At 35.6% G+C, this 576,716-nt stretch overlaps 1 protein-coding gene and 1 pseudogene across 1 annotated transcript; one reads left to right on the forward strand and one right to left on the reverse strand.

Annotated features, from left to right (window-relative positions):
* The first annotated feature begins 98,992 nt into the window (after positions 1–98,992).
* Positions 98,993–410,795, forward strand: LOC118967832 (cyclic nucleotide-binding domain-containing protein 1). Its single transcript, XM_073220440.1, has 10 exons — positions 98,993–99,009; positions 99,121–99,266; positions 126,737–126,930; positions 207,012–207,149; positions 209,128–209,260; positions 255,505–255,614; positions 257,282–257,432; positions 320,470–320,537; positions 396,277–396,336; positions 410,419–410,795. Exons 1-10 carry the CDS (start codon positions 98,993–98,995, stop codon positions 410,533–410,535), a joined length of 1,134 nt encoding a protein of 377 aa, XP_073076541.1. The 3' UTR covers positions 410,536–410,795.
* Positions 410,796–523,867: 113,072 nt separating this feature from the next.
* On the reverse strand, positions 523,868–525,740 carry LOC108409049 (isoleucine--tRNA ligase, mitochondrial-like; annotated as a pseudogene).
* Positions 525,741–576,716: the final 50,976 nt, after the last annotated feature.

The following is a 576,716-nucleotide window of genomic DNA, read 5'->3' on the forward strand; positions in this document are numbered from 1 at the left end:
ACATATTACTAGGCATGAAATAGCAGGGAAAAGCTATTCAATAAAAATGTCAGTAGAAACTCAAGATGATCCAGATGTTGAAAATAATAAAGCCATTATTAATATAAGAAATAAAAGAAAAACAGAATCATAATGAACTAATAGAGAATTTCACTAGAGAAGATATGAAAAAGAACCAAATAAAAATTCTAGAATTAAAATAAGTGGTGGTACTAGAGAAAAAAAGACACTTCTTAAGTATAAAAAGGTTGGTATCTCAGGAAGATGCAATTCTAAATATATATGCATGCAATAATGCAACTTGAAAATACTCGAAGAAAAAACTGATGAAATAAAAGGGTGAAATATTCAAAACCATAATCATAATTGTAGACTTTATATACCTCTCAGGAAATTATAGAAATTGACAAAATGTCAGCAGTGATATTGACTATATGAATGGCACCATCTACCACCTTCATCTTTTTGATGTTTGTAAGACATGGCGACTGCAGAATCAACATTCTTTTTAAATGTATATAATAGAATTTCATGGAGATAAAACCTGCAAGGGTATTAAGAAGTCTCAATAAAAATAATTGTCTATAAAAATCTCAAAGCATCTGTTCTTTATCCACATGGAATTAAAGAAATCAAGATAACAGTAGAAATCAAGTAACCAAAATCAAGATAATAAAAAAAAGCATTAAGACAGTACTTTTGGAGGCAATTTGCTGTTACAAAGAAGCTGGAAGGGGACATAGGATCAAAAGATTTTTTTTTATCCTAATGGATATAATCAATTGGTGAGGGGGAACTTGATGGCATAAGAAGATATTTTGAGGTCCTTGAGCAGCTGAATTTTCATTGCTTCTAGTTTTCCTTATAGAGGAGCAAACATAGTTTACTTATAGGAACATAAGGGACAGAAGTTTGTATGTGTGAAGATGCTGGAAAGTAGGTAGAAGGGGTGATAGGAATTTTTAGGAATTCATATTTTATGTCATTAACAGAGAACTGACCTGACTAGATTTGTGTTGTAGAAACCCTTTTTAATTTTAACATGGATAATGTATTGTGAGCAATATTGAGTATAGCCATGCCTATTAGGAGATAGCTATAACCTAAATAAGAGATGATGATAAAGGTGATGGCATGAAATGGTTTAGAGTTAGTGAGTATGTAAACAGTTGATACATTTGAAAGATATTTGGAATGTGGAGGCTATAGAATTTGTCAAATGATGGGGAGACAAATATAGGAAGAGAGAAATTCAGAGAAACTGATGAAAGTATCCAGGAGTTTGATTTAGTCAGTTGGCTTTAAGGTTGTAGCATTTGCTGAGATAAAATACTTAAGATCAAAGTTGGAAAAAGATGAGTTTAGTTTTGGAAATGGTTAGGTAGATGATTTATAGCTCTGCTGAGAGATCTGGACTTAGGTAGAGCTTTGGCAAACATCAGTATCTGGATTTTAATTACAGCCAGACACAGGGTTGTTGAGATTGCCAAGGAAAGGTGTGGAAGGAGAAGGGAAGGGAATTAAAAAGTAAAGATAGTCAAAGGTCCACTGAAAGGCTTGGATTTATTGGGTAACTCTTCTGAGCCATACACTGTTGGATAAGTACTTTGCATGTATTAACACATTTAAGCTTTACAATAATACCATGAGATATGCACACTTATCCATTTTACAAATGAGGAAATTCAGTCAGAAGAAGATTATCTATAAAGATTTAGAGTGCCTCTGGAAGTTAAAGGAAGACCAAGAAAGTATGGTAACCCTGAAGTCAGTGAGGGTTTTAGGAAAGATGATGTCATCTGCTGGGAGTGAGAAGGAATTGCTGTGGTAATAAAATTGAGGGAAATGGAGATCTTATGATTGCTACAGCTCCTAAATGATGAGAAAGATTGCTGGGACATATTATGAGCTCAGTTGATTATGGAGGTCATCATGGTCTACTTAAACCATGTATGACATCTTCCTAAGCATGTAACCAAATTAAAAAGATGCATGGGAGATAGGAACTTTAGCAAAGAATTGAATGAACTAATAAACTATGTTGAGGGATAAAAGCAAAATGGAGCTAATAAGAATATAAAAATGTTGTCAAGGACTGGGAATCCCAACAAGATCAAAAGGCAAGTTTAATGATGGTGAATAAAAGAGCTAAAGTATTTGGAGGTTAGTGTCTGAAGCTGAGGTGTTTAAGTTTAATACTGGAGCATTTCTTGATGGAAAGTTTGAAGAATGATTATAGGACTTAGTGAGGGTTAAGGCAAGTGGAATGACGAGGTCAAAGATATGAGCAAAGGATGGCTTTCTTCCATGGATTAGAAATACCTAGTATGCAGCACTTGGGATGAAGCACAAAACTGGAAGTCTGAAGTCAAATTCAGAGACTGAAGTGGAGGCATAATAATTAGTTGGTTGATGGGAGACCAATAAGGTGAGATTGTGATTCGTGTTCAGTTTCCAAGGAAAAGGTACTCGTACAGGAGAGTTGGAGGAGTGATGGTATAGAAGTGTTAGTGTGACTTGAGGAAGACACTAAGCCCACCTCCTAACCTGCATATCTAGTCCATAATAAGAAGTCAAGAAGAGAATTAATTACTTCTCTAGTCTAATATTTTCTTTGTATATATTTGCATGCCTTTTCGTTTATGTTGTTATTAATATAGATGCTATTATTGGCCATGAAATGAAACATAATTTTCCTCCAAGGGAAATTTAGAAAACCAAATATTATATGCTTGATTTGTGAAATATAAATTATGAGATGTATGATGTTTACTTAATAATTTTGTGATTTTATATCATGAAACAATTTAAAGGCCTCATGTGGGAGTTAATTGTCATTCAGTAAATTTAGCTGAATAATTTTTATTCATTGTATGGAGTTTTTAAATATTTGATTGTACTTTATTTTGTTCTTTGAGGTACAGCAGTGAATTAAGACTATTTGATCTTAAAGATCAAAATAATTTTCATTATACGGTAGAATGTCTCAGAAAAAAATCATTTGAAAATCATTTTTGAAAATGTCATATCAGGTAACAATTATTGTAATTTTGCATAAATTATAATGTCTTAATCTTCACAAAAATTGATAATTATTAGTGAGATTGACTATTTGAGGGATAATGTATTTAAATGATGAGATGATTGTTTTTAAATTTAAAGGTAAATGCACAGGTTTTTGGCCAAATCAAAACTGTGAAATATCAGTTCATTAGCTCATGTTATCATCTTATTAAAAAATGATGAAAGTCATCGAAAAACATTTCAAAAAGTTCATATATTTTTTTTGACAATAGATGAATATCCTACATGTTCATGTTAAATTTCTCTTGTACTTAATATGGACATTAGTAAAAGAATAATAAATTCAGGATTGCATTTTATTGGGTACAAAATATAGAACAGATGGAAATTGATTTGAATATACTTTAATGATATTAGGGTAGTTAGAGATGCCACAGACATGGAATTACCCCATATTTTAGTAAGAACCTTGCCATACTTCCTTCTGTATTCTTGACATCAAACTCTTTCTCCAGGACCTTCACATCTTACTTAGCCTTGTTTCAATCAGGTTGTAACTCTAGAGAGTCTTACCCCAAAACAAAAGCATGGCTGCCTACCCAACAATGAGTATGGCTGCTGTGCCTTGGTCATATTGCAATTAGGGTGAGCCCCTTTTTTGGAGTGAATCTTGGATATTGCAGAGGAAACTTCTGGTCATATATTTTGGGTACCAGCTCTAACCCTATGAAGCTGATCTAGTTTGCTTCTTTGTTTTTTTCTTGACCTTCAGATGATGTCCCAGAATCAGCACAACAGAATTGTTCTCAGTGTACATGTTATTGTTTTGTCATTTGGGAAATTTCTTGAGTTCATATAGTTACATAATTTGATCTACCAAAGGCAAAATATATCTTTGAAAGATCTACCACTTGACAACTCATTGCCCTATAAAATCAGTTAAACAGTGGCAGAGTTCTTTTTCTGATGTTCCCTTAATCACACTCTACATTACAGTTAAATGTGAGAAATTTCCACTGTTAGCATTTGAGACAAATTGTAGATTGTTTCTGTAGATAGAAAATACATTTGGTTGTAATCAAATAAAAAGTTTTAATTTTTTTCTGATATTCAAGAGCCATCTTGAACTTTACAACATTTTCATTAAGATTCTACACATGTTTGTTTCTCTGCCTTCTTTCTGTTTCCTCCTTCTTGTCTTCTGGCTTCCATGGGAGAAATGCAAACGAAGCTTAACTATTTTATCTCCAACCTCACTGGCTATTTTTTTGGTTTTCATTATTTGCTCTCAACTTACACCCATATTCTGAACATAGACTTTCTTCAGTGTCTCATCCTGGGATGCTCCTGTTTTTATGTATTTATTGCAATTCTTACTGGAATCTCAAAAGCAATATGTGCAAAAGTGAAATCTTGGTTTTATCCTCCAAATCTAGATTTCTTAGAGTAAACCTCCTACCCATCACCTACAAGAAGATTCATTACTTTCTGCTGCCACCTCTCCCATCATTTCCTGCCAACCTTCCCCTTACTTCTTAGGATCTAACAACATTATTCTTTATCCATTTCTTGAATATGGAAAGCATATTCATACTGCAGGATGCTGTCCATCCCAGCCTCTTTATCTGTCATACTCTTCTTTTATACCTCAGCTTAAGCATTACATCTTCAAAGAGCCCATTTCCAACTACTCTTCTAAAGTTATTACCTCCCAAGTCCATTATTCTGCATTTCAGCATCCTGATTGTTTGTTTTTTAATAGCATTATTTACCCTTGCTTGAAATTATTTTGTTTGTTTTATCTTTAAGAACATAAGCTTCAGGAAGTTAGAAATCACATTGCTCTTGTATATATCCATGTATCTAATTATCTGTTACCTAATTTAGTATCTGGTGAATATATAGTAAATATTTGATACTAACTGTATCTTAAAAATTTATTTTGTTGGGTCATTTCCTTTTTGTTGTCTTTCAACACTGTGGTATTGGCCTCACTGGAGTGTGTTAGCAATGGAACAATAGTCTAGACTTGGAGTCTATCTCTTGAGAAAGCCCAAAGTACTTTTGCCCAGGAATAATTTATTTCAATCTGTGCTCTGTGATATGTCCACAGGACCTAATCAGTCTGAATGCCCCTGGTATCTCTGTTATTAATTCATTTTTTGTTCCATGTATATCTCTTCAAATAACATACTGACTTATCCCTCTATTTATTTGTTTCATTTAGAAATAAAATGTCATAATACATACATAACTATACAGTAATAATATTTTTTTTAATTGGCAGAGGAACTCTTTTCTCTCCATTAATTTATATGATCTTGAGTATAGGTAGTTTCCCACAGCTGTGTATCAAGAGTTTGTGGAGAAATCGAGATTACAATCAGACTTTCCCACAGAAGCTATGTCATATATATGGTTGTTAAATTCCCTATCTAGTCCTGAAGTTACTTCTTTAAGCATATTGAATACGCCTAATGTAAAATATTAATGCTATCATCTCAAATAAGATATTAGTTAAAATGTTTTGCATTCTATGAAAAATAGGGCTCTGAGATCAAATTTGGATGTATAGCTATTTGCATTTGTATAAGCAATCAGTAATTTCAAGTGGGAGTATACAACAGTCACTCATGGTTTTTTTTCAGCTTTATTGAGATATAATTGATAAATATTTTCATATTATTTAAAGTGGACAAGGTGATGATTTGATACATATAATATTGTGAAAAGATTATTGTGGGGCTTTTAAGTTACACAAATGACTAGATCCAATCTGGAAGAATATGAATTAATGGGTCTGGATTGTGGCTATTGGTGTTGGTGTAAAAGCTTCACAGATAATTCTGATACATGTATCTCTTAAGATCTAATACTCTGGGTACATACTATCCAAATTTTCAAAATATATGAACTAAAGGAGCTTTGAGAGTGTAATGGAGGAAAAGGTGAAGAGTTTTCACTGTGTGAATATGATGACAGTCCTAATTTGGGGTGGGATCAGTTCTATTTTTTTTTTTCACTGTTATGGTGGAAGTAATGTTTTTTTTTAAATTAAGGTATCATTGATATATAATCTTACTAAGGTTTCACATTAACAACATTGTGGTTACAATATTTACCCACATTATCAAGTTGCCCCCTGTCCTTCACAGTCACTATCCATCAGAGTAGTAAAATACTATAGAGTCATTTCTTATCTTCTCCAGAAGATTTTGTGACTTTATTTTATTTGGGAATAATTGTTTTTGTGACTTTAATATCTTAAGCAGAAGTAGGTCTTGGTCTTTATTGTTCTGCCTCCTATCATTTCTTTTTTATTATTATTAAGGTATCATTGATACACAATCTTATGAAGGTTGCACATGAGTAACATTGTGGTTACTACCTTCATCCCTATTATCAAGTCCCCCCCACATACCCAATTACAGTCACTGTCCATCAGTGTAGTAAGATGCTATAGAGTCACTACTTGTTTTCTCTGTGCTATACTGCCTTCCCTGTGCTCCCCCCTACATTATGTGTGCTAATCGTAATGCCCCTTATTTCCCTTATCCCTCCCTTCCCACCCAAAACAATTTAATGGATATAAGTTAAAACAATTTAATTACAGAAAAATTTGAAATGGAAAAATGTTTAAGATGAAACATGAAGATGGAAAAGAGGTAAAGGTGAAATTCATGACATACCAGTTCCTATAATTATTTCGTATTGTTTCTTGTTGAGGGAAAAGTAAATAGTCCGAGATTAAATCCTAAGTATATCTACCAGTAGAGGGTGGTCTTTTAATCCCTGAGACTACTTTCTATGGATGCTAAATGGCAATTTAAATTGAGCATGCGGTAAACTGAGAGATCCTTTGATTGATCTCTGACATCAGTATTTATGCATAGAAATTGACAGATAATATTGTTGTATAAGGCAGTTTTAGCACACTATGGTTAAGATAGGTGTGCTGTATATTTTTTTATTAATATCTGATATAACAATATTTACCATAATTCAAATCATAAAAATCTCATTATAGTATAGAGCCTGAGCTGGGTAGGAAATAGAAAAGGGAGAGTTTATTCTATGCAGAATCTTGAGCTAGATAGGTTTAAAGATAATGAGTAATGGAAAAGAACAAATATTATTGTCCTGTAGCTTTTTACAATATGCCTTTTCCCCAGAGCTCCTTGTTCAAGATATTCCAATTTTGCTTCTTCTATCCAGCTGACTGAAAAGTAAGTAATTTGTCACTGCTAATAAATCTGCTTATATTTTTACTTTTTTCTCAGCAAAGAGTGCATGGCCTGAAACACTGTCTGAAACTCTGACACTTGGAGAATTTCCCCACACCATCGTCTTCAGAGCCACTCTGAGTAGGGCGATGGTGCAATAATGGTGCTTTCAGATGGTGTATATTTCTCTGTTGCAGGCGTGCATTTGCTTTATGTTACGTTTTGCCCTGGGACTATCCTATTAGGGCTTGTGATGTTCCACACATAATTTTTATCTACTGGTATATGATCTAAGCATATTGGCAGCCTGAACCTGCTTCCATACCCTTCTTTGCCCCACCCAAAAGTGGTCCACTCAAAAACAACCCTCTGAAAACCTAAAAAATAGATTAGAGCATTAATCCCAAGTATGTTATATGCTTCCTCCAAAACCAAAAGACATCTACCAAATGCTTCTTTGTTTGCTGTGAAAGACACAGGGTGTAATACCTTCCTTGCCGTTTACTTTGGAGGAGTTGTGCATGCCCGTGACCAGTGAACTCCTAAAATCTTTACTGATAGGGCAGGTGTCTCCTGTCCTCTGGAGATACGATTTCTTTAATAATATTACCCTAACTGACTAATATCTTTTGATCATATATTAAGGAATACTGTTTGTGACTGCTCATGCATCCTTCCTCTAGGAACATCATGTTCTGTGAGCCATCTCCATAAATCCCTGTGAGTCAAATACTCCCCAGTTGTCATTAAAATCTTTTTTGCCTATTACAGTCACCTTGTTTTTGACAATTAAATGCTGCCACATGGCCTCTGATATTCTGGGAAACCATTATCCCCCTTAATAGTAGGGAACCTAGTTCTGCAACTTTATCTGTACACAACAGAATTTTAAAAAATGTTGATGCCTCCCTTGCCAAGGCATTCCTTATTGCTTTGGTAAACAGAATGTCTCCTGAATGCCCCTATAAAACAGTGTCAGGTGGGGAGTCTAAAGTGTTATATAATGGATCCACTCTTGCATGCTCACTCCTGTGAGCCTTTTGATACTTTCTGAAATTTCTTCTGTATTTAATATAGGCCATTGGGCTTCTAGTGGTATAGTATGTTAAAATGCCTCTCAGGGCCATTGCCAGGAAATTAAATTCTGAGTCAGAGGAAAATGTTTTATTTTTGACAGGGTTTCTCCTATCCAGTTCTACATTTGGCACTCTAAGGATCTATTCCCTAGCTATGCTCCTGTTTCCTACTGCAAAATCAGTTGGATCCTATAACTCTTTCATCATAAAATCAGATTCTTCTGTAGTGGACTCAGCAGTGATGTTCTGTCAGACTATTTGGCTCTCAGGAGATTTGACCCTGATTGCTGATCTGGTAGACAGAAGGAGAGGTGGACAACACTAAAGATGGCAAGCATTGTTCTATAAGGCATCTGATTTGAAGCCTCTTCACAATCTTTAAGGAAACAGAATTTACTCTTTGAGGGAAGGGGTATTTCTGCTAGCTCAGAAGATTCAAGGTAACTGAAGGGTGCATATTTCTTCACTGCATCTTCACAATATCTATATCTAAAATTTCAAGGTCCTAGTCCTTTTCTACTAAGTTCTTACTTTGGTGTTTGAACATTGCCTAGGCCAATTCAACTTTTTATGATGTTCTGTTACTTTTGCAATCAAGTCCTAGGCTTGGTCTTCAGCTTATTTAGCCCTCCAACAGCAGTAGGTGACAGTCACTTTAAACCCTGCCAAGGTATCTCTCTGACTCCTAGACTTTGCTTTAAATTATTGATTAACTGATTGAAGCCTGCCATTTCTCTCCAATGCATGAGTAACTCTCAGCAATACCCACACAATTGCACACCAATTTTAGAGTTACTTTTTTCCCATTACCTCTAAAATGCAAAAGACATCAAATAAGTTAGTGAATCTGTAACCTATATCCTGTCCCAGGTCACCGCAGTGGAAAGTCTCAACAATTGTCCTACTTCATCATGCTAAGGACTCTCAAATGCCACTATGACCAGTGATGGGTCCTCATTGCTATTTCGACAATTATAAATAAAATTTTAAATTACTATCTTTAGAGCCTATGCCTGGCACCAACTGTCTTAGGTGAGGTTTCCTAACAGCAAAGCTTGAAAAAGGGATTCCTGTACAAGTCAGGGTTCCCAGGAAAAGCCTATAAAGGCATGAGGGAAGGAGATGAAGATGGAAGAAGCCAGACAATGATATGGTTTCAAGTAGAGTTCAGCCTGATCCCACAAGAGGTTCTGAAGCGTAATTTGTACTAACAAAATTGTTTTCTCCAGGAACAAAGGGGATGGGCATTGGCCAAGTGTTACCCCAGGCAGAGGGTGGACACAAGACCACCTGGGCATCTTTGAGTGAAGTGGCTCTTGACTGTCGAGGGCAAATCTTCAGAAAGGAGAGTTCCACTGTGAGCCATAGGCAGTAGCTAGGGATGGTTGCAGCAGCCTGATAAGGCATGTGGGGGTGGGGGTAGGGGTGTGGGATTTAGTGGGGACACTTACAGCATTTGCCACACCCCAAGAGAGAATATTAAGAGATAATGCAATGTTAATAGCTCAGCCTTTTGAGTTTTATAGACCTGTATTCATTTGGGCAAGATAATTAACCTTTCTGATTCTGTTTCCTCTACTGTAAAATAGGGATAATAACTCACCTTAAGCTTGAAAGGATTATGTGAGGATGAATTTGTAAAGTGTCCAGTAGAGTGGCTGACTTATAATAGGTGCTAAATTATTATATTGATAGAGCAAGTAGAATTTGGCTTTTTATAAGGAAAATAAATATATTTTATCTAATTCTATTTACAATAGAAAGTTTATCTATATCTCTTAATGACCACAAAAGAAAATGTGGTACTATGCCTCTCAGTTCAGTGCAAAATAAATTTAAAAAGTCAGGAAAATGAAACATTGAAATCACATGTAGGCATAAAATGGTGTAATATTTAACCAACATGAAGAAGCAGATACTACATATGCATTAATCAATGTGATTAATGTCCAAAGAAAAGAGCTGTTAGAATTCCTTTTCAGCATTTTAATCAGTAATTTTTGAAAAGGTTATTGAGGAAAGGTGTGTATGAGGTAAAATCAATAAATCTCTTACGCATGAATAAATCTCTGTTCACGGTTCAGGATGTTATTTGTTTTACTCGCTCTTTGAGTAGTTTAGTTTGAGCATTTTAGTTTTAGTGCCTTAGTTTAGGATCAGATTGTCAGTAAAGTGATGTGATATTTTTCCTTCAGTTTTTTTGAGAAATAATCAAAATATATTATCATATAACTTTAAGGCATACAGCAGTATGGTTTGATTTACATACATTATGAAATGATTATCAGGTTCACATAACATCCCTCTTCTTATATAAATACAATAAAAAGAAAGAAACAAGAAATTAAAAAAGGAAAAAAATCTCCATGTGATGAGAACCCTTAGGATATACTTTGTTAACAACTTTTCTAAATATCATGTATCACTATTAACTATAGTGATCATATTGTACATTCACCTGGAGTACTTAATACAACTGGAAGTTTGTACCTTTCTTTTTTTTATTCTGGTATCATTACTCTACACTTACATGAGGAACATTATGTCTACTACACTCCCCCAATCACCAAGTTCCCCCCCATTCCCCATTACAGTCACTGTCCATTAGCAAAGTAAGATGTTGTAGAATCACTACTTGTCTTCTCTGTGTTGTACAGCCCTCCCTGTGCCCCCCCACCGCACATTACACATACTAATCATAATGCCCCCTTTCCTTCCTCCCCAACCCCTTATCCCTCCCTTCCAACCCGTCCTCCCCAGTCCTTTTCCCTTTGGTAACTGTGAGTCCATTCTTGGGCTCTGTGAGTCTTCTGGTGTTTTGCTCCTTCAGTTTTTCCTTTGTTCTTATACTCCACAGATGAGTGAAATCATTTGATACTTATCTTTCTCCACCTGGCTTATTTCAGTGAAATAAGATAAAACCCTTTAGCTCTATCCATGCTGTTGCAAATGGTAGGATTTGTTTTCTTCTTATGACTGAATAATATTCCACTGGGTATATGTACTACATCTTCATCCATTCATCTACTGATGGACACTTAGGTTGCTTCCATTTCTTGGCTATTGTGAATAGTGCTGCAATAAACATAGGGGTGCCTTTGTCTTTTTCAAACTGGGTTGCTGTGTTCTTAGGGTAAATACCTAGGAGTAGAGTTCCTGGGTCAAATGGTATGTCTATTTTGAGTTTTTTGAGGAACCTGCATACTGCTTTCCACAATGGTTGAACTAATTTACATTACTACCAGCAGTGTAGGAGGGTTTTCCTTTCTCCACATCCTCACAAACATTTGTTGTTGTTTGTCTTTTGGATGGTGTTGATCCTTACTGGTGTGAGGTGATATCATTGTGGTTTTAATTTGTATTTCTCTGATGACTAGTGATGTGGAGCATCTTTTCATGTGTCTGTTGGCCATCTGAATTTCTTCTTTGGAGAACTGTCTGTTCAGCTCCTCTGTCCATTTTTTAATTGGATTGTTCACTTTTTGTTTGTTGAGGTGAATGAGCTCTTTATATATTTCAGATGTCAACCCTTTATCAGGTCTGTCATTTATGAATATATTCTCCCATGCTGTAGGATGCCTTTTTGTTCTATTGATTGTGTCCTTTTCTGTACAGAAGGTTTTCAGCTTGATATAGTCCCACTTGTTCATTTTTGCTTTTGTTTCCCTTGCCTGGGGAGATATGTTCATGAAGAAGTCACTCATGTTTATGTCCAAGAAATTTTTGCCTATGTTTTTTTCTGAGAGTTTTATGGTTTCCTGGCTTACATTCAGGTCTTTGATCCATTTCGAATTTACTTTTGTGTATGGGGTTAGACAATGATTCAGTTTCATTCTCTTCCATGTAGCTGTCCAGTTTTGCCAACAACAGCTGTTGAAGAGGCTGTCATTTTGCTCATTCTTTGTCCATGGCTCCTTTATCATATGTTAATGGACCATATATGTTTGGGTTAATATCTGGACCCTCTATTCTGTTCCACTCGTCTGTGGGTCTGTTCTTGTGCCAGCACCAAACTCTCTTGATTACTGTGGCTTTGTAGTAGAACTTAAAGTTGGGAAGTGAGATCCCCCCTGTTTTATTCTTTCTTCTCAGGATTGCTTTGGCTATTCAGGGTCTTTTGTGATTCCTTATGAATTTTAAAACGATTTGTTCCAGTTCATTGAAGCATGCTGTTGGTATTTTGATAGGCATTGCATTGAATCTGTAGATTGCATTAGGCAGGATGGCCATTGTGACAATATTAATCCTTCCTAGCCAAGAGCATAGGATGAATTTCCATTTTTTAGTGTCCTCTTTAATTTCTCTTTAGAGAGTCTTGTAGTTTTTGAGGGTATAGGTCTTTCACTTCCATGCTTAGGTTTATTCCTAGATATTTTATTCTTTTTGATGCAATTGTGAATGGAATTGTTTTCCTAATTTCTCTTTCTGCTGGTTCATCATTAGTGTATAAGAAAGCAACAGATTTCTGTGTATTAATTTTTTATCCTGCAACTTTGCTGAATTCAGATATTAGTTCTAGTAGCTGTGGAGGGGAGTCTTTAGGGCTTTTTAAGTACAATATCATGTCATCTGCAAATAGTGACAGTTTGACTTCTTCTTTACCAATCTGGATACCCTGTATTTCTTTTTTTTGTCTGATGGCTGTGGCTAGGACCTTCAGTACTATGTTGAGTAGCAGTGGGAAGAATGGGCATCCCTGTCTTGTTCCCAATCTTAGAGGAAAACCTTTCAGCTTTTCACTGTTAAGTATGATGGTAGCTGTGGGTTTGTCATAGATGGCCTTTATTATGTTGAGGTATTTGCCCTCTATACCCATTTTGTTGAGAATTTTTATCATGAATGGATGTTGAATTTTGTGGAATGTTTTTTCAGTGCCTATGGAGCTGAGAGTGTGATTTTTGTCCTTTTTGTTTATATGGTGGATGATGTTGATGGATTTTCAAATGTTGTATCATCCTTGCATCCCTGAGATGAATACCACTTGATCATGGCGTATGATCCTCTTGATGTATTTTTGAATTCAATTTGCTAATATTTTGTTTAGTATTTTTGCATGTATGTTCATCAGGGATATTGGTCTGTAATTTTCTTTTTTAGTAGGTTCTTTGCCTGGTTTTGGTATTAGAGTAATGCCAGCCTTGTAGAATGAGTTTGGAAGTATTCCCTCCTCTTCTGTTTTTTGGAAAACTTTAAGGAGAATGGGTATTATGCCATCTCTATGTCTGATAAAATTTGGCAGTTACTCCATCTGCCCAGGGGTTTTGTTCTTGTTTAATTTTTTGATTACTGATTCAATTTCTTTGCTGGTAGTTCATCTGTTTAGATTTTCTGTTTCCTCCTTCATCAGTCTTTGAAGATCATATTTTTCTAGGAAGTTGTCCATTTCTTCTAGTATTTCCAGCTTGTTAGCATGTAGATTTTCATAGTATTCTCTAATAATTTTTTGTATTTCTGTGGGGTATGTCGTGATTTTTCATTTCTCATTTCTGATTCTGTTGCTGTGTGTAGATTCTCTTTTTCTCTTTATAAGTATGGCTAGGGGCTTATCTATTTTGTTTATTTTCTAAAGGAACCAGCTCTTGGTTTCATCGATTTTTTCTACATTTTATTCTTCTCAATTTTATTTATTTCTTCTCTGATCTTTATTATGTCCCTCCTTCTGCTGACTTTGGGCCTCATTTGTTCTTCTTTTTCCAGTTTCAATAATTATGAATTTAGACTATTCATTTGGGATTGTTCTTCCTTCTTTAAATAGGCCTGGATTGCTATATACTTTCCTCATAAAACTGCCTTTGCTGCCTTAAAGGGACAGGGACCCCAATACTAGGAAACAGGGCAGCAAGACCGGTGAGCGGGTGTGTGAGACTGGCGCCTGAGGACAAAGAAAATCGTGCGTTTTCCCTTTTTTTTTTCCTCTTTTGTTGTTGCTGTTGTTGTTTTGGTTTGGAGAGTGCTTTTTGGAAATCTTAAAGGGGCAGGACAGGATGCTTAGCCCAGAGGCAGGGAATCTGGGGATCTCTGGGCACTCTAACCCCCTGGGCAACAGGGAGCACAGAGGCCCCTTACAGAGATAAATAGCCTCCCGACCGCTCCCCATCCAACGGGGCTCCACCATTTTGGAGGAGCAGCCGCAGCCAGACCACGCCCACAGCGACAGCGGAGATAAACTCCCAACCTACCGGGCAGGTAGCTGAAGCCCTGTCTGTGCACAGCTGCCAAGCATAAGCCACTAGAGGTCGCTATTCTCCCAGGAGAGGAAGGCCACAAACCAACAAGAAGGAAAGATCTCCCAGCTGTCACTTGTACCAGCTCTGCAAACTATCTCTATCACCATGAAAAGGCAAAACTACAGGCAGACAAAGATCACAGAGACAACACCTGAGAAGGAGACAGAAATAACCAGTCCTCCTGAAAAAGAATTCAAAATAAAAATCATGAACATGCTGACAGAGATGCAGAGAAAAATGCAAGAGCAATGGGATGAAGTCCAGAGGGAGATCACAGACGTCAGGAAGGAGATCACAGAAGTGAAACAAACCCTGGAAGGATTTATAAGCAGAATGGATAAGATGCAAGAGGCCATTGAAGGACTAGAAACCAGAGAACAGGAATGTATAGAAGCTGACATAGAGAGAGAAAAAAGGATCTCCAGGAACGAAACAACACTAAGAGAACTATGTGACCAAGCCAAAAGGAATAATATTTGTATTATAGGGGTACCAGAAGAAGAAGAAAGAGGAAAAGGGATAGAAAGTCTCTTTGAATAAATAATTGCTGAAAACTTCCCCAAACTGGGGGAGGAAATAATCGAACAGACCACGGAAATACACAGAACCTCCAACAGAAAGGATCCAAGGAGGACAACACCAAGACATATAATAATTAAAATGGCAAGGATCAAGGACAAGGAAAGAATTTTAAAGGCAGCTAGAGAGAAAAAGGTCACCTGGAAAACCCATCAGGCTATCATCAGACTTCTCGACAGAAATCCTACAGGCCAGAAGAGAATGGCATGATATATTTAATGCAATGAAACAGAAGGGCCTTGAAACAAGGATACTGTATCCAGCACAACTATCATTTAAATATGATGGTGGGATTAAACAATTCCCAGACATGCAAAAGCTGAGGGAATTTGCTTCCCACAAACCACCTCTACAGGGCATCTTACAGGGACTGCTCTAGATGGGAGTACTCCTAAAAGGAGCACAGAACAAAACACACAACATATGAAGAATGGAGGAGGAGGAATAAGAAGGGAGAGAAGAAAAGAATCTCCAGACAGTGTATATAACAGCTCAATAAGGGAGCTAAGTTAGGCAGTAAGATACTAAAGAAGCTAACCTTGAACCTTTGGTAACCACGAACCTAAAGCCTGCAATGGCAATAAGTACATATCTCTCAATAGTCACCCTAAATGTAAATGGACTGAATGCACCAATCAAAAGACACAGAGTAATAGAATGGATAAAAAAGCAAGACCCATCTATATGCTGCTTACAAGAAACTCACCTCAAGCCCAAAGACAGGCACAGACTAAAAGTCAAGGGATGGAAAAACATATTTTAGGCAAACAACAGTGAATAGAAAGCAGGGGTTGCAGTACTAATATCAGACAAAATAGACTTCAAAAGAAAGAAAGTAACAAGTAATAAAGAAGGACACTACATAATGATAAAGGGCTCAGTCCAACAAGAGGATATAACCATTCTAAATATATATACACCCAACACAGGAGCACCAGCATTTGTGAAACAAATACTAACAGAACTAAAGAGGGAAATAGACTGCAATGCATTCATTTTAGGAGACTTCAACACAGCAATCACCCCAAAGGATAGATCCACCGGGCAGAAAATAAGTAAGGACACACAGGCACTGAACAACACACTAGAACAGATGGACCTAATAGACATCTATAGAACTCTACATCCAAAAGCAACAGGATATACATTCTTCTCAAGTGCACATGGAACATTTTCCAGAATAGACCACATACTAGCTCACAAAAAGAGCCTCAGTAAATTCCAAAATATTGAAATTCTACCAACCAATTTTTCAGACCACAAAGGTATAAAACTAGACATAAATTCTACAAAGAAAACAAAAAGGCTCACAAACACAGGGAGGCTTAACAACATGCTTCTAAATAATGAAAGAATCAATGAACAAATCAAAATAGAGATGAAGGAATATATAGAAACAAATGACAACAACAACACAAATCCCCAACTTCTTTGGGACACAGGAAAAGCAGTGTTAAGAGGAAAGTATATAGCAATCCAGGCACACTTGAAGAAGGAAGAACAATCCCAAATGAATAGTCTAACATCACAATTATCAAAATTGGAAAAAGAATAACACATGAGGCCTAAGGTCAGCAGAAGGAGGGACATAATAAAGATCAGAGAAGAAATAAACACAATTGAGAAGAGTAAAACAATAGCAAAAATCAATGAAGCCAAGAGCTGGTTCTTTGAGAAAATAAACAAAATAGATAAGCCTCTAGCCAAACTTATTAAGACAAAAGAGAATCAACACAAATCAACAGAATCAGAAATGAGAATGGAAAAATCACGACAGACTCCACAGAAATACAAAGAATTATTAAAGACTACTATAAAAACCTATATGCCAACAAGCTGGAAAACCTAGAAGAAATGGAGAACTTCCTAGAAAAATATAACCTCCCAAGACTGACCAAGGAAGAAACACAAAAGTTAAACAAACCAATTATGAGCAAAGAAATTGAAACAGTAAACAAAAAACTACTCAAGAAGAAAACCCTGGAGCCGGACGGATTTACCTCGGAATTTTATCAGACACACAGAGAAGACATAAACCCATTCTCCTTAAAGTTTTCCAAAAAATAGAAGAGGAGGGAATACTCCCAAACTCATTCTATGAAGCCAACATCACCCTAATACCAAAACCAGGCAAAGACCCCACCCAAAAAGAAAATTACAGACAAATATCCCTGATGAATGTAGATGCAAAAATACTCAATAAAACATTAGCAAACAGAATTCACCAGTATATCAAAAGGATCATACACCATGACCAAGTGGGATTCATCTCAGGGATACAAGGATGGGACAACATTCGAACATCCATCAACATCATTCACCACATCAACAAAAAGCAGGACAAAAACAACATGATCATCTCCATAGATGCTGAAAAAGCATTTGACAAAGTTCAACATCCATTCATGATAAAGACTCTCAGCAAAATGGGAATAGAGGGCAAGTACCTCAACATTATAAAGGCCATATATGATAAACCCACAGCCAACAATATACTGAACAGCGAGAAGCTGAAACCTTTTCCTCTGAAATCCGGAACTAGACAGGGATACCCACTCTCCCCACTGTTATTTAACATAGTAGTAGAGGTCCTAGCCATGGCAACCAGACAAAACAAAGAAATACAAGGAATCCAGATTGGTAAAGAAGAAGTTAAACTGTCACTATTTGCAGATGATATGATATTGTACATAAAAAACCCTAAAGACTCCACTCCAAAACTACTAGAACTGATACCGGAATACAGTAAAGTTGCAGGATACAAAATTAACACACAAAAATATGTGGCTTTCCTATACACTAACAATGAACCAATAGAAAGAGAAATCAGGAAAACAATTCCATTCACAATTGCATCAAAAAGAATAAAATACCTAGGAATAAACTTAACCAAAGAAGTGAAAGACCTGTACCCTGAAAACTACAAGTCACTCTTAAGAGAAATTAAAGGGGGCACTAACAAATGGAAACTCATCCCATGCTCATGGCTAGGAAGAATTAATAACGTCAAAATGGCCATCCTGCCCAAAGCAATATATAGATTTGATGCAATCCCTATCATATTACCAGCAACATTCTTCAATTAACTGAAACAAATAATTCAAAAATTCATATGGAAACACCAAAGACCCCGAATAGCCAAAGCAATCCTGAAAAAGAAGAATAAAGTAGGGGGGATCTCGCTCCCCAACTTCAAGCTCTACTACAAAGCCATAGTAATCAAGACAATTTGGTACTGGCACAAGAACAGAGCCACAGACCAGTGGAACAGATTAGAGTCTCCAGACATTAACCCAAACATATATGGTCAATTAATATTTGATAAAGGAGCCATGGACATATAATGGCAAAATGAAAGTCTCTTCAGCAGATGGTGCTGGCAAAACTGGACAGCTACATGTAGGAGAATGAAACTGGACCATTGTTTAACCCCATATACAAAGTTAAACTCAAAATGGATCAAAGACCTGAATGTAAGTCATAAAACCATTAAACTCTTGGGAAAAAACATAGGCAAAAACCTCTTAGACATGAACATGAGTGACCTCTTCTTGAACATATCTCCCCGGCCAAGGAAAACAACAGCAAAAATGAACAAGTGGGACTACATTAAGCTGAAAAGCTTCTGTACAGCGAAAGACACCATCAATAAAACAAAAAGGAACCCTACAATATGGGAGATTATATTTGAAAGTGACAGATCCGATAAAGGTTGATGTCCAGAATATATAAAGAGCTCACACGCCTCAACAAACAAAAATCAAATAACCCAATTAAAAAATGGGCAGAGGAACTGAACAGACAGTTCTCTAAAAAAGAAATACAGATGGCCAACAGACACATGAAAAGATGCTCCACATCGCTAATTATCAGAGAAATGAAAATTAAAACTGCAATGAGGTATCACCTCACACCAGTAAGGATGGCTGCCATCCAAAAGACAAACAACAACAAATGTTGGAGAGGCTGTGAAGAAAGGGGAACCTTCCTACACTGCTGGTGGGAATGTATATTAGTTCAACCATTGTGGAAAGCAATATGGAGGTTCATCAAAATGCTCAAAACAGATCTACCATTTGACCCAGGAATTCCACTCCTAGGAATCCACCCTAAGAACGCAGCAATCAAGTTTGAGAAAGACAGATGCACCCCTATGTTTATCGCAGCACTATTTACAATAGCCAAAAATTGGAAGCAACCTAAATGTCCATTGGTAGATGAATGGATAAAGAAGATGTGGTACATATACACAATTGAATGCTACTCAGCCATAAGAAGAGTGAAAATCCTACTATTTGCAGCAACATGGATGGAGCTGGAGAGTATTATCCTCAGTGAAATATTCCAAGTGGAGAAAGAGAAATACCAAATGATTTCACTCATCTGAGGAGTATGAGAACAAAGGAAAAACTGAAGGAACAAAACAGCAGTGGAATTACAGAATCCAAAAATGGACTAACAGAAGATCAAGGCCAGCTTGTCTACCCAGAAAATGAACTAAGGTACAATATGAGAAGGAGCTTCTGGCATCAGCACTCTCTGGAGGACTTGTGCCGGTGGATGATCATCAAAAAGCCTGCACAGGGATCCAGGCAATGCTGCAGTTGTGCCTGCGTCCATCCCGCCGTTTCCTGGACTTGCCACTGGAATGAGGAGGGAAATGTCTAGACTGGCATGTGCATACAGTGAGACAATGAATTTGAGTGGATCTGTACTGTTGGAACTCAACCAGGAGTTGGGAGGGGTGCAAGTTGTAGCGCTCCAAAATCCTATGACTATAGACTAACTATGGTTAAAAGAACATATGGGATGTGAACAGATCCCAGAAATGGGTTGCTTTAATTTGTCTGATTTCTCTCAGACTGTTCAAGTACAGTTGGACATTACCCATCATATCATAGACAAATTTTCACAAATGCCTAGGGTGCCTAACTGGTTTTCTTGGCCTCACTGGAAATGGCTGGTAATTATAGATTTGCTTAGTTTATGTCACCGTATTCCTATTATGTTAATATATGTGCACAATTTAGTTAGTAGTTTAAAACCTATACATACTTAAGGTACTCTACAAAAAAATATGTCAAAGAAGTAATCAATCCTCCCATGTTTTCTTCCATATGCTACCTCTATAGCTTTTCTTCTTCCTTCCTAATTACAGCCCTGAAATAGAATTCATGCCTCATATCGAATTTACCGAGTATCATAATTCCTCCAGGTGGTAAAGATACCTCGAGACAAGTGCTGGGCATAGAAGCCACAGGGCATAAATCTGCAAAGAAGTAAAAAGCTAACCTTTTCAAACAATATGGCTTCTCTCTCACTTACCAACTTTACATCTCCCTGTATGGCCCTGGAAGATGACTGGTTAGCCAGAGACGGGTAAGATTCCTCAAGGGAGGAACAACCTAAGACAGGCAGAGTCGCAGGGGGGCCATCAGGTGAGAAGTCGGGGAACAACAGTGGTGAAGCTTAGAACCTCACCCCGCCCTGTTTTGAGAGAAAGCCTCCACATCCATGGATGTTTTATTGCCCTTGTCTAGCTTGGATTAGCACATAGTCTACAGGCACACACATGATCATCTACAATTGCTCTCTTACAACACTAAACTATGTTTTCTACCTTTATCTTACATCTACCTACCACTTCAGCAGTTTATTAAAAATAAAAATAATAATAATAATAAAGGGAGAAATGTGGGATCCACATATAAATCAAGTATAAAAATCAAACGAATATTCATATTTGACCTGATTGTTTATAGTTCATAATGCGTGATCAAAACTGAAAGTTTCTGTGATGACTGCCCTTGTACTGTTCACCATGTAAGAACTTATTCACTATGTAAGAATTCTTTCACCATGTATGAACTTGTTCGTTATGCTTCAGAAGTTTGGAGACTGACGAGAATTAGGCTTGAGATAGATTAATGATTGTGTATTGAGCATTGACCCCCCTATACAGAATTTTATTGTTGTTAACAACCATTTGATCAAAAAATATGAGAGATGCTCTCTCAAAAAAAAAAAAAAACTGCCTTTGCTTCTTCCCACAGAAGTTGGGGCTTTGTGCTGTTGTTCCATTTATCTCCATATATTGCTTGATCTCTGTTTTAATTTGATCATTGATACATTGACTATTTAGGAGCATGTGTTTGTGAGCATTTTTGTTGTCTTTGTACAATTTATTTCTATTTTTATGCCTTTGTGGTCTGAGAAGTTGGTTGGTAGAATTTCAATCTTTTTTAATTTACTGAGGCTCTTTTTTTGGCCTAGTATGTGGTCTATTCTTGAAAATGTTCCATGTGCACTTGAGAAGAATGTGTATCCAGCTGCTTTTGGGTGTAGAGTTCTGTAGATGTCTGTTAGGTCCATCTGTTCTGGTGTGTTGTTCTGTGCCTCTGTGTCCTTACTTATTTTGTGCCTGGTAGATCTGTCCTTTGGAGTGAGTGGTGTGTTGAAGTCTTCTAGAATGAATGCATTGCATTCTATTTCCTCCTTTAATTCTGTTAGTATTTGTTTCACATATGTTTGGTGCTCCTGTGTTGGGTGCATATATATTTACAATGGTTATATCCTCTTGTTGGACTGACCCCTTTATCATTATGTAGTGTCCTTCTTTTTCTCTTCTTACTTTCTTTGTTTTGAAGTCTATTTTGTCTGATTCAAGTACTGCAATACCTGCTTTTTTCTCCCTATTGTTTGCATGAAATATCTTTTTCCATTCCTTTATGTCTTTGGTTTGAGGTGAGTCTCTTGTAAGCAGCATAGAGATAGGTCTCTTTTTTTTTATGCATTCTGTTACTCTGTGTCTTTTGATTGGTGCATTCAGTCCATTTACATTTAGAGTGATTATTGAAAGAAAAGTACTTATTGCCATTGCAGGCTTTAGATTCGTGGTTACCAAAGGTTCAAGGTTAGCTTCTTTACTATCTATCCGTCTAACTTAACTCTCTTATTAAGCTGTTATAAACACAGTCTGGTGATTCTTTATTTCTCTCCCTTCTTATTCCTCCTCCTCCATTCTTTATATGCTAGGTGTTTTATTGTGTACTCTTTTGTGTTTCCTTTGACTGCTTTTGTGAATAGTTGATTTTATTTTTTGCCTTTAGTTAGTATTTGGTTGGTCTTTCTTTCTTGTGATTTTATTTTCTCTGTTGACATCTATTTAGCCTTAGGAGTTCTTCCATTTAGAGTAGTCCCTTATAATATCTTGTAGAGGTGTTTTGTGGGAGACAAACTCCCTCATCTTTTGCTTTTCTGGGAATTGTTTAATTCTTCCTTCATATTTAAATGATAGTCATGCTCGATGCAGTATTCTTGGTCAAAGGCCCTTCTGTTTCATTGCATTAAATATGTCATACCATTCTCTTCTGGCCTGTAACACTTGTGCTGAGAAGTCTGATGATAGCCTGATGTGTTTTCCTTTGTAGGTGACCTTTTTTCTCTCTCTGACTGCCTTTAATATTCTGTCCTTGTCTTTGATCTTTGCCATTTTAAGTATTATATGTTTTGGTGTTGTTCTCCTTGGGTCCATTGTGTTGGGAGATCTGTGGGCTTCCATGGTCTGAGAGACTATTTCCTCCCCCAGTTTCGGGAATTTTTCAGCAATTATTTCTTCAAAGACACTTTCTATCCCTTTTTCTCTCTCTTCTTCTTCTGGTTGTCCTATAATGCGAATATTGTTCTGTTTGGATTGGTCACACAATTCTCTTAATAGTCTTTCATTCCTGGAGATCCTTTTATCGCTCTCTGCCTCAGCTTCTCTGTATTCCTGTTCTCTGATTTATGTTCCTGTAATGGCCTCTTGCACCTCATCCAGTCTGCTATTATGTCCTTCCAGAGATTGTTTTATTTCTATATTCTCTCTCCCAACTTGATCCTTTATCTCTTGCATATTTCTCTGCAGGTCCATCAGCATGGTTATGACCTTTATTTTGAATTCTTTTTCAAGAAAATTGCTTAAATCTATCTCCCCATGCCCTTTCTATGTAGTTGTCTGGGTATTTCTGGACTGGAACAAATTCTTCTGCCTTTGTGTAGCACACGTTTTTTTATCCCTTCATCTGTCGATGGACACTTAGGTTCTTTCCATGGCTTGGCTATTTTTAATCATGCTGCATCTTTTCAAGTTATTATTTTCATTTCCTTTAGAGATACATCCAGAAGTAGATTTGCTAGAATATATGGTATTTCAATTTTTATTATTTTAAGGATCCTTTATAGTGTTTTCCATAGTGGCTATACCAGTTACAGTTCCACCATCAATTTGCAAGGGTTCCCTTTACTCCACATCCATGCCAGTGTTTTTTAACTCTTGCCTTTTTGATGATAGCCATACTAACAAGCGTGAGGTGATATCTTATTGTGGTTTTAATTTGCATTTCCCCTTGTGGCTAAGGATGTGATGTTGAGCATTTTTAATGTACCTAATGGCACATTAGGGGAAATATGTCTGTTCAGGTTATTTACCCATTTTTAATTGGGTTATTTGGATTTTTCTTATGGAGTTGTATGAGTTTTTATATACTTTGGATATTTAACCTTTATCAAAAAATGATTTGCAAATATTTTTCCTCATCCCATTGGTTATCTTTTCACTTTGTTTATGGTTTCTTTTGCTGTGCAGAAACTGTACATAAGTGATTCATAAAATTGGAAGACAATGGGTGTGCACAGAAATTGTTTCTTGACTCTTTCTCTCGCCTCTTTCCTTTATTTCAATTTCATTTCATCTCTCAAAGACTGCCTTTTATGTGCTAATTATTTTTTCCTAGTTCCATTTGGTAGATGTACCACTCCAAGTACTCCGTGTACTTGAATTGTCATCTGATTGTAAGAGTAAATATAGTGAATGACAACAACTTACCCAAGAGATTTTGGATATATTAACATTAATGTAATGTTATAATGTAATATGATAGAATTGAACAAAGCAATCACAAAATTAAGTTGCAACATGAAGTCACTTTTAGAAGATTTTGTCCTTAATTTAGTAATGTAATCTACTTAACCTGTTTTACCAGAGGTGGCAGGTAATGACTAATATATTGAATCCTTCAGTAAATGTGATTAGAAACCACAAGCAGACATTTGATTTCCAAAAACATCCCTCTAAGGCATGCAGAATTTTTTTTCACTTAAAAATACTTTAAACAATAGCAACAATGAAAAACTATAAGATATCTATAGTACCTATGAAAGCATAATTAATGCACCATTATTTATATCAGTTTCAACATTGGAATAGTCATGTGCATTTTAAAAAATATGTCTAACCTTATATCTGCTGTGTAAATCAGGGCACCGAGTGTATTATTTGTTAATATTACCCACTTTGAAACTATTTCCATTATGTTTGGTAATTAGTAAATATAATCAATAAAATTAAGAAGTTAAATAAAATTAATACATTTGAAAGGAATTTGGCACATTTCAAAATTAACTTACTAGTGACTGACACTTTCTTTCCGAAAGAATAGTGGAGTGAGGGGTCCATATCTTATATAGATGTGAAAAAATAGCTGATAGCTGGACATATTTTAGAGTGGAGCTAAATAGAAAGGCACAAACACATAGTGTTTGGACATGGGAAATGGATTTTAAGATTGAAGTTCTCACTAGAGAGCTTACATAATTGGGCTCTGGAATTTGAGGTCCAATAAAGTTGAAATGATAGAAAAACAGGATTTACCTACTAATAACTATCTTTTTTCTCATCTCATAAAGGCCACAGATATTGCACATATCCTAGGGAGGCTGCCTCTCAGCAAGTCTCCATGTTCCATGTAGCCTTCAATTAATTGTTCTCTTTACTTTCTCACTACCCAAAGGCCCCTCCTGCCATTGTTTCCTTTGACATTCATCTCATCATTGCAAATAGTTTCATTTCCCAGTATTACAATCCTTAGATAATCGTTGCCTGTCAAAACCCTAACTCTGCATGAATCCAGAACCCCTCTGCTTGGAACACTCTCCCCACTTGCTTCTGTGATATTTTCCTAACTCACCATATTGGTTAGCCTCTTTTTCTGGCTTTTCTTTACCTACTGAACTGTAAAGTTTGTTCTGGCTTGCTTTCTCCTCTCTGTCCATATTCCTTTACTATTCCTTTCCCATATTTTATACAACCTTTAAAAATTTTTAAGCACCAAAATGATATATTTCATTGCTTTTTTGACAGGTTAACTTGAATGTCTCAGGGATCTCAGAATTAACAGGCTCAATTTTATTTCCTGCCACCCTAATTTGTGTTCCTCATGGCCTGTCATACACAGTTTATTCTTCCCATCTAAGTTCCAATTTTAGTAAATGACATTAATTTGACCACTTGAAATAGAAAACAGTCATATTTGATATTTACTTTTCTTCATGACCATATCAATCTCTTAGCAAACCATATTCTTTTAATATCAGAATATATTTCAGATTATGTTCTTTCCATATCAGAATATATTTCAAGCATCTTAGATATATCTTCACTACCACCTCTCCTGTTTGAGCCAGTGCAATAGCTCTTATTTTTCTTATTTTTACACTTGACAGCCAGTCTTGTCTCTTCCACTTCACTCTGCACATCATGCCAAGAATGTTGACTTCTCTGCTTTTATATCTTCTCCAACTTCCCAATGCCTCCCAAAAACTGGAAAAAATGAAACTTCCCACCACAGCCTTATATGCCTCTTCATGTTCAGTCTTTGCCTACTTCTCCAATATTTACTGATATCATTTCTCTTTTACTCACTATACTCCATCGAATTATCTCCTTTTCAATTTCTCAAACATTCAAAGCTCTGTCTCAGATGCTTTGCTCATATTGTTCTGCCCGCACAGAATTTGTTCCCTTAGCTCCTTTTTAACCTTCAGATTTGAGTTCAATTGCACATGCTAGTAGACTTCTCCATTAACACTATTGGAAATAAGTCCATATTCACACCTCTTCTTCAGAACAACACAGGCATACATTTTTCACATCTTCAAGAATCCTGTTTCCTTAAGATTTTAATCTTAAAGTAAATAAGAAATATGTAATAAGTTTATTATTATTACATATTTCTTATTTACTTACTTTTTCTCTTTTTCTTACCAGAATTCTTGAGGGTAGAGAATTTGTCTTTTTGGCTATTATGTCTTCATCACCTAACAGTGTGTGACATATGGAAAACTCTAAATAAACAGCTTTGAATAAATGGTAGAATGATATATCTTATGTCTATCTGGACATAATTACTGAGAACCATTTGAAAAATTGAGACCACATCAAATATCCTAGGATAGTTATAATTGCTGTGAGATACTTTTTAGAGTTATTCACCACAAAAGGTTAGCCAGTGGAAACTGGGGCAAGATCAGCCAAGAGACATCTTATTTTCAATAATCAAGCATGACTGATCAGTTTCCTTTTAATTAAAACAATGTTACTCGTGGAAATGTATAGATCTTGTTGGTCTTTCATCACATACATCATTGAGTTCAGAGGGGGAACAATTTCTTGTTGAAAGAGTAAGAAATCAAGATAAGGAGTGGGAGCCAAGGCCCCAACTATTAATTTAATTTTGGATCGGATTGATAGCTGGAAGGATATACCCTGGTGAATTATAGGCAAAAGATATTCCAGATGTTTGGCTGAACATTGTCAAATTAGATTAGTTAGATTAATTATTATTTAATTCAGTTTTTCAAGTACATTCTATTTATTTAAAAGTATTTATTGAGCACCTACCATGCAGTAGGAATTTAGCATACATCAAGGAACTAAACAAGACTTCTTGTCTAGTGGTATTAATATTCTGTGGTTGAAAACAAACAGTAAACAATAAAAATAAAATACAAATAATATTTATAAGGTATGTTAGAATGTATTAAGTGATATAGAAAAAGAAAAAAAAGTGGTACTAAGTATGACAAGGGGTTTTGAGGAGGTGGGATTCCTATGTAATAGGATGGTCAGGATGGCTTTGCTGCGAAAAAATATTTGGGAATAGCTTTGAAAGAAGTGAATTAGGGAGCTCTGCTAATATCTGAGAGATGAGTCCAATAGTGGAAGTAACTGGTTGCAAAAAATACAGAACTCCTAAGACAGGAGCAGACAACATTTCTAGGAGTTGCTAGGAGACCAGTTGTAACTGGAATGGATTGAACAGGACATGAGGTTGTAGGTGTAAGGTGCAAGCATTTTGGCTTTCATTCTGAATAAAATTTGGAGCTACTGCATGATTTGCTATTTAAGGAGCATCCATTGTATGTTTTACTTTCAGAGATTCTGCTGCCCAATATTGGGCTTCTTAACATTCGAAAAATCCTTTGTCACTTTTGACTTCACTTTTGCAACTCTGTAATTTAAAAAATCTGACAAGGGCCTAGCTGTATGGGTAACTAATTTCCTGACCACAACTTCTGTTTGGCAGGAGACCCTGAAGTTTCTTCTTCATACTTGCTATTTTCACAGAAATATCCTTTAGAAGTTTATTCAGAGAAATAAGTAAATCCTCAAGCTTAGGTTTGCAGTCACATTTTTTTGTGTGTTTGCACTCACAAAGCTGTCCATAAGCTCTATCATTTATACATTTTTCATTTCAAAAAACATGTATTCAGCACTTGTGTCTATGTGAGGACACAGAAAAACTTTAAAGCATAAATCTTCCTGTTTCTTGGTTGAAGTAACTGGCAATGGTGTTTATACAATAGGAAAAAATCTAAAATATAGACTCTGGGGTTTAAGTGATTCTCATAAATAACATTATTTATAGAATTTATATAATTTCCATCATAATAATTTAAGATAATGGAGAGTCAGTATCAATTCTAACGACTGCAAAAAATGTAAGTTTCAAAAATATAATGCCTATATATTTATATATGTAATCTGTGTATATATAAAATCTGTATAAATCTATCTATTACATATATATATAGATCATATATATAAGACAAATATATACCTATATATATAATCTATATATGTACAAATGCACAATCTTTTCAAAGCTTTTTAGAGGCAACATAATTCCCCTTGCTTTGGAAATCTGTATTTAACTCACACATGGCTCTGATTTGTTCTGCTGCTCTCAAGTTAGATTTTTCTAATGCTGTCAAAATATTTCCCACATCACACAGGCACATAATGGAGACAATTTTGGTGGCTGTATAATGGTTTCTAATGTTAATATGGATTATGCTAGAGGTTTAAGCCATTATTCAAATCAATAGCACTAATCTGATTTTTCTAAATCAGTTCTGCTTTTCATTGAAAGAAGGCAATATGTATACATATGTGTGTGTGTTTATTGCAAGAAATATTTTTAAATGGGCACAGCACTGATACTTGTGAGTATGTAAGGATAACGTGATTTTTTTTGTTGAAGTATAGTTGATATACAATATTATATTGGTTTTAAATATACAACATAGTGATCCAACAGTTATCATCTATGTAAAAAGATGTTACAGAACTATTAAATATATTCTCAGTCCTATACTTTCATCCCCATAACTAATTTATATTATGATTGACATTTTGTGCCTCTTTATCCCCTTATCTCTGGTATCACTATGCTGAGCACATAAGATTTGTATCTTCATAACTTAATGAAAATTAAAAACAGGCAAAGAAGGAAAGAAAACCGATATTAAACACAAAAAGTGTGCATCTGGTTTTTACATTATAGATGATAACAGCTATTTATTGTGTAAATATATTTAGAAAGGATGAATTCTTTTCCTACACTGCTTTAGTGATCCCATAATTTATGTTATGCTGTTATTTATTATTTAATTTAAAATATTTACTAATTTATTTCTTGAGTTTTCCTTTGACCCATGAATTTTTTTTTGAGAAGTGTGAATTTTTTTATTGTTAAATATTTGTACTTTATTCTAGATACATTATTGTTATTAATTTCTAAATAATTTCCTATGGTCAAAGAACATCTTTGCAGGATTTTGATAATTTGAAATTTATTGAGACTTTTTTTATGGCTCAGTATATGGTCTGTGTTGGTGAATTTTCCATGTGCTCTTGAAAAGAATTTGTATTTTGTATCCTTTGGGTTTAGTGTTTTATAACTGTCAGCTAGGTCAAGGTGGATGATTGTGTTTCAACTCGTCTATGTCTTCCTCATTTTTTCTAGTTTTCTTTTTTTTTAATTCCTGAGAGAGGATTGTTAAACTATGCTACTATGACTGTGAATTGGATTATTTATCTTTTTAATTTTGTTAGTTATTTCTTTGTGTAATTTCGGGCTTGTTATTAGATACACACATATTTATGATATTTATACCTTCTTCTGAATTTACTATTTTATCATTATAAAATATTCCTTTTTCTCTGAGCATACTCCTTGCCTTGAAGTATGCTTTATCTAATATTAATATGCAACTGTAACTTTCTTATATAGTTTACATGGTATTTACCTATCCATTCTTTTACTTTCAACCTATCTGTATTTTTACATTTAAAGCAAGTCTCTTGAAGAAGGTATGTAGTTATATCTTGCTTTTTTATACATTTCAAACATCTCTATTTTTTAATTGGACTCCATTGATCATTTGCTTTTAGTGTGATTGTTCATATGTTTGCATTTTTGCCTACTATTTTGCCACTTGTTTTCTATTTCCCATTTTTTTGTATTGTTTGTTTCCCTTTTTCTTTGTTTCCTGACTTCTTGTAGGTTAATTGCTTTTTAAAAATAATTTAAATTTAACAACTATTTAATGGCTTTCAATTCTACTTTTTTGGAGTATTTTTAAAGGTTTCTGTTAAGGGAAACAATACACATTTTTAACTGTTCACACTCTGCTTAGATTTAAATATTATATCAATTCATTTAAAATGTAGAAACTTTGCAATCAATATAGGCCCATTTCTCTCCCCACTCCACATTGGCTATAGTTGACATATATACTACATCTACATATGTTGTAACTGTATTTGTTTGACTTAAAGTCTCTTACTTTTCTCATTAAGCATTGAAAGCTAGTTATGTGTTAGCATTGCTTTATCAATTTCTCCTAATTTATAATTCAGTTTGAAATAATTTAAAATTTCTCTTTTGAGTATTTCTTTGATCCATAGACTAATTTTTTGTTTTTGTTTTAAAATATTACACACACACACACCTGTGTGTATTATATACCCTATAGTTCAATGTAATATTTTGCTTTAATCAGTCTTAAGTGTCTGTGGGTAAAAGGCAGAATTTCCATAATCTCCCACCTGGCCTTAGTCCATTTACATATCTGTAGGTGTTTACCACTGCAGCCTCTGGGGCAGGGGATGGAGAGAAAACAGCCATTCTGTCCTCCCCTACATTCCTGGTGCATAATGGTCTGGTGTCTGCCAGTCACCAACGACCCACCAATGGAGTTACTTCTGGAAAGGTGGGAGGGAAGTAGAGAGCACACCATGAGGGCAGAGGGAGTGGTGGCTCAGAGACAATGGATGTGGCCAGCCCTAGTTAGCAAATTCTAGCAAGCTGTGAGCAATAAAAATGTTTTTTTTTCTAACCTATCCTTTCCCTTGACTTATGTCAGCTTCAGCGGTTTCATAGGGTATTTGCCCTGGTCCTAGACCACCCTTTCCCACCTGAGCTACACATTATTATTGAGAGAAAAATATTTGTTTAACCTCTTAAAAGCCATTTCTGATGCACTTGATTTCCTCTCTAAGATATGAATTTTCATTTAAATTTCCCTTTATCTAGAACTTCTGTCATCATTTCTTGTAGTGTCAGACTGCTGAAGATGAACACTCTCAGTTTTTATTAATTTACTCATTCATTTCCCTTCATTCTAACAGGATGTTTTCACTGGATTTACAGTTCTGGGTTGGCGGGTTTTCTATTAGCACCTTAAACGTTTGTTCCAGTTTCCTCTGGCCTCTATTTTTTATGATGAGAAATAGCCATTTTTAAAAAAATCTGTAGGTAATGTGTCTTCTGGGAAATTGTTTTTTAAGAGTTTCTTGTCATTTTGGAGTTTCAACCATTTGACTCTAGTATGCTTGGCAATAATTTTCTTAGTATTTTTACACTTTAGTGCTTTCTGAGCTTCTTGAAACTATAAATTTATCTCTCACACAATATTTTGGAAGCTTCTTGACACTATTTCTTCAAATATTTCTGCCTCATTTCCTCTCTTTTCTTGGGACTCTAGTGCATGAATGCTATGACTTTGATAATGCTATGCAAATCATTGAGATTCTGTTCATTTGTTCTCAATCTTTTTTTCTCTGCTCTTTTCAAATTAGATAATTTTTATTAATTGATCTTCAAGTTCAGATTCTACTTTTCTCAAATCCAATTGGCTGTTACTCCCTAATGAGGAAATATTTAAAAAATATTAGATATGTGTTTTGATTGTATAATATTCATTTAATTCATTTTTATATTTTCTTTCTCTGCTGAGATTTCTTTCTTATATACTCATTATCAGCATGTTTTCAAATGCTTTTTGACAGTGGTTATGCTTATTGCTTTAAAATCCTTTTCTGCTAATTCTGACATTTGTGACATCTTAGTGTCAATCTGGTTCAACTGTTTTTTCTCTGTGTACTATTTATCATTTACTGTCTTTCATGTATCTAATAATTTTGAATTGTATCCTCAGCTTTGTGAAGGCACTGGATTCAATTATGTTCTTCTCAAAAATATTGATTTTTGCTTTAGCAGGCTGTACTCAGACTCCAAACTCAGTCTTTCCTGCAGTGAGCAGAAACTGAGGACTCTGTTTAGTCTTTTAGCTTTAGATGGGCTACCTAAATCAGTATGTAGCCTGGGTTGTTCAGAGATCAGCTAAACATGGGAGTAGGATTTATACGTGGGACTCAGGGCTCCCCATTAGTGACTCTCTTCTTTCTTTGATTCTCCCATTATTTTCCAGGCGCTGTATCTCTGAAATTTATCCTCTGGCTTTTCATGCCAGTAAGATTGCAGGTGTCAGGTTCTGACTTTTTACAGCCATATATGGTTCTAAATGGGGCTTTTCCTAATCAAGGAGATGTCCAAGAATGGACAACTTACTTTGTACTGTCCCCTTCATCTCTTCCTCCCTCCCCCAGTTCCTTCTATCTGCTCCTGCTCATTTTGCACTAGGTATAGTGCTTAGACTGATAACCTGAAGGATCAGTTTTTTTTTTCTATTGATTGTTATAGAGAACCTTTTTTAAAAAATGAAGAAAAATTAAGATTCCACATAAGAGTTGGTTTTTTTAAAGATTATGAGTGAGGTATGATTCTGTTCATTCACACAATCAACATTGATTGAACTCCAATCCTAGTATGAAGAAAATGCCTGCTCTTATAAATAGAAAGGGGAGGCTATTTGTTGTATATAATTAAACTTGACCCAGATTGCTCTAATGGTGGAGCACTCAGAAGTGTTATGTTTACTTCCTATCTCAAAATTGTTCTCTAATTAAGCACTTACTTCCTGCTTTATAGTTTCATTAGGTGATGTTAAACTAGAATAGGAATTACCAAACATTGGAGTATTTGCTGAACATTGAAAGTGGTGATGATTCCTTTATTTTATATATAACTTGTATCAATTGGAAAAAGGTATATTTGCTTTTAAATATGTTTATAAAATATACTTTTAAAAGGTTACAGTGTAAATCATTATGATCTGTGTGACTAATTTGTTTAAAAGGCAAATGTTTAAAATTTAAAATGTAAAATTGTTGAAAATGAGTGACTAATTTAAAATGAATGTAATTATCGATTATGTTAAAATTACTGATTACTGATTAATATTATTCATCAATGCCATAATAGTTAATGTGGATATCATATTAATAACAAAAGCAGGGACCTGTGAGTTAGAAGGGGAATGAGGTTACTATAGATTAATGTTTTAAGAGTAAAATTGTGATTTTGCAAAGATGTTCTTAGCAATAAAAAGAATAGTATATGCTTAGTTGCTTAATTTACTAATATAACTTTTATTGTTAAAACTTCCATTTGTAATATGATATAATATTCCTTATTGTAAAAAGAATTTCAGAAAATTTCTTTCATGATCATACTTTGTAATTGTCTTATAAAAATCACATTCACATTTGCTAAGCAGAGTCCTCTTTTAATCTTGAAAACAGACTTGTTATTGTTAACAGGAATTTTAAGGCCTGTAATGTTTATTAATGTTCATACTTAGAATTAAATCATTAAAAACCCTGGCTTCATATATTCCTAAATAATTTATTTTAATGTTTATACTGGTGCATAAATTCTTCATTTATAAAAAGAAACAAAAACAGTCTGCTATTTAGATCATTATGATTGTTAACACTACCATGTATACAATGTGTAAATGAAAGTTACATAAAGCAGAAGGTATGTATTTAAAAAGGCAATCATAGTGAAATATTTTACTATCTGTGAGAACATTTGATGAAGATATAAATGTATATAATATTCTGATTTTATATTTGGGGATATTTACTAAATGATGGAGGAGAAAATATATTTTACAATTCAAACATGTGCCACTGCTGTTTTGCAAAATTATGACTTAGTGAAAATCTTTGTAAGGATACCTCAAAATGAAGTTCTTTTCCTTCCTTTAACACATTTTATGGTAGATATACTAAATATGTGTTTAATATATATTGCTGTCTTGCATTTTTGATTGTGCTTACTTTACCTAATAGAATGGTACATTTAACGAAAAAAAGTCTGTCATCCTAGCTCTAAGGCATGAATAATACATATATTTTTAAATGCATTTTAAAACATGACCAGCAACCTAAATTTATGTATGTTTAGATCTGATCCAACTTTACAGTTTAAAGTTACATAAGTTTATGCCTTCCATTTAATCCAAGTACATTCTGTTACTCTATTTTAGTACATTAAGATAGGAATAAAAAAAAAAGAAAACAAACAGAAAAAGACCATATATAACAGTTTCAAAGTGGATCTCTTTTAATTCTTCAACACTTTGAGACCCAAGAGTTTATATGGGGGAAGATGACTAAAAATTAAAGTCAGTGATATGTATGAGTAAGGTTTGGGTATGTCTGGGATGATTAATTGTTCAACATCTGAGAGAAGGTGTGCTGCTAGTTTCTACCTACTTGATGATCCAGGCTTTCCCTCTCACTTAAAATCTAATTGTTTTCATGGAGAGGATAAAATGGTATAGAAAGAAACAATTATCACCCAAACATACTATCTAAAAAAAGAACTCAAAAGTAATGTAAGCATTTCCAGGGATTTATTTGACTGTGAAGTTATTTGTACCCTGCTTTATATGTCTTTCTAGGACAGTATTTATTTTCATGGCTAAGTTAGATCACAGTGACTTGAGAATTTTTAGGAAGAGTGATAATTCGATTCCATTGGTAAAACACTAATATGTAATGTGATATAGTATAGTATGTGTTTGGTATTATAAATAATTTAATTTGGCTAGGTACAGATATCATTTGAATTCTGCATGCAATTGCTGTTAACAATACTTAATGTGGAAGATGCTGCATGTCTCTTACATGAAATTTTGGTGCTTATAAAGCTATAATCCATTACAGAATATATAATCAAGAAGCACACATTTTTATTATTGATGTTTTTACTTGTTTTATGGGAAGAACAGGTAAAGCGTATGAATGGGAAGAGTTTGATAAAGAAGAATTATAATGATAGGATATAGAAGGGTCTCTGCTCTAGATGGAAGCTAATACGTAATAAGAAAGAAAGCTATTTGGGTGGTTAGTGTATGTTTCTTCCGCAAAGGAATAGAATGAACAGCTTTTCAGAGTTGCTGCCATAATTATGGTTGTATAGTAATGAGGTCATCTTGTTTTTCTTGAAGCCCCTGGAAATAAAGAGAAGAAACATAAATCCCTACTATATTTTAAATCCACTCTACAAAAAAAAAAAGAGAGAAATCTAATTAGGATTATCTTGGAAAGCCCCATCTTTTCCCCTACAGTCACTAGAAAAGTTAGTCAATACAGAATGGAGAGAGGTACACCATATCCTATTATGCTTTTCTTGACCTCACCAGTTGAAGAACACAAAGAAGTATTTCTTCATATTTGTTTAATATTTGATTCAACAACTTTCACTTAGAACCCGAGTTCTGATATTTAATAAAAGAGGTTTACAAAATTAGTGCAATAAAACTTAGTTACATGGAACAACTAGTGAACAATTTTGAGACACAAGAAGAGCAGTATATTAATGCTGACATACATTTTTTTCCCTATTGCTTCTGGGTACATGGTAACTACTCTTTTAGTACTTCACATACTTTTTCACTGTTAAATTTTTCTTTCTCTCATGCACACACACACATACACACACACACACACACACACACACACACAATCTCTACACAATATAGACATTCCTTTTTAAATGATGAAGAAACTGAAGATGTTATGTAAGTTGATCAAATTCACATGATAAATGGCAGAAATAGCATTCAGGTCTATCTTCCATGAGAGATTTTGCTCTTCTTCTTTATTATTGTGGCCTGAAAGAATTGATATGTCCTCTTTATGTTTTTCCTCTCTAACTTCTGGCAAATGTTATAAAACTTTGAACTTGAATGTGACTATCCTATAAAATATTAAACATTGAAGAGACTTGATAGTTTAAACAATCTGTTAATATTAAACAAAATGATTTAGTGAAACACTGAGCTTAAATGAAATCATTATATGGAATGAAAGATTACAACAGAATTTTCATCTAGAGAAATAAGGCATTTCCTTGGAAATTTTTATGTTTGATTTAAAAAATTACAGTAATATGTAAGGATTCATGTTAAAAGTATTAAAAATTCAAAGATTTTGCCATTTCAGTTGCCAAAACACCACAGTTTGTAGAGTCAAAAACTTTAATACAAAAAACAAAATCACAGAATGATATGGGAAGAAGCCCAAGAGAAGGTATAACTTGTGATGATGTGTATGGTGACTATTATCTTATTTCATTTTCAGGAAACAACTCCTTTCTGGACCTTGTCTTCCTGTCATAAATAATATGAAGATACTTTTTAGTTCTGCTAAATCTTTTGCTGCTTTTAGTAGATATTAAGTTTTAAAAAAACTGTAAGAGTAACATGCTTCCTAAATCTTTATCTTCTGAACATTAAAAAATATTCTCTTAATATGGCTATTTTTATTTTTAAACATCCACAGGTTTTACGGTTCGTAAAGAATATTCACTGTTGGGTTTTACAGAATCAATATAGGAAGTGGAAATGGCCTTCATTTTAAACGAGCTGTCCAATTCCCATTTAACAATGTAACTACCACATACAAATTGATTCTCCCATTACAAAGTCTTGCTGTGGCTTATTTCAGCATTTCTTCTATATTTCCAGTGATATAAATGGTATAGAAATCAATGGTGTAGTAACTAACTTAACGGAAGTGTATGAGTTATATTTGGTTATATTTCTTTATTTCTTAAGGGGAAAGAAACTGTGTAAATACACATGTTCCTGTGCTCTTTTTTCTGGTATCATAAAAGCTTAGTTCAATGTATAGATCTATTTTCTAAATTATCAGAAAAATCAGAGCACACAGCTAATTATAGTCAAGGTAATATCTTTTCCATTTAGGACAGATAATTTTCCAACCATTTTTAATATTCTCAATGTTTAAACATTTCTAAGTCCTCATAAATATAGCTTATTTCAGTAATTTATCATTTATTGATCTTTGTCTATAATATTTTCAAATAATCATTATAAAAGGTGGAAATAAAAAATATTCATAGTACTATTATAGAAATGAAGAGTAGCAGATGTTCTATTAACCTAATGTATAAAATGAAGGACAAGATCAATTAGTAAAGGTCCTATAGGAACACTCATAAAAGTTTTAATTTGACCTTATGCCCAATTATATTTTATGTTCTGAAAATATGGAAACAATCTCTTTTTAAATTTTATAGTACACAGGGCCCACACTAAATCTTTCATATGTTATCAATACCACTTATGTGCATAAATTACATTTACAATGTAATTATTTCTTTACAATTGGGTAGAGTCATCTGACAGCAAAGGTTTTAAAAAGATTCTTTTAAGCAGGAAACAGAATTAATTGCATAAAATGAATTGGATCATTCACATTCTGCAGTTAGATCAGAATGTGTTTTTTTTTTAACGTTCACTTGACTGTCTATTAATGTAATTTGTCAAACATTTATTGAAGTACAACTATTTGGCAAGAAAGAGCAAAAAGAAGAAAACAGATAACAAATTTGTAAAGTAAGGCCATTAGGTCATCTTTAAAAAGTGAGTGGTATGGTTTTTTTGGGGAGAGGTGTCAACATTTAGAAGAGCTATTACAGTAAATAAGAGAGAATGTTGTTTAGAGTTGTGTAAAGGTTTTGTGAAGTCTTTAGCACAATTACATGACATATTCCCAGGAGCTAAAAGAATAGTTGAATTTAACTGCAGGCTTTTTGCCAGGATTGGAAATTGCCAAGAAAGGCTAAGATAACGTTTAAAGGGTAGGATTGGTGACAGTTTCACTGAAATGTTTACCTATGAGGTTCAGGACAGATATAAAATCACATGAAGCCAGAATTATTTAAATGTTCATAATATTGACTGTAGTAAAATTAACTTAAATACATAAGACTTTTTTGTAATATTATGAAAAGATTAGAAATAAAAAATAAACAAAAGAGATTAAATTGGTAATAAATCATGTAATATAGTATGAAATTTATCACTTGTAAAAATGTGCATTTTGTCTCTCTTCCACATTCATAATCACACAGAAATAATCAGTTTGTGCACAGATAATGATTTTTATTTTGTTTCAATCCATTATTCATTTTGAAGGAATTTAGATTAAAAATAAATCAGGCTGTATAAAAAGACTGAAATATGAAAATCTGGTGAGGCATTTTCACTATCCTAGCTACTCAATCATTATCTAACAAACAATTTTGTTATGCAAAATGTTGTAATGTTTCATTGTGTTTGTTGTTATAAGATTTTTGTGTGTTTATTTCTTAACAAATACTTATTTAGTTCCTGGTAGGTACCAGGTATAGTTCTAGGCGCTGAGGATATGGTAGTGAACAAAACAGATGAAGTGCCTGCTCTCAATCTTGGTTTTTGATTCTGTTCTAGGGATGCTATAATTAATCAACCACAACCGAAGATATTCGTAATTTAAGCCATTTTATTTCCATAGTGTCCTTTTTATAGTTAGTAGGTGTTACTTGGCCTTTTCACCTAGGGGTTACTCAAGCACCATTAGGACTGGGCAACCTATTTCAGTTTTAACATTTTCCACCTGCCTTTGGACCATGATTTATAGCCAACTCTTAATCTCTATAACTTCAAGTCTTCATATTCCTTTCTCTGTAATATGCCAGGGGATGTCTGGATATCATCTCTTCTAATTATTGGTTCTAGGTTTTTGACAGAATAGTAACAAAGCTTTTTTCAGCTGATTAAATGCACTTAGTTAACAAACCAAAATTTATTAAACTGTAGAATCTGGACAAGATTATGTTTCTCCCAGAAAAACAGGTTTCACTGTAAAGGTTTAGATAGACGAACGTGTGACCACTTTTGAGAAAAGTTGTAATAGATTTTTTGAGAACCACCAGGTCTTCTTGTTTAATTTATATGCTGTATGTTTAAAAAAAAAAAAAAACATGGGGGAATCTACTATTAAAGAGTAAAACATTCTTGAAGCTTTCAGGGAAGACCTGCAAACTTAAGAACTTTCTCTGTTTTTTGTATCTGGTCTTAGACACTTATGCTGAGTTATGTTCTTATTATTTTCACTGTTTGTAAGCTATTGATTGTAAGCCAAAGGTCATCATTTCTCAGTCCCTAAATGAAAAAGTAAAATGCCTGATCTCTTTCATCTCAAAGCATATTTCTGGTCATATCTGAATATCTGTGTGAAAGAAAGTAATTAGCACAGCATACTATTATGAATGTAGTAAGCTGTTTAAGCCTGCAGATTGTCTTTTAAAGGCACTCATAACATATTTAGCTCAGACAAGCACAATATTCACAAATATGCTCTAGTGTTTACTATTAAACATGCACACATTCTAGTTTATATCAATCTGATCAAATAATTTACTTCTACATTGTGGTTTTAAAACATATTTTAAGCAACAATCTAATTCTACTTACAGTGTTACAGAGTAGATCCTCCTGATAAAATAAATGTGAAAGGGCCCTTCTGATAAAATTATACCATATTTTGGGTATTATAATAAATATAAATTTTAATTGTACTTCAGCAATTGCTAAAACAAGTTAATTCTCATAGAATAAAAAAAATAAAAGCAAGTTAACATCAGAGGGAAGATATCTAAGGATTAAGCTGGTGATAAAACTGTGAGAAATAAGAAGAGAAAGTGACTGCTTCAGTAGTGTGATGGAAAGAAAATCCATGAAACTCCAGGAATGTAAGGAAGTTGAACTTGAAATTACTACATTAAGGTTGAGAACCTTGAAGAGACCAAAATGTTCCTAGGTTAGTGATAGTCCTCAGAACTCAGAAAAAGCAAACTAAGCCGAAATCAATCTATCTCATAGATTAAATGGTAAAATATGAGTTCACATTAAAAAGCAAAATCACCAAGCATTTAAGGAAACAAGTCACCATTATTGAGATAAAGGGAAATAACAGTCAACAAGATTGATTCCTCCAGTGATTTCAGATACTGGAATGATCAGACTCAAGATATAAATTACTTTGACTGAAACAGTTAAAGGAATAAAAATGGAATAAAATGAGCTATGTAGGGGGGATAATAAAAAAAGTCTTGGTATATTTGAAATAAAATCCCAGTAGATATTTTAGAAATAAAAAGTTTATTATAGAAATAAAAGCTCATAGGTGGAGTAAACAATAAGACAAAGTTTAGCAGAGAATTAATGAATTATATGGTAGAGTTTCAGGAGCTAACCAGAGTACAATGTAAAAATACAAGGAGATACGGAATTTCAAAAAGTGATTAAGAAGTATGGAAATTAAAATGAACACAAGCAAATATCCAACTAGAGTCCCAGAGGAAAGAGGAAAGAAAATGAAGAATGTCAATACTTGAAAAGATAATCGATGATGACTTTCTATAAAAAAATGACAGAAATAAATGTACAGCAAATCCTATGAAGGTGTCAAAACAGATTCTTACTTAGGTGTTTTATAGTGAATTTGCAGAACAATGACAAAGTGAAAATCTTTAAAGTAAAGAGAAAAGATACATCAATTACAAAGGAATGAAAAATGGGCTGAAGATGGATTTCTCATTAGCATAATGGATACCAAAGAGCAGTAGACTAAAAATCTTTAAGTTCCTCAGAAAAACTAATGTCAACTTTAGAATTTGTACCCATCAAAAATATCTTTCATGGTTCAGGGCAAAATGAAGACATTGTCAGAAAGACAAAATTTAATGCATGTTTATTAAAGGAACATTTAAAGGATATATTTTAGGAAGAAGTGAAATGATCTCAAACCCCAGGTTCGAGGTTCAAGATAACATTACAGGCAAATAATTTGGATAAAATTCATGGAAATAAAACAATTATTAAATGTGCAAACTATAATGATTTCTATAAGCACAATAATCTTCAATTATATAACAGGGATAGGAATGAAACAGAAAAGAGTTTGTAAGATAAAGGTTGAGTAGATTTAAAGTTATTGAAAAATATTTCATTATTTATGAGAGGACTTAAGGTATAATTAACTTTAAATTCAATGAATCAAGAGATTATTACTTATTAAGTAAGAATAAACTGTAGGGAGTGGCTTAGGTTTTCTGGATTCTAAAAGTTAGTGAATCTTTCCTTTTATTCCCATGCCAGTTCATTGAGTTGTAGATTTTCTTAAAAACCCCCTAATTATACTTAAATGTACAGACTGTGTTTTTCACATCAGTTACAGTCTGCAGGATCATATTTGTTGTCTACTTTGGCTAGCTCTACTACTTTATCATTGTTACAGAAAATTCTTGGGTTGTAGTTAATATCTTGAGCTAAAGATTCAGAGATGCTATTTTCTACTTTCTTTTTGTCTCTTTATTGGAAGGTGTAGTCCTATGCCCAAATATTTTGGTGATTTGTTTAAATATAAATGGTATTTAGTTTCTGTGTTGTAAAAATCTAATATTGTCCAGTGTCCACTCTCTATTTTTTAGTTATGGTAATGGAGATTTTATCCAAGTAATGTTAAATTTCTGTTGCTGCTGCTTGCTCAATCTCTTAAAAATTCTGATACATTTTCATATAAATAATATTTTATATACTGTCATTAAAGTATTTGAAAAACATTAATCAAGCCTACCTCAGAAAAGTAGAACAATCCCAAATGAACAGTATAAACTCATAATTAACAAAACTAGAAAGAGCACAAATGAGGCCCAAAGTCAGGAGAAGGAGGGACATAATAAAGATTAGAGCATAAATAAATAAAATTGAGAAGAATAAAACAATAGAAAGAATCAGTGAAAGCAGAAGCTGGTTCTTTGAGAAAATAAACAAAATAGATAAACCGATAGCCAGATTTATCAAGAAAAAAAGAGAGTCTACACACATACACAGAATCAGAAACGAGAAAGGAAAAATCACTATGGACACTATAGAAATACAAAGAATTATGAGAGAATTATATGCTAACAAACTGGATAACCTAGAAGAAATGGACAACTTTCTAGAAAAATACAACCTTCCAAGGCTGACCCAGAAAGAAACAGAAAATCTGAACAGACAAATTACCAGCAACGAAATTGAATTGGTAATCAAAAAACTACCTAAGAACAAAACCTCTGGACCAGGTGGCTTTACCAATAAATTTTATCAAGCATATAGTGAAGACCTAATACCCATCCTCCTTAAAGTTTTCCAAAAAGTAGAAGAGGAGAGAATACTTCCAAACTCATTCTACAAGGCCAGGCAATACCGAAACCAGGCAAAGACACCACAAAAAAAAAAAAAAAAAAAATTACACACAAATACCCCTGATGAACATAGATGCAAAAATACTCAGCAAAATATTAGCAAACCAAATTAAAAAATACATCAAAAAGATCATCCATCATGATAAAGTAAGATTTATTCTATGGATGCAAGGATGGTACAACATTTGAAAATCTATCAATGTCATCCACCAACAAAAAGGACAAAAACCACATGATCATCTCCATAGATGCAGAAAAAGCATTCGATAAAATTCAACATCCATTCATGATAAAAATTCTCAACAAAATTGGTATAGAGGGCAAGTACCTCAACATAATAAAGTCCAAAATGCACAGCCAACATTATACTTAACTGTGAGAAGCTGAAAGCTTTTCCTTTATGACTGGGAACAAGACAAGGATGTCCACTCTCTCCACTTCTATTCAACATAATACTGGAGGTCCTAGCCACAGCTAGGATAAAATTCATGGAAATAAACAAATATTATATGTGCAAATTATAATGATTTTTATATGTATTTGATAATCCAGATTGTCAAAGAAGAAGTAAAGGTGTCCCTGTTTGCAGATGACATGATATTGTACATAAAATACCATAAAGAATCCACTCCTAAACTACTAGATCAAATATTTGAATTCAGCAACATTACCAAATAAAAAATTAATACACAGAAATCTGTGGCATTCCTTTATCTAACAGTGAACTAGCAGAAAGAGAAATCAGGAAAACAATTCCATTCACAATTGCATCAAAAAGAATAAAATACCTAGGAATAAACCTAACTAAGGAAGTGAAAGACCTATACTCTGAAAACTACAAGACACTCTTAAGAGAAATTAAAGAAGATACCAATAAATGGAAACAGATCCCATGTTCATGGATAGGAAGAATTAATATTATCAAGATGGCCATCCTGCATAAAGCAATCTACAGATTCAATGCAATCCCTACCAAAATACCAACAGCATTCTTCAAGAAACTAGAGTAAATAGTTCTAAAATTCATATAGAACCACAAAAGACCCCGAATACCCAAAGCAATCCTGAGAAGGAAGAATAAAGCAGGAAGGGATTATGTTCCCCGACCCCAAGCTCTACTACAAAGCCACAGTAATCAAGACAATTTGGTACTGGCACAAGAACAGACCCATAGACCAGTTGAACAAAATAGAGTCCAGATATTAACCCAAGCATATTGGTCATTCAGTATATGATAAAGGGGCCATTGGATATACAATGGGAAAGTGACAGCCTCTTCAACCACTGGTTTTGGCAAAACTGGACAGCTACATGCAAGAGAATGAAACCGGATTGCTGTCTAATGCCATACACAAAAGTAAACCCAAAATTTATCAAAGACCTGAATGTAAGTCATGAAACCATATAACTCTTAAAGGAAAACATAGGCAAATGTCTCTTGAATATAAACATGTGCAACTTTTTCCTGAAAGCATCTCCTCAAGCAAGGGAAGTAAAAAAAAAATGTACAAATGGGTCTGCATCATGCTAAAAAGCTTCTGTACAGCAAAGAACACCATCAGCAGAACAAAAAGGCATCCTACAGTATGGGAGAATAGACACGTAAGTGACATATCTGAAAAGGGATTAACATCCAAAATATATAAAGTAATCACATGCCTCAAAACTGAAAAAGCAAATAACACTTTTAAAAAATGAGTGGAGGATATGAACTTACAGTTCTCCAAAGAAGAAATTCAAATGGCCAACAGACATATGAAAAGATGCTCCACATTGCTAATAATGAGAGAAATGCAAATTAAAACCACAATGAGATATCACCTCACACCTGTTAGGATGGCCACCATCCAAAAGACAACAACAAATGTTGGCGAGAATGTGGAGAAAGGGGAACCTTCCTACACTCCTGGTGGGAATGGAAATTAGTTCAACCATTGTGATAAGCGGTATTGACATTCCTGAAAAAACTAAAAATAGAAATACCATTTGACCCAGGAATTCCACTCCTAGCAATTAAACGTAAGACTGCAGGAGCCCAGTTTCAAAAAGTCGTATGTACCACTATGTTTATCCCAACACTATTTACAATAGCCAAGAAATGGAAGCAACCTAAGTGTCCATCAGTAGATCAATGGATAAAGAGATGTGGTACATATACCCAATGGAATATGATTCAGCCATACGAAGAAAAAAATCCACCATTTGCAACAACATGGATGGAGCTAGAGCATATTATGCTCAGTGAAGTAAGCCAGGCAGAGGAAGACAACTATCAAATGATTTCACTCATCTGTGGAGTATAAGAACAAAGCACAAACTTAAGGAACAAAACAGCAACAGACTCAGAACCCAAGAATGTACTAACAGTTACCAAAGGGAAAGGGACTGGGGAGGGTGGGTGGGATGGGAGACATAAAGGAATAAAGGGCATTATGATTAGCACACATAATGTAAGGGGGGCACAGGGAAGACAAGTAGTGACTCTTTAGCATCTTACTATGCTGATGGACAGTGACTGTAATGGGGTATGTGGGTATGTGGGGGAAATCTAGTAACCACAGTGTTGCTCATGTGATTCTATATATATTTTGGTATCATTTATCTACAATTACATGAGGAACATTATGTTTACTAGAATCCCCCCTTCACTAAGTCCTCCCCACATACCTCATTAGGCACTGTCCATCAGCATAGTGAGATCCTGTAAAATCACTACTTGTCTTCTCTGTGTTGCACAGCCCTCCCAGTGCCCACCCCTCCCATTATACATGCTAATCATAAGGCCCTTGTTCTTCTTCCCTCCAGTTCTCCCTCCCTTCCCACCCATCCTCCCCAGTCCCTTTGGTAACTGTTAGTCCTTTCTTGGGTTCTGTGATTCTGCGGCTGTTTTGTTCCTTCATTTTTCTGTTGTTCTTATACTCCAGAGATGAGTGAAATCATTTGGTACTTGTCTTTCTCCATCTGGCTTATTTCACTGAGCATAATACCCTCTAGCTCCATTCGTGTTGTTGCAAATGGTAGGATTTGTTTTCTTCTTATGGCTGAATCATATTCCATTGTGTATATGTACCACATTTTCTTTATTCATTCATCTACTGATGGACACTTAGGTTGCTTCCATTTCTTGGCTCTTGTAAATAGTGCTGTGATAAACATAGGGCTGCATCTGTCTTTTTCAAATTGGGCTGCTGCATTCTTAGGGTAAATTCCTAGAAATGGAATCCCTAGGTCAATTGGTATTTCTATTTTGAGCTTTTTGAGGAACCACCATACTGCTTTCCACAATGGTTTAACTAATTTGCATTCCCACCAGCAGTGTAGGAGGGTTCCCCTTTCTCCGCAAACTCGCCAATGTTTGTTGTTGTTTGTCTTTTGGATGGTGGTGATCCTTACTGGTGTGATTTTAAAACCACTGTCATTGTGGTTTTAATTTGCATTTCTCTGATGACTAGCGATGTGGAGCATCTTTTCATGTGTCTGTTGACCATCTGAATTTCTTCTTTGGAGAACTGTCTGTTCAGCTACTCTGCCCATTTTTTAATTGGATTGTTCACTTTTTGTTTGTTGAGGTGCGTGAGCTCTTTATATATTTTGGATGTCAACCCTTTATCAGATCTGTCATTTATGAATATATTCTCCCATACTGTAGGGTACCTTTTTGTTCTATTAATGGTGTCTTTTGCTGTACAAAAGCTTTTCAGCTTAACATAGTCCCACTTGTTCATTTTTGCTTTTGTTTCCCTTGCCTGGGGAGATATGTTCATGAAGAAGTCATTCATGTTTATGTCCAAGAGATTTTTGCTTATGTTTTTTTCTAAGAGTTTTATGGTTTCCTGGCTTACATTCAGGTCTTTGATACATTACAAATTTACTTTTGTTTATGGGGTTAGACAATGATACAGTTTCATTTTCTTCCATATAACTATCCAGTTTTGCCAACAAGAGCTGTTGAAAAGGCTGTAATTTCCCCATTGTATGTCCATGACTCCTTCATCGTATATTAACTGACCATATATGTTTGGGTTAATGTTTGGAGACTCTATTCTGTTCCACTGGTCTGTGGCTCTGTTCTTGTGCCAGTACCAAATTGTCTTGATTACTGTGGCTTTGTAGTAGAGCTTGAAGTTGGGGAGCGAGATCCCTCCCACTTTTTCTTCCTTCTCAGGATTGCTTTGGCTATTTGGGGTCTTGGGGTTTGTTCCAGTTCATTGAAGGATGCTGTTGGTAATTTGATAGGGATTGCTTGAAATCTGTAGATTACTTTGGGCAGGTTGGCCATTTTGACAATATTAATTCTTCCTAGCCAAGGGCATGGGATGAGTTTCCATTTATTAGTGTCCTTTTTATTTTCTCTTAAGAATGTCTTGTAGTTTTCAGGGTATAGGTCTTTCACTTCCTTGGTTACGTTTATTCCTAGGTATTTTATTCTTTTTGATTTAATTGTGAATTGAATTGTTTTCTTGGTTTCTCTTTCTATTTGGTCATTGTTAGTGTATAGGAAAGCTTCAGATTTCTGTGTATTAATTTTGTATCCTGCAACTTTGCTGTATTCTGATATCAGTTCTAGTAGTTTTGGGGTGGAGTCTTTCGGGTTTTTTATATACAATATCATGTCATTTGCAAATAGTGAGATTTTGACTTATTCTTTACCAATCTGGATTCCTTGTATTTCTTTGTTTTGTCTAATTCCCGTGGCTAGGACCTTCAGTACTATTTTGAATAGCAGTGGGGAGAGTGGGCATCCCTGTCTTGTTCCCCATCTTAGAGGAAATGCTTTCAGCTTCTCGCTGTTCAGTATGGTGTTGGCTGTGGGTTTTTCATATATGGCCTTTATTATGTTGAGGTACTTGCCCTCTATACCCATTTTGCTGAGAATTTTTATCATGAATGGATGTTTAATTTTCTCAAATGCTTTTTCAGCCTCTATAGAGATGATCATGTGACTTTGTCCTTTTTGTTGATGTGGTGGATGATGTTGATGGATTTTCGAATATTGTACCATCCTTACATCCCTGAGATGAATGCCACTTGATCATGGTGTATGATCCTCTTGATGTATTTTTGAATTCAGTTTGCTTATATTTTGTTGAGTATTTTTGCATCTATGTTCATCAGGAATATTGGTCTGTAATTTTCGTTTTTGGTGGGGTCTTTGCCTGGTTTTGCTATTAGGTTGATGCTGGCTTCATAGAATGAGTCTGGAAGTATTCCTCTTCTTCTATTTTTGGCAAACTTTAAGGAGAATGAGTATTATGTCTTCTTTGTATGTCTGATAAAACTCCGCAGTAAATCTATCTGGCCTGGGAGTTCTGCTCTTGGTAATTTTTTTATTACCACTTCAATTTCTTTGCTGGTAATTGGTCTGTTTAGATTTTCTGTTTCTTCCTTGGTCAGTCTTGAAAGGTTGTATTTTTCTAGAAAGTTGTTCATTTTTTCTAGGTTTTCCAGCTTGTTAGCATATACTAACTAGTTTTTTATACTATTCTCTAATAATTCTTTATATTTCTCTGGGTTATGTCATGATTTTTCCTTTCTCATTTCTGATTCTGTTGATGTGTATAGATTTTCTTTTTCTTTTTATAAGTTCGCTGTGGGCTTATCTATTTTGTTTATTTTCTCAAAAACCAGCTCTTGGTTTCATTGATTTTTCCTATTGTTTTATTCTTCTCAATTTTATTTATTTCTTCTCTGATCTTTATTATGTCCCTTCTTCTGCTTTCTTTAGGCCTCATTTGTTCTTCTTTTTCCAATTTTGATAATTGTGTTTTTAGAGTATTCATTTGGGATTGTTCTTCCTTCTTTAAATATGCCTGGATTGCTATATACTTTCCTCTTAAAACTGCTTTTGCTGTGTCCCACAGAGGTTGGGGCTTTGTGTTGTTGTTGTTGTCATTTGTTTCCATATATTGCTTGATCTCTATTTTGATTTGGTCATTGGTCCATTGATTATTTAGGAGCATGTTGTTAAGCCTCCATGTGTTTGTGAGCCTTTTTGTTTTCTTTGTATAATTTATTTCTTGTTTTATGCCTTTGTGGTCTGAGAAGTTGGTTGGTAGAATTTCAATCTTTTTTGAATTTACTGGGGCTCTTTTTGTGGCCTAGTCTGTGGTCTATTTGGGGTAATGTTCCATGTGCACTTCAGAAGAATATGTATCTTTTTGCTTTTGGGTGCAGAGTTCTATAGATGTCTATTAGGTCCATCTGTTCTAGTGTGTTGTTCAGTGCCTCTGTGTCCTTACTTATTTTCTGTCTGGTGGATCTGTCCTTTGGAGTGAGTGGTGTGTTGAAGTTTCCTAAAATAAATGCATTACATTCTATTTCCTCCTTTAATTCTGTTAGTATTATTTTCACATATGTTGGTGCTTCTGTGTTGGGTGCATATATATTTATAATGGTTATATCCTCTTGTTGGACTGACCCCTTTATCATTATATAATGTCCTTCTTTTTTTCTTCTTACTTTCTTTGTTTTGAAGTCGATTTTGTCTGATACTAGTACTGTAAAACCTGCTTTTTTCTCCTTGTTGTTTGCATGAAATATCTTTTTCTAACCCTTGACTTTTAGTCTGTGCGTATCTTTGGGTTTGGGGTGAGTCTCTTGTAAGCAGCATATAGATGGGTCTTGCTTTTTTATCCATTCTCTTTCTCTGTGTCTTTTGATTGGTGCATTCAGTCCTTTCACATTTAGGGTGATTATTGAAAGATATGTACTTATTGCCTTTGCGCTTTAGGTTCATGGTTACCAAAGGTTCAAGGTTAGCTTCTTTAGTATCTTACTGTCTAACTAACTCGCTTTTTGGGCTATTATAAACACAGTCTGATGATTCTTTATTTCTCTCCCTTCTTTTCCTCCTCCTCCATTCTTTGTATGTTAGTTTTTTGTGTGTGTGTTTGTGTGTGCTCTTTTGTGTTACCTTTCACTGCTTTTGTGGGTAGTTGATTTTATTTTTTGCCTTTAGTTAGTGTTTGATTATTCTGCTTTCTTTGCTGTGATTTTATTTTCTCTGGTGTCATCTGTTTAGACTTAGGAGTGCTTCCATCTAGAGCACTCCCTCTAAAATACCCTATACTGGTAGTTTGTGGGAGGTAAATTCCCTCAAATTTTGCTTGTCTGGCAATTGTTTAATCCCTCCTTCATATTTAAATGATAATCATGCTCGATACAGTATCCTTGGTTCAATGCCCTTCTGTTTCTTTGCATTAAATATATCATGTCATTCTCTTCTGGCCTGTAAGGTTTCTTTTGAGAAGTCTGATGGTAACCTGATGGGTTTTCCTTTGTAGGTGACCTTTTTGCTCTCTCTGGTGGCCTTTAATACTCTTTCCTTGTCTTTGATCTTTGCCACTTTAATTATTATGTGTCTTAGTGTTGTCCTCCGTGGTTCCCTTGTGTTGGGAGTTCTGTGTGCTTCCATGGTCGGAGAGGCTATTTCCTCCCCCAGTTTGGGGACGTTTTCAGCAATTATTTCTTCAAAGACACTTTCTGTCCCTTTTTTTCTCTCTTCTTCTTGTGGTACCCCCATAATATGGATATTGTTCTGTTTTGATTGGTCACACTGTTCTGTTAATATTCTTTCATTCCTAGAGATCCTTTTATCTCTCTCTGCATCAGCTTCTCTGCGTTCCTGTTCTCTGATTTCTATTACATCAATGGTCTCTGGCTTCTTGTCCATTCTGCTTTTAAGTCCTTCCAGAGATTGTTTTATTTCTGTATTCTCCTTCCTTAGCTCTTGCATATTTCTCTGCAAGTCCATCAGCATTGCTATGACCTTTATTTTGAATTATTTTTCAGGAAGATTGGTTAGGTATATCTCCCCAAGTTCCCTCTCATGGGAGGATGTCTATGTGATTCTGTTCTGAATCAAATTCTTCTGCCTTTTCATGGTGATGGGCAGATGGCACGTGTGTCAGGTGGGAGAACAAAATCCCTTCCTGCTTGCGCCTTGCATTATTCTCCTTTGAGAACAGCAACCCCTAGTGGCTTGTGTTGGGCAGTTGCGTGCAGACTGGGTCTCTGATTCTCGCCTGGTTGCTGTGGAAGAAGCTCTGCTCATTTGCTGTGGGTGTGGGTGGCCTCAGGCTGCTACTCTGCTATGGTGGGGCCGCGCCTGAGGGGGAATTGGCAGGAGGCTGTTTATCGCCGTGAGAGGCCTCAGAGCTGAGCTGCCGCCCAGCGGGTTAGGGCTCCCGGAGTTCCCCAGGATTCCCAGCTGCTGAGCTGAGTGTGCCGGGACTCCTCCATCCAGCTGTGGGGTCCCTGCCCCTTTAAGACTTTCAAAAATCACTCGCTTTTCTTTTGTCCCAGAGGCACTGGCTTTGGGGACCCGCTCACAGATTTCACTGTCCCGTTTCCCTAGTATGCAGCACACCATGCACTGTGTGTCTGCGCTCCCGGTGCGAATGGCTAGGGCTGAGTATTTAGCAGTACTGGGGTCCCCCTCCCTTGCTGCTCTGACTCCTTTCCTCCCGCCGGCAGCTGGGGTGAGGGGTGTTCGGGTCCCTCCAGGCTGCGGCATGTATCTTACCCCCCCTCACGAGGTGCTGTGTTCTTGGAGATGTAGATGTATCCTGGCTGTTGTCCTGTATCTTCTGGTCTCTCTTTTAGGAATAGTTTTATTTTCAAAAATGTATATGTTTTGGGGAAGAGATTTCCGCAGTCCTACTCATGCCACCATCTTGGCTCCTCCTTTGTCATTGTATATTAATGTTACCAAAAAACATTATTCAAATTATCTGACCTAGAACTGGGAATCCAGTTGTGTATTTCTTTGTATGTTTTTACTTTTTCAATTACTCAATATATGATTATTTGACTTGCCTTCAAAATATATCATGAAAAAATAAAATGGATATTTGTAAGTCATTTCTGCAATATCTTTAGTCTCAGATTTTCAAACTGTGCTCTAAACTTCATTGGTAATGCTTAGTGACTTTATTGAGTCCCATGTCTTTAAATATCATCTTTTTATTGATAAAACATAAAGCGAATTCTTCTCCGCACCATTCATGTAGTCCTGTCTTCCCGGTTTTGGTCATCAGCATTGTGTCATCATCCTACTTACTGCAGCCTAAGTATAAGATTTCTCTGTTATTCTACTTTCCCTCACTTCTCTCCATTAGCAAGTCCTATTAAGTATATATTCAAACAATATCCTCAATGCTTTTATTTCTTTCCATCTGCGTTATGACTACCATCATGCAAGTCCCTATTATATCTCACCCATACCACTATAACAACCTCCTATTCTTTTCTTGAGCTTGTATTCTTTCTTTCCCTTAGTTCATTTTTACAAGTGTAGCAACTGTGATTTTTTTAATTCAAGTATCATTGATATATACTCTTATAATGGTTTCACGTAAACAACAGTGTGGTTTCAACGTTCATTCATATTATAAAGTCCTCACCCCATCTATTGTGGTCACTGTCTGTGTAGTAAGATGCTACAGAGTCATTACTTGTCTTCTCTGTGCTGTACTTCCTTCCTTGTGACCGACCGATATTGTGATTGCTAATTATAGTGCCCCTTAATCCCCACCCTCCCCAGTACCCCACCTTTGATAACCACTAGTCCCTTTTCGGTGTCTGTGAGCCTGATGCTTGTTTGTTCTTTCAGTTTTGCTTTGTGTTTATACTCCACAAATGAGTGAAGTTGTTTGGTACTTGTCTTTCTCTGCCTGGCTTATTTCATTGAACGTAATACCCTCTAGATTTATCTATGTTATTGTAAGTGGTAGGATTTCTATTCTTTCTTTGGCTGAATAATATTACATTGTATATATGTACCACATCTTCTTTATCCATTCATCTATTGTTGGACACTTAGGTTGTTTCCATATCTTGGCTATTATAAATCATGCTGCGGTAAACATAGGGGTCCTTTTGTCTTTTTAATCAGGGATCTTGTTTTCTTTAGGCAAATTCCTAGGAGTAGAATTACTGCATCAAGTGGTATTTCTACTTTAATTTTTTGAGGAATCTTCATATTGTTTTCCACAATGATTGAACTAATTTACATTCCCACCTGCAGTGCAGGAGGGTTCCTCTTTCTCCATATCCTTGCCAGTATTTGTTGTTCCTTGTCTTGTCATTGTTGGCCATCCTAACTAGAGTGAGGTGATACCTCATCGTAGTTTTTATTTGCATTTCCCTCATAATTAGTGATGTTGGGCATCTTTTCATGTGCCTGTTGGCCATCTGAATTTCTTCTTTGGAGAAGTGTCTGTTCAGATCCTCTGCCCATTTTTTAATCAGGTTATTTTTTTTTAAAGTATTGAGGCACATTTGTTCTTTATGTATTTTGGATGTTAACCCCTTATCAGATAAACCATTTATGAATATATTCTCCCATACTGTAAAATTCCTGTTTTTTCTGCTGATGGTGTCCTTTGCTGTACAGAAACTTTTTAGTTTGATGTAGTCCCACTTATTCATTTTTTATTTTGTTTCCCTTGTCCAAGGAGATGTGTTCAGGAAGAAGTTGCTCATGTTTATATTCAAGAAATTTTTCATATGTTTTCTTCTAAGAGTTTTATGGTTTCATGACTTACATTCAGGTCTTTGATCCATTTCAAGTTTACTTCTGTGTATGGAGTTAGCAACTGTGATTTTTTAAAAATATATATTTAAAAAATAGAAATCAAGTATGTTTATGCTCTGCCTTTTATTTTCCAGTGGCTTACTATGACAGTTAAAATAAAATCCAAATTCTTTGCATTTCTACAGAATCCTTCCTTCTCATACCATCTCCATCTCCACTCTGCCTTTGGTGTTAGTTGTTCCTTTTTTCTGAAATTATCTTCCCCTATTTTCTAAAATTGACCTTAGTGTTATTTGTATCTTGTATTAACACCATTTCTGTGAGACCTTTTAGACTAAAGAACCAAACAGTTATTCTCTAGTAAATCATCCTATTTTTTTTTCTCTGCATAACATGTTGAATTACCAAATGTTTTCTCATCTATCATCTATTTTATATCTCTAACACCCTTCCTAGAATATAACATCCATGCGAGAAGCAACCTCATATTTATTTTTCATTGGTGTTTCACCAGTCCTTAGAATGGTACTTTGCCATTGGATCTTTCTCATTAAATGTCTGTTAAGTACATAAATAAAATACTTCATTGCCATTTTAAATTAATACACTTTTGCTTACCTGACAAATTCTGTTAATATGTTTGTTTGTCAATAACAGCTAGCAGTCTTTTCATCCAATAATTTAAATTTACATTTCTGACTACATTTGTAAATGTCTTATTTATCTTTGAATTAACTTAAAAGTTCTTGAAATAATTCTGTGTAATTTCTACTAAACTGGTTGAACTTTGAGAAATTCTGTAGAACTGTATGTGAATAGTAATTTATTTCTATCTAGTCAAAGAGAATTTGAGTATGATACAATCTAGCCTATTTTTAAATACATGTAATTGTGGCCCACTTCTAGAATGATAAATTTTAATTTTGAGCACCCTAGACAATAAAATGGAAAATGTCAGGGCAGATCCATTTATTAGTGAATTCCTCTATCTGAAGGATTTATTGAACTGAGCTTTTTTTAATCTTAGTTTTACTTTCTAATTCTTTGTGGAATTATTATTAGAATATTTTTTCTGCAAAATTTATTTATTCCATGAAGAATACTTCTTTGAAAAGAGTCTCTGAAACTGCTATGATTTTTTTTCTTTTAATACATCCAATTAGTTTTTTTTCCTTGAAATTTTAACACTATTGAAGGATATGCACCACCAGGTAGGAAACTTTCACATATATTAAAGAAACCAAATAGACATCAGATTAACTTTTGTGTAACTGTAGGAGAATATTTTATTATTTTGAGTAGTGCTTGTATAAATTAAGTTCATGTAAAATAGTCATATTTCTTTCAACTTTGTCAATATTTACTTATTTTTCCCCACTCTTATCATGCTAGGTTATAGTCTTTTATAAAAGCATTTACATTTTAAAAATATTTTCTTGCTTTACTGGTGGTTTGATTTGTCATTAAATTAATTTGGGATTACATAATGAACTTTGTGAGTAAACATGTGTACATAATTATACATTTTTATTTGATCATTCCCCATGTGAGTCTTGTAAAATAGATGATCAGTATTGCTTATTTTACAAAAAGCGATTCAGATAGATTAATGACTTTTCTCAGACGTAACTGGGAAGACACAAAATTAGATTTGAACTCAGAATGTTCTGTGGAAGCCAAGGAGGAATACTACTAATCCAGAAGTGTGAATAGACTAACATGCTGCTATCTTTAATTTATAGACCACAGAGTCTCTGTGGAGAATGTGACAATCAGCCTACCAGGCTTTTGTGAATCATGTATTGCCAAAATTCCCCAGCCTTAATGAAAAAGGATTTGGATCTGACTGAGAATAATGTGGTAACTTTAGTCACTCAGGAAATTTCCACACCTGAGTCTAAAGGATGGAAACAAACAACTCTGAGCTAGTATTTTCAATCAAATTTGAGCCCATATTTTTAGTCTTTGCAAGCTAGGTGATATCACTGTAAAGTGTCAGACTGCGATGACATTACAGCTGCCAATCAATCATATGGGATTAATTTCCATGGGAAACCTTTAGGCAATCTAACTGTCTGACCAAACAATTAATTTATCTGCAAAAGAAGTGAAGCCCCAATCTGTTTCCTTACTCACCCCAGCTACCACAGTCATGAGAATCCATATCACAAGGCTGGGGTGCTGTTCTACAGACTATATTACATGCTTTGAACTAATGTTGTTCTTGTTGTACATCTTGTCCACAGCCTGAACACCTGTGCTCATAAATTTAGGGTAGACTTTTTCCTTTCTATACTTAGGTTCCCCATGTTATTTATTATTCTACCAAACATATAGTATATGCTGGTGGTGATTACATTTTACATGAAGTTTATTGATTTCAGAAAAGAGAAAAAAATAATACCTTGATGGTATGAGTCTATTAGAGGAGAAAGGAGCCTCCTCTGGATTAAGATCATAGGGATATAAGCAAGAAACTTTTGAAGCAGCATTATGACACCTTCTGTAGCTGAAAAAAGCTTATATGATTTTCCTTTATCACTTGATTTAAAGTGGTGATGATGTATTTACAGTTGAATTATGATAAGACATCCTGTTATGTAATGGGCATCTTTAATAGTGTCTGTGGAGAAAGGAAAGATAGGTATATCTCAAAATTGAAGGGTAGAATATACTACACATGTCCATCATGGTGTCTAAAATCTTCATATACCACACACTATCCTGAAAGAATAACCATGGCCAAACAGGTTTCATTTTCATGTGCCTTGACTCCCTTGAGCATATGTAAATGGATTAAGGGTAAACCCTTATCTAAAGGTAGCCAATCCATATATTACCCAGTCAGACTTTGGTGGACTATTGTGAAGGGGTAAGGTGGGTCTTTCTCTTAGCAATTCAAACTAGAAAAATAATAGTGTCAATCAGGAAGTGATGAGAATAGTAGCTGAAATTATGGGGCAAATTAATGGAGTAAGATCATGAAGGACCATTGGAAAGCAAAATCATGAGGGAACAGAAATGAATTAATAAGGAGAAATCAGGTAGTGGAGATCAGCTAAACAGAAAAGAAAATATAAAAGGTATTTAGAGTGAAGATCTATATGGCTTCCCACTTCTGTTACAGTTCCTAAAGTACCTTGAATTCTAAATGGCATTTCAGTTCCAGTTTCTGTGAAGCTCAATTGTATTTGATTAAACTACTTGTCTCTTTGTGTATGAATTGATGTTCCCTTTCTCACAAGCAAGTGACTAAGTCTGAATATATTAAGTAAAGTCTACAATTCCTTTCAAGGTTTCGTCAAAGCAGAATTGCATTGGACAGAACCAAATAGTCAAGGAAGACTTTATAGAATTTCAGTAGGGGTCAAGGCAATGCAATAGGGGAGGGCAATGAACTCAACTTCTTGAAGCAAGAGGTGGGAAGGTTTTTAAAAGCCCTGGTGAGCTAATGAAAAAGTATTTTGCGGGCATTGGTAAGAAGCTATCAATTTGCATATGCCATTAGTGTTTGCTAATTGGCACTTACTGAAGTCAGATTCTAATTTCCAACAGAGATTGGGAGATAGAGGCTTATCTTTCTTGATTGCAGTTCAAGGATGGCTTACAAATCTTTGAGAAAGACATTCCTGGGTTACAAAGTAGACAAGAGGTTGGGAGATTAACATTACAAAGGGACAGAAAGAATTTACAGTTGCAAGTTTTCTACAGCGTATACTCTAAAAAAAAAAGGTCAGGAGCCTATAGTCAGGAATAAACCTGTCTAAAGTTTAGTCAGGCTGAGGGGAAGTTAAAGCCTTCCTGGTCAGTTACCAGAGTTATTCGAAGAGCTAAATCCTTGACAACTAAGCTTTAAGAAGGCAGGGATTAGAAAGGTTGTAGTGACCTTGGCAGTAAAAGGTCTGTATCTTCTTTCAAAACACTGTCATTAAGGTAACACAGTTCCATCTACCTCTTGACTGTTTCTTCACAGTCCATTAAAAATTACCAAAGCATCCTTTTGACCCAATTTAATAGGGTGCATGTATATTCATTCACTCATTCAACAAGTATTTATTGAGTATCTTCAATAGACAAGACACTTTTTAAGCCCTAAGGGTTTATTCATCAGTGAAGAAAACATTGAAAGCTCTCTATACTCAAGAAACTCATATTCTAGTAGAGAAGTAACAAATGATGACCAAAATAAGTAAATAAAATGTGTAGAATTGATTTTAAGAAGTTGGTGGAATAGGAGTTTTTATCATTATTTCCTCACAAACACTGATTTTGATAACCACCATGAATGAGAGTACCATGTGGGAGTCAAGGAGTACAGAGTGAAATTCTAGTGAACTATTATAGTGAACATTTTGAGTGTGGATAATTAAAGAGGGTAAAAAGAACAGTTCCACTTAATTTGTATCATCCTTTCTCCAAGGTAGCAGAGCTCAGTGTTACATGATTTTTCCCATCGGGGAAAGTGAAGGCTTAGTGAGTGAATGCCCACCTTCCTCAGCTGTGGAGGATGCTGCCAAAGAGGCTCATTCTTGCTTGTTGCATTTAGAATACTGAGGTGACTGCAATGTCTGAGAGGGAGGGACGAAGAGGCTGAGAAGACAGCAACCTGGTCTCAGAATTCATCAAAGGGCTGCAAAAGCTTTGCTGTCTCCACCAAAAAGCCCACCCATGAGCTTCTTGGGATATCTGAGCTGTGGATCCTATCTGGCACATGAGCTCCCTTGGTACTCTATGTGTCTCACCTATTCCCCACTGTTGATTTCACATGCGCCCCATTTACAATGATATTGAACTTTTGCATATGGCTAACAAGCATATACAGAAAGCTGGCCAACTCTGTGAGATGGAGAGAAGGCACAAAGATTTAAGCATTTCAGGGCACTGCCCTGAGGAAAACACATGGGAGGCTTTCAATACCCAGTCTGGTTTTGCAGAACTGAGACAAGGTGTACTAGAGGGAAAAGGAGGTATGGAGCAGTTGCACTCATTTAGAGGTCTGAGAAAGCCTCAGAATCCTTACCTGGGCTGACAAAGGAAGGTATTTCTCTCCCAAATCCAATTAGTAGAGACTACAGAAGGTCACTGTTCCTTTAAATATGAAGACAGTAATGCAATACTTCAAGGTAAATGCAAAAGCAATGAAACATGAGACCACCAAAAGTACACAATTTTTTAGTAGCCAACCCCAAAGAAAAGGAGACCTGCAAAGTACCAGACAAATAATTCAGAATAATTGTTTTAAGTAAGCTCAGACACACAGATGCACAACTCAATGAAATCAGGTAAACAAGACATGAATAAAATTAGAAGTTCAATAGAGATATGGAAATAATAAAAAATCATACAGAAATTCTAGAGCCAAAGAATACATTGAATAATGAAAAAAATAGAATAGAGAGGGTTAACATCAGAATTGTTCAAGCAGAATAAAGAATCTAAGAAGGCCTATGAAATTCATGGCCTACCATCAAATGAATTAATGTCTGCATTATGGGAATCCTAGATGTAAAAGAGAGGGAGAAAGGAGCAGAAAACTTATCTAAAGAAATAATGGCTGACAACTTTCCAAATCTTGGGACAGATATGGACCTCCAGGAGCATGAAGCTCAAAGGTCCCAGAAAAGGTTCAACCTAAAGAAGGCTTCACTGAGATATTAAAATCAAGTCAAAAGATAGGGAGATGATTTTGAAAACAGCAAGAGAGAGGAGGCACATCACACAAAAGGGAATACCCATAAACCCATAAGTGGATTTCTTGGCAGAAACTTTGCAGACCAGGAAACTGGGAGATGATATACTCAAAGTGCTGAAAGAAAAAATGTCAAACAAGAATATTTTAGCTTACAAAGCTGTCCCTCAGAAACAGAGAGATGAAGACTTACCCAGACAAAAAGAACTGAGGTAGTTCATCAACAGTAACCTGCTTTAAAAGAAATACTAAGGGGAGTTGTTCATGCTGAAATGACACTAATTAGTAACATTAAAACATAAAAGTATAAAACTAACTGTTAAAGGCAAGAGTGTAGTCAAATTCAGAATGCCTTTTACTGTAATGTTTGCAATCACTTTTAATACTACTATGTAGGTTAAAAGACAAAAGCATTAAAAATAAATATAATATTTCATAAATAGATATACCATTTAGAAACCTGTAAATTGTAACATCATAAATAAAATAGAGCAGAAATAAAAGAGTAGATTTTTATATGTGATCAAATTTAAGTTATTATAAGGTTAAAGCAGACTGTAAAACTGCAAAATGTTTTATATAAGCCACATGTTAACCACAAAACAGACACACAAAATATAAAGAGATAGGAATCAAAACATACCATTACAGAAACTTAGCAAATCATGAAGGAACAAAGACAACAATAGAGGAAGAAAGAAACAAAGGACAAAAAAGTCAGAAAACAATAAAATGGCAATATAAAATGCTTTTAATTATTTTATGTATAAATGGGTTAAATTCTCCAATCATAAGACATATAGTATATGAATGGATTTAAAAAAAAGAAAGACCCAACTCTATGCTACCTAAAAGAGATTCATTGCAGTTTTAAGGGTACATTGGCTTGAAATGAAGGGATAGAAATAAAAATATTCCATGCAAATGGAAACCAAAAGAGCTATACTTATGCCAGAAATAATGGACATAAACTCAAAATTTGCAATAAGAGACAAGGTCTGTGTAATGGTAAAGAGTTAAAGAAGATATAACAATTGTAAATATGTATACACCCAGCATTGGAACATCTAAATACATTAGGCAAATATTAACAGGTGTGAAGGAAGAAGTAAACAGTAATACAATAATAGTAAGGACTTCAATATCCAACTTTCAACAGTGGATAGATCATCAATAAGGAAATATTGGGCTTGAACATTTGAGACCAAATGAACTAAATAGACATATAAAGAGCATTTCATCCAATAGCAGCTGTGTTATTTCTTAACCTCCTTTGGAGTTTCCTGGGCATAATCTGAAATTGGCCCCTGTAAATGCAAAGGCAGGGAGAGACTGAAGAAAGAGGCAGACCACTCCAGATTTGTTTGTGGTGGGTTTAATAAGCAAGGGAATTTACCTCCAAGGCTTGTCTTTGATAGTTGCAAGAGAAGTAGATTTCTGCATCTGCCCACCAGAATCTTAAAAATTTGTGTAGAGTCCTTCAGTGGTTTAGTCATGTACACAGACAGCCTTAAGTGGGTTCTGTCATGTAACCAATCCAGAGAGCCTTGACACCACATTTCTTGCAAAGGCTGTATCTTGTAACAGCTTCTCAGAGTGGAGAAATCAAGTGAAACACACATTCCAAGGACAGAGGAGAGGAGGAGACTCTAATTAACAGGAACTAGTTCAAGAGGCAACTAGCAGTCACATCTTAATCACCTTCTCCAAAAAGTAGAATACATGTATTTTCAAGTACAAATGGAACATTCTCCAGGATGGATCATATGTTGTGTCACAAAACAATTACTAACAAATTTGACATCAAAATCACATCAAACATCTTTTCTGACCCAATAGAATGAAACTAGAAATCAATAGCAGGAGGAAAGCAGGAAAATTCACAAGTATATAGAAGTTAAAAAACAGTGAAAAATCAGTGGGTCAAAGAAGATATTAAAAGGGAAATAAAAAATATGTCTTGAGAAAAACTAAAATGGAAACACAACATACCAAAATTTATGGGATGAAGCAACAAAAGCTGTAAGAGGAATATTTAGAGTGATAGACTATTACATTAAGATAAAAAGAAAGTACTCAAATAACCTAATTTTGCAATTCAAGGTGCTAGAAAAATAACAAACGAAGCTTGAAGTTAGTAGAAGGAAAGAAATCACAAAGATAAGAGCAGAAATAAATGAAGTAAAGACTGGAAAAACAATACATATAAGCAATGAAACTAAATGTTGGTTTTTTGGAAAGGTAAGCAATACTGATAAATCTTTCGCTAAACTAGGAAAAAAAGATAGAAGACACAAAATCAGAAATGACAGATAAGACATCACAGAAATAGAAAGGATCATCAAAAACTACCAAGAATAATTATTCACTAACAAATTGGATAACATAGAAAAAAAATTCTAGAAAGATACAACCTACCATGCTTGAAACAGGAAGAAATAGAAAATACAAACAGACCAAGAATGAGTAAGGAGATTGAATCAGTAATCAAAAACCTCCTGACAGAGAAATTCCAGGTCCAGGTGATTTCTGTGGTGAATTCTACTAATAATTTCAAGAATTATTTAATTAGTTAACTAATTATTCTCAAAGTCTTGCAAAAACTGAAGAGGAGGGAACACTTTAAAGTTCACTTTTTGAGGCCAGCATTACCATGATACCAAATCCAGATAAAGACACTACAAGGAAAGAAAACTACAGGCCAATATCTCTGACAAATATAGATGCAAAAGTCCTCTACAAAATTAGAAAACTGTATTCAATAGCACGTTAAAAGGATTATATAGCATGATCAAGTGAGATTTATCCCTGAAACTCAAGGATAGTTCAACATATGCAAATCAGTAAATGTAATGTATACATAATAGAATGAAAGATAAAAAATATGGTTATCTCAATAGATGTAGAAAAATCATTTGAAAAAATTCAACATCCTTTAATGATAAAATACTCAATAAATTGGGTACAGAATGAACATTCCTCAACATAGGAAAGGACATATAAGAAAAGCTCACAGCTAATATAGTCAGTGGTGAAAGATTGAAAGCTTTTCTTCTAAGATCATAAACTAGACAAGGGTACCCACTCTTACCACTCCTATTCAACATTATACTTGATGTTCTAGTCAAAGCAATTAGGCAGGAAAAAAGAATGGAAGTCAAATTGGAAAGGAAGAAGTAAACTTGTCTCTGTTTGCTGGTGATATGATCTTATATTCAGAAAATCCAAAAGATTCCACAACACAAAGACTGACAGAACTAATGAATTAATTCAGTAAAGTTGCAGGATACAAAATCAACATGCAAAAGTTGTTTGTGTTTCTATACATGAACAAAAGAACTATCTGAAAAGGAAATAAGAAAAGAAATCCCATTTACAATTATATAAAAAATGTAAAATACTTGGGAATAAATTTAACTGAGCTGAAAGATCTGTACACTCAAAAATAAAGATATTGATGAAAGAAATTCATTGATGAAAGAAAGAAAACTCAAATAAATGGAAATATATCCTGCCCATAAGAAATGGGCAAAGCACCTGAACTGACATTTTTTTTTATACTCAGGAGACATACAAATGGCCAACAAGTATATGAAATAAGCTTAACATCACTAATAATCAGGGAAATGCAATTCAGAACCAAAAACCAATGTTACTTCAATCCTGTTAGGATGGCTTTTATTTTAAAGAAGAAGAAAAAGCTAAGTGTTGGCAAAGCTATAGAGAAAAGAAAACCATTGGATCCTGTTGGGAGGAATGTAAATAGAACTATTATGGAAAAGAATGGAGGTTACTCAAAAATTAAAATAGTTTGTGGATCAGAAGAATTGACACTTAAAATATCCAGACTTCCCAAAGTGACCTATAGGAAATTCCCATAGCATTTTTCACAGAAATAATAACAATGATCCTGAAATTTTCATTTGAGCTATCAAAGGCCCTAGAAAGCTGAAGTAATCCTTAGAAAGAAGAGCCAACCTGGTGGAATCACACTTCCTGATTCCAGACTAATTAAAAACCATAAAAATCAAAACAGTATAGTACTAGCATAAAAACATAGACCAATGGAAAACAACTGACAACCACTAATAAACCTAAAAATTAGTACAGTAAACTAATACTTGACAAGGGAGCCAAGAATATATGATCAGGAAAGGATAAGTCTTCAATAAGTGCTGTTAGGAAAACTGGATAATTGCATGAAAAATACTGAACTTGGAGCTGTACTTACACATACAGAAGATCAACATGAAATGGATTAGAGACTTAAACATAAGATCTGAAACTGTGAAACTTCTAGAAGACATAGGAGGAAAGGTGCTTCACCTTGGTTTTGGCAATGATTATTTTGATATGACAAAAAAGCAGAAAGAACACATGCAAAAACAGACAAATTGGACCACATCAAAGTTAAAATTTCTGCACATCAAAGGAAATAATCAACAAAATCAAAAGGCAATCTATGGATTGAGAGAAAATATCAATAAACCATACATCCAATAAGGGGTTAATTTCCCACACAGGTATAAAGAACTCATATAACAATAGCAGAAAACAAAAAAATGAAAACCCAAATAAGAAATGGGCAAAGCACCTGAACTGACATTTTTTTTTATACTCAGGAGACATACAAATGGCCAACAGGTATATGAAATAAGCTTAACATCACTAATAATCAGGGAAATGCAATTCAGAACCAAAAACCAATGTTACTTCAATCCTGTTAGGATGGCTTTTATTTTAAAGAAGAAGAAAAAGCTAAGTGTTGGCAAAGCTATAGAAAAAAGAAAACCATTGGATCCTGTTGGGAGGAATGTAAATAGAACTATTATGGAAAAGAATGGAGGTTACTCAAAAATTAAAATAGTATTACAATATGATACAGCAATCCCATACTGGGTATATGTATCCATAGGAAATAACATCACAATCTTGTGAAATATCTGTAACTCCCATGTTCTTTGTAGCATTATTTATAGTAGTCAAGATAAGGAAACAACCTAAGTATTTGTCAATAGATGAATGAATAAAGAAAATATGTCATATATACACAATGGAATATTACTCAGCCTTAAAAAAGAGAAAATCCTACCATATGTGGCAACATTAATGAACTTGGAGTGCATTATGCTAAGTGAAATAGCCAGACACAGAAAGATAAATATTGCCTGATTTCACTTATGTGGAGTCTGAAAAAAAGTCAAACTCCCAGTAACGGAGAGTAGAATGGTGGTAGAAATGGGGAGATGGTGTTCAGAGAGTACTGACCTTTAGTTGTAAGATAAACAAGTTCTGGAGACCTAATATATAGAATGGTGCCTATAATTACTGACAATTTAATGTACTTGAAATTTACTAGGAGAGTGAATCTCAAGTTTTCTCACCATACACACAATGGTAACTCTGTGAGATAATGGATATGTTAATTAGCTTGACTGTGTTCAGCATTTCACAATTTTGCATAGAACTAATCCTGTGTTCTTTGTCAAGAAGGCTCCAGGTGGATAACTCCCAACCACCCCTTCAAACTAAACAGCCTGTCCTCTACAAATTCTGAATGCCTATGTATAATCCTATCCTCACATGCTTATAACATTTCTGTGGTGAGTTCTCAGATTATTTTTATTTTGCAATTTTTCTATAATAAATATATTAGTTTTTAAAATGGAAGAAAATAATAAAAAAATAAGGTCTCAGAGTTAAAGGAAACAGTATACTTTTGCTTTGAAGAAACATTATAGTTTCAGGGCATTGTGTCCTATTAGTTTCATCTCCTTTAAGGTTTTAACTTAACCTGTGTTCCTCATTTAAAATAATATAAAGCAACTTCCAATAAATAAACACTAAATGCAAGGAAATAATTATATTAATATTTTTTCCATCATACTTGTTGAGATGAACATTCCACAGCATTCCTGTATGTGGTCCATTTTGAAAAACAGTGGTTTAGGGTTGTATGCCCTACATGTTTTTTACGTTGTAAGCTCTGTATGTATGCTCTATATGTTTTACAAGTAAAAAAATCTTCAGCTTGTTGATGGCTTCTCTAATTGGATAGAAGAGGTATAGTTACTCACCACAGCATAAAATATTGAAAAGTGACATGGGAAAGCACTTTGCCAGTCTCTTGGGAAAGAAAATTGTTTATCTGTAATTGTTTTGCTCTCTGAAGAAATATATCAGATTGCCATTTCCACATGAATTTTCTGGATATGTATGACCCACTAATTTAATGTCAACAGAAACAAGCCTTTCAGTCTTTTGTATGCTCTAGATAAGCTGAGGGACCTTTAAGCTATAATTTGTAGAGAAAGATGGTAGCATGACATGGCATAGGTGGTGGTTTTGTTAAGTCATGTCCCAGCATGCAGGTGACAAATTATGGAAAAAAGCACTGTAAATAAGAAAAACAAGAGTAGAAGTAAAACATGCACCCATCACCTAACCTAAAAGTAGACAGCATAGTGGTACATTGATTAAATGAGTATCAAAATCCAAATAATCTGGTATTTGGAACCTAGGGGAGAAGCATAACTAATAATTAATTCATTTAATGACTACACATTGCACGCTTATGATATATCAGGCACTTTCCCAGGCAATGGAGACACATTAGTGAACAGGTAGATATGGTTCCTCCATTTACCAGTATGCAATTAAATAAGAAATTGCAATAATGTATTTTGGAGAAAGGTAGACTAAACTTCAAGAGTTGTCCAAGGCATCTTATCACATTTTTTGGGATACCTGAGAAGGACTGAAATGCATGAGAAATAAATGAGGGGATTAGAAAACATTTAAGGAGCTTCAGAAAGAGATAATAGCACATGGGAAGTCCAGAGTCAAGAAATGTTGCTAAATGAAGTTCAGGGTGGCTGGAATATGGCACAGGGCAGATGAGTATTGAGAAAAGGGTAGGGAGCTAATAGGCAGCAGGCACAGAGCATCAAGTTAAATTTACAAGGTCATTTTCTATTCTTTAGTGTTTCTGATTTGATAAAATGGAAAGTCAAATGAAAGTAAGAGGAATACAGAGTGAAAAATAATATGATTGTATGAGCCTGAAACTCTAAAGGAACACAGAAATAAGAAAGTGATGAAAGTCTAGGAGCTAAGAAAGTCTCAAGTGATGATTTTTGGACTGAGTCTAAAGGGCTATGGGGGGTTCGTGAAACAGAGGAGGGAAGTACATTTAAGCAGTGGGGACAGCATGTTTACTGGTTCAGAAAAGAGAGAATTATTGACTGTTTTAGATACCTCATGTAAGTGGTATCATGCAGTATTGTTCTGCACCTGGCCTACTTCAGTTAGCAGTTCTTACTTCAGTTCTATGTCCTCAAGATTCATCCATTTTATCACATATGGCAGGATTTCCTTCTTTTTTTAAGACTAAATAGCATTTCATTGAATATATATATATTACATTTTTTTAATCCATTCATCCATTGATGATAATAGGTTGTTTCTACAACTTGGCTATTATGAATAATGCTACAGTGAATATGGGAATACAGATGCATGGGAATAACTTCAAGATGGTTATTTCATTTCTTTTGGATAAATACCCAGAAGTGAGATTGCCAGATCATATGGTATTCCTATTTTTAATTTTTTGAGGGACTACTATATTGTTTTCCATAGTGCTTGTACCAATTTACATTCTCACTGACAGTGTATGTGGGTTCCAATTTTTCTTCCTTCCTGACAACACTTTTTATTTCTTTTATTCTTTTCCTTTTTCTTTTTTTTGATAATAGCCATACTAACAAGTGTGAGGTGATACATCATTGTGGTTTTGATTTGCATTTTCCAATGATTATTGATGTGGAGTACCTTTGCATATGCCTGTTGGGCATTTTTATATCTTCTTTGAGAAATGTTTATTCAAGTTCTCTGCCCATTCTTTGAAAATTGGGTTGTTTTGTGCTATTGAATTGAATGAGTTATATATTGTAGATATTAACTCTTTATTAGATTTGCAATTATTTTCTATAGGTTGCCTTTTCATTTTGTTGATTGTTCCTTTGCTGTTCAGTAGCTTTTTAATTTGATGTTGTCTCAAATTAATAGTAATATGCCTTTGTTCCCTATGCTTTTGGTGTTATATCCAAGAAATTATTGCCAAAACTCATGTTGGCATATTAACTGGCATAAAGTTTAGCTAGCATGGTTTGGCATGAAGATGAATCCAAAATAAACTTGTACATATGTGATCAACTAATTTTCTACAAAGGAATGAATAAAGAGTGTGCAATGGTGAAAAGATAGTCTCTTCAACAAATGGTAGTGGGAAAACTGGATACACACATGCAAAAGAATGAAATCAGACACTTAAGCCCTACACAAAAATAAGCTCAAAATGGATTAAGGACTAAAAAACTAGAAGAAACCATTCCTCTTCTTGAAGTGTGCTGCCAGTTGGGAGCACCTTCTTCAGATGGGAAGACTCACTCTAGTTCAACACTGCCTGGAGCTGGGAGGGTAATATTCCTGATTCTGGGATTCATTATTAAGGTGCATACTTGACTGCAAGTATAACCATTACCTCCATCATAGCTATCCATCATGAAGGAGACATTTTGGTTACCCATTTTTCATTCTTTTACTTGTCAGTATCTACATAATTTGGCAGGCAAGGAGATGACATTTGTGTCCTCCAAAAGATCCAGACATTAAGGAATTTGATCTTCATCTTGTAGGTTATTGGGAGCCCTTAAAGTATTTCACCTATGAGAAACATGGTCATATTTGTTATTGGCAGCTTGGTGGCAGCACTGGATACATACCAGATGGGAGCACAGACATAAACTGAGAAACCAGTAAAAAAGACAGCAGGAGTCCAGGCTAGAAATGATCAGATCCTGAACTACCCCAATGGCAGTAGGTAATATAGATAAGGGGATATGGACATGGAGTGTATTCAGGAGTTTAAGTCAGCAGAACTAGAAGGCTGATTAGATGTGTGATGTAAGAGAGAGAAAATCTAGGGCAACTCCCAGATTTCTGAATGGAGGTGGATTAGATTTGGTTTGGTGGAAATATAAAACTTTTCCAGCATACTGAGCTGGGCATGCTTTAGTAACATCCAAGTAGACATGTCCAGTTGTTTATTATATATATATTTGTCTGAAGTTCAGAGACATTTGTGGTCTAGAAATATACACATGGCAGCTGTTGTATGTTAGTAGTACTTGAAGTCATGGTGTCAGTTACTCTTAAGGAGAGTATGTGGATAATAATCCTACTCAGTATCAATATTTAACACTTAATGTGATCACTGTGAACCAGCACTTTGTAAAACACTTTGCACCCGTGGTTTCATTTAATTCTCCTGATAACTTTTTAAGGCAAACATTATTACCATCATTTTACAAGTGAAACTGAAATTTCTACTTGATTTAGCAATTAAAAATTAATTTGTTCATAAATATTCCCATCTTAATTGTAGCAGACAAAATATACTTGTAACCAGACATGCACATAGATGTTCCTTTTGGTGCTATTTCCGTTATTATTTATGGTCAAAGAATGTTGTGTGGTGCCCTCTGACAAATTTAATTTAAATCAGGGCTGAGGTTTCAGTCTGGTATGGGAGTAAAGAACAGAAATCATGATGCTCTCATTCTCTTTTTGTTATCCCATCAAAGGTCAAATTCAGAAGTATACTATAACAATTATGAGTCAGAATCTCAGTTTCTTGCTAGAATTCTAGTCAGAAAGTAAATAGAAGAAAAAGAGTATGCCTATTTTCTCCATTCATTTGAGGAAGAGAAACTGAACAATCTAGAATTTGACACAAGTCACATACTTTGAGATCTAAGGCAGGGAGTTAAATGAGCTTCTGACCCCTTGTGCTGACCCCTTGTGCATGAGGAGTTATTAGAAGAGTAAAGCTTAGGACAAGCCTCAGCATGCATAAGCTTTGATGACAGATATATCAGCAGATGAATATTATCTTGAAAAACAGTCCTCTTCAAAAGCAAGTTAATGTTGCCGATTTATCAGAATTATTTATGCACCATTTGGTTTCAGAGATTTGAAATTGATTGACAATAGTGTATCTTTTCTAATCAGCCTTGCTGACTTTAAATAATTTATGCAAATAATAAATTTTTTTTGTGTATGTGTGTATATAGCTGTGTGTGTTCTGATAAATCTTTAAATAGTAGAAAAATGATATAATAACAATTACGGAGCTTACACAGTGGGAAAAAGTAGGAAAAAATCTTAACACCAATGGCTAGGCTGATAGCTGGAATTGCAGAGTACAGGCCCAAAATAACAGCCATAGGTGACCATATTGTCCAAAGAGATACCTTGGAACCCCACATTATGACTGTCCTGTTACTTGGAGTTATTGAAAATGGCTACATATAAAGGTACATTTGATTTTCTTTTTATGTTCAGCAGAATGCAGCCAACTGTGCTTCAGCTGATGTAAAAAAAATCATTGATGTGCTTCCCTTGCTCTTCCCCATCTCCTTTTTGATGTACCTATACACAGAGGGCTTTGCCTTGAGGCTTTGAATGGACTCTCAGGGCTACTCTTCCTGCCAAACAAGCTCAGGCAGGGAATAGAGGTCTCAAATTCGGAGGGTTTGGTTGTGAATTTGGAGTCTGAATAATTGATCTATTTTCATTCCTAGCACATTTGCCTATATTTCCTTTTACTGTGCAAAACATTCTATTTGATTTTTTAAATGAAAAAAAAAGTTTGGCATGGGTAAATGTTTCTTTTTTTGATACAGCTCATAAAGTTGAAGGAAACCGAAAGAAAGACATATATTCTTTTCAAAAGCATGGGCTTTGTTGGAGTCACATGAATTCAAGATTCACTAATCATGGCTTTACAGGGTGTGGTTAAAATTGCAATGTTTCCAAAATCTCTGGACTGGCCTTAGTGCATTTCCATATCAATAGGTGTTTCCAGGAGGTGGAGAGAAGTAACCATCTCCATATCAATAGGTGATTACAAGGGGGATTGAAGGCATGTCTGCACTGGAGAGGTTTGTAGCTGGGTTGCTAGAAACATGGGTGAGCAGAAGTGGATGACTGCTTGTAAGCAATAAACAGGTTTCTCCCACTTTATTTCTCCCTTTGACTGATTTCATTGTCAAAGGTAATTTGCCCTGGGCTGGGAATGTATTTTCGCCCAAAGTTAATGAATATGTCCCTGAACTTCTGATCCTTCTTTTTGTTTTTAGTCTCTAAAGTTGGGTTAATGATGCTTATTTAATAAGTTTTTATACAAAATATAATCAATTCTTCTATACGAAGTGCTTAGGGCAGTGTCCGATCATCAGATTATACTCAATAAACAGAATCTACCTAGAGAATTTCTAATTTGGCCTTAGATTTGATTTCTCTTAAATCAAACTGCCTGGCATAAAATCTAGACTCCACATGTTAACAACTTTTACCTTGATAGGTTATATAACATCTCTATGCCTCCATTTCCTCTTTTGCACAGAGGGATCCATAATAGGATCCACTCCTTAGGGTCATGAGAAGATTAAATGGGTTAATACATAGAGCTTTTAGAATGGCTCTAGACACATAGTGAACCCTCAATAAATGTTTTTGGTGAAATGAGTTATATTTCAAAATTACCATCAGTGTGTGGTGCTGTCAAAGATATGGGAAATTGTAATGAAAGCTTGATTTTCATCCAGTGAAGTTTATGCTGAAAAGCGTTAACGTTCATTATTAACATGGATTGGGTAGTTAGGGGTCTGTCCAGAGACAGAGCTGTCTGTCATCATACAACAAAGGAATAAATACTTTCATTCTCTATTTAAAGACTTTTTACTCTGAGTCTAGTGTTTAGTCTAATCAGTTCACAGTGCTACAGAATGATTATAAGCATGACACCAACCCAAGAGTTTACATTAAGTACACATTTCTGGAGAAAAAAAGATTGAGCAAGAACTAAAACAGAACCATTTTTTAACAAGCACTTTTTCATTGTTATGCAAGTTATGTTATGCAGAAAATAGCATATCTCATTTTCCAAGCAATTTAATAGCCTGCCAGTTATCATTTGGCAGGATCAAGCTATAAATCTGTTTTTACACAATTTGAGGAAGGCTTATGGAATCCATTACTTATTTCAATTTTTTTTTAGTTTCTAGTAATTTTTTTTCTTTTGTAGTTAAGGAGCTGCCAAACCCTTAGTTTTATAGTAGAATCTGAGTGTATCATGTTACTTTTCTTATTTCAGTGGGTGCTTATTTGCATTAGATTATGGAAAATTTGTGCTGAATTTTATATAAGTACAGATCAGATTCTATTACTACCTGTGATAATCCTTGCCAGTACATATTCCTTCAAGATGTATCTTCTAAATACCAGCAACCTTTGTTGATTTAAATGAGGCAGAAGAATATTCTTTTAGTTTAATCCCTAAGCTATACATAAAAGGCTGTCATGTAATTTCTATGAATTTTCATGTGATACAAAAGAAATGAGGCTGATACAGAAATAATTTTTTTAACTCTTATAGAAAGAAGAATTTAAGAAATAAAATCTCAATTGATGAAATATCACATGGTACAGTTGGGGGCATTGCTCTTACTGTGATTCTGTGTTTGTGACTTTGTGGGGAAGGGATGGAATGGGGAGTGAAGGAACTCTCACTTCCATGAGTGCCTTCTTCTTGGACACATTACACATTGCTTGTTTTAAGGAATTGGATTAGCTGATCTAACAAAGAGATCTTAAAATACAATGACTTAAATAATCTAGAATATTATTTCTTGCAGAGAAGTCTGGGCTGGCTAGAGCCTCTACTTCATCAGGATTTGCTTTTGTCATGTGTTCCACCTTCCCCAGGGACATGATCTTTATCTCAGTGGAGAAAGACAGGTCACCTCCACCTTTATCTTCTACTCTGTAAGGAAAAAAGTCAAAGTGGAAGTAGCGGGGGAATAATTTCCTCTTTATGCATGTAATATGGAAATTACCCATATCACCTTCATTCATAGGGCTTTGGCAAGGATTCACACTCCAGTACACAACTAGCTGCAAGAGAGGCAGCTGTTGCAGAGATAAAACTTTCAGGGAATTCTACTGCTAAAGGTATAAAGGGAGAGGCTGGTAGTGACAGTAATCTGTAATCTTTCCTGTGCTTTTTAATGACAGTATAGAGTATCAAAAAGGAATAAGATGATATGCATGACCTGTTTATTTAAGAAAACACATAGAGAATACTGGCAGCAAAATTGTTAAATTAAGTAGTAATTGCATGTACATACAGAGAAAATTAAGGAGTATAGATTTAAATTTAAGTGTTTTACCAAGTTGATGGGTAGATTTTATTTATTTTCATTGAAACATATGTTTACAACATATTTTTAAACAGTCATGTTTAATCATTGGCAAAATAGAATAAACATGTAAGAATGAGGACAATTCAGATCAATGAGAGCCTGCTTCCACATCTTCTAGCAGTACAATGAAGTTGTACGGATGACTGCTTGCAAGGGCTATGTTTGGCAAGACATCAATAATGTCAAATGTTACATATAGTAAAAATAAATAAGGATATTTTAGTCCATTAAAATCCGCTGGCCATTTTTGAGGAGCGGTTTCCATGTCATAGTAGAAGATTCCAGATTGCAGTGAGTAATGAACTGGATCCAAGATGAAGGAGAAAAAGTGGATATAACATATTCAGTAAACTGGATTATGAAGGAAAGGGGGAAAATAGGGCAACTAGTAAGAGAAACTGGAATAAGGGGACAGTAGTTCATTTTTCCTTTTTGCTTCTAATATATAAAGGAATTGAATGTGTTTGGAGAAGGAATCGTGGAGAGAGATTGAAGAAATTGATGGATGCTGAAGGGGTGATAATAAATGACCCAGAAGAGAATGAAAGGGTGAGGTGTAGACCAAAGCTTCCTAAGTCTTAACCTGCATAGGAATCCCTGGGGAATCTTGTTAAAGTGTATCCAGTGTTTGTGGTGCACCTGAGATTTTGCATTTCTAACCAGCGCCCGTATGATCCTGTGACTGCTGTTCTGCAGACCACAGATTGGCAAGAACTCAGACCACTGCTTCTCAAACTTGTTGGACTTTTCAGTCATCTGAGGAACTGTAAGAAAAGCCTCACATAGATTGCACTCACAGAGATTCTGATTTCATTATTTTGGGTGATGTGTGGCAGTTGGATTTTTAAAAAATTGGCCTAGGTGATTATAATGTGCAACAGAGTTTGAGAATCACAGATCTAGGCCACAAATAATGAGAGAGAAAGGGAAACATCATTCTCTGTGAGAAGAAAAAAATAAAGGCTGGACCGGACACAAATACCAGTGAGTAGGTGAAGGGAGAGCAAGATGATGGGGAGTCTGTATTTTTATCAAAGTAATAAGCATATGCAATTTTTAAAATTCCTATGCCCTGCATATTAAGAAATAGCAGTGCAGGTCCTGACACACGCCCACCCCCAATTCTCTCTCCTGAGAGGCAACCATTTGTAAATCTTAAATGTTTCTTCTGATCATTCTCTTCATATGTCTAAATAAGTTTCCATCTTAGTATTTACAGATTTTATTCACTTTTCAATATTTTCCATGTTATTTGTTTGCTAGTTTTTTTCAAGTGACGGAATCACTTGCTGTTCATTTGTATTAATGTAGAAACATTACAAAGCCCACCAGAAGCTTGCTGGGTAGAAGTATGACTGGAAAAATGGTCGCCTTCACTCCCAGTGTGACTTAGTAGAGCTTTTTTAACATATTCCACTTGGCTAACAACATGGGAGGGTGTTTTAGTTAAATGTACATAGGTGGCACATTTTTTTTTTTGCTTCAGTTTCTGATACAGCTCCATATGGCACTGCTAGATGAATATATTGTGATTTACTTATCCAGAAAATATGATTGTATATTTTTGTCCTGTTCCTTTGATCATTGATTATTGAAATACAGTAGGATCCTTAATTAAATCGTACTTGCATTGAATGCAGTCTTACAAAGATTATGCCAGTTTCTTAATCCAGATTAAAATAGATTTTTTTCTTGATTCTTACTAGAAATATTTCTGACTTTTAAGTTTTAAGTAACACAAGATACTTACAACACATATTTTACATATTTTTGTTTTTTCTTATTACTTCTGGTTTTATGTTTAAGAAAAACCAAGATAACAATAAATAGTAGTCATTTGGATAATATTCTTTAAAAAACAGCCATGTTATTTCTCTGTTCTTCCTTTGGCAGAATTATGGGACAGGGAAGAAAATGATAAGTAGAACAAAACTTAAGCTGTCTCACACTCTGTGTTATCTTGAAATTTGAGGCTTCTCATGTTCTTTAAATTAATAATGGGAAAGTAACTACTTAAATATAAAGGATGGTTATTAAGATTAAATGAGGCAACATAAGAAAAAGTGTTTCAAAAATGTTAAAATGCTATTCAAATGTTACTTCTATTTATTATTGTATGTATTCCTTTTTTAAACTTGGAGGGAGTTATAGAAATATAAAATAGAACTAAAATGTAAAAGGGAACATCCAACAACTAATCGTTGTAATCCAAATTGTAATTGTGTGTCTGGTTCTGCTACTTCCTAAGAATACATTCTTTCTATGACAATGGTTTTATTCCTAAGGAATGTCATAGTGTTGCAAATTATTTTATAAAATAATTGTTCTATTGGGGGAAAAAGATAGGGAGATGTAGGATTTTATTCTCAAAACAATGAAGTTATTTTCCTATAAGAATTTCAATACTGAATGTATTTTATAGTACAATTACGTAGTTCTAAATTCTACATATCACTGAACAAATACAGCCTTGATAACATACATCTGCATCTGAAGAATAATTGTTTTTATTTTCCCAAAACCACTGACACAGAGACTAACACAGTGCTTCTTATTAACTGCATCACACATTTTTATAAGTGAAATGCAAAGTACTCAAACTTTTATTTCTACCCAGAAGTCCTAGCTTTCTATTTTAATCACATTGTAACCAGCAACTATGAGATAGGTGCAATTCATATTCCTTAATTAACTGATCATATTATGTTAAATAAAGTTATAAAATTTTCTCCTGTGGTACAGTTCTACTATTGTAAAAATAATCATAGTTTTTAGTACACTAGGAAGAATACATTTATGAGGATAGTTTGAACAAATGGATGGATTTATATGGTATGGTTTGGATTTATATGGCATGATTTTGGGTGGTTGTAGAAGGTATATAGAGAAGATACATAATGTAATGTAGTAATGATAGACATTAAAGGAAAATTCACTTGGTTTAAGAAAATTGCTAGTCATGAAGCTTGAAAGCAATTTGGGGAATTTATTAGCAAGTGGAAGAGGCGTAAGGAAAAGGTGAAATGATGCATTTATTCAACAAATATTAAATGAGAATTTGCTCATAGGACCAAACAGTACAGACCCTGCCTCCATTTTGCTTATATTTTAGTAGTAAATATCCAACAGTAAAAAAAACACACACACACAGGATGTATCGAAAGGTGATTAGTGTTATGAAAAAAATTAGGGAGTTATGGGTCTTTACAGGAGTAGGGGTTAATAATTCAGTTTATCTAGAACTACTGAGAGAAAGTCTCATTGAGAAGCTGACATTTGAGCAGAAACATGAAGTGAGGCTGCATGCAATACAGATACTTGAGAACCTTTTCATTTTGTTGATGGTTTCCTTTGCAATGCAGAAGCTTTTAAGTTTGATGTGATGTAGTTCCACTTGTTTATTTTTCCTTTTGTTTACTTTGACCAAGGAGATGTGTCCAGAAAAAAATTTCTCTTGCTGTTGTTCAAGAGATTCCTAATATTCAGTGTATTTTAAACTGGTTGTTTTTAGAAAAACAGATAACATTATTATATGTACTTTGGAAAACATATTGCATATTTTGATTCTAATCTTGTTACAGAAAATACTGGGAAAACCTGGACTAGATCACTGATGGAAGAACCAAGTGGCCCTTGGAAGTCTTGGAGTGTTGAGGGTTTATTTTACACCAGTGGGCTCAGAGTGGAGTAATCTCCGAAGGTCTGAGTACCTAATAAAGGCAAAGGGAGCAGTATATATCTTTCAGCTTCCGTATCTGTAACCTTCCTACATGCACAGCAAGCGAGCAGGCAAGGGGGAGTGAGTTTAGGGAGTGAACCTAGAGAGTGGGTGCTCACAGGAGCAGGAAATCAAAGGAAAGTTTTTGTTTGTGTTGAGGAGAGACACAGAAGGGAGCCACCCACACTAGACTGCTGTCCTTGTAAATTTTTCCCTCTCAATCTAATTTTTACTCAGTAACCTCTTTACATCAGTTCTGAAAACTTTCTCAAAGAAGTATAACTAATATGTTATGTTGTGCATTGTCTCTTAAGTATGACTTCCTTAATTATATGCATACTCTTGTTTTTATTCAATGTTAGGAAGTAATTTAAAGAATAACAGTCTTCAATTAACATTTCTGTTCACATTTCCAGTTCTACTGTTTCCTTCATTTTATTTTCTGTAGACAACCCTGGGGTCTCTTGAGTTCTATGAGACATGGACTGTCTGCCCTGGTGCAGTTGCCTCTCTAAGAGGACTCTGGGCTTTGATTTCTCTACCACACTTCATCTGTCTATATGCCCTTCTATGGACTTTCTCCACCCAGAAATATGATGCACCCTTTTATCAACTGATGGAATTTTCCTTTGTCTCCTTGATGTTTTGTTATTATTTTTATATTCCTATTTTAAAGATTATTTTTGGAGAGGGTGATTAAAACAGGAATGTTAGGATTTTGAATATAAAGCATCTATTCATTCACTTGAAAACTATTTTATTAAGTTAGAATTAAAAAACAGTAAAGTACACATATTTGAAGTGTACCATTTGATACATTTGACAAAGGTATACATCTGTGAAACGATCATTGCATTCAAGATAATGGATAGTACATGGAAAACATATCCATCACCGCTCAAGTTTCCCTTGTTCATCTTTGCAATTTCAAATTTAATTTTTTAAATTAGCTATATGACCATGCAAATAATCTTTCTTTTTGGGTGTGTGGGTAAAATTGTAACATTTCCATAATATCTCACCTGGGTTTAGTACATCTGACTATCAACAGGCATTCAGAGGTGTAAACAAGTAGGCTTTAGTGCATTTGCATCTTTCCTCAGGGGTGGAGAAGTTCATCTCCATATCAATGGGCAATTACCTGGGCAACAGAGGGCTTATCTGTACCTGAGAGTGAAGGGGAGGGCAGGTGTGGTTGCTGCTTGAGCAGAGAAGAAAGAAGGCCTGGGACTGCAATTTGTGAGCAATAAATAGGTTTTAAACTTTATTTCTCACTTTGACTGATTTTGGTTTTTAGGGGTATTTTGCCCTGGGATTTCCTTTCCCTGGACTAACAATTGGCATAGTTGGCAGGATTCCTGTGAACCCAAAATCTGTTATAATGGGTGCCACCTTTGGGAGGGCTGCCCCTAGAAATGATGGGGAGAGGCAGCGCTCGCACTGAGGGGCATGTGTCTACACTCATGTGGTCATGGAGGCGCTACCACCACTGCTGGCCATGCCGACCCCAGCCCATGGCCTGAGCCTAAGGCTACTGCTTCTGTCACTGCTGCTGCTCTTGCTGCTGGCCTAAGCCTGAATACAACCATGGAAAGGAGCAGAGGTCTGGGTCACCTTGAAGGAACTGGCTGCTGTGTACCATGCCTTGCAGGCTACAGAGCCCATCACCGGGAACAGCTCCGACCAAGGTAATAACCTCCTATCCCATTGTGTGGTGGGTGCAAGACACTGGACCCAAAGGCCATGGAGTGGCATGGCATAGACACCTCAAAAGACAATGTGGGCCCATTGGTGTGGCTTGTCTTTCACCTTTGAAGAAGTCAGCTGAGCCCGGAAGGAGTGCCCTGCACATTGTGCAGATCAGCAAACCACCAAGAGGGGCCTAGAGCATCTCTCTACAGCCTGTGGTCGGTCGCCAGTTACTCAGAGCAATCGAGGTACCCACTTTATTGGACATGTGTTGCAAGGATGGGTGTAGCAATTAGGAGTAAAATGGATGGCCCTGGACATTTCAACACATAGATCGGTGATGTCTGGCTCTTCTGGCACTTCGGAGAAAAGGCCTGGAAGCTAGCCTTCTGTGTATTCCTGTAATAACAGCAAATTGGCTCCCGACTATCATGGTTATTTGCTTCTACGGTCTTTGGGTCCTGGATGCAATCCCTGCCTGCAGCTGCCATGTGATGGCTGGAATGGATGAGCTTTGGACTTAATCTGCATGGGACTTTGAACCTAGCTGAATCCTCTGGCTTGAGAATTATGATTGTGTTGCTGTCAAGAAAAAATGTATAAAGAGAGGCTTGACTTTGTCTAATGTTTGGTAAAAGTTTTGTGAGCAATCTAGCATGATTGTTAGGAATGAGTAAACAAGTGTAGAAACGTATTTTGTGCTTAGTGAGAGATTGAGCTGTAAAGTACATTTACTTAATCTGCATAGGCTGAATCCTCTGGCTTGAGGATTATCAAGATTTTATTGCTGTTGCTATTTCATGTTACTAGATTGGTCGGAAGAGGGGGATCGAGTAAATTGTAAGGCGAGATTTCTGGAGGGGTGGATTGTGAGTAAAATTGTAACATTTCCAGAATACTTACCTGGGTTTAGTACATCTGACTATCAACAGACATTCAGAAGTGTAAACAAGTAGGCTTTAGTGCATTTGCATCTTTCCTCAGGGGTGGAGAAGTTCATCTCCATATCAATGGGTAATTACCTAGGCAACAGAGGGCTTATCTATACCTGAGAGTGAAGGGGAGGGCTGGTGTGGTTGCTGCTTGAGCAGAGAAGAAAGACGGCCTGGGACTGCAGTTTGTGAGCAATAAACGGGTTTTAAACTTTATTTCTCCCTTTGACTGATTTTGGTTTTTAGGGGTATTTTGCCCTGGGATTTCCTTTCCCTGGACTAACTGGGTGATATTTAGTGGTTTTTGATTTTTAAGAAATGTAAACATTACATCCAGTTGTTGAGTTTATTGACATAAAGTTTCTCATGATATTCACTTGCCATTCTTTTATATCCAACTAATCTGTTGAGATGACATATCTGTCATAAATGATTTTGATAATTTGTGTCTTCCCTATTTTATTCCTGTTTAATATGCTAGTGGTTCATCAAAATTATTGATCTTCTCAAAGAACCAGCTTTTTATTTCATTATTTCATTGATTTTCTGTCCCTACCCCTACCCAATTCCCCTTGGTTCTACTGTATTCCTTTTCTTCTCCTTATTTTGGATTTAATATGTCTTCCTTTTATCTGTTTCTATGAGGCTAAAGCTATTTGTTCTGGCCCTTTGTTCTTTCTAATATTTAGTGCATTTAGTGGCATATTTCCTCCTAACCACTTTGTCTGATTCCTGCAAATTTTAATATGTTGCATTTTTATTTTCATTTAGTTTGAAATACTTTCTGTTTATCCTTTGAATTTCCCTTTGGACCTATATGGGTTTTTAGAAAAATGTTATTTAGTTTGCAAATATGTTTGGGAATTCTTCAGAGAAGTATTATCAGTTTCTAACTTAACTCATGTCTGAGGATATACAGTTCATCATATGGATCCTCAAAAATATATCTGAGACTTATTTCATGGTACATAATATAGTGTATCTTGTTTAAATTTACTCTGTACAATTGAAAAGAATGTATATTCTGCTCTTTGAAGGAGGGTGTTCTGTAAATATCAATTAAGTCAAATTCAAGGTTTCTATAGTTGCTTATTTTCTGTATTTCTTTATCACTATTTGAAAGAGGGATACTGAAATCTGACTTTAATTGTGTATTTGTCTCTTTATCCTTGAAATTCTCTCAGTACTTGCTACTTTGCATGCCTGGTAATATTTGATTGGATACCAGTCATTGTGATTTTACCTCATTGGATGCTCAGTAGTTTTATATTACTACAAAATTTTTTAGCTTTGTTCTACGGTTAGTTAAGTTTATTAGAAACATGTTGATACTTTCAAATTTTGATTGTAGGTTTTATTAGGACCAGAATAGCATTTAGTCTAGGACTTATGCTTCCTTATATGGAAGCAAAACCTTCACTAGCACTCAATATTATGCTGTTTATTTTAATGTTTTCACTGTACCTTTTGGGAAAAGGTACTATTCCCAGACCTGGTTGCATTCCAGATACTGTTCCCTCTGATATTTCAGGTAGTTCATTTTCTACTCTCTAATAATCTATTCACATGCAAGCAGTGATTAATATTAAAGATTCAACAGGTATTTGTAAATCTGTGGGGCTCCCTTCCTCTCTCTCTACATTTTCTCCTATACAATAATTTTCTCTGTAAAGTCTGGTTACCTTAACTTCTTCTGACTCATATATATATATATATATATATATATATATATCTTCAATTCTAGAAGAATTTGTTCTCCCTGCCTATGCTGTTCTTTTCTCTGTACATTAGGGAAATCACAGGTCTTATCTTTATTTGTATCTTGTTTCCAAGGATCACTGTTTTTCTTTGCCTGATGTTCAGTGTCTGTAAACCATTATTTTATGTTATCTCAGTTTTTAGTTGTTTCAGGACAGAAAGTAAATCTAGTCCCTGTTAATCCATCTTTCCCAGAAGCCTACTTGATGTGTTCACTTGGTATAACTAATTTCCAAATCTAAATCTGAACCCTGTTCATTGTACTAAATTTTCATCTTCTGAAGCCTTCCCATCTCAATAATTCCACAACCATATTTACAATTGTGTAAATCAGCAACCTGGTGGTCTTCCAGGAATTTCTTCCCTCTCTCTCTCTCTCTCTCTCTTTAACAGCCCAGTCTAATGAAAGACTAACAATGCTTCCCAACCAGCTTCATTCCATGCCCTAGTCCTATTCATCCTCTGTTTCCATATCTACTTCAACCATCTCCAAAGTTAAAAAAAAAATAGAAAATTCTTCAAAAAATTTATATAAAACTGCTGTGAAAAATCAAAATCTGTCCTTTGAATCTCATTTTAATCAATGGACCACAATATGAATGTTTCTATTTTAAATTTATTATAAATTAAATTACTATTTTAAATTCATTCTTAAATTCCTATTCCTATTTTTCATTTATTTAAATAATTATTTCAAATTTAATATGTAATGTTCCTCATCTAACATACTTAATGTGTTTGCATTAAATTTAACTCACTTTTATTCATTTCAGAAAGAAAAGAAATGCAGTAACTATCATCAATTAAATAAAATAAATTTAAGTGCCAACTTTTTCCTGCTGAGAAGCAAATATTGAGGTACATAATAGATATCACACAACATTTTAGGTTTTCTTTTTGCTCAATGCCTAAGGGATTTTCCCTATATTGTCATTACTCTTGTCAGTCTTCAGAAAATCAACATTTTTTTAAAAACTAAAATTTTATGTAACTATATTTCACTATCTACAGATATATCACTCTCTATACATATCATATGTATATATATAGATTTAAATTAGGTATGTATTGATTTCAATATCAATAGACATATACCTATATATCTACATATCTCTAGATATATGATGGTATATGATGTTCAGAATATCTAGAAATTAAAATATAGCTTTATAAATATTTATAGGTAGATGTGTATAACTGCTGTCTGTCTATCCATGTGTCCATGCATCTGATACACATGACTTTTTGTGGCTTTGCTAAGCATTTATTTCCCCTCAAATTATAGAACAGTTTGAAATAAGCTAACAAAGTTTAAGTTTGTAAAATTCCATGGCCTTAACATTAGATGAGGTTAGAGCACATCTAGAAGATATACTGAACAAGGGAATTGTAGGGTGTTTCTTATTTTCACTTTTCCTGGCTAGCATTTTGACTCTACTGAAAATTTAGTCAGAAATTCAAGACATAAAATACAACAGATTATTTGGACTAGAGAATTTTCAGATTTTCAATATTTTATCTGTCAGCCATCCTGAACAAAGAAGCCTCTCTAGTTGTGACATTAATAATACTAGTGACACCAGTGTTACACCTGTGGAAGGATGGATTGCCTGCCTGACATAGAGGTGTACTGCCTTTTGCTAGACCCATTAGTTCACTAAATATATTCCAAAATAATTTTAAAATTGCTAGATGGAATTGTTCATTATATAATCTGCTCTAATATTCTTCTAACTGATCTCAGTGCATGAGTCTTACAATAATCCATTCTCTTCTGTGTAGCCAAAGTTAACATTCACAAATGCAAATCTGTTCAGTTGTTCCTCTTGAAAGCCCTGGGACAGCTTTACTTTTCCTTACAAAGAAGTCTACAATTCTTTACAGTTTTTACAATGCCCTCTAGGATTTTGTATTGCTTATCATTTTAGCCTCGCTTTATGTCCAATTTCATTATCCTCTTTTCTCCAAACATTCTGGTCTTTCTTCACTAAATAATTTCTTGAATACTTGATTCTGGACCTTCAGACATGCAATTCCTTCTGCCTGAAACACTGATATCCTCCCTTTCTCCATCGCCCAACTTATTTCTTCAGGTGTCAGTTTACATTGCACCATGTCTGGGAAATATTTTTTGACCCTAGCCCAGACTAGGTGTGTCTCACTACGACTTTCCATGGAACACGGTGCTCTACATTTTAAAACGCTTGCACTGACATCAGTTGTGTTTAATGTCTGACTTCCCTTCTGAATTTTTAGATGTTTGAGGCAAGAACCGTATTTATCTTTTTCTTTCTTGTATAACAACATTTAGAATAGTACTAGAAATAAGCCATTGGGCAAAAAAATAATTTGCTGAATAAATAAATTAATGAATGTCAGACCGGGGACGCTCTTTTCATTCCCAATCTCAAAAATCCAAAATGTGGGTAGAAGCTGTTGCTTGCCTTCTGAATATGACATATAATTATTATATTCTTTTAAGCACAAAAAAGAGAAATAGGGTAATTAAGAATAATTAAGATTTGTAACAAAATTACCTGTCAATTTCACTTACAGAGAAATCCATCTCATCAATTTTGTGTCTTGGAAGCAGCTCTTTCAAATGTCTAAGACCAAAAGATATACAAAACCTTAAATAAAAGTTATTAAAATCTGCGTATTTCAGTAATTCATGACTATCTTGTTTACAGCTGCTGAATGTGTTTTAGAACTGAGATTAGGGCAACTTCAGAAGTATTTTGAGACTTCAGTATGTGTACTGTTGTTAACCACTCAGGCCTTATGGATTGAGTTTGTGAAAGATGCTAAGGAAGGGCTTTTGGGTGAGTGAGATTCCTTTCCTGAGGATTCTCAAGTTTGGTGTTGGAATAACAAACATGTACATAAATTAAGCTATTTGAAACTTGTTTCATAGTCCCCTCCCTTTAAAAAATTACAATTAGCCAACTGGTTTATTATTTTCTTTAATCCTGTCCTTATGAAAGGTAAGGAAATCTGCTATTTTGTTCCATTAGTACATATTTCAATTTATCTCCTTCCACAAGAAAAAAACACAGCCATGCTCTCCAAATAACAAGGAGAGACATTAAAAAAATAATCTATTTTCTAATAAAAGGGTTTTTTTTTTTTGAGCTTGAATAGTTAAAGTTGCTGTCATTGATCTTTCAATTTTCAACTGTATATAAGAATACCAAAGAGAACCCAAATCATGCTGTGACTCTGATGTCTGCACTCCATATGAATGACAAAACCCAATTTCTGGAAAAACTGATAATGATCAACATTTGTCATACAAATTTTGATCATCAAGTAAAATCAATTGTTATTCTGTTCATTCATCCTTGACTGATTAGGCAATTCAAATCAGAAGTCGGGCAGAATGTGATGTGCATATTAATGAGTAATGATTCAAGAAAAATTTCAAGTATGTATTAGATTCCAGGAAAATAATTTTATAGTGAGTTACTTGAAAATATATGTGGAAAATGGATAAATAAGTGGCATCGGGTGGGGGAGGAACTACATTTTAAAAAATGTACTACACTATTTAAAAATAATTTTATAACTATCATAAATGCTGATTTGAAAACTATTAAGGAGGCCCAAGGGTATGCAGGTGTGCATCCTTTAATGAAAGTGATCTTTACAGCTGGATTTTTCTATCCCACTAATTTGTGAATCACAGAACATTTGATCAAATGTTATTACCTGCTAAAGCCCAGAGATTTTAGCTGTGCAATTTCTAAAAATGAATCATTTATCTCCAAATATAAGGTCATCAAATTAGAGCAAGTTTTTTTGGATCCTTAAGGAACTCATGTGGCTAGGCTTACAGGGCATATGTTCCAGGGACAGGTGTAACCATATGTAACACACTTCCAGGTATTCTGTTCCACAGCTGATGATCCACATTGTCATTTCTACCATTTCACCCCACTCAGTTGTAAATCTGAGCCAATTCCTGCATGCCCTCTGAATCAGGTTCATAATTTTACTTTGCTCTGTGTTCCTTACTTAATGCTTTTTTTTTTAACCAACTTCTTTTTATTCCAGATTTTAAGCCTTCTGTTTTTAATACAGTCTGGTTACTGATGCTATTTTCTTCTTGTTTCTTTTACTTAATAATTAGACCCTAACTCAGAGGTAGATTTATCCTGAAGGTAATGAAGCTTAAGCTTAGGTCTGTCATTTGATTTGCATGGCTCCCTTCTAAAAACCTGGGAAAGGCTCTAGAGATGTATTCATGTGCTTGTAAGTTTCTGTAAGTTTGCAAAAGTAAGATATCTTGACTATAATCACTTGTTTTCCTTTGCCAACTTCCTTTTCTTATACTTCACTTTCACAGCACTTGGCATTAGAGTGGCTGGAGGCACATTAGGGATTCATTTAGGGAAAATTGAATTAATGACACATTTCATTTGAGTCTAGTGAGTTACAATTTTTGAATCTTAGTCATTGCTGTATCTGCAGTTATTGCTAGCAGGAATAACCCTACCATATTTTGAGTAAACTCAGCAGCATCTTGGCATAAAGAAACAGGACCAGAGCTCTTATCCCCATATATAATCATCCATGGCAACCTGATACTAGAAACGTGGGCAGTGGAGTGGCACATATTTTGAAATGTATAGAGAAGCTTTGAAATCTGTGCAAAAGTTTTCCAAATCTTATAACCCACACGTGAAAGAAATGTGGATATATATTTTCCCAAATTTAATAGGAATCCTGAAAATGCGTATGATATTACTAACAGTTGTGAAGCTAAAATGAATATTTCCAAATTATTATGAATAACTTAAAAAATTCTACCAACCAAGCTCAATAGAAAACTCTATTCATTTAGTAAAAATGATATAAAATAGTTGTCATACAGAGAAGTGAACATATGTAAGAAATGCATTAAAATTTTAGAGAAATTAAAATAATAAGATAGGTACTTAAGCAACTAATAAAAGCACTATAATATTTCTTCTGGATTTTGTGATGTTTTAAAATTACAGAGCTTTAAAAAATTTGTAATTTGTACTTGCGTTTCTAAATATTCACATTTGTTCTAAGTTTTAATTGATAAATTGGTGTTCTTTTTTATTTATTTTATGTGTCAGACTAAGCAAAACAGGGAACAGCCCTTGTCCTAACTCATATTAGCCCAATAACTCAAAATAACTGAAAATCACTATAATGAAGATTTGACTTGGTATAGTGGCTAACTGGATGGAAGTCTAGGCTCCAGAGTTTTGACTACCTGGGGTAAAAATTTGGCTGCACAATTATCCATGTGACCTTGGACAAGTTACTTAATTTACAACTTTTTCATTTTAAAAGGAGGACATTGGATTAGAAAATGTAATTGCTTGTAATTGTATGATAATATAAAATAAAATATATTGTGAAATGAACTGGTTAAAATAATATCTATGTAGAAAGGAACCTTGGGTTTCCTGTAATTTTACGCCAGTCCTGTGGATTCCTCATAGTTCCTTCAGGTGCTGGTATAGGGAGAGAAGTGGGTCTAGTAGGAAACTAACCTTTCCTCCTATTCCTTAAACTTGTGTAGTTCTGCCTTGATTGACTTTATTTATGTACACTGTGAATACTCAGTTTCAAGAAAGTGCTCTGTGACTGTGTGTATATGTGTGAACACCACTGCTCTTGTCCAATCCTTGTATAGAGTCACATGATAGCATTAGTGAATATACTAAAAATTAAAGATAAATGGTAATGATAAAATATTATTTAAAAGAAAACAAAATAAAACTGATCCCAGCAAATTCTGCCTTCTGGATCAGAAGTTAAGCATTCACTGAAAATAGGAAATCAAGAAACAACTGGGAAATAAATAAGCTACCCCCAAATTCTTGAGGATTGTCATTGCCAGTAGTACATGAGACTGAGCCTGTGTTGATATCTGTATGGCTGGGTATTTTTGACCATTATTAAAAGAAAAAAAGAACTCAAACAGCAGGACTTTGATAGGGAGCTAACATTTGAATTTTGAGTATATATACACACACACACACACACACACACACACACACCTTGCCAAAAGTCTGTTTTATTGTTTTTAATATTTTTAATTGTACTGTTAATTAGAAAAAATTGACCTTTTTGTAACATCTCCTCATAATTGACAAAGAGAATAGTGCTAATCCTTCTTTAATTTGACAGGTCTTCAAATATATAAAGTAGCCTTATATCCAAATATCTTCACTTCCAATTAAAAACTGATGTTTTAAATTTAAAAATTGATAACAGGACCTAGAAATATTTTTTTTTGATGTTTATAAGTCATTAAAAAGTAAAAATTAATCAGCATCTCTAAAGTTTACTTTCATTTGCCGAGACCTTCATGGGCCTTCTGGTAGCTACTCCTGAATGGAGTCTTAAAATCAGTATTACTTCTGTTTTTATTTTATTTATTTATTGTTTTCTATGTGACTACAAATGAACAGGAAGCTGTCTAAACAGACTTTCTAATACTTAGGTATTTCCTCCTTCAAATTAAACACTGTAGGTATTTTAAATTAAATGTAAATAAATAATTAATATAGGGAATGTGTAGCTCTATTCAACAGTTACAAATGGATTAAGTAAAACAAACTTCATAATTACTATTTCACATATGGCACAGTACACTGTTATGTTGTTCTAAAGGGAGAGGAAAACTTGATGGAAGTAACTAAAGAGATAAACTGATACTTTAAAATTAGTTACTTAAAGGAAATAATCTTTAAGAAGGTAGTAATTTCTGAATCATTTCTGGTTCATAAAACTGAACGTAGTGAATATTTGAATTATGTCATTTTTCAATTTTAGAGTCAGATCATTGAGATTCACTTACAAACTTGCCCCTGAAGTATATATTCCTGATATACTTGTAAGTTTATCTTTTATGGAGAATTCTGCATTATATGTATGATTCTGTAGTAGTCTGAAAAATATATTCTTGAGAAAATGTAGCCACATACTTTAACCATTTCTCTATTATTTTCAATTTTTACTACTTTTACTAACACTATCATGTACACCTTTCTGTGTGTAATATTTGACTGTGTTTTAAATGAGAAAAATATATGCTCTTTTCTTTTTTACTTTTTTTAATAACATTTTTATTAAGGTATTATTGATATACACTATTATGAAGGTTTCACATAAAAAAATAATGTGGTTACTACATTTACCCATATTATCTAGTCTCTACCCATAACCCATTGAAGTCACTGTCCATCAGTGTAGTAAGATGCCACAGATTCACTATTTGTCTTCTCAGTGCTACAGTGTCTTTCCCATGATGCCCCCACACCATGTGTATTAAACATAATACCCCTCATCCCCTTCTTCCTCCTCACCCATCCTCCCACGACTCTCCCCTTTGGTCACTGCTAGTCCTTTCTTGGAGTCTGAGTCTGTTGCTGTTTTGTTCCGTTAGTTTTGCTTTATTGTTATACTCCACAAATGAGGGAAATCATTTGGCACACGTCTTTCTACACCTGGTTTATTTCACTGAGCATAATGTCCTCTAGCTTCATCCATGTTGCAAATGGTAGTATTTGTTTGTTTCTTATGGCTGAATAGTATTCCACTGCGTATATGTACCATATCTTCTTTATCCATTCATCTACTGATGGACACTTAGGTTGCTTCTATATCTTGGCTAATGTAAAAAGTGCTGCAATAAACATAGGGGTGCGTATATCTTTTGAATCTGAGAACTTGTATTCTTTGGGTAATTCCAAGGAGTGGGATTCCTGGGTCAAATGGTATTTCTAGTTTTAGTTTATTAAGGAACTTCCATATTGCTTTCCACAATAGTTGAACTAGCTTACATTCCCACCAGCAGTGCACGAGTGTTCCCCTTTCTCCACATCCTCACCAGCATTTGTTGTTCATAGTCTTTTTGATTCTGGCCATCCTTACTGGTGTGAGGTGAATCTCATTGTGGTTTTAATTGCATTTCCCTGATGACTTGTGATGTGCAGTATCTTTTCATGTGTCTGTTGGCTATCTGAATTTCTTCTTTGGAGAACTGTCTCTTCAATCCTCTGCCCATTTGTTAATCAGGTTATTTGCTTTTTGGGTGTTGAGGCATGTAAGTTCTTTATATATTTTGGATGTTAACCCCTTGTCAGATATGTTATTTACAAATATATTCTCCCATACTGTAGGATGCCTTTTTGTTCTGTTGGTGGTGTTCTTTGCTGTACAGAAATTTTTAGTTTGATGTAGTCCCATGAGTTCATTTTTGCTTTCGTTTCCCTTGCTTGAGGAGATGTGAACAGGAAGAAGTTGCTCATGCTTATATTCAGATTTTTGCCTATGTTGTCTTCTAAGACTTTTATGGTTTCATGACTTATTTTCAAGTCTTTGATCCATTTCAAGTTTAATTTGTGTATGGGGTTAAAAAATAATCTGGTTTCATTCTCTTTCATGTAGCTGTCCAGTTGTTGAAGAGGCTGTCATTTCCCCATTGTATATCCGTGGCTCCTTTATTGTATATTAATTGACCAAATATGGTTGGGTTTATATCAGGGCTCTCTACTCTGTTTCATTGGTCTATCAGTCTGTTCCTGTGCCAGTACCAAATTGTATTGATTACTGTGGCTTTGTAGTAGACATTGAAGTTTTGGAAGCATAATGCCCCCAGCTTTATTCTTCCTTCTCAGGATTACTTTGGCTATTCAGGGTTTTTGTGGTTCCATATGAATTTTAGGACGATTTTCTCTAGTTCATGGAAGAACGCTATTGGTATTTTGATAGGAATTTCATTGAATCTATAGATTGCTTTAGGCAGGATGGCCATTTTGACAATATTAATTCTTCCTATCCATGAGCATGGGATGTGTTTACATTTATTGGTATCTTCTTTAATTTCTCTCATGAGTGTCTTGTAGTTTTCAGAGTATAGGTATTTCACTTCCTTGGTTATGTTTATTCCTAGGTATTTTATTATTTTTGATGCAATTGTGAATGAAATTGTTTTCCTGATTTCTCTTTCTGATAGTTCATCGTTAGTGTAAAGGAATGCAACAGATTTCTGTGTATTAATTTTGTATCCTGCAACTTTGCTGAATTCAGATATTAGATCTAGTAGTTTTGGAGTGGATTCTTTAGGGTTTTTTATATACAATATCATGTCATCTGCAAACAGGAACAGTTTAACTTCTTCCTTGCCAGTCTGAATGCCTTTTATTTCTGTGTGTTGTCTGATTGCTGTGGCCAGGACCTTCAGTATTATGTTGAATAGAAGTGGGGAGAGTGGGCATGCTTGTCTTGTTCCCAATCTTAAAGGAAAAGCTTTCAGCTTCTTACTGTTAAGTATAATGTTGGCTGTGCGTTTGTCATATATGACCTTTATTATGTTGAGGAACTTATCCTCTGTACCCATTTTTTTGAGAGTTTTCATCATGAATGGATGTTGAATTTTGTTGAATGCTTTTTCTGCATCTATGAAGATGATCATGTGATTTTTGTTCTTCTTTTTATTGATGTGGTGGATGATGTTGATGGATTTTTGAATGTTGTACCATCCTTGCATCCCTGGAATAAATCCTAATTAATCATGATGGATGATCTTTTTGATATATTTTTGAATTCAGTTTGCTAATCTTTTGTTTAGTTTTTGCATCTGTGTTCATCAGGGATATTAGTCTGTATTTTTTTTTTTTTGTGGTGTCTATTCCTGGTTTTGGCATTAGAGTGATGCTGGCCTCATAGAATAAGTTTGGAAGTATTCCCTCCTCTTCTACTTTTTGGAAAACTTTAAGGAGGATGGGTATTAGGTCTTCACTAAATGTTTGGTAAAATTCAGTGGTGTAGCCATCTTGTCCAGGGGTTTTGTTCTTAGGTAAGTTTTTGATTACCAGTTCAGTTTTGTTGCTGGAAATTGGTCTATTAATATTTTCTGATCTTTTTGGGTCAGCCTTGGAAGGTTGTATTTTTCTAGATAGTTGTCCATTTCTTCTAGGTTATCCAGTTTGTTAGCATATAATTTTTCATAGTATTCTCTAATAATTCTTTGTATTTCTGTGGTGTCCATAGTGATTTTTCCTTTCTCATTTCTGATTCTGTTTATGTGTGTAGACTCTTTTTTTCTTCATAAGTATGGCTAGAGGTTTACCCATTTTATTTATTTTCTCAAAGAACCAGCTCTTGCTTTCATTGATTCTTTCTGTTGTTTTGTTCTTCTCGATTTTATTCAATTACACTTTAATCTTTATTATGTCCCTCCTTGTACTGACTTTGGGCCTCATTTGTTGTTCCTTTTCTAGTTTAATTAATTGGGAGTTTAGTAAGGTAGGCCTGTATTACAACATACTTCCCCTTTAGTATGGCCATCACAGATTTTGCAGTGTTGAATTATTGTTGTCATTTGTCTCCATATTTTTTTTTATCTCTGTTTTTATATGGTCATTGATCCACTGGCTTTTTAGGAGCACATAGTGAAGCCTCCATGTGTTTCTGGGATTTTTCATTTTCTTTGCATAATTTATTTCTAGTTTCTTACCTTTGTGGCCTAGAAACTAGTTGGTACAATTTCAATCTTTTTGAATTTACTGAGGCTCTTATTGTGGCCTAGTATATGGTCTATTCTTGAAAATGTTCCTGTGCACTTGAGAAGAATATGTGTATTCTGCTGTGTTTGGGTGTAGAGGTCTGTAGATGTCTGTTAGGTCTATCTTTTCTAATGTGTTGTTCAGTGCCTATGTTTCCTTACTTATTTTCTGTCTGGTTCATATGTTGTTCAGAGTAAGTGGAGTGTTGAAGTCTCCTAGAATGAAGGCATTGTATTCTATTTCCCCTTTTAATTCAGATAGTATTTGTTTCACATATGTGGGTGCTCCTGTGTTGGGAGCATAGATATTTAAAATGGTTTTATCTTCTTGTTGGATTGACCCCTTTATCATTATGTAATGTCCTTCTTTGTCTCTTGTGACTTTTTTGTTTTGAAGTCTATTTTGTCTGATTCAAGTAGTGCAGCTCCTGGTTTTTCTACCTATTTGTTGCATTAAATATCTTTTCCCATCCCTTCATTTTTAGTCTGTTTGTCTTTGGGTTTAATGTAAGTCTCTTGTAGACAGCATATAGATGGGTCTTTGTTTTTTTTTCCATTAGTGACTCTGTGTCTTTTGATTGGTGCATTGAGACCATTTACATCTAGGGTGATTATGTGTAGGTATGTATTTATTGCCATTGCAGACTTTACATTCATGGTTACCAAAGATTCAGGGTTAACTTCCTTACTATCTAAGAGTTTAACTTAACTCACTTAGCATGATATTACAAACACAATCTAAAAGATCTTTTTTTTTTCCTCTTTCTTCCTCCTCCATTCTTTGTATATTAGGTATCATATTCTGTACTCTTTGTCTATCCCTTGACTGACTTCAGGGTAGTTGATTTTATTTGGCATTTGCTTAGTAATTAACTGTTTTATTTTCTTCACTGTTATCTTATTACATCTGGTGACAGCTATTAGTACTTAAGAACACTTACATCTATAGCAGTCCCTCCAAAATACACTGTAGAGATGGTTTGTGGGAGGTAAATTCTCTCATCTGTTGCCTATCTGAAAATTGTTTAATCCCTCCTTCAAATTTAAATGATAATTTTGCTGGATAAAGTGTTCTTGGTTTGAAGCCCTTCTGCTTCATTGCATTAATTATGTCATGCCACTCCCTTCTGGTCTGTAAGGTTTCTGCTGAGAAGTCTGATGATAGCCTGATGGGCTTTCCTTTGCATGTGATCTCATTTCTCTCTCTGGCTGCTTTTAATTGTCTGTCCTTATCCTTGATCTTTGCCATTTTAATTATATGTCTTGGTGTTATCTTCCTTGCATCCCTTGTGTTGGGTGATCTCTGCACCTCCATGGCCTGATAGACTATTTCCTTCCCCAGACTGAGGACGTTTTCAGCAATTACCTCCTCAAAGACACTTTCTATCCCTTTTTCTCTCTCTTCTTCTTCTGGTACCCCTATAATACGAATATTGTTCCATTTGGATTGGTCACACAGTTCTCTCAGTATTCTTTCATTTGTAGAGATCCTTTTTTCTCTCTGTGCCTCAGCTTCTTTGTATTCCTCTTCTCTAATTTCTATTTCATTTATCGTCTCCTCCACTGTATCTAATCTGCTTTTAAAATCTTCCATTGTATGTTTCATTTCTGATACTGTGTTCCTTAATGATTGGATCTCTGACCAGAATTCATTCCTGAGTTCTTGAATATTTTTCTGTACCTCCATGAACATATTTGTTTTCATTTTGAAATGTCTTTCAGGAATATTCATGAGGTCGATTTCATTTTAGTCTTTGGTGTATGTATGATTATGCTTTGAACCAGGTTCCTTTGATGTTTCGTATTTATATGTGGCTCCCTCTAGTGCCCAGAAGCTCTACTCTCTTAAGCTGCTCATCCTCTGGAGCAATGTTGGGAATTGCAAGGGAGTCGTGTTGGTGCCTCAGGGAATGAAAGAGCTGTTTCCTGCTTCCTGGCTGCTATGCCTGTTTACACTTCCAGAATCACTGGGCCAAGCACACCGGTATAGGCCTCTATGCTTTGTGTTTGTAGCTGTTGTAGACAGGGCTTCTCTTCTGGCCTGCCTAATGCCAGTGCTGGGTTTTCCGGTTTGTGAGTCAGGTGCAAACTGGGTGGAAGGCACAGCAGGCTGCATATCATGGAGGGTGGTCTTGGAGCTGCATAGCCAGCCAAGGGGCTGGGGTTCCTGAATATCATGAAAGTTCCCAACCTGCTGGGCAGAGTGAACCCAGACAATGTTGTCTACCACTCCTTTTTCCTGAGCAGTAATCTCTGTGTAAACCTTGCCCCTTTAGTGCCCCTCTCACTGTTAGGAATTTTCTTGGACTGCCCTCCTTTCTTTTGTCTCAGAGCAGCCAGATATGGATCCCAGTTTTCCACAAGCAGCTGGAATCTCAGTCTCTCCAGGTATTCTGCCTGTCTTAGCTTTCTAATCCCCATAATCACCAGAGCACCATGCAGTGTAGGTTTTTGCTCTCAGAGCGGATTTCCAGAGCTAGGTGCTCAGCAGTCCCAGGCCCCCACTCCCTCCCCACTCCGTTTTTCATTCTCCTGCCTATTAGCTGGGTTGGGGGATGGGCATGGATCTTGCTGGGCCATGGTGTTGGTACATTATCCTGTTCCATGAGGTCTTTTCTTTTCTCCAGGTGTATGCAGTCTGGAACAGTCCTCTTTCCTGTTGCTCTTTCAGAATTAGTTGTATTACTTATATTTTCATATTACGTGTGGTTTTAGAGGAGGCCTTTGCATCACCTCTTACACTACCATCTTTAATCTCCTCCTGTATTCTCTTCTATTAGATAGTTTATCAATTTATTCTGAGAGTCCAGAACTATTGTATTTTAATTTGGGGGTTTTGTTTGTATTCATGTATATTTGTGTGTATCTTAGCAATAATGATTTGTACTTTACTCAGCAATATTTAGTATTTCAATATCTTTTTTATCATTATTAGCTATGTGTCATTAAGGAAATTAATCTCTTTGATCTTCATATTAAATATTGCTTCTATGGCATATTCCACCACTGATTTCTTCCTTTACTTATACTGAATGCTCTGATTTACTATTGTTTTAAACATCCTGCCCAAGCTTAATGGCTGTGTTTATTTGTTGTAATATAAATTAATTCTACTTCTTCAACAAAATTTTCAGCACATGCAGACCATCTGTTCCTCTAGCCACTGCCACAAGGACACAATCTATCCCATTTAGGCTTACACCATCTCATGGGGAGAAGAACTCTGAGTGGACTAACTCTGGAAGATTAAACACTTTTACAAATGAGTCTAAGTCCTCTAAGAAAAGCCATATACATCAGACAGATGTATAGGAAGCTAAACTTTGTGTATCTTCAGCATTTAAGTTGAATGGAGATTCTATTAGAATATATATATTATTGTTAAGAGACAAGTACAAGGATTTTTGTTTTGTTTTGTTTCACTCTTCAGTCTGGTATATTGGAGACTGTTAGAAAGATTAGATCAGTGTAGAATAATGCAGAAGCTTCATTTCATTTGCACAACTGAGTAAATGTGAATAAGCTAGTATTAGGAGTGCAGGCCTTAAGAAAGCTCTAACTAGTTTCCCATTGCCTCAGAGATATTTACTGAAGTAATCAAAACTCTCCTTAACGATAAGAGTTTGTGAACAATTAGCTGAGAGTGAACAAGTTAACTCGTTTATAAGAGCTTTGTGGAAATCTAGGTCATGTGTAACTATAACATTAAGTATTTGGAAATTCAGTGGATATTAGCAAGGATGCCAGTGGCTATATGTGATAGTTTCTGTTCAGCAGATGCCAGTGCATGCAGGTGCTGCTCATCAAAAGCCATATACTTACTTGTCATGATTTTTTTAAGGTCCTAGTTTTGATATAATCACTAGGAGAGAAAGGAATAGAAAGGAAAATCCTGAAATTATTTTTTTTACCACTGATATGTTTTAAAATACTTGGATTATACTAAGATTATGTTTTTTGTCATTAGCTGGAATGGGGACTAGAAATGAAAATACAAAGGGAATAACTTTTGTCACACCATTGTCTGTGGTCTGGTTACTCATGATGATGATTACTAATAATAACATTATTTAAAAAATAACTATTTACTACTAATAGTAGTTTAGGCATTATAATTTTTGAAACATCTCTCAATGTATAAATTTTTCTTTTTTGTTAATCTAATTTCTTTCACTGTAGTTTTGTATGTTAAGAGTGGGCCAGAAAGCTGTGGTACAAAAGTGGGTATGATATATGTAAAAGAAGTTCCCACCAATAGTAAATGTAGAGATTGAGACAGAAGTGAAGGAAGGCCATGTTTAAAGAGAGGAAATGAAGGCTAAATTTTTGCACCTGAATGTCTTGATATACCATCCTGAGTATGGTAAATACAGGCTTGTATGTTAGAATAAATTGAAAAATTTGGGGGGAATTTTAGAACTATGGATTGTGCTAATCATTTGTTAGGATGAAACCCTTAAGACCAGTGCCCAAATGGGGTAGCACAAGCAAGGTAGAAATGGTGGTAATAGGAGGAATATATAAAATTTGAAGAGAGATGTAGAAAGATCAGAATAATGAGTACTAATACATTATAGCATACAATTGTGATTAAGAACATTATCAGTAGCTTAGGAGACCTAGGGGAGAGAGCAGCCAGGTCTCAGAGTAGCTGATTGAAGCAACAAGCCAAAATGGAAGCCACAATGAAGCCTTTAACCTGTGACTATTATGATATAAGCAATATTCTAAAACTGGAGAAACCATCAACTCTCCCTGTTCATTTCTACCCCGTGGAAGGGTGCACCAGTCATAGGTCAGGTAGATTAGCTCACAATGGGTGTTGACTCTTTGTTGAGAAGTCCTGAAAAAAAGACTTCTGCAGTTTTATGGGCCTGGAGTTTGGGGTGGTGGCAAAGGTGAAAGACCAGGAGTAGAAAAGTACTGAATACTGAGTTAGATTTGGGAAAATGTCTTCAAGTTTCTCTGATAAGGAGACCTCCAAATGGTGATGCTTGGATCAGGAATGTAGCTTTTAATAAGAGCATAGTTGGCCTGCAGGGGCCAAGTCTTTGACTGCAGTTCCCTTCAGAGACTGCAGTGCATTGGCTGTGTAACATCTGTTGTTGAAGGGCATCATTCCCCATGAGGCCTCTCAGGTAAAGCCTTTATAGTTAGTAGCGTATGGTCAGGAAAAACTGCAAAGGTTTTGACCAGGAGCTAGAAATCTCAAACAAGTAATCCAGGGCCAAACGTCCAGGGTTTTTAGCACTGCCACTTACTTCTGTCTCTGACTGTCAGTCATGAAATCTTCATCATTAGTTACATCTTGATCATTGAGATTTAGTTAGAATCTGCATTAGTTTTCCTATTTGTTAAATGGGAAAAGATTTGTTATAAGAAAATGTGTTAAAATCTTTTACCTATATAAAGAGTATCTGGCACATAGTAATATAAAATGTATTATTAGTACTTATTTATATTTATATGTAGACACAAACCAACATACATATCTATATGATGTATACGTGTTTTTACATGCATTTATATATATATGCAAATTCACACATACAGATATATGTACCTCTTTACATATATGTATTTTATATATATGATTTTGTACTTAACAGATGAGCATATAATCTTTTCAGATACAAATGTAAAATAAACAAAAATTGACCATGTAATAGGTCATATTTAATTCCTATTATAGTTCACCTTCCATTGACTAGAACTCAGCCCAGAATAAGGATGGCTTGGAAATTTTTTCTAGCCATGTGTCTGGAAAGAAGGGGAATTAATTTTTGATAGAACAGCTAGCATCTATTCTATGGTTTGCCTCTTTCTGGTTACCAACTACCTTTGCATATCCTTTTTCAACACATGCTATATATTCACTCTTTTACCAAAAAACAAAATCCAAAGTCATACCTATTACCTCATCTCAAAGTCCAGGATGTACCCTCCTCTCCATCAAGAATGAGAATTGCTACTTCTGGTCTACTAACATAAAAACCAGAGAATCAAATTCTCTCTTGTTACCACCTAGGTAATATATAATTATGGAGCCCAGACATCTGCTATCTACCGTAAAAACTTACATTCAGAAAAAAGAAGAAATGGAAACACCTGTAATCATTGGTTTATAGCAACAATCTTAATTTCTGGGCTGATATAAAAACCTCTGCCTAACAGTATTAGAAGCTTTTTTTAAATTAGATCCTGGATCTCTTTTGTGAGAAGAGTATCTCTTGGCTTCACTATCTGAGAACTTTTTTCTTGTCTCTAATCCTCATTGAGAAATATGATGACACTGTAGAGTATGTTCCTTTGAAGGGTGAAGGGCATTGCACAATTTTATTTTATTTACTTGGTTTGCAAGTTCAGTAAGTCAAAGCTATTAGGCCAGAATATTGGATTCCTTAGTGATACAAATCCCTGAGAAATAAAAGTTTCTGATTTATCTATCTACATTATCTTCTACATACTAATAATCAAATTAAGGTTCTGTTCTAGACATTGTTTTTATGTCCTTTATATTTCTTCTTCCTATTCCTGCCTGTCTTGCCAATGGGTTTCAGCCCCGTGCAAATTCACTATGGATTCAGTGTGACCAAAGAAAACAACAGTAAAACATTCTTGGGGTGAAAAGGTTATCCCCAACATTATTTCCAGGTGGCAGGTCAGTTACTAAAATCCTGTTCACTCAGAGCAAGGCTGCATGCAGCAAGCTGGTCTCTCCCCTTGCCTCTGGATGCCTCTGTCTGCACAGCTGTCCTCAGGGCCCCTCCGTCTGAACAGCCATCCTCTGGGCCTCTCTGCACAGTTGTCCCACACAGCCATCCTCTGGGCCTTTCTGCCTGCACAGCCGTCCCGCACAGCCATCCTCTGAGCCTTTCTACACAGTCGTTCTGTGCAGCCATCCTCTGGGCCTCTGTCCTCAGTGCTGTCACCACTCCAGCCTCTGCTTTGCTCTCCTGCAGCCTTACAGCCCTGCCACCGTGTCATGCCCAGAACACTGGGCAGAGCTCTTTTATAGAGTCAACAGCTATGTATTGCCCACAGGTGTGCACTGAGCTAGTCAACCATGGCCAGGAGAGAATTCTGGCTACAGGAACTCTCATTTTATCCACACTGCCTCTCTTTTAATTTAGGCTGCCTTAAGGTCTTCTGAAAAAAGTTGGCTGGATTTGGAGGGCAAAACTTTTAATTAGACTTTTGCCATAGGGTTAAGTGCCTATATTTAATTGAGAAAACTTAATAAGCCTTTAACAGTCAAGCCTTTTCAGCCCTTTCTTGCTGCATGGGGTCAAGAAACACTTAGCATTTATAATCATACCCCACATTTCTGGATCCTCTCTATTCCTTTACATTTATGGTTGAAACTGGTTGGTTTTAACCTCAGTTGCAAATAACTGGGAAAAGGAAGTATAACTTTTTGGCTATTCCAACTATGTTCTATGAAGCAGTAGGTTTCCTAGGCAATTGGTCAGCCTTCTGAATTATTGCAGGCAACCAATATATCAAATATTTGCCATGTATGTCCTTTTTTTAGTCCATGATATTATTTCCTTGCTACCTTGTGGGGAAAATGGAAGTTCCCATGGCCAGGATCCTCACCTGACCCTAAACTACTTGTTGATATAATTGGCCTACTGCTAGGCTACTGCTTCCATACCTGTAGGCAATAAGCTATCATTGACTGTGTCACTATATAAAGAGCTCTGCCCAGTGCTCTGGGTGGAGGCAGAGACAGAGGTGGATTACAGACCTGTAGACTGCTGGATGCAGATGTGATTCTAGTGCTCAATTTACCACCTGGAGAATAAAGCTGGTTATAAACTGTTTTACCCCAAAAACATTCTGGTGTCATTTCTTGGTCTTACTGAATACATAGTGAAACCTTCAAGGAGGACACACCTCCTGTTTGGTTTCTAAAACAACTGTTATTTTAGGTTTAGGCTATGATACCACACCGTTTCTGAATACTGAATCTTTATTATAGCATTGATGTACACATTTTTAAATAATGGTAAGTAGGGAGCCAGTTTCTTAAGACTATTTCTTAAGGCTATCTACTAAACTAGGGTTTCTCCAACTTTTTGCTATAACCCATAACAAAAAAAAACACTTTATATTTCTATCCAGTAAACCTACACACACAAACACATACATATCAGATAGGCCAACAGATTATATATAAACTGGGACTATTTCCGGTAAACCTGCGTATGTGATTACACCCGAATTCCCTTTTTGCTGCCCAACTGATTTTTTCACAGTAGATATTTTTAAATTGCTTGAAAAATACTGAGCATTTAATAATGGTATGACAGCTGGGTTAGTCCCTTGAGAACTTAGAACCAATATGAATTTTGTATCTTGTTTATGGTATTATATTTATTAAACAGTGAATTTAATAATTAAAAGAAATAAATATCCATCATATGATTACTATGTTTTATTTAAAATTATATATGCATTTTTCACTGAAAATTTGTATCCTCAAATGCTACATTATAGCTTTATTTGATCTAACTTTAATAGTACTTAAAAGGAATGAGAATAAACAGTGGGCAAAACATCTTTTCACTATCTGAAGAGGTCTTTATTATTGTAATGACTAATAATAAAAGATGTAATCTTATAAATGAATAACTGAGTTTTCCATAGAAAGAAGGTGAAGGCACTATGTAATTTCTGAAAGTTTATAAGTTCCATAGTGCTGCATCTTAATATTATTGGAAGAACAAATTCTAACGTTGATTTGGCTAAGACAAAATGGAATATAATCACAGGTATCCTTAAAGCAACCCTTAAATAAAAAGCAAATACAGATTTTGAAGCTTAAAAATCAAGAACTTTTTGGGTTGTTTGCATTTATGCTGTAGTCTTTCTTTTTTTTAAAGGCCAATTCATAGGACACTACGTGAACATAACATTGTGTGGAAGATGCTGCAAACGATGCCAGATTTAAACTCTCAGCTAACTGATCAACATCTGAAAACACTTAGTAAGAATGTCATTTCTGAAACCTGGGTAAAAGGCAGCACAGGTAACAGACTAATCAGGAGGGGAATTTGGCAAGATAAAATGCATATCACTATTTTGATTTCTCTATCATTATAATACTTAAAATTTCATTGGACATGTTAAAAATATACTGTTTGGATGTATTTCATTTGTAAGGCTATATGAATAGTTAAATGAATAACACCACATATTAGTATTTTTTTAAGGATATACATAAGTATTTCCACACCTTGAGCACATCAGAATCGTGCAGAGAACTCATTGGAACATATTGTGCTCATTCCCTAAAGTTTCTGGTTTGGTAGGTTTGGGATGGGGCTTAATTTGCATTTTCAGTAGTATTCCAGGTGTTGCTGCTAGTGTAGAGATCATACTTTGAGAACCATTCATTGATATACACATTTAGTAACAATATAGCATTGGTTTTCATAGTTAAGACAGCAAGTGATCAAGCAATTACTTGACTTATTTAGATACTGATCTAGATAGTGCAAGAAAACTTCTCCGGATTTAAATCCCCAATTTTAATTTATAGTCCCTTTGCCAAAGATATATTGTGTACATTGATAGAAGAGTGTGTAATTTAATTTTTGGTGGGGCATACAAATAAACACACACATCCACAGAATCACACACACTTAAACCAACAGAGTTGAACATCATTTTTTGCATTTATTGAGTACCTAGTAGAAAGAGTAATTATATTTGTGTAATGCATTCTTTCTGTCAGAGATAACCCTTATTCCTCACAGTAACAAATACAATTACAATTTATTATTATTTTTTTCTGCAGATTAGGACCCTAAGGCACAAAACATCTTGTGGAATATTCCTGATTAGAACTGAATTTCAAACACATTTTAGCCTTAATTCTAAACTCATTCTCTGTCCATTTTGCTGCTGTTTTCATAAAGTGGTTCTTCAGGATCATGACATTTAAAACCTAAATGGAATTTTTCAGAAATGTGTCTATTGAAAAGATTTAAATGTTTTGAGAGTTTTTCCCCAATGGTTGTCTCATAATTAGTTTCATTTAACCAACATCAGGGAAAATTAAATCACAGAAGTTTTGCAAAGGATGAAATGATTTTGAAAGGCAAGAAATAACAGACATTCAACATTGTTTTTCCATTAGCTTGAGGATAATAATTAAAAATTAATTTGTTTTATCTTAAATCCCTGATATTATATTTATTATGGTAAAAAAATATGAAAAAAGCCTAAATGTCCTTCAACAGAAGATAGACTACATTGTAGTCTATGGACTTCTAGGCAATGGTTAAAAAGAATGAGGTTGATCTGTAAGTATTTATGTGGAAACCTATTAGATAAAAATAGAACAATTGCATAATTATATAAATATGTTTATCATATTTTCCATAAATATTTAGTATTTATGAAAAACCTGAAACATATGTGTATATATGTGTTCATATACATATTTAAAAATACATAGTAAAAAATACACTATGGAGTGGATCTGAAAGGACACTTCAAAAATATGTATTTTTAAAATTGTTGCCTTAGTGGAGGGGAGAGGAATTAAGGGAGAGTGAAGGGGAACCACTAATTCTTTCTTCTACATGTATTTGTGTTGAATTTTCCACAGTGAATGCATATTCATGTGTTAGTGTTTATAAATACACATTTACTGTTTTTCACAAGGCTTTAAAATTATTACAGTTAGAAGTGAATATTGTATTCTGAGGGTATCTTAATAACTCAGGTGACTAAATATTAAAAAGTGAACTTTCATTCCTTGACAAATAGCAACTTTAATCTGATCATGTATATTAAATAAGGTTTTCCAATTCACATTTCAATAGAGAGTATTTTCAAATACTTTAAAAAAAATTTAGATGTGTCTGTGTTTACATCTACCTTTGCCAAAATCCTTCTCTTGACTTGAAGGACATCTGATTCTGACCTTCTGTTTCACTCAGATCTGTTTCACTATCAAAGCTGTCAACTCATTAAATGGCTGACCATTGTAAATCTCTTTGTTCATCCAGCTTAAAAAACAAGCCCAATCACGTGTCTTTCTTGCTCCCTTTTCTTTATTCATGTGTCTGTTTCCTGTCTCTGTTATTTAAAGTATTTCCCTCACAGACCCTCCTTACCAGGCTGCTGGGACTTTTATTTTCTCACCTGCAATTCCACACAGATGTTTACACCTTCTGGTCTCTTCTGGCTACAGGTTCTTTGAAGCTTCATTATTTAAGGCAGTTTCTTTAAACTTAGCCTCTCACTCAGTTTTCTTAAGCAATAAAATATTGATGCAGATAACAATATTATGATTTTGAGAACTGAACAACAGACATGCACATCCCTAGTTTATATTCAGATATGGAGAGAACGAGCTTTATTCAGGATAAGAGAAAGTATGGAACTCCCCGCAGGTGCAGGAAGGGGCAAGGTTGCCATTTGGGGTCTCGATGTCTAGGGCTTTATGCTTGCTACAGTGGGAGTTTTCTTTAGATTGTCAGAATGCTAGTTATATTTTAACCTATCTCTGTGAAGTGTTCCTGGATACCCTTTGTAAGCTAATGGGCCTACATGACTGTGAGCAATGAGCTGTTCTATACCACTGGGTCCTGATGGGGAATAAATTTTTAAATTGTTTCAATCTCAAGCACCCTGTTTTTTAAGACTTTATCCTTTTCCAGGGCCCACCCTCTACTGTAGTTGGGCTGGAGTTATGCCCTGCTGCCTTCCTATCTCAATGGTAGTAAAACTTGGTTACTTACTGTATGAACATTACTTACATTACTATATTGTTTATTTACTATATGAGTGCTATATAAATATTACTTATATAATCATAATAAAAATACTATATATAATATATTGAAGTATAGTAATGCCTTTCTATATGTATAGATACAGATACAGTTTACTTAATTCAAATGATCTCAAGAGCTTTCCACTGGATCTCTTTTTATGGCCTGGAAATGGGCATTTTATGGTGGCAAACTAAAGCTCATGAAAGCTAGAAGAATTAGCTTACTTGAGAGTCTAACTTAGTGGTTAACCTGAAATTAGATTCCAGGACAAAATTTTATTATCTACCTTTATATTAACATTGAAACATCTCCATGAAATAATTAATATTAGAGTTGTTTGTTTTACAACATCTTCACTGTTTTTTGTTACTTGAGGTCCATTAAGCCTTACAGTGTTATTTCTTTTCTGTTTCTTACATTTATTCACAGTGCTTACGAGTTTATATCCCCCAAACACCATAGCTCCTCATATTAATACAATCTTATATTTAATGCTGCAAAATACTTTTATATTGATAAATTTTAAATTTATTTTGCCTGTATAAACTTTATTTTCTATTGTGGTTTAAATTTTATATAAGATAGAAAAACACAGTAGCTCAATCTCATGAAAACTTTAGTGGACATCTTTTCCACATGTAAATTAACCATAATCCAGATAATATGGTTTTACAGTAGAAGTAATAAATATTTAATCCTACTGATGGAGGGCAGAGAAAGGAGACAAACATCATGATTAATTTTCCTAAAAATGCTGAGATATAAATAGCATAGTGAAAACAAGAGGGACTGAACTTTAAGGACAAAATTCCATTTTAAAAGCAGAGAGTTGAGAAGTAAGATTCCTAACATACTCTTTAGTAATCAGCCAACAGCCCACCATAAGGTCAGGGCACTAGGCCTAAATTATATGTCCCCACTGCTTAATGGTAACCACTATCTTGGAGAGGAACAGGATCAATAAATCCCTTGTATTAAGTTTATTTAGCAGAATTAGCTGAAGGACTGATAATAGAGAAGAGGAGACATGGTATTTCTAACAAGATATAAGCATCTTGAGACCAGCCTATGCCCAGCAATCCCCCCTCTGCCCTTTGCCCCATTCTTGGAAACCTTAAAAGACAGAATCCCTAGTCTTTTAGCCCACTCCTCTCTCAAGACTCCCGCACTTTCCTTTCTTTAAGTGTGTACTTTTAAATAAAGCTTTCTCACCACTCAGATTGTTACAGAAAACTGGAAAACCTGGACTGGATCACTGACAGAAGAACCAGGCAGCACTCGGAGGTCTTGGAGGGTAGAGGTTTATTTTACTTTGGTGGGCTCAGAGGAGAGTGATCTCCAAAGGTCTGAGCCCTGAGTACAGCAGGGCCATGCATTTTACACATTTACTACAAAGCTAAGGGGGGAGTCAGCACCCAGAAACAGTTGCATTTGGAACTATTAGGTCACTATAGGTGTATTCAGGATGCTAGTTATATTTTTATCTATTTCTGTAAAAGTTACCCCGATACTGTAATATAAACTAATGGGCTTCCATGACTATGATTAACAAGCTATTCCATACCACTCAGTCCTGGTGGGGGTAATACATTGTTACATTGTTTTAATCTCAAGCACCCAAGCACCTTGTGGTTCCTTTATATTCTTGAAGCCTTAAGGAAACTTTGTTTCCTTGGCTTCCTTGGCTTCCTACCAAACCTGGAGAGGAGGAGGGATTTGAGAACTTTCTGAATATTTCCTAATCAAAATTATTGCATTTTAAGTCTGCTATTTCATTCTATTTCCAAGTCTTCACTCTGACTCTGCTTTACTCCTGTTAAGTAGAGAGTGGTTGCTGAGAGCTCAGACTTGGGCCTGCAAGTTCCAATCATCTGGGTAACCTAGAAGGAACTGCAGCTGCAGGAGGCTGCCTGAAAAATATCCTTTCTTTGGGAAGTTCACAGAGCATAATCTCACTCCATCTGGTACTCTGTGGTTCCCCCAAATCCTGGGTTGGTAGGGGCTGTCCCAATGCCATACATATCCAAGCAGACACAGGATTCCAGGTGACTCTGGCTTTAAGAGCAAGGGAATCTGCCCTAGGCTGAGAAGTTTCCCTCTTTCCCTCTGCACTTTCCTATTCTCTGCTGCCTGCAAGGCAGCCACCATTCCCTGCTGCTCTTGCTTTAATGAATTCCTTCCTTACCTACACTTGTCTGACCTGCATGACAATTCTTTCTTGTTCAGAGTCAAGAACCCTCCCCCATCCAGGCTGAGGTTTCACCTGGAGTACAGGGAGAGACCTCCCCAGATGCATCTGCCCAGCAACACTATTATGAAGATCACGGTTCCCTTAAAGGCAAATATGGCCTTGAAGAATATGCATTGCTTCTGAAGTATGTATATTCTTTCTCTGCAGCTAAGATGTTCCCTATGATTTCTGAAGATTTATCTTTGAAAAATGGCTAGAAATATTTTTCAGTCTTTATCTGCATTGTGAAGAACTAAGTCCATTTCTGTCTTTCCTTATCCAAGAGATGATTGTGAGGTTTTGAGAAAATTAATGCAAAAAAACAACTTTTCAATCTTAGGACAATGCCAATGACCCTAGCTTTGATATTTATTTCTGTAGTATTGCCATTAAATCTTATTTTCTAAACAGTGAAACTTATAATCAGAGGTGTTGTTTGAACTGTTTAACACGTGATCAGAACAAGTGCTACCCAAACACAATTGCCTGCTTTGAGGAGTTGGAAGAGGGTGTTAGCATGTAACACCAGTAATAGAATTCCTACATGTATAATTTCCTCCTTTTCTATGACTGGAGTATTTTTCAATTAATAGATAACTACTTTGCATGTTGCTTTATCTAATTCTACTACTCAGTATCTGGAATTTCATAATTTTTGGAAAATGTAACTGATTTTATTGGAAAAATAATCAGAACAGGACAAATATTTGTTTATCTCCTCTAGGCTAATTCTTGGATTGACATATTTCAAAAGAGTTGACAGATTTACCTAATTCATAAGTTATTTTATAAATAATGACTTCTATGTACTTTGTCACATGTACAAAAAATGCAATGTGGCATTGTGCTAAATGCTCATGAAAGAGAATTGCATAGAATTGGTTCCCATTTCCTACATTAATATAAAAAAAATTCATTTACTTAACAACCATGAATTGAGTGTTTGTTAGGTGCTGTTGGCTGTCACAGGAATTTATTTTCTAGTGTGGGAGACAAGAGTCTGACCACTCTGCCTCTAATACCTTATCCAGGTAATTTAGTATCTCTATTCCTTAAGCTTCTCTTTTATAAAGTGAACTTCACACTAAAGAATGAAGTTAGAGGCAGAGCCAAGATGGTGGCATGAGTAGGACAGTGGGAATCTCCTCCCAAAAACATATATATTTTTGAAAATACAACAAATACAACTATTCCTACAAGAGAGACCAGAAGACACAGGACAACAGCCAGACTACATCCACACCTGTGAGAACCCAGTGCCTGATGAAAGGGGTAAGATACAAGCCACAGCCCAGCGGGACTGGAAGCTCCTCACCCCAGCTCCTGGAGGGAGGAGAGGAGTAGGAGCAGGGAGGGAGAGGGAGCCCAGGACTGCTAAACACCCAGCCCTAGCCATATGCACCAGAGCAGAGACACAGTGCATACGTGGGGTGCTGGAAACTAGGGAAGCAGGACAGTAAGACCTGTGAGTGGGTCCCACAGCCAGCGCATCTGGGACAAAGAAAAGTGAGTGCTTTTTGAAAGTCTAAAAGTGAAAGGGACCTCACAACTGGACAGAAGCATCCTGGGTCACAGTCCAGAAGCTGGAAATTCCAGGGAACTCCGGGCACACTAACCCCCTGGGCAACAGCTCTGAGACCCCTCACAGAAGTAAACAGACAAACAGCCCCCCATCCATTACCCCTCTGGGGCCCCACCATAGCAGAGCAGCAGCGTGAGGCTGGCCATGCCCATGGCAAGGAAGCTTCCTCCATACCGGCTGGCAAGATACAGAGACGCAGTCTACATGCAGTTGCCCAACACAAGCGACTAGGGGTTGCAGTTGTCCCAGTAAAGAAAGGCCAGGAACAAGTGTAAAAAATCTAGGCTTTCCCAGCTGACAGATGTGTTAATAGCATACCACTGCACCTCTCAACATGAAAAGGCAAAAAAATTTGATCCAGAAAAGACTAACCCAGACAGCTTTGACATCTTCTACATCTTCACCTGAGAAGGAACCTGGGGAGATAGATTTAACCAGTCTTCTTGAAAAAGAATTCAAAACAAAAGTCATAACCATGCTGATGGACTTGCAGAGAAATATGCAAGAACAAAGGAGGGAGAATACAGAAATTAAACAATGTCTGGAAGGACTTCAAGGAAGAATGGATGAGATACAAGAGACCATTAATGGACTAGAAAACAGAGAACAGGAATGCAGAGAAGCTGATGCACAGAGAGATAAAAGGATCTCCAAGAATGAAAGAATATTAAGAGAACTGAGTGACCAATTGAAATGGAACAATATCCGCATTATAGGGGTACCAGAAGAGGAAGAGAGAGAAAAAGGGATAGAAAGTGTCTTTGAAGAAATACTTGCTGAAAACTTCCCCAAACTACGGGAGGAAATGGCCTCTCAGACCACAGAGGTACACAAAACTCTCATGACAAGGGATCCAAGGAGGGCAAAACCAAGACACATAATAATTAAAATGGCAAAGATCAAAGACAAGGACAGAGTATTAAATGCAGCCAGAGAGAAAAAAAAGGTCACCTACAAAGGAAAACCCATCAGGCTATTATCAGCCTTCTCAACAGAAACCTTACAGGCCAGAAGAGAATGGCATGATATACTTAATACAATGAAACAGAAGGGCATCGAACCAAGAATACTGTATCCAGCACGATTATCATTTAAATATGAAGGAGGGATTAAACAATTCCCAGACAAGCAAAAGTTGAGAGAATTTGCCTCCTACAAACCACCTCTACAGGGCATCTTACAGGAACTTCTCTAGATGGGAGCACTCCTAAAAAGAGCACAGAACAAAACACCCAACATATGAAGAAGGGAGGAGGAGGAATAAGAAGGGAGAGAAATAAAGAATCATCAGACTGTGTTTATAATAGCTCAATAAGCAAGTTAAGTTAGACGGTAAGATAGTAAAGAAGCTAAACTTGAACCTTTGGTAACCACAAACTTAAAGCCTGCAATGGCAATAAGTACATACCTTTCAATAATCACCCTAAATGTAAATGGACTGAATACACCAATCAAAAGACACAGAGTAATAGAATGGATAAAAAAGCAAGACCCATTTATATGCTGCTTACAAGAGACTCACCTCAAACCCAAAGACATGCACAGACTTAAAGTCAAGGGATGGAAAAAGATATTTCATGCAAACAACAGACAGAAAAAAGCAGGTGTTGCAATACTGGTATCAGACAAAATAGACTTCAAAATAAAGAAAGTAACAAAAGATAAAGAAGGACATTACATAATGATAAAGGGCTCAGTCCAACAAGAGGATATAACCATTATAAATATATATGCACCCAATACAGGAGAACCAACATATGTGAAACAAATGCTAACAGAATTAAAGGAGCAAATAGAATGCAATGCATTCATTTTGGGAGACTTCAACACACCACTCACTCCAAAGGACAGATCCACCAGACAGAAAATAAGTAAGTACACAGAGGCACTGAACAACACACTAGAACTGGTGGACCTAATAGACATCTATAGAACTCTACATCCAAAAGCAACAGGATACACATTCTTCTCAAGTGCACATGGAACATTCTTCTCCAGAATAGACCACATACTAGGCCATGAAAAGAGCCTCAGTAAATTCCAAAAGATTGAAACCCTACCAACCAACTTTTCAGACCACAAAGGCATAAAAATAGAAATAAACTGTACAAAGAAAGCAAAAAGGCTCACAAACCCATGGAGGCTTAACAACAAGCTCCTAAACAATCAATGGATCAATGACCAAATCAAAACGGAGATCCAGCAATATATGGAAACAAACGACAACAACAACACAAAGCCCCAACTACTGTGGGACACAGCAAAAGCAGTCTTAAGAGGAAAGTATATAGCAATCCAGGCATATTTAAAAAAGGAAGAACAATCCCAAATGAATGGTCTAATGTCACAATTATTGAAATTGGAAAAAGAATAACAAATGAGGCCTAAGGTCAGCAGAAGGAGGGACATAGTAAAGATCAGAGAAGAAATAAATAAAATAGAGAGGAATAAAACAAGAGCTTGAACAGATGGACCTAATAGACATCTATAGAACTCTACATCCAAAAGCAACAGGATGCACATTCTTCTCAAATGCACATGGAACATTCTCCAGAATAGACCACATACTACACCACGAAAAGAGCCTCAGTAAATTCAAAAAGATTGAAATCCTACCAACTAACTTCTCAGACCACAAAGGTATAAGACTAGAAATAAATGGTACAAAGAGAGTGAAAAGGCTCACAGACACATAGAGGCTTAACAACATGCTCCTAAATAATCAATGGATCAATGACCAAATTAAAATGGAGATCCAGCAATATATGGAAACAAATGACAACAACAGCACAAAGCCCCAACCACTGTGGGATACAGCAAAGAGGTCTTAAGAGGAAAGTAATAGCAATCCAGGCATATTTAAAGAAGGAAGAACAATCCCAAATGAATGGTCTAATGTCACAATAATTGAAATTTGAAAAAGAAGAACAAATGAGGCCTAAGGTCAGCAGAAGGAGGGACATAGTAAAGATCAGAGAAGAAATAAATAAAATTGGGAAGAATAAAACAATAGAAAAAATTAATGAAACCAAGAGCTGGTTCTTCGAGAAAATAAACAAAATAGATAAGCCTCTAGCCAGACTTATTAAGAGGAAAAGAGAGTCAACACACATCAACAGAATCAGAAATGAGAAAGGAATCATAACGGACCCCACAGAATTACAAAGAATAATTAGAGAGTACTATGAAAACCTATATGCTAACAAGCTGGGAAACGTAGGAGAAATGGACAACTTCCTAGAAAAATACAACCTTCCAAGACTGACCCAGAAAGAAACAGAAAATCTAAACAGACCAATTACCAGCAACGAAATTGAAGCGGTAATCAAAAAACTACCAAAGAACAAAACCCCCAGGCTGGATGGATTTACCTCAGAATTTTATCAGACATACAGAGAAGATATAATACCCATTCTCCTTAAAGTTTTCCAAAAAATAGAAGAGGAGGGAATACGCCCAAACTCATTCTATCACCCTAATACCAAAACCAGTCAAAGACCCCACCAAAAAAGGAAACTGCAGACCAATATCCCTGATGAACGTAGATGCAAAAATACTCAACAAAATATTAGCAAACCGAATTCAAAAATACATCAAAAGGATCGTACACCATGACCAAGTGGGATTCATCCCAGGGATGTAAGGATGGTAAAACATCCGAAAATCCATCAACATCATCCACCACATGAACAAAAAGAAAGACCAAACCACATGATCATCTCCGTAGATGCTGAAAAAGCATTCGACAAAATTGAACATCCATTCATGATAAAAACTCTCAACAAAATGGGTATAGAGAGCAAGTACCTAAACATAATAAAGGCCATATATGATAAACCCACAGCCAACATCATAGTGAACAGCGAGTGGCTGAAAGCTTTTCCTCTGCATTCTGGAACAAGACAGGGATGCCCACTCTCCCCACTGTTATCTAACATAGTACTGAAGGCACTAGCCACGGCAATTAGACAAAACAAAGAAATACAAAGAATCCAGATTGGTAAAGAATAAGTTAAACTGTCACTATTTGCAGATGACATGATATTGTACATAAAAAACCCTAAAGAATCCACTCTGAAACTACTAGAGCTAATATCGGAATTCAGCAAAGTTGCAGGATACAAAATTAACACACAGAAATCTGTGGCTTTCCTATACACTAACAATAACCTAATAGAGAAACCAGGAAGACAATTCCATTCACAATAGCATCAAAAAGAATAAAATACCTAGGAATAAACCTAACCAAGGAAGTGAAAGACCTATACCCTGAAAACTATAAGACATTCTTAAGAGAAATTAAAGAGGTCACTAACAAATGGAAACTCATCCCATACTCCTGGCTAGGAAGAATTAATATCATCAAAATGACCATCCTGCCCAAAGCAATATAAAGATTTGATGCAATCCCTATCAAATTACCAATAGCATTCTTCAATGAACTGGAACAAATAGTTCAAAAATTCATATGGAAACACCAAAGACCCCGAATAGCTAAAGCAATCCTTAGAAGGAAGAATAAAGTGGGGGGGATCTCACTACCCAACTTCAAGCTCTACTACAAAGCCACAGTAATCAATACAATTTGGTACTGGCACAAGAACAGAGCCACAGACCAATGGAACAGAATAGAGACTCCAAACATTAACCCAAACATATATGGTCAACTAATATTCGATAAAGGGGCCATGGACATACAATAGGGAAATGACAGTCTCTTCAACTGATGATGTTGGCAAAACTGTACAGCTACATGTAAGAGAATGAAACTGGATCACTGTCTAATCCCATACACAAAAGTAAATTCAAAATGTATCAAAGATTTGAATGTAAGTCATGAAACCATAAAACTCTTAGAAAAATACATATTCAAAAATCTCTTAGACATAAACATGAGTGACCTCTTCTTGAACATATCTCCCCGGGCAAGGGAAACAAAAACAAAAATGAACAAGTGGGACTATATCAAGCTGAAAAGCTTCTGTACAGCAAAGGACACCATCAATAGAACAAAAAGATATCCTACAGTATGGGAGAATATATTCATAAGTGCCAGATCTGACAAAGGGTTGACATCCAAAATATATAAAGAGCTCACACACCTCAATAAACAAAAAGCAAATAATCCAATTAAAAATGGGCAGAGGAGCTGAATAGACAGTTCTCTAAAGAAGAAATTCAGATGGCCAACAGACACATGAAAAGATGCTCCCCATCGCTTGTCATCAGAGCAATGCAAATTAAAACCACAATGAGATATCATCTCACACCAGTAAGGATGGCTACCATCCAAAAGACAAACAACAACAAATGTTGGCGAGGTTGTGGAGAAAGGGGAACCCTTCTACTCTGCTGGTGGATATGTAAAGTAGTTCAACCATTGTGGAAAGCAGTATGAAGGTTCCTCAAAATGCTCAAAATCGAAATACCATTTGACCCAGGAATTCCACTTCTAGGAATTTACCCTAAGAATGCAGCACTCCAGTTTGAAAAAGACAGATGCACCACTATGTTCATCGCTGCACTGTTTACAATAGCCAAGATATGGAAGCAACATAAATGTCCATCAGTTGATGAATGGATAAAGAATATGTGGTACATATACACAATGGAATATTACTCAACTATAAGAAAAAAACGGATCCTACCATTTGCAACAACATGTATGGAGCAGAGGGTATTATGCTCAGTGAAATAAGCCAGGTGGAGAAAAACATGTACCAAATGATTTCACTCATATGTGGAGTATAAGAACAAAAGAAAACTGAAGGAACGAAACAGCAGCAGAAGCACAGAACCCAAGAATTGACTAACATTTACCAAAGGGAAAGGGATTGGGGAGGATGGGTGGGAAGGGAGGGATATAGGTGGGGAAAAAAGAAAGGGGGCATTATGATTAACATGTATAGTGTGGGGGTGGGGCATGGGAAAGTGTTCAACATAGAGAAGACAAGTAGTGATTTTACAGCATCTTACTATGTTGATGGACAGTGAATGTGAACGGGTATGTGAGGGGGACTTGGTGAGGGGGTGAGTTTAGTGAACATAATTTCCTTCATATAATTGTAGATTAATGATACCAAAATAAAAAACAAAAAAGAAAGACGTTAGACCTTTAACTCACACCATATACAATTATTAATCTAAAATGGATCTAAGACCTAAATGTAAGAAGAAAAGTATAAAACTATTGGAAGAAAAACTACAAATTAATCTTTGTGACCTTGAGGTAAGCCATATTTCCTTAAACGTGATATGGAAAGCACAAGTGTCAAAAGAGAAATTAGATTAATTAGGACTTTATAAAAATTAAAATATTTTGAACTTCAAAGATCACTATCAAGGAAGTGAAAATGCAACCCTTGGAATGAGGGAAAGTTTTTGTAAATAATATATCTGATAAAGAACTCATATCAGACTATGAAGAGCTCTTACAGTTCAATAATAGACAATTGAAAAATGAGCAAACTGCCTGAGTAGGTACATTTCAAAAGAAGATACACAAATGACAATAAGCACATAAAAATGCCCAATATCATTAGTTATTAGGCAATTGTGAATCAACATAATAATCACATCGCACTTCTTACCCACTAGGATGGTTTAAATATAAAATAGAGACAATAATATGTGTTGTTGAGGATATAGACAAATTGAAACTCTGATACATTTCTCATTGTATTGTAAGATGGTAAAGCCACTATGGAAAACAGTTTGTCAGCTCCTCAAATGCTAAACACAAAGTTAGCATTTGACCCAGCAATTCTCCTAGGTATACCAGAGAAGTGAAAACATACACTCGTACAAAATCTGTACACAAGTATTCATAGTAGCTTTATTTCCAATAGGTCAAAAATGGAAAGAGCCCAAATTTCCATCAATGGATATACAGATTTTTTTAATTGAAGTATAGTTAATGTACAATATTATATTGGTTTCCAGTGTACAACAGTGGTTCAACAATTACATACATTATTAAATCCTCACTCCAACTAGTGCAGTTACTATATGTCAACATAGAAAGATGTTATAGAACCATTGGCTATGATGAATAGATTATTCTTGAAAATGTCGTATTCTCCCGTAATAGAATATTATTTGGCAATAAAAAGAAATGAGGTACTGGTACATGTTGCAATCAGGATGAATCTTCAAAACATTATACTAAATGAAAAAAGCTAGTTGCAAAAGCCCACATATTCATAATGTCATTGATATGAAATGTCTAGTATAGATAAAGTCATGGAAACAAGAAGATAATTGATTGCCAATAACTTTTTTTTATTTTCTGCAGGTTCTTGTGTCTATGTTCTTATTAGTTTCCTGTGGCTACCATAGCAAATTGTTGCAAACTGGGTGGGTTAAAACAGCAGAAATGTATTCTCTCATAGTTCTGAAGTGTAGAAGTCTGAAATCCAGCAGGGCTGTGCTTCCTCCAGGAGCACTAGGGGAAAATCTGTTCTTGGCCTCTTCCTGTTTCTGGTGGCTGCTATTATTGCTTAATTTGTAGCTGCATCACTATGTTCTCAGTCTCAATGATCTCATTATCTTTTCTTCTGTCTGTAATCTCCCCCTTCCTCTCTCTTACAATGACACTGACACTGCATTTAGGGACCACCAAGATGACTTTAAGATCTCACATCTTAAGATCCTTAATTTAACAATTAATCATTTTAAACTGTGCAATCCTGTGGCATTAGTACATTTCAAAATGTGGAAATATCACTACTGTCTAGTTCCAGGCATTTTCATCGTCCCAAAATGAAACTCCATTCCCATTAAGCATTCACTTCCTGTTTCTTCTCTCCCTCAACAGCACGTAGCCACTAGACTGCTTTCTGTGTCCGTGGATTTACGTGTGTTGGACATTTCATATGAATGGAATCATACACACAATAAGTGACCTTTTGTGTCTGTTTGCTTTCACTTAGCATGTTTTTGTGGTTCAACCACATTGTATTATGTACTTCATTCCTTTCTATGGCTGAATATCCATTGTATAAATTGTATACACTTTTTAAAAAAGCAGTTATGAAATGCTGGAGACCACTAATATGTTAATGAATGCCGGTTTCTGGAGATTCCGGAATTTGATGTCAATTTCCCTTAAATTTGTTTAATATTAAAAATAGAAAAACACACACAAACCCATGGAAATGAGTTTCCTGAGGAAGTAGATTGGAGAAATGAAGATTTAAACAAAGTTAATCTTTAAAAATATAATTATGTTCAACATACCAGCATGCATTGAATATTTCCTATAGGACAATACATACACACTAAATTCCTTCTGAAACATAATCTATCTCAGTGTTTATGATCTCCCCTTCACCCTCCCACCCAGTAGCTCTGTGCAACATGCTTGAGGGAATGCAGTCATAAGAGAAAGAAACTTACTAGTTTTTTAAAATACCTTATAATAGTATAATGTTTTGTAATGTATAAATTCCTTTTATTACTATTAATTATTTGATAAACATAATCTTATCTATGCAGAACTATCCCTTTCTTGAGTTTGAAGACTCTGAAATTCAGTCTTACTAGTTCAACTCTAGTGAATGGTAAAACCAAGGCTTTTGAACCTGGGGCATTCAATCTGACACCAACCTTTTTTTTTTCTTCTTATTCTTTGCTACCTTTTTAATCAAAAACAAAAACGAATTAAGCTCCTGCAATTCTACAATATCAAGAAGAGTATTTTTTGTGTGTATCATCAAAGAGCCTTTACAATAGTAATATGTTACACTCCTTTGATGGATAATCTAGAATATTTTTGATCAGATTATAGATCATAGCAACAGCATTGATTTTATGATCTTTTCTAGTGTGATAGAGTTCTGCAGGGTGATGCTGTAATCTACCATCAGAAAAATGGTTCTTGATGTAATGTATATTTTCCATGGCACTGGCCAGATTTAATGTTTTATGTAAAATTTCATCTTTTAAATGTCTGCAGAATATACTGTGATATTTTGCAAAAGTGACCCTAATAAGAGGGTTAAACTTTTTTTAATAGTGAAAAAAACAATGCAGAAATGTTTATTTTAAAATTTAAAATAGAAAATTGAAAAATATGATTATAGGTAAGATAGTAGTTTAGTTTTAATAAACAAGAAGTTAGGAAGAACATGTGAATTAATGACAGTTATTTAAATAATGTATTGGCCCCAAATCTTGTGTTTTGAAGGAGAAAGGAGTCAAATTATTACTTCTTTTATATCCATAAGTTTTTTGTTCCCATGAAATGTAAAATTTGGTGAAATTGATATACCTAGGATTAAAATATGGTATGACTTAATATTAGGAATCACAGTGAATATTTCCTACAAATATTTTCAGACATTATGGACTTCAATCAATATTTTAGTTAGAATGTAAGTTTGGCATAAATGATGCAGAAAATTTGTTGGTATAGTATAAGGTAGAAGTTCCCAATCAAGTTTATTTAATGTAAAGCCATAGGGACTATTGCATGTTAAAATATAAAGTAATTTATCATAATTACCACTGGAGAGAATAGAAGTAATGACTTTAATAAATAACATTTCATGAAATATTTAATTATTATCAGAAAGAATGGTTTTGGATAAATCGGTAATTCTAAAGCTAAAATTATTATTTATATAAATTTTTCTCAAGATTAACTCACATTTTAACAACTCTGAACAAAAATTAATACTATCTAAGTATATATTTTAAAAGCAGAAAAGAGTGGAGAATCCACCTGAAACTTATATTTCTTAACAGTAGATATGTTTCTCAAACTTTGAGATTTTTATTGGTTTTTTTTTGTTTTTGATTTTTTTTAAGCTGTGATTTTTTTTTAAATTTTGTTATCATTAATATACAATTACCTGAGCAACACCATGATTACTAGATTACCCCCATTATCAAGTCCCCACCACATACCCCATTACAGTCACTGTCCATCAGGGTAGTAAGATGCTATAGAATCACTACTTGTCTTCTCTGTGCTATACTGCCTTCCCTGTGCACACCCCCCACTACATTATGTATGCTAATCATAATGTCCCTTATTCCTCTTCTCCCTCCTTCACCCCACCCCCAGTCTCCTTCCCATTGGCAACTGTTAGTCCATTCTTGGGTTCTGTGAGTCTGCTGCTGTTCTGTTCCTTCAGTTTTTGCTTTGTTCTTTTTTTTAAATTTTTTTTGTTTCTTTGTGTTTTTTTTTTTTTTTTTTGGTGGGCATCTTTCATATTTATTGATCAAATGGTTGTTAACAACAATAGAATTCTGTTTAGGGGACTCAATGCACAATCATTAATCAACCCCAAGCCTAATTCTCAACAGTCTCCAATCTTCTGAAGCATAACGAAAAAGTTCTTACATGGTGAACAAGTTCTTACATAGTGAATAAGTTCTTACATGGTGAACAGTGCAAGGGCTGTCATATCACAGAAACTTTTGATTTTGATCACGCATCATGAACTATAAACAGTCAAGTCAGATATGATTATTCATTTGATTTTTATACTTGATTTATATGTGAATCCCACATTTCTCCCTTATTATTATCATTATTATTATTATTATTTTTAATAAAATGCTGAAGTGGTAGGTAGATTCAAGATAAAGGTAGAAAACATAATTTAGTGCTGTAAGAGGGCAAATGTAGATGATCAGGTCTGTGCCTATAGGCTAAGTATTAATCCAAGCTAGACAAGGGCAACAAAACATCCACAGATGCAGAACATTTCTGTCAAAACAGGGGGGCGGTGAGGTTCTAAGCCTCACCTCTGTGGATCCCCAGTTTCTCACCTGATGGCCCCCCTGCAACAGTGCCTGTCTTAGGTTGTTCCTCCCTTGAGGAATCTTACCCATCTCTGGCTAATCAGTCACCCTCCAGGGCCATACAGGGAAATGTAAAGTTGGTAAGTGAGAGAGAAGCCATATTCTTTGAAAAGGTTATCTTTTTAATTCTTTGCAGATTTATGCCCTGTGGCTTCTATGCCCAGCATTTGTCTTGAGGTATCTTTACCACTTGGAAGAATTATGATACTCGGTAATTTTCGATATGAGGCATGAATTCTACTAAAGGGTTGTAATTAGGAAGGAAGAAGAAAAGCTATAGAAGTAGCAGACAGAAGAAAACATGCGAAGATTATTTCTTTGACATATGTTCTTGTAGAGTAACATAAGCATGTATAGGTTTTAAACTACTAATTAAATTGCGTACACACATTAACATAATAGGAATACAGCTACATAACAAAAGCAGACCTACAATTACCAGCCATATCCAGTGAAACCAAGAAAACCAGTTAGGTACCCTAGGTATTTGTGAGAACTTATCAATGATATGATGGATATTGTCTAACTGTATTTGAATAGTTTGAGAAAAATCAGACAAATTAGAACAACACATTCCTGGGAACTGTTCACATCCCATATGTTCTTTTAACAGTACATAGTCTATAGTCACACGATTTTGGAGCACTGCAACTTGCACTTCTCCTAATTCTTGGTTGAGTTCCGACAGTAGAGATCCAGTCAAATTTGTTGTTTTACTGTATGCACAGGCCAGCTTATATATCTCCTTCTTCATTCCAATGGCAAGTCCAGGAACCGGTGGGATGAATGCAGCTACAACTGCAACAGCGCCAGGATCTTTGTTGAAGATTTTTGATGATCATCTTCTGGAATGACTCTTCCAGAGGATGTTGATGTTGGAAGTTCTTCTTCATATTGTATCTTAATTCATTTTTTGGGTAGCCAAATTAGGCTTTGATCCTCTGTATAAACACAAACAAACCCTTTGCCCACACTTTGATATGACCTTTATACCATTGTGAAGAACCTATTGGAGATCACCACACAGGAACTGCTTTTTTTTTTTTTAAGAGAAAGGAATATTATCAGAAAAATGTACCTCCATAGCTGATCATCTGGCACCCTTTAAAAGATCAAAATTAAGGATATGTAAAGCGTGCATTAATCGTTGATTTGCAGTTAGTTTTATCCTATCAGGGAGTAATCCCCCTTTCTATTTTTTTTTGTTACATTGATCTACAATTACGTGAAGAATATTATGTTTACTAGGCTCTCCCCTATACCAAGTCCCCCCTGCAAACCACATTACAGTAACTGTCCATCAACATAGCAAAATGTTGTAGAATCACTACTTGTCTTCTCGTTGTTGCACAGCCCTCCCCTTTCTCCCACCCCCCACATTATGCATGCTAATCATAATACCCCCTTTCTTCTCCCCCCCTTATCCCTGCCTACCCACCCATCCTACCCAGTCCCTTTCCCTTTGGTACCTGTTAGTCCATTCTTGGGTTCTGTGATTCTGCTGCTGTTTTGTTCCTTCAGTTTTTCCTTTGTTCTTATGCTCCACAGATGAGTGAAATCATTTGCTACTTTTCTTTCCCCCCCTGGCTTATTTCACTGAACATAATACCCTCTAGCTCCACCATGTTGTTGCAAATGGTAGGATTTGTTTTATGCTTATGGCTGAATAATAATCCATTGTGTATATGTGCCACATCTTCTTTATCCATTCAGCTATTGATGGACACTTAGGTTCCTTCCATTTCTTAACTATTGTAAATAGTGCTGCAATAAACATAGGAGTGCATATGTCTTTTTGAATCTGTGATCCTGTTTTATTCAGGTAAATTGCTAGAAGTGGAATTCTTGGGTCTAATGGTATTTCTATTTTTAGTGTTTTGAGGAACCTCCATACTGCATTCCACAATGGTTAAACTAGATTGCTTTCCCACCAGCATGTAGGAGGGTTCCCCTTTCTCCGCATCCTTGCCAGCATTTGTTATTCCTATTCTTTTTTTATGTTGGCCATCCTAACTGTCATGAGGTGATATCTCTTTGTGGTTTTAACTTGCATTTCCCTGATAATTAGCAATATGGAGCATCTTTTCATGTGCCTGTTGGCCATCTGAATTTCTTCTTTGGAGAATTGTCTGTTCATGTCTTCAGCCCATTTTTTAATAGGGTTATTTGCTTTTTGGGTGTTGAGGCATGTGAGTTCTTTATATATTTTGAATGTTAACCCCTTGTCAGGTACTTCATTTACAAATATCTTCTCCCACACTGTAGGATGCCTTTTTGTTCTGCTGATAGTTTCCTATGCTGCACATAAGCTTTTTAGCATGATGTAGTCCCATTTGTTCTTTTTTTATTTTGTTTCCCTTGCCTGAGGGTATGTGTTCAGGAAAAAGTTGCACATGTTTATTATATTCAAGAGATTTTTGCCTATGTTTTCTTCTAAGAGTTTTATCATTTAATGACTTACATTCAGGTCTTTGATCCATTTCAAGTTTACTTTTGTGTATGGGGTTAGACAAGTAATTCAGTTTCATTCTCTTGCATGTAGCTGTCCAGTTTTGCCAACACCAGCTGTTGAAGAGGCTGTCATTTTTCCATTGTATATCCATTGCTCCTTTATCGTATCTTAATTGACCACCTATATGCTAGGGTTTATATCTGGGCTCTCTAGTGTGTTCCATTGGTCTATGTGTCTGTTCTTGTGCCAGTACCAAATTATCTTGATTACTGTGGCCTTGTAGTAGAGCTTGAAGTCAGGAAGTGTAATTCCCCTTGCTTTATTCTTCCTTCCCAGGATTGTTTTGGCTATTTGGGGTCTTTTGTGGTTCCATGTGAATTTTAGAACTATTTGCTCTACTTCATTGAAGAATGCTGTTGGTATTTTGAAAGGTATTGCATTGAATCTGTAGATTGCTTTAGGCAAGATGGCCATTTTGACAATATTAATTCTTCCTATCCATGAGCATGGGATGTGTTTCCATTTATTGGTATCTTCTTTAATTTCTCTCATGAGTGTCTTACTTTTCAGAATATAGGTCTTTTACTTTCTTGGTTAGGTTTATTCCTAGGTATTTTATTCTTTTTGATGCAATTGTGAGTGATTTGTTGTCCTGCTTTCTCTTTGTTTTAATAAACCAGAAGGGCTTCTGATAACTATCTTAAAAACTTCAATTGTATATAATTTTGGATCAGAAAAAATGCATTCTTTGTATGTTGTAGGTCTTCCATTTATTTTTAGAGGTGAAAAATTCTTAGATCTACTGCCGGCATACCTCTAGGCATAGATACTATAACACTTTCTTCAGGAATGACTCATGTTCAAGCTCTTCAGCTTTCCAAAGCTGTCTATCCTCCTCAGCTCCACTCAACTGTAGTGCTGACTCTAACACACGTATGTTCTTAATCTTAAATATGCTCTAATCTATTAACTTCTACAGATATTTGTAGGGGAAGTGTCAATATTGATACTATCTCAATGAAAGGTCTCTGAGTCAAATAAAATGAAATAAATTTATTTTCATCCCTTCCAGTTATTTATAATAATGTTTATGTATTTGGTTTTTTTTAAATCTTAAAAAGATCTTTAAAAATCTTTAAAAAAATATTGTAAATTGTCTCCACAAGTTATAGAAACATTCTTAAAAAGGTTATTAGACTTGTACTTCAAGTAACTACTCTTGGCACCTTATGGGAGGAAAAATTGTCCCTAAGAGAAAATTGCATCTTCACAAACAAACCTTAATATAATAAATGTTATGAAAAGGTCATTCATTGCTTTTGTTATGTTATCTCTGGGACCACTTAGATGTTATAACGGGATTCCATGAACTAAACCACCTGGCTTAAAATTGATGTAACTTTTTGATATATTCCTAAGCTTCAACCTAATGGATTGAAAAAATAGACCATCAAGGAGTATTACCTCATTTCTCAACAGACAGAATTCTAAGGAAAAAAAAATGTGTCCCCAAAATGTTTTTGTAAGGTTCACTGGAGAAAAATACAATAGAGAATCTTTTTTATTAACTTATCATTTTTATTAATTAATCTTTCATTCATTGAAGTATTTGCTAAATACCTAAAATAATACAGGCAATATGCTATGGTTTGGAGGTACTGAGAGCAAAGTCAGAGGTCCTTCTTCAACAGGGTGCACTCTATTAGCAGAGACTGAAAATGCAGTGCATGACAGAAATGGTGTAAAGAAAGATCACAGGGGTAGGGTGTTAAGTAGGATAAAAGGGAGCAAGGCCTAGGTTAGAAAAGGCTTCCCTGTGAACTCAGTATTATAGGCTAAGTAAAAATTAACCAGGGACAACATGACTTCATTGAACCAATTATTAGTTCTTTGAAATATTTAAATCCTATTAGACTGGTTGATTGTATTGAAGGTTCTGTGACCTGGAGACAGGGAGATTCTTAGCAAGGAAATTGCAAACATATTTGCTTTAATCAAACCTTGTGTTTGGGTTTATCCTTTTGAAAAGTCACTATCAAAATGATTAAACTTTCCTTATTAGTATCACTAATTCCTTTTGAATGTTTTTTTTCACCTAATACAAGTTTGGCTAATAGATATTTTCAAATTTGAGGTTCTGTACTAGGAAATTTCTTCAGGTCCTTATGAAAATATTTCTTTCATCTTTAATTTCATATATGTTGGCCAGATATATAATTTTATAAAAGTTATTTCTAACCAGCTTTACTTTATTGAATACCTTTACTTCTGCAAAGTCAAGGTCAACAAGATTTAATGCTAACCTAGGCCTTGCTTAATTAATAAAAATGATAAAAATGATAAGTTTATAAGTTTAAAACCTAGTAGTATGTTATATGTGTATAAGTATATATACATAAATATACATATAATATACTGCTATGTACATATAGACACACAGAGCACTCCTATATGTTTATGTGTATATGTTCTTGTGGATTTGTATGTGTGTATATATTCTTTAGATATTGGAATGTATATGAAAAGCTCTGGAAGTTAATGTACTTAGTGACTTTTGACAGGTTACTTAATCATTCTGAGCCTTAATTTCTCTATCTGAAAAATGGACTAATGATAAATGACATTCATAGTTATTAAATTAACTAGTGTTAGAGCACCTAGCACAATGCATGGCAAATACTTAATGTTCAGTATGTGATACTCCTCATGGCAAATTTAGCATATTTGGATAGCAGGAAAATCTATGATTCTAGATTTTGGAAATTTAGATAAAAGATTGTTTCTTAATGAGCCATTTTTAAAGGAATAGCTAATCAACCCACTTATTAAGATCTAAGAACATTAACCTTATGGAGAAAATCTGGGGAAAGGTATAATTACAACTCAAATCAAGCAGTATAATTTTGCTCAGAATTAGCACTCTCCTTTTTGATGACCTTTATTTAAATTACATCTGTTGTCTTATAAAGAACTATACTACCAAATCCCTTTCTAGACTTGTTTTTGTTATATAAAGTTTAAACCATAAATATGTACTCATAGGTACACATGTATTGATTTTTTAAACATTTTAAACAAACATATTTGAAATGTGCCTTTTTTAACTTAAAAGAAACATTATTTTTGTGTAGGTCACACATATAGTCTTTACCACAGTTGAAACCATGTTCCTAAAAAATATATGTTGTGAGAAAGAAAGGTAGGTGAAAGACAGGAGAAAGAGAGAGAGAGAGAGAGAATGCTGATGCTGTAATGGCTTACAAAGGCTAGAATAGTAATCCGGAGTTGTAACTGGTTGTGTTTAAATACTGGCTCTACCATTACTGGCTTTCTGAGCTGGGCAGGATATTTAACTTCTCAGTGCCTTAGGTTTTCACAGTAATAATATTAGAGGAATCATAATAATTGACTCATAGGGTTGATTAAAGGGTAAGTGTAATATGTTTAGAATTACCATTCTGGTAATTACCATTCTCGCTCAAGACAAAAATGTTTCTTTTTCTAGCTTCACATCTTTTCCTACAGTTTTTCCCCAATACATTTGTATCACATTCCAATCTATTGATATATTATAGCATGAGGGCATTTGCCCCTAAAGCACTTGAATATTTACCTAGAATTCAGTATTTCTTTCTGCTCCTTTATCTTTTGAAGGTAAAATTTACATACAGCAATGTGCATACATATACTTTAAGTGTATAGCACTTGAGTTTTCACAAATACTGTAACCCAAATCCCTGTCAATACAGAACTTTACTATCACCTCTAAGGTCTCTCCATGCTTCTTCCTAATCTCTGGTCCCACTACCACAGGCAATTGCTTTTCTCTTTGTTTTTCCAATATAAATCAGTTTTGCATGAAGTGTTTAGAACTCTATAATAAAATCAAACAATATGTACTCTTTTGTAAAGGCCTTATCTCAATAAGCATAGTTTTGAGATTTATCCATAATCAATTTATCCATGAATCAATAATTCACTCATTTTTAATGGCCAAGTAGTATCCCATTTTATGTATACACCAGAGATTCTTTATATATATTCTTCTGGATGGGCACCTGAGCTGTTTCCAGTTTTTAGCTGTTATGATAGCTGCTAGTAACATTCTGTACAAGTTCTTTTTTGGACATATACTTTCATTTCTTCTGAGTAAATACGTAGGTGTTGAATTACTAATATAAGTTTGATGTGTTTCATTTTATAAGAAACTGCCAGAAATTTTTACAAAGCAATTGTACAGTTTTAGACTCTCATCAACAATATGTGAGAATTCCAATTGCTTCATATCTTTGCCAATATTTTTTTTCAGTCTTTCTAACTTTAATGATTTTGGTCTCTCTTTTTTCAACCTCTCTCTGTTTCAAAATAAATGCACTTAGTAAAAATTCTGGTTTGTATAAGTATGGGCAGTTCTAATTTTTTCCTTATACTTTTTCTGTATTCTTTAGTTTTTGAAAAAAAATTTTTGGCAAAAAATTGAACAGTTACTTTATGATGCTTAAATAAACATAGCTAAAAGTATGTGTCAACGTTATGAAAATGATTACAGTACTTATAGGTTTGTGATAAAATTTCCAGGACTTTTATTACATTAAGATGCAAAATATACTGTACCTTAAACCAATTAGAATAAAGATAATGTTTTCTGAGAACTGTGTTAGATGATTGAAGAAATCATCCAAGTGGTAATGAAGAAATTCAAGGCAATGATTTATGTGAGATGTTTTAAGTAAAATATTTTATACATTTTATATTAAAACATATTTCCAAATTAATATGATTTAATATAGTATGAGATTTTAAAGAATTATTATTAACTAGTTTAAATATTATAATTAGATGAGTCTTTTTCATTTGTATCTCTAGCAGTTTACTAATTCAGGTTTGCCAAAAATTAAAAAAAATAATCTTCTCACTGGTAAAGTTTGGCTATGTATATTAGTTTTGAAATTTATAAATTATTTTAACTCTTTAATAGCTTCAACACATAAAAATTTATTACATTTCCTAAATAATTGAAAAAATGAAGAAAAATTTAGTACATGTAGGTCGTTTGGTTTTGCATGGTGATGTTTCAACTGGAAGTTGAGCCTAGAAGCATGTGATTCCCCAAGATTACAAAATTAATGCAACACTGGGACTAATTAAGGCCCTCCTCCCACTTGCTAGCCTAGCACTTGCTCCATTTATAGTATCTTATTTTGAAAAAAAAAAGTATATATATATATAGTAACCAATTAAAAGAAGTATTTACCTATATTAATAAAAACATTTTCTTTAAAAGAGAGTCCCTACTTTTCCATTTCAAATACAGCTATCATCTTTATATAGAAGTGTAGTTAGCAGCTTCCAGAATAGCTTATTTTGACTTTTTTTGTAAATATAATTTGAGGGTTCATGGGTATTTTTCTGACTAGAATATTTTCCATGAATCTCAAACTCTCCAAATTAGTTTAGCTCCTTAGGTGCCTCCTTAATATTACAGATATTTTTATAAGGTAAAAGTGAACATTACTGCATTGTAAGCTGAGATTACTTAGTCAAAATCACGGTCACTGGGCCATGGCCTGAGGAAAAGGAAGGTTTTCTTCAGAGAAACAGAAATGTCATATTCATCGATAAGGTGAACACATTTTGTGGCAAAGGGTTGAATGAAATTCCAACAATATCCACATAAAAATTTTGTTGAACTGTGCTGTGAGTAATGCAGAAACTAAAGGACATTGGTTTACAAAAATTGGGGGATTTGTTAACATATTTAAAAGACACGAGACAGGCAGCTTAAAAATGTTATGATGATCCTCTAAGATACTCCTTGTCTTTTACTTTTATTTGCCTGTTGACCATCTGTATGTCATCTTTGGAAAAATGTTCAGGTTCTCCTACCATTTCTTAACTGAGTCATTTGTTTTTTTACTGTTGAGTACTAGGAGTTCTTTATATATTTTGGATGTTAACCCCTTATTGGATTAATCATTTATGAATATATTCTCCCATATGGTTCCTTGCTTTTTTTTTTTTTTTTTTTGCAAGATGCTTGCCCCAGCTCCAACATTTCATATCTCTGTTCTGGTATCAAGGAAGAAGGGGTGGTGTGCATATTTGGAAATCACAAGTTTTCCCAATGTTTTATTCATCAGAATGTTGTCATGTGGCCACACATGTAAGAGGAGCTGGCAATATAATTTTTAAACTGGCACATGCAACACCCAACAAAGCTATGGTTTCTTTAGGAAGGAAAAATGAGATAATTCACATTGGGTAGGCAACTAGCAGCCCTTGCAATTAAATCATATCACATAATGTACCTCTTCCTACAATTTTTATTCTATGCTAAGAATTATCAGTTAACTCTACAAAAAAAACCCCAAAAACAAATAAATGTATATATTGGAATGCACCTTTCTCCCAACTGCTATTTCCCTTTATGTAATTGGTTAAAATGATTACTAGTCTTACAAAATTTTATTACCTTTTACATTTACAGTGTACTTACTACAGTGTAAGTCTTGTACAGCTTGCCTGATAGCTAATAAAAAGCAATGTTTCTACAGTACCCTTGCCACACAGATTAGATGTTTAATAAGAAATAATGTTCAATAATTGTGTTACTCAAAAGGAATCTATTTAAAGTTCAGTCATCCAAGTAAACACAACCTTTACTTCAAAGAAAACTGAAAAAAATCACTCTCCTATAGTCACCATGTACAGTTAATAAGCACTAATAAGCACTGAGTTTAAAAAAAGGCAGAGACACTAAGCAGTTGGTATCTTTTAGGGCCAAAAGAAAACACAGTTGTCCCTGAAAATCAATTTGCTAAGTTTCTACCTACAGCAAGTTAATAAGCAAAATGTATGAAAAGAGCCCCTCACAAAACTTGAATAATTTGCTCCAATCCTATAAAGTAATATAAATAATTGTGGAATGGGGCGACACCATCCAGTTCTCATTCCTGCTTCTCTGAAAGGACAGGTTTCAGAAGAACTAGAACTGAGTTAAGTTGCATTCAAAATGCTAACTGTGAATAAACCTGCTATACCTAGAGGCATGTAGCTGAACTTCAGGAATGGGAATTAGATGACAGATTGTGGAGAGTTACAATGTGGAGTAGGACAAATACTGAAAAAATTCTTTTAGTAATGATCTCCCTGTACAAACTTTACTACATTCCATGAGTGATCATCATCATTTCTAGATCAAAGATAAATGAAAATTAATACTAGGCATATATTGTTACTTATGTAAAATAGACAAAATGTCATTTTTGAGGGTGGGTAAGCATTTAAAAAAGTTGAAAGGCTTTTCTGGTCCTATTTTTCTTATGATGCTTTAAATGTATTAATCATAATATGTTACCATGGTTCTTTCCTAGAATCTATCAGTTCCAAAAGAGGATTAATTACTATAAAAAACGGTCAGAAAGAATTCTCCAAATGTGTATACACGTCTTTGTTTTTATTGTTATTTGAGTAAATCGTTTGTGAATGCTTAAGTGCCACATTGAAGTAACTATGACTATATAAACTAAAAGAAATCTGAAAACAAAGCAAGTGGTGGTGTAGTCATTTTTATATCAAAGAGTCTGAGAAATAAAGTTTACAGTATGTCTTTTTTGGCTTTGTTTTGTTTCAGTGATTGGAAATGATGGATTTTATATAATACTGAAAGGCCTAGCTCGGGCTGAAAAAAAAGTGTATAAAAATTTGATTAAAGAAAATGCATCAACAACCTCTTTCATACCTCAGAGCTTCCACAGATCTGTTTTCAGTGAAGATCTCAAAAACACTTTAGTTCCTGAGATGGAGGTACCTTCGTGTGACTCTGTGGTAAGAAATAATTGTTTTTCCCATGTGTATCATTGTAAAATTTTATCTCTTCCAGATATTTAAATCCAAGTATCTTCAGTGAGTCCTGAAATATTAAAGATAATATATGTTTTAAAAATAAAACTTATGATATTAATATTGAATTTCCGATTTGTTTAAAAATTTTGATGAGGATGCCTTTAACAAGATACCCATTGGCAGAGGTTTTGTGATATATTTGATAACTGAGACAAAGCAAATGTGGCTGGATAACTGAATAAAGAAGGAGAGTAGTTTGAGATAAAGGAGAGGGCACAGGTGATTTTAGAAAAGGTAGACAAGACAGATTATGAAGGGCCTTTACAATTTAAAGATATGTGCTTATCGTGTTTTTCTCAAGATCAGTGCTAAGGTAATCAAGGGGTTGATTCCATTACAATTACAAAGTGTCACTTGAAGAAAATCCTTTGTTTATATGTAATATTTCATGACTATCAGCTGGTCAGAAAATTAAAGTTCAAACTATTTATAGATCTCCAGATACTTCACATGTGGGTCGGATCTGGTTTGACTAGAACTGTGGCTAAAAAAAAACAGTTTTAGTTTTAGGGTAGTCAAGATGTTCAGAGTAGTAGAGTCAAAGAACCAATTAAAGCCAAAATATTTAGCACTATGGATTAAACTCAGGAAAATCTGGAATACTCTTGGGTTCAAGAAGAATGAGCATGGATAAAACCAAGAAAGACAAGGGTAAAAAAAATGCACAAGAACATGAAAGTATATTGCTCTTGATCACACATGGAGGAGTGACGTTTCTGATCATCTTTCTTAGGAGGGATGGAACAGAATGCATTTGCCACTCATTGGCCTTGTACCTGATGCCATTTTAATCCACTTAGGAAAAAAAAAAGAAACCTTATTTGGCACAGAAGCTAAATTTAGGGCTACTTCTTGGTTAACTTTGTAGTAATCAACTCAAATATTCCAGGATCTTTTTGTTTTTTGAGGAAAAACTCAAGAAATGAGAGAGAATATGATGGGAGTACCACTTCTGAATCCTGAATTAGGTCTATGAGGGCAGCACCATTCTCTTTCAATCTACCTGGGATAGAGTATTTTTTTCCCTCGTGTTATTGAGGTATAAATAAAAAGTAAAAATTATATATATTAAGGTGTACATCTCAATGTTTTGCTATATGTATACATTGTGAAATGATCATCACAATAAAACTAATTAATATGTCCATCATCTCATATAGTTAGCATTTTTTTGTGTATGATGAAAATATTTAATGTCTATTCTCTTAGCAAATTTCAAATATATAATATTGTTGATTATAGTCATCATGCTGTTAGATCTCCAGAATTTACTCATCTTGCATAACAGAAACTTTGTAATCTTTGACTAATATCTCTCCCTTTCCCATACCCTCTAGCCCCTGGTAACCAACATTCTACTCTGCTTCTATGAGTTTAACTATTTTACATAATACGTATAAGGGAGATCATAAAATATTTTGTTTTTCCAAGTCTGGTTTATTTCACTTAGCATAATGTCCTCTAGGTTCATCCATGTTTACACAATTGGCAGGATTTCCTTCTTTTTAAAACTGAATAATATCCCATTGTATTTGTGCATGTGTGTATATAATATATATATCTTGTCTATTGGGAATAATAGAGCAAGAAACATGGAAATGCAGATATCTCTTTAAGATAGTCACTTTATTTCTTTATATGTCTATATAAAAGTGGGATTGCTGGATTTTATAGTAGTTCTATTTTTAGTTTTCTGGCAGAAACTCAATACTGTTTTCAATTAACATTTTCACCAGTGGTGTACAAGGATTCCCTTTTCTTCACATCTGTCAACACTTACCTTTTATGTTTTTGATGATAGCTGTTCTAACAGATGTGAAGAAATACCCCATTTTATTTTGGATTTGCATTTACTTGAAGATTAATGATGTTGAGCACCTTTTCATATACCTGTTAATCATTTGTGTGTTTCCTTTTAAGAAATATTTATTTAGATCTTTCCACTTTTTTTTTAAATGCATTAGTTTAATAATAAACAGAGAAGAGTTTGATCCCATAAAGTACCAATTATACAAATATCTCACAGTAAATAGGGGTCTTACTAGTGACAATGTTTCAGCCTCAGCTGGTTTCCTAATGTAATTCAGGAGATTTGGTTTTTTTTCTTTTTTTGAGAGGGCATCTCTCATATTTTTTGATCAAATGGTTGTTAACAACAATAAAATTCTGTATAGGGGGGTCAATGCTCAATGTACAATCATTAATCCATCTCAAGCCTAATTCTTGTCAGTCTCCAATCTTCTGAAGCATAACGAACAAGTTCTTACATGGTGAATGAATTCTTACATAGTGAATAAATTCTTACATGGAGAACAGTACAAGGGCATTGATCACAGAAACTTTAGGTTTTGATCACGCATTATGAACTATAAACAATCAGGTCAAATATGAATATTCATTTGATTTTTATACTTGATTTATATGTTGATCCCACATTTCTCCCTTTATTATTATTATTATTTTTATTTTTAATAAAATGCTGAAGTGGTAGGTAGATGCAAGATAAAGGTAGAAAATATAGTTTAGTTCTGTAAGAGGGCACTCTTACAGGTGTGTGCCTATGGACTAAGTATTAATTCAAGCTAGACAAGGGCAGCAAAACATCCACGAATGCAGAAGATTTCTCTCAAAATAGGGGGGGTGAGGTTCTGAGCCTCACCTCTGTTGATCCCCAATTTCTCACCTGATGCCCCCCCTGCGACTGTGACTGTCTTAGGTTGTTCCTCCCTTGAGGAATCTTACCCGTGTCTGGCTAACCAGTCATCTTCCGGGGCCATACAGGGAAATGTAAAGTTGGTAAGTGAGAGAGAAGCCATACTGTTTGAAAAGGTTAGCTTTTTACTTCTTTGCAGATTTATGCCCTGTGGCTTCTATGCCCAGCACTTGTCTCGAGGTATCTTTACCACCTGGAGGAATTATGATACTCGGTAAATTCGATATGAGGCACGAATTCTATTTAAGGATTATAATTAGGAAGGAAGAAGAAAAGCTATAGAGGTAGCATATGGAAGAAAACATGGGAGGATTGATTATTTCTTTGACATATCTTCTTGTAGAGTACCTTAAGCATGTATAGGTTTTAAACTACCAACTAATTTGCACTCACATATTAACATAATAGGAATACGGTGACATAAACAAAGCAAATCTATAATTACCATCCATCTCCAGTGAAGCCAAGAAAACCATTTAGGCACCATAGGCATTCGTGAAAATTTGTCTATGATATCATGGATATTGTCCAACTGTACTTGAACAGTCTGAGAAAAATAAGACAAGTTAAAGCAGCCCATTTCTGGGATCTGTTCACATCCCATATGTTCTTTTAACTGTAGATAGTCTATAGTCATAAGATTTTGGAGTGCTACAACTTGCACCCCTCCCAACTCCTGGTTGAGTTCCAACAATACAGATCCACTCAAATTCGTTGTCTCACTGTATGCACATGCCAGCCTAGACATCTCCCTCCTCATTCCAATGGCAAGTCCAGGAAACAGTGGGGTGGATGCAGCCACAACTGCAGCATCGCCCAGATCCCCGTGGAGGCTCTTTGATGATCATCCCCCTGGCACAACTCCTCCAGAGAGTGCTGATGCCGGAAGCTCCTCCTCATATCGTATCTTAGTTCATTTTCTGGGTATCCAAGCTAGGCCTTGATCTTCTGCATAGAAACAAACAGACCCTTTGCCCACACTTTGACATGCCCTCTATACCACTGCGCAGAACTTGTTGGAGGTCAGCACATAGGAACTGCTTTTTTTTTTTTATTAAGAGAAAGGAATATTATCAGAAAAGAGTACCTCCATAGCTGATCATCTGACACCCTTTAAGTGATCAACATTAAGGATATTTAAAGCATGCATTGATCTTTGATTTACCAATAGTTTTATCCTGTCAAGGAGTAATCCCCCTTTTTCTTTCTTTCTTTCTTTTCTTTCTTTCTTCTTTCCTTTCTTTCTTCCTTCCTTCCTTCCTTCCTTCCTTCCTTCCTTCCTTCCTTCCTTCCTTCCTTACTTCCTTCCTTCCTTCCTTCCTTCCTTCCTTCGTTCCTTCCTTCCTTTCTTCCTTCCTTCCTTCCTTCCTTCCTTCATTTCTTTCTTTCTTTCTTTCTTTCTTTCTTTCTTTCTTTCTTTCTTTCTTTCTTTCTTTCCTTTCTTTCTTTCTTTCTTTCTTTCTTTCTTTCTTTCTTTCTTTCTTTCTTTCTTTCTTTCTTTCTTTCTTTCTTTCTTTTCTTCCTTTTCTTCTTTCCTTTCTTTCTTTCTTTTCTTTTTTTGTTTTTTTAATCTTTAATCTACACTTACATGAAGAATACTATGTTTACTATGCTCTCCCCTATATCAGGTTCCCCCTAACAACCACATTACAGTTTCTGTCCATCAGCTTAGCAAAATGTTATAGAATCACTACTTGTCCTCTCTGTGTTGTACAGCCCACCCTCCCCTTTCTCCCTCCCCACCATGCATGCTAATCTTAATTCCCCCCTTCTTCTCCCCCCCCCCCTTATCCCTCCCTGCCCACCCATCCTTCCCAGTTCCTTTCCCTTTGGTACCTGTTAGTCCATTTTTGGGTTCTGTAATCCCGCTGCTGTTTTGTTCCTTCAGTTTTTCCTTTGTTCTTATACTCCTCAGATGAGTGAAATCATTTGGTATTTCTCTTTCTCCACTTGGCTTATTTCACTGAGGATAATACTCTCCATCTCCATCCATGTTGCTGCAAATGGTTGGATTTTTCCACTTCTTATGGCTGAGTAGTATTCCATTGTGTATATGTACCACATCTTCTTTATCCATTCATCTACCGATGGACATTTAGGTTGCTTCCAATTCTTGGCTATTGTAAATAGTGCTGCGATAAACATAGGGGTGCATCTGTCTTTCTCAAACTTGATTGCTGTGTTCTTAGGGTAAATTCCTAGGAGTGGAATTCCTGGGTCAAATGGTAGGTGTGTTTTGAGCATTTTGATGAACCTCCAAACTGCTTTCCACAATGGTTGAACTAATTTACATTCCCACCAGCAGTGTAGGAGGGTTCCCCTTTTTCCACAGCCTCGCCAACATTTGTTGTTGTTTGTCTTTTGGATAGCAGCTATCCTTACTGGTGTGAGGTGATACCTCATTGTAGTTTTAATTTGCATTTCTCTGATAATTAGTGATGTTGAGCATCTTTTCATGTGTCTGTTGGCCATCTGTATTTCTTTTTCAGAGAACTGTCTGTTCAGTTCCTCTGCCCATTTTTTAATTGGGTTATTTGTTTTTTGTTTGTTGAGGCATGTGAGCTCTTTATATATTCTGGATGTCAAGCCTTTATCGGATCTGTCATTTTCAAATATATTCTCCCATACTGTATGTTCCTTTTTGTTCTATTGATGGTGTCTTTCACTGTACAGAAGCTTTTCAGCTTAATGTAGTCCCACTTGCTCATTTTTGCTGTTGTTTTCCTTGCCTGGGGAGATATGTTCAAGAAGAGGTCACTCATGTTTATGTCTAAGAGGTTTTTGCCTGTGTTTTTTTCCAAGAGTTTAATGGTTTCATGACATACATTCAGGTCTTTGATCCATTTTGAGTTTGCCTTTGTATATGGGGTTAGACAATGGTCCAGTTTCATTCTCCTACATGTAGCTGTCCAGTTTTGCCAGCACCATCTGTTGAAGAGACTGTCATTTTGCCATTGTATGTCCATGGCTCCTTTATCAAATACTAATTGACCATATATGTTTGGGTTAATTTCTGGAGTCTCTAATCTGTTCCACTGGTCTGTGGCTCTCTTCTTGTGCCAGTACCAAATTGTCTTGATTACTATGGCTTTGTAGTAGAGCTTGAAGTTGGGGAGCGAGATCCCCCCTACTTTATTCTTCTTCTTCAGGATTGCTTTGGCTCTTCGGGGTCTTTGGTGTTTCCATATGAATTTTTGAATTCTTTGTTCCAATTCATTGAAGAATGTGTTTGGTAATTTGATAGGGATTGCATCAAATCTGTATATTGCTTTGGGCAGGATGGCCATTTTGACGATATTAATTCTTCCTAGCCATTAGCATGGGATGAGTTTCCATTTATTGGTGTCCCCTTTAATTTCTCTTAAGAGTGACTTGTAGTTTTCAGGGTATAAGTCTTTCACTTCTTTGGTTAGGTTTATTCCTAGGTATTTTATTCTTTTTGATGCAATGGTGAATGGAATTGTTTTCCTGATTTCTCTTTCTATTGGTTCATTGTTAGTGTATAAGAAAGCTACAGATTTCTGTGTGTTAATTTTGTATCCTGCAACTTTGCTGTATTCCGATATCAGTTCTAGTAGTTTTGGAGTGGAGTCCTTAGGGTTTTTTATGTACAGTATCATATCATCTGCAAATAGTGACAGTTTAACTTCTTCTTTACCAATCTGGATTCCTTGTATTTCTTTGTTTTGTCTGATTGCCGTGGCTATGAGCTCCAGTACTATGTTAAATAACAGTGGGGAGAGTGGGCATCCCTGTCCTGTTCCCGATTTCAGAGGAAATGCTTTCAGCTTCTCGCTGTTCAGTATAATGCTGGCTGTGGGTTTATCATATATGGCCTTTATTATGTTGAGGTACTTGCCCTCTATTCCCATTTTGCTGAGAGTTTTTATCATAAATGGCTGTTGAATTTTGTCAAATGCTTTTTCAGCATCTGTGGAGATGATCATGTGGTTTTTGTGTTTCTTTTTGTTGATGTGGTCGATGATGTTGGATTTTCGAATGTTGTACCATCCTTGCATCCCTGGGATGAATCCCACTTGGTCATGGTGTATGATCCTTTTGATATACTGTTGAATTCTGTTTGCTAATATTTTATTGAGTATTTTTGCATCTACATTCATCAGGGATATTGGTCTATAATTTTCTTTTTTGGTGGGGTCTTTGCCTGGTTTTGGTTTTAGGGTGATGTTGGCTTCATAGAATGAGTTTGGGAGTATTCCCTCTTCTCTATTTTTTGGAACACTTTAAGGAGAATGGGTATTATGTCTTCTCTGTGTGTCTGATAAAATTCTGAGGTAAATCCGTCCAGCCCCGGGGTTTTGTTCTTGGGTAGTTTTTTGATTACCGTTTCAATTTCTTTGCTCGTAATTGGTTTGTTTAACTTTTGTGTTTCTTCCTTGGTCAGTCTTGGGTGGTTGTGTTTTTCTAGGAAGTTGTCCATTTCTTCTACGTTTTCCAGCTTGTTGGCATATAGGTTTTCATAGTACTCTTTAATAATTCTTTGTATTTCTGTGGAGTCTGTCGTGATTTTTCCATTCTCATTTCTGATTATGTTGATTTGTGTTGATTCTCTTTTTCTCTTAATAAGTTTGTCTAGAGGCTTATCTATTTTGTTTATTTTCTCAAAGAACCAGCTCTTGGTTTCATTGATTTTTGCTATTGTTTTATTCTTCTCAATTTTGTTCATTTCTTTTCTGATCTTTATTATGTGCCTCCTTCTGCTGACTTTAGGCCTCATTTGTTCTTCTTTTTCCTGTTCCGATAATTGTGATGTTAAACTATTCATTTGGGATTGTTCTTCCTTCTTCAAGTGTACCTGGATTGCTATATACTTTCCTCTTAAGACTGCTTTCGCTGCGTCCCACAGAAGTTAGGGCTTTGTGTTGTTGTTGTCATTTGTTTCTATATATTCCTTGATCTCTATTTTGATTTGTTCATTGATCCATTGATTATTTAGTATCATGTTGTTAAGCCTCCATGTGTTTGTGAGCCTTTTTGTTTTCTTTGTAGAATTTATTTCTACTTTTATATCGTTGTGGTCTGAAAAATTGGTTGGTAGAATTTCAATATTTTGGAATTTACTGAGGCTCTTTTTGTGATCTAGTATGTGGTCTATTCTCGAGAATGTTCCATGTGCACTTGAGAAGAATGTATATCCTGTTGCTTTTGGATGTAGAGTTCTATAGATGTCTATTAGGTCCATCTGTTCTAGTGTGTTGTTCAGTGCCTGTGTGTCCTTACTTATTTTCTGCACGGTGGATCTATCCTTTGGGGTGAGTGGTGTGTTGAAGTCTCCTAAAATGAATGCATTACAGTCTATTTCCCTCTTTAGTTCTGTTAGTATTTGTTTCACATATGCTGGTGCTCCTGTATTGGGTGCATATATATATTTAAAATGGTTATATCCTCTTGTTGGACTGAGCCCTTTATCATTGTGTTGTATCCTTCTTTATCTCTTGTTACTTTCTTTGTTTTGAAGTCTATTTTGTCTGATATTAGTACTTCAACCCCTGCTTTCTATTCACTGTTGTTTGCCTAAAATATGTTTTTCCATCCCTTGACTTTTAGTCTGTGCCTGTCTTTGGGCTTGAGGTGAGTTTCTTGTAAGCAGCATATAGATGGGTCTTGCTTTTTTATCCATTCTATTACTCTGTGTCTTTTGATTGGTGCATTAAGTCCATTTACATTTAGGGTGACTATTGAGAGATATGTACTTATTGCCATTGCAGGCTTTAGATTCGTGATTACCAAAAGTTTAAGGTTAGCTTCTTTAGTATCTTACTGCCTAACTTAGCTCGCTTACTGAGCTGTTATATACACTGTCTGGAGATTCTTTTCTTCTCTCCCTTCTTATTCCTCCTCCTCCATTCTTCATATGTTGTGTGTTTGTTCTGTGCTCTTTTTAGGAGTGCTCCCTTCTAGAGCAGTCCCTGTAGGATGCCCTGTAGAAGTGGTTTGTGTGAAGCAAATTCCCTCAGCTTTTGCTTGTCTGGGAATTGTTTAATCCCACCATCATATTTAAATGATAGTCGTGCTGGATACAGTATCCTTGGTTCAAGGCCCTTCTGTTTCATTGCATTAAGTATATCATGCCATTCTCTTCTGGCCTATAGGGTTTCTGTTGAGAAGTCTGATGTCAGCCTGATGGGTTTTCATTTATAGGTGACCTTTTTCTCTCTAGCTGCCTTTAAAACTCTTTCCTTGTCCTTCATCCTTGCCATTTTAATTATTATATGTCTTGGTGTTGTCCTCCTTGGATCCTTTCTGTTAGGGGTTCTGTGTAATTCCATGGTCTGTTCGATTATTTCCTCCCCCAGTTTGGGGAAGTTTTCAGCAATTATTTCTTCAAAGAGATTTTCTATCCCTTTTCCTCTTTTTTCTTCTTCTCGTACCCCTATAATACAAATATTATTCCTTTTGGATTGGTCACATAGTTCTCTTAGTGTTGTTTCATTCCTGGAGATCCTTTTATCTCTCTCTATGTCAGCTTCTATATGTTCCTGTTCTCTGGCTTCTATTTCTTCAATGGCCTCTTGCATCTTATGCATTCTGCTTATAAATCCTCCCAGGGATTGTTTCACTTCTGTGATCTCCTTCCTGCCATCTGTGATCTCCCTCCGGACTTCATCCCATTGGTCTTGCATTTTTCTCTGCATCTCTGTCAGCATGCTCATGATTTTTATGTTGAATTCTTTTTCAGGAGGACTGGTTATGTCTGTCTCCTTCTCAGGTGTTGTCTCTGTGATCTTTGTCTGCCTGTAGTTTTGCCTTTTCATGGTGATAGAGATAGTTTGCAGATGTGGTACCAGTGCCCGCTGGAAGAGCTTCCCTTCTTGTTGGTTTATGGCTTTCCTCTCCTGGGAGAATAAGGACCTCTAGTGGCTTATGCTTGTCAGCTGTGCGCAGACAGGGCTTCTGCTACCTGCCCGTTTGCTATAGAGTTTATCTCTGCTCTTGCTGTGGGCGTGGCCTGTCTGGGGCTGCTCCTCCAAAATGGTGGAGCCCCATTGGAGGGGGAGAGGCCAGGAGGCTATTTATCTCTGTAAGGGGCCTCTGTGCTCCCTGTTGCCTAGGGGGTTAGAGTGCCCAGAGATCCCCAGATTCCCTGCCTCTGGTCTAAGTGTCCTGTCCTGCCCCTTTAAGACTTCCAAAAAGCACTTTCCAAACCAAAACAACAACAGCAACAATTAGAGAGGAAACAGAAAAAAAAAAAAAAAAAGGAAAAAACACGCGATTTTTTTTGTCCTCAGGCCCAGTCCCAGGCACCCGCTCACCGGTCCTGCCGCCCTGCCTCCCTAGCACTGGGGTCCCCGTCCCTCCAAGGCCTCAAAAAAACACTCGCCAAAAAGAAAGATAGAAACGCGCGACCCTCTCCTTACCCAGGCGCCAGTCCCAGGCACTTGCTCACCGGCCCTGCTGCCCTGTCGCCCTGCCTCCCTGGCACTGGAGCCCCTGTCCCCCTAAGGCCTCCAAAAAGCACTTGCCCAAAAGAAAAAAAACTGGAGAAATGCGCCATTTTCTTTGTCCTCAGGCACTGGTCCCAGGCACCTGCCCACCAGTCTTGCTGCCCTGTCTCCCTGGTATTGGGGTCCACGTCCCTCCAAGGCTTCCAAAAAGCACTCGCCAAAAAAAATAAATAAATAAAAAAAAGGGAAAAACGCGCAATTTTCTTTGTCCCCAGGCGCCGGTCTCAGGCACCCGCTCACCAGTCTTGCTGCTCTGTTTCACTGGTATTAGGGTCCCTGTCCCTTTAAGGCTTCCAAAAAGCACTCACCAAAAAGAGAAAAATTAAAAAGGGGAAAAATGTGCAATTTCCTCTGTCCTCAGGCGCCGGTCTCAGGCACCCGCCCACCGGTCCTGCAGGGAAAAATGCACGATATTCTTTGTCCTCAGGCGCCAGTCCCAGGCACCCGCTCTCCGGTCCTGCTGCTCTGCCTCCCTAGCATCAGGGTCCCTGTCCCTTTAAGGCTTCCAAAAAGCACTCGCCATAAATAAAAACCCGCTCTGGTTTCTTTCCACCCGCCAGGATCCAGGGGGAGGGGCGCTCGGATCCCTCCATCCTGGGGCTTGTATCTTACCCCCTTCGCAAGGCGCTGGGTTCTTGCAGGTGTGGATGTGGTCTGGATGTTGTCCTGTGTCCTCTGGTCTCTGTTTTAGGAAGAGTTTTCTTTGTTATATTTTCATACATCTATGTGTTTTTGGGAGGAGATTTCCACTGCTCTACTCACGCCGCCATCCTGGCTCCGCCCCAGATCTTTCCACTTTTTAATTGGGTTGTTTGTCTCTTCACTATTGATTGAGTTTCTAATATGTTTTGGGTATTAACCCCATCAGATATATGATCTACAAATATTTTCTTCTATTCCATAGGTTGCTTTTCACTCTTGATTGTTTTCTTTACTCTGCAGAAAATTTTTAGCTTGATGCAATCTCAGTTGTCTGTTTTTGCATTAGTTGTCAAAGCTTTTGATGTCATATCCAAAAAAAAAACATTTCCAGAATCAGTGTCAAGGAGCTTTTTCCTTTAGTTTTCTTTTAGTAGTTTTATGGTTTCAGGTCTTACATTTCAGCCTTTAATACATTTTGAGATGGTTTTATATATAAGATTCCATCATTGCAAGAATGATGATTCTTTTCAACACCATTTGTTAATTCTCATTGTGTGTTTTTGGTACTCTTGTGGAAGATCAATGGGCCATAAAAGTATGGATTTCTTTCTGGGCCCTCTATTCTGTTTCATTGTCCCCACTATTCTGCTCCATGCACCTATTGACAAGTACTTGATTGTTTTCATATCTTGGCTTTTGTGAATAATGCTGCAGTGAACATGGGAGACCAGACATCTCTTTGATATCTTGTGTTCATTTCTGTTGGATACATACCGGGAAGTGGAATCACTGGATCATATGTTAGTTCTATTTCTTATTTTTTTAAGGAAATTTAATACTGGCTGAACCAATTTGTATGGCCAATCAACAGTGTTTCAGAGTTCTTTTTCTCTACATTATTGCCAACACTTATTATCACTTGTCTTCTTGAGGATAGCCATTCTAACAGGTGTGAGAAGATTTCTCACTATGGTTTTGATTTGCATTTCCCTGATGATTAGTGATGTTGGGCATCTAATGTACCTGTTGACCATTTGTATGTCTTCTTTGGAAATATATCTATTTAATTTTTTCTGTGCATTTTTTTAACTATACATTTTGCTTGTTTTTATTGAGTTGTTTAAGTTCCTGTATATTTTGGATATTAATCCTTTATCTGATATGGTTTACAAATATTTTCTCACATTATATGGGTTGCCTTTTCATTTTATTGGTTGCCTCTTTTGCTATGAACAAGTATTTTAGTTTGATGAATCCCACTTACTGATTTTTGTTTCTATTTCTTGTGCTTTTGGTATTATATATAAAAATAAAATCATTGGTAAGAACAATGCCATTGAGATTCTTTCCTATGTTTCCTTCCAGGAGTTTTACAGTATCTGATCAAACATTTAAGTCTTTAATTTCAGGTTACTTTTTCTGAGTGGTGTAAGATAAGGGTCCTATTTCACTTTTCTGCATATGGTTATAACTTTTCCCAGTACTATTTGTTGAATGACTATCCTTTCTACTTTAATTGTTCTTAGTACCCTTGTCAAATATTAGTTTACTTGATATGTGGGGGTTTATTTCTAGTCTCTCTACTCTGTTCCATTAATATGCTTGTTTTTATTCCAGTACCATACTGTTTTAATTACTATAGCATTGTAGTATTGTTTGAAATTAGAAAGTATAATGCCTACAGCTTTGTTCTACTTTCTTGCAATATACTTTCCTCTTAGCATGGCCTTTGCTCCTTCCCACAAATTTTGCGTTGTTAAATTATTTTGCTCCATATATTGCAAATGGAAATTAAATGTCCATTTGTCTCCATATATTGCTTGATCTGTTTTTACTTTGTCATTGATCCATTGATTATATAGGAGCATGTTATTAAGCCTCCATGTGTTTGTGGGCTTGTTCATTTTCTTTGTGCACTTTATTTCTAGTTTCATACCTTTGTGATCTGAGAAGTTGGTTGGTACAATTTCAATCTTTTTTAATTTACTGAGGCTCTTTTTGTGGCCTAGTATATGATCTATTCTTGAAAATGTTCCTTGTGTACTTGAGAAGAATGTGTATCCTGTTGCTTTTGCATGGAGTGTTCTGTAGATGTCTGTTAATTCCATCTGTTCTAATACGTTGTTCAGTGCCTCTGTCTCCTTAATTATTTTCTGTCTGGTTGATCTGTCTGTTGGAGTGAATGGTGTGTTGAAGTCTCCTAAAATGAGTGCATTTCATTCTATTTTCCCCATTAATTCTGTTAGTATTTGTTTCCCATATGTAGGTAATCTTGTGTTGGGTGCATAGATATTTATAATAGTTATATTTTCTTGTTGAACTGACCCCTTCATCATTATGTAATGTCCTTCTTTATCTCTTGTTACTTTCTTTGTTTTGAAGTCTATTTTGTCTGATACAAGTACTGCAATGCCTGCTTTTTTCTCCCTATTAGTTGCATGAAATAGCTTTTTCCATCCCTTTACTTTCAGTATGTGTATGTCTTTGGTTTTGAAGTGAGTCTCTTGTAGGCAGCATATAGACAGGTCTTGTTTTTTATCCATTCAGTGACTCTTAGTCTTTTTATTGGTGCATTCCGACCATTTACATTTAGGGTGATTATCAATCAGTATGTACTTATTGCCTTTGCAGGCTTTAGATTCATGGTTACCAAAGATTCAAGGGTAAATCCTTTACTATTTAGCAGTCTAATATAACTCATTTAGTATGCTATTACAAATACAACCTAAAGGTTCTTTTTTTTCCTCCTTTTTCTTCCTCCTCCTTTCTTTCTATATTAGCTATCATATTCTGTACTCTTTGTCTATCTCTTGATTGACTTTGGGGGTAGTTGATTTGATTTCGTATCTGCCTAGTAATTAATTGTTTTACTTTGCTGTGGTTTTATTTCTCCTAGTGACAGCTATTTAGCCTTAGGCATACTTGCATCTACAGCAGTCCCTCCAAAATGCCCTGTTGAGGTGGTTTGTAGGAGGTAAATTCTCTCTGCTTTTGCTTACCTGAATATTGTTTAATCCCTCCAAATTTTAATGATCACCTTGCTGGGTATTCTTGGTTTGAGGCCCTTCTATTTAATTGTATTAAAGATATCATGCCACTCCCTTCTGGCTTGTAAGGTTTCTGTTGAGAAGTCTGATGATAGTTGGATGGGTTTTCCTTTGTATGTGGTCTTTATTCTCTCTCTAACTGCTTTGAAAAGTCTGTCTTTATCCTTGATCTTTGCCACTTTAATTATTATATGTCCTGGTGTTGTCTTCCTTGGGTCCCTTGTGTTGGGACATCTGTGTACCTCCATGGCCTGAGAGACTAACTCCTTCCCCAGACTGGGGAAGTTTTCAGCAATTACCTCCTCCAAGAAACTTTCTATTCCTTTATCTCTCTCTTCTTATTCTGATACCCCTATAATGTGAATATTGTTCTGTTTGGATTGTTCACACAGTTATCTAAATATTCTCTCATTCTTAGAGATGTGCCTCAGCTTCTTTGTATTCCTATTCTCTAATTTCTATTCCATTTACCATCTCTACTATTATATCTAATCTGCTTTTAAATCCCTCCATTGTATGTTTCATTTCAGATATGGAATTTTTTAATGATTGAATCTCCATCCCAAATTTATCCCTGGGTTCTTGAATATTTTTCTGTACCTCCATGAGTGTGTTTATGATTTTTATTTTGAACTCTTTTTCAGGAAGATTGGTGAGTTCAGTTTCATTTGGCCTTTTTTTTTGGTTTTTGCAAGATTGTTGTTGAACCAGGCTCCTTTGACATTTCATATTTGTATGTGGCACCCTCCAGTGCCCAGAATCTTTAGTTTCTGGAGTTTCTCAGCCCTGGAGTGATGTTTGGGAGTTGTAGGGGAGAGGTGCTTGTGTCTGTGTGGAGGAAAGAGCTGTTTCCTGCTTCCCAATGGCAGTGCCTGTCTCCACTGTCAGAACCAGTGGACTGAGCACACAGGTGTAAGCCTCTGTGCTTTGCTTCTGTAGCTTCCATAGGCAAGGCCTCCCACTGGCTAGCCTGATGCCAGGGCAGGGACTGCTGGTTTGTGAGGTGGTGCTGGTAGGCTAGGAGGAATGTGCAGCAGGCTTCTTATCACAGTAAGGGGCCTCTGAGCTGAGTGTCCAGCCAGGGTGATAGTGCACCAAAAGCTCCTGAAACTTCCCAGCCTGCTGGGCAGAGCATGCCCAGATAACCTTGTCTACCTATTGCTTCTCCCACACAGCAAGCTCTGTGCAAACCCTACCCCTTCAGCAGCCCTCTTGCTGCTATGAAGCCTCTCAGGCTGCCAGCTTTTCTGTTGTCCCAGAGCAGCTGGATGTGGATATGTGTTCTCCATAAATGGCTGGAATCCCAGTCTCTCCAAGTATTCCACCTATCTTAGCTTTCCAACCCCACTAATCTCCAGAGTACCATGCAATGTATGTTTGTACTCCCAAAGCAGATTTCCAGGGCTGGGTATTCATCAGTCCTAGGCATCCACTCTCTCGCAGCTCTGTTTCTCTTCCTCCCATTGGTTAGCTGGAGTGGGGGAAGGGCTTGGATCCCACTGGATCAAGGCTTTTGTACCTTACCCTGTTTCGTGACATCTGCTATGTTCACCAGGTATATGCAGTCTGGTTCAGCCTTCTTTCGTGTTGCTCTTTTAGAATTAGTTGTATTAACTATATTTATGTAATAAATGTGGTTTTGGGAGGAGTTCTCTGTCTCACCTCTCATGCTGCCATCTTGAATCCTCTTTCATCACTGAGTTTCAGCACCCTGTTTCATTTCTGCCTCTTGTCCTCAAATATTCCCAGTCCTGTCCATTATGTCCTAGCAAGGCTGAACCACACATGTCTCCTCCCCCTCCTCCTCATCTGCCTACCTTTCCAATTTTTCTTTTTAGAACTTCATTATTTTGAAAAGAAGTGGCAAGAGTGGGCATTCTTGCCTTGTACTGGATCTTAGAAGAAGAGCTTTCAGTTTTTTCTCCATTGATTATGATGTTAGCTATGGGTTTCTCACATATGGCCTTTATTGTTTTGAGTACATTCCTTCTGTAGTAATTTTTTTCAGTGTTTATAAATGGATGTTGGATCTGTACAATGATTTTTTTCTGTATTGAGCTGATCATACAGCTTTTTTTGTTTGTTTTTTGTTTTTTTTATCATACAGTTTTTATCTTTAATTCTGTTAATGGGGTGTATCACATTGATTAATTTACAAATACAGACCCAATCTTGCATCCTAAGAATAGATCTCACTTAATTGTGATGCATAATCCTTTTAGCATGTAGTTGAATTCATTTTTTCAGTTTGTATTTTTACAACTATGTTTCTAAGACATATTGGTCTGTAGTTTTCTTTTCCTGTGGTGTCTTTGTCTGGCTTTGGTATCAGGATGATGTTGGCTTCATAGAATGAGTTTGGAAGTGATTCTTCTTCTCCTGTTTTGTTTTCGAAAGAGTTTGAGATGTTTTGGTATTGAGCCTTCTTTGAATGATTGGTTTAATTACTTGTGAAGTCATTGATTATTGATTTAATTAACTTGTTTGTTTTTCATCTCAGGCTTCTGTTTCTTTTTTATTTACTTTTGGTGGGATGTATGTTTCTAGGAATTTATCCAGTTTGTTGATGTAAAATTATTCATATTAGTCTTCTATGATCTTTTTTATTTCTGAAACATCTTTTGTAATATGTCTTATTTCATCTCTGATTTTATTTGTTCAAGACTTTTTTTAGGCTGAGTTTGTCAATTTTATCTATAAAAACATTTTAGTTTTATTTTTTCTATTTTTCTATTTTGTATTCAATTTATTTCTGCTAAAGTCTTTATTATTTTCTTCCTTCTGCTAACTGGACTTATTTTGTTCTTATTCCAGTTCCTCAATATGTAAAGTTAATTTATTTGAAATATTTTTAATACAATTGTTTATCATATAAACTGCTTTTGCTGCATAGCTTAAGGTTGGTAAATGGTGCTTTCTTCTTTTTGTGTGGAGACTTTTTTAAAATTTCCTTTTTATTTCTCATTTGACCCATGTTCCTTATTTTCTTTCCCTTACTTTTTTTTATCATTTTCTTATTGTTATTGGTTTTTATTTTCATTCTATTGTTTTTGAAAATATACTTGGAATGATTTTAATCTCACATTTATTAAAAACTGTTATGTTATATGTAAACGGGGGGAAGATGATGGTATGAGAAGTGAGGCAGAAACCTCCTCCCAAAACCACATGTAACACAAAAATACAGCAGATACAACTAATTTTGAAAGAGTAACCTGAAGACTGAAGAACAGACTGCCTACATCTGGGGAAAAGAGAAGACCTCAAAGAAAAGGGTGAAGTAGCAAAGCCACGATCTGGCAGGACCCAAGCCCTCTCCCCACCACAGCTCACTGGTGGGAGTAAGAGAAATGGAGCAGGGAAGGAGTAGAAGACCAGGACTGCTAAACACCCAGCCCTGGATATATGCTCCAGGAACATGAATGCACATTACATGGTGCTCTGGAGATTAGTGGGGTTGGAAATCAAAGACAAGCAGAATACTCAGACTGAGATTCCAGATGCTTGTGGAGAATAGGTATGGCACAACTGACTGCTCCAGGACAAAAGAAAGGCAGTCACTTTGAAAGAATTCCCAACAGCAAGAGAGGTCCTAAAGGGGCAAAGATTACACAGAGCTTGCTGCTCAAGAGAAAGGGCAGGTGGACAAATCATCTTGGCACACTCAGCCCAGCAGGTTTTGAACTTTCAGGAGTTTTAATCTCTTCATCTCCTGGTTGGCAATGTAGCCTCGAGGTGCCCCACTGCGATATGCAGTCTGCAGCTCTTTTCTTCCAGCGGGCACCAGTCTGCATACCTGCTGACCCTGCTATTGTGCCAGGCAATCTGAACAGTGGTCCCAACTATGGAGGCTACAGGGGCATAACGCAGAGGCTCCTCACTACATGCTCAGCCCACTGGACCTGGCAGTGGATGAAGACACTGCAGCTGACCAGACAGGAAAGAGCTCTTACCTCCCAGAAGGTGTGGGTGCCACTCACCTGTGACCCCACAATTGTCCATGTGCTGGGCAGCTCCAGAGATTAAAGCCTCTGAGCACTGCCTATACTAAGTTATTAATCCATAGGAATCACTAGAAAAATGAAATGGCAAAAAAAAATTTGTACAAACAAAAATTCAGCAGATGCCAGAAAGGGGGCTAAGTGAAACAGAAATCACCAATATTCATGATAAAGATTTCAAAATAAAAAACAAAAATGTGCTCATGGAGATACAAAAAAGAGTTAAGATCTCAGGGAGGATTTCAATAAAGAGAGAAATTTTGAAAAATACAGTATCTCAAATGAGACATACAATGGAGGGGCTTAAAGTAGATTAGATGAGGTAGACAGTAAATGAAATAGAAATTAGAGAGCAGAAAATCAAAAAAACTGAGGCACACAGAGAAGGAAAAGAATATCTAGATATTAAAGAATAATGAGAGAACTATGCAACCCATCCAAATGCAACAATACTTGCATTATAGGGGTACCAGAAGAAGAAAAAGAGAAAAAAAGTGATTAAAAAGTCTTTTTCAGGAAATAATTAATTGCTGAGAACTTCCCCAACCTGGGGGAGGAAATAGTCTCTCAGGCCATGGAAGTGCACAGGTCTTCCAGTACAAGGAACACTAGGAAGGCAACACCAAGATATATAATTAAAGTGACAAAGATCAAGGATAAAGAGAGAGAATTAAAAGCAGCCAGAGAGAGAAAAAAGGTCATGTATAAAGGAAGGCCCATCAGGCTATCATCAGACTTCTCAGCAGAAACCTTACAGGCAGAAGTGAGTAGCATGATATATTTAATACAATGAAACAGAAGGGCCACAAACCAAGAATGCTCTACCTGGAAAGACTGTCATTTAAATTTGAAGGAGGGATTAAACCATTTCCAGATAAGCAAAAGTTGAGGAAATTAACCTCCCACAAATTGTCTCTACAGTATATTTTAAAGGGACTGCTCTAAATGGAAGTGCTTCTAAGGCTAAATAGCTGCCACCAGAGAAAATAAAACCACAGCAAAGGAAGTAAACCAATTAATTACTAAGCAAATACAAAATTAAATCAACTACACACAAAGTCAGTCAAGGGATACACAAAGAGTACAAAATATGACACCTAGTACATAAAGAGTGGAGGAGGCAAAAAAAGAAGGGAGGGAAAAAACAGAACACGTAGATTGTGTTTGAAATAGCATAATAAAGCAATTAAGTTAGACTGTTAGATAGTAAAGAAGCTGCCCTTGAACCTTTGGTAATCATGAATCTAAAGCCTGCAATGGCAATAAGTACATATCTATTGATAATCACCCTGAATGTAAATGAACTGAATGTACAATCAGTTGGATAAAATTACAGAATGGATAAAAAAGACCCATTTATATGCTGCCGACAAGAGACTCACTTCAAGCCCAAAAGCATACATAGACCAAAAGTAAAGGGATGGAAAAAGATATTTCATGCAATAAGAGGGAGAAAAAAGCAGTAGTTAGCAGTACTTATATCAGAAAAAAATAGATTTCAAAACAAAAAAGTAACAAAACAAAGAACATTATTTAATGATAAAAGGGTCAGTCCAATGAGAGGATATAAACATTATGAATATGCACCTAAATATATAAAACAAAAGGGGGAAATAGACTGCAATGCATTCATTTTCGGAGACTTCAACACATCACTCACTCCAAAAGACATTCAGCCAGACAGAAAATAAGGAGAACAGTGGCAATGAAGAATGAATTAGAACAGATGAACTTAACAGACATCTACAGAACACTCCACCTGCACCCAATAGCAACAGGGTACACATTTTTCTCAAGTGCACATGGAAAATTTTCAAGAATAAATCACATATTAGGTCATAAAAAGAACCTTAGTAAATTCAGAAGGATTGAAATTGTGTCAACCAGTTTCTCAGACCATAAAGGTCTGAAGCTAGAAGTAAATTATGCAAAAAAAAAAAAAAAGCACTGAAACACACGGGGGTTTAATATTCTCTTAAATAACCAGTGGATCAATGACCAAATAAAACCAGATCAAGCAGTATATGGAGACAAATGAAAACAGCTCAATACCCCAAAACCTGTGGGATGCAGTGATGGCTGTTCTAAGAAGAAAGGCTTACCCTACAGGCTTGCCTCAAGAAAGCAGAACAATCCCAAATGAGCAATCAGAACTCACAAATAATGAAACTAGGAAAAGAAGAACAAACGGGGCCCAAAGTCAGAAGAAGGAGGGACACAACAAAGATTAAAACAGAAATAAATAAAATGGAGAAGACTCAAACAATAGAAAAAAATCAATGAAACCAGGAGCTGGTTCTTTGACAAAATAAACAAAATATATAGACCCCTACCCAGAGATATTAAGAAAAAAAAGAGAGTGAACACACATAAATAGAATCAGAAATGAGAAAGGAAAATCACTACAGAAGGAAAAATAAAAAATTATTAAGGAACACTGTGAAAAATCATGCTAACAAATTGGTAACCTAGGAGAAATGGACAACTTTCTAGAAAAAAATGCCACCTTCCAAGCTGACCCAGGAAGAAACAGAAAATCTGAATAGACCAATTACAAGCATTAAAATTGAATTGGTAATAAAAAATCTACCTAAAAACAAAACCCCTGGAGCAAATGGCTTCCCCACTGAATTTAATCAAACACCCAGAGAAGACTTACTACCCATAATCCATAGTTTTCCAAAAGTAGAAGAGGAAGGAATACTTCCAAACTCATTCTATGACACCAGCAACACTCTAATATCAAAACCAGACCAAGACACCATAAAAAAAGGAAGTTACAGACCAATATCCCAGATGAACATGGATGCAAAAATACTCAACAAAATATTAGTAAACTGAATTAAAAAATACATCAAAAAGATCATCCATTTTGATGAAGTGAGATTTATTTCAGGGATGCAAGAAGCTTACAATATTTGAAAATTATCATCATTCACATCAACGAAAAGAAAGACAAAAATTCCATGATCATCTCAAACTCAACATCTATCCATGATAGAAACTCTCAAGAAAATGGATATAGAGGGTAACTACCTCAACATAATAAAGGCCATGTATGACAAACCCACAGCCAACTTCATACTTAACAGGGAAAACCTGAAAGCTTTTCCTCTAAGATTGGGAACAAGACATGGATGCCCACTCTCACTGCTTTTATTCAACATAGTTCTGGAGGTCCTAGCCATACCAATCAGACAACACAAAGAGATAAAAGGCATCCACATTGGTAAGGAAAAAGTTAAACTTTCACTGTTTGCAGATGTCATGATATTGTACTTAAAAAACCCTAAAGAACCCACCCAAAACTACTAGAACAAATAACTGAATTCAGCAAAGTTGCAGGATACCAAATTAATGTACAGAAATTGGTGGCATTTCTTTATAGTAATGATGAATTAGCAGAAAGAGAAATCAGGAAAACAATTCTATTTATAATGGCATCAAAAAGAATAAAATACTTAGAAATAAACCTAACCAAGGAGGTGAAAAACCTATACTCTGAAAACAATAAGGCACACATGAAAGAAACTGAAGAAGACACCAATGAATGGAAATATATACAATGCTCATGAATAGGAAGAATTAGTATTTTCAAAATGGCCATCCTATCTAAGGCAGTCTGTGGATTTGGTACAATGCCTATCAAAATATCAACACCATTCTTCAGTGAACTAGAACAAATAGTTCTAAAATTCATATGGAACCACAGAGACCCTGAATAGCAGAGCAACTTTTAGAAGTAGGAATAAAGCTGTGAGATTATGTTCCCCAACTTCAAGCTCTGCTACAAAAGCCACAATTAAAATAATTTTGTAGTGGCTCAACAACTGATCCATAGATCAATGGAACAGACTAGAAAGCCCAGATATAAACCAAGCATATACTCCCTATTAATATACAATAAGGGAGCCATGGACATACAATGGGGAAATGACAGCCTCTTCAACAACTGGTGTTGGCAAAACCGGACAGCTATATGTCAGAGAATGAAACTGGATTATTTTCTAACTCCATACACAAAAACAAACTCAAAATGGGTCAAATACCTGAATATAAGTCATGAAACCTTAAAACTCTTACAAGAATACAAAGGCAAAAATCTCTTAAATATAAACATGAGCAATTTTTTCCTGAACATATGTCCTCAGGCAAGGGGAAAAAAAGCACAAATGAACAAATGGGACTACTTCATGCTAAAAAGCTCCTGTACAGCAAAGGACACCATCAGCAGAACAAAAAAAAAGCATCTTATAGTTGAGAAAATATATTTGTAAATGACATATCAGATAAGGGGTTGACATACAAAATATATAAAGAGCTCAAACACCTCAACACCCAAAAAGCAAATAACCCAATTAAAATATGGGTGGAGGATCTGAACAGATACCTCCCCAAAGAAGAAATTCAGATGGCCAACAGGCACATGAAAAGATGCTCCACATTGCTAATCATCAGGGAAATTCAAATTAAAACGACAATGAGATATCACCTCATACCAGTTAAGATGGCCAACATCCAGAAGACAAGGAACATATGTCAGCAAGGATGCTGAGAAAGGGGAACCCTCCCACACTGTTGGTGGGCATGTAAATTAGTTCAACCATTGTGGAAAGCAGTATGGAGCCTCCTCAAAAATCACAAAATAGAAATACCATTTGACCCAGGAATTGCACTCCTAGAAATTTGCCTGAGGAATACAGGATCCCAAATTCAAAAAGACATACACACCCCTATGTTTATCGCAGCACTATTTACAATAGCCAAGAAATGGAAGCAACCTAAGTGTCCATCAGTAGATGAATGGATAAAGAGATGTGGTACACATACACAATGGAATATTATTCAGCCATAAGAAGAAAACAAATCCTACCATTTGCAACAACATGGATGGAGCTAGAGGGTATTATGCTCAGTGAAATCAGCCAGGTGGAGAAAGACAAGTACTAAATGATTTCCCTCATTTGTGGAGTATAACAACAAAGCAAAACTGAAGGAACAAAATAGCAGCAGACTCACAGACTCCAAGAAGAGACAGCAGTTACCAAAGGGGAGGGGTGGGGGAAGGTGCTTGAGGAGGGAAGGAGAAGGGGATTGTGGGGTATCATGATTGGTGCACATGGTGTGTATGGATTCACGGGGAAGACAGTGTAGCTCAGAGAAGACAAATAGGGACTCTGTGGTATCTTACTACACTGATGGACATTGACTACAATGGGTTATGGGGGGGGACTCAATAGCAAGGGTGAATGTAATAATCACTTTGTTTTTCTTGTGAAACCTTCATAAGAGTGTGTATCAATGATACCGTAATAAAAAGAAAAATTTCTCAGCCAGTTATCTCTTCAATATTGCTTTTAGCCAATTATTCTCTCCTTCCTGGGTGAATAAGGGTATGTCAAATTCTCACAGTACCATGTACTCTCTAGCCCTCTCTTTTTATTTTCATTCCTTTCTATCCATGCTTCATTCTGGGCATTTTCTTCTGTCTTTTCTTCCAATTCATTACTCACTCCCCAGTCAGTTCTAACTTGATGTTAAACCCATCAATTGGTTATTAATTTTGTTTTTTCAATATGTTTAGTCTGGGTTTTCCATTTATTTCTGGTTCAACCTACTCCAGCTTTTCCCTAGGAGTGCAGCCTTTTAGGATCCTAACACAAAACAGTAAGGTAGTTTACTAGGGTTCTCACCTTTGGGGACATTTGAACTCAAATTGTGGACTCACTTGCTCCACACAGCCTGTTTTTTTTCATCAATTCTGGATCACCTAATGACCCTAGGGGAAAAGCAGTCCAACTGTTGGTCTCACCTCTCTGCTTTCCTATCCTTTCATGCTCTCACACCAGTCATTCCTCACTGTCTGTGATATAATGAGTCATAAGAAATATAGATATGGTAGTTCATATGATCAGATATCTACTTTTTAGGTATATTTTTTCTGCATCCACAGTTCCTGAAAACACTGTAGAGTCTTAAAGGTAAAATGGGTATCTTGTCATGTTAATGAGAGACTTTTGGACCCCACCCAAGGGCAGGGGCTGGAGGCTGAAGTCAGCCAATGGCCAATAATTAGTCAATTATGACTATGTGGTGAAGCCCTCACAAAAACCCCTGAGTAGTGCTTATTGCCCTCTGCTCTCTTGGATCCTGCTTCTCAGTCAGGGAGAGCTTTTATGCTTTCTGAACCAGAGTGCCTCCATGTGCCACCGAGCCAGGCCCCAAGCTCCACGAGGATACAAGTTCCTTTACTTGGGACTTTGCCTTATATATCTCTTCATCTGCTGTTAACTTGTACTCTTTATGGTAGCCTTTATTAAACTGGTAAATGTGAGTGTTTTCCTGAGTTGTATGAGCCTAAGGGATTCTAGCAAAGTTATCAAACCTAAGGGGGAGGTCACTGGAACCTCCTATCTGTAGCTTGTCGGTCAGAAGCACAGGTAACTTGCGACTGGCATCTCGCGATGGGCATCTTGAGTGGTGGGTGGAGGGCAGTCTTTTAGGATGGAGCCCTCATCCTGGGTAATCTGGTGCTGTCTCTGGGCAGATAGCGTCAGAACTGGGTTGAGTTCTTGGACACCCTGCTGGTAGAATGCTTGGTGTTATGGGTGGGTAGACCCCCTCCCACATACTTATTACACATTGGAAGCAGGTCCTGGAAACTGAATGGAGTCATACTATTACTGCTGTGTATAATACTAGTATTGTTGCTATATGTGAAAGAACACATTGTACTGTCTTATTACTTCTTTAATTTGCAAAAGTATTTCCTCCAACATTTTTTGTTGTCTCCAACTCACTGATTGGACAGATTATTCAGTCCACCATTATTGAAAGAGGAGCTCAATTACTAAATTAGATTTCTAATCCAGTCATTTCTCTTGATCTCCAGTTCCACTATTCTAGTGGTCTATTGGACTCCTCCACTTGGATATCTACAGGCACTGCAAACCCAATAAACTAATATTATTATTCCCCAAAAACTGTTTATTCAGCTTCTCAACAAATGGGTCCATGTTATCCAGACTTCAATTATTTGTATACTATCTTCCTGAAGTCATTGATTCTATTTATAAAACATCTTGCTATAGTCAACAATACTGTGTTATGCACTTAAAAAGTTAAGAGGGTACATCTTATGTTAAATGTTCTTAACACACATACATACACAAAAGGACACAGAGAAATTTTGGGAGGTAATGGATATGTTTATTACTTTGATATTCTGGTGATGGCTTCACAGGTACATATATCATATGTACAAATGTCCAAACTCATCAAGTTGTATACGTTCAATATGTACAAGTTTATTGTATGTCAATTATATCTCAATAATACTTAAAATAAAAATAACCAGCAGCAGACTCACAGACTGCAAGGACTAGTGGTTACCAAAAGGAAGGGGTCAGGGAGTGTGGGTAAGGAGGGAGGGAGAAAGGGATTAAGGGGCATTATAAATAGCACACACAGTATAGGTGTGTCATGGGGTAGGCAGTATAGCAAGGAGAAGGCAAATAATGACTCTATAGCATCTTACTATTCTGATGGACAGTGATTTCAGTAGGGTGTGGGGGGATTTGATAATGTGTGAATGTTGAAACCACAAGGTTGCTCATGTGAAACCTTCATAACATTGTCTATCAATGATACCTTAATTTAAAAAAATAAAGAAAGAAGGAATTTTTTTGTGACCTAACATGTGGTCTATCCTGGGCAATATTCTTTGTGCAATTGGGAAGAAATTATAGTCTTTTGCTGTTGGTGGGAATGTTCCACATGTTTATTAGGTCCAGTTGGTCTATGGTGTTAAGTCTGTGTGGGTAAAATTGCAGTATTTCCAGAATCTCTTGCCTGGCTTTAGTGCACCTGCGTATCAATAGGTGTTTCCAAGGGGTGGATAGAATTAGTCATCTACATATCAATAGGTAATTACAAGGGGGTGCAAGGGTTTATCTGGACCAGAGAGGTTGGGTGGAGCCCTGTCTTCTACTGCAGCCTGGTCAATAGAGAGATATGGTACGATTGCTTGTAAGAAAGAAACAGGTTTCTTAACTTTGTTCCTCCCTTTTGATTTCAGTTTCAAAGGTATTTTGCGCTGGGATTTTCCCCCAAGATTTACAGTTAGCTATTTCCTTCTTGCTCTCTCTGCTATTAATGTGGCTATTGGGTTTCTTATTATTATGTTTGGCCTTAAATTAAAAGTGAGACTTTTATAAACAGTATATTGCTGGTTCTTGTTTCATTTCTATTCATTCAGCCACTCTATATCTTTTTATCATAGTCAACCTATTTATATTGAAATTAATTAGTGATAAGTGAGATTTACTCTTGCCATTTTATTGTTTTCTGTTTTGTGTTGTTATGATCTCCTCTTGTCCTCCTTTGTTATTTGATGATTTTTTTCCCTAGTGATTTGCTTTGATTCCTTTTTCTTTATCCTTTGTATATCTAATGTAGATTTTTCTTTGTGATTACCTCAAGGATTGCATATATCTTGTAATTCAGTTTCTCCGTTTAAGTTGAAAATGAGGTAATTTAAATCACATACAAAAACTCTGCACTTTCACTGCTCCTCCTTGTATACTTGTGGTCATTAACAATATTTTGTGGTTATAGTTATTTTTATTATTTTTGTCTTTGAACTTTTATATTAGCATTTGAAGAAATGTATGCACTATTAGTACAGTGTTATATTATGCTCTATTTCACTATATACTCACCTTTACCAGGGAGAGTTATGCTTCCATATGCTTTCTCATTGCTGTTTAGCATATTTTGTTTCAATTTGTAGAAATCTCTTCAGCAGTTCATCTAGGGCATGTGTAGTGGTAGTGACTCCCTTAGTTTTGTTGTCTTAGAAAGCCTTTGTCTTTCATTTTAAAGGGACGCCTTTGGCAGGCATAGTCATTGGCAATTTTTTCTTCCAGTACTTTGAGTAATTCTATTGCTAATCTTATGGCATTTCCCTTTAATGTGACAAATTGCTTTCCTCTTTCTGCTTTCAAAATCATTTTTTTCTTTTGTCTTTTGAAGAATGAATTATATCTCTTGAAGTAAGACGTCTTTTATAGTCAATTTCCTTGGTTCGTTGGGCTTCTTCAGTCTTGATGTCTGTTTCCTTCTCTAGGTTTTTGGTCATTGCTTCTTTAAGTAAGCTTTCTATCTCTTTCTGTCTCTCTTCTCTAGGTAGGGCATGCATGTGGTGGTGGTGCTGGTCCAGGGTATGCATGGGTCAAGACACAGGAGGCCACATGATGGTGGCTCTGGGAGGGTGCACAATGACTCCAATTCCACGGAGGAACAGCAGTATGGTCTCCATCACCTCCAGCAGCTAGACACGTGTTAGCACATACTGTGGAGGTCCTCAGGGAAATGGCTGTGGGGTCTTCAGAGGTGAAGATTGCTGGGGTTACCCTGTACCTCCTTACCCTCAGTGGAAGGAAAAATAGGATTTCTATTGGTACTCAGTCATACTGGCCTAAGGAATGAGATGACACAGATAAAATTCTTCCTTCCTTTTTCTATGTAAACATTCTTTGTTTTTAAATTTAATTACTTTTTTTATTTGGTTATCATTAATCTACAATTACATGCAGAACATTATGTTTACTAGGCTCTCTCCTACCCCAAGTCCCCCCCCAACAAACCCCATTACAGTCACTGTCCATCAGCATAGTAAGATGTTGTAGAATCACTACTTGTCTTGTTTGTGTTACACAGCCCTCCCCTTTCCCCCACCCCCCACATTATACATGCTAATCATAATACCCCCTTTCTTCTTCCCTGCCCTTATCCCTCCCTACCCTCCCATTCTCCCCAGGCTCTTTCCCTTTGTTAACTGTTAGTCCATTCTTGGGTTTTGTGATTCTGCTGCTGTTTTGTTCCTTCAGTTTTTCCTTTGTTCTTATACTCCACAGATGAGTGAAATCATTTGGTATTTGTCTTTCGCCGCTTGGCTTATTTCACTGACCATAATACCCTCTAGCACCAATCCATGTTGTTGCAAATTGTAGGATTTGTTTTCTTCTTATGGCTGAATAATATTCCATTGTGTATATGTACCACATTTTCTTTATCCATTCATCTACTGATGGACACTTAGGTTGCTTCCATTTCTTGGCTATTATAAATAGTGCTGCGATAAACATAGGGGTGCATCTGTCTTTTTCAAGCTGGAGTGCTGCATTCTTAGGGTAAATTCCTAGAAGTGGAATTCCTGGGTGAAATGGTAAGTCTATTTTGAGCATTTTGAGGAACCTCCATACTACTTTCCACAATCTTTGAACTAATTTACATTCACACCAGCAATGTAGGAGGGTTCCCCTTTCTCCAGAACCTTGACAACATTTGTGGTTGTTTGTCTTTTGGATGGTGGCAATCCTTACTGGTGTGAGGTGATATCTCATGGTGGTTTTAATTTGCATTTCCCTGATGATTAGTGAAGTAGAGCATCTTTTCATGTCTCTGTTGACCATCTGAATTTCTTCTTTAGAGAACTGTCTATTCAGCTCCTATGCCCATTTTTTAATTGGATTATTTGCTTTTTGTTTGTTGAGGTGCATGAGCTCTTTATATATTTTGGATGTCAAGCCTTTATCATCTCTGTCATTTACTAATATATTCTCCCATACTGTAGGGTACCTTTTTGTTCTATTGATGGTGTCCTTTGCTGTACAGAAGCTTTTCAGCTTGATATAGTCCCACTTTTTCATTTTTGCTTTTGTTTTCCTTGCCTGGGAAGATATGTTCATGAAGAAGTCACTAATGTTAATGTCCAAGAGATTTTTGCCTCTGTTTTTTTCTAAGAGTTTTATGGTTTCATGACTTACATTCAGGTCTTTGATCCATTTTGAATTTACTTTTGTGTATGGGGTTAGACAGTGATCCAGTTTCATTCTCTTACATGTAGCTGTCCAGGTTAGCCAGCACCATCTGTTGAAGAGATTGTCATTTCCACATTGTATGTCCATGGCTCCTTTATCATATATTAATTGACCATACATGTTTGGGTTAATGTCTGGATTCTCTAATCTGTTCCACTGGTCTGTGGCTCTGTTCTTGTGCCAGTACCAAATTGTCTTGATTACTATGGCTTTGTAGTAGAGCTTGAAGTTGGGGAATGAGATTTCCCCCCCACTTTATTCTTCTTTCTCAGGATTGCTTTGGCTATTCAGGGTCCTTGGTGTTTCCATATGAATTTTTGAACAATTTGTTCCAGTTCATTGAAGAATGTGTTTGGTAATTTGATAGGGATTGCATCAAATCTGTATATTGCTTTGGGCAGGATGTCCATTTTGTCTATATTAATTCTTCCTAGCCAAGAGCATGGGATGAGTTTCCATTTGTTAGTGTCCTCTTCAATTTCTCTTAAAAGTGTCTTATAGTTTTCAGGGTATAGGTCTTTCATTTCTTTGGTTAGGTTTATTCCTAGGAATTTTTTTCTTTTTGATGCTATTGTGAATGGAATTATTTTCCTCATTTCTCTTTCTATTGGTTCATTCTTAGTATATAGGAAAGCCACAGATTTCTGTGCATTAATTTTGTATCCTGCAACTTTGCTGTATTCCGATATCAGTTCTAATAGTTTTGGAGTGGAGTCTTTAGGGTTTTTTATGTACAATATCATGTCATCTGCAAATAGTGACAGTTTAACTTCTTCTTTACCAATCTGGATTCCTTGTATTTCTTTGTTTTGTCTGATTGCCATGGTTAGGACCTCCAGTACTATGTTAAATAACAGTGGTGAGAGTGGGCATCCCTGTCTTGTTCCTTATCTCAGAGGAAAAGCTTTCAGCTTCTTGCTGTTCAGTATAATGTTTGCTGTGAATTTATCATATATGGTCTTTATTATGTTGAGGTACCTGCCCTCTATACCCATTTTGCTGAGAGTTTTTGTCATGAATGGATGTTGAATTTTGTTGAATGCTTTTTTAGCATCTGTGGAGATGATCATGTGGTTTTTGTGTTTCTTTTGTTGATGTGGTAGATGATGTTGATGGATTTTCGAATGTTGTACCATTCCTGCATCCCTAGGATTAATCCCACTTGTTCGTGGTGTATGATCCTTTTGATATATTTTTGGATTTGGTTTGCTAATATTTTATTGAGTATTTTTGCATCTACATTCATCAGTGACATTGGTTTCTAATTTTCTTTTTTAGTGGGGTCTTTGCCTGATTTTGGTATAAGGATGATGTTGGCTTCATAGACTGAGTTTGGGAGTATTCCCTCCTATTCTGTTTTTTGAAAAACTTAAAGGAGAATGGGTATTATATCTTCTCTGTATGTCTGATAATATTCCAAGTTAAATCCATCTGGTCTGGGGGTTTTGTTCTTGGGTAGTTTTTTGATTACTGCTTCAATTTCTTTGCTGGTTGGTTTAGATTTTGTGTTTCTTCCTTGGTCAGTCTTGGAAGGTTTTATTTTTCTAGGAAATTTTCCATTTCTTCTAGGTTTTCCAGCTTCTTAGCACATAGGTTTTCATAGTATTCTCTAATAATTCTTTGTATTTCTGTTGGGTCCGTTGTAATGTTTCCTTTCTCATTTCTGATTCTGTTGATATGTGTTGATTCTCTTTTTCTCTTAATAAGTCTGTCTGGAGGCTTATCTATTTTGTTTATTTTCTCAAAGAACCAGCTCTTGGTTTCATTGATTTCTGCTATTGTTTTATTCTTCTTAATTTTGTTTATTTCCTCTCTGATCTTTATTATGTCCCTCCTTCTGCTGATTTTGGGCCTCATTTATTCTTCTTTTTCCAATTTGATAATTGTGATATTGGACTATTCATTTGGGATTGTTCTTCCTTCTTTAAATATGCCTGGATTGCTATATACTTTACTCTTAAGGCTGCTTTCGCTGCATTCCACAGAAGTTGGGGCCTTGTGTTGTTGTCATTTATTTCCACATGTTGCTGGATCTCCATTTTAATTTGATCATTGATCCATTAACTATTTATAAGTGTGTTGTTAAGCCTCCATGTGTTTGTGAGCCTTTTTGCTTTCTTTGTACAATTTATTTCTAGTTTTATACCTTTGTGGTCTGAAAAGTTGGTTGGTAGGATTTCAATCTTTTTGAATTTATTGAGGCTCTTTTTGTGGCCTAGTATGTGGTCTATTCTTGAGAATGTTCCATGTGCACTTGAGAAGAATGTGTATCCTGTTGCTTTTGGGTGTAGAGTTCTATAGATGTCTGTTAGATCCACCTGTTCTAGTGTGTTGTTCAGTGCCTCTGTGTCCTTACTTATTTTCTGTCTGGTGGATCTATCCTTTGGAGTGAGTGGTGTGTTGAAGTCTCCTAAAATGAATGCCCTACAGTCTATTTTCTCCTTTAGTTCCTGTAGTATTTGTTTAACATATGCTGTTGCTCCTGTGTGGGGTGCATATGTATTTATAATGGTTATATCCTCTTGTTGGACTGAGCCCTTTATCATTATGTAATGTCCTTCTTTATCTCTTGGTACTTTCTTTGTTTTGAAGTCTATTTTGTCTGATGCTAGTACTGCAACTCCTACTTTTTTCTCTGTATTGTTTGCATGAAATATCTTTTTCCATCCCTTGACTTTTAGTCTGTGTATGTCTTTGGGTTTGAGGTGAGTCTCTTGTAAGCAGCATATAGATGGGTCTTGTTTTTTTATTCATTCAGTGACTCTATGTCTTTTGATTGGTGCATTCAGTCTATTTACATTTAGGGTAATTATTGATAGGTATGTATTTATTGCCATTTCAGGCTTTCGATTCTTAGTTACCAAAGATTCCAGGTTACTTGCCTTACTATCTAAGAGTCTAACTTAACTCACTTAGTATGCTATTTCAAACACAATCTAAAGGTTCTTTTCTATTTTTCCTCCTTTTTCTTCCTCCTTCATTCTTTATATATTAGGTATCAGATTCTATACTTTTTCTCTATCCCTTGATTGGCTTTGGGGATAGTCAATTTAATTTTGCATTTGCCTTGCAATCAGCTGCTCCACCCTCCCTACCATGATTTTACTACCTTTGGTGACATCTGTCCAATCCTCAGAACACTGCCATCTATAGCAGTTCCTCCAAAATAGACTGCAGAGATGGTTTGTGGGAGGTAAACTCTCTCAGCTTTTGCTTAAATGGAAATTGTTTAATTCCTCCTTCAAATTTAAATGATAATCTTGCTGGATAAGTTGATCTTGGTTCCAGGCCCTTCTGCTTCATGGCATTAAATACATCATGCCACTCCCTTCTGGCCTGTAAGGTTTCTGCTGAGAAGTCTGATGTTAGCCTGATGGGCTTTCCTTTGTATGTGGTCTTATTTCTGCCTCTTGCTGCTATAACAGTCTGTCCTTATCCTTGATCTTTCCTGTTTTAATTACTATGTGTCTTGGTGTTGTCTTCCTTGGGTCCCTTGTGTTGGGAGATCTGTGGATCTCCATGGTTTAAGAAGCTATCTCCTTTCCCAGATTGGGGAAGTTTTCAGCAAGTACCTCCTCAAAGACACTTTCTATCCCTTTCTCTCTCTCTTCTTCTTCTGGTATCCCTATAATGCGAATATTGTTCCGCTTGGATTGGTCACACAGTTCTCTCAATATTCTTTCATTTTTGGAGATCCTTTTTTCTCTCTGTGCCTCAGCTTCTTTGTATTCCTCTTCTCTAGTTTCTATTTAATTTATTGTCTCCTCCACCATATCCAACCTGCTTTTAATACCCTCCATTGTGCTCTTCAATGATTGGATCTCTGACCTGAATTCATTCGTGAGTTCTTGGATGTCTTTTTATACCTCTATTAGAATGTTGATGATTTTTATTTGAACTCCCTTTCAGGAAGAGTCATGAGGTCTATATCATTTAAATCTTTCTCGAGAGTTGTAGTAATAATTTTACTCTGGACAAGGTTCCTTTGGCATTTCATGTTTGTATATGACACCCTTTAGTGTCCAGAAGATCTATTCTGGAGCTGCTCAGCCCCTGAAGCAATGTCAGGGATTGCAGGAGAGTGATACTGGTGCCTGGGGGCAGGAAAGCGCTGTTCTCCGCCTGCCAGGTGCTGTGCCTGTCTCCACTGCCTGAGCCAGTGGGCTGGTCACACAGGTATGTTTTTGTCCAGAGCAGCCAGATGTGGATCCCTGCTTTCTGCACACACCTGGAATCACTGTCTCCCCAGGAACTCTGCCTGTATTACCTGTCCAACCCAGTAGTCATGTGAGTCTCATTAAAGCACAATGAAATGTAGGTTTGTGCTCCCAGCGCAGATCTCCAGAGTTAGGTATTCAGCAGTCCCAAGCCTTCCCCTCCCTCCCTGCTCCGTTTCTCTTCTGCCGGTGAGCTGGGGTGGGGGAGGGGCTCAGGTCCCGTGGAGCCACAGCTCTGGTACGTTACCCCATTTGGTGAGGTCTGCTCCTTTCTCCAGATGTATGCAGTCTGACACCATCCTCTTTCCTGTTGCTCTCTCAGAGTTAGTTGCACCAATTAAATTTTCTAATTGTATCCAGTTTTAGGAGGAAGCCTCTGTCTCTCCTCTCATGCCACCATCTTTAATCTATCCTCTATGTGAACATTCTTATTTTTGTGTACCGCTGGGATATTGCTGCTCTTAATTGTACCTCAACACTTTCCCACAGCTATTTTCATTTGTGGGTAGTTGCTAAGTCAATGTTTTTTGGGGGGGGAACCAGGGCTGTGTGGGAATTCCTAGTCAATCTTTGCTGCTTTCTATGATTATTGTTTGATTTACTCTGCTGTCTAAGGTAGAGGAGAGTAGGAACAGAACAATTTCAGAGGTTTCCACTTGATCTTCTTTAAAGATGACTCTCACTATAAAGTCCCGAAAACCCATGTGGGTGCTTTCCCAAGTATTCATTCAAATTATACATTTAGGTCTATGGAAATTGCCATGAGGTGGGCCTCTGGACCTAATGGAGTCACTGTGTACCAGACCTAGGCCAAAACTCCATTTTTTTGTGCATTCTCCTTATTTTCTCACTGTAACAGATCACCATCATTATATTTTATATATCCAGATTTTAAAGTTACTATCCCAAGTTTTAGAGTTCAATAGAATAATTACTTGGAATGTAAATGCAACATTATCTGGAGCTATGTGATCCTTATAATTAAATACTGGACCCAATTCTCAGTTTTTTCCATCTTTTAGCAGTAGAAGAGGAGATTTTCTTTGTATGCTACCATAAAGCCATTGGATTACATTCTTCACCTTAAGCTGATGATTGATTTTCTCAACCTTTCATTGTCTTTCTCCAGTGTATTGATATCCCCCAGAAACAGTGATTATATTCCATGGTTCTTGTAATTACTCATCCCTGAACATCTTAAAGGTCTAAGATGTTATAACTTTCAGTGCATTATTTTCTACCAATGCCCCATCCCTGTTCCAACACCATTAAAAGTTTTACCAGTTGTACTGCCACAGCATGCCTATGACTATCAGTACTTTAGTGAGGGATTTTTATTGCAAGCTGAATGGCAGGCAGGTCACAGCTCTAAAATCCTTCTTTTTTCCTACTCCTGTTGGAATATTTTGAAAAATAAAAGATAGAAATAAAGGCAGACAATTCTGTTAACTGTCAGCAACTCTAGGTCTTTTGTTTAGTCTACTGAAGGACAAGTGTGTGATTATTGACTAAATTTTATTTCAGTTTGCTAAAAATTTTGATGATCCTGCTAACACTCTCCCCTATAGGAAATGTGAGTTACATTTATAAGACATGTTCTTTCCTTATTTTTAGTAACTGGTATTATTGTGTATTTACTTAATGGAATTTTAAACAGTAAAAATTTTACTACTCCCAAAAGTTTGTACTTAGGAGAGTTTTTGTGGTTTTTCACAAATAAATTCTTATTTTTTTTCTCCATATATTTGGCCTCTTTGACATTATTTGCTTTTTTATTGTTTGTGGCAAAGAACCAAACTACAAAGAATAAAAAAAAAGTCATAAAATCTTCAGTCTTCAATTTAACCCTCTAATACTTTTGGAAACAAGTGGGTATCTTCTGATTATAATGAAGATGATGTGAAAAAATATACAGTCTAATGTTTAAAATAATTTTCTGTGAGATGCTAACATCTGCTATACTTACTCCCTGATACAGATGTAAACTGCACTAAAATTAGTGCAGCACAAATATACAGCAAGAATTTTTGTTTTTACTTTTCTTGATATTGATTTTATACATTAAAGCAAAAAGTTTTTTGTTATGATGTTTTCTATAAGGAAAAAAGAGGAAAATACACAATCCTTTACAAGATCACCAACTTAATGATTCTTAATAATTTTAAATCTTTAATTCATTTCATCTTCTATAATTAGCCTCACATTTTTTCAAATAACTATCATAATGAAAATCAACTTTCCTTAGAGTTATCTCAGTGTGGTTGGTGTCTGGTAACACACTCCAATAAATACACACACTGCTATAATTTATACTTTATATATTCCTCTATTAATTATAAATATATATATTGCTATGCTGCTATCTTTTACTAAACTATATTTTGACATGATAATATTTAGCAACATTATAAAAGAAAAATTTTAATTTGAAGATCTTCAAGAATTATTAAAAGGATTATCTATTTAATTAAAAGTTTTCTTTGAAAAATAAAAATTTGAAGCCATGTGGAAAGAAAAATCATTTGGTAAAAAATACATATTGAGTAAGCTACCCAGCAGGGTAACATTTTAAAATAGCTTTATTTCGTTTTCATACCAAAGCTTTCAAACAAGTTACATTTTGATTCTTTCATGCTTCCTAGATGAAATCTCAGTCTAATCCTAGGTATTAACAAATAACCTCAATATTTAGATCTTAAAAATTCCAGTCCCATCTTCATGTCAAAATTTCAAACTGTCATTCTTGACAGCATAGCTTCTGCCTTTTTTGTGTCATAATTGTGTAATGGGAGAGTAGTTTAAATCAGTTTATTCCCCTTTTACTACTAAGCAGCCTCTTCTACTCAAGATGCCTGTTCTCAATCAATATCCAGAAGGAAGGGAGAGTGGGTATTAGATATAAAATTCTGTAGGTACCTTTTGTGATTCAGTCAGTGGAGAATACAAGAGTCTCTCTCTTGGGTTAACTCACATTCTCAGGCAGTCCTTCATTTGTTTCCTGTCTACACAGTTCCACAGTGGTTACCTTTTTAGAGCCTACTGGCCAGTGGGAGGGGGAGGGTCACACACACCAACAAATTTCTGCTCCTTACTTTCAGCGCTGGGAAAAGGGAGAAGACTGCTGGACTCTGACAAACTCTCACTTAAAAGTCCTTTCTCAATCTTTGTTATCAGTTTCCTGATCTCAATTTACAATCTCTTGAAATGGAAAAAGAGCTTAAATCACAAAACTGATTTTACAATCTCTAAATCTGTGTGAAAGTCCTGTAAACTTTAATCCCTGAAACTGAAACAACAGCAAAGTCACTTTCACAATAGGAAAACTACACAAAGCACTGTTACATATCTATCTATCTAGTCTTTATATATATACTATATATATGTGTAAAATATATATCCTATTAAATATATATAATGGTATGTTTGTGTATGCCTGTCACTCAATATTAAATGCAATTTTTCCTACTATGTAATTATATATTATATGATTATTATATAATTATATATTGTATAGTTATGTCCTATTAATATATACACAATAAGATGTTATGTACATTAACATAGAATGTAATAAAAATATATTTTTCTTATTCATTTCCCCATGAAATCTTATATAAAATTTAATTTTATTCTTGAAACCCACACCAATTGGCAAAATCTGTGATACTGAGATGTACTTCTTTACCTTGTGGGGTTTGCCTCAAAAAGGACCGGTTTAAACAGACTAGTTTTAAAAAGGAAAGTTGTGTGTGTGTTTGTGTGTGTGTGTGTGTGTGTGATGCTACAGATTCAGTTAAACTGATTGTTTTATTAAATACTATGTAAGAATTATTTTTGTGTTAAGCACTGCAGTGGGTATACAATACAATCTTGAAATGAGTAGAGGTGTAGATTTTGGAATGGTCTACACAGAAATGTGATATTCAACCCCCCAAAATAAATTAAGTCCTAGAGAAAAACAGTAATAAGAAGAGAGCTGAATTCAAGTGACAATTCTTGAGTAAATTCCACACTTGGGAAAAAAGAAAGTAGCTCCCAAAGACCCTGGCAAAAGAAAAGAACTACAACTGGGACAGGGTCTCAGAAGCCAAGGGAGAAGAAAATTTCCAGAAAAGGGAGATGGTTAAATCATCATTGGTATACTGGGGCCCTTCCTTGTACAATGAGAGCTTTGCATGGAACCTTTATTTTTCTGCCTAGTTGTATCTTTTGATCCATTGTGAGTTTATTAGGTGACTTGACAGCTTCATAGAGGGAGAAAACTAAGTTTCTTTTGAGCAATGTAATTTAATTACTGAAGTTCAAACCATTCACATGAGGATGTTTTTGTGTTTGTCTTTAGCAAGTTATCTCATTAACTCTAAAAGTAAAATATGAGCAGCTAAACTAATTGCACATTGTCCTTTAGCAAGTTGGATCTTTGTTGCCTTGATAATTCTTACAAAATTAATATTTCTCAATAATAAAAATAATAAAACAAAATATTTTTTTCCTGATCTTCCTGCTTTTGTAAATATTGAGACAATGATATGCTATTAATGTTTCTTACAGATCTGGCCTTTTGTTTTTGGATTTTGGTAAGCATGTCTCCAAGCAGTCATACAAATCAGTGCACACAACACACACACACACACGTACACACACATGCACTAGTATTTGGCAACATTGTGACAGATCCAGGGGATGATTAAAATAAAACAAGAAGTGATCCTTATCCCTAATAGGGGAACAAAATTCTTGTTATAACAACAGAGAAGACAGTACATGATTAGGTGGGTCCTGACAAGGAAGATTATGGCATTTGGAGGAAGAGCAAGTTCACTGTGGGTTAGAGCAGCCAGGAAAATGTCATGGGGTTAAGGAGCTTGAGTTATGTCTCTAATGAGAGATGGCTTATAGCTCAGTGAAGAAGAGAAGCACTATCCCCTTATTTTGTGGAATCCGATAGAATAGAGCATATGATGAAGAAGCTGCCAGCTGCATTTGTGCCTTGCCTACATTGTGTGGCCTTATACAATGGCCCTTTTAAGAGCACAAGTGATGAATTCAGACCATGCTTTATGGCATGGGAAACATGGGCAATTTATTAAGTCCTAAGCTTCAGTTTCCTTTTCTGTAAAAATTGAACTAATAATATCTACCTCATAGTTCATTGTTTGTATTAAATGAGATTTTATAAAACTCTGAGAACAATGGTTAAACACATTGTGGAAACTCAAGTTTTACTTACAGTTATTGTTGTGATTAATGGTGTTTTGTTTTTTGTTCCATCTCTTCTACTAATTTTGATCTGCGAGCTCTCATAATTGCTTGTTAATACATTGTGACTATCTCCTATACTGTATTTAATCTACAACTCCCCTCAGTTCATCATCAACATTATCAGTGGAGTGATTTTTGTAAAAGTCAAACATGATTATGTAACGCTCTTGCATAAGATATTTCAGTCTTATCTAATCAAAAGATAAAATTTAAATTTCTTTGCATGGCTTTCAGGGCCTTATATGAGTGAGTTTAGCTCTCTAGGCAACCATTTTTGCTAGCCGTGCAAAACTACTTGTAGTTCACTGAGGGTTTATGTTGTCTGCATGCCTCTAAACATCTTAATTTCCTGTGCCTGAAATGATATGCTCCTTTGGGGTTTCTTCCCTATCTCTCATGAATTCCAAGAAACTAATCAAGCTTCACTTCCTTTGACAAACCAGTCTCTCATTTTCCCCTGTGCCTTGATATATTTTGTATTTGCACCTAGATTGTGCTGCCAGTTTCTGTCATGTGACTTAACTCTTTTTGTCTCTTAGTTTTTGTTTTCTTTCTAATTTCACTGAAGTAGTTCTATGTATTATTCTTCCTTACATCCCTGTCCATATACATAGTGCTTGGCATAGATAGATAGGTCATTTAAAATAAAGGCATACATGAAAGGATGATTAAAAGAATGAACAAGTGAATGAAAGGAAATACCCCAAGTAGGAAGAACAATGTGGCTGGGAAGAGGTAATATGGACAGGGAGGAAACTTTCTGGTCCATTGGACTGAAAAGACAGTTACAGATCACTTAGGCAGCTTCAGGAAAATTTGTGGTTTGTCTTTAGAGCTGGCTGGAAGAGTTCATCTTTGGTGAGAGCATAGTCAAGTAATATACTAGTCACTTGAAGAGAGTGCTAACTTCATGAATTTTAAGAAGATTAATTTGGAAGTTTGTGTCATATTCTACTGTCTTTTGATTACTATTGTTTTTTAAGAGATATTGACACACATCCAAAGAAAGCTAGCCTTTACAACCTTTTGAGCAAGTATTTTCATATCAGAGCCAAGGGATTTCTGTCCATATTTAATTAATTTGCTGTATGTCAAAGGATACACTTTTTGAATTAAACTTTTCCTTGTATTACAAGGAATGTCTTAATAAATTTTGCACTAAAATAAGCAACCTAATATGTGTTTAACTTCCATAAAGGATAGAAAAGTAAGATTTCTGGGGAAAAAATCTCTGATTATACTACTACTCCATTAAACATTCTTTAGTAAAATAAAGAGTGTTTCAGAGAATCAAATCTTTTATTTTGGATTTCATTAAATTTTTGCTTGAATATGAAAAAGACAGTGCTATGTTTTAAATATTTACCCACTTTTTAAAAAGCAGGGGACTGCTATGATCTGATTTACATGTGAAAAAGTCATTTTGGCTGTCATGGGTAGAGGGGAGTGGGTTTAAATAATGTGGTGTAGGAGGCAAAGCAGGGAAATTAGGGAGGAAACTCTGGTAATAGTGTACGTGAATCCTGTTATTTGCCTGAACATTGTGTTGTAGAATAGATGTAAAGACATACATGGATGTGGGATATATTTTGGATATAGAATTGACAGCACTTGCTTATGGATTGGACATGAAGGGTGAACGAAGAAGAGGATTCAATGATTGTTTCTAGAATTTTGGACAGTGAGAATTGGTGGATGCTAATGCCACTTCTTGTAACTGGAAGATCAAAGTAAAGAGGATTTGGGAGAGAAAATGTAGAATTCTAGTCTGGCCTGTTATGTTTGAGATTTTGAGATGCCAATTATATATCCTAGTGGAGGGATATGTTGAAATAGAATTCTAGATCTTAAGAGTATTGTGGTGTTATATATATCAGTAGATGTTATGTATTGTTGCTGAATAGTAGTCAATTATATGAATAAACTTCAACTTATTCATCTGTTATTCTGTTGATAGACATCTGAGTTATTTCCAAAGCAATAACATCATGTACAACTACTTTTTAAAAGTCAAATGTTTTATTTCTCTTGGATAAATACCTAGGAATGAAATTATTGATTCATAGAGAAGGCATATATTTAACTTTTTATGAAATTTCTTAATAGTTGTCCAAAGAAGTTGTAACATTAAAAATGTATAGGTTTTAAAATTATATTACTCTTGTTAAAATAAAACCTAACATGTTGTTGTTTATATTACTAACTACAATGAAGGGAACAATGAGAACTGATAATATATAGAGACTTAATTTAGACCTTTGCAGGTGATATGGGTTTTGATGTGCAATTTTTTTTTTTTAATGGCAAGGCTCTTCTCTAGAATCTAGGCTCACAGGCTCATCTAGCACTGAGGAAACATGAGTCCTTCATTTGATCATTGGGATCCTATAAACTGGAAAAAGCTACAGTGGGCAGCTAAAAAAGAGAGAATTAGGGAGAGTCTGTTCAGCAAGAGGGCATCTCCTTATATTTAAATTCCAAGACATTTCCATGCACTCTACAGCTCCTGAACAAGAGAAAAAACATGTGTGTGAGATGGTTATTCATGGAAAATGTGAATTTAATTAAGATCACTTGTACATTAATAAAAATAAGTAATGTTTTAAAAAATTAATAAAAGTATAGGTTTTAAAATAATATTGTTTTGTTAAATGTAGGACCTAATGTTTTGTTATTTTAGTCTATCTTTAGCCAATGTTATTTGTATTGCTAAATATAATTTATAAACTATAACATATAAATTGGCTTCATTACACTGCTAGATGAGACTAAGAAGTAGATATGGTTAATACTCTAGTCATATGATGATGATGATGATGCTGATGATGAGAAAGACAAATAGTAGTTGCAGGTATTATTAAATGAGTGTTTATATACTGGTACTAGGTGCATACTAAATTAAGACTTTTATAGATTATTTCAGACAATCTTCACAATAAATTTATGAGTTATAATTTTATCTTTGGCAAAACTAAGACTTTACTTGTCCGAGGTCACACAGCTAATACATATTCAAGTAGTCTGAAGTGGAACCCAGGTTTGTTGATTTTTAAAGCACATATTCTTAATCACAAAGGTTTCCTGTCTTTCTAAGCAAACATGTTGATTTCCGGATCAAAACTTTAAAATAAAATGACTTGAAATAACTTTTAGGGTAGACTTTTAAATCAGAGTTCCAGGTCACTAAATGACAAGTGTTCACACACACTTGTGTGAGACAGTAACAAAGAGGAAGTATGAAACATTTGTCCTGTGTTGTAGTGGTTGAGAACGCTACCATTAAAGAATTTGGCCAAAGGTAGACTAAAATGACGTTTGGGCATCTAAGTAAGCTTAGTGGTCTCTGAAGCTAGCATCCTGTAAGTGCTATGAAACCAAAAGGAAATATATCTTTGCTGATGTGTGAATATTCACCTTCAGTGTACATTCTTATATGATACTAGGTATTTAATATTATAGTAGTAAGGTAATGACTTAAACCATTATGGTCACTCTGATGGTCATGCTTAGCTGTATTGAGCTAATTTAATACAATTTTGTCTTTTGATTTGCCATTGCCTGTGTGTATGGCAGTGCAGACCTATGCCCTAAGAGTAGTAGTGTAGCATAGCTTTTTAGCATCAGCTTTTTAAAACAAGATTCCCTTGTTTTTCTATTTACTTAGCATGCTCCTTTGGACAAGTTACTTAAGACTTAATTGCTTCATCGATAAAATGGGAATAATAGTTCATACCTCAGGAAATTTTGTGATGATTAAAGGAGAAGATACAACCCTATTTCTGGCATAGGATATGGAATTAATAGATAATAGTGTATTATTATTATTATTGAATCAAGTGAAGAAAAATTATTAAGAATATTGCTACTTCCTGCAGGATAATTAACTCTTCTCCAAATTTCACTATGGCCACTTGTCTAGAGTCAGTCAGTATGTTACTGAAAAGCCCTAAAACATGTCTACCAAATCAAATTCTACTGGGATGAGTATTCCCCAGGTATGACACATGCAATTGGCCTTCTTCAGTAATGATTTTACTCAATGTGTTAGGAATTAAGTATTTTCATTTTCATTCCTTCTTGAGAACATTTGCCTCTCAAGTACATTTTCAGATGATTTAAACTTGAAGAGAAGCTTATATACAATATAGACACACTGCATCTTTTCCTTTTCTCCCCTTTCTTGCCACCAGTGAATCTCACAGCTCTTCTTTTCTATGCTTTCATAATCGATTGAGTCAGCTACATCACAAGTCCCACTTTGCATTACTAGGTAACTTATTAGAACTTATGTTTGTACTGGTTAGGTTATAAGGAAGATTTTTCAGTTTTTCAGTTGGGAAATATGGATAATCCATAATCTTGAAACTCACCATTGGATCTTATTTTACATGGTTATTGTGCATAACAGTCATTGTTAATTATTTGCTTTCAACCCACAATTTAGTTTTGCTATAGGTAGCTAGCTTTGTTACAATCAATCTTCAAAATTCCACTTCACTACTTACCAAGTAGAAGTAAATTTCTCTGTAGATATTCATGTGCTAATAGAACATATTGAACACCATTGTACAGCCATATTAAGAAAGAACTATTCTCCAATTAGAAAGAGAAGGTAAAGGACAAGGGAAATACTAAGTGTAATTTGAAATAACAATAAAAGTGATGATAAAAGAGCGCAAAACTTTGTATGAGACAATCCTGGGCTTGAATCCTGGCTCTGCTATTTACTGGCCATTTGACTTTGGACACTTAACTTAATTTTTCTAAAGATGTGTTTCTTTATCAGTAAGGCAGATTTAGTGGTAATAATAGTGTTAACAATATTGTCTTCATAACACTGTTTTGAGGGTTAATTGATTCATTAAAGTTCTTAACACAAAATAAAGGTTCAATTAATGTTCTGCTTTGATTATTATACATTAGTAATAGATATGAATTGCCAATAAACAGTGTAGGCAGCAATTGATATTTGAACTTTAAGGAGAAAGTAGTAGCTTTTAGGAGGCAATAGATAAAGAAGATACATTGAAAAGATTAAATTTAAAATGGATAGACAGAGCAGATAAGGAAATGCATTCTCCATGGTTACAAAGTGCTGTTATGAAAACTAAGTCAGAATTCACAAAATCTTTTTGGTGTCAATGAATTAATTATATGACTAGAATGATAAATTCCTTTAAGAAAATATTTTGGAAATAGGGCTGGAAAAATAAGTAGGAGAGTAGAGAATTTTGAATCTGAGGTTTAAGGAGTTCATACTTATTGAAACACTACTTGAAATCATGCATAATGACTTGTACCCACAATAGCATTTAACATAATTTGTATGTGGCATATTTTTGAAAGAATAGTAATAGAAATATCTATCATGTTATCTGGTACATGAAAAAAGAATAATTATATTATCAATAGTGTGATCCAGGAGTAATATTATGGGGGCATGAAATACATAGTGATTAAATTCTTAGTTTGTGCCTGCAAAAATCAGATAGTTTAAATAATATGATACCAGTACCAGTGCATAAAGGAAACAAAATTATTTTTATTTGCAATCATTTTTGGATCTATAGTTATACCATTCATACTCTTGTTAAAATAGGTAAAGGCAATGGTTCTACCTCCCTTTGTAATTATGTAAGTTGGGTAACCAGAGATAATAAGCACATGTGCATAATTTAATTGTTTATTGCTTAAACTTAATTGTTGATATTTATATTAATTACTATATTTTATGGGAATAACTTCCCTCTTAAAGATCTTCTTTATTGGCTTATAGCAATTCTTAGCTAGTCAATCAATAACAAGCTGTGTGAGTGAGAACTGAGTTGGGGGAGGAGGTTTGTGATTTGGTGAACCAATTTGCTGCTGGTATGTATGTACCTTTAGAGTGAAAATGTTTTGACCAAGATAATCACTCAACCCTTGAATCCCAATTTTTCAATTTTTCAATTGCAAAATATTTCTAACTTGTGTTAGTACACATTGTATCTTTCTTAGCTGAGGGTCATTAACAATGAGAATCTCAGTCATACTTCACAATACATTTCAGGGTTTATCAAAAATTTGAAGAAAATTTGGGGGAACTTCAGAGGCATTGATAAATGGTTTTTCCCACTGGAGAAATGATGAGTCTTTTTAAATGGCAGTTAAATAGCAGTTTACTCTATATATCCAGAATAAAATTCAACCAATAATTTCAAATGGAAATTGATTCCAATCAATTTTTAAATCTGGCCAAGCAGAATATTATGATATCCTGAAGAGTAAAGGCAAAGTCATGTATGAAAGGAATTTATCTTCAGGATGTCTAAATCCTCTGTCTCCAGATTGTGAGAATGGGTGGTGCCTGACTTTCTGGGTATACTGTTCATGAGTCACTTGCCTTCGTTCTTTTTGCTTCTCCACATCAAAACACTCTTCAAGGATTCACTCCCTGTCCAGACTTTTACTGATTCTCTCCATCTCTTATATCATTTATTCATAGACTGTCTTGAACAGTTCTCTGCTGCTAGCTTAAATGTCAGTCTCCCCAGACGTGTGTCTCATCCCCCAAGGTGAAGGTCACTTCCTTGAGGTTAGGGTCCTTATTTTTTCCTGATGCCTAGTATAGTATTCAAGGAACTTTTAAGGTGTTCAAAATTTTTTAATTAATTAAATTAATCCAGTTTAATTTAATTAGAAAGAGCCTTCAAAATTTCAAAAATGAACTGTGGAATGAGTTTTGAGTCAATTTAAATTGCCAATGATAGAGGATTTAATCCTCATTGATTCAAAGTTCCTTTTTACACTTCATTTATTTTATCAAAATCGATATGTTTAAAATACATGCAATTATTTTGTTCTTAAAAGTGAAATGTAAATATTAGAATATTAAAAGTTAAAAACTGGAAAGTCGCTCAGGAAATATTTTTGCTATAATAACGGAACTGAAATTTATCAGCTTGCATCTCCAGTCATTTAAAAATTTAATATAGATAGTTTGTGATTTATTTACAATGAAAATATTTTTTATCATTACTACATGTGGCCTTTTACTTTAACAGAATTAAAATGTGTAGTGTAACTAAAAATAAACATTAGGTCATAGACAATTTACTACTATTTGAAAATAAATTAGAGAAGGAGTAAAAAGTGTCTATAAGATGTTACTACAGCTTTTCTGTTATAAAAGCAATATAGGAGAAAATGTTTATTGGTACATATTAAATCTGTCTACCAATGCTTTTGTAATAACATCAAGAAATAAAAATACTTCACATGTAAGCATTAGCTCACATATCTCATTTCAAAAACATACATTCAATAAAATTAAAGTTTTCAATTTCTTTTATATTCCTCCTGATCATTTTTTTAAAAGTCTATTTCTCATTTGACTACCTTAGGCAAGATATATATATATATTTTAAGGTATCATTGATATACAGTCATAGGAGCAACACTGTGGTTACTACATTCCCCCCATTATCAAGTCCCCACCACGTACCCCATTACAATCACTGTCCATTGGCATAATAAGATACTACAGAGTCACTACTTGTCTTCTCTGTGCCATACTTCCTTCCCTGTACCCCCCCTACATTATGTGTGCTAATCGTAATGCCCCTTACTCCCATTTTCCTTGTGGGATTCACATATAAATCAAGTATAAATAAATAATCATATCTAACTTGATAGTTTATAGTTTATGATGCGTGATCAAAACCGAAACAGTTTCTGTGATATGACTGCCCTTGCACTGTTCACCATGTAAGAACTTGTTCACTATGTAAGAACTTGTTTCACTATGTAAGAACTTGTTTGTTATGCTTCAGAAGATTGGAGACTGTTGAGAGTTAGGCTTGCGGTTGATTAATGATTGTGTATTGAGTACCCTATACAGAATTTTATTGTTGTTAACAATCATTTGATCAATAAATATTAGAGGTGCCCTCTCAGCGCGACTCTTGACTCTTGCGCTCTTAAGCCTCAAGTCCCCTGGCTGGTTCTTTGAGATCTTCGATAATCTCATCGTGTCTCCTTCCTTATCTGCAGGTCAGAGGCAGGGAGGGACCGACACTCCTTCCCTTCCCACCCACCCTCCCCAATCTCTTTTGCTTTGATAACAGTCCATTCTTGGGTTCTGTGAGTCTGCTCCTGTTTTGTCTCCTCAGTTTTTTCTTGTTCTTATACTGCACAGATAAGTGAAATCATTTGGTACTTGTCTTTCCCCGCCTGGCTTATTTCACTGAGCATAATACCCTCTAGCTCCATCCATGCTGTTGCAAATTGTAGGATTTGTTTTCTTCTTATGGCTGAATAATATTCCATTGTGTGTATGTACCACATCTTTATCCATTCATCTACTGATAGACACTTAGGTTGCTTCCATTTCTTGGCTATTGTAAATAGTGTTGCAATAAACATAGGGGTGCATCTGTCTTTTTCAAACTGGAGTGCTGCATTCTTAGGGCAAATTCCTAGAAGTGGAATTCCTGGGTCAAATGGTAAGTCTATTTTGAGCATTTTGAGGAACCTCCATATTGCTTTCCACAATGGTTGAACTAATTTACATTCCCACCAGCAGTTAGGAGGGTCCCCCTTTCTCCACAGCCACGCCAACATTTGTTGTTTGTCTTTTGGATGGTGGCCATCCTTACTGGTGTGAGGTGATATCTCATGGTGGTTTTAATTTGCATTTCTCTGATAACTAGTGATGTGGAGCATCTTTTCATGTGTCTGTTGGCCATCTGAATTTCTTCTTTGGAGAACTGTCTGTTCAGTGCCTCTGCCCATTTTTTAATTGGATTAATTGCTTTTTGTTTGTTGAGGAACATGAGCTCTTTATATATTTTGGATGTCAAGCCTTTATCAGATCTGTCATTTACGAAAATATTCTCCCATATTGTAGGGTACCTTTTTGTTCTATTGATGGTGTCCTTTGCTGTACAAAAGCTTTTCAGCTTGATATAGTCCCACTTGTTCATTTTTGCTTTTGTTTTCCTTGCCTGGGGAGATATATTCATGAAGAAGTCGCTAATGTTCACATCCAAGAGATTTTTGCCTCTGTTTTTTTCTAAGAGTTTTATGGTTTCATGACTTACATTCAGGTCTTTGATCCATTTTGAATTTACTTTTGTGTATGGGGTTAGACAGTGATCCAGTTTCATTCTCTTACATGTAGCTGTCCAGTTCTCGCAGCACCATCTGTTGAAGAGACTGTCATTTCCCATTGTATGTCCATGGCTCCATCAGCATATGTCACTGTCCATCAGCATAGTAAGATGCTATAGAGTCACTACTTGTCTTCTCTGTGCTATACTCTGCCTTCCCCCATGCCCCCTCCTATATTAATCACTATGATTAATCCCCTTATCCCTCCCTTCCCACCCATCCTCCCCAGTCCCTTTCCCTTTGGTAACTGTTAGTCCCTTCTTAGGTTCTGTGATTCTGCTGCTATTTTGTTCCTTTAGTTTTTGCTTTGTTATTATGCTCCACATGTGAGTGAAATTATTTGGTACTTGTCTTTCTCTGCCTGGTTTATTTCACTGAGCATAATACCCTGTGGCTCCATTCATGTTGTTGCAAATGGTAGGAATTGTTTTCCTCTTGTGGCTGAATCATATTCCATTGTGTATATGTACCACATCTTCTTTATTCATTCATCTACTGATGGACACTTAGGTGCTCCCATTTCTTGGCTATTGTAAATAGTGCTGCAATAAACATAGGGGTGCACCTGTCTTTTTCAAACTGGGCTGCTGTATTTTTAGGTTAAATTCCTAGAAGTGGAATTCCTGGGTCAAATGGTATTTCTATTTTGAGCTTTTTGAGGAACCTCCATACTGCTTTCCACAATGGTTGAACTGAATTACATTCCCTGCAGCAGTGTAGGAGGGTTCCCCTTTCTCCGCATCCTCACCAGCATTTGTAGTTGCTTGTCTTTTGGATGTTGGCCATCCTAACTGATGTGAGGTGATATCTCATTGTGGTTTTAAGTTAAATTTCTCTGATGATTAGTGATGTGGAGCATCTTTTCATGTGTCTGTTGGCTATCTGATTTTCTTCTTTGAAGAGGTATCTGTTCAGATCCTCTGACCATTTTTTAATCAGGTTATTTGCTTTTTGGTTGTTGCGGCACATGAGCTCTTTATATATTTTGGATGTCAACCCTTTAACAGATATGTCATTTATGAATATATCCTCCCATACTGTAGGATAACTTTTTGTTCTGCTGATGGTGTCCTTTGCTGTACAGAAGCTTTTTAGTTTGATATTGTCCCATTTATTCATTTTTGCTTTTGTTTCCCTAGTCTGAGGAGATGCGTTCAGGAAAAAGTTGCTCATGTTTATATTCAGGAGATTTTTCTTAAGTTGTCTTCTAAGAGTTTTATGGTATCATGACTTAAATTCAGGTCTTTGATCCATTTTGAGTTTGCTTTTGTGTATGGAGTTAGACAGTAATCCAGTTTCATTCTCTTACATGTAGCTGTCCAGTTTTGCCAACACCAGTTGTTGAAGAGGCTGTCATTTCCCCATTGTTTACCCATGGCTCCTTTATTGTATACTAATTGACCATATATGCTTGGGTTAATATCTGTACTCTCTAGTCCATTCCATTGGTCTATAGGTCTGTTCTTGTGCCAATACCAAATTGTCTTGATTACAGTGGCTTTGTAGTAGAGCTTGAAGTTGGAAAGTGAGATCCCCCCTGCTTTATTCTCCCTCCTCAGGGTTGCCTTGGCTATTGGGGGTCTTTTGTGGTTCCATATGAATTTTAGAACTATTTGTTCCAGTTTGTTGAAGAATGCTGTCAGTATTTTGGTAGGGATTGCATTGAATCTGTAGATTGCTTTAGGCAGGATGGCCATTTTGACAATATTAATTCTTTCTACCCAACAGAATGGGATGTATTTCCATTTGTTAGAATCCTCTTTAAGTTCTCTAAAGAGTGTCTTGTAGTTTTCAGGGTATAGGTCTTTCACATCCTTGGTTAGGTTTATTTCTAGGTATTTTACTCTTTTTGATGCAATTGTGAATGGATTTTTTTCTTGATTTCTCTTTCTGCTAGTTCATCATTAGTGTATAGGAATGCAATGGATTTCTGTTTATTCATTTTGTATCCTGTAACTTTGCTGAATTCAGATATTAGATCCAGTAGTTTTGGAGTAGATTCTTGAGGGTTTTTTTATGTACAATATAATGTCATCTCCAAACAGGGGCAGTTTAACTTCTTCCTTACCTAACTGGATGCCTTTTTGTTTCTTTGTGTTGTCTGATTGCTGTGGCTAGGACCTCCAGTACTACATTGAATAAAAGTGGGGAGAATGTGCATACTTGTGTTGTTCCCGATTTTAGACGAAAAGCTTTTCACTGTTAAGTATGATGTTGGCTGTGGGTTTGCCATATATGGCCTTTATTATGTTGCCTTCTACACCCATTTTGATGAGTCTTTTTAATCATGAATGGGTGTTAAATTTTGTTAAATGCTTTTTCAGCATCTATGGAGATGATCATGTTATTTTTGTCCTTTTTATTGATGTAGTGTATGATATTGATCGATTTTTGAATGTTGTACCGTCCTTGCATCCCTGGAATGAATCCCACTTGATCATGATGGATGGTCTTTTGGTTTTATTTTTGAATTTGGTTTATTAATATTTTGTTGAGTATTTTTGCATCTATGTTCATCAGGGATATGTTCTGTAATTTTCTTTTTTTGTGATCTCTTTGCCTAGTTTTGGTATTTCAATGATGCTGACTTCATGGAATGTGTTTGGATGTACTCCCTCCTCTTCTATTTTTTGGAAAACTTTAAGCAGGGTGGGTATTAGGTCTTCTCTAAATGTCTGATAAAATTCAGTGGTGAAGCCATCTGCTGTGGGGGTTTTGTTCTTGGGTAGATTTTTAACTACTGATTCAATTTCCTTGCTGGTAATTGTTGTATTCAGATTTTCTGTTTCTTCCTGGGTCTGTCTTGGAAGGTTATATTTTTCTAGAAAGTTGTTCATTTCTTCTAGGTTATCCAATTTGTTAGCACATAATTTTTCATAGTATTCTCTAATAAGTCTTTGTATTTCTGTGGTGTCTGTAGTGATTTTTCCTTTCTCAATTCTAATTCTCTTTATGTGTGTAGATTCTCTTTTTTTCTTGGTAAGTCTGGCTTGGATTATTCTCACTTTTTAAATAGTGGAATTATGGAGCTTAAATGATAAACAATTTCAACTCTATGTAAGATTTAAAATATGTGGTAATCTTGTGAAACTTATTTATATGTAGAAACATAAATGTAGTTTCTGGTTTATGAATGTATGTTTTCTGTGAAGTTCCTGATTTCATATTTTGCTCACTTTTCCCTCATGTTTATCTTTTGTATTTTTGCATATTAATTTATAAGATCATTGAGTTTAGGTAGTGATTCAACTTTTGCAAATATGAACTTCCAATATATTACATTGTTCATGCTTTATCGTTCTTCTATCATTACAGATAAATCAATTTTTATGTAGTCAAATGTATTGGTTTCTACCTTAAAAACATCTGAGTTTGTCACCATGATTCTATTAAAGTATATTTTAAAAAATATTTTCAATCCATACATTTATTGAAATTATTTTTATATTTAGAGCTTTTGAAGATAGAAGTATATTTTTCACATGGTTAACAAAGTAACTTTATAGGTTTTCAATTTGGAGTCCTATTGATCCAATACTACCTCTTATTTCTAAGTAATTGTAATTTCTGTGTTTATATCCTTTGTGAATTAGAAATTATTTTTTAAAGGTTTTAAAAATGTTGGCTGTATCATTATACTACTATTATTACATTTTTTTGTCTGCATGATTTGTCTCATTTTGAAACTTTTCTATTGAAATTATCCAGTGACATTGTGAGTTAATGAAACTATGCTAATAGTATTAAGGGTTTTTGCCTTACATTATATACTTTCAAAATGAACATGTAAAAAATGTTTCTTTTCTATGAAGTATTTTTGGAAGGTTTACTATTTATAATTATTTTTTGTAACGTTTACATTCCCATTTTTATAGCCATATAATGATAAGTGTGCTAATAATTATTGAGTGATTACTATGTGCTAAATGTTTAATTAAAATTCTTGGTAGGGATTAAGTCATTAAGTATTTTTATTCATATTAATAAAAACAACAACTGTAAATAGGTATTATTATTTTTACTGTGTTTTATAGTGGAAGAAGCCAAGGTAAGAAAAATCAAGTAAATTGTTCAGAAATATACAGCTTAAAAATGGTGGAATTTGGACTCAAACCTAGACAGTCTTACTTTTGGAAGGCTATCATTTAAGTACCACTCTCTACAGTTGTATATTCTTCCAATCACATTTTCATCTTTGTTGCTTCTCCTTTTCCTTCTTGAGAAATATCAGAATTTGCATACAACGTCTCCCTAATATTTCTCCCACTTTTTTCACTCATGATTTCTATTTCTTAGCAGCTTTGCTCTTTGTAATCTAAAGGTTCTTCTATTTAATTTCCAGATTACAAATTCAGTTTTTTTTCAGTTCCTCTTAAAATTTGCTAAATTTGCTAAATTGTGTTTATTTTTGAGTCCAGAAACTCTTTTGCTTCTGTCATATCTGCTTAAGAAAGTTTATTATTTTTTAAGGCTTTAATTTTGTTAGAGCAATTTTAGGTTCACAGCAAAATTGAGAGGAACGTACTCCCTTTCCCCACACATACTTAGCCTCCCCAGTTGACAACATCCCTCACAAGAGCTGTAGTTTGTGACAATTGATGAACCTACATTGACACAAAAACATCACCTAAAGCCTACATTTTTAATTAATGGTTTCTGAGACTCTTTTATTTGTTTTTGTCTCAAGGGGCAGTACACTTCTGTGAACTATTAACATAGTTCATCTGTCCAAGGTCTTTGAAGCAGCTGTGCTACTGCAGATTGTCATTACAAACTTCCTGAAAAGGTATTAGAAAAGCAGCCTTCATCCTTCAGTGTGTCTGTAACTTGCTCTCTATTTCACCAAAATTATTAACACAAATGCTCCTGATACACTAACACCACCACACGAACACTCCTGCATCATCCATCTGTTTTCAAGATTACGCTTTTTTTTCTAAAAATGAGTTTTCTCATTAGAAAGTTAAGCAGAAGAAGGCATCCCAGGTATACATTTTGGGAGAGTAAATAGATATCGTAATTGTAAGGATCACTCTTAAAACTTACACTATTATATAAATATAATTATTCAGGTAAAACAGGGTCACTTTTTAAAAGTCCAACAGATTCTTGGACTAATGTCTCATAGCTATAGGTTTGCTTTGTTTTGGTGTCTATTTCATCTTAAGAAAATTTTCCAAAACTACTACTATTTTTATTTTTAAATTTTTCTAACAGATGCAAAATGGTGATAAGATGTGAAAAATGCACCCTCATGCCTCTTCTGTAAATTTTCCACTATTTTTGAAATAAGCTTATATATACATATATTTTTCATTTCCCCAATCATAATATCATAATTTCTATGACCTCTTTCTGTCATTGAGAATACTAGGAATGAGAGGCTTTAGATTTATTTTTTAGCAAACTAGATGATACCAGTAATTGTCAGAATTGTTGACATTAACATAAACTTTGAGTATGTTCTGTTGCTTCTGAATGTAGAATTATTTTTTTCTTCTTACAGTTGAAATCCATTTCATGAAACTTGGTTAGTGAATTTCGTCTTAAACTCTACATCAGTTAAGAGTTTCAAATGTGTTTTGAATTCAAACCCTGTTCAATAATGACTTATCAATAAGTACATTTATTATGTCATATAAAGGAAGTCTGGATATAGATGGCTCAGAGTTAGTTAATTTAGGGCCACAGTGATATCACCTGGACTCAGAGATGACTCCACCGTCTTTCTATCCTGCCATCGCTAGAATCCTGGGTTTTTTCCCCTCAGATTTGCTCCTCAATTGTTGTCACTATTCCAGGCATGGGATGGGGGATGGTTCTTCATCAGTGTCCTTTATCAGTGAAGAAAACATCTCCATAAAATCCAAAGAAGGCTCAGACTACCACTTCTGTCTCATTGGCTAGACTGGGTCATAGGTCCCTGCTATAATTTGAATGTTATACCTTAATGCTTATCCCTCAAAGTGCTTATGTTTAAATACTTACCCTCCAAATGATGGTATTGGTAGGTGGTACCTTTAGGAGGTAATTTGGTTATGAGAGCAAAGCCGGAGTGAGATTGATACCATTATAGAAGAGACTCCAGAGAGATCCCTCACCCCCTTCCACCTGTGAGGTTACAGTAGTAAGTCTGCAACCTAGAAGAGGGCTCTCACTCGAACATATTGGCACCCTGATCTCGGACTTCCAGATTCCAGATGTGTGGGCAGCAAATTTCTGCTGTTTATAAGCCAAAAATTCTCTGATATTTTGTTATAGCATCACTAATGGACTAAGAAAGTCCAAACTTCAACTCAAAATTGATACAGGTGAATTTGATTACCATTATAAGCTCAGGACAATCAAGATTCAGCCATGATCTCTGGACACTATGAATCCTGATGCCTGAACGAAATTGCAAGTATGGCAGGAGTGAGGAAGTGCTGTTGAGTAGACAAATGTGTTTCTGAGACAAAATTCTCAGGAATTAGTTTGACATTATGCTAGAAAATTAAATTATTCTGAAGGTCAGAAAATTTCTTTATAAAAACTGGACCCCTGAGACCATTTATGTAATTTCAATTCCCTAATTTTTGTGACATTGTGGTATTTTAAGTGTAAACATGGCTGGTGTTTTTGTAACATAACAATCTTTCTTAGAAATTGGATTGACCACTTCTGTTTAGGCACCATTTAGCTTTTGTTCTTTCCAAATTCTGCATTACTACTCAACAACAGATGGCTGTAAATATGTCCCATCACACTACATTTCTAATTTTACTGTTTTGTCATTTTGAGACCACCACGGGCAATCAGTAGTTTGGACTAGAATATTTAACAGCTCCCCACATTAGTTCTCATATCTTACATCAAGAACTCTCCTGTATTTATCCTTTTAATATTATACTTCTGAGTAAGGTTCTTTGAAGAAAGTATTTTTGAAGTGGGGTATAAGATAGATTTCAAAAGCATCATTGTGGAATCCATCTTGATTATAATACATGATGAGCAGTTTCATATATTCCCACATAAATTGATAAGAACAATGCATACAATAAAGACACTTAAACAAGATTACATCCCTGGTGTTCCTTGTGACATTCATTTATATTTTTTTCCATACTGGTAAACCAGAGTTATATTTATTATTATAATAAATGTGGTTCAGTTGTGACTCAAGAGATGGTAGGTCTTATGTAGGAAAAATGAAAGAGTTTTTTACTTCTTACTTTTTTTCATGTTTATTTAAACATGAAACAAAGTGTGCTTTTCCTTTATATCTAATTCTATGAAATTGATTAATGAACATCAAACAATGATAATTGACTTTCAATATTTTATTACAGTGAGAGTTTTAACATTCAAAGTCTATTTTTATTTCAATGATCATATTTATATGAAGAAAGACAATTTCATATCTATACTCTGTAAACTTCTTATAATCAGAAGAGCAATTAGTTATTTTACTTAGGGAATAAGTTAATAGCAGTGCATATTTTATTCTTTCATTGGTAATTTTAATATAGCTAACTCAACAAACCTTAAATAAGCACCTACATTTTACTATGTATTGATTGCTGAGTACTGGAGAAACAAAAATGAATTTAACATTATTCCAGTTCTCAAATTTAAAGTCTAGTATGCATTATTTATAAGTTCTGTTAGATGTTGTAGGGAATCCCGAATTTAGAGGAATTTTTTTCTTGCCTCTAGTTGGAGACTAAATATAGGAACACATACAAATTAAAAATATGAGATAGTCTCAAATCAAGTGCTAACTGAAGGACAAAATATTCTAAAGGATGTCAGAGGTGGGAGGGATTACTTTTGGCTGAGGTTCAAATAATGCCTGTTGATAATGGGGAGCTTGTGATAACTTTGAAGGGCAAGTAAGATTTGACTATGAAGAAAGGGAGAGGGAACATACATTTTCTGTGAAGAATCCTGGTTTAAGTGATGAAATGAAAATGAGCAAGCATCTAGTGTGTGTGAAGTTTGGGAAATTCAGATGTAAATGAATAAAAGGCAGGTCTAGAGAAGAAGGAAAGGAAAGTAGAAAAATTTCCTGGGGCTTTTGGCAAGAGGAGGGGGAAGTAAAATATTTTAAAATACACCACAACACTCTATTCTTTCTTTTTATTTTTCTTACTATCACATTTTATTGAAGTATAGTTGTTATACAGTATTATATTAGTTTTAAGTATACAACATAGTACTCTACAGCTAATTACAATATTAAATGCTCACAAGTGTAGTTCCTATCTATCAACATAGGATGATGTTATAGAGTTATTGACTATGTTCTTTATGCTGTACTTTCTTCCCCATGACTAATTTATATTATGATTGAGATTCTGTACCTCTTTATCCCTTTCACCTATTTGATTCACACATCTCAACCCCTCCCCCATGGTAATCACCAATTACTTCTCAGTGTCTTTGAGTCTATTTATGTTTTGTTACTCTGTTCTTAACAAGGCCTGCCCTCAGGGAAAACTAAGTAACCAGTGCCTAACCTGCTGGAGTATTACCAGAGCCTAACTGAACTGGGGAAAGGGGAAATGCCCAAACTAGCCCACTCTAGCCATCCTGTTCCACCCAGGCAGAAAAACTGAGAAACACTTGTGACGTTCACAGTCCAAAAGGACAGGCCCACTAAAAGGCTGACACCTAATCACAGAACTATAGAATACTTTCCCCCTCCACCACACACACACACACACCTCACCACCACATTATTAAAGGCCAGTTTTGGTAGTACCTCTCACCCAGTACATCATGGTAGCTATCAGGAAAAAATTGCAAGGCACACTGAAAGGGAAAAACACAATTTGAAGAAACAAGGCAAACATCAGAACAAGACATGCACGGTTGATATTATCAGATGAGGAATTTAAAACAACTGTAATTAATATGCCAATGGCTATAATGGATAAAGTAGACTGCATGTAAGAATCATTGGACAATGTAACCAGAGAGATGGGAATACTAAGAAAGAAACAAAAAGAAATGTTAGAGGTCAAAAACATTGTAACAGAAGTCAAGAATGCCTTTGATGAGCTTATTTTCAGACTAGACACTGCTGAGGAAAGAATCTCTGAGCCTGAGAATATTTCATTAAAAAATCTCCAAAACAGAAAAGTAAATAGAACAAAGACTGAAAAAAAAAAAAAGAAAAAAAGAAGCAGAATAGAATAGAATAGAATATTCAAGAACTATGGGACAACTACAAAATATATAACATGCATAATGGAACTACCAGAAGGAAAAGGAAAAGAGAAAGGAACAGAAGAATATTTGAAACAATAATGACTGAGAGTTTCCCCAAATTAATGTCAGACAGTAAATCACAGATCCAGAAGCTCAGTGAACACCAAGCAGGATAACTGCACACAAACAAATAAAATGCAAAAGCACTTCTACACAATGGCACTTCATTTTTGTATTAAAGAAAATCAGAGATAAAGGAAAAAATCCTGAGAGAAGCCAGAAGAAAAAATACTGTATGTATAGAACAAAGAATTTCGTCTGATTTCTCAAAAACCATGAAAACAAGAAGAGAAAGGAGTGAAATATTTAACGTGTTCAGAGAAAAAACCCCACCAACCTAGAATTTCTTACCTAGAAAGTATCCTTCAAAATGAAGGAGAATTAAAGACTTTCTTAGACAAATGAAAATTGAAGGAACTTGTTTCTCATGTACATGCCTTATAATAAATGTTAAAAGAAATTCTTTAAAAGGAAAAGAAATAATATAGGTCAGAAACTCATACCTAATTAGAAGAAAGGAAGAAGACCAGAAAAGGAATAAGTGAAAACAAAAACCTTTTTCCTTCTTAACTGATCTAACAAATAAGACTGTTCAAAATGAAAGCAACACTGTATTTGACTTTGTGTGTTTATGAATATATATGTGCTTGGCTATGCTTATGTATAAGTGAAGTAAATGACAACAATGATGCAAAGATGAGAGGGAGAAATTAAGAGAGTTTTGTTAATACAAGGTACTTTATACTAGTTCAAATCCAAAAAAGTATAAAATGAATCATACATCGTGACCAAGCGGAGTTATCTCCATTATGCAAGATTGATTAAATATTTGAAAATCAGTGTTATTCATCACATCAATAGGATAAAATAGAAAAAATCATATGATCATATCAATACATACAAAAAGAGCATTTGGCAAAACCCAACACCCCTTCATGGTCAAAACTCTCAATAAACTAAGAAAAGAGGGATCTTTTTCAGATTAATTAAAACTACCTACAAAAACCCATTAAGATCAGGTGTAAGGATGTCACAATTCCTTCTAAACATTGTATGGATAGTCCTTGCTAATTCAATAAAGCAAGAAAAGGAAATAAAAGATACACAAATTGGGATGGAGGGAATAAAACTGTCTTTGTCACAGACTATATGATTATCTATGTAGAAAACCTGAAAACATTGACAAAAAAACTAATAAAGTAACAATGTTGCAGGGTACAAGGTTAATATAAAATGTTAATTGCCTTCCTATATACCAATAGTGAACAAGTGGAAATTGAAATTAAAAATACAAAAACACTTATAGTTTGTGAACTCCCCAAAATGAAATAATTAGGCAGAAATCTAACACAATATATACAAGATCTATATGGAGAAAACTATAAAACTCTAATGAATAAAAACAAAGAAAAACTAAATACATGGAGAGATTTTCCATGTCTAAGATAGGAAGTCTCAATAGTACCAAGCTGTAGGTTATTCCCTACTTGATCTGTACATTCAGTGTAATCCCTATCAATTTGTTTTTTTATGTATATCAACAAACTGATTCTAGAATTTATATGGAGAGGCCTAAGATCCAGAATAGCCAATGCAATAGTGAAGGAGAAAAACGAAGTTGGAGGATTGATGCTACTTGGAGACTTACTATAAAGCTACGTGAATCAAGACAGTGTGGTCTTGGCAAAAGAACACATCTATGCAACAGAATACAGTAGAGCCCCATAAATCTAGTCAACAACTGATCTTTGTCAAAGAAGCAGACAATATAAAGGAGTAAAGGTGGTTTCTTCAATAGATGGTGCTGGAACTACTGGATATCCACATGCAAAAAAAAAATGAACCTAGACACAGAATTCACACCCTTCAGAAAAATTAACTCAAAATAGATCACAAACTTAAATGTAAAACACAAAATGATAAAACTCCTAGATGATAACATAGGAGAAAATCTAGATGGTCTTGGCTATGGTGATGCTTTTTTAGATACAACACCGAAGATATGTCTGTGAAAGAAATAATTGATAGGCCGTACTTTATTAAAATAATAAATTTCTACTCTGTAAAAGACAGTATGAAGAGAGGAAGACAGGCACAGAATGGGAGAAAGTATTTGCAAAAGATACATCTAGTAAAGGACTGTTTTCCAAAATATACAAAGTACCCTTAAAACTCAACCATAAGAAAACAACCTGATTAAAAAATGCACCCAAAACCTTAACAGACACTTCATCGAAAAAAGATATAGATGGCAAAAAGCGTATGTAAAGATACTCCACATTATATGTCATCTTGGAAGTGCAAATTAAAACAACAGTGGAGTACCATTGTGCACCTATTAGAATGGTCCAAATCTGGAAAACTAACAATGCCAAATGCTGACAAGCATGTAGAGTAATGGGAACTCTCATGCACTGCTGTGAGAATGCAAAAGGATACAGCCACTTTGGAAAACTGTTGTTTTCTTACAAAAGTAAATATACTTTTACCACATGTTCCAGCAATTGTGTTCCTTGTATTTACACAAAGGATTTGAAAACATTTGTACATAAAACCCTGTGCTCAGATGTTTATAGTAGCTTTATTCATGATTGCCAAAACTTGGAAGGAATAAGAGGAGGTAAATGGATAGACTGTGGTGTATCCCAACAATGGAATATTGTTCAGTGCTAAAAACAAATGAGCTATCAAGCCATGACCAGCCATTGAAGAACCTAAAACGCATAGTACTAAGTGAAAGAAGCTAATCAGAGAATGCTACCTACTGTATCACTCTAACTATATGACATTCTAGAAAAGACAAAACTATGGAGAACTTAAAAAATCAGTGGTTGCCAGAGGTAGTAGTGGGAGAGGGAAAGATCAATAGGGAAAGTACAGAAGATTTTTAGGCCAGTAAAAATACTCTGTATGATATTATAATGATAGATACATGCCAAACCAGGAGTGAACCATAATGTAATTATGGACTTTGGGTGATTATTATGTGTCAATTTAGGTTCATCCTTGTTAAAAAATGTGCCATTCTGGTGAGTGATGTTGATCATGTTGGAGGATATGCTATATGGGGGAAAAGTATTTACAGGAATTTTCTGTACCTTCCTCTCAATTTTATTGTAAATCTAAGAAATTTATCTAAAAAAGTCTAGTCTCAAAAAAAAAAGTAATTGGGGCCCAATAGTTGTGACAAAAGGAACCAAAAGATAGTTTGAGGTTAGTGAAGGTACAAAGCATGGAAGATTGAGAATAGGCCACAGTAGAAATAATATGCAGGAGTTATAGGAAATAAATTCTGTGCATGTCAAAAATTTACTGAGTAGTTAATCACTTTTATTTACTGTTAATGACCTGATAAAATTGTATCTATGCAAGAAAGTAGACCTAATGATATAAAGAGAAAAGACATGATTACAGTTATTTGTGGGAAAGGATCAGAGAATAGATAAAGCATTTAGAATAATTTGTTCCTGTAATTTAATTCATAGATTTAAGACTCTTAAATTTTTGAAACATCTGTAAGTACAATTGATTTTTATAAGTAATGAGAAGTTGACTATCTCTAGTTATCATTTTTCAACATTCAATAGATGTCTTTTCCCTGCCTGACTCTGAGCATGCACAGGTAGCACAGAGAAGTGAATGAACTATCTCAGCCTCTGAAGCCAGACTGCCTGAGTTCCAATATTGGCTCTGTTGCTTACTGGCTATGTGACCTTGGGAAAGTTACTTAGCCTTCTGTCTTATTTTTGTCATTTTAAAAATGAGGATATTAACAAACACATCATAAAGTTGTTATGAGGATTTGGTGAACTAGTATTTGTAAAGTCCTGAGCATAGTACCCTAGTATTAGGAAGTATTTTATGTCTTTATTAAATAGACTAAGACAAAATGGACTGATATTCTAATATTAATATGTATATTAAAATATCAATTTTCTTATAATGTGATCAATAACAATTTTAAATTTATATTTATGACCATGTGAAGAAAATAAACAAATTGTTAAACAATCACATAATTTCACATTTTGAATCCAAGTATACTGGGTGGCTCTCGCCTGGGCCAGATATGGAGTCTTATGCAGATAACATCTCACCCAGTCACAGAATGCCATGCAGATTGATACTGGTAAAGTTCACCATTGCAGGTATTGCACATTTGCCAGAAGTTTATTTCCTCTTTAACAAATCCACCCTTTCTTGTCCTCTTTTAGCTAAGAGTTTGAGTACCAATGTTCTTCCTTTCCAGGTCTAAAGATCAGTAATTTTGAAAACAATAAACAAAACCCAGAAAAACAAAAATGATTTTTATTTTGGTCAATATAGCAAATTCTATCTCCACCAGCACCATAAATCTTTAAAGTGTTCTTTTGAGATTTTTGACAGCTTGTGAAAACACATAATAATAAATTTTTCCAAGTTGGCTTTATGCTTTATGTTGTGCTAGAAGTTCTTCCATCAGATTGCTTTCCTAGTGCAGTTTTCCCCAAGAGTTATTTGATTCTTCCCACTTGTTGAAGCAGCAAACAACTTTAATGTTTTATTCAAGTGAACTTTGACATTTCAGTTCACCCCAAGGTCTTTGTAATAGTGCTTTCTTACTATCCCATGTCTTCCTCCAGAAGCATTTGAAGTTAAATTGCCAGTTATTTGGATGTATCTGAGTATAGACATACTATGAAGACTAAGTACCATTTTTTTCCCTATAGGACTAGGCTTGACAATGAAAAGCATTGCCTTGGTGACCAGCATATTTGATGTTGAGCACTTTGTGTCTGTTGGCTGTCTGTGCCTTCTTTGGGAAAATGTCTATTCAGATCTTTTGCCCATTTTAAAATCTGATTATTGTGAGGTTTTTTTGTGTTGAATTATACAAATTCTTATATATTTTGGATATTAGCCTCTTATCAGATATGTCACTTGCAAATATCTTCTCCCATTCAATAGGTTGACTTTTTGATTTGTTGATGGTTTCCTTTGTTGTATGGGAGCTTTTTAGTTTGATGTATTCCCACTTGCTTATTTTTTCTTTTGTTTCTCCTGCCTGGATAGGTAAATCCAGAAGAAAACTACTAACGTTGATGTCAAAGAGTTTACTGCCTATGTTACTTTTAGAAGTTTTACTGTTTCAGGTCTTACATTTAGGTCTTTAATCCATTTTAGGTTTATTTTTCTGTGTAATGTAATAAAGTGCCCCAGTTTTGTTCTTTTGCATGCAGTTGTCCAGTTTTTCCAACCATTTATTGATGATACTGTCTTATCTCCACTGTATATTTTTGCTTCCATTGTGCATTGATTGACCAAGTAAGTGAAGGTTTATTGAAGGGTTATCTATTCTATTCCATTGATCTATATATGTATTTTTGTGCAAATATCATACTGTTTTATTATAGCTATGTTGTATAGTTTGAAATATGGGAGTGTTATATCTCCAATTTTGTTCTTCTTTCTCAAGATTTCTTTGGCTGTCAAGGTCTTTTCTGGTTCCATGTATATTTTAGGATTATTTGTTCTAGTTCTGTGAAAAATGGCATTGGTATTTTGATAGGGATTGCACTGCATCTTCAGATTGCTTTAAGTAGTATGGACATTTTAACAGTATTAATTGCTCCAATCAATGAGCATGAGATAGATTTCTATTGATTTGTGTCATCTTCAATTTCTTTCATCAGTGGTTATAGCTCTTAGAGTATAGGTTTTTCCCCTCCTTGGTTAAATTTATTCCTAGGTACTTTATTCTTTTTTGATGCAGTTATAAATGGGAATGTTTTTATAATTTCTCTATGTTAGTTCATTATTAGTATATAAAAACACAACATATTTCTGTATATTGATTTTGTATCCTGTAACTTTACTGAATTCATTTATTAATTCTAGTAGTTTTTGGTGAAGTCTTTAAAGTTCTCTCAATGTAGTATTACATCATCTGCAAATAGTGACAATATTACTTATCAATTTGGATACCTTTTATTTCTTTTTCTTGTCTGATTGTCATGGCTAGGATTTTAGTACTTTGTTGAATGAAAGTGGTGAGAATGGATATCCTTGTCTTGTTCCTGATCTTAAAGGAAAAGCTTTCAGCTTTTCACCATTGAGTATGATGGCAGCTGTGAGTTTGTCATTTATGGTCTTTTATTATGTGGAGGTATCTTCCCTCTACCATTTTGTTGAGAGTTTTTAAATCATAAATGAATGTTGAATTTTATCAAGTACTTTTTTAGCATCTGTTGAGATTATCATGTGGATTTTATCCTTTTTGTTAATCTGGTGTATCATGTTGATTGATTTGACAATATTAAACCATCCCTGCATCCCTAGAATAAATCCCACTTGGTCATTGTGAATAATTATTTTAATATAGTTTTTACTTCAGTTTGCTAATATTTCTCAGGATTTTTCCTCTGTGTTTATCATATTTTTACTTCTCTTTGATAAGCCTCTCATTTGTATGAGAATTTTATGTGTGTATGTGTAATAGTACTGGAAATTAATTTTTGTGGCTTTTTTTTCCCAAATTCTGTTTTAAGAAACTGCTTTTACCATCTGTTGCTCCTCAGCAACAAGAAGGCGGGTGGGGGGGGGGATAAGCAGGAACAGCCTGTTATCCCCAGGGGCTGAGAGAGAGGGCAAGTGTCAATGGCCCAGTCACCCTCCCCAGAGGTCCCGGGAAAACAAAACCACACCAAGCCGGGAGATGTGTCAGTCTTGGAGGCGCAGCAAAACTCAGCTTTATTGCATCAGAAGCTTAGTTATATAGGGGAAGATAAGGAAGTAGCAGAAACCAATGGGAATTGATTATCTCATCTGTCACTAGGGTCTTAGGCAGGTTTTAGGTTAGATGGAGAGGTGGAGTTAGGGCCAAGACTGTGCACACAGGAACTCAGTTGGGACACAAATGCGAAAGTAAAGAGGGAGTGTGGAAACCTCCAGCCTGCGGGCGCCTCATGATCACAAGCCCAAAAGAGGCAAAAGGTCCCAACAACCATCTTCAGAAATTAATCTGCATAAATAAAGCTGGACAAAATGTACATGCAACTGACTGTAATATTCACATTTAGTAAGAACATGTTTGTTGAAAGTTTTAGTAAACCTCCATTATAGTATGTTTTGCATGGTGATGATTTCTTAAAGAGGTGACTAAGATTTTACTCAACCAATGTATAAACAAATACACACGCACACAACTGTTTTCACATAAACTCAGGTATGTAATTGTATTCTAAAACATTTGGTTCATATTCACAAACAGTAATATCTCATCTAAAAAACCTAAATCTGTCAGTTTCTTCTATACCATTAGTAGAGTGACAAACCAAAGGACCTTATAACAGACCCATTAAATTTACCAAAGCAAGCAAAATTTCCAAGCTTTATACTTTATTTCTAAAAGAGTTTAATTGATATTTACCTAACATAGTTTACTTATACTTAATATATAAATATACAAAGCCTGGAAACCTGATTTCCAAGGCCAAAGAAAATTAAATGTAAAATATTTGCAGGGTACAGAGGGGCTATTACAGGAGGAAATGTGCCAATTAAAAAGCACTTGATATTATAATTTTTAAAATTTAAATTTCACAAATGACTTATCTTTGTAATACTCTTTTATACCATATGTCACATAAAATACAGTTGGCTCTCTAACAGCATATGTTTGAATGGTGTAGGCCCACTTATATGTGAATATCTTCAATATATATTAGAAAAATTTTTTTGGAGATTTGGAATAATTTGTAAAACTTTTCTCTAGTTTATGCTACTGTAAGAATACAGTATATAATATATATAACACTAAATATATATATAATATATATATATAAAACACTAAATATATATATAATATATATAACACTAAAATATGTGTTACTCAACTGTTTATGTTATTGGTAAGGCTTCTAGTCAATATCAGGCTGTAGTAAAGTTTTTGGAAAGACAAATATAATATGCAGATAATCAACTCTATGGGGGATTAGTGCCACTAACCCCCGTGTTGTTCAATTGCCAATTGTATTATCATTATTCTATTTAAATATTAAAAAATAATTTTCACACATATTATGACATGATTGTTTATATGTTTTAAAGTTAAAAAATAAATAAAAATAAAAAATATGAGAACTTCATAATATGAATGAAGTGCTAGATTCAAGATTGGCAAACTCAAGCCATGGGCAAGATCTGGAGCACAGCCTTTTTTATGAATAAAGTTTTATTAGGACACAACACCCATTTGTTGTATACTGCTTTTACTCTACAATGGCAGAGTTGAATAGTTATGACAGAGACTATATGGTCTGTAAAACTGAAAATATTTGGTTTCTTGTTTGCTATAATAAAACAGTTTTCCAGTCCTTTCTCTAAAATGAAAACAACTAAAGAATTGACTGAAATAAAACATTATTGTAAATACATGTAAATATTTATTTGACTATAAAATAATTCACAGAAGTATAAATAATACTCAGAATATATCATTATTAAAAAAGATTCTGTTTAAATAGCTACACAATATATTTAGTACTTGAGAAAAAATATCTGAATTACTGGAATACTTTTTGGAGAACATTGTTCTCATTAAAAATATAAGAAAAGATTTAAGTATAGTTACACAGTGTTCATGGGCAGCAACATTCAATATTTTAAGATGAAAATTCTCCCAAAATAGGTTTCATCAAATTCCAATGAAAAAATTCAGTCTCCAGTGGAACTTGACAAGGAGATCCTAAAACTTATACAAAAGAGCAAAAGGCTAAAAATACCTTAGATATTCCTAAAGAAGACATTTGAAGAAGGGGTGCTTGTCCTACTAGATAGCAAGACTTAGAATAACGTTATGTAATTAATATAGTGCTTTCATAGCCAAATAGAGTCTCATAGATGAATATACTATCAGCCAGTGAGTCCAAAAATTATATCCACATGTATTAGCACTCTTGACATCAAACAGTATTATGAAAAACAGTGGGGAAAGTGGTGAGACAATTCAGTAATAGGCACTAAGGCAATTGGTTATCTATTGTGGATAGAAAGATAAAATGATATGTTTACTTCACATTTTACATAAAATCAACATGGAATCACAAGCTTAATTTTAAAAAGAATGAACTCAAACATTTTAGAAATCATATGGCAGAATTTCTTCATGGATTCATTATAGCAAAAACTTTTTAAATATATACTTATGGAAGTAAACTATAAGTATATTTGTTTAAAATTAAGAACATTTTGTTCATCCCATGGTACCCTAAGTAAATGAAAAGACAAGGTATACATTGGGTGAAGAAATTTTCACCACATAAAAATGGCAAAGGATTATTATCTGGAATATGTAATTATCTATAAGTTTAAAAGGAAAACACAATGAAAAATACAAATATATAAATCAATCTTTTACAGATAAACAATGAATTAAGAAGTTAGCACATGTACAGATGCTGTACAACTAGCAATCAGGAAATATACAGTAAATAATTTTTACATTTAAAATAAATGTAAATTTTTAAAAAGTACAATCAATAATATTACTATCAAATTAGAAAAAATTGAATACTAGTCAATATAAAATGTTGGAGAATTTGTGCAGCAACAGACATTGAATGCATTTATGCTGTAGGTAGGGGTATAACTTAGAACTCACATTTTGGAAAATTTATTAGATGTTAAAGTACTAACACATCCTATAGCACAGAAATTGCATTTTTACGTATGTGTCTTAGAGAAATAGTTATATGTGAAGTAAGGAAATATATACAGTAATGCTTATGTCATCATTGTTTTAGAGCCAAATACTGATAACAGCACAGGTGTTCCATAACAAAATAATGAGTAGATAATTTGAGTATAGTCATGGTGCAATGTAAAATGAATGGATTACATTAACATGGTTGCATTTAAAAAGGTAATTTTTAGCAAACACAGAAAAATGTTTACTCTGATTTGAATTTAAATAATGTGAATAACCAAACCCATACCATAATATTTAGGGTTGCATACAATTGTACTATGACAAATTTTATCTTAATAATTAGTATAATGGCTATGTCTATCAAAATAAGAAAATTTGGCTTCAGCCAGATAGTGGGCACACAGAGGCTTATTTTATCATTGTTTTTATATGCTTACTATACATTGAAAAGTTTACAGAATAGGCTATACAATTATAAAAGTAGAAAGGATAGTTAAGAAGCTTGTAGTTCTTTAATGGTGAATATGGAGAAGCCTAAAATGCAATTCAAAATACTTATTTAACTATAGGCAAAAATGTCAATATTAAAGTATTTTCACACTACGATTAGGCTGACCCAGTTATTTCACTTCATATTGAAGCTTATTCAACTGAATCTTCTTTCTAAGAATACATTAAGTATAGAATAAATGGAAATATGAGTTACTGAAATAAGTGTTATGTTCTGCAAATGTTCTATTTTGAATATAACTCAGGAATTAGGGTTTCTGGTTTATTATAAAGAGTCTGCTACATAAAGTTACTAAAATTTATCCTCTTTTATATCAAATCAAATTAGAGCAGTTAGTTTAAAAATAATTAAATGATATAACAGATGAATTATGTTAATCCATTAAGGCACTTTAAATTTTATAACCCCAATAGATACTGAACATATTAAATATGAATATATAAAGTGTGCATTTCAACATATGCTCCATTAACTTTTTATTGAGCTTTACATGCTGATTTTTTAAAGTTTATTATTATTTAAAGTAGATACTAGCATTTTCTTCAATTTACATTGAATTCAATTTACATTCAATTTACATTGAAAATAAATATATTTAGTCCTAGTTCTTACTCTTAAGTTACTGTGGCCATGCCACTCATATTTTTGGAGTATAAGATCTCAGTATGGAAGTGCAGTTTTACTAAGTGGCTAATTATTTGTAGTGGTTGAATGATACACTCCTCATATCAGATAAATTTCTCCCTTCTAATAACAAAGTAAATATCAAATAATAGTGATATGAAAAAATGACTTTTCTCATCTATAACCAGTCAGCAATAGTAATTGAGCACCAACAACTTTTAGAAAATTATGAAATATGTTTTATTTGCCCAAATGTTATTTTTTTGTATGTATAATTTTTTTTTGAGAGGGCATCTCTCATATTTATTAATCAAATGATTGTTAACAACAATAGAATTCTGTATAGGGGACTCAATGCACAATCATTAATAAACCCCAAGCCTAATTCTCAACAGTCTCCAATCTTCTGAAGCATAACGAACAAGTTCTTACATGGTGAACAAGTTCTTACATAGTGAATAAGTTCTTACATGGTGAACAGTGCAAGGGCAGTCATATCACAGAAACATTCGGTTTTGATCATGCATCATGAACTATAAATGATCAAGTCAGATATGATTATTCATTTGATTTTTATACTTGATTTATATGTGAATCCCACATTTCTCCCTTATTATTATTATTTTTTAAATAAAATGCTGAAGTGGTAGGTAGATGCAAGATAAAGGTAGAAAACATAGTTTAGTGCTGTAAGAGGGCAAATATAGATGATCAGGTCTGTGCCTATACACTAAGTATTAATCCAAGCTAGATAAGGGCAACAAAACATCCATGGATGCAGAACATTTCTCTCAAAACAGGGGGGGGGGTGAGAGGTTCTAAGCCTCACCTCTGTGGATCCCCAGTTTCTCACTTGATGGCCCCCCTGCGCCTGTGCCTGTCTTAGGTTGTTCCTCCCTTGAGGAATCTTACCTGTCTCTGGCTAACCACTCATCTTCCAGAGTCATACAGGGAAATGTAAAGTTGGTAAGTGAGAGAGAAGCAATATTGTTTGAAAAGGTTAGCTTTTTACTTCTTTGCAGATTTATGCCCTGTGGCTTCTATGCCCAGCATTTGTCTTGAGGTATCTTTACAACTTGGGAGAATTGTGATACTTGGTAATTTTCGATATGAGGCATGAATTCTACTAAAGGGTTGTAATTAGGAAGGAAGAAGAAAAGCTATAGAAGTAGCAGACGGAAGAAAACATGGGAAGATTATTTCTTTGACATATATTCTTGTAGAGTAACTTAAGCATGTATAGGTTTTAAACTACTAATTAAATTGCATACACATATTGACATAATAGGAACACAGCTACATAATAAAAGCAGACCTATATTTACCACCCATATCCTTTGAAACCAAGAAAACCAGGTAGGTACCCTAGGCATTTGTGAAAACTTATCAGTGATATGATGGATATTGTCTAACTGAATTTGAATAGTTTCAGAAAAATCAGACAAATTAAAACAACACATTCCTGGGAACTGTTCACATCCCATATGTTTTTTTAACAGTAGATAGTCTATAGTCGCACGATTTTGGAGCACTGCAACTTGCACTTCTCCTAATTCTTGGTTGAGTTCCGACACTATAGATCCACTCAAATTTGTTGTTTTACTGTATGCACAGGCCAGCTTAGATATCTCCTTTTTCATTCCAATGGCAAGTCCAAGAACCGGTGGGATGAATGCAGCTACAACTGCAACAGCGCCAGGATCTTTATTGAAGTTTTCTGATGATCATCTTCTTGAATGACTTCCAGAGAATGTTGATGTTGGAAGTTCTTCATATCGTATCTTAATTCATTTTCTGGGTAGCCAAATTAGGCTTTGATCCTTTGTATAAACACAAACAAACCCTTTGCCCACACTTTGATATGACCTTTATACCATTGTGAAGAACCTATTGGAGATCAACACACAGGAACTGCTTTTTTTTAAGAGACAGGAATATTATCAGAAAAATGTACTTCCATAGCTGATCATCTGACACCCTTTAAAAGATCAAAATTAAGGATATGTAAAGCATGCATTAATCATTTATTTGCAGTTAGTTTTATCCTATCAGGGAGTAATCCCCCTTTTCTTACTGTCTTTTTTTTGTTATCATTAATCTATAATTACATGAAGAATATTATGTTTACTAGGCTATCCCCTATACTAAGTCCCTGCCACAAACCACATTACAGTCACTGTCCCTCAGCATAGCAAAATGTTGTAGAATCACTACTTGCCTTCTTTGTGTTGCACAGTCCTCCCCTTTCTCCCACACTCCACATTATGCTTCCTAATCATAATACCCCCTTTCTCCCCCCCCCCGCCCCTTACCCCTCCCTACCCACCCATCCTCCCCAGTCCAGTCCCTTTCCCTTTGGTACCTGTTAGTTCATTCTTGGGTTCTGTGGTTCTGCTGCTGTTTTGTTCCTTCAGTTTTTCCTTTGTTCTTATACTCCACAGATAAGTGAAATCATTTGGTATTTCTTTCTCCGCTTGGCTTATTTCACTGAGCATAATACCCTCTAGCTCCATCCATGCTGTTGCAAATGATAGGGTTTGTTTTCTTCTCATGGCTGAATAATATTCCACTGTGTATATGTACCACATCTTCTTTATCCATTCATCTACTGATGGACACTTAGGTTGCTTCCAATTCTTGGCTATTGGGTATATTTTGGATGTCAACCCTTTATCGGATCTGTCATTTATGAATATATTCTTCCATACTGTAGGATGCCTTTTTGTTCTGTTGGTGGTGTCCTTTGCTGTACAGATGCTTTTCAGCTTGATATAGTCCCACTTGTTCATTTTTGCTTTTGTTTTCCTTACCCAGGGAGATATGTTCATGAAGAAGTCACTCATATTTATGTCCATGAGTTTTTTGCCTATGTTTTCTTCTAAGAGTTTTATGGTTTCATGACTTACATTCAGGTCTTTGATCCATTTGGAGTTTACTTTTGTGTACGGGGTTAGACAGTGATCCAGTTTCATTCTCTTACATGAAGCTGTCCAGTTTTGCCAGCACCATCTGTTGAAGAGACTGTCATTTCCCCAGTGTATGTCCATGGCTCCTTTATCAAATATTAATTGGCCGTGTATGTTTGGGTTAATGTCTGGAGTCTCTATTCTGTTCCACTGGTCTGTGATTCTGTTCTTGTGCCAGTACCAAATTGTCTTGGTTACTATGACTTTGTAGTAGAGCTTGAAGTTAGGGAGTGAGATCCCCCCCACTTTATTCTTTCTCAGGATTGCTTTGGCTATTTGGGGTCTTTGGTATTTCCATATGAATTTTTGAACTATTTGTTCCAGTTCGTTGAAGAATGTTGCTGGTAATTTGATAGGGATTGCATCAAATCTGTATATTGCTTTGGGCAGGATGGCCATTTTGACAATATTAATTCTTCCTAGCCATGAGCATGGGATGAGTTTCCATTTGTTAGTGTCCCCTTTAATTTCTCTTAAGAGTGTCTTGTAGTTTTCAGGGTATAGGTCTTTCACTTCTTTGATTAGGTTTATTCCTAGCTATTTTATTCTTTTTGATGCAATTGTGAATTTAGTTGTCTTCCTGATTTCTCTTTTTATTGGCTCTTTGTTAGTGTATAGGAAAGCCACAGTTTTCTGTGTGTTAATTTTCTCTCCTGAAACTTTGCTGTATTCTGATATGAGTTCTAGTAGTTTTGGAGTGGAGTCTTTAGGGTTTTTTTATGTACAATATCATGTCATCTGCAAATAGTGACAGTTTTACTTCTTCTTTACCAATCTGGATTCCTTCTATTTCTTTGTTTTCTCTGAATGCCATGGCTAGGTCCTCCAGTACTATGTTAAATAACAGTGGGGAGATTGGGCATCCCTGTCTTGTTCCCGACCTCAGAGGAAAAGCTTTCAGCTTCTAGCTGTTCAGTATGATGTTGGCTGTGGGTTTATCATATATGGCCTTTATTATGTTGAGGTACTTGCCCTGTATATCCATTTTGCTGAGAGTTTTTATCATGAATGGGTGTTGAATTTTGTGAAATGCTTTTTCAGCGTCTATGGAGATGATCATGTGGTTTTTGTCCTTTTTGTTGATGTGGTGAATGATGTTGATGGATTTTCGAATGTTGTACCACCTTGCATCACTGGGATGTATCCCACTTTGTCATGGTGTATGATCCTTTTGATATACTTTTGAATTCGGTTTGTTAATATTTTATTTAGGATTTTTACATCTACATTCATCAGGGTATTGGTCTGTAATTTTCTTTTTAGGTGGGCTCTTGGCCTGGTTTTGGTATTAGGGTGATGTTGGTTTCATAGAATGAGTTTGAGAGTATTCCCTCCACTTCTATTTTTTGGAAATCTTTAAGGAGAGTAGGTATTATGTCTTCTCTGTATGTCTGATAAAATTCTGAGGTAAATCCATCTGGCCCGGGGTTTTTGTTCTTGGGTAGTTTTTTGATTACTGTTTCAATTTCTTTGCTCGTAATTGGTTTGTTTAACTTTTGTGTTTCTTCCTTGGTCAGTCTTGGATGGTTGTGTTTTTCTAGGAATTTGTCCAATTCTTCTAGGTTTTCCAGCTTGTTAGCATATAGGTTTTCATAGTAGTCTCTAATAATTCTTTCTATTTCTGTGGAGTCTGTCGTGATTTTTGCATTCTCATTTCTGATTCTGTTGATGTGTGTTGATTCTCTTTTTCTGTTAGTAAATTTCGCTAGAGGCTTATCTATTTTGTTTATTAAAGAACCAGCTCTTGGTTTCATTGATTTTTTCTGTTGTGTTATTCTTCTCAATTTGGTTTATTTCTTCTCTGATCTTTATTATGTCCCTCCTTATGCTGACTTTAGGCCTCATTTGTTCTTCTTTTTCCAGTTTCAATAATTGGGATGTTAGACTATTCATTTGGGATTGTTTTTCCTTTTTAAATTGTGCTTGGATCACTATATACTTTCCTCTTAAGACTGCTTTCGCTGCGTCCCACAGAAGTTGGGGCTTTGTGTTGTTGTTGTCATTTGTTTCCATATAGTCCTTGATCTTTATTTTAATTTGTTCATTGATCCATTGATTATTTACGAGCATGTTGTTAAGCGTCCATGTGTTTGTGAGCCTTTTTGTTTTCTTTGTAGAACTTATTTCTAGTTTTATACCTTTGTGGTCTGAGAAGTTGGTTGGTTGAATTTCAATCTTTTGGAATTTACTGAGGCTCTTTTTGTGAGCTAGTATGTGGTCTATTCTGGAGAATGTTCCATGTGCACTTGAGAAGAATGTATATCCTGTTGTTTTTGGATGTAGAGTTCTATAGATGTCTATTAGGTCCATCTGTTCTAGTGTGTTGTTCAGTGCCTGTGTGTCCTTACTTATTTTCTGTCCGGTGGATCTATCCTTTGGGGTGAGTGGTGTGTTAAAGTCTCCTAAAATGAATGCATTGCATTCTATTTCCCCCTCTAGTTCTGTTAGTATTTGTTTCACATATGCTGGTGCTCCTGTGTTGGGTGCATACATATTTAGAATGGCTATATCCTCTTGTTGGACTGAGCCCTTTATCATTATGTAATGTCCTTCTTTATCTCTTGTTACTTTGTTTGTTTTGAAGTCTATTTTGTCTGATACCAGTATTGCAACACCTGCTTTCTTCTCTCTGTTGTTTGCCTGAAATATGTTTTTCCATCCCGTGACTTTTAGTCTGTGCATGTCTTTGGGTTTGAGGTTAGTTTCTTGTAAGCAGCATATAGATGGTTCTTGCTTTTTTATCCACTCTATTACTCTGTGTCTTTTGATTGGTGTATTCAGTCCATTTACATTTAGGGTGTCTATTGAAAGATATGTACTTATTGTCACTGCAGGGTTTAGATTTGTGGTTACCAAAGGTTCAAGGTTAGCTTCTTAAATATCTTAATGCGTAACTTAGTTCACTTATTGAGCTGTTATATACACTGTCTGGAGATTCTTTTCTTCTCTCCCTTCTTATTCCTCCTCCTCCATTCTTTATAAGTTGGTTGTTTTATTCTGTGCTCTTTCATGTTTCCTTTAACTGTTTAAGTTGGTAGTTGATTTTATTTTTTGCCTTTAGTTAGTATTTGGTGGTCTGCTTTCTCTGCTGTGATTTTATTTTCTCTTGTGACATCTGTTTAGTCTTAGGAGTTCTCCTGCTAGAACAGTCCTTCCAAAATACTCTGTAGAGCTGGTTTGTGGGAGGCAAATTCCCTCAACTTTTGCTTGTCTGGGAATTGTTTAATCCCTCCTTCATATTTAAATGATAATCATGGTGGATACAGTATCCTTGGTTCACGGCCCTTCTGTTTCATTGCATTAATATATCATGCCATTCTCTTCTGGCCTATAAGGTTTATGTTGAGAAGGATGATGATAGCCTGAAAGGTTTTCCTTTAAAGGTGACCTTTTTCTCTCTAGCTGCCTTTAAAACTCTTTCCTTGTCCTTGATCTTTGCCATTTTGATTTTTATGTGTCTTGGCGTTGTCTTCCTTGTGTCCTTTCTTTTGGGAGTTCTGTGTATTTCCATGGTCTGTTCAATTATTTCCTCCCCTAGTTTGGGGAAGTTTTCAACAATTATTTCTTCAAAGACACTTTCTATCTCTTTTTCACTCTCTTCTTCTTCTGGTATCCCTATAATATAGATATTGTTCCTTTTGGATTGGTCACACAGTTCTCTTAATATTGTTTCATTCCTGGAGATCCTTTATCTCTCTCTGTGTCAGCTTCTATGCATTCATGTTCTCTGGTTTCTATTCCATCAGTGGACTCTTGCATCTTATCCATTCTGCTTATAAATCCTTCCAGAGTTTGTTTCACTTCTGTAATCTCCTTCAGACATCTGTAATCTACCTCTGCACGTCTGTAATCTCCCTTGGACTTCATCCATTAGCTCTTGTATATTTCTCTGCATCTCTGTCAGCATGTTTGTGATTTTTATTTTGAATTATTATTCAGGAAGACTGGTTAGGTCTATCTCCTTCTCAGGTATTGTCTCTGTTATCTTGGTCTGCCTGAAATTTTGCCTTTTCATGGCGATAGAGATAGTTTGCAGAGCTGGCACGAGTGATAACTGAAAGAACTTCCCTTCTTGTTGGTTTGTGGCCTTCCTCTCCTGAGAGAACAGTGACCTCTAGTGGCTTGTGCTGGGCAGCTGCATGCAGACGGGGCTTCTGATTCTTGCCCGGCATCTATGGAGTTTATCTCTGCTATTGCTGTGGGTGTGGCTTGCCTCGGGTCGCTGCTCCGATATGGTGGAGCCGCGTTGGAGGGGGAATGGCCGGGAGGCTATTTATCTCCATGAGGGGCCTCCATGCTCCCTGCTTCCCAGGGGGTTAGAGTGCCCAGAGTTCCCCAGATTTCCTGCTGCTAGACTAAGTGTCCCAGGACACTTCCATCTGGCTGTGGGGTCTCTGTCCCTTTAAGACTTCCAAAAAGCACTCGCTTTTCTTTGTTCCCAGGGCGCTGGCTGCAGGGACCCGCTCACAGGTCTTACCATCCTATTTTCCTAGTTTCCAAGACCCCACAGATGCACTGTGCCTGTCCTCTGATGTGGATGGCTCACTCTGGCTATTTAGCAGTCCTGGGCTCCCTCTCCCTCCCCACTCCGACTCCTCTCCTCCCGTCCGTAGCTGGGGTGTGGGGCACTTGGTTCCTGCTGGGGTGGGGCTTGTATCTTACCCCCTTCATGAGTTGCTGGGTTCTTTCAGGTGTGGATGTGGTCTGGATGTTGTCCTGTGTCTTCTGGTCTCTCTTTTAGGAAGAGTTTTCTTTGTTGTACTTTCAAAAATACATGTGGTTTTGGGAGGAGATTTCTGCTGCTCTACTCACGCCTCCATCTTGGCCTCGGTTGTCCAAAATGTTATTTTTTAATTAATTGATTTAGTTTTTGAAATCTACCTCTGACTGAATGCAACATTCAGTATTTCCAAATTAGATTCATGAAAGTGCTGAATCATGCTGGGTGACTCCTTTGGATTCAGTTTAGTCAATTAGTACCTTCTGAGGACATAGAGAAAAATGTTATATATCCTTAGCATAAAGCTGGAAGTCCAAATCTAACAGAACAAGAAAAGGAGACTGTTGTTGCAGTCAGGGCTGAACGTGTTACATGAGTTGGTTTCTTTGAAACATGAAAAATGGATGCAGAGGAAGTGCTTAACATCCATATGAAATTTAGTTCATGGTTATCAGCTATGCTGTGCTCAGGTGCTAATAAAAAGTAGTCTAGGCTGTTCAGGAGACTTTGCATTGTGAGTAGTGTGACACTTACATCAGGAGTACATTTCCTATGAGTTCTCCAGGTACTTTTATTTTTTGCTGGTCTACCCCTTGCCTACCTTCCTAGATATATTTTTAATATGAACTAGAAAAATCCTAGCTTTTAAAAATAACTTCCAAAAGGAATTTAATTGACAGAAAAATAAACCGGACACACACACACACATGTCATATGTAACCTGAAAAGTAGCTATCGATGCTAAATACTCACATTCTTCTCATTAGCATTAGCATTTAATGTGTGTGAATAGTTCAACCTCATTAATTACAATGAAAAAAATGAGAGAGGATATATATATTTTCTGTTGGATGTTACAAATTTCTTCCTTATGTTAAGAAGTTGACATCTGATCTCTCTTGTTTTTTGGGAAAAGAAAGCCAAAACCAGATTTAGGATGTTCAGAGTATCTTTCCAATAGCAGGCACTAAATTATGTAGAAGTTCCCGATTACCTTGCCAGAATCTCCACCTTCTGTCTTTTGTGAGAAAAGGTTTGGATATCATATTGCAGTTCAGTAGAATGATTTTGTCACTTCATACAGGGATGACAAGGACAAGCAAATAAATCCCATAATAAAAAGGATAAGATTGATAAGATGATGAAAAATTCTGTCAAGCATGTAATAATAAAAATCCAAAAAAGGGAGGACTAAGAATGGGACTGAACCAATATTTGGTATTGCCCAAAGAAGCACTGGTTATAATTTTTTTTTCCCAACTGTGGAAAGATATCAACAGATTCAAGGTGCTATATGAATTACAAACCAGATAGTCACACCTGGACACATAACAATCAAACTAATGAAAGCCACAGTCAGAAAACCTGAAAGTTGAAGTAGATGGAAAAGACACATTTTGTTCAAAGGTAAAGTTTAGTGATATCTTAAAAGATGATTATTTAGAACACAATGGAATTACATTCTTAATAGTATTGACAAAAAGTAACAGGTACCTAGCCTTTGACAACCAATGAAAATGTCCTTTTAAATAAAGACAAAATAAATATGTGTTCAGACAAATAAAAAGAGAGATATCATTGCTAGAAGAACTGCAAATCCAAGGAATGAAAGGAATACCAAAAGGAAGAACTTCAGACAGAAATAAAATTATCCAAATTGAAGTACAAGCATGTAGAAAGGACTGAAGAACAAAAAATGTTGGTGCATATGTGGTTATTCTAAATATTACTTAGTTGTAAAAAGTAGTGCTTTACCTGTGGAATTCTACATGTACCTGGTAACTAAATATATCAAAAATAAACAGAAAGAGGATAGGATAAATGGACTTGAAGAATTTTCAGTCCTTGTTTTTCTGCAAAGTAGAATAAATAATTTATAGAGTACAGTCTAGTAAAATAGATACATTTTGTAATTAATAGAATAACCAAAATAAATAAATAAAAGAATATATACTAAGCTAAAACAAGATATAATAGAATAATATTTGATTAATTTAAAATGGAGCAACGAAGGAAAAGAAATGACACAAAAAATGGGAAAAATAGCAAGTATTAAGATGGCAGATTTAAACCCAAATATATCAGTAATTGCATTAAAGGTAAACAGACCACGTACTTCAGTTAATAAACAAAGATTGTCAGAGTAGGTAAAATTAACATCCTTTGTAATCAAAGATACAGAAAGTTGCAAAGTAAAATAAGGGATGATGACAAACCAGATCACATGAACTATAAGAAGGCTGGGGTGGTTATACTCAGAGTAAACTTCATCACAAAGCATCATTCAAGTTAAAGAAGGCTATTTCATGATATGTGTGAAATTTAGTGTGCTAAAAAATTATTACCTCAAAATATATAAAGTAAATGTTGATGAGAAAAAGAAGAAACAAATCCACAACTATAGTGGGAGATTTTAATAGACAGCACTGAGTAACTGTTAAAGAACAAGACAAAAAAATCCTGAGATACAGAAATTCTGCACAATGTATTTAACAAACCTCTGTTTAACATTGCAAACAATTGCAGAGTAAGTACATTCCTTGTAAGTGTGCTTGGGGAACATTTTCAGAATTGATTTGATGCTAGAGCATACATTTGAGTCTCAGATTTCAAATGATTATGTTCTGTAACCACAGTGGAATTAGGCAAGGCATCATATAAACTCTGTATACCAAGTTCAACATTTACCTAAAAAATACATGAATTTTTTGCAATTGGTCTTTTTAATCTTAAGGATGTTTGATTAGAATACTATTGATTTTAAAGTGGCACCAAGTAATGATTGTGCAACTGAGGTTCATTTGTTGCTGAAAGTCTCCCTGTATTAGAGGGAGGGAAATACATTTCTTTATCCTCACAGTTTTAAGATAGTAATATATTGTCATTAATTTTTTAGAGTGCCCTTTATGGGTGCATTTCATGTTATAGAGCAAAGCAATAGAGTACATAATTTCTTAAAAATCTGAGAGGTAATGCGGTGATCCAGGTTTCTTTATGAAAGAAAATGGGACTTAAACTGGATTTTAAACTGGGTGAAATTTATGTAAGCAGTGTGCTAGATATTACAGTCAAGTGTTTCATGTGAACAACTGTGGAGGTGGAGATGTCTTCAGAATGTTTGAGTGAACTACTCTGTTTTAGAAGAAATAAAAAAAACTTCTACTTCTCTGATCCACTATGATATTTAGACTTTTCTTGGCAAGATGAATAAGGAACATAATAAGAAGTCTTATTTAGCCCCTTTTAAAGAGATATTTACTGACTTTATCTATAAATCAACTTGATTTATAGGTTTTATTAGCATACAACGTTATTCATATAATTCTAAAATATCAATTATTTTTCTACAATTGAAAACATCTTCCTTGTTGACTCAGCATACAGGTTTGGAATGAATGTACCCAGGGAACTCTCATCTAGGCAAGCAGACCAATCTCTCAGCCAATGGGATGTTAGGTCCCAATCAGACTGTCCTCACATTCAGTTAGATTCTGCTTCTATCTTCTGGAGATCACAACATATCCTCAGTGTGGTGCAAATCCTCCTGAAGTATGTTGAAGATTATAAAGTGCAGCGTCTTCCTATCCCTTTCTTAATGTACAACATTTTTTTGTTTAAGATTGTGCTTTCTACATAAGCTATTTAAAATCGTAGGGAAATTTAATATGTTCTATTCAGAACAGTGTTTTTGAACCTTCTTTGGAGACATAGATACCTCTGGGAATCTAATGAAGGTTATAGAAACTCGTTCCAGAAAAAAGGGAATTTATAAATAATCACACATGGTGGCATAATATAATAGGAGTTTAAGAGTCTTCTAAAACTCCATCCTTGGACATGGGTTATGAACTTCTAATTTAGAGAGGCACTATATTTTCTCTGTCCGCTTCTTTAACCTCTTAGGAAAAAATAAAATATGTTCCTCAAGGTTAAGAACAAGACCTTTCCTTGGTATAAATATAGCAGTTCTAATTTTAGTTATTGATCTTGCTTAATGTGTAAATGAGTGGGAGCTAAAAGCATTGGAAAAAATGAAAGAACAAAAATTATACCTATAAAAGTCCTCTGTTTTCCAGAAAAGTTCATCTTTGTAAAATGCAGTTTAAAACAAATCTCAAAATGATGCTTTTATTGAAAAGAAATCTTGCTGGATCTGCCAACTCTTATTATTCAGAGGCAGATTGGGGCATGTATTATTAGAGAGGATTTAAAAATTTTAGTTATGGGGAACACATTACTTCCTAATAAAGTTTGCTATCAACTTACTTTTCAGTAAAATAACATGAGAATTTAGAAGTGAATTTAGAACTTCCTTTTGTGCATCTCCACCTGCTATCTTCAACAAAATAGGATGATCTACATAGCCTTAAAGAATGCTTTCCAAAAAAGTGAGAAAAATTGAATTGTAAGTCATTTAAATAGCTTTATAATGGTGCCAGATTTCAAAACTGCTATATTTATTGAAAAAATATAGCAACTACCAACATGTGACGATAATAAAATAAACAGAAGGTCATGTTTATATTCTTCATCTTTCAACAGATATTTATTGAATGACAAGTATATACCAAGCACTATTTTGGTACTTAAAATGAATCAATGAATAAAACAGAAGATATATTTTTATGTTATTTTCTTCATGCTAGTAAGAAAAATGGAAATGTTTTCTTGCTTTGGGGAAGGGACATTGGGCAGAAATAAGACATCAGTGCAAGCCTGTTTAGATTGGTTTCTTCCATATATTTGGGAGTTGACTTACAATTCTCCTTCTTGCATTCTTAGACTGCTCCTATCACCCTCACTGGTACTTTTATGTTTGTGAGTGATAATGAACTTTAAGTTGCCTTTGGTATTTTTACAGCTTGGTCAATGGAGTACCTTTGGAACCCTAGAAGTTACAGCTCAGACTGAATCAAAAACAAAGCAGTACTCAGTGGTGACAGAAGAAAACTGTGAAATTCTCAAAATCTCTGCAAAGGATTATGCAAAGTTAAAATCGGTATGACTATATCTAATCTGTATATTAACACATTATGGGTATAAATTCAAGCTAAGTTTTGCCTCTCTAGGCAAAAGATGTCCTTATCTCTGTTATTTAATTTGCCTTGACATGGAGACCATAAAAATGTGGTTTATTTGATGATAAAAATTACTTTGATGGTGATGGATAGTTGAAGTGGAAAAGGGTCTCTCTGTAGATTTGTCTTATGCATATTTTTGAGCACTTTTGGATTTCCATAAGTTTAAAATTCATTAATTCAACAAATGTATGTTTTGGGCAGCAAGAGCATGCCATGTATTAGAAACACCAGGTAGAGCTCTAAATATCTGCAGTGTACTATAGGAAAAGAAATACTTGGGAGTGATTGGAATACTATTTCACAGTTACAAACAGGCATCAAAACTGAGAGTTGCATGAATAGGTGATCACAGCTTAATGCTGACCCCCTAATTCTGCTGCATTGAAGTAACATTTCTTTCAAGTTCAACAGTTTATCCTATTTTAGTCAAATACAAAATTTTCTCTTTCCTATCTCTCCTCCCCTAGATGGCAGAAGAAGTTTATAGAAATGATGGTGTTGGGAGGCCCCCATCATCCTGCTATTGCAGCTTCTATTGATAGGGTGTAGCTCTGGTGCAGGCGCTACAGGGCACTTGCATGGTTGGATGATCAGGGTGAAGGAGATGGGGAGATATCCATCTTCTTCTTTTTTTTTTTTCTTTGAGAGGACATCTCTCGTATTTATTGATCAAATGGTTGTTAACAACAATAAAATTCTGTATAGGGGAGTCAATGCTCAATGCACAATCATTAATCCACCCCCAGCCTAATTCTCATCAGTCTCCAATCTTCTGAAGCATAACGAACAAGTTCTTACATGGTGAACAAATTCTTACATAGTGAATAAGTTCTTACATGGTGAACAGTGCAAGGGCAGTCATCACAAAAACTTTCGGTTTTGATCACTCATTATGAACTATAAACAGTCAGATGAAATATGAATATTTGTTTGATTTTTATACTTGATTTATATGTGAATCCCACATTTCTCCCTTTATTATTATTATAATTTTTTAAATAAAATGCTGAAGTGGTAGGTAGATGCAAGATAAAGGTAGAAAACATAGTTTAGTGTTGTAAGAGAGCAAATGTAGATGATCAGGTGTGTGCCTGTAGACTATGTGTTAATCCAAGCTAGACAAGGGCAATAATACATCCACGGATGTAGAAGATTTCTCTCAAAACAGTGGGGGTGAGGTTCTAAGCCTCACCTCTGCTGATCCCCAGTTTTTCACCTGATGGCCCCCCTGCGACTGTGCCTGTCTTAGGTTGTTCCTCCCTTGAGGAATCTTACCCGTCTCTGGCTAACCAGCCATCTTCCGGGGCCATACAGAGAAATGTAAAGTTGGTAAGTGAGAGAGAAGCCACATTGTTTGAAAAGCTTAGCTTTTTACTTCTTTGCAGATTTATGCCCTGTGGCTTCTATGCCCCCATCTTCTTGACTTAGGTCTCTAATAGGGTTTCTTAAGGTATGATGCTGAGTGTTAGTGGTACAGATGAGTTTCTCAGAATTCAACTTCCTTCCAAATTCCTGGTTTCAGAGTGGCTGGCTTTCAAATAATTGTTTTGTATGTTTTGTTTTTGTTTCAGAATATCAGTATCACTTATTTGATATTATCAAATACAATTTCTGAGTTTAGTCTTGATTATGACAGGGTTTTGAAAAAATGGTAAAACATTTATAGAATTCTACTAGTCCTATAAAACATAGGAAATTATAATTTTAGCAGCAGATCTGAAGATAAAATTTTCAGTATGGTTATGTGTTCATAAATGATGCTTCTATAAAATTAAAATGTATTTTATACTAATTTACATTTATATAACCTTTATTTTTGTATAACTGTCATTTTCTATCTGCTGTCCTTTTTTTAAATTTTTTCATTACCTAATATAAAAATAACTTTCTTTTCAGGAAGAAATAAAACTTGAAAATAAAGAAAAGGTGAAATTAATTCATAAGTGTCCATATTATAAGGAGTGGCCTACTTTATCTATATATGAGCTAGCTCCACTCACTAAATGGAAAACATTTCCTCCCGGTCATGGTGAGTTTAATGTAATTTTGGGTTGTTTTCTTAAGAAACATTATTAGAATTTGTAATTTTTCATAATTTTATTGCTTTAAATAATATTTCTTTATATGAGTGTTTCTGTAATTAATTTTACCTCTGAATTGGACATGTAGATTATCACCATTTTTTGTTAATAATCATTCATTATTGAGATATAGTTAATATACAATCATATTGATTTCAGTTATACAACAGTGTCTCAACAGTTACCGACACTATTAAATCCTCACCCCAACTAGTGCAGTTACTGTCAACATAGGAAGATGTTACAGAACCAATAACTATACTCTATGTGCTGTACTACCATCCTGTGACCAAGTTACATTATGATTGAAAAAAAACAGTATTGGCTTGGAGAGTGCTCTCAGAACCAGCTTTACTTCCCCATCCCTCTCTATTTCCCCATAGTCCTAATCTTCTTGCTCCACTGAGAGTCAGTGTAAGGACCAAACTGAAAAGGAGAAATGCACCGAAAGGTTTGATTTGTTTTATTCCTGTTCTCCTGGTTGAATACCTACTTCAGGAACAATTTAGCTTATCTGCACTTGTGCTACACATTATCAGTGGAAAATATAAATATAGAGAATTGGTGAGGCCAAGATAAGGGTATTTCCAATATTCAGCATGGCAACAAAGCATACATTTCCTGGTTATGTGTACACAAAAAGTGTAGGTGGCATTGATTCTTTTTGTACAAGTTGTCTATGAGAGTCTACTAAATAAGATATGCCAACTGCTATGGACTGAATGTTTATATCCCTCAAAATTCATATGTTGAAAACCTAATCCCCAATGCAATGCTATTTGGAAGTGGGACCTGTGGGAAGTAATTAAGTCATTAGAGTGGAAACCTCATGAATGGGACTACTTCCCTTATAAGAAGAGACATGAGAGAAATGACCTATTTCTCTTGGCTATGTGAGGATAAGAAGGCAGCTGGCTGCAAACAGGAAAGGGATCTCACCAAATATTGAAACCACTGGCACCTCATCTTGGACTCCCAGTCATCAAAATTGTGAGAAATAAATGTTTGTTATCTAATCCACCTTATCTACAATATTTGTTAGAGCTTCCCAAACTGACTAAGACATCAACATAGGAGGAGCAGTGGTGGGTGGGTCAAAGCCTAGATCTCTTTTAGGAAGGAATCACTATTGCCTCACAAGAGAACCACAAACAAGAGAGAGGTTTGCACCCTTGCCTGGCTCTCCTCCCAAAGAGTGAAGAAACTAATACCCAGATAATAATGGAAGAGGAAGTGTTTGAAATAAATACTTCCATTGCAAGCCTATGGAGCCATAGGTGAGGGATGTGGTGGTGCCGGGAGGAAGAGAACATTTCCAAATTAGGTTATGGTTCTCAAAAGAATGGGTCTGAATTGTAAAATCAATATGTGACTGTTACCAAAAAATATGGTGGAGAAGCTATGAAATCTGGCTAAGATATCCTTTGAGAGTCATTGTATAATACAAAAGTGATGTTCATCATAGCACCGTACAGAGGGTGCTCTTATTAGAAAAAAGTAAAGATCGTTAGAGATAAGTCTATGTTTCAAAAACTAAGATTCCATAATAACACTGTTAAATTTGGTTAAGACTATAAACCCTTTCCTGACTTTGTTACAGAATTTTTTCCAGTGTTTGTCTTCATACATTATCTATCATTTTTTTAAACACAGTGTTTAGCCTGTTTAGCCAAATATATATTTTTTCTCTTACTTACATAAATTGAATTTTAGTCATGTTACATTTTTGTTCATGAAATATTTTTCCTAATAAAGTGCAATATGAAAAATGAGTAATAAATGGACTTGTAAGGAGTTGGGAATTGAGCATTTCTAAATTAGTGCATTTATTTTTGTACAGAAACAATTTTTTAAAATGTGGATGTTTTGAATTTATCATGAATTCCCCTTTTTGTATCAGAAATACCAAATTTTGGTCTGTGCCTCACTTCCAGGGTTGTTTTGTATAAAAAAAAATAGTATCTCAGTCTTGGCTATCTATCAGGACAGTAAAATTTAAGCTGTTTAAAAAGAAATACAGAAGCCACAATCAAAGATATTTTCAATCATGTGAGCCACAAGAATAGGTAGTTTGGAAAAGGGGAATAATTTTGTGTTTTTATTTTATTACTAATGATGAGTAAGATCTGTGTCAGTTTAAAATATCAATCTAAAATATTTAAACAGTGTCAGAGTTAAGAAGGAACTTACTTGACACATAGTTTGTTAGATTAATGCTAGGTTCAAGTTCTTTTTGGTAAATATCTTTAAAAAGTCATGGTAGAATCTATTGCATTGGACAATCTATGATTATATCAAATATATCAAAAGCAACATTATTTTTTCACTGACTCCAAAACATATAAATATATACTGCTTATACTTACACAGTTTTAGAAATCATTGATCTGCTTAGAGAAGAATGACAATTTCACTAGTTAATCTTCAAAGGCTCTTTCAGCTCTGAAATACTATGGCTCTTATAAATAATCATACCTGGGTGAAGAATAAGTCCTGTCAAACTAATCTTATTTTCTTTTATGGTAGTAACAAACTTCATATATCAAAGAAGAGAAGCATTAGATATAATACTTCTCGACTTAAGATTTATTTTGAATTATTATCAGAAAAGTAGGGAATGTAGCTCAAATTGTATTTTTACTATGTTAGAATTAGCAGTATGATTTCCAAAACATACTGATATGTGTCTTATCTTTAGTAATGTATATTGTATGAAGTTTCAGAGAGATTTAATTAATTATTCAAAAGCTTGATAGAATTTTTGTTGTTGCTTTATTTATTTATTTGTTTGTTTATATATTTATATATTTTTGAAGAACATTATGTTTATTACGCTCTCCCCTACTCCAAGGCCCCCCCCAAACCCCATTACAGTCACTGTCCATCAGCATAGTAAGATGTTGTAGAATCACTACTTGTCTTTTCTGTGTTGCAAAGCCCTCCCTTTTCCCCAGCCCCCACATTATATATGCTAATCACAATACCCGCTTTCTTCTTCCCCACCCTTATCCCTCACTACCCTCCATTCTCCCCAGTCTCTTTGCCTTTGTTAACTGTTAGTCCATTCTTGTGTTCTGTGATTCTGCTGCTGTTTTGTTCCTTCAGCTTTCCTTTTGTTCTTATATTCCACAGATGAGTGAAATCATTTTGTATTTGTCTTTCTCCACTTGGCTTGTTTCACTGAGCATAATACCCACTAGCTCCATCCACGTTGTTGCAAATAGTAGAACTTGTTTTCTTCTTATGGTGTATATGTACCACATCTTCTTTATCCATTCATCTACTGATGGACAGTTAGGTTGCTTCCATTTCTTGGCTATTGTGAATAGTGCTGCGATAAACATAGGGGTGCATCTGTCTTTTTCAAACTGGAGTGCTGCATTCTTAGGGTAAATTCCTAGAAATGGAATTCCTGGGTCAAATGGTAGGTCTATTTTGAGCATTTTGAGGAACCTCCATATTGCTTTCCACAATGGTTGAACTAATATACATTCCCACCAGCAGTGTAGGAGGGTTCCCCTTTCTCCGCAACCTCGCCAACATTTGTTGTTTGTCTTTTGGACGGTGGCCATCCTTACTGGTGTGAGGTGATAGCTCATTGTGGTTTTAATTTGCATTTCTCTGATAACTAGCGATGTGGAGCATCTTTTCATGTGTCTGTTGGCCATCTGAATTTCTTTTTTAGAGAACTGTCTGTTCAGCTCCTCTGCCCATTTTTTAATTGGATTATTTGCTTTTTGTTTGTTGAGGTGCATGAGCTCTTTATATATTTTGGATGTCAACCCTTTATCAGATCTGTCATTTATGAAAATATTCTCCCATACTGTAGGGTACCTTTTTGTTCTATTGATGGTGTCCTTTGCTGTACAGAAGCTTTTCAGCTTGATATAGTCCCACTTGTTCATTTTTGCTTTTGTTTTCCTTGCCTGGGGAGATATAATCATGAAGAAGTCACTAATGTTCACATCCAAGAGATATCTGCCTAGGTTTTTTTCTAAGAGTTTTATGGTTTCATGACTTACATTCAGGTCTTTGACCCATTTTGAATTTACTTTAGTATATGGGGTTAGACAGTGATCCAGTTTCATTCTCTTACGTATAGGTGTCCAGTTCTCGCAGCATCATCTGTTGAAAAGACTCATTTCCGCATTGTATGTCCATGGCTCCTTTATTGAATATTAATTGACCATATATGTTTGGGTTAATGTCTGGAGTCTCTAATCTGTTCCACTGGCCTGTAGCTCTGTTCTTGTGCCAGTACCAAATTGTCGTGATTACTAGGGCTTTGTAATAGAGCTTGAAGTTGGAGAGTGAGAACCCCACCACTTTATTCTTTTCTCAGGATTGCTTTGGCTATTTGGGGTCTTTGGTGTTTCCATATGAATTTTTGAACTATTTGTTCCAGTTCATTGAAGAATGCTGTTGGTAATTTGATAGGGATTGCATCAAATCTGTATATTGCTTTGGGCAGATGGCCATTTTGACGATATTAATTCTTCCTAGCCAAGAGCATGGGATGAGTTTCCATTTGTTAGTGTCCCCTTTAATTTCTCTTAAGAGTGTCTTGTAGTTATAAGAGTATAGTTCTTTCACTTCTTTGGTTACGTTTATTCCTAGCTATTTTATTCTTTTTGATGCAATTGTGAATGCAATTGTTTTCCTGGTTTCTCTTTCTATTGGCTCATTGTTAGTTTATAGGAAAGCCACAGATTTCTGTGTAGTTTTGTCACCTGCAACTTTGCTGTATTCTGATATCAGTTCTAGTAGTTTTGGAGTGGAGTCTTTAGGGTTTTTTATGTACAATATCATGTCATCTGAAAATAGTGACAGTTTAACTTCTTCTTTACCAATCTGGATTCCTTGTATTTCTTTGTTTTGTCTAATTGCCGTGGCTAGGACCTCCAGTATTATGTTAAATAACAGTGGGGAGAGTGGGCATCCTTGTCTTGTTCCCGATCTCAGAGGAAAACCTTTTAGCTTCTCACTGTTAAGTATGATGTTGGCTGTGGGTTTATCGTATATGGGCTTTATTATGTTGAGGTACTTGCCTCTATACCCATTTTGCTGAGAGTTTTTATCATGAATGAATGTTGAATTTTGTCAAATGCTTTTTCAGCATCTATGGAGATGATCATGTGGTTTTTATCTTTCTTTTTGTTGATGTGGTGGATGATGTTGATGGATTTTCAAATGTTGTACCATCCTTGCATCCCTGGGATGAATCCCACTTGGTAGCGGTGTTTGATCCTTTTGATATATTTTTAAATTCAGTTTGCTAATATTTTATCGAGTATTTTTGCATCTACATTCATCAGGGATATTGTTCTGTAATTTTCTTTTTTGGTGGTGTCTTTGCCTGATTTTGGTATTATGGTGATGTTGGCTTTATAGAATGAGTTTGGATGTATTCCCTCCTCTTCTATTTTTTGGAAAACTTTAAGGAGAATGGGTATTATATCTTCTCTGTATGTCTGATAAAATTCTGAGGTAAATCCATCTGGCCCAGGGTTTTTTTTTCTTGGGTAGTTTTTTGATTACCGCTTCAATTTCTTTGCTGGTAATTGGTTTGTTTAGATTTTGTGTTTCTTCCTTGGTCAGTCTTGGAAGGTTGTGTTTTTCGAAGAAGTTGTCCATTTCTTCTAGGTTTTCCAGCTTCTTAGCACATAGGTTTTCATAATATTCTCTAATAATTCTTTGTATTTCTGTTGGGTCCGTTGTAATGTTTCCTTTCTCATTTCTGGTTCTGTTGATATGTGTTGATTCTCTTTTTCTCTTAATAAGTCTGGCTAGAGGCTTATCTATTTTGTTTATTTTCTCAAAGAACCAGCTCTTGGTTTCTTTGGTTTTTTCTATTTTTTATTCATCTCAATTTTGTTTATTTCTTCTCTGATCTTTATTCTGTCCCTCCTTCTGCTGACTTTAGGTCTCATTTGTTCTTTTTCCAATTTTGATAACTGTGATGTAAGATTGTTCATTTGGGTTTGTTCTTCCTTCTTTAAATATGCCTGTATTGCTATATACTTTCCTCTCAAGACTGCTTTTGCTGCATCCCACAGAAGTTGGGGCTTTGTGTTGTTGTTGTCATTTTTTTCCATATATTGCTGGATCTCCATTTTAATTTGGTCGTTGATCCATTGACTATTTAGGAGCGTGCTGTTAAGCCTCCATGTGTTGTGAGCCTTTTTGCTTTCTTGGTACAATCATTTCTAGTTTTATAGCTTTGTGGTCTGAAAAGTTAGTTGGTAGGCTTTCAATCTTTTTTAATTTACTGAGGCTCTTTTTGTGGCCTAGTATGTGGTCTATTCTTGAGAATGTTCCATGTGCACTTGAGAAGAATGTGTATCCTGTTGCTTTTGGGTATAGAGTTCTATAGATGTCTATTAGGTACATCTGTTCTAGTGTGTTGTTCAATGCCTCTGTGTCCTTACTTATTTTCTGTCTGGTGGATCTATCCTTTGGAGTGAATGGTGTATTGAAGTCTCCTAAAATGAATGCATTGCAGTCTATTTCCTCCTTTAGTTCTGTTAGTATTTGTTTCACATATGCTGGTGCTCCTGTGTTGGGTACATATGTATTTATAATGGTTATATCCTCTTTTTGGACTGAGCCCTTTATCATTATGTAATGTCCTTCTTTATCTCTTGTTACTTTGTTTGTTTTGAAGTCTATTTTGTCTGATACTAGTACTTCAACTCCTGCTTTTTTCTCCCTATTGTTTGCATGAAATATTTTTTTTCCATCCCTGGACTTTTAGTTTGTGTATGTCTTTGGGTTTGAGGTGAGTCTCTTGTAAGCAGCATATAGATGGGTCTTGTTTTTTTATTCATTCAGTGATTCTATGTCTTTGATTGGTGCATTCAGTCCATTTACATTTAGGATGATTATTGATAGGTATGTATTTATTGCCATTTCAGGCTTTAGATTCGTGGTTACCAAAGGTTCCAGGTTACTTTCCTTCCTATCTAAGAGTCTAACTTAACTCACTTAGTATGCTTTTACAAACACAATCTAAAGGTTCTTTTCTATTTCTCCTCCTTTTTCTTCCTCCTTCATTCTTTATATATTAGGTATCAGATTCTGTACTTTTTCTCTATCCCTTGATTGTCTTTGGTGATAGTCAATTTAATTTTGCATTTGCTTTGCAATCAGCTGCTCCACCCTCCCTACCATAATTTTACTACCTCTAGTGACAGCTGTCCAACCCTAGGAACACTTTCATCTATAGCAGCCCCTCCAAAATAGACTGCAGAGATGGTTTGTGGGAGGTAAACTCTCTCAGCTTTTGCTTATCTGGAAATTGTTTAATCCCTCCTTCAAATTTAAGTGATAATCTCACCAGATAAAGTAATCTTGGTTCCAGGTCCTTCTGCTTCATGGCATTAAATACATCATGCCACTCCCGTCTGGTCTGTAAGGTTTCTGCTGAGAGGTCTGATGTTAGCCTGATGGGCTTTCCTTTGTATGTGGTCTTATTTCTGCCCCTGCTTTTAACAGTCTGTCCTTATCCTTGAGCTTTCCCATTTTAATTACTATGTGTCTTGGTGTTGTCTTCCTTTGGTCCCTTGTGTAGGTGGATCTGTGGATCTCCATGGCCTGAGAGACTATGTCCTTCCGCAGACTGGGGGAGTTTTCAGCAACTACCTCCTCAAAGACACTTTCTATCCCTTTTTCTCTCTCTTCTTCTTCTGGTATCGCTATAATGCGAATATTGTTCTGCTTGGATTGGTCACACAGTTCTCTCAATATTCTTTCATTTTTAGAGATCCTTTTTTCTCTCTGTGCCTCAGCTTTTTTTGTATTCCTCTTCTCTAGTTTCTATTTCATTTACTGTCTCCTCCACCTTATCCAACCTGCTTTTAATACCATCCATCATGTTCTTTAACAATTGGATCTCTGACCTGAATTCATTCTTTAGTTCTTGGATATCTTTCTGTACCTCCATTAGGATGTTGATTATTTTTATTTTGAACTCCCTTTCAGGAAGAGTCATGAGGTCCATATCATTTAAATCTTTCTTGTGAGTTGTATTAACAATTTTACTCTGGACAAGGTTCCTTTGGCATTTCATGTTTGTATATGGTGCCTTCTAGTGTCCAGAATCTGTATTCTGGGGCTTCTCAGCCCCTGAAGCAATGTCAGGGGTTTCAGGGGAGCGGTACTGGGGGTAGGAAAGAGCTGTTCCCCGTCTTCTGGCTCCTGTGCCTCTCTCCACTGCCTGAGCCAGTGGGCCGGGCACACAGGTATAAGTTTTTGTCCCAGAGCAGCCAGATATGGATCCCTGATTTCCGCAAGCAGCCAGAATCCCATCTCCCCAGGAACTCTGCCTGTATAACTTTCCAACCCAGTAGTCATGCGAGTCTCATGAAAGCACCATGAAATATAGGTTTGTGCTTCCATAGCAGATCTCCGGAGCTAGGTATTCAGCAGTCCCAAGCCTTCCCCTCCCTCCCTGCTCCGTTTCTCTTCTGCCGGTGAGCTGGGGTGTGGGAGGGGCTCGGGTCCCATGGACCCACAGCTCTGGTATGTTACCCCGTTTGGTGAGGTCTGCTCTTTTCTCCAGGTGTGTGCAGTCTGATGCGTCCTCTTTCCTGTTGCTCTCTCAGGATTAGTTGCACCAGTTAAATTTTCTAATTGTATCCAGTTTTAGGAGGAAGCCTCTATCTCTCCTCTCATGCCACCACCTTTAATCCCTCTCATTGATAGAATTTTTTTATTCATCCTTCGCAATCTATGAAATAAATAAAGCTCATCTTTGGGTTTTATTTACTTTGTTAATTTCTTACATTGTACTTTTGCAATTTGGACCTGTCTAGTTTATATCACAACAACTAGTCTTCCCAGATGTTATTTTTTTCAAGCTGTGACTCGCTGGAAAATAGCAACCAAGCAATCTCACTAATCAACCTCTTCCCATTTGCATTATGCATAAGGAAAAGTGGTAAATTAACTTAGCATCAATGAACTGTTTGTGTATGTTTTGTTGTTATCCTGCTTATGTCACTATGGTTTATCTTTTCTAGGTAGGATTTGGTACAGCAAACCTAATAATTTAAGATACTAAAAAATTGTAGTAATCAATTTAGTTCTGAAAGATAAAATATGCCAATATAATAATAGTAAAAAACATACTTAGCCTTCCCAAACCAAAAGAGGAGAGTTTCAGCCATAAAATTTGTACTTTGAAGCTCTACCTAGTGGAAATCTGATGTTCAATGCCCTAAAAATCCTCTGTGCTCTACATATTCATCCCTCACTCCTTCCTAACCCCTAGTAACCACAGGTCTTTTTCTCTCTCTTTTTTTTTTAAGGTTTTGCCATTTCCAGAGTATCATAGAATTGGAATCATGCAGTATGTAGCTTTTTCAGACTTGTTTTTTTCACTTAATAATATGTATTAGGTTCCTCCATGCCTTTTCATGGCCTGATGTTCATTTCTCCTTAACGCTAAACAATCCCATTGTCTGTTGTACCACAGTGTATTTATCCATTCATCTACTGAAGAACATCTTAGTTCCATTTCAGCTTTTGGCATTTTGAACAAAGGTGCTATAAACAACTCCATGTAGATTTTTGTATGGACATAAGTTTTCAACTTCTTTGGATAAATATCAGGGAGTTCAGTTACTAGAGACTATAGTAAGAGTTTGTTCAGTTTTGAAAGAAACTGCTGAAGAGTCTTCCAAGTAGCTGTATTACATTTTTGGTATTTTTCAAATTTATTTTCATTGAAGTATAGTTGATATACAATATTATATTGGTTTCAAGTATATACAACATAGCAGTTCAACAGTTACCTATATCATTACATCCTCATCCTAACTAGTACAGTTATTATCTATCAACATAGAAAGATGTTACAGATCTATTAACTGTGTTCTCTATGCTGTACTTTCATCCCCATGACTAATTTTTATTATGATTGAGATTTTGTGCCTCTTTATCTCCTTCATATATTTCACTCACCCATTTCAATCCTTCCCCCATGGTAACCACCAGTCACTTCTCAGGATCTATGAGTCCACTGCTGTTTTATTTGTTTTGCTTTTGTTTTGTTTTTAGATTCCACAAATAAGTGAAATCATATGACATTTGTCTTTCTCTGCCTGGTTTATTTCACTTAGAATAATACCCTCTAAAGCCATCCATGTAGTTCCAAATTGAAGGATTTCTTTCTTTTTTAATAGTTGAATAATATTCCATTGTATATCCATACCACTTCTTCTTTGTCCATTCATCTATTAATGGACACTTTGGTTGCCTCCATATTTTGGCTATTGTAAATAATGCAACAACAAACATAGGAGTGCATATGTTTTTGAATCAGAGATTTTGTTTTCTTCAGGTAAATACCTAGAAGTGGAGTTACTGAGTTGTATGGTATTTCTATTTTTAGGTTTTTAGGAACCTCCATATTGCTTCTATAGTGGCTGCACCAATTTACACCCCCACCAATAGTATTTTCATTGTTTTTGTAGCTCTGCTCTCTTACTTTCTTCCTCTCTTATACTCTTCTATTGTTAAAGAAGTTTGCTGTGACATATCCTGAAAGGCAGGTTTAGTGAATTATTTTATCCTTTGTTTATGTGGGTGATGAATTCTTTTATCGTTTGTTCATCTGGGAAACTTTTAATCTCTAATTCAATTCTGAATGATAACCTTGCTGGGTAGAGAATTCTTGTTTGTAGCTTCTTTCCTTTTAATACTTTTAATATTCCCTTTTGGCCTGTGAATTTTCTGCTAAATAATCTGCTGTTAGCCTTGTGTAGTTTCCCTTATAGATAACTGTCTGCCTCGCTCTTGCTGCTTTTAAGATTCTCTCTTTACTCTTTGCCATTTGTGAGGTAAATTGCAAAATATCCAGAATCTCTTGCCTGGCCTTAGTCCATTTACATATAAATAGGTGTTTATCACTGCACCCTCCTGCAGCCTCTGGGGCAAAGGGTGCAGTGAGGATGGCCGTTCTCTCCTCCCCTCTATTCCTGGTGTGTAATTGGTCTGGTGCCTGCTGGTTGCTGGGGACTGACTGTGGTGTTCCTCCCAGAAGAGGTGGGTGGGGAAGGGAGCTCATGCCATTTCAGCAGGGACACAGAGCACCAAGTGGGGACTGGGGAGAAAGGAGAGGGCATGAGAGGCGGCTGGAGGAGATGGATGAGGATAGGCCTAGGAAGTGGCTATGAGCAAGCTAAGAGCAAGAAAAAACAGTTTCTTCCACCGTGCCCTTTCCCTTGACTTATTTTCATTTCACTAGTTTCATAGGGCATTTTCCCTGGGCCAGGAATACCCTACCCCTTGAAGCTACACCATTTTAATTATATAGGTCTTGGTGTTGTCTTCCTGGAGTTCTTCTTCTTAGGGACTCTCTGTGCTTCCAGGATCTGAATATTTATTTATTTCCCCAGATTGGATGAGTTTTCTGATATTATTATTTTTAAGAGACTTTCTACTCCCTTGTCTTTGACACTTAGATGATATTATCTGCCCATCTTAAGCATGGACAATCTCTCCATTTGGTTAGTTATTTGATTTCTTTCATCAGAGTTGTATCATTTTCCTCATGTAGATCTTGTACATGTTAGATTTATACTCAAGCATTTAATTTTGTGGGGGTGCTAATGTAATAGCACTGCATTTAAAATTTTTAATTCCTCTTGTTCAAAGCTAGTTTATAAAACCAGCCTTTGGTTTTGTTGATTTTCTTTATTGATGTCCTGCTTCCAGTTTCATTGATTTGTACTCTAATTTTTATTATTTCATTTGTTCTGCTTACTTTGAACTTAAATTTTTGTACTTTCCAAAATTGGAAGCTTAAATTATTACTTTTAGATATTTTTTTCATTTTATGAATTAAGAATTATTGATTTTTCATATTTTTCAGCTTTTTACTTCTTGTTAGGATGAAGGGGTAACTCCCAAACTCCTTTCATGCTGGACCAGGGAAACTCATTTTTTTTATTATTTTCAGTATTTCCTTAATATTTACTTATTTTATTATTTCCTTAAAATTTACTCTAGGACTAACCATATACATCTCAACTTATTAGAATCTACTTTAGATTTTTAATAATTTTAGTTAGGTATAGAAGTTAGGTATAGAAATATATAAAGCTCTATTTCTTTTTCTCCCTTTATGTACTGTTATTTTTAAACATATTGCATCAATATATGTTACAAGCTGAAAAATAGATTATTTTATATAACTTTATATCTTTTAAATTGTGAGAAAGGAGGTCAAGTATATATTTATAGTGTTTGTTATAAGCAAACCTACCTTTCCTGGCACTTTACTATACTTTGCAGATATTGGTGTGTTTTTACAAATTTAAGGTTTGTGGCAACCCTGTGTTGAGCAAGTCTATTGGTACTGTTTTTCCAATAGCATTTCCTCACTTCGTGTTCTGTGTCACATTTTGGTAATTTTCCCAATATTTCAAATTTTTTTATTACTATTGTATCTTTTATGGTGATGTGATCAATGATTATGACTCACTTAAAGCTCAGATGACGGCTAATATTTTTTAGCCCTAAAGTATTTATATACATTGTTTTTGGACATAATGTTATTATCAATTGAACAGACTACTGTATAGTGTAAACATACTGAGAAACCAAAAAATTCATTTGACTCACTTTATTGCAATATTCATTTTATTATGGTAGGCTGAAACTGAACCCATGAAATCTCTAAACTGTGCTTGTATGTTGAACATCTTATTTACTACTCCCAGTTATCTTCATTTATTTTTTTTATCAAGGTATCACTGATATACACTCTTATGAAGGTTTCAGATGAAAAGCATTATGGTTACTACATTCAGTCATACTATCAAGTCCCCTCCACACTTCATTGTAGTAACTGTCCATCAACATAGTAAGATGTCACAGAGTAACTACTTGTTTTCTCGGTGCTTTGCTGTCTTCCATGTGACCCCCCCCAACACACACCACGTATACCAATCATAATACCCTTTCGTCCCCTACATCCTGCCTCCTGATCCTCTCTCCTCTTTGGTAACCCTTAGTCCCTTCTTGGAGTCTGTGAGTCTGCTGCTGTTTTGTTCCTTCAGTTTTGCTTTGTTGTTATACTCCAAAAATGAGTGAAATCATTTAGTATTTGTCTTTCTCCATTTGACTGATTTCACTGAGCATAATACCCTCTAGTTCCACCCACGTTGTTGCAAATGGTAGGATTTGTTTTCTTTCTTATGGCTGAATAATATCCTGTAGTGTATATGTATACCACATATTCTTTATCCATTCATCTACTGATGGACCTTAGGTGGTACCATTTCTTAGCTATTGTAAAGAGTGCTGCAATAAATATAAGGGTGCATATGACTTTTTGAATCTGAGATCTTCTTTTCTTCGGGTAAATTCCTAGGAGTGGAATTCCGAGATCAAATGATATTTCTATTTTGAGTTGTTTGAGAAACCTCCATATTGCTTTCCACAAGGGTTGAACTAATTTACATTCCCACAAGCAGTATAGGAGGTTTCCCCTTTCTCTGCATCCTCACCAGCAATTGTTGTTCCTTGTCTTGTAGATGTTGTCCATTCTAAGTGGTGTGAGGTGATATCTCATTGTGGTTTTAATTTGTATTTCCCTGATAATTAGCAATGTGGAGCATCTTTTCATGTGCCTGTTGGCCATCTGAAATTCTTCTTTGTAGAATGTCTGTTCATATTCTCTGCTCATTTTTTAATTAGGTTATTTGCTTTTTGGGTGTTGAGCATTATTTGCTTTTTGGGTGTCATACATTTTGGATGTTAACCCCTTGTCGGATATGTCATTTATAAATATATTCTCCCATTCTGTAGGATGCCTTTTTGTTCTGCTGATGTTGTCCATTGATGTACAGAAGCTTTTTAGCATGATGTAGTCCCATTTGTTCTTTTTTGCTTTTGTTTCCCTTGCCCAAGGAGATGCATCAGAAAAAAAGTTGCTCATGTTTATATTCAAGAAATTTTTGCTTATGTTTTCTTCTCAGAGTTTTATGGTTTCATGACTTACATTCAGGTCTTTGATAAATTTTAGGTTTACTTTTGTATATGAGGTTAGACAATAATCCATTTTCATTCTCTTGCATGTATCTGTCCAGTTTTGCCAACACCAGTTGTTGAAGAGGCTGTCATTTCCCCATTTGTATATTCACAGATCTTTTATTGTATATTATTTGGCTGTATATGCTTGGTTTATATCTGGGCTCTCTATTCTGTTCTATTGATCTATGGGTCAGCTCTTGGGCCAGTACAAAATAGTTTTGATTGTGGCTTTGTAGTAGAGCTTGAAGTTGGGGAGCGTAATCCCCCAGCTTTATTCCTACTTCTCAAAATTGCTTTGGCTATTCAGGGTCTTCTATGGTTCCATGTGAATTTTAGAAATATTTGCTCTAGTTCATTGAAGAATGCTGTTGGTATTTTGATAGTGATTGCATTGAATCTGTAGATTGCTTTAGGCAGGATGGCCATTTTGAAAATACTTATTCCTATCCATGAGCATGGGATGTATTTTCATTTAATAGTGTCTTCTTTAATTTCTCCCCTAAGTGTCTTGTAGTTTTCAGGGTATAGGTCTTTCATCTCCTTGGTTAGGTTTATTCCTAGGCATTTTATTCTTTTTGATGCAATTGTGAATGGAATTGTTCTCCTGACTTCTCTTTCTGCTAGCTCATCATTAGAGTATAGGAATGCAACATATTTCTGTATATTGATTTTGTATCCTGCAACTTTGTTGAATTCAGATATTAGATCTAGTAGATTTGGGGTGGGTTCTTTAGGGTGTTTTATGTACAATATCTTGTCATCTGCAAACAGTGACAGCTTAACCTCTTCCTTATCAATTTGGATGCCTTTTATTTCTTTGTTTTTCTCATTTCCATGGCTAGGACCTCCAGTACTATGTTGAATAAAAGTGGAGAGAGTGGGCATCCTTGTCTTATTCCCAATCTTAAAAGAAAACCTTTCAGTTTTTCGCTGTTAAGTATGATGTTGAGTATGAGTTTGTCATATATAACCTTGATTATGTTGAGGTACCTAGTTTCATTTCATTCTTTACCTAGTTTCATTAATTGTGAATTCAGACTGTTCATATGGGATTGTTCTACTTTCCTCAGGTAAGCCTGTATTGCAGTGTACTTCTCTCTTAACATGGCCCATAGATTTTGCAATGTTTAGTTATTGTTGTCATTTGTCTCCATATACTGCTTGATCTCTGTTTTTATTTGGTCATTGATCCATTGTTTATTTATGAGCTTGTTGCTGAGGCTCCATGTGTTTGTGGGCTTTTTTGTTCTCTTTGCATAAATTATTTCTAGTTTCATACCTTTGTGTTCTGAGAAGCTGGCTTGTACAATTTCTCTTCTTCTGAATTTACTGAGGCTCTTTTTGTGGCCTAGTATAATATATATTCTTGAAAATGTTTCATGTGCACTTGAGAAGAATGTGTATCCTGCTGCTTTTGTGTGGACTGCTCTGTAGATATGTTAGGTCCATTTGTTCTAATCTGTTATCCATTACTTATGACTCCTTACTTATTTTATGTCTGGTTGATCTGTCCTTGGAGCGAGTGGTGTTTTGAAGTCTCCTAAAATGAATGTGTGGCATTCCCTTTCCCCCTTTACTTCTTTGCTTTCTAAGTATTTGTTTCACATGTGTAGGTGGTCCTGTGTTGGGTTCATAGATATTTATAATGGTTATATCCTCTTGTTGGACTGACCCCTTTATCCTTATGTAATGTCCTTCTTTGTCTCTTGCTACTTTCGTTGTTTTGAAGTCCATTTTGTCTGATATAAGTACTGCAATGCCTGCTTTTTCTCCCTATTAGTTGCATGAAATATCTTTTTTCCATCCCTTCACTTTTACTGTGTGAATGTCTTTGGGTTTGAAGTGAGTCTCTTATAGGAAGCATATAGATAGGTCTTGTTTTTTTATCCTTTCAGTAACTCTATGTCTTTTGATTGGTGCATTCAGACCATTTACATTTAGAGTGTTTATTGATAGGTATGTACTTATTGCCACTGCAGGCTTAAGATTCTTGGTTATCAAAGATTCAAGGGCACCTTCCTTATTATCTAACAGTCTAACTTAACTCACTTAGTACTTTATTAAAAACATAATCTAAAGGGTTTATTTCCTCCTTTTTCTTTCACCTCCATTCTTTATATATTAGGTATCATATTCTTTACTCTTTGTGTGTCCCTTGACTGATTTTGGGGTAGGCGATTTTATTTTGCATCTGCTTAGTAATGAATTGGTCTACTTCCTTTACTGTGGTTTTATTTTCTCTGGTGACAGCTATTTAGCCTTAGGAATCCCTCCAAAATACACTGTAGAGATGGTTTGTGGGAGGCAAATACTCTCAACTTTTGCCTGAGAACTGTTTAATTCATCCTTCAAATATTTTATTTTTTATTTATTTTTATTTTTTTATTTTGGTATCATTAATCTACAATTACATGAAAGACATTATGTTTACTAGGCTCCCCCCTTCACCAAGTCCTCCCCACATACCCCTTCACAGTCACTGTCCATCTGCCTAGTAAGATGCTGTAAAATCACTACTTGTCTTCTCTGTGTTGCACAGCCCTCCCCGTGCCCCCCCCACACTATACACGTTAATCATAATGCCCCCTTTCCCCCCCCCTTATCCCTCCCTTCCAATCCATCCTCCCCAGTCCCTTTCCCTTTGGTAACTGTTAGTCCATTCTTGGATTCTGTGATTCTGCTGCTGTTTTGTTCCTTCAGTTTTCCTTTTTTCTTATACTCCACATATGAGTGAAATCACTTGGTACTTGTCTTTCTCCACCTGGCTTATTTCACTGAGCATAATACCCTCTAGCTTCATCCATGTTGTTGCAAATGGTAGGATCTGTTTTTTTCTTATAGCAGAGTAATACTCCATTGTGTATATGTACCACATCTTCTTTATCCATTCGTCTACTGTTGGACACTTAGGTTGCTTCTGTATCTTGTCTATTGTAAATAGTGCAGCAATAAACATAGGGGTGCATCTGTCTTATTCAAACTGGAGTGCTGCATTCTTAGGGTAAATTCCTAGAAGTGGAATTCCTGGGTCAAATAGTATTTCTATTTTGAGCATTTTGAGGCACCTCCATACTGCTTTCCACAATGGTTGAACTAATTTACATTCACACCAGCAGTGTAGGAGGGTTCCCCTTTCTCCACAACCTCACCAACATTTGTTGTTGTTTGTCTTTTGGATGGTAGCTATCCTTACTGGTGTGAGGTGATATCTCATTGTGGTTTTAATTTGCATTTCTCTGATGACAAGCGATGTGGAGCATCTTTTCATGTGTCTGTTGGCCATCTGAGTTTCTTTAGAAAACTGTTTATTCGGCTCCTCTGCCCATTTTTTAATTGGATTATTTGCTTTTTGTTTGTTGAGGTTCATGAGCTCTTTATATATTTTGGATGTCAATCCTTTATCGGATCTGTCATTTATGAATATATTCTCCCGTACTGTAGGATACCTTTTTGTTCTATTGATGGTATCCTTTGCTGTACAGAAGCTTTTCAGCTTGATATAGTCTCACTTGTTCATTTTTGCTTTTGTTTCCCTTGCTCGGGGAGATATGTTCAAGAAGAGGTCACTCATATTTATGTCTAGGAGATTTTTGCCTATGTTTTAAGAGTTTTATGGTTTCATGACTTACGTTCAAGTCTTTTATCCATTTTGAATTTACTTTTGTGTATGGGGTTAGACAGTGATCCAGTTTCATTCTCTTACATGTGGCTGTCCAGTTCTCACAGCATCATCTGTTGAAGAGACTGTCATTTCCCCATTGTATGTCCGTGGCTCCTTTATCGAATATTAGTTGACCATATATGTTTGGGTTAATGTTTGGAGTCTCTAATATGTTCCATTGTTCTGTGGCTCTGTTCTTCTGCCAGTACCAAATTGTCTTGATTACTGTGGCTTTGTCCATCCTTCAAATTTAAATGATAATCTTTCCAGGTGGAGTATTATTGGTTTGAGGTCCTTCTGCTTCATTGCATTGAATATATCATGCCATTCCCTTTTGGCCTGTAAGGTTTCTTCTGAGATGTCTGATGAGAGCCTGATGGGCTTTCCTTTGTATGTGATCTTTTTCATTTCTCTAGCTGCTTTTAAAAGTCTGTCCTTATCCTTCATCTTTGCCATTTTAATTATTATATGTCTTGTTGTTGTCTTCCTTGGGTCCCTTGTGTTGGGAGATCTTTGTACCTCCATTGCTTGAGAGATTATCTCCTTCCCCATATTGGGGAAGTTTTCAGTAATTACCTCCTCAAAGACACTTTCTCTCCCTTTGTCTCTTCTTCTTCTTCTAGTACCCCTTTAATGTAAAAATTGTTCTGTTTGGATTGATCACACAGTTCTCTTAGTATTCTTTCATTCCTAGAGATCATTTTTTCTCTGTGTTCCTCAGCTTCTTTGTATTCTAATTCATTTACCATCTCCTCTAGTTCATCTAACCTTCTTTTAAATCCCTCTATTGTATGTTTCATTTCAGATGCTGTATTTTTCGAAGTTCCTGTCTCTTTCTTGAATTGCTCCCTGAGTTTTTGGATATTTTTCTTTAGCTCCATGTGCCAGTCTAATGATTTTTATTTTGAGATCTTTTTCAGGAAGATTGGTTAGTTCAGTTTCACTTGGCCCTCTTTCTGGTGTTCATGGGATTTAGGTTTGTACCAGGTTCTTTTGATGTTTCATATTTGTAATAATAACTGTGTAGGCTGAGCCCTGTAGTGACCCTCAACTCTACTCTCTGGACCTGCTCAGCCCCTGGAGTGATGGTGCAGGTTGCAGGTGAACAACGCTGATGCCTGCCAGGAGAAAAGAGCTCTTTCCTGCTTCCTCGCTGCAGTTCCTACCTCCACTCCCAGGGCAGTAGGCCTATTGTGCAGGGAGAAGACTCTGTGCTATGCCTTTGTAGCCACTATACATGGGGCTTCCCTCTGGCTGCCCTGTCTCAATGGTGTAGGCAGCAGGTTTGCAAGCTGGTGCTGGCTTTGAGGAAGGAGCTGCAGGCTGCATGTTGCAGTGGGGCCCTTGGAGCTGCATTGCCAGCTAGGGGAATGGAGTGCCTGAAGCTCTTGAAAGTTCCCAACCTACTGTATTGAGTGTGCCGGGGCAATTTTGTTCACCTGTCCTTTTATCTTGAGCAGCAAGGTCTGTGCAATCCTTGGCCCTTTAGCAGCCCTTTTGCTTTTGGGATGTTTCTCAGAGAGCCCACCTTTCTTTTGTCCCAAAGCAGCTCATTGTGGAAAGCCATTATCCAGAAGTGGGTTTAATCTCAGTGTCTCCAAGTATTCCACCTGTCTTAGCTTTCCAACCCCACTAATCTCCAGAGCACCATGTAATGTAGTTCATGTTCCCAGAGCAGATCTCCACGGCTGGGTGGTCAGCAGTTCGTGGCCTTCACCTTCTCCCCACTCTGCTTCTCTTCCTCCCACTGGTTAGGTGGGGTGGGGGAAGGGCATGCATCCTGCAAGATTGTGGCTTCCATACTTTACTCTTTACCCCAGATGTAGGTAGTCTGTTGCAGCTGCCTTTTTTGTTGCTCTTTCAGGATTAGTTTTATTTGGTATATTTTTATATTATATGCAGTTTTGGGAGGAAGTTTCTGTCTTACCTCTCACACTGCCATCTTTAAGCCCAGTCATCTTCATTTATTCTTATGAATTCAAGTTACAATTTGATGTCCTTTTCTTAATCCAATATAAGTTTGCTCCTGTGTGCCTCCTTCTGCTTTTATTGGAGAACATATTACATTTCTATTATAGATCCCAAGCCAGAATTTTGTACTTTTTATTTTCACACACTTTTTTCATCTGTTAAGAGAAGAAAGGAGAAGAAAAATGTGTGTATGCTGCCTTCTATGGTACATATTTAATTTTACTGGTACTTTTTTGTTTTTCAAGGGGATTTGAAATATTGTTTGATGTGATTTATACTTTCAACCTGAATAACTTCCTTTAGTATTTCTTTTAAGGAGTCATGGTAGCAAGATAACCTCTGGTTTTGTTTAACTGGGAATGTTTTTCTTTATTTTTGAAATATATTTTTTTGAATACAGGATTCTTTGTTAATAGTGTTTTTTGTTTGTTTTGTTTTGGGCATACTTTGAACACATTATCTTCTTGTCTTCTGGCTTTATACTGTTTTGATGAAAAGTCAGCTGTAAATCTTATTGGGTTCACTTGTAAGTGATGAGCCATTTCTCTTTTGATGTGTTCAATATTTTCTTCTTGTTTCTGACTTTAAGCATTTTTACTATGTTATGGTTGTATGCTTATTCCATCTAACCCAGCACCATAATTCTCTGTCACCACTTTAATCTCTTTGTTTCCTCTCATCTTCACCCTTTTTTCCCTCAACTATTACTATATATCCTATCCCTCAGCTATACTAACTGGTACTAAAGTAAAGTTTTTCTTGTCATTCACCTCCTTTAACAATATTTATTTTCACCATTGTCATTAGCAAAGTTATAACATAATTCCACCAGTAATAAATAATTTAACTCTTTTCTGCTCAGTATATGTAGGTTGCATTAACAAAGAACATATATTTTTTCTATTTGTGGAAAACGATATTCACTCATTAAATCTTAATATTCTGAAATGTACTTTTGTTGTTAAATATTTGTCAAAACAAAATTTGTTGCCTTACTATTTTTTAGTAGAAATTTAAGGGGGTTACAGCATAGCAATCAGTCAATCATTAAGAATACTGGGAAGCCACAGTGTTTTAAATTCATAATCTAGGTATAATAAAAGCCAATTTGAACTTGAGATGATGTTAAATAAGAAAAACATTAGCAGGAAATTAGGGACAACACTAACTAAAGGCAATTTGAAAGTCTCTTCTCTTCAAGAAATCACCAAATGTAAAAATTTGCCAAATCTATCAACTAATTTTTATTTTTAGTCATCATGCTCAATTTTCACTATAATATAAGGTAATGAGAAATGGAATGATCACTGATAAATAGAATTCAAGTAGAAGTTCTTTCCTACTTTTTAAATCTACACATTGTTTTTATAAATATTTCCATAAGAAATAATGTCTGAACATGATAGCTATGGCAGATTATATTGTTCAATGTCCTTTTCAAACACTTATAACCTGTCATTCTCTATTGTGAAGGCTAGAAAGCTAAAGACTACATCTTCTGGAATCCCTTTAAAAGCTGTAATATTGATTATGACCTGAGCCCTGTCCAAAAGATATGCTTATATAACATTTAGAAGAAGTCAGGGAGCAGAAGTATGGTGGTTCTGAATTTGCCCTTAGCATTGATTTCAAATGATGAGTGACATGCAACAGCAGGAGACAGGTTTCCTCTAGAAGAGCTCTGTGGGTGTGTGTACTTTCCCACTGGTTTATTTTTTTCCTATAATTTTGAAACCTGTCTTTATGGCCTTCTTAGAGCATCCTAACACCTTCTAATAAATTATTTTCTGTTTAAATTTAGATTAAATGAGTCTATTTTCTCTACTTGGGGGCCAAGATCAACTCTGGTTGTCCATTCTATCAAAGTTGATCTCTTGTGAATAAATGCTTTTTTCAGAATTTCTTCATTTTTTTAATTTAATCAATTAATATTTTTCACTGAACACCTACTCTGAGCAAAACACTGTGCCAGTTGCTTTTGTGGAGATGAAAAGAAATGTCTTTTTAAAAAATCACAGAAAATCAAATATGTGAGTGGCTATAGTGCATTCATTACTATGCAGGGTGATTTAACTTTGGTTTTGATCTCAATGATTTAAATAATTAGGAAGAAATTCAAAAAGAGTGATTTTAAAGTAATGAGATGGATCACAAATACCTTGCATTAAAATAACTTTCAGTATTTCCTGAACATATATATTACTACCATGATAATTGTTAAATGACTGTTTTCCAACAGTTGCAGTAGAAACTCAATGGAAGAAAGGATTTTTTAGACATGGTAGAACAGTATGTGAGAGTGATAAGTCCAGGTAGAAAAAATGAGCCAAAACATGACTTGCATATCTTGGTTCATGAGAGCTGATCAAACAGCCCAACTCAAGCCTGGTTCTTATTCATGATCAATGCGTGGTCAGGCAAAGCTATGGAGAATTTGGAATAAGGCAGTCAGAGAAAGACAAATACCATAAGATTTCACTTGTGGAATCTAAACAAAACAAAGCAAATGAATAAAACAAAAACAGACTCATGGACACTTAATAGAGATTGGTGGTTAACATGCAAGATGGGTTGGGGTGGGTGGGTGAAATAGGTGAAGGGGATAAGAGATACAAAATCTCAGTCATATAAATTAGTCATGGGGATGAAAGTACAGCATAGAGAATACAGTAATAATACTGAAACATCTTTCTATGTTGATAATAGTAAGTGAGGTGTATATTATAGATAAGTGTTGAATCACTATGTTGTGTACTTGAAACCAGTATAATACTGTATATCAACTACATCTCAGTAAAAACCTACAGAGAATACAAAGCATTTTAATGACTCATTCATGTGCTTGTACTTTATTTCATATCTAATGTGGTATTATCTGTAAAGACTTTTGAATAGAAGAGACATGAAAAGGTAGAACTTTTAGAGGAATGGATTAAGCAGAACAATAATGAACGATGGTTGAAAGGAAAGAGTCACTAAATAAAACCAGGAGAACTATTAGGAGTCTATTTTGTTAGTACAGAGGCAGAGGTAAAAGGCCATAGTGACACTAACAATGGAAACAAATTAATGTGAGAGGCATTTTAATTATTCAGGGTATGGTACGGAATAGACCTTTTCAAATACATTTTCAGTACTTCTTAGCACCCTTGGAAATATGAACCTGTACTGAATGTTTTGTTTTGCTTTTTAAATTTCAACCAGAGTACTTTGTTGCTATGTAGATGAATGTGTATCACTGGATGTCAGCCTAAACACTTACTCCAGACACAAGGAAGGATTCTCAAGCACAGATTTCATCATCTCATAGTTATAACAAACTTTTCCTAGTATTTCCCAGAAGTATTAATACACAAACACCCATCCCCACTCCCAAGTCTTTTGTGAGTACAGCTATAATGAATAAATGTTCATAGGAGAGTTTCTTTTTTTTTTTTCTACCAAGAGCCCAAGCTAAACATAACTTTCTCCATGACTTGCTTCTTCTAGGGAAAGATATTTATAATTCATGTTTTTCTTGAAAGTCCTGGTATTATGTAGTGTATTTGTTCTTACCCACTAACTTGTAAAGCACAAATTTTCCCCTCCCTCTCAGTTTGGTTATTAAAACTCTAACCCTCTGGTTGCCATCTGCAAATGATTCCATGGCTTCTACCATCCCTTTTTACCACTTGACTTTCCAGCTTCATCTTTAACTTGTATTTCTATTAAAGGATTTATGGTGTTATTGATCATCTAAAGATACAAATTCGTATTATGCAACTTTTTAAAAAAAATTTATTTGTGAAGATCACTTAAGTATGATCCAATATTTCTACTTGGATCTCTCTCTTACAATTTCTTTTTAAACTCAAGAAACTTTATTATTTTTTTCCCATAAAGCTACAGCTTCTTAATTTTTTTATAAGCTGTTTTGATAGTACTAATGACTAGGTAAATTTTAATTGTTCTTTTTAACATTTTTTGAAAACAACTTCTACCATTATTATCATAGAAGCTTTAATAATTTACCTCAGAAATATTGTTAATAGAAATATCATCAAATATGTTTTAGTATATTCATAGTGAAATTTTGTTTCATTTCTTTGTGTATATAATTCTTTATATCAATTGAAATTATATATATGTATATATACAAAATACCTTATATCCTATATTTGGAACCTGTAATACCTACCCTCTCCACCCCACCAAGAAAATAGCATTAGCTGCTTAGGATCCTAGGGCAATACACAAAACCTTGTTAAATCATATTACCCCTAAGTATATGGAGGACTTGCAAAATATCCTCCTCTACTTCTGAAAAAAAGAGGGTGTCCCTCACCTACCACTACCATCACCTTGACCAGCTGAGCAACATAAATGGCTAAATGGTTATTCTTTTAACTTCATATTTACATTGGTTACCTGACTCTAAGTTGGGAAATCCAGCTGATTGGGTAAGGGAAAAATGAACTTTCACTGAACACTTACTGGATGTCAGTTACTTTCTAGGTACTTTTACACATATTGTTTTATTTACTTCTCAAAAACCCTTATTAGATAAGCATACACAATTTATATTAATAAAGGAAAACTTTATTAAGAGAAACTAAAGCCCAGAAACTTAATTTCTCAAAAGTTTAACTTTCAGTAAATGTCATATTTGAAATCCACAATTGACTAATGAGAAAATGAGTCTTTTTTTCTCCATTTTATTTTGTTATTTATATTTATATTATGGAAATCTTTCCCTATGTCGTCTCTCCAAAAAAGTTTTCTGGTATTTGGAAAGGTCAAGCAACTGCCTATGTGTTAGCAGAGATAGACATATGAGACTCTAGGCAGTACAAAAAACTCTGGAGCTTAATTTTTTATAAAACTCAATTTAGGTACGAATCATTCCACTTATTTGCCTTGTGAGCTCTGGGGATTAACTGCCCTTCACCAATTTCCATGTTTACTTCTCAGCTTCTGGTGCTGACCAGACTTCTCTAGTCCCCATGCTTTTCTCCTGCTCTTTCAAAAGGAAAACACTAAACTGATGTTTCAAAAAAACTTTTATTACTCTAATAGTAAGAAAATAGTTCAAAAGCTCCTTATAACATTCTGTCCCTTTTTTGCATCATTTAGGCCTTATAGAGAGTAGTGTAATGAAATAGTAAGTCTTTGGGTACACACAATCCTGAATTAGATTTAAGTACATTATACAGAGAAGCATAGTGTAAGAGAGTTTGGATTGTAAATTTGGTAAAGACTGTTGGGTCCCTGGCTTGTTGGAGAAGAACAGATGGGGAAAGAAGAGTCAATTTAAATATAAGACAGAGGTGAGGAGCCGCTAAGGAAATTCTCTCAGACCATATGTCACCTCTGTGTAAATTAGGAAAAGACACAACTTTCTCTCAGCAGATGCAGCCCTGTGCCAGGGCATACAGCATGGTGATGGGGCCATGAGCTGGATTTCAGCCACACTAACCCCTGCAGCCAGGTGCCCTGTGCAATGAATAACCTGTACAGCCATGTGCAATGACCTTTCATCCCTTCTTCCCTTTCTCCTTCTACATATAATATCCCAACACCATAGACCTGGTATTATAACTAGAGTAAACAGGGGCTGGAAATGTGGAGAAAAATTAAAAATGCAAAATAGTAGAAGTGAAACAGGAAGTTTTCTTTGCCCTTGGACACTTCATTAATGAAGTAAATGCTACTGTGTGGAGAATTGATGTAAATCAGTCATCCATGAGTCAGATACTATTTGCAGCTTAAAATAGATATGCATAAAGAGATTGTTAGTTTATTTTTGTTATTTATTTTAAAATATTTGCACATTAATTTTACTACTACTGTTCTTAAGAATGGAAACTATTTTTACTAAACATTTATTCTGTGTGCATGTATATGTGTGTGTGTATATATGTATATAAATACATATATATACAGATAGACATAAAGAATGTTATAATGAAAATGAATTGTATTTCAATTGGTAAGCATTTACAAAATATAAAAACCAGAACTCTAGAGACACCATACATTATACCTGTCCTCTCTGCATTTAAAATCTGTATTAAAGAGTTAAAAAAAAATCTCAAAGTATACATTATTCAACTGAAACTTAAGTACCTTCTAAAAGGCTAAAAATTTAGATGTACTGGTATCTTAGGACCAGTAAGTAGTGATTTAAAAAAATTAGAGAATCACATAAAATCACATACAGGTAACTTACACATTCTATTTTAAAATATTTACCATATATTCCCTATTTTAATGGAAGGCAAAGGCATCTTTGAATATGGATCCACATTAGAGATGTCTATATTTTTTTTACATCCATGAATTCTTGTACTATTTCATTTAAAAGGGATGAGGAAATAATACTTTTTTGTGAAGATTTCTTTTTCTCAGGTTCTTACCTATATCTAATTAGGATACTTTATTTTGCAGCTCATCCCTATTAGAGCTTTCTAATGGATTCATCTTTAGAATTCATAGAAACATGAACTCTCTTCCATGTAGAATATTTAATAGTTTAACATTTGATTAGAGTTTATAATTACAATGAAAAACACCAATGGCATGAACAGCATTTGGAACAAACACAACTGATTGTTGTCGAGAATATAGTGCTTTGATGCTATTTAAAGTATGTGAGGATATTAGAGTGTACTGACTGGCTTCCGATATACAATGAAGCATGCATGCATGGGTCACGCTTCAGAGTCAGTTAGCTTGACACAACTATTGAATGGAGTTTGGTTAAGAGAACTTTCATTGTAAATTTAAATGTTCAGAACCTAGCAAGGATATTCCAAGAAGGCTTCTTGGATTCTAACTTTAATATGTTTTATTAGATATTTTCATTTTAAATGGCAGAAATCAAACTCAATGAATCAAGAGGAAAAGTAATCATAAACAAAAATAATTTATTGGGATATATAGTCAGGAAGTTCAGGAACTTATCTTCCAGGAATGCCTGAACCCAAGATCTCAACTAATCTAACCGTGATTATTCATTCCAGTCCTTGGCTCTGTCCTGCTTTGTGTTTGTTCCCCTTTCCAGCAAGTTTCCCCAGGTTAATGGGAAAAGTAGCTGCACTGTACATTTTTGTCACTATCATTAACCTGGGGAAACTTGCTGGAAAGTCAACAATCCCTGTGAAAAAGTCCCTTTTCCTAATTATTCCATAGAAAATCTGGTAAAACTCACTGGCTAATCTTGACTCACTTCTATATCCTGAACGATTCACTCTCGCTAGGAGATGAAATCTGTTGTTCAGCTGGAGCTGAATCACAACCTTGATCCTGAAAAATGGTAAAGTCCTCCCTGAACCACTTGGGCTGCCAAAGGTAATGAGTATCTCTACAGAAATACTGAGACAAAAAAATATATACATATCCTCCAAGTGGAGTGTAACATCACATAACATTCTTTGAAGTACTTGTGCATCACTTGGGCAGAATTAGTGAGAGGGCTGCCTCATTGCAGATGGGCTTTGTCTTCTTTGGAAAGTATTTCTTCATGACCCCAAACCATCTCTGATTCTACATCCCCCGACAACCTACATCAGACCTGTCATTTACTGGTACCCAAAAAAGGACTATCTGCTCTTAGGCTTGATCTTTAAATAACAGATTTTCCTCCAAATTTCTCAGAATCAATGTTTGAAGAGATACAGCCAGGTGCCCTGTGCGATGAATAACCTGTACAGCCATGTGCAATGACCTTTCATCCCTTCTTCCCTTTCTCCTTGTACATATAATATTTTGTGTATTTGTGTATTTATATTCATAACTCCCTTCATAAAACTTTACAAAATACAATTCCCTGCCTGAATTTTCTGAAATCTTTAGAATGACCCCTGCTCAAGATTATTAAAAAAAGAGTTTTATGGGCTTCTATAGTTTTAACAAAGCAAAAATCTGTATATCTATATCTGAATCTGGATCTATGTCTATTACCTCCTGGACTGAGCGATATCTGGAAGACATTCCCCAGTTTTTTAAAGCAAGTTATTTTCTGGTACTTTCTGTCTCTCAAAGCACCATATTTGTGCTTTGAGATAAAAACTTTTTAACAAATTGATTCCTTGCTCCAAGATAGTGGTGCTTTCATTTGAAACATTTCTCACTATATATGTGAGTTACATATACATAACCTTTTGTATTTTCTTTGAACAATAGCCACATGATTAAGTTTATCTCTTTAATTATTGGCACTACTAAATTTATATCAGAGGCATTGTTATACATTTTGTATCCCAAACAAATATTTGTTTATTCAAGGTTTTCTAAGCTAATGATTAATGATGAAATTCATTAATCAGCTCCTGTGATATATAGTAGATATTTATATTGCTTACAAAAAGAGAGCAAAAGAAGTCTTTGCTAGAGGTAACCTACTGTGATGGCTATAACATTCTTCTTTCTTTCTTTCGTTTTTTGCATTTTGACATGTAAATGAGAGACACATGAGTAATAAGTTACTATGTGGATTTTCAAACTTTAATCGCACTTTTTGTTTGATTTTTTTAAATCCAGAATTTTAAAAGACTTAGAAGTTTCATATAAAAATAGTTCATAAAAGTCCTTTGTTGAAACAAGGTAAATCTTGGATCAGTAGAGGGCAGCCATGTCAAAGACCTGTATTTCTCTTCTGGTCTCTTTAGAGTCCCAAGTCTTACAGGAGCTTTTAGGAGATAGTTACAGCTAAGAGATTAATATTTGCTTTGAAGAAAATGTGGACCATTCACATACATTTAGTTTAATTGCTATGGTAGTTTTGCTTAAATTTCTCAAATGGCATACTTTTTATTTTTTGAATTATTTTTATTACTTAACTTTTGACCATGTTTGGGAGGGTAGTGCCATTTTCTGATGCTTATTTAACATAAAGTCAATTCTTCACCCAGAAATCTTGGCAAGGCTTTATATTAAAAACACATGTGCCTAAATTCTATTTTAGACATGACAAAGTGATATTGAACTTGTGAGGTTTTCTTCTTTTTGCAGGTATTATATTAATATTAACACATTAATATTTGTCTTCACAAATGCTATTTTAGAAAATATTGCTGGAATTTATCTAAAGATAATATTTGCCACAGAATATAAATTATAAATCAAATTTAGGTTGATGTTCAATAATAAATGACATGTGTCTGAATAATGTGATAATAATTATTTAGGCATTTTACACAGAACAATTTTGTTTATGTGGTTAAGTAGTTTTTCTCACTAAGTACTTTGTGCCCTTATTCATGCTATTTGTCAAATATTTAAGACACAGTTTTAAATATAATATACATTACTCAGCCAAATCTTTCAGTCATGAGGGAACTATCGATAATTTTTAATGCATGTGAACCACAAGAATATCACTTAACAAATTACCTGAACCACACATTCAATATCTTTCTTAACCTGGGGTATCTTTGAGAAGAAAATGATGTTCTTGTTTATCATAGGAGATCTGATACCTTATACTTTGTTCTTATGTTCTCTTTACTAAATTAAAAAGGTCACATGCAGCTTTTCAAAATTAGTTAAATAGAAAGATATATGAAAGACTAGTTACATAATTTAACATATTTGTCACTTTCCTTATATAATGATGGTATAGAAAATATGTCAGTGACAGAAATAATTTAAATAACAGTACACCAAGACAAAAAATTGCATTCACCCACATTTTGCATCTTACATTTTCTAGTGTAAGCTGTTTTTTTGCTTTGTATGTCTGGAAAGACTGATCATAGCATCCTCTTTAGAATATTGCAGAGATTCTTACTGAGTACCAGAAGCACACTGCAATAATGGTATGAATATTTTAATATGCCTATAATTAGTTAATTTGATTAAATATCCAAGGAACAGATGATACCAGTGCTCTCTTTCGAATTCAGTATAACACGGAAGCTTAAACTGACAAGGACAATATAAAAAAGAGTATTTAGGGGATCTCAAATGTGGATATCAATATAAAAATCTTAAATATTACATTTGGAAAATATAATCTAGCATCACTGTAAGGAATCGTATGCCAAAACAAAGTTGGTGTATTCTAGGAAACAGTGAGAACTAGCTCAATATATTTTTAGAAAGCTTTTTAAAACCATAACTTCATTTTCATGGTAGCTGGAATGCATTTGAGGAAAGTTTGACACAAATTCCTAATAAAATAAGAATAGATGAAATTTCTGTGACATGATAAAATGATCTACATTTCAAAAATAAAAGTTAGCTACCTTCTTAACTGTAAATACCAGAAGCACTCTCCTTAAAATTAATAAGCTTACTAACATTTTTAAGTAAAATAAATACTAAGCATGAATTTGTAAAGGTGGAAGGCAAAATCATTGTTTACTCATTATATTACATAGTTGAATATTTGTAGAGTCAATGAGAAAATTATTAAGAACTATGGAACTAGATAAGATTACTGGTGACAATTTTATAATGGAAGTTTATAAAGTTTAAAGGAAGAATAGATTACATATGTAATAGAAACCAAAAATATTAAATTTCTAGAAATAAATTTAAGAAATATACAACTCCATTGATTTACATAAAATAAAACAATAATTGAGGTATAACTTGTTCTTGGGCAGAAAAACATATTATTGCAAAGATGTATTTTTTCACTAAATTTATTAGCCCATGTGAACTTAATAAAAATAACAATAGGAAGTTTTTTTAAGTTAGATTGATACTAATAGCTGCATAAAAAACTTAGAAAATACTTTTAAAATACTGAGAGAATATAATACAAATCAAGTATTTTATTTGGTAGACAGATTAATTGAAAGACTAAGGAAATAAGAAAAAATATGGCAATTTAATATAGAGATGTTATTTCAAAAGAGTAGGGAAGATAATTTATTAAATGCCTGTTGTTGAACAAGTAGTAAACAGAGGTAAATACATTTCAAGTGGGTTAAAAACTTTATGTAAACTGATATAACATTGCTATTAAAAATGACAAATTCACTTTCTAACCTTTGGTGGAAGAGGCTTTTTGAGCATGACAAAAGTAAAAGGTAATATACATAATTGAAATATTAGTATATATAAATTGAAAAGACAATATACATACATTGAAACATATTAAAATATTAATCTCAAAATAATTAAAATTCAGTCTTCTGCATGCATGTCAAAATATTCCCCAAAGTATTAACATAAGAATAGCAGGCTGATAAAGTTGTACACATAAGAAATGTATATGCAAATGTATATAGATATATAATATATACTAAAAATTTTTAAGTGCCAGAATGTGAATAGAGATTGATTTTAGCTGTGTATAATTAACTATATCATCATATCATTGTATGACTATATAGCTATACAAATAGTAGTTGATATAGATTTGTCATTATATAAATGTACTTTATATAGTATAATATATATTTAACACCCTCACTCAGGCAGGGCATTCAGTTGAGTTTGAATTCTGGCTCCACTACTTCCTGTATGTGAGGCCTTGGACAAATCATGTAATTTCTCTGTGCCTTATTTGTCTCTTTTGTAAAATGGGGATAATAACAGTACTTATCTCAGAGGATAGTTATGAGACATTTTTTGTGATCTGTCTTTAGGTGTATACATTTTTTGTTCTTCTAAAAGGACCAGCTTTGGTTTTCTATATATTTTTTTCTCTCTCTCATTGATTTCTACTCATTTTTATTATTTCCTTTCTTCTGTTGTTTTGGGTTTAATACACTTATAGTATCTTGATGCAGAAACTAAGGCTGCGATCTGAAAATTTTTTTTTCTTTTTTAATATAGCTATTTAATATTATTCCCTCTACTGCTCTAGATGTATACACAAATGTTGATATGCTGGTCTTTCTGTTTACATTCCCACTCAAAATGCTTTCTAATTTTCCTTTTAATTTCTCCTCAACCTATAGGTTATTTGGAAATGTGGTAAGTTTCAAAGTATTGTGGGTTTTTTTTAGGTAATTTTAATTCCATTTTGCTAAAAGAACATATTTTTTATTATTTGAAAACCTTTAAGTTTATTGAGACTTGTTTATGGTCTAGAATATGGTCTAGGTAGTAAGTGTTCTGTGTACATGTGTAAATAATGTGTGTTCTGTTATTATTGGCTGGAAAGTTATTCTCAGTCAAATGTGAACTATTTTTGGACATTATTTCTTCAAAAACTCACTCTTCTTTGGAGTATACCAATTATATATGTATTAGGCCAGTTGACCTTGTCTCATCTCACTATTGCTTTATTCTGTGTGTGTGTATGTGTGTGTGTTTCTTTTTTTCCCCTGTGTTTCATTTTGGATGATTTCTATTACCATATCTTTCTATTTTTTTTCTTCTGCACTGTATAAATATCTACTATAAATAATATCCATTATATTTTTCATATTAGACATTTTAGTTCTCATGTGTAGAAATTAGTTTGGAACTTTAAAAAAAGTATAGTTCATGTTTCTACTTAAAACACTAGTTCTTTCTACTAGTTTCTTATACATATGGGATGTATGGGTAATAATGGTTTTAATGCCTCTGTCTTTTGATTCTATCACCTGTGTCATTTCTGGGTTGTTTCCAATCAGTTTGTATCATCATTAAAAATTATATATTCATGTATCTTTGCATCTGTTGTAATTTTGCATTAGATCCAAATATTCTAAAGTTTACTTTGTTTAGTGGTGGATTTTTTTTCATTTCTATGAATTTTCTTAAGCTTTGTCCAGGGATAGTTAAATACTTGCCAACATTTTGATATTTTCATATCTTGCTTTTAATCTTTCTTAGTATCAGAACCAGTTTAGCTTAGGTTTATCTTTTCTCCAGTACTGAAACACAACTATTCTAAATATTCTACTTGATAACAATATATTTTAAGGGCTTACACTCTAGCTGACAAGAAATTAATTATTCTCAACCCTGTGTATACATCAGAGACTGTTCCATCTCACCATTTCCCCAGCCTCACGTGGTTTTCTCACATTAAAGGATGCCCAGTACACTTTTTCTCAGAGGCTGGAAATACTCAAAAAGAGAATGAGATTCAAGTACCCAGAAATAGTGAGGGAGGGGAGAGGGAAAGAGAGTGGGCAAGAGAGAAAAAGACAGACAGGTTTGGCAGCCTGAAATCAATCTAGAAATTGACACAGTCCTAGAAATACCTATCACACCAGGTTGATGGTAAAGCCTTAGATTTCAGGGCAAGGAGGACAAGACAGTCATGATAGTTGGCTTCAATCCCACCTTAGCATGCTCCTGTTCTTTTGGGAGCATCCCAACCTTTTACTTCATAAGAAACTGACACCCAAACTTGTAAGAATTCTAGGAGAGCCAAGGTTTGTATATAGAAAGAGGAGAACACAGGTAATGAAAGTAACTTGGAGCAAAGCATTTTCCAGCAATTGAAAGAAGAGGAAACCAAATTATGAAACCATAAAAAAACAATATATGTATGATATATTGCTAGTTTAAATCAAGGGAAGAGATTGTGACAGACAAGAGCTGACCCGCTATAAAGAGAGAACATGACTGAGAAAAATAACACTTATTTCACATTTTGAATATTACTAGTTACCTTCAAGAGAGTAGTGTAAGGGGTGATGGGGCAGAGGAGGAAGCAGGCAACAGTAATAATGTCCAGCTGGTGTGGAAGTAGAGATGGCCAATGTGGACAACAAATCGGGACCTGATAAAAAGTGATGAGCCTAAAGTTCATCTAAGGTATTTCTCATATTTATCTAAATGCCTTGCCTATAGTAGTAATAAAACCAACAAGTAATGAATCAGTTCTCTTCTTCATTGACAATACTTTCAGAATTTTGCTTCACATAAATGGAGCTCATAAGGGTATACCCATAAATAAATAATCTATATGAACTTTATATTAGGAATAATAAATGAACAAGCACAAAATAATTTCATACCACTGGAAAGCCCTACTAGACAAATATGTATATATATCCACATATATGAACAAAACTATTATCAGAATTTTGTAGCCATAAGGAGAATGCACTGTTTCTCAGTAGATAAATTATAACTATATTGAGTTATAGAAAGTTAACAAAATTTCACCTTAATTTATTTCTTTCCACTTTAATTAACAAATATTGATTGATTGATTGATTGATTACAAAATAACATTGCTCTGTGAGAAAGAAAATAACAGTGAAAATTGTGGAGTTTGAAAATAATAAGAGATCAGATTAACCAATCAGGAAAAGGAGTTTATGTAGCTCATAAATGTTTATATTATGCTCAAATAGTGATAAAGGTAATGTGTATGAGCTTGTATAATTTGTTTTGATGTCATTTCAGTGAATTTTTTTCTCTTTTTGAGTAATTGCACCATTTTAAAATGATCTAAATAAAATAAAATATAAAATACGTTCCTTAGCATGAAAACCTCTTAGATACATTCCAAAATCAAGCCCAGATTTCACACCAACTGAACAAAAATATTGAGTGTGTGCTACTTTATACATTGTATGTCATGGAGTTCTTTTAACTCCAAAAGGTGTTCTTTTGACTCCAAAAGAGAGGAAAAAAAATTGATTTGGAACCCAACAACAATTAACTCTCCTATACTTCCTATTATTTGCCCTGTCAACTTAACTATATTTCAGGCTTTTTAAAAAACAGGAAATAAGATGCATGCTAGTCATTTAATTGAATGATTTAACTGGTTAGTTTTGTTTTATAATTTCATTTTTAAATGGGAAGGGCAATAAGATCAAATCTCCAAACTCAGAAAATAACATTTTCAATCTCTCTAAAAATTTGACTAAAATATTTCTGAGACTGTTTTTAGTTGTCTCTATAAACACATCTTATATGAATATAATTCTAGAGTTTTGACAAAAAAAATTACTTTGTCAAAACTTAAAATTACTTGCCATCTACCTGAGGTCAATGATTTGATTAACAGTATTTCAAACGAAAGAATTTTTGTTCAAGGGGAATTCTGTGTGTGTGTGTGCATTATTCAGGATATGTTTTGATGGAGAAGTAATGAAAAATACTAGTAACTCCAATATTAAATCTTGACACTAATTTATTTTCTTATTATAGTGAAAAACACAACACGAGACCTATACAATTTTCAAGTGTACCATATTAACTATAAGCACAACATTGTACAGCAAATGTCTAGAGCTGCCCTGTATGTGACAACATGCTTTTTCTTGCTGATAATTTTCGAAATTATATTTGTGACTCCTGTCAGATTCTTTATGATGTGTCTGTGTATAAGTCTTTTTAGATTTATCCTAGTTGGAGTGAATTTAGTTTCTTGAATTTGTATGTCTATTTTTTTTCCAATTTTAGAAGTTTTCAGAATTTTTTTTTTTTTTTAGTTTTCCATTATTCCTTTAAATAGGGTCTCTACACCTTTCTCTCTTTCATCTCTTTGTGGGACTCCTTTAAGGTCTAGTTGTATTTGATGGTGTCCTATAAGTCCCTAAGACTCTGCATTTTTCTTCATTTTTCTTTTAGTTCCTGTGCCTCAGTGATTTCACAAGTCCTGTTCTTAGTTTGCTGATTCCTTCTTTTGTCTGCAAGGGCTGTGAATTTTTCGATTCAGTCATTTTCTTCAGTTCCAGAATTTTGGTTTGGTTCTTCATATGGTTTCTTTCTCTCTTGACATTCTCATTTTGTTCATACATAATTTTCTTCATTTCATTTAGTTGTCCAAATGAAATGGAAAGAATTTTGAATTCTTTGTGTGATAATTTGTATATATTTTCATTTCTTTAAAGTCCGTTTCTTGTGGTTTAATTTAGTCCTTTGAATGGCCTGTATTTCCCTGCTTATTTTTATGTCTTGTTATCTTCTGTTGGGACTTTGGAATTTGAAAAAGCAACTGCGACCTCTCTTAGTCTTTGTATCATGGTTTTACACAGGGAGGGTTTTTCTGCAATCAGCCTAGCTAGATATTCTAGGGATGTTTGAAGCCTTTTCCCGGTATGTGTTTTCTGTTTGTGTATGTAATCTTGTTGAAGAGCTTTGCCACGGTCCACTAAGGATCGCCACCTAGTGTCGTTCTGTGGTACTGTAGACTCTAGTGCATGTTGAACCCTATTCTCAGAGAACCCCAGCCTGGCAATCCATCCCTATCAGCACTTAGATTCAGGTAAGGCAGAAATCAGTCCCCTGGGCAGCTTCCTGAAAAGTCAGAACACAGTATGTGTATTCTACTTCTTTCCCCACCCAGAGAGAAGTTGGAAGCTGGGGGTTTCGTACTCATCAGGCCAGAACATGATGGTAGCAGGGGCTCTAGTGAGAAAACAACATGACTTTCCCACCAGGTTTTATGTCACTGGCTTTGTCTTTCCTGGGCTGTAGTAACTTTTCAATTGGGTTCTAGATTTCTCATAAAGAAAATTAGTCCATGTAATGTTAATTCTACTTCTTTGAGAGGAAGGACGGTTTGGGGCTTCCTGTTCCACAATCTTGCTAGCTTTTTAACCTATTTAACATATTATGAAGGTTATTTTGTGTTCTTCGTCAGGTTATTCATATAGTTCATTTTTTTAGGGATGGTTTCTAGAGATTTCTTTTTTCCCTTTTATTGGGCCATTTTTCCGTGTTTCTTCATTTACTTTGTAACTTTGTATTCAAATCTGCACATTTGAAAAAACATCTACCTCTCTCAGTCTTTATGGACTGTGTACAAGGAATGACCTTTACAAGTCAGCCCAGCCAGAGAATCTGGGGGCCTCTCAAATTTTTCTGTGTATGTGTCTTATCTGGATTTGTGTGTTTAGATTCCTAATTAGAGGAATTTGATTGTTTGCTGCTTTTTTCTCTTCAGGAACTCAATCTCTTGCTTTTTGTTATTTTCTGCTGTACAATGGGTCCTCTGAAGCAGCAACATGCCACCCAGTTCTTTATTGTTCTCAGTAGCCTTGATGTCACTAAAGTATGCCATGTCCCATCTATGATCTGAAAGAGATAAGGCAGAAGTCAATCCATCAGGCAGCCTACCAAAAGCCAGAACATTGGGTACATGCAGCACTTTTCTTTCCTCCTGACGGAGAGGCCAGCAAACAGTATTGGCCTTTGTCTGCTGTACCATGAGTTTTCTGGTAATGCAGCATGTCATACACTTATTTGTTCTCAGTAGCCTCCAGGCATCTAATTATGAAAATAATATTCTCAATGTATACATTGTGGGAAAATACAAGATTATAAAGCATATGTAATTTATAGTTATCCTCTTACAGACACTGATTATTAACCTTTTCCTATATTTTTTCAAGGTTTTTAATTTAGAAGCAAATAGCTTTTTATGTTTTGCTAATGAGCATATTCCATGTTATTGAAAGCTTTAAGTTATGAATTTTAGTGGAAGAATAATATATCCTATGAATTATCATAATTTATTTAAATATTTCCCTATTGGTTATCATTTAAATTATATACAATATCTAAGATGTTCAGTTTTGAATACTTAATACATAAATACTTAACTATTTACCTTTCATCAGTGTATATTAATATATTTGACATGGGCTATAAGTTTACTTCATATAAAAGCTCTTCATAAAAAATACTCTTTGCTTAAGTTTTTATTAGGGTCTAAGCTTATACAAGTACTCTGGAGAAAAGTGGTGTATAGAAGAATTATCATGCATCAATGGGGAAAGGCTAGTATTTATATATATATATAAAATATGTTAGAAAATAATCTACACAGGAGGAAAAGTTAAGTTAGATACTTAATCTGATAACATGTGGCAAAAATTATTTAAAATGCACTAGTTATTAAGTTAAAAATAGAAATGACAATAGGAAGAAAATATGGGTATATAATTCATATTGAATGTTCAATATGTAAAAGATAAAAATAATAGTTTCAGAACAATCAGCAAATGCATATTATAAAAGTGGATTAATATAGAAATTCACAAAATCTAATGAGAAGCATTAATATTTCCCTTTTAAAATGGAAATGGTATTTATCATATCTTTTAAAAGTTGTCTTGAAAAAATGTTAAAGTATTAAAAACAATTTTAACACTTTTTTTCTCGTGAGACTATTATGCACAGAAATGAAGGCATCATCAATAGGTATGCTGAAGTGTGATTTTGCATAAATACCATACAGAGGGACTGAACTAATTGAGTGCAAATAACCAATGTTCTGAAGGCATTTTATCAAGTAAATCTCTTCATTTGAATGGTTTACTTGACACTGGTCCAGATTACATTAAAATACACCAAGTAGAATATCCTCCTGAATCAAAATTAATTATTGTGAAATAATGAGGTAAACCATTATTTCAAATAATGAATACATTTAATTATCTTGTATACCAGGTGAAATAATGAATGTGTTATACTATCTACATACTATCATGGGCCAGTCCATCTAAAGTATGTGATTATTCCTCTCTGAAATAATGCTGCTTAAGTAGTTGGACTGAAATCAATGTAGGTGGTTAGGTAGTGTCAGAATGAAGTAACTAATCAGTGTATCATTGTTAAATGGACAATTACCATGATTAACTAGAATGTATGAATAAAATATATGATTATATGACAGTAATTTTCTACTTTTAATTTAGTGCTTTTTACAAAGCATTGTCCCTTGCAGATTAAGTTAGACTAGCTCTTTGGTCCTCTAAAGAACTGTGAGATGAAGTCATTTTGCTATTTCAACTTAAAACAGAACTTTCAATTCCTACTGCCAGGCTAAACATAACTGTTTATTGTTCTAACACACAATAACCCACTGATAAAGTGGTGTATAGAGGAATTATCATGCATCAATATATACACCTATTTAACTGGAAATATATACACCTATTTAACTGGACATCCTTTATATATATATATATATATATAGTCTCTGTTTCCATAGCTATGTAGGTTTTATATATTTATTTTATGTTCATTATATACTTATTATATATTATATAGATTCATATATTATTATATATATTACATAGATTCATCACAGTCATAAAAAAGGTGATATCAGTGAATCAAATATTTTTGGAAAATGGTAATCATACAATTCCTGTGTTATTTGAAACATTGCCTTTTAAATGTGTCTGTTTAGTATCTAGGAAGTCATCAGTAATGTCACCTGAATTTCTTTGGTGATCAACTCCTCTTGCATTGAAGGAAGTCCTCTTTGTGTCTGTCTGCAACTGACTCAAATTTGTTCAGTACTACTTTGCTCTGTGGAACAAAAGTCTTGAGTATAGTAATTATTAGGTTTAATTTAATCTGACTGTGATACCATAAATGTAATTAACTTTGTGTCAAATGTCTGTCCTTTCTTCAAAACTTCCTCTTTTACTACATCAAGAGTCAGTTTCCATTTTTTAAATCAACAATCATGTTTCATATAAGAAACAAAAACTAATTATGCAAAATAATGAGGAATGTCAGTTAAAATATCATCAAAATTTTAAATATCCAGAAATGAACTAAGCAAGTAAAGTACAAACCTTTTATGAGACAAACTATAAATTTTAAGGATGGTAGAAAAAAGACTTCAAAATAGAACTTAGATTAGAATTTTGTAAACGTATAATTACACCTAACCTAATTTATGAATTGAGTAGAATACCAAAGAAAAACTTGACAGGTTATCCTATGGGATTTAAAAAGAAAGTTCTAGGTATCACTAAGGGTTCTTGTAGTAAATAATATATTAAATGGGAGTGAAGGAAGAGAGTTTAAGGAAGAGACTACTTATAAAGGTGAAAGTAATATTAAGGGAGAGCAACAAGGTTGGAGAAGTACCCACAGACTTGCAGTACTAGAAAACCACCACCATGTTTAGGTCTGAAGGGGAAAGAGGAGAGACCAGTTATCAATATTTGTCTATACTTGTATCTACTGGCTTTTTTCAAAAGAATTGGTGTCTTTGGAACAGGTGGGCAGTTTCTGCTTTATAGCAGTCCATCAGGAAGGCAGGTGGGAGATAAGTACCTTAAATAATCTCTTCTTTAATCATTTTCCTTTGTCTCCTATTGGCCAAATTTAACCAAAAGGCAAAGGAAGAGGGAGCCTGGCTGATGAATTACATAAAGATGTCATTCTAAGGAAAACAACAGAGTTGACAAAGTTAGAGAGTGGATCACTTACATATAGTATTCTTTAGAAGAATGATCTATTTTAATGTGCCATGAATTCAGAAGGCATAGTATAGCTGAAGATTAGAGAATTAATCAATGATCAGTTCTTCTGACATACATTTCAATTCAGGCTCTGCTTTATCTGGCCATAAAATGCTATATATATCTTCATATAAACATACATTTCTTAGTGAAGAGGTAGTGTTTAATATTGGTTAAAGTTTCAGTAATTTAATAAACCACTGAATATTGGTTAAAATATTCAGTAAATGCAAAGCTGTGTCTAACCAAGATCTTCTCAACATTATAAAAGCAAACTAAATACAGTCATTAGGAAACACATTGAGAAAAATGTCCTGAAATGGAAAATAAAATTCAAATAAAGCAGTCATATATACCAACAAATTGGATGATGTAGAAGAAATAGATAAGTAGAAGAAATGTATCAGTTCCTAGGAACACACAATCTTCTAAGGCTGAAACATTGGTAAATGGAAATTCTGAACAGACAATTACTAGAAAACAGATTGAATCAGTAATCAGAAAACTCCAAACAAACAAAACCCAGGACCAGAAGGCTCCACTGGTCAATACTAACACTCAATGATTTAATACCTATCCTTCTCAATATATTAAAAAAAACTGAAGAATATGGAACACTTCCAAACTCATTTTATAGGTCCATTATTACCTTAATACCAAAATCACACAAGGAAAACATACACACACACACACACACACACAAATTGTAGGCCAATATCCCTAATGATCATAGGTGTAAAAATCCTCAACAAAAATGAGCAAACCAAATGCATCAATGCATTAAAAGTATCACACAGCATGACTCCAAGTGGATTTATTCCAGGTATGCCAGGAAGGTTCAATACCTACTAGTCAATCAATGTGATACATATACTACATTAACAAAACAAAGGGTAAAAATCATGTGATCATCTCAAAAGATGTAGTAAAAGTATTTGACAAAACTCAGTATCCATTTATAATAAAAACTCTCAACAAAGTAGGTATAGATGGAATGTACCCCCAAAGTAATAAAGGCCACATATGACAAGCCCAGGTTAACATACTCAGTGGTGAAAAGCTGAAAACTTTTCCTTTTAAGATCAGGAACATGACAAGGATAACCACTCTCACCACTTTTATTCAACATGTTATTAGAAGTCCTAGCCAGAGCACTTAAGCAGAAAAAAGTAATAAAAGATATCCAAATCAGAAAAAGGAGAAGTAAACTGTAAATATTTATGGACAACATGATTTTGTATTTAGAAAACCCTAACAACTCCACCAATAGATTATTATAGCAAATTCAATTAAGCCAGGTACAAACTCAACCAAAATAAATGGAAATATATTCTATGACAATGGATTAGAAGAATTAACATTGTAAAAATATTACCCAAAGCAAAGATTCAATTCAATCCCTATCACAATTGCAATGGCATTATTTCCCACAGAAATAGAACAAACAATTCTAAGATGTGTATAGAACTGCAAAAGTTCTTAATAGTCAAAATAATATTGAGAAAGAAGAACAAAGCTGGAGGCATCATGTTCCCAGATTTCAAACTATATTGCAAAGCAGTAGTAATGAAACCAGTATGAAATTGGCATAAAAATAGATACATAGATCAATGGAACAAAGTAGAAATCCCAGAAATAAACCCAATCTCATATAGTTAATTAATTTACAACAAAGAAGGCAAGAATATGCAATGGAAAAAAGATAGTCATTTTGATAAATAATGCTGGGAAAACTTCACAGCCGCAAGCAAAAGAATTAAACTGGACCACCATCTTACACTGTACACAAAAATTTAACTCAAAAATGGATTAAAGACTTGAATAAAAGATCAGAAACTGTAAAACTTCTGGAAGAAAACATGGTCCCTTGACATTTCTCTTGGTGATATAATTTTGTATCTGACTCCAAAGGCAATAGCAATAAAAACAAAAATAAACAATGGGGCTATGCTGATCTAAAAAGCTTCTGCACAATAAAGGAAACCATCAACAAAGTAGAAATACAACCTTTTGAATGGGAGAAGATATTTGCAAATCATGTATGTAATGAGGGATTAATATCCAAAATATAAAGAACTCATTCAACTCAATGTAACAAACCCATTAAAAAATGTGCAGGGTATATGAATAAACATTTTTCCAAAGAAGACATATAGATGGCCAACAGAAATATAAATAGATGTCAAAATCACTAAGCATCAGGAAAAGGCAAATCAAAACTACAATGAGATATATCTTCACACCTGTAGAATGGTTATCATCAAATGGACAAGGAGTAACAAGTATTGGCAAGGATATGGAGAAAGGGAACCCTGTACACTGTTGGTGAGAATGTAAATTGGTGCAGTCACTATGGAAAACAATATGCAGGCTCTTCAAAAAATTAAAAATAGACTACTATGTGATCGAGGGATTCCACCTCTGTGTATTTATCTGAAGAAAATGAAAACACAAATTCAAAAAGATATATGTGTTCATTACTCCATTATTTACAACAGCTAAGATGCAGAATATAGAAACTAAGTGTACATTGATAAATTAATGGATAAAAATATTACTCAGCCTTAAAAGAGTGAAATCTTACCATTTGCACGAACACGGATAGACCTTGAGGGTGTTAAGTGAAATGAGTCAGAGAAAGACAAAAACCATGTGATTTCACTTGTATGGGAAATATAAAACAAATAAACAAGACAAAATGGAACTCACGGAGAACAGATTGGTGGTTTCCAAGTGGGAACAGGCTGGGGAATGGATGAAATTGGTAAAGGGAATCAGGAGGTACCAACTTGCAGTAATAAGTTACGGGGATGTAATGTACAGCGTGGTGACTATAGTCAATAATATTGTATTACACATTTGAAAGTTGCTAAGAAAGTTTATCTTGAAAGTTCTCATCACAAGGAAAAAATTTAAAACTCTGTATTGTGGCAGATGGTAACTAGACTTACGGTGGCTGTCATTTCACAATGTATATAAATGCTGAATCATTATGTTGCATACCTAACACTAATATAATGTATGTCAATTATACTTCAATAAAAAAGTGACATTCTTTAGTGCTATTCTTTTGTATTGTTCTTTTTCTAATAGTCTAGCTTTACAATGAAAACTGGTATCCATTCAGCTAATGAATGTCCTGCTTGAAGCTGCATCGTTTATACTGATCCTCAGATACACTCCTGCTCCAAAACCATGTTTCGTTCTGTTAGGCTAGTGGGCTGGGGTGTATCTTAATTAAGAAGATGCCCTTTAACAATCTTTCTAATCACTTGTTTCCATTTAAACTGAGACCTTAACTGTAACCAGTGCTGATGCTTAATGGTCAGTAAGGAATTATCCTTCTTATCATGACTACTTCTAACTGACCTGAAAATTTGAGTCAAATAGTTTTATTTAACATGTGACTATTTCCTGGCATATAATAAACAGCAGAAAGAAAAACAATGTCTGATACTCAGATTCTGTGAATCATTTTGATTTTCTTCTTTTTTTATTTACCTTTAAGATAAGATCAAGTTTGTTATTTTCATAAAGGTCTAATCTTTCAGGTTTTAGAATATGGGTCTGATTTTTGATGAGGCTCATTAAAATCTCATCTTTAAATACAAATCAACTTTATTTCCTGAACATTATTGAATATGACCATTATATAATAATGAATAAAATTTTATCTACAGAATCCATGACTAAATCTTTTCATTTAATATTGTTATAATTCTTTGGATCTTTTCTATGTTGTTTGTCATTTTCTATTACTCATTTCTTCACCCAAGAGGAAAGGGTATGGAAATGACATTTATCTTGACATCACTGGCATAAGTTCTTTGTAATGGAAAGCAGAATCAGGGTCAGATGAGTAAAATTAAGAAACACAATAAAGGGGATAAGTCTTTTACAGGTAATGGCTCTGTTTCTTTTTCTAGTCAAAAAAGTTAATATTTAAAATTTACATAAGTGTGATGATACACATTTTGTAATGTCATTAAATTCTGATTGCTTACCTGGATGAAAAGGGTTTTGCTTTTGTCTTCATTAAGATAAATATTTGCTATGATTATTATAAAGATCATAGACCATTACTTAGGTACTAAATCTCTCCTCTGTGGAATGAGATTGCCTCATAGAGGTTGCCGCAGTGGATTATTTTTTCTATTGTTCCTTTGCCTTTAATAGGAGGAAAACTTTGCATGGTCTTTATCCATTTAATATAATGTATATTTCTCTATGATCTACATAGGGCTTGACTTTCAAGAAAAGATTTATGGCAGTGAAGCTCTGAAAGTTAATAATTGGCTTCCTTAGTATCTGTTTAAGTGCATACTTATCTTACCTATAAAAATTGCTATGAGGCTCTATGCCTTCCTTTATATTCTATTGATTCACTAAAGGAAGTAAAACAGTCTCTATCATATAACCTTTTGGTAAAAGAGTACTTTTTACTTTCAAGAAAAGGATCTGTAAGAAAATTCCCCTTGTCTAGACAATTTACACATAATTCTACAAACATATAGTACTTTGATATCTTAACATATGATATCATTGTTTGGCTGTTAGAAACATAGTGTAAGACAGAAGTTACCATAAATTATTTAAGCAAAATAAATGGTCTGCGACAATAAAATTGTCATAAACTTTGAGCTCTGAATAATATATGAGGAAGAGGAGATAGCATATTCTCATATACATGTCAACAAAATAATTGAAATGCCACTTAATGCATCTTTTTTTCCATTGTACATTGGTGTTTATTCATTTTTGCTTATGGTAAACTGTATTTACCATTGTTAATTTTTTTAACCATAATTTTTAAAGATAATTTATTATTGATAACAATAATTTTTTTCATGCTGACATATACTCTTTTAACTGTGAAATAATATTTTGAAAAATTGAAAATATTATTTCTTAATTATCTTAATTGAAAGATACATATGTGTCTTCATATTTATGTTACTGCTATTGGGTTTGAGTGTTCAGAGAAAATATTTATATATTTCAGAATGAACAAAGCAGAAAGTCAACTTGAAATAGCAATTTTAATTTATATATGTTCAATTTGATTTAAATTAAATTGTATCGATAATTTAAAATATTATACAGATGAGGTGTTTTTTTTTTTCCTTTCATTTTTCCCCTATTTCACCCATACCTTGATGCTTTTTGGCAACCACCATTCTGTTCTTGGTGTTTATAAATCTATTTCTGTTTGTTCATTTATTTTGATTTTTAGATTCAATCTATAAGTGAAATCACCTGGTATTTGTCTTTGACTTATTTCACTTAGCTAACCTTAAATCAGGTTGTTTGTATTTAAATTACTTTTTAATACATTGATAGTTATAAAGGTACTATCCAGTTCACCTCCAAGGATGACTTGTTCTTATGGTGGCTTTAGAAGTTTTAACAAATAATAATGATATTGATAACCGATTTTATCATGTAATACTACATGCCAGTCATCATGCAAAATATAGTAGACCTTTGAACAGCAAAAGGGTGCTGACTCTTTGCAGTTAAAAATCCACGTATAACTTTTTGGGTCCCCCAGAATGTAACTACTAATAGCCTGCTTTTGACCAGAAGCCTTACTGATAACATAAACAGTCAGTGAACACATATTTTGTATATCATACATATTATATGTTGTATTCTGACAATAAACTAGGGAAAAGGTTTTTTTAAATAGTCATAAATCTCCAAAATATTTTTGAATATGTTGAAAAAAAACCTGCATAAGTGGACCCATGCATTTCAAACCCATATTGTTAAAGGGGTAACTGTGCTTTATATGTACTTAATTACCACATGTAAAATATAGAATAGGGACTTAAAATTGTGCCAATTGAAAGGTGAAAATCCAAAGCTCAGAAAGTTAATTAGTTTACCTAAGGTCACCTAAGAAATGGCAGAGTAAAGTTTCAAACTAGTCCAGCATGGCCTCAACGCCCTTACTTTTAACCACTATATTTAATAGAGTGCTCAGGCTGCCTGAGGTACAGACTGTAAAAAGCCAAATGTAAAATATTTTGGGATTTTGTAGGCCAGTTGTTAACACCATTGGCAGATTGAAATTAACCATGGTACAAATATTTATATCATGAAAATTGTCAGATACCTCAAATTGGGGCTTATCCCGCACTACTCTTCCTCTCCTCTACCAGACAGTTTATTAGCATATCACTGTCTTTACTGCCAAAGTCTTTCAATGTTTACTTCTATATTAGGTTACAGATAAAAATACCAGATATAAATTTTTTATCATATGTCAAATACTGCCTATAAACTGCTATCCATTAAGAAATTTACCATTCATAGTTATTAAATTCAGTAAGTCATCTTTTATTATCATATCTAGGATAATTTCTTATAGAGAAGAATGTGCAAAATAATGAATTATCTCTTTTATTTTCAGTGATAGTGGAAAGTGGAAATATAACATCTTTTGTGGCTTATATTAATTCTGGATATTGTAATATTTATAGAAGTATTGTAGGACTTGTGAGACTACCATCAAAAAAAGTGGTAAGTTTTCATTTATTTTTCTCTTGAATCAATTAATTTACTCTAATGAACCAAAGATGTTGAACATCTTCCTATGTTCTTATTGGGCATTTGTTATTTGTCTTACTTCATGAAATTTCTGTTCAAATTTTTGACAATTTTTTTCTTTCCTTCTTAAATGAATTGTAAGATATAGAAATTTAAGATAAATTGTAGGGTATATTGAGTTGTAAGACATAATAATGACCAATAAACACATTAAAAGATACCTAACAAACTTATTCATCAGAGATATGCAAATCTTCTCAAGAGAAATGAAAATATGTCTCTACAAAGAAACTTACATTTTACCTAAGGTCACCTAAGAAATGGCAGAGTAAAGTTTCAGACTAGTCCAGCATGGCCTCATAAGTCAAATCCTCATAAGTCAAAAACTGTAAGTAATCCAAATGTCCACTGACAGTTGACTGGATTGAAACATAGTGTAATGTCACACTCAACAAAAAGAAATAATGACATATACAAGGACATGGACAAATCTCAAAGCATTAGATTGAGCACAAACAAACCCAAAAGAATGCATATATATGATTCCAGTTTTATCAAGTTCTTGTACAGGCAAAATACTCGTAATGCAGTGTGATAGAAAGTAAGACCTAATCCTTCTTGGTTGGTCAGGCAGTCTTCAATGGAATTCAATTTAATATGTAAACTTAGTTGAATTCTGCTTATACTAGTTGTATTTAGTGTGAAGATTTGCTATATATACAAGTAAATTCTTCAAATTTGGATATAGTTTCTGACCTCAGGATACTTAATACAGGCTTTCACCTCTTCTGAGGTCCCATCACCCTCCTATCTTAGGGCTACACTATTATTGTCATTTTTGTTTTTCTTTTTATTTCTATAATGTTGAGCTTTCCCTGAAAAGATACATTGAAGTTTCAACTCTTTCTCCAGATCCATGAGTACGGAAGATCCTGTAGGCTGTTTTCCACAAAATTCCTAATTTAGAACTAAATTGCTAGTTCCTTGAGTCAAATTAACTTTCCATGCTCTTTTTTTTCTTAAACAGGAAAGTCAGGGTAGAATTCCACTTTTTTGCAATTAATCCCATCTTTTTGCAATTTCAGATATGTGTACTTAATTACTTTTTTGCAGTTTCAGATATAAGTTCTGGTCATAGCTCTCTGCTTTTTTTTTTTTCTGTTCTAACTTAATTACTTTTTTGCAATTTCAGATATAAGTTCTGGTCATAGCTCTCTGTTTGTTTGTTTTTTTCTGTTCTAACAAATGTACCTTGCAACTGAAGATGAGGTAACAAATGGTAGTTCGCAAAACATACTAATCTAAACTATGCTTACAAAATGGTATCATACCTAGGACCTTGTAAATTGGAATGAGTTCAGTGTTTCCTAAACATCTTAGTGGATAAAAATTTTAATTGAAGATCACTAAATGACACTGCTTTCTGTTACCTTAGATATGCTGAAGCTGTCTATCAATTTACTATTCTAATTTAAATACATGTGTAAGTAAATGTTTTCTCTGATTTAAATGAAATTACTATTCATTTTAAATAGCATATACCAAAATGATTTATGAACACTGAATTTCTGATAGTAACAATATTTATCCATTATATGAAAGTTGTTTCATTAAACAAAAATTATCTATATCCCTTACAGAAAAAAATTCAAAAACTTGTTTATATGGGTAAACTTAATGAGAAGGAGTCCTTTGGTGAAATTAATGTTCTTCTTCAAGTTCCTTTCACATGCACAATAGTTACTGGAAATGAGGTCGAGATGGCAATCATTGAAGATAAGGACATACTTGGTAAATACATAAATGTATTTTATGTTAACTGTTATACCATTTTATTTGCTGAGTTCTGATTCCCCCTAAACTTGACAAGAGTGAACGTATTTCATAGACAAATTGGGACATTCAGGTTAAGTGTAGGTGTATGTATGTTATTTATAGAGACAACATAGCTATGTAGACAGACCCCTTTAAAACTTCATTTTCTGATTTAATTGTGCTACTTTTAGAATATATTAGCAATACTTCTTTTAGTTGACATACAATGTTATTTTATTAGTTTCAGGTGCACAACATAATGACACTTAGCATACATTACAAAATGTGAACCAGGACAAGTGTAGTTTCCATCTGTCACCCTACAAAATTATTAAAATCTTATTTGACTATATTTCCTATGCTGTACTTTCCCATCCCAGTGCTTTTTTGTTTTATAGCTGGAAATTTGTTCCTCTTAATCACTTTCCTCTATTTTGTGTAAACCCCTCATTTCTTTCTGCTATGGCAACCACCAGTGTGTTTTCTGCTTTTATGAGTCTATTCTGTTTTGTTTGTTCATTTGTTTTGGTTTGTTTTTTTTTTTGATTTCAGATATAAGTGAAATCATATGGTATTTATCTCTGTCTGATTAGTTTCATTTAGCATAACATCCTCTAGGTCCTGGTTTGAAGTTATTAAAACCTCTCTGCTAATTACCAAGTAATCATTAATAGAAACACTCCTTCCTTTTCTGGAATATCTTCTGGTTTTTTTACCACTAAAAATATTGTTTCTGTTTCTGGTTCAGATCAATACTGTACTCCAATGTACAACCTAGATCAAGTACATATAAAGATCTATGGCTTGCAATATTTAAGCCTTTATCTGCAATTTTAGAGCTCTAGTAATATCAAAAGAATAATCATGCAGCCACCTGTGTCTGGACCTCCAAATATTACAAATACTCAAATAAGATATGCAATTGAGTAAGAAGGACAAATGAGTAGGGGCCAACATCATAACATAATAAGATATTAAAGAAAAGCATAGTTTTATGTATAATAAAACTAGGAATGTCAAACATTAGCTAAAGGATAAAAGGAGAAATTCACAGAGATTAACATGGGCAAGAGATTTGTTTTAAATATGTTCAATTAGAAACATTTTCATGATTACCCATATATGATTTGACTGAATCTCCTTATCCAGAATTTCTCATATTTTTTGTCTTTTCCAGATATGTACCTTCTGTCTGCTTACTCTGATTCTGTTCATCTTTAAATTCATATATCCATTTTTTATTGAAGTATAGTTGATATACAATCATATATTAATTTCAATTATACAATACAGTGGTTCAACAGTTATCTACATTATTAAATCTTCACCCCAACTAGTGCAGTTACTATCTGTCAACACAGGAAAATGTTATAGAATCACTGGCTGTATCCTCCCTGCTGTACTGTCATCCATGTGACCAAATTATAAATTAGAATTTGTGTGCCTGTTCCCCCTCACCCTCCCTTCCCACCCACCACCTACGCCTCCTGCATGGTAACCACAGTCACTTCTCAGTGTCTATGAGTCTACTGCTATTTTGTTTATTTTGTTTTGTTTTTATATTCCACATATAAGTGAAATTATACAATATTTGGCTTTCTTTGCCTGACTTATTTCATTTAACATAATACCCTCTAGGTCCATCCATGTTGTAACAAATGACAGGATTTTTTTCCTTTTTAACAACTGGATAATATTCTATTGTATATAATACCACATCTTCTTTATCCACTCATTTATTGATGGACACTTAGGTTGCTTCCATATCTTGGCTATTGCAAATAGTCCAGCTATAAACATAGGAGTGTATATATCTTTTCAATTCAGGAATTTTGTTTTCTATGGGTAAATACCTAGGAGTGAAATTATGGGGTCATAAGGTACTTCTATTTTTAATTTTTTGATGAACCTCCATACTGTCTTCTACAGTGGTTGCACCAATTTACATTCCCACTACCAGTGTAGAAGGGTTCTCTTTTTTCCACATCCTCTCCAACATCTGTTATTTCTTGTCTTTTGGATAATGGCCATTCTAACTGGTATGAGATGACATCTCATTGTAGTTTTAATTTGCATTTCCCTCATGACTAGTGATGTGGTGCATCTTCGCAGGTGCCTGTTGGCCATCTGTATTTCTTCTTTGGAAAAATGTCTGGTCAGGTCCTCTGCCTATTTTTTAATTGGGGTATTTGGGTTTCTTTTTGTATTGAGTCATGTGAGTTCTCTATATATTTTTTATGTTAACCCCTTATAGGTTATATATCTATTTAAAATAGCATTGATTGTCTTTCCATCTCTGACATTCAAAGACAAACCCCCCTCAAGATGCATATCATTTAAAAATAATTACTAACCACCAATTAAAATTATAATATTCTCACTTGAAAGAGGCTAGGCTTTTCTTTCCATGTACTAATTATGTTAACTGGTGCAAGGTGAATACACTGTGGACTCTTTTATGGAAATCAACATTTCACACATGAAAGTGATTCTTTCAAGAATGTATTAGAATAATTCTTTGCCATCTGACAACCTAAAATTCAAATAGATGGTATAGTATAAGCTTCAGTTGTGTTTTTGTGTGCGCTGCTCATTTTAAAAATTTCATTCCATAGTTTGGTCTTTGCGGACTGACGTTATAAAGCTACTGACATGGTGTGTGCCTAATTAGTCAAACATTCCATAAATGGAGATGTTTTTGAGAACTGGATTTTGCTTGTTTGCCACAACTTAAAAAGAAATAAAATATTGTATTTAGTTTCAGTCTTTATTTCTACATTCTAATTATTTTATATTTTATTACAAAAAGTAAAGTATTTTAAAAGATAATTTTAATGAAAACATAAATTTTTCTGAAAGAATTCTCTTCACACATGACAAAGGATGATCTTTACATTTGCATTTTCATATTACTTCATTTTGTTTGTATTAACTCACTCCTTTTGTCATCCAAAATATGGATCTTCTTCAAATAGGATAGGTCAGGACCTAAAAGAAAGTAAAATGTTCCTTAAAAAAATATTCATTTGATAAGAAATGAAAATGTTAAACTAGACTAATAAACATGACTGTAGCCCATGATACATCGTCTTGCTTTCAGAGTGATACTGTTGTCATTAGTCATTATATTACTTTAGTGTTAGGAATAATTGTTTATATTTGAAGTGGTCCATTAAAAATAAACAAAAATAAATAAAACCAATATGTTCCAAAGAATTATCAGCCATATGTTTTTGCCTATACTTTCTAATATAGCAAATATTGTTAAATATAGTAATATTTTTAAGAATTGTAAAATGTATTTTTGGAAAACTAAAGTTCATATTTTTTCTCAAGTGTACAGTTCACATTTTCTATTTTTCCCCCTTAAGTCATTTAAAGGGACAATATTGTGTAAATGATCCAGTTTATCAATAATACTTAGTCAGTACTTAAAGGGAGCATTCACTATACCTATACCTGAGGATAGATAGAACAGAATCCAAGAAGCATAAATGACTCCATAAATGTCATAGAGGATGGCATGCAATAATTAGTTTTGTAATATTTAAGTAGACTTGCAGAGTTATTTCTTTGTTCATTTAGATTGTTAACTTTTATAAAATTGGAAATAACTTGTTTTGTAATCTATATACATACTTCTCAGACATTACCTTGTACATCTAAATAATAAAGAAAACATTATTATGTTTAAGAAAATATAAATGTGCTCTTTTTTCATATAATTCTACTGAGAATATAGTTTATTGATTATTATTTTTATGATGGTAACATATTTTTGTCCAGATGCAGAACTTATACCTCAAGTCATTCCAATTAAAATTATGCATACCAACTATTTTAATTTTACTGATATCTGAAATTCTCATTCTACCATTAAAACAAGTGTTCTACTTTTGTAGTGAGAAAAATTGCTTTTTATCTAAAGAAATGAATTATCCCTGTTATTAATTATGTCTCATTCAACCATGTATGATTGAAAAAATAAGGGATAACTATAGATTTTAAATTATCTTTCTCAGAAGGAAGATTCTATTTCCAAGGTGACACTGGAAAAAACTACCTGAAAGTTTTTGTTTGTTTTTAAACAGAAAGAATATCCAAAGACTTTTATCTCTAATAGTGATTCTCTTAATCAAAAGCCTAAGGAAACCAGGTTTTTTTACCATACATTTGTCTGCATTTCAAAAGCAATGAATATGTTCTTATCAAGATCTATTTCCCTCCAAGTCATTATTTCTCCTCCCTGCTGAGGCAAGTTTTAACCAAGAGTCTCTTTGGTAGGTAGCAATGTTAGTCAGAAGAGCTTAAACTTTGAACAATTTGCCACAGTAAATATGCTTCTCTTTCCGCCTTTGATTTTTTTTTTTTTTTGCTTTATAATGAAATTTTGATATAAAGTCCAAGTTAAACCTAAGGCATGACATTTAAAAATATTTTCTCTTGTGATTGTTTTTTACTCATTACTAACAATGTTAAGACAAATTATAAGTTAATTTGAGTAAAATTTTTGATTTATTGGGTTTTTGACAAAGTTTTGAGTGAAAATTATATTTCATACGATTGTTTCTCATATTGTCATTTTATTCCATTAGGTATTTTATAAATATATTGGAGAGTTGTTTTAACAATAAGACCAACCAAATATTTTGAACATTTTGCAGACATTTACAGTTTTTACTTGGGGAAATTAATTTAATCTTATGAAATAGCACATTAAATATGTCTGTCTTTTATATATGCAGAAACAGTAACAATCAGGAAATAATGTTGACCTTGGATGCAGTTTGATTATTTACATTTCTAGCCACTTATAAATTTTGTGTTTTGTTTTGTGAAAAGAAGTCAATGTTTTTGCTTGTTTGTCTTTTCAGTAAGCTGTTTCATAAACAAAAATATTAACCCATCTCAACTTATGGACCTTTGTTTGGCAGAGTTATTTTATGATTTTGTGGTTGGCAGAGTTGATTTTAGTTCATTACAAGAAAAACAGAGATGTCAAATACCATGTACCCCGTTTGGGATTTGACAAAGCTCTACCTTCTACTACTTATGAAATCACCTGTTCTACTCATAAATCTAATTCTTGATAGCTTATGTTTTCAGGGATTCAAAGGTTCTATTACTGGTGGAACATATGTGTTTCCCTGATTCTTGTCTTCTTGAAGGAAAGAATTCAGTCAAGAGAGCAGATAGCAAGAAAAAAGTAGTGAGGAATTTATTGGGTTAAAGTGAAAAGTACACTCTCAGACAGGAGAGCTGGCTGTCTGGAAGCCAGAAGCAGGCCTGCTTTCAGGGTTAGGTTGACTTTTTTTTTTTTTTTTTTTTTTTTTAGGATGGCTGGAGGTTCTGCCCTGCATCTTAAATCCTTTGATTGACAGCTCTAGATTATAAAACCTTTCCTTAGTTTTAGATGTTATTTTAATGAGGTTGGGTTACTTTTGAACAAGGTCTTCAGACCTTGCATGTGCCCTGCAATCAGGGAAGCCCCTGTGGTTTTGAGTCTCTTGACAATCTGGATATCCTTGACTGTCTGGGCTTTCTGATAAGCAAGGCATCCTTGACTGTGGAACTGGGAGCTAGGGACTGCTTAGGGGTTGGCCAGGGAGGAGTCTTCCTTGGTGATGGACTGGCCCCTTCCTCCTGATTATTTCTATCTAACTAATTGCCTATTCTAACAGTTCTGTTTGCATTACCATGCCATATCCCTCAAAGCCAAGGTCTGCTTGTGTATAGTATTATTTGTTACTGGCAAAAATGCTCACATAATTTAGATATATTTAGTTTTAAAAACTTAAATATAATAAATCTGCATTCTTAGTGTTAAAAGATTTTAAAATTAATATTCTGGATTTTTGGATGCTTCTTTTAAAATACAATCACAAATAATTATTGAATACACAATAAATAATTGGTTTGTTGAGCAAGTTCAACTCATAGGAAGCATTCAAAATTCAATTTTATAATATTCCCTATATTCTTTGAAGCTTTTTGCAGTGAGAGTTTTTCCTCTGCCCTTTGAAAACTCAGTCTAATGATTCTGTGATCACTCTTAAATTACAAAATTCCCTGTAAGTTATTTTTAATTGTCAAATATCCTCAGTTGAGGTATTAGTATACCTAGCCTGATAAGAAGCATATATCCAAATGGATTTAAGGTCAATGGGCTTGCTACATGCTTGTATTAGTTTTCTATTGATACATAAATTACCATAAATTTAGCAGCTTAAAAGAGCACTCATTTATAATCTCATAGTTTTGTTGGTTGGATCTCTGGGCAGTTCAACTGGGTTATAGTCTTAAGACTTTTATACTACTGAAATAAAAGTAGTACTGAATCTGGGCTCTAACCTGGAGGCTCTGGAGAAGAGTCCTCTTCCAAGTTCATTAAAGTTGTCAAAATTCACAGCTGTAGAACAGGAGTCCTTGTTTTCTTGCTGGCTGTCAGCTGGGGATCACTCTCTGGCACTGAAGGCTGCTCTACCTGCATGGCCCTCTCCATCTCAGTAATGAAAATCTTTCTCAAATTTTGAATCTCTCAGACTTCCTATTCTCTACCAGTTGAAGAAAAGTCTGCTTTTAAAAAGGCCCATCCAGATCATCTCCCTGTTCTAAGGTAAATTGATTAGTAACCTTAATTACATCAGCAAAATTTCTCTGCTGTAATATAACATAATCCTGCATCACACCATGATCGTGGAGGCCACTAAGGAATTCTGCCGCCACAGTGCTGGAGGCACGGTAGACCTCATTACCTCCCCAGCCCTTCCCCAGCTCTTCTCCTGCAGTTTCTGATCACTCTTCCACGGGGCTAGTTGGGGAATTGCAGACAAGAAGATGGCAAAGAAGTGATAAGGGGAGTGAAAATGTTCTTAATTCATCATTACTATTATAACAAATAGGCTATTATAATTATAATAATTATAATTATTATTATAATAATTGGTTATGAATTGGCTTCTTATTTTTTGTGCTTTCCAGTTGTTTCAAGTTAGCCATTTCCTAGTAGGTGCCTTCAAGGGTTTTTAGAAATTTCTTAATATTGGAAAGGGACATTTCATTTATAAAACCTTAATAGGGGTAATACATTTCCACCTTAGGCACCCAGGGATAACTTCAGATTTCCTCTGCTGAGGTAATTTCATTGTCACCCTCCCCCACCCTCCGTGCAGCTCTGCTGGTACTCCATTCTGTCTAATGAATGAGTCTACTTCTTATCTGTATAGGAAAGTGCGAAGAAAAACATTCCCTCCTTCCTTGCGCTTGCAAATTCTGAGGGAGGTGGTAGGTTCCAAAGCAACCACCTAACATACCTTGTTTGTCAGCAGTCATCTGGCCTGTCTCTTGCCTTTAGATTTCTTAAAGGATGGTCAGAAAATAGTGTAGTATGTATTTTGACTTCTGGAAATGTGTTTGAAACTCGCCACATGGTCCTGTTAAAAGTTGTTACTTTTAGTTAGGGCGATAGAGAGGTATTTCTCATCAGAGCCCCTTAGGGAATGGGATTGTGAGGTTTAGAACAGAGTTCCTCAGAGAAATCCTCTTCACAATTCTTTAAGAATCTCCAATCTCAACTATTGTATACTCTTGTTGTAGCTGAAGGTACTTGGAGATTTCTAGTTCTCTCCATCTATTTAAAAATACTTGTATATTGTTATAAAATGTACTGCCCTAGATTCTAAGCTGATTCCCTTAGTTTATCATCTTGGAATCATTATCATTCATTATATGTCAAACATTGGCCCAGATGCTTTACATGTTTTATCTTATCAAATGTTCATGATATGGAATGGAATATGTGCATTTAATATGCACGTTTCCATGACTTCACTATTATAAATAATGCTGCTATGAACATAGGGGTGCACATATCTTTTCAAGTTGGTGTTTTTATTTCCTAGATAAATATCCAGAAGTGGAATTGGAGAATCATGAGGTAGTTCTATTTTTTAATATTTTGAGGGACTTCCATACTCTTTTCCATAGTAACTGCACCAATTTACACTCCTAACAGTGCACTAGGGTTTCCTTTTCTCCACATGCTCACGAACACTTTGATCTCTTGTCTTTTTGATATAGCCATTCTAACAGAATTGAGGTGATTTCTCACAGTGGTTTTGACTTGAATTTCCATGATAACTAGTAAAACTTTTAAGGTACATGTTATCCATATGCATGTCTTCTTTAGAAAAATGTCTATTCAGATACTCAGCCCATTTTTTAATCATATAGTTTTTGTATTGAGTTATGAGTTGTATGACTTCTTTATATATTTGGGATATTAACCCTTTATCAGATATGTGATTTGCAAGTATTTCCTCCCATTCCATAGGTCGCCTCTCCATTTTGTAGATTGTTTCCATTGCTGTGTAAAGGCTTTTTACTTTTATGTAGTCCCACTAGTTTATTTTTGGTTTTGTTGTCTTTGCTTTTGGTGTCAAATCCAAAAATCACTGCCAAGACTGATAGTAAGAAGCTCACCCACTATCCTTTCATCTCAGAGTTTAATGCCTTCAGGTCTTAACATTTAAGTCCTTGATCTATGTTGTGTTGATTTTCATGTATGGTGTAAGAAAGTGGTCCAGTTTCATTCACAGATAGTGACTGTCCAGTTTTAACCAACACCGTTTATTGAATAGACTACCCTTTCTCCATAGTCTTGGCTCCTTTGTCATAAATGAATAGACCATGCTTGTGTGGGTTTATTTCAAGTCTCTATATGCTATCCCATTGATATACACATCTGTTTTTATGCCAATACCCTACTCTTTTGATTACTATAACTTTGTAAAATAGTTTGAAACCAGGACATGTGATGCCTTAAGCTTCATTCTAGGACATGTAATACCTTAAGCTTCATTCTTTCTCAAGATGATTTGGCTATTCAGGTCTCTATGTTTCTATTCAAATTTTAGTGTTGTTTTATTTTCTGTGAAAAATGATGCCATTGGAATCTTGATAGGGATGGCATTGAATCCGTTGATGGCTTTATGTAGTATGGACATTTTAAAAATATAAATTTTTCTAATCCATGAGCATGGAATATCTGTCCATTTCTTTGTGTATTCTTCAGTTTCTTTCATTAGTGTCTTACAGTTTTTGGTATACAGGTATTTCATCTCCTTGGTTCAATTTATTCCTAGGTTCTTTGTTCTTTCGATGCAGTTGTAAATGGTATTGCTTTCTTAATTTTTCTTTTTGATAGTTTGTTGTTAGTGTATAGAAATTCAACTGGTTTCTTCATGTTGATATTGTATCCTACAACTACTGAATTTGTTTATTTATTCCAACAGATTTTGTTGGAGTGTTTAGACTTTTCTAGATATAAATAATGTCATCAGTAAGTATAATTTTACTTATTCCTTTCCAATTTGGATGGCTTTTTTTGTTGTTGTTGCCAAATTGCTTTGGCTAGAAATTCCAATACTGTGTTGAATATAAGAGGCAGGAGTGGACATTCTTGTTCCCAATCTTAGAGGAAAAGATTTCAGCTGTGAGCTTCTCATCTATGACCTTTATTATTTTGAGGTATTTTCCCTCTATTCCCACTTTGTTGAGAGTTTTTATCATGAATAGATATTGAATTTTGTCAAATGCTGTTTCTGCATCTTTTGAGATTATCATATGATTTTTATCTTTCATTTTAGTAACATGGTGTGTCAAATGATTGATTTGTAGATCTTTAACAATACTTGTATCCCAGGAATAAATCTCTCATGATCATGGTGTATGATCATTTTAATGAATTGTTGAATTCAGCTTAATATTTTGTTGAGGATTTTTGACTTTATGTTTGTCAGGGATATTGGCCCATAATTACTTTTTTTGTAGTGTTCTTGTGTGGTTTTGGTATCAGGGTAATTCTGATCTTGTAAAATAAGTTTGGAAGATTTCCCTCCTTTCCTATTATTTGGGAGAGTTTGAGAAGGATTGACATTAATTCTTTAAATTTTAGTAGAATTCAGCAGTGAAGCCATCTGGTATTGGATCTTTGTTTTTGATTACTGATTCAATCCTAGTAATTGGTCTGTTCAGATTTTCCATGATTCAGTCTTGGTGGTTTGTATGTTTCTAGGAATTTATCCATTCTTTTTAGGTTGTCCAATTTTTGGTGTATAATTGTTGGAGTCTGTTATGATACCTTTCTGTGGTATAGTTGTAAGGTCTCCTCTTAACTTTTCTTGGTGAGCTGAGCTAAAGATTGGTCTATTTTGTTTATCTTTCTAAGGAACTATCTCTTAGTTTCATTGATGTATTCTATTGCCTTCTTAGTCTCTATTTCATTTATTTCCACTCTGATCTTTCTTGTATACTTCCTCTACTAACTTTAGGCTTGGTTTGTTAATTTTCTAATTGCTTGTTGTGTAAAGCTAGGTTGTTTATTTGAGTACTACTTTAAATCTAAAGCTGTCTTCTGCTCTTTCTACTGCTGTCAATATTGTCCCAGTTTATGTTTGTCACAGTCATTCTCTGTTTCCTAAATGTTTTTCTTATTATCCCTTTCCCTGAGATGTGATCTCTTGTCCATCTAGGTGTCTCACAAACACCTGGTGGTCAACATAATAAGTTGTGAATTTACCATCTTCCTTGCCTCCCAAAAATTTTCTTCCTTCCATGTGTCTCACTTGATTGATGGAGTCTTTCTCCTCAGCACTTAAAGCCATCTGATAAAATTTGAATGAGCCCAATTATTAGCATTATTTTTATTCAATTGACTTCTGAAGCCAGTGGGAATAGGATTAAAGAACTGAGTAGAAGGGAAATCAAATAGCATTTTTATTATTGATAAAACAGAAATGGGAGAATGTAGCTTATATCTGCATATTAGTGGGAGACCTAATCCTGCATCACAAAGTTCACCTGAGTGAGCGTCTACCTATAGAGTCATTAGCCATGCTAGACTACCAAAAATCTGCAGAGAGGAGATAAAGGTAGGGTTTCCCTCTAAAATTTATAGAGAGTCAGGAAAAAACACCCTCTTGCAGACAAATTGGTTCCTAAGGGAAGATGGAGAGAAAATGTTAGAATTCAGTATCTCAGTTCACTAAAATCAATATTTGCTCCAGTCTAGGAATTATGACATGGTTGAAAGAGTCTATGAATGTTAAATTTTTCACTGTTTGCTTTTCCTCCTGAAGAATTTAGAAATAAGCATTTCCTCTAACATTCTGCACTAATACCCACATACACTTAGCCACTGTTGAACAACACTAGAACCAAGTTTCATTATATTCTATGTACACTCCTAGAATTGAGCAAAAGTGTAATAGTACCAAATCCTATCAATTCTCCCTCCAAAAGATACTTCCATTTTCTTTCCTCATCTTTATATCCAATTCCATATCTTAGTTCATGATTTAATCATCTTTTACTTAGAACTTCCAGGAGCTACTTAATTAGTCTATCTCTGTTTTTATCATTTCCAATTCATTACTCATACAGTCCCCTAATTAAATATTCTAAAATGCAAATCTGTGTTTCCCCCAACATGAAGCCCTTTATTGACTCCCATCATCTAGAGCAGGGCTTCTTAATGTCTTCATCATGAAAAATATGTAATAATTTAAAGAATTTTGGAGTAAATAGAAGAAGCTACTTTGTTCATAATCAAAATAATGGCCCATCAGACTCCCTGCATCTCAAACCTTTTTAACTACACCATGACTAAGGAGATCAATAACAACCTTTTGTTACATGCTGATTGGGAAGCTCTTAACTTAGAAAAGTTGAAAGTTCTTAAGATGACTTATAAAATCCATTACCATGTAGTTCCACCAAACTATTTATCTCTTCATTCTCATCACTTAACTGTCTAGCAATATGGGACTAAGTATAATTTCCTATACATGCCTTGTTGTTCCGTGCATCTGAGTCCTTTGTCCATTCTATTGCCTTTCTCTGGAATGGTCTTTCTCTCCTTCATCTGCTGGAAAACCATTATTTATACTTCTAAATTCTAAATGTTATCATTTACATGTTTCCAGGAAAGTTTTTCTTAAAACTACATATTTCACAGTGTTTTATTTTTTGTGTCTACACATTTCCTTTTCCTAACAAGCTTTGAACTCAAAAGACAGCATTCTCAGTTTTGTTCCCAGTAGATGCTTAATAAATGACAGGATATTTTAGAGTTCTTCTCTGTGAAGTTATACTGATGACTTTATATCATCTTGAGCTTTTGACATATTGACACTTGCTTAAAATTCACAAAGAATGCTTAACTATCATTCTCTTATTTTCACATACTACTTTTATAGAACTGTTATAAAATCTCCATCTTAATAATTATGTCTTATCCTGCTAATGGATTATAAATTTCTTTAGGCAAGGAATGTACCATTTTTATTTTTTTATATCCCATAGTATCTAGGTCCTTTCTGGATCAACAGTAAATACTTTTTAATTTTGTTCACAAACCCACTGATTTCAAGACCCCTTCATAAAATCTGGGTTAGTTTTCTGGATTAGGGTTATTATTGACAGTGTCCCCAAGATGGATTTTTTGGATGATTATGACATGTAGAAAAAAATCTATGATTTTATAAACATCGATAACATTGAAAATCACTCAGTACAATATCTCTTTGTTACATGATGCTTTATTTAAATTTACAAATAAGAGTTTCCATTTTCTAAAATCTTACTTATCAATAATCTATCCTATTATTAAAATTCCTAAACTTTTATACATCAAAATTGTTAATTATTTAACTTCAATCAATTTATGTATGGTAATATTTCATTAGATTTCTAGAACAAGTTTTTTTCTTTTTGTGAAATGGTGTGCTTCCTTGTTATAGACAGTGAAATCCACTATGTTTTCCACTTTTCCTAGATTCCCAGAAAGAACAATGTCATCATTGCCTTTAATTATGGTCGCTTCCTTTACCTATGTAAACTCACTGTATTTTTTTATTCCTTTTTCTCCCTATTTTCCATTTCTGCTCCTTTAATCAATTTTTAATTATGATAATATATTTATTCTATATCAGATTCTTTTTTTTTGGTATCATTAATCTACAATTACATGAAGAACATTATGTTTACTAGGCTCCCCGCTTCACCAAGTACCCCCCACATACTCCTTCACAGTCACTGTCCATCAGATTCTCTTTTAGCAAATAGATTATAAATTTAAAAATATACAACCATCAAGTATCTGATATAGAAGTAGAAGATTGTATTCTTTTAATAATAAAGAAAAGCAGAGTTTACATGAATGGGTTTTAATATTGGTATTTTTCTCTCAAGAAAAAAGCAAGTGTTATTTGAAATTAGACTTTTCTGAAGATGATGATTAATGACCAGTAATACTTCTACTGACCCACAATTGTGAAATATCAGCTCAGTGGATTTTGGTGAAGCCACTAACCACATAGGTGATACTGAAATAGATAGTTGGCCCTGACTACAAATAGCAAAATTTGAAATACGACCAGACAGAATTTTGGATTTAAAGCACTATCACAGGCAGATTTCTTGATGGACCTCTTGCTCACTGGAACATGAAACATTTTGATAACAATAATTAGTTCCATTTTAGTCCTTAACCTTCCTGTATTTTCATTCTTTAATCCTTTAATTGTATGATGCCATGAATTTATTTTCAGCAAGGAATTTGGATGACCGGTCATATAAAGTAATATTTAATGTATTATCTTCACTTAGAAAATGCTATGTATGCTTCACAATTGTATTGTCTGTAAGTAAAGTAAATTATTGTAAGTTTTTGGCTCATAGGAAATGCCCAAGCTATGCCAAAGTACCTGGCTGGTTTAGCAGACATGTTATTAATGAGATACCAAGTGAGAACCAACCCAAAGAATGATGAAAACCCTTTGTTTCCTAAGTTTATTTTTAAAATTAGTTCATGTAAAACTTCAGGCCAAGTTTCTCTATGAACCATGCTTCAATATTTTTAAAGAGAATCAAATCTATGTACACACAAATACAGTTTTATAAACTTATAATTATATTGTATTTCCTCATGTTTTAGAATTTATATTATAAAATCTTGCTTTTTAGAAATTACAGTAGTTTGCATCTGATTCAGTGTTACAACTTCTGACAATTCCAACCACACTTTCATAGTATAGTATTTTAATCTTTTGATTATTTATATTATTTGTCAGAAACAATCTCCTACAAAATACTGATCACTAACAAAATAAATCATTAAAAGAAAATCAGAATGAAGGCAATACTCTGCCTCATCAATTACACATTGATTACACATGGCAGTTAAAGCCCATATGTAATATAACCACTGAAATATAATAATTAAAGTGAATATTTACTCTGTACTTGACCTGTCCTGTATTTTGTCATAGTATTTCCTAGTGTATTTGTCATATTGCTTCTTGGCTGATTGCTAAATATTGGCTATCACTCAGTTTTCTAGGAAAGCATTGAATAAAATGTGTCTGGTAATTTGATAAAATCACTTCCATTCACAGAATTATGCACAAATAATAAAAATACGACATTTTGAAATATGATTGCTTGAGCCAAGGCCCTACTAAGGACAATTTTTTTAAAAGAAAGTATCATTGAGGATTTTTGTTTTCTTTGCCCATATTTACTTTCTGAAGTTTGTTTTTCTAGACTAATATGCCTTTATGGTAGAGATTGACTAGGGGTTCAACAGTTTCCCTTTTCTCTTCCTGAGCACAGAGCAAGATTAACTTCCCTACCTCTCTTGCAGTTATGTTGGAGCCATGTAACTGTCTCTGCTTAATATAATTGAGGGAAATTATTATAACCTGGCCATGAAAAATATGATCTTCCATGATCTCACTCACTATCTAGAATTGAAGTTCTCCAAGATAGCATAATCACATGATGGTGGGAACCTGGACCCTGGTATCCTTTTCTTGGATGGAACTGCCTAGAAGAATAGCTCAGCCAGGAACATCTGTTAGACTTTGTGCAAGGGTCAAGTAAACATTTATTGAATTAAGCAATCAAGATTTTGGTTTGTTTCTTATAGCAACTAACAAGTGCTACCCTGAGTCATACAACTGGCAAAAAAGCAAGAGTTTCTGAGGCATTCTTAGAAAAGTAAAAATTCCCAAATTTGGACATAAAATGAATATGCTTTTCATGTTATTCTTTTAGTCTTAGCATTTAGAAATCTCCTACTCAAAAAATTTCAAGACACTTTTACAAGGATATAAATCTGCATAAAAAGATACACGCTAAGTTTTACAATAAGTTAGAATTCTTTTTGGGTAGTTTTTGTTAAAAGAATGTCATATATATATAAGAAATGGCAGAAACAAATTCAGCTCTTTTAAAAAATTAATGTACTTTTAAAATTCCCTGACAAAATCTTTTAAAAACTATCTTATAGTTTAGTTATATATTTCCAGAATATAACCAATTCCTTAGAGTATGCTGTTTGCTGTCAAAACACAGATAAGTAAATATATTTTGAAGAGGAAGCAGAAAATTAGACAAGTCAATAATCAAAATTAGCCCAATAGACTATGTCAGATAAACATCCACCAAGACTAAACAGAAAATTACCTAGAAATATTTGCAGACAAAATTATCAATCATTATATCTACTGAGAAAGTTCACAATGGGCATATTTTCTAAAGACATAGAATTCATTATACGTCTTTATATTCAGTGCATTACACAAATTCTCTTTTCTTAGGATATTATATCATAGGGACTGAATTAGGGCTATTAGATTGAAATCTTGTTTTAGAAACCATTTCAAAGTTTCAAAGAAAAGAATGAAATGTATTATAACATGTAAGACAAAACTTTCATCCTTTATTTCTTAAATACCTTTGCACATATAAAAATCACACAATTTTGCTTATACATACCATTTATTAGAAGTTAAATTTGAGTTAAAATTAAGGTTATGGTCTATTTCACAGGAATACTGGATACCTTCACTAATTCTTTCCTGATATTCTTGCAGGAAATACATTTATGATCCTATGTTTATGTATTTTCAGGCCTTATTGGTAAGAGATACATAGACCTCCTGGAGAAGGAATTCTACTTTCTCTGTAAACATTTAGTAATTTACTATTTAATTATATGTTGACTTAACAATTAGGAAATTATGTAAAGAATTATAACATCATATAAGAATAGCAATGATATTTCTGTGGCTGCTGAGAGTCTTCTGTTTTGTGTTGTGCTTTGCTATTGTGCTAGATCTTTCTGAAAGGCTCATTCAATCTTAACAACACATATATTGATACTTGATTGGAGCTGGAAAAAAATGAGACAGATATGAAAATAAAACAATGTCTAAAGATAAATTAACAGCTGTTTATGCAAATGACCTCTGTAGGGATTTAGAGCTAAGGTGCTCAGGGAATATAGGCATTGACCTGGGACTTGAGAGCAGTTTGGGCTGGAAAATGAATAGAGAGATGGTGTGTACTCAGTTGGTGAATCAGAGATGAATCAGCAATGCGTAAGTGGAAAATAAGAGTTAGGAATCTAGAGAAGATTATCTGAGCAATTTAAATCAGGAAATGAGATTAAAATTTATAAGGAAAAATGGGTAAATGTCTTTAAAAGGGGCTTGCAATATCAAAATGGGCAAAAGCAATAAAACAGAATTTGATAATTTGCCAAAGGCTTTGGTCACTGTGATGCTGCCCACATAATTTAGCAGAGTATGGTCAGCGTCCAACTCAAAATGTGAGTACCTGTAACTATACAGACAGAGGAAGTTCTTCTCACCTGGTCATAATGGATAATTCAATGGAAAATGAGGAAGACATTCATTGTCAACTTCCATATTTGCAAATGAGGGTTGAGTAAAGGGTTCATTCAGTTAAAAAATAATTTTGTGCACTTGCAGTATATAGACTTTTCCAGGTACTAGGGGAAATGACACCTGTAAAGAATAATCTCATCAGTTTGTATTCTGATGAGAGTGGAGATAGACAATATGCAATTAAGCACAAAAATGGGAAAGCCAATGATTATTTCAGATGAATGAGAAAAGAGAATGCTTAAAGGTACTTCTTTAGCTTTGGGATCCTCTGCAAAGGTAACATTTAAGGTAAGATCTGCATGTTGAAAAAGAGCCAATCAGTAGCATAAGGGTCTGGAGGCATTCTAAGCTGAAGAAATTGAGGCACAAAATTTTGAGAAGGGAATGATTGTAGTGTGACTATTGGAAAGGAGACTAAAGCAATCACGAGAGAGAAGTAAAGCAAGAAGTCTGGAGAGGTAGACAGAGGTAAGAAGATGTAGGATTTGCCAGGCCATGATAAATTACTACATTTTAATTTTAAGGGAAAGGTTTTAACAGAGTTTAAGAAGGGTGTCTATAAGAACTGTAATCAATAAGCTTGGGAAACTTTACATGATGTAGAGTTATATTTTAAATTAGTAAATACAAGGTTTAAGACTTGCAGAGAAGAAACTAACATGTTTAACTCAGGATCTTGCAAATTTAGAACCATTTATTTCCAATACAGTCTACACTCTGCAGTTGAGAATGGTACAATTTATTACCTCACCTGATGTTACATTATGTATTCCCTCCATCCCAATGCATATAATTTAATCCAACTAAGTTGAGCCTTTAATGTTCTTCCCTCATAAGAACATTTTCATTCATCACTGTTAACCTTTGCTCAATGTTAAAAGGCCTTTCTCTCTCCTATTTTCATATCAAAATCATATCTATTCTTTATGACCTATTTAATGTCTAAAAATTCCATTCTTCTGAAGCAGAATTCAAGTATTTACTTTTATCATGTTGGAGGTAATTATAACAAAATTCATACAGCAAACTTATTTGAGTAGGAATTTCTATTTCTCTACCTGAAATGCCATTGTGTTTATCCAGCTGTGACTATTGTACCAAGAAAGTGATATTTCTAAAGAAAACAAAACAGACTTAGGAGTTTCCTGGGGTCATGAAGAGGAAGGAGTTAAAATAACTGCTTTGTAATCTATTTCTATTTATTGAGTAGATTATTTCAGAAAAAGAAAGAAGGCAGGTGACAAAATCTAATCTCCTTGTAGCTCTTGAGAAATGAGTTATTAATATATGGTAGGAAGAGAGTCCTTTCAATGGAATGCTCTTAAAAGGATGCCTTTGACCAAGATTACTTATGGTAAACAAACCTAGGGTATGTGAGGTTTAATTTCATGGGAAATATCAAATAGATAGGTATTTGTATATAAACTGGAAATGCTTTATAGTCTGAATGTTTCCTGCTGTATGGGTACTAACATGTCTTAAATGGAGACCTCATCTAGAACTCTAGGCTAGAAATTGCATATATAATGATTGATCTTAAGACCTGGGGAGCCATCATTGTCATCCTACATCTCTCCCTGCTTTACTTGTACTTGTTATTAGCTTGTTTTCTTGAATGATTAGTATGTATGTCTGAGCTGAAAAACCTGACTTTTTGTTTAGCTCAGGGGAAAAGAAAAAAAACCCACAAAATGTAAAAAGTTGAAAAAAAGAAGTTTGAGAAAGAAAGAAACCTGATTTACTAGAAGAAAGTAAAAACATACCATAAAACACTATCTTATTGCAAATACAAAAATAAATTGTAGATATAAAAAATTAGCTGTTAAAAACCTCTTTCCTTCAAAATCTTCTTTACTAGTTCCTCTTTTCTCTTTCATTTTTTAGGTAGTCGATGTAGCACCACCCCACTTACAGGTGCTAAAATCCTTTTGATTCTGAAACAAAATACCACACTTAGTAGCTTCACAAAAGAGATTTATTATCTTACAGTTTTAGATGTCAGAATTCTGAAATGGGTGTCACTAGGCTAAAATCAAGGTCAGCAGGCCTAAATGCCTTCGGGAGGCTCCAGGAGAAAATCTGTTTTCCTGCCTTTTCCAGAGTCTAGAGGCCTCTTGCATTTCTTGGCTTGTAGCCTCTTCTTCCATCTTCAAAGCCAGCAGTGTAGTATCTGCAAATCTCTCTCTGACTCTGATACTCTGATTTCTTCTTCCACATTTGAAGGTCCTTTGTGATTACAGTAGGCCCACCTGGATAATCTAAGATGATTTCTCACCTTAATTTCATCTGCAACCTTAATTATCCCTTGCCGCATTGCTATGTAGCAGAAAATATTCATGAATTCTGGAGATTAGGAGGTAGGCATTTTTTGGAGGAGATCATTTTTCTATCACAGATATAACAATAAAGACAAAATACAGACAAAATAGATACATACACATATATTTCTATATTCAACTGTTTTTAACAATTGGTAGATGGTATTTTTGTCACCTATTTTTGTGCTTATACATATTGCAAGATTATATATCCCATTTCTAGTGAGTGCAGGCACGGCCATGTGAATTACTTTGGCCAAAGAAATGGAAATACAAGGATGTATGTCATGTACTAAGATAAATTTTAAGTGTCATGATATATTCTAACATGTTCTTTTTTCCCTCTGCAATGAGATCTGATACATTCTACATAATGGCTACTGGACCAGCCTGAGTCTAAGGGTAAAACTAACAAACCTGTGAAGCATGTGGAGTTTGAGTTAAGAGACAATCTTGTTAACCATTAGCTGTTGTCCATACTATGCAAAACTTGATGAGAAAAAAAAAATGGGAAAAAAGTCACTAAATAATATTACAATCATAAGACTGAAAATTAATTCAAAGACAACAATTTTACCTTATAAGGCAATCAGAAAATTTAAAAAACAAATGAATTTATTTTAATGCATGAATCTACTTGTGTATAAATAATGAAGATAATCTTAAAAAAGGAAATAAGGAATCTAAAACAATTATAGAAACAAAGGCAGACAGACATTTTCCAAAATTTGGTAGCAATGCCTAAGAAGAATTCTGAGTAAAAGGAAAATGCAAGAAAAATACTTAAACTTAATAAAGACAGTTTACCAGGAATCAATTGGAAATGTCTCTTAAGTGATAGTATACTGAAGCTATTTCAGATAAAATCTAGAAGTAGACAAAAATGTCTGGCATAACCCACTTGTATTGTTTGGAAGATTTTAGATTATACAAGAAGACAATAACATGAAATATTAAGAAAAATATAGGAAAAGGAATCAAATTTTTAAAATTTGCTTATTATGATTATTTAGACAAGAGTATTCACTTAATTACTAGCTACAAGATTAATTTAATAATGCTAAAGCTTTAATAATAAGATTTTAAATATCAAGAGTATAAACTCAAAATGTAATAGCTTTTTCTAATCAAGAGTTACCTAGTTAGAACTGGAAACATTACAAGAAGTCTAAAATAAAATGAGTGTAACAGATTTAGGGCCTATATGATACTATCTATAAAAATATTACTAAAAAATATAAAGCAAATCAATAATAACACATCATTTGAGACTTGATGGAAAAATTGATTTCAGAGTTTCAGCTTTTCCAAAATATAGATGTAATTTAAATACACTCTCTTCATTACTTAAACATTTCCAAAAGGATATCTAACTCAAGGATAGCTAAGTAAGATTCAATGAATTTACATTCATATGGAACAATGAATATCCAAAATTTAGAGAAATAATTAACAGTTTTACAATATAAGTAAAAGAATGTGATGTTACCAGAAGAAGATAAAAATCACAAGAAAGGATCAAGAAATGAATCCATGTAACTATGGGCTTTCCTCGTGTGGAAATGAGTCCTTTCATATCATTCAAGCAGTCTGAAATGTTTTGTAGAATATTTTGTGACATTATTCATGTTATTCTTTTAAAGTATGAACTCCTGACTCAGCAATGAAATTTTAGGATTCTTTCCTAAAGGAAAATAATTAACAAAAAAGGAACATTTATTACAATACTTCTTTTTGTTTGTTTTTGAAGTGGCCTAAAACTAGAAGCAATCTCAGTGAATGTCAATTAATAAAATAGTGACTAAATAATGGCATAACTGTGTTGTAAAGCACTATGAAATTACGAACTGTGAGTTCGATCTGACGTGACTGTAGATCCTGGTTCTCCAGGACAGTCTCAGTTCAGAGCTGCTGTCTGAATGTTGAGTTCGAATAGCATACCCTTTCTTGGTTTGGGTGTTAAATTATACTCATTCTACTTAGATTTCTATCTGTTGATATTAAGGAATTTCTAATATGTGTTTCAGGATATATGTAAAGCAGCTGTAAATAAAAAATAAAAATCATAAGTAAATATTTAGATGAGTGTACACAAAAGGGTGGAAATATCATCACCAGGCTGTCAACTTCTGTCATTTATTTTGTAATTGAGGAGCATATTTATCTGACTTTTGGAATTAAAAAATTAATGAATAATTTTAACAGGTGAAAAGATAAATATTGAATAACTGACTTGGTCTACATTTATGAGACCTCCAAAGGCCTCACACATTTTTCATTTTATTTTAATATTCAGTTTTAATAAAAAATTCAGTTTTTGATGTGATTATATTACAGAGATACAAGCTAATTACAAAAGTAATCACAGAAGCAACTCATTTCAGAGTTATCCCACATGCCTCATACAGTGATACTGAGTCAGCTTATCTCTTCACTGACCCATGATATTATACCTGGTGCCATGCCCTTTTGACAGTCCGTATCAAGGGGATTGAACCACACATACTTAGCATCTACCATGTGCCTGCCACTATGTTAGGTGCTATAAAAGTGTTTGTTACTCTCCTTTATAGAAAAAGAAGTAAGATTTGATAAAATTTAACTTTTTCAGTCTTATTACATTTAGGAAGTATAGTGTCGACATTTAACGAAGGCCTGGCTGGCTCCTGAAACTTTCCTTTTTTTTTTTTCAAATTTTATTTTGGTATCATTAATCTACAATTACATGAGCAACATTACAGTTACTAGATTCCCCCCATTATCAAGTCCCCACCACATACCCCATTACAGTCACTTTCCATCAGTTTAGTAAGATGCTGTAGAATCACTACTTGTCTTTGTGATGTACAGCCTTCCCAGTACCCCATCCCCTACATTATGTGTGATAATTGTAATGCCCCCTTTTCCACATTATCCCTCCCTTCCCACCAATCATCTCTAGTCCCTTTCCTTTTGGTAACTGTTAGTCCATTGTTGGGTTCTGTGAGTCTGCTGTTGTTTTGTTCCTTCAGTTTTTTCTTTGTTCTTATACTCCACATATGAGTGAAATCATCTGATACTTCTCTTTCTCGGCCTGGCTTATTTCACTGAGCATAATACCCTCTAGCTCCATCCATGTTGTTGCAAATGGTAGGATTTGTTTTCTTCTTATGGCTGAATAATATTCCATTGTGTTTATGTACCACATCTTCTTTATCCATTCATCTACTGATGGACACTTAGGTTGCTTCTATTTCTTGGCTATTATAAATAGTGCTGTGATAAACATAGGGGTGTATATGTCTTTTTCAAACTGGGCTGCTGCATTCTTAGGGTAAATTCCTAGGAGTGGAATTTCTGGGTCAAATGGTAGATTTTTGAGGAACCTCCATACTGCTTTCCACAATGGTTGAACTAATTTACATTCCCACCAGGAGTGCAGGAGGGTTCCCCTTTCTCCACAACCTTGCCAACATTTGTTGTTGTTTGTCTTTTGGATGGTGGCCATCCTAACTGGTGTGAGGTGATATCTCATTGTGGTTTTAATTTGCATTTCTCTGATGATTAGCGATGTAGAGCATCTTTTCTTCTCTTGGCCATCTAAATTTCTTTTTTGGATCAGTGTCTGTTCAGATACTCTGCCCAGATTTTAATTGGATTATTTGCTTTTGTTTGTTGAAGTGCATGAGCTCTTTATATATTTTGGATGTCAAACCTTTATCAGATATGTCATTTATTAATATATTCTCCCATACTGTCAGATGCCTTTTTATTCTATTGATGGTGTCCTTTGCTATACAGAAGCTTTTCAGCTTGATATAGTCCCACTTGTTCATTTTTGCTTTTCTTTCCCTTGCCAGGAGAGGTATGTTCATGAAGAAGTTGCTCATGTTTATGTCCAAAAGATTTTTGCCTATCTTTTTTTCTAAGAGTTTTATGGTTTCATGACTTACATGCAAGTCTTTGATCCATTTTGAGTCTACTTTTGTGTATGGGGTTGGACAATGATCCAGCTTCATTCTCTTACATGTAGCTGTCTAGTTTTACAAACACCAGCTGTTGAAGAGGCTATCATTTCCCCACTGTATATCCATGGCTCCTTTATCATATATTAATTGACCATATAGATTTGGGTGAATATCTGAACTCTCTATTCTTTTCCACTAGTCTGTGGGTCTGTTCTTGTGCCAGTACCAAATTGTCTTGATTACGGTAGCTTTGTAGTAGAGCTAAAAGTTGGGAAGTGAGATCCCCTGTACTTTATTATTCCTTCTCAGGATTGCTTTGGCTATTCGGGGTTATTTGTGGTTCCATATGAATTTTAGAACAATTTGCTCTAGATCATTGAATAATGTTGTTGGTATTTTGATAGGGATTGTATTGAATCTGTAGATTGCTTTAGGCAGGATGGCCATTTTGACAATATTAATTCTTCCTACCCAAGAGCATGGGATGAATTTCCATTTGTTAGTGTCATCTTTAATTTCTCTTAAGAGTGTCTTTTAGTTTTCAAGGTATAGGTCTTCCACTTCCTTGGTTAGGTTTACTCCTAGGTATTTGATTCTTTTTGATGCAGTTGTGAATGGAATTGTTTTCCTGATTTCTCTTTCTCTTTCTGCTAGTTCCTCATTAGTGTATAGAACTGCAACAGATTTCTGTGTATTAATTTTGTATCCTGTAACTGCTGAATTCAGATATTAGTTTTAGTAGTTTTGGAGTGAATTCTTTAGGGTTTTTTTTAATACAATATCATGTCATCTGCAAGTAGTGACAGTTTGACTTCTTTACCAATCTGGATGCCTTGTATTTCTTTGTTTTGTCTGATTGTCATAACTAGGACCTCCAGTACTATGTTGAATAAAAGAGGGGAGAGTGGGCATCCTTGTCTTGTTTCCTATCTTAGGTGAAAAGCTTTCAACATCTATGATGTTGGCTGTGGGTTTGTAATATATGGCCTTTATTATGTTGAGGTTCTTGCCCTCTATACCCATTTTGTTGAGAGTTTTTATCATGAATGGATGTTGAATTTTGTCAAATGATTTTTCAGTGTCTATGGAGATGATCATGTGATTTTTGTCCTTCTTTTTGTTGATATGGTGGATGATGTCGATGGATTTTTGAATGTTGTACCATCCTTGCATCCTTGGAATAAATCCTGCTTGATCATGATGAATGATCTTTGTGACGTATTTTTGAATTTGGCTTGCTAATATTTTGTTGAGTATTTTTGCATGTATGTTCATCAGGGATATTGGGGTAATTTTCTTTTTTGGTGGAGTCTTTGCCTGGTTTTGGTATTAGAGTGATGCTGGCTTCATAGAATGAGTTTGGAAGTATTCCCTCCTCTCCTATTTTTTTGGAAAACTTTAAGGAGAATTGGTATTATGTCTTCTTTGTATGTCTGATAAAATTCTGAGGTAAATCCATCTGGTCTGGGTGTTTGTTTCTTGGGTAGTTTTTTGATTACTTCTTCAATTTCTTTGCTGGTAAATGGTTTTTAGATTTTGTGTTTCTTCCTTGGTCAGTCTTGGAAGGTTGTATTTTTCTAAGAAGTTGTCCATTTCTTCTAGGTTCCCCACCTTGTTAGCATATAGTTTTCATAGTAATCTCTAATAATTCTTTGTATTTCTGTGGGGTCCATCGTGATTTTTCCTTTCTCATTTCTGGTTCTGTTGATGTGTGTTGATTCTCTTTTTCTCTTAATAAGTCTGGCTAAAGGCTTATCTACTTTGTTTATTTTCTCAAAGAACCAGCTCTTGGTTTCATTGATTTTTTTCTATTGTTTTGTTCTTCTCAATTTTATTTATTTCTTCTCTGATCTTTATTATGTCCCTCCTTCTGCTGATTTTGGGCCTCATTTGTTCTTCTTTTTCCAATTTCAATAATTGTGATAGTAGACTATTCATTTGGGATTGTTCTTCCTTCTTTAAATATGCCTGGATTGCTATATACTTTCCTCTTTAGACTGCTTTCACTGCGTCCCACAGAAGTTGGGACTTTGTGTTGTTGTTGTCATTTGTTTCTATATAGTGCTGGATCTCCATTTTAATTTGGTCATTGATCCATTGATTATTGAGGAGCATGTTGTTAAGCCTCCATGTGTTTGTGAGCCTTTTTGCTTTCTTTGTACAAGTTATTTCTAGTTTTATACCTTTGTGGTCTGAAAAGTTGGTTGGTAGGATTTCAATCTTTTTGAATTTACTGAGGCTCTTTTGTGGCCTAGTATGTGGTCTAATCTGGAGAATGTTCCATGTGCACTTGAGAAGAATGTATATCCTGTTGCTTTTGGATGTAGAGTTCTATAGATGTCTATTAGGTCCATCTGTTCTACTGTGTTGTTCAGTGCCTCTGTGTCCTTACTTATTTTCTGTCTGGTGGATCTATCCTTTAGAGTGAGTGGTGTGTTGAAGTCTCCTAAAATGAATGCATTGCATTCTATTTTCTCCTTTAGTTCTTTTAGTATTTCTTTCACATATATCCGTGCTCCTCTATTGGGCACATACATATTTATAATGGTTATATCCTCTTGTTGGTTTGCCCACTTTATCATTATGTTAAGTTCTTCTTTATCTCTTGTTACTTTCTTTGTTTTGAAGTCTATTTTGTCTGCTACAAGTACTGAAACACCTTCTTTTTTCTCCCTATTGTTTGCATGAAATATCTTTTCTATCCCTTTACTTTTGTCTGTGTATGTCTTTGGGTTTGAGGTGAATCATTATAAGGAGCATATAGATGGGTCTTGCTTTTTTATCCGTTCTGTTACTCTAAGTGTTTTGATTGGTGCATTCAGTCCATTTACATTTAGGGTGATTATCAATAGGTATGTACTTATTGCCACTGTAGACTTTGGATTCGTGATTACCAAAATTTCAAGGGTAGCTTCTTTACTATCTGTTTTACTTTAACTCACATATTACGCTATTATATACACAGTCTAATGATTCTTTATTTCTCTCCCTTCTTATTCTTCCTCCTCTACTCTTTATATGTTAGGTGTTTTATTCTGTACTGTTTTGTGTTTTGTTTGATTGCTCTTGTGGATAGCTGATTTTATTTTTTGCCTTTAGTTAGTATTTGGTTGCTCTGCTTTCTTTGCTATAATTTTATTTTCTCTGGTGACATCTATTTAGCCTTAGGAGCACTTCCATGTAGAGCAGTCCCTTTTAAATACTCTGTAGAGGTGGTTTGTGGGTGGTAAATTCCCACAACTTTTGCTTATCTGCAAATTGTTTAATCCCTCCTTCAAATTTAAGTGATAACCTTTCTGGATACAGTATTCTTGGTTCAAGGCCCTCCTGTTTCATTGTCTTAAATATATCGTGCCATTCTCTTCTGGCCTGTAATGTTTCTGTTGAGGAGTCTGATGAAAGCCTGATGGGTTTTCCTTTGTAGGTGATCATTTTTCTCTCTCTGGCTGCCATTAATACCTGGTCCTTGTCTTTGATCTTTGCTATTGTAATTATATATCTTGGTGTTGTCCTTCTTGGGTCCCTTGTGTTGGGAGTTCTGTGGTTTTCCCTGGTCTGAGAGACTATTTCCTTCCCTAGCTTGGGGAAATTTTCAGCAATTATTTCTTCAAAGACACTTTCTATCCCTTTTTTTCTCTTTTTCTTCTTTTACCCCTATTATGTGAATATTGTTCCATTTAGATTGGTCACACAGTTCTCTTATTATTCTTTCATTCCTAGAGATTCTTGTATCTCTCTACCTCAGCTTCTCTGTATTCCTGTTCTCTGATTTCTATTCCATTAACAGCCTCTTGCACCTCATCTAGTCTGCCCTTAAGTCCTTCTATTGTTTGTTTCATTTCTGTTATGTCCCTCTGTACTTCATCCCTTAGCTCTTGCATATTTCTCTGCAGTTCCATCAGCATGGTTATGACTTTTATTTTGATTTCTTTTTCATTAAGATTGGTTATATCTATCTTGTCAGGACCCCTCCCTGGCATTGCTGAGTGATTTTGGACTGGACCAGGTTCTTCTGCGTTTTCATGGTGATAGAAGTGATCGCTGGCAGATGTCACGTGTACCAGCTGGGAGAACAAAGTCCCTTCCTGTTTGTTAGTTGCCTTGCCCTTCTCTGCTACCTGTGCCAGTTACCTGTGCACCGGGTGCAGTCTCTGGGTTAGTTCCCTGAGCTGCTCTGGGTGGGGCTGCCCTTGTGATAGCCTGGGGCACTGTGGGGGGTCGCAGGCTTACTGGGTGTGTTATCCTGTGATAATGGCACCCCTTCATGCCTTCTGGACCTTGCGCCAGCTTCCTCTGTCTGTGCCGGGCAGATGTGTGTTGGCAGCAGCCTCTATGTCTGGCCTGGTTAGCTACATGCTGGGAGAAGACTCTGTGTGGTTGCTGTGAGCAGGGCTGCCCCCGGCTCCTCCTCAGCAGTGGTGGATCAGCCCGTTTGCTTGCAGCACAGGTGGCGGATAATGAACGACAGCTGCTTATCGCTGTGAGTGGCTTCAGAGCTGTGTTGCCACACAGGGGGTTAGGGCGCCTGAAGTTCCTTAAGATTCCCAGTCACCTGGGCTGAGTTTGCCAGGATGATTTTTCCCACCTATTAAACCCTTGTCTCTTTAAGACTTTAAAAGCACCCGCTTTTCTTTTGTCCTAGGGTAGCCAGCTGTGGGGACCCACTCGCAGTCTCTGTCTCAGATTTTACTTTTCTGTTTCTCTAATATCTAGTACACCATGCGATGTGTGTCTCTGCTCCTGGTGCAGATTACTAGGGCTGGTTATTTAGGAGTCCTCTGCTTCCACTCCCTCCCCACTCTTATTCTTTCCCTCCCACTGGTGAGCTGGGGTGGGAGGAGTGCTTGGGTCCCGCCAGGTCACAGCTTTGTATCTTATCCTTTTCCTGAGATGCTGAGTTCTCACAGATGTAGATGTAGCCTGGCTGTTGTACTGTATCCTCTGGTCTCTCTTTTAGGAATAGTTATATTCACTGTATTTTCAAAATATATATGGTTTTGGGAGGAGATTTCCACAGCCCTCCTCACGCTGCCATCTTGAGCACCTTTCGATCCTTTTCTTCTTTACTATGCAGCTTCCCTTGCAGTTTAGGTCTGTTATTCTTCATAGTATAATATTAACATATTCTTCTTTATTCATATTGAGAGCTTTACACTGTAGAAATTCTTTCTTTTTGAGTGTATATTCCAAAGTCCAAAATTAAACCTGCATTTAGAATTATATCAGCTTTACCAACATTGTCAAATACATGAAAAGTATAAATAGAAATGTTGTAATAACTTTTTCTTAAGGAAATACAACCTAATATTAGAAAAGATAAATGACTTGTCCAGCAGCATATTCCAAATCATTCAGAGTTAAAAATAGAATTGTGAATAAGTTAAATGATCTTTGGCTTCCTAGTCCAAAATATTATTTGAGTTGCCAGTGATTCTTTTATTTTAGAACATGGTGATGTAAACTTTATTGCTTGCCAAGACTGGTAATGATTATAAAACCTTAATATTTATGATTTGTGGAGAATCAAATTCAAAGAAGGCTCATTTATTTAAGATTATAATGGTCTTCAAAATTATTTGACATGTATTTTAAAGTGGACGTTTTGCTTTAATAAAATCATAATATTGAATGCAAGAGGAAGAAGTTTTAATTGTGTATTATCAGTGTGTAATGTTGTCTAACAGAACCCTGCTAAATTAGGCTATTTCATCTGTAGCCATTAGATCTTCTTTCAACATATATTTACTAGTGCCTGCTATGTGACAGGCACTCTTCTAAGCATTGAGGATAAAATAGTGAACAAAATGAATCCTTTTTCATGAAACTTACATTATATGGGAGAAGATAAATACTAAAAAAAGTATGTTATATATTAAATAGGCAGTAAACACAAACAAAGCAGATCGGAAGATACAGTTGGAGTGATGCTATGTTAGATAAAATGATCAAGAAAGACCCTCTAATATATTATACCTGAGACCCTTGTAAGTGAAAGATACCTGTAGAAGGAAGGATATATGCAGAGTGAATAGGGAGTGTAATGAATATGAGGTAAGCATACATGGCATGACTAATGATAAGATCAGTGTAGTTGGAATGAGTGACTGAAGGGAAAAATTTTAAGAGATGAAATCAGAATAGCAGCAGAAGAAAATTACTTATGATTCCATTAAACCATGGTAAGGATCTAAGGTTTTTTTCTGGGTGAAGCAGAAAAGCATTGGAGGTTTATCAACAGATGAGGGATATAATCTGACTTAAATTTTCAAAAAAAATTTAAGTTCTATATACAGAACAGATTTAGGAGCAAGGATTGAAGTGCATTAAAAAAGTCTGCATAAAACATGATGATGACATATGCTCCAAATTAACCTACAGATTCAGTGCAATTCTTATCAAACTCCCAGCCTGCTTTTTTGCCGAAAATGGCAAGCTGATCCTAAAATTCATGTGAAAACACAAGAGATTCAGAATAGCCAAACCAATCTTGATAAAGAACAAATATGGAGGGCTTTCACTTCCTAGTTTTAAAACTTACTACAAAGCTGTGTGGTAGTGCCATAAAGATAGGCATATGTATTGATGGAATAGGATTGAGGGATTGAGGGTCTAGAAGTAGACTTTTTTAACCATGGCCAGTTAATTTTGGATAGCATGCCAATACAATTTAATGGGGGAAAGAATAGTATTTTAAACAAGTGATGCTCAGATAACTCGATATTTACACATAAAAGAATGAAACTGGACCCCTACTTCACATATCACAAAAGTTAATTTAAAATAGGTCATAGAGAATTCACAGAATTAAATATCGTAACTAAAATTATAAAATTCTTAGAAGTAACTTTAGGAGTGACTCTTTGTGACTTGGGTTAGACCAACCCTTCTTAGATATGATACCAAAAACATAAGCAAGAAAAGAAAAAGATAAATTCGACTTTATGAAAATTAAAAACTTTTGTGCTGCAAATTCTACTATCATGAAAGTGGTAAGTTAATACACAGAATGAGAGAAAATATTCCAAATAATTTTTATGATAAGGTATTTGTACCCAGAATATCAAGAGTGCTGACATGCTACTTGTTAACTCTACAGACACCAGAAGATTACCCAGAGATTCCAGTAAGCATATGGGCAGCAATCTGTTGGTCAGGAGAAAGTGGGAGAAACAATTCCCAATGACCAGAATCAAGCATAGTTCACACTATGACTAGACAACTTTTCTTACTCTTTTGGTAATATTCTACTTCCAGAAACAGCTCATCTGTACTATTAAATGTAATAAATTGTGACTAAGTCATCTTCTTTCCTAAAATAAGAAAGATGAGGATTTGCAAGCAGACATATTCACTAAATCATTATTAGTCATTGTGTTCCCTATGCCATAGGAATTCAAATTTTTAGAAAGAATCTAGAATGTAGTGAGAACTAGTCTTTGAGAATTTCAAAGAAATATAAAATCTTTGTTTCTTTCCCCAAAGATATTGTGGGATTCATAGAGAAATAATTCTTGAGTTGCAAGAAAAGCCCAGTGGCACTCACATACCACCAAGTTTAAAAGTAATAAGGGATCAGTCTATGAAATGTAAAAGACTAGTGAATGATAAATGTCACATTAGTATATAAACTGCAAGAACTATGTCACAAAAGAGAGAGAGGAAAGAATTTCTCTGACTGTGGACTGGCACAATAAGAGAAGTGCTATGAAATAAGTGTGATTTTTTCTAGATCTCAAAGAAAACAGATGTAGATACATTGATGGGCGAGAGAAATATAACTCAAATTCAGGAAAGCAATTGTAAATACAAGTGAGGAGTGGATTGCTCATTGGATAATCAATGAAGTGAAAGACATTATCCTCCAGAATCTCTGTAGCACAAAATGTAATAAAGTTAGATGAATAAAAATTGACCAACTGAATGGAGAAAAAGATCCAATCAACTACTCCTAATAAAAGTATAATAATAATAACAAATTGTAAGCTACATGTTTATTTTGTGGATGCGATTGAAGTATATATTTTGTCATCTATTGAATGGAAATAATTATTCATATTAGGTATTTTATGAACATGCTACATACTAGGGACTATTTAAAATCAGCACTACCTTAAAGAGTTACAATTCAGCATAATGATATAAAATAAGAAGATTCCTAAAGTACAAAGCAATGATAAATGTCAAGTAATTGTTCCCAACTCTAAACAAACTAGCTATTTAGATGAAGAGATGTGTGGTGGGTCAGGGAGAAAAAGATGTAGGAAGATTCAAGTTTATATATATTCAGACCTATCATATAATTTAAATTCAGAAATTTGAATCTCACAGAGGAACCATCTTGTCCTGCCATTAACTATTTTTAAAAATCTTGTTGACACTTATTATTTGAATCTTCCATTTTATTCTCTCTGTCTCTGTATATCTAATATCTTTCTCTCATACATGCCAACACACACACACACAAATGACTAATAAAGAAGGCTAGAATGCTATTTCTAGTCTTTTATCTGCTCTGAGTATCTAAGGCTATGTGATAAAAACCTACTCTTCTTCAGAGATGATGTGTGAGCTTCATTTTCAGAATACTTACGATTTAAGAGGTTGTGAGTGTTACTTTTATGGAGTGGCTATATTTACTTCAGAGGGTAGCTATCCATGTATCAAAAGGAGACATAAACTCTAAGTTATTTTTTAACAAAAACATTTAGTTTAGGTTTCAGATAATTAAACTCATTATTCATTTGATTAACCAACTTGATTTTTCAATTTTTATGGTTCTTTCTCTGCTGACTCAAAGAAAAAGAAATTGGTAAAAAAATACATCATTTTTTGCTAAGGCTAAAGAAATACCTCTATTATTTTCATTATTGTCATGGTAAGGCAAATAACGATGAGACATTATTTTCTTTTAAGGTAAGACACTAAACCATCAACCAATTAACTGAATTAAAGTAAACTTTTCAATATTTTTTCCCACTTTGCTTGCTAAACATAGATAAGCAGCTCAAAGTGCTTTGCTTAATGCTTTGTCCTTAAGAATATAATGATATAAAATTAAATGCATGCTTTAAAATTGGCATATATGTTTATAGGCTCCTTCTAGGTAAAGATTCAACATGATAGTAACAGATGCACTGAATTTAAAGATTGTGCAGATATATAGTTGCTTGTATGCTTCCATAATGAAAATAATTTTCTTGCTGCAACTGTATGGCTTTTAGAACACGAGTTCTGGAGAAGAGGGAGGGGAACAATTTTTTAAAGGATGTTATATATATGTTAATTGTAGCAGCATCCTGAATTTTTCCTCCATTTAAGAAACATTTACTGATTTCCTAATATGTCCTAAACACTATGAAAATGTTATAATAAAGACTTACAAAGTAGTTGTGAACATAGCAGGAGGAAAGCATTGCTTTTGTAAAATGGTGGTAAAAAACTGTGTGTGTGTGCGTGTGTGCGTGTGTGTGTGTGTTTTATACCCTTGAAAATCTTATGACTGCTAGTGAACATTTTCTCCATAGGCAGGGCAGAGAGGTCATATAGGAATGCCAACAGAGTATTTTCTATACGTTTTTGGAGTTCATAGAGGTTAATGGTAGAAAGATAAAAACATCACTGTCTAATAAAAGAAGGCTTATGGAAGAGGAAATACAGAAGTGAACCTTTAATATAGCCGTCGGTGTATTTTCCCCATCCTGTCTTTTCCTTAGGGTCCCTGAAATTAAGGGATACAACAAACTTCTTCAGTCTTTTGTGAGTGTCCATCTGTAATGTGACATGATAATCTATTCATGTGGATTAACTTTCCTCAAACACCTTATCATTAGCTTTATAGGACTACAGAATTTTCCTTAAATCACTTGGCAAATTTCTATGAGACCTGGGATTTTACCTCCTTTCACTGAAATGTCTGTCTCAATTTAGTATCAGTTGCAGTTTCTCATGGCACCTTAGTATTTGTCTTTTATAATGATTTTGAATTTTATAGCAAAATGTATGCTGTGATTCTTACTAGTTGTTAAGTATTCAAGGGCAAAGATAGTGTTTTATTCCTTGTAACTCTTCCTTTTGTAATATATTTTTAAATAGCAGATTACTTTTAACATTACTTTGTGTAAAAAATCAACAATATGTTATCGAAAAATAATAAAAATAAATAGCATGATCAACAATATATTATCGAAAAATAATAAAAATAAATAGCATGCCTATTATTACTAATATTCCTCTTCAAATCTCCCCACTTCCCACCCTTGAGGTGAGCAAACAAAATTATTTTCCTTTATTTCCTTCAAGACTTTCACCATATATTTATATGCATTTACATATATGTAGAATTTTAAATATTAATATAAACTGGGTTTCTTAACATAAATTATATGGGGTTTTTTTTGCCTTTCTCACTCAATGATACATATAGCATGTCTTACTTTTTGAGTATATATAGGTCTAACATGGCCTTTAGTAATTACTATAGGATATACCATAGTATGGATGTACTGTAATTCAATTTACTATTCTTTAAAAGCTGAACATTTATGTTGTTTATAAAATTATATGATGAGAAATGTTCCTGATATAAACATTGTTATATTTATATTTTTATGCACATTTATATTTACATAGGCTAGATCTAGAAGTGGAGTTACTTAGCTATATTGCATGCATATTTTAAGTTTTGTGTATGTTGTCATATTTCATACAAAAAATTACTACCAAGTATATTCCACCAGCAGTATCCAAATCCCTGTCTCCCCATGCCCATATTGAATATATAATGTTTTCAGACTTTGTTCATCAGATGGTTAAAATGATGATCATTATCCCTGGATTCTTTGTTTGTGAACTTGCCTATTCACTAGAGTTTATTTTTAACCCCCAAATCAATACTCCTCATGCCTCCTGGGTCACTCATGGACCCGCTCAGAGCAACAAGACATTTGAGTCACCCAACACACACTTTTCCAGCTGACGAGGATCAGGATGGTGCTTTGCTCTGCCTTCTTGTCTCAGCTCTCATGTTGTAAGTAAGTGTAATTTTTTGCAGTCTATTTTGTGCTACTTTTTCTATATTTTTTGTGCTTGCCAGTGATTTCACTGTTTAAAATGGCTCCCAAGTGGTGACATGCAGTCTGGTGTTTGTAAGTGCAAGGAAGCTGTGATGTACCTTAGGGAAAAAAATGCATGCACTTGATAAGCTCCATTCAGGCCTGAATTACAGTGCTGTTGGTTGTGAGCTCAATGCTAATGACTCAGTCAACAATATTGATTAAATAAGGTATCTTTACACAGAAGCACCCATAAAACAGGGTTGTATATTGATCAGTTGATGAAAATGTTGTGACTAGAGATTCATAGAAACCTAACCCTGTTTACTCCCATAGGTAAAAACACTGACCAGTTTTTGTGGCAACTTTATACAACATAATGACTGTGAATAACAAGAATTAAGAGTATATCATTTTAATTTGCATTTCTTTAATTATTAATGTTGTAGAACATCATTTATATATTTATTTGACATGTGCATTTTTCTTTCTGCCATTACCTATTTACAGTTCTTGTTTATTTTCATTAGATTGTCCTTTTTCATCAATTAATATGTTTTATTTATATTAGTTGTAATGAAAGTTTCACTGTTACATAAATTGGAAGTATTCTTCCCAGCCCATCTGTTTTCAGTTTTCTGATATATTCAACCACTCTTTTTTTTAATGTAATGAGGGTATCGCCCTCACCCACTTTATGACTTATTGGTTTTGTGTGTAATGCTCTACACGTTTTATTTTTTTACCTAGTCCTTTGAATTATATATAATGTCTTTTCATGTAATGCAGAGATTATTTCTACCCCCAACAATCAGGCATACTTAATTTTCTTAATATTGTGCATTTAATCATCCATTATTTTATCATAAAAATGTACTTTTTGTCTTCTTTCTGGATTCTTGATTATTTTATTTGATGCTTTACTATTTGAAAAACTTTCATACTGTTTTAATTACCCTTAATATATTGTACAGCTTTATACTGTTTGTCCAGGCCATTCCTGCCTAACTTTTTGTTTCATTTTCTATATATTTTTATTTATTCTTGTCATTTTTTCTTCCAGAGCTGAAAAGTGTTTTTACCCTAGAATTGAACATGTAATGTTAGTAGTTTTTATACAAGTCAGAGGAGTAAATTGCATTCCATGATTAGAAATGTGTGCATAACTTTCAGTATACCCACTTTACTAGTTGTACGTATTGCTTCATCTGTCATCTTGATCCAGTCCTTAAAGAGGCAGCATTTTTATAAAGCTAAGCTGTAATTTGTTTTGTAAGAGAGAAATCAGAGCAACAGACATGATGTTCAAGCACCTTTTGCCTAAGTGCTGGGAAATGTAGATGAAAAAATGTGGATGCCACAAAACAGAGTTTATGTCTGTGGTTGCCAGATACTTCTTGACAACAAATAGACCCTATCTCTTTCTTGGTTAGTATTGAAGACATAGTGAAATTGCAATTTTAATAAATCCTTCAGAATTCCATCTTCCCTTTATTGAAACACAGAATAACCATGTAGATGCAGTTGTGCTCATGGCTTCAATTATACTATCATCAAAATTGATGAGTAATTTAGAATCATAAGTATTGTCTTAGTTTTTGAATGTCAGCATCTTTATATTATAGCCTGAAGTTTACCTGTGTTATAAGCAGACACTTGCCTTTCTGCAAGTTTTCCCTTGTTTTATTAATAAATCTGAAGTATGTTTTTATCTTCTTATATATCTATTTTCTGGAAACATTTATGTATTTATGCATGGATCTTGTTAAACTTTTTAAAGAATTAAACTGCTTCACCATTTCTGGAACCACTTCATTTTATTCCTGTGTGTGGACATATACTGGGTACTCTTTTTTTAGAGAAAATAGAAATCCCCTAATTCTTTGTGAACCTGTTTGTGAGCCAGTATATTGATCTGTATCAGAAGTATAATAAACACTGTCTATACCTATATGAGTTGTATGGAGTTACCATGCACTGAATATATGTCTGGTGATTCTCAATTTTTTCAAATGCTGTTCAGCATGCTTTTGCTCTCAATTGTGTACAATTTCTTAAAACTATATATCTCTTTACATAACCATTTCTTCCTTAATCCTGATCCTTCCAATGTCTGTGGTTGCCAGATACTTCTTGACAACAAACAGACCTTATCTCTTTCTTGGTTAGTGTTGAAGACATAGGGAAATTGCAATTATTGTATTCCAAACAAGTCTTTCATCATTCCAGTTCTCATGGAGGCATATAGGGTTGTATATAATTCCTCTTAGAAGTTTAAATTCACCATGTCACCCATTTCAGTACATAAAGCAGTAAGCATACTTTACCCAAAGGCTTCTCTTTTAAAATATTTCTCCTATCACTTATTGGGCTTTACCCCTATTGTTAATATTCTTTTCAGAAAAAGAGAGCTAGTAAATCTGAAACAAACTTACACATTATACTGCTATAACTTTCAGACTCACCTATACTCCACTGAGGAGGAAATAATTCTCTTTGTGGAATATTTTTTTTTTATTTTTCAATGATTAATTATTTAATTATTAAATCAAGATTTCCCCCCCAGAGATTAAAGATGCTAAAAATTATTTATTTCCATTTATGTGTTAATTAAAATGGAACAATTTTATATGTTTTTCTTTTCATGTCTTGTTTTACCTGAGATGATTCAATAGACAATGGCAATTCTGTTATTATCAGTGTTTCTTTTATATATAAGTGTGAATTGTAGGAATTAACAAGCAAGGATTTTAGAGCAGCTTCCAAATGTGCTCGTCCTAAGGATGCTAGAAGTGAGGATGCCTGTGACCTAAAGCAGCATCAACCATGGGCATTATACACATACAAGACATGATTTTAGGATCACTAGAATACCCTTCCTGATGCCCTTTCTAGCTTTCCCTAGTGCCTTCCACCTTTTCAACCTGTGAAATTTGTGAAGGAAATTCACTTAATGTGATATAAATGTATATAGAAGAAAGTAGTATCATTTTGTGTTTTAGAGCTTTGTCTCTGGAATGACAGAGACATTCTATCTCTGTCACTCTTTCCTGTCTGAGAGTGACTCTTTAGGGATTCCCAGAGACAAGGCTCTAAAACACAAAATGATACCCATTAGGTTCTAAGTCCTGGACCCAACTTACATAATGGGCTCTCTTGGATAATATATGAAATTACTCTAAAGTGCAAAGGTTCAGTCAAATGAAGGAGAAGTATTATTCAAAATATTTAACAAAGAAGAACCCAATCCTGATCCATTCAGAGGAATGCCACTCAGAACAGGGTATTGAAGGATCCCTGACATGACAATAAACACATATTTAGTAGTGGGAGATCATAGGGTCTAGAGCAGCTCAGGTGCTGGTAGGATGCTTAAGCACTTTGACAATGGTTATTTAACTCAATTGGTGGGGATTTTCTTGGTGTTTTAATTGGTTCAGCTGAACTGGAGTAACCCAGAACTAATTGTCACTGATATAAAATTATTTACATCAGATATTTTCCAGGTATATTTTTCTAAGGAAAAGAGCAGTGATGTCATAAAAAGATAAAAGGAAAGACATACCTAGGTCCATTGGATGGATGAACAAGAATTGGGCCCCTAAAATGCATGCTGCCTACTAACAGATTAGTAATCAGTGGCCACTGACTGCTCCAGGAATATCACCTTATATAGGCTGTTTCTGTGCCAAGATCCTAGTTATGCTTGACCTCCCTTTGTTCCTGTCTGAGAGTGACTCTTTAGGATTCCCAGAGATTTTGTGAGCTACCTTTTGCCTTCCCACAACAATCCTTTCTGTTTAAGTTAACCATAATTAATTTCTCTGGTTTACAACTGAGAATGCTGTTAAGGAATCCAGTACTAGGACTGGATTACTGGCAGTGATACCCCTAACATGGAGGATTGATTTTCTAAAGGACTTTATTATTCCTGGGTAGAACACTGAAAAAAATGGCTATATTTGGTTAAATTATGGCTTCTTGTACATTTGGTTTAAAAGCAATGTATTCAGAGATTGTTAGGAAAATATCAGGACTTCACAGTACATTGATTCATTTTTACAGCCATCATTAAGATTTTTCAAGAGACAGTTGGGCCTCTCTGGACACAAGAAATAAAGAAAAGACAATTTCATAATAAATATTTTTCCCTCTGTTGTTGCTATCCAAATCAACTGAAATACTGATAATTTGATTTTTCATATTGATGGAAAATATACTAACCCAAATTTAAAGTCTGATACACTGTGGCAGAAAGGATTCTCAGAGGGTAAGATTAGGTAAAAGATAAATCTGAACTGTTAAGCTCCTTTCAACTACCTCTAGTTAACCCAGTGATTTCACCTTTGGCTTCACATTGCTTTTTAAAAAATGATACTTTTTTAAAAATAATGATGCTTTTTTGTTCCTAGCCCATGAAATTTTTATTTAACAATTTTTTCTTAGAAAGTGGCTTGAGCATTATTCTTTTAAAGTTCCCTAGGTAATTTTTGAAGAATAATTCTTTCTCATTGAAGAAGTCCCTGGGATGTAGCCTAAAAGACAGAATCATACTCCAGGTTTTGATTTATTGAGGTTTGAAGCCATTAATTTGTAAACTAGAAGGGGTTAGCACATGAAGATTTGCTGTGAGGAAACAAATTCTCACATTCAAAAACTGTGTGTAAATGTAACTGTTGGGTATTGTTTCTCACCAACTAAATAAACCTGAGACAAATACAATGGAGGCTTATTAAGGTTATAATAATTATATTGAAGTAAAATGTGACTTTAAGGTTCTATATTTTTTATTGTGACAATTAAGTGAAATACTTAAAGTACATTACTTAGCATACTGCCTCACACAAAGTAGTCCCTCACTGGAGGAAAGTGTGTAGTAGCAGTAGTAGTGGTAGTGGTAGTGATAGTGATAGTGGTAGTGGTAGTGGTAGTGGTAGTAGTAGTAGTAGTAGTAGTAGTAGTAGTAGTAACTCCTATTATTATTTTCTTTACCACTCTTCCTCCTACTAGTACTGCTATGATTGAGAGCTAGAGACCAGATGTTTTCTAAGTAAATTCAGTGAATAACTCAACCACAATATAAGATGGGTTTCTTATATGCTGCAGCATAAGTGACATGTTTTAATAGTTCTTTAGCAATCCCAGGTGCATTTCACTTAAGGAAAAATTCTTTGTAAATAATGGTTAAGGCACCAGACCCAATCTCTGAAATCCACCCGTTCACCCACCCCGATGTAGTTTATTAACACTATATATAAGTACATATAGTACTGTTTCAACAGTGAATTTGTCTCAGGTTTATTTATTGACAAGGTGATTCTTTTAGTAGACACTTCAGATGTACAGATCAACCAAGGGTCTTATTAGGGAGTGGATTGCTGCCAGCATTCTGGTGATGGATCCAGCAGAGGACTGACTGTTTGACAAAAGCATGAGTGTATTAGGTCAAGAGGGAAGAAAAACAGGGCAGAGAGGACATTCACAGGAAAGTTTTTATGTCAGGAAGTACAGGAGATCTTTCTGGGCAAGGGGCAGGGTCATTAAAGTATGGATGAGTTAAAAAATTGATGAACTTGTTTATGGTGCCAGGAAATCTTGAATTCGTGATTTTGTGGTATCTAACAAACTGTAACAATTCTGAAACAGATTAGTCATTTCTTTTCATTGCTGTGTTATCTTAGTTTGTACTTTGGTACTTAAAAATCGAAGTTATCTATCTTTAAGTGTCAATATTCTTCCATTTTCATTATTCTTAACAGAACTTAATACTGAGTTCTCCCCACTCTCAACCTACACCCACCCACATGTACTCTAATCCCTATTAGGTGAGATTTATGCTGTTGAAATTATTTGGCAAGAACTACTTATTTTTCTTGAGGCAAATTCCTTGAACTGAATTAATAGAACTCAGGCTGGTCTTAAAATATTCCCAAATTTTTCCTTATAGGCATGTTTTTTTGTTGACTTAATTTATGCTCTGTTTGGAAAAGTGGGTCTGTAGTATACATGGCATGTATATCTGTGTTTAAGTTTATATTTACCCGTTCTGTATATTTGAATGAAAGGTGGAGTTGCTGATATTCTCTTTCTGGCATTTAAGAATCTATAGCAACTGCCTACCATTTAATTTATTATCTAGATTTCTATTGGCTACTAACAGGTCATCCTTCTTATTTAATCTTTTTCTGTAGGCTTAAGTGTTTTCCAAAAACTTCCTAAAATGTGATGGAGCAATATCTTAAAAGGGCATCTTTGCTTCATTTCTGTACATGTCTTTGTCTAGGGCACCTGCTCATTTTTTTGGCAATTGCTTTTAACATAACCAGCCTGAGTTATATCTGGGAAAAGCCAGGAAAGAATTTCTGAGTCATAAAATTTCTACACACGTATCAGCACCGTGTTAAGAGAAAAATAAATCATCTTAATTCATTTAGAAAGTAAACAAATGATTCTGTCTAAAGTTCAACTTGCAGAAAGTAATATACTCAGTGATTGTTGCAAAGAGGAGAGGAAATAGGTATAATAAAATAAATGCATGGACTGAGAGACATTTGTGCAAATCCAATCTCAATTAGAAGCTATATGATTTTTGAGACAAGTATTTAATCTGTATAAACCCTCATATTTTTTTGGCAGTTATATCACAGCAACTTGTACTACAAAATATCATTTTGTATTATATTAGAGATAGTATATGAGAAGTGTTTGGAAAATGGTAGGTATTGTTATGGTTAATACTATTTACAAAGAGATGATCAGGTAAGAATATAATGCTCCTTACAGTAATATTCCTGAAGGAAACATTGTAAGATTATGAATGCAACTATTTTCTTTGATTTTTTATATTATAAATCTATATGGCATTATAAATTTAGCAATAATTTGCTAATCATTTTTTATTGCAACGTAAAAGTTACCAACTTTCTTAATCTTTAATTTTGTGATTAAACACCAACACATGGAAGGAATAAAGGGAGATGTCATAAGCATTACTCATGCTATGCATCTCTCAAAAACTCATCCCTGAGATAGGAGAATATGAAATGTGACTAACATTATGAACAGCAGAAGAAAAGCCTACAATCAGTATTTTGTGGCTACTATGCCCAGGTCACTATTTCAGAGACTCTGAGCTGAATCAAATTCTATTGTGATTCACATTAGAAATATTAGAAATATTGATATATATTTCACCAGTGAAAAATTTGATCTGGTAAACACAAAACATCTGTTATCTGATAACACTTTAAGAGTATTTTGGGAGACGAATTATCCAGTGACAAGTTGATATTCCTGAACCTTACTTTCAGAGTGTTTTTCTGTGGACCTTGAAGTGGAGCCCTGTTTTTAGGATTATTAGATTGCTCATTTGAAATATATCTTCTTTTAATTAGATAATCTTACAATCAAGAGGGAATTTAGAAGACAATTCATTTAATGATATGTATCCAAATATATCTCCTACGCGGTATGATTCCACTCTTTGTTCATGCATGAAGAACGTTTTTAATGTGAAAATATTCCATAAACATCTCTAGTAAGATATTACTGGTAACTATTGACAAAATGTGTAATAGGAAAAAGCTACAATTAAATCATTAGCAAATTGATTTTGCTTTAATTAAAATAAATTCTTAATGCATTTAAAAAATAGCACATGTGTAAGACATTTATTCGCTAAATAGAATATTTAGTTTATACATGTATTTACACTGGTAATATCTCCATGGCTGCTCATAGTCCAAAGCCCCAGGTTGAGGACCTAGGGTATAAATTAGGCTTTTGAAATACTTCAGAAGCCCTTTCTTAGCTTCTCCTACTTATTTATAACACTTATCTGTATTTTCGAATTAATCACTATTCTCACTGGTAATTCTGTGAGTTTTGCTCATTTTTAAGTTACATGTAAGGAAACATACTGTATAAGTTACAGTATGGCCTCCTTTGTTTAATACTGTGTTTTCAGAATTAAACCATTTTGTTGCTTTTATCAATATTTAATTTTTTGTTCTAAAATATCCTCTTATCTAAATATACTTTTTTATCAATTGTGTTATTGATGGATATTAATGATGATTCTAATTTGGGTCTATTATGAATAAATACTATAACAAACATACTTGCATTCTAATAAATGCCTTTTATTGCACGTATTTTAAGTGGACCTATTTCTTATATGGGATTTCTAGGTCATAGTTACGTACATGGTCAGCTTTAATAAATAATAAGAAATGATTTCAAACTGAGTTGTACAAATTTTCACTGAAATCATCAGTCTAAGAATTCTCATTACTTCCAATTATTGCCAACTCTTGGTATTTCCTGAAAGGTAGATAATGTTCTCTCATTGTAGTTTCAATTTGCATTACTTTGAAGAATAAATAATACAGTTAAGAAATCTTAAAATCTAGTCATTTGTAATTTGGTTAACTTCTTTGAAGAAGTGGCTATCCAAGCCTTTTGCTGATTTGAATATTGACTGGCCTGTGTTTTTATTAATTGGTAGATTCATTACATGAATCAGATACATGTGTTGTAAGTATCTTCTCCTACTCAGCTTGAATTTTCTCTTAAAGAATTTCTCTTAATGTTTTCATCAGATGATACATTCTACAATTTTTTGGATCATTAATCTATCTACAATTACATGAGGAACATTATGTTTACTAGACTTCCCCCATCACCAAGTCACCCACACATACCCCATTACAGTCACTGTCCATCAGCATACTAAGATGCTGTAGAATCACTATTTGTCTTCTCTGTGTTGTACAGCCCTCACCGTGCCACCCCCACATTATACATGCTAACCATATGCCTCCTTTCTTCCCCCCATCCTTATGCCTGCCTTCCCACCCATCCTCCTCAGTCCCTTTCCCTTTTGTAACTGTTAGTCCACTCTTGGGTTCTGTGAGTCTGCTGCAGTTTTGCTCCTCCAGTTTTTTTCTTTGTTCTTATACTCCACAGATGAGTGAAATCATCTGATACTTGTCTTATTTCACTGAACATAATACCTTCTAGCTCCATCCATGTTGTTGCAAATGGTAGGATTTGTTTTCTTCTTATGGCTGAATAATAGTCCATTGTATATATGTACCACATCTTCTTTATCCATTCATCTACTGATGGACACTTTAGGTTGCTTCCATTTCTTGGCTATTGTAAATAATGCTGCGATAAACATAGGGGTGCATATGTCTTTTTCAAACTGGACTGCTGCATTCTTAGGGTAAATTCCTAGGAGTGGAACTCCTGAGTCAAATGGTATTTCTATTTTGAGTTTTTTGAGGAACCTCCATATTGCTTTCCCCAATGGTTAAACTAATTTACATTGCCACCAGCAGTGTAGGACGGTTCCCCTTTCTCCACATCCTTGCCAACATTTGTTGTTGTTTGTCTTTTGGATAGTGGCGATCCTTCCTGGTATGAGGTGATATCTCATTGTGGTTTTAATTTGAATTTCTCTGATGATTAGTGAAGTAGAGCATCTTTTCTTGTCTCTGTTGGCCATCTGAATTTCTTCTTTGGAGAACTGTCTGTTCAGCTCCTCTGCCCATTTTTTAATTGGATCATTTGTTTTTTGTTTGTTGAGGTGGGTGAGCTCTTTATATATTTTGGATGTCAACCCTTTATTGGATCTGTCATTTATGAATATATTCTTCCATACTGTAGGATGCCTTTATGTTCTGTTGGTGGTGTCCTTTGCTGTACAGATGCTTTTCAGCTTGATATAGTCCCACTTGTTCATTTTTGCTTTTGTTTTCCTTACCCGGGGAGATATGTTCATGAAGAAGTTGCTCATGTTAATGTCTAAGAGACTTTTGCCTATGTTTTTTTCAAGAGTTTTATGGTTTCGTGACTTAAATTCAGGTCTTTGATCCATTTCGCGTTTACTTTTGTGTAGGGGTTAGAAAATGATCCAGTTTCATTCTCTTACACGTAGCTGTCCAGTTTTGCCAACACCAGCTATTGAAGAGACTGTCATTTCCCCATTGTATGTCCATGGCTCCTTTATCATATATTACTTGACCATATATGGTTGGGTTAATATCTGGACTCTCTATTCTGTTCCAGTGGTCTGTGGGTCTGTTCTTGTGACAGTACCAAATTGTCTTAATTAATGTGGCTTTGTAGTAGAGCTTGAAGTTGGGAAGTGAGATCCCCCTGATTTATTCTTCCTTCTCAGGATTACTTTGGCTATTCGGGGTCTTTGGTGTTTCCATATGAATTTTAAAACTATTTGTTCTAGTTCATTGAAGAATGCTGTTTGTATTTTGATAGGCATTGCATTGAATCTGTAGATTGCTTTAGGCAGGATGGCCATTTTGACAATATTAATTCTTCCTAGCCAAGAGCATGGGATGAGTTTCCATTTGTTAGTGTCCTCTTTAATTTCTCTTAAGAGTGTCTTATAGTTTTCAGGGTATAGGTCTTTCACTTCCTTGGTTAGGTTTATTCCTAGGTATTTGATTCTTTTTGATGCTATCGTGAATGGAATTGTTTTCCTGATTTGTCTTTCTGCTAGTTCATCATTAGTATACAGGAAAGCAACAGATTTGTGTCCTGCAACTTTGTTAAATTCAGATATTAGTTCTAGTAGTTTGAGAGTGGAGTCTTTAGGATTTTTTCTGTACAGTATCATGTCATCTGCAAATAATGACTGTTTGACTTCTTCTTTACATATCTGGAATCCTTGTATTTCTTTGTTTTGATTCATTGTCATAGCTAGGTCCTCCAGTACTATGTTGAATAAGATGGGAGACAGTGGGCATCCCTGTCTTGTTCCCAATCCTGGAGGAAAAGCTTTCAGCTTCTTGCTGTTAAGCATGATGTTGGCTGTGGGTTTGTCATATATGGCCTTTATTATGTTGAGGTGCTTGCCCTCTATACACATTTTATTGAGAGTTTTTATCATGAATGGATGTTGAATTTTGTTGAATGCTTTTTCAGCATCTATGGAGATGATCATGTGGTTTTTGTCCTTTTTGTTTATGTGATGGATGATGCTGATGGATTTTCGAATGTTGTACCATCCTTGCATCCCTGAGATGAATCCCACTTGATCACGGTGTATGATCCTCTTGATGTATTTTTGAATTAAGTTTGCAAATGTATTGTTGAGTATTTTCACATGTATGTTCATCAGGGATATTGGTCTGTAATTTTCATTTTTGGTGGGGTCTTTAGACTGTTGGTGTTAGAATGATGCTGGCTTCATAGAATGAGTTTGGAAGTATTCCCTCCTCTTTTGTTTTTTGGAAAACTTTAAGGAGAATGGATATTATGTCTTCTTTATTTGTCTGATAAAATTCAGCAGTGAATCCATCTGGTCTGGGTGTTTTGGTCTTCGGTATTTTTTTGATTGCATATTCAATTTCTTTACTGGTAATTGGTCTGTTTAGATTTTCTGTTTCTTCCTTGGTTAGCCTTGGAACATTGTATTTCTCTAGAAAGTTGTCCATTTCTTCTAGGTTTTCCATCTTGGTAACATACAGATTGTCATAGTATTCTCTAATAATCCTTTGTATTTCTGTAGGGTCAATCATGGTTTTTCCTTTCTCGTTTCTGATTCTGTTGATGTGTGTTTATTCTCTTTTTCTCTTAATAAGTCTGGCTAGAGGTTTATCTATTTTGTTCATTTTCTCAAAGAACCAGCTCTTGGTTTCATTGATTTTTTTCTATTGTTTTATTCTTCTCAATTTTATTTATTTCTTATCTGATCTTTATTATGTCCCTCCTTCTGTTGACTTTCGGCCTCATTTGTTCTTCTTTTTTGAGTTTCAATAATAGTGACTTGAGACTATTCATTTGGGATTGTTCTTCCTTCTTTAAATAGACCTGGATTGCTATATACTTTCCTCTTAGAACTGCCTTTGCTGCATCCCACAGAAGTTGGGGCCTTGTGCTATTGTTGTCATTTGTCTCCATATATTGCTTGATCTCTATTATAATTTGGTTATTGATCCATTGATTATTTAGGAGCATGTTATTAAGCCTCCATGTGTTTGTGAGCCTTTTTGTTTACTTTGTATAATTTATTTCCAGTTTTATACCTTTGTGGTCTGAGAAGTTGCTTGGTAGAATTTCAATGTTTTTGAATTTACTGAGGCTCTTTTCATGGCCCTGTATGTGGTCTATTGTGGAAAATGTTCCATGCGCACTTGAGAAGAATGTGTTTTCTGCTTTTTTGGGGGGGTAGAGTTCTGCAGATGTCTGTTAAGTCCATCTGTTCTAGTGTGTTGTTCAGTGCCTCTGTGTCCTTACTTATTTTGTGCCTGGTGGATCTGTCCTTTGGAGTGAGTGGTGTGTTGAAGTCTCCTAGAATGAATTCATTGCATTCTATTTCCTCATTTAATTCTGTTAGTTTTTCTTTCACATATGTCGGTGTTCCTGTATTGGGTGCATATGTATTTGTAATGGTTATATCCTCTTGTTGGACTTCCCCTTTTATTATTATGTAATGTCCTTTATCTTTTGTTACTTTCTTTATTTTGAAGCCTATTTTGTCTGATACAAGTACTGCAACACCTGCTTTTTTCTCCCTATTGTTTACATGAAATATCTTTTTCCATCCCTTGACTTTTAGTCTGTGTATATCTTTGGGTTTGAGATGAGTCTCTTGTAGGCAGCATATAGATGGGTCTTGCTTTTTTATCCATTCTATTACTCTGTGTCTTTTGATTGGTGCATCCAGTCCATTTACATTTAGGGGATTATTGAAAGATATGTACTTATTGCCGTTGCAGGCTTTAGATTCGTGGTTACCAAAGGTTCTAGGGTAGCTCATTTACTATCTAACTATCTAACTTAACTCACTTATTATCCTATTATAAACACAGTCTAATGATTCTTTATTTCTCTCCCTTCTTATTCTTCCTCCTCCATTCTTTATATGTTAGGTGTTTTATTCTGTACACTTTTGTGTTTTCTTTAACTGCTTTTGTGAGTAATTGATGTGTTTATTTGCCTTTACTTATTGTTTTTTTGGTCTGCTTTCTTTGTTGTGATTTTTTTTTCTCTGGTGACATCTAGTTAGCCTTAGGAGTGCTTCTATCTAGCATAGTGCCTTTAAAATATCCTATAGACGTGGTTTGTTGGAGGCAAATTCCCTCAAGTTTTGCTTGTCTGGGAATTGTTTAATCCCTCCTTCATATTTAAATGATAATCGTGCTGGATACAATATACTTCGTTCAAGGCCCTTCTGTTTCATTGCATTAAATATATCATGCCATTCTCTTCTGGCCTTTAAGGTTTCTTCTAAGAAGTCTGATGATAGCCTGATGGGTTTTCTTTTGTAGTTGACCTTTTTTCTCTCTCTCTCTGGCTGCCTTTAATATGCTGTCTTTGTCTTTTATCTTTGCCATTTTAATTATTATATGTCTTGGTGTTGTCCTCCTTGGGTCCCTTGTGTTGGGAGATCTGTGGGCTTCTGTGGTCTGAGAGAATATTTCCTCCCCCAATTTGGGGAAGTTTTCAGCAATTATTTCTTCAAAGACACTTTCTATTCCTTTTTCTCTCTCTTGTTCTTCTGATACCCATATAATGCGAATATTGTTCCATTTGGATTGGTCACACAGTTCTCTTAATATTCCTTCATTCCTGGAGATCCTTTTATCTCTGTCTGCCTCAGCTTCTCTGTATTCCTGTTCTCTGATTTCTATACCATTAACAGTCTCTTGCACCTCATGCAGTCTGCTCTTAAGTCCTTCCAGAGATTGTTTTATTTCTGTATTCTCCCTCCTAACTTGATCCTTTAGCTCTTGAATATTTCTCTGCAGATCCATCAGCATGGTTATGACCTTTATTTTGAAATTTTTTCCAGGAAGATTGGTTATATCTCTCCCCTGGTCCTCTCTCAGGGGTTGTCTGGGTAATTCTGGACTGGACCAAATTCTTCTGCCTTTTTATGTCAATTTATGTAGTCATAGGCAGATGGCGTGTATGTCAGCTGGGAGAACAAAGTCCCTTCTTGCTTGCTGGTCACCCTGTCCCTCTCTGCTTCCTGTGTAGGTCACCCTCACACCGGGAGCAGCGTCCAGATTAATCTGAGCTGCCGCAGGTGGGAAACACAGAGCCCTGCATGGAGAGGCAGGTGCGCCGGCTGTGCTCTCCTGCATGAACAGTGCCCCTTTGTGCCCTGCTCCATCTTCCTCTGCCTGTGCCGGGCAGTTGCACACTGGTGGCGGCCCTGCCGGGTGACTGTGCACCAGGAGGAGACTCTGTGCGGCTGCTGTTGGTGCAGCCACTGTCAGGCTGCTCGGCTACTGTGGTGGGGCCTCCCTGTATGGGGAACGAATGGCAGGCTGTTTATCGATGTGAAGGGCTTCACTGCAGCATTGCCACCCAGGGGGCTGGAGCGCCTGAAGTTCCTCAGGATTCCTTGCCTGCTGGGCTGAGTGTGCCAGGACTATTCCATCCAGCTGTGAGGTGCCTGTCCCTTTAAGACTTTCAAAAAGATCCCACTTTTGTTTTGTCCCAGGGGAGCCTGCTATGGGGATCTGCTCACAGATTTTACTGTTTCGTTTCCCTAATATCCAACACACCATGCAATGTGTGTCTGTGCTCCCCATGCAGATGACTAGGGCTGGGTTTTTAGCAGTCCTGGGCTTCCACTCCCTCCCGGCTCTGACTCCTCTCCTACCACTGGGGAGCTAGGGAGCTGGAGTCGGGGGCACGCTCGGGTCCCACCAGGCCACAGCTTGTATCTTACCCCCTTCATGAGATGCCGAGTTCTCTCAGACGTAGATGTAGCTTGGCTGTTTTACTGTATCCTCTGGTCTCTCTTTTAGGAATAGTTGTATTTGTTGTATTTTCAAAAATATATATGGTTTTGGGAGATTTCTGCTGCCCTACTCACGCTGCCATCTTGGCTCCTCTCCCCACATTCTTCATTTTAATTCAGCCCAACTCATCATGTTCCCCTTGTATAGATGCTATCTTTTGTGTTCTTTCAAGAAAATCCTTGTCTCCCCTTAGTCCTGAAGATAGTTTCCTATGTTATCTTCTAGATATTTTTCTTAATTATATTGCTTTTCTCTTTAGTTCAATGATTCATTAAATTTTTTTCATTATTAAATATTTTTAATTATTATTATTTTTTTGCATATGGTTGTTTTCTTGGTAATTATCTCTTCAGATTATGCTTATTCTTCATTGTCTCCTTCCTTCATGAGTGTATAATTCTATGTATTTCAGATTTCTTAAATTTTTTTCTATTTTCTAACCTATTTTATTCCCATGCTTCAAGTTGAACATTTTCTTCTGATATGTCTCTAATTTGTTAATCATCTGTGTCTAATCTTGTTAATCTGACCTATCAAGTGCTTAATTTGTTTTGCTATTTTTAGCTTTATAAGAACCTTTTGATTTTTATTAACAGATATTAGCAATCTACTATAATTCTCTATCCTGAAATTTATTTTCTTAAAGCCACAAATCATAGTTACAATGAAGTTTTTATAACATAGCATTTCCATCACCTTTGAATCTCTTTGTAATTTTCTTTTATTTTTGTGTCTTTCTCTCTCTTCTTAAAATTGACCTTGTGTTCTGATAACCTGATCATTTATGACTGAATACTAATTATTGTGTAAAAGTATTTTGCAGATAATTACCATCTTCGGATGATCATTTCTTCTTCTAGAGATGATTTACTTCTGCATATTTCAGAGTTAGCTCCTGAACTGTATTGGAACTGACCAAATTTAAAGCTGGGTTTCAGTTTTTTTGAGGGGTGGTCTATTTTAGGTTTGCTCTTAGATATTGAGTGTAGCCTTCTAGGATCTGGTGTATTAACAGACTCCTTAATTGACCCTAAGCTCCATTTTACCCTTTCTTTCACTGTAAGGACTGCTGAAAGATCTACATTTCTGCACGGTTTACATACGACTCTACTTGATTCTCAGCCTCTGGTTCTACCCTGTTTAGGAATCAGCAAATGCCAAGAAAGAAAAAATAACACCAAGTAACAGTTTCATTTCAGCACTTCCCCTTCTCTCAGATTTTGTCCCCTCGAATTGGTTGTCTTGGTAACTTTCTGATACCTCTAAAGAGATTTAATGTATTTTACCCAACTTTTCTAGTTACTTCTTTCAGTAGAGTTGGTCTGAAACAAGCTAGTCCATTAAAACCAAAAGCAAAGTCCCAAATATATTGTATTTTTTAAGGTTAGTCATGGCTTGTTCTACAGGAATCTGAAGAAACAGTAACTTTCCATTTACTTGATGTCACAATGTTTTTCTCTAATAGATCAATTACTTTCACTTTTCCTCATAAGTGAGTGTTTATGGTTGGCGTTGTCTTCACCAAATACCTTCCTAATTTATTTCCTTTTGAAATATAGGTCCCCAGACTGAAGATGAAATTTTAAATAACACATAAGTAATACAGAAAATAACAGAATCCAAATACTTATACTTGAGATTCTTTTGATTGAGATGCTTTTCTGAGTCCTTCCTAAGAACTTTGGGCTACTTTTCTCTTTCTATGATGTTCTCATAGTATTTGTTACAGAAATTTTCATATCTTTTTTTAATTATTTAAATTACTTATCTATTTCTACCACTGTGTGCTTTATTTACCCTTATTTCTGGCCTATAGTTAAAGCTAAACATGTTTACTGAATGAATAAATAAATATATAACAGAATTCTTTACAACTCCATGTTTAACTTGTGACTCACTAAAAATACCAATTCTTCTACCTTCTATACATCTGCTCAGACATTTCATAGGCAGGATTAGCCTAGATGTGTTTTAAATATATGTATTTATTTCATTCACACATATATTTAAAAACTCATTCTACAAAATCCTCACAAACATGGTGCTATTGCCATAGCCAATCAAATAATCTTCTCCTTAGAAAATATTGATAAACACACAGTAATATGCGACCTATCAGAAGAACATTTATTGAAGTTTTACTAATATAAATTCATTTACAATTTTTTAGTCTTTTCCTGACATGACATTTATTACAGATCTTTTTACATTAATTTCTATAATAATTGTGATACAGTGATTGTTTTCTGAATTCCCACCAAGGTACATGTATGGAAAATTTCCCTATAAATTCAATTACCTTTTCCATTAAGACAACCATAGGAATAATATGTTAAATGCTATATTGATGACATTAAAATATTATTTTTCATAAGTACTGATTAATGGCTACTAAAATAAATAGAACCCTAAATGTATTTTTTAATAGTATATGATTTTCATAATCAGATAGTTTTGATTGTATAAAAGAAATATTTGACTTTTTTTTCTCTCATTATTGCAAATGAATGAAATTTTATGGGATTATTTCAATGTGTATTAGCACTTTGTGGACACAAATCTACTGGATTGCTCTCTCCTTCTAATCAGAGATGACATCAATATCTTAGATATATATAATACTAAAATGTTCCAGAAAAATGTAAATAACCTCAGAAGTTTCTCCAGTTTAAACTGAGATGCTTTTATATTTCATCATGTCCATTTAAGGAAAATTGGGAAAATGACATTCATTTTTGGTTACATTTTTTTCTATTTTTATTGAGAAATAATTGATAGAAGTCACTGTATAAGGTTTAAGTTGTACAACATGATGCTTTGATTTATACACATTATAAAATGACTACCACACAGATTTAGTTAACATCCAACATCTCCTGTAGATAAAATAAAATGAAAAGAAAAATATTTCTGGTTATGAGAACTCTTAGGATTTACTTTTTTAGCAACTTTCCTTCATATCATACATCAGTGTTAGCTATACCCATCATGTTACACATTACATCCTTAAGTACTTATTTATCTTATAACTGGGAGTTCATACCTTTAACCACATTCCTCCAATTGCCCCACACCTACACCTCTGAAAGTAAATATAACTTATTTCACTTAATATAATGCCTTCAAGGTCTATCTATGTTGTCATAAATGGCAGGCTTTCGTTCTTTTTTTATAGTGGATAATATTCCATCGTGAGTGTGTATATATATATATATATATACACACACACATTGCAACTTCTTTATCCATTCACTCATAGATGGATGCTTTGGTAGTTTCCATGTCTTAGCTCTGATAAATAATACTATGAACATGGGGGTACAGGTATCTTCCTGGGTTAGTGTTTTTATTATTTTGTATATATTTGCAGAAATGGAATACTGTATCATATAGTAGTTCAATTTTTAGTTTTTTGAGGAACCTCCATACTGTTTCCACAGTGGCTGTACCAATTTACAATTCCTCTAACAGAGCACAAGAGTTTTCTTCCTTCTGAATCCACAGCAGCATTTGTTACCTCTTCTCTTTATATAGATGGCCATACTAAAAGGTGTGAGGTATTATCTTATTGTGGTTTTATTTTTTATTTCCATCATAAACAATGATGTTGAGCATCATTTCATGTGCCTATTGGTATGTTTATGTCATCTTCAGAAAAATGTCTATTCAGTTCCTTTGGTCATGTTTTAATTTTTTTTTTTTTTGCTTCTAAGTTGAGTTCTTTATATATTTTAGATATTAACCACTTATCAGCTATATGATTTACAAATATTATTTCCTAGTACATAAGTTGTCTTTTCACTTCATTGATTGTTACTTTTGCTTTTCAGAAGCTTTTTAGTTTGATGTAGTCACACTTGTTTTTTTTTTTTTATTTGATTGGTTGTGCTTTAGATGTGATTTCCCAAAATCATTACCAAGACCCATGTCAAGGAGCTTTTTCTTAATTTTTTCCTGAAGTTTTACGGGTTCAGGTCTGCCATTAAGTCTGTAATCCATTTTTAGTTAATTTTTTGTGAGTGGTATAATAGTAATCAAGTTTCATCCTTTTACATGTAAATATCCAGTTATATCCACTTATCCCAACAACATTTATTGAAGAGACTATCTTTACTTCATTGAGTATTCCTGACTTCCCTGTCAAAATTAATGACCATATATCCTTGGCTTTATTTCTGGGCTCTATTTGTCTTTATGCCAGTACTATACTGTTTTAATTACTATGGGCTTATAGCTTGAAATATAGGAAGTATAATGACTCCTGCTTTGTCCTTTTTTAGGATTTCTGTTGCTATTATGGGTCTTTTGGAGTTCCATATACATTTTAGGAATGTTTTTTCTATTTCTGTAAAAAATGCCATTAGAATTTTGATGGGGATTGAAATGAATCTATCAATAAATTTTGGTAGTATTGACAATTTAACAATATTCTTCCAATCCATAAACATGGGATACCTTTACATTTACTTGTGACTTCAATTTCCTTGAACAATTTATTACAGCTTTCAGAGTATATGTCTTTCACCTCCTTGGTTAAATTTATAGCTACATCTTTTATTATTTTTGATGATATTGTATATGGGATCAATTTATTTCTTTTTCACAAAATTTGTTAGTATATACAAACTCTGATTATTTTTGTATCGTGCAACTTTACTGAATTTGTTGATTGGTTTTAACAGTTTTTGGTTGAGTCTTTAGGATGTTCTGACTTCTTCCTTTGCAATTCTGAAGTATTTTACTTTATTTTATTTTTTTGTTTTGCTTGATTGCTCTTGCTAGGACTTCTAGTCCTATGTTGAATAAGAGTGGTGAGAGTGGGCACCCTTGCCTTGTTTCCAATCATAGGAAAAGCTTTCAGCCTTTCACCACTGAGTATGATTTTAGCTATGCGTTTGTCAATTTATTATGTTAAGATATGTTTCTTCATGCCTAGCTTATTAAGTATTTTTATTATGAATAGATATTGAAATTTGTCAAATGCTGTTTCTGCATCGATTGACATGATCATGATTTTTTTCCTTCATTCTATAATGTGATGTTTTGTTGCTCTTCAGCAACAAGAAGGCAGGGGGACAAGCAGGACCAGCCTGTTATCCCTGGGGCTGAGCGAGAGGGCAAGTGTTGGCGGCTTGGACACCCTCCCCTGGGATCCAGGGAAAAACAAAACCACACCAAGCCAGGAGATGTGTCAGCCTCAAGGGCGCAGCAAAACTCAGCTTTATTCCATCAGAGGCTTAGTTATATAGGGGAAGATAAGGAAGTAACAGAAACCAATGGGAATTGATTATCTCCTCTGTCACTAGGGTCTTTAGGTAGGTTTCGGGTTAGGTGGGGAGGCGGAGTTAGGGCCAAGAGCGTGCACGCCGGAAGCTAGTTAGGCCACGAACGCGGAAGTAACGAGGGAGGATGGAAACCTCCAGTCTGCAGCCGTCACAGGCCCAAAAGAGGCAAAAGTTTCCAAGAATGTTTCACATTGGTTGATTTGCTTATGTTGAAATATCCTTGCATCCCAGGGTAAATCTCACTTGATCTGGGTGAATTATTCTTTTAATGTGTTTCTGAATTTAGTTTGCTAATGTTTTATTGATAATTTTTGCTCCTATATTCACCAGAGACATTGGTGTAAGGTTTTCTTTCCTAGCATCTTCTTTTCTGGGATTTGTATCAGGATAATGCTAGCCTCTTAAAATGAGTTTGAAAGTATTCCTTTCTCTTCAATTTTTTGGAAAAGTTTTAGAAGGATTGGTGTTAATTCTTCTTCAGATGTTTGGTTGAATTCAACAGTGAAAATTTCTAGTTAGGTGGTCATGGGCTTTCTCCTTCATTGAGAGATTTTTGATTAGTGATTCAATATCCTTAGTAGTAGTTGGTCTGTTGAGATTTTCTACTTCCTGATTCAGTTTTGGTAGGTTTTATGTTTCTAAGAATTTTTTCATTTCTTCTAATATGTCCAGTTTGCTGACATAGAGTTGTTCATAGCAATCTCTTAAAATCCTTTGTACTTTTGTGGTATCAATTGTACTCCTTTTTCACTTACAATTTTGTTAGAGTCCTCTTCCTTTTTCCTTGTTTAGCATAGTTAATAGTTTGTCAATTGTTTATCTTTTAAAGAAGCCAACTCTTACTTTAGTTGATCTTTTCTATTGCTTTCCTATTTTCTATTTCATGTATTCTCTAATCTTCATTATTTCCTTCCTTTTACTAACTTTGGGGTCAGTTTGCTCTTGTTTTTCTAGTTCTTTAAGGTATAGAGTTACATTATTTATTTGGGGTCCTTCTTTCTTCTTGATAAAGGCATTTATTGCAATGAACTTCCCTCTTAGAACTGCTTTTGCCGCATCTTTTAAGGTCTGGTATTTTGTGTTTCCATTTTTGTTTGTATTAACAAATATTTTTATTTCCCCTTTGTTTCTTCTTTGCTCCACTGGTTGTTCTGGAGTGTTGTATAAATCTTATGTATCCATGAATTTTCCATTTTTTCCTCTTGTTATTGATTTCTAGTTTCATGCTACTGTGGTTAGAGAAGTTATATTGTATGATTTCAATCTTGAATTTGTTTAGATTTATTTTGTGGCCTAACATATAGTCTGTATTTAAAATTTTTCCATTTTCAAAGAATGTGTATTCTGTTGTTTTTGAATTGAATGTTCTGTGTATATCTAATATATCTGTTCATTTGATCTCCAGTGTTGTTCAAATACAGTATTTCCATGTTGCTTCTTTGGACAATCTGTCTATTGTTGACAGTGTTAAAGTCCCCAACTATTATGGTATTGCTGTTCATTTCTTCTTTTAGCTCTGCTAGTTTTTGCTTTATATATTTAGGTTCTTCAGTGTTGGACATATAAATATTTACAGTTTTTTTATTTTCTTGATGAATTTTTTTATCATTACATAATGACCTTCTTTTCTTTTCTTACCATTTTTAGATCAAAGCCCATTTCTCTGGTATAAATATAGCTACCCCTGCTTTTTTTGTTGTTGTTGTTACCATTTGTTTAATTGTCATTTTCCATCCCTTCACTCTCAGTCTCTGTGTATCTTTTAGGCTAACATGAGTCTCTTGCTGACAGCGTATCATTTGATTTTATCCATTAATATATCCTGTTTCTTTTGTTTGTAGAATTTAATCCACTTATGTTTAATTATTGATAGGGACTTTATTGTCACTTTGGTAACTATTTCCTGCTTATTTTGTAGGTCATGTATTCCTTGCTTCCTATCCTGCCATTTGATATCTTTTGGTATCAGTGTGCTTTGACTTCTTTATCATGTTCTTCTGTGTGATTGCTACAGGTTTTTCCCTTGTGGTACTAAGAGACTTATATGAAATATTTAAAAATTGTAACATCTTACTCTAAGCTGATAACTTCAATAAGATTCCTAAACTTAACACTTTTACTTCTCCTCCCCTTCACATTTTAGGTTATTACTCTTATAATTTACATATTTTTAATATTGTATCACTAATAATAGATCATTATAATTATGGTTATTTTTATGATGCTCAATATTTTAACTTTTAAACTAGAGTTGTAAGTGAATTATGTACCTGTATTACTGTATTACAGAATCTAACTTTGACTATGTATTCACCATTACCAGTGAGTTTTATTGTAAAATTTTTTGTTTTTATGATATTAATTATCATCCTTTAACTTCCACTCAAAGAATTTTTTTTTGTAAGACTTTTGCATTTCTTGCAAGACAAGTAAGACAAGTCTACTGGTGAACTCCTTCAGCTTTTGTTTGTTTGGGAAAGACTTTTTTCAACTTTATTTTTGAAGGACAGCTTCAACAGGTATAGAATTCTTGGTTGAGATGTTTCCTTCAATTATATGAATATAACATCTCATTCTTCACTGTCCAGAAAAGCTTCTGTTGAGAAATCTGCTGATAGTCCTATGGGATTTCCCTTGTATGCAACTTCTTTTTTCTTGCTTCTTGCAAAATTCTTTCTTTGTCTTTCACTTTTGACAATTTAATTATGATGCATCTCTTTGTAGCTCTATTCGGCTTCAGTTAAGTTGGGGCTCTTGGACCTCACAAGTCTGGATGTCCATTTCATTCCTCTGATTTGGCAAGTTTTAGCCATTGCTTTAAATATGCTTTCTAAATATACTGTCTGTCCCCTTCTCTTTCTCTTTTCCTTTTGGCATTCTCATGTTGAGAATATTATCTCTTTTCCTTGTGCTCTATATGTCCTTACTCTTTCTTCATTCTTTTTATTTTTGCTCTCCTGATTGGATATTTTTAAATGCCTAACCTTCCAGGTGGTTGATTTTTTTGCATGTTCAAGTCCACTTTTTAAACTTCATTAAATTCTTCAGTTCATTTATTGTATTTTTGAACTCTATGATTTCCTTTTTTTATGGTTTCTGTTTCTTTGTTGAAGTCTTGTTTTGTTTTGCATTGTTTTCCTAATTTTGTTTATTTGGCTGTCCATGTGATCTTGCTGTTTTCTATACAGGATTTCTTAAAAGGATTTTTCTGAATTATTTGCCTGGAAGTTTATAGATCTTCATTTCCTTAGGGTCAGTTGTTGTAGCTTTATTAGTTCCACTTGGTGATGTTATATTTACATTATTTTTCATTATCCCTGATTCCTTTTGTCATTATCTGTGTATTTGAATAATTGGTGTCCTCTTCCAGAACTGATAGGTTTGCTTTGGCAGAGATGGATCTTTACCCATCAGCTCAGTTTGTGTTTCTGGGTATGTCTGTTTATAATGTCTTTGGATAGATGGGACCTGCTATAATCCTTTATTTTGGGATGAGGCAACTGCTCAAACTCTAAAGCTGTGGATGGGGTGGAGTTCCAAAGGCTGAGAACAGTTGGATAAGACTGCTGGCTTGGTTCTTTACCTAAGTAAGGGTGTAGGATGTTCCCCCAGTCTTTCTTTTCCTAGTGGAGAGACCAGAGGCTCAGGAGAGACCTCTTATAAGGGTGCTGTGCTGGCCTGTGGAGGAGAAATACAATCAGTAGGTAGTTATTTCTTTTACTCTTCTATTGCCAACTGTCTTGGTCTCTGTGGCATAAGGGCAGCTTCATCCCATGTTCTAAGATTTTTTCAATGGTGTTTTGAATGGTTGTTAGTTCTTATGAGATGGAATGAAGTCAGGGACAGCTTATGTTACAAAGTTGGTGACATCATTCAGTGTCCCACATGGGCACTAATTTCAGCATATTGCACCTGCTTTGGTCCATGTGACAATAGTTTTCCCAATAAGGGTGGTTCTCTCAAGGAGTATTAAAGGGGCTCCAAGAATATATCAGTTACTGACCTCTATACTGAGAGTTTCTGCTTCAGTAAATCTGGGTTGAGGTTCAAAAATATGTAGTTCTAACAAGGACCCAGGTAATATTTATGCCACTGGTCTGAAAATCAGACTTTGAGAACCACTGCCTCACAGTAACTTTTGTGGTCATAGATAAGTTATTCCTGCAGATTGTCTTAGAATGTCCTATTTTAGGCTCCTGTAATTTTATTCAGTGGTGAAATTGCAGGTATCCCTATCAAAGGAGCACTATTAGAGCAAGCAGGTACCTTTGCATTGACTGTGCTGTAAGAGCAGTACTGTAGTATTGTTATAGAATCTCACTGTGGAGCCATAGTGTACTTGCTCCCCACTGTCTGGTCAAAGGGACAGTTATGACTAGTTGTTAAAATTCCTGAAATTTGTCCTAGAGTCTAACTACAAACTGAATAAGGTTTCTTCTCAACTTTTTTCCCCTACTTCATTCTAGATTTCAGTCCAAATATCAAAAAATGAGGGTTCTTTCCTTACATGAACTAGGCTATTCAGATAAACCTCCTGCTAAAAAAGCTGCAAAATCGTTATAAAATATAGATTTTAAAATGAGTAATTGAGCATAAAATATTCTACATTTCTTACATTTGGAAGTGGTGAAAACTGTCAAGTATTGTGAAAATTAATGTCAAGAATAATATACATTTCAGCCTTAAGTACAGATTTTTGAAAATAGTAGGAAAATGCATAAGTATAGAACTAGTAAATAGAAAATGCAATGTGAAGAAATTTGAAATAAAACAAATGGAGAAAAAAATTAAAAAACCCTAAAAATATAAATAGAAAGCAAACAGGAAAAGTAAAAATAAAATGCATCTAATTACTGCCTACAAGAGGTGGAAACAACATAGGAATATTGAAAGTTAAGGAAAGTTTAAAAAATATTTGTCATGTGAACAGTAACAAAATAGTGCATCCACAAATATAAAGGAAAAGTTTCAAGGACAAGTTTTATTATAGATAAGTTGAAATACCTTCTAATTAGAAGTGTTCTCAGAATGATATGATAATTAAAAATTTGTGTATTATTAACAATATGGTTTCAATTCAAATAAAACTAAATTTGACAAAAATCACTAAAAGAAATACACAAATCCACAAATATAGTATATAACATACTTTTGCAATATATAATAGAATAAGAAGATAGAAATCCACAAAGGTGGTAGCATAAGGACCTCCAAGTATTTTCTTTCAAAGAAGTATTAAAAACATGGGCTAAAATTATGTAAATCAACTATTTTCAGTTTTCTGTGAATTGCAAAAAATGCTTATAGCAATCTGGGGAGCATTTATTTAACTGATCAGCTCAATCTGAGTGAAAGTAGTGAGCTTAGTCAGATTTTCAACTTGCCTGGTAACCATGTCACTTATCCAGCTCTGTAGCAGCCTTGAAAACCAACAGCCCACAATCATGGTACAAGGTGGAAATCTGGCAGCTACTGGAGAGTCTAGAACATGGTTGAATCCATTCAGAGCCTCATTCCCAGGAAAATGTAATTATTTAACTGGTTTAGTGGTTCTCTGGAAGACAGCTTGAAAAATTGTCTGTGTGACATGACTCACTTCCCAGTGCAAAGCCTTTATTCTGGAAGTGTTTGTTGAAAACAATAAGAGGCAATTATTTAATTTGGCAGCTGCTGAAGGATGTGGATAACAGTTGGGACAAATAGTAGGCTACCCCCCAAAAATAGAAAAGGGAACATTTCCTAATGCATTCTTTAAGGCAACTATACCCTGATACCAAAAACAGACAAAGATATCACCAAACTACAGGCCAATGTCTTTATATATATAGATGTAAAAATCCTCAATAAAATATGAGTAAACTGAATCCTGCACCATATAAAAAGGATTATACATGATAAACAAGTAGAATTTATCCCACAAATGCAGGTTTTTTCAATATACAATTATCAGCCAATGTAATACCAAATATATTTGGTTAATACACCATATTGATAAGAATAAAGAAGAAAAGCTACATGATTCCTTTTGATGAAAAAACTCCACAAATAGAAAGATAAGTGAATGTTCTCAATATGATAAAAATGGCCTCTTGAAAAATTAGGCAGGAAGTAAAGAAGATATCCTTATTGGAATGGAAGAATTAATACTATCTCTCTTTTATGATGACAAATCCTTAGAAGTTCACAAAAAAGCTATAAGAGTCAATGAATAAGTTAATGGGATACAAGATAAATGTACAAAATCAATTGTATTTCTATACATTAGCAATGAATGAAAATGAAATTAATAAGTCCATTTATAATAGCCTCAAAAAGAGCAACATATTTAGAAATAAATTTAATAAAAGAAGAGTTTTGCTTATACACTGAAACTACAAAACATCATTAGAATAAACTAAAAACCTAAATAATGGAAGAAATCTTGCTCATGGATTGGAAGTCTTAGTGTTGTTATAATGGCAGTACTCCTTAAGTTGATTTATAGATTTGACATAATTCCTATCAAAATATCATCTCTCCACTTTTATAAAATTGAAAAACTGATCCTAAAATTCATATGGAAATGCAAGGAACCTAAACAGTCCAACACATCTTGAAAAAGAATAACAAAGTAGGAGAAGTAACACTTCTGGATTTCAAAAGTTACTACAAAATTACACTGGTCATGTTTGGATAGTAGTAGCAGAGGTTAGATGTATAGACCAACTGAATATAATAAATAACTCAGAAATAGAACCATATTTTTACAGTCAATTCATTTTCAATAAGAGTATCAAGGCAATTCAATAAATGGTGCAGGGACAACTGGATATGCACATGCATACAACTCAACTTGGCTCCCTACCTCCATGAAAAAAACAAGTTAAAAATGCATCAACTACTAAAATGTAAAAGCTAAATTTATAAAACTCTTAAAAGAAAACTGATGTAAAACTTCATTACTTGCATTAGGCAATGGTTCATAGATATTAACCATCTAAAGAATGAACAACCCAAGAAAGTATTGATAAACTGGACTTCATGAAAAGTAAGAACTTGTGTGCTGCAAAAGACACTATCAAGAAAGTGAAAAGACTTCTTACAAAATGGGAGAAAATATTCACAGCTCATATATCTGATTAGGGTCTAGTATCCAGAATATACACAGAACTATTACAACTCAAGCAAAATAATAACATCAAATAACCCAATTAAAAAGTGGTTAAATAATTTATCTACACATTTCTCCAATTTAGGAGAAATGCTAATCAGAACATCTTGATGGCACTTTACATATATTAGGATATCAAAATGAAAAACATAATAATAAGTGTTGGCAAGTATGTGAAGAAATTGGAACTCTCATACATAACTGATGGGAATATAAAATGGTGCAGCCTCATTGGAAAATAGTTTGGTAGTCCTATAAAAGCAAGCTATTAAGTTTTCATCTGACCCAGTAATCGCAGTCCTAGAGAATTTAAAACACATGTCCACACAAAAATGTTTACATGAACACTCATAGCATTTTTCATAATAGCACTAAAGGGGAAACAACCTACATGTACATCAATTAATACAGAAAAAATGTTATATCCATATAATAGATAATTATTCAGCCCGAAAATGTAATGAAGTGTCAATTAATGCTACAGCATGAATGAGCCTGAAAAAATTAAGCCAAGGAAAAAAGCCAGTCATGAAAACTACATATTTATATGATTCTACTTATATTAAATATCCAGAATAGGCAAATTCATAGAGATAGAAAGTAGGTTAGTGCTGTCAGGGTCTTGCGAGAGGTACAAATGAGGAATGAGTGCAAATAAATATGGCACATGTTTTCAGGAATTAAAATGTTCTGGACTGAAATCCATGAATTTCCCCAAACATTATTGAAGGCATAAGGAAGACATATATCAATCCTACACAAAACTTTCTAAAGAATAAGGGGAAAAAACAGTTCTACACTTTTTAATTAGCCTTTATACTTAAACCTGACAAGGACATTGCAAGAAAAAAAATTACTGGCCAATCTTATACATAGACATATGCAAAATTGTAACTATATGTTAATATACTGAATCCAGGTATACACAGCAAGGACTATTTATTAAAACGATGTTTGGTTTAGTCCAAAATTGTAAGGTTAGTTTAACATTCAAAAATGTATCAATATATTCCCCCATATTTTCAGAATAAATAACAAAAATATAATCATTTTTTTCAGAAACTCTTAATTTTTCAATTTTGTGTTCATTGAACTCAGATACAATATCATTTCTGTAACTATTATTGAGGTTTCAGAGATTTGTGTAAGCACTATAATAAAAATATGTCAACTCTTTAAGGCATTCTTCTTCTGGAAAACCTGCTAACAGCAGGACCCTTTGAATCACATCCTGTAGATCAATCTGACATGACTTTTTCAGCTGTCCCTCCTGAGATCTCTCTGAAGCTACAAAGAAAAGGAAACAGTAATTCTTTTATGGCTATCATAATTACTGCAATAGAATCACATGGTATTTCTCCACCCACCTGTGCAAAAGTGTGTGTCTTTTCTTGCTAAACATTGTTAGAAAAGAAATGAAAAGCTTTATGTTGTCAGAGTTGACTGTAATTCAGAAATGGTATCTTCCCACTTTGAATTCCTGTCTGCTGCATTTACTTGAGGTGGAGAAAGGCAACTATTAAATAATTTATGGTAACATTCCTTGTGATGATCAGGCTGTCTGTGAATATGAATTTAGAAAGAACTACCAATGACTCAATTTTATTATTAGGGAAGATCCTTGTTTTCTATATCAAAATATCAATGAAGATTAGCAATGTCTTTTTTGTTTATTTTTTATTACTTTTGATGATATTATAAACATTTTCTTTGGTTTTCCTCTAGAATTAGACCCAGTAACTCAACAACTTATGCTTCAAACAGCTAAACCGACTTGTGGCCATCTGACAGATGTAAGTAAAATGTTGAAGTTATAATAAATATCACTATTCATGGTACTTAAAGGCAAGCATCTGTTTTCATGTTTAGTAGCCTTGCTATTAAAAGGACTAGTATTATCCACTCCCTAGAAAATAATATATTTGTAAAAATTCTTACAATGATCCCTCCACCTATTTATGTCTTCTAAGGTCACTTATGATATTTTTGGTAGCATGCAGATTTTATTTAAGACTGCAAAAACCCAGCCTGTCTCAATAAAAGTATCCGTATAACAGTCTTACATAAAAGAGTTTCACCTGTTTCCTCTACGAGTTTTCTAATTTCATCTCTTATGTTTAAGTCTTCAGTTAATTTTGAGTTGATTTTTCTGTGTGTGTTTGTTGTAAGGTAGGGTCCAACTTTATTCTTTTGCTTTCCTGTAATATGACAACATAGATGAACCTTGAAGATCTTACACTAAACAAAATAAGCCAGTCACAGAAAGACAAATACTGCATGATTCCACTTATATGAGGTATCTAAGTTAGATTCATGAGAACAAAGAACAGAATTTTGGTTGCCAGCATTGGGGAGGGAGAGAATTGAGGAATTAATCAATAGGTATAAAATTTCAGTTTTGCAAGATGAATACAATGTAGATATCTACTGTATAACACTGTGCCTATGTATAACAATATGTTATTGTACACTTAAAAATATGTTAAGAAAGTAAATCTCATGTTCAATGTTTTTATCACAATAAAATACTTTAAAATAAGTTTCACATTTTTAAGAGAAATACAAACATTTAAATAGATATTTCAAAAGCTATAATTATTTTCTTAGTCTTAACATGTCCTTTTTATGAGTAAAACATTATTTGTAGCTGCAATAAATACATCTCATGCCAATCTCTATAAAACATACCTCTAATGTGCTATAAAATGCAGATAGAACCATTATGAATTGGACCATTTTAGAATATTTAGTTAGTTCATGCTAGAGTATTTAACAACTTATGCAAGAATTGTGAAGAAAACCTTAAACAAGTTCATGATAAAATGAAGAATGTGGAGAAAGTTTAAATAACATTGCAGAGAGGTCTGGAGAAGGCAGATGGTCTGATGGTATTGCTCTACATGAAAGGAAGGCAAAACCCAAGCCCACATGTCTGGAGTGGGTATTTGTAAAGGTGACAGACCAGGACATGTGATATGGGAAAATGGTAGGGAAGTCAAAGTGAAAGGAAGGGAATTGAAAGTTTGAGCAAACAAGAGTTTTTGAAGACCAGAAATCCCTAAAGGAAATTTTTAAAGACATCTTGTTTATAGTATGGTGCTCAGTGCTGGCCATTCTCTCTGTCTCCTCACCAAATCCTTAGTGAAATCAACATGATTCACTCTGATGCTTTCCATGTTTTCTTATGGTTGCATTTGAACATATGTTGAGTCTTTAAGATTAAAGAGTGGTGAGAATAGAAATTTTCCAAAGGGGACAACATCTGGATTGTACTTTGAGAACTCATCTGGAATTTGTGAATTAAGATGGAGCTCTCAGCTATATTTTTTAATTAAATCATCATGATGAAAGTGAGACTAGAGTGTTTCCTCACTATGGTTACCAAATGACACAAATCATGATGGTAGTTGGCATATGACTTCATAGAAGAGGGACATTGTGAGATGAGGATTTGCAATGTGTACAGTTTAATACTGAAAATTAAAGTGCTAAGTACATTTACCATTTACGTATTTGAGGGAGGAAGAAATGTTACTTTGAAGTTTTAGGCTAATAATGGAGTCCAGATTACTAATGTAATTGAGCCACAACAGTTAACCAATTTCTTGAGATATTAAAAGCTTTCCAAGATTGTAATAAGATCTCCCTGGCAGGTGTCACCTGGAGAGGTAGAATTCCCTGGAGAAAATACTCTATTGGATGATTTGGTCATCCATCCAGTATTAGAATGATTTGTTGAGGTCAAAAGCTACCAGAAAATAGAGAGTGTAATGCCAGAGACATAAGAAAAATATTTTTATCTGTGGCTAGAATACATCACTGAAATGTTCAGTAGTAGCAGGTATAAAGGAGAGAAATAAAAGAAATCTCAAAATAATTTGCAAGACCAGAGCTAGGAATTACTTCAGGTGGACATGTCTCTGTTTTGGTGGCAGTATATTATAAAGTGGAAAGTACCTGGGATTAAAATGAGAAGATTCTGATCATAAGTCATAAAAACAGGCAATAAGAGACTTCTACATGTATTTTAAAACTTAAGAGGCTTTGTAATAAGCCTTCTGATAAGATGATGTGGAGAAAATGATGGAACAACCCAGAGATAGTCACTTCAAGAGCAGTTTATAAATAAGCTTTTCTGAAAAGACCTTGAATTCATTAAAAACCAAAGTTTTCCTTCTCAAATCTCTCTCTTAGTAAAAGTGGTTCAGAAGGAGGAAGATTTAAGGTAATAATACCAGCTCTCAGTAGGTAAAATGGAATAGCTGACTTTAAGCCTCAATTTTCTATTCAAAGTGGGCTATCTGCAGATTATAAAATGTGGTTCAGCTGCCTGACATCAGATGTGCTGGAGAACAGGAAGAAATTACCTCTGGAACTTGCTCTGGGTACTACAAATGCCCACGAATTTAATTCTGCCCACTAATTTAACCACCAGAGAATGGTTTTATTCTTTGGAGCTCTGGTATTTATACTACATAACGCTGATATTGATATGACCACCTGAGACATAAGGAAGTAGATTTTGGAAATAGAAATGGGACTTTCCAAGACTAGGAAGTAGAAACACTTAACCATTTATTTTGTTTGTTTTAAGGGTAGAAAAAATGTTCTTGTCACAGACCAATTAAGCTTATGAAATGAGAGTGTTTAGAAAGTAAGACAGAAATACCAGTATTCGAGACTAAAATGGGCCAAGAATCCACATAAAGATGTTTCTGGTAGGTGGGCTCTGGTTCTGAGGATGAAATGTGGTGACTTGGTCACTCACTCCTCTATACTTCCCATTTTGTAGCAATAATTGTCTATTCCCTGAATTTAAGATATACCTACTGATCTCTGCTAACACAAATATGACTTTGCCAGCTGGTGAGGGACAAGTCCACACTCAAGAGAACAGACTTCACAGCTAAGATATCAGAATGGCGTAGGAAACACTACCCAACAGAGACATTGAGAAGGTTCCTTTATCCTTAGTTGGAAAAGACATGTGAGCCACAGCCACTGTAGCCCTGGGTATCACAAGTAAACCTTGAGGTTGTCTTCTTGAAACAATTTTTTTTGAGCGGATGCAGGTAATTTTTTGTGTGAGAAATATATAAATATATAAATGAGAATGTTATTCACCAGGGTTGATGGTGACAGGAAGTGCTGGGAACGGTTAGCTACTGATTGAAATCACCACCTGTGTGAACACAGATCTAGACTATGCATTCTGGGGACCTGAACATAATGGAAAATATCATGTAACAGAGGAAGAGGAATTTAAAAGGCAGCAGAAAAAGCAAAATGGAACAGGGAGAAAATTCTAAGTTGGAAGTGTGGCCAAAGAGATAATTAGAATAAAATACACATTTCTAATGAAACTTTAAATTGTTTGCAGTACCAGGATTAAAGTAAAAGTTCTGTTTTCCCTCAAAATCTTCAGTTCCTCACTAATGATTCTGGTGTGAATGTTTTTAGTGCTCAGTGAAAAAAGTGTGCCAAATCCAACTTCCAGTTTGGTGGAGTCAGGAAGAGATGTTGCATACAAAGCCAGCAATGTGTGATAAACCACATGATTAGGAAAAATAAAATACACCTTGTTCTCCAATGTGTAAATGATCATGAAATTGTTCATTTTTTAGTTCTGTATTGCTATGTTGTTTTGTGACAATTCTAAAGGTACTTCAAATTTTACCTCCTTCAGGAACATCTATTCTGGTTCTTTGCACAAGGTAGCATTATTTTGTTAACATATCCACCACAGTCACAACTAAAATAGCAGAATATATATCTGAATAAAACACCTGTATCTCTTACGTACTTTATTCTTGCTGATATCATTTTTCCACAGATGTACAATTATTTTGACTAGTTTATAAAAATGAGAAGTTTCAGACACATCACAGTAGTGCCTGTATAATTATTGGATTTTAAACAAAGCAAATTCTTAGGCATGCTGCCACAGAGAGCTGCTATGAAATTAATTCTGGTCCTGCTCCCCACTCATCTATTCAAACTGTTTAAATTCTTCTGTGTTTACACCTAAAAATTCTGTTGTTATTTCTTTAGCAATGTACAATCTGGAATTGACTTTTGTGTATGGTGTGAATTTAAGGTCAAGTTTTTGTTTTTATTTTCTCTATATGGATGTCCAGTTTTCACAGCTCATGTACTGAGAAGGCCATCATTTCTTTAAACATGAAACTGTATTGCCACCATTGTTATAAAGCAAGTTATTATATATGTGTAAATCTATTGTCTATTATTTAATATGGATACATTTGTTTCTTCTCACACGAATGCCACAATAGCTTAATTTATCTATATATAAATTATATATAAGGATTAAATATAAAATAAATTTTTTGTTATTTGAGGGATTTTTTCTTCCATTTATTTATTTATTTTTTATTTTGGTATCACTAATCCACAATTACATGGAGGATATTATGTTTACTAGGCTCCCCCTTCACCAATTCCCCCCCCCACATCCCCATTCACAGTCACTGTCCATCAACATAGTAAGATGCTGTAAAATCACTATTTGTCACCAAGTTCACAGTCACTGTCCTTCAACATAGTAAGATGCTGTAAAATCACTACTTGTCTTCTCTGTGTTGCACAGCCCTCCCCATGCCCCCCCCAACACTATACATGCTAATCATAATGCCCCCTTTCTTTTCTTCCTGCCCATATCCCTCCCTTCCCACCCGTCCTCCCCAGTCCCTTTCCCTTTGGACTATAAGTCCATTCTTGGGTTCTGTGCTTCTGCTGCTGTTTTGTTCCTTCATTTTTCTTTTGTTCTTATACTCCACAGATGAGTGAAATCATTTGGTACTTGTCTTTCTCCACCTGGCTTATTTCACTGAACATAATGCCCTCTAGCTCCATCATTGTTGTTGCAAATAGTAGGATTTGTTTTTTTCTTATGGCTGAGTAATATTCCATTGTGTATATGTACCACATCTTCTTTATCCATTCATCTACTGATGGACATTTAGGTTGCTTCCATATCTTGGCTATTGTAAATAGTGCATCGATGAACATAGGGGTGCATCTGTCTTTTTCAAACTGGAGTGCTGCATTCTTAGGGTAAATTCCTAGAAGTGGAATTCCTGGGTCAAGTGGTATTTCTATTTTGAGCATTCTGAGGAACCTCCATACTGCTTTCCACAATGGTTGAACTAATTTACATTTCCACCAGCAGTGTAGGAGGGTTCCCCTTTCTCCACAACCTCTCCAACATTTGTTGTTTGACTTTTGGATGGTAGCCATCCTTACTGGTGTGAGATAATATCTCATTGTGGTTTTAATTTGCATTTCTCTGATAACAAGTGATGTGGAGCATCTTTTCATGTGTGTGTTGGCCATCTAAATTTCTTCTTTAGAGAACTGTCTATTCAGCTCCTATGCTCATTTTTTAAATTGGATTATTTGCTTTTTGTTTGTTGAGGTGTGTGAGTTCTTTATATATTTTGGATGTCAACCCTTTATCAGATCTGTCATTTTCGAATATATGCTCCCATACTGTAAGAACCTTTTTGTTCTGTTGATGGTGTCCTTTGCTGTACAGAAGCTTTTCAGCTTGATTTAGTCCCATTTGTTCATTTTTGCATTTGTTTCCCTTGCATGGGGAGATATGTTCAAGAAGAGGTCACTCATGTTTATGTCTAAGAGATTTTTGCCTATGTTTTTATCTGAGAGTTTTATAGTTTCATGACTTACATTCAAGTCTTTTATCCATTTCGAATTTACTTTTGTGTATGGGGTTAGACAGTGATCCAGTTTCATTCTCTTACATGTATCTGTCCAGTTTTGCCAGCACCATCTGTTGAAGAGACTGTCATCTCCCTATTGTATGTCCATGGCCCCTTTATTGAATATTAGTTGACCATATATGTTTGGGTTAATGTTTGGAGTCTCTATACTGTTCCATCGGTCTGTGGCTCTGTTCTTGTGCCAGTACCAAATTGTCTTGATTACTGTGGCTTTGTAGTAGAGCTTGAAGTTGGGGAGTGAGATTCCCCCACTTTATTCTTCCTTCTCAGGATTGCTTTAGCTATACGGGGTCTTTGGTGTTTCCATATGAATTTTTGAACTATTTGTTCCAGTTCATTGAAGAAAGCTGATGGTAATTTGATAGGGATTGCTTCGAATCTGTATATTGCTTTGGGCAGGATGGACATTTTGATGATATTAATTCTTCCTAGCCAAGAGCATGGGATGAGTTTCCATTTGTTAGTGACCTCTTTAATTTCTCTTAAGAGTGTCTTATGGTTTTCAGGATATAGGTCTTTCACTTCCTTGGTTAGGTTTATTCCTAGGTATTTTATTATTTTTGATGCTATTGTGAATGGAATTGTCTTCCTGATTTCTCTTTCTATTAATTTATTGTTAGTGTATAGGAAAGCCACAGATTTCTGTGCATTAATTTTGTATCCTGCAACTTTGCTGAATTCCAATATTAGCTGTAATAGTTTCAGAGTGGAGTCATTAGGGTTTTTTATGTACAATATCATGTCATCTGCAAATAGTGACATTTAATTTCTTCTTTACCAATTGGGATTCCTTGTATTTCTTTGTTTTGTCTAATTGACATGGCTAGGACCGCCAGTACTGTGTTGAATCACAGTGGAGATAGTGGGCATCCCTGTCATGTTCCCGATCGCAGAGGAAAAGCTTTCAGCTTCTTGCTGTTCAGTATGATGTTGGCTCTGGGTTTATCATATATGGCCTTTATTATGTTGAGGTACTTGCCCTCTATACCCATTTTGTTGAGAGTTTTTATCATGAATGGATGTTGAATTTTATCGAATGCTTTTTCAGCATCTATGGAGATGATCATGTGGTTTTTGTCCTTTTTGTTGATGTGGTGGATGATGTTGATGGATTTTCAAATGATGTACCATCCTTGCATCCCTGGGATGAATCCCACTTGGTCATGGTGTACGGTCCTTTTGATGTATTTTTGAATTCGGTTTGCTAATATTTTGTTGACTATTTTTGCATCTGTGTTCATCAGGAATATTGGTCTGTAGTTTTCTTTTTTGGTGGTGTCTTTGCCTGGTTTTGGTATTAGGGTGATGTTGGCTTCATAGAACAAGTTTCGGAGTATTCCCTCCTCTTCTATTTTTTGGAAAACTTTAGGGAGAATGGGTATTATGTCTTCTCTGTATGTCTGATAAAATTCCGAGGTAAATCCATCTGGCCCAGGGGTTTTGTTCTTGGGTAGTTTTTTGATTACCGCTTCAATTTCATTGCTGGTAATTGGTCTGTTTAGATATTCTTTTTCTTTCTGGGTCAGCCTTGGAAGGTTCTATTTTCCTAAGAAGTGGTCCATTTCTCCTAGGTTTTCCAGCTTGTTCGCATGTAGGTTTTCATAGTATTCTCTAATAATTCTTTGTATTTCTGTGGAGTCCGTCGTGATTTTTCCTTTCTCTTTTCTGATTCTGTTGAATTGTGTTGACTCTCTTTTCTTCTTAATAAGTCTGGCTAGAGGCTTATCTATTTTGTTTATTTTCTCGAAGAACCAGCTCTTGGTTTTGTTGATTTATGCTATTGTTTTATTCTTCTCAATTTTATTTATTTCTTCTCTGATCTTTATTATGTCCCTCCTTCTGCTGACCTTAGGCCTCTTTTGTTCTTCTTTTTCCAATTTCGATAATTATGATATTAGACCATTCATTTCATTTGGGATTGTTCTTCCTTCTTTAAATATGCCTGGATTGCTCTATACTTTCCTCTTAAGACTGCTCTTGCTGTATCCCACCGTAGTTGGGGCTTTGTGTTATTCTTGTCATTTGTTTCCATATATTGCGGGATCTCCATTTTGATTTAGTCATTGATCCATTGATTATTTAGGAGTGAGTTGTTAGGCCTCCATGTGTTTGTGAGCCTTTTTGCTCTCTTTGTACAGTTTATTTCTAGTTTTATGCCTTTGTGGTCTGAAAAGTTGGTTGGTAGGATTCCAATCTTTTGGAATTTACTGAGGCTCTTTTTGTGGCCTAGTATGTGGTCTATTCTGGAGAATGTTCCATGTGCACTTGAGAAGAATGTGCATCCTGTTGCTTTTGGATGTAAAGTTCTGTAGATGTCTATTAGGTCTGTCTGTTCTAGTGTGTTTTTCAGTGCCTCTGTGTCCTTACTTATTTTCTGTCTGGTGGATCTGTCCTTTGGAGTGAGTGGTGTGTTGAAGTCTCCCAGAATGAATGCATTGCATTCTATTTCCTCCTTTATTCTGTTAGTATTTCATTCACATATGTTGGTGCTCTTGTATTGGGTGCATATATGTTTATAATGGTTATATCCTCTTGTTGGACTGAGCCCTTTATCATTATGTAATTTCCTTCCTTATCTTTTGTTACTTTCTTTATTTTGAAGTCTATTTTGTCTGATACTAGTATTGCAACACCTCCTTTTTTCTCTCTGTTGTTTGCATGAAATATCTTTTTCCATCTCTTGACTTTAAGTCTGTGCACGTCTTTGGGTTTGAGGTGAGTCTCTTGTAAGTAGCATATGGATGGGTCTTGCATTTTTATCCATTCTATTACTCTGTGTCTTTTGATTGGTGCATTCAGTCCATTTACATTTAGGGTGATTATTGAAATGTATGTACTTATTGTCATTGCAGGCTTTAAGTTTGTGGTTACCAAAGGTTCAAGTTTAGCTTCTTTACTATCTTACCATCTAACTTAACTTGCTTATTGAGCTATTATAAACACAGTCTGATGATTCTTTATTTCTCTCCCTTCTTATTCCTGCTCCTCCTTTCTTTATATGTTGGGCGTTTTGTTCTGTGCTCTTTTTAGGATGCTCCCATCTAGAGCAGTCCCTGTAAGATACCCTGTAGAGGTGGTTTGTAGGAGGCAAATTCCCTCAACTTTTGCTTGTCTGGGAATTGTTTAATCCCTCCTTCATATTTAAATGATAATCGTGGTGGATACAGTATTCTTGGTTTGCGGCCCTTCTGTTTCATTGCATTAAGTATATCATGCCATTCTCTTCTGGCCTGTAAGGTTTCTGTTGAGAAGGCTAATGATAGCCTGATGGGTTTTCCTTTGTAGGTGACCTTTTTTTTCTCCCTGGCTGCCTTTAATACTTTGTCCTTGTCTTTGATCTTTGCCATTTTAATTATTATGTGTCTTGGTGTTGCCCTCCTTGGATCCCTTGTCATGGGAGTTCTGTGTACCTCTGTTATCTGAAAGGCCATTTCCTCCCCTAGTTTGGGGAAGTTTTCTGCAATTATTTCTTCAAAGACACTTTCTATCCCTTTTTCTCTCTCTTCTTCTTCTGGTATCCCTATAATGCTGATATTGTTCCATTTCGATTGGTCTCTCAGCTCTCTTGGAATTTTTTCTTTCTTGGAGATCCTTTTATCTCTCTCTGCATCAGCTTCTCTGTGTTCCTGTTCTCTGTTTTCTAGTCCATTAATGGTCTCTTGCATCTCATCCATTCTGTTTTGACATCCTTCCAGAGCTTGTTTTATTTCTGTATTCTCCCTCCTTAGTTCTTGCATATTTCTCTGCAAGTCCATCAGCATGGTTATGAGTTTTGTTTTGAATTCTTTTTCAAGAAGACTGTTTAAATCTATCTCCCCAGGGTCCTTCTCAGGGGGAGATGTAGAAGATGTCGAAGGTGTATGGGTTAGTCTTGTCTGAATCAAATTTTTTTGCCTTTTCATGTTGATACGTGCAATGGAGTGCTATTGATGCGTCTATCAGCTGGGAGAGTCAAGCCTCTTTCCACTTGGCTCCTGGCCTTTCTTTACTGGGACAACTGCGAACCCTAGTGGCTTGTGTTGGGCAATTGCATGTAGACTGGGTCTTTGTATCTTGCCCCGCCGTTATAGAGGAAGCTCCCTTGCTGTGGGCATGGCCAGCCTCCAGCTGCTGTTCTGTTATGGCGGGGCCCGAAGGGGTAATGAACGGGGGGGCTGTTTGGCTGTTTACCTCCGTGAGGGTCTCAGAGCTGTTCCCCAGGGGGTTAGTGTGCCCAGAGTTCCCTGGAATTTCTAGCTGCTGGACTGTGACCCGGGATGCTTCCGTCCAGCAATGGGGTCCCTGTCCCTTTAAGACTTTCAAAAAGCACTCACTTTTCTTTGTCACAGGGGCGCTGGCTTTGGGACCTACTCACAGTTCTTCTTGTCCTGTTTCCCTAGTTTCCAGCACCCCACGCATGCACTGTGTCTGCGCTCTGGTGCGGATGGCTTGCGTAGGGTGTTTAGCAGTCCTGGGCTCCCTCTCCCTACCTACTCTGACTCCTCTCCTCCTGCCAGGAGCTGGGGTGAGGGACCTCGTGTCCCGCCGGCCGGGGCTTGTATCTTACCCCTTTCACCAGGTGCTGGGTTCTCACAGGTGTGGATGTAGTCTGGCTGTTGTCCTGTGTCTTCTTTTAGAATTAGTTGTATTTGTTGTATTGTCAAAAATATATATGTTTTTGGGAGGAGATTCCCACTGTCCTACTCATGCCACCCTCTTCAATGTTGATCTAAGTTGTTTTTCTATGTAATAATCTATTTAAAACAGATGTATGTCTCAACATATAATACATAATAGAGTCACCTGTGGAATTTTTTAAACAGTTATATTTTCTCTCTTACTCTGTTTTCTAATTCAGGGTATCTGAAATGCATATCAGACAACTGCATTTAAAAAAATTTTTATAAATGTACTAAAATTTTCTTTAAACTTGGAGACATTTACCTGATATGAATCCCAATATACGTGTATTTTTTAAACTTTGTTGTTTGGTCCTGAAATAGGTGCCAAACTATTTTTTTAAGACTCTTAGCCTAATCCAGGTTTTTGGTTCAAGTATATGTATTCCTCATCAGTGCCATTACCTTGTGAAAGGTGATGGCAGTCCTATTTTAGTTCCACTATTGAGACAGGACAAGAAAAAGTAAAATGGTAATATTACAAAAAGCTTTCAGGGAGGATCATGGGAAGATGGCAGCATGTGTAGTTCAGAGAAAATCTCCTCCCCAAAACATATATATTTATGAAAATACAATAAATACAACTATTCCTAAAAGAGACATCAGTGGATGCAATACAACAGCCAGGATACATCTACATCTGTGAGAACTCAGCATCACACAAAGGGGGTAAAATACAAGCCGCGGCCAGGCAGGACCCAAACGCACCACCACCCCAAAACCCAGTGGAAAGAAAGGAGTCGGAATGGGGAGGGAGTGAAAGCCCAGGACTGCTAAACAACCAGCTCTAGAAATCCGCACCAGGAACGCAGACACAAGTTACATGGAGTGCTGGATATTAGAGAAAGGGAAAAGCAAAACCTGTGGGCAGCTCCCCGCAACCGGTGCCCCTGAGACAAAACAAAAGCGAGTGCTTTCTGCAAGTCATAAAGAGACAGGGACCCCATAGCTGGACGAAGATGTTCCGGCAGCTGGGAATACCGGGAAAACTTAGGTGCCCTAAACAGAGGGAGTGCAGCTCTGAAGCCCCTCACAGGACTAGGTAGCCTGCCAGTCATTCCTCCAACTGGCACGGACCCCAACACACGGGCCCAGTAGCAGGAGAGTGGGAGCGCACGCCGAGGGCGGAAGTGCTGGAAGGAACCGAGAGCAGATCCGTGCACCACAGGACAGGCTTGTGATAGCCTGCAGCTGTGTGACTGAACAGCCCGGGCATGGCTCCCATGCACCAGTAGCAGTGAAGCCAGAGCCTGGTAGAAGCCTGCGCGGAAAAACCCCGCACACACTGGCAGCAGAGCCAGAGGGAGCAACCGCGCTCTCAGAAGCCAACCTGAATCCCAGCCCAACACACAGTGGCCCAGGCCAGACCCAAAGGCCACTTCTGCTACACAGCTGCCCGGCAGGGTCGCCGCTAGCATGGAGGAGTGCACCTGGCGTGCCTGCCACTCCCCGCAGGGCTCCACGCTGCTCTGATGGACACTCTGCCCAGAGCAGCTTAGGATATTAACCTGGTGGCTGCTCCAGGAGTGCAGGTAGCCATCACAGGCAGCGGAGAAGGGCAAGGCATCCAGCAAGCAGGAAAGGACTTTCTTCTCCCAGCTGACACACGTGCAACCTGCCTACAGCCACTGCTATCACCATGAAAACGCAAAAAAATCTGGTTCAGTCCAAGATAGTTACACCTGAGAAAGGATCTGGAGAGGCACACCTAACTAGTCTCCCTGAAAAATAATTCAAATTAAAAACCATAAACATGCTGACCGAGCTGCAGAGAAATATGCAAGAGTTAAGGGATGAAGCCTGGAGGGAGATTACAGATGTCCAAAGGGAGATCACAGATGTCCGGAGGGAGATTACAGAAGTGAAACAAACTCTGGAAGGGTTTATAAGCAGAATGGAAAAGATGCAAGAGGCCATTGACGGAATAGAAACCAGAGAACAGGGACGCATAGAAGCTGATGCAGAGAGAGATGAAAGGATCTCCAGGAATGAAACAATATTAAGAGAATTGTGTGACCAATCCAAAAGGAACAATATCCACATTATAGGGGTGCCAGAGGAAGAAGAGAGAAAAAGTGAAAGAAAGTGGCTTTGAAGAGATAATTGCTGAGAACTTCAACAAACTGGGGGAGGAAATAGTTGCTCAGACTATGGAGACACACAGAACTCCTGAGAGACGGGATCTAAAGAGGTCAACAAGACACATAATAATTAAAATGGCAAAGATCAAAGACAAGGACAAAGTATTAAAGGCAGCCAGAGAGAAAAAAAAGGTCACCTACAAAGGAAAACCCATAAGGCTATCATCAGACTACTCAACAGAAACCCTACAGGCCAGAAGAGAATGGCATGATATACTTAATGCAATGAAACAGAAGGGCCTCGAACCAAGGATACTGTATCCAGCACGATTATCATTTAAGTATAAAGAAGGGATTAAACAATTCCCAGACAAGCACAAGTTGAGGGAATTTGCCTCCCACAAACCACCTCTACAGGGTATCTTAGAGGGACTGCTCTAGGTGGGAGCACTCCTAAAAAGAGCACAGAACAAAACACCCAACATATGAAGAATGGACGAGGAGGAAAAAGAAGGGAAAGAAATAATCATCAGACTGTGTTTATAACAGCTCAATTAGCAAGTGACATCAGACAGTAAGGTAATAAACAAGCTAACCTTGAACCTTTGGTAACCACAAATCTAAAGTCTTCAATGACAATAAGTAAATATTTTTCAATAATCACCCTAAACGTAAATGGACTGAGTGTACCAATCAAAAGACACAGAGTAATAGAATGGATAAAAAAGCAAGACCCATCTATATGCTGATTACAAGAGACTCACCTCAAACCCAAAGACATGCACAGATTAAAAGATATTTCATGCAAACAACAGAGAGAAAAAAGCAGGTGTTGCAATACTAGTATCAGAGAAAATAGACTTCAAAATAAAGAAAGTAACAAAAGATAAAGGACATTACATAATGATAAAGGGCTCAGTCCAACAAGAGGATATAACCATTGTAAACATATATGCAGCCAATACAGGAGCACCAATATATCTGAAACAAATACTAACAGAATTAAAGGAGGAAATAGAATGCAATGCATTTATTTTGGGAGACTTTAACACACCACTCACCCCAGAGGAGAGATCCACTAGACAGAAAATATGTAAGGACACACAGGCACTGAACAACACGCTTGAACAGATGGACCTAATAGACATCTATAGAACTCTACATCCAAAAGCAACAGGATGCACATTCTTCTCAAATGCACATGGAACATTCTCCAGAATAGACCACATACTAGGCCACAAAAAGAACCTCAGTAAATTCCAAAAAGATTGAAATCCTACCAGCCAATTTTTCAGAGCACAAAGATATAAAACTAGAAATAAACTGTACAAAGAAAGCAAAAAGGCTCACAAACACATGGAGGCTTAACAACACGCTCCTAAATAATCAATGGATCAATGACCAAATCAAAATGGAGATCCAGCAATATATGGAAACAAATGACAACAATGACACAAAGCCCCAACTATTGTGAGACGCAGCAAAAGCAGTCTTAAGAGGAAAGTATAAAGCAATCCAGGCATATTTTAAGAATGAAGAACAACCCCAAATGAATAGTCTAATGTCACAATTACCAAATTGGAAAAAGAAGAACAAATGAGGCCTAAGGTCAGCAGACAGAGGGACATAATAAAGATCAGAGAAGAAATAAATAAAATTGAGAAGAATGAAACAAAAAATCATTGAAACCTAGAGCTGGTTCTTTGATAAAATAAAGAAAACAGATAAGCCTCTAGCCAGACTTATTAAGGGTAAAAGAGTCAACACAAATCAACAGAATCAGAAACGAGAAATGAAAAATCATGACAGACCCCACAGAAATACAAAGAATTATTAGAGAATACTATGAAAACCTACATGCGAACAAGCTGGAAAACCTAGGAGAAATGGACCACTTCTTAGGAAAATAGAACCTTCCAAGACTGACCCAGAAAGAAAAAGAAAATCTAAACAGACCAATTACCAGCAACGAAATTGAAGTGGTAATCAAAAAACTACCCAAGAACAAAACCCCTGGGCCAGATGGATTTACCTCGGAATTTTATCAGACATACAGAGAAGACATAACACCCATTCTCCTTAAAGTTTTCCAAAAAATAGAAGAGGAGGGACTACTCCCAAATTTACATCACCCTAATACGAAAACCAGGCAAAGACACCACCAAAAAAGAAAACTACAGACCAATATCCCTGATGAACGTAGATGCAAAAATACTCAACAAAATATTAGCAAACTGAATTCAAAAATACATCAAGAGTATCATACACCATGATCAAGTGGGATTCATCCCAGGGATGCAAGGATGGTACATCATTTGAAAATCCATCAACATCATCCACCACGTCAACAAAAAGGACAAAAATCACATGATCATCTCCATAGATGCTGAAAAAGCATTCGATAAAATTCAACATCCATTCATGATAAAAACTCTCAACAAAATGGGTATAGAGGGCAAGTACCTCAACATAATAAAGGCCATATATGATAAACCCAGAGCCAACATCATACTGAACAGCGAGAAGCTGAAAGCTTTTCCTTTGCGATCGGGAACATGACAGGGATGCCCACTATCTCCACTGTGATTCAACACAGTACTGGCGGTCCTAGCCATGTCAATTAGACAAAACAAAGAAATACAAGGAGTCCCAATTGGTAAAGAAGAAATTAAATGTCACTGTTTGCAAATGACATGATATTGCACATAAAAAACCCTAAAGACTCCACCCCAAAACTACTAGAACTAATATCGGAATTCAGCAAAGTTGCAGGATACAAAATTAATGCACAGAAATCTGTAGCTTTATATACACTAACAATGAACTAATAAAGAAATCAGGAAGACAATTCCATTCACAATACCATCAAAAAGAATAAAATAGCTAGGAATAAACCTAACCAAGGAAGTGAAAGACCTATACACTGAAAACTACAAGACGCTCTTAAGAGAAATTAAAGAGGTCACTAACAAATGGAAACTCATCCCATGCTCTTGGCTAGGAAGAATTAATATCATCAAAATGGCCATCCTGCCCAAAGCAATATACAGATTCAATGAAATGCCTATCAAATTACCAACAGCATTCTTCAATGAACTGGAACAAATGGTTCAAAAATTCATATTGAACCATCAAAGATCCTGAATAGCCAATGCAATCCTGAGAATGAAGAATAAAAGTGGGGGGAATCTCACTCCCCAACTTCAAGCTCTACTACAAAGCCACAGTAGTCAAGACAATTTGGTACTGGCACAAGAACAGAGCCACAGAGCAGTGGAACAGAATAGAGACTCCAGACATTAACCCAAACATACATGGCGAATTAATATTTGATAAAGGAGCCATGGACATACACTGGGGAAATGACAGTCTCTTCAACAGATAGTGCTGGCAAAACTGGACAGCTACATGTAAGAGAATGAAACTAGATCACTGTCTAACCCCGTACACAAAGGTAAATTCCAAATAGATCAAAGACCTGAATGTAAGTCATGAAACCATAAAACTCTTAGAAGAATACATAGGCAGAAAACTCATGGACATAAACATGAGTGACTTCTTCATGAACATATCTCCACAGGCAAGGAAACAAAGGCAAAAATGAACAAGTGGGACTATATCAAGCTAAAAAGCTTCTGTACAGGAAAGGACAACATCAATAGAACAAAAAGGTATCCTACAGTATGGGAGAACATATTTATAAATGACAGATCGAATAAAGGATTGACATTCAAAGTATATAAAGAGCTCACATGCCTCAACAAACAAAAAGCAAATAATCCAATTAAAAAGTGGGCAGAGGAGCTGAATAGACAGTTCTCTAAAGAAGAAATCCAGATGGCCAACAGGCACATGAAAAGATGCTCCACATCACTAATCATCAGAGAAATGCAAATTAAAACCATAATGAGATATCACCTCACGCCAGTAAGTATCGCCATCATCAAAAAGACAAACAACAACAAATGTTGGCGAGTTTGTGGAGAAAGGGGAACCCTCCTACACTGCTGGTGGGAATGTAAGTTATTTCAACCATTGTGGAAAGCAGTATGGAGGTTCCTCAGAATGCTCAAAATAGAAATACCATTTGACCCAGGAATTCCACTTCTAGGAATTTACCCTAAGAATGCAACAGCCCAGTTTGAAAAAGACAGATGCACCCCTATGTTTATCACTGCACTGTTTACAATAGCCAAGAAATGGAAGCAAACTAAATGTACATCAGTAGATGAATGGATAAAGAAGATGTGGTACATATACACAATGGAATATTATGCAGCCATAAGAGAAAAACAGATCTTACCATTCACAACAACATGGATGGAGCTAGAGGGTATTATGCTCAGTGAAATAAGCCAGGCGGAGAAAGACAAGTACCAAATGATTTCACTCATATGTGGAGTATAAGAACAAAAGAAAACTGAAGGAACAAAACAGCAGCAGAATCACAGGACCCAAGAATAGACTAATAGTTACCAAAGGGAAAGGGACTCAGGAGGATGGGTGGGAAGGGAGGGATAAGGGCGGGTAAAAGGAAAGAGGGCAGTATGATTAGCATGTATAGTGTAGGGGGGCACGGGGAGGGCTGAGCAACACAGAGAAGACAAGTAGTGATTTTACAATATCTTACTATGCAGATGGACAGTGACTGTGAAGTGGTATATATGGGGGACTTGGTGAAGGGGGGAACCTAGTAAAAATAATGTTCTTTCTGTAATTGTAGATTAATGATACCAAAATTAAAAAAAATAATTAAAAAAGAAGCTTTCAGTAAGGATAACATGGAAATATTTGTCACTTATTCTCACTCACTGAAAAATCTGTGATTAAGAATTTCCCAAACAATATTCTAGTTAGCTGTTTTCACATCTGGAACTTTTCAATTTTTCTAATTGTCCTTTAGAAACAGACTTAAAAACCCTTCTATTGAATATGCTACAAAATATAAAAATGGGCTAATAGATAATAGATTATTGTTTTGTTAAAAGAGGCATTAGATCTTTTATCTATGTGCCCTTATGTACATATGAGCCTTCATGTATGCAGACAGGGCTCCTAAAGTAAAGTGAAAATGTGAAACCTACTGTTTTAGACACTGCAGTGGATTGCTGGGTTACATTTGTGTCCATCCAAATTAAATGGCTTTAGCTTTGCTGAATTGTTTTGTGTTATAACACAGTCTAATTTGAGGATGTTATTACTAGAAATGTCAGACCACTTCTGACTGTATTTTACTGTAAGGTGTGGATGTAATTTCTAATATTCTTTTTATTAAGACACATGGGAAATACTTTTCTGTTTATAGTGCCAGTAATAGGTCTTTTCCTGAATGAGTGCTTTGTTTTCATTTCAAGGATACTGTGACCCATTAAATGAATCATTGAGTTTTCTTTGTGTTGACTACTACAAAGTTTTGGGCTCAATTTGTGTCCCAGCTCTAGCAGATGTAGAGGAATATTTGGCATGCTTTCAGTGTACTGATCTCACTTCTGACATCACCTGCTTTTCTATCCTTATTTTCCCTCTGTCTCAATTTTCTCACCAGACTTGACTTCCTTTATTTTGTAGTACTGTATACATCCTTATAAAAACCTTTTTAAAAATACATCTTTCTACAGGAAAAGAAAATTAACTGAGTTCAGATTAATCATTACCACTTAGTACCAACCACTTAATTTACCTCATTTTACCTTTACTCAATGTAATCAGAATAATATAATTTTTAATGGTATTCTTTTGATCATTAGTACATTATTTTATTAATGGTTAAAATAAGAATATAAAGAATATAAAAATTATTTTATATCAAGAATCTTAATATAAAAATTTTCAAGATTATTACCAGCTAATTTTAGGAAGAATTTTTTGTTTTCATTTGCTTAATCAATCTATGTATGATAGAAGAGGATCGACAGAGAGTAAAATTTAATTCAGAAAATATTTTAATTAAATGGATAAAAAACCATCTTTGCCTTTAGATGCCTTCTGAATAGACTCAATAGATTTGAATTTAATGTAATAAATCATTTGATATGGTCAATTTGTTTTATTACATTTCCAGTCCTAAACATTATGATTGCTGTGGATGAGCCATACTGTATAATGTATGATTTTTAAATTTTAGTTTAAACTGAAACATTCTTTAAAATAAATATAGAGAGAGGAATTCTAAAGGATCTAGTGTGACTACCTGATTTTATATTCCTATTAAGTCAGTTATGAAAACAAAGTTTAAGAAATAAAAAGCTAATGTTATCTTGCAAAATGAAAATTGCTCTGCTTCTAACTAGAACAAATGGTCTCTTAAAATTATGGTCTTTTAAAATTACTCTTGCTTTAATATGCTTTTCTTTTCATACATAATTATTCTGAGAAGTCCTTCTGTTTAAAATTATAGTTTTCCAGAAGAAAAATTAATATAAAGCCAATTTCTAACCTTGGCAATGATTTCTGCTTTTGAAAACATGTTTTCAAGTTTTCTAAAAACATTTCCCTTATTGGAACAACTATTTTTTCTTGAATAAATAATTAAAAAATAAAGAACACTTAAGATTCTCTATAATTTTAAAAAGCTTTATTTCTGAAACAAAACAAAAGAGTTATGTTATAGCATTTACAATGAAACTTTCATGATTTCCATTTACCATGTACAATATATTATTGCCCATGAAATTCATAAGATGCAGATGGTGAATGCAAGTTGGTCAGTTTATGCTTGTTATTTTATGTATAATTAATATGGTTAGGTTTTTACTATTGTACCTTCAGGTACAAATGATTCAATCTATATTTTAAAGAATGACAGAGAAGTTTACCAAAGCTGTACTATTACATGTGATGACAACCCCCATGGAACTAATGACCCCAAAAATCCCACCATAATTGTCTTAATTCTTATCTAATAGGAAATTAGATTCACTATATAATCTGTTTATTTTTTTCATTCCTCATAGACATAAATTGATAATATGGTATGTGACACATTGCATTGTTAACCATGACTTAATTCAATGGGTATCATTTCTGATATATGACGATCTTCTAGTGGCCATGCATTTGTTTTCAGTATAACAGGATTCAATTTTAAGGTAAATTATGATTTACTTAAGAATGGAATTCCTTAATACTGTGGCTTTTTTCCTTCATACCTTGGAAAATTAACATTCTTTATATTTTGCAGGCTTTACAAAAATCCAAAATTTTCATTTATTCAGGTTTTGTTTAAGTAGTGATAAATACTGAGCTATGTTTAGATCTATATTTAAACTCATATGATTCAGTACTAAATTGCATAATGACTCTTAGTAAAAGTATATGTATATGAAAGAGAGAAAGTTAATAAGGAAAGAGAGCTTTAGGGGTAGGGTGATAAAGAATTTGCCAAGATGACCTCATGAGGGAGATAGAGCAATGATACCACATTAACTGAGTAACAAGTATACTAATCCTGGAAGTGTGTACAAATAAAAATTGAAATGCAATGTAATATGACCAGCTTGCTTTACTTTTTATAGACATTTATATTGAATATAATTTGCATATAGTAAAAGTATACAGTTCTTAAGTGTGCAATGAATTTATATGAAGTGACAGCAACCATGTAACCAGTAAAATATTCATGATGTAGAACATTCCTAACAATCCCAAAGCCTTCCTTATTTCTATTCCATATCATTGCTTTCTCCCCAAAGGTAACCATTAATCTTTCTCATCATAGGTTATTTTTACCCCCTCTTTAACTTACATAAATGGAATTATATAGTATGCAGTATTTTGTCATTGACTTTCCCCCCTCATATATCTATCACATTTATCAATGTTGTTGTGTATAGCAGTGTTTTGGTTCTTTTTCATTGATCTATGGTAGAACTTGGTATAAGTATGCTACTATTCCATGGTATCAATACATACAGTTGATTTTAACATTTGTGAACAATGGTGTTTCCAAGTTATTGGTTGTTAACAATAATATTATTGGGACTAGTTCCAGGTAAGATGGAGTAAACACACTCCTCTACATCTCTATATCTTTTTCTGAATGAAATTATAGAATCTGAAGAGAATACATAGAGAGGCTATTGAGCTTTATAAAAAATAAATCATGGCAGGAAAATTGGGAAAGAAGAAGAGAATTCAAAGTAACACCAAACTGACAGTGAATTTACCATTTATCTTCCCCTTGGCTATTTATGTTGCTTGGCCCTGGAGATGAGTATGCCCTTGGAAGTACAAGGCAGAGTATGGTAACTAATGCCCAGCCTTCTGGGGAAGGGAATGGAAAGGAGAACTGCAAGGGAACTGGAAACTACCAGACAATTGAATGAGAGGAAGGTGTTTATGAAAGTGAATCTATAAATTTGCTTTAAAAATCCTGAGCTCACACCTGAGCTGTACATGCATAAATCTGTTCCTAATCAGCATTAAAAAAACAAAAAACAAGAGGAGAGGATTAAAGATGGCAGTGTGAGAGGTGAGACAGAGGCCTCCTCCTAAAACCACATGTAATAAAAAATATAATTAATACAACTAATCCTGAAAAAGCAATAGGAAAGAAGGCTGTGCCAGACTGCATAAACCTGGAGAAAATAATAGATCTCATAGAACAGGGTAACATACCAAAACCATGACCCAGTGGAACCCAAGCCCCTCCCCAACCCCAGCTCACTGGCAGGAGGAAGAGAAACAGAGCAAGGAGGGAGTGGAGGCCTGGGACTGCTGAACACCAGCTCTGAAGGTCTGCTCTGGGAGCACAAACCTACATTGCTGGTGTTCTGGTGATTAGGAGGGTTGGAAAGCTAAGACAGGCAGAATACCTGGAGAGACTGAGATTCCAGCCACTTGTGGAAAACAGGGATACATATCTGGCTGCTCTGGGACAAAAGAAAGGTGGCCAGTCTGAGAGACTTCCTAACAGTGAGAGGGCTGCTAAAAGGGCAAGGACTGCACAGACCTTACTGCTCAGGAGAAAGGACAGGTAGACAAAATGCTCCAAGTGCACTCAGCCTAACAGGTTGGGAAATTTCACAATCTTCAGGCACCCAAGCCCCCTGGCAGGCTAGGCTGCTCCAAGGCCTTCCTCTGTGATAAGCAGCCTGCTGAGCCCTCTTCCCAAACAGCCCACACTTGGCTTGCAAACCAGCAAATCCTGCCCTGGTGTCAGGCCAGCCAGAGGGAGGCCCTGCTTACGGCAGCTACAAATGCAAAGCACAGAGGCTTATACACATGTGATCGGCCTGCTGGTTACAGCAGTGGACACAGGCATAACAGCTGGGAAGCAGGAAACAGCTCTTTCCTCTCCCCCAGGCACCATCACCACTCCCCTGAGACTCCCAACATTGCTCCAGGGACTGAGGAGCTCTAGAGAGTAGAGGTTCTGAGCACTGAAAGGTGCCACATACAAATATGAAATGTCAAAGAAACCTGGTTCAGACCAAAATTCTACATACACCAGATAAAGAGTCAAATGAAACTGATCTTATGAAACTTCCTGACAGTGATTTCAAAATAAAAATATTAAACATGCTCATGGAGGTACAGAAAAATATTCAAGAACTCAGGAATGAATTCCAGTGGGAGATCCAATCATGATGGAACACAGTATCAGAAATGAAACTTACAAGGGAAGGTTTTAAAAGCAGATTAGATATAGTGGAGGAGAATGAAATAGAAATTAGAGAACAGGAAAACAAAGAAGCTGAGGCACAGAGAGAAAAAAAGGATCTCTAAGATTGGAAGAATATTGAGAGAACTGTGTGACCAATCCAAATGGAACAATATTTGCATTATTGGGGTACCAGAAGAAGAAGAGAGAGAAAAAGACATAGAAAGTGTCTTTGAGGAGGTAATTGCTGAAAAATTCCCCAATCTAGGGAAGGAAATAGTATCTCAGGCCATGGAAGTCCAGAGATCTTGCAACACAAGGGACCCAAGGAGGACAATACCAAGACATATAATAATTAAAATTGCAAAGATCAAAGACAAAGACAGAGTATTAAAATAACCAGAGGGAGATAAAAGATCACCTACAAAGGAAAGCCCATCAGGCTATCATCAGACTTCTCAACAGAAACCTTACAGGCCACAAGGGAGTGCATGATATACCTAATACAATGAAGCAGAAGGGCCTCAAACCAACAGTACTTTATCCAGCAAGATTATCATTTAAATTTGAAGGAGGGATTAAACAGTTTCAAGATAAGCAAAAGCTGAGAGAATTTACCCCCCACAAACCGGCTCTACAGTGTATTTTGAAGGGACTGCTATTGACGGAAGTGTTCCTAAGGTTTAATAGCTGTCACCAGAGACAATAACATCGCAGAAAAGAAAGTAGAGCAATTGATTTCTAAGCAAATGCAAAATTAAATCAATGACCTCCAAAGTCAGTCAAAGGATAAACAAAGAGAACAGATTATTATAACTAATCTATAAAGAATAGAGGACGAAGAAAAAGGAGGAGAAAAGAAGACCCTTTAGATTGTGTTTGTAATAGCATACTAAGTGAGTTAAGTTAGACTCTCAGATAGTAAGAAAGTTAACCCTGAACCTTTGATAACCACAAATCTAAAGCCTGCAATGGCAATAAGTACATACCTATCAATAATCACCCCAAATGTAAATGGTCTGAATGCACCAATGGAAAGACACAGAGTCACTGAATGGACAAAAAACAAAAAACAAAACTCATCTATATGCTGCCTAAAAGAGACTCACTTTCAACACAAAGACTTAAACAGACTAAAAGTGAAGGGATGGAAAAAGATATTTCATGCAACCAAAAGGGAGAAAAAAGCACTAATTTCAGTACTTGTATCAGACAAAATAGACTTCAAAACAAAGAAAGTAACAAGAGACAAAGAAGGACATTGCATAATAATAAAGGGATCGATCCAACAGAAGATATAACTATTATAAATATCTATGCACCCAACACAGGAGCACCTACATATGTGAAACAAATACTAACTGAACTAAAAGGGGAAATAGAATTCAATGTGTTATTCTCATTTGTCTCCATGTATTGATTGATCTCTGTTTTTTATTGTTGAAGATCTCTAGGAGAATTCAACATTCTACTCACTCCAAAGGACAGATCAATCAGACAGAAAATAAGTAAGGAGACAGAGGCACTGAACAACAAATTAGAACAGATGGACCTAACAGACATCTACAGATCTCTACACCCAAAAGCAGCAGAATACACATTCTTCTCAAGTGCACATGGAACATTTTCAAGAACAGATCATATACTAGGCCACAAAAAGAGCCTCAGTAATTCAAAAATATTGAAATTGTACCAACCAGCTTCTCAGACCCCAAAGGTATGAAACTAGAAATAAATTATGCAAAGAAAATGAAATACCTCACAAACACATGGAGGCTTAATAACATGCTCCTAAATAACCAATGGATAACTGACCAAATAAAAACAGAGATCAAGCAACATATGGAGACAAATGACACAATAATTCAACACTGCAAAATTTGTCAAATGAAGTGAAGATATTGCTAAGAGGGAAGTATATTGCACTATAAGCCTACCTCAGGAAAGAAGAACAATCCTGTATGAACAGTCTAAATTCACAATTAATGAAACTAGATAAAGAAGAACAATTGAGGCCCAAAGTCAGTAGAAGGAAGGCCATAATAAAGATTAGAGCAGAAATAAATGAAATCGACAAGAATAAAACAGTAGCAAGAAACAATTAAAGCAAGAACTGGCTCTTCAAAAAAATAAACAAAATAGATAAACTCCTAGCCAGACTTATAAAGAAAAAAAGAGAGTCTGCATACATAAACAGAATCACAAATGAGAAAGGAAAAATCACTACAGATACCACAGAAATACAAATAATTATGAGAGAATACTATGAGAAATTAGATGCTAACCAATTGGATAACCTAGAAGAAATGGACAACTTTCTAGAAAAATACAACCTTCCAAGACTGACCCAGAAAGAAACAGAAAATCTGAACAGACCAATTACCAGCAAGGAAATTAAATTGGTAATCAAAAAACTACCTAAGAACAAAATGGCTGGACCAGATGGTTTCACCACTGAATTTTATCAGACATTTAGTGAAGAGCTAATACCCATCCTCCTTAAAGTTTTCCAAAAAAGTAGAAGAGAGAATACTGCCAAACTCATTCTATGAGGCCAGCATCACTGTAATACCAAAAGCAGGCAAAGACACCACAAAAAAGAAAATTACAGACCAATATCCTTGATGAACATAGATGCAAAAATACTCAAAAAAATATTAGCAAACTGAATTCAAAACGTATCAAAAAATCATCCACCATGATGAAGTATGATTTATTCCAGGGATGAAATGATGGTACAATATTAGAAAATCCATCAACATCATCCACCACATCAACAAAAAGGACAAAAACTACATGATCATCTCCATAGATGCCAAAAAAGCATTTGACAAAATTCAACATCCAATCATGAAAAAAACTCTCAACAAAATGGGTATAGAGGGCAATTACCTCAACATTATAAAGGCCATATGTGACAAACCCACAGCCAACATCATATTCAACAGCAAGAAGCTGAAAGCCTTTCCTTTAAGATCAGGAACAAGACAAGGATGTCCATTCTCTCCACTTATATTCAATGTAGTTCTGGAGGTCCTCTCCACAGCACTTAAGCAACACAAAGAAATAAAAGGAATCCAGATTGGTAAGGAAGAAGTTAAACTATCACTGTTTGCAGATGACATGATATTGTACATAAAAAACCATAAAGAATCCACTCCAAAACTACTAGATCTAATATCTGAATTCAACTGCAGGATACAAAATTAATATGCAGAAATCTGTAGCATTCTTATACACTAATGATGAACTAGCAGAAAGAGAAATCAGGAAAGCAATTCCATTCATGATTGCATCAAAAGAATAAAATACCTAGCAATAAACCTAACCAAGGAAGTGAAAGACCTATACTTTGAAAACTACAAGACACTCATGACAGAAAATAAAGAAAATACCAAGAAATGGAAACACATCCTGTGCTCATGGATAAGAAGAATTAATATTGTCAAAATGGCCATTCTGCCTAAAGTAATCTACAGATGCAATACAATCCCTATCAAAATACCAACAGCATTATTCAGTGATCTAGAGCAAATTGTTCTAAAATTCATATGGAACCACAAAAGACCCTGAATAACCAAAGAAATCCTGAGAAGGAAGAATAAAGCTGGTGGGATTCTGCTCCTCAACTTCAAACTTTACTTCAAATCCACAGTAATCAAGACAATTTGGCACTGGCACAAGAACAGAATGATAGACCAATGGAACAGACTAGAGAGCCCATATATAAACCGAAGCATATATGGTCAATTAACATATGATAAAGCAACTATAGACATACAATGGGGAAATAGCCTCTTCAACAACTGATGCTGGCAAAACTGGACATCCACATACAAGATAATGAAACTAGATTATTGTTTAACCCCATACACAAAAGTAAACTCAAAATGGATCAAAAACCTGAATGTAAGGGATGAAACCATAAAACTCTTAGAAGACAACATAGGCAAAAACGTCCTGAATATAAACAAGAGCAGCTTCTTCCTGAATGCATCTCCTCGAGCAAGAGAAACAAAAGCAAAAATGAACACATGGGACTACATCAAACTAAAAAGCTTCTGTACAGCAAACGACACCATCAACAGAACAAAAAGGTATCCTACAGTGTGGAAAATATATTTGTAAAGAATATATCTGGAAGGGGTTAACATCCAAAATATATAAAGAACTCAAATGCCTCAAGACCCAGAAAGCAAATAACCTGATTAAAAAATGGGCAGAGGGTAGGAAGAGACATTTCTACAAATAGAAAGGAGAAATTCAGATGGCCAATAGGCACATGAAAAGATGCTCCACATCACTAATCATCAGGGAAATGCAAATTAAAACCACAATGAGATATCACCTCACACCAGTTAGGATGGCCAGCATCAAAAGACTAAGAACAAAAATAGTGAGGATATAGAGAAAGGGGAACCCTCCTACACTGCTGATGGGAATGTAAGCTAGTTCAACCATTGTGGAAAGCAATATAGAGGTTCCTCAAATAACTAAAAATAGAAATACCATTTGACCTGGGAATCCCACTCCTTGGAATTTACTGAAGAATACAAATTCTGAGATTCAAAAAGACATATGCACCCCTATGTTTATCACAGCACTATTTACAATAGCCAAGATATGGAAGCTACCTATGTTTCCATCAGTAGATGAATGGATAAAGAAAAGGTGGTACATATATACAATGGAATACTATTCAGCCATAAGAAAGTATGCTCAGTGAAATAAGCCAGGCAAAGACAAGTGCCAAATGATTTCCCTCATTTGTAGAGTATAACAATGAAGCAAAACTGAAGGAACAAAACAGCAGCAGACTCACAGACTCCAAGAAGGGACTAGTGGTGACCAAAGGGGAGGGGTGTGGGATGGTGGGTGGGAAGGGAGGGAAAAATGGATTGAGGGGGTACTATGTTTAGTACACATGGTGTGGGGGGGTCACGGCAAAGACATTGTAGCACAGAGAAGGCTAGCAGTGAATTTGTGGCATCTTACTACACTGATGGACAGTGACTGCAATGGGGTATGGATGGGGACTTGATAATATGGATAAATGTCCTAACCACATTGGTTTTTCATGTGAAACCTTCGTAAGAGTCCATATCAATAATACCTTAATAAACAAAGAAACAAACAAACGAACAAATAAATAAATAAAACCCAACAACAACTTTGAGAACTGAACCAACAGATAGACCACTACCCAGTCTGGCCTGGGTGGCACACATTAGGGACAAATATAAGGAGCACTTCAAAGTCTTTCAACTTTAACTGACAGTGGAACCACGCCCCACAAAATGAGTGTTGCAACTTGTAATCTGAACCCAACCAGCTCTGTTGTCTGCTTAAATACAACATCATCTCAATAGGATTTAAACAAGACACACAAAAACAAATACACACACACAAATGATATTAAAAAAAATCTTTTTCTACCCATCTCTCTTTCTTTCTTAATTTATGTATGTATTTAATTTTAATTCAATATATATTTAATTTAATTTATATATTAATATGATTTATATAATTATATATTACATATAATATGTGTGTATATATAATTTTGACCAACATAATCATTCTATCTATGAATAATGACAGGTCTATTTAACACTTATTCCTTACATTTTAAAGTTCATTTTCTTGACTCATTACACTGGCTAGCACATCTAGTAGAATATTTAATAGAAGTTTCAATATTTCACCATGCTAACTGCATTTTATATGTATATACTCTTTGTCAAATCAAGAAAATCCCCTAAAATTGTGGTTGCTAAGAGTTTTTATCACAACCAATAATGAATTTTATGAAATGTTAGTTCTGTATCAATTGAAAGGCTTTTAAAATTTGTCTTCATTCTTTTAAGATGCTGATGGTTTTCACATAGTCAGTCAATGTCTTACCATAAAAAAACAACTTGCTATTATTTTGCTATAATACTAAGATGGTTACAACATTTATTTATTTAAAATGAAAAACAACTATGTAAGATAATGGATATGTTAATTGTGTTAGTTAATTTGATTGGAATAATCACTTCACAGTGTATATGTATATTGAATCATCATGTTGCTAATTTTAAATATTTACAATTTTGTTAACTATACCCAAAGAAAACTGGGAAAAAATATATCGAATAAAGTACCATTGAAACTGTAAAATATTTAGATATATTGAAAATAAAAAGTAACTGTTGAAAAAAGAAGACTAACAAAAGTATAGAGGTATACCATGTCAATGGATTGAAAATTGTAAATAAGGTAATCATTTTTAATATGAACTATAAATGCAATTACAATACAAATCTCAGCATGCTTTTTTTCCCAGAAATCATTATACAGTTTATATGGAAATGTAAAAGCACACAAAATAGCCAAAACAACTTAGAAATCTATGAAAATATTTAAAGTGAATGAGTACAATATAGAAACAGATTAGCTAGATTTCAAGATATACTATAGAGCTCCCTTGACCAAGTGTTATCGACATATCAATCAAGGGACAGAATGTACAACATAGACGTAGACCCATGCATATATGGCTAACAAAGTTGGCAAGGTATTTTAGTGAGGAAAGGATAATTATTTTTTCAACATACTGTGCTTGAAATATTGGTTATACAAACAAAAAAATATAAACTTTGTCACTTACCCCACCTCATAAACACAATTTAACTACAGATTGTCAAAACTAAATTTCAGAAGGAAACATAGGAATAGAACTTTGCATCTTGGAGTAGACAAAGACTTATTACACAGAAGACAGAAAGCATGAATAATATAAAGAAAAAAATGACAAATTGAGTTAGAAAATTTGAAAAATTCTGCCCTTCTAAAATTAGACAATATTGATGGTTGTACAACTCTGTGAATATAGGGGTAAATACTGAACTATACATTTTAATAGTGTAAAATTTATGGTTTACAAATTATATCTTAATAAAAATATTATAAGAAAGTCATAATTAATAAAATTAAAAAGATAACCATATGCCAGGAGAACATATTTGTAGATTATATATGTGATAAAGGATATAATCTCTTAGAAAGAATAAAGGAAAACAAACTAAAACATGGCCAAGTTTTGAACACACAATTTACAAAACAAATGTATCAATAGTCAAAAAGCACATGAAAAAATGCCAACATATTTTTCAACATAATTAATAATAAAACTGTAATGAAATGTCACTACACATGTAGTAGGTTAAAATAATGCTAAATACCAAGAGTTGGCTAGGATGTGAAACTGCTAGAACTCTCATACATTTTTGGTGGTAATGAATTATGATAATCCTCTTTAAAAAACCATTTGGAAAAATTATACAGGCTCAGAAATATGTTATTTTCCTCAAAAAAAACTAAGTATTTTTAGTTAACAGAAAGGTTATAGGAAGGTTATTTTGTGTTAATCATGACTGCTCTATTTTTAGGTTGCCCTTCTTCTAGCGTATAGACCTCCAGTGTCTTGTTTCAAAGCCTTGGGTTCTATCAAAAGCATCTTCTCTTTATTGGAGCTATCCCTTCTATAAATAGAGTCTTCAGTTTTTCTCAACATGAGAGATACATTATCAAAGTTATGGCTTTCTTCAGGGTCTCAGAATTACAGATAGAGTTTAACATAACTATCAATGATTGATACCTGTGACAAAAGAGCAAAATTCATTGGTTTTTGGCACTTGGGGAGACACTATGGAGTCAATTACATAGTTTGTTTTCAGTCTTCTCTAGTTTGATTCTGAAACTTAAAATACTTATCTTCTCAAACTCTACTTCAGCTGGGTGATCATACAGTCCAGTTGTAGGTAATGAAATATTTAGAGTGGTTTTCTGTAGAGGGCTTCACTTATAAAGAAAGAGACAATATCTCACTAGCAAAATGTTTTTGACCTTTCCCATTCTTCCAGCCTGGGATACAGGCTGTGAGAAAAGTGGCCATTTTGTTATCATATTGTGCACAAACAAATGTGGCAAGAACATAGGAAGGACCTCTTTTGTTGACTACATCAGGAAATTGGGCAGCCTACCTATATTGTGTGTAGCATCAATCCAATCAACTTCTGACTTTTTAAAGCCATTTTAGAGTCAGAATGCATTCTTACCAAAAACAATGGGGCAAAAAAGAGGAACAGCTAATTTTTCTTGCTTTTCTTTTGTCTTTTGTCTTTTTTTTTTTTTTTGAGGAACAGCTAATTTTGTGAGTAGAAATTGTAAAGAAATATAGATGGAGTGATTCTACATGAAGCATTTTTTCTAAGCCTTGAAGAATGAACAGGTTTTTTTCAGATGTAGATGGTAGGAAGTGGTAAGATGACCTATTCATTGAGCACCACATAAATCATTAATTTAGTAAGGAAAACACAAGGTTGAAATGGAGAGAATATGATGGGTATAGTAGGAGTCTGAGAAGTAATGGTGTCATATTTCATAAGTGACTTGAATTTTATATAGTTGTTGTAAGATAAATTTTAGCTGAAATAAGCAGGCGAAGAGAGGCAACAAAAGGCCAGGTAGTTTATTTGAATGCCACTCCCAGGTGATATTCTGCGGTCTGGGTATTACAGGCTGTGGAAGTCACACCCGGTCAGGGAGGTGGGGGCTTATAAGGGATTAGGAGGGGTAGGAGTGGGCAAGCTATCCTAGGGGTTGTGGAGAGGTATTATTGGCTAAAGGTGACATAATAGACAACTAGAAACTTTTTTTTTCCTTCCAAGAGGGAGGAGGTTGACATCCGGGTCTTAGTTTGCACATCAGAAGGATGGAATTCAGGAAGAGCTGTCCCCTTTCCATATAAGACACAGACCTTGGGGTCTGGTCTGTTCTCCCCCTATGGCATCTCTCTGTTCTGTTTGCTTGTCCTTGTTTTTCCTTCCTCCAGCCTAACAGCCTTATCTTCTCCTACTATCACTACAATTCTACTGAGATTTTTATGTAGGAAAGCATATGGCTGTTTCATAAAAGTTACTCATGTGGAAATAGATTTGGAAGTATTTGTGTAGGAGAGGTTTGATGCTTGTTACATATTCCAGGGATACTTAGTTTAGTGGCTTCATACATGGGTATTGAAATGACATAATAAAAGGGTAATTCCTCACTGCTGAAATTCAAATACAACCTACAAACCTCCATATGATATTAGCCTTTGATATTTTTAGAGGAATATGTATATCTATGTACAGTTGAAGGGTAAAATCAACAAAACTGCTCCTATTAAAAGTCCCAGGCCCTTAGTCTGCTGCACTATATTTTTTTTTCTCTTGACCTGACAGAGCTCCAGTTCATTGAACTTCTGGGCACAAAGCAAGAGACATCTGTTCACTTGAGCTTTTTGTAATCAATGTGTTAATTAAAAATGACATTTAGCTTTTAGCATTTTGTTTATTTTTCATGATACATATGCCCTGTGGCATTTCACAATGGGTGTTGTCTTAAAAGTCTCAAAAACAAATAAAGAGAGTGAGCTATTCATTATTGCTTCCGGACTTAAAGTTGTACATGATGTAACTCTAAGTGGTTTCTTTCTCCTTTATCTGGCCAGAATATTCTGGGATTTCCTCCAGGATAAAGATCAGCTCAGTAGGATTCATACATCTGTCACATCTGGACTATCTCAGTTGAACCTATTCATTGTGCACAGAGGCAGTACAAAGTTTGCTGTTTTCATGAGTACAGCAGCCTACTTATATTTTGCAGTCAAAACCACAAGCATATTACCAAATTCTCTGCTTTCTAATGAAGGATTTCGGTACATTATTTTTATTATTCACACTAACACCAACCACTAAATAATCAAGGCAAATTTACACTAAGCTAGAAACCATTCAGCACCTCTGTGAATGCTGGAGCAAGAAGACTCTCAGCCCTACCTTATAATCATACTTTTTAGTTTTCTTATTGAAGAATAGTTGATAAAAAATATATTTTCTTCAAGTGTAGAATCATGATTTGACAGTTATCTACATTAGTAAATCCTCACCCCAACTAGTGTAGTTACTATTTGTCAATGTAGAAAAGTGTTACATAATCATTGACTATATTCTCTATGCTGTACTTTCATTACCATGACTAATTTATATTATAACTGAGATTTTGTGCCTCTTTATCCCCTTCACTTATTTCGCCTACACACGCCAACCCCTCCCCCAAAGTAACCACCAGTCACTTCTCAATGTCTATGAGTCTATTTCTGTTTTGTTTTTTATTTTGGATTCCATGTATAATTGAAATCATATTGTATTTGTCTTTCTCTGCCTGACCTATTTCCCTGAGCATAATACTCTCTAGGTCTATCCATGTTGTTGCAAATGGCAAGATTTCTTTCTTTTTTATGTCTGAGTGATATTCCATTGTACCGTGTCTTTGTCTATTCATCTTTTGACAAACACTTTGGTTGCTTTCTTATCTTGACTATTGTAAATAATGCAGCAATAAGCTTAGGAGTGCATATATCTTTTTGAGTCAGATTTTTCTGTCTTCAGGTAGATTCCTAGAAGTAGAGTAACTGGGTTATATGATATTTATATTTTTAGGTTTTTGGGGAACCTCCATACTGCTTTCTATAGTGTTTGGACCAATTTGCATTCCCACCAACAGTGTAAAAGGGTTCCCATTACTCCATATCCTTGTCAACACTTGTTATTGTCTTTTGGATAGCGGCCATTCTGATGGTGTGAAGTGATATCTCATTGTGGTTTTGATTTGCATTTTCCTAATGATTAGTGATGCAAGGTGATGATTAGTTATGTACATTACCCTTTGGGAGCTTTTCCTCTTTATTTTCCTGTCCAGGTGTTAGCAGAGGGGTATCCTTTTCCAAAAATGCTGAGGGTTGGGGGGTGGAACCAAGATGGCAGCATGAGTAGGACAGTGGGAATCTCCTCCCAAAAACATATATATTTTTGAAAATACAACAAATACAACTAATCCTAAAAGAGAGTCCAGAAGACACAAGACAACAGCCAGACTACATCCACACCTGTGAGAACACAGCACCTGGTGAAAGGGGTAAGATACAAGCCCCAGCCCGGTAGGACCCGAGCACCCCTCACCCCAGCTCCCAGTGGGAGGAGAGGAGTCAGACTGGGGAGGGAGAGGGAGCCCAGGACTGCTAATCACCCAGCCCTAGCCATCCGCACCAGAGAGCACAGTGCATGTGTGGGGTGCTGGAAACTACGGAAACAGGACAACAAGAACTGTGAGAGGGTCCCGAAGCCAGCGCCCCTGTAACAAAGAAAAGCGAGTGCTTTTTGAAAGTCTTAAAGGGACAGGGACCCCATTGCTGGATGGAAGCATCCTGGGTCACAGTCCAGCAGCTGGAAATTCCAGGGAACTATGGGCTCACTAACCCCTGGGCAACAGCTCTGAGACCCCTCACAGAGGTAAACAGCCAAACAGCCCACCATCCATTACCCTTCTGGGTCCCCGCCAGGGCAGAGCAGCAGCTGGAGGCTGGCCACGACTACAGCAAGAGAGCTTCCTCCATACCTGTCGGGCAAGACACAGAGACCCAGTCTACAGACAATTGCCCAACACGAGCTACTAGGGGTCGCAGTTGTCCCAGTAAAGAAAAGCCAGGAGCAAGTGGAAAACCTTGGCTCTCCCAGCTCACAGAAAGTCAATAGCTCACCATTGCACCTATCAGTATGAAAAGGCAAAAAATTTTGATCCAGACAAGACTAATCCAGAGAGCTTCGACATCTTCTACATCGTCCCCTGAGAAGGAACATGGGGAGATAGATCTAACCAGTCTTCCTGACAAAGAATTCAAAACGAAAGTCATAACCATGCTGATGGACTTGCAGAGAAATATGCAAGAACTAAGGAGGGAGAATACAGAAATAAAACAAGCTCTGGAAAGATGTCAAAACAGAATGGATGAGATGCAAGAGACCATTAATGGACTAGAAAACAGAGAACAGGAACACAGAGAAGCTGATGCAGAGAGAGATAAAAGGATCTCCAGGAATGAAAGAATTTTAAGAGAACTGAGTGACCAAGAAAAATAGAACAATATCCACATTATAGGGGTACCAGAAGAAGAAGAGAGGGAAAAAGGGATAGAAAGTGTCTTTGAAGAAATAATTGATGAAAACTTCCCAAAACTAGGGGAGGAAATGGCCTCTCAGACCACAGAGGTACAAAGAACTCCCATGACAAGGGATCCAACGAGGGCAACAACAAGACACATAATAATTAAAATGGCAAAGATCAAAGACAAGGACAAAGTATTAAAGGCAGCCAGGGAGAAAAAAAAGGTCACCTACAAAGGAAAACCCATCAGGCTATCATCAGACTTCTCAACAGAAACCCTACAGGCCAGAAGAGAATGGCATGATAGACTTAATGCAATGAAACAGAAGGGCCGCGAACCAAGAATACTGTATCCAGCACGATTATCATTTAAATATGAAGGAGGGATTAAACAATTCCCAGACAAGCACAAGTTGAGGGAATTTGCCTCCTACAAACCACCTCTACAGGGCATCTTACAGGGACTGCTCTAGATGGGAGCACTCCTAAAAAGAGCACAGAACAAAACACCCAACATACGAAGAATGGAGGAGCAGGAATAAGAAGGGAGAGAAATAAAGAATCATCAGACTGTGTTTATAATAGCTCAATAAGCAAGTGAAGTTAGACGGTAAGATAGTAAAGAAGCTAAACTTGAACCTTTGGTAAACACAAACTTAAAGCCTGCAATGACAATAAGTACATACCTTTCAATAATCACCCTAAATGTAAATGGACTGAGTGTACCAATCAAAAGACACAGAGTAATAGAATGCATAAAAAAGCAGGACCTATCCATATGCTGCTTACAAGAGACTCACCTCAAACCCAAAGACATGCACAGACTTAAAGTCAAGGGATGGAAAAAGATATTTCATGCAAACAACAGAGAGAATAAAGCAGGTGTTGCAATACTAGTATCAGACAAAATAGACTTCAAAATAAAGAAAGTAACAAAAGATAAAGAAGGACATTACATAATGATAAAGGGCTCAGTCCAACAAGAGGATATAACCATTATAAACATATACACCCAACACAGGAGCACCAACATATGTGAAAGAAATACTAACAGAATTAAAGGAGGAAATAGAATGCAATGCATTCATTCTGGGAGATTTCAACACACCACTCACTCCAAAGGACAGATCCACCAGACAGAAAATAAGTAAGGACACAGAGGCACTGAAGAACACATTAGAACAGATAGACCTAATAGACGTCTACAGAACTCTACATCCAAAAGCAACAGGATGCACATTCTTCTCTAGTTCACATGGAACATTCTCCAGAATAGACCACATACTAGGCCACAAAAAGAGCCTCAGTAAATTCCAAAAGATTGGAATCCTACCAACGAACTTTTCAGACCACAAAGGCATAAAACTAGAAATAAACTGTACAAAGAAAGTAAAAAGGCTCACAAACACATGGAGGCTCAAAAACACGCTCCTAAATAATCAATGGATCAATGACCAAATTAAAATGGAGATCCAGCAATATATGGAAACAAATGACAACAACAACACAAACCCCCACTACTGTGGTATACAACAAAAGCAGTCTTAAGAGGAAAGTATATAGCAATCCAGGCATATTTAAAGAAGGAAGAACAATCCCAAATGAATGGTCTAATGTCGCAATTATCGAAATTGGTAAAAGAAGAAGAAAAGAGGCCTAAGGTCAGCAGAAGGAGAGACATAATAAAGATCAGAGAAGAAATAAATAAAATTGAGAAGAATAAAACAATAGCATAAATCAACGAAACCAAGAGCTGGTTCTTCGAGAAAATAAACAAAATAGATAAGCCTCTAGCCAGACTTATTAAGAGGAAAAGAGAGTCAACACAAATCAACAGAATCAGAAATGAGAAAGGAAAAATCACCACGGACCCCACAGAAATACAAAGAATTATTAGAGAATACTATGAAAACCTATATGCTAACAAGCTGGGAAACATAGGAGAAATGGACAACTTCCTAGAAAAATACAACCTTCCAAGACTGACTGAGAAAGAGGCAAAATCTAAACAGACCAATTACTAGCAACGAAATTGAAATGGTAATCAAAAAACTACCCAAGAACAAAACCTCCGGGCCAGATGGATTTACCTCAGAATTTTATCAGACATACAGACAAGACATAATAGCCATTCTCCTTAGAGTTTTCCAAAAAATAGAAGAGGAGGGAATACTCCCAAACTCATTCTATGAAGCCACCATCACCCTAATACCAAAACCAGGCAAAGACACCACCAAAAAAGAAAACTACAGACCAATATCACTGATGAACGTAGATGCAAAAATACTCAACAAAATATTAGCAAACCGAATTCAAAAATACATCAGAAGGATCGTACACCATGACCAAGTGGGATTCATCCCAGGGATGCAAGGATGGTAAAACATCTGAAAATCCATCAATATCATCCACCACATCAACAAAAAGAAAGACCAAACCACATGATCATCTCCATAGATGCTGAGAAAGCATTCCATAAGATTCAACATCCATTCATGATAAAAACTCTACAAAATGGGTATAGAGGGCAAGTACCTCAACATAATAAAGGCCATATATGATAAACCCACAGCCAACATCATACTGAACAGAGAGAAGCTGAAAGCTGTTCCTCTGTGATCGGGAACAAGACAGGGAACCCCACTATCCCCACTGGAGGTCTTAGCCACGGCTGTTAGACAAAACAAAGAAATACAAGGAATCCAGATTGGTAAAGAAGAGGTCAAACTGTCACTATTTGCAGATTACATGATATTGTACATAAAATTCCCTAAAGACTCCACTCCAAAACTACTAGAGCTAATATCGGAATTCAGCGAAGTTGCAGGATACAAAATTAACACACAGAAATCTGTGGCTTTCCTATACACTAACAATAAACTAATAGAAAGAGAAATCAGGAAGACAATTCCATTCACAATAGCATCAAAAAGAATAAAATACCTAGGAATAAACCTAACCAAGAAGTGAAAAACCTATACCCTGAAAACTATAAGACACTCTTAATAGAAATTAAAGAGGTGACTAACAAATGGAAATTCATCCCATGCTCTTGGCTAGGAAGCATTAATATCGCCAAAATGGCCATCCTGCCCAAAGCAATATACAGATTCGATGCAATCCCTATCAAACTACCAACAGCATTCTTCAATGAACTGGACAAATAGTTCAAAAATTCATATGGAAACACCAAAGACCCCGAATAGCTAAAACAATCCTGAGAAGGAAGAATAAAGTGGGGGGGGGGGGGGATCTCACTCCCCACTTCAAGCTCTACTACAAAGCCACAGTAATCAAGACAATTTGGTACTGGCACAAGAACAGAGCCACAGACCAATAGAACAGAACAGAGACTCCAAACATTAACCCAAACATACATGGCCAATTAATATTTGATAAAGGGGCCATGGACATACAATGGGGAAATGACAGTCTGTTCAACATATGGTGCTGGCAAAACTGGAGAGCTACATGCAAGAGAATGAAACTGGATCACTTTCTAACCCCATACACAAAAGTAAATTCGAAATGGATCAAAGACTTGAATGTAAGTCATGAAACCGTAAAACTCTTAGAAAAAAACATAGGCAAAAATCTCTTGGACATAAACATGAGTGACTTCTTCATGAACATATCTCCCCAGACAAGGGAAACAAAAGAAAAAATGAACATGTGGGACTATATCAAGCTGAAAAGCTGAACAGCAAAGGACACCATCAATAGAACAAAAAGGTATCCTACAGTATGGGAGAATATATTCGTAAATGACAGATCCGATAAAGGGTTGACATCCAAAATATATAAAGAGCACACATGCCTCAACAAACAAAAAGCAAATAATCCAATTAAAAAATGGGCAGAGGAGCTGAATAGACAGTTCTCTAAAGAAGAAATTCAGATGGCCAACACACACATGAAAAGATGCTCCGCATCGCTTGTCATCAGAGAAATGCAAATTAAAAACACAATGAGATATCACCTCACACCAGTAAGGATGGCTACCATCCAAAAGACAACAACAAATTTTGGCGAGGTTGTGGAGAAAGGGGAACCCTCCTACACTGCTGGTGGAAATGTAAATTAGTTCAACCATTGTGGAAAGCAGTATGGAGGTTCCTCAGAATGTTTAAAATAGAAATACCATTTGACCCAGGAATTCCACTTCTAGGAATTTACCCTAAGAATGCAGCACTCCAGTTTGAAAAAGACAGATGCACCCCTATGTTCATCGCTGCACTATTTACAATAGCCAAGATATGGAAGCAACCTAAATGTCCATCAGTAGATGAATGGATAAAGATGTGGTACATATACACAATGGAATATTACACAGCCATAAGAAAAAAAACAGATCCTACCATTCACAACAACATGGATGGAGCTAGAGGGTATTATGCTCAGTGAAATAAGCCAGGCGGAGAAAGACAAGTACCAAATAATTTCACTCATCTGTGGAGTATAAGAACAAAAGAAAACTGAAGGAACAAAACAGCAGCAGAATCACAGAACCCAAGAATGGACTAATAGTTACCAAAGGGAAAGGACTTGGGAGGACGGGTGGGAAGGGATGGATAAGGGCTGGAAAAAAGAGAAATGGGGCATTACGATTAGCATGTATAGTGTAGGGGGGGCATGGGGAGGGCTGTGCAACACAGAGAAGACAAGTAGTGATTTTACAGCATCTTACTATGTTGATGGACAGTGACTGTGAAGGGGGATGTGTTGGGGACTTGGTGAAGGGGGGAGCCTAGGAAACATAATGTTCTTCATGTAATTGTAGATTAATGATACCAAAACAAAAATTTAAAAAAAAGTGCTGAGCGTTGGTAGGAGGAGCAAATAAGCTTTAATAGTTATATATTAGACAGTAAACTATTGAAAAAAATGACGATTTAGTATGTTTTATAGACATTCCTATAGATAGATACAGATAGACTGATGCACATACACATGTACAGATATATAGTATTTTCGAGAAGGGTTATACTTTACTTAATTTTTATACTTAATGATTAATATTTCAACATGGATAAATACCTTCTCAGGCCCACTTGATAGTATGTATCTGTTGGTAATAATGTACTCCAAGCTGAAAAATGATAATATTTAACTTTAACAAAATAATCCAAATGATGTATTTAACTTATTTGTTTTACTTCTAACCACCAAAATAAGAAATCTGAATTTGCTGATTCATTTAATTCTTATTTCAAGCCTTCTTTTGTCATAAAAGATAGTTAAATATAGCAAGTTATTACAAATAATTTCCCTACAGATCTAAGAAAGATAAAACTAGATAATCAGCAGTTATTACAGGTATTAACTTTTTTCCTAAAGAGATAAATCATACATGTGCCTCATCTTTAATGAGAGTAATAAATATCAAAACACTCATGTAAGATATTGCTGCATTCATTTTAATAAGAAAAAATAACACTCAGCTGAGCTTCACTTTGTAAAAGCTACTAGAAATATCTTTTTGATTTTCAATTATTTTTTATTTTAAATTACCATAGTTGAGTAGTAATAATAGTTGACACAGAGCATTGACTGTATGCTTTACATTTAATAACTTAAATCCTCACAGCAACTCTATGAGGTATTGTTATTTCTGTTTTCAAGATACAGAAATTGAGGTACAAAGAAGTTAGGTGCATTTCCCAAAGTAATCTGGTTAATAAGTCCGATGACTGAAACATGAACTCGGTCTATCTGGCTCCAGTTCTCATGCTTTTACCCACTCTGTACTGTATCTTGAGTAACCCATTCTAGAAATGTCATCTTTTATATTAACATTTTGTACTTTAGAAGTAGTAGGTAAAACTTAATTGACCCACTCTTTAAATATGGCACAATTCTGTTTGATTTAACCTATATATTGGATATATAGTTTTATTAATTGTTTTTAATATGTTTTCTGGTGTGCTGTTAACAAATGATTTCCTTTTAGCTCCTTTTTTTACTATTTATATGTTATAATCAATATGTGTAAAGGTTTGTTTTTATCAAATTTTATTTTAGTGGTTTCAGGGTAGTTTTGATTTAAAATCTCCACTGTCTTCTTTGAAATTCTTTTCCTTCTAAAACATCATTCATAGAAATTCCATGGATAACTGAAATCTGGATTTAATTCCTATACCATTAAAAATAGTAAAGAGGAAACATTCACATCAGTTCAAGTATGAAATAGTGTGCATGCTAATATTCCATCATTGTTCTGATGACTATAGACTGCCAAGACATTCAACATCTTATCTTTTAATAATATTTTATGATATAGTCTTGGTAATTCAAGTCTCACTGGTTTTTTCAATTTATTTCTGAATTTATTGCATTTTAAATGGCAGACCTTTGGTAACAAATGTTACCTTAGGGTATGACGCATTCAAGACTTAGTCCATCAGACATTCAAATTACGTAGGGTGAATATTATTCTGTTTTTGCACCCTTAATATGTTAGAAGGGCTTTGGGACTGCCTTTAATCTCACTGAATGTTTAATTGTAAACTTCCATTCTCCGTTGAAAGGGGTTTGACTCATGGTCAGATTACCACCTAACAGGCATACTTGAAGAGATTGTGGGTTCAGTTCCAGACTGTCATAATAAAGCAAATATTGCAATAAAGTGAGTTAAATGAGATTTTTGGTTTTCCAGTGCATATAAAAATTGTTTATACTATATTGTAGTCTATTAAGTGTGCAATAGCATTGTCTAAAAAACATACATATCTTAATTAAAAAATACTTTATTGCTAAAAATGTGCTAACCATCACCTGAGCTTTCGGTGAGACATAATTTTTTTGCTGATGGAGAGTCTTGCACTGATGTTAATGGCTGTCGTCTGTTCAAGCTGGTGGTTGCTTAAGGTTGGGGTGGCTGTGGCAATTTCTTTAAATAAGATAATGAACTTGTAGCATCAATAGTCTTCTCTTTCATGAATGATTTCTCCATAGCACGTGGTGCAGTTTGATAACATTTTACCCACAGAAGTTCTTTCAAAACTCCTCTCAAACCTGCTGTTATCTAAGTGCTTTGTTGTCATTTTAACAATCTTCACAGCATCTTCTCCAGGAGTAGATTCCATCTCAAGAAACCACTTTCTTGGTCATCCAAAAGAAGCAACTCCTCACCTGTTCCAAGTTTTATCATGAGATTTGTCAGCAATTCAATTACATCTTCAGGTTCCACTTGTTAAATCTAGTTCTTTTGCTGTTTCTGCCCCATTTGCAGTTAATTTCTCCACTGAAGTCTTAAACCCTTTAAAGTCATCCATGATGGTTGGAGTCATCATCTTCAAACTCCTATTAATGTTGATATTTTAACTTTTACAATGAGTCATGAACAATCTTAATGTCATCTAGAATGGTGAATCCTTTCTAGAAAGCCCTCAATTGACTTTGCTCAGATCCATGAGAGGAATTATGATCTATGGCACCTATAGCCTTACAAAATGTATTGGTTAAATAACAAGACTTGAAAGTTGAAACAACTCTATGCTCTATTGGCTGCCGAACTGATATTGCATAAACAGGCATGAATACAACATTGATCTCCTTGTACATCTCCATCAGAGCTCTTAGGTGACCAGATGCATTACCAATAAACAGTCATCCTTTGAAGGGAATAATTTCTTCTGAGCAGTAGGTCTCAACACTGGCCTTTAATTATTCAGTAAACCATGTTGTAAACAGATATGCTTTTATCCAGGTTTTGTACAGAGCACAAGTACAGTATATTTAGCATAATTCCTAAGGGTCCTATTATTTTTGAAATGGTCAGTGAGCACTGGCTTCAACTTAAAGTCACAGCTTCATTAGCCTCTAATCCTACGAAGTCAACCTGTACTTTGCAGGCTTTAAGTCAGGCATTGGCTTCTCTTTAGCTCTGAAAGTACTTTATGACATCTTCCAATAGATAACTGTTACATATGCCTTGGAAATCTGTTGTTCAGTGTAACTATGTTCAGAAATTATCTGAGCCAGATCTTACAGATAACTTGCTACAGTTTCTACATCAGCACTTGTTACTTCATCTGCACTTTGATGTTATGCAAATGGTTTCTTTCCTTTAACCTCATGAACCAAACTCTGCTAGCTTCAAACTTTTCTTCTACAGCTTCCTTAAGTCTCTGAACTTTCACAGAATTGAAGAGAGTTAGGGCCTTGCTCTGGATTAGGTGTTGGTTTAAGGGAATATTGTTGCTGGTTTGATCTTCTGAACTTTCTCCATATCAGCAACAAAGCTATTTCACTTTCTGATCATTCATGTGTTCACTGGAGTAGCACTTGGAATTTGCTTCAGGAACTTTTCCCTTGCATTTACAACTTGGCTAACTGTTTCGTGAGAAAAGCCTAGTTTGGGCCTTTCTTGGCTTTTGACATGCATTCCTCACTATGGTTAATCATTTCTAGATTTTGAGTTAAAGTGAGAGATGTGGGACTTCCTTTCACTTAAACACTTAGAGGCTACTGTAAGGTTATTAATTGGTCTAATTTCAACATTGCTGCAGGAGAGGGAGAAAGAGATGGGGGAACGTCCAATTGGTTGAACAGTCAGAACACACACATTTTTCAATTAAGTTCACCATCTTATATAGGTACAGTTTGTGGCACCCCAAAATAATTAAATAGTAACATAAAATATCGCTGATCATAGATCACCATAAAAAATATAATAATGCTGAAAAAGTTTGAAATTTTTTTTGGTTTGTTTTATGAAGTGATACTCTTTTCAAAAAGATGCAAACTGTAAATGCTGCTGCTACACATAATATTATGCTGATCTAAGATATACTAATCAATACAAAATTCACTTTGGGAAATAATTTCTATAATATAAATAGTATAATCTTCCTTACAGCCATTAGTCTACCAATGGCTCATGTGGCCTCAGACTGACTCCCTAAGCCCTGGGAAGAGGTTCATTAGTGGGAGACAGTTGTTTGAGTGCGTGGTCTGTCAATATGCCTATAGCAGAGTATACAGTGATCATTTTTATGATGACAAGCACTAGAAAGGCTATTTTACTTTATTTATTTTTATTAATTTTATTTATTTTTTTAATTTTTATTTTGGTATCATAAATCTACAATTACATGAAGAACATTATGTTTACTAGGATCCCCCCTTCACTAAGGCCCCCCCCCACATACCCCTTCACAGTCACTGTCCAAGTGACCTTGTGTAGTAAGATGCTTTAATATCACTACTTGTCTTCTCTGTGTTGCACAGCCCTCCCCGTGCCCCCTATGCACTATACATGCTTATTGTAATGCCCTCTTTCTTATTCCCTGCCCTTATCCCTCCCTTCCCACCCATCCTCCCCAGTCCCTTTCCCTTTGGTAACTATTAGTCCATTCTTGGGTTCTGTGATTCTGCTGCTATTTTATTCCTTCAGTTTTCCTTTGTTCTTATTTCACATATGAGTGAAATCATTCGGTACTTGTCTTTCTCCTCTTGGCTTATTTCACTGAGCATAATACCCTCTAGCTCCATCCATGTTGTTGTGAATGGTAGGATCTGTTTTTTTTCTTATGGCTGTGTAATATTCCATTGTGTATATGTACCACATCTTTATCCATTCATCTACTGATGGACATTTAGGTTGCTTCCATATCTTGGCTATTGTAAATAGTACAGCGATGAACATAGGGGTGCATCTGTCTATTTCAAACTGGAGTGCTGCATTCTTAGAGTAAATTCCTAGAAGTGGAATTCCTGGGTCAAATGGTATTTCTATTTTGAGCATTCTGAGGAACCTCCATACTGCTTTCCACAATGGTTGAACTAATTTACATTTCCACCAGCAGTGTAGGAGGGTTCCCCTTTCTCCACAACCTCACCAAAACTTGTTGTTGTCTTTTGGATGGTAGCCATCCTTACTGGTGTGAGGTGATATCTCATTGTGTTTTTAATTTGCATTTCTCTGATGACAAGCGATGCGGAGCATCTTTTCATGTGTTAAGCCTCCACGTGTTTGTGACCCTTTTTGCTTTCTTTGTACAATTTATTTCTAGTTTTATACCTTTGTGGTCTGAAAATTTGGTTGGTAGGATTTCAATCTTTTGGAATTTACTGAGGGTCTTTTTGTGGCCTAGTATGTAGTCTATTCTGGAGAATGTTCCATGTGCACTTGAGAAGAATGTGTATCCTGTTACTTTTGGATGTAGAGTTCTATAGATGACTATTAGGTCCATCTGTTCTAGTGTGTTGTTCAGTGCCTCTGTGTCCTTACTTATTTTCTCTGATTGATCTGTCCTTTGGAGTAAGTGGTGTGTTGAATTCTCCCTAAATGAATGCATTGCATTCTATTTCCTCCTTTAATTCTGTTAGTATTTCTTTCACGTATATTGGTGCTCCTGTATTGGGTGCATATATATTTAGAATGGTTAAATCCTCTTGTTGGACTGAGCCTTTATCATTATGTAATGTGCTTCTTTGTCTCTTGTCACTTTTTTTATTTTGAAGTCTATTTTGTCTAATACTAGTATTGCAACACCTACTTTTTTCTCTCTGTTGTTTGCATGAAATATCTTTTTCCATCCCTTAACTTCTAATCTGTCCATGTCTTTGGGTTTGAGGTGAGTCTCTTGTAAGCAGCATGTGGATAGGTCTTGCTTTTTTATCCATTCTATTACTGTGTGTCTTTTGATTGGTGTACTCGGTCCATTTACATTTAGTGTGATTATTGAAAGATATGTACTTATTGCCATTGAAGACTTTAGATTCATGGTTACCAAAGGTTGAAGGTTAGCTTGTTTACTACCTTACTGTCTACCTTAACTTGCTTACTGAGCTATTATAAACAGCCTGATAATTATTTCTCTCCTTTCTTATTTGTTCTCCTCTGTTCTTCATATGTTGGGTGTTTTGTTCTGTGCTCTTTTTGGAGTGCTTCCATCTAGAGCGGTCCCTATAAGATACCCTGTGGAGGTGGTTTGTGGGAGGGAAATTCCCTCAACTTTTGCTTGTCTGGGAATTGTTTAATCCCTCCTTCATACTTAAATGATCATCGTGCTGGATACAGTATCCTTGGTTCAAGGCCCTTCTGTTTCATTGCATTAAATATATCATGCCATTCTCTTCTGGCCTGTAAGGTTTCTGCTGAGAAGTCTGATGATAGTCTGATGGGTTTCCCTTTGTAAGTGACCTTTTTTCTCTCTCTGACTGCCTTTAATACTCTGTCCTTGTCCTTGATCTTTGCCATTTTTATTATTATGTGTCTTGGTGTTGTTTTCTTTGGGTCCCATCTCGGGAGTTCTGTGTACTTCTGTAGTCTGAGCAACTATTTCCTCGCCCAGTTTATTGAAGTTCTCAGCAATTATTTCTTCAAAGACACTTTCTATCCCTTTTTCTCTCTCTTCTTCTTCTGGTACCCCTATAATGTGGATATCATTCCTTTTGGATTGGTCACACAGTTCTCTTAATATTCTTTCATTCCTGGAGATCCTTTTGTCTCTCTGCATCAGCTTCTATGTGTTCCTGTTCTCTGGTTTCTATTCCATCAATGGTCTCTTGCATCTTTTCCATTCTGCTTATAAATTCTTTCAGAGTTCGTTTCACTTCTGTAATCTCCCTCTGGACATCTGTAATCTCCCCCTGGACTTCATCCCTTAGCTCTTGCATGTTTCTCTGCTGCTCTGTCAGCATGTTTATGATTTTTATTTTGAATTCTTTTTCAGGGAGACTGGTTAGGTCTGTCTCCACAGATCCTCTCTCAGGTGTTATCTGAACTATCTTGGACTGGACTAAATTTTTTTGCCTTTTCATTGTAATAGCAATGGCTGTAGGCAGTTTGCAAGTGTGTCAGCTGGGAGAATAAAGTCCTTTTCTGCTTGCTGGATGCCTTACCCTTCTCCGCTGCCTGTGTCAGTTACCCGCACTTCTGGAGCAGCCACCAGGTTAATCCCCTAAACTGATGTGTGCTGGGTCTCCGTCAGAGCAGCACGGAGCCCTGTGGGGAGTGACAGGCATGCCAGGTGCGCTCCTTCGTGATAGTGATTCCCCAGCCTGGCAGCTGTGTGGCAGCAGCAGCCTTTAAGTCTGGCCTGGGCGGCTGTGCATTGGGCTGGGATTCCAGTTGGCTGCTGGGAGCATGCCTGCTCCCTCTGGCTCTGCTGCAGGTGTGTGCGGGGCTCTCCCATGCGGGCCTCTACCGGACTCCTCTGGCTCCACTGCCACCGGTGCGCACGAGCCGCACTCAGGCTGTTTGGTCACTGCCACTGCGGGCTTGCACAAACCTCTGCTGGTCCCTTCTGGCACCGTTGGCGCACCCAATCTGCTCCTGGTCCCTTCTGATGCAGCCACCTCTGGCACGTGCTGCCACTCTCCTGCTACTGGGCCGCTGTTTCGGTGTCTGCCCCAGTTGGAGGAATGATTGGCAGGCTGCTTAGTGTTGTGCGGGGCTTCAGAGCTGCACTGCCTCCTCGGGGTTTAGGGTGCCTAAGGTTCCCCAGGATTCCCAGCTGCTGGCTAAGTGTGCCGGGATGACTTCATCCAGCTATAGCATCCCTGTCTCTTTAAGACTTTCAGAAAGCACTCGCTTTTCTTTTGTCTAAGGTGTGCTGGTTGTGGGGACCTGCCCACAGATTTTGCTTTTCCCTTTCTCTAATATCCAGCACCCTGTGCATCTTGTGTCTGTGCTCCAGGTGCGGATTTCTAGAGCTGGTTGTTTAGCAGTCCTGGGCTTTCACTCCTTTCCGACTCCTTTCTTCCCACCGGGTTTTGGGGTGGGGGTGCGTTTGGGTCCCACCTGGCCACAGCTTGTATCTTACCCCCTTCATGTGATGTTGGGTTCTCACAGATGTAGATGTATCCTGGCTCTTGTTCTGCATCCACTGGTGTCTCTTTTAGGACTAGTTGTATTTATTGTATTTTCATAAATATATATGTGTTGGGGAGGAGGTTTCCTCTGAAGTGCTCATGCCATCATCTTCCTGTGATCCTTCAAAAGTTTAAAATTTTGTGAGAGTTACCTAAATGGAGACACAGATGCAAAGTCAGTAATTGCTGTTGGAAAAAAGGTGTTGACAGACTTGCTTGACTCAAGGTTGCCATAAACCTTCAATGTGTAAAAAAAATGTAATAACTGCAAAGTACTATAAACCAAAATGCAATAAAATGGGTTATGTTTGTACCTATTTACATTTTATTCCATGGATCTCATATTTGCAAGGATTTCTACTACTTGAACTAAGGTGTTTAATTTTATCCATTTTTATGGATCATATACTTTCTTGCTCATCACCATCTTGTGGCATTCCTCAGTGTGCCTTATGGTGTCCTTATATCCTAGATCCAATACTGTAACTATAGTCATATTTTGGTGATTAACTAAGTACGTTATTTATCTAGATCATATCCATTTGGTAAAATTGTTGGTAAGTCTTAGAGTTGAAAATAACAGAATAATTTTCTAAGGAAGTCACAAGTAAATCGAACTTATTTCTTTAGCAATAAAGAAATTCAGTTAGCAATAAAACTGATACTTACCTTATGATATCTTCTATTATTATCACTAGCATTATTTGATACTGAAATGTTTAAGCCCTGCATCCCCAACAAGATTATATACTTTTAAAGTAAGGGCAGTACTTTATTTTTAATATCAGAAACCCTTCAACATCAGTCAACTTGGTGCCTTACATAAAGAAGAAAAATAAATATTTTAATTGATTGAAAATAAAAATATGCAGTCAATTAATATTTTAAAGCTTTAGCATGAAGATTGAAACAAATGAAATGTGTTAGGAATCAAGGCCAAATTACATTTTGCTAATGATTTCCTTTGTGATTCAACAAACCTGGTATATTTCTCTAATTAATAACCCTCTGTCAACCCCACAACTTCCCTTATTTGACTGTACATATTATAGAGTCTTTTGTGAACTTGCTCTCAGAACCTTCAGTAATGACAGATTGGCCTAGATGCTAAGAAACTTTGTGTAATATTGTTTACAGATTATATGCATTCAATGATTATAGGTGATTTTGAAAGTCTTGGGTAAATTTGGGTAATACAATCTCTAAATTCCACCCAAATTCTAAAACTCATTCTTTCATATGTATGGCTTACAGGTTAGAGAAGCCAGTCCATGATTTGGCCCCTGCTGACTTCTCCAGGATGCTCTCCTGACATTTATTCTTCTTTACTTTATGCTCTAGTAATTCCAAATTACTTGACATTTCCTGAATGCACCATCTTATTTCACACCTCTGTGCCTTTGCCTATGCTGTATTATTCTTTTATCAACCTGGTAAGTTCATCTTTCAAGTCCTGTCCATGGGAAACTTACTCTCTGAAGCCTCTCCCAATGTTGTACACCTGTTGGGAAGATTCTTCTCTCTTTACCCTGTTCTTCCCTGCTTTTATTCCTTGCACATCATTTAATTTTATTTTTCAGTCACTTAAAGTTGTATCTTCCTTCTACTAAACTGTAAGCTGCTTAAGTGCAGAAGCAGAGTCTTCCTCTTGGTATCTCTAACCTCTATTAAGGCATTAGAATGAGATGAACATTGGAGTCCACCTAGTCCAAGTGTTACATTTTATAAATGGAAATTGATTTCTATCAATATTAGAATGCTATTTTTATATTTAAAAAGTTAGTTGGTGCTTTATTTAGAATTTTCAAAGTATAAACCAGAAAATTCTTTCAAGAGACTTCAAGTAATAACATTTCTGTGTCATTTTGTGTTGAAAAAAATAAAAAGGACTGTATTCTGATAATACATGTCCTTATAAGAATTAACATTGAATTGGCTTGATTTCCTGTCTTGAAACAGGAAAAATCACATTCTTTCTCCAAATCCTCTTGGTGTTCTTGTGAGTAATTTATTTGACAGCATATCTTTATAGACCTAAGCACTTGTTACCAGAATTCTAACCTGCATGTTCCTAGAACTTATCACTGTCAATGTCTGTCAATGGATGGTTACCTGTAAGACAGGAAGTGTGACTAGAGGGAGTAAGAAGACAGAGTTTTAAAATTTTTATTTCATATACATTTGTACTTTTGAAACTTTACAATTACATGATTTATATTTTTACTTGAATAAATAAAGAAAATAGCATATGACTGAATACTGTGAAAAATTTGTATTTTAAATAATTTGATTGAAAAATATCTTCTTTATACATTGTCTTTAGTACTCTTGACTAGAGATACCAGTTACTTTTTCCAAAATCTTGACTGATATCTCAAGGAGGCAATATACAGAAGGTAACTGAAATAAAAACTAAGGTCCTTCTTGTCCTAATAGTTATTCCCTCTAACACAAAATAAAACATTTCTACTGTAATCCATATACAGAAATTACCTTAAACATATTACTCAATGATCCAGTTACATGTGTCCATTTTCCAATTCAAAATGAATTTGGAAATGCAAGCAGATATGACCTGAGTAAAATAAGCAATATGCTGTTTCACCTTCCATTTCACCTAATGTTCTTTAATTCATCAGGAAAATTAATGCAGAATTGTTAGTAATTTCTGAAATCCTGCCTCTATTTTCTTATCAATCATTTCCTAATATAAATGTTGCAAAGTCACATTTCCAGTGATTGATAGCATTTATTTTTAGCTTTAAATTTCTTCTCTGCTTCTTAAATCTTTCAATATGCCTTTTTCTCAGGCATTTTAAAACTGTTTTTATGACCAAATGTTTTATTTTCAACTCGTATTTGAATGCTTAGTTTAGTTGGGTAAATAACTAGTTTCAAGATTATTTTATTGCTTCATTGCTCATTAATGCTGATAAAAGATCCAAAGCCGGCCTTGTTTTTCCCATGTTTTGTTTTTCCCTTAAATTTGCATTTTGGCTCCTCTTTATTCTTTGGGTCATTAGTTTACTTAAAAAATATTTCTAAATGTGTGTCCTTGCCAATGAAAGTCATGCTTTTTTATTCTGAACACATAACTCTTTCCAATGCTTAGGAAAATTTTTTACCTTTCACTCATTCATTTATTCACTCAACAAATATTTATTAAGGGCCTACTAAGTTCCAGTCAGTGATCTAAATACAGAGGACAGAGCATGTGGCAAAAGAGTTTAAGTGCCTGCAGTGTGATGAAGGAGATTGACAATAAAATGTAAATAAATAATTCTGATTATAATAAGCATTGTGGAGATAAATATAGCAGGACCAGAGAAAGATGGAGTGCCCCAAAAATAAAATATAAAATATGCTATTTTATAAAGCATAGATAGGGAAAGCCTTATGCTTATGCTGACATAAGGAGAGACCTGAAAGAACTGAAGGAATAAGCTAAACATATATTTTACAGAAGAGTGTTCCAAACAGAGTGAAAAAACCTAGTCAAAGACTTAACCGCTGAGAGCATGGTAAACTAGTTAAATAGAAAGAAGGGCAGTGTGGCTGGAGTGGAATGAACAAGGATGAAAGTGGAATATAATCTCTGTTATCCCTTTTGGCATATGTGAAGTGAATCTTAAATATCCTAGATTTGTTCTTCATTTTTCTAACTTTACTCTCTTTTTTTCATTTTGATTTCTTTGTGCTTTTTAATGTTATGACAAAACATCATTCAATTTTCTAGTTTATAGGAATGAATCATCATTTATATCCATTTTACTATTCATCTGATGCATTAGATTTTCAAAAAATCTTGTTTTTAATATCCAAGAATGTGATATAGCATCAGATCCATCTATTATGGCCCATATATTTCATGGTTCTTGAATTTATGTCTGTATTTGTAGATAAGACTCCATACTGGTACTTGGAGTACTTGTCTTCAACCCACATGTGAACTCTGTACCAAAACAAGATATAGAGATTGCTTAAAGGAGGCTTAGCTCTGCTGGGTCGTTAGGAAAAGTGGGCAGCAGTGGGAAAAAGAGGAGATTGCTGAATTTCTATCCATGTGTAGCCTGGCTATTATTGATCCCGTCAGAGTGTACACATGCAGGGCTGATTGTAGCAAGATGGTGTGAAGCTCTGATATGCTACCCTGTTTCTCTGGCCCATACTGAAGTCAGCTACTCTGAATGTGAAGAAATATTCAAAGGGGCCACTTAGTGTATTTATTAAGCAAATATTCCTTCTGTAGGAAGGGTTTTTTTCATTGTCTCTATCAGATCACATGTTCTTTCCATCTTATACAATATCTTACTGGTCTATTCTGTTCTTCTTTCCAATTACTACACATTTGATTTTATTTTAGTATTTTCCTTTCACTTCACTGAAATTTGGGTGTTTAGAAATGGTCAACGCTTATAATCTTCCAGCCATATCAAATTGGATGTATCCCAGTGGATACTTACCCAATCTAAAAAGTAGGCATTCTCTCTACTTAGACATGTGCTCACAGACAATAGATATTAAGAACAAATGAAGTAGGAACATTTATATACTTGCAAAACATTTCCTCTGGACACAGTTCTAAGTGGACATATATACTTGACATTTCTTTAATAGTAAGTAGGTATATAAAATTAAAGGGCAATGGGGAAATGACAGCCTCTTCAACAGCTGGTGTTGGCAGAACTGGACAGCTACATGCAAGAGAATGAAACTGGATTACTGCTTAACTCCATACAAGGAAACAAGGAAGTGAACTCGAAATGGATCAAAGACCTGAATGTAAGTCATGAAACCATAAAACTCTTAGAAAAAAACATAGGCAAAAATCTCTTGGACATAAACATGAGTGACTTCTTTATGAACATATCTCCCTGGGCAAGAGAAACAAAAGCAAAAATGAATAAGTGGGACTATATCAAACTAAAAAGCTTCTGTACAGCAAAGGACACCATCAATAGAATAAAAAGGTATCCTACAGTGTGGGAGAATATATTCCTAAATGACAGATCCGATAAGGGACTGACATCCAAATTATAGAAAGAGCTCATGCACCTCAACAAACAAAAAGCAAAAAAGTCAATTAAAATAATGGGCCGAGGATATGAAGAGACAGTTCTTCAAAGAAGAAATTCAGATGGCCAACAGGCACATGAAAAGATGCTTCACATCACTAATCATCAGAGAAAAGCAAATTAAAACCACAATGAGATAACACTTCACACCTGTTAGAATGGCTAACATCCAAAAGACAAACAACAACAAATGTTAGCAAGGATGTGGAGAAAGGGGAACTCTCCTACACTGCTGATGGGAATAGGAATGTAAATTAGTTCAACCATTGTGGAAAGCAGTATGGAGGTTCCTCAAAAATCTATCATTTGACCCAGGAATTCCACTCCTAGGAATTTACCCTAAGAATGCAGGGCCCAGTTTAGAAAAGACATATGCACCCCTATGTTCATCACAGCACTATTTACAATAGCCAAGAAATGGAAAGAACCTAAGTGTCCATCAGTAGATGAATAGATAAAGAAGATATGGTACATATACTGAATGGAATATTATTCAGCCATAAGAAGAAAACAAATCCTACCATTGCAACAACATGGATGGAGCTAGAGGGGGTTATGCTCAGTGAAATAATCCAGGCAGAGAAAGACAAGTATCAAATGATTTCACTCATTTGTGGAGTATAAGAACAAAGCAAAAACTGAAGGAACAAAACAGCAGCAGAATCACAGGACCCAAGAATGGACTAACAATTACCAAAGGGAAAGGGACTGGAGAGGATGAGCGGGAAGGGAGGGATAAGGGGAATAAGGGGGGATTATGATTAGCACACATAATGTAGTGGTGGGGGGCACGGCAAGGCAGTATAACACAGAGAAGACAAGTAGTGATTCTATAGCATCTTACTACACTTATGGACAGTGACTGTAATGGTGTATGTGGTGGGGTCTTGATAATGGGGAGAATCTAGTAACCATAATGTTTCTCATGTAATTGTATGTTAATGATACAATTATCATACAATCAAAAAAAATTGAAGGGTAAAGGTTGGCATTTTATTGTTTTCTCTTTTTCTAGTTCATATTTTTATCCTCCATTTTTATTTTTGTTGTTCCTAATAGAAGGAAGCAAATCAATGTATTTTTCTACACAACAATGAAATATTAGTCAGATATGTTAGTCTCTGAATAATGATGAAATCTAATACTAGGCCTTGAAATAAATATAGCTATTTACTTGATAAAGAGTATATTTCTCAGAAGCTACAAGAATATCTTCCAATTTCCCCCCATATTATGAGATGTTAAGTAGATGCAGTTCTCAGAATAGCAAAGTCTTGGATAAGACAATTCATACTTTTATCCTTTATTACTTTGACCATTTTTACTGTAAAAATGACCTCTTTACATAAACAAGTTTAAAATATTTTACTTCATATAACTTCCAATAATTCAAATCCTAAGAACTATTTTGTTCTAATACCACACACATTTTTCTCCTGAGAAATTGACATTACCATACCAAATTTCATGAGATAACAATACTACCATTCTTCTAAAAGAGTATATACAAGTAACAGACTATGAATATTTGACTTCTATTTGGAATTGCATCAGTGGTCTGAAGTTCAAGGATTTCATTATTGGGGTATGCCATTTTTACTGCATATTTTTATGTTAAAAATGATATCTCAAGTGCCAGTTATGTTGTTTCTCATCTCATACATGGTTTTCTCGTTAGGAATAGGGCAGGTACTATAAAAGAGGAGTCAGCAATTTAGTTGGAAGATTAGAGACTTGATAAAAAGTAAGATGCTCAGAATAGAGAAAAGATCAGTTGATTACATTATATCCATTATCATTATTTAAAAAATAATTTGTGTAGTAGGTATAAATGTACCCATTGTCTCATTAATAATAAGTATTAATGGTTGGAAGTTATAATATGTTTTATTTCAGGTCACTATAAGACAATATTTTATAAGGGCCTATATATGTCCAGCAATGGCCCCTACTCACCTTTGATGTGGTGAAACCCCATCCATTGGAAGTGTTGAAGATATTATAGAGGGGATTCCATGAGTTATGAAAATTATAAAGGAAATTCCAGGACTACGGGGATAATGTAAATTATGTCTAAAATTCTTTATCAAAGATTCTATAATTTTTCCCAAAGACTTGCTTCTGTACACATACCAGGGTCAAAGTCATGTGTCTTTCCTTCAGGATAGGTTAGTTCTTTAGAAAGTTAGTTGATGTTTTGTTTTTGCTGAACATCAGATTTTGTTCTTCTTTGTTAAGAAATTTCTCTTAAAATAGACCCAAAGGTTCTGTAACATCTTTCTATGTTGACAGATAATGACTACACTAGTTGGGGTGAGGATTTAATTATGTGGGTAACTGCTGAACCACTGTGTTGTAGACTTGAAATAAATATAGTACTATACCTCAACTATATTTTCAATTTAAAAAAATAAATCTCCTTTATTCATTAAGAGTACTCAAAATGAATGTTTATAAAATTATAAAAATAATACAGAATAATTTGATTATTATTTATGCTTTTTAATTCTGTCAGACAACATTACTGCTTTCATTAAACACTGAATGTTAGCTTTTAAGAATTCTACCCTCCTTTGATTAAGCTTCATTAAACAATTATTGTGAATTTTTTAAAAAGTGTATATGCAATTACTATTTTCTTTCTTTCACTGAAGGTGCCCTGAGTTTTTTCAGAGACAATACTTGGTGATAGGTTTGAAAGCTTAAATGGATGATTGGAACACTTTAAATAGAAAGAAGTAAAATGAGTTAACTAATATTTGCTACCTAAGTATAGAATCTTCAGTATCTTCAGCTGTAGATTATTTAATAGGTTTGGATGATTTTTCAGATGGTTTCCTAGGGTTACTTAAGTAAGAATTAGAGAAAATGTGTATTGTATAAAACTGCCTGATCTGAAGAACTCCTTACAACAAAATCTGAATAAATCCATTTTATCACCTACAAAAAAAAGAGACAAATTTGTCACTTTAAAAATTTCAATACTATTTAGAATTTCTCTATTATTTTCAATTACTTGCATTTCTATTTTGTAAGAAAACTCATTTAATTGACATAGACTTTACAAAAATTTATTTATGTCTATTTTTCTTCAATATGATCAACCATAAACTATTCGTGCAGTCGACAAATACCTAAACATAATGCTGTGGCAGGAACTAGCTGATTGTTCACCAAAATCTTTTCGTTTTCCACCTGGACAGACTGCTAGATGTTTTAGACTACCTGTAGTTTCCAAAGTCTCATACTCCTAATCCTTTGTTCTCTATCTTCCCTTGTTTGAGTCTGGATACAGAGTATCTAGAGGACTGTGAAACCTCTGGAATTGAGGAGCCATTAGATAGCAAGAGCCTGAGTCCCTGAACTACTGTGTGAGGCGGGACCTCGATCCATCCCTACCACCCTGCATTAGAAGATGACAGGGGAAATAGGTGGTGTAGTTTGTTTGCTAAGATTCTTAGCCAATTATTTCTAATAATAGTCAGATAAAATGTAATGTTCTATTGATCTCTGTGGGAAAGCATCATCAACATTATCATTAAAGATATAAAATGTCTACTTTTGGTGTAATTTTGCTCTGGTTTTAAACAAAAGGTTTATCCTCAGTTAACCTGAGAATTCTTCAAGGACAGAAAAGAACCACTTATTCATCTATGCACTTTTTCGCATCTAACATATAATGAGAAATACATAATAATTTATTTAATTAAGTAAGTAATTGAAAGCCCAGGAACCAATCAAATGACAGAAGTAGCAGATAAATGTAAGAAGGCAGTGGATTGTCAACCTGAGACTTCCCAGGCTAAATTGCATTTCTAATAGGCAATAAAGATATGATAGAATCATCACAAAAGCTTATTTCATTGTATCAGTGAGGCAACATGTGGTTACCAAATGCATGACAGTCTGGAGATGGCAGTAGTAAGGACATCTGCTGATTCCATTAGTGGGTAATATGTACAAAGCTAAATGGGTAATAGTTAACAATTTTCCTTAGATTTGTGTCAAAATGTAAGATTTAAAACTAATAGCTCAGTTGTAAGTAGTGTCAGTTAATTTTTTCACTATCAGCTTATTCTCTCTATAGATAAATATATTTATGTAGGTAAATATATTTATGTAGATAAATATATTTAATAAAAAATGTATGGGGATTCTTCCCCCAGAGGACGAAGTGGTGTTTAACCAGGAGGGTTGTGGGATCTGGGATATTAGAGACTGAGGCAGGTGAGGAGCGAGACTTGGCAGAGAGGCAGTAGACACCGAGTCAGAGCCAAGCACTGGGTAAGGATGAAAGGGCAGGGTCAGGGGCTGAGTGTCCTAGCCTGAACGTCTGGAGAAGGCTGCCTGTTTAGGAGGGCTGTCCCACGCAAGGAGTATGAGCCTGAGAGGCCTGACGACTGGTCATTTCAGAAGAGTCCAGAAATTCCGTGCAACATTTTGGAGCTTGAAGAGGGTCAGGAGGGTGCCTCCCTAGAGTGCTGCCAGGCACTAGTGTTGGAGCCTGAACAAGGTAACAAGGACACCTGAGGGGAAGGAATCCACACAGCCTGGTGAGTGAAGAGGTTGTCTGAAGGGGGAATCACCAGGCAGGGGTTGTGAACATCCAAGCTTGTGAGAAATTCTGACCACATAGTGGGGAGTAGGTCCAAAGTGAGATGCTGAGCATGAACTTCCTTAGGAGGACCTTCACTAAGGGAAAGGGGCAATAGGAAATTGGTTATGTACTGGAAGACTAACAAATATGTGAATACATTAATGATAACTCAATCCATTATTAGAGAAGCATATTATAATATGAGAAAGAAAAAAGGAAAGTAGAATAAACCCTGTAGTATTTGCATTGGAATTGAAAGTGTTGAGTATTAGTATAAGTGTGTGTGTGTGTGAGTGTCTGTGTGTGTACTTGCACTGCCCAATGACAGAGCTTGGAAGCAGTGATACTCCATACACACCTATGAGCACATATACCACCAACCTCTTGGATTCTGAATAACATTCTCTACTACTAGGGCTTCTTGAAGAATGGAAATTAAAATATGAATTTAAAATATCTTCATATTCCAAAGAGTAAGGAAGTACTCAACAAATGATGGTAATGTGCCAATAAGGCACAGAAGCCAGCTAGAATGTTTCTTACTGGTTAACTCGGAAAAAAAAATTGAACACCAAAATAAATAATGATAATAGTGATTATAACCCTTTGAATAAAATTGAAAAGCATAATTACAAACATATAAATGAATGAGTGAATAAATTCCTAATTTGAAGAGGAATGGGGTATTTCCATAATTTCAAGTAAATCCCCGTAAAGCATGTCCTAATTACAAAGGAAATAAAGTAATACTACAGCAAAAGAATCTGCCAGACACCTTCTTAACCAAGTTAACAAAGTTTTCTGATTTCATGGTTGTACTATGTACAAAAATGACCTTGTTCTTAGGAAATAGATTTGGGGATGGTGGATGGGATTACAAAAAAAAAACTAGAAGTTTCAGTAAACATATAATATAAATTAAAAAAATTAACCAACAGAAGAACTTTAGCTTGTTAGGGGTGGCAAAGGGGAGTGAGAAGTATATAAATGATCTAAATTTCTAATCTTTTGTAGGGTGAGTAGAAAAAATGCAAATTTGATATATCAAGACACAGGTTCTTATAATCAGTGGAAGGTAATTTGGTAATATCTTTCAAAATTAAGAAGACACATATCCACTAACCCAGAATTCCCATTTTGGCAAATTTATCATGTGCTAAAACACACATGAAATAGTGTAGGTTAAGGTTTTTTTTCAATGCAAAATTGTTTCTAAGAATTGAGGATTGTGTTTATCAACACAGCGTGGCTAGTAAATAGTGGTATATACATTCAAGGGATGTTAAACAACAATTAAAAAATGAGTCATTTCCTAAAGTAATGATATGGAAAGATCTCATAGATATTATTGTAAAAAGGCAAAGAACAAAGTAGTATATAAAATACATAATGCTGAGTATAAAAAAGGATGAAAATAAGATTCTGTATTTGTAATTGCCTATACATGCATAAGGATATTCTAAAAATAAATTCTGTAAATAAGAGATAAGAATCACAATTTCATAGCAGATAAAGGAATGGAACAGAATATGGTTGAGAAATAGTAGGAATATTTTTCATTATTACATCATAGTAAATGTAATTTTTAAACATGTTGAAAATGACTTATGATAAAATAAATTTTAAAAGATGGATAGAAAAAAATAGTAAAACAGGAAAAATCTTTAAAAAAAATAAATGTGGTAGGAGGAAATAACACCCCAAAATGTCCATGCTGTAATTCCTAGGAACTTTGAATATGTTATCTTATTTGACAAAGGGATTTTGCAGATGTGATTATGGTTATGGACCCTCAGATGAGGTTATTCAGATGGACACAATCTAACTTTAAGAGTCCTTAAAAGTAGTGAACTTTTCGTTCTGTAATCATAGACTGTTTCTATGGAAAAAATGAACTTCAATCCTTAATATCACTATACCAAAGGAAAAGAATTCAAGACAGATCAAACACATAAACATTAATCCTAGAACAATAAAGCTTTTAAAATAAAACATAGAGGGATACATTTATGATCTTACTGTGGATAAATATTTCTTAGGACACAAAAATCTCTGATAAAAACTTTCTAAAATGATAAACTGTTCTTCATCAATCTGCTCATCAAAAGACATGATCAATAAAATCAATAAGAAATTCACAGTCTGGAAAAAATAAGGACAGCATATAAATGTAAATAAGGGTGCATATACAGAATATGTAAATTACTCCTGTATCAACAGACATGTCACAGAAGAAGGGAATGACCAATAAACACATGAAAGTGTTCAATATAATTAATTATTAGAGAAATTCAATTTAAAACCACAAGTAGGTATTATGTCATATTCAATAAAATGACTAAAATTTCAGTGAGAATAGGAAAGTATAAATGAATATTTCTGTGGAAAAAAACAAATCACATTACCATCTCTACATACACATGCAGACATGCAGATGAATTCAAGATAGATCAAACACTTAAACATAAAATTCAGAACCATAAATCTTCAGGAAGAAAACAGAATATCTTTATATGGTCTTAATATCATAGGTTGACATCTGTCAGGATGAGGAGCAACTGAAACTACTGTATGTTAATGGTTTTAGAAAACAGTTAAGAACAAGCTTGGAGAAATCTTTGACCATTTCCTATAATGTTGTAGGCATACATTCACACTGTGACCCAGCTTTCAACTCCCGAGTGTTAAACACAAAGGTTAAAAATAAATGAATATAAAAATATTTTTACAAGAATGTTCATAGGAATCTAAGTCTGAATAAAAAATGAAAGAATCTAAAAACATCCATCAATGGAAAAATAAATCAATAGAGAATCTTACAGCTTTCTTGCAATGTGAACAAAACAGGAAAGTAAAAGGACATGTTGTATGATTTCATTTAGTAAAGTAGTCAAAAATAACCTACAGTGAAGAGAGAGAAAAAGGGATAGAAATTGTCATTAAGGAGGTAATTGCTGAAAACTTCCCCAATCTGGGGAAGTAGATAGTCTCTCAAGCCATGGAGGTGCACAGATCTCCCAACACAAGGGACCCAAGGAAGACAACATCAAGACATATAATAATTAAAATGCAAACATCAAGGATAAAGACAGACTTTTAAAAGCTCCTAGAGAGAGAAAAAAGATGACATGCAAAGGAAAACCCATCAGGTTATCATCAGATTTCTCAACAGGCCAGAAGGGAGTGGCATGATATATTTAATGCAATGAAGCACAAGGGCCTCAAACCAAGAATACTTTACCAGGCAAGGTTCTCATTTAAATTTGAAGGAGGGATTAAACAGTTTTCAGATAAGCAAAAGCTGAGAGAATTTACCTCCTACAAACCACCTCTACAGTGCATTTTGGAGGGTCTGCTATAGATGGAAGTATTCCTATGACTAAATAGCTGTCACCAGGGGAAATAAAAGCACAGCAAAGAAAGTAGAACAATTAATTACTAAGAAGAAGCAAAATCAAATCAACTACCCCCAAAGTCAATCAAAGGATAGGCAAAGAGTACAGAATATGACACCTAACACATAAAGAATGAAGGAGGAAAAAAAAGGAGAAAAAAAATAACGTTTAGATTGTGTTTGTAAATAGCATACAAAGTGAGTTAAATTAGACTGTTAGATAGTAAGGGAATTACCCTTGAACCTTTGGTAACCATGAATATAAAGCCTGAAATGGCAATAAGTCCATACTGATTGATAATCACCCTAAATGTAAATGGTCTGAATGCACCAATCAAAAGATGTAGAGTCACTGAATGGATAAAAAAACAAGACCCATCCATACTGCCTATGAGAGACTCACTTCAAACCCAAAGACATACACAGACTGAAAGTAAAGGGATGAAAAAAGATATTTCATGCAACTAACAGGAAGGAAAAAGCAGGAGTTGCAGTACTTGTATCAGACAAAATAGAACTTCAAAACAAAGAAAGTAACAAGAGACAAAAAAGGACATTACATAATGATAAAGGGGTCAGTCCAACAAAAGGATATAACTATTATAAATATCTATGCACCCAACACAGATTCACCTACATATGTGAAACAAATACTAATGGAATTAAAGGGGGATATAGAATGCAATGCATTCATTGTAGGAGACTTCAACACACCATTCACTCCAAAGGACAGATCAATCAGGCAGAAAATAAGTAAAGAGACAGAGGCACTGAACAATGTATTAGAACAGATGGACCTAATGGACATCTGCAGAACACTCCATCCAAAAGCAACAGGATACACATTCTTCTCAAATGCACATGGAACATTTTCAAGAATAGATCATATACTAGGCCACAAAAAGAGCCTCAGTAAATTCAAAAAGATTGAAATTGTACCAACCAGCTTCTCAAATCACAAAGGTATGAAACTAGAAATACATTACTCAAAGAAAATGAAAAAGTCCACAAACACATGGAGGCTTAATAACATGCTCCTGAATAACCAATGGATCACTGACCAAATAAAAACAGAGATTAAACAATATACAGAGACAAATGACAACAATAATTCAATACCACAAATCTATGGAACACAGCAAAGGCCGTGCTAAGAGGGAAATATATTGCAATACAGGCTACCTCAGGAAAGAAGAACAATCCCAAATGAACAGTGTAAATTCACATTTAACAAAACTAGAAAAGGAAGAACAAATGAGGCCCAAAGGAAGTAGAAGGAGTGATATAATAAAGATTACAGCAGATATAAATAAAATCGAGAACAGTAAAACAATAGACTCATGAAAGCAGGAGCTGGTTCTTTGAGAAAATAAACAAAATAGATAACCCCCTAGCCAGAATTAACAAGAAAAAAAGAGAGTCTATACACATAAACAGAATCAGAAGTGAGAAAGTAAAAACCATGAAAGACACCACAGAAATACAAAGAATTATTAGAGAATACTATGAAAAATTTTATGGTAACAAACTGGATAACCCAGAAGAAATGGACAACTTTCTAGAAAAATACAACCTTCCAAGGCTAACCCAGGAAGAAAAAATTTTTCTGAATAGACCATTTACCAGCAAGGAAATTGAATTGGTAATTGATAAATTACCTAAGAACAAAGCCACTGGACCAGAAGGCTTCACTGCTGAATTTTACCAAACATTTAGTGAAGACCTAATACCCATCCTCCTTAAAGTTTTCCAAAAGTAGAAGAGGAGGGAATACCCCAAACTCATTCTATGAGGCCAGGATCACTCTAATACCAAAACCAGGCAAAGACACCACAAAAAAAGAAAATTACAGACCAATATCCCTGATGAACATAGATGCAAAAATACTCAACAAAATATTAGCAAACAGAGTTCAAAAATACATAAAAAGCATCATCCATCATGATCAAGTAGGGTTCATCCCAGGGATGCAAGGATGGATGGTACAACATTTGAAAATCCATCAATATCATCCATCACATCAACAAAAAGGGCAAAAATCACATGATTGTCTCCATAGACACTGAAAAAGCATTTGACAAAATTCAACATCCATTCATGATAAAAATTCTCAGCAAAATGGGTGTAGAGGGCAGGTACGTCAACATAATAAAGGCCATATATGATAAACCCACAGCCAACATACTTAACAGCGAGAAGGGGAAAGCTTTTCCTTTAAGATCAGGAACAAGACAAGGATGCCCACTCTCCCCACTTTTATTCCACATAGTTCTGGAGGTCCTAGTCACAGCAATCAGACAACACAAAGAAATAGAAGGCATCCAGATTGGCAAGGAAGAAGTCAAATTGGCACTATTTGCAGATGACATGATATTGCACATAAAAGAACCCTAAAGAATCCACTTCAAATGACTAGATCTAATATCTGAATTCAGCAAAGTTGCAGAATACAAAATTAATACACAGAAATCTGTTGCTTTCCTATACACTATGATGAACTAGCAGAAAGAGAAATCAAGAAAACAATTCCATTCACAATGGCATTAAAAAGAATAAAATACCTAGGAATAAACCTAACCACAGAAGTGAAAGACCTATACTCTGAAAAGTACAAGACACTCATGAGAGAAATTAAAGAAGATAGCAATAAATGGAAACATACCATGCTCATGAATAGGAAGAATTAATATTGTCAAAATGGCCACCCTGCCTAAAGCAATCTACAGATTCAGTGCAATCCCTATCAAAATACCAACAGCATTCTTCAATAAATTACAGAAAATAGTTCTAAAATTTATATGGAACCACAAAAGACTCCAAATAGCCAAAGCAATCCTGAGAAGGAAAACTAAAGCAGGGGAATTACAGTCCCTAACTTCAAGATCTACTACAAAGCCACAGTAATCAAGACAGTATGGTACTGGCACAAGAACAGAACAATAGACCAATGGAACAGACTAGAGAGCCCAGATATAAACCCAAGCATATATGGTCAATTAATATACGATAAAGGAGTCATGGAAATACAGTGGGGAAACTACAGCCTCTTCAATAGCTGGTGTTGGCAAAACTGGACAGCTACATGTAAGAGAATGAAACTAGATTGTCTAACCCCATACACAAAAGTAAACTTGAAATGGATCAAAGACCTGAATGTAAGTAATGAACCATAAAACTCTTAGAAAAAAACATAGGCAAAAATCTCTTGGTCATAACATGAGCAAGTTTTTCATGAACGTATCTCCCCATGCAAGGGAAACAAAGCAAAAATAAACAAGTGGGACTATATCAAACTATAAAGCTTCTGTACAGCAAAGGACACCATGAGTAGAACAAAAAGGCACCCCGCAGTATGGGAGACTATATTCACAAATGACATATCCAATAAAGGGTTGATATTCATATTATATACACCTAACAATCGAAAATCAAATATGCCAATTAAAAATGGGCAGAGGAGCTGAACAGGCACTTTTCGAAAGAAGAATTCATATGGCCATTGGGCACGTGAAAAGATGCTCCACATCGCTAATCATCAGAGAAATGCAAATTAAAACCACAATGAGACATCACCTCACACCAGTTAGGATGGCCAACATTCAAAAGACAAGCAACTACAAATGTTGGCCGGGATGTGGAGAAAGGGGAACCCTCTTACACTGCTGGTGGGAATGTAAATTTGTTTGACCATTGTGGAAAGCAGTATGGAGGTTCCTCAAAAAACTACTGTTTGACCCAGGAATTCCACTCCTAGAAATTTCCCTAAGAATGCAGGAGCCCAATTTGAAAAAGACATATGCACCCCTATGTTTATCACAGCACTATTTACAATAGCCAAGAAATGGAAGCAACCTAATTGTCCATCAGTAGATGAATGGATAAAGAAGATGTAGTACATATACACAATGGAATATTATTCAGCCAAAAGAAGAAAACAAATCCTACCATTTGCAACAACATGGATGGAGCTAGAGGGTATTATGCTCAGTGAAATAAGCCTGGCGGAGAAAGACAAGTATCAAATGATTTCACTCATCTGTGGAGTATAAGAACAGAGAAAAACTGAAGGAACAAAACAGCAGCAGAATCACAGAACCCAAGAATGGCCTAACAGTTACCAAAGGGAAAGGGACTGGATAGGGTATGTGGGAAGGGAGGGATAAGTGGGGAATAGGGGCAGTACGATTAGCACACATAATGTGGGGGGGGGGGTCACAGGGAAGGCAGTATAACCCAGAGAAGACAAGTAGTGATTTTATAGCATATACAGTGACTGTAATGGGGTATTTGGTGGGGACTTGATAAAAGGGGAGTCTAGTAACCATAATGCTGCTAATGTAATTGTACATTAATGGTACCAAATTTTTAAAAAATTGATAAAAAAATAACCTACAGTGATAGATGTCAGAAAGTAATGGCCTTTGTGAAAAGGGATTTGACGGAAAAAAGTTATGACTGAACTTCCTAGGGTAGTAGAGTACTTCATCTTGTTTTGTATAATGGTAACACAGTATACAGTTGTCAAAGCTCATCAAACAGAAAATGTTAGAAAAGTACATTTTTTGTATATAATTTATACTTCAATTAAAAATATTGTTAGCTGAAATATCACTCATAAAGGGATTAGTTGGGTGAAGCCTTAAGTCACCTGAAGGATGTTTATTGCTTGTCTATCAAAATCAAGGTACTGTGGCACTAACTAGGTAAGGGTGACCCCCTCCTCAAAAATAAGGATAGGAGGAAGAAAGGAAGGCAAGCACACAAAACAGATTAACTTTTTTTTTGTTTCGTTTAGTCAACAAATATTTATTGAGCACCCACTATCTCCTGTCTTCCAGGCACTGGAAATAGAATGGTAAACAATTCAAGGGACTCACTGCCTTCACAAAACTTCTAGTGGGGAGAAAACCATAGGTGTATAAGTGAGTTATTCTACTCCAATTGAACCAGGAAAGTCCACACTGAGAAAAACAGAAAACATTTGAGTAGGCTAAAAAATGAACAATGGAGGAAGCCACTTGGAATTTTTGGACAAAAGAGATTAAGAATTTATTTTGATAGCACAGATAAATTATCTTTGCATGCTATATTCTTGTATGTAGAAATAGTATAAAAATCATAAAACTATGATTTTTAAAAACCTAATCGATCATTAGTATTTTTTCAAAAGAAAAACAGTTTTAGCAGCAGTGTAGAGATTGGTATGTGGGAGAATATCATAATCTAATACATGAACAAAATTATACTCTTAAATAAACAAACGATGCTACTAGGAAATCTTATGCACACTTTTCAGCATTTCTTACACGTATGAGACAACCTAGGGTTTCTACTCCTTGCATATGTTTAGTGTGTCATCCTGGACATCCGCTAATACTAAATACCTGTTTTTTTATTTTCATTGAAAGATTGTTCACCATAAAAGAGATGGGTCATTAGTGATTCTACAATGTAAAGTTATCCCGCAGATTAGCCTTGTATGAAGAATAATGATGTCAGGAAAGCCATAGTCACTACAATTAATCCTAAAGTTTGCTTCACACCGGGAGTCATTATAGGCATTATTTCAAGTGATTGTCAAACTATCACAAATCTCCAAATAAAAACGAAAATAATTTTATATATAGCATTTATCACCTGGGAATCATTATAAACTGATATTTTCTGAATACTAAAATCAAAACATGTAATGAACAAAGTAAGAAGCTTATGTGCCTGCTGAATTACCAGGGTTTGAATTATGCTAAGTTTATTTAGAGTTCATATATGTTTGGCAAAAATGAATAATATATGTTGCTTACTAAATTAATTTATTTGATTATTTTATTGAATATGGCAAGTTATTGTCCATCATTTTGAATAACTAGAAACTTGCTATTTTATTTGAAAAACCATATTTCAGAAGCAAAATAAGCTGTTATACAGTATATATCTTTAATATCCTTATTATATGATATAATATATGGAACCAAATTGATTACCATTTGAATTATTTTAGTTATACATAAGCCATAAGGTACTATTACAGGTTTTAATTTAAATAGTTGGAATGTTAAGTGGCATACTGTTTTTCTGCCTCAGAAATGTTTTTATAATCATTTGTTTAATAGTGTTCTTTTTAAATGTATAAAATATAATAGATGAGTAATTATGTCCTCTGAAATATAAAAATGTCTTTTTATATTTGATAACTAAAAGCTCTAAGGAAACTGTTGGATTTTTAACTTATGTATCTATAATATAAATAAATATTCAACATATATCTGGACACTCATTATGTCCACAATTTGAATTTAAAAGCAATAAAAATAAAAAAGATCTATACTGAAGAAATAAAATAATAATCCTAGTTTGACATAGCACTATAGAAATCGTGTTGACAAAATCTTTACTTAGAAAATATGGAAGGGTTACGATTTCATCCCTCTATTTATTAGTTGTTTTTTGTTTTTTTGTGTTTTTTTATTTTTTTTATTTTTGAGAGGGCATCTCTCATATTTATTGATCAAATGGTTGTTAACAACAATAAAATTCTGTATAGGGGGGTCAATGCTCAATGCACAATAATTAATTCATCTCAAGCCTAATTCTCATCAGTCTCCAACCTTCTGAAGCATAATGAATAAGTTCTTACATGGTGAACGAATTCTTACATAGTGAATAAATTCTTACATGGTGAACAGTACAAGGGCATTCATCACAGAAACTTTCGGTTTTGATCACGCATTATTAACTATAAACAATCAGGTCAAATATGAATATTCATTTGATTTTTATACTTGATTTATATGTGGATCCCACATTTCTCCCTTTATTATTATTATTATTTTTATTTTTAATAAAATGCTGAAGTGGTAGGTAGATGCAAGATAAAGGTAGAAAACATAGTTTAGTGTTGTAAGAGAGCAATTGTAGATGATCAGGTGTGTGCCTGTAGACTATGTGTTAATCCAAGCTAGACAAGGGCAGCAAAACATCCACGGATGCAGAAGATTTCTCTCAAAACAGGGGGGGTGAGATTCTGAGCCTCACCTCTGTTGATCCCCAATTTCTCACCTGATGGCCCCCCTGCAACTGTGCCTGTCTTAGGTTGTTCCTCCCTTGAGGAATCTTACCCGTCTCTGGCTAACCAGTCATCTTCCGGGGCCATACAGGGAAATGTAAAGTTGGTAAGTGAGAGAGAAGCCATATTGTTTGAAAAGGTTAGCTTTTTACTTCTTTGCAGATTTATGCCCTGTGGCTTCTATGCCCAGCACTTGTCTCGAGGTATCTTTACCACCTGGAGGAATTATGATACTCGGTAAATTCGATATGAGGCACGAATTCTATTTAAGGGTTGTAATTAGGAAGGAAGAAGAAAAGCTATAGAGGTAGCATATGGAAGAAAACATGGGAGGATTGATTATTTCTTTGACATATCTTCTTGTAGAGTACCTTAAGCATGTATAGGTTTAAAACTACTAACTAACTTGCGCTCACATATTAACATAATAGGAATACGGTGACATAAACTAAGCAAATCTATAATTACCAGCGATCTCCAGTGAAGCCAAGAAAACCAGTTAGGCACCCTAGGCATTTGTGAGAATTTGTCTATGAAATGATGGATATTGTCCAACTGTACTTGAACAGTCTGAGAGAAATCAGACAAATTAAAGCAACCCATTTCTGGGATCTGTTCACATCCCATATGTTCTTTTAACCATAGATAGTCTGTAGTCATAAGATTTTGGAGTGCTACAACTTGCACCCCTCCCAACTCCTCGTTGAGTTCCAACAGTACAGATCCACTCAAATTCGTTGTCTCACTGTATGCACATGCCAGCCTAGACATTTCCCTCCTCATTCCAATGGCAAGTTCAGGAAACGGTAGGGTGGATGCAGCCACAACCGCAGCATCGTCCGGATCCCTGTGGAGGCTTTTTGATGATCATCCCCCGGCAGAAGTCCTCCAGAGAGTGCTGATGTGGGAAGCTCCTCCTCATATCATATCTTAGTTCATTTTCTGGGTAGCCAAGCTAGGCCTTGATCTTCTGCATAGAAACAAACAGACCCTTTGCCCACACTTTGACATGCCCTCTATACCACTGTGTAGAACTCATTGGAGGTCAGCACACAGGAACTTTTTTTTTTTTTATTAAGAGAAAGGAATATTATCAGAAAAGAGTACCTCCATAGCTGATCATCTGACACCTTTTAAGTAATCAAAATTAAGGATATTTAAAGCATGCATTGATCTTTGATTTACCAATAGTTTTATCCTATCAAAGAGTAATACCCCTCTTCTTTCTTTCTTTCCATTTTTTTTAATCTTTAATCTACACTTACATGAAGAATACTATGTTTACTATGCTCTCCCCTATATCAGGTCCCCCGTAAAAACCACAATACAGTTACTGTCCATCAGCTTAGCAAAATGTTGTAGAAACACTACTTGTCCTCTCTGTGTTGTGCAGCCCACCCTCCCCTTTCTCCCTCCCCCCCATGCATGCTAATCTTAATACGCCCTTCTTCTTGCCCCTCCTTTTCCCTCCCTGCCCACCCATCCTCCCCAGTTCCTTTCCCTTTGGTACCTGTTAGTCCATTTTTGGGTTCTGTAATTCCGCTGCTGTTTTGTTCCTTCAGTTTTTCCTTTGTTCTTATACTCCTCAGATGAGTGAAATCATTTGGTATTTCTCTTTCTCTGCTTGGCTTATTTCACTGAGCATAATATTCTCCAGCTCCATCCATGTTGCTGCAAATGGTTGGATTTTTCCACTTCTTATGGAAGAGTAGTATTCCATTGTGTATATGTGCCACATCTTCTTTATCCATTCACCTACCGATGGACATTTAGGTTGCTTCCAATTCTTGGCTATTGTAAATAGTGCTGTGATAAACATAGGGGTGCATCTGTCTTTCTCAAACTTGATTGCTGTGTTCGTAGGGTAAATTCCTAGGAGTGGAATTCCTGGGTCAAATGGTAGGTCTGTTTTGAGCATTTTGATGAACCTCCATACTGCTTTCCACAATGGTTGAACTAATTTACATTCCCACCAGCAGTGTAGGAGGGTTCCCCTTTCTCCACAGCCTCACCAACATTTGTTGTTGTTTGTCTTTTGGATGGTAGCTATCCTTACTGGTGTGAGGTGATAGCTCATTGTAGTTTTAATTTGCATTTCTCTGATAATTAGCGATGTGGAGCATCTTTTCATGTGTCTGTTGGCCATCTGTATTTCTTTTTCAGAGAACTGTCTGTTCAGTTCCTCTGCCCATTTTTTAATTGGGTTATTTGTTTTTTGTTTGTTGAGGCATGTGAGCTCTTTATATATTCTGGATGTCAAGCCTTAATCGGATCTGTCATTTTCAAATATATTCTCCCATACTGTAGGGTTCCTTTTTGTTCTATTGATGGTATCTTTCGCTGTACAGAAGCTTTTCAGCTTAATGTAGTCCCACTTGCTGATTTATGCTGTTGTTTTCCTTGCCCGGGGAGATATGTTCAAGAAGAGGTCACTCATGTTTATGTCTAAGAGGTTTTTGCCTATGTTTTTTTCCAAGAGTTTAATGGTTTCATGACTTACATTCAGGTCTTTGATCCATTTTGAGTTTTCCTTTGTATATGGGGTTAGACAGTGGTCCAGTTTCATTCTCCTACATGTAGCTGTCCAGTTTTGCCATCACCATCTGTTGAAGAGACTGTCATTTTGCCATTGTATGTCCATGGCTCCTTTATCAAATAGTAATTGACCATATATGTTTGGGTTAATTTCTGGAGTCTCTAATCTGTTCCACTGGTCTGTCGCTCTGTTCTTGTGCCAGTACCAAATTGTCTTGATTACTATGGCTTTGTAGTAGAGCTTGAAGTTGGGGAGTGAGATCCCCTCTACTTTATTCTTCTTTTTCAGGATTGCTTTGGCTCTTCGGGGTCTTTGGTGTTTCCATATGAATTTTTGAATTCTTTGTTCCAATTCATTGAAGAATGTTGCTGGTAATTTGAGAGGGATTGCATCAAATCGGTATATTGCTTTGGGCAGGATGGCCATTTTGACGATATTAATTCTTCCTAGCCATGAGAATGGGATGAGTTTCCATTTCTTAGTGTCCCCTTTAATTTCTCTTAAGAGTGACTTGTAGTTTTCAGAGTATAAGTCTTTCACTTCTTTGGTTAGGTTTATTCCTAGGTATTGTATTTATTTTGATGCAATGGTGAATGGAATTCTTTTCCTGATTTCTCTTTCTATTGGTTCATTGTTAGTGTATAGGAAAGCTACAGATTTCTGTGTGTTAATTTTGTATCCTGCAACTTTGCTGTATTCTGATATCAGTTCTAGTAGTTTTGGAGTGGAGTCTTTAGGGTTTTTTATGTACAGTATCATATCATCTGCAAATAATGACCATTTAACTTCTTCTTTACCAATATGGATTCCTTGTATTTCTTTGTTTTGTCTGACTGCTGTGGCTAGGACCTCCAGTACTATGTTAAATAACAGTGGGGAGAGTGGGCATCCCTGTCTTGTTCCCAATCTCAGAGGAAATGCTCTCAGCTTCTCGCTGTTCAGTATAATACTGGCTGTGGGTTTATCATATATGGCCTTTATTATGTTGAGGTAGTTGCCCTCTATTCCCATTTTGGTGAGAGTTTTTATCATGAATGGATGTTGAATTTTGTCAAATGCTTTTTCATAATCTATAGAGATGATCATGTGGTTTTTGTCTTTCTTTTTGTTGATGTGGTGGATGATGTTGATGGATTTTTGAATGTTGTACCATCCTTGCATCCCTGGGATGAATCCCACTTGGTCATGGTATATGATCCTTTTGATATACTGTTGAATTCTGTTTGCTAATATTTTATTGAGTATTTTTGCATCTACATTCATCAGGGATATTGGTCTGTAATTTTTTTTTTTGGTGGGGTCTCTGCCTGGTTTTGGTATTAGGGTGATGTTGGCTTAATAGAATGAGTTTGGAAGTATTCCCTCTTCTTCTATTTTTTGGAACACTTTAAGGAGAATGGGTATTATGTCTTCTCTGTGTGTCTGATAAAATTTCCGAGGTAAATCCGTCCGGCCCCGAGGTTTTGTTCTTGAGTAGTTTTTTGATTACCGTTTCAATTTCTTTGCTCGTAATTGGTTTGTTTAACTTTTGTGTTTCTTTCTTGATCAGTCTTGGGGGTTTGTATTTTTCTAGGAAGTTGTCCATTTCTTCTAGGTTTTCCAGCTTGTTGGCATATAGGTTTTCATAGTAGTCTTTAATAATTCTTTGTATTTCTGTGGAGTCTGTTGTGATTATTCCGTTCTCATTTCTGATGCTGTTGATTTGTGTTGATTCTCTTTTTCTCTTAATAAGTTTGGCTAGAGGCTTATCTATTTTCTTTATTTTCTCAAAGAACCAGCTCTTGGTTTCGTTGATTTTTGCTATTGTTTTATTCTTCTCAATTTTGTTTATTTCTTCTCTGATCTTTATTATGTCCCTCCTTCTGCTGACTTTAGGCCTCAATTGTTCTTCTTTTTCCAGTTTCGATAATTGTGATGTTAGACTATTCATTTGGGATTGTTCTTCCTTCTTCAAGTGTGCCTGGATCGCTATATACTTTCCTCTTAAGACTGCTTTCGCTGCATCCCACAGAAGTTGGGGCTTTGTGTTGTTGTTGTCATTTGTTTCTATATATTCCTTGATCTCTATTTTGATTTGTTCATTGATCCATTGATTATTTAGAAGCATGTTGTTAAGCTTCCATGTGTTTGTCAGCCCTTTTGTTTTCTTTGTAGAATTTATTTCTAGTTTTATACCTTTGTGGTCTGAAAAATTGGTTGGTAGAATTTCAATATTTTGGAATTTACTGAGGCTCTTTTTGTGAGCTAGTATGTGGTCTATTCTGGAGAATGTTCCATATGCACTTGAGAAGAATGTATATCCTGTTGCTTTTGGATGTAGAGTTCTATAGATGTCTATTAGGTCCACCTGTTCTAGTGTGTTGTTCATTGCCTCTGTGTCCTTACTTATTTTCTGCCCGGTGGATCTATCCTTTGGGGTGAGTGGTGTGTTGAAGTCTCCTAAAATGAATGCTTTGCAGTCTATTTCCCTCTAGTTCTGTTAGTATTTGTTTCACAAGTGCTGGTGCTCCTGTGTTGGGTGCATATATATTTAGAATGGTTATATCCTCTTGTTGGACTGAACCCTTTATCATTATGTAGTGTCCTTCTTTATCTCTTGTTACTTTCTTTGTTTTGAAGTCTATTTTGTCTGATATTAGTACTGCAACCCCTGCTTTCTTCTCACTGTTGTTTGCCTGAAATATGTTTTTCCATCCCTTAACTTTTAGTCTGTGCTGTCTTTGGGCTTGAGGTGAGTTTCTTGTAAGCAGCATATAGATGGGTCTTGCTTTTTTATCCATTCTATTAGTCTGTGTCTTTTGATTGGTGCATTAAGTCCATTTACATTTAGGGTGACTATTGAGAGATATGTACTTATTGCCATTGCAGGCTTTAGATTCGTGGTTACCAAAGGTTCAAGGTTAGTTTCTTTAGTATCTTACTGCCTAACTTAGCTCGCTTATTGAGCTGTTATATACACTGTCTGGAGATTCTTTTCTTCTCTCCCTTCTTATTCCTCCTCCTCCATTCTTCATATGTTGTGTGTTTTGTTCTGTGCTCTTTTTAGGAGTGCTCCCATCTAGACTAGTCCCTGTAAGATGCCCTGTAGAGGTGTTTTGTGGGGCGCAAATTCCCTCAGCTTTTGCTTGTCTGGGAATTGTTCAATCCTGCCATCATATTTAAATGACAGTCCTGGTGGATACAGTGTCCTTGGTTCAAGGCCCTTCTGTTTCATTGCATTAAATATATCATGCCATTCTCTTCTGGCCTGTAGGGTTTCTGTTGAGAAGTCTGATGTCAGCCTGATGGGTTTTCCTTTATAGGTGACCTTTTTCTCTCTAGCTGCCTTTAAAACTCTTTCTTTGTCCTTGATCCTTGCCATTTTAATTATTATGTGTTTTGGTGTTGTCCTCCTTGGATCCTTTCTGTTGGGGGTTCTGTGTATTTCCGTGGTCTGTTCGATTATTTCCTCCCCCAGTTTGGGGAAGTTTTCAGCAATTATTTCTTCAAGGAGACTTTTTATCCCTTTTCCTCTTTCTTCTTCCTCTGGTACCCCTATAATACAAATATCATTCCTTTTGGATTGGTCACATAGTTCTCTTAATATTGTTTCATTCCTGGAGATCCTTTTATCTCTCTCTATGTCAGCTTCTATACCTTCCTGTTCTCTGGTTTCTATTCCTTCAATGGCCTCTTGCATCTTATCCATTCTGCTTATAAATCCTTCCAGGGATTGTTTCACTTCTGTGATCTCCTTCCTGCCATCTGTGATCTCCCTCTGGACTTCATCCCATTGCTCTTGCATTTTTCTCTGCATCTCTGTCAGCATGTTCATGATTTTTATTTTGAATTCTTTTTCAGGAAGACTGGTTAGGTCTGTCTCCTTCTCAGGTGTTGTCTCTGTGATCTTTGTCTGCCTGTAGTTTTGCCTTTTCATGTTGATAGAGATAGTTTGCAGAGCTGGTACGAGTGACTGCTGGAAGAGCTTCCCTTCTTGTTGGTTTGTGGCCTTCCTCTCCTGGGAGAATAGCGACCTCTAGTGGCTTATGCTTGTCAGCTGTGCGCAGACAGGGCTTCTGCTACCTACCCTTTTGCTATGAATTTCATCTCTGCTGTTGCTGTGGGCGTGGCCTGGCTGTGGCTGCTCCTCCAAAATGGTGGAGCCCTGTTGGAGGGGTGGTGGCCAGGAGTCTATTTATCTCCATAAGGGTTCTCTGTGCTCCCTGTTGCCCAGGGGGTTAGAGTGCCCAGAGATTCCCAGATTCCCTGCCTCTGGTCTAAGTGTCCTATACTGCCCCTTTAAGACTTCCAAAAAGCACTCTCCATACCAAAACAACAACAGCATCAATGAAAGAGGTAAAAAGAAAAAAAAAAAAAGGAAAAAATGCGCGATTTTCTTTGTCCTCACGCGCCAGTCCCAGGCACCCGCTCACCAGTCCTACTGCCCTGCCTCCCTAGCACCAGGGTCCCTGTCCCATCAAGTCTTCCAAAAAGCACCTGCAAAAAAAAAAAAAGGGAAAAACACGCGTTATTGTTTGTCCTCAGGTGCCCGTCCCAGGCACCCACCCACTGGTCCTGCCGCCCTGCCTCCCTAGCACTGGGGTCCCCGTCCCTTCAAGGCCTCCAAAAAACACTTGCCAAAAAAAAGGGAAAAATGCACGAACCTCTCCGTCCCCAGGCGCCGGTCCCAGGCACCCGCTCACCAGCCCTGCCTCCCATCCTCCCTGGCACTGGAGTCCCTGTCCTCCTAAGGCCTCCAAAAAGTACTCGCCAAAAAGAAAGAAAAAAAAAAGGGAGAAATGCGTGATTTTCTTTGTCCTCAGTTGCCCATCCCAGGCACCCGCCCACCGGTCTTGCTGCCCTGCCTCCCTGGTATTGGGGTCCCCGTCCCTCCAAGGCTTCCAAAAAGCAGTCACCAAAAAAAAAAAGAAAGGGAAAACGTGCGATTTTCTTTGTCCTCAGGCGCCGGCCCCAGGCCCCCGCCCACCGGTCCCGCCGCCCTGCCTCCCTAGTATTGGGAAAAATGCGCGATTTTCTTTGTCCCCAGATGCCGGTCTCAGGCACCCGCTCACCAGTCTTGCTGCCCTGTTTCGCTGGTATTGGGGTCCCTGTCCCTTTAAGGCTTCCAAAAAGCACTCGCCAAAAAGAAAAAAAAAGGGGGGGAAATGCGCGATTTTCTCCGTCCTCAGGCGCCGGTCTCAGGCACCCGCCCACCGGTCCCACTGCCCTGCCTCCCTAGCACCGGAGTCCTTTTCCCTTTAAGGCTTCCAAAAAGCACTCGCCAAAAAAAAATACCGCTCTGGTTTCTTTCCACCCGCCGGGAGCCAGGGGGAGGGGCGCTCGGGTCCCACCGGGCCGGGGCTTGTATCTTACCCCCTTCGCAAGGCGCTGGGTTCTTGCAGGTGTGGATGTGGTCTGGATGTTGTCCTGTGTCCTCTGGTCTCTATTTTAGGAGGAGTTTTCTTTCTTATATTTTCATAGATCTATGTGTTTTGGGGAGGAGATTTACACTGCTCTACTCATGCCGCCATCTTGGCTCTGCCTCTGTTTTTTGTTTTATAAAATAGAAGTGTTATTAAGATATAAGAATACTTGGAAATGCTCTGTGTGTATGTCACTTTATATAAATATAATTAAATTGTTTATATATTTGATAATTATTCTTTATAAACTACCAAGAGAACTTCATTGCAAGACCCAGTTTGTCTTTGAAAATCTAACTGTCTTCATGTTTGATGCTTTGCTCAAATAAGTTACCCAACTCTTTGTTCCATGTGCCTATTCAGCGACTCTGCTGTTATTTTCCAGCTGCTCACAGTTATACAGGTTCAAGACTTCCTTTGATTATAAATTTAGTGGTTTGAATCACAGTAAAGAATACTAAATAATTGAAAAATATTGGCTCATTTAACCAATCTAATCTTGTTTTCTTATAGGAGGAGGTCAAAAATGAATACTTGCTAAAGGAAAAACAAAAGGAATGGAAAAATTTCAAGGTATAAAACTATATGTTGCAATAAAATATATAGGATATATAATAATTCTTTCCTTTTGGTATACTATATTAATTAGTAATAACTGTTTTCAGAGAGTATCAATATTAAGGAAAATAAGGGATGTTAAAGAAAATATTTTTTACTGAAAAATGCATTGCTTAGTTGTTTATAGCTTAATACTGTCTTGTAAGAAACATGTAAAATAAAATTGTAGTAACTATTTTTTGCCTTCAAATTTAGAGGGAAGAATATGCATTAAATATCTACTTGGTGCTAAGCAGTGTTTATATGCTGTATTATTTAACCTTTTTAAATACTTTTACTAAAATTATAAAGGTAATAAGTAATTATTGCTTTTTTATTTTATGGAAGAAGAAACTAAGTACTGTGGAGATGAAGGAACTTGTTCAAGTAACATAGATGGTATAACTGTCAGTAATACAATCTTGGTTTGCCCAAATCCAGATACGAGTTCTTTGTAATTCCATAGTGCTTTCTATGAAGGCTATATATAATGCAGTTGGAAATTGAGAATAAAAATATCTTTATTTTGTAATATATACATAGTGACTGATGATTTTCATATTGCTATGGGATTAATCCAAATTTTTGGCACTTTGAAAATCTGTCAGAATCATCCTCTTTGTTATCACCATCATCATCATCACTGTCTCCACCATCACTTCTCCAATACCTTCTATGAGGTACACAGAGTGGTTGAAACCATTTAACGAACTCATTTGTGTATATCTTTAAGTACACTGAGAAAATAAAGGGATTACTCTGGAGCTTTTGGCTGAGCTGAGACATACAGTCTTCAATGTATGTAGAAAACTTAAAAAGAACACAAGATAAAGAAATAAGACAATATACCACTTTTTAAATAACAACCCCTCTTCATTTTTCTGGTTAACACCATAGATTAATATGGTATGAAACACCACATTATCAGTAGAAAGTAAAAATGACAGGCAGAAATTTTAACTAGGGTATTTTATTTTTAAAAAATATCCCAGCAAACTTAGCAAACAAATAGAAGAAAGGGTAAAAGTTTTTCAAATAGCTCGTTCTTAGGCTCTGGATCTGGGATACCACAGGTAAGTGCTGCTCAACTACTGTGTTACTTTAAGCCCAGTTTGTATTTCTCCTTTTGATACAGGTGTGTAGGGTGGGAACACTGACCCATTTAAGTAAGAATGGGTGTTTCAGAAAAACATTCCAAATACTTATTGCTGTTAAGAGAATAGTGAAGCAAAGAGTAGGACGAATTCCACACTGAAACACTACCCTCCATAACCCTCTGCAATGATGTAATTTGGCAGAGTGCCAGGCTGCTCTTGCCTTGATCAATTACTAATTCTGTATTCTTGCTAAGCTAGTTTTTGAGTTTGCCCATTCATATGAGTCAATGCGCACTGAGTCAGCTCCTATCAGGGATTTGTATCACTACTCCAAACATTACAATTTACTAAAAGCTTGTTATATTTCAACTTATTGTTGAAATATATAGTATATTTCCTTAAATTCTAGTTCTTTCCAAATAAAATTTGATCATTTTAAAGGTATACGTGAAAATAATCACTAATAAAAATATTTTGATACTTTCTAATTTCCCTTAAAGAAATCCAAATTTGTAAGAATCTTGCCCCTACCAAAATCTGCCCTACTGAACTTCTCTTAATTCTCAAAAGCCCATTCTTTCTCTTATCTGAAACACTTTTACCTGAGCTGATTTGTAGCCATTTATTGTCAGTTTCACTACTAGACTAATTTCAATAAGGGAGAGAGATTGACAAGTATGAGTTACATCATGGAAATTCAATAATTATGAAAAATGAATGAATGAATGATATGCTTACTACCAATAATTTTTTTTTCCTGAAATGGCCCAGAATAAACGTTTCATAACTTTGTTGATGCCATCCCAAATGTATGATGGGGGAATTGCTGGAAAATCTGGATGCTCAAGGCCCTTCATTCAAGCTGTTGTTTCTTTGGAGATTCCCTGCTGTCAGACACATCACATATTTAGAAAATGATTTTTGGAACTTTTAGCTGGATATATCAGACTCCCATAATGAATAAATAAATTTATTAAAGTTATTGTAGGAACAACATATGAAGAGCAATTCACAGAGTTGAATGAAACTTGTTGCTCTTATGCCAAGTCCTAAAATCTAGATTTGTTAACTATGCAACTTTACCTGTCATAAGAATTTTTGTTAAAAATGTCCTGTTTCCTACCATTTCATTTAGTCCTATCAGGATTTGTGTTCCAAAACCAAGGACTTGTCAAGAAACTCAACCTTTATTTCCTTTCTTCCTGTAGTGTACCTATCTAGGCATTTATTTAAAAATTCTGTTAATATGCACATCAGTTTTAATGGTTTGTAAACATTATACATGCACTAACAAGAAGAGACTGTGAACTTTCAAGTTCATACTTTTTAGCTCAGCACCCTTAAGCAGTATTTCTGCTCTACAGGCATTTTTCTGATAGATTCATAAAAGCTGAAACTAAAAGCCAGTTGGAAAGTGTATGGAAAAAAATACATCATCATATAAAACATGAGCTAATCAACATTTGACAAACTACTACCTACGCCCCAAACCAAACTAAAACAAACTCTTGATTTGTAGCACTTGCCAATTTTGATCATTATATTCAAATATTCCCATCATAGTCAATTTCAAGCTCCCAACATGGTAATACTCTAAGTGCAGTTGGGAAGAGATGCACACATGTGGCTCTCGTGGGACATGAGCCAGGTGCACAACACAAGCGGTTCCTGATGTCTTGTTAGATGCACTTACACAAACCTGATTTAAACAATTAGGTCCAGGAAACTGGGCTTTTAATTTAAAAACCCCCAGAGAATAAATGAGGAGATATGGAGCCATTCCACTAGGACGGGTTGGAGGGCTGGAATCAGGAGAGATGAAGTAACCATTTAACTATATTATGAGATATTAAGTAAAAAGTAGGAATTTGGAGGGGGAATACATTTTTGGTATTGCTAACAATAAGGAAAAAAATTCTGAATTTGCCAAATATTCTTTCTATATATTCTTTCTGATTCTTGTGTTAGCATTTTAATGAAAATTTTGGGGTATCAGTGCTTGTTTATTTTATTCATTTTGACAATATATCCCAGGCAGACCTGCCGCCTTATTTCATTGCCATTCATGTCTCTTATCAAGCCCCTTTGCATTTCTAAGCAAGTTTGAACTCTCTGAACAAACATTCAGTGTTTTGTGCTTAGTTTTCCCTCCCAAGATTTTTCCTTTCTAACCATTCTATTCAGTTTAGTTTTCTTACTTTTTCACTACAAATTCTAATTGGCTTTGTTTTTTGTGTTTTCCCTCACTCCTCATGACCAACTTCAGATCCTAGTCTTCCTTCAAGTCACAACACCCACACCTCTATCACATTGTACTTTCATATCCTAAAATATTTGAATACTTTTAATAGTTTGAACTAAATAACAATATTATAATATAATAGTTCTAATCTATATATTTCACTCAAATTTATTCTCAGAATAAACATATTGGTTTTTTCTTTTGGCTAATATAGTCATTTGGGATGAAATAATAAAATAATTATGAATCAGAGAAGAATTATGAGTCAGATTAGAAATCTATTTTAGAGTAAAAAGAACTGAAGCACACAAAACTACAAAAATTATAATGAAATTACATTTCAAAATATGTGAAATAATCACTCCATACTAATTTTTAAATCTGTTTAGAAATTTTTGATGTCAATATTCAGTAGCTTGCAGAAATGAAAGCACAAGTCATGGGTCCAACCCTGGTCCATACATATAATTTTCATTATTTAAATGGTTTTATAAATTTTGGAAAAGGGGTCCATTGGGAAGAAACTGGTTTTTAGTGGACATGTTGAATGATTAATTGTTTAGGTTTATTTGATTAGGTTTATTTTAATTAGTCTTTATACTTAATAAGGATATTGAGTTAATTTAAGAATAGCACTTCTTATTACTTCTGAGACAGAGTAGATACAACTTACTGCATTTATCTCCAAATAGTGCTTAAAAAACAGCAAAAAAGAACTCCACAAAAGTATTTATAAAAAAAAAAATTCTCACTCACTCATGTTATAACCAGTGGAAGTTATTTCTTGTAAGTCCAGAGCCAAACACATTATTTTATGGGAGAAAATAGAATTGTAAGTAAATACAGACGTACCTATGCCCCAAGTGCATATGTATTTTTTATTTTTGATACATGTTTAGATCAGCATTCACATCAGTTCTGTGGCCCTAATATCATGCCTCTACTCTATCCCTTCAAATGAAGTTAAATATCGTTTTAGGCTAGCTTTGCTAGGCTGTATTTCATTAGTTTCTTCAGTTCCCCTCATAAATCCTACTTTCCTTTTTAAAAATTATTTTGTTGCTCTCTTCTGAACCCTCAGTGATTAACATGAGACCACTAAATTAAATTTCACTTGTTATGCCTAAATCTTTATGTACCAAGTAATATTAATTGACCTGGTGCCTCAAGCTAGTCTTCATGACTGAGATGGAATATATTATTAAGAAGTGCAAATCTTTTTTTATCCTCATATAACAATTGTTGGTTGAACTTTTTATCACAGATGAATATTTGCTTATTTTTTCCATTGGAATTATTATGAAAAGAAGTATTAATCACTAATCTCTTGAACTGTAGCTTTTAAATGGAGAATTGAAGCCTTCTTTTTCCCACATCTTTCTCATCTCTCTTCAGAAACACTGTCTCATTATCTGAAATTCTCCTTATTTGTCTTTTCTCCTCGATTTCAGGCTCCTTGAAGGAAAGGTCATTTGTTTGCAGATGTATGTCTAGAACTAAGCACAAGAATGCACATAGTATTCCTCAGCAAGCATTAGTGAAGTGATAAAAATGGATGAATATCTGCACAACTCAAATGACTCAGTATCTTCTGAAATGTAAAAAAGAAGAAAAATTTATACAAACTGCTACTATTTATTGAGCACTACTCTGTATCTGGCTATGCAATCAGGGGTAAACGTAAATGAAACAGTCCATACGTTCATGAATCTTTTGGATCTCCCTAATGGGAGATACAACAATTATAGAAACAAAGCCACTCATAATGCATACATAAATAATCTTTAAAGGATGCTGTAAAGGAAAAGAAATAAATATATTTCTTTTCCAACCAAACAAACCCCGAAACACTGTCTCCCTACATGGACTTTAAACCTTTTATTTCACTGGGGCTTGATATCCTGTCTTCTCACTGCAAGAATACAGGTTCATTTAATAGCTTTTCCTTTGACTTTTCTGAATTTGTTTTACTATCTTAAGACTAAACCTAAATCTTTATTTATATTGAGATAATTTGTGATTTTTTTATACTTTTCTGTTTAGGATTTCTGGTAATCCTCTTTACTTCCTTTTTAATTTCTCTGATTATACATATATATCAGGTCCACTAATTTTTTTGTAGTGGACACCTGGCCGTATAAGATCTACCCATAGAAAATAATTCTAGATTCTCAGATTCATCTATTTTTGAATCAGATTAAAATGTCTTCCAATTCATTTCTTTAAGATTTGCTTGTTAGAACTAACTATGTATAAGGTATTTTTCTAGTTTTAATTGTTTCTTTTTCAGTATACAGCACTTCTTAAATGTGGAAGTTGCTAGCTATAGGGAAGCTTTTTCTTCCAGACCTTAGTATTTATTTTAATCTCAATATGTGATGTGGAACTTGTGGAGTAGTAACATAATTAAGTATTCTGCAGGAAGCAATTCTAATTTCCTTATTTTTCCCTTTTCTGTGGGAAAAGAAAAAGATGTAATGCTAATTTTGTGCATTATGCATTGTAATGTCTTATCTTGAATATATATATATAGTTCTATGATTCTTTCTTTAATGTAAAACCCCAGTTTTCATGACTCTTCATATAAAGATATATTTCTTCAGACCATTGTAATTCAAAAGTTGTTTAAAGTAGTGATTAATGATATAGCATTCTGTCTAAATTGTACATAGGCCAATTGAGTATACTATATAAAGAGCTAGTGTCAGTTCATCAGTAATAAGAGGGTGAAAAGTCAGGGATGAAATTCAGGGCGGCAGGGCAGAAGAGCTAAATCAGTTACAGACAGAGGATGCTTCTATGCAATGGAGAGCATGTCAGTATCACAAGTCTTGAAGTGAGAAGACAGGATATCAAGCCCCAGTGAAAGAAAAAGTTTAAAGTCCATGTAGGGAGACAGCGTTTTGAGGTTTGTTTGGTTGGTCGCTTTGAATTTAGATATCCATGCTGGACATAGAATATGAAGGAAATGTTGACAAACAATTATATGTATATAGCAGGATTCAGCATGGAGAAGGCTCAGCCAGACAATAAACAGAATCTTTTTATAGGTATAACTTATATTTCCAAATTCAAGAGATAAATCTCCAAACGAAGGACAAGAAAATAGTTTGGTTTCTGAGACTCACAATAATTTCTCAGGTACCAGAACAGGCAGGTGGGTTTACAAAATAGCACCAACAGAGTATGAAGGTCAACAATAAAATGACTTTCTGATCTCATCCTCATGGTGTAACAGAATACCCACTTAGCCAATAAAATCATAAGGTTGGTTAGTCCTGCTTTATAGAGTTGGGATTATGCATGGACTAGTCATTGCAGTAGGAAGATAAGTCCTCTGGGTAGTCTTTAATTTGTAATAAGTTTTAAAAATTTCAGCATTACTGAAGTACAATTGACACATAAATTGTGAGATATTTAAAGTGTACACTGAAAAAAAATAAATAAAAAATAAAATGTACACTGAAGTGAGTTGGTATACATATATACTGTGAAAGAATTCTTATTTAGTTAATTAACACAATTATCACCTCATTAATTTGTGTAAGAGAGAGAATGTTTAAATTCTATTTTCTTAACAAATTTCGATTATACAATATAGTGTTGTCAGTTGTAGTCACTCTGTTTTACATCACATCTTCAGACCTCATTAGTCTTACAACAGAAAGTTTGTACCCTTTTGCCAACCTCTTCCTATTTCTTCCAACCCCAGCCCCAGTAAACCACTTTTCTACTGTTTCTACCAGTTTGACATTTTTTTTAGATTCTACGTATAAGTGATATCACACAGTATCTGTTTTTCTCTATCTGGCTTAGTTAGCAAAATACCCTTAAGTTCCATCTATGTTCTCACAAATGGCAGGATGTCCTTTTTTCTCATGGCTGAATAGTATTCCATCATCTACACATACCATGTCTTTATCCATTCATCTGTTGATGCACCCTTAAATTGTTTCCGTATCTTATTATTATTCTCTGTGAATAATACTGCAATGAACATGGGAGTGCAAATATCTCTTTGATACCTTGTTTTCATTTCCTTTGGATTTATCCCAGAGGTGGGATTGCTGGCTCATATAGTAGTTCCATTTTTAAATATTAAGAACCTCCATGTTGTTTTCCAGAGTGGCAACAATAACTTATATTCCCATCAAGAGTTCCCTTTCTCCACATCCTTGCCAGCATTTGCTATCTCCTGTCTATGAAAAGAGCCATTTTAACAGGTATGAAGTTATCTCAGTTTGGTTTTGATTTGCATTTCCCTGATGATTAGAGTTGTGGAGCACCTTTCCATGCAGCTGTTGGCCATTTGTATGTCTTCTTTGGAAAACTGTCTATTCAATTCTTCTGTGCATTTTAAAATCAGGTATTTTTTGCCATTGAGTTGTTCTTTATATATTTTGGATATTAAACCCCAAAAGGCACCTACGTTAGGAAGAAATAAAAGTGTCTCTATTTGAAGATGATATGATACTATATATAGAAAATCCTGAAGACTCCTTCAAAACGACTGTTAGAACTAATAAATGAATGCAGTATATTCGCAGGATACAAAATAAATATACAAAAATCACTTGTATTTCCATACATTAATAATAAACTATCAGAAATAGAAAGTAAGAAAACAATACTATTTACAATTGATCAAAAATAATAAAGTACGTAGGGATAAATTTCACTAAGGAGGTGAAAGAGCTGTACACTGAAACCTTAAGACATTGATGAAAAATTGAAGAAGAAACAAATAAATGGAAAGATGTTCCTGCCCATGGATTAGAAAAAGGTATATTGTTAAAATGTTCATGCTATCCAAAGCAATCTACTGATTCAATGCAATCCCTATCAGAAGTACAGCGGCATGTTTCATGGAAATAGAACAATGATCCTAAAGTTTTTATGAGACCACAAAGGACCCTGAATAGTCAGTACATTCTTGAGAAAGAACAAAGCTGGAGGCATCACATGTCTTGATTTCAGACTGTATTATAAAGCTATAGTAATCAAAACAGTATGGTAGTGACATAAAAGCAGACACATAGATCAATGGAAAAGAATAGAAAGCCCAGAAATGAACTCACACATATATGATTAATTAATTTATGACAGAGGAGCCAAGAATATATAATGGGGAAAGGATAGCATCTTCAATAAGTGTTGTTGGGAAAACTGGACAGCTGCATGCGAAAAACTGAGAACAGACCACTTTCTTTTACACACTCAAATCAACTCAGAAGAGATTAAAACCTGAAACCATAGAACTACTAGAAGAAAGGAAAGGGAATAAGCTCCTTGACATAGATTTTGTCAGTGATGTTTTTGTATTTGACACCAAAAGAAAAGGCAACAAAGGAAAAAATAACCAAGTGGGACTTCATCAAAGTATATAGCTTCTGCACAGCAAATGAAAAGGCAACTTACTGAATGGGAGAAAATATTTGCAAATTTAGTAAGTTTTATAACAAAAGTTTATGTGTGTGTGTGTGTGTGTGTGTAAGAAAGCTATATGAAGGATCCACAAACATCTATTAAAGAACATGTATATTTATATGGATACATAAATAGAGATATATCTGTAGCTATGTTATGCACACATTTGTGTGTTTTATTTTTGGTTTGAGTACTAAGTACTTATCAACACATTTGCTCATACATTTCAAAGATAAAACATGTAAACTAAGACTGTAAGTAAGCTATTTAATTTCCTGTGAAAAAATCATTTTCTGTCTCACAATAACTGATTTTTCCTATCTTTGGTTATATGAATTTAATGGTATTCTTGAGAATCCAAACCTAACAACTGACTTGCTCTCCTGACCTTTCCCATATTTATCTGTAGGTAAAATTAGTCATTATAGCTGGACTACTTCTCTGATGCTGAGTTTGACCATTTCTCAATTGCTGCTTTTAATAAAAGACATAATCATCTGGGAAATATAAATACAGTTTCTGGAGAGAGCTGAGTCCTTCTGAGAGTGATTGTCTGGTGGGCCAAGTTCTGTCATCATAAACTCACAGGCAGTTCACACTGGAAAACATGTTTAAGGGTGTGATAATATGCAGACAGATTTTACCCTTTTTGTTTAACTTGGCGGTCTTTGGCTTCACTGCTTGTAGCATTGTTTCATAACAATACATTTTCTTACGTGATTTTCAGGACTAGTTTTTAATAGAGAGATCTGCTGGTTTTCATGAGATTTGGGAAGCAGAGGATGGACTGGGAGGCTGTCAAAAGGTTTTGTCCATTTGCTAACTATGCAATAAATTTGAAAAGCTGTGTCCACTGTGAACTACAAATAAGAAGTGCTGTAAAGTGTTCAAATTAATTTTCCAGTGCAATGGAAAAGATACAAGTGCTATAATATCAGCTTCTGCATTTTCCTTTTTTGCTCCAGAATTTCTCTTTCTCTTTCTCTACCCTGCCCCATTCTCTCTCTTCTCCCCTCATCTCTGTCTCTGTCTCTCTCTTACATGACAAAAATAAATGCTTTAATTTGCTGACCACTAAATTCATTAATCCCAATTCCTTTCTTAGCTTTGTTGCCAAACACGGTCACTTATCCAGATAAAGAAAAACACCTTAAGAGAAAATGAGGTTCTGATACATGCAATAATATGGATAATACTGAAGGTATTATGCTAAGTGAAATAAGCTAGACACAAAAAGACAAATACATATGAAATATCTGGAATAGTCAAGTTCTATTTCACATCCATAGAGACAGAAGGTAGGATAGTGGTCACCTGGGGCTCGGGGGTGAGTGGAATTGGGAGTTACTGTTTATTGGGTACAGAGTTTCAATTTGGGATGGATGAAAATGTTTTGGAGATGGATAGTGGTGGTGTTACACAACAATGTGAATGTACTTAATGACATCGTACTGTACACTTATAGAAGGTAGAAACAGTAAATGTTTGTTTATTTTACTATGTTAGAGAGAAAGCAAGAGAGAGAAAAGAGGCATAAGACAAATGCATACATTTTAGATGATATTCTAATTCCCTAATTTTGGAGAAAGAAATTTTTTTATTTTTCCATTTTATCTATCTTTAATAATTACACTTAATGGCCTAAATTAAATGAGTAGTAATACCCTATATTACCAAGTCTAACATAACAACAATAAATCAACAAAGCCTAACTTTGAATATTCTTAAGCCTTTAAAAAATGTTTATCTAACAAAGTAAATTAGTAGGAACACAAAGAATGGACTGTGGCTAATGTCCAATTTTCCAATTTTCACTCCATTGTGTTTATAATAGTGCTCTAATGGGAAAATATTTACCATCAATCCAGAGAAGGAGAAGATATAGAGAATAATTTCCATGTGGTTGGTTGATACTGAAAGAACAGAGGGTTTTTTGAGGTTTTTGGAAGTTTCCAAAGAAATCAGAATTGTACGTGCTCCCCAAGAAAGAGTACCTGTGTCAGTTTCCCCACAGTGTTCTGAGGTCGCACACTTCAGAGAGAGCAACTCTGTGGTGCACCTGGAGAGGGTGGGCTATGGCAAATGGTGTCTTACAAGTGTCAGTCACCCAAGGTTAAGGGATAGGTGGGCTCAAAGCAAAATGCGCCATTAGTGACTGTGCAGAGACACCAGATGTTCTTCCTCAAAAGCTTAAATTGCACTAGAACCATGACATTTACACTATTCTAAATTGAATGTAAATGATATCTAAGAGTGATTAAATCCTGTTTCCCACAAGTCAGAGAGTAATTTTTCTAATTTAATGTAAAAAAATGAGAAGATTGTTACTTTTTTATGTTCTATAGTAAATTTTAGGACCATTGAATGAGTTTACTTTTCCCTTAAAAAAAACTTGTTGCATTTATCTATATCTTATTATCAACAGTGTGTAACAGTATTTTGAAAAATAGATTTGTTTTATTTGGAAATGGGAGCCATTAGATATATAAAATACCATTTTAACTCAGCTCTCTCTAAAGTCATAATTATATTTGGTGCTATTAAACAAGTATTCTTACTTTATTAGTACAGATCTTCCTTGACTTACAATGGAGTATACCCCAGAAAACACATCCTAAGTTGAAAATATCTTGTTGAAATACCTTTAATACACCTAACCTACCAAACATTATAGCTTAGCCTCGCCTACCTTCAAAGTGCTTAGAACACTTGTATTAGTTCATGGCTGTAAAAAATCATCTAACACAAAACCTATTTTATAATCAAGTGTTGACTATCATGTAATTTATTGAATACTGTACTGAAAATGAAAAAAAAATGATTGTACGGGTACAGAATGGTTGTAAGCTATTGGTTGTTTACCCTCGTGATTGTGTGACTGACAGGAAACTGTAGCTTACTTCCCCTACCCAGGACCATGAGGTATATATTGCTAGCTTGGGAAAAAGATCAAAATTCAGAATTCGAAGTATGGTTTCTACCAAATGTGCATCAATCTTGCACCTTTGTAAAGTCAAAAAATTGTACGAACCATCATTAAGTTAGGGACCATCTGTATTTTTCTTCCCTTCTATCTAATAAATTGCTCTTTTACCTGGTTTTATTGGTCTTCCTTACTTGTATTGCATGTTTTATTGGAAGTTATCACCAATCATTTTTGCAAATATGGCAATATAAATAAAAGGTAAATAAGCAAACAACAGCAGTTTGACAGTAATTCCAACAAAATGTTATTTCTGTTGGCATCTGCTTCTGACAACAAAGAATCCATGATTTATATTCTCCACACTTATATACATCTGACAATTTACTGTCTCTTTGGTCAACACTTTTTTCCCTTTTCCTTTTCAGTTATTATTACCAAGTCATAAGTTTTATGAGTTTTTTGAGGAATTTACCAAAATAGGATTATGCTATATTTAGAGCTTTTATTTTGCAGCAACATAAAGAGAACACTGAATTGGATTCAAATATCTGCCTTACCACTTTTGAACTTTAAGACTCACAGGTTACTCCACATCTCCAAACCTTAATTTGGGATTTCTCAACCTATGGGAAACTGGTTCCTTTTGATCCATATGTGCAATCTCAGTGCAACAACTCCTGTCTATATGATATCACATGTCTCTTATTTTTATTATAAATCTGTATATTAGTGTTGCTTGTTAATTGCATTAATAGAAAACTAATGTAAATGTCTCCTGAATTATTTGAATTACCACTTATAAGTATCTCTTTATTGTCCTGAGATTCATTCTCTCTGTTTTTAATTTGTACTGCTTTAATTATCCAAGTTTTATAGAAAAAATTTAACAAATTTAATATGTAATTTTTTCCTTTGTACCAGTTGAATGGAAAATGACCTAACAGCAGGCTGTTAAGTGTGGGAAAAAGTTTTTCAGTCCTTCAAATGTGGTATAGAATTAAATTAATATGCTCCACACAATATGTTCTTGTTTATGCTAAACTAAAAACAAGAACAAACAAAAATTATGCTGTTACAATAGGTACATTTCCTGAGGTCTGATAGAGTTTCAGCTTAACTGTAGTATCTTTCAAATCAAATTCATGCTAGCTTGAATATTATTGACTTCATAGTATTTATGAACATTTTCTTTGTCTTAATAGTTGTAAAATGTTTGTGTTCCAAGAATTAAATTTCAGTAGCATATTATGTAATTATTCACGTCAACCCTGGGAGTCAACCAAAATTTTTTATTAGAAACTGCTTTAGTGTCCTCATCTAAAAACCACATACTTCCCATCTTTCAGGGTTATTGTGAAGGTTAAAGAGACATAATAGGCAATCAACGAAACTCATTCCCTTTATTACTCCTTATGGCTTTTATTTCATTCTCTGTTTTCTTAACTAAAGTCAATATAAACAAAACCAAATGTAGATTAGGAAATGTTTTTAAAATATTAATGCCATTCTCCAGATTAGGGTAAATTTTGCCCTGAAACTAATGACCCCCAAACCCTCAGTGACTTTCAGAAAACTTTCAGAAATAAAGGGTCATTTCTTACCCACTTGCCTAGCATGGATTGGCTGCATGTCTGCATTAGGCTGGGAATCAGAATGTTGTTCTCTTATGGAGAACAGAAAGTCAGTTTAGGAAACACTCAGTGGTTCCCAAAGCTGCTTCTTGGAAATGGCACACCTCACAGCTTCTCTCATTGTATTAACCAAAGCAAGTTACAGAGCCATCCCGGAATCAATGGGACAGAGAAGTTTAAGCCTCTTCAAAGAAGGGGCACCATACAGAGTTCCCTTATGGGGAGGTTCGACAGAGGGACCATACGTTTAAATGATAATACAAGCTACTCCACTTGATAGAAGAGTTGCCAATGATCTTGGCAAATAATAAAAATAGGGCAAATAATTCCTTGCTATCTGGTTAATATCAGTAATAGGAGGATAGCTAAATGCCATATATAGTTTAAGATCTCATAAAAAGAACATGTTTTATAAATCAAAATTATAATTTACCCTAATATTTTTATTTTTAAAACTTAAAAAAAAATAGTTCCATTGAGAAATAACTTATAGATATGAATGTCCAGAGTTTTATTTAATGGATAATTTTATTTAATGGATAATTTAATTTATTTAATGGACAAATTATGTTTTCTATAGATTTTGCTTAGGTGAAAATTTTATCCTTTAAGGTCTTAAGAGGGATTCTTTTGTTGTAATTTTTCTATTTGTTTTTATATGGAATTCATGTTGCTATAAGTTTTAAAATTTAGAGATGATAGGATTAATTCTCTTTAATAATCCTTTCTTTCTAGGATAAGACAATGAAAAACTCCTTGTATTATAATGGAATTACTCCAGACTTTGGAAAGTGGAACCATTACTGGACAAGCATTCCTAGGAATCTCAAGGATACATTACTCAGTTATTAAAGATACCAACTCATAAGAAGCTGAATTATTAATATTTTTAAGTTTAAAATTTGAAATCACTGTAATCGTCTACCAAATTACCTTACACCTCTATTTCTTCCTACAGACCAGCTTCTTACTAATTTGTTCAGATAAATAAATTCCTACTAACATATTTACTTCTTTGGACAACTGAATCTCTTTTCTACTCTTTTTTGGGGGGATTCCCTTTATTAGGATTGCCCAATCATAAAAGGAGATAAAAATATCTTGCATAACAATTTTCAGAGGACCAAAAATTTTAAATAAGATTTCTGATATCTAAATCCCAATTAGAATATTTAAATTAATACCATGCTTTTTCTTATTAAATTAAATGTAAAGCTGAAACAAGATTAGGAAGCTTATTTTTGCCGTTGGAAATTTATAAATAATACAGTCTTTTTACCATCTTAAACTTGCTTGCAAAGCAGTTTATTCTTTTCCATGCATTCTATATTTTATGTAAGATAGCTTAATATATGCATATATAAGATGATCGTTATAACAAAACAATACAGACTAGGCAGCCTATAAACAACAGAAATTTATTCCTCACAGTTCTTGAGACTGAAAAGTCCAAGATCAAGATGCCAGAATGTTCACTTTCTGGTGAGAACCCTTTTCCTGGTCCACAGCCTGTACCTTCTCCCTATGTATTTACATGGTCAAAAGGGCTAGGAAGCTCTGTGGGATCTCTTTCATACGACCACTAGTTCCATTCATGAGGGCTCCACTCTCATGACTTAAGCACCTTTCAAAATCCCTATCTCCAAAACTATCACATTAGGATTTGGACATAGGAATTTGGTGGGAAGAGTGGAACATAAACATTCAAACCATAGTTAAGCAAATAGAATTTCTGTGTAATAGAGTTATAAAAAACATTTCTAAAGACAAACTTCACAATGCTAAAGTAACTTCTTAAAGAAGTTGTAGCTATGTATCTCTTCGATCATTATCATCACCATTTTGATCCATTTTCTTTGATGCCATGAGTCCTTCTACTTCCTGTGTCCTACAGAGAAGCCCACAAGTAATCATGTGACATCTCTCACTGCTTAGTCAATTGATATTCAAACTTGCTATTTCTTATAATACTTGATTTATGCTTCACAGTAATAATTTATCCACATAGTATCTGAAAAGCTTCTAATTTAAGAAGAAATAATGATAGCAATTAAGCAGTCTGTTCAAACATCAGTGGAATGATAAAAATCTCAGATGGTTCCTCATCCTTAGATAGAGGCAGGGAGTGGATAGATTCAGAGAGGGTTTTGAACGTGAGTTTCACACAATGCCTGATGTATATAATTGAACATTTTAAAACACCGTTTTGATTATTTTAAGTGTCTTCAAATACCAAAAGGTTTCAGATTCTCCTGAAATTTACAACTCAAACTCTTTTAATTTGACCTAAATTATAATAAGTTATGACACTTAAAACTTTCATAAGCAGTGCAAACAAGTATTAGTGACTCACAACTTCAAAATATTTAGAATTGTTATAACATGACTCATTTAAAAAAAACATTCATGGAGTATTTAATACATGCCAGACACTGAACCAAGCATGGAAAATTAAAATATAATTAAAATATGGACCCACCTCTCAGGACTAGTCTGAGCTTAGCAAAAAAACATACAAGTAAAATATGTAATTATATGATAAATTCAACCATAAATATATGGTGAGTATGATGGTGTCATCCAGAAAGCAGTGATCAAACTATTCAATTTTTCAAAGAACATTTTATATTTTAAGAAATAAGAATTGAGTCCTTAAGAGAAAATAAGCATTTTTTTCCAAGCACATCTAAGGAAGAGGGGATGAATGGCACTGCAGCAGCCTGGAAGGGCAAAACACAGTATGTATCTCAGAACCTATAGTTACTGATGAGTTCTTAAACGTGAGGGTACTTGTGAAAAAATGTCAGAGGATGGTGTGATAAGTGGTAGGTGAGATAAAGACCAGCTTCTGTGTGTGCTAACCATGCAATTGCAAAGGCCTTCATGCTTAGAAAATCCCTGCTAGGTTTTAATACCTTTGTTAACCATCTTGAAATTTTTAGTAATTTATGAACAAGAGGCCCCATGTTTTCATTTTTCAATGGGCTCACAAGTTATTTAGCAGGTTCTTAGTAAAATCTACATTGTGATTAAACGTATGTGTCATACCGAGGCTTGGATTTTGTCCTGTGAGGTATACAAGACAAGCATGAATAGCTTTAATAAGGGAAATGATGCCTTAATATTTATATTTTAAGAAGATCACACCAGTGGAGAAACTAGAAGCAAGAACACAAAGAACACGATAGCAATAGCCCAAGTGAGATTCAATGAGGGCTTGAACTAAGCAATCAATACTTGTGCAGTTAGATAAATGAATAGAGATTCAGAGATATTCAAGAGAAAAAAAACTGAAAGGACTTGGTTAGTTACAGGTAGAGAGGAATCAAGAGGAATGTACTATTTCTACCAAGTTACTTTCATGTATTTTAATCACTTTGCAAGACTTTATGGGAGTCTGGTTATTTCCTGTATCCTCATCTCTTCTAATGATTTAATGAACATTAAATCTTTTTTTAACCACTTTTTTGTTAAGGTATTATTGATATACACTCTTATGAAGGTTTCTCATGAAACAACAATGTGGTTACTACATTCACCCATATTATCGAGTCCCCCCACCATATCCCATTGTAGTCATTGTCCATCAGTGTACTAAGATGCCACAGAGTCACTCCTTGTCTTCTCTGTGCTACACTGTCTTCCCCATGATCCCCTCCACACCATGTGTACTAATCTAAATACCCCTCAATATCTTCTTCCTCCTTCCCCACCTGCCCACCCACACCCCTCTCCTTTGGTAACTGCTAGTCCCTTCTTGGAGTTTGTGAGTCTGCTGTTATTTTGTTTCTTCAGTTTTGCTTCATTGTTATACTTCACAAATGAGGGAAATCATTTGGTACTTGTCTTTCTCTGCCTGACTTATATCACTGAGCATAATATCCTCCAGCTTCATCCATGTTGTTGCAAATGGTAGGATTTGTTTCTTTCTTATGGCTGAATAGTATTCCATTGTGTATATGTACCACATCTTCTTTATCCATTCATCTACTGATGGACACTTAGGTTGCTTCCATATCTTGGCTATTGTAAATAGTGCTATGATAAACATAGGGGTGCATATATCTTTTTGAATCTGAGAACTTGCATTCTTTGGGTAAATTCCTAGGAGTGGGATTCCTGAGTCAAATGGTATTTCTATTTTGAGTTTTTTGAGGTACTTCCACATTGCTTTCCACAATTAGTTGAACTAATTTACATTCCCACCCAGCAGTGTAGGAGGGTTTCCCTTTCTACGCATCCTCACCAGCATTTGTTGTTCTTAGTCTTTTCAATGCTGGTCAATGCGAGCATTAAATCTTTTCTCTGCCCTTTAACTGTCCAGACCCATGTAACTCCTGAAGGGCACTTCACACATATATTCACATGTATTGCCATGGTTAATATAGTGGTGATACTTTAGAGACTCATCTGTTTCCCTTTAAAGATTTCAAAGATATTCAACAAAACTTCCATATGAACAACAACATTATTTTCACACATAATATTAATTTTTTATTAGGTAATTAGGTGACATAATTAGAACTTATAAAATATGAATAAAAGAATTTCTAAGATTTTGCAATAATCAACTAAATGTAATGAGAGCCTTCTAACCACACACATTTTGGTTTGCTTTACATATTAATCACTATGTTTTTATGTAGGAAGAGCCTTGGTTAATTTGGTAATATATTAGATAGTGATTGGTTGAAGTCTTCATTGTAATAACAATAGTTAACATAGTTAACATAATAGTTATAGAGGAGCCTACAAGTAATAATGTGACATGTCTCACTGTTTATCTGATGCTCAAAATTATTTCTGATAATACTTAACTGAAGCTTCACAGCAGTAATTTATCCATACAGTACCTGACAAACTTCTAATTTAAGCAGAAATAGTTAACAAACAAGAGCTTATTATGAGGCTTCAAATGGATTAACTCACTTAATTCTCTCAACCACCATAGGGAGTAGGTTCTGTTATTATTCCCTCCTTTACAGATAGGGAAATAGACACACATCAGGAAATGTTAACAGGTGTTCTTTTGTATTTGTTTCTCAGTTTATTTTTTATGAGAAAAGTCTAAGCCGTCATAAACCAACCAATAGATATTTATACTTTCTCAAATTTCAGTATGCTCCTAAATGAAATAAAGCAAAGTTTCTGGCTATATCATACAATCTTACTCATTACTGTAGAAAAGAAATTTTCTTAGTGGTTACTGGAAGAGATCCGTCATCTTCTTCCACCATCCTCAAAGTCTGGACTTGTGTTTGATCTGAAAATACCATAAACAATAGAAGCTTTTACTAGCATTCTATTGCTTTTCTGTTTTAATTTCTTATATGCCATTCTTTTTAATACCTTCCCCGTATAAGTAATGCAACCTTGGGTACAGTTCTTTTAAATCTTTCATAAAGCTTAGAAAACCATGAAAATATATCAGATCATGTACAAATTGCTATCTGAAGGTGCTTTTCAAGCTCTCATCTTATAAATGAAATACCATACAGGAGTTGATGCCTGTTCACACAAATGGAGAATATTGACAGTATGAAGTGGTTTGAATTACCACAAAATTATAGAATTATAAGATAATAGATCTGTAAGAGTCTTGAGAAATTTTCTGTTCAAGCCGCCTACCATTAGGCAAGTAAATATATGAAATACTTTGTGAAAATATTTTTCCAGGCTTTTTCTGATTATCTCCAAGCAGAAACTCCAAAACCCAGCAGAGTACCTCCCTTGATTATTTGTTAAAGATTTGGGGAAAAAACCTTTATATACAACCAAAATTGATGATAAGTTCTATTAAATAACTATTTTTTTTCCTCTATAGAAGCATAAGCATTTTTTTTATGTTTCTTCTTAGGACCTCATTATTATTTTCTTGATCCCTTTGTTATTTGTTAATATCTCTAAGTTCTTAGCTACTTTTTAAAATGGGACAGCCAATTTTGAAATTTTTGCTTGTCAGTTTTTGTAGAATAATATGACACAGCAATGTTGTTGCTCAGTCGCTGTGAATTATGGCGATTTTGAACAAAACATTTAAATTTTTCTATTTTCTTACATTCCCTCCCATTTTCATCTAACCCTAGTGTCCCCACTATATTAACTATAATTTTAGGATCTCTTATTCAGAGATCAGGATACTATGTTTTCCTTTGACAAGACCTTAATTGATTTCTTCCTTTCACAAAGCATCAATAATAATAAAAGTGATTCCCCCACCACCACCCCAGATGTAATTCTTTTCTCAGTATGTAACCACTCTTCTCTTTTGGAGTCTTTTCAAATTTTTTATTTTTCAGTTTCTTTGTGATTCAGTACTTGTTCTCTCTGTCTCTAAATCCTAAGAAATTCTCTCATGGCACTTTTCTTATAGACAATGAATTTGTCAGTTTAAGAATCTTGTCCTTCCTGAGAATCCTTAAAAATAGTATATTTTGTGTATTCATGACAGAAGAACATCTAGTCATTGACATAGGAAAATGAAGTAGAAATAGAAATGAGATAAGTAAAATTTTATCATTTCCTCCAAAATATTATGGAACAAAATTAAGACACTAATTTGTACCTATTTTGTATTTTGTAACTATTTTGTACTTTGTGTCTATTTTGTAACAATTTGTGATGTGTGAATTTTATGATTATGAAATATTTACACAGGGGAAGTACAGTAGCATTCATTTGAACTTAGAATTAAATAACTTCATGAAGAAACTTCGAAGTGCATTATCAAATCTTTAACCTAGTCAGGGCAGGGAATTAAATCGATACTCAATTTTTAGCAACATATTGAAGTAGACAATCAAAATTTGGGAACCTTAAAGTTGTACTTTGAAGTTTAAGTAGATTACTGGAAGCAAATAAAGATCAAACACCTGTCTATCTTAAAGAACATGAAAATACTGGGCTTCAGAAATGCTACTCTGAGTATGAGTATTTACCTCTTGAGTTCTATTTCACTTTCTTAAATCTTCCCTCTATATTTCAACTATAAGTTCCCTTCACGTTTTCTGATTCCCCATATCTGTTATTATCCTGTACACGGCCTAGCCTCAGCATTCCTATAGGGCCTGGCAGAGTGAAAGCCACAGCTTCTGTCTCTTTCCCTTCTCTTCAGACAGCCTTAAGAGGGCAGTGTGCTGAAGAGTTAAGTTACATAGCAGGAGTCTTCCAAAGATCACTTTAGTGTAGGGCTGGAAATAAAATTACTTCTTAAGATGAGTTACCTGGAAAGCAGCATCTGAAGCCTATTTTTATCAAATAGTAAACAGAAACAGCACCATATTGAACAAATATGCACTTCCCATTAGGTCAAGTTAAAATGTTCTCAGAATAAGTAGACCCCAGTTATGATAAAAAGTTACTTTTATCAAAACAGAAAGTTACTTATCTATTTATCTTTATGTGTCATGTATTTTAACTCTCCTTAAGATACCCATCTATGTGTTTATTGGAGCATACCATTGAAATGGTAGGAATCTGCCCTTGGAAAATAATGTATAAAGGAAATTGTGTTACTAAAAGTGATACCACTCAATTAGACAGCATCTTAATCCTTGCTACATGAATTCCATCTCTTTCTTACTTACATGTTACATTTTTTCTTGTTTGTCCCCTCTCCTCTGAATGGACTTTAATAAGTTCCTACATGATGTTCCACTTAGTTATTACACAGACACCTCAGACTCAGTGTATTCAAAACTAAGTTAACAATCTTCTTCTGAAATATATCTCTTCATCTTGCTTGGCTAATTTCATCATCATCATCATCTGTTCAAATGTATTAGGGAAGAAGAAGTTACTCTCTTTTTTTGTTTCCCAAGTTAAAATTCCTGGAAAAAAACAAGTGAAAGTCACATCAAGTATACCTGAGGCCAATCAAATGTAGCCAAGCCATGGGTTATAAAAATATGACAGCGACCACAAATTTGGAATAGGAGGAGTGGTAGTGAATGATGTTCCCAGAAGTTTGGAGGAGGTAGCAGGACAATAAATCAATGTCGTCTCCTTACTGGAGTCCTGATAGAGAAAGGTAATTTCATCAAGATGAGGAAGAAAAGTAGATTTAAGGGAAAGGTGGGAATTTAGTCTGGGATAAGTTCGGTTTTCAGTTTGCATGTAAATATGGATGGATGTCTAGGAGAATGCTGTATACATAAAATCCAGACATTCAAGATGAGGATTAGGAAGATGAAATGGTGATCACCCTATAAATTGCATGAAGTGTATTGGGCAAGAAGTTTATATAAACCCAATGGGAGCATGGCAGGGATACAGCTATGCTTCAGAAACAATGAGAATCCAAAACACAAATGGCTTAAGTATTCTCCATACCCACATTCCATTTCTTGTTCTCTGCAAGAAAATCATTCTGTGAAAGTTTTGTTTGACAGATTGTATTTTTCAAAGATGACCATCAATGTAAATCCCATCCTACGTGGCTTTTCATAATGTAAAATTGAGCTCCCGTCAGTAGGTAGGGTCTGTGTTCTTTCTCCTTGAACATGGGTGACCCTTTGCAACTGCTGTGACCAATACTGTGAGGCAGAAGTGATGCTGTGTTATTACAAGAGTGTAGATCCTGAATAATGATAGATGTCCATAGGACACTCTCCCGCTCTTTCAAAACACTGGGAGCTCTGAGCCAACCTGTAAGAAGTCTGGCTACTCTGAAGCTGTTAAGCTTGAGAGATTTGCCACTTTGGAGGGAGATCCAAGGAAACCCAGCTGTTCAAATCTTCTCAGATCAGGTTCCTGACATGTACATAACAAACAAATCTTTAAGGTGAACCCAAAATGAACACCATCTTACTCCATGTAATAAGTAGACCACATACAACTCATAAGATGTCCTGAAACATCTTTCATATGACTTCATATGTGGAACTTTATGAATAAAGTGAGTTTATTTGCTTCCTTGGAAATGGAAAGGGTTCCTGTCATTACCAGTTTCTGCTTTTGTGAAGCATCTCATTGCCCACCAGCTATATATCTAACAAGTTGCTGGATTATTTGTATTCTTTCCTATTAGAGCTGCTATAGAGCGTGGCAGAGAGCCTTGTAAGCTGAACAATACAAAGTTCCTCATTGATAGACATGGGGGTTTTCTGGAAATGCAGTTCTACTAAAAGCTACTTAGCTGTTGAATTAATTTCATTTTGGAAATTTCAATGAACGTTATGTAAATTCAGAAATCTTGTACTGACATAAATTCAAATTTTCTTTTTCTTCTGGCTTTAAGTAAGAAAGAGGCTTGCAAGTTTTACCTATTTCTTTTAATATTCTAGTTTAGAAGTTATTTGTTTTATTCTACCTTGGAGCATTGGAAAATAGATACTTAGGTGTGAAACAGAGCTCATTTTTCATAGAGTGCTGCTCCTGTCTACCAGGAAGGAGGTGCAAAGCTGGGGAAGCTAAGATGGAATATGGAGAACAGAGGACATCCGCAGTTCCTCTGACTCTTCAATGATAGATACAGTAAAATTTCTAATGCAGCAGTTTCTTACTGGGCAAACTCACTTTTCGCAACTCAGAAAATATATTATATTTTTTACTTTCAACAGTCATGGAACCCCAACCATAGCTATAAAATGGCCTCTCGAACAAAAATATATGCCTGCCCATCTTGCTGCTTTCTATCTTCTTTCAGATGAATTAGCATGTCTTTGTTATTATTTTGTAGCACTCTATTAAAAGCCACACAAAGTAGCCAATTCTCATAGAGCTTCAACCTCAATGGGTATGGTAAATATCAGAATATGTCCATTTTACCAACTATGTTACTTGCATAATATGAAATATTATTTTTTCAGCCCATGAAAATAATGATAAGTACTTGTAACAATAACACAGCTAACATTCACTAACTGTCAGACTTGGTGCTTTCTAATATAAATATGTAATATGTCCTAATTAAGCTTACCTTGCATGGGAAATGGGGACTATTACTATGCCTGTTTACAAAACAAGGAACTTGGGCTCATACAAGACTAGGATGATCAACCATCCTGGTTTACCCAGGACTGAGGAGCTTCTGAGGATCTGAAACTTTCAGTGCTAAAATCGAGACCTTCCTGGGCAACCTGGGATGGTTTGTTACAATACCAATAATTAAAGCAGAGTAAAATTCAGATTTACTGAATCCAAAGGCCAAGAATAGGACTACCATGCTATTTTATCTCTTATGGTATGTAGGATATTCATTCCTTCCCATTCATTTTGACTTAATCATTTCCATAATTTTGATCCTTTCCCTTGAAATATTCTAATTCCAGAAACCAATTATTTCTCAGTTCGAATTTGTTGCCAGTAATCAAAACTCAGCACTAGCTAGTTTAAGTCAAGAGGAAAGTTTTAGCATTTAACCAACAAATGCTAAAGAAAACTTAAATAAAATAATGTCAAAGATTCATTAGAATTTTTATTTAGGTGTTAAAAAAAAGATGTTTTTAAAAAATTTTAGTGTCGACACTTTTCTTTTAAAATTCAAATAAAAAGCCAGTTTGAACCTCTAAATTAGTAACTATGAAACCTGCAATGCTCTTGCTTAATATTTCTATAAGTTTCCAGTCAGTCCTTACAATCTCCCTGTTGTTTTAACCACAGCCCAGAATCTTACTCTGAGATTTTCTACTGTATCTTGAAATACTAAACTTCCTCCAGGCTGAAATAGAGAAAGGGAAATAGGGGAAGACAGTTCTCACTACCCTGATCCAAACACTGGCAGAGGGTTAGGGTGTTACTGAAGTTTGAGAAGAGGAATTATGACACACGATAGATAGAGCTCAGATATCACTGTGTTGCTGGGCAGCTGTGTCTAGGGAGGTCTTTCCTGTGCACCAGGTGAAGCACTAGGAGAAACTTCAACCTGGATGTTGGATGGTTCTTGACTCTGAACAAGAAAGAATTCTTGAGCAGGTCAGACAAGTGTAGGTAAGGAAGGAACTCATTAAAGTGAGAGTAGCAGGGAATGACAGCTGCCTTGCAGGCAGCAGAGAGCAAGGAGATGCAGAGGAGAAGGGAAAAGTAATTGAACTTCTACTTGGCCTAAGTCCCTTGCCATCTCCTGAAGTCAGGGTCACCTGAAATCCCGTGTCCACTTGGATCTGCATAGTGTGGGGACAGGTCCCTACCTCCTCAGGATATAGAGCACAGAATGTAGTAATATATGATGGGTTAATATAGAGAGCAATGGGAGGTACACGCACTGGCCATAAAGATAAAGCAAAATTTCTTCGAAGAAAGATCTTACCTCCCGGACGTTTTGGGGTGCACTACCATAATCTTTGGGAACCACTCTGCTATTATTCCAGGAATACACATGAGACCAGCTTCCAGGCCTTTTCCCCAAGGTGCCAGAATGGCCAGCCATTGCTAGTCCATGTGTCAAAATGTCCAGGGCCACATCCATTCAACAGTGTCTCCAGGGTTTAATGCAGTTGGGGCTGGCAGCAGGATGTTGTTCTGCTGGTCATATCCTGGCTTCAATAACACCTCTTTGGTTTGTACATACAGTTGTATACGAGAGGCAGCAATGTGTGTTAGCATGTCCACAGGGCTCAAGGGTCCTTTTTGAGCTTCTCATTCAAAAACCATAGCACTGTCCATAAGTGAACTGACCAGTCCTGTAGACTATTGATGTCTGACTTCAGGCCAGATTTCAACAAACCATTGTACCTCTCTGTCATGCCTGCCCCAATAGGATTATATGGTACATGAAACTTCCACTTTATTCCTAATTGCTGCACCCATTGTTGTAACGCATGTCCAGTAAAGTCGGTGCCTTGATCACTCTCAATCATCTGCAGAAAGCCATAGACTGCAGAGAGATGCTCTAGGCTCCTCTTGGTGTTTCCTGGTCTGCACGAAAAGCAACCAATAAGCCAGTAGCTGTATCCACACAAGTTATGGCATACTGATATCTTACTGATATGGGCAGAGGCCCAGTATAGTCTATCTGCCACCTGACAAGGGGTATCAGCCCCTTTACTATTGCCCCATGTTGCTGCAGGATTCAGTGTAAGTCCCTCTTAGAGCACACAAGGCACTCCCTCTGGGCTCTGCTGACTTCTTCAAAGGTCAACAGCAAGCCACACCAATAGGCTACAGCCCACATTGTCTTTTGCCCCACATGCAACAAATGCTGATGTAACCATTGGGCTACATTAGAGGCTACCTTTCCTTCCAGCCAATACACCTGGGCCAATGTGTCTGCTTCATCTTTCCCTGGGGATGCCAAAGACAAATGGCCAGTCACATGATATACAGTAACAGTCAGTCTGACCAGAGGCCTTGCCACAACTCTTGCCACCAAAGGGGCCAGTGACCAACCATACAGTTGGCATCTTACCAGGTTGGTAGCCACAGGGTCGAGCCCCAATAATGGCCCACTGTCAGTGCAACTATAGGGGAGAGCTCTTGAGTGATCATGAGCCATACTGCCCTCAACTCAGCCCGCTGGCTGCTCTTCCCCTCTTCATCCTCCACCTATATTGTCCCAGTCATAGGATGGAAAGCCACAGCCCTCCACTTCAGGGAGGGCTGCCCATGACTGGAGCCATCTGTACACCAAGCATCTTCAGGTATAGGAGCTTTTCCCTCCTAATAAGGACTCTCAGCTACCAAAAGCAAGTTCTTCTGGCTTTCCATTCATATACATCATTGGCCCTAGTGAGTGTTGGATTTCTCCACTTACAGGGCTAGTAGAGAGGGTGCTACATTGCTGTTAGCAGGTACCCCATCTGGCCAGTGTAAGCTTCTGTGCCATGCCACTCTGTGGCCTTTGGCAGCAAGGTGTGTCACTCAGCAGCTGTTGCTTCTCTGTCGAGGTGTAACTGATCGCTGCTCCTTTTCATAGATGTGACCAGAATCCAATGGATTGGCATGTCCTTTAAAGCCGCAGCCAAAGACCCCCATGCATAACCATCTTTGATTACATGAACATCTAGCTCTTGGGGCCTTGAGTCCATTGCACTCAAGGCCTGTACGGCCTTGACTACATGCTTAGCAGCAGTAAAAACAGCTGTGCATGTCTCATCCTAGTCCCACCTGATGCCCTTTTTTTCCAACTGGTATAAGGGCTTCAGAATTTGTGCAAAGTGTGGGATCAACACTCTCCAGTAGCCCATAAGACCCAAAAACTCTTGTAATACTGTCACAGTGGTAGGGGTAGGGAAAGCCTGGACCTTGTCTATGACTGCTTCAGGAATAACTTTAGTTTTACCTGACCAGACAACCCCCAAGAATTTTACAGACAAGCCAGGTCCCTGAACCTTGGTGCTGTCCACAGCCCATCCTTTCTCCTATAGATGTTGCAACGGTCTAGGAACTGCCCCTTCTAAATATGAAAGAAAATAAGACGTGAGAATAATATATCATCAATGTAGTGATACAGCCACACCACTTGTGGTTTCTTCCATGTGGCCAAGTCCTGGGCTACAAGTCCATGACAAATGGTGGGACTGTGGAGGTCCCTGTGGAAGGACAGTGAATGTTCACTGCCAGCCTTCCCATGTGAAGGCAAACTGTTCCTGGCTTTCCTGTACTATGTCAATAGAGAAGAAAGCATTAGCAAAGTCCACAACATGTCCCCAGTTCATGACTTATGTGTACATAAGGGCTGCTATGGGGGAACAGCAGCATGAAAAGAGGGTGTGACTTTATTCAATTCCCTATTGTTCACAGTCATATGCCAGGAGCCACCTGGCTTTTTCACTGGCTACACTGGGGAATTAAAAGGACTATGAGTGGGATTTAAGATGCCCACCTTCTCCAACTCCTGAAGAGTTTCTCCAATTTTCTTGAGGCCCTGGGCAATTTATACTGCTTAGTATTTGTCACTTGGCTAGATACAGGCAGAGCTACAGGTGGCTGCTTAGCGTATCCCCTAAATACTGCCTTTACCACACGTACCCTCAGTCTGAACTCACCAGAAGTGGTCTGTAACCACAAGCCTTGCAGGATATCCACCCCTAAAATGTATCCAGGTAAGGAGAAATGTACACAGTATACTCCATTGGGGGTAAATGCCCTATCTCCAATGGGATTTGGGCTTTCTTCACTCTAAATGCCTTGCCCCCATAGCTATCTATCACAGCAGGGAGCCCAGGAAAACACTCAGGGTTGCCATAAATCAAAGAACATTTAGCTCCTGTGTCCACCAGCATCAGGACACATTGTAATACACAGGGGACCAATGAATTGCTAATTATATGTGCCCTCCGGTCCCCACCATGCCCCCCAAGGTGGGGACCTTGACTCTCTCCTCAAACCACAACTCCCAATTGTCATTCTGTGGGGGTGAGGGCCCATGTGGAGCCTCAGGACTGTCTTCCAGTAGGTCTTGCAGGGACATAGGCCAGATATGGGGCTTTGCCTCTGGCTTTTGTGTCCTGGACCTCAGCAGAAGAGAACTCCATCCAACTCTTTCATCCAGATAAACCTTTGCATGCCCTTGTAATTACCTATTGATATGTAGATGGGCTATTTCTTTCCTCCCCTTGGAAACACCTATTGATATGCAGATCAACTAAAGCCAGGCAAGAGATTCTGGAAGTATTGCAGTTTTACCCACAGAGACAAAACACATGAATTTGAGCAGTGAGAAAGTTTTATTTAAAAGTACTCACTTATCCAAAATATATAAGGAACTTACATGCCTCAACACCCAAAAAGCAAATAACCAATTAACAAATGCGCAGAGGATATGAAGAGACAGTTCTCCAAAGAAGAAATTCAGATGGCCAACAGACACATGAAAAGATGCTCCACATCACTAATCATCAGGGAAATGAAAATTAAAAACACAATGAGATATCACCTCACAGCAGTAAGGATGGACAGCATTGAAAAGACGAAGAACAACAAATGCTGGCAAGGATGTGGAGAAAGGGAAACCCTCCTATACTGCATGTGGGAATGTAAGCTAGTTCAACCATTGTGGAAAGCAGTATGGAGGTTCCTCAAAAAACTAAAAATAGAAATACCATTTGACCTGGGAATCCCACTCCTTGGAATCTACCCATACCCAAAGAATACAATTTCTCAGATTCAAAAAGACACATGCACCCCTATGTTTATTGCAGCACTATTTACAATAGTCAAGATATGGAAGCAACCTAAGTGTCCATCAGTAATTGAATGGATAAAGAAAATGTGGTACATATACACAATGGAATACTATTTGGCCATAAGAAACAAACAAATCCTACCATTTGCAACAACATGGATGGAGGTGGAGGACATTATACTCAGTGAAATAAGCCAGGTGGAGAAGGACAAATGCCAAATAATTTCCCTCATTTGTGGAGTATAACAATGAAGGAAAACTGAAGGAACAAAATAGCAGCAGACTCAGAGACTCCAAGAATGAACTAGTGGTTATCAAAGGGGAGGGGTGTGGGAGGGTGGGTAGGGATGGAGGGAGAAGGGGACTGAGGGGTATTATGTTTAGTACACATGGTGTGGGGGATCCCGGGGAGAACCGTGTAGCACAGAGAAGCACATAGTGGATCTGTGGCATCTTGCTGCACTTATGGTCAGTGACTGCATTGGGGTATGGGTGGGGACATGATAATATGGGTAAATGTAGTAACTACATTGTTTTTTCATGTGAAACCTTCATAAGAGTGTATATCAATAATAGCTTAATAAAAATAAAAATAAGTACTCACTTAAAGAAAGTGTGGGTGTCCTCAGAAAGGAGGTGTGCTGACAAGCTGGGGATTCTGTCCTTTAAAGCTTTCAAGGGGCAAAGGGCAGAGGGGTTGTTGGACATAAGCTTGACTTGTGGTCTCATGATGTCTCTCTCCAGTGAAGGACACTGTGTCCTCATCCACAGTCAGTCCTCTAGATAATCCTGGAGGATAAACTTAACACAAGGAACTTATTGATCCTGTTCCTCTCCAAGATAGTGGTTACCCCCAAGCACTGGAAACATATTAGTTAAGACTGCTCGCCTGCCTTAAGATAGTGTGTGTTATTGTCTGATTACCAAAGAATATGTTAGGACCTGTATTTCCTAACTCTCTGTTTATGAAAATAGAATCTTAACCTTAAGATGGGGTCCCTCATGTTCTTACTACACTGTTTATATCTCAGCATTTTTTGGAAAATTAACATGATGCTTGTCCCATGTCTCTGCCCTGCCTCAATTGCTCCTTTGACCCGCTGGATGTGCCTCGTCCAGTAGACTTCCCTATTAGCCCTCAAACTTGCTCTCAACTGACGTGCTAATGAGTCCTCCTCTCTCTGTTCAAAACCTCTTTCTTTCTTACATTCCCTATTGTCTGAGGCCCAAACACCAAATAAAGCTACAGTTCGGTTATCATCTTAACAATGACACACCCTTTTTCACTATTTGCTCATTTGATGCCTCACCATCCATCTGTCAGACTACATTATGCTCTTTACCTTTACATATACAAAATGTTCAATAATGTATTTTCCAAAGTAAGAACAGTCATCACCCAAAGTCAAACCAAACTCTGCTTCTTGCCATTTGGAAAAGCAGCTACAAGAAGCATTTTAAGATAACTTTTTTAAGATTTCTATCATAGGAGGAAGACGAATTGCTATGATTTTGGTGAAACGATCTGGAAGAAATAAATGAAATTGGACTGCTCTTTCAGGAGGCTTGGCTTTGACAGAAAGTACATAGATTTGACATCAGCTGATGGAGACACATTTTATTCAGGAACTTTTTCTTCTTTCTTAATTTGCCTTGAAGGAGACTTGAATGTGTTTCTTAGGTTGAAGGAAGACATGAAGGGAAAGGATATCTGAAAGTAAAGGAAGAAAAGAAAGACTTTTTGAGAGGCAGTGACTCACCATCTTTGTTTAGAAGCCAGTAGTTAGCTTTCTGTTTAGGTGAACAATTCCAGGACAGAATTTATAAGACTATTCATCAAAACTTTAAGGGAATTAAGAGGATTTGAAAAAGAAGAAAAAATAGGGTTACAAATAGCATAAAGAAGCAAGTAGGGCTAGGACTAATTAACTAAAAGGAAATGAAGAATAGTGGGACTTGAAATCCCAGTGCAATCATAGTATGCATAATGAGAATAGGAAAAACTGAAAGAGCAAGGAGAGAAGACAGAAAGCAGAAGGAGGAATATCCAAGTTTAAGATTCAGAAGTTAATACTCTAAATAACTAAGTCTTTATATGGTCTATTTCTCTCATATATATATATATATAGCTCCTAAGAAGGTGACAAGATCAAAAAATGTTTTTTGAATGAAACTGATAAATTCTGTTACATTTTAAAAGAGTAACAAGAAGACATTATGGTTATAGAATAATGTTTTAGAATACTGCTTATGGACTTGTTTTTTAATCAATAAACTTCAAAATTATATTCATCCCACCTGAATAAAATGTTTTCTCAAAGTGATACATTTACTAATTGAAAAATCAATAAATAATAGCTATATAAGGTAATATTTCCTTAACACAGAAGAGAATAACCCTGGGTTTGATGATTACCATTGTGGAGTTAGACCTCCATCTAAATGCCATGTAAGTATAGAACCTGCAAGCCATAAATCTCTGCAGCTTATAAAGTTTGTTTCCATTAATGAACTCTAGTTTTTAATCAAATCCTCTTGAGCTCACCTTTTTGAAATCACTGCACTGAGTGGAAATATTTTCCATGGAAATTGTGGCTCATTAATATTTAATAATAATACAATCAAGTATCTTATTGGTTAGGACTCTGAGCTGTGAGTTACAAAAACTCCTGCTAAAGTGTTTAGCATAATGATAGTATTTCTTGCATTACAATAAATCCCTAGGTAGAAAGGTGTTCTCTAAGTTCAATGCCTACAAAGCATTTGATCTCCCCTTCCTGTCACTCTGAGCATGTGAGCTCAGTCCCCAAAGGCCACATTTGTGTAGCAGATTTAGCCTCCTGTCAGATCTATCAGGTTTTACCTTCTGGATCTGGGGATGAGACCAGCCTCCCACGAAATGTAAATCTATAGGGAAAATAGGTGTTTGGGAAAATCTGGTATTCTGTAAGAAAAGATGAAGACCCAGAATGGATGTTGGATGGGAAACCATAATTTTCTCCTAGCTTCAAATCTGTAGAATTCCAGTGGCAGCTTATCCCAGAAATAAGACAATTGGACAAAGAAAATAAAAAAGTACTGAAATAAAATAGCGTGTACAGAACCAAAACCAAGAAATATCTTGGAATTCCCCAGAAATCTTCAGTGAATGGAATGTGTTTTGTAAAAATTAAGATGAATTAAGATTTTTTTATAGGCCTTTTTTGGGGATATACAAAAATGTTAGAGAGTTGTCTGACATGATCTGAGAAAAGTATGTTGGATTGTTGGTTGAACATACACAAATAGTGATAACAAGAAAGGAGCAAAGAGCAACATCATTTCGGAAGCTGGAAGGCAGGTGTTTCAACTGACTTAGAAAGCTGAGAAATATAAATTCCAAAGTAAGAGTGAGAAAAGCCTGCAGTTAATCTTTTCTTCAGAAGAGAAACCTTAACAAGTTTGGAAACTGACATCTCTGGATAATTCCAGTAAAGGTACAGGGAGAGCGCTAAAACAAAGGATGAATGTTTGAAAGCTATTTAAGAACTGAAAACCTTAGATCCCCTTACAAACTTTGCTGGCTGGTTTTCCCTCCACCACTGCAGTAGAAATCTAAATATTTATTTGTTGGAGAGGATAAGAAAAGGCCACTCAGCTGGGAACACCAAACACATCAAAAGTTTTTGTATCAAATAATTCAAGAGAAAAATGCAAGAATTAAAGGCATACATTTTCAGAAATTTCAAGGAATTAGAAGATTCAACATAGATAAGAAAAGGATAATCTTTGGGATGATTATTGAAGGAGATTCTAGCATGATAGCTTTCTAACAAGCCTAGAGAGCAACCTGTTCATTTCAGATACACTTGTTATCAGACAGATACTCTGAGAGCTATCTTCACCTTGCCTTCCTCTTGTCATTATGTCATATTTTATCATAAGGAAGTTACTAGGATTTATGGTCACCAAAACAAGGGATGAAGATGAAGGAAAGTAAAAGATCCTGAAAACAAAGACTCCAAGTTAGGGAAAAGATAAAGGAAAATTGTCCTAGAATGACAGTGAAGGAAATCTTGTGACAACATATTTGTAGCAGGCCTAGAGAGCAACACAAGTGGATAGAAGTAGAATGGAATTTTTCAGGAAGATGTCTCCAAGAAAAGAAAATGGTACCATTAAATGCCTGATGATATTTCCCTTGAAGAATAATTTACTGAGAAACAATTTAAAATAGGGAAAGAAGTTACAAAGAAAAATAACAGCAAGAAATATGGACTATTAAAATCACACATCTACTAAGATAGCTATTAAGAACAAAATGGAAGAAAATAGCAAGTGTTAGGAAGAATGTGGGGAAAATGGAACCCTTGTATATTACTGGTGGTGATGTAAAATGGTGCAGCTTCTGTGAAAAATTTCGCAGTTCCTCAAAAATTAAACATAGAATTACCACATGACTCAGCAATTCTATTCCTTGGTATATACAAAAAAGAATTTAGAACATGTACTTAAATACTTGTATCTAAATGTTCATAGAAGTGGTAATCACAATAGTCAATACGTAGAAAAAAACAAACGTACATGAACATCTGATTGAATAAATGCTGCACATCCATACAATGGACTATTACTGCTCCATAAAATGGAATGAAGTACTGATGATATATGCCACAACATGAATAAACTGCAAAAACATTATTCTCAGTGAAGGAATCTAGACACAAAGAGTACATATTATGTGATACTATTTATATGGAATATCCAGAATAGATACAGGCATGCCTTGTTTTATTTTGCTTTGCTTTATTGTATTTCACAGATACTGCATTTTTTATAAATTGAAAGTTTCTCTGTGTTTCTACAGAGAAATCATTCATGAAAGGAAGAGTCAACTGATGCAGCAGACTTCACTGTTGTTTTATTTTAAGAAATTGCTGCAGCCACCCCAACCTTAAGCAACCACCTGATCAGTCAGCAGCCATCAGTACTGAAGTAAGACCCTCTGTCAGCCAAAAGATTACTGCTTTCTAAAAGCTTCGATGATAGTAAGCATTTTTTACCAATAAAGTATTGTTTATTTAAGGTATGTGCATTGTTTTTTTAGACATAATGCTATTGCACACTTAATAGACTATAGTATAGTATAAACATAGCTTTTTTATGCACTAAGAAACCAAAAATTTATTTGACTTGGCTTTATTCACTTTATAGTGGTGGTCTGGAACTGAACCAGCAATGTCTCTGAGGTCTGCCTGTAAATCCATAGTGACACAAAGCAGATTTGTAGTTTCCAGGGGCTTAAAGAAGGGGAGAAATGGGGTTAACTGCTTAATAGGTACAAGGTTCTTTTTCGAGATGATGAAAATTTTTTGAAACTACATAGAGGTGGTGGTTGCACAGTCTGTGAATGGACTAAAAACACTGAATGTCACTCTTTAGACTCATTTTGTTACTTGAATCTCACCTCATTAAAACAAAAGGGTAGAAAAGCAGAAAAAAACTATAATCATGATTTGCTACAATCTTTAGTATGAATCACAATTTTTACATAGGTATATAGTAGGAAGCCAATAGAAAATTTCTAAACATAATAATTAAAAAGGAGACAGACTAATTATGTTAACTAGATATATAGAGATGCATAAATACGCTAAAAAGTAAAATGTCTGTTTTTTTGGGAGAACAGTGTAGGCAAATATGGAGGAATAGGACAGATCCTGCCAGGTTTTCCTATAAACTTTTGGTAATGTTTGGCCTCTTTATAATGTACATGTGTTACATTGGTAAATATAACAATTAATATTATATGCTGTTAATGTAGGAGAGATAACTTTGACTACATAATGTTTTTAACCTAAGGCATAAGAAAAACACCATAAAATTATAACTCTCTTGGAAAAGAGTTGATACCATTACTATGCAGATAATTCTCTTAAATAATGAAAAAAAGATTAATAACCTTTAATAAAAACTAAAAATATTGATACGCAATTCATGGGAACAAATTTCAAAAGTCATTAAGCTGTGAAAGCTTCTCAAATCCTCATAATTAAACAAAAAAGTATTTCAGATTGGAAAATATTGAAATAGATTATTAGTTTAGAATTTTTTAGTGATATGGGACTATGACACTAGAATACTACAAAATAGTAAAAATTGTTCTGAGAGCACGTGGGTAACATGGTAACTTCTCCAGAATCTCTTACCTGGCCTTTGTGCATCTCAACAGGTGTTTCCAAGGGGGGAAGAGGAGTATCCATCTCCATATCAATAGGTCATTAGGAGGGTGAAGGAAGGCAAATCTGGACCTGAGATGTTGGGTAGGGACCTTTTTTTTTCAGCAGGTTTGTGAGAGACAGGGATGAGAAGTGGGTGACTCCTTGTAAACTATAAACGAGGTTCTCCCACTATATTTCTCTCTTTGACTGATTTCGGTTCAAAGGTATTTTGCCCTGGGCTGGGAAAATATTTTTCCACCAGAATTGCTGAGAGACTGGGTTATATCTATTAAAACCTTCAATGTCTTCAAATGCCAAAATAATTTCTAAAGTAAATCTGTTACACATGAATCTCTTAAAACAAAATCTTACTTATTTCAAAGTCAACGCCTTTGCTAATGCTTTCAGAAGTAGATAAACCTTTAAGTAGAAAGATGTTCTTTTCAATATTATTTGTAATGGCATTAATTAAATTATAGTCAATCATTGGATGGGCTATAGAACTTAAAACTTAAGTCAAACTTAAAACATGCAGTCATTACACAGAAGCTATGAAAATCAAATTCACGTCCTGAAAACAGGAAGACAGTTTAAGAAGAAAATTGCTAAATAATATCTGTAGTATGAATCTATTTATGCATAAAGTATAATTTAGATATTTGTAACAGTATGGAAAAATACAGACAATTGCCAAAAGATGATAACTGTAAAGGGGTAATCTATAAAGAGATAAGTAATTTGAATTTTTCATACACGTTTGAAGTTTTTTCCCAAAGATTATGTGTTACTTTCCTAGTAAAATGGACAATAATAAAACAACCAAAAAGAAACTATTCATGTGTTTTATGACTGATCAAAAGTCACTCTTGGACGACTCACAAAACTAGATTACAGAGATGTAAAGCGAAAGCAACAGTTCCTAATGTACATTCAGTTCTTTTGATCACTTCGTAAAAATGCTCATAGCACAGTAAAGACACAAGGAACATTTTTGACTATTCTAATCCTGTCAGTTTACAGATAAGAAAGCAGAAAACCATCGTTATAAAGTGGGTTTCCAAGTCGCCAGGCTAAGCACAGGCACTTCATGTTCATATCCCTCTCTCATATATTATTGGGTATACCTATCTATCTATGCCCTTTTTTACTTGGATTCCTATGATGTAATGGAATCATATTAATTTAACTTGATGAATTTTCCCCTAAATTTTCCCAGCAACAAAAAAAGCCATTTTATTGTTAAATAAATTTTGGAAATAAATTGCACACAGTATCTTATTTTGAGACTTCTTTTATTTTTTTGAGAAATTGAGATATCTGAGGAGTCTTGTGTTTAACATCACTTAACACAACTATTCCTTATTAGCGAATATCAGAGGACTAACATTTCTTGGAACACAGCTTGGCTGATTTATCTCATTACTAACATTTATTCACTGAACCTTTAGTTTGTTTTTAATTTCTGACACCATGTTTTTCTAGTTTGAGAGTACCTGTAGTTAAAGAAGGTGATCAAATGCTCTCAATTTTACACTGAAAGTTTTACTTATTCATCTTCTAAATCTCAGAAATATAAAGAGAACTTGGGGCAAACTATAATCATTTATTGGAAAATTATAAATTTTTAAACTTAGATAACTAGTTATAATAGTTGCCAGACAAACAAGTAACAATTTGGAACAATCTTTTATATTAAACTTAAAACATATGCTCAAAACAGCCATGATTTGCTTTCTAATGCTCTCTCAAAACAAATCTGCTTTCTCTTGGACATATAAGAGAACAGAATGAAATGCTTTACTTGGTCAGAAGCCGTATGTAATATTTCAAATTTATCCTCTGTTGTACACCCAGCCCTGTTACAACACAACTGTCCCTTTTCATTCAAAGGCAAGATCTAGTTCTTAGTCAGGAAATCAGCCTTGGCACAATCTATAACAGCCCTAAGGGTTTTGAGTATTGGTGGATTTAGGCTGTTTTGACTTTTAAACACTGGACTTGATGTTGCTTTGCAATAAAACTTTGAATGTCAGCTTATTCTCTTTAGGCCTCCTGTCTTTAATCATGCATAAAATGAACTAACTACACAAGTGCTCTTATCAGTGCTGCACCTGGAATGACCCTGGAATCGTGTGTGTGTGCGCATGTGTGCATGCACCTACTCTTCTATCTAGTCCTATCTTTAGCAGTTCCTTATAATTGAACAGAAAAGATAGGTAAATGGACATAAATGAGTCTGATTCATCGATATGGTTGGTTCTACATACCGACATTTAACTTCCTTTCACACTCGATCCATCTTCATTCTCCTTACAACCAGCAATATTCAGTAAAGTTGTGCCTACTACTTTCCAGTTTTTACAAAGCAATATTCATTATCTTAGTTTCTTTGGTTAAAACTCCATGTTCAGTATCATCTTAGATTGGGTTACTTGATAATTGAACATAATTCTTTTTTGTTGATTTTAAAGGATTTAAAACTCTTCCAAATAATTAGAGGTAATGTTTGTATGAAATATACATTATTTTTAGAAAACTAGTGAGCTCTTCTAAACATACAGCTTTCTAACTTTCTTAATTTAATGTCTTATCCATTAGAATATAATTCTTTCTATTTTACATATATGTCATATATATAATATATAACACATATATAAAATGTAGTAAAGAATTTTCCTATTTTTTTCTAAAGGAAAAGTATTAGGGATTAATATAGTTATAGAGCCATTTGGGAAAGCCTAGACCATACAAATGTAAAGGAATCTGTAAAGTTGTTAAGAACACTCAAGCAATTTCCATAAGCAATCTTGATAATTCAGAGACCCCAAAATATGCCAGAATTTCAAAATTTGAGGGTAGATGGCTACTCAATCTAAATGTAATAATTTGCCATATATATCGGCTTAGTATGATTTAAATATGTTTTTAGTTTCACAATTTATTTACTATTCCTAAAGCTGTATAAAATTAAGTTTTACTTCCCGGGAATTTACTAGTTCTGTTACCCCAATAAATGAATCCTTGAATTATCTGCCAAGTTCTTTCATTTCAAAACAAATTCTTACTACGGAACACTTTGGTACTTCCTCTCCCTGAATCTCATCAATTTTACTGATTTATATACTACCTTTATCTACAACAGTCATTTTAATAATCATATATCAGTATTTGTTTCACAAAATTTCATCTTCTAAAAATAAAGGCTTTATTAAGTATATTTGATCCTCGATATATAAAGTCTTTTTTTTTTTACATTTTATCTACTTGTATAACTATAAGCAAAATGAATACCGAAGGCATGTATTTCTGCTAGGCAGATGTGGGGGTGTGGTAGAAATAAGCTTATTGGTATGGTAAAGATTTCCATAATTTTTTCTTCAAATATTTCACATATCCGTTTTACTGATAGTAAATCCTTAGACACTTAACTAGACAACATTTCAATCAAACCATATGTGGAACATATAGCTTAGTTGACCAAGAATTCTGACATTGGTTAATAATGTACAGATTGTTGATTCCACTTCCAGACATTACTAGAAAGAGGTTACCAATAAAAAAAAAAAGAAATCCATTTTGGACATTTGGTTTATCTAGGGATTTGAAGTGCTAATACAAAATAATACAAAATCCAGATTTCTGATTTTTCTTATGTTTGAAAACTATTTCTGTAAGATAATTATTCTTGAATTATGACACTATAATCAGAAACAGCATCATCCTATGAAACTTATCAAAATGCAAATGCTTAATGCGAAAGTTCATAGGTAACTTTATTACAGAAAGTATTCTATCAACATCATTGTAGCTCCAGAGAAGACAGAAGGAATATCTATTATTTCAGACGTTCTATTTATAATTCTTGAGCTGATTCAGTAAAACAGAAGTCTTGAGGTTTTGAGGCCATTATATTTTAAATGAGACAACTATGGTAATGAATAATTAACTTGTAGTTTTTATGTATTTCAAAATGCAGATTAAATTTTACATGCATGCAGTTCATTAATTTTCCTCAGAGCTATAGAGAATTCTAAAATGAATTACCAGTTTTAAGCACCTTGATAAATTTTTACAGTGTAATTTATTAACTATGAAATGCTTTGGTTGAAAAATATATTTCATGCCAAAAATGAACATGGCAGCTAAATTTCCTACTAATCATTTTTCAAAAGCTTATTCCTTCCCTTCTATATATTCATCATGAGTACACCATAATCTATAAAAGCAATGGCTCTATTGCTTTTAAATCATTTGTGTCCTTTTTGCCAAAATAAGCTGTGGAAAAGGAAATAGATTTTCAATATATTAGGATAATTTCATATGAATCTTTAATCTTATTAGGAAATGAACTGCCCATTGGACTTAATTTATCTCTAGGTATCTCATTTAATTCTTCAGGAACAGATAGAAGAAATCATTTATATAAATCTGCATACTTAAAATTGACATCACAGGGTAGTATTGTTTTTACTAACATGTTATAACTACTAGTTTTTAGTGGATCCATGATTAACCAGTAAATTAGTCTAATGCATGTTCCTGCACCAAACAGTGAACCATTATTCAAATAAATTTTTAACATTTTTATTAGGTAAAAGAGCTACAATATCAAGGTATATTTTATTGACTTCTCTAAATCTTGACTCTGAAGTGAGCAAAACACATACTGTCAGGATTATTGTAAAAACTGTTTGAGGACCTGGTATAGAATGAAAATGTTGTGTAAGTATATTAAAAATAGCTTTGGCAGATCACATAATTCTGACAGTAATAAAATAATGATTAGTGGGACAATGCAAATGTATAAAATAGCAGGATAGATAATCTATTAAATAAGGCAAAATACATCAAGAAATAAACAACGTCTCTGGAAAGAGCAAAAAGATATATAATTGTGCTAAACATACAGAATTTGAGAAGGAGACCAGGAGAGTTTGAAGGGAAAAACACAGAAATATATACAGGAAATAGAAAATGAAAAATGGTAAAAGAATGTAGGTATAAATACTTAGTAGGTAATTAATATTAATTTATATTAGCAGATGATGTAAAAATATTTGCTAAGTGATTGCATGGCTATCAAGATTTGAGATTCTGTTGATGTTATGTCTCAGTGGAAAAGGAAACAGTCAAAAGGCAAATGAAATGTTTATTATTTGAAGATGAAAGGTTTCCCAGCTCTCAGCCATTTGTGAAGTCTCTATTTTTAAGCCTTCCTCTTCTGTTCTTGAAATCTTTGGGTTGATGTTATTCTTCCATTTGGATTTCTTAAAATAAATAAAACAATCACAAAAAGCCAAACTTAAAAAAAAAGAAACTTATTAGGGTGATCAAAATACCATATTGTTATATCAAGTATACAATATATTAACTATAATTAAGGTGTCCCTAGTTATCTGTAAATATCTATTTTTCTGCTACTGTTGAATAATTACTAAGGTCTGTATTTGTCTCTTACTCTGTGTGGGGGGTGATCAGCTAGAGGATGAAAGGCTGTGTCTTCGCAGGCTGAAGAACATCTGGATCTCAATTCTCTTTGTGGTTGATTCAGAAAGCATTCTTATGAAATCTTTATTTTACCAGCATTTGTTTGAGCAGAAGTGGGCCTGCTGTTCATGCATGAAGGTATTTGAGCATATGATCTAGTTGATCTGCTAATCACTAACAAGCAGGAAGGAGGAAATGAAGTCATCTTTTGGATATACAGCAGACATCAGAGAATACCTAAAATTGTTGCCTGCCTGGCCATATTCTACTTACACAGTAGCCCTGGGAGTATCCAGTGAGCAGAGGAATTAATTGAAAATTATTGATTGTTTTGGATTTGTGCTTTTACCTTTAGTAGGTAACATAAGAGCAACCTTGAGTCCTACTAAAATGGCCTACATATTAAGAAAGCGGAAGAGCCCATGGCAGTGATCTCTAGGAGGAAGTCCAGGGGAGAAGCAGGGTGATAGGAAGAGGCTAAAGTGAAGAAGAGGGTAAAACAAGTAGAAGTAAGCTCTGAAATAATCCTTACCATTAGAGAGGGTCCTGGTTTAATTAACACTAATATTAATTTTCTCCATTTTAATTTTATGCAGCTAAGAATGCAAACAGCTGAAAAAGCAGGTTTCAAAATCCTTGTAGCTATTAGTAATGGTAGAAAGACAGTGCTGAACTGAAGGAAAACTCTTCTGTACCTTATGCACAAAAATGAGCAACTTAGATTTTTCTAATCAATTGCTTCCACTTGACAGTGGAGATACTATATCTGGTTTTAAAAGAATTATTGATGGATCAAATGGATTAGGAGCATGAAGAATTTAAAACAGTGACTGCACTTACCAATTACTTAATAAATGTCATTATTATTCTTATTTTTCATTTACTAAAATATACAATTAATTATTTATTCAATACACATAATGTCATGCTCTACTGAAGCACCAAATACTTTTGTCTTCGGATAGGTTTCCCAGAAAATAGACTGGGAAGAAAATTTGCATACAGGAACTTTATTAGGGAGTGCACTTAAGTATTAGGTATTAAATTAAGTGGGAATAAAAGAAGTAGTATTGGTCAGAGGAAACCAAATATATAATTTTCTGCCTCAAGTGTGTAACAGGATCATGCAATTGATCCTGATGATCATGGTCTATCACCCATGTCAGGTGGTGACTGTGTTTCTTTCCTGCTGGTCTCTCAACACAAGGAGGCTGAAGTGACAGTAGCAGCCATAGGTTAAAGTTTAGTAAAGCTCCTTCTGTGTTTCCTGGTGGGAAATGCTCTCCCTCTGCGGATAAGGAACTCTAGATTCAGATAGCTTTGAATTTCAGGAATAGGAAGCCTAAGTTCCCCAATTAGTTACTGCTAATAATTAAGTGTGATCATTCCTACTTCCAACCCTCAGTTACCAGATCCATGTAGTTCACCCACAGGGACACCACACAGAATATTCATCAATTTTAGAGTGCATATTGTTTTGCAGAGGATGGTGCCCCATCCACACAGGAGCATCATATCCAAGTTGAAGCCCCAGCTGTGCCTTCAAAACGGACTGTTCCGTTTATCTATCAGGCTGATAGTTTCTGTGGTGGGATTTAAAATGGAACCAAAGGCTCTCTTGGTCACATACCCATTGCAGTGCCTCTCTTGCTAAGTGGGACCCAAAGTCTGATATTACATTAGATGGGATACTGTGTTAACAGGTCAAAGCTTTAAAGAGTAGTTCAAATGCATTACAGTTGATGGCAATCTAGTTCCCAGCAGGAGAGTTTGTTGACTTTCCTATTCTACTCTTATCAGAAATGGAAGTCCAACAGAAATTTATACCCAGATCATATCAAAATATTTTGAATGGATGTATATATGCATGCATGGAGCAGGGCCAGAAATTGTATTTGTATATGTATAGTATGAAAAACATAATCAGATGATTTATTTCTTTTCACCCCATTCCTAACCCACAGCTCAATTATTAAGCACATAATTTGATAAAAGACTGAAAAATTAGCTGCCTGGTCAGATATATTAATATTTGAATGGTTAAAGGCAAATCCATTCTAGCAATACTGAGGTAATTCTACTTACATTCAATTTATGTGATTGTAGTTAACATTTATTCCAGGTCTGCAAAGTATTAGGGGATGACAAGATATCAACATATAAGTGGATGAAATATTTATATTTTCCTGTTTTTGCAGTCTTTGAACTAATTAAAAACTAGCCACCGTGCGTGCTTATTTCTGAAATGATTAAAAATTAATGATCAAATTCTGTATTGTATACATTATGATATATAGTAACATAAAACATTTTTAAGTTATCTGAAATTACAATACACATTTCTAACAATTATTAATTTTTATACTAGCCATGTAAATTAACTTCAAGTAGTTATAACTACAGTTAGTAGGTAACATTTCTTTTTGTAAAGTGACATTAATTTGTCTGAGTTGAAGGTAATTAATTTTATAACTCGCACTGTAAATTTTATATCTATTTTCTTCATCTTTAGCAGTTTTCAGTGCTTTAAAGGAAATTTCTTCTTGGTTAAATGTAAATTAGTGACTGAATTCCTAAGAATTTTTAATAGACATTTTTAGTTCCATATTTGTTGTTTTTAAATTGGAGCTTCCCATACACTAACATTCTTGTTTGTCACTAAGCATTCAAAAATATGACCATAACATAATATAACTTTTACATCTGTAATAGCTTTTGACAAGCCTTTGCAGGACATTTGGCCATATGTACACGTAAAGGGAAATGGATAAATTGAGAATGATTTCTGTTCATTAAGCCACCCACTAGATGGCTATATGTCCTACATGGACATGACATTTTTAATTAAATGGGTTCTTTTACTATAATAAGCCAAAATTCATATACAAAAAATAAAATTTTGACAAAAAATGAATTTTCACAACTTATTTTGAACTTTTCTGTATGTGTTTTATATTTTAACAAAATGTTTACTTAACCTAATCAGAGTAAAAGTAATTCTTGAAAAAATATTTAATTCTGACTTGAAGTATAACTTCGTTTTGAAAACCCTGCTCTGTTAGTTCCAAATAGCTAATAGAAAACAAGGCTTGTTTTCCAAATAGAAATGTGTTAGATAAGCACAAATGTTATATTGTATAAAATACTAGTGTTGAACCATGTTGTTTCACAAAATTCAGTTTCACCAAAGCATTCTAATCAGTTTAAATTTTTCTTTGCTTTAAAAACTTAGATATTTCATGTTATTTAATATTTTTCAATAAATTTTGGTTCTTTTTCTTAGAGGAAACATTTAAGAAATCAAATTCTATACATTTATAAATTTAAATGCTGCTGATTATAGCAGCAGTAGTGTCTGTGGATTTCTTCCTCCCTTGGTCCCCACTACCATTGCATTAGCTAATTTTTCACCAGGGTTTCTCTAGTAATTGCTCATGTAATTCTCATCTTCAATTTCTGTCCCCAGCAATCCATTCTTGAGTTTTGTTTTTGTGAATTTTGGTCTATTTTTGGACATAAATATCATCATTTTATGATGTGATTAAACTTCTACTTATTTGCCATATTCCCTCAAAGTTAAAATCACCTTATGTGCATACATGGTCTTCATAATTTAATCTCAATACCTTTTTATCTTTCCTGGCACTTTCCTCCCTCCCCCAACCCACACACTTTAATGCTGCAGTCAGGAATGACTGAAGTTTTCTTGAATATCCCATGCTCTTCCACACTTACATGCATTTAAGAATGCACTATTTTACCTTGAATTTTTTATTCTTTCTGTCATGTGAAGTCCTGTAAATCCTGTTTCAAATGTTATCTCCTTGTTTAATGCATTTCTGATTCTTCTATGTAAAAGGGAACCCTGTCTCCCCCTTCTTTTTTTCCTGAAACTTGCTCATGTTTATTATATTCCATCAACATTTTCTTTGGTTGTTTCTGAAGCCTTTTTTTTTTTTCTTCTATTTTAGGACTAGGACCAGATCTATTTCATCTCTGCATGTCCAGAGACAGAGTCATGGTAAAAAATACACTGTGTAACTCTTGCTTTTTGCATGCTAATTTCTAGTAACCACTTTAGCTATTTATATATCAGGATTTCAAATACTTCTGAGGATTTTTGTGTCTGTAAATTTTCTTTTTATTCGGCTGAAAGAACTTTTCTTTACCAAGAACTTAAAGAATACAGACCTCAGATACTAAGTTTACAATGAGGCTACAAGATGACAAATAATGCCTACTTTCATCAAGATATGGCTGTTAATGAGTAGACTTACTCATCCTGGTAAATAGTCGTGCTTGCTTTGACTTTCCTTACCATGAAATCATGTTTCTTGTTCAGCTTGTAATTTGGAGAACGTGAATAGCATTTAAAAAATATTTTTCATAGTGAAACATATTCTCCCAACAGTACCCATTACTTGCTTCTCTATTTCCACTTTGCGTCACTGTGAAAATGACAGTTTAAATGATTGTCTGCCTTATAATTTTTATAAGGAAATGTTCCATGAATATCAAGACTTCAAACTCTCTTTCCTTCAGATCCTTCATAGGATGTTGACTTCTAGATGTTGTCATAACACCTCTTAACTATCCAAATCAGCACAAACTCTCCTATGAAATTAGACTGAACCAAATGGCTTTGAGTGGAAGATATTTCTAATTCAATCTACCCTTAAAACAGACCCATTTCTTTCTTGCTGGTTTTTTTTGTTATGAAAATTGCACCCCAGTCCAAGCACTTGATGGTGGATGGCTTTCTTTTGGCATTTGAACAAATCATGTAAATTCAGGTAATGAATCTAACCAATCTAATCATAATTTTCAGTTATTTTAATACTCATTCATAGTTTGAAAAGAATTCATGGCTTCATTAACAGAAGGTTTAGGAAATTCCTAGTGCTTTTAGACTTTTGAAACTTTTTAGAAGACTTTCTATACTGAAACTGTAGAGAGTTATGTAACAGCCCTTTTGTCCTCACTGAGTCACTCAAAATTTACAAAGTAGCTACTATGTGTTAGGAACTGAGTATGTGGCAGCAAACAAAACATATATGGTACCTGATCTAATCTAAGAGGGTTTATAGACATTTCATGAGAAAATAAGTTAACTTTAATTTAGCATCAATAGCCCACAGAGATGGGCTGACTAGAGATGCTGTCAGTATTTTAGATTAATTATGTAACATTGGAAAATTTGAAGAATTATACCAAGTGAAGGTTTTGTTTTAAAATTAGATCTGATCAAGAAAATAGGTAAAATGCCCATGTATTCTATTTAATTATTAAATTATGTAAAATAAAGTCCATTTATTTAAAAAAAATTTAGTTAAGTTTCTTTATGTTTCTGTGGGGCTTTTTCTGTAAAATTTCTTCAAACCTTTTTACTTACCTTAATACCATGGACCTGAGATGCAGGAGAATGGCTTTAAGATGGTTTCTTCAAAAGAGCTACTGAAAATGGTTTCCTGTAGATAACCAGGTTAAGCCAAATCAATGCATACTTACTGAGTGGTCACTGCTATGTGTCAGCAATTATGCTGAGCAATGGAAGTCATTGCTGGTGTTTCATGAACTTTTCCTGGAGTTTTATAATTGAATAGGCCTAAGAACACTTTAATAGGTGTTTATGAGTACATGTAGGAAATGCTGTAAGGATGTTCTGAATTAAATAGAGAGTAGTACAATAGGGTTGTATGACCCACAACATTAGGTGGATGCCCAAATCAAAGATTCATTATGAAAATTTATATACATGTAGGATGCTGGTTTGGAATCAATATCTGTAGAAGCAAAAAGCAAGAATAGAATGAAAAGGACACCCAGATAGAAGAAATTATTATGATTCACTAGGCCTGATTATGGGAAAAGGAAGAAAGGAAATACAATATACTGCTGGAAACTCAAAGAATGAGAAAAACAATGGTTCCAGTTTTCTACCATACTTCATATTTTTATACAGTCCTCTTGAAGTCAGTTTGGATTTCTTTGTTCTGTGTGAATTTTTGAGTCCAGATTGTAATATCTATAAAAAAGAAAGGGACAATTCCTTTGTATATATTTTAATATGTAGGAATGATCTCTTAGAAACAATGAATTTCCAGGGAAGGCTCAGTGCCAAGAAAAGAAAAGAGCTGGAGGTCTAGGGGCAGCTGGTTGTATTTATCAAGCTTGGGGTTCCTCTTGTGTGGTGACTTTGCTTGAGCTCTTAGTTGTGTGATTAGCTAATAATATTAAAACAGAATACAAAGGGAGAGCCAAAAAATGTTCAGTTCTGTAGCCAACAAACATTATATTTATGCCAAAAGACATGGCTTTTTTACATCATGCATTATAAAAGTATGATATCATTTAAAATAAATAGTGTGGAAAGAGAAAATGCCTAGTAACATATATTGTTGAAACATATAAGGAATATCTTTTACTAAAGGCAGTTTGTGCTTTAAAAGAAAAGATTAAGCCATCTATTATTTTTAATCATTGAAAATCAGTCACAGAAAGAAACAAATTGGTTTTCTGTCTACATATGCATTGTACATTATAATTATGGGACATGTTTTTTTTTCGCTAGCAGTTTGATTTCATTCAATGCCTGCAAAATGCCTTAGAATTATTTTTGTGAGTTATTTCCTACAAAGTTTAAATGTATTTGAGGGTGGATGATTTGAGGGTGATGAATAGTCATATTGGGAGGCATAGTTAAGAGAGAAAAGAAGAGGCAAAATCTGAAACCCTGATCTTTACTTTAATCAATAAATTTGATTCCTTAAAAGTTTTAATATAATAAGTCAAGGCTTACCTTTCAGAGCTGATGACTCATACCCAGTTTTTACCATCCAACACTTCTCATTTGTGTCAGGGTGTCCTGGACAGTCTCTGTTGCTACTTAAACCTTTCTAACCCATCTATGATTTCCTCGGTATTAGGGGCTAAATGTCTGTAATATTTCCAAGAATCTTTGCTTCCAGGATTTCCAGTACAGTTGAGGGTGCCCCAAAGAGATAAAGTCAAAGGAGATACGGAATGCTGAAAGAAACACAAACCACTTTATTTCTAAGGCAGTAGGCTGGCAGTGCAAAAGATGTGGAGAGTCAAACCTTTGACCCTCTACAGTAAATCTGAAGCTGGTGGCAGAACCTTCTGGCTTTTACAACTTTAAGTTCTCCAGTCTTTACAATCATTGGTAACTACTTCATTGCTTGCATAATATATCCCTACCTGTGTTAAAATCAGAGACAATTTCTGCACTACAAATTGAACCACGAGTGATTAATGTGGCTAGAATTTCACATAAAATTAAGAGAAATCATTGTAGTGTAGAAAATAGTAAGTTCTTTGATCTGGTGTATGAAATTCATTTATGAATTAAGGTCCAGTTAACAGTTGAAAAACCACAAGTAACTTATAGCATATTAGAACACTTAGATAATCATACAAAAATATCAGTTTTTATTTATGCCAGTTTCTGATTTTGCCATTTAGAAAAGGCACTATTCCTAAAATACGCTATTAGTTCTCATTTTGGGGACACACCTTAAGTATTCATCACAATTTATTTTTTAACTTTTAAAATAAAGTAAAACAAACATTTTATCATTTAAATATTTTATGCTTTCTTAATATTATCTGTGTTTGTTTTTAAATAAGTGACTGAAAACAAATGATTGTTTTTATCATAGTGAATACAAAGTTTGGTTGCAACATCTTCACATTCTCTGGCATTTAATATAAAAATTGACTATTTATACCAGAATAAGTTACTTGCATCATTAATGTAAATATAATAGATCTACCTAAACTGGATGTGGAACATGTGAAAAGAATAAGCAGTATTAAATGAAGAATGTAATACATTTAGAGTAAAAAAAAGTTTCTGTACAAAATGCAACAATATAGGGAATATAAATATAAGCGATAACTTACCTGGTGTCAGAAGAAAAATTACCTATAAAAACTTATAAATGTTATATTTACAAAAGAAAATATGTAAAATATTTCATCTCCTCTGAAAGAGAGAATTATAGTTCATAATCTATCCAGTAGGAAGCCAGAGACAAAAGAAACAATTTTAAATTTGGGAACAATTTTTAAATGATATCTGTCTTAGAACAAGCTGCAATAATAACAAAATACCATATATGGGGGGAGGCCGGCTTAAACAACACACATTTTCTGTCAGTCCTAGAGACTGGGAAGTCCAAGATCCAGGTGCCAGCAGATTTGATTCTTGGTGAGGGCTCTTCTCCTGGTTTACAGACTGCCACCTTTCAGTCTATCCTCACATGGAAAACAGAAGGCAAGCTCCAGTCTCTTCCTCTTATAAAAACCCCATCAAAGGAGCCTGCCTCCTCTAAGCCTACTGACTTCCCAAAGGCCCCATGTCCAAATACCATCATATTGGGAGGTGGGACATCAACTCATGAATTTGGGGGGACACAAGCATTAGTTCATAACAACATCTCTGTTTATAAAATGGTTATTAAGTGCAGCAATATTTTTGGTACCATAATATGTGCATAAGTATGTATATTTACAAATAAATGATTCAATATTATGTCCTCAATGATTGTGCAAGGTAAAGACGCTGTTGAAAAGAATACAAATTTGATAATGTATACAAAAACAGCTAAAGAATCTTATAAATTATAAAAAGGAAATTCATTTGAATTTGAATTATTGATAATAAAGTAATTTCAAAAGAAATGTAGGAAGTAGGGCCAGATATGATGTCACCACTTAGTAATACTCCAATCACATTGCAGTTCTCCTACAGCTGATTATCTTGGAATCTCTTATACTATAAGATCACTAAGTTGTACAATAAAAGAACTAAAGCAAGTTTTAGTAGTCTTCTAGATAATGTTTTATTCCTGGTATTTTAAAAGTGAAGTACATTCACTTTTAAGTGTTTTTAGTAACTTTTTCCATTTTTTTTTTACATCACTGTCCTTTCACTTTTGAATATATATATAAATGATTAAATAAGTCTATTTAAATGTTTGTTTTCAGAATATCTGTTTCTATCTGCTCTAATGTTTTTCCATTTTTTTCCCTTTGGGTGATTCATATTCTTTGGTAGAAGGAAGATTTTACATATTTCATATGTCTTTTCTTAGTGAAATGTTCTGCCAGTATATTCTTCCACTGTATAACTTACAATTTTACTCTCATGATATCTTTTGGAGAAATTTTAATGCATCATTTTTTTTTGTTTAGTCCTTCTTATAACATGTATATGAGATCTTTCCCTTCTCTGAAATCATAAAAATATTTCCTGATAACATATTCTAAAGTATTACAGCTTTGCTTTTCACATACATAGGTCAATTGATAGATTACTTTGGATATATATAAACATAGCATCTATTTACTGATATTTCAATTTTTTGATCTTCATACATTTTGAACTCCTGAGATATAATTTTGGCATGATGCCACTATGTGACATTATGGTGGACCACTGATCCAGTGGTGCCCTTATAAAGGGAGAAACCTGCAGATAGGCACACGTACACAAGAAAAATGCCACATGCAGATCAAGGCAGACAAGGACCACAAAAGATTGTCAGCAACCCATCAGAAACTAGGAGAGAGACCTGGAATAAATTCGTCCTCTCAGCCCTAAGAAGAAACCCTCCCCACCCTGCTGGAGGAGAAATCAGCAGTCATTCTAACTGCCACTCATTTGAAGGGAATTTATCTTTTTTGTGAGAATGATGTAGAGATTTTATTTTTGTCTTTTACTATATGAAATTTCCCCATGAAATGTTTACTTCTGGATTTCTTATGTATCTGAGACAGGTTTTGTTGGGCTTTTCCAACTTGTGTGTAGCTCTGGGGAGAAGAGTGTTACTACCTAAGGGTGAGTCCCCTATGAAACTGCTGGAACCAAAATAAGTCAAGTGAAATGTTAGGTTGGAAGAAAGGCTTTTATTCATTACAGTCACTACCCAGGCCCAGCTCCTTCCAACTCCTCCAGCTGTGGTTCAGCCCTGCAGCCTCAGTGAGTTCTCTACTTCCTGCCCACCCCTTCTGGGAGGAAGTGCATGGGTGGGGCCTTGGTGATTGACAGACGCCAGACCAATTACATACCAGGGACACAGGGGAGGAGAATGGCCATTGTCTCTCCACCCCTTGCCCCAGAGGCTGTTGGGAGCTACAGTGGTAAACACCTAGTGATATGTAAATAGGCTAAGGCCAGTAGGGGGGAACATTCTGGAAATTCTTCCATTTATCCCACATTATGGAATGGGCTCTCTCATCAGTTTTGGAAATTCTCAGCCACTCTCGCTTCAGATATTTCCTCTGAACCAGGAATTTCTTCGTTCTTCTGGAATTTCATTTAAAGATACACTAGTCTTTTTTAATCCATCTGTTTTTCCTTAAATATATCCTGCATTTTTCCATTTATTCTTCATGCTGAATTTTGGGTTAATTTATTTTCTAATTCAATAATTTATTTAGTTGTTTCTTATGTGCCTTTAATTTGCCCATTTAGTTTTTATTCTTATTTATTTATTTTTAATTTAGAAGTTATATCTCATTGTCCAAGTTTGCTGTGACACTTTGGTAGCTCCAATTTCCTACTGATATTTTTTAATGTATTCTCTATTTCTGTAGACATAAAATGAAGTTAATTTATAGCCTTTACCTGATTCCAATATAGGAAATATTTATTGGTCTATTCATGTTGTCTGTGGTTTTTACTAATTATAAATTATATCTCTGTTTGAGTTCTGGGTTTTTTTTTCAACATTCATGACATGTGTGATTAGTTTTAGAATTAAATTGATGGCTAGGGTGAAGACACCTTCCTCAACAGAGGATTTGTATTGTTTTCTTCCAGAACAATTTCAAGACAAGTACTATGAACAGCCCAGGGGTTTCAAACCTGGTGAGAACTTCTTCATTTTGTATTTGCCCTCATCCTCACTGTGTTGGATTTTGGACACATAGCTTATCGTGAGAGCACTTTCTGTTTTACTCTTTACCTTATGTGAATACACGATTTTGCTATCATGATCCCCTCACTTTGTGAGGTGGTAAAAATAAAAATTTAAAATTTTCAGATCAGTCAGTATGCTATGGGAAAAGTAGTTTTCTTTTTCATTTATACCCCGGGACCCCATTTCTTCCCCAGGATTGATTTGCTGATTTCTTACAAATGTCTGTGACCATTTAGAAGCTTTCTAGGATTTTTTTTAAAAAGTTTTTTCTTTATTTTAAGCATTATTGGTAGCTAATTTAATCTCTTATTATGAGAAATGAAAATCTCCTCATTAATATTTTTAGTAATGAAGCTTAAGTATTTGAAGGAGAACCTAGGCACATTTTTACAATTAGGATATCATTCTTTGCCTAGGTATTAAGGATTCATATGCTTTGTAATAGCTATCTATAGTAAGTAGAACTCCCCATTTGATGACTCACAAAAAAATCCTTTGTCATATATTTTATACTTATCAATTTTATAATGCTTCTCATTATGTGATGTAATTATTTGCTTTCATGACCTACAACTCACTACAGCCCTATGGGTAGAACTTTGTCTTAATTTTATAGATATTAGAGCATAGTAGCTGTGTGTACAACCCAGGAGCTAAGAGTGTTTGAAATCCAACACTTCCACTAGCTACTCTGTGACTACTACAACTCTATAGACCTCAGTTTTCTCATTATAAAATGAGGATACAGTTTGTCTTACAAAGAGTTTCAGGTTTAATTGAGCTAATGTAAATGAAGTGATGAAAAGTCATCTATCACATAATAAATATAGATTATTATAATTTTATCTGTTCCAGTAATAAGCACTATACTTTTGGCAAAACATTTAATAAGTACTTGATTAATGATAGATCAGCCATTGTTATTCTAAGGCTGCCAATCAATTGCACGGTGGAACTCCATGTGCACTTTCTATGTAACAGAAATTTGTCTCCACAAATTAAAACAGTCTCCAAAGGCTAGTATTGAAAGCAATGAATTTCATTTTTAAAGTTGACTACCTAGTAAACACGTTAAAATTTAAATCAAAGTTAAAGAACATATTAAAAACCAGTAGCACCGATACAAGTTTTCTTAAATTACTTATATGTATAATTGATGACATGCTGTTTAGGTTGTATTAAAAATGCTATTTGAAGTGTCTCAGCCTTGTTGGGTGTATTACAACAAGATTCACACAATGCCAATAAATATGTTAAATTTACAATTGTGTAGAAAGTTTTGATTTTGTGTAGCTAAAATCCACATCTGATAAGTAGATTTAATTTCAGTCAACATCATCCCAAAACTTTTAAGTAGCCATTTTGTAATTTCCTTAACCCAATACAGATATATTTGAGCAATGACAAAGACAAGGCTTTTCTCAGCACAATTTGCTCCAATCAGTTGTCTCATACTAAACACAAGCGGCTCTCTAGTTATTTATTTATTTTTTGCCAAATATGAAAGTCTAAATAACAACCTATAAAGCAAAATAACCATTACTTTTGAACAAGCACCCAAAAGGAAATACCAGTGGTTTACATTTTGGCAGAGGAGAGGTAAAGAAGAAAACAATGAGAGACATTTCAGCCATTTTCTTTCAGTCTTATAAAATTGCAGTTTTTATCCCACTTAACATTTTATCTCCAAAAAGGGGATATATAAACTCATTTCTAAATCATTTAATATTTTAACAAAGAACTGTTTTATTCCAGCGGAATCTTACTTAAACATATATTAAGTAACCCAGATATAGAAGTTCACTATTATTTGTTTGAAATAGATATTCATTTATGTGGTGATATAATATTCTCATTCTTATTTTTCTAAAGATTTGTCATATATTGTTGCTATTATATAGCTTGCCTTATTTGACCTATTGGTGTGATGCATTTGTTAATAGATGGATGAATTCATATCTCAAGCGAGTTGATTTTGGAACATACTCTCCTTGGCCATGGTAGATTATTATCTTAATATTCAGTTAAATTAAATTTAATATATTTGTGCATGTAATATTGGTTTATATTTTTTAGTTTGGGGATGTTTTACATGTTTTTGTGTCAAGATACTGCCAATATTAGGAAATGCAAATGAATATTTTTAAATTTTATCTGTCTTCTAGATCTTATCTTGGATTTTTAGAACTTTCTTATAAAGCTGATTTTCATGCTATCAAGTCTACGGTATATGGAAACAATGATTTGTATTTTTTTTTAGAAACAATTGAGATAACCTGAAAATGACTATTTTGTAAACACTGAGGAAATCACAACTAATCACAGTTTGTCTTCTTTTATATTAGAAAAATAATGTTAAAAAATGAAAGGTTTGAAATTTTACCATGTTTGTAAGCTAATGAGTCCATCTGCTAGAGTTGCATGGGCACCTAAAGGAGACATCAGACTCCTGAGTCAGAGATGCAGGATTTTATTATTCATGCATAGCTGGCAGAATAAGCATCTTGTTTGCATTGGTTCCACTTACCTCTGAAGTCCCATAGGAACAATGTGAAGTGGCTCAAGTGGTTATATATCCCCAGTGGGTTGTCACTGCTCAGGGACCTTGAGTTTAGAAAATTCCAATCTGCTAAAGAGTTGCTGGCAAACCTGCTCCATCTTTGCCTCAGAGGGAGACATTACCTTTGTTATTCTGAACAGCAAACATCTGCCTTCTGCTCTAGTGGGAGACACTTTATCTATTTCCCATAGTCTTATGCTACAAAAATCATTCTTGAAACACTACCATTCTGTGACTCAGGGGAAGCTTAGAAAATGGAGAGAAACACCTATGGAGAATTATCTTCCTAGAGTTGTTTCATTTTTTAAATATATATATTAAACTTTGCCTCTAATATAAAATTTGCCCTTTACTTGTACCCTTTAACTCTCGTTTTTACATTAAAATTTTTTATACCAATTTTCATGATTAAATTCAATCTAATTCTGCTTGTTTGCACAAAGAACATAATCCTGGATTAAAAGGCTCATCGTGTTACTGAGTGTCAACTTTGTGAATATTCTCTTGTGCATGAAATATTTTTTTTATTTTAGAAAGTGTAATTTTTACCTTTAAAATATTGTTTTGTTTTTATCTTAGTCTATTTTAAACAGCTGATTGAGTTCCTTTAATTACTATCCAATAGAAATCTTAAAACCCATTTTGTGGCCCACCTATAGGAAGAATGGTGCCTTTGGGTCATATTTTAAAAATTTACCTAGGACTTCACTTTAGCCTTAACCTTTAGTTCCTTCTTCTTTTCTCCCCAACATGGTTGAATAGAAATTAATTAATAAAATTTGATATCTTATTTCATTGCACTGTTACCAGGTAGTACAACAAGCAAAAAATCCTGCAAGTACTGACCCAAACAATAGGTTTAGAGTGATGAACCAGAAAAACAAGGGCTTTGCCCTTGGAAAGCTTGCAAAGTGATGCATATCATCCATAGCATTTTTCACAATTGTAAATTTGCAACATTTTTTAGATTACTTTTTATTATTTATTTTTTCATATCTTCTTTTTCATTGGACTGTAAACTCCATAAGAACATTGATTAAAATATTAATAATAATATTCCTACTTACCCATTGCCAAATGTCATTCACCTACCCTATAATTCCCTAAAAGTGGAACTTATATTTTAAAATATTTAGTTATTAGTTCTTCAAATCAGGTGGTGGTGTTGCCCCAGTTTCTTAGAGTGTACTAATTTGTTTATTTGGCAAACTTTTCCCATTTTTCTTAAAAGGGAGTCAGAATTTCTCTGAACCTAAATCATGTGAAAGCAAATTATTACACATATAAAATTATAGCCCCTAAACAATCAGTTTTCCAAGTTTAAGTTGAGTATCTTTCCTTTCTCTTAATTCATTGTGCATAATTCTTAGAGATATTATTTATTATTTATTGCATCGTAGCCAAAATTATAGTTTACAAAAAATATATATTATTTACTCTTATTAAAGACTTTGGTTCCTTCCTCCTTTGAAACACTTTATTCCAGGCACAGAGTTCAAGTAAGATTGTTCATTTTAAACCTCATATAATTTTATGAAAGTAAGACACATCTACAACTATTCTACATGTTCCCTATAACTAGCCACTAAAGGTCACTTTTACATTTTAAACTTATACATATTTCATACTTCTGTATCTTTGTCCAGCCCTCTGTATTGTGCCTAGTGAAAGAATTAATGATTAAAAGAGATGATGGGAAAAGGAAGTTAACTAAAACCATGTAATCGAGTTGTACAGAACAGATAAATTGAGTGGCACAAAGGATCAATGGAATACACATAGATAGTGTTTGTAAATAGGTGAGGGGGAAATAAATAAAACAAACATTTAAATTAGGAGAATCCAAAAAATACTGAATCCCCTGAACTGTTTGGAAACAAAAGAATTAAAACAATAACAAGAAAGAAAGGTTGAAACAATCTAAGTAACAATTATAGAGTTTAAAAAGGAGTTTTTCCCTAGAGCTATAGGAAACCAGTAATTTGAAACTGGGCACAAAGCCATGAGTCTAAAAGCAAGAGTTCTAGGTCATTACAGGAATTCCCTGTCAAGTTCAAAGGATTACTACTGTATAGGATATACAAGTTGGAGAAAATGCAAAAATAGTTGTCTTAAGAAGAGAAAGAAATGTGCGCCTGGCTTTGGTTGCCTTCATATAGATTCTGGTTCCAAGCAATGTAACTTAGCAAATGCTAATGCAAATTTTTAAAATATAGTTATATTGTGATCACAATATTCTAGTTAGGAATACTTACAGTCACAATATATTTCTTGAATAATTACAACTTTAAAGATTTAAGGTAGGGAGAATGAAACTTAAACATTACTTCTAGGATTTAATAAGTCTGAAATCATATTATTTATAGTCAATTTATCTTGGAAAAATCCCCAGATGTGTTAAGTCATTATTACTAGTAGTGAAAATTAAAGCTATCTTTTTTTAGAAGATGAAGTCATGAAGACAAAGATGCAAAATACATTCCAAGTATGAACTAGTGGGTTCCCTAAGATTGATTAGAGTGTTAATTTTAATCATGATCTTCATGGGACAATTAGAAAAGAAAATAATAATTAGTGAAAGATAGATGTGACACAAATTTAGAGCACATTTTAAGAAGCATCCAAATAAAGTTTCAAATAAAATCATGTTTTATTAAGCTTTGTAGATCTAAACTCGAGTTTTACAACATTCTCTGCTGATTAATAAGTGATCAGTAATATCTGCATAAGTGTTGGTTCAATTTAAAAATCCCACCCATACTCTTAAAATTTATAAGCTATTCGTTTGGAGTTTGTACATTGAGTATATTATCTTTGTGTAATAAACGGGGTGATGGCTGATAATAAGCAGTGTTAAGTTTATGTACGTCCATTTTTCTTTTCATTTCACTAGAAAGAGGATTTATATTTTCTTTAAACAGAGAAAAGAGGGAGATTTGCAGTGTAAGCCTTCATTGCTATACTCCTTAATATGATATCCATCTCCTATTCTGTTACAATGTTATTTTACAGAAATTATATGTAACTAACAAACTAGTAGCAAAATTAACATCCAGAATGCTGTCAGCTTTTGTCTCACTCAATTCATTCACATATATCTTTGAAAAATATAATCCGTTTTTAAGTTTGTAAAACATGACCTAATTTTGATTTTTAAAATATGGGATAATAATAAATAATAATAAATTCCTCATCACAGAAACATTGAATTGGGAATTCTCAGTAAGTTCGGATATTAATTGCATTGATGACAAAGCATACATCTATAAAAAATTTACATTTTACTGCAGTCTTATTCTTTGTATCCCCTTAAACAGTTCTGTTTAAACAGATGTATGACAGATGTGGAAACATCTGGCAGGCCAACACAATTCTGCCATGACCATATTCAGGTTAGGATTGTGCATTTTTTAACATCTAATTGTTAAGCAAGAACTCTTCCCCTGAAAACCTTAGTACATAATATCAAATGGTATATTTCATATATGCTCACTAGAAATATTTTGGTGTCCATGGTTACTTTTTATTTGTTTTAGAAATGTCTACATAATTCTCACTGGCCTTTAAGTAATCATCTACTCCAGTGTTAGGAACAGATTAAATTAAAATCAATAGATTGATTTCAGTCACTTTCACTTTCTTCTTCTCCAAAGCGTTTTGTGAGTCTATTCAGATTGTAAGAAAATTGTTTTGATTGTACATGTTAAAAATACCAATCCATCAAATTCTTGAGTCTTCTTTCTTCACTTAGATTGCATATGTCAAGGAGATGAATGAAACCTCTTTCAATGTTGTATATAACCAGAGAAGAGTTTATTTGGCTTCTCTTTCTTTAGCATAAATGCATAGACTAAGTACACATATAATATATGCCAAAAGTGAGTGTGCATGTGTGTGCTTGTAATTTTAGAGATTTTTCTGATAAAAGAGGAGGTAGAAAATTGGAAAATATGAAGATTATAGATTTGAAATTTTATTTTTGCAGTACATGTTTATAAACCTAAGAATAAAATTCTGCAATTTTTATCTTTAAACTATCTTTCTGTTTTTATGAGACCCAAGAAAATATTTTACAAAACTCAGTGTCTGAATATCTATAACATTTACCCAAATCAGAGCAAATTACTAAGATTTACAGCAATTTGCAGAGAGTGTTAGTAAGTCCTGAGGGAAAAGGCAGATTGTACCATTCAGTGCTGGGAGTGTGGGTGATATGTGGAGACAATAAGAGGCTTTTCACTCCTGAAGAGACTGAGGCTGTGTGATCCCAGGGATCAGCATGCACCATGGGATGCTGTAAAATCCATTTAATATTTATCAAGATGTGCAATATAATGAAAACAGCCTGAACTCATACACCACACAAACAATTCAGCCCCAAATAGGATAGCAAAACAAAGACATAATCATAAGGTAAGTTTTTATGATGTTTTTCAGTTTCACTTCTTTAGGTTATCAGCTGTTTTTATTTTTCTATCTACTTTAGAATTTCTCATTGAAGCAGTTTTATTTTTCAAATGCATCATGAAATATAAAAATTGCAAGGTTCTTGTTTGTTTGCTTACTTGCTGTCTTTCAAAACATGCATTTTTCCTGAAAAGTCTACTTTTGCTTATGCTTACAATCAGCCACCCATCCCCATTCTAGTCAAGTTATAGTAATCCTAAATATTAACTTTGGCTCAGAAATTCATGACCACCCTTACCTACTTGGAGGATCAACAGACATAAACCAAGAGTTTACATTGTATCACCATTGAACAAAAGCACCAGGAGAGAAGGTTGGAGGTTCGGAAAATTCTAATCTAAAATTTTCCATTACACATATTCATTGAAAACAGATTTTTTTCACAAAACCAGAAGATTGTTACAGTGTTTCACTAAAGAGGTCCAGAGATTCTCACAAAACAAGTCTGCATGGCAATCAGCCCACAATGGGCTTCTAATTCCTTCCCCATAGAGGCCAAGTCTACTTCCAAGTTTCCAACCAGGATGTCTGCAATGAGTATCCTCCTTTGACAGCTGTTAAATGCCATAAAGGTTACAACAGCATATGCTGGGAGAACTCCAGATGACTTCACACAGTGGTAGGTCCATTTCTAATAACAGACAATGAGAGAGAAAGGCTGACATAATATTTATAGGAACTTCTTAATCTCTAGTGCATTGTAAATGTTTACCGTTCAAGGTGGGGAATCTGGCTGCTTACCAAATGTATTTTTTCACATCTGAGTTTAAGCATCAGATTGTATTTAAATATTTCTGTTGCCTCTTGCCATCCACCTTATGTCTATGACTCTGTTCTGAATCAACCCTTCTCTCCCACTCTTTCTCTTTTTCTGCAAATATTTACTGAGCACTTTTGCTCAAGGTGTATTTAACTCAGCCCTGCTATCTCTGGCAAGTAAGAGAGTTTCCATCCAGTTTATACACCCAAAATGCTCAGGACTGATTCAATCCAACATTGCCATGTTTTGTTTTGTTTTTTAACAACTAAGTTATTTGGAAATAAGTCTTATTGAAATTCTGAAGCAATTTATTTCCCAAAGAGTAGTTCTGCATTGGACCTATTTGATTTTGATTTTAACCTTTGTGTATAGAAATATTCCTTTGGTCTTTCCCTCCTCATAAGTTATAAAAGATGAATGGAGAGAGTACTATTTTAGCCCAAATGTTGCATTCAATAAGAAACAAGGAAAGATGGAACATTAATAAAACATATTGAAGAAAACATCATAAATTATGATATTGGGCTTGTCACAAACTTATTTTAAAGGAGGTAGGCCCTAGAGTTCTCTCTCTTATAAAAGGAGAGAATTAAGTAATCTTTTTATGGTTTTTTCCAGTCCTAATATTTACTAATCTATGTTCCAACTTTCTGTCAGCTTTCTACAGAGCACGAACATGTCCACTATGATGCCTGATATTACTTTTCATTGTTTCTTTAAAAGTCATCTTCTTGTTCTCACAAATTCCCTTCTCTTTCACCATACCATAAAATGAAAGAGAAGAGAAAAATCCTATAATAAAAAGATAATTTTTTTGTCTCTCATGTTATTTTCTAGACTGAAGATACTAAACAAGGAATGTATCTTTTGATGACTTTGTTTTGGACTGGCAAAATTTTTTTAATTACTGAGGGCAGAAAAGCTGCTGTAAGAAAATAAGCAAATTGTTTGATTAGAACTACAGAAAACAAAAGCCTTCAATAGACTAAAATTATGATCTGTAACAATAGATCCTGCTCATTTTTGTTTGTTTTGATTAATATAAATATAACTGTTAGTGAGTGGTTAGCATCATTTAATGAAACCTGCTTTGTCTTAAATTCAGAGGTATAGGAGCAGTACACCTTCTTCTCTCAGTGCACTCATTTGTATAATGAGCAGCCTAAGATTGTTCAATTCTAGCCACTCTAAAGTAATGACCTCACAGCTACCATTTAATCACAAAGAATGCCTTGCTCATTTGTATTCTAAGCAAGTCATCAACAAGGTGCTTTACTTTCTGAGAGTTCTTTTCCACCCCTTATTTTAACCTTGCTTTGGTTTTATGAATAGTATTTCTGTCCATAGGTAATGCAGATAATAAGATTAAACAGGCGTATTATGACACCTGCCCTTCCCTAAACTATAGAAGTAATCAGAGATACTACCCCTCAAATATTCAGCATCAGGTCTATCACATGACGAGTGCTCTACTGATTACTTCAATGCTGTTAACTAGCACGTGTATTTATTTATAAAGGAAAATTCAAGCTTTTTCACTGAAAAGAAATTCCCAGCCTCCCACAACAGGCCTTGTTTTTTACCACCATAAAAAATTTTTATTTTTATAAACTGTAAATATAAGGGACACATTCTCATAATTTGGGGTCTTAATAATTAAGATTTATCAACTGAATAATATGAATTAAGATTTAGATTTATTTAAGTGCAAAGTCTGAGGTCCTGATTTTTAAATATAAATGACTTACTGCTTGTATCTCTTATATTATTTATTGCCTAGTAAAGTTTCCAGGAATTTAATCTACTCTAATTAGGCCTGGAGAAAACAAACACTAAAGTCATTAGGATCATCAATTGGTATTAATTTAAAGTTAAACTTACTTTGCAGTAGCTGAATTAATATATTTTTATGACAGCTAATCATAATACTGCATTAAAATTCCAGACCTTTCAGTTCTGACAGTTGCAAATTTTTGAGTAAAGTTCATATTTTCTGATTATTTTCACTTGTGATATTACAAGATTGAATTTAATTATTTAAATTTTTTAGTTTGGAAGACAAATTCAGTTATATGAAACTAATCTCTCTCACTTGCTCTTTCTCTCTTTTTTTTTATTTTTTATTTTTATTTTTTTTGAGAGGGCATCTCTCATATTTATTGATCAAATGGTTAACAACAATAAAATTCTGTATAGGGGGGTCAATGCTCAATGCACAATCATTAATCCATCTCAAGCCTAATTCTCATCAGTCTCCAATCTTCTGAAGCATAATGAACAAGTTCTTACATGGTGAACGAATTCTTACATAGTGAATAAGTTCTTACATGGTGAACAGTACAAGGGCATTCATCACAGAAACTTTTGGTTTTGATCACGCATTATGAATTATAAACAATCAGGTCAAATATGAATATTCGTTTGATTTTTATACTTGATTTATATGTGGATCCCACATTTCTCCCTTTATTATTATTATTATTTTTATTTTTAATAAAATGCTGAAGTGGTAGGTAGATGCAAGATAAAGGTAGAAAACATAGTTTAGTGCTGTAAGAGGCAAATGTAGATGATCAGATGATCAGGTGTGTGCCTATGGACTAAGTATTAATCCAAGCTAGACAAGGGCAGCAAAACATCCACGGATGCAGAAGATTTCTCTCAAAGCAGGGGGGGTGAGGTTCTGAGCCTCACCTCTGTTGATCCCCAAATTCTCACCTGATGGCCCCCCTGTGACTGTGCCTGTCTTAGGTTGTTCCTCCCTTGAGGAATCTTACCCATCTCTGGCTAACCAGTCATCTTCCGGGGACATACAGGGAAATGTAAAGTTGGTAAGTGAGAGAGAAGCCATATTGTTTGAAAAGGTTAGCTTTTTACTTCTTTGCAGATTTATACCCTGTGGCTTCTATGCCCAGCACTTGTCTCGAGGTATCTTTACCACCTGGAGGAATTATGATGCTCGGTAAATTTGATATGAGGCACGAATTCTATTTAAGGATTGTAATTAGGAAGGAAGAAGAAAAGCTATAGAGGTAGCAGACGGAAGAAAACATGGGAGGATTGATTATTTCTTTGACATATCTTCTTGTAGAGTACCTTAAGCATGTATAGGTTTTAAACTACTAACTAACTTGCGCTCACATATTAACATAATAGGAATACGGTGACATAAACTAAGCAAATCTATAATTACCAGCGATCTCCAGTGAAGCCAAGAAAACCAGTTAGGCACCCTAGGCATTTGTGAGAATTTGTCTATGATATGATGGATATTGTCCAACTGTACTTGAACAGTCTGAGAGAAATCAGACAAATTAAAGCAACCCATTTCTGGGATCAGTTCACATCCCATATGTTCTTTTAACCGTAGATAGTCTATAGTCGTAACATTTTGGAGCGCTACAACTTGCACCCCTCCCAACTCCTCGTTGAGTTCCAACAGTACAGATCCACTCAAATTCATTGTCTCACTGTATGCACATGCCAGCCTAGACATCTACCTCCTCATTCCAGTGGCAAGTCCAGGAAACGGTGGGATGGACGCAGCCACAACCGCAGCATCACCTGGATCCCTGTGGAGGCTTTTTGATGATCATCCCCCGGCATGAGTCCTCCAGAGAGTGCTGATGCCGGAAGCTCCTCCTCATATCGTATCTTAGTTCATTTTCTGGGTAGCCAAGCTAGGCCTTGATCTTCTGCATAAAAACAAACAGACCCTTTGCCCACACTTTGACATGCCCTCTATACCCCTGGGTAGAACTCTTTGGAGGTCAGCACACAGGAACTGCTTTTTTCTTTTTTCTTTTTTTTTAATTTTTATTAAGAGAAAGGAATATTATCAGAAAAGAGTACCTCCATAGCCAATCATCTGACACCTTTTAAGTAATCAAAATTAAGGATATTTAAAGCATGTGTTAATCTTTGATTTACCAATAGTTTTATCCTATCAAGGAGTAATCCCCCTTTTCTTTCTTTCTTTTTTTTCCTTTTTTTTTATCTTTAATCTACACTTACATGAAGAATACTATGTTTACTATGCTCTCCCCTATACCAAGTCCCCCATAAAAACCACATTACAGTCACTGTCCATCAGTATAGCAAAATGTTGTAGAATCACTACTTGTCCTCTCTGTGTTGTACAGCCCTCCCTCCCCTTTCTCCCTCCCCCTCATGCATGCTAATCTTAATACCCCCTTTCTCCTTCCCCCCTCTTATCCCTCCCTGCCCACCCATCCTCCCCAGTTCCTTTCCCTTTGGTACCTGTTAGTCCATTTTTGGGTTCTGTAATTCTGCTGCTGTTTTGTTCCTTCAGTTTTCCTTTGTTCTTATACTCCTCAGATGAGTGAAATCGTTTGGTATTTCTCTTTCTCTGCTTGGCTTATTTCACTGAGCATAATACTCTCCAGCTCCATCCATGCTGCCGCAAATGGTAGGATTTTCCCTCTTCTTATGGCTGAGTAGTATTCCATTGTGTATATGTACCACATCTTCTTTATCCATTCATCTACCGATGGACATTTAGGTTGCTACCAATTCTTTACTATTGTAAATAGTGCTGCAATAAACATAGGGGTGCATCTGTCTTTCTCAAACTTGATTGCTGCATTCTTAGGGTAAATTCCTAGGAGTGGAATTCCTGGGTCAAATGGTAGGTCTGTTTTGAGCATTTTGATGAACCTCCATACTGCTTTCCACAATGGTTGAACTAATTTACATTCCCACCAGCAGTGTAGGAGGGTTCCCCTTTCTCCACAGCCTTGCCAACATTTGTTGTTGTTTGTCTTTAGGATGGCAGCCATTCTTACTGGTGTGAGGTGTTACCTCATTGTAGTTTTAATTTGCATTTCTCTGATAATTAGCGATGTGGAGCATCTTTTCATGTGTCTGTTGGCCATCTGTATTTCTTTTTTAGAGAACTGTCTGTTCAGTTCCTCTGCCCATTTTTTAATTGGGTTATTTGGGTTTTTTTTGTTGAGGCGTGTGAGCTCTATATATTCTGGACGTCAAGCCTTTATCGGATCTGTCATTTTCAAATATATTCTCCCATACTGTAGGGTTCCTTTTTGTTCTATTAATGGTGTCTTTTGCTGTACAGAAGCTTTTCAGCTTAATGTAGTCCCACTTGCTCATTTTTGCTGTTGTTTTCCTTGCCCGGGGAGATATGTTCAAGAAGGGGTCACTCATGTTTATGTCTAAGAGGTTTTTGCCTATATTTTTTTCCAAGAGTTTAATGGTTTCATGACTTATATTCAGGTCTTTGATACATTTTGAGTTTACCTTTGTATATGGGGTTAGACAATGGTCCAGTTTCATTCTCCTACATGTAGCTGTCCAGTTTTGCCAGCACCATCTGTTGAGGAGACTGTCATTTTGCCATTGTATGTCCATGGCTCCTTTATCAAATATTAATTGACCATATATATCCTGGTTAATGTCTGGATTCTCTAGTCTGTTCCATTGGTCTGTGGCTCTGTTCTTGTGCCAGTACCAAATTGTCTTGATTACTATGGCTTGATAGTAGAGCTTGAAGTTGGGGAGTGAGATCCTCCCTACTTTATTCTTCTCTCTCAGGATTGCTTTGGCTATTCAGGGTCTTTGGTGTTTCCATATGAATTTTTGAATTATTTGTTCCAGTTCATTGAAGAATGTTGCTGGTAGTTTCATAGGGATTGCATCAAATCTGTATATTGCTTTGGGCAGGATGGCCATTTTGACAATATTAATTCTTCCTAGCCATGAGCATGGGATGAGATTCCATCTATTAGTGTCTACTTTAATTTCTCTTAAGAGTGACTTGTAGTTTTCAGGGTATAGGTCTTTCACTTCTTTGCTTAGGTTTATTCCTAGGTATTTTATTCTTTTTGATGCAATTGTGAATGGAATTGTTTTCCTGATTTCTCTATTGGTTCATTGTTAGTATATAGGAAAGCTACAGATTTCTGTGTGTTAATTTTGTATCCTGCAACTTTGCTGTATTCTGATATCAGTTCTAGTAGTTTTGGGGTGGAGTCTTTAGGGTTTTTTATGTTCAGTATCATATCATCTGCAAATAGTGACAGTTTAACTTCTTCTTTACCAATCTGGATTCTTGTATTTCTTTGTTTTGTCTGATTGCCATGGCTAGGACCTCCAGTACTATGTTAAATAACAGTGGAGAGAGTGGGCATCCCTGTCTGGTTCCCAATCTCAAAGGAAATGCTTTCAGCTTCTCAGTGTTCAGTATAATATTGGCTGTGGGTTTATCATAGATGGCCTTTATTATGTTGAGGTACTTGCCCTCTATTCCCATTTTGCTGAGAGTTTTTATCATGAATGGATGTTGAATTTTGTCAAATGCTTTTTCAGCATCTATGGAGATGATCATGTGATTTTTGTCTTTCTTTTTGTTGATGTGGTGGATGATGTTTGATGGATTTTCGAATGTTGTACCATCCTTGCGTCCCTGGGATGAATCCCACTTGGTCATGGTGTATGATCCTTTTGATATACTGTTGAATTCTGTTTGCTAATATTTTATTGAGTATTTTTGCATCTACATTCATCAGGGATATTGGTCTGTAGTTTTCTTTTTTGGTGGTGTCTTTGCCTGGTTTTGGTATTAGGGTGATGTTGGCTTCATAGAATGAGTTTGGATGTATTCCCTCCTCTTCTATTTTTTGGAACACTTTAAGGAGAATGGGTATTATGTCTTCTCTGTGTGTCTGATAAAATTCCGAGGTAAATCCATCTGGCCCGGGGTTTTGTTCTTGGGTAGTTTTTTGATTACCGATTCAATTTCTTTGCTCGTAATTGGTTTGTTTAACTTCTGTGTTTCTTCCTTGATCAGTCTTGGGAGGTTGTATTTTTCTAGGAAGTTGTCCATTTCTTCTAGGTTTTCCAGCTTGTTGGCATATAGGTTTTCATAGTAGTCTTTAATAATTCTTTGTATTTCTGTGGAGTCTGTTGTGATTATTCTGTTCTCATTTCTGATGCTGTTGATTTGTGTTGATTCTCTGTTTCTCTTAATAAGTTTGGCTAGAGGCTTATCTATTTTGTTTATTTTCTCAAAGAACCAACTCTTGGTTTCGTTGATTTTTGCTATTGTTTTATTCTTCTCAATTTTGTTTATTTCTTCTCTGATCTTTATTATGTCCCTCCTTCTGCTGACTTTAGGCCTCAATTGTTCTTCTTTTTCCAGTTTCGGTAATTGTGATGTTAGACTATTCATTTGGGATTGTTCTTCCTTCTTTAAGTGTGCCTGGATCGCTATATACTTTCCTCTTAAGACTGCTTTCACTGCATCCCACAGAAGTTGGTGCTTAGTGTTGTTGTTGTCATTTGTTTCTATACATTCCTTGATCTCTATTTTGATTTGTTCATTCATCCGTTGATTATTTAGAAGCATGTTGTTAAGCTTCCATGTGTTTGTGAGCCCTTTTGTTTTCTTTGTAGAATTTATTTCTATTTTTATACCTTTGTGATCTGAAAAATTGGTTGGTAGAATTTCAATATTTTGGAATTTGCAGAGGCTAGTATGTGGTCTATTCTGGAGAATGTTCCATGTGCACTTGAGAAGAATGTATATCCTGTTGCTTTTGGATGTAGAGTTCTATAGATGTCTGTTAAGTCCATCTGTTCTAGTGTGTTGTTCAGTGCCTGTGTGTCCTTACTTATTTTCTGCCTGGTGGATCTCTCCTTTGGGGTGAGTGGTGTGTTGAAGTCTCCTAAAATGAATGCATTGCAGTCTATTTCCCTCTTTAGTTCTGTTAGTATTTGTTTCACAAATGCTGGTGCTCCTGTGTTGGGTGCATATATATTTAGAATGGTTATATCCTCTTGCTGGACTGAGCCCTTTATCATTATGTAGTGTCCTTCTTTATCTCTTGTTACTTTCTTTGTTTTGAACTCTATTTTGTCTGATATTAGTACTGCAACCCCTGCTTTCTTCTCACTGTTGTTTGCCTGAAATATGTTTTTCCATCCCTTAACTTTTAGTCTGTGCTGTCTTTGGGCTTGAGGTGAGTTTCTTGTAAGCAGCATATAGATGGGTCTTGCTTTTTTATCCATTCTATTAGTCTGTGTCTTTTGATTTGTGCATTAAGTCCATTTACATTTAGAGTGACTATTGAGAGATATGTACTTATTGCCATTGCAGGCTTTAGATTCATGGTTACCAAAGGTTCTAGGTTAGCTTCTTTAGTATCTTACTGCCTAACCTAGCTTGCTTATTGAACTGTTATATACACTGTCTGGAGATTCTTTTCTTCTCTCCCTTCTTATTCCTCCTCCTCCATTCTTCATATGTTGTGTGTTTTGTTCTGTGCCCTTTTTAGGAGTGCTACCATCTAGAGCAGTCCCTGTGAGATGCCCTGTAGAGGTGGTTTGTGGGAAGCAAATTCCCTCAGCTTTTGCTTGTCTGGGAATTGTTCAATCCCGCCATCATATTTAAATGATAGTCGTGCTGGATACAGTATCCTTGGTTCAAGGCCCTTCTGTTTCATTGCATTAAATATATCATGCCATTCTCTTCTGGCCTGTAGGGTTTCTGTCGAGAAGTCTGATGTTAGCCTGATGGATTTTCCTTTATAGGTGACCTTTTTCTCTCTAGCTGCCTTTAAAACTCTTTCCTTTTCCTTGATCCTTGCCATTTCAATTATTATGTGTCTTGGTATTGTCCTCCTTGTATCCTTTCTGTTGGGGTTTCTGTGTATTTCCGTGGTCTGTTCGATTATTTCCTCCCCCAGTTTGGGGAAGTTTTCAGCAATTATTTCTTCAAAGAGGCTTTCTGTCCCTTTTCCTCTTTCTTCTTCTTCTGGAACCCCTATAATACGAATATTATTCCTTTTGGATTGGTCACATAATTCTCTTAGTGTTGTTTCATTCCTGGAGATCCTTTTATCTCTCTCTATGTCAGCTTCTATACCTTCCTGTTCTCTGGTTTCTATTCCTTCAATGGCCTCTTGCATCTTATCCATTCTGCTTATAAATCCTTCCAGGGTTTGTTTCTCTTCTGTGATCTCCTTCCTGACATCTGTGATCACCCTCTGGACTTCATCCCATTGCTCTTGCATTTTTCTCTGCATCTCATCCCATTGCTCTTGCATTTTTCTCTGCATCTCTGTCAGCATGTTCATGATTTTTATTTTGAATTCTTTTTCAGGAAGACTAGTTAGGTCTGTCTCCTTCTCAGGTGTTATCTCTGTGATCTTTGTCTGCCTGTAGTTTTGCCTTTTCATGGTGATAGAGATAGTTTGTAGAGCTGGTACGAGTGACAGCTGGGAGAGCTTTCCTTCTTCTTCTTCGTTTGTGGCCTTCCTCTCCTGGGAGAATAGCGACATCTAGTGGCTTATGCTTGGCAGCTGTGCGCAGAGAGGGCTTCAGCTACCTGCCCGGTTGGTTTTATCTCCGCTGTTGCTGTGGGCGTGGCCTGGGTGGGGCCGCTCCTCCAAAATGGTGGAGACCCTTGGAGGGGGAGCAGCCGGGAGGGTGTTTATCTCCGTAATGGGCCTCTGTGCTCCCAGTTGCCCAGGGGTTTAGAGTGCCCAGAGATCCCCAGATTCCCTGCCTCTGAGCTAAGTGTCCTGTCCTACCCCTTTAAGACTTCCAAAAAGCACTCTCCAAACCAAAACAACAACAGCAACAACGAAAGAGGGAAAAAAAAGGGAAAAACGTGCGATTTTCTTTGTCCTCAGGCGCCGGTCTCAGGTACCCGCTCGCCGGTCTTGCTGCCCTGTTTCCCTAGTATTGGGGTCCCTGTCCCTTTAAGGTTTCCAAAAAGCACTCGCCAAAGAAAAAAAAAAATGCTCCCGTTTCTTTGTTCTCCGGCGTCAGCCTCAGCCACCCGCTCACCGGTCCTGCTGCCCTGTTTTCCTGGTATCCAGGATCCCACGCATGCACTGTGTCTGCGCTCTGGTCTGGAATCCTGGGGCTGGGTGTTCAGCAGTCCTTGGCTCTCTTTCCCTCCCTGCTGACTCCTCTCCACCCACCAGGGGCTGGGGGGACGGGTGCTCGGGTCCCCCCAGGCCGGGGCTTGTATCTTACCCCCTTCACGAGGTGCTGGGTTCTCGCAGGTGTGGATGTGGTCTGGATGTTGTCCTGTGTCCTCTGGTCTCTATTTTGGGAAGAGTTGTCTTTGTTATATTTCCATAGGTATATGTGGTTTTGGGAGGAGATTTCCGCTGCTCTACTCATGCCGCCATCCTGGCTCTGCCTGTCTTCTTTCTCTTTTTAATCTACAATTCTTTGTATTGTTTCTTATCTTGTGGCTTGTTTTTGACCATAATTTCTAACTTAGTAAGAGCTCAATCTTTCACATGTTTTCTGCCCATTCCCTTATCCACCACTACTATAAGCAGGTTCTAACATGGGTTAAGGACAGCATGAAATATTGAGACCTAGAATTTGATCACAACTAAAATGAAGGTGCAGAATTAGTGGGAAGCAAAGAGAAGTTAAAAGTCATTTTCCATTTGGATGCCTTTATTGGACCTTTGCGCATGGGGGCCTTTTTCAAACTAATTCTTTTTTCTCTCCTTTGAGTCCTAAGTTGCTAGGACTTATATAGATAGATAGATAGATAGATAGATAGATAGATAGATAGATAGATATATGATATATATCTGATAGATATAGATATATCTGGAATATATCCAATTCCAGAATGGTGTCCCATTAAAAAAAGGATGGGTTTTGGTATGTTTCTGAGTTAGAGCAGAGAGAGGAGACAAGCATCACGATTAGTTTTCCTAAAAAGCTGAGATATAAACAGTATAGTAAGAACAGGAAGGATCCCGTCTTAAAGCTAAGTTCAATTTTAAAAACCAGGAAGTTAGGAAGTAAGATTACTAACATGTTCTTTAGCAAATAGACACTAAATAACTCAACCCACTTTGGCAGCAGGGTGGCAGGTCTTGACTGGTATGTTTCCAGAGGGAAGTTGCTATCCTGGAGACGAACTTACCAATTTCTTGTGTTAATTTTGCAGAATTAGGAGGATTGATAATACAATAGACTTAATGTCTCTCAGCAGAGATAAGCATTTTGACACCACTTTACAACTCTATACCCCCACCCTTTGAAAAATGCTTAAAAGACAGAAACCCCAGCCTTTTAGCGTGCCTCCTTCTCTGGAAACGCTCGCACTTTTTCTCTAAGTGCATACCTTTAAATAAGCTTTCTCACTGCTCAGCTTACTGCGTTTTGTCTTTTTCCTATTTCGTTCTACATTCAAGTCTCCATTTTATCCCTGATAAGTAGGGAGGGGCTGCTGAGAGCTCAGATTTCAGCCTGCAAGTTCCCATTGCCTGGGTGACCCTGATGAAACTGCAGCTGCGGGAGCCTGCCTGAAGCTAATTCAGGGAGTTGATCAGATAGAACCAGAAAGCCAGAAATGACTCAGAGTTAATCAGATGAAGCCACAGGGTCCAAGAGTGACTCAGGAAATGTCTAGAGTCTCACCAGATAAGAAACATCAGAAGCACAGGCACAGCACAGCCCCTGTCCTCCTTTCATGGATCAGAACAAGCCTAGAGATTTGACAGCTGTCAATCAAGGACCTCTCTGCCCTGCCAAAACCACGTAAAAGAAGTCTCAGAAGGAGCCATCTGGGCCTGTCTTATCTTAGGCAGGCCTTCTCTGTTACTCTGCAGAGTGTATTAAAACTTACTTTGCTTTCCTGACTTAGTTTCTTATCTCACTATATCTGACTTCCCTGGGACACGGAGCTGAGTCCTTTCCTTCCTAACAATGTGACCCTGGCTTTAACAGATGGCAAGGGAATCTGCCCTATACCAAGAAAATGTTTAGCAAACTTTCCCACTGCACCCCTGCATTTTCCTGCTCTCTGATGCGTGAAAGGCCACTGCCATTCATTTCTACTCTCATTCTAATTAATTCCTTCCTTACTTACACTCTTTTCCCCTGCTCGAGAATTCTTTCTCGTTCAGAGTTACGAACACTCTTCTGTTCAGGTTGAGGTTTCACCTGGTGTGCAGGAAGAGCCCTCCCCAGAAACAACTGCCCAGCAACATTTCTAACATGTTGCAATTAAGTGTTTTTCATAAACCCATTTGGAATGGAGCTTATTCCTTATACTAATTAATTTCTAGTAATTTGTACTTAATAATCCAAAGTGAATTGTGTTATTGTTTTGCATAGATTGTTTATATCTCTTGCAACATAACAGGGTAAGATTCCACTGGAAGCTGAGGTTTTAGTGTAGGAGGCACTAGTCAGAATTAACAATTAGAGATTTCTCTTCACCTCCAGGCTCAAACTGAAGCATCAGATCTTTAACATGGAATACAGGAGACTTTAGAGGGTATCTAATTCAACATCCTTACTTTATTGGTTAAGTAGGTGTTATCTGGAAATAGGTGATTTTCTCTAAACCTAGATCAAATAATTACCTTCTGCAAGCAATTTTATTTAGTAGATTTGTTGGAATTCATTTAGCAGAACGGGTATCTTGGTGTAGCAACGTGATTTCATCTGTGATCCTAGCATGTTCATTACCCTAGGTAATTCAGTGTCCTTACCTCTAAAAAACATATGACAGTTCCTATTTTGTAGATCTGACTTTGTTTATTTAAGATAAGACATGTAAAGCATTAAGAAGGGTAAAATTCAGTGCTCAACTTACTAAGTAAAAACTCAATAAGCATCAGCTATAATAATTTTATTAGAATATATATCCTAACTTTTGAACTTTAATGTAATTGTTAATTTAAAGTTGGTTAATTATTACTGAAATAAATAATATACATAATGTATATTTATTATATATTATTAAATAATAATAATATAAAGCTTATAAGTAAATACCAATATTCTTATAGTTTAGTAACAAAATCCTACAGCTTACACTGACAGAAAATCGAATATAAACATACATAACAGTACATACACTTTAAGAATTTTACTTCCTTTATTTGATCTCAATAAAGGAATCTTTCAATCTTTGCCAAAATTCTTTGGTCACTATAAGCTATCATTATCTTTGCATTGAACTATTTATAAATTTCTTTATTTTAAAGAAGATTTTGTAGCATCTTCAACATACTTCTAAATTTTGGAGTGTTTTTTTAAACAACATGATAATATGCTGATAATTTTATTCAAATTCTTTTCAAACTCAAAACAAAAATAAATTTTTCCAAATTACTGCTCTTGTTTCATTTTTGTATTAAAGATAAAAATAGTATTCTAAATTTAGTATTTACTCTTCAGTAGACCATTTATGATAATCTAAATCTCTACTTATTTTTAAAGTATTTTTTCCCTTAAACGATTCTTTGTATAGAAACACAGTTGATTTGCTTCCTAGATCATCTTAAAATTGTCCTTGTAAATGCACTTCCTGCAATACCTAATCTATGATAGTACTAATAATTCCAATACTAAATAGTACTGATTTTTAAAATTTTGGGGAAGCTTTCATATCATATTAATGAATTTTGAGAGAAAATATTTGGGTATTTGTTGTAATTTAAGATTCAGTTTCTTTACAAATAATTTTCTCCATAAAAAGCAATAAAAGATGAAAAATCATGACAAAAATAAGTCTTTAAATCAATGCTTTTGGTAAATAAGAAAGAGTTTTTGATTCAACTAAATAGCTTTACAATCACAAAATAGATTAAAATTAAAGTACAGTCTGGATTAAAATTGAACCTTAAAGATTAGTTTTAAAATCAAGGCAAATTTTGCAAGGTTAACAAAAGGGATTCATGAAACTGTGTTTGGGGATTGAAGAATAGTCAACACTTCTGTTCAAGTCACAATTTGTAAACCAAATCTGTGGCGAAAGAGGCTAAGAACCATGCAGATACAGTGAGGGAAGGTTTAGTGCACTGAAGAGCAGTGATGTTTCAGAAGAGGTTGCTGGAAAGCAAAAATAATTAGGGTTCTAATACCGTCTGTTGCTTAACTTCCTAGCACTCCTGCATACATGGACTTGCACATACACACACACACACACACACGCACACAGTCATTTCCAAAAATATTCTTGCACAACCTGATGCAGTGTACATCACTTCCCCAAAGAGAGACAACCCAAATTCATTCCAAGTTTGAATACATATGGCCAGGGATCTGATAGTCCAAATTCCTGATACTCATTTTGTTTCATTCTGTTTTGGTTTTGGCTATTCACTCTCAAGAAATTCCAAATCTTGCTTTTATAAATACTGCAACTAGTGAGCTAAAATATCAATATAAACATTATGAAAACATGTGACATAAAATGGAGGAAAACCCAAAAATGTGCATTACAACTTATACCTGAGACAGTGACGTTGACCACTTAACCCAAAGGGTTAATATACTGTACCAATTATGTAAAGAATAGGACAGTAATGTCATAGAAAACTGCTGTGGACTGAATGGATCCACAGTGAAGTAAATGTGTAGATTATTCAGTTTAGACTTGAAAAACGGTCAACACTTCTGTTCAAGTCAATATTTGAAAACCAAATCTGCGGCAAAACAGGCTAAGAACCATGCAGATACAGTAAGGGAAGGTTCAGTGAACGGGGTCTGTTCATTGCTCATACTATCTTTCCCCAGTGCCCTTCAGTGTAACGTCTCAAGGGGACATAAGACACGCTCTGCTTTTACTATGCCACCTTGGCTGGTGCTTGTTTCTCTCTTGTAATATTCCACTAGAAATTGCTTTCAGCTCTCCTTTTTCTGGTTTTCTTGAAGAATGAGCTCCTGTACACTCCTTCACCCTCCTCCCAAAAAAGATATTGAAATGAGCAACCACCATTTCTTTTTTCTCATTTTTTCTTGGTCCTTTTTTCTCATTTGGGTGGTGTGAAGGAAAAACCTGCAGTTTCTTCTTTCTTTGTGTAGGGAAAAACCCAGTCTTCCCTACTGTCTCTTTCTTTCTATTGTGTCTCCTTTATTACTTACACAGAATACTTTACCACAGACACTTCTGGTCACCAAATGTGTGGAGGTTTTTCCCCACACAAAGCAATTGTCTGCAACACCAGCTGGGTGTCCTATAATTTAACTCAATCTGGACACTATCTACCTGGAGATAGCATCAGATCCCACAGGTTAAGAGCTCAGTCCCACAAGATAGCCCCCTACACACACCTACTTCAAGTGTTGGTCAAACGCAGGTTATTCCCTGTGCTTCTGACCAACTGGATGTGGATTAGAGGTTCAATTACCTCCTTGAGTTTTATTACTTTGTTAGAGCAGAACACAGAATTCAGGGAAACACATTTACCAGTTTATTAAAGGACATAGATGAACATTCTAATGAAAGAGATGCATAGGGCAAGTATGGGTAAAGGCACGGAACTCCCATACCCTCTTGGAGCATGACACCCTGCTTGAAACCGAGACCTGTTCACCAATCAGAAGCCCTCTGAATTCTGTCATTCTGGGGTTTTAATGGCAGCCTCATTAAATAAGCATGACAGAGTAAATCATTGGTAACTGATTCTACCTTCAGTTCCTCTCCCCTACCTGGTATTCAGAGGTTGGGAAAGAAAGTTTCAACTTCCTAATCACATGATTCTCTGGGAAGCTGGCCCCATTGTTAGCTCGGGTCCACCTAAGTGGACCTAAAGTTACCTCATTAACATAATAAGAGAGACCTTATTCCTCTCATCACTTAGGAAATTCCAAGGGTTTTAGGAGCTGTGTTCAAGAACAGAGTCGAAGGCTAAATATTTATTTGTTATTATAAAGAACAATATCACAGATGGAATCAGTCTACCTAATGTCTTAAGCCTTAGGAGACCGGTCTTTTCATTCTCTGTCCCCATCAACCAGTGGAAAGCAATGACTAGGTCGTGTGCCTCTAATCGCAAACTTTTTTCAAGTAGGTAATTCCAACAGTAGGGCACGAAGAGTTAGTAAGCCTGGTTTATCTGTCACACTTGGCTGTGTACTGTGACCCAGTCTTAATGAGAAGGAAAAGTAGTATTTTTCTTTTTTATCTAAGGACTTTCTTGTATTCTTTCACATTTGATTCAGAGTTCAGGCAGGAAAGATTTAGAAATGGTACTTTTTTAGCTCTCTCAAGGACTAAAATTTGAAGGAAAATTAGGGAAATATTTGAGCTACTTTACTCAGCATTTGGTATATCAGCCTCACTAGCTCATCTAGTACATACTGGTCATCTTCCCCACACAGCAAATGCCATCAATATGTAGGGAAATTTTATTCAAGTCGTGTGTAGTATTGAAAGTACGAGAATAGTATTTTCTTTTTCCTCAAAGAGAGGCCACATTTTCCATTTTAGGGTAGGAAGGCAAGAGAAAAAGCTTTGCAATCTTTGAGATATTTTAAAATCCATTTCATTCTAAATAATTGTAAATATTTTGCTTTCTATTTCTGCCCATAGTTCTTTTTTCTTATCCAGTGCATTGGGTGGTGGAAGAGTGGATGGAAATAAGTAGAAGGTGAAAGAACAGAAATGGAAGAACCATAACACTATAAGTGCCCATTTTCATGCTGTAAGTAAGAGTTTTAACTTCTTTTCTCTTTTTTTGAGTCCTGTTTTGGAAATGTGAGGCTATTTTATTCATTAAAGTGGAAATAGCACTTGATCCATGCTTTAATTCCATCTATAGCCATAATTTCTAAGGAAATTGGAGAACAAAGTCAATTATTCAAATAACCTCAAATCATGGTTTTATATTCCGTGTCAAGATAATTGACAAAAGCATTTCAGACTTCAATTACCTCAAAAGCTATTTTGATTTTCTTCCTCATTTTTAATGTTTCTATATGGTTTTGCATTTAGTACACTTTATCTTTTATTCTTTTATTAGTTATTTATTTTAATGTATTATTTCTTTTTTGAATACATCATCTTTTGTAGATGTTTTATCTTTGTGCTTCTAAAATGCAAAATGTGTATATTACACAATGTCCATGTTGTAAGGAACTTCAGATTTTTAAATGCACTTATTTTTTCTTAAGATTTGCTGCAATTACTGTTTGTCACTGTTCTGTCACTTTTTCCCAAGTTTCTGTTTTTCAGGTATCTGATATCTAATAACTTGAAGCAGGAAAATAAAAAGACAAAGGAAAATCATCCATAGAGGAGCTTTCAAGAGAAAAGAAAGAAACCAAAACCCAAAGAGAAAACAGGACTTCAATCAACATTCAGTCTCTACAAATCTAGTCAGCAGGGGTGAAAAATCTAAAAGACCAAGAATATTTGTTTTATTGCCAAATTTGAAAATTTCACTTCAAGTACTCGGGATTACTGAATGAATGAAACGGAAAGGGCTTTGAAATATATGCTTTCCAAAAGAAAGCTGGGCAAGTTACCTTCCTTTGAGGCAAAAGGACACAGATTAGCAGGGAAGTAATTATTTTCACTTCTGCCCCTACGTCTGACACCAGCTTTCCTCCACTGACACTAAACAGCGGTGGTGTAGCAGCAGCAATACTGAAAATGGCTCTGCTCCAACATGCTCTTTCCTTTGAATGCATGACACAGAAAGGCACCAGAAAATCTGGTGAGTGTTTGGATGATGTCTGCATCTCACACTTTACTGCGTTGTTACTATTAGTGACAGGACAACTGGTAATGCAGTGGAAGAACTCAGGGAATCTGTCTCCATTTGGGCTGAACATGCAGAATCCTGAGGCTAGTAGTGAAACAGCCACATGGCCAGGTATGTGGCATCATTTTTTTTCTTTAGCTCCTCAGTATAAATAGTCTAGGCAATTGAGCAATAGTGAGTAAAATTTCTGTTTAGCAATAGTCCACTTTTTAAAAGATAGAACCTTTCTTTTAATAATATTTCTCCTTTTCCTCCCTCCCATCTTTTTCTTCTGTTTTTCTTTTTAATTTGCTCATACTGGAAAATGTTGGGTTTTTATTGTGATTCATAAGAAACTGCTTTACTTTTTCCTGTATTAATGTTTCTAGAATGACAATATAAGTAGGACTTCAATGTTGTTACCCTAGTAATCCAGACATTGCTTTAAGGAAGTACTTCAATTTGCCTTAATAAGAATTCCAGAATCTAAACTAAATAAGGAAATACTAGTAATAGTCCCTAATAAGCTGCATTTTTCTATTTTTATTTATCCCTTGTGTTTGGTTTGATTGGGTCCTAATGTCATTTGGGAGAGCAGAACACTATCCATTAAGCTTACTCTATTTCCTGTAGCCATGTGATCCTCTAAAGGACTCAGTTTTCTATTTATTGCTTTTTGTGGAAAACCATAGGTGAATAAATTATAATGGTGCAAACTTAAAATATACAGTATTACATAAAATTACAGACATAAACATACTTCCATCATGAAAAAAGTAATCTCCCAAACTAAATATAAGCTATTATTTCAGAGGTTGTTCAATCATTTTGCATTATAACATAATTTTTCTAATGAAAGAATTCTTAAAATGTATAATTTTCTACCTATTTTCCTGATATTTTAGAAAAGAATCTTACATTTAAGGTTAATAATGAAACTTTGTTCAGCAACTATATTATCAGTCTTCTATAGGAATATGGATTGAGGTCTGTATAAATAGTTGTGGATAATGTTAGGTGAAAAGTAAAAGTAATTGAAGGGAGATGGAATTTCAAGATTTAGATGGGCCAAAGCAAATTCATAAGACTAAAACAAATTTTCAACCAAATATTTAAAAACAAAAAAACATCACAGTATCTGTGACAGTAGTATTAACTATAGTTATTAATGTCAAGAATCAAGATTTTTTTCTCTCTACTCTGTCCTCCTTAATGTGCTAAATATTTTCCCTTCATATTCATTCTCCTAAGAGTTACAAAATAACAATGACAGTTCTAGGTATCATTTTCCAGGAAAACAATTTCCAAAGAAAAAAGAGAGTTTGACTTCTATTCATATTTTTGAAGAATAACATGTATTTTTTAAGGAACCCCAAGGAAAATTTTTCTCCTGTATCATTTTTGTCACAGTTGGAGTCCATACCCAATTCTAAACCAGTCACAAGTAAGGAAAATGCAACTGAGGTTACTATTATTTGCAATTAAATTTTTCAGAGCCTATCTCTCATAGGATGGAGATGTAGGAATGACCACAAAATAATTCTAAGTATATGGGTGATTTGGATAAACTCAGTATTAAGTGTATTTGAAAGTATATCTTTCTGTCAATATCATGTTTTGCACGATAATCTTTGCTCATTTGTGCTTCCTAAATCATCCACTTATCATGAAGCCACGGTTTTGTAAGGATTGGCAACTCACAAATCAAGAGGAAAGATTCTAATCCAAGTAGTTCACTCATGGCAGTCTCATTTCCCTTATTGTGACTGGTTTAAAATTGGGCATGACTCCAGGTGTGGTCAATGAGACAGGAGAAAAATTTTCCTTGGGGTCTTTGAAGATACATTTATTCTTCAAAAATATGAATAGAAGTCAAACTTTCTTTTTCCTTTGGAAATTGTTGTCCTGGAAAATGATACCTAGAACTCCCATAGTCATTTTGTAACTCTTAGAAGAATGAATATGAAGGGAAAATATTTAGCACATTAAGATGAAAAAGCAGAGAGAGAAAAAAATGATCTAGATTTTTGACATCAATAAAGTTCAGATCAAAACGGGGCCACAGCCAGCCTTGCTTCTGCTCTTTTTATCAGCGAGATAAATGATGATGACAATGATAGTGATGTTCTCATTATTCAAGACAATTTGAACTAGGTTTTCTATTTCTTGTAGCCACATATTCCTAAAAGATATATCTTATAGTATATCAACAAACCCTGTCTGGTGATTAGCATGAAATCAAATTAAAAGAGCTAAGAGCTCACAAAGTAAAAAGAAAACATAGAACGGATTGATTTCATATTTCTATTAAGTGTTTTAGCATAAGGAGGAATATTCTAACATAATTATGGGAGCTTGTTTTGGGGACATGAATTTCAGTTTTAGTTATCCAGTAGAAGTATTTATTGAGTACATATAGTGTATCCTGTGTACTCTGAGAAGCACTAAAAGTAGAGAAGTGAATTAAAACACAGCCCTAACCCTAACATCCCAATACAAGATTTAAAGTGCTAATGCCAATCATTTCTCACATCTTCCTCCAAGGTATAGATAAAGGAAATAGAGTAAATCTAATGTGTCTACTTCAAATATAATCTGTGTTGCCAAAGCAACAATTAAAAAGGAAAATTTTTAGACTCACTAAAAAATAAAATTCAGCCAAGTAAACTTGAAGACCTAATTGACTTTATTAAATGATTCATGAATTGGGCAGCATCCCAACTAGCAAACAGAGATAATCTCAGGAGCTGAACAAAATAGAAGTTTTTTATAAGAAGGAGGGTGGGGCAAGACATTATTAGCAAAAGAAAAGAAAGGATTGTTCCAGGCAAGGACACCATCCCTTAGGGAGAAGAGTGGGGGGTCACATCACAAAGATGACCTCATTTTTTAAGCAAGTGGAAAAGATCATTCAGATTAGCTCAAAGGTGCTGATAAGAAAATTCCTGACTGACTGTTAAAAGCCACATTGTTGGAGTAAATTGAAACTAATTAAGTGTTGGCTTATTGGGACAAATGACTCTATTTTGGCTTATTTTTCCTTTTATTTTTAACACAGGGAATACATTTACAATGCAAATATTTGGGAAACAGTCTGTACAAAAATTAGTCAACAGCGTACTTTGTGGGTGATCTATTCATAGCAAATTGTAAAATTTTGATTTGTAGGTCTTCTTGTATAACTAATAGAATAGACATGAACATCTAATTCAGTCATTTGCTTTTATTAAAAAAAAATTAAAAAATTTCTATTTTAATGTTATCCTACAGTATGAGGATCCATTTGGTTTGCATAATTTTAGCAAGAAGAACATGAAATACATTTTCAAATACTGTGTCCATAGTATGTTGGAGTTAAAAATCATTAGGCTATTTATTGTTGTGAGGCACTTGACTATGAAAAGGACAGCTGATAAAGATGTAATTAAAATCTTGTCTGTTAAGGAATCTTATGAATTATTAAAATCCAGATCCTATTATTCCTTCTTAAATTATTCTTTTCAACTTTTTGTTGCCATATGAACCATCCTCACTCAAAAGTTAAGCAATTACCCTTTCTAGGGTCAAAGAAGCACCTTAAGGGCCCATCTGGAAAGCTGAGATAAGGGCCTATGGTTCGGCTTAAATAGCTGTTGAACTGAGACATTAAGATCAGGTTGGGGAGGAAGCCATTACCTTGGGGTTCTCCAAACAGCTAGAAGATTTATTCTAGTGCACTTTACATCAAATCTTGGATGCCTTTCTTTGTTTTTATAGAGCCATATTTTCATCTAACTTCAAAGTGTTGACTTTGTCTTGATATATATGAAATGTTGGGTTGAAAACTCGATAAAATTTTTCAGACTAAAAAAAGTAATAAATCCATGGACTAATTGCCTGTTAATTTCATTAAAAATGTTAAATAAGGTTTTTTTTTATTCAAGCCTTCCATCCTTGAGGGTTATTTTGAAGCCAAGTTTCTTTTATATATTTATTTTTTTTCTGAAGAAATACAAGTCTTTTCTGTGTTTCTAGAGGAGAGAAAATTTTGTTTAATCAGTGCTTATGTTTAAAAATAATTGTAAACATCCTATCAAAAGAATTTGCTATGTTAATGCTGTGATTGGGATATCATAGAACCACTGAAACAAACATCATAATTTTTCCTCTCCTTATATCTATAACACTGAATAACAGGACTGTGTTAAACTTTAGCTTGTGACCGATTTTCACAGAGAAGGTTATCCAAGCACTTTCTCTGAGGCTGGGTTCTTACATGCTGAGAAGAGATCCTTAGCCAAGACGAGTTAGGGGACAAATAATGCCCTTGCGTGACTATAGCAGAAGCTAATCAAAGTAAACAATTTGCTCTGAAATCAGTCCTCTATCAAAGTAATTATAAATACATCAGTATTAAGCAACTTTTTTTCATGCTTGGGTATTAGCAGAAACATTTTTAAGTACTTCAGAATTAAAGTAAACAGGCGCTAACATCATTATGCCTGCAGCTGGATTTAGGCAGTAAAAAAGATGGCACATATGATCATATATGACAACATGAAATATATTTACATCGTCACTTGAGCATTTATCCTAGAAACAAATGTAAATATGACAATGTTAATTAGTTGTTTTTTAGCCAAAGCCCTGAATTTGCATGGTCATTTAAACCACTATGCCAGAATTCTTCAGTGGTATACAGCTAAATTTTCAGCAATGTATACTGTTCTATTTTGTTATGGCAATGTTTGTTACCTGGAACATTTCTTTAATGAGTGAGTTATGAAATTTAATAGAGCAAGATTAAAATTTTGCTATGTATATATGTTATTTATATATATTATAAATACATATATTAAATAATATAGTAATATATATGAATATTATTTTATATACCATATATATAATTTATATATATATATATATATCTGTGTGTGTGTATATATATATATCATTTCATCTATAGTGCCAGACACTGAATAAGACTTTCCATGTATTATCCCATTTAATATTAATAAAAAGTCTAGGATATAAGTTATACTATCACTACTAGTTTTCATATGAGGATATCTTAGGTAGTTTTAAGTAGTTTATACATGACACAGCTGGTAAGTAATAGTGGAATTATGATTCTAACCTATGCATCAAAGAAAAGTGTGTATTTGCTGGAATAAGTGAGAATTTTGTATTCTGCTTTTATATGTAAGGTCAGCAATAAAGGAAATCAGGTGATGATGTGATATTTATTAACAAATTTGTAGATGCTAAAACAAAGTATTTATCATACCATAATTATTACTCGTTTACTTTTTTCAGTGTCTAACTCTTGTAAGTGTGCCATCACAGTTTTAAAACCTTGGGTGGTCTTCTTTAGTTCCTCTATCTCAACTTGGGCCCTAAAAGATCTGCATTTTCTAATTTCAAATGGTTCTATGTCCTTATCAGTGCAATGTCTGTTCCATTCCTCCATCATCCCCCCTAGGGCATGTCTTACCCCTTTTCAGTGGACCAATAGTAACTCTCTCTTAGAAGCACAACTTTATTTTTTCACATCACTTGGCTTTATATAAATACCTAAACTCTTGTATAATATGAACATAGAGACATGAGAAGTGGGGTTCCTCTCTAATGTGCTGGGCAAGGGCGTGGTGTTGAAACTTCCTAGAGTAAAGATTTAGTAATGCAGGATATTAATTCAGGCCAATTTATTTATCAATTCATTCTCCTCATTTGTCATTCAGGTAAAAGGTCAGGGAAGCTTGGTCAGGGAAAGCAGAAACTGGTTGAGTCAGTTCAACATTCTTTATAAAGTTGCAATCATGCTGGAATCAGTGACGTTTGAAATTGAGCGTTATCTGTCTTACTGACCCCAAAATGTTGCCTGTTTTCACCCTCACATCCCTTGTTCTTTGAAAGGAAAATGGAAAAGTTGAGTGTCATGGCTCATAATGGAAGTTAGCCTCTAAGGGCTATAAAATTAGGTCTTTCAATTATGTACAGGAGGGAAGGGTGGAAAGAAGGAAGAGGGAAGGAAGGGAGATAAATTCATCTATTATTTTGGATAAGTTTTATAACAGTAAATAAGAATAGTTTTTATTGAACAATTACCTTATGAGAGTACAGATATAGATTTTGTGGGAGTCTGAAATCTATAAAATGTAAGGGTCCTTTTAAAAAAGCATATACAAAATTCCAAAAATAATATGACCATGGCCACTGCAACACCACTTAGCATGAGAAGGTCACTAATACCAAAAGCTCTTCTCACAGGGCTTGGGTACTTCTGAATGAAGAGCCCTGACATTTAAACTCCAAAAGCTTCACGAGAGCTAACTCTGACTGAAGGTAACTCCTACACTCAATTTATTTAATCCCCCATCCAGAAAATGAAAGAGAAAACTGAGGCCTGAGAAGGCGGAGGAAAGGGCCCAAGTCCATGCAGTGGGAGAAGCGTGGGGCTGGGGTGCCCACATTTGTCCTCTAGTCTCTAGAACTCAAGTGCCTAACCCCTCCCTTCTGTCTGCACATCTTATGAGTACTTTTAGGTAAATGTTGCAAACAGCATGGAAAGAAAGGCAAATCTGGTTAACACTGGTACTTTTATTAAAACTTTTATTAAAACTTAAAAACATGTATATTTTTTTAAACATGTAACTTTTATTAAAACTTAAAAACATGTATATTTTTCCTTTTCTTCTTTATTTTTATTATCAGATTAACATATAGTGCTTCTTAAATGGTACAGTTAGACTGCATCAGGCCCTATGCTATGGTGAAAGTGCATTAATAATAAATGTTATAAAATAAAACTAAGTGGAACCAGAAATGGTCCAGAGAAGAATATAATTATCTGAGGAATGATACTTCATACTGAGGAGAAACTAAATCCTCAATATATATTATTATTCAATATGAAAAGGTAAGGGATCTCATAAATGCTTTGAATCTTTTAAATGTATGGACTTGGTAAATAGATAACTATTTACCCATCTGTGAATAGGTAGAACAAAGGGGAAAGTAGTAATGCTATGAAGAGATGGGGGCAGCACAAGGAAAATGAAGTACAGGTCTACTCTTTGAAGTAGTGGGAGGTAAAATAATGCAATATGTTTTCCTTAGTAAGCATTTTTCAAAATGTTTTCATTGGAGCTCTAGGAATTTCAAGACATTCCTGGACACTGCCTGTGCACCTCAGATGCATCTCCACCTATATCATATATTCTAGACACATACTTTTGAAAGAAAGTAAAGAAATAAAAGCAGACTGTGTTTACAGAGGAGCCCCTGGAATCATATCCTATAGGTACAAGTAAGGAAAAATAATAACATGCTGGTTTTAGGGGTTTATTGATACATGTGGAACTAACTAAAATCAAATCAACAAAAGTTTTCCTTATACAAATAAATCCCTACTGGTTATGTATGTAAGGACCAGTGTTGCTGTTAGGGAGTCTATCCTCAGATCAACCAGAATAAATGATAGTTCATGGGTCAGAAATCCTATGACGATACATTTTGAGTTTAGATTTTGAACAATGGGAAATTTTCAGAAATTGAATTCATTTTCTAATACCTTATCAACTTTGAAAGACTGTTCTGGCACTCAGTATTTTACATTAACTCCAACAACTCAAACTAATGTCATTATTTCATTCCTTGAAAAAAAAACCTGGATGTTATGTTTTGTGAATAAAGAATATGAAAATCTGTGTGTTTTTAAGTCTTGGTTAAAATGTGCAGAAGGAATACTAAGTTGTTAGTCATAATAAAAGCAGAAATGCTAGTACAAAGCTCAGAGTGTAGGACAAGCACAGTGTTTATTGAATGAATAAATTAATGAATTAATTAAATAAACTCTACCAGTACGAATGTTACTTCTAACTTGAAATTCACTAAGAATTCTTAGCACTGTGTCATGCATGGCTTCATGAATACTAATTCTTAAACTATGCACTTCTATGTCCCAGAAGTGATTTCCATGTCACAAGAAGAAGCCTGAGACTCCAGGAATTTTTTTTTTTAATACTGATAAAAGATGTAAACTTTCCAAGGACTCTGATTGCTGTTCTTATGAATTTGTAAGTCTAAATAAAATTTAAATATAAAACATTTCTAATGTCTTAAAAAATGACAATCACCACAGGTTCTTGAGTACAGGAGAGAGCACACAACAACTCTGGAGAGTCTCATTAAAGGGTGTAGAAAGGTACCGGCTTATCCAACTTAACCAGCGCAAATGTGAGAAGACCTCATTTGTAAGCAAGATTGGTAAGGCCTGGGGATTTTAGGTGGGCAAAAAGATTTGTTTCACTTTGTTTTCCAAATTTAAGAATTTTGAACACCAAATACTGATGCTCTGAATTGCGTGGTAGCAATCAGACATTGGCTTAGGCCTGAGTATGATGCTTTCAATGAAAGTAAAAGAACTTCTGAAACAAGTTGCAGTCAGTACATGCTACTCTGTTATTAAACTATTAGCCATATATGTGTAAATTCATGAAGCCATGGGCCCATTCAAAAGAGAGAGAGATACTGAGAATCAGGATACTAAATATTGAATATTATGATATTGTTAGAATAACCATGTGTGAACATAAATTGCCTTTTGAATTGTGATGGGCCTGCTCAGAATTAGGCGGGGGACAGAGAGGTATTTTGCCTCCACACAGACTATGCTTCTCTTAACATTTTGCTTTTAATAAAGTACAAAAAATCAAACCACAGTGTGAGTAAAACCTCTGCAGAATTTTCTGCTTAAAAATGTAAACATATTTTCATTTTTATTGAAAACAAAGCTATTTAATGTCTTATAGCTCCCACACGATCATAGGCAGAATCCTGTAAAGACATATTATAATTAGTAAATGAAAATTTACTGAGTACAGAAAACATGTTGGACACTGACAGCTGGCATAATTAGGTGAACCTTTTGCTTACAGGTGTTACAAGATAAAAGTAATACACCTTCTAAAATGGGAAAGGGCCTAAATGTGCATGGTTTGCGTAAATTGTCCGAGTGAAAAATGTTTTTCATTTTTTCTTTTGACTTCTGTGTTTTATATCATAAGAAATCAAATTTATTTTCAATTTTATATTGCCCTTAATGGCACATGTTAGATATTTATGAAATAGGACATCTTAGTCAAGTTCTGACCAGGGGCCCCAGATGAGACAATGACTGTTCTGATGCTTTCCAGTGTGATTTTGCCTGTTCTGGGATATCATAAAAATGGAATCATCAGGCATAACTTCTTTTGCCTAAGACGTGATTTACTCAGCATAATGTCTTCTAGTTTCATTCATTTGTTGCTTACCTCAGTAAGTTACGCATTTCTTTCTGCTGAGAAGTATTCCATTATATGGCTATAACAAAGCTAGTTTTTACATTGTTTTTCTGATGGATATCTAGGCTAATTTCTATTATTGCTATTAGAGATTAAACTGCTCTAATTTATACAAGTCTTTTTGTCAACATATGCTTTCATTCTCATGGCCCAATAGGTAGGATTTAATAGGGCATGGATGGTTTGAGTTTAGTTTTATAAGAAACTGCTAATCTAATTTCCCAAGTGATGTTGAGAGCCAATTCTCTGTGAGTTTCTATTTTTCTGCACAAATCCTTCAACTGAGGCACATACTTTGTTTTGCTTTAGACTCTCTTTATAAGCTGTTTGGTTAGCAAACAGCCTTGGGATATGCAGAGAGTGCTGTCCTCCAGGGCAAAGAGAGGGTTCACAGTCAATTATGTAAGATAGAGATTTCTTTTATAACACTTTTTCAGTTTGTAATTGCATATTTATTAAGTAACTATGTGAAGTTAGATAATTTTTTGCTTGCTTTTTGTATCTACCTCCACTAACTGCAGGAATCCTTTCTATTATCTTGTTCCCCACTATATTGCTTGTACCTAATATATAAGAACACCTAATGGAAATTAGTAAGTCATTATTAAATGTTAATATGCTTTCTGAATATGTCTTTAATGTGCAATTATTCAATAGATGATTTGAAATAGTAGTTACAGAAATAATCGTTTAAAAAATTGCATTAGTTCCCCTTTTTTTTTTCTCTTTTCTGCGAGTGCTTTTTGGAAGCCTAAAAGGGACAGGGACCCCGGTGCTAGGGAGGCAGGGCGGCGGGACTGGTGAGCGGGTGCCTGGGACCGGCACCTGAGGACAAAGAATATCCCGCATTTTTCCCTGTGGGACCGGTGGGTGGGTGCCTGAGACCGGCACCTGAGGACGGAAGAAATTGCGCGTTTTTCCCCTTTTTTTCTCTCTTTTTGGCGAGTGCTTTTTGGAAGCCTTGAAGGGACAGGGACCCCGGTGCTAGGGAGGCAGGGCGGCGGGACTGGTGAGCGGGTGCCTGGGACCAGTGCCTGAGGACAAAGAATATCGAGCGTTCCTTCCCTGCGGGACCGGTGGGTGGGTGCTTTTTGGAAGCCTTGAAAGGACAGGGACCCTGGTGCTAGGGAGACAGGGCAGCAGGACCAGTGAGCAGGTGCCTGGGACCGGCACCTGAGGACAAAAAAAAAAAAAAAAAAATCGCTTGTTTTTTCCATTTTTTTTTTTTTCTTTCTTTCTGTTCCCTCTCTCATTGTTGCTGTTGTTGTTTTGGTTTGGAGAGTGCTTTTTGGAAGTCTTAAAGGGGCAGGACAGGTCACTTAGACCAGAGGCAGGGAATCTGGGGATCTCTGGGCACTCTAACCCCCTGGGCAGCAGGGAGCACAGAGGCCCCTTACGGAGATAAATAGCCTCCTGGCCGCTCCCCCTCCAACGGGGCTCCACCATTTTGGAGGAACAGCCCCAGCCAGGCCAAGCCCACAGCAACAGCGGAGATAAACCCCAAAGCAACTGGGCAGGAAGCAGAAGCCCTGTCTGCGCACAGCTGCCCAGCACAAGCAACTAGAGGTCGCTATTCTCCCAGGAAAAGGCTACAAACCAACAAGAAGGGAAGCTCTTCCAGCGGTCACTTGTACCAGCTCTGCAAACTATCTCTATCACCATGAAAAGGCAAAACTACAGGCAGACAAAGATCACAGAGACAACACCTGAGAAGGAGACAGACCTAACTAGTCCTCCTGAAAAAGAATTCAAAATAAAAATCATGAACATGCTGACAGAGATGCAGAGAAAAATGCAAGAGCAGTGGGATGAAGTCCGAAAGGAGATCACAGATGTCAGGAAAGAGATCACAGAAGTGAAACAATCACTGGAAGGATTTATAAGCAGAATGGATAAGATGCAAGAGGCCATTGAAGGAATAGAAGCCAGAGAACAGGAACGTACAGAAGCTGACATAGAGAGAGATAAAAGGATCTCCAGAAATGAAACAACACTAAGAGAAATATGTGACCAATACAAAAGGAATAACATTCGTATTACAGGGATACCAGAAGAGGAAGAAAGAGGAAAAGGGATAGAAAGTGTCTTTGAAGAAATAATTGCTGAAAACTTCCCCAAACTGGGGGAGGAAATAGTCGAACAGAACATGGAATTACACAGAACCCCCAACAGAAAGGATCCAAGGAGGACAACACCAAGACACATAGTAATTAAAATGGCAAGGATCAAGGACAAGGAAAGAGTTTTAAAGGCAGCTAGAGAGAAAAAGGTCACCTATAAAGGAAAACCAATCAGGCTAACATCAGACTTCTCAACAGAAACCCTACAGGCCAGAAGAGAATGGCATGATATACTTAATGCAATGAAACAGAAGGGCCTTGAACCAAGGATACTGTATCCAGCACGACTATCATTTAAATATGATGGTGGGATCAAACAATTCCCAGACAAGCAAAAGCTGAGGGAATTTGCTTCCCACAAACCACCTCTACAGGGCATCCTACAGGGACTGCTCTAGATAGGAGCACCCCTAAAAAGAGCACAGAACAAAACACACAACATATGAAGAATGGAGGAGGAGGAATAAGAAGGGAGAGAAGAAAAGAATCTCCAGACAGTGTATATAACAGCTCAATAAGCGAGCTAAGTTAGGCAGTAAGATACTAAAGAAGCTAACCTTGAACCTTTGGTAACCATGAATCTAAAGCCTGCAATGGCAATAAGTACATATCTCTCAATAGTCACCCTAAATGTAAATGGACTTAATGCACCAATCAAAAGACATAGAGTAATAGAATGGATAAAAAAGCAAGACCCATCTATATGCTGCTTACAAGAAACTCACCTTAAACCCAAAGATAAGCATAGACTAAAAGTCAAGGGATGGAAAAACATATTTCAGGCAAACAGCAGTGAGAAGAAAGCAGGGGTTGCAGTACTAATATCAGACAAAATAGACTTCAAAACAAAGAAAGTAACAAGAGATAAAGAAGGCCACTACATAATGATAAAGGGCTCAGTCCAACAAGAGGATATAACCATTCTAAATATATATGCACCCAATACAGGAGCACCAGCATATGTGAAGCAAATACTAACAGAACTAAAGAGGGAAATAGACTGCAATGCATTCATTGTAGGAGACTTCAACACACCACTCACCCCAAAGGATAGATCCACCGGGCAGAAAATAAGTAAAGACACACAGGCACTGAACAACACACTAGAACAGATGGACCTAATAGACATCTATAGAACTCTACATCCAAAAGCAACAGGATATACATTCTTCTCAAGTGCACATGGAACATTCTCCAGAATAGACCACATACTAGTTCACAAAAAGAGCCTCAGTAAATTCCAAAATATTGAAATTCTACCAACCAATTTTTCAGACCACAAAGGTATGAAAGTAGAAATAAATTCTACAAAGAAAACAAAAAAGGCTCACAAACACATGGAGGCTTAACAACATGCTACTAAATAATCAATGCATCAATGAACAAATCAAAATAGAGATCAAGGAATATATAGAAACAAATGACAACAACAACACTAAGCCCCAACTTCTGTGGGATGCAGCGAAAGCAGTCTTAAGAGGAAAGTATATAGCAATCCAGGCACACTTGAAGAAGGAAGAACAATCCCAAATGAATAGTCTAACATCACAATTATTAAAACTGGAAAAAGAAGAACAAATGAGGCCTAAAGTCAGCAGAAGGAGGGACATAATAAAGATCAGAGAAGAAATAAACAAAATTGAGAAGAATAAAACAATAGCAAAAATCAACGAAACCAAGAGCTGGTTCTTTGAGAAAATAAACAAAATAGATAAACCTCTAGCCCAACTTATTAAGAGAAAAAGAGAGTCAACACAAATCAACATAATCAGAAATGAGAATGGAAAAATCACGACAGACTCCACAGAAATACAAAGAATTATTAAAGACTACTATGAAAACCTATATGCCAACAAGCTGGAAAACCTAGAAGAAATGGACAACTTCCTAGAAAAATACAACCTCCCAAGACTGACCAAGGAAGAAACACAAAAGTTAAACAAACCAATTACAAGCAAAGAAATTGAAACAGTAATCAAAAAACTACCCAAGAACAAAACCCCGGGGCCGGACGGATGTACCTCGGAATTTTATCAGACACACAGAGAAGACATAATACCCATTCTCCTTAAAGTGTTCCAAAAAATAGAAGAAGAGGGAATACTCCCAAACTCATTCTATGAAGCCAACATCACCCTAATACCAAAACCAGGAAAAGACCCCACCAAAAAAGAAAATTACAGACCAATATCCCTGATGAATGTAGATGCAAAAATACTCAATAAAATATTAGCAAACAGAATTCAACAGTATATCAAAAGGATCATACACCATGACCAAGTGGGGTTCATCCCAGGGAAGCAAGGATGGTCCAACATTCGAAAATCCATCAACATCATCCACCACATCAACAAAAAGAAAGACAAAAACCACATGATCATCTCCATAGATGCTGAAAAAGCATTTGACAAAATTCAACATCCATTCATGATAAAAACTCTCAGCAAAATGGGAATAGAGGGCAAGTACCTCAACATAATAAAGGCCATATATGATAAACCCACAGCCAGCATTATACTGAACAGCGAGAAGCTGAAAGCATTTCCACTGAGATCGGGAACCAGACAGGGATGCCCACTCTCCCCACTGTTATTTAACATAGTACTGGAGGTCCTAGCCACGGCAATCAGACAAAACAAAGAAATACAAGGAATCCAGATTGGTAAAGAAGAAGTTAAACTGTCACTATTTGCAGATGATATGATACTGTACATAAAAAACCCTAAAGACTCCACTCCAAAACTACTAGAACTGATATCGGAATACAGCAAAGTTGCAGGATACAAAATCAACACACAGAAATCTGTAGCTTTCCTATACACTAACAACGAATCAATAGAAAGAGAAATCAGGAAAACAATTCCATTCAACATTGCATCAAAAAGAATAAAATACTTAGGAATAAACCTAACCTAAGAAGTGAAAGACTTATACTCTGAAAACTACAAGTCACTCTTAAGAGAAATTAAAGGGGACACTAATAAATGGAAACTCATCCCATGCTCATGGCTAGGAAGAATTAATATCGTCAAAATGGCCATCCTGCCCAAAGCAATATACAGATTTGATGCAATCCCTCTCAAATTACCAGCAACATTCTTCAATGAATTGGAACAAATAATTCAAAAATTCATATGGAAACACCAAAGACCCCGAATAGCCAAAGCAATCCTGAAAAAGAAGAATAAAGTAGGGGGGATCTGACTCCCCAACTTCAAGCTCTACTACAAAGCCATAGTAATCAAGACAAATTGGTACTGGCACAAGAACAGAGCCACAGACCAGTGGAACAGATTAGAGACCCCAGAAATTAACCCAAACATATATGGTCAATTAATATTTGATAAAGGAGCCATGGACATACAATGGCAAAATGACAGTCTCTTCAACAGATGGTGCTGCAAAACTGGACAGCTACATGTAGGAGAATGAAACTGGACCATTGTCTAAACCCATATACAAAGGTAAACTCAAAATGGATCAAAGACCTGAATGTAAGTCATGAAACCATTAAACTCTTGGAAAAAAACATAGGCTAAAACCTCTTAGACATAAACATGAGTGATCTCTTCTTGATCATATCTCCCCGGGCAAGGAAAACAACAGCAAAAATGAGCAAGTGGGACTACATTAAGCTGAAAAGCTTCTGTACAGCGAAAGACACCATCAATAGAACAAAAAGGAACCCTACAGTATGGGAGAATATATTTGAAAATGACAGATCCGATAAAGGCTTGACGTCCAGAATATATAAAGAGCTCACACACCTCAACAAACAAAAAACAAATAACCCAATTAAAAAATGGGCAGAGGAACTGAACAGACAGTTCTCCAAAAAAGAAATACAGATGGCCAACAGACACATGAAAAGATGCTCCACATCGCTAATTATCAGAGAAATGCAAATTAAAACTACAATGAGGTATCACCTCACACCAGTAAGGATAGCTGCCATCCAAAAGACAAACAACAACAAATGTTGGCAAGGCTGTGGAGAAAGAGGAACCCTCCTACACTGCTGGTGGGAATGTAAATTAGTTCAACCATTGTGGAAAGCAGTATGGAGGTTCATCTAAATGCTCAAAACAGACCTACCATTTGACCCAGGAATTCCACTCCTAGGAATTTACCCTAAGAATGCAGCAATCAAGTTTGAGAAAGACAGATGCACTCCTATGTTTATCGCAGCACTATTTACAATAGCCAAGAATTGGAAGCAACCTAAATGTCCATCGGTAGATGAATGGATAAAGAAGATGTGGTACATATACACAATGGAATACTACTCAGCCATAAGATGTGGAAAAATCCAACCATTTGCAGCAACATGGATGGAGCTGGAGAGTATTATGCTCAGTGAAATAAGCCAAGCGGAGAAAGAGAAATACCAAATGATTTCACTCATCTGAGGAGTATAGGAACAAAGGAAAAACTGAAGGAACAAAACAGCAGCGGAATTACAGAACCCAAAAATGGACTAACAGGTACCAAAGGGAAAGGAACTGGGGAGGATGGGTGGGCAGGGAGGGATAAGGGGGGGAGAGAGGAAGGGGGGTATTAAGATTAGCATGCATGGGGGGGGAGGGAGCAACGGGAGGGTGGGCTGCACAACACAGAGAGGACAAGTAGTGACTCTACAAAATTTTGCTAAGCTGATGGACAGTAACCGTAATGTGGTTGTTATTGGGGACCTGATATAGGGGAGAGCATAGTAAACATAGTATTCTTCATGTAAGTGTAGATTAAAAAAAAAAAAAAAAAAAAAGAAAGAAAGAAAGAAAAGGGGGATTACTCCTTAACAGGATAAAACTATTGGTAAATCAAAGATCAACGCATGCTTTAAATATCCTTAATGTTGATCACTTAAAGGGTGTCAGATGATCAGCTATGGAGGTACTCTTTTCTGATAATATTCTTTTCTCTTAATTAAAAAAAAAAAAAAAAAGCAGTTACTGTGTGCTGACCTCCAATGAGTTCTGCACAGTGGTATAGAGGGCATGTCAAAGTGTGGGCAAAGGGTCTGTTTGTTTCTACGCAGAAGATCAAGGCCTAGCTTGGATACCCAGAAAATGAACTAAGATACGATATGAGGAGGAGCTTCCGGCATCAGCACTCTCTGGAGGACTTGTGCTGGGCGATGATCATCAAAAAGCCTCCACAGGGATCCGGACGATGCTGCGGTTGTGGCTGCATCCAGCCCACCGTCTCCTGGACTTGCCATAAGAATGAGGATTGAGATGTCTAGGCTGGCATGTGCATACAGTGAGACAACGAATTTGACCGGATCTGTACTGTTGGAACTCAACCAGGAGTTGGGAGAGGTGCAATTTGTAGCACTCCAAAATCTCATGACTATAGACTATCTATGGTTAAAAGAACATATGGGATGTGAACAGATCCCAGAAATGGGCTGCTTTAATTTGTCTGATGGTTCAAGTACAGTTGGACAATATCCATCATATCATAGATAAATTTTCACAAATGCCTAGGGTGCCTAAATGGTTTTCTTGGCTTCACTGGAGATGGATGGTAATTATAGATTTGCTTTGTTTATGTCACCATATTCCTATTATGTTAATATGTGTGTGCAAATTAGTTAGTAGTTTAAAACCTATACATACTTAAGGTACTATACAAGAAGATATGTCAAAGAAATAATCAATCCTCCCAAGTTTCCTTCATATGCTACATCTATAGCTTTTCTTCTTCCTTCCTAATTACAACCTTAAATAGAACTCGTGCCTCATATCGAATTTACCGAGTATCATAATTCCTCCAGGTGGTAAAGATACCTCGAGACAAGTGCTGTGCATAGAAGCCACAGGGCATAAATCTGCAAAGAAGTAAAAAGCTAACCTTTGCAAACAATATGGCTTCTCTCTCACTTACCAACTTTACATTTCCCTGTATGGCCCCGGAAGATGACTGGTTAGCCAGAGACGGGTAAGATTCCTCAAGGGAGGAACAACCTAAGACAGGCACAGTCACAAGGGGGCCATCAGGTGAGAATTTGGGGATCAACAGAGGTGAGGCTCAGAACCTCACCCCCCTGCTTTGAGAGAAATCTTCTGCATCCGTGGATGTCTTGCTGCCCTTGTCTAGCCTGGATTAATACTTAGTCCATAGGCACACACCTGATCATCTGATCATCTACATTTGCCTTCTTACAGCACTAAACTATGTTTTCTACCTTTATCTTGCATCTACCTACCACTTCAGCATTTTATTAAAAATAAAAATAATAATAATAGTAGGAGAAATGGGGGATCAACATATAGATCAAGTACAAAAATCAAACGAATATTCATATTTGACCTGATTGTTTATAGGTCATATTGCATGATCAAAACCGAAAGTTTCTGTGATGACTGCCCTTGTACTGTTCACCATGTAAGAATTTATTCACTATGTAAGAACTCGTTCACCATGTAAGAACTTGTTCGTTATGCTTCAGAAGATTGGAGACTGACGAGAATTAGGCTTGAGATGGATTAATGAGTGTACATTGAGCGTTGACCCCCCTATACTGAATTTTACTGTTGTTAACAACCATTTGATCAATAAATATGAGAGATGCCCTCTCAAAAAAGAAAAAAAAAATTGCATTAGTGAGCATTCTGTGACATTTTAATTTTGAATGGCACGTGGGTTTAACTCATTTTTATCATGTATACAAGAACTAGAAAGACCTAAGTTAAGACCCACTGGCTATTAAGTGTCAAAAAAAAAATTCTATTACTCAAAAGGGAGCTTTTTTCTCCTTTAAAACATTCTAATGAAACATACTTTTAAAGCTTAAAAATCTAACCTCAGGTTCAAATAAAACTTCTCCCCTCTGTAACTTACATTTAATAACTCCAGTAGAAAAGTACAGGAGTTATATGTTTTCCATCTTGATAATCTTACTTTGGACACAGTACAGATAAAGTTCACCAAGACAGAACTGAATTCCAACCTTAACATTTTCCAGTGAAAAAGATTCAATCATCTATATATTACCCCTTCACCTTAATAAGTAATTCATTGTACTACTTAATTCTGTCAGTGCCCTGTTCATTTGTTCATGCCTTACTGCAGTGCAGACTCTTGCCAGCACATGTGTTCTTTACCTGAGTATTTGCCTTGGCTGGTGGTGTCTTTGTGCCATCTACATTGCAGACTGGCAATGCCAGAGAATGAGTATCTCTGAGTGGAGCTCTTTAACAAGGACGGTGGCACTTGGTGTAGGAACACCCTAGCTCCCCTTGGCCTTGATGGGAAAACTCAAAAGCATGTGTCTTACGTAGGCTTCCAGAGTTCTTTCAGCAGGATTAAGCTCTAGTAATCAAGTGTAAATTTGCTTGAATATGAGTGTTTTACTGGTTGCCTGCCTTTGTCTCTCATACTTCCTAGCCGTCCCCCTCTGCCCCCACTGATGTTTTCTGGAATTACCTCCAAAATATGTTACCTAGATTCTAATCCTTATCTTAGATCATCCTCTGGGGGAACTGAAATTAAGATAGAAAATTCCTGTGTCAAGTATAAACTGAGTGGCAGTTACTGCATTCCTTCCAAATATCTCTAATTTTTATAAAAGTAGTGTGGTGAGTTTAATGCTTGATTCTGCCAGGTGCAAATAGAAAGCAGTTTTGTTGATTGTTTTTCCCCTTACTGCAATTCTCTTAATCTTTCAATGTCAATTTTTCCCTGTCTCGATGTAAAAGCTTATAAGCTTCCTATATTTTTTCTGTTCATTTTCAAGTTTAATACACAGCTTCATATTCAATAATTAAAGTCTGTAATCTTTGAGCCCCAGACAGAAGCTGATCAGGTTCAGAAGTCTGCACTAGAGAAAGAGGTAAGCTCGCTTTCTTTGCTGTTTATCTATTTAGTCATCTCCACCTCTTCCCCCTCTTCTCCTACCTGCTCTGCCATCTCTGGCTCCTCAGGTTGTAGCAAAGGAAGAACAGAGCAGAATAGAATGTTATAACCTGAAACATGTGGCTAATGCCACAGTGCTGGCTCTTTCTCTTTTTGGAGGAATGGGGGGCCAGAATTCTCCCCTTCCTTGCTGTAGATCTTGCTCAGCGCTGTTGTCTAACAGCAATAACATGTTCCCAGCTGGCAGCTCTCAGCTCCAGCCCTTTCCACCTTTGTCTGCTCCATCTGGGTTGGCTGCCTCTTTCAGCCTGGATCATTTTTCCTCAGTCAGGAAACATTTTGGGAGGGACCATTTTCAAAATAATTCAAGACTAGGTAACTTCTATAGTTCCATGAGGCCTCTGGAAAAACTTGTGAAACTCCGGTGTGTGGTCAATGAAAATAGAAGTGCCCCCCATCAAAGCCTCTGCTTTTCCATCAGTCAGGCTGGCTAGACACAGCACAGCCTCTTGGCGTATACTTCTCCAAGTGTGGGTCAACACCCACACCCCTGTGCCCCCAAGTCCCAGAAACCATATCAGATTCAGAGTCCCTCCCTTCCTTGCTCCAGGCTAGTCTCCCTCCTGGTAGTAAGCAAGACTATGCTCTGTGTGCGTGAGCAGAGTTTATTAAGTCTTAGTTGGCTTGAGATATGGAGATGAGAAGAGAAATGTACAACTCTTCCCAAATAAATCAATTTTCATGATCTTTCTCTTACTGGTCTTTGTATTTCCCCTCATATTGGCTTGGATCAACTCATAGACAAATGTTAATCCACCTGTCTTCTTCAGTTACCCTTCAGTAAGCTCTGCACAGCTGGCCTGGTACCTCACTATCAAATTAGTGAGTATTTAACACTTTATTCTCGTCTCTGTGGCCTCTGCTGAAATTCTGAGACAGCACAGAAGTTGCACTTTAATGTTTCTGCTTTAACTGTAGTTCAGAATCTAAGTAAAATAACAAAGTTTTTAAGGTTTAGAATATTCCAGAATGTGTGCTACATCTTGACTGTGCATTATCATGTTGGAATGGTCTTATTTAATATATCATCTGATAATTTTCATCAGTGACACCCAAGTTAGGAGTTCAGTTTATATCAAATTATTTCTAGACATTGAGACCAAAATAGATGATACATTGGGAAAGTATGTTTAAAAAAAAATCTGACCATTTGAGACATTTTAAGAAATATTAAAAATGTCTTTTTATAAAATATATTGTGAATCCTAAAATGACAAAAGATATTGCATATTGTAGTCTATAAATTCTCATTACCCAAATTATCATTACAAATTCAATTTTAGATATCATTTTAGAAATCTTCCTTCTACTCCTCTTCTGCATTTTCCATTTTTTCATAATGAACATAATGTTAAATGTGTATAAAGTTTATTTTTAGAAATAAAATGAGCTAAATCAGAATGTGGCAGGCTGTGATTTAAATCTTCAAAAGGTCGACGTTCTTAGAGCCATCTGTGCATTGGGCAGATTAGTAACATCTGTTCATTAACTTGCCACTTATTTAATAATTATTCTAATGACATGCAAAGCAGTAGACTATCTCACTACTAGTTTACTACATGGTTTCCCAAACCAACAAAACATCCATAAAGATGTTCACATTTTATTTAAAGCTGAAATATTGATCTGAGATGTGGCTACAAAGACATTGAATCCAGGGGCATAGTGTTTCTGTGCAGATATTAAGAATAATGACTTTTATAGAAACTCATAAGCCAGGGATACATGTGCTGTCTTTTTCTCTCATTTCACATTGGGAAGCGAAGCCTCCCTTAAATCAGAAGACTATTTAGGACATTCATCTCACTGAAAGTCAAAATGATTATTTTCCCAAGGGGGTATACCTCTTTATGATAAATAAGCATTGGTTTCAGAGATTTACAGAAGCTGAAATAGCACTTAGTAATGGAGCTTTTTTTCCCCTTTCCTCTTAAATGAAGAATTCCTTGAGATATCTAAAAAAAAAAAATCAATTATTTTAACTAGCTCTTTGCAGCAATATAGGAATTAATGGCATTTTTCTGTGGCAGAGACTAAAATTGTCCTCTTTGTTGTAGAAATTAAACAAACCTGCAAAAATACTGTTTAAAAGATGTTATTGTATTATTCCATAAAAAAGCAATTAAAATTTATTTGCTGGGAAGTAAAATCATACATATTCAACCTGTTGATGCCTGTTTTCTGTTTACAAATAAAGAGTTGCATTTTTCAATGCCAGGCCGTAAACTGAAACTGAATTCTAAGAATTGTACTGTGTTCTTTCTCATTCACATCATCAGGGTAGTAAGATTCTGTGATTAGACCTCAGCTGACAATTTGGGTGATGAATGAGGCACAAAAAAAATGTCTGAACGTTTTTAAACAGTTGCATCATTGGCTTTGCATAGAGCAGCAGCATTATTTTTTTTCAAGCAAAAAACTTGCAAAAATAGAGGAAGCAGCTTAGATCACTACTGTCTCACATTTAAGGTGTGTGCTGACTTACAGGGCCTTACACATGAGCAAGAAATGAAAACCAATTAGTAGGGAAGCCAGAGTTTCCTTCTGAGGCTGTCTGTATGGAGAGAGGGGTCACCTGCTTAGTAGCCTGGTCTGAGCAGCTCAGCAAGGAGAATGTGGGAGAGAAACATAACATTGTGATATGTTGATAACCACTATGTTGTCTCTTCAAAAATATTAGGTAAATAAGAAAACCTGCAGCTAAGGCTTCTAGTAATTTTTAAGATTTCTGTAATTTTAATTTAGGTTTTATTTGGTGGTGGGAGCCATGCTACTCAAGCTGTGTAGAGAAGCTCAGGCTGGAGGAAGACCCGCACAAATCAGGGGTCTTCGCAGATGGCTCCTCTATTACTCACCTTGATTTTGCTTTTTCTATTATACTGTTGGCTTCACTTTTACCTGCATTTTTGCTAAGGGTTAACTAACCTTTGCTGAGCAGTGTGGAAGGAGGAGAACATAAGTTTCTCAGGAGCTTTTCAGGACAGTGCTCCTGAAGAATAGAACAGGCAGGGGCCAAATGGCGATCTTGGCATAAAGTACCGAAACCTACTGTTAGTTAGTCAAACATTGACCACTGAGAATACCCCCCTTTTATTATTACAATGCTAGTGAAACTAGTGATGGAGAGTTTTATAGAAATAGAGTTATGAGAGAATATTGAATTGAATAACCCTATCTGACACTTAATCAATCTTCTCATGTTTTCTTCCCTCTGATACTTCTATAGCTTTTCTTCTTCCTTCCTAATTACAACCCTTTACTAGCATTTGTGCCTTATATGTGAAATTACCAGATACCATAATTTTTCAAGAAGTAAAGATACCTCAAGACAAGTGCTGGGCTTGGAAGCCACAGGGCATAATTCTGCAAAGAAGTTAAAAGCTAACATTTTCAAAGAATATTGCTTCTCTCTCACTTACCAGCTTTACATCTCCCTGTATGGCCCCGGAAGATGGCTGACTAGCCAGAGACGGGTAAGATTCCTCAAGGGAGGAACAACCTGAGACAGGCACAGTCACAGGGGGGCCATCAGGTGAGGAAATGGGGGCCAACAGAGGTGAGGCTTAAAACCTCACCCCTCCGGTTTTGAGAGAAATCTTCTACAACTGTGGATGTTTTGTTGCCCTTGTTCAGCTTGGATTAATACCTGGTCTGTATGCACAAACCTGGTCATCTACACCTGCCTTCTTACAGTTCTAAATCATGCTTTCTATCTTTATCTGGCATCTACCTATGATAGAATAAATATTATGAGGAGATAAAATGTACCCATTGCGTTAGAAATATAGATGATGATACCTACCTAGTTAATTGTGGTAGTGAGTGACCTGTATTTCACTCTGAGCTGATAGACTCCATAGTCACTGCTACATACTGCATGCTCCTAGAGTCACACACACTACTTAGAAACTGCGTTGCATAGAAACATAAAACACAATAGAGTCCATGTTGCTAGGAAAAGTTTCGGTCAAGGAACAGAAAAACGATCACCTAACACTTGACCAACCATGAATAGATTAGAAAGAAGAGGAAAGAAAAAAAGCTTGCCTATACCTATTAATCAATTGTCTTTACCAATTAATCAACAGAACAATAAAAAATAATCATATCCTTGTGCAAAATGGTATAAATAAAGTTGTCATCGGCACTTTGTTGAGAGACCACCTTCATCTGACTCTGTGTCCTGTCCCTCCGTGTGCCGACTCCATCTTGTCTCATCCTTTTGGGCTCCACACCCCCCAGCTGGAGCTGGACTCCAGCAATTTGGGTGTTTCAAACATCAGTGCCAGGCTTCAAGGTGAGCAAGCAATGTTGGGTGTCATACATAGTGCCACAAACTAAGTGGCTCTAAAAATATTCACAGACCCTATAGCCCTGAAGGTCAGAAGTTCAACACAAATTTCGCCAGATTGAGATTAAGGTGTTGGCAGGTCTGGATTCCTTTCCTGATGTTCCAAGAGAAAATTATGTCCTTGCTTTTTCCACCTTATAAGGCTGCCTTCATTTCTTGCCTCACAGCCTCTTCCCCCATTTTCAAAGCCAACAATGGTGGGCCAGCTCCTCAGCTGCTCTTCAGAACTACCCTTCTGCCCTTCTCTTCCTCTTCTAAGGGCTCACGTGGTCACATTGGACCCATCTGGATAATCCAAGATAATCTACCATCTCATGCCACAGAAGGAAACATTCATAGGTTCTGGGAATTAGGGTGTGAACATCTTTGGTGGGGGGTCATTATTGTGCTTAGCAATTCCTCTGCCACTCATCAACTCGGGTTAGTTGTGAGTCATAGAGATTTGAAATAACAGTGATTGAAATAAACTTTTTGCATAAACATCCTAGTAGAATGACTAGCATCTTTATGTGATAAATGTTAGAACTAATAACTTTAATGAAACCTATGAACTACAGATATTATTAAAAGAGGAGTTTGTTTCCCTTTTAACACAGTCACAAATTTCAAAAATAGGCTAATTCTATATGTATAGTAAGTCCTTATAATCAGTTATTTTTATTAAGTTAGTATAAAACTGTGTTCTAAAGAGGGAGAAGAGAACAAAAGCAAAGGTCACTTTTCAACCACCTGTATTAAGAATCACATAACAACAAGCTACATGGGGGATAGCAACTGGCAATGGTATTGATCACAAAAATGTGGTTTTTTTGGAGGACTTTAAAAGGCAATGGGATTTCTTAGCTATATGGACATAAAAATGTATTTTTAAAAGGTTTATGAAGGTGAAGTTCCAAAAACATATTAATAAACTAATACTTAAAAGTGAAGTTTAATAAGAGCAACTTGTAATTTAAAAATACAAAGAAACAAAAGGATATAGTATTTTAACAGACAAATATACTTCATTTTCTTTAGCTGGTAGTAGAGACAGGATGTGTTAACTGTGTAATAGTCAGATGCTAATTACATTTTTAAGATGAATAAACAGCATTATCTAGAGAATATTTTTTGAGGGCAGTGGTGGCTATTGGCATCCTGGGCTCTTTAGACCACGCCTGAATGTAAAGTACAGTTCTGAACACAGTAGCAAGAAGGGCATGTGTAAGCTGGGACATTTCCAGAGGAGAGTAAACCAGAGTGAAAAGCCTGATACTGTGCCAGTTCAGAAACCGGAACTATGTGCTGTGGAGATAAACATACAGGAAAGGTGATAGCTGTCCTAAAATATCTAGAGTGTATCAGGTTAAAGGACATTAAATCTTGTCCAGGTTGTCTCAAGGGACAGTTCTCAGACTGGAGAGAGGTTTTGGTTCAATATAAAGTCAATATCCTTCTAATAACTACTAATAGATAACTTTCTAATGCTCTAATAATAGATGCTCTAATTTTGGAAGTATCATAGACTACATCTGTAGGAAGTGAATGATCCTACCAAATTGTACCTGCACAAACTACCAATTTATTTTCCAGAAGCAATTTTAGAGAAGATTAAGGTTCAGTCCTCAGATGTCCTCTAACCCACCTTGACCAATCCCTCCTATATTAAGGAGCAGAGCACGAATGTCACTCTTATACATAACATCCTTATTCTTTGAATCTTGATATTCTATTTGTCAGACTTTTGTGATACTTTATTCTTTTAGCCAGTATATTATGAGTACAATTCTGCACATTATATTTTAGCCAAGAAAAGCCAGAATGTACTTTGACTATTACTGGTGGTAGTATATGTAATAAAGAATGTGTCTTACTGGCACTTTGGTGTCAAAAATGACATCACGTCATGAAAATTCGGACCTCATGTGAAACTGTGAACAGGATAGCAGCTTATTCTCATAACTCTCCATAGGATTTCCTTGTTATTTCTTTAAAATAAGAATAACTAAGATTGCCAACATGTATAACCCTTTAAAAACCCTAAAATTATCATGGAAGAGATATCTGAAAAGAGGAATTTATTTTATAATAGGTAGTACAGAGACTTGGATCTATTTTGTTTGAATATCTCTGGCTGTAACAGATTAAGTTATATAAGATCAATGTTTCTATCAAGAAAAAACAAAACTAGGTAACACACACACACACACACACACACACACACACACAAGCTGTTTGAAGGCACTGGAAAGAAACAAAGCAGCCAGACACAAGGGACTAAGACCCCGGGAAGAAGAGAAATACATTATGGTGAGTCCCAAACTGTCTGACACTTTCCTATCCAGGCATTTTCAGCTGGACAGAAAATTCCTATTCAGTGTTGTCCACAGCTTCATAAGACTGGGTAGGTAAACATTAGAGTTTAGGGTTACCAAGGCAGCCATCACATTAAAAGGCAAGATCCAAAAAAATGAGTGTGTGGAAAACAGTCTGATATTTTGGGCTCTTTGTTCCCTTGAAGCATTCTGTCAATTCCTAACCTGTGGGCAAGATGCTGAAAACTTGAGCATAAAGTGACATATAAGAGGCTAGCAATTAATCAGTGACTTTAGTCGCCTCACATGGATGAGGATACAAAAGTTGGAGGTCATGGCCTTCCAAAGAAAATAGACTCTGGTATCAAACGTAGACTTTCAGTGGAAAGTAAATGAACCTGAAGAGTAAGAACAAACCAAAATAGAAGAGCCTTAAAAAAGAAGCCTGAAATACAATCACTAATCATCTTGATTTCTGTCTGGATTAAGGTTGTTTCCCAGTAATTTAACAGCTTTTCAAATGAAACATAATCACCTCTAAGGAAAATTGGCATCACTCAAAGGCTAAATACTTTTTAATGTACAATGTCTGGAATTTGATTGTAAAACTTACAAGATATGCCAAGAGATAAGATCAAGTACCTCGAATTCCAGGTGGAAAGAAATAGATCCATAGACTATTTAGGTACCGGAGGTATTAAACACTGCTAATCTGGTGTTAATGTATTCATGGCTGTAATGATAAATGTACAGTGAAAACTATGATAGGTTTGTTTTAAAAGTAGATGGAAAGGTGGAAACTTATGCCTCAAAGATAGAATCCCTAAAGAAGAATTAAAAGGAAATATTAGAACTAACAAATACCCTAAGTGAAATTAAGAAGTTAATAAATGTTTAACAGCATGCTAATTTGTAAATCAGTAGAATATAACCATATGAATTAGGGAGACTAAAGAGCACAACTATAGGAGTGAATGTCGGAACCAAGTAAAACATCATAAAAATTTCTACCACATGTGTATTGAAGTTCAGAAGATAGAAATAATGTTTGAAAATATATTGATTAAGACTTTTCAAACTAATGGAAAACATTAAGCCACAACTTAAAGAAGCTCTGTGATCTACCTACAAGGATAAATACAATTTAAATTTAAATCACATTTAAGCATATCATAAAAACATAAAAAATTGAAAAGTAGAAAGAATGAAACAAAGGGAAGGATAATAAGAGGTAAAAAAGGATGCATTCCCTTCAAAGAAACAACATTGACAGTGAACTTTTTTAAACCAAAATAATTGCAAGCCAGAAGAAAATGAAATGACAGCGTTAAAGAGTTGAAACAAAACACGAAAACAAAGAAACTAATTCAGAAAAATATTCTTCACATGAAGACTAAATGAAGATATTTTCAAGCAAATAAAAATTGAGCTAATTCATTATCTGTGATGTGACATATATATATGTGTATATATATGTCAAGGTGTATAAATGTGCAAGGTCAAATTGATATAATAAATTTATGGAATTAATAATAAGAGAATATCTTTATATCCTTGGAGTAAGCAAAGAGCTTTTGAAAAGGAAACAAAAAGCACTAACTATAGAGGAAAACATGGATAAATTGGACTTCATTTAAATTAAGAATTTTTTGTTTATAAATAAATACCATTGAGAGAAGAGAGTGAAAAGGTATCCTACAAATTGAGTGAAGATACTATCAATATATTAATATCTACACAAATGGATATATACAAAGGACTTTTATGTATAAACATCTGCTACAAGTAAATGAGGAAAAGACAAACATGGAATGTTTCAGACTGTAACAGTTATTTCACAAAATATGATATAAAATTCCAAATTAACATATGGAAAAGTGCCTAAGCCAATAATTGAAAGTCAATAGTCATAAAGAAAAAGGAAGTTAAAATAAAAATAATTTCAAGTGAAAATAATTTCAAACATACTTTTGCAACCTCATCAGAAATACATATTTTTTAAAAAACTGAAAATAACAAGTGCTGTTAAGGAGTTGGAGCATCTGGAACCTTCATACACTAGTAGAATTATAAATTCATACAATCACCTGGGCCAAGTGGCTGACAGGATCTGCCAAGAGAGAATGTATGCCCTGTATGCCCTCAGTAATTCTATTCCAACAGAAATATATCCATATGTGCACCAAAGGACATGAAAAAGAATGGCTATAGCAATACTATTGTGATCACTCCCAAAAAGAAACCACCTAAGTGTTTACCAACATTAGAAGGAATATATGAGTTTAAATTACATAATAGAATACTTTTAAACCATAAAAATGTCCAAAATGCGCATACATGCACAAATAAAGATGAATTTCATGAACTATGTTAAGTGAAGGAAATTAGACAAAAATGCCTGCTGTGTGATTTCAGTTACATACATTTCAAAAGAAAGCAACATCAATCTACCATGCAGGGCTTCAGGAGAGTAGTTATCTTTGGGAAGGCAGTGGTGCTAACATGAAGGGGCAAGAAGCACCTTTTGGAGTGTGAGTGATGTTCTATTTCTTGATAAGGATGGTAGTTATACAGCTGTGTTTGCTTTGTGAAAATTAATTTATTACACATTTATAATTTACACACTTTCTTGGATGAATGTAATACATCAATAAAAATATTGCCTTAAAAATGTTATCTCACCTTATATTTCATCTGTTGAAGTAGGACATAATATTTACTGTATGACTACTATTCAGTCAACAAAGAATAGACAATTTTTTAATATGTATATATATAATTTTCTAATACCACTACAATGAACAGGAACTACTTGTATAATGAGAATGAAATAAAATAAACTTCATTCACAGTAACATGATTAGACTTTTGGTCTCATCTATGCAGGCTATATTTGTTGATATATTATTGTCTTCATAATTCCCTGAATTATGTTTACAACTGACACCCAACTACAATACATTCTTGAAAATTACTCTTACAAAAGGCATCTTGAGAAATGCCTATTAAGATGGTGGTATCGGAGACTTTATTGTGTGATGTCTTTACATAATATATTTTCATGTCTAAATATTGACTTTTAGACTTTCCAACACTAAAAGTAGCCTCATCTTCTATGTACTTTTTTCCCTTTTATCAGCATTTCCCCGCTTTTTTCCCTTAGTATCTGTAAGTCCGGGGAAAGGAAATCCTGGGGCAAAATAACCCTAAAGACCAAAATCAGTCAAAGGGAGAAATAAAATTTAAAACCTGTTTATTGCTCACAAACTGCAGTTCCAGGCAGTCTTTGTTCTCTGCTCTAGCAGCAACCACACCAGCCTCCCCCTCACCTCTCAGGTACAGATAAGCCCTCTGTTACCCATTGATATGGAGATGAACTTCTCCACCCCTCAGGAAATATGCAAATGCACTAAAGCCTACTTGTGTCCACTTCTGAACACCTGTTGATAAGCAGATGTACTAAAGCCAGGCAAGATAATCTGGAAATGTTTCAATTTTACCCACAATCCACCCTTCCAGAAATCTCACCTTACAATTTACTCAATCCCCCTCTTCTGACCAATCTAGTAACATGCAATAGTAATAGCAATAAAATCTTGATAATCCTCAGGCCAGAGGATTCAGCTAGGTTACTTTACAGCACATTCTCTCACTAAGCACAAAAATACGTTTCTACACTTGTTTACTCATTCCTAACAATCATGCTAGATTGCTCACAAAACTTTTACCAAATATTAGACAAAGTCAAGCCTCTCTTTAAACATTATTTTCTTGACAACAGCAACACAATCATAATTCTCAAGCCAGAGGATTCAGCTAGGTTCAAAGTCCCATGCAGATTAAGTCCAAAGCTCATCCATTCCAGCCATCACACGGCAGCTGCAGCCAGCGGGCGCATCCAGGACACAAAGACTGTAGAAGGAAATAACCATAATTGTTGAGGGCCAATTTGCTGTTATTATGAATACACAGAAATCTAGCTTCCAAGCCTTTTCCCCAAGGTTCCAGAAGAGCCAGCCATCGCCGATCCATGTGTTGAAATGTCCAGAGCCAAGTCCATTTTACTCCTAATTTCTGCACCCATCTTTGCAATGCATGTCTAATAAAGTGGGTACCTTGATTGCTCTCAGTAACTGGTGACCGACCATAGGCTGCAGAGAGATGCTTTAGGCCCCTCTTGGTGATTTGCTGATCTGCACAACGTGCAGGGCACTCCTTCCGGGCTCAGCTGACTTCTTCAAAGGTGAAAGGCAAGCCACATGGATGGGCCCACATTGTCTTTTGATGTGTCTGTGCCAGGCCACTCCATGGCCTTTGGGTCCAGTCTCGCACCCACCCCATGATGGGATAGGAGGTTATTACCTTGATCAGAGCTGTTCCAGTGATGGGCTCTGTAGCCAGCAGGGCATGGTACACAGCAGCCAGCTGCTTCAAGGTGACCCGGACCTCTGCTCCTTTCCATGGTTATGGCCAGGCTCCAGCCAGCAGCAAGAGCAGCAGCAGAGGCAGAAGCAGTAGCCTTAGGCTCGGGCCACGGGCCGGGGTCGGCATGGACAGCAGTGGGGGTGGTGCCTCCACGACCACATGAGTGTAGACACATGTCCCTTGGCACGAGCGCCACTTCTCCCCATCATTTCTAGGGGCAGCCCTTCCAAAGGTTGCACCCATTATGACAGATTTCAGGTTCACAGGAATCCTGCCGACTACACCAATTAAGTCCAGGGAAAGGAAATCCCGGGGCAAAATACTCCTGAAGACCAAAATCAGTCAAAGGGAGAAATAAAGTTTAAAACCTGTTTATTGCTTACAAACTGCAGTTCCAGGCCATTTTTGTTCTCTGCTCCAACAGCAACCACAACAGTCTCCCCCTCACCTCTCAGATACAGATAAGCCCTCTGTTGCCCAGGTAATCACCCACTGATATGGAGATGAACTTCTCCATCCCTGAAGAAAGATGCAAATGTACTAAAGCCTACTTGTGTCCACTTCTGAATGCCTGTTGGTATGCAGATGTACTAAAGCCAGGCGAGATATTCTGGAAATGTTTCAATTTTACCCACAGTATCTCACTAGCATATATCTCTGAATTGGACAAGTAAATTTAAAAATCACCCAGGATTCTACATTCCTGAATTTTACTGTTTCTTTGATTCATATTCAGATGCATATGGATATAATTTTTCCCCATGGGTAAAACATGACTTTTTATTGACCATCAGTTTCCCTTGATTTTTGTGTTAAAATTTTTTCTTCCTTCCAGCCAATCACTTTTCCTTTTCTCTGTTAGCTTTTCAGTCTGTAGTAATTGTTTTTCGAATGGAGTTTTCCATTTAAGTACCAAAGAATGATCCATTTGCATTTGGGCTTTTTTTTTGATTTGTTTGAAATCCACCATTACATACATTTTAATACCAAATTCATCCAGTATGCTCAGAGAAACAACTACATACCATAAAGACCAAGGAACTTCAATTATTAAATTTATCCTGCATTCAGGGGTCATGGTAGGATTGGCCAAAAATTGGAGACAGGATTCATGCTTTTTGAGCTACAAATTGTGATTTTTATTTTAAAATATTCTTGTAAGGAAGTTATTCTATTTAAAACACAGATTGCAAAGTTCACACAGTTACAAAGTGAAAGACTTTTCTTTATATTCAGATGACTAAGAAAACCCAAGTTGTACAGCAAACAGCATCTTAGTTTGTATTACAGTGTGATGTGCAAATAGGTCAAATGCATAAAAGACTTTGAACTTATAAAAACGATTAAAGTATAATCAAAGAAACACAAAATAAGTAGCCTATAATGGCTTACAAAGACCACAACGAGAAGGAGCCATGAAATTCTTTTAGTTTCTGTATAAAGCAACAGCAGGCTTCTATTGCAGATAGAAGCCAGACTAGATTATTCTTTAAGCACTATTAGATATAGATGGAAGAAAGGTGTGGTCCTCTTACCACCCACCATCCCTGATTCTACCCAAAGAGATGTGACTTCAGGAGGGATGACAAGGCTTCCTAGTCACTTTATTGGTAATAAAAAGGCATTCAGTAGTAAGTTCAGCTTACACTATCTTGTGTGGTCTTATTACAGGCCGTATATTTTGAGTGAAGAAGAGTGTAAGTTATTTAGGAAAATCTCTTGAAGGCATACATATTTCATTCTACTCCATGCAACAGAGCCCCCCTTTAGTGTTTACTGGAACTGTTTCAGCCTACCTAAAAAATCCTAAATGCAATTTTCAGTATTGTCCCATTGAGTTCTTTGATGCCATTTGCAATATCTACTAATTTTGAGCTGGGTGGAAGATTGTCTGAATCCCAGTTTGTCCCTCCTTGTTGATGTTACCTTCATTCTATTATCTAAAATCTGGATAGCAAGTGCTAATATATATTTTACATCACTCAAAGCTCAGTCTTTCTGAAGGCAGGTGGGGAATCATTTCAATGGTATAAATACAGAGTTTTTAAAAAACTAGCCAAAACAAACCAAATTCTCTTAACTTCTACCAGGTGTCAGCAAGCTGCTTTCTGTGAACAGCCAGATAGTAAATATTTCAGGCTTTGCAGGCCATACAGTCTTTGTTGCAACTACTCAGCTAAGCTACAGGAGCATGAAGGCAGCTATAGCAGCCATAAATACATGAACGAGCATGGTTGGGTTTCAGTAAAATTTTATTTACAAAAACAGGTGCTATTTTAATTTGACCAGTGGTCCATAGTTGGCTGATACCTCTTGTTAGATGCTTCCTGAAATTCCATTGTTCCTGTATTTTATTTATTATTTAAGTAAACCTGATATGCAATATTATACTGGGTTTAGGTGTACAACCTAGTGATTCAATAATTACATTATGAAATGCTTACCACAGTAAGTGTAGTTACCTTCTGTCACCATATAAAGATATTATAATATAATGGACAATATTCCCCTAGGCTGTACTTTTCATCCCTATAATTTATTTATTTTATAATCAAAATTTTGTACCTCTTTATTCCCTTCACCTATCTCCCCATTTCTCTCCTCTATGACAACCACCCCTATTTTATCTATTTATGCATTTATTTTTGCTTGTTTTTAATTTAGATTCCACATATAAGCAAAATCATACGATACTTGTCTTTCTCTGACTTATTTCACTTAGTATAATACCTTCTAAGTTCATCCATGGTGTCACAAATGGCAATATTTCATTTTTTTATAAGGCTAATACTCCATTGTATATATGTAATACATCTTTTTTTATTCCTTTATGCTTAGACAGTGATCCTGTGTCTAATAGGCACTCTATATACTATCAGCCATCATGATAATTTTATAGAAATGATCTTTCAGTTCCAAAACAGTAGTATTCCAAAAGGGCAAAAGAAAAATGCACTATGAGACACAGGTGAACATGAAACCTGTATTGGCACCAATTATTAGAACAGTTGATGAAAAAGTATTGACTGGAAATGGAAGGAAAACCCTAGTGAAGTAAGCATTTTTCCAGTGTCCATTTCACTTCACTTGTTCATTCATTTACTCACCTATCCAGCCAAACATTACTGGGCACTTAGTATGTCAAGGGCAGCACACTATGTACAGGCATAGGGCAATGAACGTAACAGCCCCAAACCAGGCTTTAACAGAGATTTATTTCACCTGGTAGGACATATGGACGTCAAGTATGTAATTAAAAGAGTAATGAGTGCTGCAGAAGAGGAGTGGACTATGCTGTGAGAGCAGGCAGTGGGACGTCCTATGGAGAGGGCTGGGCTGGGTGGGTGGAGGTGCTGGAAGCCTCTCTGAGCAAGTGGTGTTGAAGCTATATAATATTAAGAATAAGTCAGAGATGGCCAGGGAAAGAGAACTGAGAGAGAGGAGGGATAAAGTTATTAAGGCTTTTATTGTTCAACTACCTGTCTATTTCCTTATGTTGGACCTTTCACGTTATTACTTAGGATACTGAGATTAGCCTTATTGCACCTGGTTCAGGAGAGCAAGATTTTCCTACTGTGACTACAATGATTGTTATTCCAGATTCTTTAGAACAGAAATGAACATCTGTGTGACTGCCTTAAATGAGCTCTCCTGGACTGTAGACTGAATTTTTTCCTAGTTTCATGTTTGACTTTCAAATACAATTTCAAGTACAGTTTCAAATACAATTTCAAATACAGTGAGCAAATACAATTAGCTCACTGAAACTAAAAGACCTAAGGGAAAAATTTTAGCCAGAGTGAAAGTTCTGTTGAGGTATGAACATCCACCATAAACAGAGGAAAAAAGAAAAAGAAAGAGAGGAAAGGAGGGAGGAAGTAGTAAAGAATAGTCATGGTGTGGAGACATCATGACTAGTGACTAATAGCAGAAAAATATATTCAGTTTATTTCTAAAAAGCTTTAAAACTTAAATGTCACCCAAAAGACATTTGGGGAATTGTTCTGTGAGTAAATGTCTTATCTGTAAGAAGAAAGACTAATTGACTCTCCAAACTGTAACGACTTGGCCTCAGTAAAATATGTACTTAACTTTTATAAGACTTATTCATAGTGTAATGGATAAAGTCTCTGTCTCAAAACTACAGTGTCTCTGAAAAATACTGCACTTGTTTCTTTATATTGCAGTATTTAACACTAGGTATATTGTGGGTGATACACCATAGGTTTACAAGACTTGGGTCAAGAGAAATGGTACAACTTTGAGGCTTCCTTTTAGAGCCTATCTGACATTTTCATTCAGCAGCCATGTCTGCAACTTCAGTCAACAGTGTAACATAAAAGGGCAAATGCGTTTACACAATCATCACCTCTTTCATTACACATTTATATGGCTGTGAGGGTTATTGAGGGGAGGCTCAGTGGTCCTGAGATACCAATTTCAATATCTATCCTCCAATCTCCTGGAGAGATTTCAACTTTTCGGATCCAGTAGAATGGACCCTGAGCTATCTGAATACTTATTTCCTAAATGGAATATTAGTGCATCACCCTTGGAGGGAAAAATCAGTGAGGAGTTACCCCAGATAATCAATGTAAGTTTTGATATCATCATCAAGAAGCATACACTGAAGGACCAGCAGTCCAGGAAAGTACACAAATATAACTATTTCAAATTAAGTTATTTCTCTTTAAGAGCTTGAACCATTCAAACAGCCATACACAGGTGGTTAACTCCTCTTTCAGCTTTAACTGTTATGCCCACTTGTGTAGAGATGCCTTTTTTCATTTTCCAAAAATATGAGAATTCTCCACTTAAAACTTCTCATAGCTTAAGGCCCTTCTCCCTTTCTGTGGTACTTACCACATTGGGATTTTACCCTTATTTGAGTGGTTATTGGATGAATGTCAGTCTTCCACAAAATACAAAATACTCTTAAGATATGAATATGAGGATCATATCTAGCTTTTCACACCTTTGTGGTGTCCCAGAGAAGTGTCTACAATGTCGTATGATGGACGTTGAAAGCTATTTACTGGAGGAATAAATCAATAAATGGAAGAGTGAATAAAATAATAACCAATAGATTTATAGAGGGCAAAATAGATTTATAGGAGTTAGCTGTCTAAATACTTCACTTTGAAGAATATAGTCAGCAAAAGCTCCTTAATAAGAACATACACACAGATTGCTAAATTTAACTCAAAATATTACAGTCAATGATAAAATAATCTGGTATGGTGAGAGATGGTAACGACTTTTGATGAGCATTTCATAATGTATATAAATGCGGAATCACTATACTGTACACCTGAAACTATAATAATATTATGTCAACTGTGCATCAATAAAAATATTGGAAATTTGGTCTTTACTTAGGAATTTTCTGGTAAGATGTAATTATCCATATGCAAAGCTACTGCATTATATAATTAATTCTATAGCTGGGTTTGCTAGAATCTGTCCACTTCTGGATCTATTTGAAGGGAAAATTTTACAGATTCTTTTTTTTTAGATTAGTCCTTTGAGTTTGGTAAATAAGACAGTAATGAGTGACTGAGGGGGTGACTGGGTGAGTGAGTGGAACCAGGAGGAAGGGAAAGAAAGAAAGTGGAGAATTTAGAGTTCCCATAGAGTAGTGATTCAATGCTTGGCATTAGCACTAACTAGATTGTTGGGATTCATAAACCTCTCTTTAATTTTCATTTGCTGTGTGTCTTATACAATTTATTTAGTCCAATTTGCTTTCCTCATCTGGAAAATGGGCTTATTAATGTGCCTACACCATGAGGCAATTCATAGGATTAATTGCAGCAATATATGCAAAATGGCATTAAAACAGTGGCATTTATGCTGTGTCATGAAAGTGTTCACAATTAATTTTTGGTCCTTTTCTAAACAATGTATTTTAGCCCCAAAAGCATGTTGTTAATCTTTTCAGAACCATAACCCTTTAGCATGTTGCCTTCTTAGAAAGAATATAAAGTTGCAATTCAATATTTAGTAAACAATGAAGAAGGCAGTTTGCCCAGAGATATTCTTGTTGAGTTTTTAGCATTTGTATTTCCTGTGGTAAACACTAAAGAAAATGTTAGGATGGGTAGTAAAGCAAGGAAGTGATTTAATTAAACTATTTTTTAAAACTTATTTTTCTGTCTTCCAAGTATTTTACATCTGTATTTGTATTTTACAAATGGTAATCAAACAATAAAAAGAAATATAGGTGCCATCATTTTTTAAAACGTACATGCATACACATACACACATACAAATGAAGATTAGGGTCTTTTAGAACCAACTCTACCTTATCACCCAGCATTGGGACAGAATGGCCACCAGGTGGCGCTAAGATTTCAAATTGCAATGCAAATTAGATAAGGCACTAATTTTCCTAAGTGCTTATTGTCCCCTAAATATAGCTATAAGGCAGAACCAGCTCTTTCTTCCCCCTTATCTGTTGAAATATTTAGAGGTTCCATGAGTTGATCCTTCACTATATAATCAAATTAATACCCATTTAAATGTAGGTTTAATAATAAACATATTGTTTTCATTGTAATACAGGTAGAAATCATGTTCCTTTTTCATTCTGTAGTCCAAAATGCTTTGAGAAACTGCCTTCAAGATATTCTAAAGACATCAGACTGAGTATCAGTTCTTCTATACTGAAACTGGAGGAAAAACATCAATTAGAAAGATTAGAATTTGAAAAATCACCGTTAAAATTTTCTGCACTCATGTTCTGCTTTCTACACCTATTGGTTTGTAACAACAATGGATGTGTTTTAAATAGCCACCGATGTTTATTATGATTTTCTACAACATCCACTATTTCTCTAAAACTGTCATATTCAAAAGATGGGCCTGGTATAAGAGAAACATGGTTCAGTGAATAAGAAAGGACTCATAGAATCATAAAGCAAATACATTGGGTTTTCTGTTTCAGGATTGAATGAATTTGAGGAAATTGAAAAGGAATTTTCAAATGTCAGAAAATGCCAGTATACTAAAACTGTTAAACAAGGCATAGGCATTAAAAGGATACTTCAGTCTTAATAAATATGCCAAACCAAAATCATACATAATTCAAGGCTTACATTTATTGAAATCTGGCTGCATTTGAAACTGGATAATTGTACTTATAGTTTATTCAATCAGTCTTCAAAAGTTTGTTAAGAACCTACTGTGTGCCAATTACTGATCTATTTGTTGGAATATAAAGGTTAAAACAAGGTCTCAGTTCACAAGTGATTTACATTGTATTGAGTTCCATGGACAACAGCCAATAAAGTAGTAAAATAATTATTGCAAATAGTAAGTAATAGAGAGAAAATAAAACAAAGTTGTCGGAGGAGAGATGTTTAAAGGGCTTAAATTAGGCTAAGATTTGCCTGGCTAGAAGGAAGAAGCCAAGTAAAATTGTATAAGGAATAGTTACAGGCAGAAAAGTCAGCCAGAACAAAAGCCTTGGCCAGGTAGCCAGCTGGTTCACTAGGTGTGTGTCCAGCAGCAAGAAAGCCTGTGTGGCTGGAACTCAGTATGTATTCATTAGAGAGAGAGTATAGGGAAGGACTAGTGGAAAGCCTGGAAGGCATTGGTGCACAACTTGGGTTATCTGTGTTTTCTTCAATGTAAGATGTATAATTCAGAGCAAGACAGCAGTGCTGTGGTCTCAGTTACAAGGTGGCTCTGACTGCTACTGAAGCAGTTTAGCTGGACAGAATGTGAGACTAGAATGGTGTCAGTGCAGATGGAGGAGATTGAGAGATAAGGAAGAGAAAATGATCTGGAATAATGACAAGGTTTTGGGTTGGTCAACTGACTGTCTCTGTCAGGGTAAAATTTTCTAAGGAAAATTTGGAAGAATACAATTTGGGGGAAATGAAGAATGTTGTTTTTTTGACCATGTTATGTTTCAAATTCCTATTAGATGTCCAAATGGAATTGTTAATTGGTAATTGGATACATAAACTCTGGAGGGGAATCCAGCATAGAGAGGCGTTTGGAGAAGTCTAGGATGGAGGTGCATACAAATGGAACTCACTGGTTGAAGGAGAAAAGATAAAGTTTCAGGAGCAATCTTCAGGTCATGCAAACATTTGTTGTTTGAGCAGATGATAAGGATCCTGTAAAAAGAAGAGTTAGTGTTTTAAAACACTATACAGTGATTTAAATGTACCCAGGATTTGTGTTTTCAAGCATGGTGAGACTATGGGCACAAAAATAACTGCCATGAAGGAAGATGTTTTTATACTTACAGATCCCTAGAAACAGGAGATGCAGCAGCCATGTAGAGCCCCACAGGGAAGCAACAGGGTTGGGCAGAAGGCAGAAGGAGTGGGAAAAACCAAAGCTTGTGGTTTTTGCTGGAGGAATGGAGTGAGTCAGGTTAAGTGAGCTTAACAATGGGTAGTCTGAATGATATGGGTGGGTTCTGGGGCATAGAGGTTGTCCCTAGTGGACGTACCTGGCCCTGACGTAATTAGGGCAAGGGAGTACAGTCCTTGAATGTAAACGTGCACACAGACAACGTATCAATTTCATGGTACTCCTGTAACAGGTTACCAAACTTAGTGGCTTAGAACAATACGTATTTATTGTTTTGCAGTTCTGTAAATTGGAAGTCTGAATTAGGTACCACGGGGCTAAAGTCAAGGTGTCACAAGCTGTATTCCTTCCTGTAGACTTAGGGGACAATCCACATTCTGTTTTTTCTAATTTCTAGAGACAGCTTGCATTCCTCAGCCCTTGGTATCTTCATCCAATGATGGCTCAGCAGAGTCTTGCTCACACTTCTCTGTGTCACTGACTTTTCTGCCTCCATCTTGCACATTCAAGGATCCTGAATTACATTGGGCCTACCCTGGAAAATCCAGGATAACCTCCCTCTTTTAAGAGCAGCTGATTACCACACTTATTTCCATACACTTTGGTTTTCTCTTCTTGTACAACGAAAGAGATTCAGAGGTTCTGAGAGTTAGGATGTGGGCATCTTTCTCTGTCTATCACAGCCTCCATCTCCCGGAGTCTAGGAACAGTCACTTTCTATAGACAGACCGTATGTACAATGCAGCTCTCACCGGTCCTTTTCCACTCACAGGTCAGTAACTCGGTCTGTATGAGCGTCTGAGGTTTTGATTCCCATAAACATACATGTGTTTGTGAAATACAGAGTTGTCTTTCATAGGGTAGTTATTTATCTAAATTTTATGAGCCCAGGAACTACAGGAAATTCTGGAGTGACTCCATGACTTGTATCTTTCTTTTTTTCTTTTCTTGTTGACCACAGTGGAAAAAAGTCATTACAGATAAGAAAACACATTTTTTATTAACTCCTAGGAACCAGCAATTTTGTAAAGTCTTACATGCACAGTCACCAAATTTTGGATGCCTTGAATTAGACTAAAACTGCTTTGCAACAAAAATTTGCAAAAGACTCAGTTGAAAGCTGAACAGTGCCTTAGTTCCAAAATCTGAGAAGATACCAATATTAGAGAAATAGAAAATATTTTCAGATATAATTCCACCCAACCACCCTACTGAGATTTCACATAAACAATTTTTTTGTGAGCAGTGATCACACATGAACTTTGAAGTTAGTGTGGTGCTAAGTGTCCCAAATATATTTGCTTAATTAGTAACATTTGAAACATTTATTGAAATAATTTGTGTGTTTTGTTGTTTTGATTGTTTGAGGTTTATTTTTTTTTTGCTCTATGTGTGTTATGTTCATTTGTTTGTGTACAGAGACAAAACATCCCTATACCATTTTGTAGTCTATTAAATCGGGGCTCTTGGGAGGAAAAAACTATCCAAATCCAGAGATTTAGAGAAGAATAAGTACTAACTTCTCACAATCATCCCTTCCTAAGAGAGTACTAAACCTTAAAATTAACACTTATTTTGCTGCAAAGCAGGCAGCCGCATAACTCTCCTAATCTCAGAAACTTCCCAAGCAGTCATTGCAATGTACATGCCATTATGCACAGTAGGGACAGAGGAATACAGTGTGGAGCCATTAAGAAAATTAAAATTACACCTCAGGGTGAAATTCTGCACCACTGTACATTATGGTACTTCAGGGTACCTTCACCTCCTCTCTTCATTGAGTTAAACGTGCACTTGGTTTCATTGGGAAATCTGAGGAGTGAATAAAAGGCCTCACAATGTGACTGCTTCCATTTTACTTTGGGCTGGCAGCCCTGAGATGCACAGTTTGTGAGGGTTCTTCCCAGTCCCCAGCCCCTGTGCCAGCTGTGTAGGTTCTAGGAGGCAGGGGAAAGACTTACAACCTGCTGTTCAGTACTTCTTTTAAAAAAGAAAAATTGGAATACGATACACTTCGAAAAGGCTTTCTCCCATGATGGCTAATTACAAAGGTGGCTACATTGCCACAAACTTTAAGAAGTTTTATGGAGATATGTGGATTATTTAAAGTTTCTAAGCATATGTTCCACATTTTCTTTCTACATGATTCAACCAGGAAGTCCATATACATAAAGCAGTTTCTTTTGAGCCATATTATGCAATGAAATATAAAATGGTATGTGCACAGGTATACATACCTGCTCTCTCTATATTACCTAAATAACATGAATAGTAAACATTCCATGTGTTTTGGAGGATTTTACCCTTACCTATACTTCTCCAGCATTTCTTCCTTATCTGTCTTATATCTGTACGTGCATACAGAATTAATAATTTTGGCAACACATACAATATAGCCTGACATTTCATAGGGAATAGCCTGCCCATTTGCATACCTTCTCCTATTTGCAAATGTTCCACTCAGCCATGCCCCAGACTAAATAAATCTGAAGAAGGAAATTTATAGTTGAACTAATTGAACTTTTCTATTAATAGCTAAGATAATTTGACTTATTCCTCCACTTGTAAAATCATCATTCTAAAATTTACTTTTATGAGAAGTTAAAATATGGCAGCCTATGTCAGAAAGGTTTTGAACTGTTTTTACTCTCTCCTCATCAGCTGTTATAAAGTTAGTTCCATATAACAGAATAGAGACTCCAGATATTAACCCAAACATATATGGCCAATTAATATACGATAAAGGAGCCATGGACATACAATGGGGAAATGATAGTCTCTTCAACAGATGGTGCTGGTTAAACTGGACAGCTACATGTAAGAGAATGAAACTGGATCTCTGTCTAACCCCATACACAAAAGTAATTCAAAATGGATCAAAGATCTGAATGTAAGTCATGAAACCATAAAACTCTTAGAAAAAAACATAGGCAAAAATCTCATGGACATAAACATGAGTGACTTCTTCATGAACATATCTCCCCGGGCAAGGGAAACAAAAGCAAAAATGAACAAGTGGGACTATATCAAGCTGAAAAGCTTCTGTACAGCAAAGGACACCATCAATAGAACAAAAAGGTACCCTACAGTATGGGAGAATATATTCATAAATGACAGATCAGATAAAGGCTTGACATCTAAAATATATAAAGAGCTCATGCACCTCAACAAACAAAAAGCAAATAATCCAATTAAAAAATGGACAGGGGAGCTGAACAGACAGTTCTCCAAAGAAATTCAGACGGCCAGCAGACACATGAAAAGATGCTTCACATACTCGTCATCAGAGAAATGCAAATTAAAACCACATTGAGATATCACCTCACACCAGTAAGGATTGCCACCATTCAAAAGACAAACAACAACAAATGTTGGAGAGGGTGTGGAGAAAGGGGAACCCTCCTACACTGCTGGTGGGAATGTAAATTAGTTCAACCATTGTGGAAAGCAGTATGGAGGTTCCTCAAAATTCTCATAATAGAAATACCATTTGACCCAGGAATTCCACTCCTAGGAGTTTACCCTAAGAATGCAGCAGCCTAGTTTGAAAAAGACAGATGCACCCCTATGTTTATCACAGCACTATTTACAATGGCCAAGAAATGGAAGCAAGCTAAGTGTCCATCTGTGGTTGAATGGATAAAGAAGATGTGGTACATATACACAATGGAATATTATTCAGCCATAAGAAGAAACAAATCCTACCTTTTGCAACACCATGGATGGAGCTAGAGGGTATTATGCTCAGTGAAATAAGCCAGGCGGAGAAAGACAAGTACCAAATGATTTCACTCATCTGTGGAGTATAAGAACAAAGGAAAACTGAAGGAACAAAACAGCAGCAGAATCACCGAACCCAAGAATGGACTAACAGTTAGCAAAGGGAAAGCGACTGGGGAGGATGGGTGGGAAGGGATAAGGGTGGGGAAAAAGAAAGCGGGCATTAGAATTAGCATGTATTGTGTGTGGGGGGCACGGGGAGGGATGTGCAACACAGAGAAAACAAGTAGTGATTTTACAGCATCTTACTATGCAGATGGATGGTGATGGTGAAGGGGTTTGTGGGGGGGACTTGGTGAAGGGGGGAGCCTAGTAAACATAATGTTCTTCATGTAATTGTAGAGTAATGATAACAAAATGAATTTTAAAAAATGGCTTACTACCCACTGAGGACACATTTGAGAGAGAAAGGAGGCTCATTTAGCAATGACACTGGCACAATTGGTAAACTGGAGAAGTTTCTTGAAAGTTTACTAGTCAGTCTATTAAATCCCCAAATCTGAAAAACAGGGGCTTTTGATTACCTTTATAGTTTTCAGCTATTTGTATATACATTAGTCAGCATTTATGAATGTGACTGTGTGCCAGTCAGTCTGCCAAGAGCTGTGCTAGAAAGATAAACAAACTTCAAGCCCTGCCTTTAAGAGGTAAGGACAGGACTCATTAAATTGCTGCACTGATGACAAATGCCCACTGGCTTTCTCACATCACTCTTAGAAAGTACCTCATACTTCGTCTAACTGCCTTCCTCCTTCCTCTGGCTGATTAAATTATTAGCCCATGTCTTCAGATTTCCTGTGTGCACACATTCACGTAAGACATAGTAGCTACCAGTATTTCATTTTAGTCATTCTTTAAAATCAAGAAAACACATTTAATTATATTTTTTTGTTGCTTTAAGTAAAATACAAGGACATATGAATATTCTTTGAGGAACAGGAAATTAGGAAATAGTATAACATGTACTTGTCACTGTTTTTAATTAGATGCAATCTTATTCAAGCTCATCCTATGTGGAACATGCTTGTACTTTTCAATAATTAATTTCTGAGGACTTGTATAAAAATAATCCAACAATATTGAAGAAGTAGTTAAGAATAACAAAAAAATATGTACCATTTACACAGACACTATTAAAGTATTTTAACCTTACTTCCATCCAACTTACTTTTTACGTATTTATTTTACCTAATTATGATTTCTCATAACTTTGTATTCTTTAATTTTAGAAATTTTATTTGTAATAAATATTTATATGTGTTTACATAATACCTTCCTTATTATACTTCCAGAGAGTGTATTGGCTATACTTTATATTTTATATAATTATGTCTCTATTTTAGGCCCTCTAGATCATTTCTATTTTGTTTTTTAACAATGTTTTAATCATCAAAGTGGTGAATTTCCCTGTGACTGTTTTATTTGTTTTTTGGATTGTTTCCTTAAGGTAGACTAAGTTTGAACATTTTGAGTCCTAAATTTTCCCAAAATTATGGCACCAAGCAATGCTCAGAATACCAGTTTCAGTTGATTCTCAGCAATCATGGACATATCATGTTATAATCTTTCTTATGTCATTTGAAAAATAGTACCACATATTATTTCAATTTAGGTTCCTCTAATGTTTATGATTATGAAATATTTCTCCATATTCTGCTCCTTTAAATGTTCCCATTTGTTATTCTTTATAAATGTTAATGTTTTAAAATAAACCAATACTATATCCCTACTGTTTATTCCCATTGATGGATAGATAGTGAGATATTAATAAAGTTAATCAGGGAATAGAAAATCCTGTTAAAATGATTATTAATGTATTACAGTGTGGAATCATATGCATATACTCTACTAATAATGTGAAGGCACTCAGTATTTACCTGAAGATCTTTTATGTTTGTAACAGGGAGTCAATTATTAATAATTAATTTTGAAATTAACTGTTTATTGAGCCTCTTAAAGGATTTTGCTAGGAGGATTTTGTCTCATATGTGAGTTTTGCTGAAAAGGGCAATAAGTAAGAGGACTCTTCCAACAAAAAACTTGAAAAAATGCTCATTTGATAGCTAGCAAGAGTAGTAAAAATTCATAGGACATACTGTTGAAGACTGTTCTGTGGTAAGAAAATCAGTACCTCTAGTGAAATAAAAAAACCTATCTGATTTCTGCATAACAGCCTGAACTCCAGTTTTGTTTTCCAATATTACAAAAATATGACCTTGTATTATAAAGCGATTGTGTGCCATTTGGACATGTCTTTACCTATTTTGTCTACAATTCTCCAAATTTGGCTTACTAACGGCAGCTCCTTAAGTAAAATGCTGCTGTCCGTTTTCTCACTTATTAAATAAGCAGTTTGGCACACTGCTAAGCATTGTTTCCATGATGATAAATGGCTTCATTAGCGATTACACTGGTGCTGGTGATTTTGTTTCACCCTGTAATGCTCCGTGAGACTGACAGCAAATGACATGACAGCTCTGCTGGATGGAAGAGCTGCTTGTTACTACACAGTTCCCATCACTAAGAAATATATTAGGTTTGTATTTTTTTAAACTTTCAACACAAAATATCTGATACAGACAAAGCTCCTTTCTTTCTATATATGCACACCATACAAATAAAGCACTGAAGCAGGAAAACACGTGCAAACCTATCATTTAACCCAAGAACTAGAATATCTTCAAAACCTTTGCATTTCTCACCTGTGTGCTCTTGAGCCTATCCCCTTGATTATCCTTTATCCACGTATCCTGAAGTTTGCATTCATTCTTTAGACTTTTTTTAATCAGTTTTCAATTTTACATATGTATGTATGTATGTATGTGTATGAGTTTGTGAGTGTACATTAAATGTCTAGTTTTGCTTGGCATGAGTTGTATAAAATAATATTGTACTGTTGGTGATCTTATGTAATTTACTTTTTCTACTCTATTCTAAGATTCTAAGATTCATTCATGTTGTTTCTGTAAAAGATGTTCATTGATTTTTTTTCGCTAAATTTTAATATTCCACTGGGTCATTATATAATACACACACATATATATATATGCTGATATACATAGAATATAGTACATACTAATATATAATGTGACCTATGTGATATATAATATTGTATTTTATTTTATAATATATGGCATCTGCCTCAGGAATATGACACAAAGAATTTTGTAAACAACACACATCTTAATTTCTGGTTAGAGTTCTACTACTCTACCTCTGACTGAACACCTCTCACTGAGAGAGACTAATTTGGAAAACTGTGTTCTACTTTTCTTAGACTAGCATAGGATTAAACAGCATTTATAGGTTCACTTTTTGTGGCCCTACTAAATTCCCATTTAACTTTCCTTTAACTTTTTATTTTTCCAAATGTGAAAAAAAGTATACAACTTAAAAATTATAGTGAACACCCATGTGATCATGTCTCAGATCAATAAAATATTACCTCTATCATACCCATAAGTAATCACTATCATAGTTTTTTGATAATCACTTTTCTTTAAAGTATGACCACTTAAGTGTACATAACAAACACTTTGGGTAGGTTGGTCATATTGTGAAATTTAAATAAAAGTGTTCATACTTTATATCTGGATTTTTCACTCCAAATGTGATGAGTTTCAGCCACATGATTGCATGTAGCTATCATTTATATATTTACATTGCTTAGTAGTAATCTCCAGATCAGAAAAATATTCTCTGATATTATATTTTGAAAGCTTTGTAATTTTCCTTTCATATTTTTATATGAAATTTACCTGTAATTGATCTTTTGTCCATGGCATGAGATAAGGGTCAAAATTATTTTCTTGTTTTATTTTTCATATTTTGTACTAAATTAGGATCCAATATGGCAACACCATTTATTGAAAAGATTTTCCTTTTGCTCTCTAGTGCTATTTTTGTCACAAACCAAGTTCTCCTATATGCTTGCTTATATAGGAAGCTCAAATGTGTTCCATTTATTTACTTATTTATCCTTATACAAATATCTACACAACTGGCTAAAATTCTGTAATAAATTTTGATATCCAGTGAACTGGTCCACTCATGTTGTGTTTTTCAAGTAGTTTCATATTTCCAAAATTATGTATAAATATGAAAATCATTTTTTCAAGTTTCCAACAATACCACCTATATATTGATTTAGTATTTTGTAGAATCTATAGATAATTTGGTGGGAAATTTATGTATTGAAAACATAGGTCCTATTTATGAACATGAATTCACATTCAGTGATTATTTTATGTTTCTAGTTCTTGGATTTAATTGATAAATGTAATTTTTCTTTGTTAGATTTATTCTAAACATTTTATATATTTTTATTATATTATTTTAAAGGGTAACTTTTGAAATGTAATATTCTGTTCATTGTTGCAATACCTAATATAATTGATTTTGGTGTCTTAATTGTTTTCTCAGCAACTCCACTAAACTTTTCTATTAATCTTTATAGTACCTGTAAATTCTCTGTGATTTCCAAGTGCATAATCATATCATCTAAGAGCAATATGTTTTGTTTCTTCCTTTGAATTATTTATGCTGTTATTTATTATTTAAATATTCATCTATTTATTGTACTCTACTAGCTAGAACATTTGTGATACATTAAATGGAAATGGTGATAATATAAATCTTTATCTTGTTGCCTATATCAGATGGAAAAATTTTAATGTTTCAGCATTATATATGATGGTCGTGGTAACCTTTCTAAGAATGTCTTCAGTCAGATTGAGGAATTCACTTCTATTTCTAGTTTACTAAGAGATTTTTATCATAAAACATGCTGAATTTTATCAAATGCCTTTTCTTTGTTGAAGTGCTTTTTCCTCATTTTTTTAGCAGGTAAATTACATCATTTGATTTTTAAGTTGATTTTTGAAAGTCAAGTCAAATTTACAGCCCAGAAAATAACAACAAAAATTTATGCAATCATAATTCTTATATATAATTCATTACTCATATATTGCTGGATTTAATTTGCTAATATTTGCTTAGGGCATTTCCTTTTTTTCTCTCTGATCATAAGTGAGACTGAGCTATAGGTTTGCTCCTTATACTACTTTTTCAGGGTTTTGTATCAAGATTATATTAATCTCAGAAAGTGAAACAGATAGTTTCTATTTTGTCTATATTTATGGAAAAAATGACATTGTTTTTTTCTTAAGCATACTGGAACTTGTGGATAAAAGTTTCTGGTTCTAGAATTTTCTTTGTGGGAAGTGTTTCATGATACATTCAATTTGTTTAATAATTATAGAGCAATATGGGTTTATTTCCAATAGTTTTGGTGTTGGTAGATTGTATTTTTCTAAGATGCTGTCTATTGTATACATGTTTCAAATTTACTGTTTACTTTTTAATGTCTGTCGAACTTCTATGATTTTCACTTTTCATTCATTAAATTGTTTCCTTGCTTTTTTTAGAAAATACGTTTATCAGTTTTACTGATCTTTTAAAATACAGTTCTTTCTTTTTGATCCTTTCTTTTGCAGGTTTGCTTGTATTTTGCTATTAGTTTTGGTGGTATATGGGGTTCTTGCTAATTGCTGGGTACTTGGTTCTGAGATAATTAATGCAGAGGAATATTGCCTCTCAGGGTGTACAAGCTAAATAGAGGCATGCTCCCAGCTGGGCCCTTTGTTCTCTTAGAATTGGCTAACCTCAGCTAGAAAGGCTTTTTTTAGGATGTTAATACAACATAATACATAGGATATTTAAAATGTATGCAATATGTCATACCATTTAGATTCCCACCAGCAATGAACTATAGATCCTGTTGCTCCACATCATCACCAGCATTTGGTGTTGTCAGTGTTCTAGATTTTGGCCATTCTAATAGGTATGTAGTGGTATCTCATTGTTTAAATTTGCACTTCCCAGATGACATATGATGTGGAACAGCTTTTCATATCCTTTTTTTCTGTCATCTCTTCCTTGATGAGGTGTCAGGATCTTTGGCCAATTTTAAATTGGGTTGTTGATTTTCCTCATGTTTAGAATTTTCCAATTTTTTGTATAGTTTAGAAAATATGTTTTTTACAAATATTTTCTCCCAGCCAGTGTCTTCATTCTCTTGATGTTGTCTTTCACAGACTGTTTTTAGTTTTAATGAAGTACAATTTATACATGTTTTCTTTTTTGGATTGTGCCTCCACTGTTGTATCTGAAAATTCATCCCTAAAGCCAAGGACCTCTAGATCTTTTCCTGTTTTCTTCTAGGAATTTTACAGTTTTGCATTATATTTCAGTCTGTGATCCATTATGAATTGTTTAATGTTGTAAGTTGTGCATCTAGATTCATATTGTTGCCTGTGAATGTCCAGTTTTTCCAGCAGCATTTGTAGGGAAGATGATCTTTTCTTCATTGTATTGCCTTTGCTTTTTTGTCAAAGATCAGTTGACTCTATTTACATGAGCCTGTTTCTGGGCCCTCTACCATGTTCCATTGATCTGTTTATCAGTTCTTCTAACAATGCCACATTGACTTGACTCCTGTAGCTTTATGGTAAGTCTTCAAGTCATGTAGTATCAGTCTTCACTCTTCTCTTCTTTACTATTGTGTTGGCTACTCTGGGTATTTTGTCTCTTCATATAAGCTTAAAAATCAATTTGCTGATACCCAAAAAAATATCTTGTTGAAATTTTGATTAAGATTGTGCAGAGTCTATGTACATCAAGATAAGAAAGACAGCTATGTCGACAATTTGGGTTTCACTATCCACGAACATGGAATATCTCAACATTTATGTAAGTTGTCTTTGAATGCTTTCATCAGAATTTTGTAGTTTTGTTCATCTACATGTACATATTTTGTATGATTTATACCCATGTATCTTATTTTTGGGATGCTAATATACATGACATTGTGTTTTTAACTTTCCCATTTTTATTGCTGGTATATTACCCTTATAATCTGTTACCTTGGTATAATCACTTAGCATATTCGTGAGGGGTATGATCTATAGTTACCTTTTCTTATAATGACTTTGTCTGGTTTTGGTATTATGGTAATACTAGATTCATAGAATGAGTTAGGAAGTATTCTCTCTGTTTCTATCTTCTGAAAGAGTTTGGAAAGAATTGCTAAAATTTCTTCCTTAAATGTTCTCTAGAATTCACCATTGAACACAATTGGGCTAGGTGCTTTCTCTGTCCAAAAGTTGTTAATTATTTAGTTTCTTTGATAGATATAGAAATATTCAGATTACCTATTACTTCTACAAGAGTTCTGGTAGATCATGTCTTTCAAGAAATTGATCCATTTCATCAAGGTTAACATATTGGTGGTCATGGAGTTGATTAGTTTATTTTATTATCCTTTTTTTCTTATTTAGGTTAGATAGGGGCTTATGATTTTATCACGATTTTAATTTATAATAAGTTTGCTTTTATAATAAAAAATGAATTTCTTGTAGAGAAACAATAGTTGATTCTTGTTTTATCCTTTCTAATGATTTCAACCTTTTAATTGGAGTGTTTGGGCCATTTACTGTTATCTAAATGGTTTAAAGATGCCATTTTGCTATTTGTTTTCTATTTATGCTATCTTTTTGTTCTTTTTCATGTTTTTCTGCTTAATTAGATTTAGAAATTTTCATATAAATTCATTTTTTATGTATATGATCAATTTTGTGCTTGCTCTAAAGTTCACTATTTACATCTTAAATTTATCACAGTATATTTTCAAATACTATTTAACTATATGTACAACATAATAACCTAATAACAATATATTTCCACATTCTCCCTTTAGTTTCTTGTGTTAGTATTGTCATACAGTATATCTCTTTATGTGTTTTACAAACCATGTAACACTTTTTTTCTAAAGAATCATCTTTTATTTATTTATTTATTTTGAGAGGGCATCTCTCATATTTATTGATCATATGGTTGTTAATAACAATAAAATTCTGTACAGGGGACTCAATGCACAATCATTAATCAACCCCAAGCCTAATTCTCAACAGTCTTCAATATTCTGAAGCATAACGAACAAGTTCTTACATGGTGAACAAGTAAAGAATCATCTTTTAAACCAATTATAAATGTTAAACCAAAAATATTTTATACTTACCTACATATTTAAGATTTCTAACACTTTCCATCTATTTCTGAGAAGTTAGTGTTTTTTTAGTATCATTTTATTTCACACTGAAACATTACCTTTAACATTTCTTATAATGAAGTTCTACAGGAGACTGAATCTATCTACTTTCGTTTGTTAAATATTTATATTTCTTTTTATTTTTAAGTATATTTTTTCTATATAAATCATTCTTGGTTGAACGGGTTTGGGTGCTTTTTTGTGTGTGTGTTTTTCTTTCCCCTTCTTTCACTTTATACATACTCTTCCATTTTTTCTAATTTACATTGTTTTGGACAATATGTCCATAGTCATTCTTACTTTGTTCTACTTTATAAGATTTCCCCTTCTGGCTTTTTTAAAGATTTCCTTTATATCTCTTGTTTTTGCAGGTTGATGATGATGTGGTTTGTTGCGGTTTTCTTTGTGTTTATAATATGGCAATTTGTTTAGCCTTTTTGGGTTTTGATTGATAGTTTTGTCAAATTAGAAATTTTTCTGCTGTATTTCTTCTATTTTTTGCTGCCTTCTTTCTCTTTTGTGGAAATCCATATTGCTTGTGCTAGAATACCACTTTAGCAAAGAGGAAGAATGAAAGCAAAAGAATGCACTATTTTATCCAATATTTCAGCTAATGCAGTCTGACAAGAGTGTCATTTGAGATCACTTTCATTTTCACACTAAAGTTTATATTTGATTACACTGAAATGAAGGCTAGAGAGTTCTGTGGTATAAAGTGCTTGTAACCAACAACTTTTCCAAGATCATATTGTTTATATGACTCAGTAATCTTGTTTGCAAAATCCTACATGGATGTACTGGTCCATGACATACATATCCTTAGCAGGGATGAAATCAGTTTCTGGACTCAAACCAGACACATTTCCCAAAAGAAAACAAACTGTACACCTGAACTTGCTAATATCTCTGACAGCAGTAAGTAATGATGAGCCAACTGTCACTTTAGTGAAGTTATAGGACTCAGCTACCCACAAAAGAATAATCAGCACCACAGAGAAACTCTTTGCTTTGATCACTTTCTCCATTGATGACATAAGGATTAATAATAGTCCCAAAAAACTTGAACATTTATTCCCCATTTTCTGAAAGGGTAAATCCATGGGCAATCACTGTCTTACAAAGGACATTTTTTCCCCCTTGCTGTCATATTTGCTAATCAGGGAAGACTGAAATTAACTGTCAAACTGGTTTTTTTCTTCCAGGGACAAATCCTGCTCTTTTCTCAGTCAGAAGAACATGAAATCATAAAAATCTACTATAAAACCAGATGTTTTATATCCTGGCCAGATACATATTCCAAGGTATCAGAACCACCAGTAATAGATAAGGCTTCTTTTGGAAGTAATTGCTCAGGAAAATAGTCTACAACCCATCACTGCCATGTTGTTCCACTTGTTCAATAATGTGTTCAATGTTTTGACTATTGATCAAAAGCAATTTATATTTTGTGCTATGATGTATTTCATAGGAATTGGAACACCCCAAACTCTTTGCCTTGATGTATACTAATATAGTCATCTGTCCATGATTTTGACCATGGCATTTGCTCTAGATTTAGGAGTCAATTTCACCTTTTTAAACAATTCCTCGATTGTGGTCTTAATATTCATGTGATTGTAATATCTTAGGATCCACGCCTTGCAGGCACAAATAACACTAGTTTGTTAATTCCCCAGACATGGGGATATCTATGTACCAAGTGTTCTTCTTTCAACAAATGCTTTGAAGCCTGAAGCATCTTTATAACCATATCAGTTCCTTCTTAAAGGACAGCCTTGAAGTTCAGGACCTGAAACATCTGTGAAAATGCCATTTTTATCCAGTAAATAATTCATTGACAAGTTGTATTGAAAATTTACACCATAATTTTTCATATCATAAACTGGGATTGTATGAATCAATCCTGTTCCTTTTGGCATAGTCATAAAATTTACAGGTAAAGAGGAGAGACTTTATCAATAATTGTAGGGTGAGTACAAATATCGTTTCCCAAATCTACACCTGAAAATATTGAAATAACCCCAAATGTTATTTCCAAAGTATGAGCAAATAGCTGTTACTTTATCTGTAGCCATTATGTAGCTATCTGCAGAATTGGAACATTTCACAACTATGTACTTTGATTCTGGCATGTAGCAAACAGCCTGATTGGCTAGAATTGTCAAAGACTGTGTGGTCCAGACTAAAAAACTAACAGGTGAACCATCTGTAAGAGATGCCAATTTAGAAAAGGTTTCAAAAGAGGAAACCTTACATATATATATCACAACTGATATGCTCAAGATTATGTTCAAGTTCTACTTCAGCCATAACAGTCCTAAATGAGAGAAAACAAAACACAGGTTTATAAAATTGATAAACCAAGCTGTTATCATTCATTTGATAGAAAATTCTCAATTGTTTAGCTTTATGTTTGCCATCAAACATATTTAGCTCTTCTTCCAATCTACCTTATTCCCCAATGAATAAATGCTAAATTCTGAAATTCTTACTGGTTTTGGGCTGCTGGCGGTCCAGCAACTTTATGGCAAAGTTGGTCTACAACAGCAGGTCCATGTCCCCAAATTTGCTGCTATTCAGGTTAGGCAACTGGTTACTGGCTCTGGTGATGGACTCCAGCAGAAACCTCATATGCACTATGCCAGGTAACAGGAAAGGCCAGGTGGCCCCTAGGGATTATGAGCAAGTATCTAGCTCAAAAGAGCACAGCCCCCAATGTGTGATGGGGCCTCCAGCCTCCACTCAAGCACCTGATCCTCAGCTTCAGTCCTCTGTGTCCCAAAGAACCTCCAAGCAGTCCAGGAGTAAGCTCATGCACAGAAGACAGAGGAAACTCTCGTGATATTTTCATTTAAGGTATTTAATTTTTCCTCACTTAAAGTTCATATAGATTCTTGCACATAATAGGACTACAAGACTTGTTAAATGAAGGACCATATACTATTACCATTTTCAAGTTAAATAGCATTTGTGAAGAGCTAGTGATGACCCACTGAAAGTTGGCATGATCCTAATACACCTACAGTTGAGTAATAAATGTGTGTAGCCTGGGAAAGATAACTGTATGAGTGAACTTTTAAGAAGTACCTTTGCATTCTGTACAAAAATGAACTGTTTAATCACACTGAAACTTTAAAGAATATCAGTCAGATATGTACAGTTTTGATAGGGTAAAAGAAGAAAGTCTAAGCTAACAAAGAGTTGCCAACATCATAAACAAACAGACCTTTGTGAATAGTAAGTATACAATATTGTGACCCAGTGGCCATCTCCTGGGTCAGTGGGGTGGGACCTGGATGGCATAAATGGGTGCCAACAAGGGAGGATGTAAATCCTTAGTGGCCGTGTATTCTTAAAACAATAGTAACTGCAACAACACTCAGTAGTACTATTTTGTAAAGAACTGAAGCAAAAAATAAGAGCAATACTACAAAACTTGCCAAGAGATACCTAAAAGAAGCATAATTGAGTGATTAAGTTCAAACATATATGATATTTTATTGTTGTGGATTTGATTTGTTAGCTTCTCAATGTAGCGTTAATAAGGTTGGAGTAGTATTTGGCCTTGGTTTTATTTTTCTTTTACCATATTATTTTCTACCCAAAGCGGTGAGAATGGTACCCCGTATTTATCTCTGGTACAGAGGGAAAGAAGATAAAATGGGAAAATAGATGTAGGGTCTTTCTTCCTTCCTGTGTAGCTGCTATGGGATAATGTGATTACTTTAAAAATCATGCCACAGATTTTATCTCCTTTTAAAATATTTATTGTTTCAAAAAATACTTTGCAGCAAGTCTTAACCCAGTGATCTGGAACAGAGAGCTCTCAGAGAGCAATAGAGTGGTTTTGTGGCTCTTTTGTATATCATGACTGCCTGGAGAGAACTTTGATTAGAAATCCAACAATATACCAATTTTGATGTTCTTCTTTTCAATAGTTGCAACCTCTGTATTTTCCAATGATATTTTGCAGCATATCCCAATGGTTTTCCTAAGAAAAATAGTTCCCTGGGATATCAATAAATATTTGTTTACTGTTGTGCTTTTCACCACAGAAATGCTTTTCATTTCTGTGGTTAAATAAGTTGGGGAAACATTAGAATAAACAAGTGAAAAGATGCAAGAATATTTTAGGGTCTAAATATTTTTCAACCCTCTAGGAGGATGATGGAGCATGCATTATTTCCCAAATTATATGACCAATGAACCCATTTTTGTTAAGACTGGAGGATGGGTGGTCAGATAGGGGAGAGTGTCTCAGGAAACATTACCATTATGGAATTTTACTTTGAAAAACTCTTATCCTAGTACCAAAGAATATGCCTAGAAGACTTATACTGTTATGTTTTTGCTTGTATAGGGACAAGAGGAATTTTAAAGTGTCTCATGCACACAGAATATGTGTATATTTTTAATGATGAGCATGGTTGTTGGATGGCCCCTTGATTATTTAGAAACTTTTAAACAGTCCCCATATGACTTGATGTGAGAAATGACATTATTTCTAATATTGAGCAAGTTATGTGGTCTATTTTTCTTTTCCTTTGAAATTATGAAAATCTTCATCTGTGAGTAAAGTAAGTAAACAAGTCTATAAAGCCATTTTTTATACATACCAGTGGCCCTTGCCATAGTTGCTTTTTCATGTCTTATTGATAAGCCCCCAGTGGGCTTATCAGCAGCTGAGCAACTGAGTTCTTATCAGTGAAAACATATGAGATGATGACAACTGACACAATTTACCTCACTCTTATTGTAACTCGGGAGGAACATATATTCCCAGCCCAGGGCAAAATATTTTTGAACCAAAGCCGTCAAAGGGAGAAATAAAGTGGGAGAAATACGTTTCTTGCCAACAAACAGTCATCCACTTCTCCTCACCTATGTCTCTCATGACCCAGCTACAAAAAGGGACCCCACCCAAACCCTCCAGTCCAGATATGCCTTTGCTCCCCCTTGTAATTACCTATTGATATGGAGATGGACTACTCTCCACCCCTTCAAAATACCTATTGAGATGCACTAAGACCAGGTGAGAGATTCTGGAAATATTGCAACTTTACCCACAGCCCACTCCTACAGAAATCTCATTTCACAATCTACTCAATCCCCATCTTTCACAGTGGCCCCTGGGTGAGAAAACTGGAGCACTGTAAACAGACTAATAACATAGAGTAACAATAGCAATAAAATCATGGTAATCCTCAAGTTGGAGGATTCAGCTAAATTCAAAGTCCTATGCAGATTTAGTCCATAGCTCACCCATTACTGAACAGGTAGGGAGTTCAGAGCAATCATCACGCAGTAGCTGCAACCAGGGGGTGGGTCCAGGCCAGAGGGACTGTAGGAGAAAACAACCTCAAGGGTGATAAAACACATGTTTTAATGACACCAGCATAAGCAAATCTTGTCCATCAGGTGGGACGCATGCAAGAGTGGTCCTGTGATAGGACAGTGGGAGGAATGCAATCTCATTCTGGTCTAGTATACCAGATTTTCACCCCCTTCCCTGTGAGAGTTACAGATGGGTCAATATATAGGGCTATGGGAGGTACATGCACTGACCATAAAGATAAAACAAAACTTCCCTATAATATGCTCTTACCTCCCAGACACTTTGGGTACACTATCATGATCTTTGGGGGCCACTCTGCTGTTACTCCAGGAATACACAGGAGGCCAGTTTACAGGCCTTTCCCCCAGGGTGCCAAAAGAGCCAGCCATTGCTGGTCCATGTGTCAAAATGTCCAGGGCCAAGTCCACTAAACAGAGTCTCCTCTTTAATACAGTAGGGGCTGGCAGCAGGATGCTGCTATGCTGGTCATATCCTGGCTTGAGTAACTCCTCTTTGGTTTGCACATGCAGTTGTATAGGAGAGGCAGCAAGGTGCATGAGCATATCCAGATGCCCAAGGCTCCTTTTTGAGCTTCTCATTCAAATGCTGTAGCACTGTCCGTAAGCAAACTCACCAGCCCTGTAGACTATTGGTGTCAGACTTCAGGCCATATTTCAACAAACCATTGTACCTCTCTGTCATGCCTGCCCCTCTAGGTTTATATGGTAAGTGAAACTTCCACTTTATTCCTAGTTGCTGCACCCATTCTTGTAATGCATGTCCAGTAAAGTGGGTGCCTTGATCCAGTCACATGCAGCCAGCCATAGGCTGCAAAGAGACACTCTAGGCCTCTTTTGGTGATTTGCTGATATGCACAACATGCAGAAAAAGCAACCAACAGTCCAGTAGCTGTGTCCACACAAGTCATGGCATACTGATATCCTTCTGATATGGACAGAGGCCCAATATAGTCTATCTGCCACCTGAGAAGGGGTATCGGTCCCTTTACTATTGTCCCATGTTGCTGTAGGACTTGGTGTAAGTCCCTCTTAGAGCACACAAGGCACTCCCTCTGGGCTCTGCTGACTTCTTCAAAGGTCAACAGAAAGCCTCAGCAATAGGCTACAGCCCACATTGTCTTTTGCCCACATGCAGCAAATGCTTATGTAAACATTTGGGCTATACCAGAGGCAGGCTTTCCTTCTATCCAACGTACCTGGGCCAATGTGTTTGCTTCATCATTCCCTGGGGATGCTAAAGACAAATGGCCAGTCGCATGATATATGGTAACTGTCTTGGTCTGACCAGAGGACCATAAGTTTTGCCACAACTCTTGCCTCCAAAGGGGCCTGTGACTGACCATCAGTTGGCATGGTACCATGTCAGTAGCCACAGGGTCAAGCCCTAATAGACAGCCCAGCTGTCAGTGCAGACAACTGTGGGGAAAGGCTCCTGGGTGATCGCCAGCCATACTGCCTGCAACTCAGCCAATTGGCTGCTCTTCCCCTCTCCATCCTCCATCCATATTGTCTCAGCCTTAGGATGGAAAGCCACAGCCCTCCACTTTGGGGCTGCCCACAATTGAAGCCATCTATATACCAAGCATCTTCAGGTATAGGGGCTTTTCCCTCTGAATGAGGACTCTCAGCTACCAATGGTTCACAAGCAAGTTCTTCCTGCTTTCTACTGGTATATGTTACTGGCCCCACCAAGTATTGGAGTTCTCCATTTAAGGGATTAGCAGAAAGGGCATTATGGTGCTGTAATTATGCACCCCATTTGGCCAGTGTAGTTGCCTGTGCCACACGACTCCATGGCCTTTGGATCCAGACTTGCACCCACCCTGCAATGGGATAGGTGATTATTACTTTGGTTAGAGCTGTTCCAGTGATGGACTCTGTAGCCCGGGAGGCATGGTACACAGCAACCAGTTGCTTCTTTATCAAGGAGTACCAGACCCTTGCTCCTTTCCATAGACCAGAATCCAGTAGGCTGGTGTGTCCTTTTAAGCTGCTGCCAAAGGCCCCATCCACAACCATCTTTGGTTACATGAACATCTAGTTCACAGGGCCTTGATAAGTTCATTACACTCAAGGCCTATACAACCTTGACAGTTTGCTTAGCAGCAGTAAAAGCACCTGCACAGGTCTCATCACAGTCCCACCTGAACCCCTTTCATACCACCAGTATGAGAGCTTTAGAATTTGTGCCAAGTGCAGGATAAACGCTCTCTAGTTACCCAAAATACCCAAAAACTCTTGTAAGACTACCACAGTGGTCGGGGTAGGGAAAATCTAGACCTTGTCTGTGACTGTTTCTGGGATAACTTTAGTTTCACATGACCAGAGAACCACCAAGAAATTTACAGACAAATGAGGTCCCTGAACTTTGGTGCTGTTTACAGCCTATCCTTTCTCCTGTAGATTTTTCAGCAGTCTAGGAACTGCCCCTTCTAAATCTGCAAGAGAGTCAGATGTGAGCATGATATCATCAATGTAGTGATATAGCCCCAACATTTGTAGTTTCTTCCATGTGAGCAGGTCCTGGACTATAAATCCATGACAAATGGTGGGACTGTGGAGGTCTCCCTGTGGAAGGACAGTGAATGCTGGCCTCCTGACAAGAAGGCAAACTGTTCCTGACTTTCCTGTGCTATGTCAATAGAGAAGAAAGCATTAGCAAGGTCCACAACATAATGAAATGTCCCTATTTCATGACTGAAGGTGTCCATAAGGGCTGCTATAAAGGGGACAATAGCATGCGAAGGGGGCATGACTTTATTCAATTCCCTGTAGTCCACAGTTATATACCAGGAGCCATCTGTCTTTTTCACTGGCCACACTGGGGTATTAAAAGGACTATGAGTGGGCTTTATGATCCCCACATTTTCCAACTCTTGAAGAGTTTCTCCAATTTCCTTGTGACCCCCAGGCAATATATACTGCTTAGTATTTGTCACTTGTTGAGGTACAGGCAGAACTATGGGTGGGTAAATAGCATGTGCCCTAAGAATTGTCTTTACCACAAGTACCCTCAGTCTGAACTCACCTGCAGTGGTCTGTAACCACAGGCCCTGCAGGATACCTATCCCGCAAATATATTCAGAGATGGGAGAAATGTACACAGTATATTCCTCTGGGGGTAAATGCCCTATCGCCAGTGGGATTTGGGGCTTCTTCACTCCAATTGCCTTACCCCCTGTAGCCATCTATCATAGCAGGGATCCCAGGAAAATGCTCAGGGTTGCCATAAATCAGAGAACACTCAGCTCCTGTGTCCACCAGCAGCAGGACACATTGTACATAGACAGGGGACCAATGAATTGATAATTCTACATGTGGCCTCCAATCCCCACCATGTCCCCCAAGATGAGGGCCTTGACCCCCCCCTCAGTCAAACCAGGATGCCCAATTGTCCTCCTGTGGGTGTGAGGGCCCAGGCGAATCCTGAGTACAATCCCCCAGGAAGTCTTGCAGGGACACAGGCCAGACATGGGCTTTGCCTCTAGCTTCTGTGTCCTGGACCTCAGCAGCTGAAACTGCTGCTCTGGCTTTAATTGGTGCCACAGTTCTAACAATAGCCTAATAGCGTTATCGAGTTTTTCTTTCACTACCCCAGCCTTTATCAAATCAACCCACATCTGGGTCCTTGAGACCTACATGGGGCCTTTTTCACCTCTCCAATTGTAGCCTGTACTTCCTCTCATACTCATTGTTTCAACCTCCCCTAGAACTGCTAAAGTACGAGTAGGCTCACTTAAGGGTTGCCCTATATGGGGGGCAAGAATAGTCACAAGGCAACCAAAAAGAGATCGGGGAGCTGTATGGAGCCTCGGATTTCCCATTCCTATAGTGAACACTCCTCATCAGAACCCTGTGGGTTCATATTATGGATGATATTTTTTATGCCCAGCTCCCATAACACCTGCTGGAGCTCTGCATACATTTTTCACCTAGTGGGTGAGTATGATAAATCTCCCTGATTAGGCCAAACTGCCCTGATAGCTGCTGTCAGTCAATACAGAAGCACCCAATTCCCTATGTTGTGATGGGCACTTTGCAACTGCTGCTGGAGAGAAGGGAGTTGTCAGGAAGCCAGTCTACCCATTTCAGAACCTGACATAACAATGTTTTCCAACTGCATATCCCAGACATGCAAAACCCATGTAGGCAGAGGTGCCAATGGATTCTGCCTATACTGGATGCTCATGTCCACCAGCTCATCCTGGGTATAGAGGTGGAGCATAGAGTGCTCAACAATCTGGGGTGGGGGTGTCTCTTCCCCTGAGGAGCTCACGTTTTTATTTTCTAAATTACAACTAGGTGAGCCTTTAATACAGGAGAGGCTGGTGCCTTGGGTGGTGGTCTCGGCAACAGATTGGCCTTCACCCCACCCTCTCATCCTCTCCTGTATTAAAGTCATCTTTAATGCATCTCCTCTACCATCTTCTGGGCTGAGGGCACTGCTCTTTCCTCCCCCTGACCCACAGCTTCCTCCATCATAAATTTTCCTGCTGCCTTCTCCCTTGCTGCTAACATGTCCTCCAGGAGTGCAACCTGTTATCTCAATAACTTTCTTTCTTTCTTAATGGCATCCCATAGCCCAGCTCTTCCAGGTGACACCAAAGTGTGTCTCTCTCCTGGGTAACCCTTTCCACTGTCTTGATAAACAGACATCCCACAGTCCTGCCTACTACCCAGCCACTCACAGCCTCTAAACAGTCTTCTATCTCATGGAGGGCTAATTCTGCAGCTTCTGGTGTCTCCACCTTTCCCCAGTTCTAGGGAAGTCCCCACACCTCTAGAAGGTGCTTTACCCTACACCAGTTCCCCACTAGGGGCTCCTCAATTGGAAGCCTCACAGATAAGGTGCTCCTGTTTGGAGCTGCACCCCCCACTGCTGGAGCCACTGGGACCTCTCCACCATCTACGGGGGGGGGGGGGTTCCAGGTATCTCCCCACCATCTCTAGAGGCAGCCCGCCCAAGGATCTCACCCATGAAGACAGATTTCTGGTTCAGAGATCCTGCTGGCTATGCCAGTTGTAACTCTGGGGGAAAATATTTTCCCAGCCAGGGGCTAATACTTTTGAACCGAAATCAATCAAAGGGAGAAATAAAGTGGGAGAAACAGGTTTATTGCTTACAAGGAGTCATCCCCTTCTGCTCACCCATGACTCTTGTGACCCAGCTGCAGAAGAAAAGACCCCACCCAACCTCTCTGGTTCAGATATGCCCTCTTTCCCCTTTGTAATTGCCTATTGATATGGAGATGAACTATTTCTCTCCGTGTCTTGAAAACACCTATTGATACAGAGATGCACTAAAGCCAGATGAGAGATTCTGGAAAAGTTGCAATTTTACTCACACTTATATCAAAGCAACTTAACTTCTAGGAACATTTTTTTCTTGGTCATAAACAAGTGTATTTGAAAGCTTATCGAACAAATATGAAATGGATAGTCACTACACTATGTGTTCAAAATTTAAAACTGATTTCTAAAAAATTAACAAGTCTTATTTACTGTGCCACTTTATCTTCTTTCCACTATTTTTAATGTATCTTCTCATGCAGAGCTATGATACCATGGGGATCAATGATTTTGTTTGGGTTGATCTAAAGATAACGACAATCGTACTACTTTTTATACCTCAGCACTACAATTTCTAAGCTGTCATTTTCTCATAAGAAATTCCTTTTTTAGAAATTGTTTCTTTTCTTTTTTAAAAAAAATCCATGTATTGTATTTATAGTAAATGGGTATCTATTCTGGGCACTTAATTAAGAATCTTAAAATACTCAAGAGAAATAGTAAAGGAATAAGTACTTCTAGAAAATAATACAATTAAAAACAAAAACATAATAAATAAAAACAAAAAGCACAGGGAAATTTCTATATCACTTAAAAATGGGGCTGGAGAGAAAGGTAGCATTAAATCCAGTTCAAAAATCCTTCTGACAAAATTACCTTTAAATAATCTACCAGCATACGATTGATCTCTTCTGTTGAGGAGGCCCCAAGGGCTTTCCTTGATAGAATTCTACTTCAAAGCATGCTGGCCTAAATGCAAACAAAGGGAATTCAAATCTCCTTCAGCTTGCTGTGCAAAGCTGGTTTAAAAATACTCTGTTCTAAATGAAAATTTACTAAATTTCGGCTTTGGTTACATTCAGCACAGAAGTCATCACGTCAAGATGAATAAAATAAGAAAAGTATTAAAAACTTAATAACATCAAAAACACTGTAGGCTGTCGAAGTAAAATAATAATTAATTACACTTTTTGCCAATCAAATATGTATAAATAGTATACTAAAGGTTACATTGTTTGAATACAAGTAAATTTGGATTGCTTGAGAAAGAATGTAGGTGTTTGTTTAGTAACTCTTTTACATATATTCATAGGTTTTCTAGTAATAATTTTTTAACAGAGAAGGTATTATTAGGGAGGAGAACACAAAGTCAAAGGCTTTGATGTAAAATCATTTACACTTAGATTGAAATCATTTAAGAGTCACCAAAAATCTTTCCCTACTATGATCTTGAATGGGGTGCTTTACATTTCACTGCTTTTGGTTTTTGCTGAATGAAATTGATTGCTCTAAATAAATATACCTCAGATATTGTACTTTAGATGAAGGAATGATGTCCCTCCCTTTGGGAGGGAAAATTGTATTTTCTTTATTTATCCTCAGAAACAGGGGCATTTGAATTTTAACAACATGTCCTGATTTCAACTGTATTTGCCAACTCTAAAGTCAGCCATAAAGTGAAATGTTATAAATAATCTCAGTGACACAGACTAAATTTATTTTGTAGGAAGACTAAAAGTACAAAACAATTCCTTTTAAATAATCAATTGAATTAACTAGCAGTTATCCTTAAGAATAACATAAAATTTATATACACTTATGCAAATATATATTCTTTAAAGAGTTTCTATATAAATCTGTAAGATTTGCAGTCAAACTTTTTGAATTGCTAACCTTGAAGGGCCCCCACCTGTAAGAAGGCGAACTTCCTGCTTCTATTCCGGGTCTTCAGTTCCTGCCGGCGCCACCTGAGGCCCAATCACCTCTCACTCCCCCCCCAATCCCAGCACCTGGCCAATAGCCACCAGTCCTGTTGAAGTGACACCTCAATCAGCTTATGTCCCTCCCTATATAACCTAGTACTTTGCCCCAATAAAGTGGAACTCTCCAGTGAATTGCTGCTGTGTGTCGCTCCTTCCTTTCATTTTGGTGCCGAAACCCAGGAGACGGGACACCACAACTGGGCCCCGTCTTCCCCCGACACCAGCGGCAGCTTGCCCTCGTCCTCTTTTTCTGGCACTGGCTCCTCACACTCACCACTCCTCTTTGGCCTTTGGGTAAGTTTTCCCCCAGAGCGGGCCACTCTTCACCGAGCTATCGCAGCGCCATTGACTGTGATCGTCCAGCAAGGCCCTGACGCTCAGGGACGAGGAGGGAACTCTCCCTGCCTCAGGCCTTCACGGCTGTGGCAGACCCTCAGGCCCCTCCTCCGACAGTCATAAACGCACTCACCGCCTCCTTCCTTTAATTAGTGCTGAAACTCTTCGGGTAAAGTTTCCCCAGGGTGGGCCACTCTTCCCTGAGCTATCACAGTGCCATTGAATGTGATCATCCGGCAAGACCCTGACGCTTGGGGACGAGGAGGGAACTCTCCCCACCTCAGGCCTTCACAGCTGTGGCAGACCCTCAGGCCCCTCCTCCAACAGCCATAAATGAGGTGACTCCTTTGCTGATAAGAACGCTCCCTTTTCCCCCCCCCCTCCTCCGTTCCTTCTGCCGAAAATTCCTAGTACTAGGTTCCTCGTGACTCCAGCACTCTGCCTTCTTAGAGAAGTCTGGGTGACAACCCACACTTCCTAAGAAATTCCAACTCATATACGAGTTTCTGCAGACCACCAAGGATCATCGGGGATGCCCTTTGTCTCCTTGTGGCCTGCTCCCAGTCTGAGGATCTCCTTTCGTCTTCCCCTGTTTGTTTCCTCCTCTGTCCTTTAGCCGTGGGAGCCTCCTCATCCCTCCCTAAAGATTCACCTCTTGAATGCCTGCTCAAGTATCTAGCCACCCTCTCCCTGATGCCTGATATAAAACCAAAACTTCTCCATAAATACTGCTCCCAAAATTGGCCAACATACCCCCTAGACAATCACAACCAATGGCCCACAGGGGGAACTCTTGATCCTAACATCACTTGCAATCTTTTTAACTACTGTCAGCGCCTGAAAAAATGGAAGGAGATTCCCTATATTGAGGCTTTTCGCCTCCTGGCCCCAAATCCCGGCCTCTGCACCACCTGTTCCCCGCCCCAAGTTCTCCTAGCCTGCAAGCCACCTCCCTCCCCTCCACACACTCTCAGTCCCTCTTTGATTACCTTGACCAGGCCGACGAACTTCCGCCATACAGGCTTCCCCCTTTGGCCCCTCCCCCTCCTACAACCCCTCTGCCCTCTTCCGCCGTTGCCACCGCCTCCACCTCCTCCCCCGCAGAGGCCTCCCACCCACTCCCTTCCCCTTCTTCTCTTACAACAGCCCTTCCCCCTTCCTCTCCCACCATCTCCTCCCCGTCTCACTTCCTCCGCCTTCACCCCCCTTACCTGCCCCTCCCCCATGGATTGAGCCTGAGCCTTTCAGCCACCCTTTAACTAGGTCCCGGGGGCCTCCTCCGTCTTTGCCCTCATCACCTGTTTCTCCCCCACAGACTGAGTTGGAACCCTTCAGTCCCCCTCAGACTCGATCCCGGGGGCCTCCCCAAATTATCACCCTCCTCCAAGAGGTGGCAGGACTCGAAGGCATTGTGCGAGTTCATGTACCTTTCTCTTTAGGGGATTTAGCCCAACTTGAAAAACGCCTTGGTTCCTTTTCCACTGATCCCACAACATATATCAGGGAGTTTCAATGGACCCTCGAGTCTAACAGCCTCACACATCATGACATTTTCATGCTCCACTGCTGTCCCCGAACAAGACCCGCACTGGGATTATAACACTGCTGTAGGTCTCTGCTTTTGGGATATTTTTGCCTCCTGCCAACCCTTCCTGGTTCATCAAGCAAGGGGTAATGTCCCTGCCACAGATTGGCAAATAGACTTCACTAACATGCCCCCCGTACGGCGTACCAGATACCTACTCGTGTTAGTAGATACATTTTCAGGATGGGTCGAAGCTTTCCCCACCACTAACAAATGAGTGTCCGCGGTTGCCTCTAGCCTCCTCACACAGATCTTTCTTAGGTTCGGGATGCCCACTTCCCTCCAATCAGATAACGGCACTGAGTTCACTGCCCAAATCATTCAGAACCTCTCCAAGTCGCTCTCACTCCCCTGGCATCTACACTGTCCTTATCGACCACAGGCTTAGGGAAAAGTAGAAAGACCCAATAGGACTCTAAAAGACATCCTGACCAAACTATCTCTGGAATTACACCTTGACTGGGTTTGCTTACTTCCCTTAGCTCTACTCCGCATTCAGGCCCTCCCAAAAAAACCTTCCTTCTTGTCACCCTTTGAGATCATGTATGGCAGCCCAATTTTATCCCCGGGGCTCCCTCCCCACAAAGGACCAATTCCTCCCAACATGGCCTTTCTGCTACTCTTTCTCCTCCGCACCAAATTATGGAAATATCAGGATTGGCTCCTCCCAGATCCATCCGCTTCTGAAAACCCTCCTGTCTTACGACCCGGTCAACTAGTGTTTTATAAGCCTCCAGAAAATGAGCCCCCTCTCACCCCAAAATGGGAAGGTCCATACCCAGTCATTCTTTGCACCCCCTCGGCTGCTAAGCTCTCACTGCCTGATAACTCTGTCACCCCTTGGATTCATATCTCCAGGTTGAAACCAAACACCCAGGACCCACCTCTTCTGGACACCCAAGACCCAACCCAGAGTTCTTCGGATGCAGCCCAAGATGCTGTCTACTCTTCCACGCTCCATCCCTCTGATCCCTTGACACTCCACATCTCCCGTTCACCCCCTTTGCCATCCATACCCAAATCATGACCTTTTCTTCCTTTACTGCTCTCTCACTCTCATTCCTCATTTCTATCATCTTCCCCGTCACCTCAGCCTCCTTTGTATGGTGATTCAAGTTCAGACAGACTTACACACAGCATCAAACAAAAACCACTGCCCTCATTACCACATCAGAGTGCCCTCTAAAAGGCTGCTCTGAGTCTTTGTACCTTCACTTTCCTCCCTCCACCAAAGTGTTCACTAGCAGCCCCCTTTTCACTCCCTACCTCTGCTTATTCTATGACCAAAAACAAGCCTCATGCAGGCAGTGGCCAGACACCTACGGGGGGTGTCCCTACTGGTCTTGCACCATTCATTACATGGGTGACTCTCGGGACCCACAGTATTACTCCTCCAACCGTTTCGTAAAATACCCCAACAGCTCATTCTCCTTATCAATCCCTGATCCCTGGGACCCTCGATGGGCCACCAGATTCACAGCCTCAGTTTACTATGGGGGGTCCTTGACCCCCCCACGGAACCCTTCATATCTCTCGAGAGTATGTTCCTTCTCATTCCCAGATCTCTCAAGTTGCATCAGATATCGGACATACTGAAAAAGTCATTATTCAAACATTTGATGGTGCCTCTTCATCTTCCTATCCCCGCCCCTCTTCTAATTTCTCCTACTCTTGGTTACAGCTCATTCAAGACACCACCATCTTTCTCAACCACACTCTCAACACCACCAATTGTTTCTTGTGCGCATCACTACAGCACCCACTGCTGGCCACCGTGTCCCTTAATATTTCCAACTACTCCTTCCATGCAGAAGGACAACCCCTCTGCCCCCTGGCAGACATACCCCTATGGGAACCAGAATATGCAGATAATCTCACCATCCACCACTGTGTAGGCCCAACTCCACCCCCCTCCAGCGCACTTCACTGCCTCTCTATCTACACCCCTACCTCCAACTCTAAAACTTTTACACAACCAGGACACTTCTTTTGGTGTAATGGCAGTCTTTTCAACTCACTGCCTCCCAACTCCAATATATCCTGCATTCTCATCACCCTAATCCCACAGCTTTCACTTTACAGCATGGCAGAATTTCTTGAGCTCCAACCTCCCTTGCTCTTGAGCACAAGAAGGGCTGCTTTCCTTCCCATTATAGTCGGTATTTCCCTAGCCACCTCAGCCATTGAGGCAGGATTTTCTGGGGGAGCCTTGAGTCACTCTCTATGGGCAATTAGAGCTCTCAACACCAAACTTGAGGGAGCCCTGACATCCACTGCCGATTCCCTGGCCTCTCTCCAAAGACAGGTCACTTCGCTAGCTAAAGTCACCCTTCAAAACCGGCGGGCCCTAGATCTGCTTACAGCCGAGAAGGGCGGCACCTGCGTCTTTGCCTGGGAAGAGTGCTGCTATTACATCAACGAATCCAGCATTGTAGAAACTGACATCACCAAACTCACCAACCTTGCCTCCAGCCTCCACTCTGCTTCCAATTCCAACTCATTCTCTTCAATACTAACAAACCCCCTCCTCACCTGGCTCTGGCCCATTGCAGGCCCCATAATAATCATTCTTCTCGCCTGTCTCTTCTTACCCTGTATAATAAAGTTCATCAAATCCCAAGTCGGAAAAATCTCTAATCAAACTTTCAACCAGCTTTTACTCAGGAACTACCAGCTTCTGGCCACAGAAGATCCCTCACCCTCACGTGACCTCCTCACCACATGCTCAGATGGACCCCTCTCTCCACTGGAACTGTTCCTGGAAACAATGGCCACAGACACCTGGCCCCTGACACCCATATCCTCTTGGCACCATTGGAATCAACAGGTCCTCGACCTATGGCTACAGGGAACCTTCATTGATTTCCAACCTGAAGAAGTCCACATCTACTCATCCTTACTGTGGGGAGTCCTATCAACCCTTTCCTCCCAGTCCTCAAGCCCTCACTCCCTTCTCCGCCCCCGTTCAGCAGGAAGCAGTCAGAGAGAAAGCAATGTCCACAACCCCATAGAGGAGAAAGGGGGGAATGAAGGGTCCCCACCAGTAAGATGGCAAACTTCTGGCTTCTCTTCGGGGTCTTCAGTTCCTGCCGGCGCCACCCAAGGCCCAATCACCTCTCTCCCACCCCCAATCCCAGCACCTGGCCAATAGCCACCAGTCCCGTTGAAGTGACACCTCAATCAGCTTATGTCCTTCCCTATATAACCTAGTACTTTGCCCCAATAAAGAGGAACTCTCTGGTGAATTGCTGCTGTGTGTCGCTCCTTCCTTTCACACCTGTACAAATATTTTAGTAGAAGTTTATTTTGTTGTGAAGATGCTAGTCATACTACTAGCTCTCAGAATTGTGAAAAGAAATAAAAGCCATCATATGTAAAGTGTTAAGACATATTTTCAGCATGTGAGCAATAAATTGAATATGAAAACACCATGGTACTGTACTCAGTGGCACTTCAGCATACTACTTTACCCTTAATTTGTTATATAATAAGGAAATCATTATTCTTTTTCAGAATAGAGATAAGCTATTGTTATTAGACTTTACATTTAGACCCAGAATTTCTCAAATAAAATCTAACATTCAAATTATTGCTACATTTAAATATTATTTTCTACAAAGATTTCATATAAAATAAACATGAAGGTGTAATGCCTCTTAAGAGAGTCAATATATGTCCATAAAAATCTCTTAAAAATCATGAAGATATTATTCTTAGAGATCTCTTTTTCAGTCATTTCTAAAAATCTAAAATTTCTGATTATTTTGGCTTTGGGGGTGATGGGCATATTAAATGTAAAGAGTTTTAGATATAATGGTCATGTATTTTAATAACACAGCATACCATTCATTTCACCCTCTGGTACTTTGATTTTCTCTTGGAGACCCTCCTCCATTCTCAGGTTAGACATGTAACCCTAACCTGGTCAATAGATCTTAGTTATCATTGTTGCAACCTGGATGGCTGAACAATGGACACATGATCCAAATTATTTAAAGAGACACAAGTCCTTTTTCTGGGACTGTTTGGAAAGAGAATCTCTCTTTTGGGGCTACAAAGGAGACTAGTTTGTATAATAATATTCTTTATGGAATAATGCAAGATAAGAAAAGAAATAGTAACAGGGAGTAGAAGCAAGTCTACTTTGGACTGACTTTTCAGCAGTGTCTTCTCTAAGGAGGTGACATTGTAGCAAAGCTCTAAATATAAAAGCTAGAGAAGAGAGCTGTTAAGCAAAGATAAAAGGTAAGATAAATGTTTAAAAATAAATTACAATGGGAAGACTTACTATTTGGCATGAGAAAGAAAGTAGTCTTGAGGAATGATCTTTCATGTATCAGTCAGCAAATTATCTCTGAATTTCAATCAATTTTAAATTCAGATTTTCTTGGTAATAAATGTGAAACAAATTGAGGATCTCATAGATCGCTTATTCCTTACCTGATGTATCTTAGGATACTCCAAGATTGTACTGAATTGAGACGAATTTATTGCCTTTGCCCTCTAGCCAGTGCAGTTACCTTTGACACTTGTATATTACTGATACCAGTAAGAAAGAAATTAACCAATTTAAAATTTTCCTGACCAATAACACTTAAAAAAACCCTAAGGTGATTTGTCAGTGTTCTTGGTGCAGGAAACTTGACCATACTTTCTTATTCTCATCACTTTCATGAAAAAAATATTGCCTTTAGCTCCAAAAATCCCACCGTGTCTCATCTTGAAGATTGCAGCATGACAAAAAAGTAAGTCACAGATTTATAGTTTACCCTTATGGCAATAAGGATAGATATTTATATGTAGATAGACCTCTTTCTTTTAATTGAAAATGGTTTAGTAAATAAAAGCATGAGAAACAGCCTCTCTGCTCCTTTTTCACTTAATTAATAATAACAACACAAATCAGGGTAAGGATGGGTATTGATAGAGTTGGGGGGAGACATTCACTGTTTACTCAAAGTACTTCAAGAGTTATCATTAGGGAAGTCAGTGAATGTCTGTATAAAAAGGAAGAACATCAAATTCACTCTCTTTTCTTCACTATGCATATGGAGTAGAAATGAGGAATCAAGTTTCTGACAGTCACAAAGACTTTTTCAGCCATATGCAAAGCCTTTGACATAAATGCATACAGAAATATCAATGAGTCACAATGGCACGTAAAAATGACTGTCTTTACTAAATGCAGGACTAATCCCCTCAAATGCTGCATCTATGCCCAGATTTTTCTTATAGCTATAAAATTTTGCTTGGCCAAAAAACATTTCTACCATTTCCATGATTTCAGATGCCTTTTGAATTTTACAACTGAGGTATTCTATTTTGATGACATTGGCATGTCTATAAATGAATGAAAATGAAAAACTTTCTACACTAAAAGATGTTATTAATTCCAACCAACTGCATGCTAAAAGTAATTGAATTAAGTGCCAATCTTCATGGCCTTTTCAATATTCTAGAAAAATATCGACATAATTTTACTGTATAAAAAAGGTGTACAAGAGTATCATATTCTCCCCAACATTTTAGAAATAGTGTAATTTTTATAAAAATAATATTTTCACAAATATGATTTCAGAGAAATAGAAATTAGAAATTTTCCCTGAAATGTCTACTCTTGTAAGATTAGGTTTCATTTCATTGTACTTCTTTCCAAACTTACACTCTATAAGGTATATACATTCCTTTTATATTAACTACACGATTAAAATTATATAACAAATTCTCATTGAGTCACTACCGAGTGACTGCCACCAGCATAGCAGAATACATAACAGACAGAAAAACTTGGCTTATGGGGCTTCCATTTTAGTTAGAGAGGGGGAGGTCAGTAAAATTGTGGACTATAGGCATAGAGTAAATGAGATAAACATGAAGACACTGAAATAGTACAAATTGTAATCTTTCAAACTCACAGGTTCACTTTGTAAAGTAAGAAATTTATAGCTCTAGTTCTATAATTGATAGCACATTTTGATTTTATTTCAGAATATTTTTTAACCTCATTACGTAAAAGGAAAAAATTTAGAAATTTTTCAAACACATTTCCTTGAATTTTCTTTCTGCATGAGAACTTAAAATGGACACCAAAAATGATAAATCTTTCATTTAGAGATCATCTCTTATTCCACTGAAAATGAATATATTGCGAGCAATGCAGAGAATAAAACTCAACATTGATATGTATAAACCTTGTATATGTTACTATTCAGTGGAAGGGTGAAAAGAGCAGTTATATTGTACTAAGAAGAAAATTGTCACAGTTTGTTGCTTATTCAAATACACTTGCTGTATTTGATACAAAGGCTCAAACTTTAACCTGAATGAAATTCAGGGTCCCTGCTGATTTTTCAAGATGTTTTTCAAAAATCCACTTTATAGTTCAAAAAAGTTTAGTATCATTTTCAAATATATTTTTTTCTAGGGGAGACCTGAAACTATGTCCCCTAAAGAATAAATACCCTAAACTTAAATGGTCATTAGATGTCAGTCCTCTTCCAAATGGTTGCAGCTAAAGGAGGGTTTCTGTTTTTCTTGGCAGCAAAAACAAATTGCGTCGAGCAAGGAATAAAAAAGCATTTAAATGGGAAATACAGATGTGTGACCCATTTGGAAAAATAACTTGCACTGAGTTAAGTGAAATTTATGAGAATCTTTTGAACTAGCCTGGAACCATTTTAAAAGTTTATATCATATTGGAAGTATCTTATATTTATCTTTACTATACAGTTGTATATTGCCCTTAGTGGTTTCCATGAGTAAATTTGTTTCCATGCATAAATTTAGTTTCTGTGAAAGTGCCAGGAAGTCATTCCTGGAGATGAAAGCCCACTTGAAGTACAAACAACATGAAAAAAAAATCTTAGTCTGTCCTAGATAATTTCATAGTTCTCAATATAGAAAAGATCACCAAAGAATTCAAAATAATAGAGTACTTTTATTCTTCTGGAATGGGCAGGAAAATCTGCTGGTCTAGTAACCGAAAGCACAGATACCTTCTTAAGGCATGCTGACGCTCTGAATTCTTCTTAATGACTTTATTCCTTTCTCTTTTGTCAATCCCAATGTGACTCCCAATTGGCTATTGGACAAAATTGGACAGCTACTATGCAAGAGTTATTTGAACTATGTGCATGTACCCTAAAACCTGACTAATCCAAGAAGCAAGTTAGGGAAGGTCTGTGAGGTCAAATGCTCTCTACATTTGTATTTTGTGGTAATCATATTATGCTGTAAAAATTAGTTAAGCAGGCACTTGTTAACACTATAACAAAGTAATGACTGTTTTGTTAAGACTAATCAATGAAATCAGGAAGGAAATCAGTTTCATTTTTTGTTTGATTTAGATGTAGCTTAAAATAGTAGTCAATAAGTAAATAAACTGTTATGATCTGTTTCATTCTTATTTCATTCTTTTTAGGGTCTTTGGGATTATACTTCACTCTAATACACTTTTCTTTGTGCAAACCGTATATATTTCAGTTTATAGTTAACAATCTGAAAAGAGAAAACAACTCATGCTATTAATTTAAAAAATACGAGATTACCCTCAAATGAATATATTTAGTACTAGTATAATCTAATTATTTTATTTATTACAGTTCTACCAATGAGCAAATGGCAGTGGCAAATTTCTAGCTCAGATACATAATATCTATTTCTAAAAAATTGATTTATAGGTGGATTGAAAGTCATTAAAAAATAGAAAAGAATATTCTAAAGGATAAGAATAATATTTGCAAACAAGTCTTAAAAGGTATACTTCATCTTTAATCCATGAAAATTGTTCCATAATTTATATTATTTAACAGTAGGAAACAAAAAAAATCATGAGTTCAGTGGCAAAGAATAATAAGAATCCTAGCTTAAAATGAAGGTTTTTAGTTACTGTTGGTTTGGATATATGTTTTTGCAGGTCACACACTTTTTAAAAAACCTAGAATTTATGGCATTACATTTGGGACTTCACATATTTTTTAAATACATATGTTAACATTAATATCACAATAGTATTGTTTAAGAAAAAGATTATTAATAAAATCTCCTGAGAAGGAAAACACATCATTCTAATGAGGATTAGTTGTTGAAAGTATTAAAAGTATGTAGGATTTTGCCTACCACAGTTATACTCACTTTTACCTAGTATTTCTCACAGCAGCTTCTGTGCATGCTTCTCTTTTTTTATGGAGTAAGGAAGCATTTTTAATTTTCTTTGGGGAGGTGGAAAGATTTAGTGACTGTTTCTTAAAGGCCAGCAGGGGTTAGTTAGGGGCTCTCTGCTGCACTCTGCAAGATTGGCTGTTTAGTTTCTCCTACTGCTTTGCTTCCTCATTTCCCAGGCGAAAGGAAGAACAACTCTTTGTTGCCTTATTTCTTGGTGGTCCATTTTTGTTCCTCCTCTTCAAGAATGTATCAAGTTGTTTTATATTTATTTTAACTCTTAAGCAAACAGAAGACTAATAATTCAATTGGTCTATGAAAAGGAGAATGTAAAAACTCCAAGAGTAGAGATTTTTGGTAGCCAAACAGTAGAAGCAATGATAATAATTGATGTATGTATACTGATAGCCACTTAGTGAAGAGTTATTATATACTAGGCACTGGATGATGAGTGATCTGTTGACATGGTTAGTTCTCCCGACAAAATTATGAAGAAAATTTTCTTCATTTTATATGAGAAAACTGAGTCATGAAAGGCTAAATAGCTTAACCACAGGCACTATTAAATAACTTTTATACACAAAAATGATCAACTATATACTCCCTCTGCCTAACTATTAGAATATGGAAATTTTAATTTAATATTTGCTAAATGAATAAGGAAGTTAACAAAATAATACATTGTAAGCAAATTTTAGTAAATCAAGGGGTAAAAGCTATTTGGACTTTATAAGAGATGTTGACTTTAGTATTAATATTGAAATCAAAAGAGGATTAATTAAATAAAGTAAAAGTGACCTTAGAAACAGGCCTTTGATATAGCAGCTTGATGGCAAAAAATAGATAGTACAAAACTGAGGGAAAAAAGAGATTATTAAGTACATTGGGAAATCTGGAGTTCTGCAGAAGCACTTTCTCCCACATTACAGCCAAACAAACACGGACTTCTAGTAGATTAAAGACTTAAATGCAAAAGCTAAAACTATAAAATGAATGGAAGAAAAGATGGATAGTTTCTTCCTGATAGAAAAATACCTCATAAGAATAACTTCCAAGAACTTCAAAAACAATGAGGTGAAATTTAATGGGTTAAATGATGTCAAACTTAAGGATTGGTTTTTTTTGTTGCACATACCTACGTCTCCCTCAAAAATTTCTTGGTCTCCTCCCATATTGCTAGATTGGGAAACTGTGTCTTATTTTGTTCAGTAGGCTGAAAAAGCAGTATGTTTACTTCTAGACAGAAATACTTAGGAAAGATTATGGTTAAGCCATGCTTTCTATTATCCCTTCATCTGTGTGAGTAGGGGCCATACTTGAAATGGCAGAGCCAACAGATGGAGATCTTTTTCAATCCTTACGTCCCTGCTCTGAAGGAACTGTTCTAAAGACTGGCCAGAACTACAGCAAACTTTGTAAGATATTTTATGTGTTAAGCCACTTATATTTTGAAGTCATTTGTTACTGCAGGATAGCCTATTCTATCCTAATTATACTCTTCAACAAAGAACACCCTCCATAAACAAAGGCTAGAAGAAGATGATCTCAGGTCTGAAATAAAAAGAAAAAATAACTAGAATATAAAGTAAATTCTTACAAGTCAACCAGAAAGATATAGGAAATCCAATAAAACCAGTGAGCAAAGGATAAGACTATACAATTCAAAATGAAGTCACCAAATGGTTAATGTAATACTGGATGCTGTCATTCACTAAGAAGCTTGTCATTGTGAATTTAAAAAATGAGAATACCAAAAATAGAAAAAAAAGGATAATACCAAGTGTTAGTGAGGACAAGGAAATAATCAGAGTTTTATATACTTCTATTAAGAGTTTAAATTGTTGCAGCCATTATAGACATTGCTTCTGCAGAACTCAGTAAAAATAACTACGTGTAAAGCTTTGGAACTAAAAATTCCACTCCTGGGTATAAATTCCCACTCAGTTCCATAACTGCTTCTCACTTGTCTGTAGAAGATATCCATTTTGTGTGGAACAGATCATTAGAATGTAGTGGACTTAATTATAGACTATTATGTGATAGAAGCAAAAACTAAATGTACATATAACAACATGATAGAGCATAAAAACAACATATGGTGTGAAAAAGATAAAAAAATTTTGATACATATATCAATACTACTTATGGAAATTTTTCAAGTATGCACAAAATATAAAACGATATTTTATACCAAGAAACATATGTACTTAAGACATACATCAACCACAATAGAGAGATGTGTTGGTGACAAAAAGCAGTAGAAGCATGGCATGAGATTGAAAGAAAAGAAAATAAGGAAAGGGAATTCCTGACATAGATAAATATGATAATGGAATATGAGTTGGAGTATATGATTAACTCAACATTCTACAAGTGAGGACAAAGAAAAAAGATATGAAAGAGTAAATTAGTGGGAAAATACTAGGGAGAGTTGAGAAATCCCCAACTGTGACCTTTGTTAGACTAATGAAAATAATATGATAAAGAACTCATTAAAACAAAACCAGTCAAGAAAATAAACAAACAGAAAAATTTTATTTGACCCCGATTTTATTCCAGTATTGAAGCACAAAAGGAAAGTCACTTATTACTCCCTGTAATTCTATGTTCAATACCTTAATTGAATTAACCTCCCACATTAATAAGAGCCATGAAGAAATATTTCTGTACTTTGAAATTCTTTTCTCTTTCCTTATATAATCACAGAGCACCAAGAGAGAAAAAAAATTTTTTTTTAAATGCCATACACGGTAGACTGGTATTAAATATAACTTTCTTTGGCAAGGATCATTTGTAGTTGATTTTCCTTTCCTAAATATGTTTATTAAAACAGAAGTAAAATAATAAGCAAATCCTAGAGAGTCACCCACGCAAAATAAACTGGCTTGCATGGTGACATGAGGAAATACAGTTTGAGGCCCTATGTGGATATAATTTTGTTCAGATATTGAGGGAAATAATCACCACAGGAAACACTGCTGCATTGGAGTCCAAGTTCATAAATCCTTAGGTTTTCTAATAGCATCTACTCATTCAGATTCTTAGTTTGTGTACTAAGTAAAAATAAAGAGACAAGCCCATATTTTGTAATTTCTTGGGGATCTAATGTTGATTGTCTATTGCAGTAAGTTTATGACAATTTTTGGACAATTCGCAGTGAGATTTGTGACAATGGCAACCAACAAAAGCTTCAATTCTAAAGAATTTGCTAATTTTCAAAAGAGTCCTTTGAGCATGAAACTACATACCACCATTTCTTTTCAGCTTTGGGTCAAGGAAAGGTCACTTTATGGGAGTTACTGTTGATTATATGTTAACGTCCACAGGAAACAGACTATAGTTATTTTAGGATCAAGATGACAGCGATAGGAAATGATAATGTAGCTATATTGAGAAATGCAATTAAATCGCCTTTGTATATTGAATGATAATTGCAATAAGGCTGCTCGGTGAAAATATGATGATGAGACATGAAAGAATTTGAAACGCTACTGACTCCAGGCTTACGGAGAAGTGCAAAATTCAGCTGAGACTGGTGGAAAGTATTTGATTCTCAGTGTTAGATGAACGACCAGTTACAAGTTGTTTTTCCCTTGTAAATCAGCAAACTGTACTATGGCAACTGCCTTGCCTCAGACTATGGAAGTGTGTGAACAATTATGAGCAGACAGCATGCCATTTTGCCCCAAATACCCCTCCATTTAGGCACAAGGCAAAGGCTCTGGCAGGAGGCAGAGCCTGCTGCTAACCACCACTTGAAGAGGGCTTGAGCAGGATCCCAGAACACACGCAGGCTGACAGAGGAAGTCTAGGTGACCCTGGAATCAGAAGAGCCTCATAGGGTGCTGCTTTTGCCCATGTAATTTGTTTGCATTGACTTAGAAGGCTACAAATGACTTCAATAGGTGTCCTAAAGTTAAACTGCCCTTGCCTTCCTGGAAGAAACCAACCTGCCAAGTGCCTACCATCTAAACAATAGTATGTATCTTAAAATAATTTGTTACTTTTAATTTAACTCATCCCACATGTGATGAGACTTGGTTATTTTCAAGTTTGTATTCTTAAAGGATATTTTTCTTTATTGAAACTCAAAATTTTATCTTATATATCTATCTATAAAACATAAGGATAGTACAAAGATTACACAAACAGTACAAGGATTATGCAAATAGATATATCTTTACATAATTTTTATATTTATACATCTATATTCTTATGCAAAAGCTGCAAAATAAGGTACATACAGAGACGATAGGTAAAAAATGAGATGTAGATATATACGTATATTTCAATTGTTGTATAGCTTTTATTTGTACAAGAAGATACCTATATATTTGTATATAGATATATCTTTTTTCATTGCCATTGCATCAGAGTAGATGGTTGCTCTAAAGTGTTAGGTATTAGTTTATCCCATATGCTTGTTTATTTCTCTGGCAGTCATGCTCTGCTGCTTTCTCTTCAGGATTCTGATCACCTGTATAAACTGAATTATCTCCCTTCCCTCCACAGCTATCATCTCTTTGATTATTTTCTTCTCTTTTACTCTTAAAGAACTACACCAGTTATTCCTTAATGTAACTGATGTAATTTTCTGTGATATAACTACGTACTTTTTCTCTTGCTGGTTTTAATTTGCTCCTGTGTTTTTAGTTACTCTTATTCTCATTACTAACTCCTTTTAATCTCATTCTGTATCTCAATAAAGCAGTTGTACTTTCATCTCAAATTTTTCTTTTATATAATAAACCTTCTATTATTTTATTTATTGAAGACACAGCATATACATTTAGAACAGTGCTTTGTTTTTCTACAGAAATCCTTCATGTATTTGTAACTTCTTTTGCAACTTTTTGTTGTGGTTATCTCCTAATAATTTTTTCTCCCTCTTTATTATTCTTGAAAGAAAGGTGATGATACATGACCAATGTTTGTCACCCAACAGGTGTTATCCTCTGAACCACATCACAATCAAATGAAACTCCTTCACATATATTTTTTTTCTAGAAGTTATCTGCCAGAACAGCTCTCCTGATGTGGACAGACATTTTGTACTGCTATAATTTCCTAGTCGTCAGAGTTTAAAGAAGTGAATTTCTGCATAGGTAATTTTGGAATAAATTATAATTCTTCTTTAGAAATGGTGTATTAAATATTATATTACATTAATAACCAGAGTATACAGCTACTGCAATTGTTTTTTAAACCTCTGCCTGACTATACATCCAGGATGTTCCAACTATCTCTTTTTACCTATGGACATATTCCTGAATTTTTAGGAAAGAATAAAGGATCTCAAGAGTTTTTTTCTTTTAATTCTGTATTTTACTGGAGGGAATTTTTAATAGAATGCAATATTTAATTTTTTAAATTATGCTGGTTCTTTCATTGTTAGTCTCAAAAACTAAAAAGCCCCTTTGTCAGCTAAGACATGGTATCATATAATGTGACCAACATATTTCTAAAAGCTAAAATAAGAATTCAATCATCTTTGAAGTTTCCCAAAGATATTCTTTGATTTTAAACAATGAATAGTTCTTTGTCTAAGGAAAACAGCATTATTAAATTATCTTCAGTAATTGAAAAGGAAGACTATCTGAGTTGCAGGAAGTCCAGAGTAAAATAAAATCATATGAAGTAAATTAAACTTATCTTATAAATACCATATGTGTAGACTGTTTTGACAATGGCTTTTGTTGGTTTAGTATGAAAGTAATAGAACAGGAGCTTGTATCTTGTTTTAATAGAAAAAGTCTATACCATTTTGCAGGATTAGAGATTCTATTTTTTTAAATGCTGCACTTCACCAAAAAAGTACTCTCATGTTATTTTTTAGTGATAACATGGTTTGAATAATAAGAGGTTTTTCTGTTGTTGGCCAAGATTTTATTGTTGGATTATTGTTTGGAAGCACATTGAAATCCTTTACCCGTCTGCCAGACTTGGAAGCCCTCGGAAAATCCTTTAACAACCAACAGCAGTAGTGAATATGAGATACAGAAAAGAGCCATCTTTCTTTCTTTTGAGTATAGTAGCAAATCACACTGTAGGGATCTCAGCGTAGGGAAACTCAGTGCTGACTCTGGAGGTAAATTGTATTTCATGAGTTTTGAACACTTTCAATGTTCACACCGATTATTGGTTAGAATGGCCAGCCCTCAAACAGTTGATAAATTTGACAGAATTTGTCTCTGAAGTCCTTCTGTGATCCTTTCTTAGCTTTTCTTTTATTGTAGCCATACTCCAGGGACTCTGTACTTCAAAATTTCCACTCCTGTAGTTCTCTCTGTAACAATTAATATGTAACAATTAAGTGAATATGTAACAATTAAGTCAAGAGTAACATCATAGCATAAATTGCTGCAATAATTTTCCACATTCCCTACAACCATTCTCCAGGGATTTTGTGAGTTTAATGTGTTATACAGGAGAGACTTTGAAATAAAGCAGATCTGAGTTAAGATTTAACCTTTCAGTTTTATAGGATGAAATTTACAAATTAAGTTTACCCATACGTAATTTATTAATTTAATAATTTCCATATTTATTGTTATGAAAATTAAGTAATGAAACAACATAAGGGAAAGAATGTTAATAGGCACTAAGAAATATTTAGCTTTAAGTGACTTGTAATTTTAGATCTAGAAAAGCGGTAAAGAAAATATCTGAGGCAAGTAGGTAATTATATAAACTGCTTATGTGTTGGGTATCCTCACTGTTAATAATGGGGCATTTTCTTAAGCAATTATTTTAGAGGAAACAGTCTCTCCACGTTCATGCTAGCTCCAAAATAAAAACTTCTATCATCTTGGAAGTTTTTGGAAAGTGGATTCTTCTCTCTTTTTAATTCAGTCATTCCTCCCATTGAAAATAAGTGCCAAAAATGTATCAGTTCAGGAGTTAGGATGTTATTTTTTTCTTAACTGGATATTATGTAATAAAACAGTGATGTTATCATATTGCAAATTCTTCTTGAGTAGATGCTAGATAGGACTACATCAGTAATTTTAAAATACTTTAGCTGCAAATCTTTTTTAAAAAATATGAAATATTGTGTGCAATCATCTATATAAAACAGTTGAGAGAATGGCTGGGTAATTTGTGGTGTTATATTATTGGATCACCTCATGGACCTTGAGTTCCTTCCACAGAAATTACTTCTAGCCTTCCACAAAAAAATAGTAGAAAACTACAGGAGTGGGTAAGAGAGGAAAAGAAAACTGCAAATAACTATATATTCTACATATTCTGGATCTTATTTTCTCAGGTCACCATTTTTCCATTTGTGATAATTATAAGTAATTAAAAACAATAACAGCAAGCCACGCACTCAGCCTTATACCCTTTACCGCTGGTGGTCATAAAACTCTGCAAAGGAAGCAATATCATAACCTTTGTTATTACTATTATCAATGAGGAATTTGATCACTTCAAATTTATTCAAACTATAAACTCACAAATCATTATAATAGGTATAATATACGTTTTGTGATCTGTATTACTTTTCATGTAGTAGAATAGTTCTATCAAAATTGTGAATATTTTGAAACATTAATTCTTCAGCATTTTCTCCAAAATCATAACTCTTCAAAAATGCTTTTATTGCTACTTTTTGACTTCTAAATTCTAGGCATTGTATTCTCCAGTGGTCCTCAAACACTTTAATTTCAGGACCCCTTTACACTCTTGAAAATTATGGAGGACTCTGAAGAACTTTTCTTTATGTGGGTTATAGCTAATGATATTTACCAACTATAAATTAAAACTTAGTTACTTAAAAAATGCCATTTAAAAATAAGAATAATAATATAAATTAGCATAAATAACATACTTCTACTGATTTTTCCAAATCAAAATCTTTAGTGAGAAGAGGACATCACTTTACACTTTTGCAAATCTCTTTGTCTTAATAGAAGATAACTGGGTTCTCATATCTACCACATTCAGTCTATTGCCAGACATTGTTTTGGTTGAAGTACATAAAGAAAATACAGCCTCAGATAACATTTACTTGGAAGGGAGGAATTTTGTCAAATAGTCGTGAATATTTTTATTTGATACTAAATCAAAACTGAACAATGGCAGTTTCTTAACAGTAGCTTCAGTGTAGAATCTGAAGTCATATCAATTAACTCTTGCACTGAAAGTTGCTGGTCTATCTTGTACCGAAAACAGATCTTTTATCTAGTTACAGGTATTTCTGTAACATGAATGCATTGCTCATTTAAAATATTACTTCACTATCTTATGCAGGTAATTGAATGTTGGCACATTTCCTTTTTTAATATCAAAAATTCACATTCATAAATACCACCAGAGATCTCACCAGAAAAGTATACAAAGCTTATCAAGTCACATAAAAGCATTCCAAAATTCTAATCTTCATTTGAAAGGTCCAATTTTATTATTGGGAATAAATACTGTCTGTTGTTGTCCTTGAAGTGACAGGCTTCCTTTATTTATTTTCAAGAACATGTCTGTCAGATATCCAAATATGAATAACCTTGTTTGTCTGGAAGTTTTCTTTCAAGTAAAAACAGTATCTATATAAAAAGGTTAGCTTGAAACTTAATTGCGTAAGTACTTCATCTCATGTTCTGAGAACATACATGTATGACAAAGCTAGTGTAGCCACAGGAGAAAATGAGCATGAGGCTTGGAAGGAAGAAGTTTATTATACTCAACAAGGCTTAGAATGCCAGGCAGGGCCCTGAGGAGGGAACAGGGTGGTCAGGTGGCAGAAGGGCAGGAAAGAGGGAAGAGCTTAGGATATTTATTGGTTACCACGGGAAAGACAAGACAAGACAAGGTAACCAGTTTAGGATTGGCTAATAATTTCAGCAGGCTCTAAGCTATAGGGGTGCTCCCTCATTCCCTGTTATGTGGCCCTAGGATGATTTAGGCAGAGGAATATTGCCTCCTGGGGTGTACAGGCCAAATATAAGAGGAATGGCAATGGACTGGTTAGCTTGCTTATCAAAGGCATGTTCTTGGCTGAGCCCTTTACTGTTGGCTAGCCCTTGGAGGATCAGCCTCTCCCCAGCCAGAAAGGTTTTTTAAAGATGTGAAAGCATCACAACATACAGAAAATTTTTAAATATATGCAATACATCTAAAAAAAATGTAATCAGTATGAAGCACTTTATGTGTACTTATCATTTCATCACACAGAATACTAAAAAAATGTGTACCCAAGGTCATAATTTAATAAAATAAATATTTTTTATCTCATCAAAAGAATTGTTAAGTAATACTTTTTTTGTTTGTTTGTGAGTTTATGGTCATGATGTGGACAATGATTAGCACATTTTAACGTTATTGCCTTGATTTGTGCTTATGCAGTTTTAGGCACTGTTGTTTTGTACCATTGATGAAAATGTCAGTCAACAGTGGAAAAGGCAAATGACACTAAATATTAGTATGAAGATAGTTTTGGATTTACAGACCTCCTGAAAGTGTCTTTTGGATCCCCAGAGACCTATGCCTCACTCAGAGAACTGTTGATGTATACTTCCATTATGAAGCAGAAATTTGCAGACCTTTTCTATGCACCCACATACACATACTTCCACTAATTACTTTCACTTTTCAGTTCCTTCATCCTCTTAAAATAAATGCACCATCAATATTAAAAGTTTTGTTCTCCCAAGAATGAAAACTTAGGTAGTTTATTTTTTCTTTTGTATTGTTTTTCTAGAACTAATTATTGCCTTACATGCATATCCTCTATCATTATGTAAATCTCTTCTTGCTGTGTTCAAATATAATGGGGATTCTTACTGTGTTCAACATATCATGTTCATCTTCTTAAAGAAATCTCTTTAGAAATTTCTTGCCTGCTCTGAACATAATTTGTTAAGTTCCAGGCTTCACATAGAAATTATCTGCCACTAATTGCCATTAACCATTATCTTGGGAATAACCTTTCCATTCTCTTCTCAATCCCACTATTTCTTATATCCTACACCCCTTCATTACTTTGCTTGATCATTTTCATGGGGTACATAGTTCAATTACTTGCCAAGAATAGCAGCAAGTGATGAAAAAAATGTCTTAGACCTCACAAGTCTACAAATTGTGAGGGATACCTCATAATCAAACATTAGTTTTTCTGGGTATGGAATTCTTGATTGATAATATCCTCACTCAGGATTTATAAATCACTTCCCCACCCTACTTCTCAGAGCTGTGTTGACAAATTCTGATCATATTTTATTCTTGATCTTTTCCTCTCTGCACCCTCTCTGAATTTTCTTTGTGTTCTTTATAATGGGAAGTATTATGATAACGTGTCTTGCTGATGGTTATTTTCCATTTTGCTGAAAACTCAGTAGACCTTTTAGTCCTGGGAAATATTCTTGAATATTTTAGTTCATGGTGTGTTTCTCTCCTTTCTCTCTGTTCTATTGTTCTGTACTGCTATTATTTCAATATTGGATCACCAGACTAGTTTTGTAAATTTACTATAGTTTTTTATTTAATATATCCATCTTTTTTCTTTTTGTTTGCCTTTTCCTTAAATTTGCTCAGTTTTACCTTCAACACTTCCACTGATATTTTTGTGTATGCTATTATGTTTGTAATATCCAAAAACTTTTCTAAATGCTCTGAATGACTTACTTGAAGGTATATTTTTCTTGTCTTATGAAAGAAAAATTATTGCCTTACTACTCAGAATATTTTAAAATTATTTTCCTTCTCTTTTCATATCTCTATTTCCTCCAAGCAACTTTTTATTGTTTTAGTTTTTAGCTTCTGTCTTTTTACTACATACTATGCTTTATATATTTAGTCCTCTCCATTTATATCATGGAATACAAAATTATTAATAATTCTATACGTGTGAAGGGACTTTGATGACTTTAGATTAAGATAACCTAATTGAAGCATGTTTGTAAGGAACTGCTGTTGCCTGTATCTTCAGTTCTTACTTTTGGGCTTTTCAGATACTCCAGGGAAGCTGTCCCCAATTTCCTATCTGCAGGTATAATTTTGATTGTTAGTAATCTTTGAGCAAAATGCAGTAAGGAAGACAAAGATCTCAGTGTTTGTTATGTAAATAGTCACTTAATCTCTCTGTTTTCAGTGTGGTACATCCAGCATCCACTGTAACTGGTGTCCTTTCACACACAGATTCTCTGACAATCTGCAGAGAATAACCTGCATTCTTCATGCTGCATAGGTTGAAATAGGCCACCCACCTGGCTGAGCAGAGAGTAAAAGGATCTGCAATGTAACTGCTACTAGGTCTTTGGTGTCAATTAGCTTCCTGGTTTATTTACTATACTGTTTTTAGTTTATAGTTTTTTAAATATCCAATATTACTCATCCATCAATGAACTGCTTTCCATCTTTTAGAAGTGGGTTGCTACTGTCTAACCTAGTCTTCTCTTTGTGGTTTTATATCTAAAACAATTCCTTTATAAGAGCTTTTGGAGGGCATTGAGGGCAATGTTTGCATTAAATCTACTATTTTATCCAGTAATCATCTTATATTGTTGTGTGTGTGTTTGTGTGTGTGTGTGTGCACACACTCTTGGGTGATTTTAAAATAAACTTTTGTTATAACATACATACAGGAAAATGCATAATGTACAACATAACCAAAGAGCTAGAACATTACTCACACACCAGGAGCTTCTTCCATGTCCTGAACCCAAAGGTAATCATTATTCTAAAATCTTTCACCACAAATCCATATTGTCTGTTTTTGAAATTTATATAAATGGAATCATACAGTATATATTTCATACTGTTCTTTTTACTCAAAGGTATTTTTCTGGAAATCTTTCATCTCTTTTACAATAACAGAAGTATGTACAATTAAAATAGCTGTATAGTATTCCTATTGGTGGAATTTCTAGTTGTAGTCTTAATAACAGCCTTTGGAGTTGTTACTAGTTGTGGAATAATATAAATAATGCTTCCTCAGAAATTTTTGCCCATGACTTTTGCTTCACGTGAAATTACATTCCTTTGGCTGTATGTCTATAAATGGAATATCTGTATAATAAGTGATTTGCATTTTAATCCACAGCTTTTTAGATTTTTTTTTATTGTTTAGAAGAATATCTAGTAATTAAAATGACATGATTATAGCCCCCAATTAATTACAAATTGATTGTTGAATTGTATTCTTTTTTATCCCCCTTTTTCACCCATTTTGCCAGTTGATCTGTGTGTAGATAGGAAATAGTCTGGAGATCAATGGTTAAAGAAAGATAAGAGAAAGTGATTAATCTGAGTAAAGCAGAGGATAAAAAGTACATGAAAATGAGATTAGGAAACTAGTGTGTGGCTATATTTTAAGGTCTTTGCTTGCTAAAGTGCTTGGACATATCCCAAAGGTAGCTAAGGTTAATTGAAGACATATTCCCTAAGGGGTAACAGAATGAAAGTATTTTAGCAAAATATCTGTGTTCATATAAAAGACATTATGAAGGATAATATCTCAATATTAGAAAAACTCAGGTGTAAAAATTTCTGCAAATAGGTTAAAAACTATCATTTCTAAATATAAAATAATCTTTAAATATGGTTCAAATTCATAGAATTCTATAACTCCTCCCACTATTTGGAAAAACTATTATAAAAAGAGGTTGCCATGACAAGTGAATTTGGTCCTATGGTTGGGGTTGTCCACAGAAGTAAACTATTTTGCCAATAAATATTTGCCTCACAATGTGCAATTGAAACAGGACCTTTAAAGAGGCATTTAAGTTAAAATGAGCCTATTTCAGTGGGCCTATTCCATTTTCACTGGTGTCCTTATAAAAAGAGGAAGTTTGGAAACTCATAAAGATGCACAGGATGCCCAGGCACAAACAAAAGGTCACGCGGGGTCACATCAAGAAGGTTGCCATCTGCAAGACAAGAAGAATGGTCTCAGGAGAAATCACACCTGCCCATGCCTTGAAGTTGCACTTCTAGCTTACAGGCCCTTTTAAACAGATATGTAATAGATGGAAGAAAACTTCATCATGGAGTATGAAAGGGTGATAGCTACATGCAAAGGGTGAAAATACAATCTTATCCAGTTTCTGGGTTTCAATTTTTGTCATTTTACAAATTTCATAGAGAATTTAATTTGTAAATGTGTTTTGTGGTTCCAGTGCTAAAACTTACTAAATAATTTCTTGAGGTACATTTCACAAAAGTAGTCTATCTACTGAAAGTAGAGACAAGCATTTTGAAAAGCCCAGGTATTCAATGCTGCATATTTGCAAAACCTCAGATTCAACTTGCCAACTACATGATCTACTTGCTGAAATTCCTGTGCTCATTTTGAATATTTCCTGGTGCAAAAAATGCCAATCCTTAGAAGAAGAAATAGATACAATGGTAAGTACTTTGGATAGACTTTTGGAGGGACCAGTTGAAGAAAACCCTAAAATCCCTAGTGATCTAGAATTAAAAAATGAATAATATTTCATTGAAATATTAAAGAATGTCAGAGTTCCTTGGATAGTAATTCATTATTGTCTCTCTTAAACAGAAAATAGGGTACTTCATTCCATTTTTGTGAAGAGAAATTTTTAACACAATGGTTTCCAAATAAGGTTGTAAGGCTGTATCAGAATGTATAGGAGCTAATACAAAATGAATATCATTTATCATTCATATTTCCCTGTTATAAAAAGCACAGTAATTATTTGTATAATTAAGTATAGGCTATACAAGGATATAATAAATACAGGATGCCTCCTCTAGGAGCCATACAAATACTTAAAAAGTACCAGTACTTCGTAGACTCAGGGCATGTTTCCTAGAGGCAGAGCTCAAACTTAGAGGTTGAATTTTCTTTCCCACTGATATCTAGCCCACTGATGAACAAGAAGTTCTGGAACTCTGAGCCATAGCCCACCACACTATCTTGCCTTCCTTGGCTGTTGTTTCTTCTGCTTAAATACCACTGCCCTCATTCCATAGAGTATCATCCAGTTCCATAAAACTAACTACCATCTTTTACAACTTTTATTACTCAGTATCTAGTGGGAGGAAATCATATTTCAGCATACTAAATCTAAACTGATAATGAAACCAAACTATATAAATTATCACATTACCTCTGAATTTTTATTATCTTGATTTATGTTAAAATTATGTATCTTCTTCTAATGCACCATATTGTCTTATTAGCTAAAACCTACCTGTATCATTCCCCTTGCTTTCCTTTTAAAGGGAGGCCACCTCTTTCCCCACAGTTTGTATCATCATAAAGAAAGTTTCAATGTTTTAGCATTCCTCTGGTTCCACATTACCTTCAAACTAATATTCCTTCTACAAAATCTCAAGCACAACTCCTCCTTTTATTCTTGTCACAATGATCTATTATCTATTATCAATTCTCTGTTATCTAACTCTAGAGTCATAACTTTTTATTTTTAAAACAGTACCTGATTCACTGTCTTCTCAACCTCATAAGCTACCATCAGTATTTCAAGATGCACAACTGTCATCATTTAGGTAGCTTTATGGCCAGATCCTGTACTTAATTTATTTTTTAAATCTCTCTACTCTGGTAGATGTTTCGTATGGCACAAACTGATGAAGAATTTCACACTCTTTTCAACATACTGAAATTTGAAATTTCTCTGATCATGACATACTTCTTTACTCCTTCCCTTTTAAATATTCCACCAAATTCAAACTTGCACCCAGGAAATCTATCCATTCATTACCTTTTTTTAGTTTCATGGACTTCAGTTCCTTCATGCTTTCAATTTTTTTGAAATAGACCTTCCACTGTTATTTGTTGGTCTTTTCACTAATTTCTAGTTGGTTTTCTATTTTCTTATGTGGCTAGTCTCAATCACTTCCTCTCATTCAGCCAAGCAAAACCAAGCCAAACAAACAACATAAACTGTCCCATAAAAAAGTGAACACAGGAGATATGCTCAAACACAGGGATAGGTTCACAGTTCCTAGTATTTTCTCTGCAGTCTCTGGGGAAGAGGTGCTCTGTGTCAAGCCAGGGTAATCCTGTCCCTGTGTGTCATCGCCCACAAGCCCCTCCATTTCCTCTGGAGCTTGCAACCTTGCTATCCTTTCCCTTTCTCACCCACCACTTGTGCCTCTTCATCATCCTGGAAATTTGTTAAAATATTCTTATTCAAAAGAAGATATTAATATTTAAAATTCTCCCTTAAATGGGGGGAAAGTGGGGAAACATAAATCCTACAAACTAGGGTTCCAAGGTCAGCATCAACTGTCATAAATCATATTGATACTAAGTTGCCTTGATATAATGTAATGAAATGACTACCTTTGTAACCTCCCCTCCCAAATCCATAATCCCAGCCTAATCATGAAAAACTGTACTCCTCAAAACTGAAAATTCTGTTTGAAGATAAGATCCTAAAACAGAAGAAGGACATTAAGTAAAACCAAGGAAATCTGAGTAAATTACAAACTTTATTCAATAAAAAATATATCAGTATTGGTTAATCAATATTGGTTATGAAGATAGATCTAAATAGTTTTATCACCTTATTACATGTACCAACTAGAGTTATGTGGTAGTTAGCAAACTGCCATAGTGTTGTAAGATATTAATAATAGATTAAATTGTGTGTAAAGGATACATGGAATTCTCTAAACCATAAAAAAATGCTCATTTTTTTTGTAAATCTAAAACTGTTCTAAGTAAAAAAGTTTATTAATAAAATTAAAGCAAAAGAGGTAGACCAGGATTTCAATAGATGGAGATAAAACAATCCCCTGTATTAATAATAAAGCTGATATTCACATTAGTGATTGCAGTTTAAGTAATCCTAATATATCCTAATATAATATTAAGTTATCCTAATATATCTCCTGATACTATTCTGGCAGAATTTGTCAGAATAAGGGCAAAATGAAGTTACAATGGGAAAACCCAGGTGTCCCCACATTGAGGTACTTCTGTAAAACTTACAACATGAGAAGACCGACCTGAGCAGATCAGAACTGCCTTCTTTGTCTGGGCAGCTGTCTGTAAGAGTTCGGAATGTGGAAAGGGGTCCGACCTGCACATGCCAGTTTCTGTTCTCACAGTGCCATTGACATTCAACAGGAAAGGACAGAGTGAGGGAGTTTAGCAACAGGCCAGGATTGTAGCTAATCAGGTCTTTTCACACAGAAACGAGAGACAGAGATTTCCTTCTGAAACAGAAGACTAATTCCAGGAAAAATCTTGCAACATGTCCCAGTTACAAGCTATATATATGTATGCATATATTAAAACTTCAACATGGGAAGATGTATACACACATATACGTTATTGATTAGAGGCCTGACCCAGCTAATCCACAAGTCAACAAAGTGAAAATTACCATAAAGACATTGTCAACTTTGGCATACAAAGAACAGGATGAATATGATAATAAATTTTGCAAAATGGGCTTTTAAGAAGTAAGTTTGATTCTTCCTCATTACTGCTAATTAAACTTTGAGGAACTATGAATTGACTGATTGATGGAAACCAATTGTTCTCTCTTATCAGTGTAAATTCTTTGACAGATCACTTTATTCAATTCTTTAGTGGAATAGTTTTGTTTCATGCCTGGCAGCCTTGGCAAGTCGTCTTTTTCCCCAGGCTTTCCTTGGGCTCTTCATTACGTAAGAATCCACCCCAAAGGACTTTGCATGGGCTTCAGTGGCTTCTACATTCCGACTCACTCTCATTTGCCAAGTGTTTAAATTCCCAGAGTCTACGTCCAAAGGGCATGAAAAGTTTTTCAGTCAAATTTGTTATTTGTCATCAGGCGAAAAAGAAAAGAAGCAGTGAATGCATCTTTTTCTCTCCTGAATTCAGTGTGCTGCTGTAGCATAATCTAAGGCTCAGACTCTTTTTTATTCACAGATTGCCCACTTTATGTCAGGCTCTCTCCTCAGCCAAACTTATTCTTCCTGATGCCTGTTCTTCGAAGTCTAGATATGGTGTTACACATACCTCACGATACCTTTACCCACTGACACTGTGACTTACATTATTCACAGCCCTGCTATTCAAAATACCACTTTTTAAAGTGATATCACTTATCACTATTGGGTTGAAAGATTTTCTAATACAATTATACTACCAAAGATAAGATAAAGTAAGAATATTGAAGCAATTCTTTAAAATATATTAATTCATCTAATGTACCGTAATGGTTGATTACTCCTAAGGGGTTATTTTCTTAGTAAAATTTGGTAAATTAAGTGCAGATTTATTCTCTATGTCTATATTCTGAGACTACAAATGCCTTTGAAATATTGAACTAAGCAGAAAGGATTAGAAAGGCAGACTTCTTTCTCAAAATACCCAAAAGATGTTCCAGCTTTAAGTATTACAGGGATCTCTGACAGTTTCACAATGTCTACCTCTGTCAATCTTCACATACCACCTAGAGTGATCTTTTTGAAACACAAATTGAACTTTCCCTAATCCCTGCACTCTTCCCATAGTCAAAACATCTGAATAATTTATAATTGCTCTAAGGTGAAACTCAACATACCTAATATCTCACACCAGACTCCGCTATGTGCTCTTGGCTCTGTCACACAGGCCATCTTCAATTACCGCACACTGTTACTCCTGGCACAGGGCTTTTCCATATGACGTGATGTTTTACTGGAGTTTTTCTTTCACCACCACCTCTGATGTAAGACCACCTTGTCTTCCTTTAGATTTAATTCAAACTAAAGGTTTACATATGAAGATAGATCTCAATAGTTTGATCACCTTATTACATGCTGTTATACTCTCGAAACACCAAGTTCAATAATTAATATTTGCCCCCCTGCCAATCCAGGGACCATTGTTAAACATTAATTCTCCAACACAAAGAATAGGGTGTAACTAAGGAATAAATTAATTAGTGAATAAATGGCAAACTTTGATTATAAAGCCATTTCTATTAAGAGAGTGAACTACTGATGAACAGCAATCACAAGCAGGGAACTGATAACAGATAATAAGAAAAAGAACAAGTGAGGACTACAGAATCTCTAGAATCTATTCTTATGCAACCTTGATCTGTACCTAGCAACTTTTGGTAACTCAATTGTGTCCTCAAAAGCCAGAGCGTGGCAAATGTAATCCATTACATTCCAATGCTTATGATTATGATTCAGAGTATTAGTTATATTCCTTTAAATTTGTTTTCATCCCAGCAATATATAGTGAGAATTTAACTTTTAGTAAGTATCTGATAAACCAAGGGGGGGAAAAAAACCCTGTTTATACATAATAGGCTGAATAGTGAAATATAAAGAATGATTCAAAATGATGAAAAAAGGGTGACCTAAATTTGTCTTTAACTTCTGGATAGGAAACAGATGAAGTTTTAGCTGGGTGACTGCAAATGAGCCATGTTACTTGAGTTTATTTCTATAAAATGAGGGTGAAACCTGTTTAACAAATTTATTGTAACAAAATGATAAAGATACTAACAATTGAGGTGACAGTAGACTTTTGGTTTGTGGTATTTGCTGTTTTTTTCTTGTTGGACATGGGCTGATAATCATGCTGATAGCTTCCTGCTGTTGGTGATACTAAGGTTGGGTGAAACCAGATTATCTCACCTATGGAATTAGAATATCTCAGATGTTTCTCTTACCTAAAATAAGCAATTTAAGATATTATCACTTCTGTATACAATTGATTATTTTAAAATATATTTTCTACATGGATTTATTTTATTGGTGACAGTATAACATTGAATTATTCTTCACACTCTGCATATATTTGACTTTGTTGACATCATGCAACTGGCATGATTAATTATTATGATAAATGAAAATTCCCTTTCCTTTTTTCCACCAAAGACATTTTCTCTGGATTATACAATCATTGCAAATCATCAATTTTCTGGCTACCAGGAAAAATAAGTGATCAATACTGAGCAGCCTGAAGAAAACCAGTTGAGGTCATTTAAATCAATATGTTTAACTTGCAATCATTTAAACTGCACATTTGCAAAAACACAAAGCTTAGTTCACTGAAGCTTCATTTGGAGTCAGCAAAAATGATGTGTAGGAATTCTATAGTTGCATGTCATTTTAAATGTGGAAAACAGAAACTTAAATGACTTTTTATATTTTCAATTAATAAGTTGTTCTACTTTGTATTGTAAAGGCATTAAACACTTCTTTGAAAATGATTGTAAAATATTGATATATTAAATTAATTCTGTTAATAGTAAGATAGACAACAGTGTCTTTGAAGCTAGTAGACCAATTGTATATTCTTAATTTTTATTTCATAATTTGGAAACAGGAAATTATTATCATTCATATAAACATGAAGTGATTTTTTTCCTGAAAAGTCTAAGAAAAAACTAATGGCAAAAAGTAGTAGTTACACTGTCAGAGCTGATGTACTAATACAGAAACATCAAAAAATTCTTTATAACATTCATTTCAGAAAAGTATCCCAAAGTCAAGGGAAGTTAGGTAATTTTTTAAAAATTTTCCCAATTAGCTATGAGGCAAAAAAAAAAAAAAGGTTTATTATCCCTTTTATTAGTCACAACACATTTTTACAACACTTTATTACTCCAGATGCTTTTACAAACATTATCTAATTTGATCTCTATGATAACCCCTTGAGGTAAGTAGAAGAGACCGATATTAAGTCAAAGAAATTAAGTAAGATTTTGAAATTGGGCAACTGAAAAGTGGCAGGAAGCCCTCATTTTTAACTGCTAATTTAGTACTCTCCATGCTTCTAAAAACCCTCTTTCTAAAAAAATATTTTAAGCCAATGGAAGAAGAAGATAAACACAATATTTTCAGTATTTTTATGTTGGGGGGAAAAAATTGAGAACAGTGACTTCAAATTTAACTCTAAGCAAATACAGTAAAATTCACTGAAAAAGTCCAAATGTAATTTAAGCATCTGGCCCCAAAACAAATCTAAACTTGTAATTCAGTGTATTTGTCTTGATAGTACTAGAAAATATTACCCCCAAAAGTGTTATTTTAGGAGAACAGCATGCCAATCATAAATATTGCAACTAATAAAGGGTCCCTTAAGGAGTTACGCTTCCAATTTTTACTATCAAGGAAGGAAAAGATGCAGCAGAGAAAGACAGTAGTCTCGAAACCAGTATACTTGATTTCCTTGCTGCTCAGAATGTACTTCCTCCTTACATAGTCTCCTCAGGAGTCATCCCAAGTACCACCTCCTCAGAGGCCTTTCCTGAATGTTAGGGTCCAGGCTTCCGAGGCTTCCCCAGAGAACAAACTACACAGGCATAGAGATGTATTCAGCTAGCTAGCTGAGGTCCAAGTCAGCCCGATGCAGCGGGTCTCAACAAGGACCCCGAGCACTCAGAGCCAAGGGTTTATATAGCAATTTCAAAGCACTTAACTCATAGCAATTTTCTATAACTATACATTATTCTTGCAAGACATATATCCTGGGGTTAAGCAAGGGCAGGGTAAGACTACTCCTCAATGGTTAGGGAGGTTCTACACGATAAGCTTGGTATGTAAGATTTACTGACCAAGGTTAGCTGACCAAGGGTCACAGCTGCCCACCACCCGGTGCTCATGATTAACTTGTTTTTCAAGGCCTTACCCAGGCCCAGGGTTTTTTTTTTTTTTTTTTTTTTTCCTCTGAGTCACACTCTCAGAAAATGGTTTCTAGGTTTCTAAGATGGCTATGCTTATGCTAATTTACTAATCTTACTAATGCTTAGATTCTACATTTCCCCACTTTCCTTTGACCATTCCAATCATGGAATGTTTGTTTCTTCCTGCTGTGTGAGTGAATGATACTGCGGTCTCAGCATTAGCACCTGAACAGCACTCACTCTTTCCCTAACAAAGGCTATTAGCCGGTTTAAGATACAGGGACCTAAAGTGAGAAGCAGTATAAAAATAAGCAAGGGCCCTGCCAGGGTGGATATCAGGGTTGTAAACCATGGGGATTTAGTAAACTAGGATTCAAATAGCCCTTGGCTGGCCTCTCGCTCTCTCTTCCTTTGATCTGGTCTCTCTCTAAGTTTAGACATTGAATCTCTTACTATTCCGGAATGGTCTGCTGTTAAGGTTTAGCTAAGTTTTATTAGTTCTTTTTCCTGACTCTTAATGCTCTCTGCACTCCTTTACATTTCCCCCCTTTTCTTGATTAGACTGTGGAATCTTCCACAGCGGCATCTGGGTCCTGATACCTTTGACGAAGGACTAAGAGTTGGACAGTGTCAATTCTTTCCTGCACAAACTTAACAAGCCTGTTAATTATGCACTGGCCAATCATAAACAGCAACAGCAGGATGACGAGCGGCCCCGCAACGGCCGAGAGAAGGGTAGCAAACCAAGGCTTGTATTTAAGAACAAGAGGTCCAGGCCTCTTCGGTTCTGTAGGACCACCTCGGACAAGGAGGTGAGGGATTGCTCTAGGTCTGATATTGTCTGTCGGAGTTGTTCTAGGTCTCTGTCGATTGCCAGCCTCAGGGCTGTGAGCCCCTTTTCTCGAGTTACAAGGGCTGCAACCCCCGTGCTTGCCCCTGCCATCCCTAGGGTGAAGAGGGTTCCAATGGTCAGGGCGGTAACAACCTCCCTCTTGCTCCAGTGGGGGCTCAGCCTTTCTTCCCAATAAGAAAGGAGAGATTCATGAGAATGATACATTAGGCGAGGTAGAAGGGCCACCAGCACACAAAACTCACTGTTAGCATTGAACACAGAGGTGGATAGGGCCGGAGTGAGGCCTGTCTTTGAGCAGAGCCACCAGCCCGAGGAGGGTATAATCCACTTTCCCTGCTCCCACGTAGTGTTATTATAGGAGGAGCATAACTGGCTCTGGGTCGTCGGGACTGTGCCTACACACGTACCAACGACTGAGACTTGAGCGATTGTAAGTCCCCACGGTCTCCCGTCCCAGTAAGTGGGATGGGAGTTGTTGATAGTGTAGGAGTCTTTTATCCCGATTGCCTCATAGAAGGGGGGTGAACCTGGGTAGCATAGCCAACAGGGATCGGTGAGGGAGGAAGTGGTGTGGTTAAGAGTCTCTACAACTGCCTGCACCATTTCCCACATGGGATTATCTAACCCGGAGGGGGTGTGCTGGGCCTATAACCCAGAGGTCGATGGACTCGGTCCTCTCGTGGGCTCTGGAGCAAGAGTTCTGGTCAGCATTTTTTCATCCTTTTTACTCAGGCCCTTGTCTTGGATTGAAGGTTTCTGAGGATTTATGACCGGGTTGGGACCTAAGGCTTTCTTGACTTTTGGCTCAACTTTTAATTTGACTCGGATAAGGGTTCCAAAGGGAGGGGTCTGATAAAGATATAGGCCCCAGGTTAACCCTGTCTGCCATTGGGTGTTTTTTTTTCCTTGTTCTGTGAACTGGAGCTTGAGCAGATTACAGTCTGGGCTGTACCTAGTTCGGGTGCACGGTTTAACAAATGAGAGAGTGATGAGCTGGGGAGTTACTTGCCACTTCCACTCCCCGTCATTGGTGGTAACACAACTCCAGCATGCACAGTATCGGGCCTCAGCCCCTCCACACTGCTGCTTCGCTGGCCCTGTTCAAAACCCTGGGCACGCATAAAACCCATTTTGACTCACAGAGACTCTGCGCTGCTTTTCTCGCCAGTCTCCTCCTCCCATTCCAACAGGACAGAACTGAGGGGCGCAGGGAAGAGGGAGGCCTGAATGCTGACTCTTGCCTTTTCCGCCTCTCTTTTCTAAGTCCGCTACTCTATCTAGGTTAAAGTACAGGTTAGGGAACCACGTGCCTAAGGGAGTCGTGTGGGAAGTGCGGTTGTATATTTCATGAGTTTCCCAGTTCTCTATTTCCCAGGTGAGCTGATAGGGGACATGGGGGTTAGGGTTCTGGTGGGTTGGAGGTAGCAGGAGCATCAGAATCACCAATAGCATGGTTCTTTTTATACAAGCGAAGCTTGAGGGGGTTATTAGTCTGAGTTACCCACCAATCCGGGCCCAGAGGGGGTCCCCGTTCTGTGTCGTCTCACGTAAACAGGGTCTCTCACCCGGAACTGATGAGGTACCGAAAGGTCCTCTGGCCAATAGGCTTCCTGGATGGACAACTTCTAGGAGCCGGTCCCATTGCCTCGACGAGATGTGGCTCCTTTCATCTTCGGCTTAGGTGTAGTTTTAAGGGATTGGCAGGATGCTGCTGCACCTTCCACTTTTCCTTACAGGCCCCTGGGTCTTTATGAGGCAGGACCTTCCGAACGTGGGTGTGGTGTACCCAGGGAGCGATACCATCAACCTTGAGAGCAGTGGGGGTGGTAAACAATACAACATAAGGTCCTTTCCACCTGGGCTCGAGAGTCTTCACTTGATGTCTTTTGACCCATACTATATCCCCTGGGACTATGCCATGTTCCGGGCTCGGAATTTTCCCGCCCTCATAATATGCTCTGATCAGGGGCCAGATTTCTTGCTGCACTTTAGCAAGAACTTGCAACACATTCAGATAGTCAGGGGCCGGGTCCTCTGCATCGGGAAGCTGCACTCGTCGAGTTATAGGTGGAGGGGCCCCATACATTATCTCAAATGGAGTTAAACCATGTACATAGGGGGAGTTCCGAGCGCGGAAGATGGCTAAGGGAAGGAGAGTCACCCAGTCCCCACCAGTCTCCAATACCAATTTAGAAAGGGTCTCTTTCAAGGTCCGATTCATTCTCTCTACCTGCCCAGAGCTTTGTGGGTTATAAGCACAATGTAACTTCCAATCTACTCCCAAAGCTAGGGCTAGTCCTTGCAGGACTTTGCTAACGAAAGCCAGGCCGTTATCGGAACCTATTGCTTCAGGGACCCCATATCTGGGGATGATTTCTTCAATTAATCTTTTTGCTACTACCTGGCTAGTCTCATGCTTGGTTGGAAAGGCCTCCACCCACCCAGAGAAAGTATCTACCATAACTAGCAAATACCTGTATCCATACTTCCCTGGTTTTATTTCGGTAAAGTCTATTTCCCAATTCCTCCCTGGAGCCCTCCCCCTTTCCCGGGTACCTGCTGGGTGCAGCCCTCTTGGGGCTGGTCTTAGCATTGCACAGCTACTGCATTCTTTCATGATCTGGCGAGTCACCTCATTCTGGTGGGGAAACACCAACTGTGCAGACTGGAAAAGGCTGAGCAGTTTTTTTCCACCTAGATGGGTGGACTTATGCAGAGCAAGCAGGTACTGTCCTAATGCTTCTGGCAAGATCAATCTACCCTCCTGGTCCCTACCCCAATGTCCCTCTCCAAACACTTCCCCCGTGACTTGTTTCCTAATCCACTCAAGATCTTGAGGGGAATACTCAGGTTTGGGCGGCAGTGCGGGCAGTTCAGGTATGGGTATTTCGAGGGCCGCAAGCACAAGAGAGTCCAAGAGGGCTGCCCTTTTAGCTTCTGCATCTGCATGGCTGTTGCCGATGGCCTCGGGTGTCTTCTTTGATTGGTGGCCCGGTACATGTATAACTGCTACCGCTTTAGGTTTTTCAACAGCAGCTAATAGTCTTTGGACTTCTTGCAGATTCCTCAGTCCCTTCCCTTCCGCGGAACGGAATCCTCTTTCTCGGTAGATGGCACCATGGACATGGACAGTGCCAAAGGCGTATCTGCTATCTGTGTAAATGTTGGCCCGCTTTCCTTCTGCTCTTTCCAGGGCCTCAGCGAGAGCAATAAGTTCCGCCTTCTGTGCTGAGGTGCCAGGGGGCAGAGCTGTGCTCCAGACAACTTCTCCATCGTGGGTTACTACTGCTGCCCCTGCTCTCCTGACCCCCTCCTGCACAAAGCTGCTCCCATCCGTATACCAATTTAGCTCACAGTTCAGTAACGGTGTATCTTTCAGGTCTGTTCGCACCTGGATAATTTCAGAAAGGATATCTCTGCAGTCGTGGATGGGGGTCGTCAGATCTGGGTCCAGCAGAAGGGTGGCAGGATTTAGGGTTACCGGGTCAGAGAAGGCGATTCGGGGAGAATCTAGTAGGAGCCCTTGATAGTGGGTGAGTCTTGCGTTCGTCATCCATTTTCCTGGAGGATGCTTGAGGATCCCCTCCACGGTATGTGGGGCTGTTATTCTCAGATTTTGGCCAAAAGTCAGCTTGTCTGCCTCTTTTACCAGTAGAGCGACGGCTGCTAGGATACGCAGACAAGGTGGCCACCCGGAGGCCACTGGGTCTAGCCGCTTGGACAAATAAGCCACAGGTCTCTTCCACGGGCCCAGCTGCTGAGCCAGAACTCCTTTAGCCACTCCCTTCTTTTCATCTACAAACAGGATAAAGGGTTTTTCTGGGTCTGGCAGAGATAGGGCGGGGGCCCGGAGGAGAGCTTCTTTTAGTCTGTCAAACGCCTCTTGTTGTTCCTGCATCCATTGCCAGCCCGGCCCTTCTTTGGTTGCTTCATATAGTGGTCGGGCTATTTCTGCGTACCCTGGAATCCAGAGCCTGCAAAACCCGGCTGAGCCAAGAAATTCTCTCACTCCCCGGGGTGAGGAAGGGATGGGGATAGCCAGGACAGTTTGCTTCATGGCCTGTGTTAGCCACCTGGCCCCATTAGATATTGTGTACCCCAAGTAGACTACTGACCTCTGACAGATGTGGGCTTTCTTGGCGCTGGCTCGATATCCCAGTTCACCTAGTTCAGCCAGCAAGTTCCCCGTGGCTTCTTCGCACTCTTCATGGGTTTCTGTGGCCAGCAACAGGTCATCTACATACTGCAACAACGTCACGTGGGGGTGGCTCCTGCGAAAGGGCTCCAAGTCCTGGCTTAGGGCTTCATTGAATAAGGTGGGAGAGTTCTTGAAGCCCTGAGGCAGTCTAGTCCAGGTAAGCTGCCCTTTTCTTCCTCCCCCTGGCTCTTGCCACTCAAAGGCAAACAAAGGCTGACTAACTTCAGAGAGTGGAATACTAAAGAAGGCATCTTTCAGGTCCAGAGTAGTATACCACACATGCGTGGGTGGCAGGTGGCTGAGTAAGGTGTAAGGGTTAGGCACTGTAGGATGGATGTCTTCTACCCTCTCACTGACTTTCCGCAAGTCTTGCACTGGCCTATAATCTTTACTGCCAGGCTTCCTCACTGGAAGCAGAGGCGTATTCCATGCAGATTGGCAGGTCTTAAGGATTCCTGTCTCTAACAGTCTATGGATATGGGGTGCTATCCCTTTCCTAGCCTCTTCTGGCATTGGATATTGCCGGACCCGGATGGGTAGAGCTGCGGCTTTGAGTTGAACAACAACCGGGGATAGGTGTTTAGCGAGACCAATTCCTCCAGTCTCGGCCCATGCGGAGGGGAACTTCTGTACCCAAGAGTCTATCTCTCCCTGGCCCCCCTTTTCTTGATCCGTCTGAAACAGACGATGTTCATCGGCCAGGGAAAGAGTTAACACATGCGCCGGTTGTAGGGGCTGCCCTTCTTTGTCCATGATTTTTATCCCTTCGGGTTCAAAATGAATGCGAGCCCCGACCTTGGTTAATAAGTCTCTGCCCAGCAACGGTGCAGGGCTTTCGGGTACGACCAGGAATGAGTGAGAGACCTGATGCCTTCCTAGGTCCACTTTTCTGTTAGTAGTCCAGGCACATTTCCTGGACCCTGTCGCTCCCTGGACTATACTTGTGCGTCCTGGGTTTAGGGGGCCGTGGGCCTGGTTGAGAACTGAATACTGTGCCCCAGTATCTACCATAAACCCAATGGGAGTCCCCTCCACGCACAGGGTTACCCAGGACTCGGGGAGGGGTGCCGAGCCCCGTCCCCGTCAATCCTCCTCTCCTAGGTGCAGGGTCTTAACAGGGTTCCCTCTCCCTTGTTCCCTCCTTTGGGGGCACTCCCTCTTCCAATGTCCATATTTCTTACACAGGGCGCACTGATCTTGTCCTAGTCGGGATTGACGGGGTCCTGTTCCTTGAGGTGGCCTAGGGCCCTCCTTCACCCCGGCCAGGAATATCCTGGCCATCTCTTCCCTCTGCTTCTTGTTCTCCCTTTTCTGAAATTCTCTGTCTTCCTTCCTATTTTTCTCCTGCATTACCCATTTCTCTTTCCTCAGCCTTTCTTCTCTATCTTCCGGAGTTTCTCTAGCATTGAAGACCTTCTCTGCCTGCTGCAGCAGCTCTCTAATAGAGATCTCCCCTAGGTCCTCCCGCTTGTGGAGTTTTCTCCGGATATCGGGGGCTGCCTGGTTGATGAATGAGAGGACTACAGCTGACCTATGTTCCTCTGTTTCCGGGTTTATGGGGGTATACTGCCGGTAAGCATCAAACAGCCTTTCCAGATACGCGGCTGGGCTTTCCATTTCCCCCTGAACAATAGTTTTTACCTTAGCCAAGTTAGTGGGCCGTCTGGCGGCCGCCCGGAGACCGGTCATCAGAGTCTGGCGGTAGACCCGGAGACGCTCCCTACCTTCTGCAGTTCCGAAGTCCCAATCTGGGCGCGTAAGCGGGAACGCCTCGTCGATGATGGGCTGGAGGGTAGTGGGTCTTCCATTTTCTCCGAGGACATTTTTCCTGGCTTCATTGAGGATACGCTCTCATTCTTCCGTTGTGAAGAGAGTGCGGAGTAATTGCTGGCAGTCGTCCCATGTGGGATGATGGGTAAACATAATGGACTCCACTAAACCTATAAGACACTTGGGGTCCTCTGAGAAGGGAGGATTCTGAGTCCTCCAATTATAAAGGTCACTAGATGAAAAGGGCCAATATTGATATTGCTGAGCAATGCCGGTACCGATGGCACGCACAGGCAGAACTGGCACTGCTCCTTCTGAGGTGGAGGAGGGAGCCTCCCCTTCTTGTTCCCTGGCCCCTCGAGACCTTAGCTGCATTCCTCCAGTTCTACCTGGCGCCCAGCGTGGGGCCAGGGCGGGGGAGTGTGAGGAAGCTCTTTCCAGCCTCCTGCCTCCCTCTGCTGAAGAATCTGGGGAAGCTGCAGCCGCCTGGTTCCTGCTGGGTTCCCTAGCCACATTTTCTATCCCCCCGGCAGCTTCACCCCTCTCCTCTGCATACGGGGGTGGTTGCTCAATCGGTGGGAGGGGGTAAAGAGGAGAACTGTCGGGGAGGACAGGCAGCGCACTTGGGCGCACAGGATTTCTGGCCCTGCGATCAGAGGGCTTTGATTTTTTCTGGGCAACTAGGACGGAGGTCTTTTGTGGGTCAGTATGAGGTTTCTCCACCAAAAAGGGCTCCAACCAGGAAGGGGGATTCTCGGCCAAATTTTCCCAGACAAGAATATAGGGAAGTTGGTCAGGGTGGCCCTCAGGACCTGGCCGGGAGATAATGGCTTTGATCTTGCCAATAAGGTCCAAAGAAAGAGACCCCTGGGCCGGCCAGCCTACTCCGAAGGAAGGCCACTCGACTGAGCAAAAGGTGTCGAGCTTACCCTTCTTGATGCCAAGGCTCATACTTAAGGCCTGTTCCTTGACCTTGGGGAAATGGGAGAGGATCAGACTCTTAGGAGTAGCCTGAGTCTGACCCATGGTGAGAAAGAAGAAGGAAAAAGAATATGAGGGAGACAAAGGCGAAGGATGAAGATGCCACTTCAAACAAAATGACTGTTGTATGTGCTTATAAATGAGTGCCTGTCGTTGCACAGTTTTTCTTCCACGGGGGACGCGAATTTATCTGGGATTCGTGGCTGTGACCCCCTTATCCTGTCACGGGAGTCTTCTAGCGGCGGGCGCCCTAATGGCTCTTAATTGCCCGACCCGTGCCCGCAGGGAATGATGTAGTGGCAGAAAGGAGGAACAGACAAACAAAATGACTGTTGTATGTGCTTGTGAACGAGTGCCTGTCGTTGCACAGTTTTTCTTCTGCGGGGGACGCGAATTTATCTGGGATTCGCGGCTGTGACCCCCTTATCCTGTCACGGGAGTCTTCTAGCGGCAGGCGCCCTAATGGCTCTTAATTGCCCGACCCGTGCCCGCGGGGAAAGATGTAGTGGCAGAAAGGAGGAATGGAGAGAGCAGGAGAGCCTTAGAACAAGGAAACTTACAATGAGAAGTGCAAAAAGAAATATAAACCAAAACCAAAACACAGTAAAACAATCAATGATAACACCAAACATACACACCACATCTGATTGCACTCGTTCGGACCGGTCCTTCTCTCACTCTGGTGCGCACCACACTCACCACTTTCAGGGTCCTCAAAAACTCTCGTAATTCTCCCGAAGGGCGTCCACTCGGACTGCCGCAGGGTGACGAGCTTGATCTTTTCCTCCTCGGGTGCCAGTTTTCTGCCGATCGGATTTGCCTTCCTAAGGCCGAGTCACTCGGACCCTAGGGCCAGGATTGGTTACCTGGACTTTTACCCAGGGTCACTAACCTGGGGGCCGGGACTACCAGCCCGGACTTCCTCACTCAGGACCACTAACCCGAGACCATACACGGGATGGCGACTCCCGCTTTATAATGGATTTATGCAGACACGAGGGGGCGACCCTCGAATTACACTGCCCCGTCCGGACAATTAGACCTTGCCTCCAGCTGTCCTTCGTTCTCAGGGAAGCCGCTCAAATCCCGGACGAGCCCCCAAATGTTAGGGTCCAGGCTTCCGAGGCTTCCCCAGAGAACAAACTACACAGGCATAGAGATGTAAATTCAAGCAAAGTCTTTATTCAGGTAGCTAGCTGAGGTCCAAGTCAGCCCGATGCAGCGGGTCTCAACAAGGACCCCGAGCACTCAGAGCCAAGGGTTTATATAGCAATTTCAAAGCACTTAACTCATAGCAATTTTCTATAACTATACATTATTCTTGCAAGACATATATCCTGGGGTTAAGCAAGGGCAGGGTAAGACTACTCCTCAATGGTTAGGGAGGTTCTACACGATAAGCTTGGTATGTAAGATTTACTGACCAAGGTTAGCTGACCAAGGGTCACAGCTGCCCACCACCCGGTGCTCATGATTAACTTGTTTTTCAAGGCCTTACCCAGGCCCAGGGTTTGTTTTTTTTTTTGTTTTTTTTCCTCTGAGTCACACTCTCAGAAAATGGTTTCTAGGTTTCTAAGATGGCTATGCTTATGCTAATTTACTAATCTTACTAATGCTTAGATTCTACATTTCCCCACTTTCCTTTGACCATTCCAATCATGGAATGTTTGTTTCTTCCTGCTGTGTGAGTGAATGATACTGCGGTCTCAGCATTAGCACCTGAACAGCACTCACTCTTTCCCTAACAAAGGCTATTAGCCGGTTTAAGATACAGGGACCTAAAGTGAGAAGCAGTATAAAAATAAGCAAGGGCCCTGCCAGGGTGGATATCAGGGTTGTAAACCATGGGGATTTAGTAAACTAGGATTCAAATAGCCCTTGGCTGGCCTCTCGCTCTCTCTTCCTTTGATCTGGTCTCTCTCTAAGTTTAGACATTGAATCTCTTACTATTCCGGAATGGTCTGCTGTTAAGGTTTAGCTAAGTTTTATTAGTTCTTTTTCCTGACTCTTAATGCTCTCTGCACTCCTTTACACTGACCAGGCTGACCATAGAATAGTAGACGTGTTATTGGTGACAGTATGACATTGAATTATTCTTCACACTCTGCACATATTTGACTTCGGTGACATTAAACAAACATTTGAGCTCATCAATGAGTTGGTGTACGACACTAGTTTAGTTCCTGTCTACTCTGGTCAGGAGGTACCTTCATGGCAATAACTGGAACCCTTATCTTTATGAATATAACAAACCAGTTTGCTGAAAATGACTGAACTTCTATGCTGAGGACTACTTACATTTTGAGGTACATTAACATAAGCAAAGCTATATACAATTCAATCTACTTTCCCATGGTTCTAACTTCCAATATTGAGGATAACAATTAACAAGGATGATTAATAGAACTATCACTGTCAAAAGGTGAGATTGGGACTTCTTTTTTCTTGGGCTGCTGTAGACTAACTGTTAATCTTCACTGTGTATCACTTGTTTCCATTGTGTATCTCTTATTTCATGACACTCTGCAATGAGGTGTTGCTTCTTTGTTTTAGTTCCCTTATTTTTATTT

Source organism: Manis javanica, chromosome 2 (genome assembly GCF_040802235.1).
Source record: "Manis javanica isolate MJ-LG chromosome 2, MJ_LKY, whole genome shotgun sequence".
Taxonomy (NCBI): Eukaryota; Metazoa; Chordata; class Mammalia; order Pholidota; family Manidae; genus Manis; species Manis javanica.

What these genes read in the sequence shown, in the direction of transcription:
- LOC118967832 (XM_073220440.1), top strand. An exon ending in ATTATGCAAAGTTAAAATCG is followed by an intron (nt 207,150 to 209,127) that starts GTATGACTATAT and finishes CTTTCTTTTCAG; the next exon opens with GAAGAAATAAAACTTGAAAA. An exon ending in CTTGTGGCCATCTGACAGAT is followed by an intron (nt 320,538 to 396,276) that starts GTAAGTAAAATG and finishes GTTTTCTTATAG; the next exon opens with GAGGAGGTCAAAAATGAATA.